The sequence below is a fragment of the Rhinatrema bivittatum genome, chromosome 2, assembly GCF_901001135.1.
Source record: "Rhinatrema bivittatum chromosome 2, aRhiBiv1.1, whole genome shotgun sequence".
Classification (NCBI taxonomy): domain Eukaryota; kingdom Metazoa; phylum Chordata; class Amphibia; order Gymnophiona; family Rhinatrematidae; genus Rhinatrema; species Rhinatrema bivittatum.
The window spans coordinates 801318125-801894840 of record NC_042616.1 but is presented as its reverse complement, the minus strand read 5'-3'; the positions used below and the strand labels follow the sequence as shown (position 1 = coordinate 801894840).

Below are 576716 nucleotides of genomic sequence, written 5' to 3'. Positions count from 1 at the left end.
GCCCATTAAGGAGCCAGAAAGGACATGGGTCCAATGTGCAAAAGGATATACTGAATTTAGCAAATACTGACTCAATCTCAGTTTTAGTCATGTACTCAAAATTAGCCCAGTTTATCTCACACCCCTGTCTAAGGCAACTCTGGTACCAGGATCAGTTAATTCTGTAAGTTTAATCATTGTGGCTGAATCGCGTGTGATTTTTTTTTTTTTTTTTATCAGCCATTGATAGCAAATTCTTGTGTGCCCTGAATTTGAGGAGGAGTGAGATTGTCCATGAAGTTAGCAAGTAGCACATTTAAGACTAATCGGAGAAAATTCTTTTTCACTCAACGCACAATAAAGCTCTGGAATTTGTTGCCAGAGGATGTGGTTAGCGCAGTTAGTGTAGCTGGGTTCAAAAAAAGGTTTGGATAAGTTCTTGGAGAAGTCCATTAATGGCTATTAATCAATTTTACTTAGGGAACAGCCACTGCTATTAATTGCATCAGTAGCATGGGATCTTCTTAGTGCTTGGGTAATTGCCAGGTTCTTGTGGCCTGGTTTGGCCTCTGTTGGAAACAGGATGCTGGGCTTGATGGACCCTTGGTCTGACCCAGCATGGCAATTTCTTATGTTCTTATGTACAGGAAATTCACGCACACATCCCTAATTATATAACTGAATTATATATATATATATATATATATATATTCTCTTGAAGACTCAGTTATCCTTTGGCCAGTCTGGCACAAATACTTCAGGCTATTCGTAAGGCAAGGGTAGAGATTTCAATTCCCTGCATGTCCATACAATTCCCTCGTTACATCCGTTAGCTGGGATTAAAGTCCTCTGTGAGGGGGACAGGTATCCGGCTTCAAGGATACGGCATAAGGAGTGCCTGATGCGCTGGTATTCGATCCAACAACCAATTGGCCGAAAAGCTTTGTCTATTTATATGGTAAACCTGAAAACAGTGTCTCGTTCAGGGTGAGGCTACCACCCTATTCATAGGGAAATAAAATAACGGGACTAGTACACAGGGCTCTGCCCCCTTGGGACAGCGTGGGTACAGAGAGGCGCCAGGTCCAGTTCTGCTAGTGAGTTATCACCCCCGGTACTTTGTTGCCACATCTGTACTTCAGCTAAACCTATATCTTCACTCTCGGGCAGGACCTCATATTTCTAAGAGCTGACTTGGCCTTATGTTACTTAAGTATCTGGCCTGGGGAATAGTGAGCAGGAGTCAGCGCGTGTGTCGAGTACAAAGAGAGATTGAGAGTGTGTGATTCATGCGGAACACACCGAAGAAACCAGTGAAGCAACTCCTCCGTGCAAGGATAAAAGAGAGGGAAACTCAATTTTTATTTTTTTTTATGTAACTCACTAACAGGGTCATTCATCAAAATGCATTAGAGCCCTAATGCCCGCGATAACGCCGGAGTTATTTATCACATTGTGCTCTGACCATGCAAATTTACGAAATGTATTCAAGTGGGTGGATTTTGGGAGGAGTAAATGAAAATGAGAAGGGCTGACACTGTGTGCAAAGGCACAGTACATGTGTTATACATGCTACTGTGGGATATAACTACACCTTTCTTCCTAGCATTTTGGGAAGGGGGGAGGGGAGAGGGAGAGAGAGCCTCGAGGGTGGCACACACATTAAACTGCTGTCATGTTCATCCATGGACAAAACTGCCCAATGCTGGGCTTGTTTAAATGTGCCTTTACAATTCCTGAAAAGGAGCAAGGATCAGCCCCTCCCTGTCTGGCTGGGTTGACTCCAGAGTTGTTGTTGTTTGAGATTTTTTTTTTTTTTACTGAGTTTTGGAGTTTTCGTCAGGCCTCTCTCTGGTTCTTGGCCTGGGAAGGGATTGTGAGGGAAGTCTCTTTCTAGGGTGACCAGGATAGGAAAGACGTTACTCTCTTCATCCCGAATCCGAAGGTGTTGGCCCGGTGGTGACCCGCTGCGAGAAACTTCCGGAGCTTTGTAATTTTCAATCCCGAATTTGTTTTTTGAAGGGAGGCCTAGGAGGAAGGTTTTTATTTGCTGCCACCTTTCCTGCCCTTGCCAGAAGAGCAATTTGGCCCTTTCCTCTGAAAGATCCCGAATGACGTCTGAAGCGAGATGGGGAACTGTGAATAAGAAATATGCTAAAGTCGGAGACCCCCCCCCCCATCTGGAGTCTTCATGCTGGGGAAGAGAGTTATAAGTGGGAGATTGTGTTTCTCTGTCAGTATTTTTGGAAGGGGATTTTTCTACCTAACTAGGATGCTCCTCTCCACCTGGAAAACCTCGCTTTTCCAAGCCCTGGAGGGTGAGATATTTCCCTGGCCAATTACTGAGCAATACTTGCACATTTAAGAAAAATTGGAGAACTGTGATGACAAGTTGTTTGGGCCAAAAGCTGGTGTGTAAAGGACCACAATTTAGTTTCGAGCAATTGCTTCAGTAAAGTTTGTGTTTGGCACCCAACTCGAGAGTTCAAAGTGTTTTGTTGGCACTCACATCCCTCCTATTTAAAGTGAAGGGAAACCTCACCAATCACCTCCGACACCGTGGGCCCTGAAGGAGAAATTCCTCCTTTGTTCCCCCCGTTGGTGAGAACCCGACACTCCAGAGCCAAGGGCATTGTCAACCCCTATCATAAAGCACCGGAACAGGGGCAACATTTGGGCTGGAGCAGGTCCTTGAGCAGTAATAAAACGAGGCCCCTCACTCCTTGACAACTTGCAAACCATTGTGATACCCTAGCAGCTGGGCCCACAGACAGCTCCCCCACTTTGGGAGAGAACTGTGGTAGGGAAGAGGTGGAGACCATGGGCCCGACCTACAGTAACTCTCTCCTTCTGCCGCAGACCCAGTCATAGAGGTTTGATGTGATCGTACCATTCACACCTACCTGTAGGCAGTTCAGGTAGATCCCCCTCAGGTAGATCATGCCTGGTCACATCCTTACTCTTCTGAAATGCTAGCAGAATATGTCTGTAGACCTTATACCTGCATGGAGGACAAAGAAAGAAAATGAGTGAACGCTGTTTTGTGAAGGGTTCCTTGAATGTAATTGCGAAACAAATTCCTGCTCGGTCAGAACCGGCCTATTCTGGGCTACAACATTGTGAGACATCATTCACAGCTACCCGGTGCTCCTCCTCCATTTTATAACCAACCCTTTCCCTCCCCCTCCCTCTTCACATTTGGCCCAGACATCATAGCAACAGTCGCTGGCCAGAGGCCACGGGCTGTGGCTCCTTGTGGAACCTAGAATGCGTGCACCCTGAGTCAGGCCATTAGGTGCCGCTGCCGCTCAACGGCTGAGAAGCCCAGCATTGTCGGACCAGGGAGCAGAAGCTGAGCTCAGGCAGCGAAGCCAGGGCTCTCACTTGGCACTGGAAGGCACCCCCTTCGACCGCTGGGCCAATCCCAACCCAAAGCATTCTTTCATTCGATCCCTTTCAAAAGCCCAGTATTTAGGGACCATGAAAGGAAGAGCGAGATAGCATCTCTGCATCCACGTGAAGGTACAGCAATACACAGAATGAGCGTGCTCTAATAACGTAGGGTTCACCATACAAGACACAAAAAGGTGGCCTAATACACTTTATAGCTAGTTTATGAAACTAGGCCTGCTTTCAGGGATAGGTGTAATCTTCTACTGTGCAATGCTTTGTTACTGATAATTTTTCATTTTCATTTATTAAAATGTATTAATCGCTTAACACAACAAAACTGTGGCCTAGGCGACTTACAATAGAACATACATAAAATAGTATCAAAAAACAAACACCAAAAATATCGCATACAAATCCTCCGAGAATACAGCATTGTTACTAAAAACTGCTATTCTCTCCCTGAGTTGTGTCTCTGCTATCTACTGAACTATGTAAGAACCGTTTTCCTGTATTTTTGAGCTTCTGGTTTTTGTAATATTGCACTGTCTATTTTTGATCAGTAAAATGTATTTTTGTTTTGGAACAACATTCATTGCATGGGATTTTATTTATTTTTTTTTTTTGGAAGAGAGAGCCTGTGGTAGAATTGATCCCCTTAGGCCTTGCAGCTGTGCTCCTCCCCCACCCCCAGCCCCCAGCCATGGAAGCCTGCACATTCTGGGACTGCGGCCAGTTGGTTAACGCTCTGCAGTACTGAGTGGTGCCTGTTTGAGGGAGGGCCCCGTGCACCCCTGTTGGTCCTGAGGCGTCGCTGCCGGTTATTGCTTCTCCCTTGAGGACGTTTGGAATGGCTGCTGCGGCTGGAGTGGGTTTGCCCGGTGCTGCCATCGCTTCCCTTGTGGTCCCGGCTGCCGTGATCGGGAGTGGAGGAGTTGCTTCCCAAGTGGCCCCTGTGCAGGAAGCTGCAGCCGGAGCAGTTTTGGAGAAGTCTTACTAAAGTTAGAAAAGGCTGTTCCAGCGAAAGTTGATAAAACGCATGTGGTTCTCAAGCCCTCACTCTAACAGTGCAGGAAACGACTGATGCGGAAAATAAGACAAAAATTGTTGAACTGGAGCCTCAGGGGACTTCCTTACAGCCTCTGAGTAATACTCTAATTACAGATAATGTGTTAGCAAGAAAATGGGAAATCTTGAAAATACTATTAAGAGATGGAATTCACGGATTATTAACTTTCCCCAAAATCACTGTGTGTCAGAAGATATGTTTAGAAGGTACTCGATGGAAGTTGTGTTGACACCAACATGTCACTCCTTCCTATTTGAAGTGTGTATTGTTTACCTGACATAATGCAGAAAGGTGGCATTCAAGAACGGGTGCAATTAATTGCACAATTATTAGACAAGCTGAGTGACATGTCTATTGAGAGAGCTACTACACTTCTAGGTATTTTTGTTATGGGACCTTATAGACATATAATCTTTCTTTTATATTTTCAGAAGAGGGATTTTATGTTTTCTAGTAAAAAAAAAAAAATTAGAATTCATTGCGAGGTAAGATGAGCTGAGCAAGCTAAAAGAAAAGAAGGCTTTTAAATCTGTAGCTATGAAGCTGATTTTTATATTTCCTTTGATGAGGACCAACTGGTTACTTTTCTAGGCAATAGAGCAAGCACAGTGGAGATTCTTTCTAATACTCTGAATACGTCCAGTGCATTGTTGTGATGGAGCGTGCCGCACTTGCCCCCAAGACCAGCAGGGAGAGAACGAGACGGGGATGGACACGGGCAGGCCCTGGCTTAGGGTCAGAAGAGGGCTGCCAATAAAACGCAGCAAAACGACAACCCAGAAGGAAGGAGTCCAGGGGGAGAGCTCCACTCCCAAGGAACATTGCCCAGATTGGAGGGACTGATAGGGCAGAGAAGACTGGGAAGGCCAAAGGAGAACAGGAGATGAGAAGCACTAGGAGAGAGGAAGCAGGAGAGCCACACTGAGGAAAGGGCTACCAGCCAAAAGGATAAGCCGCAGCGGGGGACATCAGTCGAAGGAGGCGAAGCTGGACCTGCTGGCATTTATTTAATTTTTAAAAATCTTATATTCCATACTTTCTGAATGAGTTGTTCAATGCGGATTACGGTTGAGCATACATAGTCAGGTTACAAACATTTACAAAACTTAATGCACTAAATGAAATCAGAAGATAGCCCAGATTAGGACCCCCTCTCCCCTCCCCTAGAAAGCCATCACTGCTGAGTCTGAGAGGGCTGTAGAGGCCACCGGAAAGCTTCTGCACATGAGGCAGGGAGGGAGCCAGGACGACAGAGATCACAGAGCAGGAGGGGACCCGCTGGCTCGGAGAAGAGCACGGCACTGTGCAACCTTACACCGCTGGAGAGAAATCTGCAAGCAGGGAATAAAATGCTTCGAGCGTTGAGCGTAACGTTTTTTTTAAATTTTTGGTAGCTTGAGGACCTTGCATCTTTATTTACTTCTTACTGTTTTATGCTTTTTTTTTTTTTTTTAATTACTTTTTTTCTTATTCAAAACTATACCAAAACAGTTAGCATTATTTAATACAACTAAGAATCAATGTTCATGAGTGTAGTTCCTCAGTGCTGCTGCCAGTAAGAATTCAGATTTGATGTTGGTATTATATTGATTACAGTGTATAAGTAAAAAGAGAAACTACAACAGCAGTCTGGCCAGCAAGGTGCTCAGGGTTATCTGCTGCTCTGTGCAGGTTATCCCCATAAGGACAAGTTGCCACATGTCACCCCATGTTCATCTATTTATTTATTTAACATTGATATTCCACAGCTTTCCAACATATGTTCAATGTGGATTACAAAGAAACATACATATAATGTATATAAAATTATAACAGACTAAAACAAGACAGATATAGGACTATAGAAATGATGGAAGAAAAGGACCAAATGATCCACCCATTCAGCCCAGCAATCTTATGCCACTATCTGCTGCACTGTGCAGGTTACCCCCATGCTTATCAGTTTACCAGACTGTAAAATTCAGGGCCCTCAGATGCTGTTTGAATCCAATTTCCCTTAACCCTTGCCATGAAAGCAGAGAGCAATGATGGAGATTCATTAAGCCTTGATACTGTTATTTGTTAAGGGTAGCAAACAACTGCCACACCAGCAAGTTACCCCCAGTTACCCCCATGGACTCTTTTCTTTAATTCTAACCTCTAGCCCTTAGGGATCCACAGTGTTTATCCCATGCCCCTTTCAATTACTTCACTGCTTTCATCTTCACCACCTCTTCCGGAAGGGTATTCCAGGCATTCACCACTCTCCGTGAAGAAATATTTTCTGACATTGGTTCTGAGTTGTCCTCCCTGGAGTTTCATTTCATGACCCCTAGCTCTATTGATTTCTTTCCAAAGGAAAAGGTTTGATGATGGTGCATCATTAAAACTTTTCAGGTATCTGAAGGTCTGTATCATATCTCCCCTGCACCTTCTTTCTTCCAGAATATACATAGTCAGATCCTTCAGCCTCTCTTCAGAAGTCTTCCAACACTGACTCCTCACCATTTTGGTTGCTCTTCTTTGGACTGCCTCTATCCTGACTTTATCCCTTTTGAAATACAGGCACCAGTAATTGAATGCAGTACTCCAGGTGCGACCTCACCAAGGCCCTGTACAAGGGCATTATCACCTCCTTTTTCTTACTGGTATTCCTCTCTCTATGCATCCCAGCATTCTTCTGGCTTTAAAAGCCTTGTCACATTGCTTCGCCATCTTCAGATCATCAGACGCTATCACACTAAGGGCCCTCTCCCAGTCCGTGCGCATTAGTCTTTCACCACCCATCACATAAAGCTCTTTTGGATTGCCACACCCCAGATGCTTGACTCTACACTTCTTGGCACTGAATGAAAGCTTCCAAATCTTTGACCACTCTAAGTTTTCTTAAATCACTTTTAATTCTCTCTACTCCTTCAGACATGTCCACTCTGTTACAGATCTTATTATCATCCGTAAATAGACAAAATTTACCTTCTATCCCTTCCACCAGGTCGTTCACAAAGATATTGAATAGAACCAGTCCCAAAACCGATCCCTGTGGCACTCCACTTACACCTTTCTTCAGAATAGGTTCCATTTATCACTATATGCTGTCTCCTGTCAGTCAACAAGTTTTCAATCCACGCTACTATCTTGGCTCCCACTGCCAAGCTTCTCATTTTGTTCACGAGTCTTCTATGTGGGACCGTTTCAAAAGCATTATTAAAATTCAAGTAAATCACATTGAGCACTCTTCCCTGATCCAATTCTCTAGTCACCCAATCAAAAACATCCTCCTGCCTCAGATGGAGCAACCCACTGGATTGTAGATAGTTTGGTATCTTTTCCTTCAGCAGAGTCTCCATTAATTTTCTCACCACCAAGGTGAGGCTAACCTGCCAGTAGTTTCCAGCCTTCTCACTGCACCCAATTTTGTGAAGCAGGATCACCACCGCTCTTCTCCAATCTTGTGGTACCACTCCCCTTTCCAGAGATCTATTGAACAGGTCCTTCAGTGAATCTGCCAGCACATCTCTGAGCTCCCGTAGTATCCTGGGTTGAACCTCATCCAGCCCCATGGCCTTGTCCACTTTCAGTTTTCCTAGCTCTTCCCATACATTCTCTTCTGTAAACGGAGATTCATCTACTCCACCCCCATCCACAGTCTTGTTAACTAGCCATGGTCTTCCTTTAATGAACACCGAACTGAAGTATTTGTTTAATATTTCGGCCATTTCTTTGTCTCTCTCCATACATTGATCTTTGTTACCATTCAATTTCACTACACCACTTTGGACCTTTCTCCTTTCTCTGATATATCTGAAAAATGTTTTGTTACCTTTCTTCACCTCTTTGGCAATCCTTTCTTCTGCCTGACATAGCTTTTCTTGATTTGTTTCGTCGTCTCCCTCAGTTTCACCAGATATTCTTCCCTGTGGTCCTCATTTTGGGATCCTTTATATTTCTTGAATATTGTTTTTTTTTTGCTTTTATTTTATAAGCCACCTCTTTGAGAACCAGATCAGTTTCTTATTCCTCTTACTTTAGTTTACTTTTCTAATATATAGATTTGTTGCCTTTGTAATTGCGCCTTTTAGTTTGGCCCACTATTGTTCCACTTCACCCATTTTCTCCCAGACTTCTAGTTCTACCTCCAGGTACGTCCCCATTTCAACAAAGTCCATATTTTTTAAATTCAAAACCCGGGTCTTCGTGTGACTTCTCTGTATCCTATTTGCGATATCAAACCATACTGTTTGATGATCACTGGTGCTCAGGTAGGAACCCACCAGAACATTAGAGATATTTTCCCCATTAGTGAGCACTAAGTTTAACATCACATCCTCCCTTGTGGGTTCCACTACCATTTGTTTAAACACAGCCCTGTGCAGAGCATTCACTTTCTCTCTACTTCTAGTAGATTGTGCAGGAGGGATTCTCCAGACTACGTCCGGCAGACTAAAATATCCAACAATCAACACTTTTCTCTTCTTTCCCACATTTTTTATATCTTCGACCAGATCTCTGTCTTGTTCTTCCATTTGAGTCAGAGGCCTGTAAACCACTCCAGTAAAAATGGATGAACCATCATCTTTTTTTACAATTGCAAAGAGTTTTAATGGTTGATTTTAGAGATGTGCATCAATTTTTATAATTGTTTCGGGCTTTGTTTTTGGGGCCCCCGTGTGAAATTTTGTTTTTCCCGTGGGTTGGGAGTTTTTTGTGGGGGCCCCAATTTTCGGGTTAGTGTGCATTAACGAATTAACCTGAAAAAGAAATGTTTCCGAAATTTTGGAAAAATTCCATTCATTTTTCGATTTCCGCGAACCATGCCAAATTAGACAATTTCGTTGAAATTTCCTAATTTGGGGAAAACGAATGCACATCTCTAGTTGATTTAACAAATTCTCAGTTTCAACAAGCATTAGGGCCTTTCTTCACAGCTGTACAATGCTTCTTGTAGTTATGCAGACATAACGCATAATGTTCCTTAGCAGAATCAGTACCATCATCTTATCACATGGGAACTTTTGGGTTTATCCCATGCCCTTTTGAATTCCATTACCTTTCCTAAATGTCTATACCACCTCCTCTAGGAGGGCATTCCAGGCATTCTCCAGTCTTTCCATGAATTAAGTGTTCCTAATTCTATCCCACTGGAGTTTGAGGATATCATGACCCTAATTCTATAGCTTCCCTTCCATCAGAAAATTTCTTCATAGGCCTCGTATTTGTTTCCATCCCTGGCTTCAGCTCTTTTGGAAGGATCATGGTGACTCAGACCTGGTCTTCCTCGGCTATCCACCCATGGTAAGGCATCAACTCTCTCCATGGGCATTCTTCAAGGGGCATGCCTAAGAGGAGATCCCCTTAGACTTAACCTTTTGGCCTGATCTACCCAATGTCTCTCCACCTTTGGCATTCAGCCAGCTCTTCATTCTCCTGCTGGCTGATGTCACCAGATGAACGGGTCCTTGCTAGTAACAAGATGGCAAGTATCTGGGAAGTGATCCAGGGCTGAAGACAAAACTTCCAAAGACCTTGGCTAGTTCCTCTAACCGGTGCAGCTGGCAAGTGTGAAGGTGAAAGCTGCTGGCTGCCTCTGTAATTCAATCAACTTTTTACCCTGCCAATGGCTGATGTCACTAAATAGACAGGATCATTACAAATTCACAGCTGATTTTTCAAATATATAAGGAGACCATCTCATACGAGATCATTGTGAACATTGCATCAATGTTAACTAAATAGTTTATTTTTATTCTTCCTCTTCCTTATACTCTTAGAAATTGTAATCATTGGGCTTACTGAGCTAAGGTGCATTCACTCATTTGCACTGGATCTGTTAAAAATTCACACTCTATAACATTCAATCTCTAGCTATTTAACTTTCTTTCCCCAACTCTCCAGTCACATCTGAAAAAGAAGCTTGTTAGATTCCAAAAACTCATGAAGAACATCTTTCTTTTTTTGCTCTCTAAAATGTATCGCAAACCAGGCAGGGTAAATTTTAAAGCCATTTTACCTACACAAGTAAAATGGGTCATTGCCCTCATCAAATGTGACTTCAAGTGTGGCAGCTCCCCAGCATGCGTCCTTTTACCTACATTAAAAGGGAGCTAAGGAGGACTGTACATTAGATACCTACAGGAACCCACGAACCCAACCCCCCAACTCCAACGCATCATATTCTCCCTGCTGTTCTATTGGGGGCCTGGGAGTGACATCTCTGCTCCTAGACCTGGCAGCCGCCATTTTGAAAAATGGCACCAGCCACGCTTTGCTCTATCATATGAAAGGTAATGCCCAATAGCATCGTTAGCCCCTGTCACATGATAAGGATTGCCCAATGGCACTGATAACCCTTGTCACATGACAGAAGCAAAGGGCAGCTAGAACCATTTTGAAAAATGGTGGCCACCGGGACCAGGAGTACAGGGATCACTTTCAGACATACACTAGACAAATAAGGTGAATTTGGTGAGTGTGAAGAGGGTGGGCTACAGGGGCCCGGATCCTAGGGGAGGTATTTTTTAACAAAGGGAACAGGCTATGGGTGAGGGTAGGACCAGTGACTGGGGGTTTATTGTACAAACTATAACTTGTTTTGGTAGATGGCTTCGTCTAGGGAACAGTGGGAGGCTGGGTCAAGGGATGTCCAGAGACTCCCGGATTGCTCTGTTTGATAATAGTGCGCACACAAAACAACAGGAAAAAAAAATCACAAAATTTCCAGGGTTTTTTTCCATCCTTTTGCTTTAAGAACGAAATGAAATGACATAGAAAATTTTGTTGACATTGTCAATGTCACTTCAGTATCTGCGCATCCCTGCTGCTCAGTGCTCCTCTTCTACCATCACTGCCGTTCCTCTCTTCAGCCGTGCAGGCCTGGCTGACACCGTTCCGCATTCAGAGTCCTTTCTCCCTGCCTATGGGGCCAATGCCCCTCCTGCTCCTTAGTGCCACTGCGGTTGTACATCCTTTTTCCCACCCCCGCGGCCCATGCGGCACAACTTTATCTTCCAGCCACGGAGGGGCAGGAAGAAGAGGGCCAATCACCACAGGCTTGCCACCAGCCAAGAGGTGGCTCTGCTGCCTAAAGGTGACATTTTGTGCAGGGCCAGTAGACATATTAGGCTGTCGTCCCCAAACCTGTGGCACTCTAGGTGGCCACTTAATCCGCCTAGGGCTTCCACCGGCTCTGTTTATGGTAACAGTCCTTTTGCCAAAAGGCAAATGAGGTGAAAGAAGAATCATAGATTACATTCAAAATAAAACCTACGAGAGGAGTATTTTATGTGTGATATTGAAGTCTCCGAAAGGATTTGCTTATTATGTTATCAGAACAGTCTGTTCTGGCACAGAAAATAAATAAAGGGCATAATTTGAGCACCTGCTATCTCTTGTTCAGTATCATTCAGTTTGGGGAAAAATAATGCACTTCAAATGTCCTCCTTACTCTGCTTTGCAATGCAGCCTGGCAGTTTGCGTGGTTTCACAAACATCAGAGCAGACCGCATTTTAACCTCTGGTTAGAAGCTTTACTTGTTGAGTGTGCAAGTATGAATGCAAGTGCCATACTGCCTTCCAAAAACACCATTACAGAGCAGTGACAGGCAATACCCGCACTACTGGATGTGACATTTCCACTTAATTATGCTGTTTGCTGTAATATGCTTGTGCTGTTTTCTGGAGGCTCTTACCATCTCCAACGTCCGTGGCAAAATGATCCAGTATGGATAGTGTAACAAAGGAATATAGAAACGTAGCAGCATGTTAGAAGATAGCAGAAAAAAAGATGAATTTGCCCGCTTGCTTTGACCAGTTGTTCCTGTTAACACTGCTGAAGATATATCCCAGCTGCCGGTTGCGGATGCGTTATTGCTGTGTAGGATATCAGTCTTGATCCAAGTCAATTATGTTGGCTTACTCACTGCCACTCTCTTTCTTTCAATTTCTTAGATGCTCAATTTTAAATGAAACTCTGAGCGCCTTACATGATGCATTGCTTTGTACCTATGGTTTGGGGATTTTATGCCACTGTTTCTCCTGCTCTGAGCCTCTCCAGTTGCTCTTGGGTGTTTTTGAGTCTGATACTGCTGTCTTCAAAGTTCTTTTCAAATTTTCATAGAAACATAGAAATGACGGAAGAAGACCAGATGGCCCATCCAGTCTGCCCAGCAAGCTTTGCACTTTTGGTTTTTTTTTTCTCATACTTATCTGTTTCTCTTGGCTCTTAGTAACCTTTTGGTTCTATTTCCCTTCCACCCCCACCATTAATGTAGAGAGCAGTGTTAGAACTGCATCTAAGTGAAATATCTAGCTTACAGGCCGATACAGTAAGGAGCGGTAGGAAGAGGTGCGTTAGTGCTGGGCGCACCTGCTTTTGCCGCATGCACAGTCCGGCTCACCTACCGCTCGATTCTGTATTAAAATGGCATGCAAATGCAAGCCGCGTCCAAGAAGCGTCCGTGAAGCGTTAGGCCCGCGCAATCCATTTTACTGTACAGAGCGCTATACAGCGCCTATACAGTAACCTGGGTGCGCTGGTACCTGTCATTTCAAATGTCATTTCAAATGACATTTGAAATGACAGGTACCAGGAAGTGGATGGTTCTCCTACGCTCGGGTCCTCTCTTACCCCCCTCCCGAAGCAAGGCGCAGAGCGAAAATTAAAACAAAAGTGAATAAAGTGTAATAAAAATAAACTTACTGCATGTGAATTTTCTTTGAACAGTCCTCTCTCTCCTCCTCCCGAGGCACACACTACGGCTCCCGGGGGCAGCCGGCGGGTGTGCGTTCATCCGGGCGGGAGCCGGTGGGCGTGTGTTCATCCGGGCGGGAGCCGGCGGCGAAAGCGGCTTCCAGCAGCCCCCGCCGGCGAAGGTGAATGAATGTGCGCCTGTGCATGCAATTTGGACGCTCAAGGTGTGATGTCACGACGTTTGGCGTCACGGCGTGAGACGTCGGCGTTCGCTAATGCACTGCCTTGAGCGCCCAAATTGCATTCATTCACCTTCGCCGGTAGGGGCTGCTGGAAGCCGCTTTGGCTCCCCTGCCCCCGCCGGCGAAGGTGAATGAATGCACGCCTGTGTACGCCTGTGCCTGCAATTTGGGCACAATATACAAAATCATAACATCAAAGAGCAGAACCCCCTTCACATAAAATCTGATATAACCAACATCATCACACTCATACCTCTTAATATAGTATCCAAATTCACTTATCGAAGCTGGATGGCAAGCAACAATTAAATGATTGATCAAATAGTCATGACTTGGGATCAACTTCCTAAACTTCAGATGGTTAAGTTCTGCATGAATGTCTGAAGGCAACACATTCCATAGAGTGGGTGCTTGATAACTGAAGGTAGACAATCATGTTCCCTAAAGTCTTATAACAGATGGTGGGGGTATACACAACAGTTCTTACTAGGAGGAGCATAAAACCTATCAGGGATACATGGAATATAAAGATCAGTAAGATAGATTGGATAACCTGGCCTAAATATAAAGATCAGTAAAATAGGATGGGTAACCTGGCCCAAAAAGCCAGAGACGGTATTTTGAATTTGAACCTGGACCAAATAGGCAACCAATCCTTCCTGGAAGGAACCAAGGTGAGAAACATGATGGCAGAAAAAGATGATAAGGCCCATCTAGTCTGCTCAGCCATCCAATTTATCTAACCCTTACAATTCCTATTACTTCTCTAAAGAGAGAACAGTAGAGTGCCTCAGGGATTGGTATTGGAACTGGTTCTGTTCAATATCAATATTGAGGAAGGGATAAAAGGTAAAGTTTGTCTGTTTGCAGAAGATGCTAAGATCTGCAACAGAGTGGGCATGCCTGAAGGAGTAGAAAGAATGAAAAGTGATTTAAGAAAGCTTGAAGAGTGGTTGAAGATTTGGCAGCTGGGATTCAATGCCAAGAAGTGCAAAGTTATCCATCTGGTGTGTTGTAATCCAAAAGAGCTGTACCTGATGGGAGGTGAAAGACTAATGTGCATGGACTGGTTCAAGAACCTTGAAATAATAGTGTCTGGCGATCTGAAGGTGGCGAAGCAATGTGACAAGGTAATAGCTAAAGCCAGAAGAATGCTGGGCTGCATTGAGAGAGGAATAACCAGTAAGAAAAAGGAGTTGATGATGCTCTTGTAGAGATCCTTGGTGAGGCCTCACCTGGAGTAGTACAGTGTTCAGTTCTGGAGCCCGAATCTCACAAAGGATAGAGACAGAATAGAGGCTGTCCAGAGAAGGGTGGCAAAAATTGTGTGGGGTCTGTATTGGAAGACTTATGAGGAAAGGCTGAAGAATCTGAATATGTATATCCTGGAAAAGAGGAAGTGCAGGGGATGACTCAGAACCAACATGAGGAAATATTTCTTCACAGGGAGGGTGGTATGTGCCCTTTTGGAAGAGGTGGTGAGGACGAAAACAGAAAACAAATTCAAAAGGGCATGGGATAAACACTGTGGATCCCTAAAGGTTAGATGATGGAAATCAAGAAAAGTATGCATGGAGAGGTAACCTGCACAGAGTGGCAGTTACTGCTTTTAACAGAAGTCATGGGGATTGATACCCTTCACCAATTAGCCTTGATACTTTTGATGCAACTGTAACATTGCTCTCCACTTCAATGGCAGGAGGGAAAAGGGGACTTGGATTCAGATGACAGCCAACGCTGGGCCCTAACTTTTACGGTCCAGGGTACTGATACTCAGACATTAGGGAAAAAGTGCAGGACTGCTTCTATGGCCAAGTCCTAAAACAAAGCACGTTCAAGCAGCATAGTATGAATTATCGAGAAGGCTGCTCACCCTATGAAAATGTTGCTAGCATTAGTTTTGTTACGGGATTGATAGTTGCTTGGTTTTGTTGTAAATATTATTATCCTTAACATAGGACTCGGGGGTAACCATAAGAAACTTGCTGGGCAGACTGGATAGACCATTTGGCCTTTTTCTGCCATCATTAGTATATTTATCCCATGCTTTCTTGAATTAGATGATTGAACCAGAAATTAAATCTGATGGGACATCTCCAGTTTAGAATTCAACTTGAAACTCAAGTAACCTACTACCCCCTCAACTGTAATAGATTAACCTAACTTAGTAGGGGCAAGAGTTGGCATTGGATTCTTCCTGACAACTCATAAGGCGTCTGATTTAGCAGGATTAACCTTCAGCTTGTGAACTTGAAGCCATTCAGCTGTATGATCCAGGCATCTATTAAATATATTTAATTCATCAGGGCAGGCTGAGTTCAGATAAGCAATGACCTGTATATCGTCTGCATAAATAAAATTGTGATAATCAATGTCATGAATCAGCGTGGCCAATGAAGGAAGAAATAGATTGAATAACAGGGGAGCAAGCACTGAGCCCTACAAAATGCCACATAACAATGACTTGGATTCTGAAGACATTGAATTCCAGACTACTGTAAGAGCTCAATTTTTTAAATATGAGATAAACTGGCTCAGTATAGTGTCCCCTAATCCAAACTCTGACAATCAGTTGATGAATAGTTTATGATCGATGGTTTCAAAGGCTGCTCTCAAGCCATTAAAGAGAATGAGTGTGTCCTTGGCACCAGCTAATCTAATCCATAAATGCACAAAGCAACAAGAAACAATTTCTCATTCCCTTTTGAATTCTTGCATTGGTATCATACAATGTGCTCATATGCCACACTGCTGGCTAGGTAGCAATGAAGTATAATCGTGCCGGTATGCAATCATGAACGTAGAGCAAGTCCAAGTCCATCTCCAAAACCATAAATCGCTGGCAATAGTTTTTTCAAGAAAATGTATTTGCAAATAAAAGCACTTATTTTTTAAAATGTATTATTAAGCAAAAGCCAGAGAAAGCATGGCATGCATTCTCTCCTCTTCACAAAAAAAAAAACGGTAATGTAAATTAATAATCCTAAACTGCCTGGTAAATCCAAAGACAGGAGAAAGCAGAGAGCGCTCCCCACAGAAGAACACCGGACATAGTGGGGTAGATTATCAAAAAGCCCGCCTTCGCGTACTTTTGTTGGCGCATCAGGCGCCAACAAAAGTACGCTGGATTTTAGTAGATACGCGCGTAGCCGCGCGTATCCGCTAAAATCCTGGATCGGCGCGCGCAAGATGAAATCGGAGCAGCCTCGGAGGGAACTCGCTTTCGCCCTCCCCTCACCTTCCCCTCCCTTCCTCTATCTAACCCACCCCCCCCCCCGGCCCTATCTAGACCCCCCCTACCTTTGTCGGGGGATTTACGCCTCCCGGAGGGAGAAGTAAATCCCCGCGCGCCAGCGGGCCGCTAGCGCGCCGAGACGCGACCTGGGGGCAGTTCCGGAGGGCGCGGCCACGCCCCCGGACCGCCCCGGGCCGAAACCACGCCCCCGGGCCCGCCCCCGAAACGCCACGTCCCGCCCCCAAAACGCCGCGCTGATCCGACACGCCCCCCTCGAAAAACCCCGGGACTTACGGGAGTCCCGGGGCTCTGCGCGCGCCGGTGCGCCTATGGAACATAGGCGCACCGGCGAGCAGGGCTCTTAAAATCCGCCCCATAGAGTGTTTCAGCAGGGATGCCTGCTTCAGGGGTCAACAGGGTACTAACGCCGTACAGAAAAAAGAACTTTAGCCCAACATGCAATGCATAACGCAAATATGGAAACTATGAAACAAATCCTGCAAACATGCAGCCGTGCTTTAAACTATAGTCAAACCTCTAATCAATTTAGCAAAATGGCGGGCACCATTGGCCTTCAAAGCTACTCCGAACGCCAAGAAACATATGCGGAACAAATCAAAAAAACAGTTTAAAACATAAATCAATTTTTTTAAAAAGCACTACAGAAATGGACAAATCAAAGCCCGTTTGCGGAAACTCTTTCCTTCTTACTATTTTCTGGAAACATTGGACATTTGGGATTCTGTCAGACATTGCAGTTCCCGCTTGCTTTTTTACATGTGGGCTTTTCAGATATTTTTTTGAGAAGATCTGTGTGTTTAGATAAGTGCATTTTTGTTTTAACTTGCACAAAACTAAACAATTCTTGTGTGTAATGAAAGCTGTTACAGCAGGGGTATATGATTGTAATGGGGCACTCTGGTAACATGTGAGCTAAGTCAAATGCTCCTTTAAGCACTGTACATGACACCAACGTTTTTCGACATGCAACCGTTTGTGTTCCTCATCCTGCTGGTTATTTTTCATACTTTATGGATGAGGAACGTTTGTGCTCTTTTGTGGACTGTAGTGCACAAAAAATATTTCTCTTCCTAAGCTCAGATGCCTAAGCACTTTTTCTTCCGCTGCCTAAGCTATTTAATATATGTATATTAGTTTCATTAAATCTATGGTAACCCTCCGCTACCCTCCCCCCCCCCCCCCCACCTTCCAACCCCCCTTCCAACCCCCTTACAATCCCTCATTCCTACCCCCTCCCTCGGAATACCTTGTTACCCCAGAAAGCCAACTCTTATCAGTTCTTACCAGTTTTGACACGTTACTCTCCATGCTTAAGCTGTATCCAAGTTTTTCTCTCCCCCTGTTCTATGTAAGACAACTTTGTCACTGTTTTTATGGTTGCAATGTAAACCGGAGTGATAATTAACTCTGTTATTTGAACTTCGGTATAGAAAAGTTACAAATAAATAAATAAATAGTGCCTTGATTGTTCCATATTGTATGGCGGGTGTCCAGTGTCAGTTATTAAGGGGGCCACAAACTGGTCTGGTGGTCAGGAAACCCCCTAAACAGTATGGGGCGGATTTTAAAACCCCTGCGCGCCAGCGCGCCTATTTTGCATAGGCCGCCGGCGCGCATAAAGCCCCGGGACACGCGTAAGTCCCGGGGCTTTCGAAACGGGGAGGGAGGGGGTGTGTCCGGGGGCGTTCCCGAAACGACGCAGCGTTTTGGGGGCGGGCCCGGGGGACTGGCGCCGGCCCGGGGGCGTGGTCGAGGCCTCCGACCACGCCCCCGGGACCGGAGGACGGAGCGGGGCTGCCGGCGACGCGCGCAAAGTTACGCCTGCTTTCAGCTTTCAGCAGGCGTAACTTTGCCGACAAAGGTAAGGGGGGGGTTTAGATAGGGCCGGGGGAGTGGGTTAGGTAGGGGAAGGGAGGGGAAGGTGGGGGAAGGACGAAGAAAAGTTCCCTCCAAGGCCGCTCCGAAATCGGAGCGGCCTCGGAGGGAACAGGCAGGCCGCGCTGGGCTCGGCGCGCGCAGGTTGCACAAATGTGCACCCCCTTGCGCGTGCCGACCCTGGATTTTATAAGATACGCGCGGCTACGCGCGTATCTTGTAAAATCTGGTGTACTTTTGTTCGCGCCGGTGGCGCAAACAAAAGTACCAGCACGCGTATTGTTTTAAAATCCGCCCCTATGTGTGGAGTGGAATTGCAAGCAGCCGAGGCAGTGAACACAAACGTATGCCATGCATATGCACCTGGGGGGGGAGGGGTCCATCCCGAAAACCAGACTGGCCTGCGGCCCCCCAGGACTGGGTTCAACGCCTGCGTACGACGCATTTCACAGAACTGTTCATGTAGCAAACTTGCTGAGGATCAGCTTATGTTAGAAATTCAATCATCTGATCTACATTTCCTGGGGCAGTTTCATAAAAGAGCCGTGCAAGTCATAATATATTCTAAAGGAGATAATAAATATCTCATTCCTCATCTGCATCAGTCACCAAAAACCCTCATCTGCATCTTGAGTGGAGCTAATTTTATGCACCTAAACATGGTCGCTAATTGAAAGAAAGTCCAACAGTAGCTTTTGACACCTTGGCTTATACCTTTCCAGCGCTAGCAAAGACGATTTCCGCTCAGTGCGCAGAAGTAATTAACATGCCAGTTAAACACCTGGGCCCTGACACTTATAACAGGCAGAGGATGCAGGAATTAAAGAGCTAAAATTAATTATGTTTGTCTCTCCGAGCTGAGCAGCAGTGCCCTGGGACTGCGTTACTGTTGCTCTTCCTTTGTTCGGAGCTTTCCCTGGTAATAATACTACACTTGTAAAATTAATTATATGGAAATTGATTAAAGCCATACACTGTTTGCCTTGCTGCAGATACAGGAATTCTTCTAGGTACCATGGCCCAGCAAACAAACCATTAATTCTTTTTAATTATTTTTTTTTCTGTTGTTCTTCTCACAAATTTTACACAAATGCTGCAGATTGAAAACTGTGGGATAAATCTTCAGAGTTACGTGCATAAAAAGTAGCACATATACACGAACGTAGCTAGTGCTCGTGTACCACTATTCTATGAATATCAAACATGCGCATATTTTCGCTTTCATGTGCATAAAAGAGAGGGAGTCAGGGGCATTCCGAGGCGGGGCTAAGAGTTATGTGCATAAGTTCCTATTTTATAAGAGACTTTACACGAGTGCACGTGGTAAGCTATTGGAGCGGTTTTGCAGCTGCTAATTATCTCGGGCAGTTGATATCAGACAGGTCTGTTGTCAATTACTGGTTAGGTGGGAGGTCTGAGGGAACTGGGGGGAGCTAAAGCTGAGGAACCAGGAGGGTCTCGATGGTCTGGAGAAAAACCAGGTAAAGAGGTGGAGCAAGTGGAGCACTGGTCATTTCAAAACCTGGTACTAGTTTTAAAATATGAAAATCCACGCGCCTAAATCGGGGTTTAACGCGAGCAAGTCGAATTTTTTTTCCACATGAAATTTGCTCATAAATAACTAGGAAAGGTATGCACATTCATTACATTGAAATATGCTGTTTCAATACATAGCAGGTATTTATTTGCACGTAGACATACAGTATATACACGTGTATGTTAGGAGTTGGACGTATGCATATTGTATAGTGTCCCCTATGAGGAAAGGCTGAAGAGGTTGGGGCTGTTTAGCTTGGAGAAGAGACGGCTGAGGGGGGATATGATAGAGGTCTGTAAGATCATGAGAGGTCTAGAACGGGTAGATGTGAATCGGTTATTTACACTTTCCAATAATAGAAGGACTAGGGGGCATTCCATGAAGTTAGCAAGTAGCACATTTAAGACTAATCAGAGAAAATTATTTTTCACTCAACGCACAATTAAACTCTGGAATTTGTCGCCAGAGGATGTAGTTAGAGCAATTAGTGTAGCTGGGTTCAAAAAAAGGTTTGGATAAGTTCTTGGAGAAGAAGTCCATTAACGGCTATTAATCAAGTTGTCTTAGAGAATAGCCACTGCTATTAATTGCATCAGTAGCATGGGATCTTCTTAGTGTTTGGGTAATTGCCAGGTTCTTGTGGCCTGGTTTGGCCTCTGTTGGAAACAGGATGCTGGGCTTGATGGACCCTTGGTCTGACCCAACATGGCAATTTCTTATGTTCTTATGATACCCGCAGGTTGTAAAATAATGTAGTAGTTCTCAGCACAGCCACATACATGTATATAAGAAGAACATAAGAACATAAGAACATAAGAAAATGCCATACTGGGTCAGACCAAGGGTCCATCAAGCCCAGCATCCTGTTTCCAACAGTGGCCAATCCAGGCCATAAGAACCTGGCAAGTACCCAAAAACTAAGTCTATTCCATGTAACCATTGCTAATGGCAGTGGCTATTCTCTAAGTGAACCTAATAGCAGGTAATGGACTTCTCCTCCAAGAACTTATCCAATCCTTTTTTAAACACAGCTATACTACCTGCACGAACCACATTCTCTGGCAACAAATTCCAGAGTTTAATTGTGCGTTGAGTAAAAAAGAACTTTCTCCGATTAGTTTTAAATGTGCCCCATGCTAACTTCATGGAGTGTCCCCTAGTCCTTCTACTATCTGAAAGAGTAAATAACCGATTCACATCTACCCGTTCTAGACCTCTCATGATTTTAAAACACCTCTATCATATCCCCCCTCAGTCGTCTCTTCTCCAAGCTGAAAAGTCCTAATCTCTTTAGTCTTTCCTCATAGGGGAGTTGTTCCATTCCCCTTATCATTTTGGTAGCCCTTCTCTGTACCTTCTCCATCGCAATTATATCTTTTTTGAGATGCGGCGACCAGAATTGTACACAGTATTCAAGGTGCGGTCTCACCATGGAGCGATACAGAGGCATTATGACATTTTCCGTTTTATTCATCATTCCTTTTCTAATAATTCCCAACATTCTGTTTGCTTTTTTGACTGCCGCAGCACACTGAACCGACGATTTCAATGTGTTATCCACTATGACACCTAGATCTCTTTCTTGGGTTGTAGCACCTAATATGGAACCCAACATCGTGTAATTATAGCATGGGTTATTTTTCCCTATATGCATCACCTTGCACTTTTCCACATTAAATTTCATCTGCCATTTGGATGCCCAATTTTCCAGTCTCACAAGGTCTTCCTGCAATTTATCACAATCTGCTTGTGATTTAACTACTCTGCACAATTTTGTGTCATCTGCAAATTTGATTATCTCACTCGTCGTATTTCTTTCCAGATCATTTATAAATATATTGAACAGTAAGGGTCCCAATACAGATCCCTGAGGCACTCCACTGTCCACTCCCTTCCACTGAGAAAATTGCCCATTTAATCCTACTCTCTGTTTCCTGTCTTTTAGCCAGTTTGCAATCCACGAAAGGACATCGCCACCTATCCCATGACTTTTTACTTTTCCTAGAAGCCTCTCATGAGGAACTTTGTCAAACGCCTTCTGAAAATCCAAGTATACTATATCTACCGGTTCACCTTTATCCACATGTTTATTAACTCCTTCAAAAAAGTGAAGCAGATTTGTGAGGCAAGACTTGCCCTGGGTAAAGCCATGCTGACTTTGTTCCATTAAACCATGTCTTTCTATATGTTCTGTGATTTTGATGTTTAGAACACTTTCCACTATTTTTCCTGGCACTGAAGTCAGGCTAACCGGTCTGTAGTTTCCCGGATCGCCCCTGGAGCCCTTTTTAAATATTGGGGTTACATTTGCTATCCTCCAGTCTTCAGGTACAATGGATGATTTTAATGATAAGTTACAAATTTTTACTAATAGGTCTGAAATTTCATTTTTTAGTTCCTTCAGAACTCTGGGGTGTATACCATCCGGTCCAGGTGATTTACTACTCTTCAGTTTGTCAATCAGGCCTACCACATCTTCTAGGTTCACCGTGATTTGATTCAGTCCATCTGAATCATTACCCATGAAAACCTTCTCCATTACGGGTACCTCCCCAACATCCTCTTCAGTAAACACCGAAGCAAAGAAATCATTTAATCTTTCCGCGATGGCCTTATCTTCTCTAAGTGCCCCTTTAACCCCTCGATCATCTAAAGGTCCAACTGACTCCCTCACAGGCTTTCTGCTTCGGATATATTTAAAAAAGTTTTTACTGTGAGTTTTTGCCTCTACAGCCAACTTTTTTTCAAATTCTCTCTTAGCCTGTCTTATCAATGTCTTACATTTAACTTGCCAATGTTTATGCTTTATCCTATTTTCTTCTGTTGGATCCTTCTTCCAATTTTTGAATGAAGATCTTTTGGCTAAAATAGCTTCTTTCACCTCCCCTTTTAACCATGCCGGTAATCGTTTTGCCTTCTTTCCACCTTTCTTAATGTGTGGACTGTGCACATTTCCTCATAGCATAAGAGGAAAAAAAAGAGTGATTTTTTTCAGGGGCATAGTTAAGCATGAAATAAGAGAAGCAGCGTTTCATAAGGCATTGTAAAGATCACAAGTACATCCAGGCAATGAAATTGCATGGTTGGTTACCCAGTTTTATAATTAGTTTAGCTGAAAGTAGACATGAGCTGAGCTCATTGAATTCAAAACTCTACAGAAGATCAACAGCTAGGTAACCTGTTTACAGTGATCCAGAAGAACTGACCCTCACCACCAACGCTACCTACAAAAACCAGCCAAACCTCAGCCTACTGAATCCAACTGAAAAAAAAATTAAAGCAAATATTTCATTTGCAAAACAAGAGTTTACACGAATTATCTTCAATAGGATAGCCATGGCCTTGTTCACACTTAGGCAAAACAGATCCTTATTTTGTAAGCACCTCTTTTGAATCCTCAATAGGCTCACACTAACATTTGAAAACAAAAGAAATATCTGCAGGCCAATAAAATAGTTAACAGTATGAAAATAAAGAAATAAACTATGCTCTGCATTCTCTCTCTCTCTCTCTCTCTCTCTCTCTCTCTCTATATATATATATATATAAAAGGCTTGTGTCATATCAGTCAGAAAGTCTGTTTGATCACCAAGTAGTTTCTGGAATTTGCCATAGTTAGTCACTCTGAGGGTCCATTGAGCCCAGTATCCAGTTTCAGGTACCTGGCAAGATCCCAAACAGTGATATATCGTGCAGTGATAAGTAATGGCCATTCCAGGTGCACTGTGCAAAGACAATCTGCTCCATCTGCAAAGCCCTGTCTTTCAAGCTCTCACACAACACACACACACACACACACAGGCACATATATACACACACACGTGCACACATACAGATTCTAGCAGATTCAGGCATACACCCACACATACTCAAACACAAATGCACACCCACACACATGGGCACACCCAGGCATACACACAGGCAAGGCACACAGACACACACAGACACAAAGGCAGGTATGCACACACACACACATATACTTACACAAAACATGCAATACACAGAGGCACACACATAGGCTTCCACACAGGCTCACACACACACATGCACAAAGCACACAGATAGGCTCACAATCACACAGTACACACACACACAAGCTCCCACACACATATACACATAGGCAGGCCCAGACACATATACAGGCAGCCATTAACACACAAGCACAGGCACCCACACACACACACACAGAGATGCACACACAGGCAGGCAAAGGCACACACACATACAGGAACAGGTGCATATCCACACAAGATGTTATAGACCAGACTACCTGATCAACTCCAGGCACTTTTCGCTTGCAGATATCTATAGTATAGACACACACACACACACAGGGATTGATATTCAAAAACCTGCTCAGAAAGTAAAATCATTTTAGTCTAGTTTAGATTGTTCTATAATCTACCTTATCCTAAGATGCTTAGAGTGGTTGATACAGTTTACCTGATTATCTTCACACAGATATTCAGCTGCCGTTATCTGACTGCTTGCGTGCTCAGGGTGAGGCAGCTAAATTTGTTGTTCTTCTCACAAATTTTACACAAATGCTGCAGATTGAAAACTGTGGGATAAATTTTCAGAGTTACGTGCATTAAAAAGTAGCATATATATACAAAAGTAGCTAACTCTGTACTTCTGATTCCTGGTTCCTGACTTTGTGTTCCTGATTCATGGCTCCTGTTTTCATTAAACCCAGATGATTTTAAGACAGTATTGCAATCCCTGATATTTACTGGTATGGATTATAGCAATTCATTACTTCTCGGCCTACCGCAGTGCACTATTCGTTCTCTTCAGATTTTACAGAACGCAGCTGCAAGGGTACTTACGGGTAGTAGGAAAAAAGCTCATATCACCCCTATTCTGAAATCATTGCATTGGTTACCCATTGAAAATAGGATTCAATATAAAGCACTTTGTATTTTACACAAAGAAAATCTATGGCGAGCAAGTAGACTGGATGAACTCAGTCATTCAATTGCACAGTCCGCAGTGAAACTTACGTTCTGCAAATAAAGGTATGCTTTCAAACCCCTCAGTGACCTCTGCTCGACTCATCCTGGTTAGAGAAAGAGCTATTTCTCTTGCTGGACCAAAACTATGGAATGCTCTACCAGTAGATTTAAGATGACAAGCAGAACTCAAAATGTTCAAAAAGGCACTTAAAACCTGGCTATTTGAGAAGGCTTATATGATAGATAATGGATAATTTTTAACTACCACAGTTTTACATCTTAATTTTATGAGTCTATACTTTTACTTTTCTTTTTATTTTATTGGCTATTAACTGTTTTTGTATGATGAAGAAGCTTTGTATCATTTTTATTTCTATTTTTATTTTTAGGTCCTTTATTACAGCTGTTTTATGATTAATATTTCATTTTATGCTTATTTATATTTTTATTGGATGTTTTTTGTATGAAATGTTTGTAAACCGTTGTGACGGCTAGTCTAAATGACGGTATATAAAAACCTAATAAATAAATAAATGTAGTTGCAAAAAAAAATGCCTCTTTGTTAAATATTTTCAGCCCTGCAGAAGGTACATTACAGTCAGGACTGGAAAGAGGTATGAAATGTCCAGATAAATCCAGCCCTTTACATTTTGTGCTTTTTAATGAAGGTAAAGAGCTCATTCAAACTATTTTGGAATGTGAGTATTGATGAAATATACTGCAAAATGAAAATAGAAACTCTAGGCACATACAATTTCTGGAAGTATGAGGGTTACAACTAGAAATGCAGATTAGTCCAGGGACGCACTCCTTCTCTTCCTCTCCTGCCTCTCTTTCTCTCCCCTCCTCCCTCTTCCACTACGCTCATTCCTCCTCTCTGTCGCTCTCTCCAGTCCTCTCATAAATGCTTGTATGGTTGCAGCAGCCAAAATACCTCCATTTTCTCACACAAACTACCAGTGACCAAAAGGTGGCTTTTATAGTGTGAGTGCCATTACCGTCTTAATCACCGCACCTGGGTGGGTGATAACATTATGGCGTTAGAGTTTGATCGCTAAACAGTGCGTGGTTTATTAACTAGGGCGATAATTAAATTGGACCGCATCCTCCTCCTCCTTATGCAGCTTGAAGTGCGCCCGCTGCTGAATAACACGCGTGCTTTCAGTCAGATTCAGGGAGGAGAAGTTTCAGTCCATTTATGGGGGCAGGGGATCACTATTTATTTACCTGAAATGTGCCCTTCAGAACGTCAGTAAGGGAAGAGATTCGAGGCTGTCAGAGCCTGAAACCTGACTCCCAGTTCCATTCCTTGCATAGGAAGCCACTCCATATCATCTTCTAAATAGAATTAGGAACCGTCCCTGGCTACACATTTATTTTGTTTCTTTCAAACTTGCATCAGCTTTGCGGAGACTGGAGAAAGTAGATTTTCTGTTCTTTAAATAAGGAAAAAAAATCTGGAAGATTATTGTCACTATTACCTCCTGAGTCTCTGTGGGTTTTACCAAATTAGAGTAATAGAATTCCATCATAGCCTAAAAATTACAAGGAGCACAAGGGACATCAAGAAAGAAAACCCTACTAGTGCCATGAGCCATGAATTTCCACAAGGCATGCAACATTATGCAGTTTTCTGCTCCCTCTGGCGTAAAGCTTGGTGATTTTAGCTCTCTCCCTCTCTTTGTCTAATTTTAGTATCCTCTGCCTAAACAAATGTTGCATTTTGCCATCATTTCTACTGTTAATAGAGATTTGCTTCGGGTTTCAATGTCGCGTTGGGCTTCGTTTCGGGGGGCCCCCCACGGGAATTTCATTTTTCCCGCGGTTCGGGGTATTTTTTTCGGGGTCCCCGATTTTTGGGTTAGTGCGCACTAACCTGAAAATTAATTTTTTTACAAAATTTCGGAAAAAATTCAATCGTTTTTCGGTTCTCCCGAACCATTCTGAATTAAATGATTGCACGTCCCTAATTGTTATTATGATCATTGGCCCTCACTGTGGCTCGAAACTGCAAACGCAAGTGATGGATCCCTTCCTCACAGCACAGTAATTCATTAGGATAAAATATAATTAAATATATTCAAAGTCACAGCAAGCGTTTTGTCATTTGTGCAATTATTATTTTATTGGGAGAATGCCCTTTAAAATGAGAGGATTTGAGAGTTCGAAAATATCCTGGTGCAGCAAACATGCAGTCCATTCTCTCTCATAAATGGAAAAGTATATTCTATGGAGCACAAAACATTTCCTGATCTAAGATCATTTTGATTTGCACAAGAGAAAATTATGCCTATGTATTAATTTGTGTTTTATTTCATTTGTGCTGTCTGATATCACATTGCTATGGGCTTCCTTTTTTTTCTTTTTCAGGACAACTTGATCCTTCCTGGTTTTACCCCGTTGCATGCAGGGACTGGTAGTTCTGAGTTGCTTGTTGATGCATACAATATCGGAAATCAGGACTGGATCAGCCTGTGCTGAAAAAAATGCAACCAATTGGTAATCTGAGTTGTATTTAAGACTACAGAGAGCAGGATTAAATGGACAATTTTCTCAGTGGAAGGGAATGGGCAGTGGAGTGCCTCAGGGATCTGCATTGGGATCTGTGCTTTTCAATATATTTATAAATGATCTGGAAAGGAATACGATGAGTAAGGTAATCAAATTTGCAGTTGATTCAAAATTATTCAGAGTAGTTAAATCACAAGCAGATTGTGATAAATTGCAGGAAGACCTTGTGAGACTGGAAAATTGGGCATCCAAATGGCAGATGAAATTTAATGTGGACAAGTGCAAGGTGTTGCATATAGGGAAAAATAACCCTTGCTTTAGTTACACAATGTTAGGTTCCATATTTGGAGCTACCACTCAAGAAAGAGATCTAGGCGTCATAGTGGATAACACATTAAAATCGTCGGTTCAGTGTGCTGCGACAGTCAAAAAAACAAACAGAATATTGGGAAATATTAGGGAATGATGAATAAAACGGAAAATGTCATAATGCCTCTGTATCGCTCCATGGTGAGACCGCACCTTGAATACTGTGTACAATTCTGGTCGCCGCATATCAAAAAAGATATAGTTGCGATGGAGAAGGTACAGAGAAGGGCGACCAAAATGATAAAGGGGATGGAACAGCTCCCCTATGATGAAAGGCTGAAGAGGTTAGGACTTTTCAGCTTGGAGAAGAGACGGCTGAGGGGGGATATGATAGAGGTGTTTAAAATCATGAGAGGTCGAAAACGGGTTAATGTGAATCAGTTATTTACTCTTTCAGATAATAGAAGGTGTTGTAAGTTTGACTTGTTTGTGGAACCCTGGTTGCTGTGTTGATGACTCCTCCCATGGGGAGGGGCCCCGTGGGGAAAACACAGCAATAGGCTGACTCTCAGTAAAGACCACGGAGAGAATAGAAGCTTTATTATACAGCAGTTGGCAAGACCCGAGAAGCGGGCTGCGTTGCTTAGCCAATAAAGTAGGTCTCTGATGGTAGTCCAGTCCAGGCACTGAGTTGTATCAACTGCAGAGAAGGTCTCACCAGATGCTGGAAGTGAAGGGTTCGGTAGTGGTCCGCGGAGTGGGGTAGGCCGAGAACCCAGTCACTGATGATGTAGTCAGCGATAGTAGATTCGGTATGCCGAGAATCTATTCTGTGGTGAGACAAGGCAGAGAGACTGAGAGAGAAGGTGCTCATGAAGACTGGTAGCTGTTGAAGAGATGGACTCCATAGAACAGAGGTAGAGATGATGCAAGGCCCGGGGCCCCAGAGCCAGGATGTCATTTGTAGATGCAGGTTAGCCCAGGAGGAAGGCAGGCGAGTGCTAGGCCCTGGGGAGTGGGTACCTAGGATCGTGATAAGCTGGGAAACCTGGAAAGTAGATAGGAGCGAAGCAAGACCCCCGAGGAGCGGGTGCCTTGAGCGTCCTTACTGGTGCAGTGAAACCCCAGAGGGTAGAGAATAAGGCCCCCGAGGAGCGGGTACCTAGAACGCCCTAGTGTAGCCAGCATAACCCCGGAGGGTTTGTAGGAGCGAGTATTCAGAGTGGAGTCTCTGAAAGAGTCGAAATTAGCTGGAGCACAATCCTTGCTAACCCGTAGCTGGATTGGAGATTGGAGGCTAAGTATCCAGAAGTAGTGACGTCATGCGGTGGGGACGCCCCCGAGGTTCCCGCCATGATGTATTCAAAAGAGAGGGCAGCGCGCACACGCGTGCCCTAAGTGACTTCAGTGTAAGAATAGCGAACGCAATCGCCCATGCTGGTCCTGAGACACCAGAGAGGTCGGTGAGGAGAGGCGGAGGCAGCCATCTTGTCCAGAGGAGAGGAAAGAGAAATAAAAGAGGTGAGACAGAGAGGGCGCAGCTGTCTGCGACTGATGGGTGCAACATAAGGATTAGGGGGCACTCCATGAAGTTAGCACGTGGCACATTTAAAACTAATCGGAGAAAGTTCTTTTTCACTCAACGCACAATTAAGCTCTGGAATTTGTTGCCAGAGGATGTGGTTAGTGCAGTTAGTGTTGTTGGGTTTAAAAAAGGTTTGGATAAGTTCTTGGAGGAGAAGTCCATTACCCTGCTATTAATTAAGTTGACTTAGAAAATAGCCACTGCTATTAATTGCATCAGTAGCATGGGATAGACTTAGTTTTTGGGTACTTGCCAGGTTCTTATGGCCTGGATTGGCCACTGTTGGAGACAGGATGCTGGGCTTGATGGACCCAGTATGGCATGTACTTATGTTCACAGCTAGCATACATGTGTCTTCCATAGGACTTGTCGTCTTTTACGTGCATATGTCAGTGAATTTTAAAATATGCTCACGAGAGGCACATTCCCAGTTTTCCAATTAGTCCTCCAGTTTATCTAGTTAATAGTGAAGTCTTTCAGACCCCTCTGATTCTTTATCCTACATGCTGCCCCATTGACCTGGACCCCTCACCCTATCCTATTCCTATAAGCCCTAAAACCTGAGATCTACAGATGTGCTCCTCCTCTGGAACAGCAGTAAAGTTGCGCGGTTATCTAGCACACAAGCCCTACGGGTTCTGGTTTTTAAATTCAGAGTAAGTTTTGTCTCCACCCCAGAATGCCCATACCCTGTCCCTTTTCTGCCTCCTTATTCCTCAAGCATGGATGGGTAAATAAGCAGGCATTTTATGGCTTTTTAAAATCTGAGTTGCTTGCGCACAGCCCACATACATGAGTATGTGAGCACTTTTGCGCGAGCAACACTTTTAAAATTGACCTATAAGTCGGTACCTGAGACAATAGAATGTAAAGTGACTTCTCCAAAGTTACAAGAAGCAGCAGTGAGATCTCAACCCTGATTTCCCTGGTTTCTAGTCCACTGCTCTACCCGCTAGGCTACTCCTCCACTCTATTGTAGCTTACAATTCAGTAGTCTTTTCTTTCTCCAGGCTTCCTTCTCTCCTCTGGGCCTCCTGTTCCCTCCTGGGCCTGGCTAGTTATAAACCTTATGGGGCCTCTGTCTATACCAGGATTCCCTGTCTTAGGCTTAAGGTGGACTGGGCCTCTCTGGATCCAGTCCTTTAAGATGTTTTGGGAGTTTCACCTCTATAATCCTTCACAGCATTGAAACCATGTATTTCAATGCATTGAAAGCACATACTTTTCCTATCTATTTTAAAACATTTGCATATATTTTATGCATTAAAAAAATGATGACTTGTTCGCATAAAACCCTATTTACGTGCAGAAGTCAGTATATTTTAAAACATGCATGCGTAATTGAAATATCCAGTTTGCTGAAATCACCAGTTCACCCAGTCCTTCAGGTCATCGAGATCCTCCTAGTTCACCCAGACCTCTCTCCCAACCAACGGTGAACAATAGACAAGACTGATATCAATTGAACAAGATAATTAGCAGGTGTAAAGTTGTGCAATCAAGTTGGACGTGTGCATGTTTTATGTCTATTATAGAAATTTGCACATGTAGTTCTTGACCCAACCCCAGATCGCCCCTTTTTTCACACATAGGGGTAGATTTTCAGAGCCCTGCTCGCCTAAATCCGCCCAAAACCGGGCGGATTTAGGCGAGCAGGGCCCTGCGCGCCGGGAAGCCTATTTTACATAGGCCTCCCGGCGCGCGCAGAGCCCCGGGACTCGCGTAAGTCCCGGGGTTCTCGGAGGGGGGTGTGTCGGGGGCGTGTCGGGGGGCGGGCCCGGTCGTCGCGGCGTTCCGGGGGCGTGTCGGCAGCGTTTTGGGGGCGGGTACGGGGCGTGGCTACGGCCCGGGGGCGTGGCCGCGCCCTCCGTACCCGCCCCCAGGACGCGGCCCGGCGCGCAGCAGGCCCGCTGGCGCGCGGGGATTTACGTCTCCCTCCGGGAGGCGTAAATCCCCCGACAAAGGTAAGGGGGGGGTGTAGACAGGGCCGGGCGGGTGGGTTAGGTAGGGGAAGGGAGGGGAAAGTGAGGGGAGGGCAAAGGAAAGTTCCCTCCAAGGCCGCTCCGATTTCGGAGCGGCCTTGGAGGGAACGGGGGGAGGCAGCGCGGCTCGGCGCGCGCAGGCTATACAAAATCGATAGCCTTGCGCGCGCCGATCCAGGATTTTAGGGGCGGATTTTCAGAGCCCTGCTCGCGTAAATCCGCCCAAAACCGGGCGGATTTACGCGAGCAGGGCCCTGCGCGCCGGGAAGCCTATTTTACATAGGCCTCCCGGCGCGCGCAGAGCCCCGGGACTCGCGTAAGTCCCGGGGTTCTCGGAGGGGGGCGTGTCGGGGGGCGGGCCCGGTCATCGCGGCGTTCCGGGGGCGTGTCGGCAGCGTTTTGGGGGCGGGTACGGGGGCGTGGCTACGGCCCGGGGGCGTGGCCGCGCCCTCCGTACCCGCCCCCAGGTCGCGGCCCGGCGCGCAGCAGGCCCGCTGGCGCGCGGGGATTTACGTCTCCCTCCGGGAGGCGTAAATCCCCCGACAAAGGTAAGGGGGGGGTGTAGACAGGGCCGGGTGGGTGGGTTAGGTAGGGGAAGGGAGGGTAAGGTGAGGGGAGGGCAAAGGAAAGTTCCCTCCGAGGCCGCTCCGATTTCGGAGCGGCCTTGGAGGGAACGGGGGGAGGCAGCGCGGCTCGGCGCGCGCAGGCTATACAAAATCGATAGCCTTGCGCGCGCCGATCCAGGATTTTAGTGGATACGCGCGGCTCCGCGCGTATCTACTAAAATCCAGCGTACTTTTGTTTGCGCCTGGAGCGCAAACAAAAGTAGGCTGTTCGCGCTCGTCTGAAAATCTACCCCTTAGTGGATACGCGCGGCTCCGCGCGTATCTACTAAAATCCAGCGTACTTTTGCTTGAGTCTGATGCGCAAGCAAAAGTAGGCTGTTCGCGCGCCTCTTAAAATCTACCCCATAATTTTGATCTTTTTAAAATAGCATGTACGTGAGTACAAGCTACTTATATGCATATATGTTAAATTTTGATGGGTAAATGTTTTGCAAATTCAACCCTAAGTTTTTCAGTGCATTCTAAGTTATTTAGTGCACACTAAAAAATGACTGCACACTAATCTGAAATGAAATGAAGGAAAACCAACGCATCCATACTTTGCACATGTTGCAAGATACAATCAATATCTGAATCTGTTTCTTTCCTGCAGACACTGACAGATGCTGTCTATTTTAGTGTAGTCTTAACATGACGATATACATTGTAACCCTCTGGGTGAAATTACAATTTCTCCTGCTACTACCATTCCAAACCACAGCTAGGACATGGTGACAGTGACTGAAGTAGCATACCTTGCTGTCTCCTCTATATCATTTTTATTATCTGTGAAGCAAGGATTTTTAGAGTTTCTGTCTTCTCTCTCTGAGATCCAAGAGAGAAATGATTGGAAAAAAAAAGTGATTTTATTTATTTATTTATTTACTTTAAATGTATTGTATTCTGTTTATATAAAACTTCTCTTTTAAGTGGATTCCATATTAAACATACATAAGCATGTTACATAAAACAAAAACATTCCTATGAATTTTAGACATGATTGCTCATAGTTTCACTTTCACCCAAAACAATGACGAAGTCATAATGAAGTAGTGACATGCAGTTGGGATAAACTGGTTAAAAAAGTGCATTAATATGATTGCTCCTGCTCTTTCCTTATTCCATCTCAACTAGCGCTGCTCTTTCTGGCTTGAAGTTTAAAATTGTATTGCTTTGCTTCCCCCATAGACTTTAATGGCATTGAACCAAATGAAAAGGTGTGTTGCTGTTTTGGGGGTTTTTTTTCAGGTTCCTGGTTATTTTAGTTTGGTTGCAATAAACCAAACTGAAAATCAATTCATTTGTTCTGTTTTCTCATTCGTATTCAAATGAATGCACATTCTTAAAATGGGCTTATTCTGTGCATGAGAGATGGAAAAGTGCCTTGAGTTCAGTGCATCCTTGATTTGTCTGAAAGCAGAACACATTTTAAAATCCCCCTAGTATTGGCTGAAGTGCAGACAAATATGTTTTACTTCAGCTTCTCACATCTTTCTGTAGCTGCTTTTCCATATGTGCTATGCAAGTATGTGGTAATGCAGGGTAAGAGGTATTCAGTGAGGGAAATAACGTAGTCCATGGCCCTGAAATGGAGGCAAGGTTTGTGTGCCAATTAAACCCAGTGGCCCTGGTTCTGAACTTAATTGTTTAATTTTATTTGACTCCCCAAATGTCTAGGTAAATATAATTACTGACTCAAGGTGAATTATGCAAATTCAAGACCCATATGAACAGATTCATGAATATAACTTTAATTCAATCCATGGTCCATATATTACTGTATTCAATAACTTCTCTGCCTTCATCTTTTCTCTCTCTTTCTCTTCCCAAAATGCTCTCATGTCTTCAAAACTCACAGTAGAAACTTCCCTTTTGTTTCCCCAACATACTTTAACAACACTTTTTAAATGCATGCATAATGATTTCTTGATTTGAGTTTTAATTGATTTGGGAGATCAATTATGAGCCTAAAATCCTGTCTGAATTATTAACATTCATATTTGTGTTTGAAAACTAAGGGGCCTATTTACTAAGTAGGGTTCTTTGTTTTTTTTTCCTGACATGCATAAGGTAGCACCTTTATTGGGGAAAATCTATTTATTTATTTATTTATTTTAAAACTTTTCTATACCATCATTCAGTCAATTAACCATCACAACAGTTTACATAAAGGCACATATAGTAAAAGAAATGAATTATGATAGCTAAAACATTATAAACGTGCCAAAAAATGCGGTAACAAGATTCTTTCAATATAAACTGTTAAGTTTTGATTTTGTTAGGTTGAGATTACTATTGCAGTTGATATATAAAGAAACTAATCTTAAGTGTATTTTAAAGGTGGGAAAGAAAATGATTACTTATTGCTAATATACCTGTTTAATGTGGATATTAATTTTGGATTACAACAAAAATTTCTTTAAAAATATTTGATAATGGCACCCTTTAGTGGTCACAGGGGTGGATGTTTGAGTAGACCAGGCAGCCTCTTCTTTTAAAGAGGTCTAGCATGTACCACCAGCTTGTCGAACCCAATAGGAACCTCTAAACATTTCTTGTCTGTGTCTACACTTTGCCTGTTTACACACCTTTTTGATGTTCCTCCTTCAACTGATGCTGCTATTTTCCTGCACATCTTTATCATGTTCTCACTGGACCCTGAACACCCCCATCGTCTATTGCCTTTACCATACTTGTACCACAGTCTGTCACAAAGGAATCTGCCTGAAGACTCTGCCATGCCCATCTTGCTGCCAACACTCTAGAATCTTTAGTATGGTGATAGAATATTGCACGAGATATGGGGACTATGCATCAACTCCGTGTGCAGCAAAGCCTACCTGCACCCTAATGCTCCACCCCCTACTAGAGCTGCTGCCACCCCCGAGTCAGACCAGTCCCACCAGTGTGCCATCAGGGAGAGAGAAGAATGCATAGCGATCATGTTAGTCCATATATTGCTGGTGAAAGGCATGCTACTCCCCTTTGTCTTAGCCAGCTGCATTTGCATGTGACTTCAGCACTGGTTGTACAGGGTAGGGATGACCTTCCTATTAAATGTAGTCTTGAGGGGGTTTTGTAAGTGGGGGCTAACACATGTAGTAAATGCTTAAAGAGCATGTTCTGCATTACCTGCAGGGGTTGATCATCAAGGGCAATCATTTCCCCAATGCTACCTGCCTTCTCCTGGGACAGTGCTATGGAATACCACTCCATTCCCTCTATGGTGGATTGCCGCTTTAGACGCATCTCTGGAGACAGCTAGACTGCCACCTGACTGGTGGAAGGGGATATGGGATCAGTTTAGGGAAAGGACTTCCCTTTTCAACCCCTTTCCTCTGGCTTTTACTTGGAGTGGCAGAGGGGGTCCCCAGATCTAGTACTATTACCCTCCCCTGATGCAAATGCTAGCAGATGCTGCTTTTGCAGCGGATGCTGCATACCAGTGTTTGTGAGATGTCCCACTTTCTTCCCTTGATTGATATTCTTCCTGCAGTGAATACACTGAAAAAACAAGGTCCTCCCTCATTTTAAAGTGCATCCAGATCAGGGATTTCTTCCACAATCCCTTCTTTACATCTGGGGTAGGGGGAACTGATGCTAGCAATGGAGTTGAGGTAGAGGTGCACCTTGAGGAAAAATATCAGTGGCATAGCTCATCCTCTCTACATGTGCTGCCTGCTCTTCCTGAGGGTTGATCTCAACATTGTCAGCATCATCTCTCTCTCCCATTACCTCACTGGAAGCAAAGATGCTACTGACTAAACTTCTTTTTGGCTACTGTCTCTTCAATTTCATCTGATTCAAGAATCCCAGACAAGATTCTTTCTTTGAATCGGTTAGTGCAAATACTGCTCTTTCTGCCTCAGAAGCAGAAACCAAAGAAGAGTGCACTGCTGTTTTTAGCTATTGCAATTTTCCTACCCCTGCCCTGCTAATGCCAGTCTTGGATGGCTATCCCACCTCTCCCCTATTCTCTAAAACAAGAGGGAGAGGAGCAGGTGGCAATGGCACATGCTCTCTAAATTTTAAAATCTTCAGCATTGAACTGCCTTCCTCTTCTGCCATTCTGGACTTTAAAAATGTCCCCTCTCCATTTTAGATGCATGACTGCCTTTTTTATTACTGCACTTATTTATTTATTTATTTATTTATTTAATATCTTTTAATATACCAATGCTCAAGACCAAGTCTTATCGTACCGGTTTACAGGGAACTAGGGTAAAAAGAACAGCAAAAAACAACTGTAAGGAAGATAAAGTTACATTAAACAGGGAGAAAAAACATGGGCTTAGGAAGACAGGAAAGAATATAAACTAAAACAACTGGAGTGTACTAAAGTCGTCCTCAAACATAAATTAAGTAACGGGACATATAAATCTTGCTGAATTTCGCTGGAGATTTATCATAGGCAATTAATAGGAGTGGCGTTTCCTTTGGAAAGAGGATCAGGGGAGGTAAACTAGGGGGAGGTAGCAAGGCGGGGCAAGAGGCAAGGGGGAAGGAGGAGAAGGGAGAGGGATTGGAAGGTAAGAGGGTCAATAATTGGTTGATGGAGTCTCCATCAACCGTAGGCTTGTCAAAGCTGCCAACCCTGCTAACATCCCCTCCTCTCCCTTTTCCTGACATTATGGGATTTGTTGGTACACTGCCTACTGGGGGGATTTGGATATTACAAATGAATTTATTGGTACTGTAACTGTATTCCCACTCACAGTACCACTCAATATATGGAGAACCCATCTGTTTAACACGTGCATATATGCAGTGTATGTGTGCCGTGCTGTGTATTCTAGTGCTAAATTAATACACACACAAAAAAAATGTTAAGCACTAACAGACAACAAATATTGACAGCCTGGTAAGACTCTTCTCTTCAGTCTCTGAGTCCAGACAGACAGAGATAAAAAACAAATTACTAGCACTACTGCAGCTGGAATCTCCACACTGCCTCCCACCATGATTCTCCCCCCAGTGAAGAGAGAAAATCAAAATGAGTAACAGTGCATTGCCTCTTTTTCTAGCACAGTAAGTGAAATCACTATAGCACAGATAAGATTAGAAGTATCCCTTTATCAGTTCCAAATGCAAAATTTAAACTTTTTTTTTAAACTCTATGTGAGCTTCTATTAGCATATCCTTTTCTGTGAAGAGCCAGAGAGGAAATAAAGACTGCTTCTGGCACATGCTCAGACTTTACAGTGGGAAAACATCAGTGTCACTTGAACCAGATAGCAGCTTTAGGCTATTTAGAAATATGCTGAACCATGATTTGTCCTCTGGATAGTATCTTTGCCAACTTGTCCTGCCTTGACTATGACAAAGTTCTGACAAGGCAATGGGGTCACACAGGCAAGTTCCGGTTGCTATAGTTACCAGTTGCTTTTTTTGTTCTCAGCAGTACACAGCCATATACTTCAATGGGCCATAGAAATGAAAGAGAACCATAAATGAATGAGATGAAGATTATTTGTTTCATTCATGGAACCACATCACTCAATTTAGGGGTCCTCAAATGAAACTAATATGGGCTTATTTGTTATTTTTTGCCCATTCATTTCAAAGAAATGCACATCCTTAGTGAACTTATATGTTCCATTGGTACCATGCTGAAGGATGAAAAGATGATGCTGGTCTTCTTTTACAGACTTCCTTGTAACTCTAATTATCCAATGTCAACTCAGCCCCATGCTGCAGGATCTTTGTAGCTCCCTTGGTACTGAGGAAGAGGAGATGAAGAAGGGGAAACTATTGTATCTCAGAATTGGGTTGCATGATGTATTTTATAGTTATTCTCACCACAATGACTTTTATGCCTATAATTTGAAATAGATTTGGATTTAGGATTCGAATTACTCATTTTTCCACTTCCAATCTCAAAGTGAGTTTTGTTACAAGTATAGTAGATATTAAGATACCATCTCAATAATGTATCTGAGAAGTCTCCATCGAATGACATGAGGAGAGGCTGAAGAACCTGAATATGTATACCCTGGAGAAGAGGAAGAGCAGGGGTGATATGATACAGACCTTCAGATACTTGAAAGGTTTTAATAATCCATGGTTGTCAACAAACCTTTTCCATTGGAAACAATTTAGTAGAACTAGGGGTTATGATTTGAAACTCCAGGGAGGAAGACTTAGAATCAATGTCAGGAAATATTTATTCATGGAGAGGATGGTGGATGCCTGGAATGCCCTTCCGGAGGAAGTGGTGAAGACTAAAACTATGAAGGATTTCAAAGGGGCATGGTATAAACACTGTGGATCCCTAAAAGGCTAGAGGATGGGAATAAATAAAAAAGCTAAATCTAAGAGAATCATAGGGGTAACCTGCACGGAGCAGCTGTTACTACCCTTAAGAGAAACATGGGGGTAACCTGCACGGAGTGGCAGTTACTACCCTTAAAAGAAACATGGGGGTAACCTGCACGGAGTGGCAGTTACTACCTTGGGAAGCTTGCTGGGCAGACTAGATGGACCACTTTGGTCTTTTTCTGCCGTCATTACTATGTTACTATGTATGTAAGTATGGACATATCTCTGTGATATTCTCCAGTATTCATAGATTAGTCATGTGTTCTGTCTACATACATTCCGTTTGTTCTGTTATGTATTCCACAGTTCTTCAACAAACCCTCAGAGTTGATTTATCTATTCACTTCTAAATAATTTGGTTACAGTAAAAGTTGATGCAGCAATGACATTTACTGTGATTTCTCTAATGTGTTAAATGTCTTGTACATAAGGTAGCAAACAGAAGCAAGACAGACCAGTCGCCGTAGCTTGAAGATATTTATTGGCACATATATTTAAACAGAGCCCAACTCTGGCCGAGTTTCGCACAGCGGCTGCGTCAGGGGCTTGTTTTTTTTAGAAAATGTTGTACTTTTATTTAAAAAATTGGTATGAATCAATTTTGCTAGATGCAATTTCTGATCTTTTTTATCACTAGTTAGGTTTCCGGAAAGATTCAACTCCAAATATTTGCTTTTTTCAACTCTGCCGTTCAAAAGCTGTTAGATTTTGCATTTCATTGTTTTTTGTTTTGGAGATACTTTCTGTTGTGCAAAATGCAGCCATAAAACAATGAAATGATAAAATAAGTTATTTTTCATCTAACAGCTTTTGAACGGCAGAGTTGAATAAAGCACAGCTTGGCCAGAGTTGGGCTCTGTTTAAATATATGTGTCAATAAATATCTTCAAGCTAAGGCGACTGGTCTGTCTTGCTTCTGTTTTCCTTCTGGCTTCGACAGACCATCTTCCGGTCTGCTTTGTTGTACTTAAGGTGGACATTACCATACTTTAGTAAATTTTCCCCATGGTGTCAGTTTCAAATTCTTACACTTTTTTTGTCCTGTTCTAATTAATAGTCTTTAAAATCAATATTGTTTCCATAAATGTATCCTTTATGGCCACAGACTTTTAAGTGGAGTCTTTCCTGAACAGGATTCTGTATTTCTCCACCATGCTCTGCAAAAGGTCAGCAGAGCATGGTGGAGAAATACAGCAGAGCACAAAACCCTCGGCTTCTGGAACAACTGCCTTCAATCTATCAACAACCCTCTCACAAGCCTCAACTTAATCCTTAATACCAACAAGATGGAACTCCTCCTCATCTCACAGGATGGCAATTATGCAGTGTCCAACAATCACCCTACAAGTCAACCATCCTTCTCCTCCCAAGTAAGAAACCTCGGAGTCATCATGGACAATCAACTTAACCTAAAAAGATTTATCAATAATACCACAAAGGATGGCTTTTTTAAATTACAAGTTCTAAAACGGCTGAGACCTCTCCTCCACTTCCAAGACTTCTGTACAGTTCTCCAATCAATCATTTTTTCAAAAATTGACTATTGCAATTCGCTTTTGCTCGGCCTCCCAGCTAATATCATCAAACCCTTACAGATGTTGCAAAACGCCTCAGCCAGGATTTTAACTAAGACTAACAAAAGAGAACATATTACACCCATCCTGCGGAACCTGCACTGGCTCCCAATTAAGTTTAGAATCATGTACAAAGTACTAACGATCTTACACAAAGCCATTCACAATCTCATTCCACTGGAGCTCAATATCCCGCTTCATCCACACATACCCTCCAGACCAGTGAGATCTGCTTATAGAGACACTCTCTATGCCCCCCCCCCCCTAATCAAACCACATTAAGGAAACGAGCTCTGTCCACATCTGGCCCTTCGCAATGGAACTTTCTCCCACCACAGCTCCAGCTAAAACGATGCCCGATTACCTTTAAAAAAAGACTCAAAACTTGGCTGTTCGATCAAGCTTTCCCTTAATTCAGATGATCCTTCTAGTATATAACCTTGTACTCTAATAGACTAGCTCTCAGGTTAGCCTTCCTATTTTCAGATGATCATTCTAAGTTATGCACACTGTACCCTGGCCCTGTGTTAATTTCTTAGTTACTTGGCTCTATATCCATTTTAATTTCTGGCTCTCTGGAAGAGCCTATTATTTATTCGTTCTGTTAATCCCAGTTCTGTTGATCCAAGTTCTTTTAACTTTGTTTAATGTAACGCATTTTTACTTGCTTGTTATCGTTCTGCTGTAAAGCGAAGTGATATGTAATTTTCTACATGAATATCGGTATATAAAAGTGCTAAATAAATAAATTGTCTTCTGAGAATCTTTGCTTTCAGATTGGGGGGGTGGAACTTCCTGTAGTCTTTTGTGTTGTGGCTATCTGTTTTGGTGTGGCAGCTGTCAGGGGACCATCCTAGAGTATTTTCCTCCCACTCTCTTCTACCATCCTTTCCTCTCCCGGTTCTCTGCTCTCTCCTGTCCTCTCCCATTCTGCTCCTCCAGCTCCAACCACCACCTCCACACATCCTGCTACCCCACTGCTCTCTCTCATTCTGATCCTCCCCCACCCTCTTCCCGACCAATCCTTCTGAGGATCATTCCCTCTACCCCTTCTGGCTCTTGCAGTCACCTGCCCTCCATTCTCCCCTTCAGTCATGCACACATTTTATACTTGTCAGACTCTAGATCCACAGTAGACAAGACAGAGACAGACACCTGAGAAACCGCTAAGCACATTCATCCAGGTATCCACTCACAAAAAGGCACAAAGGGCAATAGGATGGGACAAATAAATGAAGACCAATTAGGCAAAATACAAAACACTCAGAACGTGTGCCAAAAAAGACCCTCCTAGCCTCTGCCTAGCCAAACTAAAGTGCCCTACCTCCATACCTGTGACTGCTCCTTACCTCCACACAGCACTACTAAGAATGGCATGTACAACAGGAAGTTTTATAGGCTTTGTGGCAGGGTGTGGCCAAAAACATTCAAATCAATGCTGTGCACCTACACAGTCACATAACACATGCACATATGATGCCAGCAGTGCACTGACGATGCTCCTGATTTATATCCGATGGAAATGTTTTTAAGCTGCGCATTATCTGCCCCGCTTTTTTTGTAACAATATGATTTTGGGGTTAACATTATTCACTGCATGGATTTAGCTCCCTTTGATGAATTGACCCTTTGGTCTATAACTCCAAGCTGTATTTATTTATTTATAACCTTTATATTCAAAACTATTGCCCAAGATTTATCATGCACGGAGCAGGACAGGGGCCTTGGGGTGATTGTGTCTGGTGATCCAAAGGTGGCAAAGCAATGTGACAAGGCAGTAACTAAAGCTAGAAAGATGCTGGGCTGAATAGAGAGAGGAATAGCCAGCAGGAAAGAGGAGGTGATGATGCCCTTGTATAGATCCTTGGTGAGGCCTTACCTAGAGTACTATTTTCTAGAGATGTGATTCAGCCGAACCTTTCGGTTCGGGCTTCATTATCGGCCCACCGCAGGAAATTTCGTTTTCCCATTGTTTGGGCCGATTTTATTTAGGCTGCCCCTGAAACGAAGCCTGAAACCCGCCCCAACCCTTCAAATTCAATTAATCGCAACCCTCCACCCTCCCGACCCCCCACCCCAAAAAAAACTTGCTGAAGTCCCTGGTAGTCCAGCGGGGGTCCCGGGAGTGATCTCCCGCTCTCGGGCCGGCAGCTGACAGTAATCAAAATGGCACCGATGGCCCTTTGCCCTTACCGTGTGGCAGGGGCTATCGGTGCCATTGGCCGGCCTCTGTCACATGGTAGGAGCAATGGACGGCTGGAGCCACCTTAAAAAATGGCGCGGGCCATCCATTGCTCCTACCATGTGACAGGGGCCGACCAATGGCACCGATAGCCCCTGTCACATGGTAAGGGCAAAGGGTTTGGGTTTGTTTGTTTTCTTAATGTGCCCTTTCTCCCCCCACCCCCCCGAAATATGATAAGAAAACCACACTAAATTTTGTGGGTTTTCTTATCGTTTCATCCCCCCCCCCCCCGAAATGCGACGAAATAGGAAATATCGTCTCTATTTCCTATTTCATTGCAAATGAATGCACATCCCTACTATTTTCGGTTCTGAACACTGTATCTCAAAAAGGATAGAGACAGGATGGAAACAGTCCAAAGGAAGGCAACCAAAATGGTGGTGGTGGGTCTGTTTCAGAAGACCTAAGAGGAGAGGCTGAAGGATCTGAATTTGTATACCCTGGAGGAGAGGAGGTGCAGGGGAGATATGATACAGACCTTCGGATACCTGATAGGTATTAACAATGCACAAACTTCACACCTTTTCTGCTGGAAACAGTAGAACTAGAGAAACTCCAGGGGAGAAGACTCAATCTGAGGAAATATTTCTTCACTGAGAAGCTGGTGGATGCCTGGAATGCTCTCCCAGAAGAGGTGGTGAAGATGAGAACAGATAATGAATTCAAAAGGGCATGGGACAAACACTGCAGATCCCTAAAGGCATAAAGAAAGGGGATGGTGTAACATTTCTGTATGGGTGTAACCTGCACAGAACCTCAGTTACTACCCTTAACAGAAGTCTTGGGGATAGCCTGCATGGAGTTGCAGTTACTACCATAAGTAAATTGCGGGGCAGACTGGATGGACCATCTGGTCTTTATCTGCCGTCATTCCTATGTTACTATGGCCTGGATTATCTAAGGTCGCAGACCTTAGAGAATCTGGCAGTAACAGGGGTGGGGGGGGGCGATCGCTGCCGGCTTTCACACCAATAGCGCTACCGTGAAAGGTGGTGCTATTGGGCACGATACTGGCGGCGATAAGGAGTCTTACCTTTCGCAGTCATCGAAGTTTCTGCGGTGTCCGCCCCAACGCTGCCCCGACTCCTCCCCTTCAGGTATGGACTCCACCCCGATTTAGGTATCGTGTGCGATACCGTTGGAAAATGACCCCCTATATTAGGTGAATTACATCATATAAAAAAAAAACATTAAGCTAAATCGAATATAAAATAAGACAATAAAATCAATAAAAACAAGGAAGAAACCTTTATTTATTTATTTATTTGTCAACTTTAATATATCATCATTCGGTATCGCCATCATAACGGTTTATAAGGTTCGATCGGTATGGGTGAGTTACATACGAGAAACATGGTATAATGGTTTACAAGATTCAATCGATATAGTATGGGTTACATAGGAATGGTATAGGGCGAAAATACATACGAGAGACATGGATCAGAAAGGTTTACAGGATTCGAACAGTAAAGGACGGGTTACATGAGCGGAGTTAGTATCGTAACAGAGTCAAGGTTGTTCTGTTTCTTATATGTCATTGTAGGCTTTATAGAACAGCCATGTTTTAGATCCTTCTTGAATGTTTTAAGGTTGGTTGCATTCTTAATTCCATCGGAAGGGTGTTCCAGATTTTGGGGCTGGCGATGGAGAATGCCCTTTCTCTGATTGTGCTTAGTTGAGCAGTTCGGATGGGGGGGGGGGGGGACTGTCAGAAAGCCTTTGTTGTTTGATCGTAGGTTTTGTTGTGTGTTTTGGGGGGTGAGGTTTAAACCTGCCTGGTCTGTTTGTTCATTGTGTAATAGTTTGTGTACAATGGTCAGTGTTTTATGTTCTATTCGGAATGTTATTGTTAGCCAGTGTAGTGAGATGAGTATAGGAGTTATGTGATCATTCTTTTTAGTGCCTGTGAGGATTCTGGCCGCTGAGTTTTGTAGGATTTGGAGTGGTTTGATGTTGGAAGATGGTAGTCCGAGAAGTAGCGAGTTGCAGTAGTCGATGTTTGGGAATGTGAGTAGTTGTAGTACTGTTCTGAAGTCGTAGGTGGTTAGGAAAGATTTTAGGCGTCTTAGAGTTAATAGTTTGTGATACCTCTCTTTGATTTTGGTTGTTATGTGGTTCCTGTAGGATAGTTCGTTGTCTATTATGACTCCTAGGTTTTTGGTGTAAGTAACTGGGGATATTAGGTTCATCTGATTTCCAAGTATGAGTGGGGGTGGTGGTGAGGGATTGGGTTTTCGATCCATGAGAATTAATTCAGTTTTGTCGATGTTGATTATGGGCCAGATTTTAAAAGGGTTATGCGCATAAGGTATGCACATAACCCATTTAAAACCTCCCTGCATGCGCCGAGCCTATTTTGCATAGGCTCAGCGGCGCGCGCAAGCCCCGGGACGCGCGTAAGTCCCGGGGCTTGCCTGGGGGGGGGGTGTCAGGGGGGAAGTGTCGGGAGTGGCGCGGCATTTTCGGGGCGTGTCCAGGGGCGTGTTTCCAGCTCGGGGGTGTTTTGGGGGCGTGGCCGAGTGCCCCGACACAGCAGCCTGTGTCGGTGCCTGCCGCACCGGCGTGCGTAAGTTGCTACTGCGCGGAGGCAGTAGTAACTTTTAAGATAAAGGTAGGGAGGGGGTTTAGATAGGGCCGGGGGGGTGGGTTAGGTAGGGGAAGGGAGGGGAAGGTGCGGGGGGTGAATGGAACAGGCAGCGCGCGCCGACCCCGGATTTTATAATTTACGCGCAGCTATGCGTGTAACTTATAAAATCCCAAGTACTTTTGTTCGCGCGCGCGTAGATTTGTAAAATCTACCCCTATGAGTTTTAGGCGTGTTAGTAGTTGTTTGATTGAATCCAGTAGATAACATAAATAATAAAACCATAGACAGTGATTAAATAATAAAGCCGTTGACCTGTTAAAAACTGGTGGAGTTTGCCTTTAAAGACTGTTTGCAAATTTATGGTGTATTGGCCTTTTACATGTTTTGGTTCCCAGATATGGCCAATTCCACTTTTTTTTTTTTTTTTTTAACCACAGCTTCTTCTCACCGCCCCCACGTTTTAATTGAGGGTGGTTTTGTATTCCAGTAATGCCTCGCCTGTAATCCAACACAAAGTGTTACATACTAAGAACTGAGAAATCAAGCTAACGAGCCCTCAGTGACATTCTGATCAATCACTTGGTAATTCTGCTAAGGTTTCACTTTCTTTCATTCCTGCAATTATGGAAATCAGGACGCATCTGTCTGGATCACTTGTTGTGGAATTATTTTTATTTTTCTTTGCCTTTGGTTAATTTCTGCTTCATGCTTAAATGACAGGCTCTACAACCATGTAAGAAGAATGTATCCTGCAGTCAAAAGTGATGTATAAATTCCGAAGTTTGACTTGCCATATCTTAAATACTTTTATAAATCAATCAAGAGTAGACTTTTTTAATAAGCGCTATTCATTTTGCACCACAAGCTCCTGCTCCACATTCTTGCAGGTTAGAAACCGATTCCGTACAGGGAAGAGATTTAGGAATTGCTTCCAATGTGGCAACATGTCAACTGGAAGCATCCAGAGTGCACAGAGTACACGTTATTTGAAATAATGTGGTTCATCATAACATATCACTACAGTAACGCCACTAAAAGAAAAATGGAATTAGTGCACGGAAGGTTTAAGGTACATTGCACTCGATACTGTAGTAATTCAGAGTTGCAGGTTAGAACCCAATTTCTGTAGGGAGATATTCAGAATTTTTATTTTTTACATTTATATGCACTGTGGTATTTTTTTTGCCCTGCTTCGTTTAGAAATTAGAACTGCATGTACTAAAATGCATCAAGGCGAGCGTGAACAGACCATGCAGCTCTGACAACTTGTCTCTTGGCTCACTTGCATTCAGGTCCCCTGCAACAAAGTGCCAGCCTACGATTCCTCTGCCGCAGTGACTTTGGTCAATTCCAGCTTCATTATCACCCCTGTAATAAATGTGTAGCTAATAATTCAGTCTCTGGTAAACACTTATTTTGTTCCTATAATGGGTCTCTGAGAATTACTAAGGCACTTAAGAAAGTAACATAGTAATATAGTTACTTGTTGGATGACATCAGAAAAAAGAAGACTAATCAACCCATCTATGCTGCCCAGTCATTTCTAATCTCCACGCTACATATCCCAGGTGCTTTCCATGGGGTGTGACCGCTTGTAGGGTACGTCTCTTTATCCAGGACAGTTTTTTCAGCTTTCTCATTCATATTCTACCATCTTGGGCAGATGAACATACAAATTTCTCCACTAGGATCACATCCAGCAGCTCTCCCTTGCTATATCTAAGCAAGGAGCCCTGTACCACCTCCAATACTAGCATGGCTGTTGCTTCAACATTCGGCCTCCTCCATCCAGCTTGAGCACCTAGATTTCAGATACACTTCCTGGTGTTCTCTGTTTGGCAGGGGACCCACCCACCCACGCACCTCGCCCTATATATCAGCCAGGAACAGAGGTGGCTGTGGTTGATAGATCGGGTTATGCAGATAAACTCCCAGTTCGGCTCCATGGACAGCAGCTGCTAACATAAGGAGTAATATTTGATTCCTCAGCCCCTCTGGGTTGTGAGAGCTACTTTCACAGCGCACCCACTCCAGGCCAGTTCAAGCAGCTGGAGTGGGTGGAATAAAATCCGTGTTTCTTGCCCAGTAATACAAATCACTCAATTACTGAACCAAAAACAATCAAGTTGGTCAAACCCATTCTGCAAACTGGAAGCAGTAGCAAAGCGTCCTCTGTTAAGGGGAATGGAATGTGGAGTACAATGTGTGTCACTCAATCTTATTTTGATATATTTTCCATACAACTTTGTGCCACACTAAAATGCAAGCTTTTGAACTCATTGCGTTTGTTTGCATTTTGACTACCACTGGAAAGCTATTTCAATTTATTGTTTTCCTTTGGGTTTATTTATGCTCTGAAGAGGCTCTGCCGTGCTGAAAGTTTCAGACAATAAATACTTGACTGTCTGGGTGTTGGAGTCACTAGGGTTAGTTCTCAACTACCAAAGTCCCATCACAGCCTGTCACTTCAATTGAATTTCATATTAGCCCTGCTAGACATGGCTCAGGCCAAGGCCTTCCTGCCTCACCAGTCATCTTGATGACCATCACAGCAGCGATGCAACAGAGCTAGCAGGTGTCAGCCTGGCACAGGTTGAGGCTGTTTGGGCCATATGTCCACAACTGTCCATATCACTCCTTTGGCATGTTGCATGTGGTCAGAGCCCAGTAGACCCTGAGGTTGCAGTGGCACCAGCCCACTCAGAGCCTCCAGGATTGCATTTGAGTCCCCCTGGCTCGCCGGGACTCAGTGTCCTGGTGGTGGGTACTTTCAAATCGGGAATGGGGGATTTTTTTCATTTTATTTTAAGTTTTTATATACAGCGAAATGGTCAGGGTCTGGCTGTCTAGGCAGTTTACAATAAAACATACATAATTTAAAACAAACAGTATACATTCATTCATATATAAAGCGATAAAAATTAATAATTGGTGCCCTAGCAGAATAAAATTCTAACAATATAGGTTCTTCATAACTTGAGAAACTTTAACATTTAAGACGGATTATTGTAGTGAGGTATATTTCAACGAAGTCTCCCTACCCAAATTGTCCTAACCATGGTTGTATCCACCCTGGGGGAGGGGGGATACAACCATGGTTGAGGAGGGGGGAGCTCAAGAGACATCCCTGCAAATTTTCAAGAAAGGAGTCAAAACATGGCTATTTCGACAGGCCTATCCTGACACAAACCAAATTTAATCTCTCCCAGCCCCCCCTGCTCGAACTTTCTCCACCCCTCCCTATGTTTTCCCCGCTTCCCCTCACACCACCCATGGATACCCTAGAAGAAACAACATCCCCCTCTACTGCTTAATTTATCCTTTTTGATCACGATCGGTTAATGTGTCCTTTTCGTAAGAAATAGTATTTTGTTCTAAGGTTATATTGTTATGTTTTTGTTACTTTATTTTATTCTTTGTACATTGTTTTATTGTATCGCCCACCTGAGTTCTTTGTAAACCGGCATGATGTGCTGCACGAATGTCGGTAAATAAAAGTTAATAAATAAAATAAATAAATAAATAAAATAAAGATGGCATCACTGCAGAGTCTCTGAGCTGCTGGCCACATGATGGCCTCTGTCAGTTTTGAGAAAGTTTTACAAACTGTTTGAAGAGTGGCTTAAACAGTGACCGTCCACGTCACTGGTTACTTTGAAAGTGGGTTTTGATATTGAGCAGCCCTTAGCTTACAGAGAGGGTCCCCTGCTGTGTACATTGACTTCTGTTGAGGAGGACATGTAAGAAGTAAAATAAAAACATTTAGGCCGGGCAGCTGGGTATTAAGGGTTGGGGCTAATAGATTAGGGCCGTTTGTAAGTCCTATCCCTAAATTGGACGAACTGGGAAAACTTGTTAAGGTGTCGGCATGCGTCCCTTGTAAAATGTCCCCAACTTTCGCAGTAGACGCGGCATTTGCGCGCATCCATTTAAAATTGTGCGCAGATGTATCCCTGTCCAGGCTATTTTATAAAATGCGCCCAAACACGTGTGTTTGTCATAAAATGGACGCCTCTCTGGATGCAAGGCTGTTTCACAGTTACCATCCCCGATTTCTACGGTTGAAGGCTGGGGATGGGCCAGTGGAAAGGGCGCCTCCCTTCCCTCTTTGAAAAATGCCATTTTTGCCTTTTTGAGTTTGGGTGAAGGAAGGTTTTCCACCTTTCCTTCCTCCCTTTTGGATTTTCCAAGACTTTTTTTTAATTTGTGCAACCTGCCTGAGTGCCCTAGGATCCAGGGACTCAGGGTGGTAACATCCTAAGTAGCTGGGAGTCTCTCACTGAGAGAGATCCAGTGGGCCTGTTGGAAGTCCTGCAGGGGCAACGGATTTCCATTCATTCCTGGGGAGAAGGAGAAATAAGGAGCACAGAGAGGAGACATCCGGTGTTAACCATGGCCTTATCATCAGGATATTGAAGAAATGAGTGTGGAGCTCCTCTCCAGGAACCAACAGGGAAGCAAGGATAAAGCTGAAGTACTGAGGTATGACAAATGGCACTTACAATTAGGTTAGTATCGTCCTACCCACCATATTTTGTTTAAATGTAAACCGATGTGATATGTAAAATCGAACACCGGTATATAAAAGTAAATAAATAAATAAATATCCTAGAAAGAAGCTCCAAGGATCAGGAATAAGAAAATCAATCACCAAATAAATTAACTGGAAGCTTAAAGTCACAGATTTATTAAACGAACTGAAGCTGTAAATGGATTGCAGAGACTGAAGGGAGGCACGTTAGCTAGGGGGTTTAGGAAGTCCTCTCCTTTACTGGGGAACACTGGGAGCGAACTGGGAAAAAGCGTAATGTGTCACCGCTCATACCTACTAAAATTCCCCCCCGTCACGCGCTCGAGACGGCATGCATGTCTGCGCAGATAGCCAATTTCATAACGCACACAAATACAGACGTGTGTTATAAAATCGGCGTGTCCATGTGCGCGCAACAGCAAATGCGCGCACATGTGCGCACACACGCGGCTCTTACATTTTACTTCTCTGTTAGAAACCATCAATTGCTTTCAGGGTGATTATTATTGCTGTTTACCGGAGACTGAAATGATGAATTAACTATTGAACAAAGCTCAGGGCCTAGGAAGTATTCTCCCCCGTCACCCCCCAACAAGGAATCTTGAAAATTAAGAGAGGCTTAGCATCAGGAGAGGAAAGTTAGGTAGGTAAGTTTCTAATTGAGGTGTGGTCTTTGGGGGGGGTCCTGTGATAGGACACTCGCCCAGGCTTTATGTTATATATTTAAAAAATCAAACCTAAGGGTATTTCAGGGGCTAATGCACGTTTCAAGTTCACGTAATCAGCGCAGTTCCATCTTATATGGAGTAGGAAGTTCCAGGTAAGAGCTAATGGAGCTTACATTCCAGGACATGAGCATGCGTACGTTTATGTAGATTAAAAAGAGAAGGGCTGTCAGGATCTCCTTGGGCCGCACTGAAAATCTGGTGCGGAAAGGGAATTGGGAAAGACACATGAGCATAAACTCACAAAAACGGCGATTTCATAGACCCTTCTTCCCTTCTGAAAGGAAGTTAAAATAAGATAAGCCAACAACAAGCCAATTCATTGAACAGGTAGAGAAATCAATTAAAGCCTCCTAAGACAATGCCAACCTTTCAATGAACGCTAACCTGGAATCATACGTCCATGTGTGTCAGGGGAGAAAACCCAGGCCTGGCACAGCCTGCCCCTGTTGGCATGGAGGTTATAGCGTCATCCTACCCCCTCTCCCCCTCTTTACAGCCATGTCCTTTTTAAAAATCAGGAACCTGTTTGCGGTCATGGTTGACGCTTCTTTTCAGATTTGTTCGGTGACATGCCGCTGTACTCCAAGGCTCTATAATTCCACCGATATTTCACTTAGGAAAAATTATACAGAAACATAAGATTGCGTATATTTGCTGTATGCAGATGATATACAACTTTATGTACTATTGGGCTCAGGGCGTTCAGCTGCTTTACAGACTTTGACTGCAATAATTCACTGGACGGGCCTGAAGATGTTGAAACTCACTGCAGTCAAGACAGACAGTTTAAGGGTTGGAAAACTGGTAATGCAAGAGTTGGAACATGTTTGTGCATGCAATGAGATAACAGTCCCAGGGTGCACTCGGGTTAGGAATTTAGGTGCAATCATGGACGAGGGACTAACCGCGGGGTCCCAAATCCAATCCATCTGTAAGATGTGCTTTGCACAACTGAGATTAATTTAACAGTTACGCCCTTTCCCAGAGAAAGATAACTTAATTAAAGTAAGGAACACACTTATTGCTCCAAGATTAGATTAATCTAATGTTCCATTAGGAAGCTTCCCTAAAGGATAAGGAAGCAGTCTATTTGAAAAATCATTTAATGCCATAGTGCCCTAGCCATCCTTTTAGATGTTCTTAAGGTGCATTACTGTCAAGTCTATCTCTGAAAGAGGCACACCTAATCAATACATGTAATCGGGCCTTAAGGTATTCAAGCCTGTATCTGTGGAATCAGTTACCACTGGAAATTCAGGTTTACTGAAGGATGGTAAAAACATGGTTGTTTAGGCTCACTTTCAGTTGACCTTGTTCTTAATTTTAATTTTTCGTTTCTAGATCTTTTGTTATTTGGTATTGTATCGCTGGTGCTTATTAACTTTTTAGTTTGCTACCTTTTATTCTGTTTTCGTTTTAAATTTTATTTTTAACTTTTTGATGCTATTTGATTAGGTTTTATACATATATTTCTATTGACATTCAGGATTTTGTTCCTTATCAATTCATTAATGCTGTTTGCAATTTCTATTGTATATTATTTTATATGATAACTGAATTTATTGATCATTGTCAGATCCCCCACCTATGGCGATTTTAGGACCTGCTATTTTAAATCCCAAACCACAAATTTACCAAGCCCAGCCACTGCAGCAATAATTCTCAGCTGGGAATCACACCAGGGTTCCCGCCAGAACCTTCAGACCATTTTCTCTTAGTCTGACAACTAGGTGGCACCATTGAGTGATGGCTGGGCCTTCCGCCCCAGCCACTACCAAAGCAGGGATCAGAATCTTGGCTCAGAAATGAAATCCAGGTCTTCCACGTGGCAGCACACTTCATGAGCCATTGACTTAGCCCTGGAGTTATACATTTTAACTTTTGTCAAAGACATTTCTTTGGTTACAAGGTAGATTGAGGAGATGTATATTGCCTTCTTTCAAATGATATTTTTGTAGCATTTATTCTTAAAGTGTGTTTGATAAGTCAAGAATCCTTGTCTTCCATTGATTCCTCTAAAACTATGCAATAGAAATTGCTGTTTTAAATGCTCCCTTTTCCACATGCAGATCCCCAGAGGCAGGCAGAGCTCCAGAGTCTCGAAGTGTGGATGAGACGATGGTGCAAGGAAGAGGGATTCAGTTTTGTGAGGAACTGGGCAACCTTTTGTGGAATGGGAAGTCTTTTCTGAAAGGATGGGCTCCACCTTAACCAGGGTGGAACCAGGCTGCTGGCACTAACCTTTAAAAAGAGATAGAGCAGCTTTTAAACTGATAGTCGCTCAGTAGTAGATGGTTCAGAAGAAGGTCCTTCGAAGGATACTAATAAAAAAGGAGAGTTAGGGCATCCCAATAAAAGCAAAAATAGTCCATGTGCCTATAACTAAGAATCACCTGAGCTGAAGGATTCCAAATTATCCCTGTCAACTGAAATGTAGGTTGTTAAGACAAACAAAAAACATTTTGAAATGTCTGTATGCCAATGCCAAAGGTCTAAGAAATAAGATGGGAGAGTTAGAGTGTATAGCAGTGAATGATGAGATAGACATAATTAAGAGAGATGTGATTCGGCCGAACCTTTTGGTTCTTAAAAAATGGTGCAGGCCATCCATTGCTCCTACCATGAGACAGGGGCCGACCAATGGCACCGATAGCATCTGTCACAAGGTAAGGGCAAAGGGCCATCGGTGCCATTTTGATTAGTGGCAGCCGAGGGCCCAAGAGGGGGAGATCACTCCCGGGACCCCGCTGGCCCAACAGAGACGTTCGGTAAGTCTTGGGGGGGGGGGGGGGGGTCGGGGGGTTGGGAGGGAGGGTTGCATTTAATTAAATTTGAAGGGTTGGGGTGAGTTTGGGGTTTGGTTTTTTTTAATGTGCCCTTTCTCCCCCCCCCCAAAAAAAATATGATAAGAAAACCATAATAAATTTGTGGGTTTTCTTTTCATTTCGTCGCCTCCCGAAACGCAATGAAATAAAAAATATTTTCTTTATTTCCTTGCGAACAATGCACATCCCTAATAATTAGCATCTCAGAGATCTGGTGGAAGGAGGATAATCAACGGGACAGTGCTATATCAGGATACAAATTATATCGCAATGATAGGGAGGATCAACTTGGTGCGGGGGGGTAGCACTCTATCTCCAGGATGGCATAGAGTTCATCAGGATAAAGATCCTGCAAGAGACTAAATACACAGTAAAATCCCATGTGTGTTGAGGAAGAGTTTAGCAACAGGAGTATACTACCATACACCTGGCCAAAATGATAAAAAGGATGATGAAATGCAGAAATCAGGGAAGCTAACCAATTTGGCAGTACAGTAATAATTGGAGATTTCAATTACACCAAAATTGACTGGGTAAATGTAATATCTGGACATGCTAGAGAGATAAAGTTCTTGGATGGAAAAAATGACTGCTTCATGGAGCAGTGGGTTCAGGTACCAACAAGAGAGGGAGCTATTTTAGATCTAATTCTTAAAGGGGCATTTAGGGAAGATAAGGCAATTACGGAAAGAATAAATTAATTCTTTGCTTCAATGAATTCTTTAGTAATGAGGATGTTGGGGAGACCCACATCCAGAGATGATTTTCAAGGGTGATGATTCAGATGAACTTTGCCAAATCATGGTGAACCTAGAAGATGTAGTGGATAATACTTTAAAATCGTTGGCTCAATGTGCTGCAGCAGTCAAAAAATCAAACAGAATGTTAGGAATTATTAGAAAGGGAATGGTGAATAAAATGGAAAATGTCATAATGCCTCTGTATCGCTCCATGGTGAGACCGCACCTTGAATATTGTGTACAATTCTGGTCACCGCATCTCAAAAAAGATATAGTTGCGATGGAGAAGGTACAGAGAAGGGCAACCAAAATGATAAAGGGGATGGAACAGCTCCCTTATGAGGAAAGGCTGAAGAGGTTAGGGCTGTTCAGCTTGGAGAAGAGACAGCTGAGGGGGGATATGATAGAGGTCTTTAAGATCATGAGAGGTCTTGAATGAGTAGATGTGAATCGGTTATTTACATTTTTGGATAATAGAAGGACTAGGGGGTATTCCATGAAGTTAGCAAGTAGTACATTTAAGACTAATCAGAGAAAATTCTTTTTCACTCAAAGCAAAATTAAGCTCTGGAATTTGTGGCCAGAGGATGTGAATCGTGTGGTTAGTGCAGTTAGTGTAGCTGGGTTCAAAAAAGATTTGGATAAGTTCTTGGAGGAGAAGTCCATTAACTGCTATTAATCAAGTTTACTTAGGGAATAGCCACTGCTATTAATTGCATCAGTAGCATGGGATCTTCTTGGTGTTTGGGAATTGCCAGGTTCTTGTAGCCTGGTTTGGCCTCTGTTGGAAACAGGATGCTGGGCTTGATGGGCCCTTGGTCTGACCCAGCATGGCAATTTCTTATATTCTTATGTAGTAGGCCAGATTGACAAACTGAAGAGAAGCAAATCACCTGCACCAGATGGTATATACCCCAGGGTTCTGAAAGAAATAAAAAATGAAATTTCAGACCCATTACTAGTAATTTGTAACTTATCATTAAAATTATCCACTGAACCTAAAAAATGGAAGGTGCCCAATGTAACCCTAGTATTTATGAAGGCCTCCAGAGGTGATTTGGGAAACTATAGTCCGGTGAGCCTGAATTCAGTGGCGGGAAAAATCATAGAAACTGTTATAAAGAGTAAAATCGCAGAATATTTAGATAGACAAGATTTAATGGGACACAGCCTGCATGGATTTACCCAAGGGAAGTCTTTCCTCACAAATCTACATTTTTTTTTGAAGGGGTGAATAAACATGTGGACAAAGGTGAACTGTTAATGTAGTATATTTGGATTTTCAGAAGACGTTTGCAAAGTCCTCATGAGAGGCTTCTAAGAAAACTAAAAAGTCATGGGAATAGGAGGTGATGTCCTTTTGTAGACTGCAAACTGGTTAAAAGACAAGAAACAGAGAGTAGAAAATGATAGAGGTCTACAAAATCATGAAAGGACTTGAATTGATAAATGCGAATTGGTTATTTACTCTTTCAGATAATACAAGGGCTAGGAGGCACTTCATGAATTAGCAAGTAGCTCATTTAAAACAAATCAGAGAACATTCTTTCACTCAGTGCACAATTAAGCTCTGGAATTCATTGCCAGAGGATGTAGTTAAGGCAGTTAGTGTAGCTGGGTTTAAAAAAGGTTTGGATAAGTTCCTGGCAAAGTCCATAAACAGCTATTAATCAATAAGGAATAGCCACTGCATGTTACCAGCATTAGTAGTTTGGGATCTGTTTAATGTTTGGGTACTAGCCTGGATTGTGACCTGGATTGGCCACTGTTGGAAACAGGATACTGGGCTTGATGAACCCTTGGTCTGACCTAGTATGGTATATCTTATGTTCTTATGTAAATTTATAGATGACACAAAATTATTCAAAGTAGTTAAATCACAGGGAGATTGTGATAAATTGCAGGAGGACTTTGTGAGACTGGTAGATAATGCATTTAAATAGCAGATTAAATTCAATGTGGACAAGTGCAAGGTAATACATATAGGGAAAAATAACTCATGCTGTAGTTACACAATGTTAGATTCCATATTAGTGGTTAACACCCAGGAAAAAGATCTAGGTGTCATACTGGATAATATATTGAAATCATTGGCTCGGTATGTTGCGGCAGTCAAAAAAGCAAACAGAATGTTGGGAATTATTAGAAAGGGAAGGTGAATTAAACGGAAAATGTCATAATGCCTCTGTATCGCTCCATGGTGAGACCGCACCCTGAATACTGTGTGCAATTTTGGTTGCAGCACCTCAAAAAAGATATAATTGCGATGGAGAAGGTACAGAGAAGGGCAACCAAAATGATAAAGGGGATGGAACGGCTCCCCTATGAGGAAAGACTAAATAAGTTAAGACTGTTCAGCTTGGAGAAGAGACGGCTGAGGGGGGATATGTTTGAAGTCTACAAAATCATGAAAGAACTCGAACTGGTTATTTACTCTTTCAGATAATACAAGGACTAGGGGGCACTCCATTAAGTTAGCAAGTAGCACATATAAATAAATAGGAGAAAATTATTTTTCACTGAACGCACAATTAAGCTCTGGAATTCATTGCCAGAGGATGTGGTTAAGGCACTTAAGGCCTGATTTTAAAAGGGCCGCGTGTGTAAATTTCAGGGATTACGTGTGTGGTCAGGCCTTGTGCGCACTGCATGCATTTTACAAAGGACGTGGCCACGCGCATAATCACCGTTACACGTCGAACTGCTGGGCCTGCTGAAAGGTGTGATGACCCCGGGGGGGGGGGGGGGGGGGGGGGGGCTGGGATGGCGTCATTAGCCGCTGTCCCGGGGAACTGTATGCCGACAGCCGGCTGGCACGGGGAAGATACTTCTGCTCCGGAGGATCAGTAAGTATTAAAATAAAAAATTAGGGGCTAGGTAGGGTTAGGTTAGGGGTTGGGGAGGGGGGGATGCGAAAAGGTAGGATGGGTAGGGTTAAGGTTATTTATTTATTTATTTATTTATTTAAAGTTTTTCTATACTGGCATTCGTGATACAATCACATCATGCCGGTTTACAGATAACAGGGGGTGTACAAAGAACATGAACATGTGCATAGAAACCGTAAAGTTACATTAAAACAGGGTTTATCTAACTGGGGGAAGAAAAAGAGTTAGATGAACTGAGCGATTATAGGATTAATTAGGGAACTGGGGAAGGCCTATTCGTGTCGCTGCGCGTACTTTATAAAATTTCCCCCCCCCCCCCCCGCGAGTCACAGTCTGCCCACACATGCGCGCGGATGTTAAAATCCAGTTGTTGGGTTTTTTTTTAGCTCCATGAAATGAAACGAAATAGGAAATATCGTTGGGATTTCCTATTTCATTTCTAACGATTGCACACCCCTGGTCTCTTCCTCTACCTCAGCAATCCTCCATGCTTGTCTCATGCTCCCATGCATTCACCACTCTTTCTGCAAAGAAATATTTCCTTAGATTACTCCAAGTCCCGTCCCCCCCTATCACCCTCGTGTCAGAGCCTTCTTTCCATTGAACGAGGACTTCCTCCCGTGAAATTATTTCTTGGACGTATTTAAATGTTTCGATCCCCTTTCCTCTAGGGCAGTGGTATTCACGCCTGGCCCTCAAGGGCTGCCAAAGGGTCAGGTTTCCAGGATGCCCCTAATGAATTTGCATACATAGATTGGCTTACGATAAAAGCAGCATGCTTTCAAACCCATCTCATGCAAAAATATTTGTTAGGGTTATCCTGAAAAACAGAACTGCTGGCGGCCCTCGATGAATACCACTGGTCTGTCCCTGTATGCTTTATGATGACGGCTGTTGGCCATTTCAGTAGCTGCCCACTGGCCCAGTAGGAGGTGTGTTGGTGTTCTAGGACCTGTAGTAATATTTGCAGTGCTGCCTTTTCATAGGCAAGATTGCTGGCTGTTTGAGTCCTGGAAACGAGTGCTGTTGTGGTTATAACAGGTTTGGCTGTGTAGGTTCTGAGTATTTGGTTTTCCCAGGGTTTTGTGTTTTACAAATCATCTGACAGTGCGGGGGAGTTTGTGGTGGAGTTTTATAATCTCCCGCCTCAACCTGGGCCACCATTGGTCACCATAATGGAAGAACAGAGCAATCTCCCTCCTCCCCTTCTCTGGCTCAGGCTGACAATGCTGCTGCCCCACCTCCTACTACTGATTGGTTCTTGTGAGCAGAATGAACCAATCAGCTGAGGGGGTCGGGAGCAGGAGCCATGCGCTTGGCGGGATTCCTTCGGGCAGGGAGGGAGGGGAAAGGAGGCTAGAGGACTGGATGAAGGAGAGGGGGTGTGGAGAGAGAGGTGAGCGTGTGCGTAAAGTGTGCACGCATGTGCTTGTGCTGAGGTTCCCAAAACGAAAACTTGCACCAAAGCCCCTTGTGTTCATTCACCCTCCACTGAACACCGCACTTCCAAGATGCACTTTCCAAATCTTATTAGTTCTTTCTTAAATATAAGATCAACTCTTTTTTTTTTTTATTTTGCCAAAAATAGGGATTATATTTCAGCCATAAATGTTATCCAAGTCATGAATCAGGTCCCAGGTGAATTTTCTGATGCAGAATCTATCCTACCGGCGCTATACAAACAGCTGTGGAAAAGTTTGACCAAGGGGAATAGATTTATTTATTTTTATTTTTTTTTGCTATTTTGTCCTTCACGAAGTGAAACACAGCAGTTCATTTTCCTCTGGCCCATTCCCTCTTCGGTGTCAGGTTTCACCCCTATGCACATGCAAGCCTGGTCGTTTTCGTATACATTCGTCACGTCAAGAAGCACAGACGGGGAGGCTTTATTTTATGAAAGTGGATGTTCAAAATAATAAGAAAAAGAAAATCAATGAGAGGCAGAAGTTTGGCCTTCGAAGAATAAAAGGATGAACTCTAGAGGGGGAAAATGAATCAATTCTGTGCAATTCAATATGAATTTATCAGCTCCTGTCCAACTAATGGATCTCTGCTCATAACTCAGCTCAGTGACGCCAGAGCCAAATATTTCCTCTCACTCTTAAAAGTGATCTATCTGATGTCCCTAGGCTTGATCATTAATATCTTATGGTGTCCTTCCTGGTCAGCTTAAATGGTGACAGATTATTAGGGCCTGTCAAAGGAAGACAGTAAATTCGTAAAAGGCGCCCCATTGAACCCTGGCAGAAATATCAACAATGTTTTTTTTACACTGCTAATTTCTGGAGAGCTGTATTCAATATTCAGGGTAGGAATATTCGACTGAAATAGCTGGAGGTTCTTGGCAGGCCCACCAGTAGATACTGCACGACTGCACGCAGCCAGCGCCAGCTGAAAGACCTAAGTTACAAGGCTATTAACTGGAAAAGGAGGAGGAGCCGGCGCAGGAATAGGGAGTGTGGGACAGCGAGGAGAAGTTAGTAAGAGAACGAGAGGCGGACAGGTGGAACGAGCGTAAGGGAAGGAATATGGGGGTAAGTGAGGGGAGGAGAGGAAATGGAGAGGATAGGGAAGGGGGAAAAGGCAGAACAGAACGGGGGAAGCACGCGTGGCATTCTTTCTATCCAGCTGTGGCCCATCTGCACCCGGTGGGTGTGTGGGGAGCAGCGGGTCCTAAACAAGCAGAGGGGCAGAGAAGAAAGCGGCGAATGAGAGGATGAAGAGGGAGACCCAGACCGGGGGGGGAGAAAGAAGCAAAAAAAAAATGCGGAGGAAGTGTTACACAGTTGGCTGCCTTTCTCCTTCCTGTCCCTAAGGCCATGGGGTTTGGTGGTGGTGTTGGTGGGTAACAAAGAGGGGGGTCCTGGGCAGGAAGGGTCCAATTTCAGCTTTTTAAACAGCAGGAATGCAGCAGGCAATGTCTGGTTTCAGGTCTCAGCATTCTCCAGCACAAGGGATGCTTCACTCCTCCTCAGCAGCTCTCCCGCAGCCTTGGGGAGAACGGCTGTCCAGGCGGCAGCAGGGCTTGATTTGTTGGCTTAATGGCCTGGAACACAATTCAGCCGTTTCTTTTCAGACTTAAGATGCAGAGGTCTCTGTTCCAGCCCCACCCCCACATTTCAGCAGCCTACATGGAAGAGGAGGAGGAGAGGATAAGCCTGGAGCAGTAAACAGTGACTCTTCTTCCTAATCCTGCCCCTCCCCTCCTACAAGGAACAGGAGGAGAAGGAGTGATCCTGAAGCGGCTTTTAAAAAGCACACAACAGACAGAAAAATAAAAAGGGTTTGAATTAACCCGCGTTTGAAACGTATGAGCAAGAATGTTTCAACCCCGGCTATGATAAGCACTAATGCTCACAAGTTCCAGACCTGCGCTAATTCAGCCCCTTTCCAGTCTCTGTCACCCAGGGCTTCATTTCTTGCAGAACAACCCAGAATGTCCTTCCTTTTTTTTCCAGGACCCAAGGGGACAGAGTAGAGCCAGTGGTAAATCATATCTGGCTCCCCCCCCCCCCCCAGAAACTGGTGGTGTAACTCGCTTTCAGTCGCCTAGAAAGTGAGCAGAGCTGGGGGGTGGCAGGATCACTTCTGGCCCTCCTAGCCCCAGAGAGAGCACAAACGGAGAATGCTGGAGCTGCTGCTTACCATGAGATGGGAGCAGCCACTTGCCTTTGCTTTTTATACAATTTCCTGGCACAACCGCAGGCCATGAGAGAAGATGGGAAAAGGTGAAGAGACTGGAGGTGAATGCCTGTCAGCCCCACTGCTTCTGCTGGGCTTGTTCACATGTTTATATGTGTGTGTGTGTGTGTGTGTGTGAGAGAGAGAGAGAGTGTGTGTGTGTGTGTGTGTGTGAGAGAGAGAGAGAGTGTGTGAATGTGTGTGTGTGTGTGTGAGAGAGAGGGAGAGAGTGTGTGTGTGTGTGAGAGAGAGAGAAAGAGTGAATGTGTGTGAGAGAGAGAGAAAGAGAGTGTGAATGTGTGTGTGAGAGAGAGTGTGTGAATGTGTATGTGTGTGAGTGAGAGAGAGAGAGTGTGTGAATGTGTGTGAGTGAGAGTGTGTAAATGTGTGTGTGTGTGTGTGTGTGAGAGAGAGAGAGAAAGTGTGCGAATGTGGGTGTATGTGTGTGAGAGTGTGTGAGTGAGAGAGAGAGAGAGAGAGTTCAGGAGAGAGCTCACGCCAAGTCCTGGTCTCACTTCCTTCCACAGTTCTACTTCCTTTTTCTCCAAAAATTAAGGTCTGCCGGACGTAATGGCTGCACCACAGCACATGGTTTCACATGTAGCGTCGGCAGGGGTCGAGCACCAGCAAGTAAAGGTGGATTCTACCAAATAACTGCAGGCTCTTTGGCTGACCCACGCAGTCACTTTACCACCCCCTCCCAGGATAGGTTTCCCTACTTGGGGCAGAGATCTCTGTTCTAGAGCAGGGTCCCCAGACTATGGCCCATTGGCTGGATCTGGCCCTCAGAACTCATTTTTGGAGGGTTTGCAATCTGGTTTCATGGGGGGGGGGGGGGGGGGGGGTTCCATTTGTTAAAAAAATAAAAGCACCACATAGGCAAATCCTTCCTGCCCCCTCTGACACTTGCATGAGGGAGGGCAGTGCTGGACAAGGAGTAATGGACTGGACCACAAAAAGAGAAAAAAAAAAAATCTGTAGCCCCGTTGTCATCTTCCCTGCGTCACTCAGACCACCACACCAGTGCCACTACTGGGCCAAGGAGAAGCAGCTGCAAAAGGGACTGAGCCACAGAAAAAAAATATCTCCGAGGAATCAGATATGTTGATGGGGACAGGGTGGAGGAGGGGAAGGGGGACGGCAGAGGGAAAGTACTGACGGGGCCAAGTGTGCTAGTGGGGGAAGGCAGAGTGAAACACGGGAGGGAAAGAGGCAGGCTGGTGTGTGAATAATCCCGTAGGTCCTATGCAAGTATGGCTGTCAAGTTTCATGCTTCCATGAGATGCAAAAAAGGCTCACCACAGGCAGAAAGTACTGTTAATTGGAGAGTGTGAAAAACATAGCTTCAAGCTCCGGTGGAAGGTAGACATTAATGCAATTTATTCTGCCTGCTTACATAATACTTTAGTCGCAGACAGATATCTCCCTCAGAGCTAGTATCTCTTATCCAGCAGTAGCGATGATGTGCGCACACACGGGCCGATTTTAAAAGGGTTACGCGCGTCGCCGGGCCTATTTTGCATAGGCCCGGCGACGCGCAAAAGCCCCGGGACACGCGTATGTCCCGGGGCTTTGTGAAAAGGGGCGCGGGCGGGACCGAGGCCTCCGGCACAGCGGCCGTGGCAGGGGATCGCGCGCCGGCAGCTGGCCGGCAGGCGTAAATAACAAAATAAAGGTGGGGGGGGGATTTAGGTAGGGCTGGGGGGGGCAGAAGGAACGGGGAAAGCCATCGGGGCTCCCCTAGGGCTCAGTGCGCGCAAGGTGCACAAGTGTGCACCCCCTTGTGCACGCCGACCCCAGATTTTATAACATGCATGCGGCTGCGCGCAAGTTATTTATTTATTTATTTATTTTTTATATACCAAGGTTCCTGTATGAAATACAAATCACTCCGGTTTACTTAAAACTGTAAATTAGCCAATGTCTGTACATAAAACAGTTGAATACGTTACATATAACAAGTGAATGAATACGGAACATATAACAAGTGAATGAATACGGAACATATAGCCGTGTAATGGATACGGAACATATAACCGATGAGTAAAAGAACTTATAAAATGAACTCAATCTGAATATAGTATACTACCATAAGAGTTGGTCCTGGAGTCTGCCTAAATGAAATTAAAAAGGGGGGAGAGAACCTCTCCTAATGTGGGAACGGGAATAGTATATGCGATAAGTGATGTAACCTTTACTGGCATGAGTGAGTGATGTCACCTTGTCTTCTGGCATGAGAGAGTACATTGAGTGAGATTGAGTGAAAGTCGGCCCGGGGGCAGCAAAGCTGATCAAGTGAAGCAACGTTATCAATCCGACGAGATAGAAAATTGATTAAGTCTGTCATAGCATCAAGGCAGCTTTAAGTGTCAGGGTAAGCTTGGATGAAGAGCCAGGTTTTTAGCTTTTTTTTTAACTCCCGATGGCATGGTTCTAGTCGTAGATCTGGGGGGAGCGCATTCCATTGATGGGGGCCTGCTGTAGATAGTGCGCGCTTCCTTAGTGATGTTTTAGCTGGTGGGGCATACAGTGTGCCTTTGTATGCACTTCTGATGGGTCTGGATGAAGTGTGCGGTCAGAGTTGTGTGCTTAACATTATGGGAGAGAGGTTGTGTGTTGCTTTGTGAGTAATTGTTAGAACTTTAAAGAGAATCCTGTATTTGATAGGCAGCCAGTGTAGGTTACGGAGGATGGGAGTGATGTGTTGTCTTTTGTTGGAGTTTGTGAGGATTCTAGCGGCGGCATTCTGAACTATCTGTAAAGGTTTGATGGTGCTAGTAGGGAGTCCGAGTAGAAGGGAGTTGCAATAGTCGATCTTAGCTAGGATGATGGATTGTAGCACCAGGCGGAAGTCATTGAAGTGAAGTAGTGGTTTTAGCTTTTTAAGGACTTGCAGTTTGTAAAAGCAATCCTTTGTAGTGTTGTTTATGAATTTTTTTAGGTTTAGATGGTTGTTGAGCCAGGCTCCTAGATCTCTGACGTCAGGTGAGAGATTAATGTTTAAGCTTGTAGGTTGAGAAGAGCTTGCTGGGGTGTTAAGGGCGAAATTGTCGTCATGGGAGATAAAGAGCATCTCCGTTTTGTTGGCATTAAGAACTAGGTTGAGGCTGGAGAGTAGATCCTTAATTGGCTGAAGGCAATCATTCCAGTGGGAAATAGTTTTTTGAAGGGACTCTGTGATCGGAATCAGAATTTGTATATCGTCCGCGTAGAGGTAATGAATAAGCTTAAGGTTTGAGAGTAAGTGGCAGAGCGGGAGAAGGTAAATATTGAAGAGAGTGGGTGAGAGTGAGGATCCTTAAGGGACTCCCTGGTCTGAGAGGACTGGATGAGATTCTTTATTGTTTATCCTGACTTTATAGAACCTGTTGCATAGGAAGGACTTAAACCAACTGAGCGCTGAACCTTTGATGCCTATGTTTGCTAGTTGATCTATGAGTATTGTGTGTTTTACTGTGTCAAATGCTGCAGACAAAGCTAAAAGAACCAGGAGGTAAGATTGTTTTTTCTCCAGGTTTAAGAGGATCCTGTCCGTGAGTGATAGAAGTAGGGACTCGGTGTTTAGAGATTTGCGAAAGCCGTATTGAGCCGGGGCGAGTATGTTGTTATCTTCGAGGTATTCTGAAAGTTGCTTGTTTACGATTTTCTCCTTCAGTTTGGCAATCAGTGGTAAGTTTGCTATGGGGCAGAAGTTAGAGGGATCCGTTGGAGAAGCGTTTGGTTTTTTTAGTAGCGGTTTAAGAATTGCTAATTTTAACTGGTTTGGTACCATGCCTTGAGATAAAGAGGTATTTATAATTTCCGCTATTGGTTTTGCGATGGTATTCGGGATGGCGATGAGCAAGTTTGTCGGTAAAGGATCCGATGGGTGGGAGGATGGTTTGAGTTTCTTGAGGGTATTTTCTATCTCAAGAGAAGAAGTGGGCTCAAAGGACTCCAGACTAATGTTTTGCTGAGGCAGGATAATGAAAGGGTGAGTTGGAGGGAGGCTGGGAGTTTTGAGAGTATGGGTTAGGTTGGAGATTTTATTCTTGAAGTAATTGGCAAGTTCATTGGCTTTATTGAGTGCTTGGTAGTCTGGAATGGTGGGAGGTGATGGTTTGGTAAGTGATGAGACATAGGAGAAGAGTGCCTTTGAATCAAAGATGAAGTTGTGGATTTTTTTGCGTAAAAATCTTTCTTTGTTCTAAGGATAGCGTTCCTGTAGGTTATAAAATCAGGTGTACATTTGTGTGCGCTGGGTAGCACACACAAATGTAGGCCGCGCACGCAGGTTTTAAAATCTGCCCCACAATTTTTTCATTTCTGTTTCGTGTATTTGATTTTCATGATTTTTTTTTCATGTTTCGTTTTCGGTGCTTTTAATTTTTGGGGTTTTTTTATGTTTTTGTTTTCTGCAACTAGTGCACGCTATTTGCCAAAAACAAAATAAAAACCCACAATTTTTTAATTTTTAAAGTTATCTTTGGTTCATTTGAAATGAACCAAAAACAAGCTTATTCATCCCATTTTCATCATTTGTTTCAAAGTCATACACATCCCTATCCAGCAGAAAGACTGTGCTTATTATCCAAAGAATACAGCTGGCAAAGGAAGATGGCCAGAGCAGGCTAGAAACACCAGGACAGAAGAAAAACACTGATTTTATTTAATTCTTGTGTTATGCATTACCCTTTAACACTAAATTGAGTGAAACCATTATAAGTAAACTAATTTTAAAAAATTACATGCACTATGAAAATACATATTGGGTGTAAAATAGCTTCCATATGCCATAAGCAATAATATTTTTATTATATAACTGTTACACACAACAGAACGTTTTGAAATGCTAATCCTGAGCATATCTACCAACATGTCATTAAAAAAAAGGAAAGTAGATCATGAATGTTGGGTGTTTGACAATCAATTATTTCTGAGCAGTTGAAGGACAAAGCAATGTGCATGATATGTAAAAAACCGGTAGCCTTGCTAACAGAGTACAATATGAAGAAGCAATGGTAACAAAATGTGGGAAAACAGGAGGAATTTGTTGGAAAACTATAAGCTGCAAAGGCATTAAGAAGAAGCTTGGAGGGCCAACAAAACATTTGCAAAATGTACGCCCATAATAATGTGGCAGCTGCTAGAGCCAGTTACCATAAGGCAACAGTCCTGGTTGGTGAAGGAAGTCCATTAACCATCGGTGAATTTGTAAAGAATGGTAGAGGAATAGTGTTCGGATGAATGAGGTACATATGCAATTGTAAGTTTAGCTACGAGCACAGTTACTCGAAGAGTAAAAGATACAGGAGGAAACGTTTTCCCAATCTGAAGAAAACGTGCACCATTTTATTACTTTTTCAGTGGCACTGGATGAAAGCAAGGAAGTCGCTGATATGGCATGGTTGCATATTTTCTTCACAATGTGCATGAACGGTTTGAGATAACTGAAGAATTAGCAGCGTTTAAGAGCTTAAAAGAAACAATGACCAGGGAAGACGTTTTTCTGAAGGGGCCCAAAACGATTCATAGCTAGGCCTAAGTTAGAAACAGCGGAGAAGCATGACTACAAATGGCACAAAGAATATGACTGGCATGAAGACGGGGCTTATTGGGCATATTAGCTGAGTTTACTAAATTTGATTAGATCGCCTTTCATGCAATATGCCAAGGCAATTTACAGACCCCGCCATCTTGAGCTATGTTAGAGGCTCCCATACCTTTACCTTAGCAGCATTCGTAGATGACATTCTAATCTTTCTCACCAACCCCACATGATCGTTGGGCCCTTTACTTGCACTTCAGAGTGCATATGGCTCCTTTGCAGGCCTCAAAATCAATCAAGAAAAGTCGGAAGCCTTGGACATTACAGGGAACCTACAGGGCACCTGGCCAGGCCCTTTTCCCTTAAAATGGGCTACCCAAGAGATGAAATATTTGGGGGTAAAGATCCCCTACAATTTACAGTTCTTATACATGGTAAATATACGCCCCCTTCTTAATTCTACTGCTAAACTTTTGTCCCGTTGGCAAGCATTGCCGCTTTCTCTGTTGGGGAAAATTCAAGTTAGTAAAGATGATGGTCCTGCTTTACTGGCTTTATATGCTTCAGATGCTCCTTCTGTGGATCAAAACTAAGGATCATAAGGAATATGAGAAGTCCCTTCGACTTTTCTTGTGGAATGGGAAAAAGGCCCGCCTATCACTTCAAACACTTTACATATCGGCCATACGGTGGGGATTTGGCTGCCCCAGCTTAAAGCATTATAATATTGCCTGTCTGTCAAGATTGATTAGCGATTGGATTCTAGATACATCTTATTACACTCCCCAACAACTACTACTCAGCTGGTACGGACTTCCTACTCTTAGCTACCTTTTCCATAGGATAGACTCCCTAATTTCTCATCAGATGATGGTGGCCGTGTGTGGCAAGGCCTGGACAGCCCTCTGTTCCATATGTAACCTCACTACCTCTAGAACTCCTATGCTGCCTACTGCTGATAATCCATTGTTTCTTCCCGGATTGCAACGAAGTACATTCCACAGATGGAAAGTCCAAGGTCTCATTTATATATTTCAATTACTTTCTCTCAAGTCTGGTGCAATATTATCATATCAGGAAGTTCAAGGTCACTTAGCTCTCCCAACGAGTGATTTTTACGCTTATCTTCAAGTCAGATACTTTGTTAACAACTTGGATTTCGGCCCCCATAATGTCAGCATTTTTCAACTTTTACACACTATGTTCTTTCCCAAACAACATACACGCCCCTCTATAGAGACATTTATGAAATATATCAATGACTCAGATACAAAGATTGTCTGAGATCTCTCTACGATAAGTGGGATCCTAGGCTACTTTCAGGGGCATATTTCGCCCCTTTCTCAAACTTCTTAGTTACTATGCCTAAGGTTACTAGTAATATCGTATTTCGGGAGATGCAGCTTAAATATTTCTAGCTGTTCTACCGCACACCATCCAAAGCTTTTGTTGCTCGACTGACCCCCCTCTCCTATTTGTCCTAAATGTCAGGCACAGCCAGGGGATTACTATCACTCTTTTTGGTCCTGCAACTCTATTGGACACAGGTCAGACATACATGCAATATGGCTCTTCACACAACACTTCCCATGGACCCTTCTCTTTGGCTGTTAGGTATTATCCCAACTCAGGATCCCCCCCATATCATCTGCGCATGGTCTCTTCATTAGGAAAGCAGGGCTCCTGGGGAAGAAGATCATACTCTTACATTGGGTAGGCTCCAATGCTCCGCAACATGTACAGTGGCTAAGACAGATGATTAAACTTCTAACATTTGAATATCTTGTGGCCAAAGAAAAGTCCACTAATAGCTATGGGAAATGGCAAAGGATATGGGGTAACTTTATGGACCATATCTCTCCATCCACAGGTATACAACACACAAACTAACACTCCTGCTGATCATGCAGTCCCGGTCTCAAGACATCTTCTTTGTATGAACGGTACCATGTCCCGCCAGAATTGAGGAACCCCTTCTTTCTCTCATACGATGTCGGGCACGGAGGGTTTAGACTTTCAACCCCAGGCTAATCAAAAGGGGGGGGGAAGGAATGACAGGGGGGAGAAAACTGGTTGGGGAGAAAACGAAAAATTTAAGGGTTTCCCTGTTTTTGTCTTTGACATTGTAGGTTTTAGGCTACATATGTTCTGAATACAGACGCCGCTGTCTAAGAAGGAGGGGTCATAGGCCTCCAGATTCATTACACTCATTATATTTGTGACCACTTTCTATGAAGATAATACTTCTTTTGAAATTATGTACTAATGATAGCTGCGCGATCCTGTACCTTTAACAGACCAATTAGAGTTAAGTTTGTAAAGTTGTAGCTTTGTACTGTTGGAAAACATTAATAAAAATTATTATTTAAAAAAAAGATGCTTTTATTCATAGCTGGATACATTCGTAATAACATGCGATATATCACTTGATCAGGTTTAATCACTGATTGCACGGGACAACACGATCTACAAAATTCAAGAATTATCATCAGGAGCAATGCTGTTGGACTTTTCAAGGTCTGGCACTGGATAAGAAGCATTACCTACATGTCACCATGACCACGATGGGCTTTTAATAGTCTAGATAATAGCAAAGCAAATGCCAGTGATCATTGCCATTTGCCAATGTCAAGCAACTTGTAAGAATATTTTAAGTAAGCATGTGGTCAGGAGGAATGTCCCGAATGTCCTTAGTGATCGAATGGCCCAATGGGCCGCAAGTGAAAGGAACTTGAAGGTAAGGGCAGACAAGTCCTCTCTGTGTCAGCTCTTGTTTGCGTTAAATCAGAGCCTGAAATGACTTCAGACAGCTCCAATAGCTGTGGTTCTAATTGGTCCCACTTGTTTTTATAGGCAAAGTGCCTACAAGATTCTCCATGGGCATGATTTGAGCGCACAGTGCATGTCAAGGCATAATGGGTTCCACTTCAACACTCCTTTTCGTGATTCAGAGAGTTCACAAACCCCCTCATTCTGGAAACCTTTATCCTAGCATGGGAGACCAATCAGGTCAATCAGAACCAGGGCTGGGGGGGGTCTGGTGAATTTTCTGCAGTTTGACATTCCTCTCCCCCCTCATCCACACCCTCCAGCATGCCTAGTCCAGGCCAGGGACCATGCACCAGGGCTCCTTCTGGGGATCCTGCAGTCCTGCACCCTGGATCTAGTTAGTAGGTGTGAGGTCTCGCTCTTATGCAATGATCATACTTCCCTCTATCTCCCTCTCTGTCTCCCGAGGTGAGGGGGTGCGGGGAGACGAATACCATTTCTACAGCATTCCTAGCCCTCTTCACCCCAGGAATCAGAAGGCCTGACTCGCCAATTTTTGTCTTTGTCACTTAAGAGCTCCCAGACAACACAAGGATACAGTTTGTTAACTTTTTTTTTTTTTTTTAGTTTGGAGTTTAAGCAGCAGGAATTCTCTGTCCCCTGCCCTTTATTTTTCATATTTATGAGAAGAGCAAAGTCTATTTTTGCCCTTTGAGCATCTGCCTGCCAGCCCGACCCATTTTGCTCCTGTAATCCTATTTTTAGAGACTTTTCCCTGTGGGAGCCTTGGTACCCCCCCTCACCGAGGATTGGGGGTGCCCCTGTGTAAAGTTAGATCAAGTGTTAGGGAAGATTCCAGCAGACTTCTGTCATCCTCCAGGGGATGGATCTGTCTGGTAACCCGATGCAGAGGACTTTCTACTTTAAGTATCCTGCTTACTACGTATCCATAGAAGACCTTCTCCTCAGTTTGAGGCAAGGAAGTTTTTCCACTCTTCCTGTCTCTATTTTGTTTTTTCCCTTTGAGTAACAAAGTCTATTCCTTCCCACCCCCAAGAGCTGTGTACCCTTGGTACCTGGGATTCAGTATCCAATTTACTGGCAAAGAAGGAACCTGAAGACTGGAGCAGTGATCTAAGAGGACTGCGTCTTTAGCTTTCACCGAGGAAGGAAATGTAATAGAGCTGTCTATTTGCCAAAGTTTGTGCCTTGTTCTGTTTGTAAAGGGCAGATTTGTATTGAAACCTGAAAGTGAGCTATTTTGTCCCAGGGTCAGTCTGATACTTTGGGCTGCGATTAGCCAGGTGACAGGAAGCACTAAAGCTTCTTGTGTCCAGAAAAGCAAAGTTTTAACTTAGCCAAACAGGGGGAGGGTCTTATCCAACTCAATTGCAGACACAGACTCCTGAGAACAACCTTTACCAAGGGTTAACTGTTTAACTCCCTCCCACCCTACCCCTCTGCCCACCCTCCCCTAGGTTTGGTTTTCTGATATAGTCTGCCTAAATATATAATTGGCAACAAGATGAATTTGTAAATTGATATTTCCTTAGGTGTTATCCATCAAATAGGTTTACCAAAATGAGGACTATCCGATGTAACTATTGTGGAGCCTTTATTCTGAGGGAAATCATCTGGAAAGTTAGGGCTTGCCCCATTTGCTCAGAACTCTCTTCCCTGAAAAAGGAGCTGGCTGAAGTTAAAGCTGAGTTAGCTTCAATAAAGAAAGCCTCTCCCACTTTACATTATTCAGGAATTAATTCCGCATTACCACATAATGACCAAAAGTCAAAGAAAATGAGATTTACAGTGGGCTTAAGTAGGATAAGACCTGTAACCCACAGACACCCGTTCTTGACAGCTGTGCAGCCCACAAGTCTACCCCCCCCCCCCCCCCACTCACACAGGGCATTAAGGAACTCAAAAAACAACAGGATTACAGTGGGCTCTGGTAGAATTAGACCTGTGATGTGGAGACACACACTGTATCAAGTGCAAGAAGTACAAAACGCCTTCTCTGTATTAAATACTGGAAAAAGTTCTTGAAAAAAAGATTGAAGTGTTATCTGAAAAGAGAGAAGAAACCCAATGCATACAGAAATTCAAGATCAGTAACCAAAGGAAAAAGCTCATTGCGACGGGTGAAGTGGATAATAAAACTCAACTAAATTCACAAAAGGAGTCCAGGAAAAGCAGTAACCTGAACGAGAAAAGCTGGAAAGCTATGAGCACAAATGCTTGTAGTTTGTGCAATAAAATCCCAGATCTGCAAGTCCTAATGGTGGAGGCAGACTTAGACGTTGTTGCTGTCACGGAGACGTGGTTCACGGAATCACATGATTGGGATATGGCAATACTGGGCTATAACTTGTTAAGGAAGGACAGAGAGGATAGGAAAGGGGGAGGAGTGGCTCTTTATGTCAGAAACAATATCCAAGCATCTGAGCTGCAAGGAAGATGGGGCAATGAAGAAGCACTATGGGCCGACCTAAAAAAAGATGATGGGGCATCCATTTATACTGGAGTGGTTTACAGGCCTCCAAATCAAAAGGAAGAGCATGGCAGAGATCTGCTTGAAGACATCCAAAAGATGGGAAAGAAGGGAGAAGTGGTGATCATTGGAGACTTTAATATGCCGGATGTAGCCTGGAGTATCCCTTCTGCAGAATCTAACAATAGTAGAGAAATAGTGGATGCCCTGCAAGGGGCTTTGTTCAAACAAATGATAATGGAACCCACAAGAGAGGACGCTATACTTGATTTAGTACTCACTAATGGAGATAATGTCTCTGATGCCCAGGTGGGAGCCCATCCCAGAACCAGTGATCATCAAACGGTATGGTTTCATATCACACAAAGGATACGGAGAAGAAGCACGAAGACCCGAGTTTTGCAGTTCAAAAACACGGACTTTGATGAAATGGGGAAGTACCTGGAGAAAGAACTAGAAGGCTGGGAGAATGAGAGAGATGTGGAAAACAGCAACTAATCTATATGTTAGAAAAGTAAAGAAAAGCAAAAGAAAAATGAAACCTATCTGGTTCCCAAAGGAGGTGGCTGACAAAATAAAGGCTAAAAGAACAGCATTCAAGAAATATAAAGGATCCCAAAGGGAGGAGCACAAAGAAGAATATCTGGTAGAACTGAGGGAGATGAAGAAAGTAATCAAGAAGGCAAAAAGTCAAGCGGAAGAAAGGATTGCCAAAGAGGTAAAGCGTGGTGACAAAACATTTTTCAGATACATCAGAGAAAGGAGAAAAGTCCAAAGTGGTATAGTGAAATTGAAAGGTGGAAAAGATCAATGTGTGGAGAGAGACGAAGAAATGGCAGAAATATTAAACGAATACTTCAGTTCGGTGTTCACTAAAGAGGACCCTGGAGAAGGACCGTCGCTAGTTAACAAGAAACAGAGGGGAGTGGAGTAGATGTAACTCCATTTATAGTAGAGAATGTATGGGAAGAGCTGGGGAAACTGAAAGTGGAAAAAGCCATGGAGCCTGATGAGGTTCATCCCAGGATATTGAAAGAGCTCAGAGATGTGTTGGTGGCTCCGCTGAGAGATCCTGTTCAATAGATCCCTGGAAACGGGAGTGGTGCCAAGAGATTGGAGAAGAGCGGTGGTGGTCCCGCTTCACAAGAGTGGAAGCAGAGAGGAGGCTGGTAACTACAGACCGGTTAGCCTCACCTCAGTGGTGAGAAAAGTAATGGAGTTGCTGCTGAAAGAAAGAATAGTGAACTATCTACAGCCGGGAGAATTGCTGGACCAGAGGCAGCATGGATTCACCAGGGGAAGATCCTGTCAGACAAATCTGATTGACTTTTTTGGCTGGGTGACTAGGGAACTGGATAGAGGAAGAGCGCTCGATGTCATCTACTTGGATTTCAGGAAAGCTTTTGATACGGTCCCGCACAGGAGGCTGGTGAGTAAAATGAGAAGCTTAGGAGTGAGTGACGAGGTGGTGACCTGGATTGCAAACTGGTTGACAGACGGAAGACAATGTGTGATGATAAATGGAACTTACTCTGAAGAGAGAGCGGTGTTAAGCGGAGTGCCGCAAGGATCAGTATTGGGACCGATCCTGTTCAATATCTATGTGAGCGACATAGCGGACGAGATAGAAGGTAAGATTTGTCTTTTTGCGGATGACACTAAGATCTGCAACAGAGTGGACACGCCGAAAGGAGTGGAGAGAATGAGACGGGATTTAAGGAAGCTGGAAGAGTGGTCGAAGATATGGCAGCTGAGATTCAATGCCAAGAAGTGCAGAGTCATGCATATTAGGGGTCACGATTTGAAGCTCCAAGGAGGAAGACTCAGAACCAATGTCAGGAAGTATTTCTTCATGGAGAGAGTGGTAGATGCCTGGAACGCCCTTCCGGAAGAAGTGGTGAAGACCAAAACTGTGAAGGATTTCAAAGGGGCGTGGGATAAACACTGTGGATCCATAAAGTCTAGAGGATGTGAATGAAGAGAGGGTGGCTTGCGGGAAAGACAGCTAATACCTGGAGATAGTACCCTTATTCAATAGACATATACATGGTTAATGCGACTACGACAGTGCTCTATGCTTCAACGGCAAGAGGAAATGTGGATAAAAGGATTTGCATTCACAAAAAAAGCAGGGAATAGCTTGCTTGTTACAGCGGTTACTACCCCAAACCAAACAAGCCTGATACTTCACTTTCAATGCATATCCAGTGTAGCTCTCTGCTTCAACGGCAGGGATGAATGAAGAAAAGATGATTTTATATTCAGACAACAACCAACAAGGACTGAATTACACAGTCTGGGTAAACAAATAAGCATGGGTGTAGCTTGCTTGTTACGGTGGTTACTACCCTGAATCAATTAAGCCTGATATTTCACTTTCAATACATATCCAGAGTACCTCTCTGCTTCAACGGCAGGGGGGAATGAAGAAAGGTGGATTTATATTCAGATAATAACCAACAAGGACTAAATTGCACAGGCTGGGTAAACAAATAAGTGTGGGAGTAGCTTGCTTATTGCAGCAGTTACTACCCCTAACCAATTAAGCTAGATACTTCACATAGAAGCAGTTCCTGCACTGCTCTCTACATTAATGGTGGGGGTGGAAGGGAAATAGAACCAAAAGGTTACATTAATGGCGGGGGTAGATGGGAAATAGAATCAAAAGGTTAAATGCCAAGAGTAACAGATAAGTATGAGAGAGGAGAAAAAAAAATGTGTAAGTTTGCTAGGGCAGACTGGATGGGCCATTTGATTTTCTTCTGCCCTCATTTCTATGTTTCTATGATCTGAAGGCATTTTTTTTTAAACATTATTGCAGTGGACTCAAGCAGGGTTTCTGCTTGAGAGGAAAGAAAGGGAGCTAAAGTGAATAAGAAGATTTCAGGAAAGGTAGGAGAATTGTAACTCAAGTTCTGATACATAATTGGGACGAAATTCTAACCACTCCACAGTGGGGAGAGGCTTGTAATTAACAGTGGATTGTACATAGAGTGGCTTCACAGAGAGGGAGGTGCGCTAAAGGCAATCTGAGTACTGTAAAAGGGAAAGGCGTCCAAATCTTAAGAGATTGGCTTCTAAAAGGAATCCAAAAGACTTTTCAAAAGAAGTGAAGTCACAAATTACAACATAAGAAGTTGCCATATGGGGTCAGACCGAGGGCCCATCAAGCCCATCATCCAGTTTCCAACAGCGGTCAATCCAGGCTACAAGTACCTGGCAAGTACCCAAACATTAAATAGATCCCATGCTACTGATGCTGGCAATAAGCAGTGGCCATTCCCTACTGATTAATAGCAGTTTATGGACTTCTCCTCCAGGAACTTATCCAAACCTTTTTTTTAAACCCAGCTACACTAACTTCCTTAACCACATCCTCTGGCAATGAATTCCAGAGCTTACTTGTGCACTGAGTGAAAAAGAATGAGTTTTTTTGTGCTACTTGCTAACTTTACTTAAAATTTTTTTTAATCTTTTTCTCCATTATTGTTCTTCAATCTTATTTCAATTCTAATTGCCATAAAAAATAAAAAATCTTCATTCAGTTAATCAACTCTCAGTAAAGGAGCTGGAGAAACCACCTTGCTGCCAGTGGGAATTTTAGCTGCTGAAGACTTTGTAGCTGTGGATGCCGTTTACCCGGACTGAGAACGGGGCTGGTATTGAAGTAACAGCAAAAAAAAAAAAAGGCCTCCAGGCTTTAAGCCTCCCCCTCAGGGAATTCTGGAACTCGGATTTAATGCCAACCATCGAGAGGCTGGGAAAACTGGGTGCAGAAAGGGTCCGTCTCTCTTCTTATGGGCCCCCGGGTGCATGTAAAAGGATCCGTCCCGTCCAGGGGCTACAGAAGATATTTTGAAACCAATAGAAAAAGAAATATAAAGAAAAAGGAGGGAGGATTATTCGGATAACCGGAACTAAACGATTCTGTCAACTAACAACCCAATCTACAGGTCATTCTGGGGTGCCGGCTTAGAACCGTCGGCATATCAGTGTCGGCCCCCCCCAGATCCAACACGCACAGTGCTCCCAAAGCAGAGCACTCGATGGGGGGGCCGCGGGAGGTGCCCCCCCCATCGAATTCTTAAAACCCCCGCACCTTTCCAGCTGGAAGATAAAAGAGAGGCAGGCTCCTTATTTTTTAATGAGATCTGCTGGGAAAGAAGCAGCATGGAGGTTACCCATTTGCCGCCAGTCATTAAATGAAGCAACGCCTGCCACTGAATCAGTGAGGGGGAGGGGAGGCGCATGGTCTCTCCCCCCCCCCTGTACGGAGAGACTTCAGAAATCCCCAGGTCGGTGGGGGCATGGATCTGAACAGTCCCTCCGGATGGGAAGCTTCAAGCTAGGGGCAGATAGGGGAAGGCTGAGCATTCATTAAAGCCACTGGTAAGCAAAGTACCGAGGACCGGATCACCTTGGCAATCTGAAAGGAAACAGCATTTCTTTGATAAGCCAGCTTGCAAGTTGCTTCCCATAACTTGGCGTCTTTTTTTTTTTTTTTTTTTTGTTCCCTTCCATCTCTAACACAGCTTTTATTAATGTGTAGCAATAAAAATAATGACTCCCCAGTTTTGTGTTATTCTTCTATCTTACTGTTTATAGATTTCCCCCGGAGCCATTACCAGCCATCTGCATAGCTTGTCAGTGGATAAAGCAAATCCCACACAGATTGGAAAGTATAATAAGTTGTTCCCATGCAAATTGTACAACCAAATGTTCAGTAATTGACCAAAAATGGGTCTTTTATGATATAGATTCTAAAGTGTCATTTAAGACAAACAAATGTATTTGTTAAAACAAAGCCTTCTATTTTGTAGCTGAACAACCCTAATTAAGCAACTTACTGTACAGTGATGAATATGAGATTCAGAAATGCACATCTGTGGAACGGGTACAGCGGCATAGTGGTGGTGCTGCTGCTGCTACTGCTTTGCTTTGCATTGCATTGCATCTCAGGGTTAAAAGACCTTTTCTCCTTAGGAAAGTGTATAGTTCAAGCCTGTCCTAAAAGTAATGTATTCAGGGCCTGGAGGAAGTGAGACTAATCTACAAGGTACTACTGTTACATTAAAGAACACAGCCTTGGAGTGTCAATTCAACTTATAACGAATCCAAAGCATCGATATTTATAATGCACTTAGGAAGAAGTGGTGTCTGTCTGTTTGCAGCCTACTCATTTGCATGCTGCTCCCAAAAACAGCACTAGGAGAGGACTCCAGAGGACACTGTGAGCTAACTAGGTTCAGCTTTCACAGCCCGTGCACTCTAACAGACGACCTGAAGGCTCATTTGTATATTTTCCCCAGCAGACCCAGCTGGGATTCCTCAGATCACCGTGAGCTGTCTAGATTTTGGCTTTCACTGGCCCCACGCTATTCTAGGGGCAGAAGACCTAAAGGCTCATTTGCATATTTTTCCCAGCAGAGGATTCTATGAGCTGTCTAGGCTTCAGCTCCCACACTGTTTCTAGCAGCAGAGAAGTGAAAGGCTCAAACTGCATGCTTTTCCCACCAGAGGGTACTAGAAGACGTTGTGAACTATCTAGTTTTCAGTGTTTACAGACACCCCCCCCCCCCCCACACACACACACACACACACACACACATTGTTTCTAGTAGCAGAGATCTAAACAGCTTATTTGCATACTTTTCCAAGCAGCCCCAGTAGAGGACACTGAGAGCTCTCTAGGATTCAGCTTTCACAGCCCCTGCACTCTTTCTAACAGGAAAGACTCTACGGGTTCATTTCCATATTTCTCCCAGCAGCCCCAGCAGAGGACTCCAGAGGACACTGTGATCTGTCCAGGTTTCTACTTCCACATCCCACTTCTTTCAGACAGCATGTGCCAAAAGACTACTTATAAATTTTCAACAACAGGTTTATTTATTTGATAGAATAACAGGGAATTAATTAAAAACAAGGGTCAATAAGGTGTATTACCAGGTGGTTAGAGGCAGATTAGTTGTAGACTCTGGAGTATCACTAACAGACAAATATAAAATAAATCAATAGATTAAAAGTACTTTGGATTCCTTTTAACATCCCTACTCTCTTAGAAATTTTAAATCACTAACAACTGAATAAAATTAAGATGCAGACAATAGTGCAGCAGTGAGGGGAGCTATTCAGGCTATTGCATTGAATGTCACATGTATGATTACCTATCACTTGGTGAGATGCTGCATATGTGCACTCAGTGCAAAGAGCTCCGAGCCCTCAGAGAACGAGTCTGTTATTTGCAGGCTAGAGTGACTGGGGCTTGGGCTGGTGGGGTGGCAGCCTACGCTGTGGCTGGGGATAGGGGCTCAGCCTGGGGTGGCAAACTGTGCTAGGGCTAGAGGGAGGGGCTTGGCCTGGGGGGGGGCTGGAGAGGTGCAGGCAGTGCTGATGCTACTGGAGGGTGAGGGTAGGCTATGCCGGGACTAGGCTGCAGGGGCAGGCTGTGCCGGGGCTGGATGGGGAGGGGGAGGGGAAAGACAATAAATAGGAGCCTCTGGGGAATTTCCACAGGCAGCTGTGCTGCAGCTGTTGCTGAGAAGGGCAACCTGGGCTGGAGATGGGGGCTGGGGAGGCAGGCAGCCTATGATGGGGCTGAATAGGCTATATTGAGGCTCAGAGCAGGGGGGAAGGCAATTCAAAGGGTCCTCTGAGGGAATTTCCAGGGGTGTCAGTTAGTATTATTTATTATTCTGTTTTTATACACTACTCAAACAATAAGCTCTCTTTGGTACATCTATATAGGACAATGCTGGAATACAGTAATGTAGCCTTGTTGTTCCCCTGCTGTTGGGAATGTGGACCCTTGAACCAAGACGAGGTTGTTGCTACCACCAGGGGAGGGCCCCTGCTGGTCCCCGTCATCGGGAGGCAGCTTCGGAGAAGAAGACCCCACAGGACCTTCACCTATACCAGTCCTCGTTCCCCGCAGGACTTAGGCACGGGCCTTCCTCCCTGTCAAGGCGTTGGACCATGAGTCAAGAGGCAGAGGCAGTGTCGGACGGGCCGGAGATCAGGGCAGGCAGCATACAAGCAGAAACGAGGTACCAGGCTGGAGTCCGCACAGGCAGAGGTCAAGAGTCAATCCGAGGGGATGAGGAGTGAGGCAGGAACTGGAGGCAAGGGACAGGAATGCAAGAACCAGGAATCAGGAGCGAGGACCAAGGCAGGAACGCAGGAACCTAGGCAGGAATCAGGAACGCAGACAACTCGTACTCCAGATGAGCAGGACCATTTGCTGAGGCGAAGTGGAGGTGGCAGGGCCGGATATAATACCCAGGGCATCTGACGTCATCTCCTCGGGACGAGGAGAGTTTTCCCACCGCTGGCCCTTTAAATTTCCTGCTCCTAGCGGCTGGGCAAGGAGGCAGAGCGTCGGCGGCGTGTGGGGATGCCGCAGGAGCAGGCCACGGCTGCGGCGTCCAGCAGGAGGAGACGGCGATGGGGGAGGCCGGCACGGGTTTCCTGCCCGTCCAGGTGAGGGGGCCCGGTCACGGTCACATACGGCCGGGAACCCTAACACCTGCTTTCCATTACCACGCTCCTCACCAGATAACCAAGCAGTGTCGTCACTCCTGCATTCTGTTCCATAGTTGTTGATTATGTCTGCCCTCTTAGCTATTCTTCACAATTAGCTTCCACCTCTCTCACTACTTCCCAGCAAAAGTACCAGGGGTACTGCTAGAGGAAAATGTCATAAAAGACTAGAGATGTGAATCATGTGATCGATCGTCTTAACGATCGATTTCGGCTGGGAGGGGGAGGGAATCGGATCGTCGCCGTTTGGGTTTTTTAAATATCGTGAAAATCGTGTAAATCGAAAACTGGCACACTAAAACATCCCTAAAACCCACCCCGACCCTTTAAAAAAAATCCCCCACCCTCCCGAACCCCCCCAAAATGCCTTAAATTACCTGGGGTCCAGTGGGGGGGAGGGCGGGAAAACCGGCACACTAAAACAACCCTAAAACCCACCCCGACCCTTTAAAATAAATCCCCCACCCTCCCGAACCCCCCCAAAATGCCTTAAATTACCTGGGGTCCAGAGGAAGTGTCCCGGTGTGATCTTTTACTCTCGGACCTCCGGTGCTTGTAGAAATGGCGCCGGCGCTACCTTTGCCTTGTCATATGACAGGTCAAAGGTGGCGCCGGCGCCATTTTGTTTTTGTCCCCCGAGGTCAGGAGCGTAGGAGATCACTCCCGGACCCCCGCTGGACTCCCAGGGACTTTTGGCCAGCTTGGGGGGGCCTCCTGACCCCCACAAGACTTGCCAAAAGTCCAGCGGGGGTCCGGAACGACCTCCTGCAGTCGAATAGTGTTGTCTATGGCCGGCGCCATTTTGCGCAAAATAGCGGCGCAAAATGGCGCCGGCCATAGACAACACGATTCGACTGCAGGAGGTCGTTCCGGACCCCCGCTGGACTTTTGGCAAGTCTTGTGGGGGTCAGGAGGCCCCCCCAAGCTGGCCAAAAGTCTCTGGGGGTCCAGCGGGGGTCCGGGAGCAATCTCCTGCCGCGAATCGTTTTTCCATACGGAAAAACCAAAGGTAGCGCCGGCGCCATTTCTACAAGCACCGGAGGTCCGAGAGTAAAAGATCACACCGGGACCCTTCCTCTGGACCCCAGGTAATTTAAGGCATTTTGGGGGGGTTCGGGAAGGTGGGGGATTTATTTTAAAGGGTCGGGGTGGGTTTTAGGGTTGTTTTAGTGTGCCGGTTTTCCCGCCCTCCCCCTTCCCCTCCCCCTTCCCCCGATTTACGATTTTTTGACGATAAATGGGGGGAATTGTTATTGTATCGCGGCTCTAACGATTTTTGACGATTTAAAATATATCGGACGATATTTTAAATCGTCAAAAAACGATTCACATCCCTATAAAAGACACAACACCCTGTTCAAGGTTAGACAGATTTGACATCTGGAGACGAACAAAATGCATAAAATATATTATGTAATGTAAAACTAAACTAGAATATGTAGCTACAGAATATAAATCAGGCATGAAGAAACACTACTCAGTAAATCAGTTTTACTTTCACTGAATTACTGCAAACGTTGGCCAGCCGCACTTACTTCAGGACACTGCCCAGCCCCGACGCCAGGGCCTCCTCTTCGGGGCTCGGACACTGCCGCTCCCGCGCATGCCCATAGAAGATGCGAGATACATGTGTAATCCTCTCTCTCCTTGGCCCCGCAGCAGGAACAGAGCCACGGCGCTGTTTGATGATGTCATTGGTGCTCTACTACAAACTGGCCCAAACGTCCACTCTGCCAATGCCTTGTCTTGCAGTGTGTGTTGCTACTTTTCTGTGCCTTGTTGTCTTGCCTTGCCTCATTGGCCTGTCTAGACTTGTTGTCCTGCTGTCTTACCTTGCTTTTGTTGCCTTGCCCTGCCTCTCTGTTGCCTTGCCCTGTCTTGTGTTGGCTTGTTTCCTGGTTCTGACTTCTGCTGTGGATACTGGTTACTCTTTGGATTGCTGCCTGCCCCGGCCTTGGCCTGGACCTGGATACTGTCTACCCGCTGCCTGCCCCAAGCCTGGCCCGGACCCGTATAATGTCTGCTTGCTGCCAGCCCTGACCGCTACCCAAAGCTTGACTTTAGCCAACTGCTCGTTACGGAACTTTTGCTTAACCTGGAATCCAAGGGCTCAACCTGTGGGGAATTGGGGCTGGTATAGGTGAAGCTTCAGTTCCAGACCCAGTAAGAGTGACTCTACCAGCTGACAGCATGGGCCTAGCAGGTTCACCTACTATGCTGTGTCAACCAAGCCACAGCCCAAGGGCTCACATTCATGACAATTACAACAAAAGTAAGAAGCAATATTCGATTTGACCACTAGAGGTCTCAGCAATAAGTTAAAAGAACAATCTACCATTGACCACTAGGGGTCACAGAAAGATTGAGAGTAAAAGTAAGGTGCTTTTCACCTGTTGGCTGCTAAAGATCATAGTAAAGCAAAGACAAAGTTGTTAGAGCTCACATGTGCTTGCTACCTTCAGGCCTGAGTGAAATAAAGGAACAGTCCATGAGATGAAGAACAAATAGGTCAGTGCAACATGATAGCTACTACAGGCTTCCTTTGTAGTATCTTTTTTACCAAAACATCATTACTCTTGGTGATTGTGTGGTGGATTATTGCAAAACTTGATAAAAAGAAGGGGCCTAGATATTAGCTTGGGTGTTTGTTTTGTGAGAAGCAAAGTTGATAACAGCAGACCCTGAAATGGCCTACTATTAAAAAAAAGATGGAGACTGTTACTTTCAAATATTTGAGGCATGCTCAGGACAGATATGGAGGACAGTTAAATGACTGATGGAGGAGGGGTGGTTAGCACTGGTTTGCAAAAGGATTTTGTGTGTGCATCTATCTAATATGAATGAATCCCTGGGCAGACTGGTTGGACCATTTCCTGCCATTATTTACTATGTTATTCAATTAAACCAAATAATTTTCCCTGTTATTAGAAATCAAAGGCTGATTGCTGTAGTTCAAGAACTTTCTTTGAACCCCTAATACAGATATCAGGAGACCATGAATCCCCTAAATATTTAAGAGACGGAGGTCAATATTCAAAGCTGGCTGTTTAAGTAACTTGGCCAGAAATAACTTATCCGGCTAAGTTCAGTGGCACAGCTATGTCGCTGAATACACATGTATATATTCGAACTTAGCTGCATAAGCTATAATCAGCAAAGTTAGATCTGCTCTATGATAAGTCTAACTTATCTGGTTAATTTATGTGGCTAAGACCAAATATCACTACTTAGCCACAAAAGTGACCCTACCCTGATCTGCCCACATCTTATGCAGCTAAAATGATAGCTGCATGAGTATTTTATGTGGCTAACTGGCACTGTTGAACATAGGCACATATTCAGCAGCCCATCACTTAGCCACGCACTTTGAATATTGACCTTAGTTTGCAAGTATTCAAATTTTACTTTGGCAGAAATGGCAGATATTTCAACTCAAACACTGCATGTCCTCATGGGTCGGTCCCTGATCTTCTGCTCTGGGCCCTAGTTGTTACTGGATCCTACTAGCCTGACAAATCCCCTCGATGCACTGAGGAACTTCAGCAGTGTAAGATTATAGTAAATGGAGACTGTACACCTGTCACTGACTGAGAGAGGATCACCAAGAGCTCCACCTTAAAAATAATTTAACTACAGTCACGTGGATCTGACTTCGGTAATTTCAGACAGGATTCCAGTTACATAGGGGCCCGACCAGTACAAAGCTGATCCACAGTCTTAAGTGTTACACTAGAGAGGTCAGAAAAAATCCCGAAGCATTATTCTTTTTATGATTGGTCGGTTCACTGTTCACCAGATCAAAACCTGAAACAAAGCTCTTCCTTCTTTCTCTTTCCATGCCCCTTTGGCTTGGTCAACAAGACAGAGAAGCTATTTTAGTGGCTGGCCTGTCTCCGTAAATCACAGTCCTCTCTCTGTTAGTCACTGAATAACTCTTTTCTGCTTAAGTCTTTCAGTACGGGGCAGTTACCAGGTTTTGCAGGGAGATATGCATAGTTAACCTACTCTCACAATGAACAAGTTAATTTTCTAGCGTTTCCTTGGACTATGCTCATCCCACCTAGAGCTCCTACACTGCAGCCACTTCCTTCCTCGTCTTGCAAGTGCAGGAATGACATACGCAGCAGTAAGAATCTCACAATCTAGGCAGCCCTTCAGGGAGATTGCATTCTTCTTGGGCAAAATCTCTTGATGTCTTTGTCAAGACTTTACGTATTGTGATACAAATTCTTCACGCCTTTTAACATGAGGCCAACTACAGTATTTTCAACAATCACATCAAGTTTTAGCATTGTTGTTATTCCCGCTGTTCCAGCAGTTACCATATTAGCACATGTGGGGTTTCCATGCATAAATATGGGCTTAGGTAACATATCACTTATCACTTTCACCCATCAGGGGAACAGAGATTGGGGTTCCAATATGAACAGCTGAGAACAGAGGTTTCTGCATCTTCAGGGACAGCGGCTGAATTGGAAGGTAAATCAAGGGGTTTCTTCACTTACTGTTGGTGTTCTGTCCCCAGCAGTGGGTACATGTTTGTATCTGTATATACATTGAAGTTTAACTGTGTCTAGTGCAGTTCTTACTTTTTGTAACCCATGATAAAAGTCTGTGAGCCTTGCCTTTAAGGGAGCTTTGCCCTTAAGAGAAGTTCTCTCCCCCCCCCCCCTTGCTTTCTCTCACTATCGGAAGAGCTCGAATGCCCCTCAATCTAACTTGAGTCTTCCTAAGTGCCCTATTGGCTCAAGGGACTGCCCTTCATGCTCCCCCTGTGATACATGGGTCCTAGGCTCGCTGCCATTGGACCTTGCCCCCTGTCCCCAACTTGTGGAGGCATTTTCTGTAACAGCTCTCTGGGAAAGTTTCAGTCTTGCACATGTGAGCTTCAAAGCCAGCAGCACTGTGCAAAGCTCTGTGCAAAGCTCTGTGAAATGATTGGCTTTTTTTACATTTCTTCTTATCGCTTTGTTCTAAAAAGATTAAATCAGCCTCAGAACCCTCTTGTCTTCTCACCCTGCAACCCAAGAAACTCCGTTCTCCCCTCTCCTATCTATCTCCAGCTACAAAGATCTTTGCCTGGGGCTACACATTTGGAATGCAACAATTGTAAGTAATGAAAAAGTGCTTGTACAATAAATAATTTCAAACTTAAGAACATAAGAAATTGCCATGATGGGTCAGACCAATGTCTTGAGCTCTGATTGTGAAGAAAGGTTAGCTGTCTGGATGAGAAAACACGTATGTTTTTATTGAGCCAGCACAGTTGGTAACCTCTGTATCAGCTGTTACTGCGCATCTTTCACACTTGGGGCTTTCTGCTACGGCTGCAGGTTGAGCATTACAGTGTTCACTTTCCTGGAGCTCAGGCACAGGAGCATTGTCAATTTCAGGTTTGTCAGAACAAAGTTCAAAGAGTTTATCTTCAGGATTCAAGGCTGAAGATCATTGAAGACTTGCTTGTTGGTCTGTTCACTTCTCCCATTTATTTATTTATTTAAAATCTCTTTTAGTCCCCTACTTCCAAATATCTGTCCCATGCAGATTATGAAGCCATGATCAAAAAATCACATCAACATAACATAAAATACAGCAATACGATACAACAATAAAAACAACTCAATAAAGCTTACAACTGAGCCAATGAATATACAACCTTATCCATACATACGCTTCTTTAAAAAGCAAAGCTTTGATATCTTTTCTAAAAAAACTTCAATTCCTGCTGCTCCCATGAGGGCAATTTTCAAAACTGTGCAGGGAGGTGCAATGTGCAAGGTACTTTTATTCATGGGTTTTGCAAACATTCTCAAAGGGAAAATATGCATATGCTTTCCCTTTGGAAATTGCCTAAGGGAAAAGAGCTTGCACAGATTTGCACTGCATTTTCTGTAGGGCAGGTGGGGGTCCAACCAAAATGATGTGAGTTGTTACCTCCCCCAGACTCCACAAAAATATAGGTATAAATATAGGTATATAAAGTGGGCAATTTTCAAAACTACTTTTTACCCTGGTAAGAAGCTATCTATACAGGTAAATGACTTTTGAAAATTGTCCTTTATGGGCTAGAAAATAAAACTGCCCACATTTTGCTAAACCCCACAGGGGTTTTTTTCCTTAAATAATCAAAGAAAAACTATGTGGGTAGTCTTGCTTTGATTAATACCCTGAGAAAAGTGCAGGATCACAAGGGCCGCTGTTCTACCTTGCAGAGAGAAGGAGTCAGGAGACTCTTTCAGCATCATGAGGCCTACAGCTGCCAATCCCTGGACTTTAGGGTGAGAGCAAAGTTCTTTTGAATTGTGCCAGAGCTAGCCTACATAATCCTGAAGTTGAGAAACAAATATGTATGCTACCGCACATCTAGATGCTACCGCATCTAGCATCAGGATTATTTTTACTAGATAATAACTAAATTGTATCCTTTCAATCTGGTTAATCTAACACAAACCCATCTAAAATACAAATAAACATTCTTTAAAGGGTAAGTGTATAACGTAAATACAAAAATCTACTGTAATTTAAAAAAAAAACTTTTTAAAAATTAAAGTATCAAATGATCTTAGAATACAAATGTCAAATTATTCTCAACAATATACATAACAAATATTGTATATAAAATTGTAAAATAGAGAAATTAAATCACAAAAAAATATAAAATAAACCAATTATAATTAAATGCCCAAAACATCCCACCCATAATATAACAAACCTAAAGAAAACCAAATACATATATGAAATTTCCATAGATATGCTGACCCTCCCATAGAATTACACTTTCCCCACCCATGTTTACCTAGTCAATCAGTAGTCAACAAAAAACCCACTTCTTTTAAAAATCTACAACAAAAATTCCACATCATGAATAATATACTAATACTGCAACAACTGTACTATCACAATATAGTCACTTAGGCCTAGATTTTTTAAGCTACTGCAGCTTCCTGAATCGTGCGGTAACGGGGGGCAGGGAGCGAAGTGAGGGGCGGGCCTGAAAAAGCCGGCAGCAATCACACCTCCGCAGTGCTATCGCTGCCGGCTTTCGCACCCAATAGCGCCATCATAAAAGGTGGTGCTATTGAGCGAGCTAGTGACAGCAAAAAGGACCCTTACTTTTTCGCCATCAGCGAAGTCATCGCGGAGTCCGCCCTGATTTAGTGATCGCACGCGAAAAGGAACTTTTCACGTGCAAAAAGTCCCTTTTTGCGTGCGATCACTTTGGAAAATGACCCCCTTAGGCAGACAACAAAATAGCTCAACTATATAAAACACAACATGGCCATATTTCTGCAGAATTGCCAGCATCAAGGTTTAAATATCACAAAAAAATGTGTATATAATATGCATTCATATAGGTGACGGTTTAGCATTGGTATAACCGTCAACTAAAAATGCAAAAAAACAGCCAAGTCTAAAAATTACATCAAACCAGCAGAAAATATAGAAGAAAGCAGACAACCAGGCTTACTTCCACTGACACTCCAACATCTAAGGTTTGGTTGAGGTCAGCAGAAAATCTGTCACATCTCTTGTATGGATAATAATGGACCTTCCAGAACAGACCAGCAGCCCCCTATAATTGTGAATTACAGGGACTAGGAAATTAGATTAACCCTGTTTTAATGTTGTCACTTCATTCCTACTAACGGTATGGTTTATATCAAGTTGAACCTGTTTACAGAGAGTCTGTGGCAATGACCCATAGATAAAACAAATGTAGCACATGATAATTAGGTACAGTTGCAGAGCAGATTACTCTCAAGCAGTTACAGAAACACAAACCTTTGAAATCTTGCCTGTGGAAGAACCTTGCTACTAATTTGATTCCATAGAGAAGTAAGTGGAGAATGCAAATCTTGTGTCCCTTGTTTTAATAGGTCTGATTGAGAAGGTTCGCTGCAATAACCAATTCCTGTCTAAAAAGATGTTGCATTGTTCTGCCAGGATCCGATTGCTATGCCACTTTTTCATGGGACATGCAGTCATCCTAGCTGGGTAGCGTAAAGTGGGCAGAGCATAGAGGTGGAGAACCAGCCTGCCATGTAGCAGCCCCAGGAACTCTCTCCAAGGTTATAGTAATATCGATGTATGGGAGAAGGACTTGACCGATAGCTTTGGCATCAGTGAAGTAAAGTAGCAGAATCACCTGGGCTATAGCTTGTGAACTCCTTGTGATGCCTTCAAAGTCAATTGGAATCTGAGAGAAATCACAAGCTGTGGCGCCTATGATTATAGGGGAGGAGACTATGCGGCGAAATTAAACTAACAGGAACAGAGATGGATTTTCAGATTGAACTCAGTAATTCCTTATGGACTTAATGAAGAGCCCGTTTGGTTATCGTTGTGCAGTGGTTGAATAGGAAAGCCTGATTGGTTGTTTCTGGAGTAGTAGGAGGAGTATAAAAGAGGTAGGAATAGGAAAGCCTGATTGGTTGTTTCTGGAGTAGTAGGAGGAGTATAAAAGAGGTAGGAAGAGGAACAAGAGCAAACACCGTCGCAGTGCAAAAGAACGTTTGAAGGAACAAGGTCGTATCATTATTTCCCCTGAAGAAGAAATTTGGACATTTCGAAACACGGCCTTGTTGGGAGGACGTTTAACGGAGAAACATGATACAGCACTAAGGTAAGTAAATGACGGGAAAATATATTTTAAAACTCAAGGAAGCATTTTGCCAGATTGAAATAAAATTAAAAGAAAATATAGGTGAGGTAAACCGAAAATATATAATAAAATAAAAAGAAAAAAATCGGGACCCCATAGAAATATTTTTGTGGATAAGTTGGGATAAAGGGGGTTGAATGGGTATATTGTAGTACAAAGTGGGATAAAGGGGGTTGAATAGGTATATTGTAGTGCAAAGTGGGTCAACCTGTTTGACTGGAGATTTAAACCTAAGCCTATGATGATAAGCCATCTTTAATTGGCCGGTGCATTGGTTTTATCTCTGCACTTGATCAACTCTGAGACTCCTTCTCCTTCCTCCCCCTCCAAAATAAACAGCACGTTTTTGGCCAAATTAGTGGGCGAGACCTGTGGCCCACCAGCGACTCCATTGCTTTCCAAAGATGAACACAGTGTGTTCAGATATCGCCCCTGGATTTCCACTGGAACGTGCCAGATTTTGTCCTTCAACGCCGCATGCATATGCTGATGTTATGTGCAGTTCTTTTCGGAGGCCATTGCGCTGGAGAGAGCCTGGAGGAACACGAAAGCCAGACCGCAACCGAGGGAAGAGCGTGACTGGAATCTGGAGATGAACTGCATCTCATCCAGCTCTCCTTGCAGCTAAACACTGAAGGTTAATTTCTAAGCCATGGAAAATTAAATTGAGATTACAGATAGAAGCCTTAACTGTGCCAGCTGAGGCTCCTTTCCAGAACAACTGAAATTCATTTTCATTTTATTCAATTTAATTTTGGAATAAAAATGGCAGTTTGAAATCCATGAGTTGAGGCAGGAGATTTGAAAAAGCCTTGACTGTCATTCCTTTTCCTTTCTTAAATATTTTGGCAGGGATGATCAAAAGATTAATTTAAGTACAGTTTTCATCAGGACTGATTGCCAGTGCTGCCATGTCCCAAGGAAATAACAGGCTGTTTTATATTCATGAGTCTGCTTAAACCAAGACATGCCAAAAAGAAACTCAATCGAATTACGCATTCAAATATTTTCATTTCTCTGATTAAAGAGGAGAGTTAAACAGAGGAAGACATATTTGCTCTTAAAAGTTACCTGTTTTATTTCCAAATCACGTTATCCAGTAATTTGTTTTCTCTTCTCTCAGTGGCACCACAAGCTGCTTTGAAAGTAAAGAATATTTGTAACTAGCACACACGCGTTCTTTCAGATGTAGACACATAGTCAACATTTCAACAGCCCTTTTTTCTGCCTCTCCATGCAAGACTTTCTCATAGAAGATGCAGCCGAATCTTTCATTGTGAGGGACCATCCACAACCTTTTGCTTCCAAACACTGACACTTTTCTCCTGTGTCCTGGAAACCATTAAAATTAGTCTTTTTTTTTTTTTTTTACATTTCTTCCAACAGCTCTGCGCTCTTCTGGGAACTCTCCCCTTCTTCTTCTTCTCCAGCTCACCAAGGAAAGGAGAATTCTGAGATGATGGCAGCGATAATGGAACTTCACTGAACTATGACAGTGGGGTGCTCGAGGATTACGTCACGTTTATGAAAGACCAGGCAGCTCGGCCTTGACCATTGGAGAACTCCTTGTCTTGATGACAATGGCTATTAGAAGAATCTTTCAAAATCTATCTGGGTGGCCTGCCTATGAGAAGGGCAATTTTAAGAAGCCATTTACCTGTCTGAAAATTAACCAGCCCTTAAGCACCTAAAAGTAGGTGCAGGGATCAACACCACATGTATTTTTTGGTCATACAAAAATAGATGGGCCTGGGGTGTCGTTAGGTCAAGGGAGGGGAGAACACATGTAGATTACATTTTCTAATCTACATACATTATTTTGCATGGATAAAGTGTCCACAGAAAAGGCAGATACTTTTCCCCAGGGCAATTTTGGAAGGGAAGGTATACTCCTACTTTTCCTTTGAATATTGATGGGTAAAATTACCCCCAGAGTTTGTGTCTATGCAGGCAGATTTGAAAATTGCCTGTAGTATGAAAGCAGAAGAAAATCTGAAAAAGATAAAAGACAATCTTACTCTCTCAGTGAAATGTGCTTTAAGAAAGGTAATTTGGAGTGTTAAAGAATGATACAATTTTGTCAGCTAAAGGAGTTTTTTTGCAAAGAAGAAAAGAAAAAATGAAGAGAAAGGGTCCAAATTAATCATTTGTGATACATAATTTTATTGTTCTATGTGCTGCATTAGTACACTACTGGAAGGATTTTAAGAATTGTTCTATCATACAGTTGAGGTCCATACCAAGTATGTTTGTCTGGCTAAGTTTGGCGCATAGCAAGACAAATGCCAAGATTTAAAAATCCTGCTAGTCTTACCACCCCTTGTTATCTAGCTAAAAACGTATCCAGCTATGGCAGAGGCAGGCTGGGGGCATTCTGGGGCAGAATGCCATTATCGAGAGAGAGACTATCTGTAATACCCTTCTAGTAGTTAACTATTTATATCTCTATAGAAGGCCAACCTAGTAACTCGAGGTGAGGTGTAGGGGTTAGGGGTCACTTTGACATGCAGCGTGAGATGTACAAACAGAACAGTGCTCTCTTGTGAAGATTTGATGTCCTTCGAAGTGAGGAAACTCACACAGTGATGAGATTTCTCTCAACCTAGCTTGATGTTACCCAGGTAGAGACTCCATCAAGCTAGGTTGAGCGAACATTGTAATATCTCATCTTTGTGTGAGTTTTCTCACCCCGAAGGGCATCAAAACTTCACAAGAGTGTATTGTTCTGTTCGTACATCTCACTCTGCATGTCAAAGTGGCCCTTAACCCCTACACCTCACCTCGAGTTACTAGGTTGGCCTTCTATAGAGATATAAATAGCTAACTACTAGCAGGGTATTACAGATAGTCTCTCTCTCACAGGAAATGCAATAATTGTGGTATTAGTGTGAAAAAGTTAATGCAATTTGTAGTAATACCTGTGCTAAGATAGTGTACATTGTGATAAATAGGCTATTACCATAAAACATGCCCCTCTTCCTATTGCATGCAATACTTTGATGAATCTAGCCCAGTTATAGTCCATACCCTCCAAAGTTTGGGGTAGGGTACAACAAAACATACACAAAGGGGTAGATTTTTTAAAAAGCGCGTTCGCGTACTTTTGTTGGCTTAACAGGCGCAAACAAAAGTACACTGGATTTTATAAGATACGCGCGTAGCCGGGCGTATCTTATAAAATCCTGGATCGGCACGCGCAAGGCTGCCAATTTTGGGCAGCCGGTGCGTGCCGAGCCGCGCAGCCTGCCTCCGTTCCCTCCGAGGCCGCTCCGAAATCGGAGCGGCCTCAGAGGGAACTCTCTTTCGCCCTCCCCTCACTTTCCCCTCCCTTCCTCTACCTAACCCACCCCCCCGGCCCTATCTAAACCCCCCCTTACCTTTGTCCGTAGATTTACGCCTGCGAGAAGCAGACGTAAATCTAGGCGCGCCAGCGGACTGCTGGCGCGCCGTCCTCCGACCCGGGGGCTGGTCCAAAGGCCTGGACCACGCCCCTGTGCTGGCACCACGCCCCCGGTCCCGCCCCCGAAACGCCACGCCCCACCCCCGAAACGCCCCTGACACGCCCACTTCCAAAAACCCCGGGACCTACGTGCATCCCGGGGCTCTGCGCTCGCCAGCGGCCTATGAAAAATAGGTGCGCCGGCACGCAAGGCCCTGCTCGCGTAAATCCGGGCGGATTTACGCGAGCAGTGCTTTTAAAATCCGCCCGAAAAATTAAAACATACTAGTACATAAAACAGACTAATGAATGGCTAGACTTAAGTTGACATTTGGTTCTAGTCCATCTGGAGAGGACCAAGCAAGAAACAGATTGTCTGTTCAGGGAGAAGATCTTTGAAGGTGGCTGAAAAAAGAACATTTTTAGGTCCTTCCTGAATTCCTTTGGGGCTTCAATGTTGCGCAAGTATAAAGGTAGGGAATTTCACAAAGTGGGACCTATGATGGAAAAGGCCCCTTCCCTGGTAAAGTTGGGTCTAGCATGTTGTATTACTGTGTAATTTTGTATGTAATTTTGTCCTTTATGAGAGAAAAATACTGTCATATAGTTATTTGTTTATAATGATTGCATGCACTTTTGTGTTACTGAGAAACAATTATTGCTTCATGCTGCGCAGTCACCCTCCCTTCTTCCCCTTCGCTAGAAGCAGCCTGGAATACCTTACACACAGTTCCCTCAGTAGCCCTCCCTTTCTCTAACTTGAAGTCTGCAAGCTTCAAGGTCACAAAGCAGATAGATACTGTGCACAAAATGGAAACATGATTTAATTAAAAGTATAAGACCACTACTTGCTTAAAGCCAGCTATCATATTAAGAGTTAAATCAGATCATTTCTTGGCCTTTTGGATAAGATCAAGAGTTAAATCTTAACTGGCTTTATCAGTCAAAGTATAACACAAGTTGTTTCGGCAAAATCTGAGTGCTGAAACATCTGGCAATTACCCAAGACTTCATGGATACACTTTAGTTCTCAGGACACACACATTTTTTTTAACAATAGTGATACTTCTTACCTTAAACATAACATTAGTGTTTATATATATGCTGATTTACAAAATGTGTTAGGTTTAGGGAAAGTACAAAGCTAGTGGTCATAATATGGTGAAGCAGTGAACAACGACCAAAAGTCCACCATCTTAGAGAACACATGCAGTAAGTTTTTCTTATCAGTAGCTTGGCAATATTTCAGGAAAATGAGACAAAGAGGTCCCTTCTGAGCATATGTAGTCCAAAAGATATATAATTCCAGAACTCAGAAGAACTTACAAATTCCTCCTATACAGAATAGCATGACATGAACCCACATTCCAGTGGGAGCACTGAGAGGAGAGGATCACCCTCCTGGTGGCTGAAAGCAATCAGTAAGTTTTTGCTTGTGACATTGTCTTTTTTAAAAGTATTGGGGCAAAGTTAACTATTTGGGAATATTATTTAGTGTGTTTGTGTGTTTGTGCTTTTAATAGTCAGTAAGGCAGTGAATAAACAAGTTAGACTGTCTGTATTTTAAATAGTCAGTCAATAAGGCAGCTAGTAAGCAGTAGGTAGTGTTGCGGTTCTGGCCGTGAGCGCCGCAACCAGACCCTTACCTCCGTGTTCCTGGACCTGTTCCCGCTTTCGTTGGCCTAGTTCCTGGCCTGTTCGGTAGCGTCCCTGCGAGGGCCGCGCTGCCAGGAAGCCTTCCATGGACGCCCTGTCTCTAGGTGCACGCACGCCACTTGGGCGCTTTTCTAGGCCATTTCCCACCAGTGGTGACTCCGCCCAATTCCTGACATCAGACACCGCGGCCTTGATAAGCCAGCCACAGCCACCCAGTCTTTGCCTTGCAACAGGCTTACCTACCAGATCCCTGTTGCGCTGTGCCCCTACGGACGCCTCCCGGGGGGGCTTTGGCTTCCAAGGGTGAAGCCACCTAAGTCCCAGCGGTTGGGCTCCTACGGGCTCCTCCCAGGGGAGTACCAGCTTCCAGGGTGAAGAGCACCTCTACGTCCAGCCTGAACATCTGCCTCCCGGCCTGCCATATACTAGAGACAGTGACCATCTTTTCCCAGTCTCCTGCAGGTCGGCCCAAGGGTCCACTAAACTGAGACTCCCATAACAGGTAGTGTGTTTATTTTTAAAAGTCTGTAAGGCAGCTAGTAAGCAGAACTGAGTGTTTATATTTAAAAAAAAAACAAAAACAAAAACACAAAAAAAAAAATCCCAAAAAGTAGCCAGAAGCTAGAAATAAGCTAGGAGCAGTGTATACCTAAGTAAAAAGGTTAAAAAGTTCAGTTCAGTTACTCACCTTGCAAAAGTGTTGAGGTAGTGTGATTTGGTTTGAATAGGTACCAACATTTGTTAATCAAAAGAGCAGTGAGTCACTCTGGCTGACTAACTGAAGTTAGACTGTTTGTATTTCCCAACCCTCCCACCCCTAGCTCACCCACCCCTAGCTCATCCTTTAATTTATAGGCAGGTGCCATTTTCACAAAAAAAAAAAACCAACAACAACAAGAAAAATGTTATTGAGAGTTTGATCAGACCCCTGTAGGCCACTACCAGACATATAGTGAATTCACTAATACATTTAAAGGACGTTAATTAGACACATTCCTACTACCATAGCAACCTAAAACTTAACTAGGAACTGATCAAAATTGATATGAAGGCAGCAGTCCAGCAGCAAGAGGGGGGCTTCCCAGTCTTTTGCATCGAGTGTCACATGTATGATTTTTTACTCACCGGTGAAAAGTTGTACATGTGCATGCGATGCAAAGAGGAACAAAAATAAAAATAAAATAATATCAATAACAAAATAATAAGTGGCACAAATATAAAGTGTGAATGTATCTACATATACACTCCATTGTTAAGGAGATAATGTCGTACTGGCGAGGAGGATTTTGTGTGAGGAGGTGTCACAAAATCCTCCTCGCCAGTACGACATTATCTCCATAACAATGGAGTGTATATGTAGATACATTCACACTTTATATTTGTTCCACTTATTATTTTGTTATTGATATTATTTTATTTTTGTTCCTCTGTCCAGATTCTATGTGTACACCATTATTCTGTCGATCATATATGCATGTATTATTTTGAGTTTTTATTAATTGATTTTTTGTATTTGTACATTTATATATGTTATTTATTCATTTTAAATGTTTGTATATGTATCTTTTCTAGTTGCCCCTGAGGCAGCTCTATATGAAAGAGCGAAACTCGGCCAGAGTCGGGCACTATTTAATAAAGGGCTTCTTGTCAACATCCGATCCTCATTTCTTTATTGCAAGTGCAAGGTGATGCGTACAGGGAAAAATAACCCATGCTATATTTACACAATGTTGGGTTCCATATTGGGTGCTACTACTCAAGAAAGAGATCTAGGTGTCATAGTGGATAACACATTGAAATCGTCGGTGCAGTGTGCTGCGGCAGTCAAAAAAGCAAACAGAATGTTGGGAATTATTAGAAAGGGAATGGTGAATAAAACGGAAAATGTCATAATGCCTCTGTATCGCTCCATGGTGAGACCGCACCTTGAATACTGTGTACAATTCTGGTCACCCCATCTCAAAAAAGATATAATTGCGATGGAGAAGGTACAGAGAAGGGCTACCAAAATGATAAAGGGGTTGGAACAGCTCCCCTATGAAGAAAGACTAAAGAGGTTAGGACTTTTCAGCTTGAAGAAGAGACGGCTGAGGGGGGATATGATAGAGATGTTTAAAATCATGAGAGGTCTAGAACGGGTAGATGTGAATCGGTTATTTACTCTCTCAGATAATAGAAAGACTAGGGGGCACTCCATGAAGTTAGCATGGGGCACATTTAAAACTAATCGGAGAAAGTTCTTTTTCACTCAACGCACAATTAAACTCTGGAATTTGTTGCCAGAAGATGTGGTTAGTGCAGTTAGTATAGCTGTGTTTAAAAAAGGACTGGATAAGTTCTTGGAGGAGAAGTCCATTACCTGCTATTAATTAAGTTGACTTAGGGAATAGCCACTGCTATTAATTGCATCAGTAGCATGGGATCTTCTTAGTGTTTGGGTAATTGCCAGGTTCTTGTGGCCTGGTTTGGCCTCTGTTGGAAACAGGATGCTGGGCTTGATGGACCCTTGGTCTGACCCAGCATGGCATGTTCTTATGTTCTTATTTTCCCCTCTTTCGCCAGCTTCAGCCAGAGCCTCTTCCCCTGCCAGCTTTAGCCAGTCCCCTGATGGCAGAGGGCTGGGGATGAGGCAGGCACCTCTTTTGCTGGTGCCTTTTTCTTTGTGTAGCTTCTGCCTGAGCCTGAAAATTCCCCCAATCTTTGATTCGGCACCAAGGCAGAAGCTACACAAAGCAGTTGTCTCTTACTGCTGCTCAAAATCCTGCCTGCTGTGACCACTGACCACCACTGCTGCCACCACTAATCAAGCTTCAGCCTGCAGCGGGGACCACCACTGCTGCCACCACTAATCAAGCTTCAGCCTGCGGGGACCACCATCGCTGCAGCCACTAATGAAGCCTCAGCCTGTGGGAACCACCATCGCTGCCACCACTAATCAAGCCTCAGCCTGCAGGGACCACCATCGCTGCCACCACTAATCAAGCCTCAGCCTGCGGGGACCACCATCGCTGCCGCCACTAATCAATCCTCAGCCTGTGGGGACCACCATTACTGCTGCCACTAATCAAGCCTCAGCCTGCAGCGGGGACCACCCTCACTGCCGCCACTAATCAATCCTCAGCCTGCAGCGGGGACCACCCTCGCTGCTGCCACTAATCAAGCCTCAGCCTGCGGGAACCATCATCGCTGCCGCCACTAATCAAGCCTCAGCCTGCGGGGACCACCATCGCTGCTGCCACTAATCAAGCCTCAGCCTGCGGGGACCACCCTCGCTGCTGCCACTAATCAAGTCTCAGCCTGCGGGAACCACCATCGCTGCCGCCACTAATCAAGCCTCAGCCTGCGGGGACCACCCTCGCTGCCGTCACTAATCAAGCCTCAGCCTGCGGGGACCACCCTCGCTGCTGTCGCTAATCAAGCCTCAGCCTGCAGCGGGGACCACCATTGCTGCCGCCGCTAATCAAGCCTCAGCCTGCGGGGACCACCATCGCTGCCGCCACTAATCAAGCCTCAGCCTGCGGAGACCACCATCGCTGCCGCCACTAATCAAGCCTCAGCCTGCGGGGACCACCATCGCTGCGATCACGCCACACTGCAGAGCCTCTACCTTGCACTGCTGAAAGTGAAGTTCAGTAGGAGGTGGCGGTGATTGTGCCTCCAAGCAGGAATCTGGGCACAGTGCACCCGCGTTCCCATTCAGGACGTGCCCCAGGCACGAGCTCAAGGAATGCTTCCGCCCGCCGTGTGGGCCGTACATATTAGCATTTGCAGGGCTGTAGTTTGGACGCCTCTGCTCTACGAGACTGGTATTTTCGTATTCCTAACCTCTCGTTTGTTTATGGGTGCTTTTACTAAATTCCCAATCCCTCGGCATCTCCCCCAGGTTCCTCTGGAGTCAGCCTCCATGCAGAGCTGGTCTGCGGTCTCCCAATATCGAGTGCCTTGCTCATGGCTTCCTGATGATGAGGGCGAGCTCTGCGCTGTGCAGTTCCAGCACCACCTGTACAGGTGGCTTGGGCTAGTAACCGCCCTCGCTGCCACGTTTCCAGTCCTGCAGTGCTGCAGAGACCCCTCTCTCTCTCGCTCGCTCTTCCCTGTCCCCACTGAGCCCATAGCTTCTTCCTGCCTCTGCGTCCCCTTCACGCCTTAGGTAGTTAAGAGCAAAGTCGCTCTCCCTGCCTCCTCCTACCCCCCCCCCCCCCCCCTGCAACTCATGACCTTGCGAAACGGGGAGGCTCGGTTGCTGCTTCATCTTGCCCCCATACCTCCTTCCACAAGAGAGGGACTATGCCTGACCCCCCCACCCCCCTCCTCCCGACACGTCAGCTCCTTCCCTAGCGTCCTACCTGACACCTCTTATAAAAGCACTAATGGCACTGCTCGCACTGCGCTGAAAGAACACTGCACTTTAACGAGCAAAAGAACACGGATTTCTTAAAATTAAAAAAAAATAATGAAAAGGCATTGGGCCCATGAAAATTCAGCTTCCCTAATGCACTTAACAGATTCTCCCTGGCGCTGAGCGGAGACCAGAGTGCCTCATAACGAGACATCATAAACCGAGAACATGAGATTGTCAAAAACTGCAGGAAAAGGATACATTTACCTGCGGATACATCTGAAGCTGGAAATGTTTTTCTCTAAAAAGTGACAAAAAGCCCTTAAAAAATTTGTCTCCACTTAAAAGATTCACCTCCCCACTTAACTGTACCGGGTCAAATTAAAAAAAAAAACCAAAAACTGCAGTATTGGAAGCCCCAAGGGCGCACGTCCCCCGTCCCGCAGAGCTAACGTTACCCTTCTGTTGTTTCATAAGGAATTACCCCAGCCCCATCCCTCTAAAACTCTCAAAGTTCGTCCAGCAGGCGGGTTTTAAAGCTTAAAACGGCGCCAAAATCAATCGGTGGAAGAGTTAAGCCTAGCCTAATGTTTAGAGAGCAGCGGGATCTGCACGAAGGTGGTTCCGATCCCACCGCTGCCCCTGTGCGATCCTGGGCGAGTGTCTTCACCCTCCACCCCGAGGAGGCCTGCGGGTGCATCCGTAAGACAGGCCCTGTTTTTCCTCGCTGAAAGTGAGGGCCTCCTTTCATTAGCTTTCTCCCGGCCGGCGCAACCCATCTGCTGGTTAGAAACCAATTGCACGGGAGTCGACTATTATCTTGGGTAATATTGCTTGATTGATAGGTGTGGAAATCGTAAACAATTGTAGTATTGCCATAAGCGGGAGCCCTGCTTTCCCGCGGCAGCTTTCTCAAAATTCTGTGGCAAAAGTTATCAAATTCTGTGGCAAAATTCTGCAGCAATTCTGTAGCATATTTGCATATTTTTGCATATATTTGCATATTGAAAATGTGGTGGTTGCCCCCTCCCTTTCTTTCTAAAAATACATTTATTTTCTGGCATTTCTGTGTTTATTTGGTGCTTTATTAGAGGGAAAGGGATCTTAGTGATTTATTTATTTATTTATTTGCAATTTTTGTATACCGACATTCATTAGGATAACATCACATCAGTTTCCATGTAACATAAAGTAGCCAATTGGGCTTTACAAAGAACTGATAGGCGAACTGGGTAGCAGGGAAGGGGGGGGGGAGAATACAGGGTACAACTGTACAAATTAACAAGCGATATAAAATGGATAGATATATGCAATGAAAACATAGTGATTGGTGCTAGGGAGGAAGAAGGGGAAGGGATCTAGAGATGGGGAGAGAGGGGATCTCAGGGAAGGATGTGAAGAAGGGTTCTCAGGCAGGAGGAATACAAGGAGAAAGGATGGAGACACAGAGGGGATAAGAGGAGGAAGAGAAAGGAAGTGGGTAAGAGGAGGAAGAGAAGGGAAGAGGTAACAGAGATGGGGAAGACAAAGTGGGGATCTGGAATCAGGAGAGGAAGGGATGATCTATTCACACCACTCCTTCCGACATCAGTCATCCCTCTCACTCACTCTCCACCCTCTCTTCAGACCCTTCACTCGTACCCCACATCCCCTCTGATCCTCTCACTCACTCTATCCCTCTGATCTCCTCATTCACACTGCTTAACCCTCCCATCACCTCACTCACACCCCACAGCTCCTTGATCCTCTCACTCTCTCACCCCTCCCAATTCTCTCACTTACACTCCACAGTACCTCTGACCTTCTCATTCACTCTCATCCCTTCATTCACTCTCTCGCACTCTGTCTTACACTCCCTGCACCTCTCACTCACTCTAAGGGAGTGGCTCTTAGAGGGTGGTGGAGAAGAGATCTCAGAAGGAGGAGCAGAGGGGAGGGTGAATGAAAAGCAGGGGGCATTCTGGATTAGAAGAGGCAGGGAGAGCAGAAGTAGTATTTCCTAAGGAGGTCGAGGCTGGATGAAGGGTTTTCTTACCTAGCCCAGTCGGGGCCTCCGTTAACGAGTTGGGATGCTGACGTCATTGGGGCGAGAAGGGCCTGGGAGATATAAGGCCGTCTCCCCGTTTAAGACCTCGAGGTGGAGGTGAGAGCGGAAGCAGTATTTCCTAAGGAGGTCGAGGCTGGATGAAGTGTTTTCTTACCTAGCCCAGTCAGGGCCTCCGTTAACGAGTTGGGACGCTGACGATTAAATACGCTGGTGGGTTGGCGTCATTGGGTGGGGACGCCCCCGAGGTTCCCGCCATGACGTATTCAAATAAGGGGCGCCTAAGGGGCGCGCGGCTTTGCATGAATCAGCACTAAACTACATTTATTAACCAAATGCTCCTCCACCTTTAAAAGTGATAATTTTTCTACACCCAGACTCCCATTCTCACACAGCATACACACACACACCCCCAGGCTCCTATTCTCACACAGCACACATACACACAATCACAGGCTCCTATTCTCAAGCAATACATGCACAAACATTCACACACACAGGCTCTCATTCTCACACACACACACAGGGCATCTTCTTCAGCCACCATCATACTCCTTCTTCTGCTGCCATGGGGATGGGATCCGCTGCACCATTGCTTCAATAGGCCCTCTTCTTTATCGCCATAGGGATGGGATCACACAGCAGCCCTCTACGTCTTTGGCTACTATGAAGATAGGATCCTCAGCGGCCATTCTTCCGGCATCTTCCAATGTCAGGCAGCTCTAATTGGGTGGGCCTGAACCCAAAGTGGGTGGGCCATGGCCTATCTGTGGCTATGCTACTGCATTGGATCTCCAGTGTAAACAGACTTTCAGTAGTCAAGGGACGAAAAAATCAATGTTTGAAGTACCACGTGAAAATCGGAGACAGCAAAGGCGAGAGATGACATGGAATGAATAATTTAAAAAATGCACCCCTTGTGACTGCCTTAACCAGTGCCTGGAAAGGGAGGTCTGACTTCAGCCAGACACCTAGATTTTTTTACCCATTAGATAACTGGTATAGTGCAACCATTGACCTGAACGTCTGAAACAGCTTTAGTCAGTGCTGAATGGCTCATCAGTATGATCTCAGCTTTATCTAAGTTTAATGCTAGCTTATTGTGAAATAGCTCATAATTAATGGTTATTGAGACAACAGCAATAGTCTCCAACCAGGAGGTGAATTTTGGCACAAAGAACTGAATATCATCAGCGTAGCTACGACACCCAACCCCCAAGCCTGGCGAGAAGTTTGCAGATAGGTGTCATACAGATGTTAAACATCAGCACCGATAAAGCGGATCCCTGGGGCACCCCTGGTCTTATTACATGGCAAGAGGAGGTGCTAGAACTAATCCTCACTTTCTGAATCTGATCGGACGCCTAAGACGTAAACCATGATAAACTAGCCGGCAGCAGCAATTTGCTTTGATCACCCAGAACTTTAACCAGTTCACCTAGGCCCTCCAACTCCCACCCAAAAAGTGCAGACGAAAGACAAGCCCGATTTCAATAAGCAGGTATGAAATTGTATGAACTAGGTTGGAAATGTATGTGCCTATACCGTTGAGGCTTATAGTATAGCGTGTATGCACATGATGTATGTGCTAATTTTATGCACACAGTCTCTGAGTAACTCTTTCAAAATTACCTCCATAAACAACAAAGGAAGGTTACACATTACAGTTGAGACGGACAATAAAAAGACTGAAGCAGCTTTCCTGACAGTGAGATCATGTCCATATGTTACATTCAATGCAATACGGTGACAGAATTCAAAATGGTTTGTGAAATTTTCACTCTCACTTTGCAGGGCAAAAGGAAATCACATGCAAGCAGAAGAGGCTGCCAAATAGACAGTGATGCAAAGATTTTCTCAGCATTATGCAAGCTGGAACAGCAAAATTACAAGTTATTCAATCCAGACTTAAACTATACAGTGGTACAATAATATCACACCACTAGGCCAAGCAGAACATCAAGGGAGAGTATATTAGCTGGAATTCCAAGCTGCGCACTCTGTACAGAAACCACCTCTCTCTGCACATGAATCCTGCAAAATGCAACCTTCTGCCCGAAATTCCTACAATAAACTTGCAACTTTGGTGCAATCAGGGCACCAGAGCAAACGCAGCAAGGGCGAGTGTCCATGACACAAAGTCTAGCTGATGGTATTGAAGGGATGGGAAGTCTCCCAGCACTTTGCACCCCCCCCCCCCTAGATCTATTCAGCCTGTGCAACATCTGCCATGCCAAGTCCCATTACGACCGACAGAGAAAATGCCGAATCCTATAAAACACATGAAAAAGAATGGCATCCATACCAAAGTGACAGAGCTCGCAGAATGGCTAAGCAGCATGGGAGCCCTAGAGAAACCAAAAGGAAAGCGCCGCACCTGCCTACATCCAAGCTATTTAAATAAAGCACAAAAGAGACACTGAAAGCATCAATCAAGTCGATTTTTTTCCCCCCGTCTCACAGCAGGGCTACGGCGAGTCCAAGAACACATGCCATTGGATAAAGAGCTACAAAACCTTGACATCTGTTGTTATACAAGGATAGCCAGACTTACATGAAAAGATCCCTAAGGTCGCACAAGAATACCAGAACTGCCGTGATGAGCTTAGTGTGCGGGATGACATTACATTCAAAGACAGCTGCATCATCGTATCGGAAGTCATGAGAAAGGAGACCTTCCTACGAATGCATCACAGTCACTCAGGGATCAAAGTTTGCCTATGAAAAGCAAGGGGATGTAGTACGAAGGCCAAATATTAACAATTTTCTAGCGCTATACTATTAATATATGGCATTTTACCAGTGGGTATAACGCTCTTCCCCTCCACTACATTTTTTTGCAAAATATTAACAATAACATGAACTCTCGTCAGGAATTGTGAGGCTACTGCAGAGGCTCAACCAAAGGAGAAGGCAACTTTGAAGACACAGAATAAGAACAATAAATAAAATCAAACAAATATCATCAACAGACCTTGGAGCAAGGTAGGAATTGATCTTCTTGTCATATCTAATACCGACTACCTTCCCGCAGTAGATCATCACTCAGACTTGTGAGAGATAGACGAGCTGTCAGGCACCTAAGCGGTCACATTAATTGAGCAAACAATGCATCACTTTAGCAGACTTGACACAGCAGACTGCGGAGGCTTAAAATAATGGACCACAAGTCACAAGCCAGGAGTCCGTGCAGTTTGCTAAAGAATGACAGTTTTGCCATAGCCCAGCGTCTCCATATAACAGTCAATGCAATGTCGATGCCAAATCAGCTGTCAAAATTGTGAAAACTCTCTTAAAGAAAAACCCCAAAGAAAACATGTGGGCAAGCCATCCTGGAATGGTGAAATGTTCCTCGTGAGGGCAGGCCGTGCAGTGCAGCCCAGCACCCGATGTCCAGGTACACGTGTCCCTTAGCTCCAATAGTCACTTAGCTAGTCAAACCAGAAGTGCCGGAAAGAGCCAACGACCAGCAAAACCAGAAGCTTAAGAAACGTAAAAAGTACTACAACAGGCCAACCCAGGGGCCTTCCAGAGTTACAATCTGGGGATCCTGTGGGAGTGCAACTGTTTTCCTCCAAACAGATCCAGCCCCTGGAATGGGCCACATGTGTACAGCAGATTGATCCTCAGTCACACACCATCACAGACGATGGGCAAACATTGATTCATCTGCCCAAGACCATCCTCTAGAAAGAGAGGGAGCATGCAACTCTCTCAGGAGAAGAAGAAAGGCGCAAAAAGGAATATCCAGAATGCAACAAGCTCCCCCATCTGCCAGTCCAGCAACATTAAACCACCTGTGAGATTCAAAGGCTATGTACTGAACTAATGATAAAGTGGTCATTCATCTCTACCTCGACAGGTTTTCCCAATGTTACAGTTCTTGTTCAAAAGTGGGGTTTGGGGGGGGGGGGTTAACTTTTTCTTGTAACATGTAGATTATATATATTGTTAAAAACTGTTCTAATAAATCTAAGCATCTCTATCGCACTTATCACCCTATAGTTATTATGAAACTCTGTACCATAACTTACAGGCACCTGTCTAGTTGGTATAATAAACGCATTTCGCAACATTAATTTATGTGCCTTGTTGTTAACCGCTGTGACAACTCCTAGCTTAACGACGGTATATAAAAGAATTTAAATAAATTGTGATGTGGGTTTTCCCGCACAAATAGGCGGGCATGCAGAGTTGAACTGTACAGAACTGAGCAATGTAACATCTTCCATGGCCGCCCTCCAGCAGATGAGCATTCGATCAGAGAGAGCCAGCAGCAGGAAGCGGTCAGCGGACCTGTAAGTACTCACTGTCTGTCTTTCTAAATAAAATCTTATAACTCCCACCTGGACAGGGCACATAAAATGTGAGAGGTTCTGGCACCCGAGTGGGTCAAACAGATGGTGCAGTGGAACCAGGGCCGGAGGTTAGCAGCAGGGTGTGATGTTGTCCTTAGCTGGACATTTTATTCATTTAATGAGAATACCCTGTACGACCCCCTTCTGACTGCTAAATCCTCCTTTGTTTCAGCATTCCCGATTACCAGGGGAAAGAAAATGGGACTCACTCTGAGAATCTATTCCAAAGCAACCAAACTTATATTTTCTGTTATTACCAGCAGTCGGAACATGCATCAGCTTAGGAAAAATCTCTGATTAAATCGGCTGAGCTGAGATAGCTGCAAAAGATACAAAAGAAAAAAATGGATTAGTGCTTCATGAAGTATTGTACATGTCCTCCCCTTAGCTAGGAGAACAATTCGCAAAGATTTTTCCCACACTTCATTTGAAAAGCTTAACATATTATCAGTAAATAGCACGATCACTCCTCATTCTCCACCATTCTGCTTTCTCTCTGCAAGACCAGGGATATCACCATCCCCCTGCCAAATATACATCAGAAATTGTTTCCAGCACTCACAACCTTTTACACAATCTCTCTTCTCCAGGATCAGGAACCTCTGTTCCCTCCAGAATCTCTCTTCCCCAGCTCCCATCCAAGCAATATTCGGGAACTTCCCTAGCGTCCTAGCTCTCTCTCCCATCTGAGGCTTCTCTACTCCAAAACACTTCTCCATTACCTGCTATTAATTAAGTTGACTTAGAAAATAGCCACTGCTATTACTAGCAATGGTAACATGGGATAGACTTAGTTTTTGGGTACTTGCCAGGTTCTTATGGCCTGGATTGGCCACTGTTGGAAACAGGATGCTGGGCTTGATGCACCCTTGGTCTGACCCAGTATGGACTCAGGTCTTTGGCTGCTTCTCCCGGAGGAGAGCAACAGTACACAATAAGCAACCAAATGTCCGATCTTGTAAAGACCCCTGATGCAGCCCTACTGAAAGAGGGCGAAACTCGGCTGGAGTCGGGCTCTATTGCATATATTTGCACACAATAAACCTTTACAAGATCGGACATTTGGTTGCTTATTGTGTACTGTTGCTCTCACGGCTTTATTAAGCAACCTTCCTTGCTGTTTTTTTAGTCTCCCGGAGGAGAAACACCTCACACCATCAGCCATTTTTCCTTGGGTGGGGGAGGGGGGGGGAGACAGACCCTGCAGGGCCCTCTTAATTTAAGAGGCCACCCTGGGTCGAACTTAATGCCCGGCTGGGTTCTTCCCCCTTCTGCTTCCTCTGAACTCCCCCGGCAAAATATCAACCACCCCTTTTATAATGGGGGGTGACCCACTCCCTCTACTGTACCCCGTTCCCCAGCCCTCTCACAGAGAACCCTGCCATACGGGACAGCAATCATTTCATCATTTACACAGTTCATTTGGAGTATAAATGTACCAGAGTGAGTGCCATCTAGTGGTCATGCATTGTACTACATTCTTCAATTTCAAGCAGCGGGAAGAGGCAGTGTTTGCTTTTCCGCGGCACTGTCACGCATTCCCGGGGCGGAAAATCTACTTTATAGATCTCTGTGGTTCATTTTCTACTCCTGTCGTTTTTGAGTTTTGGGTTTTTTTTTTCTTTAGTCTAATGCAGGAGTAAAGACAAGCCGCAGAGATCTACAGAATAGATTTCCCACAATTATGCTGCTCGAAACCCTGGCTGGAGGAGAAGTGTTTCCATTGTGCTGCCATTTTCATCCTCCTCCTACCTTCCTTACACCTTTTACTCCTCTGTAATTACTCCTCTTTCTCCCGTGGATCCTGGTTCGTTTGGTTTCTGGTGCTCATAATTACTTCCTTTTGTCCTGTGACTGGTCCTGTTCTCTTGGGCGGTGGTGCTGACTCTGGTTAGCTACCTGGCTTCTCGCCTCGAGTTTCTGGGCTTTCTTCTCTTCTCTTGTGGCCCCGGCTTGGGGCTTCTGCCCTGCATTATGGCCAAAGGGAGGGTTTCTTGGCTGCGTTTAGTTTTGGGGTGGGAGGCCCTTCTGGTTTAGGCTTGGTGCACCCATTATTTGTACCTTGGAGGAGAAGTCCATTAACGGCTATTAATCAATTATACTTAGGGAATAGCCACTGCTATTAATTGCATCAGTAGCATGGGATCTTCTTGGTTTTTGGGTACTTGCCAGGTTCTTGTGGCCTGGTTTGGCCTCTGTTGGAAACAAGATGCTGGGCTTGATGGACCCTTGGTCTGACCCAGCATGGCAAGTTCTTATGTTCTTACCTCTCTCCTACCATTACAAGGTGGCTCGAGTCAGCCCTAGCAGGGGAAGAAGGGTTTGATGCTTACAGTCCCCCAAGCTTGGAGTCTCTTGGTATTTTAGACCCTGGGCACAGTGTCCTTGGTTCTGCTTTTTGTGGTCTTATTTATTTGGCAAAGAAAAGGGAGAGAGGTTCCAGAGCCAGAGGGGAGGTCCGCTTACCTGTATCTATTTCGACTTTAGTGGCATTGCCGTGTGCCTGCTTTTCATTGAATGATGATGCGCTGAAAGGCACAAGTGTTGTGGCGGATTTCTTTCATGGGGATTGGCTCTTCTATCCCTCAGCCTCCGCTGAACAGCTCACCCCATTTTGGGACAAATGCACTTATTCTAACATGAAATATCTTAAGAGATGAAATGTTTAAGCAAGGCACTTTTACCAAGCTTGTTTCATGTGCCGGCCGCCGCAGGCCCGCGGCCGGGCCCACTTACACTCCCCCACCCTCCACCCCACCCCCGTCTGCCTGCTCCAGCTCCCGGTTCCTCCTCTCTTGGGGCCGTAAGCAGCAGCCTGCGCTCCTGGCTCTTCCGCGGACCTCCCAGCTCCGCGGTGGGCATCCCCGCGTGGCCCGCGGGGAGACGCCGCCATCTCGTGCCACACCGCCTCCTAGGCGCGCACGCATCTGTTCTGCTTTTAAAGGGGTCGCGGCGGGAAACCACCCCGCGGACCCAGATGACGACATCACTGTGTCCCGGTACTTAAGGCCGGGCCCAGCAGTGCTTCCTTGCCTTGGCAACAGGATTCCACACTAGTCGTGTGCTTAGATGCTCGTTCCTGTGCTTCGTCTGTGTTCCTGGTTCCCAGTTTGTTCCTACTTCATCTGTGTTCCTGGTTCCTGATCCTGCCTTGCTCCTGGTATCCATTCCTGCCCCTGTTCCTGTGTTCTGAGTCTGCCCTGCTTTGTCTACGCTACTGACTGATACCTGGCTTGACCTCTGCTTCATCTAACCACGCTACTGATTGATACCTTGCTTGACCTCTGCTTCAACTGACCATGCTACTAATTTATACCTGGCTTGACCTCTGCTTCGTCTGACCATGCTACTGACTGATACCTGGCTCAACCCCTGCTACCTCTGACCTCTCCTCTGATTGATTCCTGGCTTGACCTCTGCTATGTCAGACTACGCTCCTGTTTGATTCCTGGTTTGACCTGTGCCCGTGTCACCACTTCTCCTTGCTTGCCGCCTGTCCCGGACCACAGCCTGATCTTCTACGTCTCTGCTGAATCTACTCTGGACTTGGCCTCTCAGGCTTCGGCCTTCTCTTGCTCAGGCACCACCTGTCTTGCTACTTGTTCTCCATTGGCGCCCGGGTCTCCAGGACTCTGCCTCGTCTGGACTTGTCCTCCTACCCAAGCTACCGCTGTTGGCCACTGGCTGATTCCTTCACCACGTCTAGGAAGACCTAGGACGGAGGCCCACCTAAGACCAGCCAACCCCGGTACCCAAGGGCTCAACCTGCGAGGAACAAGGACTGGTATTGGCGAAGAACCAGCCGGCCTCTGTCAATCAGCCAGCTCCGCCTACCGACGGTGGGGACCCGTAGGGCTTGCCCTGCGGGTAGCGTCAACCACACCTCGGGACAAGGGTCCACCTCCGGCGCAACAAAGCTAAAAGAAAGCAGCCCAGGAAAAGGGGAAACCTCCTGGCTCACTCATCTACAGCCCTCCCCCAGTTGATTCATACCAGACATTGGGGAGCCTGAGACTTGCAGCAGTTTGAGCCATATGAATCCAAGTGACCATATTTGAGATGACAGATAATTTCAAGCAAGCATACTAGAGCTCTCAGTAATTGAATAGCTAAGGACATTTTCCTAACAGATTCCTAGTGTTGGGCCTTACTAGGACCCTGCAAAGTTCTAGTCATTTAAAAGATCAGATAGGCAGTGAAAGATTAAGAGGAGCAGACCCTACCTATCCTTCAGCTCCGTCATGTGATCTGCTATAGTGGTTGCTGCCAGCCTCTATAAAAGGCAGAGACCCCCAGTGAGAGGGTGGATTCTTAGTTTGGTTTTGGAGGAAGCAGGAGTGTTTACTTAAGCTTCCTGTTTCTTTTCCAATGGCTTTTGTGTTGAGGAAAGAAGAACTCCTAGACCCTACACATTGGGGTCTAGGTCATGGAGAAGGATAAAGAAACTGTGTGTTTTTATTCTTCTTGAGGAAGGGGATATTGCTCTGTTTTTGGATTTGATTTAAGAAAGGAAGTCTTCATCCCACATTTCCTTCTCTTTGGATGACTGGTCTGAACCTCTCCTTCTGAGAGATTCAGTCAAGACTGGACTTCTGTCCAATTTCCTGAACGAGAAAAGAAACAGTAAAGGGGAAGAGTGGCGCCCCACCGGTGTAGATCCGCTACAGGTATAAAATGGTTATTATTATTTTTTAAATTTATATTCTGCTGATTTCACAGTTCAAGGCACATTACAAGACAGCATGCACAATCAAAGCATAACAAAACAATGATCAAAACCAAATAAAATCAAACAAACTGAGTCCAGCATGATTATTACTGTTTGCAGTAAAGACTGTGAAAAATCAATGTCCAAGGCCTAGGAGAGTATTTTCCCCCCTCCCCTCTCATGGAGAGTCATAGAGAACTTGAGGCTATTGGGCTATGGAAGTGAGAATGATGTAAGCCTCGTAACCTACTCCATGCCCCTAGCCTCCTAAGGTTACATTAGTATGCTTGGAATAGACTTCCTGAGTTGGTGAATCATGCTTCCTCTATGGCTATATTTAAGTCTAAAAACATATCTTTGTGAGGCTGCATTTACACCTTAACCACTGCTCTACAATAAATACATTTCCTGTAGACTCTTGTTTGTTGGGTATGTGACAAGGCGATAGCTAAAGCCAAAAGAATGCTGGGCTGCATAGAGAGAGGAATAACCAGTAAGAAAATGGAGGTGGTGATGCCCTTGTACAGGTCCTTGGTGAGGCCTCACTGTGTTCAGTACTGGAGCCCGTATCTCAAGAAGGATAGAGACAGGATGGAAGCCGTCTAGAGAAGGGCGACCAAATTGGTATGGGATCGGTATCAGAAGACTTATGAGGAGCATCCCCTGGAGGAGAGGAGGAGCAGGGGGAGATATGATACAGACCTTCAGATACCTGAAAGGTTTAAATGATGCAGGTACTTTGAACTCTTTTCCGTTGGAAAGGAAACAGTAGAGGAGGGACGACTCAGAACCAATGTTAGGAAATATTTCTTCACATAAAGGGTGGTGGAAGAGGTGGGGAACACAAAAACAGTCAAAGAATTGAAAGGGGCATGGGATGAACAACACTGTGGAGCCCTAAAGTCTGAAGGAAGAAAATGAAAAAAAGGGGTGCACCGGGGTAACTTGCTTGATGGTGGTTACCACCTTAACAATATGCATGGGCATTACTACCCTTAACCAGTAAGCCTTGATGCTCTCTGCTTTGACATTGCTCTTCGCTTTGATGGCGAGGGGGGGCAAAAGGGGAATTGGATTCAGATGACAACCAAAATGGGCCCTGACTTTTACAGTCTGGGGCACTGATTTGCAGACATAAGGGAAAAAGCACAGGACTGCTTCTAGAGCCAAGTTCAAAAGCAGAGCACATCAACAGCACTGTCTGAATTTTTCAAGAAGGCTCCTTTCCCACTAAAAATGGTTTGGGGGTAAACTGCACAGAGCGGCATTGACTAACCTTAACAGAAATATGGGGGTAACCAGTTGAAACCATAGGAAATTTGTTGGGCAGACTAGATAGACCATTTGGTTTTTTTTTCTGCCATTACTACTATGTTACAGTGAGCATTAACCTCCTAGGGCTCGATTCACAGCTCAACCTTTTGCACAACAGAGGATTTGCACATAGGAAAAAAATTCAAATCAGACAATTGGATTGACTGATTGCTTAAATCTTTTGCAGTTTGTCAGTAGTCTGAAGGAGGTAGGAGATAATCTTTGTCTTTAAAAGCCTGCATAAAGCCCTAAGGATCTTATTCTCTAAAGTTTTTACTGTGCCTATGGTAAAGCGACTTTGAAAGCAGAGCTCTAATAAAACATGTCTCACAGCTTGTTTTTTTTTTTTTTATTTTATCACCATCTCTGTTTTTAAATCTGTGTCAGAATTTATTGTCTGTCCTACTGCATCATCTGTGGGCAACCTTTTTATGAAGCTGCTGTGGAGCAGCTGTCAAAATAATCTCCCTCCCCGGTGTAACTCTGCAATAAAATGCAAGAAATTGAGACTGTAAACTTTAAACAGATTCAGAAATCTGGTTGAAGACTTTTGCAGACAAATATTTTTATGTTCTTCTTCTTAATAAAAACATTTTTTTTTTCTAAAGAATTTAGCGCTTGTAAAAAAAAAAAAAAAAAAAGCCTCAAATTGACAAGCCTGTCCTGCCCAATCCTCCATTTATCCAAAGATCAAGGTGTAGATTGGGCAGTGCCAGTTTCCCTTACACTGCTTTGCCAATGTGCCTCAACCCTGGCCATGGAGGGACAATGTCTAAGGGTCAGAGGGTGATCCTGCCTGTTTGATCTTTGGCCTTTCTGTTGACATTGCTAATGGTGATGCCAAGCTAGTGCCAAGTTGCCAAGGCATTGTAAATGATAGGCACACCAATCAACTGAGAACTGGTCTGGGACCACCAACTCATTTGACCTAGACCACCAAATGGCTTTCAGATTATAATAATTTCCAATTTCTTTCTACTGACCTGGGCCAGATCAGAAGCATTGGCCCATAACTGAAAGGCTCCATAACCCTGACAAACTGTACAAAGCTAAGATCCAGTCTGCAGGTATCTTAAAAGCAGACTTTATTTTTTGAAAGTTTTGTCTCAACTTGATTTCTGAACACATGAAAGATAACCAGGTTTTGTTTTGCAGTCTTTCACCCAATAAAATCATAACATGTTTTACTGGTTTGATGCTGACGTTGCTCATTGAATTTTGGTGCATTGTAAGACTTACTATAAAAAGGATAAACAAAATGTAAAATGTGTTAAGGTGCCTGTGATCCTTTCACTAGTCTATGCTCCTCACAGCAGAGGACATATTGAGATTGGGAGAGTACTCAGTGGACTAAATCAGTGGTCCCCAACCCTGTCCTGGGGGCCCACCAGCCAGTTGGGTTTTCAGGATATCCACAATGAATATGCATGAGAGAAAATTTGCGTGCACTGCCTCTATAACATGCAAATTTTCTCATGCATATTCATTGTGGATATCTTGAAAACCCAACTGGCTGGTGGGCCCCCAGGACAGGGTTGGGGACCACTTGACTAAATCATCGCTATGGCACTCCCCTCTGGGAGTGACCACAATGGAACAGTCTAGGCTTGGCGAGAGAAGCCCAAGAACATTCTAGTTAGAAGGTTAGGAGTAAAGAGCTGAAGAAAAGCAAGCCTTTTGTCTCTGAAAAATGTCAGAGCTAAGAGTGAGATAAGTCTAATTTTGCTTTTTCCTGCACACGTTTGGAGTTTGGGGAAGGGAAGCTAGCCTGCCTTCTGTCCCCAGCATCATCAGAGCAATATAGTGAGTATAGAGGGCCACACATACAATTCCATGTGGTGATGCTTCTGATACTTTACTTCTGTTCCTGAGGGACTGAGCAGTGAGTTGGAAAGTATCCTCACTCTGAGCGAGTAAACCTCGCACCCTGGGTATTTTTTTTTTTTTTTGCTATGGGTGAAAGAAGATCCCTAATCTGAGTTCTGCATTTGAATAAAGATTTTCACAGGAGAAGCAAGAAGTGAATGTAAGGGGCCCATCCAGAGGTAACCAGCAGTACAGAAAGAAGAAAGGAAAAAAGAACAGAGCTGCTCATCTGGTGCTCTGATCCAGGACGCCAACGGAGTCCAGAGGAAAGCAGGAAAGAAGCGTGCAGGAAAAAGATTCAAGATCAGGTTTCAACAAAGATCCTAGGGAGGCAGGGAGCCTTAACCTCCCCACCCACACATACACACACACAAAAAAACCAAAAAAAACACTAAGAGTTACCCCCTTGATACATCGCAGTATCTACTTGTTAATTCTAAGAGGTCAAAATTCAAAGTCATTTCGCCAGATAACTCTCAAGTTATACATCTAAATCTCAAGTTTTGAATAGCCCCCTTTGTTTATTTGGTTAAAACTTAGCCAGATAAAGTCATTATCCAGCTAAAAATTAGCTGAATAAGAAAGGGGCATTTTGGTGGAGTTCTGGGATGGGATTGAGGTAGCTGAATAACTTGTTGAGCTAAACTCTGACATTAGGGTTATCAGAGTACGTTATTTGGCTAACTTAATATAAGATTCTGAGGAACAAAAAAAACCTCCCACATGGTGACAGAGGGAAATTGTTGTGGTTATTAATCTGCGAGGTCTTTCTGAGATTTATTTTCTTGGTGGCTGCCACAAAAAAAGAGCTCCTTTTCCTTATCAGGTTCTGTATTTATTTATTTAGTGATTTATTTTTTTTTATATATACCGCGGCATGTTAAAAACATCACCTCGGTTTACAATAAACAATAATTCAGCAACAGGCTTTACAGAGAAATTGAAATAACATAGACATGATATATATCAAAAAAATTAAAGTAGATTAAAGGGGCCCAAAAACCTACCTGGTCTAGTCTCCCAACAGGAGGGGAAACAAAAGCCAAGTAAATTTTGTTGGAAGAATAGCAGTTATTATAACACTTTGAATATATTTTTATTTTATTTTAAGATACAGTAATTTTAATAAAACAAACTCTAGCAGTTAGCAGAACATACTTCATAACATTTGATAACACACATAGTACAATGAATATCAGAGAACAAACAATGCAAGACTTATTGGTTATTTTCCATTTTCCTCTGCTAAATATTAAGTAATAAATATGATATACAAAATTTTCCTTTGTTGCTTTCTGTTTTAGTTCAAAGCTTTCAATGAGCAATTCAATTTAGGGTCCTTCACATAAAACAGATAACTATCTTGTTTCCTGAATTATCTTGTTTGAAGACTTTACATCCTCAGTGATACTTTGGTGGGATAATATGAATCTTTCCTGTAGTCTGTATCATTAGTCTGGTATGCACACACATGTCTTTCCTGTTTCTCTCTGCAGCTCCTTTGCCTTCCCTGGATACAGCGTCCTCTGCAATGTAGACTGCTGTCACAGTTGAAACTTAGGTCCTCTCCTCTTTCATACCTACTCCCTACCTTCAAAGAAATAAAAAAGGCAGAACCCTGCTACATTATCACACAGTTCTTTTGCGAGAAAGATTATAAGAATGTTTCTACCATACATCTGGAACCTTTTTAAATTGCGAGTTCAACTAGCTAGGTGTGAAATAAACAAATAAAGCAATGAAATCCCTCTTTTTTTTTTCTCTCTGGTATTTATTCGAACAGCACTGGTAAAGAATTTCTCCAAAATGCATATTGGTAAAACGTATTCAGGCATTCTCTCACTTTACATCCCTCAGTGTCCTGTTTATAGCAATCTGCCATACAGCCACTCCAAACCCCAGTGGGTAAGGATACCTGCCAATTACTACAAACTGAGACTGTAGCCTGAAATGCTACAAGGGACTGCGGCCTATATAGTCTGTATATAGGAAAAAAAAATTTGTATCATGGCAGCAGGCAGTACAAAAACCTCCAGAATTCTCTCTCCTAAAAGGAACAAATATTACAGTGTTGAAGCTGTCTCCATACTGGAACACTCCTTTTAGTAAATAAATGATTTCCTGCTGTGGCAGACAATAGATCCCAGAGCAATGAAAACTATATCATTCTGGATTTCTTATCTTAATGTGGATTAGCAGAATTTCTCTGGTGGGCTTTCCACTTTGAATTTTCTTTGCAGTCACACTTTTTAGCAGACTCTAAAATGGTGCCATGATTAATTAATGTGTGCTGCTCCGGTTTTACTTTATTTCCTCTAACCTCAAACTTAATAGAGGCCAACCTTGATATGCAGTCATCCACACATTCAACCCAGGCTTTGAATTTTTAAACAAAATTATCTTTGTCAAGAAAGCCCAAATAGTACCTTTTACACTAAATACGTCTTAAGAGACAATTCAGGAAAATTCCTTTTCAAACCTGAAGGATTTATTAGGTTCTGTGCAGCATGAACTGGACAGTGGACACAGGTGCTCTCTCTCTCTCATTTCTTCCAGCAGACTCCCACAGCATGCACTTACAAAACCCTTTTTTTCTCTGTTTTTCCTGTCTGTCATGAGGATTTTCTAAAAAAAACAAGCACAGTTGATTTGACAAACTTGGATTTACAGGCCTATCCTGTAAAGTGCAGCCGCGTTTACCCTGCTCCTAAGCCGCTTTTTACTCACGTTCCGGCCGTGTTAGCCCTTCCTGCGATCCCGAATCCCCTTTAACCTACTCCTACCGCGTCCTAAATTCCCCGGGCAACCCCTTCCGCCCGCGGCATGTATATTGCATGCAAACGAGCGAATTAGCTCGATATTGCATGCAAACGAGCGAATTAGCTATTCCCTAGCATCCCATAACCTGCGCCCCGACTATCGCTAGTTTTCCCTGCCGTTTTGTCGCACGTTTAACCTGCAAACTTACCACCTACCCTGACCCCTGCGGTAGAGGCAGGGGTAAGGGTAGATGGCAAGCTTTCCCCCAGCCCCCGCTCACCTGCCCCGGCCGCGATCATGGGTGCCGGTCTCCGTGGCAGCCCCAGTCCTCTCCCCTGCTCCCGAAGCCAAAAAAAAAAAGCGAAAAAAACGTTGCAGCCCCCCTCCGATGTCCAGACTGGGGCTGCCACGGAGACTGCAACGGCAAAGCGACTTTTCGTTTTTTTTTTTTTGCTTCACCGCTGTCAGTGTGCCCCCTCCTCTCGGAGCAGGGCGCGAAAAGCAGCCTTGCTCCGGGAGGAGGGGGCACACTGACAGCGGCGAAGCAATGGCGAAGACAGCGGCGAAGCAAAAAAAAACCAAAAGCAATTTTGTTTTTTCTTTTTCAAAAGCGACAATTTTTTTTTTTTTTTCCAAAAGCGACTTACTTTTGTGATCTGTCAAGATCCCAAAAGTAAGTCGCTTTTGGACGCCTGCCAACTTACTTTTCTGAAGCCATCATCAGGAACACATGCGATCGTAGCTCCTCCCGACGAAGATGGCCGCCTGCACGGGGAAAGCGTGCAATTGGCCGCTGAAGACGTGACTTACTTTTGGGATCTGTCAAGATCCCAAAAGTAAGTCGCTTTTGGAAAAAAAAAAAAATTGTCGCTTTTGAAAAAAAAACCAAAATTGCTTTTGGTGTTTTTTTGCTTCGCCGCTGTCTTCGCCGTTGCTTCGCCGCTGTCAGTGTCTCCCCCTCCTCCCGGAGCAAGGCTGCTTTTCGCGCCCTGCTCCGAGAGGAGGGGGGACACTGACAGCGGCGAAGCAAAAAAACCAAAAGCAAGAAGTAAGTCGCTTCGCCGCTTCACTCTTCCCTCCTCCCGGAGCAGGGCGCGAAAAGCAGCCTTGCTCCGGGAGGAGGGAAGAGTGAAGCGGCGAAGCGACTTACTTTTTGCTTTTGGTTTTTTCGCTTCCTGGTATCTGTCATTTCAAATGACATTTGAAATGACAGATACCAGCGTGGCGTGAAGCCTTAGGCCCGCGCACCCAGGATACTGTATAGGCGCTCTATCCAGTAAAATGGGTTGCGCGGGACTAAGGCATTACGGACGCGGTTTACATTTACATATAATTAGTGTTCAGGATCGAGCGGTAGGTGAGCTGCACTGTGCGGGCGGTAACCGCGGGTGCCGTAGGCACTAACGCAGCTCTTCCTACCGCTCGGTACTGGATAGGCCTGTTTATTAGCTGCTAAAGAAAAACTGTGTGCTGGACTCCTGGTTTGTTTCTTGTACTCATGTGGAGGACACCACCCCGAAATAGTGCCCAAACTCTGCATAGTCTTAATTGCCCAAAAATGTCTCTACTCTTTAGAGGATAATTAAAAAAAAACAAAACTATTCAAAGCATCCAACTTTCACTTGGCTAACTCTAGCCAGATAAGTTAGTCATTTTATTCTTTTTTGAATATTTGTCTCTTTTAATTATGTATAACCCCTTCTTTGGATGACTCCCAGCATACAGGGGCACCCACAGTCCTCAGGGTCACTGTCTCCCCTGGATCCCTCCTCCCCCCCCCCCTCTCTCTCTCTGACACAGTCAAAATCCTTGCAGTAGGCCACTGGGGTGCTGAGGTTCTTCCATCAGGGATGACAAACCACCAGGGCCCTGGGCTCACGGGGATGGTAACTCGAGAACAGTGTCTCTCACACTCACACACACTCTCACACACTCACTCTCACACACAGCAACTCAGATGTACTCACTCCTTGTTGTCTCAGCTGGCATGTCCTTGAACTTGAAAGCAGTAGGCTGGATACTTGGAGTGGTGTTCAAATAAAATTCACTGTAACTTATGAAAACTTGATCAGATTTCACAATCATAAAACAATATTCAAAAACCTCTTGGAACAGTTCAAAAGAAAACTCCAAGTTCCTTGGTCCTCCCTCTCCAACCTCTGAGTCAATGCTCCTTCCTGGTGACAGGAGACATAGGAAAAACAATCCTTTGGGATGGGAGGAAATCAATTCTCGCTTCAGGCAACTGTAATCCCCATTTAATTTAGTTGCAGGGCAAAACAGCCCCCTATCCTATTGCCCTCAGGCAGGGGTGACTTTCCTCCTGAGCTGGGAGCAAGTCAAGGAAAAAACAATTCCCTCAAAAAGTCAAAATCTCTCTCGCCTCTTATCATCTCTCAAGGAAACAGTCCCTCTAGGTCCACGAGGGCGCCAGCAAGAACACAGTCCTTATCACAATGCTGCAGGCTGTAGAGCCTTCAAGAGTCCACAAAAAAAAAAAATCACCGCTCCTTTCATTCCAAAAAACAACCATCTGCCCTCTGCACATGCTCAGCTCAACTGACCAATCCCAGCCAGGAGAAAACCTTAGGGCTGGTCTGAAAAGTGCCAAAGCTCTCCCTAGAATTGAACAAGGTAAAAATACGTTGTATGGAAATGAAATGCCCCAAATATATGTAACATCATACTTTATGTCACGCATCTCATTGGTGCTATAGCATTAAAACACCTTGGGGCCTGACGATAATCCTTCTCTCTGTAGGAGGATCCATGCCTGGGATTTTCTGGACAAAGTTGGGACACTACCCTGTTACTGAATGTGCATCCTAGCTAAACATTGCACACAGAGGGGGGGACTACAATTTTTAATCCAGAATTAATGCTAAAGGATGCTAACACAACTGTAGGGAGTCTGGGTGCCTGGCTTCTGACAGAGTGATATTTCCAGACTGAAAATAAATGTATGTTCAACCCCCTTCTGAGGTATCTTATTCCACCTTCTGCCAAGGGAGGGGAAGTTGCCTTAGAAGAAAAGAGACAGTTTAAATATACATGTGGGTTTGCAACATGAGGGGTAAAGACAGTATCACAAACCCCAATACCATATCCTGTGTCCTTCCTCGAGAGGCCCCTGATCCTGTCCTGCCAAAGACCCAAAATGCAATAATCCCACCAAGTAACAGTTTAAGGGTTTGCTGAGGGTTTAGTGAGAAACTGAGAGTAACCAATAGGAAAAAAAAAAACATGAAAAAAGGAACAACAATATGTTCCCTGGTATAGATTAGAGAAACAACGAGTCACCACACTAATGCAGTTTCACTGTTCATTAAACTCAGCATCGTGTAACAGTTCCCTGGAAAATTATTCTTTCCAACAATAACAGCCAGGCTGTAAAATTGAAACCTAGAGTATCCCAATTTCTGGCAGCAGTCCCAGTGTGCACACAAACGGGAAAAAAAAAGAAAACAGAAACTCTGGTGGGACCCTTGTAGGAGTGGATTAACGGCAAGTTGGAGTTTTAATTTCTCGTCATTGCTACACATTCCTCACTCAGCTCACTAATTGCAACCTTAGAATCCCTTTGTGCATTAGTCCCAACTTGCTCACAGCTCCTTGGTGCTCTTCCTGAGACAAAACACAGACCTGCCTCTGACATACAGGATCTGCAGCAGTGCTTACACAGCTTCTATGCCGGGAGGTTACCTTTTTCATAATCTGTAGCCCCAACTCAAACAGGACAAGTGGAGGGGACAGAGAGACTCCCCTTTCCAACATACCCCTCCAATCCATCAGTTCACTTAGCTTTGTTTCCTACAGTGGGAAATTCCAGTTCTCAGGTACTGGTCAGGGGTAGGGTGGCTTCCAGTCTCTTTGACTCAGGTATTTGGATTCTGGAAACAGCTTCAGCACTGGCTCCTCCATAGTAGAAGCTGCTCTCTCCCGTCTCTCACAGTATAAGCCTGACCTCTCTTTCTCTTCCTCACAGCCCAGGAGATTTAAAAGCAAAAGCCTGCACTGCTTTTTCCTTGTTATCATTTATTTATTTATTTAAAAACTTTTATATACCGGTATTAGAATGCATACATCATACCGGTTTACAATGTAACTTAAAAGGCAGAAATTACAATGAACAGGGAGGGCGAACAAGGAGGAGTATACATAGAGCAGGAGGAGGAGGAATTAGAGCAATAAATAAAACTGCAACGGACTATTTACAGGAATATACAAGGAGTAGGCAAGATACTTTGTTTCAGGAGTTCTGCAGCTCTCATTGGCTCCTGGGGTCAGCTGACTCCAGATGTAGTAAGCCAGATTGACAAACTAAAGAGTAACAAATCACCTGGACCGGGTGGTATGCATCCCAGGGTAAAAAATGAAATTTCAGATCTATTACTTAAAATTTGTAACCTTTCATTAAAATCGTCCATTGTACCTGAAGACTTGAGGGTGGCCAATGTGATGCCAATATTTTAAAAGGGCTCCAGGGGTGATCAAGGAAACTACAGACCTGACTTAAGCGCCAGGAAAAATAGTGGAAGCTATTCTAAAGATCAAAATCACAGAGAAAATAGAAAGACATGGTTTAAAGGAACACAATCAATATGGATTTACCCAAGGGGAGTTTTGCCTAACAAATCTGCTTCATGTTTAAGAGGGGGTTAATAAACATGTGGATAAAGGTAAACCAGTAGATGCAGTATATTTGGATTTTCAGAAGGTGTTTGACAAAGTCCCTTATGAGAGGCGTCTAAGAAAACTAAAAAGTCATGGGATAGGAGGCAATGTCCCTTCAAGGATACAAACTTGTTAAGACAGGAAGCAGAGAGTAGGATTAAATGGACAATTTTCTCAGTGGAAAAGGGTAAACAGTGGACTGACTCAGGGATCTATACTTGGACCAGTTCTTTTCAATATATTTACAATTGATCTGGAAAGGAATACAATGAGTGAGATAATCAATTTTGAAGATGATACAAAATTATACAGATTATTTAAATCACAAGCGGATTGTGATAAATTGCAGGAGGACCTTGCAAGACTGGAAGACTGGGCATCCATATGGCAGATGAAATTTAATGTGGACAAGTGCAAGGAGATGCCTATAGGGAAAAATAACCCATGCTGTAGTTAAACAATGTTAAAGAGGCAACTATATTCACCTTTGCAGTAAGCAAATTATGAAAGGAATTTGCCATAATCAAAGCGAAGATATCCAGGAGCTGCTCCTTTAACCCCTCCATTCTTTTTTTTTTTTTTTTTTTTTTATTTATGCATTTTCATTTAGTACATAGTCACTGTTAGAATACAGATTATAAATTATACATAAATGTAAGGAATAACATTAATGATCTAGTATTCACAGTACATATTCATATAACTTTGAGGAAAAAAGTAACTCATGAAGTTATGTAAAGGAGCCATATACAAGGAAAACATGGGAAGTTCCCAACATCCAATGAACAATTGAAATTCTGAGAATGCTACCAGGTTTATCTCCTAAATTACACTCAAGCTTCTACCACTGCAGTTCCCTGGGGGTTGGAATCCAAAAATAATCGCAATTGGGATACCTCGAAGAATACCGTTTTTTGTTGCTGGATCTCTACCTCACATTTACATGGAAATTTAACCAGCATCTTCCCCCCTCTCTGTTCATCCTCCGATCTCAAACCTAGAAACTTTTTTCTTCTATCCTGAGTTTGTCTAGAGAGATCTGGATATATCCAGACTCTGCTACCATGAAAACATTTTTCTCTATTTCGCATATATAGCCTGAAGACATTATCTCTATCTATTGCAAAGGAAAAAGATATATGCATCACTGCTCTAGAGGATATCACTAAGTCAACATTAGACTCAATAATGTCAGTTAAATTCAATGATGTTTCTAGGTTAGGGTTAGGGTTCTGTTGTACCTCTGATTTAGTTTCTACATAATATAGCTTTGAAAGAGCTGGAATAGATTGTTGAGGAATTTTTAGTATCTCAACAAAATATTCTTTAACCATATCATATGGGGAAATTAAGTTATGTTTTGGAAAATTTATTATTCTTAAATTAAGATATTTAAATGAGTTTTCTATAGACCCATTTCACTTTTAAATGTGGATTACAAAATTTTCACTAAACTACTAGCTACCCGTCTTTCTAAGGTTCTTGGTTCCCTTATCCATGTGGACCAATCAGGTTTTCTTAAAGGTCGGCTCATTGCTAATAACACCCGGATGCTGCTTCACATCCAAGAATCCCTATACGACACGCATGACCCGGCCATTGCGGTCTCACTAGACGCTGAAAAGGCATTCGATCGTATTGAATGGCCTTTTCTCTTTGAAACTATGTCTAGATTTGGCTTTGGTACTGTTTTCACTAAGTGGATTCGCTCAATTTATCATTCCCCTCTCGCTTCCCTCTTTGTTAATAGTCAAATTTCTCCATCGTTCTTATTACATAGAGGAACTCGCCAGGGATGCCCTATTTCTCCCCTTTTATTTGACCTGGCTTTGGAACCATTACTTATCGCTATTCGTCAGTCTTCTCTTATTTCTGGTGTTATTATTGGAGATGGGGAATACAAGCTTTCTGCGTATGCAGATGATGTGTTACTTTTTTTGACTCATCCGGAGACTTCCTTGCCTCAACTCTTTTCGCTTATTGATTCTTACTCTGCCTTATCTGGCTACAAAGTGAACTGGAGCAAAACGGAATTTCTGCCTTTGAACAATCTTTCCCGCACGCTGGACTTCTCCTCTTTTCCCATACAACAGGCGAAGTCAGGCTTGAAATATCTGGGCGTCCGGTTTTTTCCTGATCCTCAAGAAACCCTCCGTACCTGTGAGCAATCCACCCTGCAACATCTTAAAGATGTAACTCTCCGTTGGTCCCCCCTTCATCTATCCTGGTGGGGTCGCCTAGACACTATCAAAATGACCTTGGCCCCGCAAATTACCTTTCAATTGGCCATGCTCCCTATTTTTTTTTCCACGGATTTTTATAGGCAGATTGACCGTATTTTGCTCCAGTTCCTTTGGCAGAACAAAGTTCCTAGGATTGCGCTTAGAAAATTAAAAGCTCCCAAAGATAGAGGAGGGGTTAATTTTCCAGACTTCCGCAAATACCACTTGGCTTTCATTTTGCAGCAAAGCTCCCACTTCTTCAACTCAGAGGATCCTCCATTTGACACGCCCCGCTGGTTAGCTATTGAGCGCTCACTTATTTGTCCAACTCCGACTCTTGCCTTCCCTGGTGTGCATTTTTCTTCCCACAGTATCCACAACAGGATATTGCTTTCTCTACATCAAGCCCTAAAGGAATTTGATCAGTTATGCCCTAAAGATAAACCCACTTGGTTGAATTCTACCTTTCTTCCTATTTGGAACACACATAGAATTCGTGTTGCTGGCCGGCCAGTAAATTGGCCTGTTTGGTATGATAAAGGAATCTGGTACCTCTCCTCTATCGTTTCCCATGGTAGAGTGCTTTCTTTTTCTTCCTTGCAAACGCTATTTCACCTTCCTTCTAGTCAATATTATGCTTGGTTACAACTTAGGGATGCCCTAAAAGAGCTTGACTTATCCATCATGTATCTGGACCAACTACCTTATTTGCTTTCTTTCTTTGCTCAAGTAGGTACTCATCGACATCTGGCTTCTAAACTGTATAAACTGCTCTGTACTCTCTCACTCCCCAATCCTGCCTTAGCTCTTCAGCGCACATGGTCCGATGAGTTAGCTGTCCAACCCTCCGTTACAGGATGGAAACATGTTTGGACCACATCCATACGCATCTTCTTATCCACCAGTTTATCCCAGTCAGCCTTTTTTATTATACATAGAGCCCTCTGGACTCCTTGGAAACTCCATAGGGCATCACTCCTACCCTCCCACAAATGTTGGTCATGCACCACTGTGAAGGCCTCTTTAAAACATATGCTTTTTACTTGCCCGTTTGTCTACACCTTTTGGGTACAAGTTTGGACTAGAATAACGTCCATACTTCCAATATCTTGTGTGATCACTTATGATTTCGTAATCCTAAGGGGGGCTCATCCAGACATTGACCTTCCACTTCCGCATCGGAAGCTCCTTGATTTCCTCCTTCTTGTAGGATTACACACCATTACCTCTAACTGGAAACGCAGTGACTTCCTATCGGAAGCTTTGTGGTGGAACACCGTTTGTATATACAGCAAATATGAGAGGGCTATGGCTCTAAAATATAATCGCTTGGCTGCCTGGGATCGAATGTGGAAACCCCTTGACAATTACACCTCCTAATCTTTTCATGCTTCTTTCATATGCTTATCTGGTTCACACACTGTCAATGTTGGAATTCAGGATGGTCGAAACTCTCTCTTTTCTTTTCTTTTCTATTTTTTTTTCCCTACCCTCTTCTATTTTCCTCCTCTTTCTATCGCTCTCCCTGTTACTTATAAGTCCTAGTGTCCTGCATTACTTCTTGATTTTTTCGCTCAGCGATTCATTATGTTGTAATTTTGTTCCTATGTTCTTCTTTGTTGCTGTTCTTAATTGACGTGCTGTATATGTTAACATCTGATGTCATGGGACTGTATATTTGTACGCACTGTCTATAATTCTTTAATAAAAATATTTCAACTTAAATGAGTTTTCTAACATTTCCAATTTCTTGTCATACAATATTTCGGCTCTAGTGAACCTCTGGTGGCTCAGTTCTAATTTATCAAATCTTTTTTCCATGTTCTCTAATTGAATTTTCATATTTGAGTCAGAAGTTTCAACTACTTGAAAACGCTGATTAAAGTCCAAAGTAACCTTTGTAAGGTTCAAAACAGCACTTTCCAATGCTTTAATTGCGTCCCATAATTTATCCAAGGTAATTGTAGCCGGTTTTTCTGGAAGCAGACAAGATAACTCCACATTTTTAAATTCCATTTCCCCTTTTGCAGTGGACGCTCCCTCTCCAGCTTCTATTGTATTAACTTGCAATTTTAAAAAATCTGCTGAAATCTGTAAAGGTGGAGGGGGAGTGCTTGGAGCTCCAGTGCTCAAAGATATTTCAGCCAAGGAGGGAGGTGTTTGCTCTATACCAAACCCTCCAGCGGCCCGTTCCACTGGTTGTGAGCCTGTTGCCTGGGGGAAAAAGGCTGGTATCCGAGGTTGCAAAGCATCTGGTACAGGGGATGACGTCGACATCTCCCTGACCTTGGCTTTACGTTTAGTATGAGGCATTGGTTTAAACACAATTGTTCCTCAGATACACCAATTTCAACCCTTTCTCAGTTTTTGTTTTTTTTTACTTCATGAGTGGAGGCGGAGTGGAAAAAGTTAATCAATTACTCACTATTTCAGCTTTCCTTCTTTTCTTTTTCGGAGTTTGCAGGGCAAAGCCGCGCGCGCCAAAGGGGCACGCGCGGCTTCGGCGACGCGCCGGCGACGTCGACGCGCCACAGGGCGTCTGATTTTATGCGCCTCACTGGTCCCGCCTCCTAGCGTCAGACCCGGAAGTCCCACTGGCTCTCTCCGCAACCGGCAAGTAATTGAAGGAAAAGTCCCGATGGGGAAAGAAAGCAGGTAATGCCCTCGCAGCGACTCGTCCCACTCCACCTACTTGAGTCTCTGCAGGGCGTCTGATTTTATGCGCCTCACTGGTCCCGCCTCCTAGCGTCAGACCCGGAAGTCCCACTGGCTCTCTCCGCAACCGGCAAGTAATTGAAGGAAAAGTCCCGATGGGGAAAGAAAGCAGGTAATGCCCTCGCAGCGACTCGTCCCACTCCACCTCAACCCCTCCATTCTAAACGTAGTTTATTAAGATCAATCTCTCCTCAAGAATATCGCTCAAAACCAGATATAACCTGCAGTTGTGGGTCTAACAATGATCTAAAGCAAAATGACATTAAAAAATTATTGGACCATAATAGCTCAGTCGACCGTAACACTGAAATAGCATCATTGGCTAAAAGGGCAATCAGTAACACATTTAAAATATGCCCAGCCTGATGTGTGGGCATTCAGCAAACTGAGGCAAACCCAAGGCAGTGGTAGTGGCTGAAAACTCACATGGAAAAGCAGCCTGAATATTAAAATCACCTATTAGCATTAACAGACAGTAGCATAGACATAAAGAAGAACAAAAATCTAGTAGATTAACGACAATCTGCTCTCCCTAGTGAACGATGAATCAGAACAATAGCCCATGCTCACTAAACTTTCACCACCAACACTCAGTTTATAGGGGGGTAAATTTAATGGCCAAGGTTGAATGACAAATAATTACTTGCCCACTTCCCCTCCGTCCCTGTCTAGCATGTGGAAAAAGCTCTGGAGGGCATAAGCTGATTCAAGAGAAGACTCGGGTATCAAAAATAAGTCTGCGATAAACACTTAAAACCAAAAATAACCCCACCATAATCAGCTGAGAGAGAGTCAAAAGTCCAGCAAAGGGGCCCTTTTCTGGGATTGACACAGTTGCACGTCACTGACGTCCTCTTTGTGGGGGCGGGGCTGGAAGGACCCGGAAATACTTGGAAGTCCCACCAATGACGCAGTGCCAGCGGCAGGTAAAGTGCGCTGTGCAGTATCTCCTTCTATGGTTCTCAGACCTTTTTCTTCATTACCTTCTCCTTTATAAGACAGGTAAGTATGATTAGTGTTGTGATCTATTCAATGCTGCTAGCTCAGTAACATGCTAAGTCCCAGGCTTAGCTCATAAACCAACAGCCATGATAAATGATATGAAGGATTAGCTCTTTTTTCCTCTTCAGTGTTATGAACCCTCCTGTAGCGGTGCTACGGGAGGCTCTTTACCTCTTCCTGGAGGCCGTTCCAAGCCAGGGTCTCGCCTGCAAACTGTCCAGGATTTGCTCCAGGGCCTGGGAGGCCTCGATGTCCATGGAGCCTGCCTGAGGCTGCTTGTGCTTGCATGGACTTCCTGATTTGAGCCACACCCTTCCCTAGGGGCCAGCCCGCAGCACTTCTCCTTAGTTATAGGGCCAGCTAGGCGTGGGCCTGCCTAACTCCTCCCAGGGAGTCACCGGTCTGCAGCCCTATAAAAGGACTTCAACTTCAGTCTGTCTTTGCCTTGCATCAGTGTGACTTCCCTCTGGAGGCTCCCGCCTGCCAGAGCCTTGTATGGTCTTCTGTTCTTCGTGGAGCTCCTCGTCTCATCTGCCTTTGTACCATGTCTTCGTGTCTTGATGTTTTGCCTGAGGTCCCTGACCAAGTCCTGATGTTCCGCCATGATCTTCCTCATCCTATTGTGTCTGCCTGCCAGGATGTTCTTCCCTGCGTCTTTGTCATGAGCTTCGGGCCTTCTGACCTGTTGGGCCTAGGAGTGGCCAACAGGTGGAATCCGTCCCTGCACCCTGGAGCGTCTGTTCCCGCCAGCCTTGGGGGAAGCTTCGGATGACACCGGCTTCGTCATTGGAGTTCCTCCTGCCCTGCGCTCGTCCCGTTCTCAGTAGTGGGACAGGGTGGTCCGTGACCAGCCCATTGGGTCCGCCCGTGAAGGTGGGCTGTGTAGGGCGCCCTGAGAGACAGTGCCAATGTCCTCCTGCCTTATGTCTTGTCCTGTTTGTATCAGTTCCTCGTCATGCTTATGATGCCGTTGCATCAGCCCAGTCTTGTCCGAGATGCCGTCACATCAGTCATAGTCCTGTCTACGTGTCAAGGCCTCCGTCTGCCCTCAACCTCAGGCCAGGCCTGCTGCTCCAATGCCGATCAAGCAGCAGGTCCGAAAGGGCTCGGAACAGTCGGAGGACCGTTCCCCTACCAACATCACTTGTGTTGGCTCTGGGAGCTTGCAGGCCTGGCAGAGGGTAAGACCGTGTTCAGCCATGCTGGAGCATGCCGTCAACCCTTGGCTCGGCCCTGGATTCGTCTGGGGTCGGGCTGAGGCCCAAGGGCACACTAACACCCCCTTCTCAACATTCACTCTTAATTCTCAGACTCCTTGCACAGAGAGATGTTAAAGAAATCATGAGGGCATTATGAAAGCATTTATGTAGGTAACTTTTCGAACTCTGTGCACAGAACCTGAGCTTTCAATGTCTCCCCCGGCCCCATCAACTGCATAAATTTTATGCGCACAAAATTTATCCAGACAAAAAAAAAAGGAGCATCAGTAGAAGTGCATCAGGGGTGTGGATAAACTTTAGCCGGTGAGAGCACATACTGATCACACTCTGGCTAAAACATCACACGCAGATCTGGCCGGAAAATCACAGAATTAATTTTACCCAGATAATCTTTAATATGTATTAAAACGTGTGAATCGCTTAATGTAAATCTAAGCGATGTACAAAAGAACAAGCATAAAAGTGGAGTCACAAAACAAAGACGCATAAAACATAAATCTCTGCGTCACATCTTACGTGTTACTCTGCTACTAAACGCGGAATTGACAGGCAAGATTAATAATAGGGCTGCTGAAACAAAAGTGTCTTTTAACAAAAGCCTTAAATGTTTTTAAACTGTCTGACAGGCAGAGTTCCAGAAAATAGGGGCTGCAGCTGAAAAGGAAGAGTCCCTTGTGGTGTTGAGCTGAGCACGTTGCAGGGATGGAATATCCAAGAGACCTCTCTGGGAAGACCTCAGCTGTCGAGAGGGGCAATACACACGTGTCAGTGCATTGCACCAAGGGAAGGCTAAGTGAGAAATCAATCGGAAAACTGTAGTGGATAACTGGTGACCAGTGAAGGTCAATTAAAACCGGTGTAATAAGGTTCTTGCACTTGATACAGATATCACTCGAGCCGCTGAATTCAAGAGTAACTCCAATGGTTTATTTTAGCGTCTTCGCAGGGAGACCTAAGGAGATGGAACTGCAGTAATCAACAAGGGGCAGAATGCAAGCCTGCACAATTGTCTGGAAGTCAGACTTGTCCAGCAGACGTTTTAGGCCACATAGTACTCGTAGCTTGTACTAAGCTTGATTTAGTAACTGCTTTGGCTTGCAGGTGAAATGTTAAAGAGGAGTCAAGAAGTGATCCTAGATTTTTTATCTTGGGGCTCAAAGGAAAGCTCATATTCTCTAATGTAATGGCTGTATGTTAAACTTTAGGATGAGGTCCTGAATGAGTAAAAATTGAGCTTTGGAAATATTTAGTGCTCGTTTATTATAAAAGAGCCATTTCTGGATGGTTGACAAACAAATGTGTACAAGCTCAACTCTTTCTGACCAAAATAGACAGACACGAATAAAGAACTGGATATTGTCAGTGCAGAGTTTATATCCATTGCAAAGTCTGGCAAGAATTTTATATAGTGGAGCTAGGTAAAGGTTGAAAGCATTGCTGATAAAGCCGAGCCTTGCGGAACCCCTGTAATGAAATCAGACCAGTTTGAACAATGATTGTTGAACTCGACGAGCTGAGTACGTTGACAATGAAAAAGCTGAACTAGTGCAAAACAGAACCAGCTATATCTCATTCTCTCAAACGGTACAGTAAGACGGAATGATCAACTGTGTCAAAAGCTGCAAAGATGTCTAGGGAAACTAAAAGATAGCTGATAATTTCATTTTCCTTAGTGTAGACAGATGGACTCAGGACCAGTGGGTTATGCTTCCCTGCCAGCAGATGGAGATGGTGCAAGCTGACGTCACAGTATACAGAGTCCCGCAGTGACCTCAGCCTGCCAGTATTCTCTTCAAAAGCAACCGTGGACAGGCTAGCAAAAAAAGTATTAAGAACATGATCAAAAACAGATAAGCATAACTGCACTCAACCAACCAGAAACACTGAACTCACCTAAGATTCTAGGTACCCCAAGCCAGGGACTGGATGAACACTTACCAGTAATCCCTTGGGACCCAGAGCCCCACAGGAGGGCTATTGACACACTCATGAGGTTCTTATGGAATGACGCGCTCAAAAATTAAATGCACCCAAAAATAAGAGCCTAGAAGAAAGCGAGGCAAGGCCATGCACAACCTGTGTACCAAGTTAAGCACGTGGAAATGTTTAGGCGCATAAAAAGCGGGCCCAAAACTGAGTGCACGACATGTGCACAGAGCCAACACACCGCACACACCGACAGCCTATAGAGGACAGCAGAACATGTACAAGAGCGCACAAAAACAGCCACCCTGGCCTACCACGCGGCATGCAAGAAACCAGCCTAATTGCGGGGCTAAGCCCAGCAGGGGCTGCTCAACTCGCCAGGCTGCCCATTTTCCCAGCTCCAATGGGAACGAATGTCGGCATGGCAAGCTGAGAACGGAGACCAGAGGAAGGCCTGAAACCCTCCTGTTTCTGATTCAGGTAAAACTTTCTCGTTTTTGCTTTTTTTTTTTCTTAAACCTTACCTGAGCTCAGCGCTTACTAGCTGAGTACAGAGACAGTCTCCGGTTGTGGGGGGAGAGGACATTTGCTGTCACCACCACACTCAGCCTCCTGCACCCGCTGCCTTTCAGCTGAACTATCAGCTAACTCCACACCAGGAAACCCAGCTATAGGACCAAGGCACACCTCTGAGGGACCACGGAAGTCACCTCAGAAATTCTCAAGTGGGAGAAAGACCTTTAGTCTTCACCGCAGGAGAGCAGGGCTCAAAAAAGATATAGTTGTGATGGAGAAGGTACAGAGAAGGGCAACCAAAATGATAAAAGGGATGGAACAGATCCCCTATGATGAAAGGCTGAAGAGGTTAGGGCTGTCCAGCTTAGAGAAGAGATGGCTGAGGGGGGATATGATAGAGATCTTTAAGATCATAAGAGGTCTTGAAAGAGTAGATGTGAATCGGTTATTTACACTTTCGGATAATAGAAGGATTAGGGGGTATTCCATGAAGTTAGCAAGTAGCACATTTAAGACTAATCGGAGAAAATTCTTTTTCACTCAACGCACAATTAAGCTTTGAAATTTGTTGCCAGAGGATGTGTTTAGTGCAGTTAGTGTAGATGGGTTCAAAAAATGTTTAGATAAGTTCTTGGAGGATGAGTCCATTAACTGCTATTAATCAAGTTGACTTAGGGAATAGCCACTGCTTTTAATCGCATCAGTAGCATGGGATATACTTAGTGTTTGGGGACTTGCCAGGTTCTTGTGGCCTGGTTTGTTGGAAACAGGATGTTGGGCTTGAAGGACCCTTGGTCTGACCCAGCATGGAAATTTCTTATGTTCTTATGTAGAATTTCAGATTTTGCCTTTCAAAAAGCTCAAAGTAATCCCCATAGGGAGATGCATGTCCACCATCTGCTGGAGACGGAGAATACTGGCAGGCTGGGGTCACTGCAGGGTTATATATGCTGTGATGTCAACTTACTCCGTCTCCATCTGCTGGCAGGGTAGCATAAAACCATTGATCCTGAGTCCATCTGCTACACACTAGGAAATATTAACAATTCAGTACTGTGAGATTTTCTAAACCATGCTGGTGGGGGTCAAGAACCTGTTTATCTTCTATGAAATCAGTAAGTTGTGTAAAGACCATGGTTTAAATCAGTTTTGCCAAAAATGGCAGTGAGAAAATTAGTCAGTAATTGTTAGGATTGGACGGATCACTGCAACACTTTTTTAAAAGAGGTCTTACAGCGGCTCTCTTCAATATAGCTGGAAGTTTACCTTACGATAAAGATAGATTGACCCAGTCACGCAGAACTGGTACAAGGATGTCCTTAGCTGTTTTAAGAATTGGTATACTACAAGGGTTCAATGAGCAGTATGAAGAATTTAATTTTGAATTATTTTGAGAAATCTCAGTAATGGAGGTATTGTCAAACTCGTTCCAAGTGGAAGTTTGATTGATGTTCTCATTTAAATAGCAGGCAGGAACTGATGCAAAATTGGCAGTGATCTTTGAAACCTTAGATTTAAAATGATTCATGAAGGCCTCGCAATCAATATTGATTGCTGCAGTAGTTGAGCTGTTCGAATCGATTGTCAATGTCTTCACAATTCTAAACAGTTCTTTGGGGTTGTAGCCAATTTCTCTAATGTGATTAGAAAAATATTCTCATTTGGTCTCATTTATCAGGGAATGATAAGATTTCAATAATAACTTGTAGTGAGCTAATGAATTGTCATGTTACACCACTTATGCTCACTTCTATGAAGTAATTGTCTGTGTGTCTTAAATGCAGGAGTCAACCATGGAAGAAATTTTGACTGAGACATTTCATCCAAAGATGAGCACTTTTACCAATTGTGTTAGATAATATAATTTCTCAACTGGAAACTCCAGAATCAATATCATCTGGATGAAAAGAGTTGACTTCTGCACCTATCAGATCTGAAAATTCCTGGCTACCAACATGGCCCCTGCAAAGAAAAGGGTCACATGAAGAACTATTGAATGTATGAGCTGCTTTTGAAAGTGGGCCATGAATACTAATAAGGGAATGGTCGAACCATGGGACTGACTGAATTGTGACAGAGCTCCCACATCTGTTGATATAGGCCTGATTAAAAAAATACAAGGTCCAGGATATGACCACACTTATGAGTCAGTTCTTGGATAAGTTGTTCCCATCCTAGAGAAGATAGGATATCAAGAAACAGAGAACAGTGTGCTGGAATAGGATTAAGGTCAATAGGTAAGTTGAAATCTCCAAGGAAAATCATATTATTCAGGTTAGCCTTGGAGGAAATCAACTGTTCTTAAAAGGGGGAGAGATCTTGTTGCAACAGGGATGGAGGACAATACTGCAGGCATAAACTAAATTCATTCGAATGAAGAGCTAGCATTTCATAAGGTGAATTGCCACTCAGGTCCTCAATGGCCATCTTCCAATGCTTTCTATAAAAGATCAACTGACTGTTGTGTTGGAGGTGGACCCTTAGCCCGAGGTGGGGTTGACGCTACCCGTAGGGCAAGCCCTACAGGTCCCCACTGTTGGGAGGCGGAGCCGACTGGGAGACTGGAGCTTCGCCAATACCAGCCCATGTTTCCCGCAAGTTGAGCCCTTGGGTACCAGGGCCGGCTGGTCTTAGGCCTCCGTCAGATGACTCCCAGTTGAAGGAGTGGTAGGTATCTAGGGACCAGCAGAGGTATCAGGAGACTGAAGCAGGTCCGGATGAGGCAGGGATCCAGAGAGCCGAGCACTAAGAAGGGCCAGAAGCAAGAACGGGTGACGCCCAGGTAATGGTAGGCTGGAGCCTGAGAGGGCCAAGTCCAGGGAGATACCAATGGCGTGGTGAAGAACCTCAACTAATATTCTTGGCATCAGGGCAGGCAGCTGAGCTATGCAGGATACGGAGTTCAACAGAGCGAGGGTCAAAGCCGGGGGTCAGTCCAAAGCGTAGTCCAAAACGTAGCAAAGGTCAAAGCCAGAGGTCAGTCCTGAGCATGGTCCAAAATGTAGCAAGGGTCAAAGCCAGATGTCAGTCCTAAGCATGGTCCAGACATAGCAAGGGTCAAAGCCAGAGGTCAGTCCTGAGCGTGGTCCAGACATAGCAAGGGTCAAAGCCAGAGATCAGTCCAAGCAAAGCTAGGAAGGGACCAGGAACAAAATCAGGAACAGGAACCAGGAACGAAGTCAGGAACAGGAACCAGGAACAAAGTCAGGAACAAGCAATGAGCACACAACAAGCGTGGAGACCTATTGCCAAGGCAAGGAACTAGTGGCAGGCCCTGCTTTAAGTAGCAGCGACCAGAGACGTCATTATCCGAGGCCACAGGTTAGTTTCCCGCCGCAGCCCCTTTAAAAGATGGCAAGGCGCGTGCGCCTAGGGGGCAGCAGGACGCTGGATGGCAGCATCTCCCCGCAGCACACTTGGGGAGATCCCCCGGGAGCTGGGGAGGTCTGCCATGGAGCCCGGAACAACCGAGGAGGCAACGGAGGCTCTGGAGTGTAGGCGGCTGCCCACAGCCGCAAGGGAGGACAGGCCAGGACCGGGAGCTGGGTGCCAGAGGTGAGCGGGCCTGCCGCAGATGGGACATGCAACACTGACTATGGCCTTGCCCTCTCTTCCTTTGTTGGGAAGCAATTAGATATCCAGGGGGACTAATTTGATTAAGAAAAACAAATCGGAATTTAAACACCAGGATTCTGTAATGCAAAAGAAATCAAGTTTGCTTTCACTAATTAAATCATGATAATATGTAATTTTTTTTTTCTAACAGCCTGAGCACGTATCATCATTACTAAAGATCCACCGGACAGGAGAGGGAGACCAGACATAACTTTTTCCAAGAATATTAGTTGAGGTACTTGTGCATGTAAGTCCCACCAACTATCCAGGAAAAGTTATCTGCATCCCCAGATATTTTTACCACTCGCTGGCTCTCTGAATATTGACCTCCATGCGTCCAGATCCCAGAATGCAGTAGTACAGAAGCTAAAGTGCAAGCATGAATCATCTTATTGCCTGGGACGTGGCAGATCTGATAACTATATAGAGGAAAGAGAAGGATATTTTGCTGCAAACTCTGATGTCTTAACAGATTAAGAATCGACAAGTCTAGCTGAATTGGACAATGAGTTCTTGTCCATATCTAAGTCAAACCACACAGCTTCATATGTGCAGAATCTCTCACAAACGGAGGTTTCTCTGATGAAAGGAAAAGCTGTAACCTTCTCCCCAGTAAACATCCATGCTGGCTGAGTAAGGCTAAACAGGATTCCTTACAATCTTTTTCACTCAGGGCCTTGTGTTGCCACTTGATTCAACTTTATCCTGACAATCAGATCCAACTCTGGTTTGACTGATTGTTTTCTGGGGGGTCGGGGGGGAGGGAGGAAGACATTGTTATAGTACTTGACCTAGATAAAAACATATCCCAGAATACAATGGAAGAAGAGTTTAAGAAAAGAGAGAACTGGATCAGTTTGTTCACATTGACCTGGGTCAGATGGCAAGGCCATCAGAGGGATTTCTAGCCCAGTTCACTCATTCTTTGCACAATATTCAACAGCTAATGGGTAGACCGTACCCTAAAACCCATCAGAAATCTGTAATAGTGCCAAGGGCTCTAGAGAGCCAAATTTAAAATTCTGACTCTGGTCTTCAAGGCCCTTAGGGGAAATGGTCCAAGTTACCTAAGGGACAGGCTGCCCCCTGGAGGCCGGAGGTCCTCCCAAGAAGCATCCTTAATCATGCCATCTCTGAAAGACATCAAGCAGTCCAATTCCCCCCAGCAAACCTTCACGGGAGCAGCTCCCATCCTTTGGAACTCTCTCCCAGCAGAGTTATGCCATCGCCTACCTAAGGACTACCCCCAGTTGAAAAAGCAAGAGAGAGGCTGGATTTTCTGGCAAGCTTTAACAGAGGCAGCTAATGTCTGACTTGCCCTAAACATCCTACAGTACCTGAATGTAAACCGATGTGATATCTCAGATCGAATGTCGGTATATAAAATAATAAATACATTTTACTCTGCTTCTCTATTTCTTTACCTCTAAGAAATGTGAATTTAAGGTTTAAGTAGCTTTATCACTGTCTGTGTATCTGTACTGATAACATTGTATTATTGCTGTTATCATATACACTGCTTATGTATGTGCATTATTAACCTTGTGTTATTGTTATTATTATTCCTCTTATATCAGTTTAATTTTGCTGTGCACTGTCTTAGGTGAAGCTCCTTCAAAAAGATGGTTATCAAGTCTTAAATAAAAAATGAAAAATTCAGCTCAGGTTAGTTTGGAGATCAAACTTTTTCTTAATCCAGTGGGGTGAACCCCATCAGAGATTCACTTATTTAGAAGTTTTGATGCCTTTTGTAGCATGGCTTTCAGTTCTCCTACCCCTCTGCTCTCAGGTGAGTTGCATTTTGCAAGTAGTAAATTTCGGAGGCATCAGCAGAGCTGCCATTGATTTACAAACGAAGCTCATTAGCATATAAATTGATATAGCGCTATAGGTCAGTGAGCCAGGTAGTTATGAAGGGATGAAGGAATCAAGAGAGGTTATTTCATAAAAGGAGCCCAAATGAAGGCATTTTCTCTTGTGGTTTAGCTCAGAATATTGTTTGGGAGTGAATGTATTCCTTCTGCATTTTATTATTATTATTATTAGCACAGGTGCTTCTGGTTCTCTCTCTTCCTGTCTCACTGGTTTTTTTTTTTCTCTCTGTTTTATCTTTAATTGTTCTTGCCGCTCATCCTTTGTTCCTAAGTTTTTATCCGCTTGCTTTTGTGTTGCTTGCCCTACATATCTTTACTTCCTGTTCCCTCATTGTTTTGCTTGCTTCTCTTTCATTGTCTTTTTTATCTCCTTCCTTGCTCCTTCTCTCTCTCTCTCTCTTTTCTCTTTCTACAAGTCTTTTCTACCTGCCTGTCTCCTCCTTGGGAGTACAAATACCTTTCCTTTGCAGTCAAAACTAATCACAGAAACACGCACAGGGAAGAAAGACATTATTCCCATCTACAGTTTATTCAGCAGAAGGCAAAAGAAAGAAATACACTGGTTCCTTCCTGGGAAATACTCTGTGAAGAAAAAAGACGAGAAAATGTTCTTCCGCGATCCGTGAAAGCCTAGCAGTTTTGAAGGAGATTTGCAGTTTTTTTATGTTGTTACTGACTGAACAGACTACATAGAAACATAGAAACAGAGAAATGACGGCAGAAGAAGATCAAACGGCCCACCCAGTCTGCCCAACAAGCTTTCGCACTTTTCTTTTTTCTCATACTTATCTGTTACTCTTGGCCCTTAGTAAACTTTTGATTCTATTTCCCTTCCACCCCCACCATTAATGTAGAGAGCAGTGTTGGAGCTGCATCTAAGTGAAATAGCCTAATTAGTTAGGGATAGTAACCGCCGCAATAAGCAAGCTACACCCATGCTTATTTGTTTACCCCGACTATCAGGCCGATACAGTACAGTGCGCTCCGACGGAGCGCACTGTTAACCTGTCCTTGGACGCGCATTTTCCCTTACCCCGTATTCAGTAAGGGGCGGAAAACGCGCGTCCAACCCGCCGAACCTAATAGCGCCCTCAACATGCAAATGCATGTTGACGGCCCTATTAGGTATTCCCGAAATTTGTGCCTACCCAAAGGTAGGCGCTAATTTCTTCCAGCTCTTTTCTGTGCTCCCTCCGACTTAATATCATGGCGATATTAAGTCGGAGGTCCTGAAGGGTAAAAAAAGTTAGAAAAAAAAATTTAAAAAAAATTGGAAGTCGGCCGGTGGCTGTTGGTTTGAAAACCAGACGCTCAATTTTTCCGGCGTCCGGTTTCTGAGCCCGTGGCTGTCAGTGGGCTCGAGAACCGACACCGGCAAAATTGAGCGTCGGCTGTCAAACCCGCTGACAGCCGCCGCTCCTGTCAAAAAGGAGGCGCTGGGGACGCGCTAGTGTTCCTAGCACCTCCTTTTGCCGTTTTTACCGCCGGGCCTAATTTAAATACTGAATCGCGTGCACCGGCGAGTGGCCAGTGTGCGCGCCGGGAGAGCAGGCGAACGCCTGCTCTCCCGCGGACTTTACTGAATCGGCCTGTATGTAATTCAGTCCTTGTTGGTTGTTGTCTGTATATAGATCCACTTTTCTTCATTCCATAGTGCTGTCAAGTATTTCCACAGATACAATACTTATGCTATAATCATAGTAACTTATGTCGTGCAGCACAGAACACTAATGCAGACTGAAGGGAGAACCGAAGGCCCACCATGGCCCACTTCTGCAGCAGGCCATCCTGGAAGCCTCCAAGTGGAAATCCAGGAGAAGACTAATTGAAATCAAAATAACCAGTTTTGTTTCCCTGTGGAAGGGATGATTTTGTGGCCTCCCAAGTGGAATCTATGCGGGTTGGCACCACCCAGATTCTTAAGACTGCCATCATATGGAATAAGGAGAGCAATTTTTCAAAGCCGTTTGGCAATTCACCCAAGCCTGTCTGACATTTCCCTACTCTGTCCAGCTAAAAGGCCACACAGCCTTCATTTGCATGCATATTTGTAATCAGATTGAGGGCGGGCATTCCCCTGGGCAGGGAGAAGGCATGGGCATGGGAACAATAGGTGTAGATTGGATTTTCAAAATCCACACCTGTGGCGGAGGAGTTTGGCTTTCCAGGCAGCTGGAAAACCACGTCATGGGAAGAACAACTCCATTGCCACATCTGACTGTTTTCTCCTTAGGCCTACGCTTAGTGTAAAGAAAATGTCATACTCTGACCGCAGCATATGAACAGCCTCCAGCTAACAGGAAGTCAGCAGGAAACATATTTAGTGCAAAGCTCTTGCAGCAGCTCATGACCTACTTGCATTTATGTGCCTTTCACACCTAGATAGTTTAGTACAAATGACCAGCTAATGACCTCCCCCCTCCCTGCCTGAAGACTGACCACTTGCACCTACTGCCCACTTGCACCCACGTAGTAAAAGGTCAGCATAAACACTTGTGGTGGAAAACATTGTAGCAGGAAAATATGTGACGTATGTATCATATCAAATACTATGAGATCATTTACAATAAAAGAGCAGCCTTCCCAAAAGCCTGGGAGAGCACGCTTCACCCTGAAGACCGTCTGAGGTGTTTTCATTGCGACACACACCCACTGTTCTTCTGGCAAATGTTCGCCCGTAGAAAAAGCAGGTGAAAAGTACATGGGTATTTTGCACCCATGGGAAAATTTTCAATGGGAAACCTATCCAGTTAGATACTGGTGGACTTTGCAGCTACCCTTTGCCAGCTTCTACAGCGATACACTGTGGTTGGGTGTCCTGTTTTTCAATCTTCTCTACTGAATGCTGGCTTGGCTTATGATTCCTCTTGGCCTTCAGTCATGTTGCTTAAGAATTTCTTACTCTTTGGTGGGACACTCATGAATTCTGGCCTTTCATCTTCTCCATGGACTTTTTCCCTGCACTTGCACACCAGATCCATTTTCTGTTGATCCATTGCAAGCTCTTCTGTTAACTCTTCCTTACATTGTACTTGCAGAAATGGATCATGTGGCTTTCATGGGATTCATGTGGGGGTGTTTTTCTTTTGCTAGCCAGGCCAGGTGCTGCAAATCGATGAGCTTTAGCATAGCAAATAAAGTGCCTCAGAGGGGCAGGTAGCATAAAGATAATGGCCTTGTGACAAACCGAAAACAATTCTCATCTTTTCTAAAAATGAGTTTGAAATGAATTCCATTTAGTGAATGCCTTCTTGAAGCACAAATAGAATGCATTACCAGTACATTTGAGGAAAAGTTAAATGAGGATTGTATGGCACATGCAATTTCGTGGTAGCCATTATTAGGTTAATGTCCTTGGTATTGCGTCTTATTACATACTGTAGAGGCAGCAACTCACTATTTTTGTTTTTCTATTTTATATATTAACCGAGGTCTCTAAAATGATCACAGAACTTTTAGCTGGCATTTCCTGCATTTTTCAGTTCTATTTTGATCATATCCTAAATCATGCTTGACCCAAATTTCAGGTTTAACTGCTGCTATGTGTTATAGGAAGCATGGACCCTTGGACCTAAGTGGAGTTGGCACAACCTGCAGGAAGGAGCTCTGAAGATCGCCATTGTTGGCAGGCAGAGTCAGACGAGGAAGAGGCCCTGTTATGCCCGTCGGTCACAGACGGCTGCGACCTCTCATCCTCACCTCCTTTTTTCCTGCACCGTCAATCCTAGGAAAGATGGCGGCCTCTGCCAAACCACGCCGACCTCCCCGGTGTCCCCGGGATGCCATGGGCGCTGCCGATCACCATCTTGTCTCCGTAATCATCTAAGGCGCGCGCGCAAGGGCCTCCTTTGTACACATCATGGCGGGAACCTCGGGGGCGTCCCCTCCGGATAATGTCAACTCACTGCTGTATTTAACCTGCTGCTGCTATGAGTTAGCAAGGAGTTCCCTCATTGCTGAATCCGCTCCATTCTTGGACTTCCAGTTCCTAATTTTGCTCTTGGCGTGTGGATGCTTTGGATACCCGCTCCTTGGGGGCTCTTCCACGTTCCTGGCTATCCGCTCCCCAGAGGGCCTTCCTGCCTTGGATATATACCTGTCTCATTTCTTGGGACATTCTCCTGGAACTACCATTTGTGAGTACTTGACTACAGACTTCAGCGATAGCAGCCTTACTGAAGCTTCTCTGCTGTGTACCCCGTGCCTCGGGCCACTACCGTTTGCTTTTCAGTAGAAGTTGTTCCAGTATACCTGAGCTGCAGGGTATTGCTGCACCAGCTGCAAGATCCACTTTCGGGTTCCTGCACCTCAGTCTTCTCATCATCATCATCTACAATACAGACATCCTCGGCGTACCCCGCTCTGCGGGCCACTACTGGATCTACACTTCTGAGGTAATCTCTACTCATCTGAAGGGACTTCCTGGCGTACCCCACTCTGCAGGCCACTACCGGATCTTCACATCAGTGATATCACCCTGGGTATACCCCACTGCTCAGAACTGTACTTATTTGCATCTCCCGCTCTGCGGGCTCTGCCTTTTCTTCCTTCATAATAAAGTCTCTAATTTACAGCTGTGTCCTATGCCGCTGAGACTGGGCCTACCAACGGTGAGGCTCACAGGGCTCCTTCCTGTGGGCGGAGACACCTTTCATCTCGGCCCAGAGTTCACATCCTTACAAAAACATAACAGGCCCAACTGGAGCTTCACCTATACCAGCCCATATTCTTCTTGGGTTGAGCCTTTGGGTGCCGGGGCCAGTAGATCTTAGGTGGGGACCTCTGCTGATGATCAGAAGGTCTGTAGAGTTTGCTAGGTAGAAGGCAAATCCGGAATCAGGCTGGAGTCAGTGGCAGGAAGCATTCAAGAATGTCCAGGGGTCAGGCAGTGGTCAGTGGCAGATAATGTTTGAGAAGTCCATGAGTCAGGCCAAAGTCATTACTGGGTATCTGTCCATAGGGAAGGCAGGATGGAGAGACAGGACAGGAAAGCAAGGAGCAGGACATGAGGCAAGGTACACTGAAGAACTGAAGACTGACGGACTGAGACTGACGGACAAACAAGGACACAGGACATGGAGAATGAGGATGCTGGGTTGAAGAACAAGACACTGAGACTGAAGAATGAGACACTGGAATGCCGGAACCGAAGACATGGACCGCTGACAACATGCACTTCTCACAAGTAGGAAGACCTGTTGCTGAGGCAGTGGAGGATAGAGGTGTGCATTTATGTTTAACGAAATGGAATTTGACAACGAAATGGTCTATTTTTCTTTTTTTTTTATGGGAATCCCGAAAAATGAAATAAAAACCCCTGAAATTTTGTGGAAATTGGTATTTTATTTTACTACGCACTAATGGGACTTACTGTGCAATAATTCTGGAAGCTCGTGCACACAGAAAGGTGCCTAACTAATCACAAAACAATCTTTGCTGCTCAGGGCGCCAATATAGGTGCTCTGCTGCCCAACTATTTTTTGGACTGCGCAGTAATTCTCATTAGTGCACAATAACTCTGTATTACGGCGCACTGACAACTGTTATTGTGCATTAATAAAAAATGTTACTAAAGTGACACTTTTAGTCATTCAAGGGAACAGTTCGTTGGCAACAGGTATGAATCTGTATTTCCACTGGCTGTCTTCTTGTTAGTTATTTCTGTTGCCAAGGTTCCCACTGAGGTGGTGTTTATTGGAGGATGGGGTGGCATGAGGGTCCAAATGGGCGATTACCCAGGTGCCTTTATGGGCACCCGATCATCCACATTTGTGCCCGACTGAGTGCCTATTTCTGGCTGCACCCGAGCGGCCAAATAGGTGGCCAGCAGAGTGCCTATATCGGCGCCCCAAGCGGCAAAGATCTGTGATTAGTTAGGTGCCTTTATGGGTGCATAAGCATCCAGATTCATGCCCAGTTGAACTCTTATCTAGGCGCAAATCACTTCCATAATTTATTTATTTTTTGCATCCCGCGAAAGCGCCAACGCCTGTTTTGCCTCGGGTCTTAATTGGCCCCTAAATTCATTAGTGTGCACTAATTCCTAGTTGGCGCACACTACCGGGAGTTAGTACGCACTAAGGAACATTAATGAGCATGCTCAATGTAGTGCGCACTACAATACAAGTCCTAGTTAGCGCACATTGACTGGATGTTAGAGCACACTAACTCCAAAATTGAAATACAATGAAATAAGAGCCGTGCTGACCCATTTTACCCATGAAATGGCCCTAAAAATGAAATGACCGAAAACAAAACAAAATAAACAAAACGCTGCACATCCCTACTGGAGGAGCATCTACAAGGGCCTTTTATAGGCTAGAAGAATGATGTCATCAAAGGGCGCCCTCTGGTGTCTCTCACTGCTGGCCCTTTAAATTAGAGGATGTCAGGCGCGAGTGCACCCTAGGGGAAGCATGGCCACAGGGATCATCAGCGTTCCTCTGCGCTGAGGCACAGCACCCCACCATGCTGGAGAAAGAGGCAGTCGGGCAGCACGGGGGAGCACTGCAGCAGGTCCGGCTCGAGAGGAAAGTCCGGTGGTCTGTGGGAGGAGCCCACGGACCCCAAACACAACACCATGCCCCAGCAGAGCAATGGATCCCTCTGATGATGTACAACAAGAGAGACAGGGACATTGGTTCATGTCATGCAGAAGCTTTTGTTCTCATCACTGCAATTCTTTTTCATTTGCCTAAGAAATTGATTGCAGGTGCACAATATTTCATCTTCCTCTGAATTGCCAGGTACAGATAGCTATAAGCAATTAGAAGAGGTTTGAACCTAAAGTACTCTCATCTCCTTTCAGCCCAACCAACTCTGCAACAATGTGTGAAGCTCAATCACCTGAAATAGTAGAAGGTTAAAAAGGGCAGAAAATAAAATGGACTTGCAGTGGTGGTGGTGGTGAGACTGCCTCAAGTTCCCGTGAAGAGGAGACCAAGTCATCAAAAAAGGATTAGAGGTAAAGCTTTGGTATAGTAAGAGGGGCCTATGCAATAAACTTTAACCCATGCAAATGGCTTAGAAATTTGCCCTTGAGCAGAGAAATTTCAAAACACCACAGACATTTTACAAGCACATTTTGAAAGGGAAACACTGCAACATTTTCCTTTGAAAATTCAGACAGTGCACAAATTATGGGCACGTTAGTGCCCACATGCTATGCACCCAGAGGGGAACGGGCATAAAGAAAGAATGCATGATAATTTGAAAATGCAATCATCCTGCATACTTTCCCTCCACAGACCTAGCTCTGCCCAATTTTTTATGCAGGAATTGCATATATGTGGGGGGGGGGGGGGGAAGGCTGCAGTTAATTTTCAAACCATATTTTTACGTGGGTGAACAGTGTGTTGACGGCTTGGTGGTGACAAAGTACCATCCAGCAGAACTATAGGGACCTAGATAGCTGGTTAGATTATTACAAAATTTGGTGGGACAACATTGCAGGGGGGGGATGTTGGAGTGTTGGGTTAGTGTGGGAACTTGTATGCTCATTTACCCCCAATAGATAACCCATCAGGAAGATAACTAAAACTGATATGGAAAAGGAATGAAATGCAGTCAAACTTCTGCAAGAGGCAGCTGGTCTATATCCTCAGCGGTGTGCTCTGGAATGGGCTTATATTTGTAAAGGCATTGAGAGGGTGGAAGCAGTTCAGAGATATAGGGCCCTGCAACACAAACCCTACAAGGAGAGGTTTAAGATACTCAAAAGGTATCCACTACTGGAGGAAGGAAGGGAAAGGGAGGATATGTTGGAAACTTTCAAATAGTTGCCAGGCTTCATTAAAGTACAGATATGTGACATTTTCCATAGAAAATAAAATTCAAGGACAAAGGGGGCATGATATGAAGTTGCAGGGAGCAAAGATAAAAGAAAGCATTAAAAAATAATAAGTGACTGGTAGACACCTAAAATAGTCTACCAGCAGAGGTAACAGCAACTAAAACCATGGCAGGATTTAACCGTGCATGGGACAAACACAAAGTACACTGGATGGTGGGGGGAAGGGGAGAGAAGGAGAAAAAATACGAGAGGAGACTTTAATGTTTGCTCAGTCATATGAAACTTCAGAGGAAAATAAAAAGCAATGGGCAGAGCATGGCAGTACAGCATTGTTCCAAGCAGGACAAGGCATCCTGTATAGGGTGGCCATGGTTACATCCCTCCTAACAACTGAAGAAGTCTTTCAAAAGGGCCGGGATTAACCTGAACAGAGTTTTCATGACTACAACACTAAAATCAATAAGGATGGGGCTGCTGGATGTTCGTTCAGCATCCTCACTAGTTTTGGTACACACATAAATGATTTTCCTCCCCCAGCCCCATCCCCCAGAATGCCTCTTTCCTGTGCATTCAAAAATACACGCATGAATTACGCGAATACTATTGCGCACAAACACCCCCCACACACACACACACACACACACACATACACACACACACACACAGGCATTTTTCAGAAGCCCGTTTATGCACAGAAACCTGGGTTTTATGCATGTGAATGGGCTTTCGGAAATTGCCCGGAGGGTTGGGCACGTAAAAGTACGCACAGAAAGGACTTGGCATGTATATTACACACGCTAGAAAAAAAAAGCATTCTGGGGGGAGGCGCAGAGTTGGGGGTAGGGAAAGTAATAACATACGTACTTTCCATTTTCAACAGTATGAGCGTAAATATGCCCGTGCACATTTACACTTGCGCCCCAGCAGGAGTAAATGTGTGTGCGTATGGCACACGGAGTTCTGTTCCCACAGGAGGGGAGGGGTGAGACTGGAGCAGAGCAATTGTTTTCTGTTCTGCTGTGTCCACGCTAGTCTCAGAGCCCCTCCCATCCTGTCCTCTTGTTTTGACGCTGGGGGAGGAGCTGGACCATACACAGCAACAGCCTGTGGTCCCAGAGCGCCAGACTCGGCTGAGTGAAGGTGGACGGAGGCATTAATCTAGAGCAGTGGTTCTCAACCTTTTTCCCATCCTGACACACCTGATGGACAATGCTCACCCGTGTGACCTGCTGCTCATTTACAATACATGGCTGAAATAACAAAGTCATTAAATACATAGATCACAAATCCAGAAATGCTATTATGTTTTCAAAATGCACATAATCTGTAAGCTATTCACATTATTAAAATGTTTATAACCATGCGTACATCCATACAATACCATGTATATCACATTCACACCACATATATATTTTTTAAAAACTGCTAATTTTTACCACTTTATAGCAAACTTTTCAATGACTTCCCAAAAAAAAAAACACCCCACAATAAGTCCCATATGTTTCACCAAAATATGGCTTCCTCAGGGGGAAATGTTCCATTATTAAATAAATGCTGCTGAACATGTTCTTCTCTTAATATTCTAATAACGATTTGATGAATTCAACTCAAATTTTAATGGTTCCTCTTCATAAACTGCACAGCATCCATCATGAGGCTGTAAAATGTCAATCTTTCAGGCTTAAGTTTATAACCGGAGTTTGCTGTAACAAAACCACAACATATATATTTTTTAAAACTTATCTTCTACCAATAACCATTATCTAACACCACCAATGTTATATCCCCGTTAACTACCAAATAATCACAATCACTCTATCACCATGCACGCAAAAACTGAACTGGAAACCGCAACAAGCCAGACTCTTTATGCAATGCAACAATGAAAAAATAGAAACTTCACCATTTCTCATATAAAAATATCAAGAAATATAAAAATAATAATGGTAAAACCATACTAATAAAAAGAACAAATATTTCAAAACAGCTAATGAATAGAACATCAAAGAATTAAAAACTCATATAAAACATTTCCAGACACTGATAAAATATTTCAAAACAGCAGACATAAAGACCCAAAAATTAAAACTGAGAAGGATTTTAAAAATCATCTGCTTTCCATACCTTGGAACTTTTGATTTCCTTGCACCCTGAGTTTGTCATGAATTAGCAGGAGAAGAAGAGGGGGTTTTTTTTGCTCACAAACTTTCTCCTGTCGCTTACACATATTCTCAATAACATACCACACACACATTCACACACACACACACACACACACACACGCTCTCTCACTTACACACAAGCTTTCAATAACAAGACACACACACACACGCTCTCTCACTTACACACAAGCTTTCAATAACACAGACACAAACACAAACGCTCTCTCACTTACAGACACACTGGGGTAGATTTTAAAAATTTGTGCGATCGCGTACTTTTGTTCGCGCACCAGGCGCGAACAAAAGTACGCTGGATTTTATAAGATACGCGCGTAGCCGTGCGTATCTTATAAAATCCGGGGTCGGCGCGTGCAAGGGGGTGCACATTTGTGCAACCTGCGCGTGCCGAGCCCAGCGTGTGCTGCCTGTTCCCTCCGAGGCCGCTCCGATTTCGGAACGGCCTCGGAGGGAACTTTCCTTCGCCCTCCCCCCACCTTCCCCTCCCTTCCCCTACCTAACCCACCCCCCCGGCCCTATCTAAATCCCCCCTTACCTTTGTTGGCAGATTTACGCCTGCTAAAAGCAGGCGTAAATCTGCGCGCGCCAGCGGGCTGCTGGCGCGCCATCACCCGACCCGGGGGTGTGGTTGAGGCCTCCGGACCAGCCCCCGAAACGCCACGTCATTTTGGGAACGCCCCGACACGCCCCCTCCCACCCCTTTTACGAAGCCCCGGAACTTACGCGCGTCCCGGGGCTCTGCCCGCGCCGGTGGCCTATGCAAAATAGGCGCGCTGGCGTGCGAGGGCCCTGCGCGCGTAAATCCGGCCGGATTTACGCGTGCAGAGCATTTAAAATCCGCCCCACTTGTTTGTGGATGATGCCAAAATCTGCAATAAGCTAGACACTCTGGAAGGATGGAAAACACCAGACAGGAGCTAATGAAGCTTGAGGAATAGGGTAGCTGGGAGCTAAGATTTAATGCTAAAAATTGCAAGGACATGCATTTGGATTGTAAAATCTCAAGGGAGTTGTATAGTATTGGGGATGAAGTTGTGTGCACAAGAGTGGGATCTGGGGGTGATCATATCTAATGTTCTTAAGATAGCCATACAGACAGATAAGGGAAAGGCAAACATCAGAAGGACGCTTGAATGCATAGGGAGGTGATAATGCCCATGCATAAGTCTCCGGTGAAATCTTATTTGGGTAATGTGTACAATTCTGGAGACTGCACCATCAGAAGGATACAAACTGAGAATGGAGCCAGTCCAAAGAGCAACTGCTGAAATTGTCAATGGTCTTCCTTTTAAAGCATATGGGGAGAAATTTAAACATCAGACTATGTTCACTTTGGAGGGAAGGAGGGGAAAGGGAGATATGACAGAGATATTTAAATACCGCCAAGGTATCAATGCACAGGGGGCGGGGCTCCTTCAAAGGAAAGGAGGTTTTAGAGTGAGGGATCATGGGATGGGGGTGAAAGGGGGTAACTGAAGAGTAATGTAAGAAAATAGTTCTTTACGGAGAGGGTGGTGGGCCTCCCAGTGGAGGCGACAGAGACAGGGACAATGTTGGAATTTTAAAAAAAAGTATGGGACGATCACGTGGGGGGAGGGGAGGGAAAGGGATTGTAAAGCTAAGCAGGAGCTGTGGACGGGCAGACTAGTTGGGGGCCGTATGATCTTTATCGGCCTTCGTGCCCTGTGTTTCTCTGCTTAGTACCGCTGAGCATTTGCTGTGCACCGGGCACTTGCTCTCCAAACAGAGCGGATGCGGCGTGCTCTCCCGCCCGGTCATGCCGCTGTGACGGGTTTCTAACGCCGCGCGCCGGACGGTCACTCTGCGTTGCGCGGAACAGGCAGGGAACCACGTTTTGCGGCGACATTCCAAAAAAAACCCCAAAACCCACAAAAAATCCTGACTTCACTTTGCTCTTGGATGTGACAGTTTGATGAAGGAGGTGCCTCCGGTGCTCCTTCCCTACACAGATGTTTAATCCTCCGCATCTACCAGGCAGATATATCCTTTAACTTACCGAGTCAGTTTATCTCCCACAGCACTGTTTGCAAAAAAGCAAACACCTCATTAGGCATTAGTGGCAGGGAGACGACTTGTTGATTAAAAACTAAGGCTCCACAACGGTTTTCCTTGAAGCCATGGGTGTTCTTCACTGCTGAATTTCTTCTGCTATGCCAGTAGAAAATAGAAATAAAAGTCTTTCTAGAAAGGCCCCTCACCCACCCCATGGACTGCTTCTTCACTTAGCTATAGCTACAACTATATAAATATGTTGGGATTTTCCTCATATCCTGCTCTCTCCCATCTCATTGTTACTGATCTCTGTTGCTTGGGCCTGCTGCGGTCTGCAAATGCTCTTCATTAAAAACGTACACGTCGAATTAGATAAAATTTCACAACTCAAGAGAGTCAAATTACAAAAATAAAGTAAAATGCATTGTTAATCACAGGCCTAGCCACCGGCACCAAAGGGTTAAGCTGAACAATAGCATCGTGTGCCGCTGGGTTTTGCCATCAGGCATCATTAGGTCATAAGAACATAAGAAGTGCCAGGCTGGGTCACACCAAGGTCCATCGAGCCCAGCATTCCGCCTCTGACAGGGGCCAGCCTGGGTCACCAGTACCCGGCAGATCCCCAATAGTTGATCTGTTTCTTGTATCTTCCTCTCAGGGATAAGCGCTGGCTTTCCCAAGTCTACCTGGTGCAAATAACGGAAAAAATAAATAATATTCATTATAATTACCTGTCCTGGGGCGGGGAAGGGAGCTGGGGCTCTGCTGGAACAGCTGCTGGGAAGTCACCAATGACTGGCTGGAGCTTGGGAGCCCGTGAAAGAGCGCCCCAATTTTTTTTTTTCCAGAGCTGTGGATGGACCCGGGAAAGAAAGCAGCATGACTTTTGCTGCTAGCAGCAGTGAGACGTGAGAAGCTCCCTGGGGGAGGTTTCTGTGGGGCCCAGAGGAAGACGCAGACTCCTGCTGTAAGCGGCGCTGAGCTGCGATTAAAGTGAAAACGGCGGCCAACCGCAAAGGAGGTAGGAAGCGCCACGTGGGATCCTGGGGAGCTCCCGGCAGCTGTAAATAAAGGTGGACGTGCGGCAGGAGCCAGAGCAAGCAGCAAGACACATACCACTGCCACTCCAACACCCAATGCAGCTGGGGCTGCATTTTTGTTAATAAATTTGACTCAGCTGCACCCAGCAACACTAAAGTCAGCAGCAGCAGCAGCAGCAGCGCTGGGGATGCTGCTGCTGTGAATTTAAAAGGAGATACAGTGTCAAGTGCTTAAGCAAAGCCCTGCACACTATGGGGTAGATTTTAAGAAAGTGCGCCTTCACGTACTTTTGTTGGCGCACCAGGCGCCAACAAAAGTACGCTTGATTTTAGTAGATACGCGCGTAGCCGCGCATATCTACTAAAATCCAGGAACGGCGCGCACAAGGCTGCCGATGTCGTGTAGCCGGCGCGCGCCAAGCCGCGCAGCCTGCCGCCGTTCCCTCCAAGGCCGCTCTGAAATCGGATCGGCCTCGGAGGGAACTCGCTTTCGCCCTCCCCTCACCTTCCCCTCCCTTCCTCTATCTAACCCACCCCCATGGCCCAATCTAGACCCCCCCCTACCTTTGTCGGGGGATTTACGCCTCCCAGAGGGAGAAGTAAATCCCCACGCGCCAGCGGGCTGCTAGCGCGCCGAGACGCAACCTGGGGGCGGTTCCAGAGGGCGCAGCCACGCCCCCGGACCGCCCCGGGCCGAAACCACGCCCCCGGACCTGCCCCCAAAACGCCGCGTCCTGTCCCCAAAACGCCGCGCCGATCCGACATGCCCCCGACATGCCCCCCTCGAAAAACCCCGGGACTTACGCGAGTCCCGGGGCTCTGTGCGCGCCGGTAGGCCTATGGAACGTAGGCGCACCGGCGCGCAAGGCCCTGCTCGCGTAAATCCGGGCGGATTTACGCGAGCAGGGCTTTTAAAATCCACCCCTATGAGTGCAGGCCCAGGGGTCCTCGCTGACGTCAGCGACAACATCAGTGGGAGGCTGCCCCAGAAGTGGAAAGGGGTACGACAAGTGAAGTGATCAAATTTGCAGATGACATAAAATTATGCAGAGAAGTTAAACCTCGAGTGGATTGTGATGAATTGCAAGAGGACCTTGCGAGACTGGAAGATTGGGCTTCCAAATGGCAGATGAAATTTAACGTGGATAAGTGCAAGGTGTTGCATATAGGGAAAAATATCCCTTGCTGTAGTTACATGATGTTAGGTTCTATCATAGGAGTTACCACCCAGGAAAGAGATCTAGGCATCATAGTGGATAACACATTGAAATTGTCGGTTCAGTGTGCTGTGGTGATCAAAAAAGCAAACAGAATGTTAGGAATTATTAAAAAGGGAATGGTGAATAAAACAGAAAATGTCATAATGCTTCTGTATTGTTCCATGGTGAGATTGCACCTTGAATACTGTGCACAATTCTGGTCACCTCTTCTCAAGAAGGATATAGCTGCACTGGAGAAAGTGCAGAGAAGAGTGATCAAAATGATAAGGGGCATGGAACGGCTCCCCTATGAGGAAAGGCTAAAGAAGTTAGGGTTGTTCAGCTTGGAGAAGAGACGACTGAGGGGGGATATGACAGAGGTCTACAAAATCATGAAAGAACTTGAACAGATTAATATAAATCAGTTATTTACTCTCTCAGATAATAGAAGAACCGGGGGCACTCCATGAAGTTAGCAAGTAGCTCATTTAAAACAAATCAAAGAAAATTCTTTTTCACTCAGTATGGGGTGGATTTTAAAGGGGTTACACGTGTATATTATGTGCATAACTGCGAAAACCTGCTCCTACGCTCGCCGAGCCTATTTTGTAAAAACCCGGTGACGCGCGCAAGCCCCGGGAATCGAGTATGTCCTGGGGCTTGAAAAAAGGGGCAGAGGCGGGGCTGGGGCCGGAGCCTCCAGGCACAGCGACCATTTGCCGCTGTGCCCAGGATCGCGGGCCGGCCATTGGCCGGTGCGCGCAACCTACGCCTGCCCAGAGGCAGGCGCAACTTATAAGATAAAGGTAAGTGGGGTTTTAGGTAGGGCAAGGGAGGGGAAGGTGGGGGGTGGAAGGAAAGTTCCCTCCGAGGCCGCTCCGATTTCGGAGCGGCCTCGGAGGGAATGGAGGAAGGCTGCGCAGCCCGGCGCGCACAAGTTGCACAATTGTGCACCCCCTTGGGCGCGCCGACCCTGGATTTTATAACATGTGTGCGGCTGCGTGCGCATGTTATAAAATCGGGCGTACATTTGTATGCGCCGGGTTGCGCGCACAAATGTTCGCCCGCGCATACCTCTTAAAATCCGGCCCTATATATTTAAGCTCTGGAATTCATTGCCAGAGGATGTGGTTACAGCAGTTAGTGTAACTGGATTTAAAAAAGGTTTGTATAAGTTTGTATGGAGTTAAAATCCATAAACTGCTGTTATGGTAATTAATTAGCAATAGTAGCTTGTGATTTTTTAATGTTTGGTTACTTGCCAGGTTCTTATGGCCTGGTTTGGCCACTGTTGGAAACAGGATGCTGGGCTTGATGGACCCTTGGTCTGACCCAGTATGGCATTTCTTGTGTTCTTATATTCTCATGTTCGAAGTTCCCGAAGTCACATTGTAAGTTTTAAAAGTTTAATAAAAACTAAATAAATGATTTAAAAAATGTTTAAATGGTGAAGTTTTTGTTGGGGAGCACGGGAAGCGACTCCCATTTTAAGTACAGCACCCAGGAAGCACCCTGGTGCCAATACATTTCTTAAACTTTTGAAATGTAATACATTTAATTTATTTGCCAGTGGTGGTCTGGTTTAGGGGTTCTAGTGACCTGACCACATTAGAAATTAGTGGTCAAAAGTGGATTTTAAGGGAGTTATTCCACCTGTTTTCCCAGGGGGTCTCTGAAATTAAAAAGTGATTAAAAAAACCACTTCAGAAAGTGGACTTTGGCGGTGTTGGTCACCAGATGAGATTATAAAAACGCTGTATTCACCCTTGATTTGGGGGGAAATGTTTAATTTGCAGAATATAAATATATTTAGCTCCAAGACTGCTTAAAATAGCTAATATGGTCATGAAAAGACATAGGACACCGGCAAAGATTATTTGAAAGCTTAACTGAGAATTTGATGTGGTTTGAAACTGTGTAAATGGAGGGTTTTTTTTGTTTTATTTGACTAATTTTTCTCATTCACTTTAATGGACAAGGTTAAGGGTGGTTAAAAACAAGATCCGTTCAGATCTCAGAGAAGAAAAAAAAACCCTCTTCAAGCCATCCTCTAGGAAATGCCATAGCAACACTAGAACACCTCAGTGTTTATGCAAAGCAGTTAAGTGACTAGGTCTATGTAATAAATCTAAGTTAAGCCAAAGTACAGGAAGATTTAAGAAATACATTAGCTAAAGAGAATATTTAGAACTTACTAAAAATTCTTTTGAGGATGTTTTCCTTAGTGAAGGGGTTTTAACTGGTTCCTTGGAGAATAAGTAAGTTTCCCGAAGTCGATGAGAGCTATTTCCTAAAATGACATCAGAGGAGTAGGGATCTCTGCTGAGGATTTTCACTGAGCAAAGCTGAGCAGGAAACTGATGGAGTGAGACCAGGTCGTAGGTTTCTGTCACAGAGGAATACTTTTATGTGGAAGAGCACCCAGAAACACTTCGTTAATGTGTGAAAGTGTAAGTGGTGGTGTTTGTAAATTTATTGCTGACAGAGGTAAGAATTTAGTTAAAGTAAAAGCTGATTCACAGTGTTTATCAGCTTTGTTGGATAAATGACTGTGATAAAAAGTGGATGACTGGTGATCTGATTCTGAATTTATTTAACTGAAGTACATACTGTCTCAGAAACACTATTTCATAGAATCCCATACAATTCAAATTGTAGGCCCTTTACCTGTTCATAAAGGTACTGCAGTGTTGGATACACAATACCTGTAGATAAAGGTACTTCTGTATTTCCTTAAAGGAAAATATTTGGAATAATTTGGAATGTAGAAATCCCATAATTTGTTCCTGTCTTTACTGGCAAATTTATAAGTGTGGAATGTGAGAGAGTAATCATCATTAATTATCTTGCACTATAAGTTCTCACAAAGAAATTGCCTGTAACATAATATCTAAGTTGAGCCTCTAAGTATAATTAGACAGAGTTGATACAATTATCTTTTGATTTCTGTTAGTAAGAACTCCAGTCTTAATTAGACATCAAAACACACATTGTAGGTTGTGGAAGATTGACGGTATGAGGAAGTCAATTTGATTTGATTGGAGTTAGCGTCGTAAGTAAAACATTGAATCCTGAGGCTTCGTGATCAAGAGTGGCAGACCGGGTCCAGTCGGCACTATCAAGCAGCGCAGTCTATTCCTTGATAACAAGCCACCAAAGCTTCAATTCATTCCTGGATCGGCATTCTCTATCCAGCATTCACAAACTGCGCTCTCAAAATTTATTACCCAGAAGTAAAATTAAGATAAGTGCGCGCCAACCAACTGTGAAAAATGTGTTTAATTACATTAGTAAGCTAGTATAACATATATACAGACAAGAGCTCATAGTTAGTTAGTCATTGAGGAGTTAAACAAAAAGAAAAAAAAACTGTTCATGCTTGCCTGAAGGAGAATCCTGGAGAATTCTAGAATATCCTGAAGAGCCTGTAATGACAAAAATTTAACATAAAGAATCAGATTTTCTTGGATTAAAGCTGAAATTACAACATTTGTTCTCCTTAAGAAAAACTAAATAAGGAAAATACTTATTTGATGGTGAGAAGTAATCCTTGTAAAGGAACCGGTTTCTATTCAAATTACTGTGTTAAAAAAAAAACAGAGTGAGAGTATAATATAAAAAATGGTTTTGTACATCAGAAGTAAAATATTTCTCATTGAAAATATTGGAACCGTTGAAATATTTATTCTAGTCAATAATTAAACTTTCCAGAAGTGAAGAATCTGGAAAGTTATCCATTTGCCAGCAAAATAAAACTATTAATGTTATAGAAGTGCCTTTGAGTTCATTTTTCAATTTTAATTTTTTTTTAACGGTGAAAATACTCAGGGTGTTCAAACTATTTCTGTATCATCTTTTAAAAGCGGAAACCTCCAAGAGCCTAACCATCTGGCTACTAGCGTGACAGTGGTTGAAGTAGTTTTGTGCCCAGGGGTGTTTACACTGGCTAATAATTGTTTATGGCAGGGGTGGCCAATGCCGGTCCTCAAGCGCCACGATCAGGCCAGGTTTTCAGAATATCCACAGTGAACATGCATGAGATCGATCTGCATGCACTGCCGCCACTGTATGCAAATCTATCTCAGGCCTGTTTGCGGTGCTCGAGGAACAGAGTTGGCCATCCCTGGTTTATGGACTTTTCCTTCCTCCTTCCAGCCCTCTTTTGAATACTTCCCACGATTTTTTTTTTTTTTTTTTTTTTATATTTATATCTTTTATTGGCTAAGAACAGAACAGAAATGCATCAAGTGCATAAGAAAATGCAACCATAATAAAACAAAGAATGTAAATACACTTTGTAACAAACAGCCATTTCAGTCATATATCCCCCTGCTAATACCCCGTCCCTCCCCCCTCCCTGTTGAGGTAGCTAATGCAAGACATTGAGACACTTGGTAAGCAATTAACATGCCAATGAACAGCAAGACAGAAAGAGACATGGGTAATACGGAATTCCATGGTAGAACAGCAGCCACAAACTGATAAGAAGACCCATTCAAGTCAGTGAACCCAAGACAGAGACGGAGGTAGCCCCGCACCCGAGCCCGAGGATCAACAAGCACCCACCCTTAAGGAACGACAGAGTTCCCAACCCAGCGTTCATAAGGGCCCCAAACCCTAGAAAAGTTATAGATGGTCTTATGGCGATACGCTGTGATCTTTCCCAAGGTATGTGTGTGTAATACCAAGGTCTGTACCGTTGATAATGTGGGCACACTAGGATCCTTCCAATTACGAGCTATAGCCCACGATTTGTTTTAAACCTGCCGGTTGCTAAGTTTCACGGCGGGTCCCAATGGTCTTTTTCTCGCTGCGGCCTTTTGCCACTGGTGGCAGCATATTTGTGAGGAGAATGCAGAACATGTTAACATTTTTTAGAGACCAAAGTGAGAATCAATAAAACTGAGGCTGGTTCACGTCTTTCTTTAAAAAGAAACTACGGTACCTGAGAATTTGAGGGTGGCCAATGTAACACCCATTTTTAAAAAGGATTCCGAATAAGATCAACGTCCATCTGAATCGACATAGACTAATGGGGCAGAGCTAACGTTTATTTAGTAATGGGAAGTCTTGTCTTACAAACGTGTGGACAAGAATGAGTCAGTTGGCACAATGTATCTGAATTTTCAAAAAGTGATAAAGTCTCTGATGAGAAGTTCATCAGGAAATTAAAAAATCGTGGGACAGGAGGCAATGGGCAATCGTGAATTGGTAACTGGCTAAAAGATAGGAAACAGAGTAGAACCACATGATCATTGCTGTCAATGGAGAAAGGTGGAATCTGTACTGGGACCAGGGCTTTTTAATATATTCATAAATGAGCTGAAAGAGGCCGTGATGAATGAGGTTATTAAAGTTGCAGATGTCACAAAATTGCTCAAAGTAATTAAATCACAAGCTGGCTGTGAGGCATTGCACGAGGACCATGCAAGACTTGGGGATTGGGCATCTGAAAGGCAGCTGAAATATAATGTGGACAAAGTGATGCAAATACGGAAGAATAATCAAAATTATAGTTACACAATGCTGGCTTCTGCATTAGGCATCCCCACCCAGGAAAAGGATCTTGGAGTCAAGATGAATAAGGTTTTGAAATCCTTGGCTCAGAGTGCAGTGGTGGTCAAAAAAGCATATGGAATATTAGGCATGTGATGACCCACTGATTGGCTACTAGATGACCCTAGATCCGTGCCCTAGATGTTTCAGCTTAGCGGGAGGGACCATTTCTATGCAGCACCTCCCCTTGAAGCTAGCTGTAAATAGTATTTCTTTAGTCCACATGAGGGGTGGGCTAGGAGTAGAACTAGTGTGGTCATTTTGGTTAAGCTTCCAAAGAGTGAAGATTATTTTTCATTTTCCCTGGTGTTGAATGAGGCCTACTCACCCCACCTAATATTTTTGTCACTGAGGAGATTCCAAGTTGGGCACTCTTTGCTTGTGAGGATCTGCCTCCTTTTTATAAAGACTATTAAGATTTTGGTCATTTTTGTGAGATTTTATTGGTGTGATCCCTACACCCTCTTGGCGATGGTTATTCCCCAGATCAGGAGGCCGGGGGCTGAAGACCTGTGAGCCACCCCTCTAGTCCAGAGAAGGAGCTGCAGTGCCAGCATCGCCCCAGAAAAGAATTGTGGATTTAAGTGTTTCCTCCATTTTGGTTGTGAGGAGGGTTTTTTGATCCACCCCCTCCTCGCAGGGAAGCTGGGCTGTATAGCTGGTTTCCTACTCTCATCAGACTTTTTTCTTCAGAGACGTCACCTCCATCCAGGAAGAGTTTGGGAAGAAGGACAAAAGACCTGGGGACCCTCCACAGGATTCTCCACCCTAAGGGCCCAGGACATAGACTGGGATCAAGAAACTGAACATTTGGACTCAGGTAGGATCTTTCCATGATTTAGGGGATTCCCCATCAGGAGAATTTCCCTGGCCCACTGGGACAACTTGTGCACTCAGTAAAGGAGTGATAAGCCACAGGTCACATACACAGAGTAAGGGAGAGCAGTGTAAGCAAAGATAGCTGTAATCTCACACATTTCGATTGATTTTGGACATTGATTTAACTTTGAAGAACTAGTAATTTTAATTTGAATACCCAATCTGCATCCAGCCTGTTTATCCATGCAGCACAACATCACAGAGATAGAAGAGCCAGAGAGATAACACCCACACACTATGGAGACGTCACACCACCACCTGAGTCAAGCAGGACTTCCTTCACCCCCCAAAGAAAAAAACCCACACCTTGGGGACAAGCAGAAGAAGGAAGAGAGAGTGTGGAGACAGTTCTGGAAACACATGTTTTTGTGCACCCTCGGAAACCATGTAAATTCCAGAAAAAAAGGTTTAGGGGTGGAATAAGTAAAGGAATAGAAAAGAAAACAGAAGTTATCATAATTCCTCTGCATCAAAACATGGTGCAACTGTACTTTGAGTGTTATGAGCAGTTCTGGTCTCTGCATCTCAGAAAAGATATAGCAGAACCTGAAAAGGGTGCAGAGAAGGGCGAGCAAAATGATAAGGGGTATAGAACTGGTCCCGTATGAGGAAAGACTAAATGGATTCTGCCTGGAAGGCTGAAAGCTGAGAGGAGATATGCTAGAGGTCTATAAAATTATGAGTGATGCAGAGCGGGTCTACAGGGAATGGTTGTTTCTCACAGGACAAGCAGGATGGTAGTCCTCACAAATGGGTGACATCGAGGATGGAGCCCTGTACGGAAAACTTTTCTGTCAAAGTTTCAACAAGCTTTGACTGACACTGGCACACTGAGCATGCCCAGCCTGCAATTATCCCTGTGAGCCACAGGTGTCTCCCTCAGTCTTCTTTTTTCCGCTCTGCAGTCAGCATAGCGGTTGGAGCTCTGTGAGGATTTTTTTAACTAATTACCTCATGGAAACACTTAACTTTTCACTTCAAAAAACACTTTTCCCTGCACAGGTCTCCCTCCGCGTACGTTTTTACGACGCTCGGTGAGTACTAATTCTTATTTTTTCGGTCGGTTCCTGTCACTATCTTAAGGCTGTTAACTGACTGAAGCCTTCCCTTCCCCCATTTTTCAGTTAACTTTAAACAGCTTGCGAGTGTCTCTGTGACACTCTGCTTGCTTATGCTAGTGGGGTAGGGATTTTTTCCTTAACTTTAGGACCTCTGTAGCTTCAAGTCCTTCGTTCCCTGGTACCCTCACGCAGTCGATACCTATCACTACACCGGTACCCTCCTAAACCGCCCTGGGCTTTTATATGTCATCAGCGCCCCTCCCCCCACGGTGCCCTGATGCCTTTATCCATGTTTTTTGCTTTTCAGTGCTACCAGGCTTTTTTCCTCCTACGCACTGTTTTTTTCCCTTGGGCTTCCTCGGTGCCGTCCCTACCCGGATGCATGCCATTGATGCACACGCTGTTAGTCACTGCCATGCATACTCGGGTCGCCGCCACCGTTGCCCGAGACACTTTTTAACGATCCCAGGGTCACTTCATCGATGCCACCCCCTTTTTGGGGATGCCATCGATGCCCCATCCTCCCCACCGATGTCCGGCCCTTTTCCGTCGGTGGGCATCGGTGCCACATCGATTTCGTCGGTGGGCATCGATGCCGGATGGTCCCCATCAGTGGACATCAGTGCCGGATGGTCCCCATCGATGGACATCGGTGCCGGATGGCTTGTCCATCGATGGACATCGGTGCCGGATGATTTGTCCGTCGATGGCATCGGTGCCGGATGGCTTGTCTGTCGGTGGCATCGGTGCCAGGTCCTTTTGCATCGATGGACACCGATGCCCAGGTGTTTCATCCATGGGCATCTATGTTAGAATGCATCCATCGAGGGCAGTCGATGCCAGGCTGCTCCCATCGGTGAAATTCGATGCCCAGGTGGGTCCCATCGGTGGGTATCCATGCCGGCTCGATTCCGTGGATGGGCGTTGATGCCAATGCCAGCCTTATGGCTGGCATCGATGCCCATGCCGATTCCAGGACTGGCGTTGATGCCGGGATGGAATTCATCGACTGGGAGATCCATGCCATCGATTCCATACGTGTCCATATCGATGCCACCGACACACGTGTCTGGGGCACCGATGCCATGTACACTTGGAAATCTGAGTCTGTCCAAATCGATACCGTCAACGTCTGTGGCCCTATAGTTGATGCCCGTGGCCATGCCACAAACGGCATAAATGCCCGCCTCCATGCATCGATGCCCTCGACACCTCTGTTTTCCTTCGGTGTCCTTGACGCCCTATTGATTCGACTTCGACTCAGTCGATGCCGGTATCTTTTTCAATAACGGCAATGTTTTTCGATTATTCGATTCCACATCGTTTCAAAGATACCTATGCCAGTGCTGTCAGTGCCCGTCACTGTCATCATTCTCCTGGCCAGTCATCGACGATTTTTCATACCCATTTTGATGATATCCTCGAAGCCCCTTAGGTTGCCTTCAATATCGTCAATACCGACATAGCACCGCCACATAATACCCTCGCCTCCTCACATTGCTCCACGCTTTGGGTTCTTTTTTAAGCCCCGTATTAGCTTAAGACACTCCATTGTGTCAGGAGCAGAGCAGGCGTGCTGACAGTTCGTCATCGATCGCCTTCCAGGACGACGAGGGCTTCCATCTCGGCGCTGGGGAAAGACCGGGCCGAGCACCGTGGCACCCATCATCGCCGACATCGTGATCGTCCGCCGCTGACGCCATCCAGCACATCGGTGCCATCCTTCTCCAGGCTGGACAACGCTCGGGCAGAGCGACATCACCACTGCCATCAGCACTGTTCCTACAGTTTTGGCAGTCCTTGGTGATCCAGAACTTCCGGATCCAGGTCCGACGGCTTCTGCATTGGCGTCACGACACATCGAGCCGCTGTGACGAGGGAAGGGAACATGAGTTCCGTTAGGGCTCCTCTGTTCCTGGCGTGCCCCACCGTCAAGTGGTGTGGGACTATGGCCATCTGTTACACTTAGCAGTCTAAACGCCACTCACGCCTGGCCTGTCTCCTCTGTACCTGTGCCACCATACCGGGTTTCAGAGCGAGATGGACGTTTACGTCCCCGGCCTTACCCTCGAGGACTCCGGAGACCGTCGGAGTCAACAATCTTCACCGGCTCGTCTTGCGGCGATCCACGTCGGATGGTAAGTACCCGCTTCGGCGGCATTCCCATAGAGTTGTGTTCTCCCATTCGGACCGTGGTTCAAAAAGTTCTGGGTCATGTGCCTTTTAGAACTGTATTAGTGTCACATATCGCTATGTTAGCTATGTTAGCCACAATATCAGGAGAACCCCTCTATCTTCTTGGGATTGCAGCAGGGCTTCTTCTCTTGTCAGTAACAAGTCCCTGTGCCGACCAATGCTCTGACTCTTGGTTCCCTCCCAACCAAGGTCCAGCTGCATTGGCTGATCTGCTAAACATGAGATTCAGCAACCATTGCCCCATGTACAAGTCCACCTTGAGGCCTGGCCACAGGTCTCAGTGTCTCCTTGTACAGCATACAGAAATGCGGGTACCACTTACCGCTCACACACCTGCAGGAGCCTACATGATATCCTCCATTGGGACACCTCCTGGTCTCCCATCTGGTCAGATATCAGAGCGGCCACCCCACCTTGTACCAAAGTCCCGGTACACTCCCCCAGGCGCTACGAAGTGCAGAGGGGAGAAGGGAGGGGGGTTGGGGAGTTTTAATTGCACTATTCTTTCTTTTAACAGAAAATAGTTACTCTCCGCACATCCTGGACCTAAGAAAATCCAACTTTCTTTAGACGTCACAGGTACAATGGTATCTTTGGTTACCATCACTCCATACTGCAGTAAGTACATTATTTTAATGTTTCTATGTGCTTTATGGTGAGTCAACATTACAACCCCAAGCTCTGCCGCTGGCACCAGCTTCGGTAAGTGAACTGTCTCTTGCATCACTGTTGGTGAATGCTGTTTTCTCTGCGGAGTGTAACATCATTCACATTCCTTGCATAGACTACTGCTAACCACTTTCAGTACATGCAAGGAGCTCTCACTTTTTTCAGGACTCACTATACATTTACTAACTGGGATTACTGTCACTGCCATAAATCCCTTCTGTAACACTTCTGGACACCACAGTCTTAAGACCCTCTTGTCCAGCATGCGCACAGACATTCTGATACATTGTTATATGTCCCTGCGCATATTTTCCATAACCTCAGCCTTTCAACTTTTCATGGTTGGGCTATGGGGTTTCTTCCCACTATGCTTTTTTCTCATAATTCAAAACTGCTATGGGTTATATTCAGTGACATTCTATACTCAATGGACCTAAGTGGTTTCATTGCTTTCGTCCCTGATTCTTATCCCAGTTCGAACTAGGACCTAGTCTCCTTCGACTCATGCTCGCAATTCCTTAGGGTTATAAAGTTTCTCCTGAAAGCTTTCAACCCATTATGCATCTATTGCACTCCAGCATAGTTTCTCATAAACTTCCTGGACGTTGCACCCATGAGTTATGCCCTTATGCCTTCCAATACTGCTTTTGCAACAATTCTTTGTGCATACAGACAGACAGCATAGGGACAATGTGCTTTCCAACTCATAAGCACGCATTACCTCTTAGCTGCTCTGCTAGACAGCTGCGCAGCTCTACCCTTGGCCCTTGTTCACTTCATGCGACCTTGGGCCACATATCTAAGAGATTTAATGAACGCTCTATCAGACCTTCTCCACGTAGGTTCTATCCTCTCGAATGGTCTCAATTACATGTGTACAGGGCAAATCTTTTAACGCTGAGTTTAACTAAACTTTCCTCGGCGTCTGCATCATTCCATACGATGCACAGGTTCTGCTCCCTGCACATGTTTCCTATGCGTTCCCTTAGATGCCTTTTCTTCCATCAAAGGCCTCTTCAATATATCTCTTCTGCTGCCTCTCGTAGCCAGCATTCTTCTAATGTTGAACTGGGATGGGGTTCAGTATTCTTTTCCCCACTCCCTGACTGAGATCAGTATGCTTCCCATACTTCTCAATCCATCATATCAGTAACCTTTTATTCCCTCACCAGTCAGTCCCAAATCATAGACTTACTGATGTTCTTAGGTTCTGGTAGCGTCACATAACCTTCTAAACATAAATCTTGCCGTTTAATATGGCAGGCTTTACCTCCTGACGCTAAAAAAAAAAAGAAAAAAAAAGAGGTATTACCCCTTTTACTTTTCCACCATTTTTTCTTACTCCCTCGGATTCTGTTCTCCAGACATCCTCCACATAGATACACCTTTCTCTTAGGAGGTGTATCGTTTTGGGAGTTGGGTTCCCGTTTTCGGTAATCCTCTCTGAGTCGGCTTACCATGGATTATCCACTGATCAAGCCGCCTCTATTTCTCTAATCACAGAATGAACATATATATTCTCCTTATAAGTCTCATACATTCTACGTTTGAGCCTTTCCATTCCTCTCTTCCACAGTTTGGCAAGGGAACTTCTTTCCCTCTTAATGTCATTCCTGCCAGCAGGGTCCGTGAGTTATGCACTCTTTCCATACTCACCTGACTCCGTTCCTCTGCCACTGAGTAGTTCTACGCATTCAACTTTCTATCCTTTTCAGGTAGATGTTGTATCTCCTTTCCTCAGGAAATACTCTATTAATTTTTCCTAACCTCTCTCTCTCGCCCTAGGGAGAGAGTGGGTTTTCCACATTCCTGGACAGTAATGCTGCGCTTACATTCTATCTACATTGCACTGCATTCCATGTGAATTCCACTTGACTCTTTCCTTCATGCAAGGGTCAAGCTGCTACTTCCAGTGGCCACACAGACCTAATCCTTCTGATTAAGTGGTCTATATTTCCTTTCCTACCAACAAGCAGACATTTCACTACAACACTGTGGGTATCCACATACTGTTGTGTCCGTCTTAGCCTTAACAGCTTCCCTTTGGTTACTGCTGCTTGTACTTTTTTATCAGGTTGCAGCCTGGAGTCCTCTCCATACCTTCGCAGCCTATTATTGCTTACATTTGACTAGCCGGCATGCTCCATGTTTGGCCAGTCCGCCTACTCTTACTTTTTTCAATTCACTACCCAACATCCTTCCACGAACCCATTATGGTGTTGCGGATGCCCTCCGTTCCCATTTCCACCTCAGTCGTTACGCCTTTGCGCATCTGCGGTGTATCTGGTGCATTCCCGGGCATCCTCAGCTCGGTACTCACCCATTTGTGAGGACTACCATCCTGCTTGTCCTGTGAGAAAGCAAATGTTGCTTACCTGATGTAACAGGTGTTCTCACAGGACAGCAGGATGTTAGTCCTCACGAAACCCGCCCGCCACCCCGCGGAGTTGGGTCTGTATACTTTTATTTTAGTTTCGCTTGCGCTTTTTAGCTATAAGACGAGACTGAGGGAGACACCTGTGGCTCACAGGGATAATTGCAGGCTGGGCATGCTCAGTGCACCCAGTGTGCCAGTGTCAGTCAAAGCTTGTTGAAACTTTGACAGAAAAGTTTTCCGTACAGTGCTCCATCCTCGATGTCACCCATTTGTGAGGACTAACATCCTGCTGTCCTGTGAGAACACCTGTTACATCAGGTAAGCAACATTTGCTTTATCCTTTCCGATAGTATTAGAACTAGGCAACTCTCCATGAAGCTAATGGGTATCACTTTTAAAACAAATCAAAGAACATATTTTTCACTCGGCATACAATTAAACTATGGACTTTGTTGCCAGAGGATATGATGCGTTTCTGGGTTTAAAAAGGGCTTGGCAAGTTCCTGCAGGAGAAGTCCATAAACCACTATCAGCCATGTAGACTTGGGGAAGCAACTGCTTATCCTGGTTGTGAGCAGAAGAATTTGTCCTATTTTTTGGGATCTACTTGGGCACTTGTGACCTGGATTGGCCACAGTGTTATGCTTGATGGACCTTTAGTCTGACCCAGTTTGGCAAATTCTTAAGTTCTTATGTTCTTAGATATTCAAAGATAAACCTAAAATCAAAGGAAATTTGCATCTGGGACAATGACAGATGATCTAATAATTGGTCAAACTGTCCATTTATCTAAGTTATTGGCCCACTCAGGTATGCAGTTGGATTAGTGCTTGGACCTGTTTAAATTTAGAAATTCTGAAGAAAAGATTCAAAGGGGTTTTGCAAATAAAAATCACATATATTATTTTCTCTCCAATTAGAACCCTCTTACCTCTCTTCTTGTCAACTTTTACACTATTTTATTTATTGTAATCCCTTTCCCCTTCCCTGTTCTATGTATTTTCTACCTTAGTTTGATGTAAACTGATATGATGTAACCACTAATATCAGTATATAAAAGCCTTCAAATAATAATAATAATAATGAGTGGCATGTGCTCATGGATATGCTATTTTTAAGGTCTTTCATTTTCAATTTTTATTTTAATTTGCCTGGGAATTTCAATGTTATAACAGAAAAAGTCAGCAGAAAAATGACTTTGATATATCACATAGGAGTAAAATCAGTGGAAAGGTTATTTCTTTTTTGTTCAAATACTGACATTCCCAGGCAAAATAAAATAAAAACTCGAAAGGAAGGTCCATAGCTTTTTTATGAAAGTCGAGAGTATGCGCTATTTTGTAATAAATATATGCATATAGACTGCCAAACTTATTTGCATAATTTTACACGGACTTGGCTGCAGTTTTTGGATGGGAGGTCTGGGTGAACTGCTGGAAGCTCAGGGTGATGTGCTAGAGAGTCTAGGTGAACTGGAGCCAAACTGGGTGAACTGGTGATTTCAAGTTCCCATGCAAGTATTTTCAAAACGGTATGCATGCATACTTTAGAAAATACCTGCCTTCACATTTGTATAAGAGTTATTACATGTACATGTTATATTGGTTTTAGGAATCTAGAATATGCATGCATATGTTCATAGACTAAAGAGAGTATGTGTTTTCTTGCGTTGGAACTTACGCATTATTTTATAAACTGTGCAGCTCCCAACATAAATCTTTACAAGTTACTTTCAAAGGAGTCATGCGTGTAAATTTTCATAAGCCCATTTGCACACTGCACTGAAAGGTGAATTTTCAAAATGTCACGGGCATAAAATATAACAAATGCGTGCATAAGTAGCTTCTATTTGTGCATTCCATATTTTACAAAAGTAAAAAATAAGATGTGTATGTTCACCTTAAGTATTTAAAGTAAGAAAAATAAGTATTAATAGTCCTTATCTACTGACGACTACATAGTGGCACCCCAATTCTGCCCAGTTGACCCTGCCTACTTTGTCATCACAGATCTTGGTTGATCCCTGGTCATCTTTTTGACCTTACTGATGTCCTTAGTGTCTGTCCCCCCCCCCCCTCCCCCCAAGAATATTCAAATTCTGTTGTGATTTTGGTTATCACCATCCCTGCTGGTAGGCATCCACTACACTCAGAGTAGACTAAATGCTTCTTCACAGGTCCTCAGAGCCTCCCTTCCCCCTCCATGCAGACCATTTCATAAGCATTTGTTTTGTTAACATGAATAGAGCCCCATGATCTCAAAATAGAACATAAGAAACATACCACCATAAGAAATTGCCATACTGGGTCAGTCCAAGGGTCCATCAAGCCCAGTATCCTGTCTCCAACAGTGGCCAATCCAAGTCACAAGTTCCTAGCAAGTACCCATACATTAAATAGATCTCATGCTATTAATGCCAGTAATAAGCAGTGGCCATTCCCTAAGTCAGCTTGAGTAATAGCAGTCTATGGACTATTCCTCCGGGAACTTATCCAGATATTTTTTTTAAACCAGGCTACACTAATTTCCCTAACCACATCCTCTGGCAACAAATTCCAGAGCTTAATTGTGCATTGAGTGAAAAAGAATTTTCTCCGATTTGTTTAAAATGTGCAACTTGTTAACTTCATGGAGTGCCCCCTAGTCCTTCTATTATCTGAAAGAGTAAATAATGAATTCACATTTACCCATTCTTGTCCTCTCATGATTTTATAGACCTCTATCATATCCCCGCTCAGCCGTCTCTTCTCCAAGCTGAACAGCCCTAACATCTTTAGCCTTTCCTCATACGGGAGCCATTCCATCCTCTGTATTATTTTGGTCGCCCTTCTCTGTATCTTCTCCAGTGCAACTATATCTTTTTTTAGATGCAGCAACTAGAATTGCACACAGTACTCAAGGTGCAATATATTAGAAAGCTCATAGTGTCCTCTGCTGCGAAAAGTGTGCAGATGAGCCTCCTATTCCTCTGCTGCCGGAAAAAAGTGTGGGGGCTGTGAAATCTGAAACCTAGATGGATGGCAGTATTCCCTAGAGTCCTCTGCTGGGAGAAGCATTCAGACGAGCTTTCCAGCTCTCTACTGCTGGAAAGAGCACAGGGGTGGTGGCAGCTAATCCTAGATAGCTCAGAGTATCTTCTAATGGAGCTGCTAGGAGGCATATACAGATGAGCCTTCAGGTAGAAAGAGCACTGGGGCTGTGAAAGCTGAAATGTAGAGGCTCATAGTGTCTGCTGGGATTGCTAGCAGAACTATGTAAATGAGACTTCCAGTTCTCTGCTGCTGGAAAGAGTGTAGGGGCTGTGGAAGCTGAAGGATAGTTAGCTCATAGTGTCCTCTGCAATTCTCTGCTGGGGCTACTGGGAAAAGTATACAGATGAGCTTTCTGCTGTAGACAGATAGTCCACTTCCTCCTAAGTGGTCTATCTGTATGCATCAGATGATATTCAGAATGTACTTCAGGACTTGTGTCAACTCCCTTTTTTTAAATTCCCTTTTAAGGGTAATTGTATAACAGACTTTAGCCTGAATTTTCAAAGCGGACCTATATGTAAAAATCAGCTTTGAAAATTAGCAGGAGTGTGCAAAACCCCAGCACAGCACTCATGTGCATATTTGCACCTGCTAAAAAGCTAGCAAAAAAATGTGTGCAGATACATTTATGTGCTCACTTTAGAAAATCAAAAGTATAAATGTAAATGGTTTCCCTGCTCCAACACTCCCTCCCAGAATGAGACTTTCTCTACTGTGCTTAAACATTCACCTGGGCACCATCCCCGAGTGGCAGAGAAAAACTGAATCTTCGTAGTTAGTGACAGCTTTTATTGCATCATAGAAACAAAGCAAAGATGCTATTATCCATGAACTTTGAAGATCAATCTGGATCCAATCCCTCTATTGAACATTATAATAACAAAGATGCACAAAGAAGATGATATGCAAAGGAATTACCAGGACACCAAAAACACATTTAGCCAGGTCAGAGATGTGCTGTGAGTGGATTTCAGAATTGAGATGATCAGCACGATATTCAGCGCCAGCTGGCCAAATTTGGTTGGATACATTTAGGTGTTGCAATAGCAGACGTAAATGTGAATAACTTTTTTTGTTACCTGTTGTTGGGGGTGATGTCCCTTGCTGGGACCGTTAGGTGGTGTGTGGTGACCCTGAGGTAGAGGGATGATCTGCCCTAGATTGGTCTTTCTTTTCCTCCCTTTTGATCAGTTGCAGCCTGATCAGCTGTGGGGGGGGGGGGGGAGGGGTTCACCAGGGTTGAAGAGCTGTCTGACCGCTAGGAGAGCAGCAGGAGCACTGCCAGTCAGCACATACTGCTGCAGGGGCAGGAAGGCCCTGGGTGTGCAAGCTGCGACTCTGGCACGCCTGCAAACCGGAAGTAAGATCTGAGTCCCAGTGCCAGTCAAGTCAGCCGCCACGGGAGAGCTCCAGGAGGTGGCGAAAGGCACAGGGAAGTGGCGAGGGGGCATCACAGTCAGCTCCCACCGCTGTTGCAGAAGTCCAGGGTGGGTTGCTGTGATTTGGAGTGGTCCTGTGCACCTCAAACTGCTGTACTGCGGACTGCTGCATCAAAGTGGCCGGAGGTTGAAACCGAGCCCAGGACTGGGCGTTACCAGGCTTAAGAGGAAGAATTTTTGCAGAGCATTAATCTTTCAGCCTGAGAAGCACGACAGGGAGCTTGAGCCGGCTGGCCCAAGCCAGGAGAAGGAAACTGGGGTTTTAGTCATTGGGGAAGCCGAGAAGACGGGCAGTACAGTCTAACAGATGCTCTCGCTGATAAAATCTGCACTTTTCTTTTTCAGAAACTGATTTAAATGTGTGCAATAGTTTGCAAAAAAAAACAACAGGAAAGGCACAGAAAAGGGGAGCTGTCCATGGTCCTGAATTACAATTTTTTTGTGAAGGAATGAATGTGCAAATGAGTTGCCTATTATCTTTTTAAAATAAGTTATAGGACATAAATTAAATGGAAACTGCTATTAAAAACAATCTCTTCAGGGAAAGGTACCAGTATTTGGAAACTGAGTTAATTTTAGGGATTTCTATTTGTCTGAAACAGTGACATTTCCAATTGTGTTTCATTTCATTTTCAAATTGGAATGAAAGAGAAATGAACAAAATTGCATTCATTTTCCTTCACATCTCATTTGTAATATTCATTGCTAAAATAAAATAAAAATATATATATACCTCTGACTCTGGTCCGGGTCTGGGCTCCTTCTCCCCATCCATCACAACCAATTAACTAAAGGCCCCCTTGGCACCCAGGACCAGCCTTAACCTCCACCCCAGCCCTTACCGCATCACAGGTCTGAGGTTACCTGGGGCAGGAACAATCTCTGGCTGCTCCACTGCTCCAGTTTTCCCAACATGGTCACCAGTCAACCTGAAGCTAGTGCCATTATGTTGAATGGCAGATGCCTTATTTATGCAAATCATCAAATTCCTTCACGTGAAAAGTTTTAATCATCTGTTGTGGCCATCATAATAATGACTCACAGTTTTGAATCACCTTCATTGCCTTACATTTAATCACAGCCCATTTTTATAAATGTTTTTTCTTTTGTAATTTAAATTACACTTTTCTTAGCTGTGTGGCCAGCTCATTCCCCCAACACGTGACCATGTTTTGAATGTCTGCATCATCTTGTTACAGCTATCTCTTCTATTGTAAATTATCTTAGATGCTGACATTTTGTTACTGCTATGCGGCTGCTGGGAAATACCCCCTCCCCTGCCCACCAAAACCACTTGATCAAAGCCTTCCCTAGCCTCCAGGATCACCCCTGACCTTCCCCATCCCAGCCCTGCCCCATCGTAGGTCTACAGTTCTTTTGGGGCATGAGAAATCCCAAGTAACTCCTGCCCTGCTGCTCTGGCTTTCCAAAATGGCTTCCAGTCAACCCAAGGCTGTCACTATTGTGTTGTACAGCACTGGCCTTGGTTGACTGGCAAGAGGGAGCATTTGATCAGAAACCTTCAAATAAGTTGCATCCTAATAGTCCATCTAGGGAGCCAATAGTAACTCTATAAGACTATAGCCAAAAGAAAAGAAATGAATGGACCTTTATGTCAGTCATACGATGACATATAAATTCATCATATTTCCTGGGATTCCATCCTCCCCAGGAAAGGCCCTGGACTGCCACCCCATAAATCAAACATATGGAACAGATAGCAAATCATAAAGGTCTTTATTGCTACCTCTTCCAATCTTCTAACTCCACTTTCTCTTCTATCATATCTCTCTCTCTCTCTCTCTCTCCTCTCCTCTATCTGATGCTCTTGAGTCCCCTCAGAACATCTACATTTCTTTCTCACTTTTAAAGTTTGACCTTTTGTCTCATCCTCTTCTTGCTACCTCAGAGGCAGCCTCCAGAGGAATTTCCTTGTTTCCTAGGAAACAGATCTCAGCCAAAAATGGAGTCTCACTAGCCTAAATAAATAGGGCAATTTATTTTTTATTTTTTTTACTTTTTTTGATTGGGTGACAAGGGAATTAGATCAAGGAAGAACACTTGATGTGATATATCTGCATTTCAGCAAAGCTTTTGCAACTGTCCCACCTAGAAGGCTCATGAACAAATGTAAAAGCTTGAGAATGGGTCCCAAAGTGGTAGAAATTGGAGTGCCTCAGGGATTAATTCCAGAACAGGTTCTGTTTAATATCTTTGTGAGTGATATTGTGGAAGTGAAAGAAGGAAGAGTTTGTCTTTTTGTAGATGACACTAAGATCTGCAAAAGAATGGACATACCTGAAGGACTAGAGAGAATGAAAAGCAATCTAAGAAAACATGAAGAGTGGTTGAAGGTTTGGCAAATAGGATTCAATGCCAAGATGTGCAGTCATGCATTTGGGATCAGTAATCCAAAGGAGATGTATGCAATTTGGGGCAAAGGTCTGTTGGCATGGCCTGGGCGAGAGACCTTGAAGTGAAAGTATCTGATAAATTGAAGGTGGTGAAGCAATGTGACAAGGTGGATGCTTAGCCAGAAGATTAATGAGATGTATATAGAGAGACATAACCAATAGTAAACTAAATAGGATGTGATAATCCCTATATTCAAGTTGTTGATGAGGCCTCATCCGGAGTACTGTGTTCAGTTCTGAACATAAGAACATAACATAAGAACTGGGTCAGACCAAGGGTCCATCAAGACCAGTATCCTGTCTCCAAAAGTGACCAAGCCAGGTCACAAGCACAGGATCCCATGGGGTAGATTGATTCCAATCTGCTTATCCCAAGAATAAGCAGTGGATTTCTGTAACTCTCTCATAATAATTATTAATGGATTTTTTCCTTCAGGAATTTATTCAAACCTTTTTTAAATGCAGCTATACTAATAGGGGCAGATTTTCAAAGGGGTATTCGCATAAGATACGTGCATAAGATACATAAGCTCCCCCTGCGCGCGCCGAGCCTATGTTGAATAGGCTCTGCGGTGCGCGCAAGCCCCGGGATGCGCGTAAGTCCCGGGGTTTCCCTGGGGGGCATGTCGGCGGCCTTGTCATGGCGGCATGTTATCCAGGGGCGGGGCCATGGGCGTGGTTCCTGCACGGGGGCATTTCAGGGGCATGGCTGAGGCCTCCGAAACCACTCTCGGGCCGGGAAATCACGTGCTGGTCGGCCGGTGCGCGCGAGTTACGTCTGCCTCAGGCAGGCGTAACTTTTCTAACAAAGGTAGGGGGGATTAGATAGGGCTGGGGGGGGGGGAAGTTAGGTAGGGGAAGGGAGGGGAAGGTGCAGGGGGAGGGAACGGAGGCAGGCTGCGCGGCTCGGCGCACTCAGGCTGCCAATTTTGGGCAGCCTTGCGCGTGCCGACCCCGGATTTTAGCGGCTACGCACGTATCTATTAAAATCCGGCGTACTTTTGTTTGCACCTGGTGCGCGAACAAAAGTATGCTTGGGCGTACTTTTATAAAATCTACCCAATAGCTTTCACCACATCTTCTGGCAACAAATTCCAGAGCTTAATTATACATTGAATAAAAAAAATATTTTCTTTTATTAGTTTTAAATGTATTACCCAGTAACTTCATTCTATGTCTCCTGGTCTTTGTACTTTTCAAAAGAGTAAACAACTGATTAACGTTTACTCATTCCATTCCACTCATTATTTTATAGACCTCTATCATATCTCCTCTCAGCCATCTCTTATCCAAGCTGAAGAGTCACAACCTCTTCATAGGGGAATTGTTCCATCCCATTTATCATCTTGGTTGCCCTTCTCTGCACCTTTTCTAATTCTGCTATATCTTTCTTGAGATGCGGTGACCAGAACTGAACATAATACTCAAGATGAGGTCGCACCATGGAGCGATACAAAGGCATTATAATATTCTTTGTTTTATTCTCTATTCCTTTCCTAATAATCCCTAACATTCTATTACTTTCTTGGCTGCTGCTGCTTGGCACTGAGCAGAAGTATTCAAAGTATTTTCAATGATGACACCTAGCTCCTTCTCCTGAGTGGTGACTCCTAATGTAGAACCTTGCATTTTGTAGCTATAATTTGAGTTACTCTTCCCTAAGTGCATCAATTTGCACTTGTCTACATTAAATTTAATTTGCCATTTGCATGCACAGTCTCCTAGGTTTGAAATGTCCTCTTACAATTGCTCACAATCATCTTGTGATTTGTCAACTTCAAATAAATTTGAGTTGTTGGAAAATTTGATCACCTCACTTGTTCTCATTTCCAGGTCATTTATAAATATATTAAAAGCATTGGTCCCAGAACAGATCCCTGGGGCACTCCACTATTCACCTTTTCCATTGGAAAAATTTACCATTTAGCTCTACTCTCTGTTTTCTATCTTTTAACCAGTTGGCAGTCCTCAATAGGACACTGCCATCTATCCCATGACTTTCTAATTTCCTAAGAAGTGTCTCATGGGGGACTTTGTCAAATGCTTTCTGGAAATCCAGATACATTATATCAACTTGCTCACCTTTATCCACATGTTTATTTATGCCTTCAAAAAAATGTAGCAAATTTGTGAGGCAAGACTTCCTTTTGCTAAACCCATATTGGCTTTGTCCCATTGAACTATGCTTATCTATATGTTCAGTAATTTTATTCTTTATGATAGTTTCTACCATTTTGCCTGGCAAAGATATCAGACTCACTGATCTGTAATTTCCTGGATCACACCTTGATCCTTTTTTAAAAATTGGTGTTACATTGGCAACCTTTCACTTTTCAGGTACCATAGATGATGTTATTGATACTTTACACATTTTTAATAGCAGGTCTGGAATTTCATTTCTTACTTCTTTCAACATTCTGGGATGTATGCCATCTGGTCCAGGTGATTTGCTACTCTTTAGTCTGCCAATTTGCCCTAGTACATCTTCCAGGCTCACTGAGATTTGTTTCTGTTCCTCTGAAACATCACCTTTGAATATCATTTTTGGCATGTGTCTATCCCTTACATCTTTCTCAGTGAATACTGAAGCAAAGAATTCATTTAGTCTCTCTGCTATGGCTTTGTCATCTCTAAGTGTTCCTTTTACTCCTTGATCATCTAATGGTCCAATTGACTCCCTCGAATGTACCTGAACAGTTTTTATTATGAGGTTTTGCTTTCATGGCAAGTATCTTTTCAAATTCTCTCTTTGCCTTCCTTATCAATGATTTGCATCTGACTTGCCAGTGCTTATGCTGTTTCTTGTTTTTTTTCATTCGGATCCCTTTTCCATTTCTTAAATAATGTTCTTTTAGATATTATAGCCTCTCTCACCTCACCTTTCAACCATGCTGGTAGTCATTTATTCTTTTTTCCACCGTTTCTAATGCATGGAATACAACTGTTCTGGGCTCCCAAGATGGTATTTTTAAACAACATCCATGCCTGAGCTAAACTCTTAACCTTTGCAGTTGCTCCTTTCAGCATTTTCCTAACCATTTTCCTCATTTTATTATATTCACCTTTTTGAAAGTTTATTTATTTATTTATTTAATGTCTCTTCTATACCGATAGCCGTTCACACATCGCATCGGTTTACATCAAAACAAATAACTTTTGGGCGGGGCCCTTACAGGTAACAGTCGAGGGCAAAATAAACTAATTACAATATAAATAAATAAGGAGTCAAAAAAGTTAAATGTTGTCATAGTAGATTTCTTTTTTGCACTCCCTCCAGTTATTAAGTCTAATTTTATATTGCCAAGTGGCTCCAACACAATTACTTCTTGCACTACATCTTGTGTTCCACTAAGGACTAGGTCTAAAATAGTTTCCCCTCTTGTTGGTTCTTGTACCAGCTGCTCCATGAAGCAGTCATTTATTTCTTCTAGGAACTTTACCTCTCTAGAATGTCCTGATGTAACATCCACCCAGACAATACTGGAGTAATTGAAATCACCCATTACTGTGCTGCTGGTTTTGTTAGCTCCTCTAATTTCTTTTAGCTTTTCATTGTCTGTAAGTTCATTCTGGCCAGGTGGATGGTAAAACACCCCCCATTACTATTTTATTCCCATTTCACCTGGAATTTCTATCCATAAAGATTCAACATTGCATTTTGTTTCCTTCAGAACTTTTATCCTGTTTGACTCAATGCTCTCTTTAACATGTAGTGCCACCCCTCCACCAATTTGATCCATCCTATCATTTTGATATAATTTGCAGCGATGTGAATCGTTTTAGGACGATTAAAATTATCGTCCGATAATTTTAATATCGTCTTAAACTGTTATGGAACACAATACAATATAGATTCTAACGATTTATCGTTATAAATCGTTAGAATCGTGAGCCGGCACATTAAAACCCCCTAAAACCCACCCCCGACCCTTTAAATTAAATCCCCCCCTCCCGAACCCCCCCCCAAATGACTTAAATAACCTTCGGGTCCAGTGGTGGTCCGGAACGGCAGCGGTCCAGAACGGGCTCCTGCTACTGAATCTTGTTGTCTTCAGCCGGCGCCATTTTCCAAAATGGCGCCGAAAAATGGCGGCGGCCATAGACGAACACGATTGGACGGCAGGAGGTCCTTCCGGACCCCCGCTGGACTTTTGGCAAGTCTTGTTCCGGCGCCTCGCTGAACGACCTCCTGCAGTCGATCTCCTGCCGGCGCCATTTTCCGTACGAAAACGATTCGTGGCGGGAAATCGCTCCCTGACCCCCGCTGGACCTCCAGGAACTTTTGGCCAGCTTGGGGGGGGCCTCCTGACCCCCACAAGACTTGCCAAAAGTCCAGCGGGGGTCCGGAAGGACCTCCTGCCGTCCAATCGTGTTCGTCTATGGCCGCCGCCATTTTTCGGCGCCATTTTGGAAAATGGCGCCGGCTGAAGACAACAAGATTCAGTAGCAGGAGCCCATTCCGGACCGCTGCCGTTCCGGACCGCCGCTGGACCCGCAGGTTATTTAAGTCATTTGGGGGGGGGGTTCGGGAGGGTGGGGGATTTAATTTAAAGGGTCGGGGGTGGGTTTTAGGGGGTTTTAGTGTGCCGGTTTTGCGATTTTACGTTTTTTCGATTTTTCACGATTTTTCACGATATTTTACCCCCCCAAACGGCAACAATACGATTCCCTCCCCCTCCCAGCCGAAATCGATCGTTAAGACGATCGAGGACACGATTCACATCTCTAATAATTTGTACCCTGATAATTACAGTGTCCTATTGGTTATCCACCTTCCACCAGGTCTGTGAGATGCCAATTATATCTACCTCTTCATCCAGTGGTCTACACTCTAAATCTCCTGGCATTCGTATGCAGACATTTCAAAGTATGCTTCTTGTTTCTATTAACAACTTGCTTGTTAATTGACAAGGGTAATTTGAAATCGTTATGCACTTTATTTAAAGGCAGCTGATCCCCTTTGACATTTATTGCAACCTCTCTATTGGGATACCCTCTTTTTCCTGTTCTCTTAGTATCCTTCAAAGACACATCATTCCGAACCATGCACTTCTGAGTGACTATCGGCTTTCCCCATCATCTAGTTTAAACGCTATCTTCTTTTTAAAGATTAGTGCCAGCAGCATGGTTCCACTCTGGTTAAGGTGGAGCCCATCCTTTCAGAAAAGGCCTCCTCTTCCCCAAAATGAAGCCCAGTTGCTAACAAATCTAAAATCCTCTTCCTTGCACCTTCGTCTCATCCACGCATTGAGACTTTGGAGCTCTGCCTGCCTCTGGGGTCTTTCATGTGGAATGGGAGTAGATCTAAGAATGAAACCATGGAGGTTCTGGATTTCAGCTTTCTACCTAAAACCCTAAATTTGGCTTCCGGAAGCTCCCTCCTGCACTTTCCTATGTCATTGGTACCCACATGCACCAAGACAGCTGGCTCCTCCTAATAATTGAATCACCAACTATAACAACCATACTAACCCTTCCCTCATGGACATGTGCCCCTGGAGACTTATCCTGGGTGCAAGAGGATATTACATCATCTTGAGGGCAGGTCCTAACTACAGGATTGCTTCCTGCCTCATCAAGCTGATACTCTTCTTCCAAATGACCTTTCTCCTCCAAAGCAGCACAGGGGCTACCAGATTGGAAGTGGGACATCTCTACTATGTCCCTGAAGGTCTCCTCTATATACCATGCTGTCTCCCTTAGCTCCTCCAGGTTTGTCACTCTAATCTCCAGGGATCAGACTCATTCTGTAGGGGCTTGGAGCTCTTTGCACTTAGCGCACACATATGACCTCTCGCCAGCTGGGAGATAATCATACATGTGGCACTCGGTGCAAAAGACTGGAAAGCCTCCATATCACTGCTGGACTACTTCCTGCATCATAATTTTTGTTGATTTGTTATTAATTTAAAATTTTTAAGGAAGCAGGAATGTAAAGCTAACCTAAAGTACTTTTAGTCTATGGATTTATTTTATATGTCTGGCAATGAGCCTCAAAACACAACAATTAATCTACCTATATCTTCCTAGCTACCCACCATATTAACTCTTGATTTGAATTAGATTCCTTATGTATAAAAATCTGCAACAAATTACTCCTACCAAACACAATTACCATGTAAAATCAAAACACATAAAACCAAATAAAAACAGATAAGGTCTAGTAAAAAGTTAAGGTATAGCAAGGTAAATGAATAGAGTATACTAAGTCTCCGGAGACCATATCTCAAAAAAGATAGAGACAGAATGGAAGCAGTCCAGAGAAAAGCCACCAAAATGGTGTGGGCTTGCACAATAAGAGTTACGAGATGAGATTGAAAGACCTAAATATTCCTACACTGGAGGAGAGATGAGGCAGGGGTAATATGATACAGACTTTTATTTATTTACAGTTTTTATCTACCGACATTCGTAGGTACATCATACCAGTTTACATAGAACAGTGTTAACAGGAAAAAGGAGTTACATAAAACTGGAGCAATGGTAACAACAGAGTTAAGGAAATTAAGTATTTCAAAAGATAGGGTAAACGCAATAAAATAACAAGAGAACATGGCGGTATGATAACAAAGAGAAAGAAGGAACCAGTTGTGGAGATACAAAACAATGGAACAGGCAAGAACGATGGGAAGGGCATAAACAATGGAATGGGCATATACAAAGGATTGGGCTAAAACAATAGAAAGGGCATCAAAATATGTATTGAGAAAGAGGTGAGAAGGTTAAGGGTAGGCTTGCTTGAAGAGCCAGGTTTTGAGTTTTTTCTTAAATTTCTGTGTGCATTGTTCTTGTCTGAGATCGGGAGGCATGGAATTCCAGGTGGATGGACCTGCAATGGATAGAGCACATTCTTTTGTGGTGTTAAGGTGGGAAAGCTTAGGTGAAGGAGTACATAGAGAGCCTTTATAGGAGGATCTGGTTGGTCTGTTGGCGGTGTGAAATTGTATAGAGTCATTTAACCAGTGCATGTTCTGGTTGTGGAGGGTTTTTTATGTAAAATGGTGAGTGTTTTGTAGATGATACGGGAGGAGATGGGGAGCCAGTGAAGATCTCTGAGAATGTGTGTGATATGGTCTTTTTTGCAGGTATTTGTGAGTATTCTGGCAGCAAAGTTTTGAAGCATTTGTAGGGGTTTAATAGAGGCTTTGGGGAGACCGAGGAGTAAGGAATTACAATAATCTATTTTTGAGAGTATGGTGGCTTACAGTACAGTGCGGAAGTCATTATGGTGGAGGAGTGGTCTGAGTTTCTTAAGTGTGTTAAGTTTAAAATAGCATTCTTTCATTGTCGAACCAATAAATCTTTTTAGCTTGATGACCTGAAAGGTATTAATAATATAAATAAATCCATACACTAACTCATTATACAAAAATATCAAAAAATTCTTTATTGAAATGTCAAAATATAATAAAAATGAATAATAAAGATAACTAAATACAAAAAATTCTAACTCAATCATATGTACTAAACCACAAAAACTCATCTAAAGTTTCACAAAGCAAGCACATCTAAACTAACTGAATGAGGATCCCAAAAAAGATAACTATTCATAAACAAAAAAAACCCCCAAAAAATCCCAAAATTATTATGTATATATACACAGGATAATGATAAACACTACCAACAAAAAAAATCTACAAATATATCAAAAATTCAAGAAAGATAAAGGAAAAAGCAGAACGTGGAAGAAAAATGCTTTCTTCAAAAGAAGATTTAAAAAGGACAATTCACACTGAATAATAAAATCTTCATGATACTATTTCAGAAATCCTCCAGATGGCCTATGGATATCATCAAGACACAACATTGGTAGAAATGAAGGGGCGGATTTTAAGAGCCCTGCGCGCCGGTAGGCCTATTTTACATAGGCCTACCGGCGCGCGCAGAGCCCCGGGACTCGCGTAAGTCCCGGGGTTTTCGGAGGGGGGCGTGTCGGGGGCGGGACCGAGCGCCGCGCCGTTTTCGGGGCGTGTCGGCAGCATTTTGGGGGCGTGGCCGTGCCCTCCGTACCCGCCCCCAGGTCGCGTCCTGGCGCGCTAGGGGCCCGCTGGCACGCGGGGATTTACGTCTCCCTCCGGGAGGCGTAAATCCCCCAACAAAGGTAAGGGGGGTTTAGACAGGGCCGGGGGGGTGGGTTAGGTAGAGGAAGGGAGGGGAAAGTGAGGGGAGGGCGTTAGAGGATTCCCTCCAAGGCCACTCCGATTTCGGAGCGGCCTTGGAGGGAACGGGGGTAGGCTGCGCGGCTCGGCGCGCACCGGCTATACGTAATCGATAGCCTTGCGCGCGCCGATCCAGGATTTTAGCGGATACGCGCGACTACGCGCGTATCTACTAAAATCCCGCGTACTTTTGCTTGCGCCTGATGCGCCAGCAAAAGTACACGAACGCGCCGTGTTTGAAAATCTACCCCTTAGGCTTTACACTTCAAGATAACCCAACTTGTTTCACCCTAAGGCAGGGGTGGGCAATTCCAGTCCTCGAGGGCCACAAACCTGTCGAGGTTTTAGGATATCCTAATGAATATGCATGACATAGATTTGCATACAACTGAGGCAGAGTGCATGCAAATCTCTCTCATGCATATTCATTAGGGATATCCTGAAAACCAGACTGGTTTGTGGCCCTCGAGGACCGGAACTGCCCACCCCTGCCCTAAGGGCTTTATCAGGTATGTCAATCAAGTTGTCCAGGGATAAGTCAGCATTCAAATGGGATATTTATCAATATCCCCCACCAGCATCTTCACAACCAGTGAAAATCTAAAGCCCACTACATTGAGACAGACACTGCAACACCAAATAGCTCACTGGCATGAGACAAACAAAACAGCCATCATCAGCTTGCAGACATCTAATGGGTATGAAATGAGTAAATAATTATGGAATCAAGCAAGGTGTATTATAAAGCATATCTAGTGGGGGGGGGGGGGTGTTTCTAGGAAAATAATGCCAGTACTCACATGCAAGGCCCACCTTGAGGGTGGGATGGAAAGGAGCAACCATTAGAGCTCTTCCCCCTGCAACTAGCTGCAGGCCTATGTAATGGCAGCATTACAAATATTATACCCAACCCTAGAACACCAATACAACTCTTACTGATATTGGTTACTACAGAATACCTTACCTTGATCACACAGACAAAACATGGACAGACTCTCATCAAATACTGAGTAAGTGAACACATATTAGATGTAGAAATGTGTGACAAAAACTGAACTGGAAACCCTAAGAAGCCAGACTTTGTATGCAGTGCCACACTGGAGAGATAGAAACAGAAATGCATTTTCTTCTGTGCAGTACAAAATACAAAGATTTCAGAGATATTTCCCATTCACATTCCCAAAGCTGATATATTTGAATCACTAAACCAAAAAGAAAAGATTTTTTTTCCCTACTTTGTTGTTTGGGCATTTTGATTTCTAAAATAGCATCCCTTCCCCCTTCACAACAATGATGGTGGTTCATCAGCTCAAACACAAGATCTTCCACACACACAATTTTATGATAATGAAGGTTCAGTAGCCCCAACAAAAGATCTCCCTTTCTTATACATATGCCGAAAAGAATAATGATGGCGATTGGTAGCCCTAACATAAGACTTCCCATCCATCTCACATTATTGCACTCTTCCTCTTACCCTAGGTCCTCTCTATATCACACCTCCCCTCCTACCAGCAGGCAGGCTGAATCCCTCTCATTCTCCAGAGGCCCATCAGTCTTTTCTCTCCCACTTCCTTGCCCAGGCAGCAGTCTGTTTTCCCCTTCTCAATGCAGAAGAGAGGACACAGGAAAGGGTAGAAGAGGCAATACCAGATGGATATTTTGAGGGGGAGACCACAGGGCAATTAAAGTATGTAGAGGAAAAGGTGCCAGTATTCAATACTAGAACATACCCTATGAAAAAAGTCCTGAGCTTACCACATTCATTACTTGCCCTGTATAGCTGGTCAGATAACTCTAAACCGAACTATAAACCCCCATCTAGTATCTACCTGGAATTCAGCTGCTTCAATTGTCATGAACAATTTAGTTCTTAGCAGGGTGAGTCTTGGAACTGCCAGGATCCTCTTATTTATTTATTTAATTTAAAGCTTTCTTCTAATCCACAACTTCCTAACATGTATCCAGTGTGGATTACAAAGTTACATCCTTAATATACCATATTAAACATACAAGATTGTTTTTTAAAAGCAAAGTAATACTAACAAAATACAGAAATATCAAAATAGAAACTAATTAAAAGCTTCTTTTTCTTGTACATCTGCTTTCAGCACTTCCTGTTGTGATTATTTTACCAGCTGGCTTCAGATTTTCAGGACAAGTTAATCCAGTCCGGGATTTACTCCCATTGAATGCAAGAACTTGTAGTTTTTCTATTCTTAAGGAATGCATGGTTAAAATAGAACTACAAGTCCCTGCATGCAATGGGGTAAAACCAGGAATGGATAAACTTGTCCTGAAAATCTGGAGTCAGTTGGCAATCCTAGTTGCAATCTTCCTGATTTGAGCTCTTGTCGTAGTTTTGTATGTGATCATCATGGGGAGAGCTTAGCCTGTCATCGTGGGTCTCTAGTTCATGAGTGTCTGGTGCTGTATATCTTTCATTGGTTAGCAAGTTCATAGACCCACGGTTCATTGGCATCTTATGGCCAGGCCTTTCAGATACCTGATTTTAATTTGTAGCCATATTGGACAGCATTCTGATCTATTTAGAAAAAAGCAACACTACTGTCCATAGTTCTGCGTCTCTGATTAGCTGTCCAGATACCTTCCTGTAATGTGCAGGATCAACTTGCAATCACTTGCAAGTGATTGCAAGACTAAAGAGGTTAGGACTTTTCAGCTTGGAGAAGAGACGACTGAGGGGGGATATGATAGAGGTGTTTAAAATCATGAGAGGTCTAGAATGGGTAGATGTGAATCGGTTATTTACTCTTTCGGATAGTAGAAAGACTAGGGGGCACTCCATGAAGTTAGCATGGGGCACATTTAAAACTAATCGGAGAAAGTTCTTTTTTACTCAACGCACAATTAAACTCTGGAATTTGTTGCCAGAGGATGTGGTTAGTGCAGTTAGTATAGCTGTGTTTAAAAAAGGTTTGGATAAGTTCTTGGAGGAGAAGTCCATTACCTGCTATTAAGTTCACTTAGAGAATAGCCACTGCCATTAGCAATGGTAACATGGAATAGACTTAGTTTTTGGGTACTTGCAGGTTCTTTTGGACTGGATTGGCCACTGTTGGAAACAGGATGCTGGGCTTGATGGACCCTTGGTCTGACCCAGTATGGCATTTTCTTATTTCTTCATGATGGTGAGTCTCATCTCTTGTGACAGCCTGCTCTGAAATGTTAGCATAAACATTCTCAAGCAGCCGAACATGGACCTATCCCCCATCAGATATTTTTGCTCTAACTGTGGTTTTCTAGCTGCTAAGCTTATACGTATGTCTGTGTGTATAACCTAAACTTCTTAACTGCAAGATGTGAACAAAAGGCAAAAGTAGCTAGCTGTCTATTATGTAAGAAGATTTCTAACTTTTAAGCTTCCATATAGTAAGAAAAACTATGTAATATGTAATACAAATTAAAGAAAAATGTATATTGAGATCCTGATGGACTCCTATCAGGAACAAAACAGAGTAGTCCATTTATGTGGGAAGGAAACAGAGAAATAGTGTAGGTGCATAGGTTCCCCATGTGGAAGAGTATTTGATAGATTCCTCTGGTATATAAAGCCAGATCACCATCTTAGGTTGTGGATTTTGTTTCTTTTTTTCAGGAGCAGCATGCCTTAGCTGTCCTCTGATTTTTCTGTTTGCTTAAGTTTTAATGCTTGCATGGAGCTTATTGTTTTTGAATGGGAGTTTCTGTCCATCCTTTCTATCCCTTTTATATTTTTATGATGATTTTACTCATTTACTTTCTGTTTTTCCTGTGCTAACAACAAAAGGGAGAGGTCTCTTCATTGAGAAGGCACTTGCGGATCTTCAGCATCTGAAGGAAGGATGACTTACAGCCCATCCAGAGGAGAAGAAGGAAAGAGAGGAGAAAGGATTTAGAATTAATCCCCCACCCCCCATATGGCCTGGGATCTATCTGTTGTGTTCCGTGGTCGTGGCGCCCCACGACCGCGGCCCCCTACCTTATCCGCGGCGTTCCTGTGCCGTGGGAGCCCCGGGGGAGGGCTCCGATTCAGGCCGTCGCTCCCGCACGGCCTCCCGAGCTGCTCGCTGCAGGGGGAGCCGTCCTGCTCCCCCCTCGCGGCGTCCAGCGGCGTCTCTCCTCCGCGGGGCAAAATCAAAGATGGCCACCGCCATCTTTAGGTGCGAGGCCGCGCCTCCTCATTAGCTTTAAAGGGACATGATCCCTTTAACCAGGCTCAGCTGTTCCCTTTGAGCTGGAGCAGAGGAAGTATAAAGGGAGACTTCTTCTGCTCATTCCTCGACTTGGCAACGTCTTCGATTGCTGTCTAGTCCACTTGCTTCGGTGAGTTCCTTGAACTTGGCTTCTGGTTCCTGCTTCGTCTTGGTGTTCCTGGTTCCTGACTTTGGATTGGCTTACGGTGATTCTCTGGTTCCTGACTTCGGCTTGGCAAGCGGTGATTCTCTGGTACACGACTTCGGACTGGTGAGCGACGACCCTCTGGCACCCGACCTAAGACTCCTTCACGACTACCGTCTCCAAGAACCCACCTAAGTCCCAGCGGCCCGGGTTCCTAAGGGCTCCTCCCGGGGGGACCACAGACTTCCAGGGGTGACGACTCAGCTCCCCTTCTCGTCTCTTCATCCGCTTTCGCAGTCGCCTCCGTCTCCAGTGCCAGGGGTCAGCTGGTCCGGTCTTCTGCTCTGCCTCGCCATCCGACGAGAGAACTTACGGAACCTCCGAAAGGTATACCATCCTCTCGTCGGCCAAAGGTTCACAACCTGAGCATAACACTATCTATTAATTATTATCTATTTTTGTTCTTTGTAAAGGCCATGCCTAATTGATATTCATTGTTCTAAGTTATCTGTAAACCGATACGATGTGCAAACAGTTGTCGGTATATAAAATCTTTAAAATAAATAAATAAAAATAAATATTAAAGATTTGCGAGAGGAGTTACTGCAGTATTGCTCTGATACTAAAATGGGAGAAGAGGTGGAGACCAAGGAATGTAAGAAAACTACACGGAGAGGTAGGAGACAAATGACTGTGGAAAATGGATTTCACCTTTAACACTTCACTAACTTGCCCTATTGCCAATTGGAATGGGAGAAACATCAGACAAAAGACTGAAGTAATTGGCTTTAACATGTAAACCTTAAATCGGGCTATTAGAAGTCACAAATGTATTAAAAGCGCTTGCATCATTGAATTGTGAACTAAACAGCTGTGAAGAATAATTTCATCATTTCCCAACATCTCAGTAAAAGTAATGTTGGAAACCAAGTCGGCTTTCCGTGTGCTTTTTTTTTTTTACTGCATAGTGACTTTAATGCTTATCCATTCTGTGATTATCACTGCCGTATCCAAGCCGTTAAACTGCGACTTTAGTGCTACAATGTGAAGGGCCTTGAAAGTTATTTTTTTACCCCCTGCTCAGGGGGACCCTGCAGTTTGAGATATTTTGACATTATGAGAAGTTTACCACCTGAAACTGTATTTGAGATATGGCCTCTGGTACCACTAAAAGGCAGGGATGTGTGATACTAAATTGAAACTGCTCAGCCTTAGATGAATCACTTCTACAACACGGTAAAAAGTTCAGTGCTGGCTGAGCTAATTTATTGATGAATATTTTACAGCAATACAGGCTGTAAAAAATATTCATCAATAAATTAACTCAGCCAGCACTTTGAACTTTTACCGTGTTGTAGAAGTGATTCTTCTAAGACTGAACAGCTTTTAGTTTAGTATCACACATCCCTGCCTTTATTTGCTACCTTGATGTGTGATCCCTCTACTCCACCTGTAGTATTTGCTCTGGTACCACTATCCAGGCACAACCAGCCTCGGGGTTACATGTACCTTCCGGGGGTACCTAGACCACCAGGTGTCCTTTACATGTTCGGTAGCAGGTGTATGAACATCTACCCAAAGTTAATTAAATTCCCACATGAAACCCAACACCCATTCCCGATATATGTCTTTAAGGTTTTATTTGTCATTCCGTGCAGGTTCCCCCTGCTGTTACAGGCCATGCTCCTTATTTGGGATGTGATGCAAATGCTACCTCTTGGGCCCACGCCCTGCCCTCGGACATACTTCCCAAGTCAGCTCACTTGACCTTTGGCCAGAATCTCCTTTCACTCCCTTCATGGGGGACCTGCTAGCAAACACTGCACACACCTCAGACTTCTGTTCCTGCTTCTTTCAGCTTTACCGGATATTCTTTCCTGTAACTTTTTTTTGTTTTTTTTGTGATCCTTCGTACATTTGAAATGCAAATTTTTTTTTGGCCCTTACTTTTTCAGCCACCTTGTTGGAAAACCATAGGGTTAGATTTTAAAAGGCGCGCGCGCGCCTTGGACGGTGTGGATTTTATAACATGCGTGCGCCGGCATGCGCGTGTCATAAAATCCGTGGGCCGCTCACGCGTGGGCGGCAAGCGCATGGGGGAAATTTAGTAAATTATGCGCGGCTACGCAATCGGGCCTTACCCAGTTCCCTCCCAGTCCGCTCCAATTAAGGAGCGGACTGGGAGGGAACTTTCTACCCCCCTACTTAAATTCCTTCCCTCTTCCTCTCTCTTCTCCTCCCCACCCCCTAAACCCATCCCAGCAACTTGTTTTTTTTGTTTTACTACTTACTGCTCCCCTGCCGGCACGCACTTCCCCGAGACAGTGCTAATGGAGGGCCTCCATCCCATCCCGCCCATGCCCCACCCCTTTTTCAGGGCCCAGCCCTTGTGCGCTTATCAGCACTTATGCGCGTGGCCGGTCCCTTTTGAAAATGCGTGCGGCGTGCACAGTGCCCGGCCGCGCGCACAAGTGCCTATTTTTACGTGCGCGGCCGTTAAAAAAAATTTGGCCGATGCCATTTTTCTTTTCCACTCACTTTTGTTAACTTTCCACATCTCAAGATCTGTCACTTTTGCCAGAGCTCCTTTTTAGTTTAGGCCAATGTTTTTCCACTCCGCCCTCCTTCTGCCAACCCTGCCAGTGCCTCAATATGGTAAACTCCCTCTTACACCAAAGTCAGCATTATTTTTTTTCAACATTGACCACCCACCTCTTGCCATGTTAGCTCTGCATGGCTCCTCTTTGCCTTTTGTCATTATACCAGACCATGCTGCCTGATGATCTCTGGTGCGAAGGCACGCACCTACCCGAGCGTCAGAGATACGGGCTCCATTTGTAAGCACAAGGTCCAGATTCGCTCCTTCCTTCGTGGGTCGAAGGTTCTGTCTCCATTTCTTTGATGATAGCTCCTTAAAGGGAGTGGTGGCAGCAGTAGGATCTCCCTTTTTAGCTTCTCCTTCCATTTGTGCCTTTTCCCCCTCTGACTGCTCGCCCCAGCTCTTTCAGCTGACTTTATGTACTTTCCTGTCCCGCAGGCAGCCTCACTCATTTCTAACCATTCTTAATAAATGAAGTCCCTAAAGGTCACTCTTGGCTTGAATGTTTGTCTTGATTGCACTGTGAGCTCTATAGAGAGGGGGCTGCCTTTTGTGTGTGTTGGCACAGCCCCGTGGTTGACGAGTAGCACTAGAGAAGGGTTAAGCAGTGGGACCGGTAGCACTTAAGCCTTTGCTTTCCCAGCCACTGCTTATGGAAACAAATGAGTCTCTTCTTTTCCCTTCCCTCTTATCCTTCTTCACTTTCTTAACATAAAGATTTGATGCCTTTTCTATAGGTCCTTTTAGTTTAGCCCACTCTCTCTCTGCCTCACCTATAAACCTCCCCCGAATCAGCTTCCCATTTTACTAATGTAAGAATTTTTTTAATTCAGTACTTTGACTTTTTTTTGGCAAATCCTCCTCACCAGAACATGAGAAATAATTCCTCCATGTGCAAGGACCATTAACATTTCCATTACTGTCCCACACAACGTACACACACACAGACCCTCACAAGACACATAATCCCTCCCCCCCCCACACACACACATATCCACCAAACCCAGCACTCCACCCCTTAGGCCCCCATCTACACCACACAAACATAAGCATCCACACCCTCGGGCATTTACGCTCAAACACACACACATAGACATCTGAGATTTATCAACATTTCTCTGTGTGTTGCCCACTCTTCCTGTCCTTCTTTTCCAAAGTTTGAATTTGCACCAGAATGCTTTATGGTAACTGAGCAGATTATGGTTTTTCTGTGGGCCAAGCTGCCGGTAGGGGGAGGAGGGAGGTACATTTGGAAAAGAGAGTTTGCCAAACTCCCACTGCACCACAAGCCTACCTATGGCCGCACACACACACACGTGCCTTCTGAGCTGCTCAGTCAACCCTGCTCCTTACCCCATGGTCGCAACAAGCAGAAAATAAACCATACCGAAGCATAGCATGCCGGCGATACGCTCCATAAGAATCCCCTCGCTCCTTTTGCAAATCTACATAGGGAAGCATTCCCGAAAGCAGGCCTCTGCCTACTTTTCCTGCTTGCCTTTATTAGGTATTCCATAAGGTAGCATTGACAAAATAGCTAAAAGTAACCGGCTTTCCCCCCTCCCGGCACTGGATCGGAGTTTCGTGACGTGAAAATCCTGCCTAAGAGTGCCCGGCTGACCTCTGGGTGCCCGCGAAACCCAAGCGCACAATCAATCAGGACGTTTGGATGTCCCGGGGTGGAGGACCTAACAAGAGCATTCTTTCCCAGCCAATAACTTTCCCTTGGGCACAGCTGAAGAGCAGAGAGTCTCACCAGCCGTCCCATTCATTCGGTTCCCAGAAGTTGCACTGGACGCTACCCTTAATTGGAGCCCCACTGCATTTTCTTTATGTATCGGGTCGTGGCTGAAAACTAATTGAACCTAAAGCAGCCAGGACCAGGGAGCGCAGGACACAAATGAACTCATTATGCGGCTGCCAGCAGGTTACATCAGGGAAGAGGAATTTTTTTTTTTTTAACAAATATCTTTTTTTTTTTTTTTTTCAGTGGTTGAGGGCATTTTTTTTCCGTCTTATAAAGATCTCTATTTGTTAAGCAAGGGCAGCCCAATGCTCCAAGATTAGCATCTGCTATCGGTTCCTGTCCTCAGAAATAAAACGTCTCTTTCATGGGAATTAGTGAACGCTGCAGCTGAATGCCAAGGACTGAGCAAAATGGTGACCTGGTCGGGCAGCTGAACGAGGCAGTACAGCTGCCGGTTCAAGGAGTCTCTGCTAAATATCAGCCATGCTAGAAAGGAGGCTGCAGATCGGCAAACTGAGCAAGTCCCGGATCATTTATTGCCCCAGAGGGCAGGGGCTGGGGATGCGAGAGAGAGAGAGAACCATTCTTCATACAACAGCAACATCTAGGGCCCTATGGATTAAGCAGTTTTCTCAGATACAAAATGGAAGATAATCTTTAGCATCTGGTCCCCTAATGATTTAGGAGCCAATATTTCAGAGTTCCAGAAAGAGTCCTGGCTCCCGGTCGAGGACCATTGCTGCAATGACTGAGCTAGGTGAGTTTGGAAGGGGGATATAAGCTAGGCAGGGCTGGTGCAACCCCACTATGCAATCTGTGCATTTGCAAGGGATGGCAGCTCCTGGGGGGGAGGGGTGCACAGCTGAGCCGGCCCGTGAAGTCAGAGCAGCCCGGAGCCTGTCTTTTCTTCTCTCCCATCCAGCGGAAGCAGCACCATAAACTTAGCCTATCTTCGGATAATAGAAAGACTAGGGGGCACTCCATGAAGTTAGCATGTGGCACATTTAAAACTAATCGGAGAAAGTTCTTTTTCACTCAATGCACAATTAAGTTCTGGAATTTGTTGCCAGAGGATGTGGTTAGTGCAGTTAGTATAGCTGGGTTTAAAAAGGATTGGATAAGTTCTTGGAGGAGAAGTCCATTACCTGCTATTAATTAAGTTGACTTAGATAATAACCACTGCTATTACTAGCTACATTAACATGGGATAGACTTAGTTTTTGGGTAATTGCCAGGTTCTTGTGGCCTGGTTTGGCTTCTGTTGGAAACAGGATGATGGGCTTGATGGACCCTTGGTCTGACCCAGTATGGCATGTTCTTATGTTCTCTCGGTCCTGCCCTGTGCCCCCATTTCTGTGCAGGCGGCAAAAGAAACAATATTTGTCCCAGCCAAGCCTTATCTTCTCCCTTCCCCCCTCCCCTTGCATCATCAACTTCCTATGCCATGTGGGGCCAATCTTACAGCACGCGTTGAAAGATTTCCAGAGATTCACACAGTTCATGCCATGAAGCCGGTCCTGCGGGGCACAGGAAACTTACACTGCGTTAAGCACCACTTCTAATGCCAACAGGGGAAGAGGAGTGAGAGAAGGGCAGGTCAGGCAGGAGCAGGGAGGGGAACGTTTTTTTTAGGGGGGGTAGGGAGTGGACCCATGATGTAGAGGGAGGGGGAGGAGAGGACCAGAGATGGCGGGAGAGGGAAAGGACTGGGAACGGGGCTGAAAGATTGAAGACCTACTTAAAATGTACATGTTGGACATAGGAAGGAGAGAGAAAGGGGACCATGGACTGAGGGGAAAGGGCAGGGACTGGGAACACAGGAGAGAGAGAGAGAGAACTGAGAACAAGAGTGCGCTGGATAGAGGAAGAGCGAAAGCAAAATGACTGAGGATGGTAGGAGAGGGAAAGAGGACTGTTTACTGGGTGAAGGGAGAAGGAGAAAGAACCAGGAATGGTGGATGAGGATTGGGGACAGGTGTGAAAGAGAGATGACCCTGAGAAATGGTGGAGGAGGGGGGGGGGGAGGAAGGAGGAGGAATCCAGGAAGATAATCCAGGAGGAAGAGGGTAAGGAATGGAGGATAAAGGGTAGGAGAGAAAGGAGGAGGAATAAGGGAAGAAGAACAGGCAGGAAAATGAAGGAGAAGAGAAGAAAGGGAAAGTTTTGAGAATATGAAAAGAAGAGAAAGAGAAAAATGAAAGAAAGAGAGAGAGAAACAAAATGAAACAAGGAACAGAGAGAAGACCAGAGAATGAGAAAAAAAAAAGAGATGCTGAGCCAGAGCCAGCAGTAGAGTCCTGACACCAAAGGAGGGAGACGTATTCTCTGGCTGAGAATATTAATAACTGCTCCCGGGAGCCAGCTCAAAGTCCCTGGCCTGTAGGAGTCTCCCACACAGAACTGACACGGAGCGGGGGGACTTTTTCTGCTGCATCACTAAGTCTCTCCTAGGCAGGACGCACCAGCCAGTCCTGAGGCTTTTTGCTAAACTGCAGCCATCCGTAGCTCATTTTTGGGAAAGATCTAATGAAGGGAATTGAATGCTCCAAGACCGCGTGCACTAAAAATTAAACCAGAAAAAAAAAAAAGAAATGAAAAATAGTTGGCTGCACCCCCCCTATGGAATAGTAACTCCAGCTTATTTTATTTCTAATTTATTTTGTTTCTTAAACCCGCAGCATCATACAATTATGCCGGATGCTGAGCTGGATTTCTGCAGCAACCACAGCATTTTGTTCTAAACTCGCAGGAGCCGGTTCCCAAAGGGGCTCTGTAATTGCAGCATAACTTTCAGTAAGTGTTGATTTAAGGCCTCAAAACACGCCAGTGCTGTTTTTCTGGAATGCAGCCCTGATTTGGGGATTGAATCTATTTATTAACAAGAAAATGGAGTACCTGGCTTTATAACTGCCCCACTACCTAAAGAACTATGATCCTTTGTACCAGTGTGCGCCGTGTGGGAAGAAGAGATGGGCTTGTTATGCGCTGGCTGTCTGTCCAGTGCCGATCTCATTCTATGCGGGAGAGGAAAATGCCTTGAAAGGAAGCGAGAATTCAGAAAACATTCACACCACTCAGGAAATGTTCCAAGCCATTCCCAGGGTAAGAAGGATTTTGCCCCCATTAATTAGCGATCTGGAAATTGCCCAGCCACAAGGGGGGCACACTTTTAGCCATCTTCAAGTGGAGGAGCCCGTGAGGCCACGTTTAGGTCTAGGGAGGCATCTTCCAATCTCCGAATGTAGTCACCAAGCCAAATTCTCCCAGCAGGTGACTGCATGCTTTGCAGCAGTGCGGGCAGTGGCAAAATCGCTCCCTCTCTCTCTCCCCTCTGTGACGGGGATGGATGCAACTCCTCCCCTTCATCCTTGCTGGCCCAGTATTGGAAGGGCTGGAGGAGCCCAGTCTCGGAAGCCCAAGATAATATGGGCAGCAGGCTGGGTGGGGGGAGGGGAGGGCCGGGGTGGTTAGGGCCCTTAGGAGGTGGAGAGAGCCCCGTGTTCTATTTTAAATTGCTGCTTTGGGGTCAACCCTCCTGACCCAGTAGGATGCCGGTTGGTTGGCCCCAGAGCATCAGGGGATGAATTAAAAAGCGGCGTGGGGGGTTTTAAAAGGGGGCGGTACCTGGTCGTGACGCCCCCCTTTGTGCTCTGCGTGGCCGTCTTGCTCGTCCTGCTCGCTTCCTCCGTCTGGCTCGTCTCCACTGGAGCCTTCTGCTCCTCTGGGGCTGGGCCTAATATGCCTGCCCGCGGGAGGGCTCGGCCAGGAGCTGCTGCACTGGCTCCTGTGGCTGCGCCCGCTTCCTTTTCCACTGCTCGTGCTATTTCGGGGAGGTCGGGCGGTGAGCCTTTAAATCCAGAGGTGAGGGTTTCTGTGTCTGCGGTAGGGGGGGGTGAGGCAGCTTCTGTTGTGCAGGTGTTTTCCGACTCCTTCCACAGTTCCCCGAGCTCCTGGGTCTCTCTTGCCTGTCGACGAGTTGTTTGACAGGCACATGCAAACTGGGCCGCACAATTCTTCTGTCTCTCAGGCTAATTTTAGTGCCTGTGCAGGGCTGGGGGTTCCTCCTCCTTTCCCTCCAAGTGTGAGTTTGCAGGCTCCTGTGGTGGTCGGAAGATTTCTTTCCTCCGCCCTCCGCCTCTAATTTTGGCCGTGATATTTCTCTTGTTAGTGGGGCTGGGGGCCTTCCTGGGTGGTCCCAAGCTCAGCCCCTCCCCTGTGCACTGGTTTCTCTGTTTTTTCCCAAGTGATTGTTCCTTGGCAGTGCCTCATTCCTTTGCTACCCTAGAATCGTGTTTACTTGTTGCCAGGGGTTCTGGAGCTCCGGCTGTCCCATCTGCTCCTGTTTTAAACTTCAGCAATGAGTGCTGTGCCCATGCTTTTTTCCTCTGGTTTTGCTTCTGGGGTACTCTGATTTTGTTTTTCATCCTGGTGTGCAGAGAGCATCCGACATCCGATCGTCCCGGTCCTTCAAGCCTTGAGAGTTGGCGAAACCAGCATGCCTCGGCGCTCATCCGAACTGGTGTTTCAGCTGATGACCAAGGACTGAGGTCTTCAGTTGCTGGTCCTTCTGTTTCAGGCCCTGCTGTTACTGCATATTCTGCTGAGCCTTAGTCTCGCATGCCACTGATGCCCCTGGTGAGTTATTGGTAGCGCGTCACCCTATGTCTTTGACAGCTGCTACTATTGGATTGCTTCCCAACACCCTCCCTGTTAATAACTGGTCTTTGCCCTCTAAATGTGCCTTTGTTTTCTGGGTTGGCAGTTGGTACTTTTGGTCAGGGTGTTGTTTCTGGGGGACCTTGTGGCCTGGCTCTTTCTGCGTCGGGTGTGTCGGATTGCGCAGACGCTGTGGCTCCTAGCATGTCTAGTGCGGTTGAAGGCGGAGGTACTTGAGTCCATTGCGGTTGGTAACAAGGTCGAGAGTAAGTGGCAGGAATAAACGTAAATGGCATGGTAGCAGAAGGAGGTCTAGTTCCTCTGACTCCAGTTCTTCTTCTAGTTCGTCTTCATCCTCCTCGTCTGATTATCAAATGGGTTCTGTAAGTCAGTCTACTCATGTGGGAGACAAGGGTGCTCCAGCGCTTGTGGATCTTACCGAATTATGGGAGGAAGTTTCACACGTTTATAAGAAGCAATTTAAGAAATGTAAATACATTGACATTTTCTGTTTGTTAGAGGGTAGACATGGTAGGCGCTCAGGAAAAAAAGAGGACCAAATTGGATTGTCCCCCTGGGAGTTGAGGTTAAGATCCCTAGGACCATACTTAATTGGGTTCGGTCTTTCCTCAGACTGGCTAGTGTGGTAGGTCATTATGACCCGTCACAATATGGTGCTTTGTTAACTTACGACATCATCATGGAGTGCACAGGGATTATGAAGTTTGGGCTTGGCTCAACTACGATGATAGGATGGCCGGTAAATCTATTTGCTGAGGTTCTCAGGACATTAGTCTCTGGCTAAAGCAAATGACTAACAAGGCTCACCCCTCTGGCCCTTCTGCTTTGCCTCAACCTGGGTGTGCTGTGTCTGGGGCCACTTTGCAACAGAGTCGGCCCTTTCATGGACTGGGTGCTGGACAATGGAAGTCGGCTATCGGGTCTTCCAACATCGGTTGGCGTTTTGACCAATCGGGATTTTTTTTCCCCGATTGTAAATTTAAACACCTCTGTTTCATTTGTGCTTCCAGTCACCCCGCCACTAAATGTCCCCATAAAGCAGGTTTGGGTCCTTCCGCTGCTGCCAAGTAATTTTGTTTTGAATAGGGCTCCTACCCCTATTTCAGTTGCAGGAATGGCTCCCTGGCTAGACGTTTATCCTAAGCATCAGGCATAGGTGACTCTACGTGATGGCTTTGCTTTTGGTTTTTGTATCCCTTATGTTGGTGCAATTGAAGGTATGAGTTCTAATTCAGTTTCGATCAGTAGGCTAGAGGCAGTAGTATGTCAGAAGCTTTTGGAAGAGATTTACTTAGGCAGGATTGCTGGACCTTTTATGGAACCTCCTTTTCCAAGAATGATTATTTCTCCTTTGGCAGTGGTTCCAAAAAAGGAGCATGGAAAGTATCGATTGATTCATAATTTGTCCTTTCCTGAGGGGTCATCCGTAAATGATTTCATCCCACGTGAATTTTGCTCAGTTATTTATTTATTTATTTAACATTTCTTATATACCGATGTCCGTTCGCACATCGCATCGGTTTACAGTGAACAAAAAACCATTGGGCGGAGCCCTTACAAATAACAGATAATATAGTAGCTAGGTAACATATATAAAAGAAAAAAAATTTTTTTTTTGGAAGGAGCTCTTACATTAAATACAAACATCAAAGAGGAAATGCTAAGGGTATATGCTAAGGGATTGAGCTCTAACAGAACCTATATACAGATTATTGCACAGTACAAAATCATCAGGCAAAAAGGCGTTCATACCAGGATATCAGATAAACAATTAGTAAGGGGCAGTTAAGTAATGGGGGGTGAGATGGAGTAAGCTTGCTGGAAGAGCCATGTTTTAAGTTTCATTTTGAAGGCTGGGGTATAGGTCTCAATGCGAATATCATGTGGCAGTGAGTTCCATATGGTTGGGCCGGCAAGGGAAAAAGCTCTGTTCATGGTGGAGGAGAGTTTAAAAGGTTTGATAGATTGGGCATGGAGTGTTCCTTGGAGTGCAAGACGGGTGGGTCTCTTGGAGGTACGGGGTAAGAAGGGGGGGTTAATCCAGTTGAGGTTGGAGTTAATTAGACTCTTGTGTATGATCGAGAGAGTTTTATAAAGAATTCGTGACTGAATAGGGAGCCAGTGTAATTGAATAAGTGTGGGGGTGATGTGATCTCTTTTCTTTGTGTTTGTCAATATCCGAGCGGCGGCATTCTGTAAGAGTTGGAGGGGTCTAGTGTGTAATGCAGGAATGCCAAGTAAGAGCGCATTACAATAGTCAATCTTAGATAAAATAATAGCTTGGAGGACAGTGCGGAAATCATTGAAATGAAGTAAGGGTCTGAGTTTCTTTATTGTTTGCAGTTTAAAGTAGCAATCCTTTAAGATGGATTTGATGAATGGTTTGAATGAGAGGTGATTATCAATAATGACTCCTAGGTTGCGAGTGTGTGATGGGAAGTTGGTGGCAGAGTAGGCAGGAGGGATGTCTGGGAGCGGTTGCTTATTGGATATGATTAAAAGCTCAGTTTTGTTTGAATTAAGAGCTAGATGCATGTCCTTTAGGAGTTGGTTGATAGAGGAAAGACAGGATTCCCAGCTGTGTAGAGCGGTTTGGATGGTGTCTGAGAAAGGGAAGATGATTTGTACATCATCAGCATAAATAAAATGTTTGATGTGTAGATTAGTAAGAAGCGTAGTGAGGGGAAGCATGTATATATTGAAAAGAGTAGCAGAGAGAGAGGACCCCTGGGGAACACCTTGGGGGAGACTGATGGGATCAGATTGGTTATTGTCCATAGTGACAGTGTAAGTACGATTTTGAAGATATGATTGAATCCAATCAATGGCTTTGCCAGTAATCCCAATATTTCTAAGTATGTTGAGTAGGACATCATGATTAACAGTGTCAAACGCAGCTGATATGTCAAGTAACGCAATAAGGTAGGATGACCCTGAGTCGGTTCCTTTGATAAGGGTATCGTGTAGGGAGAGGAGAAGTGTTTCAGTACTTAAGTGCTTCCTGAAACCATATTGGGTAGGAGGGAGGATGTTATTCTGCTCAAGATGATCGGAAAGGCGTGAGTTCACTAGCTTTTCAATAACTTTAGCTAGGAGGGGTAGGTTGGACACTGGTCTGTAATTAGAGAGGATGGTGGGGTCAAGGTTGGCTTTTTTGAGTAGGGGTTTTACTATGGCTTGTTTCAGAAAGTCCGGGACAATGCCATGTTCTAGGGAGCAGTTAAGGATATTCGAGAGGGGTTTGGCGATCACATTGTGAATAGAAAGTAGGAGTTTAGAGGGGATCGTTTCGGAGGGATGTGTGGAGGGTTTCATTTTCTTAAGTATGTTCTCTACTTCCAGGGAGGATGAGGACTCAAATGAAGAGAGGGAGCTAGGGGAGTTGATAATGGGAAGAAAGATATTGAGGTTGTTGTGTGAGAACTGTGCTGTGATGGAAGATACTTTGTTTTTAAAAAATTGCGCTAATTCATTGCAACGATTTGTGGAGGATATAGTCGATTGTTGTGTGTGTATGGGAGAAGTAAGGTTAGCAACCATGGTGAACAAAGCCTTGGGGTTGTATTGCAGACCATTTATTTTATTGGCGTAGTATTCACGTTTGGAAAGTTGGATAGAATTTCTGTAATCATGCATGCGTTGGTAGTAGAGGGTTTTGGTTGCGGGGGATTGGTGTTTACGCCACGATCTTTCCGTGGCTCTGAGTTGGATTTTGAGATTTCTGAGGAAAGGAGTGTACCAGGGTTTCTTATTTTTTCTGTATGGGTTGATGGATTTTGTTATCAGGGGGCAGTGTTCGTTGGCAATGCTGCGTGTGCGATCACGAGCTCAGTGCGTTATTCCTCCTTTGATTCGGCTGTACAGTTATAGTGCGTCGCTGTGGTGTGGAAGCTTTGATGGCCAAAGTGGACATTGAGTCGGCTTTTCGCCTTCTCCCGGTCCACCCCGACAATTTTCCTCTGCTAGGCTTTCAGTTCAGGAATCAATTTTTTTGACAAATGCATGCCCATGGGTTGCTCTGTTTCCTGTGCCTACTTTGAGCTGTTTAGTTCTTTCGTGCACTGGGTTACTGAGCAGTCAGCCGGCGTGCATGGGGTGGTACATTATTTGGACAATTTTCTTTTTGTAGGTCCGGCTGCCTCCAATGTCTGCGCTCATCTTATGGATACCTTTTTTGCAATTGGCAGTTGTTTCGGAATTCCGATTGTTGCGAATAAGACCGAGGTACCTACCACTTGTTTGGTGTTCTTAGGCATCGAATTAGATTCGGTGGATATGGTATCTCGCTTACCTACCGCAAAAGTGCAGCAGTTGAGATCTTTTGTGTCCGATGCGCTTTGGGCTAAAAAAATCAAGCTTCGTCAGATGCAGTCCCTAGTAGGCAGTTTAAATTTTGCTTGTCATGTTATTCCTACGGCGTCTGTCTTCGGCGATGACTAGTGTTTAGAAGTGTCATCACCACATGCGGATTATTCGATGGATCCGTGAGGATCTTAAGGTGTGGGATGCTTTTTTGGATGGCTTTAATGGAATTTCTGTTTAGCAGTCTGATTCACTCTCAAATCGTGATCTGGAATTATTTTTGGATGCTGCAGAAGGGATCGGTTTTGGTATCTACTGTCAGGGAGCTTGGTGTGCCGCTGCATGGCCTAGATAACTGGGTTTTAGCGGGTTCAACAAGGAACATCACTTTTTTGGAGCTCTTCCCCATCGTGATCGCTCTAGTCATTTGAGGGGATTGGTTATGAAATAAGAGGGTGGAATTCTGGTGTGATAACTTGGGAGTTGTCCAGGTTATCAATAATTTGTCAGCCAAATGTGTTCTGATGGCTGATTTGCTGCACAAATTTGTTTTATGCTGTTTACAGTTGAATGCAATGGTTTCTGCACAGCATGTTCCTGAGGTGGATAACAAATTAGCGGAATCTCTCTCTCGTATTAAGTGGGAGCAGTTTCGGAAGCGGGTGCTGGACGTGGACTTGGAAGATGCTGTAGTCCCAGATTTCTTTTGGAACTACGGAGTCCCGAAGCTTGGAATTTGTTCAGGTCATCAGTGGCGGCGTAAACGCGGACTTCTTATCTGTGTGGGTGTTGTTATGGGAATCTCTGTTTAGTGGACCCTTGGGCCGACCTGCTGGAGACTGGGAAAGGTGATCAATGTCTCTAATGAATAGCAGGCCGGGACGCAGATGTTCAGGCAGGATGTAGATGCTCTTCACCCTGGAAGCTGGTACTCCCAAAAGGAGGAGCCCGTAGGAGCCCAACCGCTGGGACCTAGGTGGCTTCACCCTTGGAAGCCGAAGCGCCCCCCCCAGGAGGAGCCCGTAGGGGCCCGGCCGCTGGGACTTAGGCGAGTTGTGGATCAGGACAGGTAACTGGAACCAGACTAGGACAGTAGCAATACTGTAACTGGGCTTGGGTTCTGGAACCAGGCAAGAACTGTAGCAAGACTCGGGTACTGGAACCAGGCAGGAACTGTAGCAGCATACGGGTACTGGAACCAAGCAGGTACTGTAGCAGGCAGGCAGGAACCAGGCAGGTACTGTAGCAGGAACGGAGCAACGAAGCAAAGCGAGTCACTCCGGGGCACAGCGCAACAGGAAACCAGGAGGCTAACCCGTTGCAAGGCAAAGACTGGATGACCGCGGCCGTCTTATCAAGACCGCGGCATCTGACATCAGAAGTTGGGCGGAGTCACCACTGGCAGGAAACGGCCTAGAAAAGCGCCCAAGTGGCGCGCGCATGCGCGCGCCTAGGAGCCAGGCATCCATGGGAGACATCACAGAGGCGCAGCCCAGCGGGGACGCCACCAAACAGGCCGCAAACCAGGTCTCTGGAAGCGGGAGCAGGGCCGGGAGCCCGGAGATAAGGGCCTGGCCGCGGTGCTCGCGGCCAGAACCGCAACAGGTATTCCAAGGTTTTGCAATTCCTAACTGTTTATGGTTTGTCTTGGGAACCGGTTTCTGACGAACTGCTCTCTGATTATATCACATCCTCCAAGGAGGCAGGCTTGTCAAAATTGTCTGTTGCCACACACATTACAGAAATGTCCTTTAAGGCACATGGCTGGGGTAATCCTTCCGATAGTTTTTTGGTCAGACGTTTATTGACGGAGTGGTCGCATTGCTTGCCCCAGTCTATTGATGGTAGGCTTCCCATTACCCATGTCTTGTTATTGCAAATGTGGGAGTGCCTGCCAGATATTTGTTTTTCCCCATTCGAGTTTTGCCTATTCCGGACTGCCTTTGTGTTAGTTTTTTTGGGGGGCATTTAGGGTGGGTGAACTGGTTGATCGTTCTGGATCTTGTTGTGATTATAATGGTTTGAGGGCAGCAAATGTTTTCTTGGAGGGTGATAGGCTGCTCTAAGACAGTTCAGTCTGGGAGTGATGCCTGGTTGGTCCTGTCTAGATTTCCTGAACTTGCGACCTGTCCAGTTGCCAATGTGCGTGCACACTTATTTATGCAACCTCCTGGCGGTATCCCTTTTTGTTCATGCCGATTGCTCCCCCCTCACTAGATACCAGTTCGGCATGGTTTTGCGGAAAGTTTTGCTGCTCTCAGTTTGGGAGGTGGCTGTTATGGTATTCACTCTTTCGGCATTGGCGCGGCTACTTCAGCGGCCAATTCCGGCTTGTCCAGTGGCGTTATTCGCCATATCAGCCATTGGAAGTCTGGAGCATTTGCCACTTATGTGAGATTGGGAAAACGGTAGGTTGTCTACTGTTATGTGGTCTGCTTGCTGTATTAAGTTTTTGTCTTTCAGATTTGCAAATGCCCGAGTGAGGAGTGTGGTTGATCCGCCATTCTTATATTGGTTGGGGGCATCGTTGGGCAGAGAAGCGACCTTATGGCCCTCACCTTGGTCTGGCTCGGCATGGAGTGCGAGTGAAGTGGATAGAGATTCGTGGGATGCGATGGAACCAGTTACTCCCTCTTGTACAGTCCTTGTGTACATAGGCCTTAAGCCTGAATGTGTATTTCCTGATTCTGCTGGCAACATATTTCACCACCATGTGCTTTGGCAAAGCTCATTGCCGGAAGAAGGCAACACCCCAGAGACGGTGCCTGATTGGACAATAAAGCTACGTTCATAATTGGATATTAGAAGAAATTAATACACCCAGGATGTGCATCAATGTATTTCTATTGGACAATGAAAAAAGTTTAAAAGTCTCAACCCGAGCAGTCCAGAGCTGAGAAGCAAGCCTGATGCCCAGTTGCCACTGACCTGCGTCTCCAGAGAAACAACGACTTCCTCTTTCCTTGTTCCTCTTTTTTATATTGCATTTATACTGCATCTGTCTTTTATCAATAAATTTGCCTTTTAGATCATAAAGCTGTCTGAAGGTGCTTCCTGAATACCAGCAGAAAACACTTGTTATCCAAGTGGACACCTCCAGAGGTTCTACTGGTTCACCTTGGCGGCAACAACTTGGGAAACTGGTCCTGTCTTCAACTACTGGATGCAGTCCGGTAGGATTTGGCTGATTTATCGTCATGGCTGCCCGACACAACTTTTATTTGGTCGGACATTATTTCCAAGGCCTGTCTGCATAGATTTGAGGATTTGGAGTTGTAGCAGAGTCAAATTGAATAGACAGATAGGTACCTGGCTATTTGCGCACGGTGGGGTTCACAGTACACATTTGGTCATTGGACGTCTATCCTGGTCTTTATGGCAGGGACGGGGTTCTCCTTTCAGGTATAGGTAATGATTTATTCCTTAATACTATTCAGGAGGCCTTGGAATATGTTTTTCAGCTTGATTAAGCCGCTTCTTTATTGTGGGGGGGGGGGGGGGTGAGAGGGTTGCGTGGATTTGATGACCCAGCCCCCTCCCTTTGGCGGAGTTACCAGAGCCATGATTCTTTTGGGGCGGGGTTTAGAGTAAGGAATCCGCTAGGTAGTGGGCTTTCTGGACTCTGGTAGTTTTAGTTGCATGTGACTGGGTCAGCCACATGGTTGGGACCCCTTGCTGGGCTGTGGTGGTGGTCCCAGTTAGTAGCAGGATGCTGCTGGTTATTACAGGTTTGGTGGCCTGTGAAGGGATCATCTTGCTGGGGCGAGGCAGATGATTCCTTGGGGTGGGTATTTGTATTGACTGGTTGGCTCTGGTGATTGAATAACTAATAAAGCTGTGGCCTTATTTTGACTTCCAATTGCTTTGTCAGAGTATTATTTTGGTGACTGTGTTATTGTAAGGAGCCGAGGAAGAGGGGTCATTAGTCCTGGACCGGTTGGTATGCATCCTAGGGTACTGAAGGAACTCAAAAATGAAATTTCTGATATTTAAAAAAGGCTCCAGGGGCGATCCAGGTAACTATAGACCAGTGAGCCTGACTTCAATGCCGGGAAAAATAGTGGAAACTATTCTCAAGATCAAAATCGTAGAGCATATAGAAAGACATGGTTTAATGGGACACAGTCAACATGGATTTACCCAAGGGAAGTCTTGCCTAACAAATCTGCTTCATTTTTTTGAAGGGGTTAATAAACATGTGGATAAAGGTGAACCGGTAGATGTAGAATTTTTATTTCTTTCATTTAATTTATTTATTATGTATGTTTTGTTGTAAACCGTTTTGATTAATTCTTTTGAATTGTAAAGGCGGTATATAAACATTTTTAAATAAATAAAAATAAATAAATAGTGTATTTGGATTTTCAGAAGGCATTTGACAAAGTTCCTCATGAGAGGCTTCTAAGAAAACTAAAAAGTCATGGGAAATGAAGGCGATGTCCTTTCATGGATTACAAACTGGTTTAAAAGACAGGAAACAGAGAACAGGATTAAATGGTCAATTTTCTCAGTGGAAAAGGGTAAAGAGTGGAGTGCCTCAGAGATTTGTACTTGGACTGGTGCTTTTCAATATATATATATAAATGATCTGGAAAGGAATACGAGTGAGGTTATCAAATTTGCAGATGATACAAAATTATTCAGAGTAGTTAAATCACAAGCAGATTGTGATACATTACAGGAGGACCTTGCAAGACTGGAAGATTGGGCATCCAAATGGCAGATGAAATTTAATGCGGACAAGTGCAAGGTATTGCATATAGGGAAAAATAACCCTTGCTGTAGTTATACGATGTTAGGCTCCATATTAGGAGCTACCACCCAGGAAAATGATCTAGACATCATAGTGGATAATATTTTAAAATCATCGGCTCAGTGTACTGCAACAGTCAAAAAAGCAAACAGAATGTTAGGAATTATTAGGAAGGGAATGGTTAATAAAACGGAAAATGTCATAATGCCTCTATATCGCTCCATGGTGAGACCGCACCTTGAATACTGTGCACAATTCTGGTCACCGCATCTCAAAAAAAAGACATAGTTGTGATGGAGAAGGTACAGAGAAGGGCAACCAAAATGATAAAAGGAATGGAACAGCTCCCTTATGAGGCAAGGCTGAAGAGGTTAGGGCTGTTCAGCTTGCAGAAGAGACTGCTGAGGGGGGATATGATAGAGGTCTTTAAGATCATGAGAGGTCTTGAACAAGAAGATGTGAATCAGTTATTTACACTTTCGAATAATAGAAGGACTAGGGGGCATTCCATGAAGTTAGCAAGTAGCACATTTAAGACTAATCGGAGAAAATTCTTTTTCACTCAACGCACAATAAAGCTCTGGAATTTGTTGCCAGAGGATGTGGTTAGTGCAGTTAGTGTAGCTGGGTTCAAAAAAGGATTGGATAAGTTCTTGGAGGAGAAGCCCATTAACAGCTACTAATCAAGTTTACTTAGGGAATAGCCACTACTATTAATTGCATCCGTAGCAAGGGATCTTCTTGGTGTTTGGGTAATTGCCAGGTTCTTGTGGTCTGGTTTGGCCTCTGTTGGAAACAGGATGCTGGGCTTGAAAGACCCTTGGTCTGACCCAGCATGGCAATTTCTTATGTTCATATTATTGCAAGACAGTCCAATAACCGGTACTGGAAGCTGTGCACGGGCCGCTGAAATCCCAGAAGTCTTTTCTTCAGATGTGCAGCCAAAGATGGGAGCTATGGGATCTTAAAAGCCAATTTCCATACCAACCTGATTAAAGATTTCACTGCCTACAATGACAAAATGGGGTGCATTTTTGTTTCATTTTCTAATAGTTTGTTTCATCTTGGGAGATTTTTTAAAATTTACTTCTGTCATTTTAGCACACACAAACTAGTTTTTGCATGAGCTAAAAAACAAAATGAAACTTTTGGGAATCGATTGTGTCATTTTGGATTGAAAATATTGGGGTGGGGGTGGCGCAAGGTTTCTGTTATTTTGGACTGGAAATAACAAAATGTTTTTGCGTTTGTCATGTCATTTAAAAACGCCAGCACATCCCTGGCAAATCCTTCCGTTTTCTCCAGGACCTAGACAGCTGCTCGAACTCTGCACCACTGGATTGAGAAAGCTAATGTTAAACAGAGCTACTGAAATGGGAAATTCGCTCAACGGCACAAAGCTGCAGCTACCCCTCTTTAAGAAAAACCAGACAGACACCTCTCTTGTTCACAATTTTTTTTTTTTTATTAGAAATAAGACACATTCATTTGTGCTCTGAAAACTGTACAGAGGAAACGGATGAACACAGAGCTAAAAATAAGAGTCAGAATTAACCAGAGGGAAACTTGAGTGAGAAATAAAAAATAGAAAAAAAAGAAAAGAAAAGAAAAAAAAAAGAAGGAAGAAATATCAATGCTTATTAAACACTTATTTCAGTAATTACGTAATACTGTTAATGGTCTGAAGCTCGATGGACATGGGGGCTTGTGGAGTGGGCGAGATGAGAAACAAAACCGAAAAGAATTAAATCATAGTAGAAAGATAAGTCTGCTAAAATCCCTTATGTGTAATTATAATAATTACATTATTATACAACATGGCAGCTGAGGCCTTGTGCTTTCTCTTCATATATAATCTAGAATCTGACAGTTACATCACAGTTTTAAGTATTCTTTTATCTTCTTATTTACTATTTGGATTTAATTATTTTTAAATTTTTTATAATTTTCTTTTATATTATACAACTAATGACAAGAGAAATGTCATTTTTAAAAATGGCGCAAAATGCTTGCATATCAAGCAACTTCCATCAAAAGGTAAAACATCTGCACCTTTTCCGCTCGGACATGTTCAACGTTAATGTTTACTTCAGCTCTCAAGAGCTCCCCTCTGTTCTTGGGGCTAACATGATGCTTCTCAACGGGATAGAGAATTCCGACCCCATTCGTTTGGGGTCCCCAGGCAAATACTGGGAAAGGGGTAGAGGCGCCTGACACTGTTCTAAGTGAAAAAACAACCAGCCAGAATGATGCCATCTCTCATCCAAGGTAGCCTTTTGCGCACCAGACTGCTAAGTTTTAGAGATCAAATGGAAAAAAAACAAACAAACAATGTGCAGCATGGCAATGACAGAAACGAAGAGAGGACAGTTGGGTGTTCTGAGAAGGCATTTCCCTCTCAAAAGATGTTCCTGAATGGCAAGATCATTTCTACATGCCTCAAGCTCCGTATTCGGTGTCTACAGCTGACTTCTTCATGCATTCATCTGGGACCTGGGCGAGTCTAGACTTAAGTCACAGAAACCTCAGCAGAAGGAAAGCTTTGTTTGTAACAGTCGGAAGAAAAGACCTGCATTCTGTTGTTTTTTTTTTTTGATTGGCCATCTTCTTTTATGCTTCTCCTCCCTGGACGTATATAACTGGTGCTTCTGATGGACTTGAGAGGTTTTGCCCCACTCTACGCATTAACTCTGAAGGGAATTGAGGGGGGTTGGACAGCATGCGGCTCGGCACAGCAGAAGCTCTGCTGGCCACCTTCCCCATTCGCACCCTGGGCCTGCACGAGTGCTATCACCCTACTCCACAAATCTCCCTCCACCATCGGATGCCAGCGATGGAATCAACGGCAACTTATCTCCCTTCCTTTCTAGAATATCAGGGGACTCCAAAGGATACGAAGCTAGTGTCTTTCTACCTTAAACCGTCGGCCGTTCCACTAGACTAATCTTAAATTCTATCAACAAGAGCCTCTCCTTATCACGTCTACCTCACCATCCTTTCGTATTCCTTGCTGGGACTCCCAGCTTCAGAGCGCGAAGCCCTCAGTATCTTTGGAGGTCGCTCCTTTCCGTTCTTCTTTCCCACCCACTAGCTTTCTCACTTTGTCCAGCCTCCCTCTTCAGCGTGACCTGGGAAAAAAATCATGTTGCTCCGAACCTACAGCTACAGTATTTTCTATGAAGTAATATCCCTTTTCCAAGAACAATGCAAAAGTACTTTAACCAGGTTTCAAAAGAAACCAAACATTTTCCTTCCTGTTATAGTTTAAGGTAATCATTTTCTTTTGGAAAAAACAAATAAGCTCTGTCCCTCTTTTCAGACTTCGGTCTGAAGGTCGATAATGTCTTGTCCCACCAGAGGTATCGTTGCTCCCACTTTCTCCCACTCTACAGTCTTTAGTTCGAAGGGAGCTGGTGACAGAGTCTCCGTGTCCTTTTTAACCCACGATGGCGGGGAGTGTATCTTCCTGATTCCTTCCCAGGGTCTCTTGTTTGGTGTCTGCTGCTTTTCTTGCTGTGGAAGAAATAAAATAAGTAAAAGTCGTTTTAGTGCTGGCATGAGAGAGAGGACGACAACATACTGTAGGGTAGCTGCTGGCTTTATCACTGCCGTCTAAAGTCAAAGGGTCTGAATTTAAAAAGCATTTACAAGAGTAAAACTGGGTTTTACTCCAGTAAGCGGGCTTTTGAAAATTGCTACAATGTTTGCCATTGAATTGTCCATAGGATTCACTCACGTTAAGTGCACTTTATTCGAGTAAACGGCTTTTGAAAATTGCTACGATAGTGTGTCACATTTACACGTGTAGCTCTTTTGAAAATTACCCCGCAAAGAACCTAACAAGAAGTCTGTATATTTGCATTGCACAATATTTAAAAAAAAATAAAATAATAATACTGCTGATTCATTTTCACCGTCATCAATTTTGAAATTTTTAAGCAGTTTTTACCTCCACTACCAAAAGATCTCTCTGTTTTCTGACCGCTGCTGCACACTGAGCAGAGGATTTCAAATATTGTCCATCGGGACTCCAAGATCCTTTTCCAGGATGGCGACGCCCAAGACTGAACCCAGCATCATGTAACTATAGTTCGGATTTGTTACACATTGTTAGGTTGCTTATTAGGTGTCAGTGGGTCAGCCAATTTTGGATTTGCTTATGAAATCTTGGGGAATCATTTTTTGTACATATATTTCAAAAAAATAAGGTCTCAGCAGTAACATTTTTAATAGGCAGCAAGCTCCAGCTACATGTTGTGGTGAATTTGCACAGCACTGGGCAGGTACAAAATTTTTTAAAAAAACAAAAACAAAAATTATGTACAGTGAGGGCTGATCCAATGGCTTTTGTGCACGAGACCTGGCCCTTGCTCCTCAGACTGTTAAGGGGGGGGGGGGGGGGGGATGGAGACTACAAGTCTCACCCTGTTAATCAATAGTGACATCAAATGCAGATTTAAGGGCACATTTGTAGTGGGTTCTGAAAAGAACTGCAGCACATGCTCCTCAGGCACACGACTGCTGTCGCAGTGGCTAGGCTAAGGGAGAGGGATGAAAAATGGGGAAAAACCTCAGGTAGTTATGCGGGTAGGCCCGTAGGACTAGAAGCCCAGAGGAGTAGTAAGCATGAAGCTCGGGCCCCATGACTAGGCCCAGGCCGAAGCCACGATCTCAGCCTAGGCTCTATGCAAGGCTCAGGCTTCGGCCTGGACCTCAGCATCGGATTCCCCCCCGGACCTGGAAGGATCCTGGCCCAAGCATTTTTTCGGGGGGAGAGATGTTGAGGGAGCACAGGAGGCCTCAGAAGCCCCAGTTTCGTTTCTTTTTTTCATTTTGGTTTTTTTGATGTTTATTTTGCCATTTTTTTAAAACAAAATAAGCATTAGACAAAATGAGATTCATGGAACCCCCCCCCCCCCCTCAAAAAGGAAACAAAACATTTTCTTCTTCCCACCCCTAATATGTACTTACATGTACACACACACACCCCCATATATACCCCCCCCCCCCCCACACACACACACACACACAATGGACATTTTAACCAACTGAATTCAGAATTTTAAGGCCATGAAAATACCATGGGACTGGCTGGATGCCAACACATGGATTATGTGCACGCTGACATCTAAAAACAAGAAAGAGATGTGAAGGGCAAGGAGGCTGGCAACTTCCCGCTGAGATGCCTTGAAGAGAGGGCAGGTTTAGGAGGAAGACAAGGAAAGGTTGCTATTCTAGAACAGTTTGCGATATATCCCGAGGAATTCCCACTCGCAGCACTGTTGGCAGGCGGTATAGTATAACAGTGAGAGCTGGGGACCCTATGGAGCCAGGGTAAGGAAGTGTTTCAGGGAGTATTGCTAAAGAAGCGGAGTGGGGGGCAGAAGTGTGGGCATGCATTTTTGGCTTCTTGCTGATTTCACAGTCCAAGTATGCTCCGTGCCTGGGGAACTGAGGAAGCTAATCAGATTCCACGGCTTGGAGTAGGGCAAGCCATATATACTTCATCAGATGTCTTTTTTTTTTTTAACCAAATCACTCTATTCAGCCTTCCATGCAACTTCTTTTCCACCTTTTGAACAGCAATTAGGAGGTCAATATTCAAATATAGCTGGCTAAGTTAGCCGGATAAGACTTATCTGGCTAACTTAACACAGGATATTCAGCTGAACTGGCCAATCTGATTATACCCCCGAGCAGGAGTCAGCAGCAGGCAGGTAGGTTATGCAGTCTTCTGCAGGGGGTCAGGAGAAGGCAAGACCAGTTTAGATCTTCTGCCTGACCTTCCCACCTTTCTTTTGGGTTGGGACCTCTGCTGCTGGTGGCTGGCAGGTCTTCTGAAGGGCGGTGCACTTGTCAGGAACAGGTTACTCACAGGTATAAGGAGTGCACCAGCAAGCCAGGGAGGACAAGGAATGAACAAAGACAGGGCAAGACCAAACAGAGAGCAAGGCAAGAAATACAAGTGAGCTAAGCCACCGGGGGACCTTGACTGGACTCGGGAAGGCCACAGGGACAAGAGGGCCATTGAGACCCACAGGTAACAGGAGAGCCACTGGCAGACCCATAGGGAACATGAGGGCTACTGGGAGGCCCAGACAGGACAGGAACTCAGCTAGGAAGCATACAGACAACTGAGGCCATGGGAAGGCCTAGACAGGACAAGATAAAACATGGAAAACTCACAGACAAGTAAGGCCCAAAACAAGGGAAGGACAAGACAAGGAGCACAAAGGCTGGGCTAGAAAGGTCAGAGTAGGACCTAAGCACAGAACAAGCGCAAGGATATACAGGCAAGATACAAGAACAAAGAACAATGGCAAGTTAATACAAGCAAAGGTACAAAAGACAAGAGGACAATGGCAGAAGAGAGACTCCATGCTGAGGAGGGCAGAATCCTGTGAGAGAGGCTCATATAGGACTGGCCTTGCTGCGTCATGTGGCCTTCAAGCTGACAGCTATAGCAGGATTGAGTGTGGGCCACTGAGGGCCCCTGCTGGTGGGGGTGGGGGACTGTCTAGCAGTCAGATTCATTACAATGGCTATGCTGTTGAATACTTATCTGGCTAAGTAGCGGCAGATACGGGGAGATAGTGTCACCCACTTATGCCCATTCTCCATCCACTGAATATCTGGCTAACTACTTGTCCGGCTAAGTGGCAACCGCTGAATGTAGCTGGCTATTCAGCGGCCACTTAGCCAGATAAGGCCTTCTTATCTGGCTTAAGCAGCATTTGAATAACGACCTCACGTTTTTAATTGCCAGCCTGCTCAAATAGCTATTTGCCTCAGATTGGGTGAACTGGCCCCAGTATATCCAGAGGAAGGTGTACAGGGGCTGTGCACACTCATGGCATACAAACTAAAGTTATGACTCCCAAAGGTCACCTGACTTTATTATATTATAGATACCCAATTCCATCATAGATTTCTCTCTGGAACAAATGCCTAGCTTCCAGATCAATTGATACACATACAGCACGGACAGCCGAAACGTTGCTGACATCTCTAGAAATCTGTGGGTGAGTGCCCTATGAACCGCTCCCCCACAGCAACCACAGAAATACACAACTTTCTGCGGCCTGCAGAATCCAGACGGCGGAAAATATCACCGCGTTAAGACAAGAGAGGTTGTTTTGCCAGTTCAAAAACGCCATCCACTCACGCATACGCTCACAGTTTGGAAGGGATCAGGGAAACTGAAAATACAGGCTGCTGTGAACGTACAACGTTCAGGGGGCTCAGAGCACACGCAACTCCACATGGCTAACAGCAACCTCCGCCATGGTAAAAGCACCCAGAATGTGGTCATCCAAGCTCGGAGACTGTTGGGAGGTTGTTCCCTTTTATAAAATAAATCACAAGGGCTCAGCCTCAGCTCTCCTGCAGGCAGCGAATTGCCTTTTTTTTGTCAAGCTCCTGAGTACAGACAATTAACGGCAAATCATGAACAGAGCATGGGATAACACTGACAGCTAGCTCCCAGCCTGCCTCCTGCCAGAGAACCAGGAACAAAGGCTGATTCATGTCTAGATTGCCAGAAATTCAAAACGGGACATCATTATTGTCTAATAGCACATTCCATGCACTACCTGTTCTGGCAAAAGATGCTCGGCTTTACTTCTTTTGCAGCACTACTTCCCTGAATTTGGTGATCGTTACCAATCAAATTCCTTTTGCCTTCTGAAATATGCCTGCAAAATTAAAAGCAAAAAAAAACAAAACAAAAAACCACACACACACACATAGGGCCGCATCAGAGTTGTTCCAAGCACGAAGCCAAGACCTACAAAGCAATCTCTTCCTTACATAAGCAGCCAGCGAAAGCAATGCTACATATACCAGCAAAATGGGGGTGGCACGGTTTCCCCAACGACAAATGATGCACACTGACACACGAACGACCTGAGTGCAAGATAAAGTTGCACACTTTGGAGGTCCAGAATATACAAAATGTATCTCGTTCATGGTCGTAACCTGGGAATTCTCCGGTTCTGACCCAGAGGCTCCGGAATTCTAATGGAATTGCTGGGTTTCTAGGCCAACAACTAAAAGCTCTGGGTGTCATGCTGCTGCTGCTGCCATACAGTCAAGATGGCATCCGACTGGCCTGCAATGGCCAATTGGATGCCTCCTCCCTTTCTCCTGCCCCCCCCCCATGCCAATCGGATGCCTCCTCCCTTCTTTCTGCCCTTCTTATTGGCTGGCTGGCAGGAAGAAGGAGGGAGGCCTCTCTTTGACTCAGGGGGAGAGTCCCATTGGCCCATAGCAGGATTAAGAGATGACCTGGCATGTCGGGAAGAAGAAGGAGTGCCATCGGCCACAGGACCCCCAAAGATTAGGTTGCTGCTGCTGGTGGGTTTCGGGATGGGGAGAGATAGTGAATGAGGGTGGGGAGAGGGAGTGTATGTGTGGAAGAATGAGAGGAATGTGAAAGAGCATGTGTGTGAGAGAAAGCTTGAGAGTGTGTGTATATATATATATGAAAGAGGAGAAAGACTGCGCATATAGCACCCGAACCTCCCCTCCATGCCCTGCCTACTCCCCTCAGACTACTAATTGATAAAAAAATCTCATGGTGACTGTAAATCAAACGTTCCCAGGTAAGTTCATTGTGAATATCCTGAAAACCTCTGACTGTGTGGTCACCAGTAGGGGTTTGGAAAGCCGTATTAAATAGCTTTTAGGGCAGAGCCTGCACCATTTTGGTAGCTTTCTCCAGACCACCCTCACTCTGCCTATAGCATATCCTTTTGGAGGTAATGACCTGTGCATGATCACTTTTGTTCTGCTGGTTATGTCTAATCCTATGCACCACAGTGTCTTCTTGTCCTGTTTTCCTGAGATCATCACAAAGGTCGTCTCTTGACTTGGTGCACATCAATATCTCACCCCTCCTTTTCTCAGACACTGCTCCTCAGATACAGCGTTCCACAATTTTTGGAACCAAAACTAACCTGTCAAGTGCCATACCTGCCCACTCCTCATGCTTTCTTAGCTCGCTTCGCATTCTGTCTACTCCCCTAGGGGTGTTCATTCTGTGGCAGAACTTAGTATCATCTGCAACAAAGACAATCTTTTCCAACCAGCCCCTCTGCGATATTGCTCACAAAAGTACCGAACCAGACCCTGGACCAGTCCCTTCAGACACTCCACACTAATCATCAGTGCAGGGCCGGCTCTAAGCTAACTGGTACCCTCTACGAAAAACGTAACTGATGTTATCTCCCTTCCCCAATGTGGCTTAGGGATAACTCCATGGCACCACAGCTTATGGAAGGGTACGGGCGGGGAAGCCCATTGTGCAGGTCCCTGGACGTAGCTTGCACACCGCAGAAGCCAAGCACTCTGACCTCTCTGTGCGCCCTTAATATCCTAGGATGCATCTCTCATCCGGCCGCACAGTTTTACCCGCTTTTAGTTGAGCTAAGTTCCAAACAAGTCCTGTGAATGATGGGCTAGCATAGGACCCCTTGTGACTTCCGAAGGCCCTTCTTCCATCAACACCGACCAGAAGCATTTCTTTAGCATTCCTGCTTTTTCTTGTCACTTGGCCACTCCTTCTTCCTCTTCGCCCCCCCCCCCCCCCCCGTGTTACAGGAGGAAATGCAGAGGTGGGATTGAAGTCTTCTCCCTTTACTGCCTTAGCTGTCTTTTCCTCCGTGTGCCTGACCTTCTTCTCTGTTTGCCCCAGCCTTACTAAATATTCCCCTTTCTGAGATCCCTTTAGCACACGGGGCTATGCCTCCCTACTTTTTTGAGCAGGCGACACTGCTCCTTCCTTTCCAGGCCCCCATCCCCACCAGTTTACAAAATATTCTATTCTTTCTCTGCTGCAGAACCTCCATTAATGCTGCATTTTTTCCTGGCCGCTAAGTCTCCATAGCAATGGCCTCCTCCACTATGAAAAGCCTAAATGCTGAAGTCAAGGACAACATGCCGAGGTGAAGAGAGGTTACAGAGCGTTCACTTAGGAACTATTCTGCTTGCAGTTTGAGTACCACCATCTCAACTCTCAACAGGGAGCAGCTTGCATCTTCTTTGCTTCCACAGCTCTGAGCATGGTCACAAGGCAGAATTCAGGATGGGGTGTCCAGTTCTGCTCCTTACTAGAAGCGGTTGCCCTTCGTTGGTGGCCTCAACCGCTCAGCTTGCCAGTAATGGAAGACAAAGGTCTCCATCCAGACGCTGCCCCTATATGTGAGGTCCTATGTACTTGTAGGTGTGCTAGTGCAGTGTCCCGCTCCCCGCTGGGAGTGTTAACAAAACTCCTGTGCCCGTTTCACACAGGAGGAGTTCAACACCAGTCGTAGTACAGAGCTAAGGGAGCGGGTCTTCCTTTGCAGAGGACACTTGCTCTGTTCCTTCACAGGGACAGGGCCTGAAGAAGTGATATCCTTTTGGGCAAGGAGTGCCTGATAAGGGAAAGACGTTTCAGAGCCCAGGAGAGGTGAAGTTCGGGGTTTCCAGAGCGCTCAAAAAAGAAGTGTGCTAAAAATCACAAGAAAGAATTGCATCTCAGGAGCCGCAGGGAAAGAGTGCAGCAGAGAGGATCCAGAGAGAATTAGCCTATCGCGGGAAAATCTCCAGGGTGCTGAGTGACTAAATCCTGCAGCCAGAGAGAAGAGGATCGGCATTGCCCAGAATGTACTGCGAGGTTCCCAGGGTGGAAGGGTGCCCCTTCCTTTAAGGGCTTACCGTTGCTGGAAGGTGCGTGTGAAAGAGACCGAGATCTGGTTTTTGTATTTTTGGACTTTGAGTCCAGTGAGGTACACTATGAACTGGTGTACTGTATTCTGGATTTTGTTTTTTCCTGCCACCAGTTTGCAGAAAAGACTTTTTTTTTTGGTGGAGAGTGTGTGAGTGTGTGTGAGTCTGTGTGTGTTACTGGACTGGTGTGCAGAAGAGCCCCAGAGAGAGAAAACCCTAACAACCTTGAAAACACTTTCTTTTTACCTCCTTTATGGGAACCCCAGGTGGTTCTGGGGCCTTGCCTGGTCCACGGCTCTTACCGTGTGCCCCTGTACCCAAAAGCAGACGTATTCCTAGTCCGCTCTTTTTTCTCCCCTGTGTAAGGAATTTGGCTTCAGTTGTAGTTGCACGAGGATGGGACCTCTGTTCTCCTGGAAGCTTGCATCGTTAGGCATATCTTAGCTTTACAGAGGGACCAGCTCAACTGACTACTTCGTTGATTTTCTTTTAACCCACTACAGAAGAAACTCGGCAGTCTTTTTTGGTTTTTTTTTTTTGAAAACTAAAATATTTTGACGCTTCCCTTGGTTGCAGACTTTTGATCTGCTGCTTCCTACTCGAGACAGCCCTCTGGAGCTTGCCGCTAGCTCATGGACCTCTGTCAAGGTTTCATTAGCTAAAACAAGCATGCCATGATTTTCCAAATTCTCCGTGCAAATTCACCTAGCCATTACACGGACTTTCCATAGAGGAGACCTGCGTCTTCCACGCCCCAGTAGACTCCTTTCCCAGAAACGGTGCGCAACAATAGAACCTGCCACTTACAGGGGAGGGACCATTTGCAGTGGGCTGGTAAAGTCCTTGCACACTTTTAACGTGCGCATGTTGTAGCTAACTTCCAAACAGGAGTTACAGAGGCAGTTTCTCCTTCACAATGAGCTAAAGTAAAGTGCATGCAGAATTGCACACATACATCTGAAGACCAAATATGCCGCATATGCACACCTAAGCCCACCAGCAGGGACACCTCTTCAATTTCATGCGTAATTGTAGCCAGGCAAGATGACTGCAGCGTTCAGACAGGCCTGTTTACCTAGATAAACTGCCTGCACAAGACCAGGCTGTTCCTGAAGGAGTCAGTAGCACTTCCTAATAGTACTCTGAACCTCTTGCTCTACCGATAGAAGGACCATGGTCAGGCGGTAAGTCTTTAAGAAAGGCTTCATTTTGCCCAGGCTACGTCTGACGGGGTCTTGTAGACTCTACATTGACACCACGGATGCAGTTCTGGGAAGCAGAGGAATCCTGAGCCATTACTGCTGGACATAACACCATCAAGTGGACATTCTGTGTTCTCTTTGTGGTAAGGCATGAGCTCTTCCACTAATGTACAGAAAAACAGATAAGACACAGAAAATGGCGGCAGACAAGAACCACAATACCGCAGAGAGCACACCCAATCTCAGGCTTTGTCATCCCATCCTCGTCTCTAAGCATCCTCTTGGCTTATCCAGTGCTTCTTGAATTCTGTTCGTTTCAGCCTCCACTGGGAAGCTATTCCATGTACCCTGCATCCTCTCCTTTTAGCTTTCAGAAGTCAAGCCTGCACCAGCTAATGGAATAATAACGTTTTCATTTGTGCACCTGTTAGGACCTTGTAGAGAACTCAGGTGGGCACTGAAGAGGGACCCATGAAGCCTCTTTAGGTCCTCAAGCCCAACAGGATTCTGTGGAGTCCTTAGTACTTCACCTTACAAAGAGCTCTTGAGTAATCAGGGCTCTGTCGCAAACCCAGCATCCTGTTTCTGACACTGGACGATGCAGGCCATCTGAGAATCCTCAGACTTACATTTGATAGGGAGCTACAGAATTCCCAGGCCTGCCCCACACGGAGAATGCCAGAGTCCTCAGGCCTGCTCAGAGCGCTCAAATCCTCAGGCTTGCCAGCTGTGGAAGTCTCGTCAAAATGATCACCAAACTTGCATTTTAAAGGACATACCCTTATCCATCAAACAATTATTTTAAAGTATAGCTGCCCAAACGTTCAATCAAGAAGACATGTGACTGGAAGCAAATTAGTATCTCATTTAGAATATCAAGGGGGCCTTCTGAACAATTTTCCACTTATCATTCCCACAGACAGCAAAAGATGCATTACCTCAATAGCAGCATCAGGCTTTCTGACCTGATTTGTTGATATACACTGCTGCACTGTGTGGCTCCTCTCATAACCTATTACCCCAGTCTGAGAAGACACAATGTCATAGTAATGACACGAGGTAGCTCCCTAAGCGCCGTCTCCTTTCAGATGGCTGTCGTGAATCATCCAACTTACATAATTACAGCTGCTTTAGTTGGGAGATTTTCATTAAATAAAATGTCAATATGTGGAGGCCATTGTAAATAAAGATGCTCACGGATTTCCAAATAACCCCTTTAACCAGCCATTCCTAGGGAAAGGTTGCTTCCGCCTGGAGCATGTGAGGTGGAAGGGACTAGCAGTGGCTTGGTGCTCGCCTGTACTGAGGGGAGAGAAGAAACGGCCAGGCCTCGATCCACTTATTCAGTGGTGCCCGCAGCTGCTCCCCTCAAGGCTTCTAGACAGGATTGGTTTTCAGGCTCCCCCGTGATAAATGTCCATGGGAGGTGCTTGCCCAGGAGTTTAATGTAATTCAAAACTTCATGGGTCAGCCCCGAAAACCCGGCCATCTTCCTGGGCATGGAGGACCGGATCTGAGAACCGCTTTCCTGGCTGATTTCCTAAGCTTTCAGTTCGGTTCCCACACCCTCAGGTTGACGACTGGTTTTCTTAAAGAGGGGGGGAATCCATGTTTCTTTTTAGGTGACACATATTACCGTAAATAAGCCCTGTAATCACAATACAGGGGGATGTGGTTTTGCAAGCAGCGACTCCTTTTAAATATAGATTGACAGATGTGTCTTTTATTTTTGTCTTTCTTCTAATGTGATGCTTGTACACGATGAACTGGATATTGCTGCTTCTGATATTGCAGGAATCCTTTGCCTTCAGGGACACAAGAAGCCAAATAGCTGGGAGAAGAAATGATGTCATCAGGATGAACGGTTGCATGGATTATAGCTCCCTCGCCAGATTGCCCGATCCAAGCTAAAACTAAAGCAACCATACCTGCAAATCAATTAAATTACCTCTCAACATACATATATATGTACCTTAGAGATGTCGGCAAGGAAGAAATTAATAGATATCTGCAAATATTCCTACTCTAAAAACGCCGAGGAACAGGAGGCCGTTGAAGGGAATATGGCGTCCGGGGAGGGCCCTGAAGTAGAGCTAGGCCGCGAACCCGTTCAAAGACAGAACAACTCTGATGTACCCAGCCGAGATGAATTTTGTGGCTGGTTTAGAGGCCTGAGAGAGGACATTAAAAATTATAAAACAATGAGCTAATCCAACGACTTGCGTGAAGAAAATCTCAGACCTGGGCCGGAGAATCGACGAAACAGAAGTCCACACGGACGTCCACACAGAAGACATACGGCGGATTAGGGAGGAATAATGGCCGCAACGATAGAAGCTGAGCATCTCGCTGAAAAATTAGAGGACATTGAGAATCGCACCCGCAGATGTAACTTAAGGTTTCGCGGCATACCAGAATCAGCAGAAAATGCTGTTTGCGCAGCTGTGATCACTAAGATAAGCTTTGAACTATTTCTGGCAACAGACAGCCCCGATGACAATGCCTCCCCCACATTACAAATCGAGAGAGCACACCGCTCATTGGGGCCCAGAGCCCAAAACCGACCCCGCGATATTATAGTGTGCTTTCTTTCATTTGTTACCAAGGAGATCTTAGTGAATGCCCGCAAAAAAAAAAATACTTGGCACTGGGAAGGCAACAAAATCGCAGTATTCGCAGATATCTCCCCTACAACACTAAAAAAGAGACAAGACCTGAGAGAGATCACCAGCTACCTCCGGAAAGAAAACATTTGCTACAGATGGCTCTTCCCATTTGGATTGGGATTTATGGTTCAAGGAAACTCATACAGGATAAAAACTGTCACGGAAGCGGCTACCATCTTAAAAGACCAGGGTTTCGCGATCACTGTCCCACCTACGATCAAGCACACCACAAAACATACCATGGAAGAACAACCCCGCTGGCAGCAGATGACAAAAGGGGGTAAGAGGCTCAAGACACAACTCAGCAGGCTCGACTTCCCCTGCTAAAGACATCACATGCCCGAGAGTAGCTAGGAGGGTTTTATACTTACACAGATCCAGAGGAGGTCTGGGAGTACCGAACTTACCATGGTACCAGGCAGCTGCACATCTGAGAGCTATCATAGACCAGCACAGCAAGGATAGGATTAAATCTGGGGTAGCATTCCTGCAATCCTTAGTAGGGTCACAACCATTATCCTCATTTACATGGCAACCTAAGGGGTCAAGACGGCTATTGACCCAGATACCACCATCACTGGTGGCTGTTTTTGAGGAATGTGAGACGTGGAAACCCTCCTTGGTGGGGATGAGGGAATACCACTACAGCACTTCCCTCTTTTATGATCTGCAATTCACCCCAGGGCATACAAACAAACCCTACTTTCAAGCAATGGCAAGCCCTAGGAATCACATGTTGGGAACATGTTTGGAACCATGAGGGGTTGTTAAGCTTTCCAGAATTACAGGTAAATACAGCTTACCGGACCAGGCATTATTTTCCTACCTCCAACTACACCACTTTGCAATGCAAACAAAGATCCGGGAGCACCTTGGGCAAGGAATCTTTATGCAGACATACCGGCCCCGTAAAGGGAATAATTTCCAAAATTTACAGTTTCCTGAACAAGGATCTATCAATCAAGCCAGCTTAAATAAAAAGCTGGGAACAGGAATTACAAAAAGAGTTGACTACACAACAATGGCTGGCCATATACACTAATATTGCTAAGGGACTAATCTCCTCCCAATTAACAGAAAACAGCTACAAAGTCTTATAGAGATGGTATTTAACACCAGAACGCTTGCATAAATTTAACTCTAACTATCCCCAAACATGCAGGCTCCTACATACATCTCTGGAGGGAGCGCCCTATTATACAAAACTACTGGAGAGCGATCCAGGACTGGATAGGACAGATGATTCAAAATAAAATAGTATTGTGCCCTGATGGACCGTATCGGGAAATATGAACAATTGCTGGTGAGAGCTATGTGTGTAGTGGCCAAGCGAGATATTGCATTTCATTGGAAAACGCCAATGACTCCCGTTTTCTCCAATACTCAAGACAGAGTTGAGCAAATATATGTCTTATATAAGATCTCCGCTATTCTACATAAATGCCTACCAAAATGTAACCGCATTTGGTCCCCATATATGACATGGAAACAATTTGTAAGTGAGAAAGTGTAATGGATACAGGTAACATATTAGGGAAAAGAAGTCCTTGAACAACTTAGTAGAAGCTTGTTCAGAGACTTACGGCCCTCATATCATGTTATGTAGTATTTTGTTAATCCCATGTTATATCTGCAAATGGGTGGTGGGGCGGGGGGTGGAACTGGGGACAATGGGGAAGATCCTAAAGCGTGGGATACTAACGTTCACAATGTACAATGCTGTTCAGGAGAAATGTTGGAACCGATATATTGGTATTCGGTTTTTGCTCTGTTGGAAAACTAAAACTCTGAATTATAAAATAAAAAAAAAAGAAGCCAAGTAGCCACTACCACAATAAAAAACCCAGATATAGATCTGTGTAAATACACAATACATATAAGACACTCATTTTTAAACACAGATGCTGTTTCCAAAATTCCAGTCTTCCACTGAAAGCAAATTAGGAGGTTCACTTTTAGTAACATTCTTTAAAAGCCTCTTAAAGTCCATTCAATGTACACTGGGCCTCATAACCTCTGTGCATTCATTTAAACAGGATTACGTATTCCAGAAAACAGTGCCACAGAGTTTGACATAATCCGGGACTAGACTAACTGCCCAAGGTTGAAATGAGGCAGCAACACTAGGGCTCCTACATAAGAAATGCCATGCTGGGTCAGACCAAGGTCCATCATGTGCCCATTGCTTCCAAATGCTAAGAATTTAATATAGTTTATTAAAAAGTAGTACACCGCATACATCATAAATGTTTCAGAGCAGTTCACAACAGGAACAAACAAAAATAATCCTAATTAGTAACAACACATAAATTGCAGCAAATAAACATAATACAGTCTCAACTGAAGAAAGGCTAAAGAGGTTAGGCCTCTGCAGCTTGGAGAAGAGAGGGCTGAGGGGAGATACGATAAAGGTCTATAAAATCATGGGTGGAATGGAACGAGTAAACGTTCTTTGTACTTTTCTAAAGAGTAAACAGGGGAACACAATGAAGTTACTGGGTAACACACTTAAAAATAGTAAGAGAATATATTTTTTTACTCAATGCATAATTAAGCTCTGGAATTCGTTGCCAGAGGTTGGGGTGAAAGCTTTTAGTATAGCTGCATTTAAAGAGAGTTTGGACAAGTTTCTGGAGAAAATATGTGGTTCAAAGGAGAGCTTATGATCAAGGCTCACCCCCAAGGTTCCTTACAGGGATATTGTGATTATTGAACTGGAAATGAGAAGATAAATCAGTATTTCAGTTTTGTCTACATTCAAAAGAGGTTTGTGATGAAAAAGCCATTTCCTTATGTAATGCAAATAGAAGGAAGCAGGATTGAATGTTTCAGACCATGATTGAAGGTTAGGGATGAAAAATTGGGCGCCATCTGCACAGATTGTGCAGTTAACGTTGAGTACTGAGAATATTGCAAATGGCAATGTAGATACTAAAAGGTGTAGCGGACAGAGCAGAATCTTGAAGGACTAGATTGGTATCATATTTCCAGTTTGACTGTGCATTTCCTAAACGGATCTGTTCAGAGCGATTATGGAGAAAAGATCTAAACCAGCTGAGAACGGTACCCCTAATCTCTAAGGTTTCCAGTCTTGCACGAATACCATGAATAAGAGTATCAAACGCTGCACAGATGCCAAAACCTCCGATTATTGTATCTGTGCTAGATAGCTACCTGGGAAGGATGAAGTGAGTCCGCATAGTCACGTAACAGTTACCTGAGGGAAACACCGTCTACACTCACCCTTCTCTTGAACAGAGGGGTCATGAGCCTAGAAGCATGCTTCTTCTACAACACAGTTTGCAAATTTGGATGTTGACTGCTTATCATGCACAATTTAGCAGGGGAGTCCAAAAAAAAAAAAACCAACAAACAACTTGAGGTTTTAACAACAAAACTTTGTTCTGACCAGGGCTGTCTCAGAATGGGAATTTCCATCTTAGAGAGGCTGACTCCACAGCTTTGGCTATAGCAGAGGACAGAGCAGTGCTTCTGATGCTATGGAATGAGAAATCCTTCAGATGTGTTCAATCAAACTGGAGATCTAATAAAAGAATTCCCATTTCTAATGGGCCACCCACCCTGTCCTATCTGCTTTTAAACCAGACAATCCCTGCTTCTTGAATTTGTTTACTGCTGCAGATCTTAATATCGCCTGCAAATAGACAAATTTTACCTGCTAGGCCTTCCACAATGTTGCTCACTAAGATAATGCACAGAACTGAACCCAAAACCGATCCCTGCAGAACAGTGTTAAATGGCGTGTCCCAGGGATCGGTTTTGGGTCCGGTTCTGTGCATTATCTTAGTCAGCAACATTGCAGAAAGGACAGAAGGTAAAGTTTGCTTTTTTTGCAGACAATCTAAGATTTGCCCCAGAATAGACACACCTGAAGGAGCAGAGAGAAAGATTTAAGAAAGCTTGAAGAGTGGTCGAAGATTTGGCAGCTGGGATTCAATGTCAAGAAGTGCAGAGTCCTGCGTCTGGGGTGCGGTAATCCAAAAGAGCTGTAAGCGATGGGGGTGAAAGACAGATGTGCAGGCACGGACTGGGAGAGGGACCTTGGGGTGATAGTGTCTGGTGATGTGAAGGCAGTGAGGCAATGTGACCAGGTGATAGCTAAATTCAGAAGAATGCTGGGCTACATTGAGAGAGGAATAACCAGTAAGAAAAAGGAGGTGGTGATGCCCTTGTATTGTCCTTGGTGAGACCTCATCTAAAGTACTGTGTTCAGTTCTAGAGATCGTATCTCAAAAAGGACAGAGACAGGATGACATGATGGAGGTGGTCCAGAGAAGGGCAACCAAAATGGTGTAGGGAAGACGTATGTATCGGAAGACCTTTGAGGAGAGGCTGAAGGATCTGAATATGTACACCCTGGAGGAGAGGAGGTGCAGGGGAGATATGGTACAGACCTTCAGATACCTGAAAAGTGTTCATGATGCACGGACTTCAAACGTTTTCCACTGGAAGGGAAACAGTAGAACTAGGGGTCATAAAAGGAAACTCCGGGGGGTAGGGGGGAAATATTTCTTCACGGAGAGGGTGGTGGATGCCTGGAATTCCTTTCTGGAGAAGATGGAGAGGATGAAAACAGTAAACGAAATCAAGAAGGCATGGGATAAGCACTGTGGATCCCTAAAGATCAGAGGTAGGAAATGAAGAAGAGCATGCATGGGGGTAACCTTAATCAGAAGGCATGGGGATCACTACCACTAACTGATTAACCTTGATGCTTTTGGTGCAACTGCAACACTGCTCTCTGATTCAGTGGTACTGGGGGGGGTGGGGGAATTGGAGTCAGACAGCAGCTAACGGCTAGGCTCCGACTTTTACGGTCTGGGGTATTGATACGCAGACATCAAGGAAAAAGCATGGAACTGCTTCTATGGCCAACGCCAAAAGCAAAGCATGTTCAAGCAGCATTACCCGATTGCAAATATTACTACCCTTAACATAAGGCTTGGGGGTAACCAGCACGGAGCGGCGGTTCCCACCTTATGAAACATATATATATATATATATATATGAAATATATAGACAAGGTTAGCCAGATAAACAGATATATTCAGCAACGTGGCTGTGCCACCAAATATATAGGCAAAGTTAGCCAGATAAACAGATGTATTCAGCAACGTGGCTGTGCCACCGAATATATAGGCAAAGTTAGCCAGATAAACAGATATATTCAGCAACGTGGCTGTGCCACCGAATATATAGGCAAAGTTAGCCAGATAAATTTATCCGACTAACTTGCCAAATTGCACAGCGGCTGGACTCTAAGATTATACCTGCAGTGATGAGAGGCTGACGTGACTTTCCCAAGGTCACATGAAGCAACGCTATAAAATGTTAAGTAGTAGTAGTAGTAGTGGGATTTGAACCCTGGCTTCCCTGGTTCTCAGCCTCCAGCCCTAAGCACTAGGCCATTCCTCTGCTCTGTTTATTACAGGTCTCATTATTTGCTAAGGAGCTTTTTCACGAACAACATGTATTTTGGTACATTAACACACCTTTGTGAACAGGGACTAAGAAGGGCTTCACAGGAACATGGGCTGCCTCCTTTATTACCAGAGACAGACCTCCCGTAGCTGTAAATTCTGCTGTGTCTCTCCTCTCAGTCTTCCCACCCCCGTATTTTAACATTACAATCTTTACAGCTTTGAAACCAAAGACCGCCACGCCACTATTGTAACACGACCTGAAGACTGCTTGGACGTTCCTGCGCCATCATCCTCTGCACTGCGCTTCTCGTTCTCTTCTGGCTCTTGAAAGCATTAAGCTAGTCAAGTAAAAAGTGCTGCCTTGCGTACGACGTGCCCGTCACGCTGCACGTCTAGGCTGCAGGTGGCAGGCGGAGGGTGGAAGCAGCCTACCTTGCTCTCCGAGGGAAACGGCTCCTTATCTTTCTCCGCATGTTGCAGTTTCCGGTTCAGGTCCTGAAACATGTCTTGATGGCGTTTCCTCGTGTGCATGATTTTCTGAAAACACAGGACAGGAAAGCAGCCAGTCAGCGAGGGTGCACGCACGACGAAAGGAATGAGACAAAAAAACACCTCCCCCTTCCATAACCAGGGCTTCACTGCTCATCGATGGATGCACCAAGTATTCAGTTCATTTTCTCAGGTTATCTGAAATGCGAGCTGAAATGAGTCAGCTCTCTTCAGAAACGTATATGCCCTGTGTGCATAGTGCAAACGCTAAATGCACATTCATGTTATAGTTTAAACCTGGGGCAGGCAACTCTGGTCCTTCAAAGCCACAAGCCAGTCGTGTTTTCAAGATAGCCACACCAAACATTTCCGAGATGCATTTGCATGCCCTGACTCTAACTGCATCTCATGCATATTTGTTCCTGATCAGCATGTGGCACTCCTAAACACTCTGCTATGCCTGCAGGACACATGTGTGTGCGCTTGCTGGCGTTGCATGCATCATGCATTAGAGAAAAAGCACAGGACTGCTTCTACTGCCAAGTCCTAAAGCAAAGCACATTCAAGCAGCACTGTCTGAATTATCAAGAAGGCTGCTTACCCTGTAAAAAGGCTGCCGGCAGTAATTTTGTTATGGGTTTGACAGTTGCTTGGTTTTGATTGTAAATATTACTACCCTTAACATAAGGCTTGGAAGTAACCTGCACGGAGCAGCAGATACTACCATAAGAAGCTCGCTGGGCAGACTGAGTAAGAACATAAGAACATGCCATACTGGGTCAGACCAAGGGTCCATGAAGCCTAGCATCCTGTTTCCAACAGTGGCCAATCCAGGCCACAAGAACCTGGCAAGTACCCAAAAACTAAGTCTATTCCATGTTACTGTTGCTAGTAATAGCAGTGGCTATTTTCTAAGTCAACTTAATTAATAGCAGGTAATGGACTTCTCCTCCAAGAACTTATCCAATCCTTTTGGATAAGTTCTTTTGGATAATCCACATCCTCTGGCAACAAATTCCAGAGTTTAATTGTGCATTGAGTGAAAAAGAACTTTCTCTGATTAGTTTTAAATGTGCCACATGCTAACTTCATGGAGTGTCCCCTAGTCTTTCTATTATCCGAAAGAGTAAATAACTGATTCACATTAACCCGTTCTGGACCTCTCATGATTTTAAACACCTCTATCATATCCCCCCTCAGTCGTCTCTTCTCCAAGCTGAAAAGTCCTAACCTCTTTAGTCTTTCCTCATAGGGGAGCTGTTCCATTCCCCTTATCATTTTGGTCGCCCTTCTCTGTACCTTCTCCATCGCAATTATATCTTTTTTGAGATGCGGCGACCAGAATTGTACACAGTATTGTACACAGTATTCATGGAGCGATACAGAGGCATTATGACATTTTCCGTTTTATTCACCATTCCCTTTCTAATAATTCCCAACATTCTGTTTGCTTTTTTGACTGCTGCAGCACACTGAACCGACGATTTCAATGTGTTATCCACTATGACACCCAGATCTCTTTCTTGGGTGGTAGCTCCTAATATGGAACCTAACATTGTGTAACTATAGCATGGGTTATTTTTCCCTATATGCATCACATTGCATATAGGGAATTCCACTGCCATTTCGATGCCCAATTTTCCAGTCTCACAAGGTCTTCCTGCAATTTATCACAATCTGCTTGTGCTTTAACTACTCTGAACAATTTTGTATCATCTGCAAATTTGATTATCTCACTCATCGTATTTCTTTCCAGATCATTTATAAATATATTGAAAAGCATGGGTCCCAATACAGATCCCTGAGGCACTCCACTGTCCACTCCCTTCCACTGAGAAAATTGTCCATTTAATCCTACTCTGTTTCCTATCTTTTAGCCAGTTTGTAATCTACGAAAGGACATCGCCACCTATCCCATGAATTTTTACTTTTCTTAGAAGCCTCTCATGAGGAACTTAGTCAAATGCCTTCTGAAAATCCAAATATACTACATCTACTGGTTCACCTTTATCTACATGTTTATTAATTCCTTCAAAAAAGTGAAGCAGATTTGTGAGGCAAGACTTGCCTTGGGTAAAGCCATGCTGTCTTTTTTTCCATTAAACCATGTCTTTCTATATGTTCTGTGATTCTGATATTTAGAACACTTTCTGCTATTTTTCCTGGCACTGAAGTCAGGCTAACTGGTCTGTAGTTTCCTGGATCGCTCCTGGAGCCCTTTTTAAATAATGAGTTTACATTAGCTATCCTCCAGTCTTCAGGTACAATGGATGATTTTAATGTTAGGTTATAAATTTTTAATAATAGGTCTGAAATTTCATTTTTGAATTCCTTAAGAACCCTGGGGTGTATACCATCCGGTCCAGGTGATTTACTACTCTTCAGTTTGTCAATCAGGCCTATCACATCTTCCAGGTTCACCGTGATTTGATTCAGTCCATCTGAATCATTACTCATGAAAACCTTCTCTGATATGGGATGCCCATCATCCTCTTCAGTAAACATTGAAGCAAAGAAATCATTTAATCTTTCCGCGATGGCCTTATCTTCTCTAATTGCCCCTTTAACCCCTCGATCATCTAACGGTCCAACTGACTCCCTCTCAGGCTTTCTGCTTCGGATATATTTTTAAAGGTTTTTACTGTGAGTTTTTGCCTCTACGGCCAACTTCTTTTCAAATTCTCTCTTAGCCTGTCTTATCAATGTCTTACATTTAACTTGCCAACTTTTATGCATTATTCTATTTTCTTCTGTTGGATCCTTCTTCCAATTTTTGAATGAAGATCTTTTGCCTAAAATAGCTTCTTTCACCTCCCCTTTTAACCATGCCGGTGATCGTTTTGCCTTCTTTCCACCTTCCTTAATGTGTGGAATACACACTTGGTCTTTTTCTGCTGTCACTACTACGTATTCCTCGGGGGGGGGGGGGGGGGGTTAGATTCTCCTATAACACGTTTGTGGGAAGAATCTTTACCCGTCTGATCCAAACTGTATGTGGTTATTTCTTTGGGGTGGGGAGCAAGGTTGAAGGAGGGTGAGGTAAGGGAGCGCTAAATCAAAATAAAATAATTATTTAGCCAAATGGACCATCAAACACTGCAGGCAGTATAAGCCTGAATGGTAGGGGGTGGATAAACTAAAACTATTCTAAATCCATCACCATGCTCTGAAGGCAGTGTCATGCGCTCCCACCCTCTGAGTCGCAAAGCAGGAGGCAGCAGCCAGACATCATCCTGACGGCAGGCAGAGCCAGTTACGGATTTACCCCCAGCACAGGCAACGGGACGGCCAGAACATAAAGTCCAGGGACTACATTAGCCGCTTCCTTATAAGCCAGGTGGTAACTCGCTCCATTTCTTTGCGGACGGGCTGATCCAGGTCTGGGTTCACCCCATTGCGTGCACAGACACGCCCCACACCACTGCTGTGGGGTAAAAACCAAACGCCACTGCTGTGGATTAAAAACCAAACATGGCGTCAACCCATCCAAAAGAAAAAAAAAAAAAAAAACCACACCCATGGAGCCACTTGGTGACCCTATGCGATTCAGGATTCATGAAGGCTTCAGGGAGATTTTGTGACTATACTGAAGTGAGTTGCTATTAAAGAGTGATGTGTGAGGCTAGATCCATGGCTTGGGCAGCAGTGATCCCCTGGTACAAGGAGGCCGGAAGGAGCACGGACTCATCTCGGATGGGAGGTGCTCGAGCCTTGGGGCGAGCGGGAAGAGAGCTGCCAACCCCTGCCAACACAGGCACACCGCCAAAGAGGTGGCTTCCCAAAGCCAAAACTGTCCCAAGGGCGGAGGTACAAATCAAGGAAAACATGAAAAGCACAGGGCAGAGGCCCTACCCAATTCCACTCATGCTGGCCGCCGGAGTGATCTGCCAGGCACTGGGGAAACGCTAACTGAATGACGTGATCCTCGCGCTTTATGGTCGGAAGAGCGGGGGAAATGAGCGACCATGACTTGGTATGGTTTGTGTTAGTTATGTAGCAGATGACAGCAGAAAAAGGCCAGCGATCCGTCCAGTCTGCACGGTTATGGCCGTCCGCACTGCCAAGAATACATCCCAGCTGCCAGCTACGACTCAGTTTGTGTCATTCTATTGCCCAGAAACTCACAAATCATGTTCTGAAAGGGAGGGAGGGCTCTTACTAATAGAACGATCCGGGCCCATTCTCAGAGAACGCGAATAGAACAAGAAGGGAAACAGGTGATCAAGAAACAGACAGAAAAACCTGCGGCAACTCCATTAACATGCTCTCACGCCAGAGGAAATCGCAATAAAACTCTCAGGTAATTATTGAAGTATTTATTTCCTGACATGGTGCTGTGATCATTTTGACAATCTTTTCTGGTTCATGGGCGACCGAGCACCACGAGTTGTTGTTTTTTTTTGTAGGTGATTTCAAACCACACAAAAACATCGTTAATGTAAAAGTAACATCTTACCTCAAAATCTAGTTCAGCATACCGAGATTTTCTTCTCTGGAATTGAAAAGAAAATATTGCAGTTGGCAATAAAACAGAAGGATTTTAGCACGTTTCTTTTTAATCTAGGAGTTTTCCCCCCTATCTGCAGTGCAGATCGGCCATTCCAGTGACAGCATGTGGTGATGGGAGGGGGGGGGGGGGCACAGAACACGGTTCCGTTTGGACCCTGGAAGAGCGAGCCTCGCCAGTACGGGATCACGGTTCTGGCTGAGACGTCCTCCTCCCAGGCGGTTGCTGCCTCCTTTCTACTCCCAGCCCCTGTCAAGCCCAAAATCTGAACCCAAGTTTCTTGCACGACTGCACTGCCGCTGTGCTAGCTTTGTGATGGTTATTCTGCCGCTGAGTAGATGCCAGGGGCAGTTTGCAAATATTAATGATCATCTCTCTAGTAGGTTGGTCGCACGGCTTGGCGGAGTTGCTCGGCACTGCAGTAGCAAGGATCCAATATAGGGTCTCCGCTTCAAAAGAGCAGCGAGTTCAGGAGTAATGGTGTGTGTGAGAGAGAGTGTGTGATCACACAGGTTGTGATAAAAGCACACACAGAAAAACAGCAAGCACATGAAAAGGAAAACAGAATGGCGTGTCAAAGAAGGCTACGCTTCTAAACTATGTTGCACAGGAAAACCTTTATGCGCATACAACCCACAAAAATGAATGAGATCATTGGTCAGGAATATCATAGAAATGACCCTGCTTTCCCCACTCCCCCTCCAGGGTGCTATTAACCAATATCAAGGCTGCCTGATGATTCAGGACCCCCTCGTGTTACGTTTGCAGTAAGCTGGAGTGACGGGTGGTCCTGCGGTATTTGATCTGTGACATGCGTGATTGTCTTTAACTTTGCTTTGTAATCTCACTTGGATGATATTTTTTCCCCTAAGGCGAGCCATGAAGTTTATAAAATAGAAACAGACAATAGAAACATTCATGTTATCTTGTTCGTTTCCATTGAAGAAAACGACCGTATCGGATGCGTCCCTGAGAAATAAGACATTCTGAGATATGAAGACGAGTTCACCTCCTAATCAGTGATCCTCCAGTCCTCTCTATGGGACCGACGAGATCGATTCTGCTGCTTAGTGACGCAGCTGCCAGGAACATATGGCTCTTAAGACCTCTTTAGAAGAAGTCAACGTGTTTTGAAAGTTACAGAATTACAGCTTTCGTAGAAAGGAACGCAAGGGGGGACGAAAGCACCATTCTTAGAGCTAGAAGTGGAACAGAAGTTTTTAAATTGCAGGTTGGTCGGCTGCTTACCTCCAAGGAGCTCATGGAAAGAGTAGAGATGGTTTCACCCTTGGAGACCAGTCCAGAATTCCCTGAATCCCCCAGGTCACTCGGGCTGAGGGGGATCTGTGACTCACTGGGAAGGGTATGTGGCTGCTGGCGGGGGGAGCTCTGCTCCTTGCACAACATCCCCAGGGGTTCCCTTGGAGGGCTTTTCATAATGTAGCCTGGCTCAGTCATGCTGAGGTGTATAAGCCTGGTCTGAGGCATCTGGTCAATGTTTATACTGTATTTGCCCTCGTCCTTAGGCTTGGCCCGCAGGCTAGATGTGTTAGCAGGTAGAACAACATAGCTGCTATCTAGTGATTGCTCCTGGGCTCTAGTGAGCTCAGAGTCCAGTTTTTTGAAAATGTCCCCGTCACAGATGTAGACCGACTTGGGTGGTTGGTTTTTGTCCTTTTTCAGGGTGAGCGTGTGGTTGCTGTACTCATTGAGATTGATGCCCCCAAGGTAGTGGGAGATCCTTGAAGGTGCATCTTGGACACATTGGATGGAAGACTGTTGAAGTTGGATGCTTTCTGATGGTTGAGCTTCAGTTTCTCCTCATCTGGCAGAGAAGGGCGTTTGAAAGTCCCGGTGAGGGTTGAGGTCCTTAAGCCAGTGATGTCTTTGTTCAACACTAGAAAACACACACGGGGATTAGCATATGGAGGAAACAGGGGCTTCTACAGAACATTTCAAGCGTAACATGAATCAATGTCGTGCTGCTCTCACATTATGCAAAACAAACTTAACTTGCAGGACCCTTATTCTGGACTTACAGGTTCTCACTATCATTCAGGAATCAGACTTTTAAACTAATAACCGGGGAAGGAGCAATCATTTTCATGGGGGCTGGGTTGGGTTTTTTTTTGCCAACAGTAAACACACTTCACTTTGGGGTGAGCTAGCAAAGGTGACACACAGTATCGTGGAGTAACATTTAAAGGAGTCTGTTACAGCTGAAATGGCAGGGGCACGGGGAGAGAAGAAGGGTGTATAGTGTTTCTTGGAAATCGGGGATGGCACTTTTCTCTACATCGGCGAGGTCCGCAGTCCTCCAACTCAGGAAGACAATCTGGGCAAAGGTCTGGCTGGAGACGCCCGAAAGGTAGGAATGAAGGGGGGAGGTGGTGTTGGTGGCAGATTTTAACCTGCTGGATTGTTTATCCTCTCTATGGAATCGGCTGGAAGTAGAGAGAGAGAGAGAGAGAGGGATTCTGGACGTCCTTCAAAGGGCTCCCCCTCAGCCAAATGTAATTTATTCGTCAACATTTTTTTCCCTGCCACCTTTTGGGCTGGAAGAACCATCCAAAGCAGCACCCAACATGATTACATAATTCTTACAAAAGAGCAATAAAAATGGCATCTCATTACAGCAGCCTCCCCCCCCCGAACGGAGCCCATGCACGAGGGCCTAGCACCCTCGATCAGAAAGAGCCTGCCTAACGTGACCGGCAGAGGGTGCGGCCCAAGGCAGAGAGGAGTCAGACAAAAGCTCCAAGTTCTGGGTTTCCAAAAGAGCAATTAACGGGGAAGGCACCTAAAGGGGGCGCTGGCAGGGCGGGGGAAGGGAGGGGAAGCGGTCCAGAACTAGAGAGAGAGCGGCGCCAAGGACAGCCCCTTTCCATCCAATAAAAGTAGGAGGGAAAAAGAAAGTGGCAGAGCTGTTCAGGTTTCGTTTCATTTACTCCGCAGTGTCACTAAAGAAACCCACCCAGAGAGGCGGCAGGAAATGTAAGGGAAAAAAGGATGAGCGCTCAGAAGGAATGCCTGGCAAAGCCGAAAGAGGTCAAGGACCTAAATACGTCCACCCTGCTGGAGAGGAGAGGCCAAGGGGGGAGAGGGGACATTATAATTTATGGAGATCTAGGCGCCTAACTCCTTTAATCAGGCACTTAGATCTTTTAAATATCGAACCCATCCCCCCAACCAAAAAAAAAAAAAAAAGTTTTTAGATGGGGACACACACACAACCTTTGAAAAGTAGAATAAAAATGGAATGGGTAATGCAAACGGAAGAATAGCAGGTGGACGTAACACCCAGGGTCGATATGAGTCTTAAGAACTGCTGCGAATGCAACCAAACATTACCATCATTAGCAGAAATCCGGCCTGCCCGTGCTGCCCGTCTTGTCTCTCCTTTCTGCCTTCCCACAGCAATGCTGCAGACCCCCCCCCCCCACCTGACTTCCCATCCAGCCCCCTCGCGGCTGCACTCGTTGCTGCAGGCCGCGCGCGAGCCCAGAGGCCTGCGTTATTTCCTAGGCCAGGGGGGTGCACGGCTTTTGGTCCTCAAGGGATGGAAAGGGAGAGAGATGAGAGCCGAGCTAGAGATCAGGCAGGGAATGCGCTTCAGCAGCAGTAAGGGAAAACGGGTAGACTGGATGCAGCCCCAGCTCGCTGCCTGCCCGTCGCACATTCTGCGTTTCCAGTGCTGCCTGGCTTTTAACTGTACCACGATCCTGGTAGCAGTAACACAGAAGAAGTCTGACTTTAGACCCACCTGCATGTCCGAGAGTGGGTTTGAACCTGCAGTCTGGAAATCTGCATTACCTCCAATCTCTCACACTGCTCAGGAGAAAAATGATGTGTGTGTGTGCTGGTGTGTGTGTGTTGGGGGTGTGTGTGTGTGTTGGGTGTGTGTGTGTGTGTGTGTGCTGGGGTGTGTGTGTTGGGGTGTGTGTGTGTGTGCGTGTGTGCTGGGGTATGTGCGTGTTGGGGTGTGCGTGTGGGGGTGTGTGCGTGTGGGGGTGTGTGCGTGTGTGGTGGGTGGGGGCTGGTCTAGATGAGGACCACTAGCAGAGCTATGCCAGAGAAATGCGCAGAATTTCTATCAGCTCAGTGCCAAACAAGAGAGTGTGATGTTCATTTGCAACATTTTCAATATTTCAATGGAATAATTGTGATATATGCAAAATTTGGGGGGTGATGAGGCAAACAGTGCAGGCAAAAAGGAAAACCTGCTGACTTAAGGCAACCCTGCCAGGCTGATCCACTTCTGCTTTTCCATCCATGGCCTGGTAGTGCTGCCTTTCCTAGAGGCACGCATTTATTCATTCAAATTTGATTTTCACTCAATTTTTTAATCGAACCTCAAGGCGAATCACAAAAAAAAAACACAACACACAGCAGCAATACCAGACATCATACAACAGTAATAAAAAACTTCCCTCTACAACAAGATACTCCTCAGATGTTTAATAAAAACCTAACCCGCCCGTTTCAAAAATCAATCTGCATTACCCTTTCATCCCAATGCCCAAAAGCTTAGCTCAAGAAATTTACTTTCAGTGGATCGCAGCAACGCAGCTGCTCTGCCGCACAGGAAACCTAACGCAGACTCAGTTCGCCTACAAATAATTTCCCACCCTAATAAATTATCTGGCTATTTAGGCAACATTTAATCAATGTAATATCCAGTGGTGACTCATTCCACAACAGTCTGCCCATTACCCTAAAGTTTATCGCTGCCTTTTGGGCTGGTCTACATTTTAACTTCGCCAGGGGACGGGAACTTCATTAAAGGTGTTTGAGCTGAACGTAAACTTTGTGCCGGCCCATAAGGAATCAGAAAGATTTGTCAAGTAAACTGGACCCTCACCATTTGTGACTAGACAGTACTGGTCAGAACCAGAACTGGGTCAGGCAGCATCCCTAACATCCTCCCCCAGGTTGAGGGACTCTGGCTTCGCTATTAACCCCATCGGTTTCATGGTGGCTGAAAACATAATTACCGATTACCACAGAAAACATACTGCGCATTCAATTTATAGATACAACACAGAAGAAGTAATAGGAGAAAAGAAAATAAATAAAGCAAGGGCACAGTTCAAACCAGCAAACTGGGCCTCCTGCCGTTTTCCTCACCTGTGAAGTGCTCACCTGATCTACACGCCATGTCCACGTCCTTCTCAAAATCGGTCTAGGACGAGAGAAAAAGAGAGAAAGAAGCCTATCAGTGAGGGGGTGGCCAGGGACGGCCACGGAAGCCGCCCAACAATGCGCTTTGTCGTCAGCGGTTCCGGAAGGCGCTAGAATAATTCCTTCAGCAGATTTATTTTATTTATTTGTTTTTTAATATACCGATGTTCGATTTTACATATCACAACGGTTTACAAACAATTGGATGGTGCAGGAAACCAGGTGTTTCCTTTTGCCTGACACAGGGAACGTTTGTAACAGCAGAAAAGATAAATAGATAAAACGTTAAACAAATAGTCAAGGTGTAGTTATTATACAGTACAAGATAACATCTATAATCGACTGATGGTTAAGTTAATTAACAAAGGTGTGATGCCATGGTATGAACACCGCAAGCTCTTTTTCATAGGGGAAACTATTGGCAGAGTTTTCCCTTTGAAAACGCCTAAACGAGGGTACGCTGGTACCGGCCTACTCTGTACCCACATGGATGAGGGCGCAGCAATTTGAAACTGAAATATACAAAGTGCAGTACAAGGCCCTAGCTGAAACACGGGTGCTGGCGTAGCTCAGTCTGTCTAGCTGGCTACACGTCCCTTGTATGGAGCAGGTGGGTGCAGCAGGTAGGCAGGGCGCTCTGTGGACAGGCCACAGGACCCCGGGAGGCCTGGATTGCAGCCCTGCCGGTATCGGTGGCTGCTTGGATTATTTTGGGACCTTGTGGCTTGTGCGTGGGAGGCGAGAGGTGCTGGGAGAATCGTGTACATTCAGCTGCCCAGGAGGGTGCAGTGCAATGCAAGAAGATGACAACAAAAACAGAAAATGGCTTGGATTCAGAAGTGATCTATGGCTGGCAGCTGGGATATATCCTTGGCAGTGCGAATGGGATTAACTGACCAGAATGGATGGGCCACTGCATCTTCTTCTGCCATCATCTACCATTATTATCACCATCATCAAGAGATGGATGGCTGGGTACCACTGCCTAAATGGACTTAAAGCAGCTGCCCTAACAAAGCCAAGTCTACTATCAGGTTAAAAAAAATCATTAAGATTTCCCTTCTTCTGAATAATAGAAAGGACTGAAAAGGGTATTCCAGCTGTTACTTGTGCACACAATGATGATTATAACCCTTGATTAATGGAGTGATGGACAGATGTTGATGACACATTAAATGTACCATTAACTGAGCGTGGCCATTCTGAAAGGAGCCGCCGGAGTCCCCGTTGCCTTCCTCCTGACGATCCACAACCCGGCACTTTACAGCATCCTGGACCTGCAGAATGGATCATGGGGCACAAGTCAAATTTATTATTTTGTCCGGCTACCCTCCACCTCAAGACATAAGGACATAAGAAATTGCCTTGCTGGGTCAGACCAAGGGTCCCATCAAGCCCAGCATCCTGTTTCCAACGGGGCACCAATATGGACAGGCTTCAGCACTTTTGTGACTTGGCCCTGGGGAAAAATGAAGGAAGCAGCATGTTGCTAGGAGGATGTTGTCAAAGCCAACAGTAAAGCCGAGTTTTAAAACCAGCTTGGACGAGTTTCTGGAGAACAGGTCCATTAACAATTTCTAGCTAGGTTGGCTTGAGAAAGGCCCCTCCCTCTCCCTACCGGAAGCTGGGAGTCAACAGGGAATGGAGCTCCCGATTACGATCTCCTGGGTACAGATTGGCCATTGTCAGACTCATGAACCATAAAGTCTGACCCAGTACAGCATTTCTTATTTTCTTAACTTCCAAAAATGTCCCTTAGCTGATACCACTCAAAGGGAAGCAACTGGCTCCTGTCTTCACATAGGAGCAATGAGTTAGTACTCAACAGTGGCTGCCGGCTTTGGCCAACCTTGAGGAAGACGACCCTGAGACAGGGACTGCCCTAAGAGCTCCTGTGAGGCAGCACAGAGGAGTCCTCCCTGGGTCATCAACTCATCTAAAGCCTTGGGTCTTTGAATGAAATGCACAGATAATGCAGACCAGAGCGCTAGGTAGCCAAGCAGAGAAAACCCAATTTTTAAGGACGCCATTTTTTTTTCCTTCATGCATAATTCTTTGATTTAAATTGCTGGTCCCTCATAACAATGCACTAAATTGTGCTAATGCTATCGCAAGCATTATCCCATGCTACAAGCATTGTTGGCGCACACGAGCTAGGTTTAGGGATAACAGCGCTCAACACATGAAAATCAGCTTGCAATAGATTTAACATGAAGTCTATGCTGACAGGCAAAACTATGCAAAACAGCTCCTTAACTATTAGCACAGCGAAAAAGTATGTAAGCCAAGTTTTACATTAATGCAAAAACTTAACTACACCTCAGAGGGGTATAGCTAAGTTTTTGTTAATACTTTTGGTATTTAATGTTTGCATGTCATTAACAGTGACAATTAGTATGCGCAATGAACACCATTTTCACATGTGTTAAGGGCCCATGTTAGTGTGCCTTAGTGATTGCCCTGACAGGTAGCATCTCGACTGCCATTAGCCCCAACTTCAGCTCTTTCCCTCAGGCTTTCATGGGAGAGAAAGCTATGCCATGACCGAGATACCTAATCTCCAGAAAGCCAGAAAAAACTTCTTACTAGACTGCAAGTTATTAACTGCTTTGGAGGCTGCTGCAGAGGCAGCGAGCAGGGCTCGAGTGCAGCTGAAAATAAAATCATCTCAATCAATGGTTCCGCATAACAGAGGGCGCTGGAAGCCGATCTTTCTAAGAACTGATGGATGGATACTACCCGTTTGCCTAGAGTTTCTCTTGGATACAACGGTATGTTTCAGAAATGCACACATACACACATTGGGGCGGATTTTAAAAGGGTTACGCACGTAACCCTTTTAAAAGCCTCCTGCGCACGCCGAGCCTATTTTGCATAGGCTCGGCAACGCGCCTATGACCCGGGGCTTGAAAAAATTGGCGAGGAGTGGGTGGGCCGGGGGCAGAGCGGGAGCCTCCAGACACAGCGGCCATTTGCCACTGTGCCCGGGATCGCGGGCCGTCGCCGGCGCGCGCAACCTACGCCTGGCGCAACTTAAAAATTAAAGGTAAGGGGGGGGGTTTAGGTAGAGCTGGGGGGTGGGTTAGGGAGGGGAAGCAGAAGGAAGGTTCCCTCCAAGGCCACTCCGCTTCCCAAATCTGCCATGAGTTTAGGGCTGAAATTTTATATATAAAAACATTTCATAAAAATAATTTTGGATTTTGATTAAAAGGAAGGTTGGAGGTTTTTATGACCGATGACTGGAACGTGTGACGCAAGTTCTTAAGTTTTATGGCCTAGACTTGCCACTGTTCCAAGGCCTTTTCCTCTCTATATATTTTTTTTTTTAAACGTCATAAGATCCAACATAGCTAATTGTGGTGATTGAAATTATCAATATTAGAGTGGAAGTACCGTTTTTGTGGTTTTCAGGGTATACACAATGAAAATGCATGAGAAAAACCTGCATCTACTGGAGATTCAGTATAAGCTACTATATATATCTCACACATATTCAGTGTGGGTTGCAAGCTCCCTTTGGACAGGTTTGAAAAGCCCTGCTTTACAGATCTAAGGTTTCCTTGAAATAAATATCTGTACAATGCATGAACCAGAGAGATTCCCACCTCTCGTCGTAGGATGCAGTGCACCATAACGATGACGAAACCTTCCAGGGAGTCGAAGACAGCGAAGAGAATTTGGAAGAGGGCTGAGCGGTGGTCTGTGATGGCCAAGACTGCCGACATCCATGTTAGCGCCAGGAGGGGCAAAACCACACAGGAACTCCAGAGAGATGCCCTGTCAAGACACAAAAGGACATCCAGGCTAAGCCCACTCTCCGAATCCCCCAGCGGCGGAGTCATTTTGATTCTACAAATCAGACAACACTGCACATTCTCAACAGCCCACAGCAGAAGCAGTAAAGTCAATGCAAGTTCCCCCAACTTACAAAAGGGAAAGGAGTCGGAGGGGTAATTTGGCTGGAAAGACCTTGGCTCCTTGCAACCGTGTCTCACCATCAATTTAAGGCAAGACTCAACGAAAGCGCTTAGGAGGATTCTGGGTCATGTGTGAGGCTACTCCTGCGTGGGCAAGAGCCGTCTCATTGCTTTCTGGTGCGGGCAACCATGGCTTTCTGTTGCAAACCAGGACTCTTGAGCACTGGCGCGATGCCCTTACAAGCACATATCATCCCCACATCCCACACGGCAGCAGCTCAAAGTCCAGAGAGACAGCAAAAACAATACTGAAAACAATAATATTTCAGAACTCACAATTCTAGATAAAGCCCACTTACACCCCCAGATATCTGGGGACAGCAACAGGTTTTGGTTTTGGGTTTTTTTTGGACTCAGCAGTTTCCTCCAGTCCCTGTTCCTTTGGGTTTTGGGCTCAGATGGGAACCAAGAACTGTGATCAGACAGATAAGTTCAGACTTATCCAGCTAAGTGGTGCCGATTCCGTAATCGGCTGTGTTCAGCGGCTCCCACTTATAGCCAGGTAACTATTTATCCAGCTGAATGAGGGGCAGGATGGGGGCGCATTCCAGGGCAGAGCTATTTATCTGGATAAGTACTGAAATTCAGCCTTATCCGGTTAAATCAGCCGCATAAGTTAGACCTGTTGTTGAGCAGGTCTGAAGTTAGTTGGATAAACGTATCCAGTTAACTCATAGATAGTTGTGTATATTCAGCAGCATGGCGGCACCGCTGAAAATCCCAGCCAACAGGCCGATGCAATATGGTGCGCTCGGCCGAGTGCACAGGTAGCCCCCACGTTTTGCACGCGCTATTTTTACCCCTTATACAGTAAGGGGTAATAGCGCGTGGAAAACACGCTGCCAACCCCCCCCCCCCCCCCCGAAACTAATAGCGCCCGCAACATGCAAATGCATATTGAGGAGCCTATTAGGTTAGTCCCGCGCAATACAGAAAGTAAAATGTGCAGCCAAGCCGCACATTTTACTTTCAGAAATACCCAAAGGCAGGAGTTCATTTCGGCTGGCACAGGGAAAGTGTACAGAAAAGCAGAAAAAACTGCTTTCTGTGCACCCTCCGACTTAATATCATAGCGATATTAAGTCAGAGGCCCCAAAAATAAAAAATCTGCCTGCGGCCCGGAAAACAGACGCTCAATTTTGCCGGCGTCCATTTTCCGAACCAGTGGCTGTCAGAGGGTTTGACAACCAATGCTGGTAAAATTAAGCACCGATTGTCAAACCCACTGACAGCCGCCGCTTCTGCCAATAAGGAGGCGCTAGGGACGCGCTAGTGTCCCTAGCGCCTCCTTATTAGCGCGAGCCCTCATTTGCATAGTGAATCGCGCGCCCAGGAGAGTGGCCTGGGCGCGCCTCGGGAGAGCCGGCTCTCCCTCGCACTTTACTGCATCGGCCCGTAAGTTAGCTGTGTATGTTTATCCCGCTAACTTGCTCAACCAGTTAACGGCTAAATACAGATCTCTAAATGTTGCTGTTACAACCCTAGGGACTGTGGTGATCACTGCCTCTAACCCATCCCATCTAGGGAACGGACGACCTGAGCCACGAATCAAACACAGGACGCAGGAATGCCACTGAGCCAGGCGGCTGGATTTTTTTTTTTTTTTTTTGATAACGTCACTTAATAAAAATGGTTTGGCATGACTCCTCTGACCTCAAGGCTGCGTTAGGATAACTAACAAAGCGACTTGACATCGCACTTGTGTTTGGGAGTCAGCCTCCTCTCGACTAATATTCCAGGACCCAAGCTCCACGTCAGGAAATAAAAACCAGGGGTAGGCAACTCCGGTCCTGGAGGGCCGCAGATAGGTTTGGTTTTCAGGACATCCACAATGAATATGCATGAGATATATTTGCAACCAAGAGGCAGCGAATACAGATACCCCTCATGGATATTTCACTGCGGATGACCTGAAAACCAGACCTATCTGCGGCACTCCAGGACCGGAGTTCCCTACTCCTGAATAAAAAAAAAAAAAAAAAAAAAAAAAAAGAGTATCTTCTTGCTTTTTGCATTGCTTTCTTTCGTGCAATCTCGAACACAGATGAGACCCTCAAGCCGGGCCTGGAGTCCGTCTCTCCCCCCCCCCCCCCCCAGCCAGTTGAGTTTTCAGAACATCCACAATGAATGTTCAATGAGACAGATTTGAATATAATTGAGGCAGCATGCTCACAGATATTCATTACACAAACTAAGCCTATCCTGAAAACCCAAGTGGATTGGTGTCCACAAGAACTGGTGATGGCCGCCTCCTGGCTAGAAACCACTGGCTCCATCGATGAAGTTTTTCAAGGCAGAGCAAAGGAAATACTGTAGATATGGAATGAATGCATCCAGCTGAAACATGGGCCTTCTGAGAGGACCACCAAGACCGGCAAGTCAGTTCTGCAATGCAGCCGGAATCCGTTCTGGGTAGTCCACAAACTTGCTACAAAGGGAGACGTGTCAGATGCGCTTGTCAGGTAGCATCGTCCCAGGCAAACTCCCCGCGTGTGGAGCAAGATGCCAATAGGATCTGCATGCCCACCCACAACAGATTTTTCAAGGTTCATAATCCAAACCAGGCTGATGCACCTGTGCGGATGGCAATGTCAGTACGTCCGTCACGGATGTCTCTCATGTCATATTTTAATTGTAAGATGATATTCCCGGAGCAGCCAACTAGTTCTAAGTTCTCTGGGACACTTTGAGGTGGCTGTTTGCTTTTTTTTTTTTTAATTTGCATCTCAAAGCATTCTGGGACTGTTGTTTTGTTTCATTCTTTATGCTGTTAACACCACCAGCTCTGGTTCAAAGGGCAGCTCCACCTTCTGAGGTGTCCTCCCACTGAGCCCTTTCATCTGGTCTCACAACACAAACAAAGCCTAATTAAAGGGCTCCATAAATAAGGCTCCATGTCCAAAGGAAGAGGTTAATCCAGTCCTGGTTTTATACTATGGCATGCTGGGACTTGTAGTTCTGATCGTCCCATTGATGTCCCTAAAAAAAAAAGTACAAGTTCCTCTTTCTACTGGAGTAAAAGCAGGACTGAAATGGCCCATTTCTTATGACATGGAGCCAGTTGTCACAGCCTGTCCTATTTTTGTCTTTATTTAAGTGTTTTTATTTTGCATGTAGCAATAAATCGTGTGAAGGTATTACAATAAAAGTAAAACTCAATCTTAAAAACAAAATATAAACAAATAAAACATAAAAATATACAATCAAATCAGTTTAATAAAGAGAAAAATACCACTTACTACTAATAGCACTATTACTTGAAAGCTTGCAAAAACAAATGTGCTTTTAATTGTTTCCTAAAAAAAACTCTTATTAATTGCCCAGAGGGTTACAGGCAAAAAGTTCCATAATTTTGGCCCTGTCACAAAAAAATATCTTGCTTGCATTACCCTGCAATTGTGCTGCCTTTACTGAAGGGATTACTAATAGATATTTATCAGCCGATTGCAGCATACGAGTAGGCATATGATATGTCAGAAGATCGGCTAGATGGGAAGGGCCTTCCAATTTCAAAACCTTAAATACCGAAAGCAAATCCTCAATCCTATGTGCAAGTGCGTTCTTGACCCTTTCGTGCTGCAACTCCCCCCACAGCCTTGGCTCCCTCAGGGAAACGTTGCTAATGAAAAGGAATTATCCATTCTGTGAATGGAAGATCTCTGCGAGGAGTCTTATCCCCTCAGGCCTCCTGAAAACCCCATCAATCACACCGTAAATTCAACAGCCTGTTTTTCACCAAGTGAAGACTCTGGTGCCAGAGACCAGTAGTACTTTTTTTTCTTTTTTTAAATAATGCTGCTATGCTTGGGAAACAAAGAATGAAGAAATTATTCAGAAAAAGCTCACTTGTTATTCCCTTCCCTGTTCCTGGCTATTCAGCACTTTAAAAAAAAAAAATGCTGGCCAAACAGGGAAGAGCTGCTAAGCGGCGTGCTTTGGGATTGGCCATTCCAGGCTGCACTTGCCTCCTGATTGGCTGCTCTTTAATTCTAGTGGTTAGAGTAGTGGGCTGAGAACTATGGAAGCCATGATGGTTCAAATCCAGTTTCTTCCTCTGATGTTCCTTGTGGCCTTAGGCAAGTCAATTCACCTTCCATTGCTACAGGTACAAACTTAGGGGGGGGGGGGGGGGGGGGGGGGTCATTTACTAAACCGCGCTAGGGCTTTACCACACACAAAATGCCTTAAAGCACAGATATCATGCGGCATTTCAAATAGCACGTGCTATCTCCCCCCTGAAACACTCACTCAGAGCAATGCATGGAAATCAGCTCGTTACTAGCAGATCTCATACAAATAATGCAGCTTGCCTCATAATTTGCAAGCCACGTTATTTGATCGAAAGTTAGTTAACGCCTCAAGAGGTGTAGTTAACACACGTCCCGATGCTCTAGGGCTCTGGTCCAGACCTCCCCTTCCCCTCCGGGCGAACTGTCAAAATCAGTAGGGGGGGGGGTGCTAATAAGACACCCTGTCCCTCCCCCCCCACCATAGGATTAATGCAGCAAAAGCGCTGAGAAAAGATTAAAGCACTTGGCCTGTCGCTCCCCCCACTCCCCCATCTTTGTTCTTAAAAAAAAAAAAGATCTGCTCTCTCTCTCCCCCCCCCCCCCCCCCCGCGGTACCCTGATCCACTTACAATCTTGCCTGGTGGTCAAGTGGTGGTGGCCGCAGTGCCCCTTATGAAGGGGTTCAATTTCATGACCCCTGAAGAATGAAACAACTGAAAGTCTTCCGACTAATCATGCCAGCAGTGGAACGCACAGCCATTTTGAATGTACTAATGTTTGCAACGCAAATGACACGTAATGCGTAGTGACGCAGTTGCGCACTAACACGAAACGTAACGTAACTCCATTTTGGAATAATAATTTGTATTGTATTAATACGAATGCCGCTGTAAAATGTCTAACACGTCAATTAAATGACGAAACGATAATTAGTAGGAGTTGTATAAGCTACACCTCCTAGAGACCACGCTAGCAAATGCTTATTCAGCAGTTTGTGAATTGTTTGTTCAGCAAAACTCAGAACGCATGTGTGAAAGATAAGAGTTGTAAAGTGCATAAAAGTTTGCTCCTAAGGGGGCGTGGCATGCAGTTGTACTAAGCCTTTGTCTTAGCTGCATCTTGCTGGCAATAAAAGTCTATCTTTACGGATCAGTTGTCTGGACCTCCTTACTGACTAAAAAGAGACGGTTACATTTGGCGAGCCAGCCAGGAGGTACCGGGGACGCTATTTTAGCCCCCCAGTAAGTCCGGTGGGTTGGTGGCGGAGCGATCCCCCAGACGCACCTGGTGAGTGGCCACCGCTGAGTTCAGCGATCAGGTTTCTGAGGGGACCGTTCCACAGAGTCTTCTGAGACCTCTGGGCTGGTGATCTGGGAAGAAGGCTTTCGTGACGATCGGAAGAACCCTGCAGGCGAGTATTATGGGAATGGTGGGAAAAGTAAAGAATAGCTAAAAGAGTAGCAAATAACCGGTCCATCCCCAAGCGGACCGAGGGGGCTTTGATCACACCCCACGCCGTGGGTTAGTAGGAGTTGTATTCCGAAAGCCACGTGCAAAAGAAGAGAATTATAAGTAACGAGTAAAGTATAAAGTAGCGGGAATAGGTTTCTTGTTGTGTGAAAGAGAGTGAATGGCCTCGCAGTTCTAGACCGGGCGACCGCGTTCTAGTCGGGGCAATTGTGACCCTTTTGTGTCTGGCGGATACAGACCCCTTACCTATCCGTCTTCCCTTCCCTCCTCTGTCTGTAATTCTATCCTAATGGGAGGGGGCTATTCAACTCCGCTAAAAGCCATGACGGAGCACTATAGTGAAGTGTTCGATAAACGTAAATGTACGAAACCCGGAATGATTCAGCGATGCACCCATAGGTGGCCCAGTTTGTGTGTAAATTGGCCTCCGGCAGGAACTTTCAATTTCCAAACGGCCACAAGGGTCCTGAATATAGCCCTGAAACCGGGAGAAACGGGTTGCCCTGAGGATTTACCGTACATAACTGCTTGGCTTGCAGTCATTGAGAATCCTCCGTCATGGGCAAAGAAGTTAGTGGAGGGAGCCGCCCTCGTAATGGTGGCGCAAGTGAACAAAATGGGAGACCGGAAATCCCCAAACCGGAAGAGAAAGGGAAGGGCAGCCATCTTGGGAATACAAGACCATGCGTCATCTGCGGCGGCCATGTTTGTAGTGCAAAGGAATGCACGGACTCAAGAAAAAAAAGTTAAACCCCTGCCGCCCGCAGTACCGACTGACGCAGAATATCTTCTGCCGCCTCCGTATGTCCCTAGCTGCCCTCCAGCATATAATGCGCCACCAAGTCCCTCAGCCCCCGCCACCGCCCAAGCTGATTCTGAACTAGTGCCGATTCCCGAAGCACAGGTTGAAGTGGCAGCGGCAAAAGTTGAAGACGGCGGCGAGTCGTCCGTAGCCGGTGGCACTCGCAGTAAAACCCAAGCCGCAAGTTTGCAGCTACCAATTAGAGAAACGACCACTGTAGTTCCCGTGGTCCCGACTGAAGAAAACGAATATCATACTACGCAAACAATAAAGTTATTTACCTACATACCTTTTACTTCCAGTGATCTTTTTAACTGGAAACAGCTTGGTCCCTCTTACGCTGATAAACCAGATCAGATGATAGATTTTTTAAGGGGAATTTTTGCAGCCCATAACCCCAACTGGGCTGACATTCGGCATCTAGCCTCCATCCTTTTTACCACTGAAGAGCGCCGACAAATACAATTAAATCTGGAAGAGGCAGCCCGATTAAGAGCTGGGGCAGACGGTAATCCGGATGAAGCAGTGAGAGCACAAGCCCCAGTTGCCGATCCCAACTGGGATTTCCAGACCGCAGCAGGGCGCGAGCGCATTGCTGCATACCAAATCGCCTTTCTTGAAGCTTTAAAGAAAGGGAAGAGGAGAGTTGTAAATATGGGAAAGATTCAAGACGTGGTGCAAAAGAGAGACGAGTCCCCCGGAATCTTTTTGGAGCGATTGATGGACGCATATCGGCAATACAGTCCATTTGATCCAGAGGATCCCAAAAGTCAGTCCGTTATAGTGATGAGTTTTGTCGGACAATCCTATCCCGATATCCGCCGGAAGTTACAAAAGTCGGAAGGGTTTGAGGGAATGACTATTAGCCAACTAAAAGCCATGGCTGACAAAGTTTATGTAAACCGAGAGCCGGACGGAGAAAAGAAGGAAAAGAAAGAAAGTAGAAAGTTAAGAGAAAGTGTTAGTCTGTTAGCTGCAGCGTTGGAAGAAACTAATTTTGGAAACTCGTCCAGGCACTCCCAAGGATATCCTGGACTAAGAGGAAGGAGCAGGTCGCCCATGAGGGGGCCGGCCAGAGGACGAGCGAGTAGAGGAGGAGGATCGTTCCGAGGTGGAAGGATGCCGTTGGGAGCCAATCAATGTGCATTCTGCAGACAAGAAGGACACTGGAAGTCTGAATGCCCTGAGTCCCTGCAAATGAAGCAGGAAGGATACACTCCGTCCAAACCAAAAGGAGCTGAATGGCAGATGGCCGTAGGAGAAACTTCCGGCGAAGACAGTGAAACATGACTAGACAAGGGAAATCTTCCCCTGGATCCCTTAGTAGAAATCAAAGTAGGGACTGAGACGTTTAAAGGATTGTTAGACACCGGGGCACAAAGATCAGTCATGACTACCGCTATCACCACGCCCACTTCCAAAATTATTTCCATCGTAGGAGCCTCCGGAAAGCCACTTATCGCTCCTTTACTCCAGAAACGACAGGTTCGAGTAGGGGGGACAATTAGTATCCCATCAGTTCCTCTATGTCCCCGGATGCCCAGTCCCACTCATAGGGAGAGACCTTCTTTGCAAATTAAGAGCCAATTTACAGTTCGAATCCACTGGAGAAATCAAAGCATCCTTCGCAGATAACCCAGTCTCTCTCATTTGTCCACTCCAAGAAGAATGGAGATTACACCTTCCTGTAGTTGAGCACATTACGCACCGCTATGGAGAGAACACCGTCCTCAACGAAAAGCGCAGACAGCTAATGGATAGTGTACCTAAAGTGTGGGCCGAACAAAACCCAGGAGGAATAGCCATCAATGCTACCCCTATTTGGATTGAGATGAAACAGAATGCACAGGTGATTAATCAACCTCAATACCCCATTCCATATATGGCCAGGCAAGGAATCCAGATACATCTGCAGAGACTGTACGATTTGGGCATTCTCCGACGAATCCGATCTGCTTGGAACACCCCTTTATTGCCCGTAAAGAAACCTGGATCTGATGATTATCGACCAGTACAGGACCTAAGGAAAGTGAATAGCCAAGTAGAAGATCTAGTAGCCCTCGTGCCAAATCCATATTCCATCCTAGCCCAAGTCTCCCCTGCCTCAAAGTGGTACAGTGTCATTGATCTCAAAGATGCCTTCTTCTCCGTCCCGGTGGCGGAGGAATGTCAGAAGATTTTTGCTTTCACATGGGAAAATGCACCTACTGGAATAAAGCAGCAGTACACATGGACTCGTTTGCCTCAAGGGTTTAGGCACTCACCTACGCTGTTCGGTGAGCAACTGGCAAAAGACTTGAAGATGTACCAAGTCATGTATGGGCCAGTAATACAATACGTGGATGATCTTCTGTTGTTTCGAGAGACGTACCTCGAATGTGAAGTATCCACTCTTCAGCTGCTAAAGACGTTGTACTCAAAAGGATATCGTGCAAGTAAAAAGAAAGCGCAAATCTGTGAGTTGGAAGTGGAATATTTAGGCTTCCAAATACGTGGAGGAACCCGTTGCCTGGGAATTTCTCGCACCAGTTCAATAAGAGGTCAACCTGTACCCACTTGTAAGAAGGAACTTCGAGCGTTCCTTGGAGCTGCAGGATACTGTAGACTGTGGATTGCTAACTATGCAGTTATTGCCCAACCTCTGTACGACAAGTTGCGGGGCAAAGAATCAGAATCTCAAACTTTTCAATGGGAAGGGCACGAGCTAGCAAGCTTACGGCAACTGAAAGACGCCTTGATTGAACCCCCTGCTCTAGGGTTGCCAGATGTACTGAAACCATTCCATCTATACGTTGATGAGAAGAAAGGAATGGCCATTGGGGTATTGACTCAAACTCTAGGCTCGTGGGAACGACCTGTTGCATATCTCTCAAAAGGAATGGACAATGTAGCAAAAGGATGGCCTGGGTGTCTTCGAAGCATCGCGGCTGCATGCTTACTCATTCCAGAAGCAGTCAAATTAACCTTTGGTCAAACTCTGAACGTAACAACTCCCCATACTATTCAAGGACTACTAGAGACTCATGGGCCAAAATGGATGACTAATTCACGTCTCATAAAGTATCAAGCTCTGTTATGTGAAACTCCAGAGATCCAAATACAGGACAGTAAAAATCTGAACCCTGCAACCTTACTCCCAACTCCCACTTCAGTCACTCATAAGTGTGAGGAAATCATGGCTACAGTACATTCCAGCCGACCCGATCTACGTGATCAACCCTGGCAGGGAGCCTGGACTTTGTTCACCGATGGAAGCAGCCAGGTTCTAAATGGTGTCCGGGTCGCTGGATACGCTGTGGTCTCCGAGGACGACATTATTGAAGCCAAGCCCTTACCCCAGGGGACATCAGCGCAAAAAGCAGAGCTAATTGCGCTCACCAGGGCTCTACAGTTGTCGGAAGGACAAACTGTTAACATCTATACTGACTCCAAGTACGCTTTCCTTACTATCCAAGTACATGGAGCTTTATACAAGGAACGAGGATTCCTAACTGCTGAAGGGAAACAACTAGCTAATGCATCTGAAATACATCAATTGCTAGATGCCGTGTGGGCACCAAAGAAAGTAGCTGTCATGCATTGTAAAGCCCACACCGGGAAATCAGATCCCATCGCCAAGGGAAACCAATGGGCAGACAAGACAGCAAAAGAAGTAGCACGTGAGCGCCAATTACACACCTCAACTAAAGCCTGCCCACTACTGCAATTTCCGGTTGAAATCCCTGTCTACTCGGCAGAAGAAAATGATTGGGCGCAAACTGAACAATTCCACCAGAAGGATGGTTGGTGGATTGTACAAGGAGACCGGGTGTGGATACCCGACGCACTGGCTTGGACCATTGTAAAAGAAGCCCATAATAAAACTCATCTTGGTCGCGATGCATTAGCAACTCTATTGGCAAAAACTTACTACATTAACAGACTCATACAGCTAACTAAATATGCTGTCAATCAATGTGTCACCTGTGCAAGAAACAATCCAAGAAATGGGCCTGGTCCAGCCCCTGGACATATACTACGAGGGACTACTCCGTTCCAAGTTTGCCAAGTCGACTTCACCCACATGACTCCTTCAAAAGGATACAGAGCAATGCTGGTAGCTGTCTGTACTTATACCGGATGGATCGAAGCCATACCTACACGAACTGAGACTGCCAAGGAGGTAGTGTCTTTGCTTCTCCATAAAATCTTACCGCGATACGGATTACCACGACAAATAAATTCAGATAATGGGCCAGCTTTCACCAGTGAAGTCACACAACGACTGAGTCAAATTTTGGGTGTCCGATGGCACCTGCACTGCACTTGGAGACCTCAGAGCAGCGGAGCAGTTGAACGAGCTAACAGGACTTTAAAGAATCAGTTAGCTAAATTGTGTCAAGAAACAAAAACTAAATGGCCAGACATCCTGCCATTAGCTTTACTACATGTCCGATGCACTCCAAGAAAGTCTGGTCTAACACCTTATGAAATGATGTATGCAAGACCACCACCCCTTCCATCTTTTCCTGAATCATTGCAGATACAAGGGGAAATGTCCCTCAGTAACCAACTCAAAGGACTATATAACACAGTCATTGCAATTCAAAATTACACCTGTGACACTGAGCCATTAGTCCTGCTAACCCCGATCCACCCATTCCAGATCGGGAATTCTGTGTGGATAAAAGATTGGGATGAGTCTGATTTCCTCCAACCCCGATGGAAAGGACCGTATACTGTGTTACTGACCACTCCAACAGCAGTTAAAGTCTTTGGATGCCCTTCATGGATTCATTGGTCACGAATTAAACCAGCTGCATCCAATTGACTCCATAACTCATGACTGCAACTATCTACGTCATAAAGCAATGTCACAGATACTGACTTCAAAGATCTACGCAGCAACTACCTTTTACTGGAATTTGTCAATCAGCCTACAGATCCTTTTACTACTCTTCTGCAAGTCTATTACCTCTCTTTCCCTGCCACTGAGCAAGAATTGTACAGAATGTATCAAGCTAATCCGCACTACAACTCAAGATGGATTCCAAGTTGTATCAACAATCATCCACCAATCTCAGCCTCCTGCGTCCTGTACCACACTACCTGTTTGTGCCTTGAATACTACCCAAGGCTATCAATCTTTTCATCGATGTCTAGAGGGTAGCAAAATCATTTGTCATACTCCAACTACTCCTAAGTACTACAATGTTACCCTCACTGCAGGACTACCAAAAAGCTACACATCAAGCATTATACCAGAAGGAAAAGGTATCTTGTACTACATCAACTCGACCAAAGTCCTCATGGGAGGAGAGTCTACTGTGACAATAACCTTTGATGCTTGTGAAGCCATTGATAAACACCCAAATGCACTCCATTGTGGGTCTCAAGCCTGGAAAAATTCCTATAAGTCCAAGCATAAATACCTCTGTCCATACAACCGAGTCGCCAATCCATCCAGTTGGACACCATGTGTAGGGGACCTTACACTGTCAGGATGGGCTCTAGTCTGCGACTACACTGGAGGAGGTTACCATGGTTGCCATGGAATAGGGCAGCTAACTGAAGTAGCTGGTAACATTGTGTCTATACAATGGCCTATACGAAGTGAAGGAGTCCCCTGGCAAGATACTTGGGGATTTGGTATCGATGGAACTGGGAAAGACCCCATGACATACATTACTATCACACAGCGGAGAGACAAACCTCGTCCAATTATTCACCAGACCACCGTAGTGGGCTACCAGTCTTTCTTCGATGAAATATCTCATGCAACGGAGGAATTAAAGAAACATACAACTTCCCAGCAAGCAAAGAACATGTTCGTTAATTTGGCTGAGAATATTGCTCTCTCTCTCAAAGTCAAGAACTGTTTTGTATGTGGAGGAACTAATACAGGAGAGCAATGGCCTTGGGAAGCCAAAGAAGCATTCCAATCTGACCTTAATTCATTGAACACAACTGTTACCTACAACCGTAAAACTCATCCATATGAGTGGGCCCTCCAGACTGATGTGATTGGCAGACAATGTATATCCCGACAACGTTCACGTATCTATACCATACCTGTTGGAAACTCTCCATGTACTGGGGTTCTCACAGCCAATCTAACCAACCATACATGGTGGCAGACGGAAAATTCTACCATGCCTACTCCCATCTGGACTGAATCAACCTTGAACAAGACAAGGACTGCTGCAGGCGTGCCCACTACCATATTTACTGCCCCGGATGGCTACTATTTCGTATGTGGGCGAAGAGCATATGAACAATTGCCAACACACTGGTACGGAACCTGCTTCTTAGCTACAATTCGACCCAGTTTCTTCTTACTTCCTATCTCTGCTGGAGAAACCCTAGGGGTACCAGTATACAGTCCCATGCGACCAAACAAACGTCGTAGAAATTCTAAAGTATCCATTGGAGACTGGAAAGATCAGGAGTGGCCTCCTGAAAGAATTGTACAATATTACGGTCCGGCTACGAGGGCTGAGGATGGTTCTTATGGATATAGAACCCCTATTTATATGCTCAACCGTATTATCTGACTACAAGCAGTACTAGAATTACTCACAAATGACTCTGCCTTGGCCCTCAACATCCTCGCCAAGCAGAACACCAAAATTATCACCGCTGTTTACCAAAATCGATTGGCATTGGATTACCTCCTAGCCCAGGAAGGAGGTGTATGTGGAAAATTTAATCTTTCTAATTGCTGTTTACAGGTCGATGACAAGAGTAAGGTCATTGAAGAGATTACTGATCGAATGATCTGATTGGCACATGTTCCTGTGCAGACGTGGACTGGAATTCTTGATTGGACAGCATCCTTACCCACTTGGCTTACCTCTATCCCAGGACTTAAAGAACTCTTCCTTCCTGTCCTATTTCTTATTTTAACCTGTATTCTATTCCCTTTATGTCTCCCTCTTATTTTCAGGAATCTCCGATCCATGATTGAAAATATTGCTGATCGACGAGCGGCTGCTCATGTCATGATGATCAATAAGTATGTGTCTGTCTCCACCTTCCCCTCCCATGATTCATCTATGACACTACCGAGGATTCTGATATTTCTGATGTTGATTCTGATAATGAATACCTAACCACTAACCTATAAAATTGCACTCATTAAAATTAACTAACCTCATTGAGCCACTTTGTTTGCTAGGGTAAGTCGGGCTACAAAGGGGGGTGACACCAATAGGGTCCACCCGTCTCAAACCCGTGAAGCAACCAGCGACCTAGCAACACTTAGGGCTCAATTCAAAATACACTGGTATTAATTCCTTTTTTGTCATTTCAGTTACTACCCAGATCATGAAGGGTGATACTTCTGCCTTCTACCCGAAGTTGAAGTATCAAAGGGGGGAATGAAGGGGTTCAATTTCATGACCCCTGAAGAATGAAACAACTGAAAATCTTCCGACTAATCATGCCAGCAGTGGAACGCACAGCCATTTTGAATGTACTAATGTTTGCAACGCAAATGACACGTAATGCGTAGTGACGCAGTTGCGCACTAACACGTAACGTAACGTAACTCCATTTTGGAATAATAATTTGTATTGTATTAATACGAATGCCGCTGTAAAATGTCTAACACGTCAATTAAATGACGAAATGATAATATGATCATAAGCTACACCTCCTAGAGACCACGCTAGCAAATGCTTATTCAGCAGTTTGTGAATTGTTTGTTCAGCAAAACTCAGAACGCATGTGTGAAAGATAAGAGTTGTAAAGTGCATAAAAGTTTGCTCCTAAGGGGGCGTGGCATGCAGTTGTACTAAGCCTTTGTCTTAGCTGCATCTTGCTGGCAATAAAAGTCTATCTTTAGGGATCAGTTGTCTGGACCTCCTTACTGACTAAAAAGAGACGGTTACACTTAGGCATGTGGGGCCAGCGACTCCGTTTTCAAATTGGCACTGGCCGGGCTTGGGCACCATTTTGAAAATGGACTCGCTGGGCCCCCCCCCCTGCCTAGGGGATGCTGGAGAACACCACCACCAGACCCCCCCCCCCCCCAGCCTTACCTGGGTCAGGCTAACGGTGGGTGGGAAGGGGCTACCATCCAAGCATTTTACTTCTTATTTAAACACTTTCACCACATAATCCTGTGGGCAGGGTAAGAGCACTGGGTGGCCCCAGGATGTGCATGGTTTCTGGGCGTCAGCTCAAGTACTTTTCCCGAGAAAACGCCAGGAGATTCACAAAAACCTGCGGTACACAGTATTGGGGTTAGCGGAGCTCCTGGGGAAAACACCGCATGTTAGCAAACAGACTCCTTGGATTATAAACCCTCTGGGGAAGGGACCTATAAGCTGTATCTGAATGTAGCTCGCCTTGAGCTCGGAATTGCAAAGGGGAAGAATCATAAAATCCACATCCGGGACTCGAGCTGGCTGAGAAACCTTGAAGCCTTGAGCCTGCACACGCGTTATCTTTTTTCAAGTCCCTCTTGGCTGGCAGCCTTTGATTAATTTTCAGAGGGCTTGCGCTGGCTTTCTGTAAAATTTGCCTGGGGCAGATCCACGCGTTCATTCTCCACTTGCTAAACCCTTACAAAAACTGTCCTCGTAGCAAAGGCTTTCATCCCTCACCCTGGCAGGTGTTTAACAGCAGACATCTTCCCCCCAAGTCACCACCGAGAACAAAGCATGACGTTAATGAAATAAAAATGGCAGACAAAAACTAACCGAAGTGGGGGCGGGGAATGCAAACTGGCCTCTGGAACAGAAAGGAATTGTAAAAGCCGTTTCAGTCGGGTAAAACGGCGCTGAACCCACGGAAATGGGATTTCACAAGGTCTGCCGGCCCCGAGTAGCTGCCTTCGGAAGAGGTGTCCCCCCAGGGGGGGGGGGGGGGCGAGGCTGGCGAGAGGTTCGCACTTAGGCGCGCAGTTTTGAATTGTCGGACGCGTGCCCAGTATTTTGCCTCGGCAAATCTAGGCGTGAAAAAAATTCAGCAGGGATACCGGAAACTTCTGGGCATTAAAGACAGCAGTCCTATACCCAGAGGGGGGGAAGAAAGGAAAAGCAAGATAAGACTTCAGACAGAAACCCACTTGATTCAGCTTTGTTTCTTTAGCCATTTAAAAGAAAGCATAATGTAGGCAGCTAGGGACGAACTAAAACTATGAGATACAAGGTAAGAATAAAACGTGGCTAGTCTTACGTACTTATACCGTTTGTCTTATTAGCTAAAAAAAAAAAAAAAAGGGTTTAAATTAATTACCATTTCCCAAAAAGCCTTCAGCAACATAGCATCTCTGGAATAACCTGCATGCATGCAGAGAAATATGCGCTGCTCGAGAATGTTTTAGGGTAACGAACAGAGGTTCTCAGCTCATACTGCATGACCTGTACGTCCGTTATGGGCGCTTCTCCCTCCCCCACACCTTATCATTTGGAAATGGCTAGAGGTTTCTGTGCTGGCGGACATCAGACCTTTTTTTTTTTTTTTTACACGTTTCAAAGTTGGCGAGTGGGGAAGGGGGGGGGTGGGGCAAAGTTGGCAATTTTCCCGTAAGAAATGCATGGGTGGGTGGTTGGGGGGGCCCTTGAACTGAGGGGAATACCGCGGCTTTCTACTCGACGGTGGACAGTATTGTTTCCTCAGCTTTGTACAGGCGCGCAACCCTGCCCCCGTTTGCGTTAAAGGCCATCATCATCGCTGCAACGTGTCACGAGCCCTCGGACGGGCAGGCTTTCGGCGGCTCTTTGCGGAAGGTGGGGCCTTGGTGCCCGGGGCGCGCTCCGAGTGCTGTGCGGATGGAGCGGCTTAGGCGCGCGTTAAGCGGGAATTAACCGCTCACGCGTCAGTACTGTTGTTAAACCGATTGTGCGTTTCTGCAAGCGGCTCGTGCAGACGTTGGTGGCTGTTCTTCTGGACTACGGCATGTGCATTTTTGAGATACAATGCTTGTTAAAGGATGAATTCTTCATCTGGTATTCAATTAAAGAAAACCAAAGCTTTAAAAGGGGTTTTTTTTTTCTTTTTTTAAAAGTCTTTTATTAATATTTGTTGTTCAGCAGTTTCCCCTCGCACCCTCTTGGGCTACCATTTCAAACTGAACTAGGCTATGGCATGAGGCTTCATTCATAACTACCCTGGATATCCCTCCCTCCCCCCCCCCCCCCCCCCAAATAGGTGAATCCCCTCCCCTCCCCCATCTAGCCTAGCTACTGTAGTGACAATCTTTTGCCAGAAGCCCCAGATCACATAAGAAGTGCCAGGCTGGGTCACACCAAGGTCCATCGAGCCCGGCATTCCGTCTCGGACAGTAGCCAGTCTGGGTCACAAGTACCCGGCCGATCCCCAATAGCTGATCTATTTCTTGTAACTCCCTCCCAGGGGATAAGCGCTGGCTTTCCCAAGTCTACCTGGCTGATTTTATGAATGTTTTACTTATCTGCCTTGAACAACTGGAAATGGGTGGTATATAAGATTTTAAAATAAATAATTAACCTTCTATGGACATTTCCTTCAGGAACTAGCCTAGTTGTCTCGATCACATCTTCCGGCAACAGACTCCACAGTTTGATTGTGCGCCAAGTGAAAAAAAAAGACTTCCAGTTTGTTTTAAATCTGCTGGTTGCTAGTTTCAAGGAGTGCCATCCTAGAGCTAGTGTTGAGTGAAAGGGTAAAATAACCATTCCCTATTTACCTGTTCCACCCCAAACATGATTTTGTGAATTGCACTCATATCCCCCTCTCAGAACTGGCACGTCCACTAGGCGAACTGGACGGTCGCCTACAGTGCTAACCAGTAGGAGGTGGCAAAGAGCAGCCATGTGGAGTCATAAGCAGAGTCCATCCTGCTCGCGGCTGAGAGAAGCAGATTTGGCAGGCCACGAGCGGCTCCTTTGTGTGTGTGTGTGTGAGATAGAGAGAGGGAGCCTGTGGGAAGGAGCAAGTGTGTGTGGGTGTGTGAGAAAGGGAGCCTTGTAAGGGTGTGCATGCCAGAGAGAGAGGGAACCTGTGAAAGGTGAAAAAAATGACTGGGATAAGGGTCTGGGTGAAATGGGTGAACTTCAGGCCGAAGAGCCAGGAGGGTCTTCATGAGCTGCAGATGGACTGGGTGAACTGGGAGACTAGTTGGTAAAACTGGAAAGTTCATTGCTGTGCACGTTATAAAATGCCGTCTTGTGTGTGTGTAAAAGCTGACTTACAGGGGGCAAATAACGTGGATAAAATCTAATCGCATATCCCTTTAAAATTTGAAGTAAAAATACAAGTATATCAATTGCGCACTCTTATCTAGCTAAATTCCCACATATCCAGCTAAGTAGTACCTTTCCCGCTACTTAGACGGCCAACTTCAAACTTATCCGGATAAGTAGCGCTTTTCAGACTTAACATTGTAAATCAGAACTTAACCACCTAAATGGATAAGTCCGAACTTGTGCAGGTTGCGTTTTTGCCCATGGAAGCATTTGTACGCACAAATGTAGTGCATTTTACGACCTGCATATTTCGTTTCCGCACAGGTTATAAGATACAGCAGCAGCTTTGTGTGCACCCATAGCCACGCGTAAATGGGAGCATGGGAGCAGTTTGGAAAGTTATCCTCTAAATGAATTCAAAAAGTAAATTGGACAAATTATTAGAAGGGGGAAAAAAAAAAAGATGCGGTTAGGTATGATGATGTAGAAACTAAGTAGCGAGAATTGTTAAAATATCTGGTACTTCTGAACGAATTGACTTCTTTGGGGAAGGGTTTTTATTTCCATTGCTTGTAGAACTAGTTATATGTGCACAGTGGAGGCAGGAACGAAGCTGCTGCCTTCCCCAAGATCCCCACATAGAGAGAGAGAACTGGGAAGCAACTGGAAAAAGGCTGGGGTCGATGGGCCTCGCTCTCATCTTCTGTCAATTTAACTACACAAAACAGAAGGAGAAAAGCTGGCCCTAAGTTGCCAGGCCTCAGTCGTTCTTGGGACGTCCTGCACAACCAAAGAATGACTCTGGAAACAAAAATGTGCAACGGGCATGCCAAAACACGTGACAATAATACGCACATTCATCTTATTTACATTTGACATGCATAGCAAACGCCGTGTAAACGTGTACCAGCTACGTGAGCAAAAAAAAAAAAAAGCCCAATGTCCCATTAGCCAAGTGCGGGTGGAATACATCAAATGCATAAGTGCATCAAACAACGTGGCAATTTTAGAGCAGATTTTGTGTAGCAATTAAAGATGACAAACTGGAAATATCCTACAGGCACATAGCAATTACACCCGAGTTATACTGTCAGTGCTTAAAATCTGCTATTAAAGCAAAATGCAAAACAGTCATAATATGTAAATACATAGCAGGTGATGGGAAGAAATGGTATTTTCCATATCAAATACAGAGTAAATACTGTGGAGACGCAAAGGGATTGCATGAAAACAAAAAAAAAAAACACACGGTAGCAACTTCTATATCAGTGTACAACCAACACATTAGAATGCCTGTGCATGCATGCATATGGAATAAATAGCGGCGACCACAATATTAATGCAGTGCCCTTCAGGGACCGCCAACAAGTTTGGTTATCAGGGCATGCCAAAGGTATTGACCAGTGTGGGTTTTTCACTCAAAAGATATGCAGTTATCCCTGGGGGGATGCTCATTTGCAGATATACTGAAAACCAGATCTGTCCGCAGCCTTTAAGTAATTTGATCGTTTGCCACTGGGCTATGGCTCCCAGCAAGCTCCAGGTCACAAGGGGGGTGAGGTACCAACCAGCCCTGCTCTACATCCTGATCGTATCTGTGAACTCCGATTTCTCTGGGAAGCACAGGGGAGCCACAAGCCCGCAGATGGCATGGGGTAAAAATCAGACCGGTCCAACTTGTCCGTCCTCCCCCTTAAGACCTGGAGCCATTTGGGGACCCTGGTGAAGCACGAGACCTTTCAGCTGGCTTGGAAAGTGCAGCCTGCACTGTGCTTTCAGAAAGGCATGTTTCAGTACAAAAAATCAAAAAGCAACAAAACAATAGAAATAGCCATTTTACAAGAATAGCAGCTGCTAGACAGATTGATCTAAGGATCAACAAGACTCAACACCTGTGCAAGGAGGCAAACGTTACTAGAGAGCCACGTGATCTGATTCACAGCACGCAACTTCCAAATGGCGTTGGGTAACAAAAGTCCTGTAAACAGAAAGCAGCACCGCCGACTATTTTGCCATTACACTGATAACAGAGAGCAATGTGCTTTAATTTTCACTGGGACCCTCTGACCTCATCCAACCAAGCAAGTTAAAAGAACAGTTCCTTGCAATCAGCCAAGCAGAGGCTCTGACCCTTTCACCAAGGATTAAGGTTTGAATTGCGAAGAGATTATTTCCCCACCCCCCCTTTTTTTTTTTTTGTCGTTAGTATTTGCTGAAAGTCAATGAATGAATCAGCACTCCACTGAAGGGTTATGGAGCAGACCCATCCCCCCACCCATCCTGTTTCCTGCCCAGGTCCTAGCAGGCGTTAGGAAATTATACTTCTAACTTGGCATGGCTGTGGTTAAAGGGGAAGAAATCACAAGAAAAGAAAAAAAAAAAGAAAGAATGAGCCTGATTCAAACTTTAGGTCGTAGTACGCATCTTCCGTCCAGAGGGAGAGCAGGCGCCAGAAAACACCAAGTCGGCCAATCGCACCAGCCACTTTGGCCTGTCCCATTGTCCAACTTTCCTTCAAGTGGAAGACATACACGCCCCTCCGTAAAGATCTGAATCAAACCCATAAGTTGCCGACCTAACTCCATGCCAACGTGAGGTCCTGGTCCAATCTTGGGGGGGGGGGGGGGGGGGCCAGGGTCCCATTCCCAACCCAATGACATCATCGGAAGAGCTACGGACCGAAGCAGCCCTGGGGATGGAAGTCAGAAATCCAGCAGAACGTCTCTCTCTCTCTCTCCCCACGATGACGTGGAACTACCTCGGCAACACCACAATAAAGCAAACTAAAAAAAAAATCAATTCATTAATAACCCTAAAAAAAAACAAAACAAAAACAAAAAGGAGGCAAGCAAAAAAAATAATCAAAAAAAACCACAAAACAAAATCAAGGAAGGAAGGAAATCAAGTGAAAATCCAAAGATAAGAAAGAAAAGAAGTTTGAAATTGGAAAAACTAACATGGCGTTACTGGTGGCTGTGGCCGACACTTCTGCTGAAGAAACTACTCCACACTTGGAACATTTGAGCGTCATGCCGTATAGGGGCACTGTCATCTGACTGCAATTAAATTTAAATATACTGAAACAAAAAAACAAAAAAAAAACAAAACACAAAAAAAAAAGACACGGCTTCGTGAAACAGAAAAAAGAAAGACAGTGCAGCACCAACAATATCAACCATAGCAAGAACAAACCAAAAGTCAATTTTATTTGAATAGATAGAAATGTAACTCGGCACACTGTCGGGGAGAGCAAGTTATTTTCCCTCAGTGCACTGCTTATGCAGTGGTGTACAGCCTGGAAATATAGCACAGGAACCTCTCTCATGTTACTCAGATCTGGTTCCTGACCTCCTGAGGCGGGATATCCCACAAGCACAGAACAAGGTCTTATTTTGAGAACAGCAGCAGCCATATCTTGCCTGGGGGTGGATGATTTCAAAGCAACAAGTTTAAAAACGTCAAGCGACATGTTGTTGACATTCACTTTATCATCCATTGATCTGCCCTGCTATCAGTTTCTCTGATGAGCGCCTCCTCCGTTCACACTGGAGGTGACATTTTTAACTCCCAAAAACGAGAAACCGACTGCTGCTGCTAACCCTACAACCCTCCCCCCCGGCAATTTCTGTTTGTTTTATTATAACTTTGGCATTTCTCCCAAATGGATATGGACCTGACGCAACTCCTGTCATTCCACTTGCCTTCAATTTCACAGTTGCCTAATGAGAAGAGTACGGCCATCTTGTAAAAATCCGTACGTGGCCAGTGAGTAGCGGTGGCCACTTGCCAGAGGAATATTCCCAGAAGGTCACATGACAATTTCTACCAATAAAGCCAGAGGAAGAAACGCCAAGGTACAATAAGTTGCTCTCTCCTGATAAATTTAAAACTAAACTCGGGCCCTGTGATGACCAGCAGCTGCAGAGCGCAACCTCAGTGGCAGTTAACGCCGCTCTACGATGGTCTCACGGTTCCTACAGCCCTGGTGGTCTGGCACAACGTTCACATGGATACTGGTTCACTTTAGCTCAGTAATGCATACAGGAAAATATCGAGCAGGGTCAGTGCTTTTCTATCGTGCCACCAGATGCAAAAGGAAGAGAGGCCCTTGTCGTCTGTGCAGATAACTCGAGACCCAATGTGCCACGTGCTGCTGGGCACTGCTCCCCCGCAAAGGTAGGCGGCACTGTGTTGGAAGGACAGCTCGTCTCTCCGGTCAGGAGGTTGGCTGAATGCTATTTCTGCTTTGCAAGGAAAACTATTTGTTGGTTTGTTTTTCCCCCAAGCACCACATAGTGATTTGTTTTCTGAACAGTAGAATACTTGAGATGAGTGTTTATTGCAGGATTAAATAAATATACAGGGGCCACCAGGATAAGTGATTCTGGGATCTAGCGATGTGCTTTTGTCTGCAGATAGTGTGAAAGCTTCCCGTAAAATAAGCTGTTTCGTTTTGTGTTGTTTGAAAGTGAAACAAGAAGTACTAATGAAATTGTTATATAATTTCATTTCATTTCATGGAGCTTTCATTGTTGGTTCCCGCTGTTGGCAAACAGCACGTACTAAATGGGAAATGAAATGAAATAACCGACACCAAAAAAAAAGATCTACCTTCTCCCTCACCCCCGAAACATGAAACAATTTCTGGGGCTGCAAATGCCAGCTGGGAATATGGCTGAGAGACTGGGTAAAGAGCTTGGGAAGGGAGCTGGTGTAAGTCTGTATATGGGAATTTATAGCTCATCTAGTCAAAATGGTAGAGAACCAGACACGAGAACAACTGGCTGTACGGACTGGCTCAACTGACTCTTATCTGTCATCGTCTGCTATGTTACTAAGCGTGGCTACCTTTCCTAAGACACAAGGATGAGTGCCGAGCTGTGACATTCAACCATTAGCGCTACGTGAGTCACACTGGCAGCAGGTCAAGCATTAGTTACGTGCCAGCTTCATTTTAATCTCCCTAGATCTTCAGTTCGTTCTGTTAAAGAGTTGGTGTGTCACAAACGTACCACACTGAAGGTCCCAAAGAGCCTCATGCAGCTCCTGAGCTAGCACCCCTGGCCTAGGCCACGCGCGGAGGCTGCGCTGTTGTGGAACTGAGATATCTGACATTCAAGTGGATTCCCAACTCAGCATTGGTAAGAAAGAAGCTATGTTTATGAAAAATCTTCAAAGAGTTAATCAGTGGGGGCGCACTGGGACAAAGCCCAAGGCGGGTAATTTTTACCCATAACAACATGCCATACTGGGTCAGACCAAGGGTCCATCAAGCCCAATATCCTGTTTCCAACAGTGGCCAATCCAGGCCACAAGAACCTGGCAAGTACCCGAACACTAAGAAGATCCCATGCCACTGATGCAATTAATAGCAGTGGCTATTCCCTGAGTCAACTTAATTAATAGCAAGTAATGGACTTCTCCTCCAAGAACTTACCCAATCCTTTTTTAAACACAGCTATACTAACTGCACTAACCACATCCTCTGGCAACAAATTCCAAAGTTTAATTGCGCATTGAGTGAAAAAGAACTTTCTCCGATTAAATGTGCCACATGCTAACTTCATGGAGTGCCCCCTAGTCCTTCTATTATTCGAAAGTGTAACTAACCGAGTCACATCTACCTGTTCTAGACCTCTCATGGTCTTAAAGACCTCTATCACATCCCCCCTCAGCCGTCTCTTCTCCGAGCTGAACAACCCTAACCTCTTCAGCCTTTCCTCATAGGGGAGCCTTGCACCAATATTCAAAGGAAAAAGTCCGCTTATACCTTTGCTCTAAAACTTGTCGTGGGTACAGAGCGCACACATGGCCGCCTATACCTGCTTTTTCCTGGAAAAGACCACGTGAGGATCTGAAAATGTCATCCTCCCACCCCCAACCTAATCATGTTCCCCCCCTCCCCCTACCCATGAACGCCTCTTCTCAATGCGGCTCATGGCGCAACGAGCAGGCTTAGCAGTCGCACTGAAGGAAGGCAATTAATTTCCCCACCGCTGATTAGCATGGGAAGATGCCCGCTCCTGAGGGTAGCGGAGCCCGCATGACCATGCATGTGGATCTGGAGGACGCCGCTAGGTTGGACTCCTCTCCTGCGCGCACTCGATACTGTGCTAACTCTCTTGTCCACTTACATGAGCTGGGAACTGCATGGAAAATCTGAATGGTTATGCTGTGATAAAAGGTAAGAGAGGGTCAAGCTCTCCCCACTCCCTCTTACCTGGTTAATGTGTTAGAGGTCATGCTGGAGTCATCCTAAATGGTTGAATCCACCTAAACTCCAGCCTACCAAGGTTAACTGGCTTTCCCATTAAAACATCTTACAGTAACGTGAGTAATACTCCATGCCTGGCAACCGCCTTTACCTCTGTGACTTAATTTTTTTTTTATTTCTTCCCTAGTACCCTCCCGCATCATGGAAAAAAAAACACGGAATGAGCTCGCGACAGACTCCAACCGGTTTCTTACACAATGGCCCTCAAATCCTGCAAGTCCCACAAGCTGCCTTCCAACACAGTGGGCCAGAGCCAGACCAAAGGATGCTCTGAAAAGTGGAGAGGCAGCCACGGCCAACGCGTGTCCTGTACCTGTGCACATCCACAGCAGCTATTTGCTGATGGCCACTGAGCCCTAACACTAAAGCAAACACAGCAGTAGTGCATATGCACGCAAATACATTTGTTTAAAAAAAAAAAAAAAAAGCATTTTTCAAGAGGACAGCCAAAGACGATCAATAACCAGACGGCTTCTTTTTAAGAAACAGAACTTTCCCTGTGGTTTTTAATTTTTTAATATTGCAAACAGAGCCAGCACCATAGTACATTACAGTGTAGCAAAGGGCTATTTCAATTTTGATATTCAATTATAATTGTAATGCTACAAATGCCAGGCTTCCTATCTGGTTCTTGAATTTGGTGTTAATGCCTGCCAGTCAGTTTCATACTCCAGCATGAAGATGAGGGCCATGTACTTAACAAGCAGGGTTTATAGCTGTCAGAGGGGATCTCAGCACCTCCCTGTGATGGGACTCCTGGGATCTGAGCTAGCAAAGCTTTTTTTCCATATGCACTGAATGAAAGAAAGCCTGTGAAAACAGCAGGCTAGGGTTGGGCTTTTGTGCTTGTTTTGTTTAGTGCACTAAAACCATTTAGCATGCATTTAACAAACAAAACAAAAAAACCGAAAAGACTCTCAAAACGAAAATGTGAAACATTTTTTTCCCTTGCACACCCTTAAAGCAGGTATATGACGCCTATTCCACTCATTTGCTCAATTTTATGTCACTCTTCTGATCTCTCTGTTTTTCTGCGTGATAGTCCCCACTGAGGATAGTTCCATGGAATCACAGATAACCTCAGAAAGCTGCACTACCAAGAGCTCTTCAGGCTGTGTGGATAATATTGCTGTTTATATCTCTCTGATATGGTATATGCCACTTGGCAGTTTCTGAAAGATATACGGTACCGAGAACAGCGAGAGAGTAAATACCTCCCATTCCTCATAACCCTGCCATGCTGTAATGCTGAGTTATGAGATATAGATCATAATAGTCGGACAGATAGGACTGGGCATCACATCAAGAAGCTAGAGGGGAGGGTGGCTTACAGGTAATATGAGGAAATATTTCTTTACTGAGGGAGGTAAGTGTATGCCTTGAACATCCTCCTAAGAGGAACACGAGATGTGGACATTGTTTATTCTGTCCTTTGATGTTACAAACTTCAGTATTCCAACATTCAACCCAGAGACGGGATTATCGTTTAACGCATATGACCAATTGCAATACGTCTTTTGTAGTGTATACTTTGATCTACCCATGTAAATTATTATATTTTAGGAAAACGTCTCATAAGTTGAAGACATGTCTTGCAGAACATCAAGTTGATTGATACATCAGTGCTGTCTACATCATTATTCATTTTATGAGTTGAAAGGTTACATAATGTACTGGCAGCACACCTTCGGGATGGTGATTGTGACGGTCAACTTGTATGTCACGAACAGCCAATGTATCGTCTTCAATCAGTCCATCCACAGGGCTTTAGTTTGGCAACTGAACGGAATCACTTTCTGTGATTTTCTGAACGAATGTAGCTACGTATTATGACCGTTGATTGGATCCACTGATACATCGAGGAGCTGATGCTAACTTAAGCCATGCCTTTTTTAGAGAACATGGGAGCTGTAGTAATGCCAACAGGAAGACACAAAGTTGGAAGTCTGTACACTAGCTGCATCAGGATGCAGCTAGTGTCAAGTAAAACATGATTTCATGGGCATTTTTAAGATGAGTACTGCACTTGGTTGTTTGGGATTCATATAAGTTCACTTGAACATTTGAGGATTTATAGATCTGAATGTGTTTCAATGGAAACGAATAAATGAAGATTCTTAATATAAATAAAATTTAATTCAAAAAAGGGTTGGGTTTTTTTCCCCAATGATGGCAGACAAAGCTGAATCCTGCGTTTGAAACACAGAATGAAGACTGAAGATTTTCTGTGTGGGCTGTCTGAGGTTTTTCCCTTTTATATTTATTTTTATTTGGATTTTTCATTAATAATTTGTATGCAGTATGTAGAGACACAGGGCTTTGTGTTATGAGAAATTAAAAAATAAATATCGCTACCAGTGTGTGGTGTTTACATGTGAATCTGTTTCACACTGGGAAATTAGATTTTTGGTGGCGAATAACCAGAACAACGACAGAATTTAAACATGCTTGGGACAGATGCAGAGGCAAGTGGTAAGGGAAGGAGACAATGGAAGTTTGAGTAGAGTCTGTAGTGACCCGGCAGGTAGGGACAACTGGGAAGGCCATGAGACCCTTAACTGCTGATGACGTCTATGGTACTGTAGTGGAAAGATGACCTATATTTTATTTTATATTTTGCTTCTCTCTCTCAATAGATTTCTAAATGTATTTATATATTACTTTTCATGTCCCATCCATCAGTAGACATCCAGGATGGTTTACAAATGCCTACCTCTGACTACTTAACCACAATATGCCTGGAAGATCACATTCTAATGTTGAAAAGCAACTCATGATGTCACTGGGGTTTTGAATGCATGAAAGACCATGCAGAAGAACAAATCTCTGATGTCACTGATCTTACAACCGTTTATCCCCTTATGAGCAGCAAGTGCGGCCTCGGCTCGTTCCTATTGCCACAGAACTGGAAGGAAGGCGGTGGCTCAGGGAGCATAAAACATCTTTTCTTACCACCACACAGGTGCTCTCTTATCTCAGTGGAAAATGATGCATGGAGCAGATGGCCCTTTTCTAAGGATGGACAAAATAAAGGACATTTCTCCTTTAGGGGAATTATTTGGTGAAGATTTGCCATAGGAATAAATGAAAAAAAAAAAACAAAAAAACGTGAACAAGGTTTGTAAGGCACAGTCCTGCAAATGCAAGGTAAAAATCAATGGGTCATTAAAAAATAAGAGCTCTACGGAGATTCAGAACACGGGCATCTTCACGGCGCAAATAATCCACAAAGGCCAAAATGTCGCCTTTTTTGGTGCAAAACGTTTTCTGTCTCTCTAAGCAGGTAGGAGGCAATGGGGGGAGTGGAGAAAATCACTCACGCGCTGCTTAGGGTCAGCTTTTGCTTATATTTTTTTCCATTGCGTCAATGGTTTTAGATTATGTTATCTTTAACTGGTTTTTCCTCTTTGGGGTATATAATCTACATTTATACATGTACACATTTAGCCTGCATTTTGTTTTCTATATATTATTATATATATAAATAAAACTAAAGGGAGCACTGTTTCTAGCCTAACACACCCGAGTTACTCTTCGTACAGCAACTTTCTATCTCTTGTTATTCACTTGAGTTTATTGTACTTGCCAATAAGTTGTATCTGTTGTACTGAGCCAGGACCATTAACGACGTAACTGCTAAGTGTATTTCAGTGAGAAGGGATTTTCCTTTGTGTTTAGCTATAGATTGCTCTTGATTTTCGGTTCTACTGACGCAAACATTTTCCATATTAGATGTATGTACATTAAATTATTACACTTTGCATTACCTTATGTATATGTATTCTGTCTCTCTCTGTTTAAAAGTACGTTATCTTTTAACCGATTCATTACTGTCTTAGTATATTGCTTTGCAGTTTATGTTCTATATTGTAATTTGACTTGTTTTACTGTAGTTTTCTATGTTTGAGCTTTTGGAAAAGCAGACTTCAAATGAAATCAATTAACATCGTTGCAGAAGCCACCCTTCATCTAGCTATGGTATGCAAAAAGCTCTGTTGGTCTCTAGCCAGATCCTTCCATGAATTGCACCGTCTTTAATCGTTATTGCCGTTTGCCAGCACTCCTGGCCTGGTTATTGACCTTGGCGTGCCCTCTACACTTGTTGGCGATACATACCCTGCCCGTTCCTTCAGTTTCTTATCCGTTATGCCATCTTTGGACACCAGTTTGTTAAAAACCAGAATGCCAATAACCATGTTCACCTGCGAAGACAAAGAAAGAAGTGGCAAAAGAGACCGGCATTACAGCAGACTAGGCCGGCTACCTAGGTGGCCATAACACAGTCCATTTCACTTTCTTACCCTGTGAGTTTGGAAGCCGGTTTAGAACTGGCTCTGCACTGCAAACTAAAGCAGCGTGGTGGCCCTGCTGGCCCACTTACATACGAGGAAATAAAGATCAGCAAAGAAGTAGGCAAAACCTCTCTCTTGGACTAATTTAACCCACTTGTGATGAGCTTGCGAGAGTTTTGCATTCAACTGATGTAGGCTCATACTGCACAAACGCTAGCCACAAATGTACTGTTAGTTCTCACTTGCAACTTGTCTGCTGACCTTTATGTCACGGTAAAGCTGCCAAGAAAAAAAGTCTGGCTTCAGCTCTTCCCTGAATGCACTTAAAACTGGTTTCGGTAAACACTGCACCAGGATGGCTGCGCTGCAGAGACCATGCAGGACAGAAATCCAGCCTAGGATACCGTCATCAGTCAGGACTGAAAGTCACGGGACAGAAGAGGCATCAACCATGGTGCAGTCTACAGCGTTGGTTGTCAACCCAGTCCTAGGAGGAACGCCCTGCCAGTCTGGCTTTCAGGATATCCAGAAGGAACAGGCATGAGATATACCGGTAGTTACACATTCATTCTAGAAATCCTGTAAACCAGCCTGGCCGGAAGGTCCCCAAGTACCAGATGGAGAAATGCTGGCCAATATTAATCAACATATGGGCCTATACATCTACCGTAAGTGCCACGATGAAGCCGCAATCAACAGACATCACCACTACAGAACCCGAGAAAGCTCCGAGTGCTCCCCCCCACCACCCCCCAAGACAGCTGGAGATGACAGGTCCTAAAACCTCCAGGCTCATCTGTGTCATTATCACCACCAGGCGATGGGAAGCCGACGTTCACGCCAGGCTCATCACCCTCCCGTCAAAAGAACGAAAGCGCATCCAGCTGGGCTACAGATCAACAGGGGCTAAGCAATTACGCCCGTTATTTTTTTTTTTGGTTTGCAAAAGCGAAGGCTTCAACCAAAGCTTAGCTAGGAGATGTTTGCCATTCCCCCTTTTCATACCGCCAGGGTTCAGAGGGTGTCAGTTTATATATCTCTTATTTTTTAAACTAAAAAAGGACAGCCATTTAACAGCGGCCAGGTTTCGAGGGAACATTCTTCTAGGGGTGACTGCGCAAACGGGACAGCAGGAAGCTATGCCACGCTGCCACTATTTTAGCGTAGCCTCAGGCGTTCAGTGGCCTCTGCTGGGTACACGGCCTGCGAGACCCTTAAAACGCACATTTTTCACAGCCCCACCCCCTGCTAGTGATCCAAAATACCGGCGTGAAATTCTTTCCCTGCTTGCTATGGGTAAAGTGTTGCTGTTCTATTCACTGTAACCATCTATGTTCCTTTGTTACGAAGGACCCTCCCTCCGAAAGAGAGCTGTAAGCACTCTCCCCGCCTCCCCCTGGTCGCATCATTATGTGCAAGACATGCGGCCCCATGGTCCAGCTTCAGGGTCTGTTTAGTCGCAAAATGGAGGCAAGCAGTGAAAAGAAAAGAAAAAACAGGTGGAGCGAGAAACAAAAAAAAAAAGTGGAGGAATACCAGAACGACCGCGGCAGCCGGTCCGACGAAAGCGTAGAGGAGTCCTCCTTCCAGCGAGAGCCAGCAGCTGAAAGAGAAGGAGGAGAGCCCAAGGTTAACAAGAGGGGAAACAAGAGCGTCCTACGCGCTGCTTCGGCCCGCTGAATCCCAGGAACAGAACAAAAGGAAAGGATCTCGACCACCACTCAGAAGCCAAACAAGGTAGGGACGGACATTGCCGGGCACAGTGAGGCACGGAACGACATGCTCGGGTTACCTAATCAATCAGCAATACAGATCTTGGTAGATCAGGTGGCCGCCATGTAACTTTGTTCTCATTCAGGTATAGACCAGGACCAATTGCCGTTGAGTCACAATGAATAAAAGGCCTGGACAAAAAGAGGCATTTGGCCTACCACCTAAAGTCCGCAATTCATCAGGGTTGTGCATCCTCAAGAGACATCGGACCGAGATCAAAAATACTGCTGTTTCTCCATTTAATCACAAGCATCTAGGGTTTTGCCCCTCTGTTCAAGCGTTAGCTAGAATCACCGAGCACCTTTCCTGAACAGCGACTTTTCAGATTTGCTAATCAAAATTTTTAAAACAAACCCTCATCACTACCAGGCTCTGGGAGGGGGGATTTTTTTCCCTATAGCAATAAGGTTCCAGACGTCACCTTTTAGTTACCATGACACAATATTTTCTCATACGCGCGTATATGGGCATTTTTGCGTATGCGGCGCTTTTAAAAATCGACTTCAACGTGTGTCATTAGCCATGCGCATGCACGGGAATCGGCGCGCGAACGGAGAGACGCTGCAATTTTAAATCGGGCGCCCAAGTACGCGTGCATCATTTAAAGCGCCCGTTCCGCGCGTGTTTCAGAGAGGACTTTAGCGGCTTTCATGCGTGTGAGCGGGCGGATTTTAAAAAACATGCTCAGGCGGGGGGAGAAACCGGTTCTCCCAAGACGTCTGCCAGTTTGCCCAGTTCATATTGAGTCTTCAAGACCCCTGTGGGTCTTCATTCTGCAAGCCCCTCACGCTGTGCTAAATGCTCTAAAACCCGAGACCTCCAGACGTGCACCTCATCGGGACCAGTAGCAAAACTCGCGTGGATAACAAGCAGACATGCGCCATGGCCGACATTTTTAAATGGCGGACTTGTGCGCGTGCGCAAGGCTTTGCCCCGCCCAGGAACACCCAGGCCCCGCCCATTTTCCGCCCTCTCCTTCTTGACGCGCACACGGGTTTGTACACGCGCACTTCGCAGCTTCTTAAAAACCGCGAGGCCTGCACATGCAACGCTTTTAAAATCTACCTGTAAATTAGGTGCCTACCGCCCAAAACCAGTGCTAAGTGACTCATCTTTTTCCCCTCCTTACCCTCTACCCCTGTCGCTTTTTAGCGACCTAAATTTACGGTCAGTGTTCAGCCTTAATCAATTTTCCACGGGGCTGACTTAGGGACCCTAACTCCCAAAGTTACTTCAGTGGTTAGTTGAGAACCATTTAGTATAAAGCTTCCTCTCTTCCGATGGCTCGGTGCATCACCTTGGACAAGTTACCTTTCACCGCCTTTAGTTTTAATCCTGGATTCCCCACCGACTCCGTATGCCCTGAGGTGATTACTTTACCGCCCAACACCTCATGTCTAATCCCAGATATCCCAGTGACCCCCCCCACAAGGAAATGTTCAGAAGACTGTGGAGAATAAAAAAAGGAGATCGGCAGGCACGACGGTGCCGTTAGAGGGAAGAAGGAAAATGCTCGTGCTCCGACAAGCTGAGGTTTCAAGTTTTCACTGTGCCAGAGTGGATGAGAGAGGAACAGGAACGGAGCGGGGAGCGGGCGGTATGGAGGGGGAGGTGGTGTTCCGCCTTCCTCCGGACGATTACGTACGCCAAGGCGATGACAAACTTCGGGCCTCAGAGCCCGCGAGCAGGGCTAGGTTTCAGGATATCCACGATATCTGCACGTGCTTGGCCTGCCCATCATATTCATTTTTTTGTCAATTTTGGGGAGGGTGTTTACCCCCCCCCCCCCCCCCCCGAAAACCAGACCTATCTTTGGCCTTCAAGGACCAGAGTTCGAGGCCACGGACTCTTGAAACAGCCGGACAGCATTGGGAGAAAGCCCGAACCTCCAAGGACCCTTTCATCTTCTGTCTGCCTAACCCCCATGAAAGAAAAAGGACGCCGGCCTAACCCACATGAAGGCATCCGCCACGGAGATTCAGCGGCGCCATTCAACGTGTCCCCCCTGACCATCCCAGGGCAGTGCATACTCCAGCAATGCTTCTGGGGGGAAAGCAATAATTACTCAGCCGTGTTCCCAGTCACAGGCCCGCTAACAGGAACACGCCTGGCCTTATCCAGCGCTCAGCAAAACCCAAGTTCCCCTCCTCCCCTGACAGCAGACATATTTATTGAGGAACCCGTGCTGTTCTGAAGTTTCGTTATCAAGATTAATGGAGAAAGTCCTCTCCCACCTAAGTAATGTCTGCTGAGTAATTTGTGAACCGCGCAAGCAGAAAGGCTCGACGCCGTGGCACTGCACGGCACGGACAGAGTCATTACTCAGCGTCAGGTGCCCCGGAGCTCCTGGCGGAGAGCAGGTGACAAATATTAGCCCTTGACTTCTCCTGGTGGCTCTCAGGAACTTTGAAAAAAATGCCCTTCAGCTAGAAAATTCTTCACTTTAAACACAGCCTGCACGCGTTATTAAAACAAGCAGCGGACGTCAGACTGGCAGTCACTGGCCCACGGCGGGGTGCTAGCCTCCAGACAAAGGGGCAGGCTGCTCGCGTCCCCAGGGCACGTAAGAGGAGAAGGGCCTGTCCACAAGGCACTTTCCCCAATTCATTTAATGGCAGGAGCACAGCTCCACCGCAGGGCTTCGCAGCGGGGCGCGTGGATCTTTGCAGTGGAGTTATCTGTAATCCCTCGGTGAAACTTTAAAACAGCAGTGCGAGTGTCACAGGGTACCATGCAAAGCGGATGCTCCTTTTCGTCCCAAATTTTAAAATAAATAAGCTTGTGGGTAACAAGAGCACCAAGTCAGATGACTGAGCTACACAGACTTTTTCTCCAGAGGTTGCATGGGGTGTGAAGGCGATGGATTGTTTTGTACAGAAAGTTCCACTGCATCACGGATGAATTTTTATTTTTTTTTTAATGGAGTTCCAGCCTTTTAAAATTCCATAAAGGGGGGGCTGGGCCCGGTGACTCGGTGGCCGGGCTGTGCGCTGGTGCACTGCCGTGTGGAGGTTCCCCGGTCTGACCCCAGAGATGGGTCTTCCGCTCCCCAAATCTCCTGCAGGGATCCTGCAGGAGCAGCTCTGACAGCCCCCCTCCCACCCCCGCCCTGTGGGATAGGGAGTCGGAATCATGATCGATCGCCATGCCAGGGTGATACCGAGTGACCTGACTTAAAGGTCCACAATCGGGAGGGGGTCCAGAAGGAGCCTGGGCACATGGGCCTCTCACAGCAATGACCAGACTCGGTATATGAGGGGAAGGGGGGGGGGGGGGTAAGAAAAAAGAAATCCACCCCAGGCAGCTGCAAACGAAGGCTCCCAGCGCCAGGAGGAGCCCAGTCCTGGATCCAATTGGGCTGGAGCCCATAAAGAGGAAAGAGTAATACAAACAAAATCCAATAGCACATTCCCTGTCTGGCTGGGGGGGGGGAGGAGTGCTCTGCGAGATGGGGCCGGATTCCCATCCTAGCTCTGCCGCCGCGCCCTCAAAAGGGGAATTTTTCAGAAGCCCGCGGAAGGCTAACGCGTGCAAACCACACGCGGACGTGCGCCCGAATTTCCAGAGCAGGCTTCTGCGCATAAATGCGCTCCGAACATGGGCGGGCCTGCCCGCCATGCAGCATACAAGCACGCAACGACGCCCCTGTTTGCAGGTACCAGCGTGTAGCCTCTGGATTTTACGAGCGTAACATTCAAAAATAGAAAAATATGCGCAGTTTCCTTCCCCAATTTTGTCCTCCTCTCTCTCTCCCCCCCAAATGCTTCTTTCCAGGGCACGGAAAAGTACACGTGGCAATCACTTCCGCATGTACTATCATGAGCTCAAGCCCCCTCCCCGGGCAATTTTCAAAGTCCACTGACGCGCATCAAACCACGCTTCATGCAGCTAAATCCCTTTGAAATATCAGGCCCTATGCTGCACGTGCAATGTCCCATAACAAGTGCAACCTGCTGCTGCCAGAGCAGGGGAGACGAGGAGCAATGCTGAAACCCAAGGGCCGCAGGCAAATACGCGGAAAGGGTGCTCCAACCCAGCCTTCCTTCCTAACGGCCTCCTCCCCCTATATTCCAGCCACTTTTTCCCCCTCCAGTCCTCTTGACCCTTACACAGGAGCTTTCCACAGACAGCAAACTACTTTCCCCCTCCTCAAAGGCTCAGCGCTGCCAAATGAATCACAATGCATTCTGGACAAATGTAATAAAACCCATTGGCGTTAGATTTCGGCACGGCTTTTACTGAACTTGCGCGTTAAAATAAGCGGTCCCCGGGGGATGCAAGAAGCTAACGGCATGCAAATCGACCGGGATTTTAAAAAAATGAAAAAAAAAAGTGCTTTTAACTCAACAGCCATTCTGCCTGTCGTTACTTCAAAACCCACTCACAAAAAAAAAAAAAAAAAAGTCACCTGATTTCTACTTGGCATCTCCTTCCCTCCTACTTTGGCTCGATGTGGTCAGACTGGGCTGGGCGAGCCCTCCCTCCCCCCCCCCCCTCCAAAGCAGGCCACACCCCTTCCCTCCCATCTTAAAAAGAAAAATTAGTTGGGCCAAAGCAGTACTCCCCTCCCTCAGGACCCCCCCCCCCCTCCATCTGAGCTGCCCGTCCCCCGGGCAACCGAAGCGGAGGAAAGACCTTAGCTCCCCCTCTGGCAGCCGATTGGTTCCTCCAGTGCTGGGGAAAGGACCAATCCCCTTTCAGAATTCTAAAAGGACAGCTTTCTGAAAGGGGACTGGTCCTCTCACCCAGTGGAGAACCAATCGGAGATCAGTGAAGGAGTGAATAAATTAATATTAAGTGTCCAACCCTTGGCTACTGACATCAATTGGATCTTCACACTGATTGGATTAACGACTCGCTTAATGTATGGTCATTGAGATCATGGGCCTTTTTTTATATTTATTTACTGGTTGTTTTTATACTGTGATTAATGTTTTTGTATATAAAAATCTTTAAGGTAGGGCAAGCAGAGATTTGTGTTGTGATGCAAGGGGCATTACTGCTGGTTTGGTTTCAGTTTAGGGGGTTGGGGTTTTTAATTGTTGTATACTGTGTGCATTAAAGTGGTTACTATATAGGTATGAGGTTTGGGACCTCACCAGTGGCTTTTGTGGCTACAATGTTTTGATATGATGTATAATATATTGTTTTTGCTTTTAAGGATTTAGTAACATTGTTGTGTGAAAGGTGATAAAATAAAATTTAATTTAAATAATACTTAGGTACACCTTTATTTGATTGTGTATGTAGATCCCATAAACAAAAAAAAAATTACATATATATGTGTGTATGTGTTTTCAGGCAACTGTAGATCAAGGGAGAAAGAAAAGAACTTAATAGATCATTGTTAACATTGGCATGAATCTGGATCACAGTGCTGCAAGATAAGGGTGCTTTTTTCATCTGGTTCGACATTCTCCTCTCCAAAAATGATTTAGAATCATTGCAGTTGGTGAGAGCATAGTTAGTGTCATCAATCATCGTGGGCAGCCCTCGCAGGAACGGCATCTCGGAACACAGAGAAAGATATTCTTGACAAGAAGGAAATAAAAATCTTTTTTTTACGATGTGTTTGGGTTAATCTGGAAAAACGTGAACTCTATTTTCTCGCTATTTAAGGATCTCTTTCTTTTTCCCACTTCCTGCTGACATGACCAGACCCTTATAGAATTCAGTGCACAGAAACCATCATTTGAGTAGAGGCCCCCCGAAAGGAAATATTTTATTTCCGCTTTCAATTATTCACCAGCCACGGACTGCTAAAGAATTAATCTCGGGTACCCGTTACGGCTTTCTTTCTGTGCAACCTAGGATCAATCTAAAATTTTTATCCAGTAAAGAACCGGAAGAATACCCACAAAACATTTTTAGCCTGCTCTGGAAGGCCGATATTTTTGGAACCAATCCTGTTCAGCAACTTTTCGTTCTTGCGCTCTGGGGGGGGGGGGGGTGTTATTCGTCAAACTGTGATGGGCCGCTATCGCGTGCAATAATGCCCTAACGCATGCGATAACTACTGCATTGCAATTTGAAAACGTAAATTAGGGAAAGGGAAAGAGTTTGGGCGGGTTTTAGGTAAATTAGGGCCTGCAGCACTGTGGACGATAATATAAACGCACATTATCGCCTTTAGTAGCACCGGAAATAGCTACACTACGGGGGGCGTATAATGTGCAACACCACCGCAATATGGCCGCTTGCTCACTATCGCCCTCGCCGCCCCTTCTTTTTTTCACTATAATTATAGCAGAATGATGAATCTAGGGGTTAATTTGCATTTTTCCTTAATTAATGCTTTGTGGGATTCCAAGGGAGTATTCCTTTTAGCTATATCCTCTTGCAGAAGCTTCAATAATGTCTTGGAAAGGCTGCCTTGGAGCAGACAATGCTGGAAATTTACAGCCAATTAGATCTAATCTCTTATTTATGCTTTGCTCTTGAACATGCATTTGAAGGAGAATGGAGTGAATAGCTACTTCTACAGATAAGCTACTCCCATAGATAGATAGATATTTATATAGATATATACATAGAGGTAAAAGAACCTCTCTTAGAAGCCAGAGCCTCGGAAATAGGAGAAAACCTAGCGGCTCTCTCTCAAGTGTCTGATTCTCAGGTACTGCCATTAGGCTGGAGCTTTAGGGCACTTCAATCAGTCTATTAGTCACCCAGAGCTCAGCCCATCATCCATGGAATCGGAGAGGGCCCACAGCCACTCCTGGCTGAAGCGAATCCACAAAACGGGAAGCTATCCTCGCCATCTAGGGTGAGGCTGTAACACTTTGTGAAGACAGGAGAGTGCTCCTAAACCGCCTTGTGCCACCATGCAGCATCTCGGCGGGGGTCACAGGGACTCCAGCAATAATAAAATCAGTCCTCTAAGAAACCCAAAAAATTAAAATTAAGAATTCTTGGACACGTCCACCAACTCCGAGCCTGGGCGCCCTTTCTAGTGTTCAGGCAAGAACAAAACTCCCCTTCCTCAGAGGCAGCGTTTTTTTTGCCCGATTGCTCTGACTCGGATGGGAGCTTCACCGAAATCGGCAGCAGCCACCTCAACCTGAAATGCCCAGCGCCAAAGCCAAAAACGGATGCCAATTCCCAGCTTCTGCCCACAAAGTTAAACAGAAACACCACTACCTCCCCACCCTGCCGGCCCATTAAAAACTCCTGCGAGATGTAAAAAAAAAACAAAAACCCCACCGAAACTAATAGCGCTCATCACATGCAATTTCATGTTGATGAGGCTATTAGTCATTCGCCCGTTATACCGAGAAAAAAATGTGTGGCAGATCCACACATTTTATGCTCCTGCCCAAGGACAGGTATTAATTTCTGAGCAGCCGGAAAAATGTGTACAGAAAAGCAGAAAATACTGCTTTTCTGTACACCCTCCGACTTAATATCGTAGCGATATTAAGTCGGAGGAACCAAAAGGTAAAAACAAAAAAAAAAGAAGATGAAAAAAAAATGTTTTAAAGCTCCAGCGGGTCAGATTAGGAAAACAGATGCTCAATTTTACACGCGTCCATTTTCCAAACCCGTGGATGTCAGCGGGTTCGAAAAACGGACGCTCATAAAATCGAGCATCTGTTTTCTGAACCCGCTGACAGCCACCTCTCCTGGGTTTCCGCTGCTAGGGAGGCGCTAGAGACGCACTGTTGGCCCTAGCGCCTCCTTTATAGCGCGACCCCTCATTTAAATACAGGATCACGTGCCCAGGGGAGGTGGCTGGGCGTGCATTGGGAGAGCGGGCGCTGAACACTGAGCGCCTGTTTTCCCGCGCACTTTACAAAACCGGCCCGATAGGTAGCTGTGTTCTCCGTTGTGGCTACTCCGAGACGTGGGCCCCTGACTTCAGGAGTTTGGGCTTTAAGGATGAGTGGAGGGCAGCATCATTCAGTAGGAGGATGCTCATGGGCGTGAAGTGGAACTGTCCCTCTGCTAACGAGTATGCACAATCCTGAGCAGATCACATTATCTCCTTGCGCTTCCCTTTACGCAGTTCTAACTGGACAATAACAACAACCACCACCTCTTCAATTCTGGATGCTGCCACGCGGCCTGGGTGCCAGGAAGGTGCTGCCAAACTCCCTACGCGCGTGTAGTTTCTGAAATGCCGCACCCGTTTCCGTCCTGCACGGAGAGACGCTCACCTCCCTTTGTCTTCATGCCGCTAACGCATTCTTTTATTTAGTGCAATGCAGCACCGAGCATCGCCAGGTACCGACAGGGAATGGGGAAACCTGACACAAAAATTACCCTAGGCGCAAGGTTTACCCGAGCCCAGCTCGTGGCACGGCACCATTATGGCACTTCTTTGGGAAATCCTGAAGCTCGAGGCTGCCAACGCCACCGAGGATGACGGATGCCCCCCCCCCCCTCACCTTCCCCCAAGCCCCCTAAAGTAAGTTACCGACAGCTTGCTGGAACAACGGCAGCCAGCCAGCGATCCAGAAACCCTGCTGGGCCCGGGGAGCATCCCACAGCCTAAGCGCCAACCCCGAACTGGCACTGAGCGACAAGAACCAGCAAAGAGGCGAAAGGAGCGGGCGATTAGGTACAGGGAGCAGTTGCATTCGCTTGGCTGGAGGCGTTCTGGTCCAATCAGTGCCGGCAATTTACTGGAGCGCTGGTCTCCTTGGCAACACACAAACCGCGGGGCCCATCTCCACTGCCTCATCTCCCGGGCGGCCCCTAGCAGAGGGCAAGACACCGGCTTTACTGCTCGTTCCCTCTCTCGCTCAGCGGAAGGGAATCTACCTGGGTTACGTCGGTAGTCACGGTGGGAGAGGTTGTAGGGCTGCAGGAGAGTGCCCCCTTCCTGCAAAGCTTCCCTTCTCATCAGGGAGCCCTCGCTCAGTGGGTTCCTGTAATTTCCACCCCGGAGTCACCGCAGATTGCAAATTTGGATACTAATTTTTTTTTTTTTTTTAAATTTATAACTTTTTATTGGCCACGTATCCACAGCCTATACAAGATTCCACTAGCATGAGTAAACAGAACATGTACAAAAACAATTATGAAAAGTGAAAGGCAATAACATCATCAAGAACACGTCGCCATGATAGGTTTTTAACCCTAAGTTCCCCCCCCCCCCCCCTCCCCCCACTGAGGTGTACCACTGTTGTCCTACAAGCAGTATTTAGGTATATCGATGCACAATTACAGTTACAGCCATGAACAAGACAAGTAAAGGGTAGCTGAGTATCACCGCCCAAAATAAGGCATCATAGCTCAGGGCAAAACTCAGGCATGCTAGAGTGTCACATGCTACCAGCCTCCCGTATTATTTTGCATCCATCTATCATAAAATCCCCATATCCTGGAAAAAATATGTACAGACTTATTTTTATAGGCAGTAATCCGCCCAAGGTTATGCATATTTCGGACCTCTGCCTGTACCATCAATAGGGTAGGTACCTTTGTGTCTTTCCAATATTGTGCAATGAGGCATCTGGTCGCTGTAAACACATACTTAATAAAGTAATTATGAAACTTATAAATGTCTTTAAGGTCGTCATTCAACAATGCCTGAGACGGCGTCAAATTTGGATACTAATTTTAAATTTTGGTTGTAATCCACCTTGGGACTAATTTAGGAAAAGGAGGGATACTGAATGTTTATAAAGAATAAATAAAGAGCAGGCCGCGGCCCTCTCTAGTGCAGCCTCGGCTGACGCTTCCTAACCCAGCCACTAGGGAACGGCACTTGCTCCCTCTGGTACTGCTGGGGGTGCAGTCCGGAAGATGTGCCCTCAGCACTCCCAACCTCATTTAGAAGAGCCAGGGGAGAAGAAAAATCCAAGGGAGGAATCCGCACGTTACTCACTAGTTGGAGGTGCTGTAACCCCTCGCTTTCGTGAATCCCACCGAAATGGCCACCACCAAGGCAGGCAGTCCTGGAAGAAGAAGACAAGAGATGGTCAATTTCGTTTTGCACAAATCCACTCGCCACCGCTCGGGTGAATCGCTTGTCTTTCGGGCCCTGTCCCTGGCTTCAGGCCAGCTGACACGCTGCCATTTATTTTATTTTTTTTAAATATTTATCTCTCGCTCGCTCCAAGGTTTGCGACGGGTTACAAATTGACATATATAATCATCATAACACACATATATATAAAATCCAATAAAAGGAAATACAATGAAAATATAAAAATGCAAGTAAAATAAACAAACAAAGGTTGAAATAATTTAATTAACAAAAACATTAATACCATTAACCAATATAGGTCATAATATCATTCAGCAACATCAATTATTTAAAGCAAAGGCAGATCTAAACAACTAGGTCTTGACAGCTTTTCTAAATTCCTTCACATCACTCATCAAACGCACATGCTCGGGTAACATATTCCATGTTATCGGCCCCACTACTCACAATGCTCTGTCTCTTGTTTCTGGTAATCATGCCATTTTGGGCAAAGGAACATACAATACTATTCATAGATCTCAATAATCAAGGAGGCTGATGAGATGCAGAATAAAGAAATACTGCTCGTTAGTTTATGGATCAACATCAAAATCTTATATTGGATCCCAAACTGAATAGGTAACCAGTCCAATGAAGTGGAGGTGTACTGCGGTGCCAGTCCAGTGGGCCAAAAGTAATATCCAAGCAACTGAAGTGCATGGCACATGGGGAAAGGAGGCAGCACTGTGGACCATCTTAGAAAGAGGTGACTCAGATGGTGGAACTGGACAGAGATCTGTCCGAAGACATCCAAAAGCTGGGAATGAAGGAGGACATGGTGCTAGTTGTTGACTTTAACCTAGGGTATCCTTTCTGGGGAATCTGAAAGAAGTAGAGAAACTGCAGATGACGTTCAAGGGACTCCGCTCAAATGGTGATGGAACCTACAAGTGGAGGAGTGATACTGGACCTGGAACTCACAAACGGAGACAGTATCTAATGCCCAGAAAGGTGCCCACTTGAGCCCCACTGATCATCAGATGGCAGACAGAAGTCACATGAAGCTCAGTCGGATTTCAAAACTATTGACTGTGGTAAAGCAGAATAGCTTAGCTGTAACAGGTGTTCTCCTAGGACAGAAGGATGTTAGTCCTCACATGTGGGTGACATCAGCAGACGGAGCCCAGCACAGAAAATTTTGACTGGCACATTGAGCATGCCCAGCATGCCACTATCTGCATGTCCACGCAGGGTCCCCTCTTCAAATCTCATAACATAGAATTCACGGGCGAAAAAATAAAAAACAACAAAACGCAGGAGAACCCAACTCGGCAGGGCGGGCTTCCTGAGGACTAACATCCTGCTGACCTAGGAGAACATCTGTTACAGGTGAGAAACTCTGCTTTCTCCTAGGACAAGCAAGATGGTAGTCCTCACAAGTGGGTGAATACCAAGTTACCGGCTGCCCCCAGACACAGCAATGAAAAACAGCCCCTGACTGGGTGCCAGCCTGAACCCTATGAGTGGGCCATAGGCAGGGAGAGTTGGGTTTAAAGCTGGAAGAAATTGCGAAGGACAGATTGGCCGAAGGTACTGTCGTCCGACCGTCCTTGTCATAGCAGTAACGTGCAGCGAATGTGTGTAGGGAACGCCATGTCGCAGCATTGAAGATTTCAGCAATGGGAACCACCCACAAGTGGGCTACCGACACGCCATAGCTCTCACAGAGTGAGCCTTAACTCGGCCTCCAAGTTAAAGGCCCACCTATGCATAGCAGAAGGAGATTCAATCCACAAGCCAGTTAGAGTTTGCCTGCCCACCGCAACTCCCCATCTATTCTTGTCGAAAGATATGAAGAGTTGTGTGAACTGCCTGTGGCCTGCTGTGCATTCTAGACAGAAAGCTAAGGCCCTTTCGCAATCCAAACTGTGCAGACCCCGTTCGCCCTTGTGTGAATGAGGCCTCGGAAAAAAGGTGGGCAGAATGATCGACTGACTGAGATGAAAATCAGTCCCCATCTTAGGCAGGAATTTAGGATGCATATGCAGAACCACCCTATCATGAAAGAACCTCATGTAGGGCAAACGTGTGAAAAAAGCCTGAAGCTCACTAACCCTGCGCACCGAAGTGACCGCCACCAGGAAGAGAACCTTCCAGGTCAGGGACTTCAGATCGCAGGAGAGCAAAGGCTCGAAAGGATCACACATGAGCCGTGTCAATATCACGTTGAGGTCCCAGGACACAATGGGAAGCGGGAGGGGAGGCTTCAACTGAAGCAAACCCCGGATAAACTGCCCTACTATGGGCAATGCCCTGATGGTAAGCATTGATGGCACACAGGTGTACCCTGACTGAATTGGTTTTTAACCCAGCCTCAGAGAGGTGCCATAGATAGTCCAGCAACTTTGGAGTGGGGCAGACGAATGGATCCAAGCCATGACCCTCGCACCAGACACATAACCTCTTCCATGTCAGTCTGTAAGACTTCCTGGTGGAAGGCATCCTGGAAGCTACCAGTACCTGAGATGTGTCATCAGAGAGGTCAAGGGACCACAGAAATAGCCTCTCAACATCCAGGCAGTCAAAGCTAATGACCCGAGGTTCGGATGGCGCAGCCTGCCCCAATCCTGTGTAATCAAGATCAGGGGAGGTCCCTAGACTGATCAGCTTTCTGATCAACAGGTCCCACAGGAGCGGGAACCAGACCTGTCTTGGCCAATACGAAGCTAGCAGGATCGTGGGCCTCTTGTCCTGCTGGAGCTTCAAGAGAGTCTTCATCACCAGGGGAAGTGGAGAATACTCCTACAGAAGACCCTTGCCCCAATGGAGGGCAAAGGAGTCAGAGGTTTGTAGTCAGTCTGCCCTGAACAGGGAGCAGAAGTGGCTCACTTTGCTGTTGCAAGGGAAGGCAAAGAGGTCCACATCTGGGATTCCCCACAGGCGGAAGATCTGGTCCTCTACTCCTGGATCCAACGCCCACTCATGCGGTCGGAACGCCTGACTCAGGCGGTCCGCAACCACATTTCTCTGTCCCTGCTAGGTACACTGCTCAAAGGAGCATGCCTTGGGACAGAGGCCAGGCCCATATCTGCACCGTCTCTTGATAGAGGAGGAACAAATCAGTGCCCTCGGTTTTTTATGTACCACATCACCACCTGACTGTCCGTCTGGACCAGGATCGCTTTGTGGGACAAGCGATCCCAAAACACCCAAAGAGCGTAGCAGATCGCCCAAAGCTCTAGGAAGTTGATCTGGCATTGAGATTCTTGAGCTGACCAACGACCTTGCGAACAGAGGCTGTCCAAAGGTGCCCCCTAATCCAGGGAGGATGCATCGATGGTCAATACGACCTGGGGTAGGGGAATTTGAAACAGGACCCCTTGCTCCAGATTGGACAGATCCTCCCACCAGGACAGGGAGACCTGGAGAGTCTGCATAATGCAGACACACTCATTGAGGTCCTGGGTCGCCTGTGTCCATTGAGACCACAGTGTCCACTACGCTCTGCGCATGCACAGACGGACCAAGGGAGTAACATGGACAGATGCTGCCATGTGACTTAGAAGACAAAGCAAAAGGCGAGCCGAAACCTGCCGGCGTCGGTGGATGAAACTTGCAAGGGACGATAGGGCAAGCACTCAAATGTGGGGCAGAAATGCCCTGGCTTGAACTGTGTCTAGTCTAGCTCCGATTAATCCCAGGCATGGTGTTGGGATAACAAAGGACTTGGGGTAATTGATGACAAACCCCCCAGACTGTAGCACTCCAGTGGTCATCTGATCACAGCGAGCGCTCCCCCCCGGACATCGTGCAACGCCCCCAGACAGAGGAAACAAACCTCATGTGGGTCAGTGATAGACCCTGTGGGCACTGGGGGCATCGTCAAAAACCGGACAACGCCATAAAAAATAGCCGGTGAGCAGTCAATGGCTGGTGGCCACCGAGAAATGACACACCGGGAATTGACCGCAACAAGGGGGGGGGGGAAAAAATCAATCTACCATGCCGTAGGAAGGGCACAGACCGGTAGAAGAGGGACCCGGTGCAGTAACTGCTGAAAAACGTTGAAAAACGAACGGAAGGACAGACCTCCACTACCAGGAGGGAAACACTTCGCGGAAAAAAAAAAAAAAAGACTGAAGAGGGACCCTGCGTGGATGTGCGGACAGTGGCATGCTGGCCTCCATCAGATGATGTCACCCACATGTGAGGGCTACCATCCTGCTTGTCCTAGGAGAAAATCAGGATACACCTTGACCAAGAGCTGGCAGGAGACAGGTGATGTGGAAGAACAGTGAGCTAAACTACAAGGAGCTAGAGTGATGGCAACAAATCTTTTTGTAAGACAAAAGCAAGCAGGAAAGGAAACCAATCTGGTTCTCCAAAGAGGGGGCTGAAGAAATAAAGGCAATAAGGTCAATGTTCAAAAAGTTCGAAGGATCTCAAAAAAGAAGAGCGCAGGGAAGAATACTGGGTAAAGCTGAAAGACATCAGGACGGCAAGAGCAGGTGCAGTAGAAAAAAGAGGTAAAGGGAGATGCTAAAACATTTTCCAGGTATGTCCGAGGAAGGAGGAAGGCCAGAGAAGGAACTGAAAGATGACAAGGAGAAATGTGTGGAGAGAGGTGAGGTAACAGCAGAAGTGCTGAACTAATGCTTCTGCTCGGTATTCACTGAAGATGACCCTGAAGGAGAGCTGCTGCGGGCTGGCAAGGGTATTCATGGGCGGGAGGGTAGATATCGCACCGTTTGCAGAAAAGTGGGGCATCATGAGGTACATCCTAGGGGCCCAGAGAGGTTCTGATGGTGCCACAAGACTGGAGAAGGGGCGGCTGTGGTAACAGGATGGAGGTTGCAAACAACAGGCCGGTTAGCCTTACCTCGGGAAAATTAATGGAGACCCTGCTGATGGAACGGATCGTGAGCTACCTACAATCCAGGGGGTCGCAGGATCCAAGGCAGCATGGTTTTCCCAGAGGAAGATCACGTCAAATGAATCCAATTGATTCGGGGCGGCAGGGCTCCACAGTAAATCATGATCTCCGCACTACACATTACTTACGTTTTACGTCTGCTCCCTGGAAGGCAGACAGTAGCTGGGCGTTACAGAACAAACTGAAAGTGAACGGGAGCGAACACTAAAGCAGGCATGTTTCGGTGTCAATTCAGGGTGTGCACTTATTTGCAACTATTGACGTCAACACACAGTTCACAGTGAAACACCACTGTATTAGCAATGCAGTGGCACAGCAGACAAGCAGAAAGCTACAGCAGTGTCCAATACACTGCACTGGCACCGAAGGGGCAAGCTAAGATAACACTGAAAAGCTGCCAGTATACTAAAGAAGCATACATTGCACCAATATCACTGACAAGGGGCTGATTTACCAAAGGAGCAAACACTGCACCGATAATACTGACAAGTGGCAGATTTACCACAGGAGCAAGCACTGCACCGAAAATGACGACAAGGGGCTTATTTACCACAGGAGCAAACACTGCACCGATAACAAATGACAAGGAGCTGATTTATCACAGAAATGCACACTGCACCAATAACACTGTCAAGGGGCTGATTTCCCAAAGGAGCACACACTGCACTGATAACACTTACAAGGGGCTGATTTACCACAGGAGCACACACTGCGGTGTTGATTTATCTTAGGTGCACACACTGCACTGATAACTTTGACAGGTGCCGATTTTACCACTGTTTTCAGATTTGAATTTGACCTCGATTTTGTCCTGGTCAGCTTAGGCCTCTCGGGGCTCAGTGCCCACCCGCATGGCCTCTCCCCTAAATTCCTGCCTCCTACATAAAAGGCATCACTCTGAGAAGTGACCGGCAGGAGGGCCACAAGTCCCAAAGGTTTCTGTTTTCCCAGGAAGGGGGGGCGCGGCACCTGGTGGGTGAAGAATTCCTCCCACTTCCCTTTTAAGATGGGATTCATGTGCATGGCTGAGAGACGACTGCCAGCTAGGGCAGAAGAAATTCTGTTTGGAAAAGACGTTCACAAGCCATGGAGCGCCTCAGGCACCGGGCAAGCAACACTGAAATCTCTCTCCAGCCCCTGCTAGCTGAAGCACTGCAATACCAGTGCATAACCGGGCAGCTTAGTTTCTGATTTCATAAAAGACGGGCCCCCCCCACCCCCACACATATTTGGGCAAAACGACCAGGAAGCGAAGCTCACGGTGTAACACAGGCAAGCGAGCGCCCTCCCACCCCAAGTATAACAAACAGGCCGATTCAGTAAAGTCCGCGGGAGAGCTCCCGGCACACGCACAGGCCACTCGCCTGTGCGCGTGATACAGTATTCAAATGAGGCCCGGCGGTAGAAACGGGCAAAAGGAGCGGCGGCTGTCAGCGGGTTTGACAGCAGACGCTCAATTTTGCCAGCGTCGGTTTTCGAGCCCACTGACAGCCACGAGCTCGGAAACCGGACGCCAGCAAAACTGAGCGTCCGGTTTTCGACCCGACAGCCGCCGGCCTACTTCAAAATTTTTTTTTTTATTTTTTTTTTTACTCTTCGGGACCTCCGACTTAATATCGCCATGAATTTAAGTCGGAAGGTGCACAGAAAAGCAGTTTTTACTGCTTTTCTGTGCACTTTCCCGGTGCTGGAAGAAATTAGCGCCTACCTTTGGGTAGGCGCTAATTTCTGAAAGTAAAGTGTGCGGCTTGGCTGCACATTTTACTTTCTGAGTCGCACGCGAATACCTAATAGGGCCATCAATATGCATTTGCATGTTGCGGGCGCTATTAGGTTCGGCAGGTTGGACACGCGTTTTCCGCCCCTTACTGAATAAGGGGTAAGGGAAAACGCGCATCCAATGGCGGGTTAACAGTGCGCTCCAATGGAGCGCACTGTACTGTATCGGCCTGCCAGTTAGCACGCTAAAGACAGGCCACAGGCCGTACCTGCCAGCTCTGACAAAGCGAGTACAGGGGGGATTTCCCGGCAGGCTCAGATGAAACCACCGCCTTTGAGGCAGCGCGTGTTTTCCCTGTACAAGCTGTGAGCAGTTAAAACCTCCGTCGAGCAGGACACGTTCCCTCCCTGCAGAAGGACGAGCTGTTGCCGTTTCCCTGGCCAGAGGCACAGTCTGCACACGGCAAGGACAGGGGAGTCACAGAATGTTCAGTCTCCTGGCACATCCCAGCATTTCAGTCTTTTTAACTCCCCTTGCTTCTTGTTTTCTATTTTCTTTTTTTGCAGAGACACCAACGTTGATAGGGGTTGAGGTAGGGACGGTTTGCGCTGGGGCCCTATCTCTCGCCTCCCTGCCTGCCTGGGGGGAGGGAAACGAGAGAAAGGAGATGCATGCAGCCGAGCTGGTGCTCTTTGCCTTAGAAATAGATGATCGAGAGCCTTTTATTGTTTCTAAGAAGTCCCCGGTAAGATAATGCAGGCTGCTCGATGACGTGACAGCCCCGCTAGCGCACCTCACCACCAGTTCCCCAGGGTGCACCTCTCCTGCCCTAGGGGTTTTGCTTGCTGGGGTCCACAGCCGGTCCCTCCCAGCATATTTAGAGACCTTCCTTTTCAGTTTTCATTTTACTTTTCCCAGGATGACTTCTCAAATGTTTTATTACAACAAGAACAAAAAAAAAAAAGATAGTTCCCTGGAAAAACAATTGCTCCCGTTTCTGTTCTTGTTGTAATAGACACTGAAAAATAAAAAAAATTTAATCCCACCGCGAAGATCCCTACCCATATTCTGGCAGGACAGGGGAGAGGACGCCTAGGCCCTATGGAGGGATGCAGAGGTGGAAGGCAGGAAAGAAGGCCGGCACCAGCCCAGAAACAGGCCGCCTTCCCGCGAGGCGGGACAAGAGAGAGAGGCCGGCCGTCACAGCGCCGTACTCACGGCCTGGCCCGTCACATTTATACGAGGCGCGCCGGGGGAGGGCGGGGAGAAGCTGCAAACCACACCTTCATTTTACTGACAGAAATCCACGTTGCTATGGAAACAGTTTCAATCTTGTTTATTTACTCTGGGCCCTTTGCTAAGAAGATGAGAGGAAAAAAAGAGAGGCAAATCCGGAAATAAGGGGAGAGAGAGAAAAGATGAAACGGAGAAGTGGAAAGAAAGCAGAAAGGAAGATTAAGCAGGTAAAGAGGGTCGAAAGAAAGAGGGGGGTAGTGAGAGAGAGAGAGAGAGAGAGAGAGAGAGAGAGAGAGAGAGAAACAGTACGACTCTATTCCAAGATGGGGGAGAAAGAAGCAAGCCAGAGATGGGCAGCACAGAAAAGAAAGCCCCAAAGGAGAAAGAAAAGAAGAGAGGAAAAAAAAAGGTAAATGCTACTTTTAGAAAGATGGGCAGAGAACAGGAGACTGCTGGGAACTGTAGTCCCATGGAGACTTAACCAAAAGCCAGTCAGGAGTGAGGAACTGACAGCAGAGGATATTACTCGGGGAATCCAGGTGAGAATAAGTATTTAGTTAGAAAGAAATGCCTCTCTCCAAGAAAAGAGACTGCCAGGAAGGCAGAGGGCAGCCTGAGAAGCAAGGGTTGGTCAGAGCAGGCCCAGATGGGGATATTCCTTTAAGAGGGCTGGAGAGGCCTGGGGCTAGCAGTGCGTTTGGAGGGAGCAGAGAAGGGGGTTTTGGCTGCTGCATAGCCTTTAGGCCAGCCTGTGTTTAAATGCCTGTTCTACGTGTGTGGAGTAACTTTGATGCCTCGGGTGTATAACCCTGCTGAAATGCTAGGCCAGACTGTTTTCGGTGATCCAGTAGGTGCTTAGAGGTACACTCAGAAAGCTGCAGCTGAATTAGAGGTTATTTAATTTTTGGAGGCCCCTCTGCAGAGAACTCAAATCCTGAAGTGACCTGGGGAGACCAGATGCAAGCAACCACAACGAAACCACAATATCCTTAACCTCTGTCCATTCTTCCATTTGGAACAGCTATGAGCTCCTTCTCTTGACCTGCTTCTGAAATCTTAAGGCCATACATCCTGTACTTGACAGGTAGTCAAAGGCACTCATAACCTTGTTGGTGACACTAACTCAAAGTGCACCCTAAAATATGACTGTCCACACTACCCCCCCCCTTCCTCCCCAGTTACATCTCTTTCCCACTACAAAGCCTGAGGTCCAGGGTTGGGGGGAGCGAGGTGGTCACCTTTGCTTCCATTACAATGCCTAACCGCCCAAATCACCAAAGCAACACCTTCTCATTTCTCACTGGCTGTTAACAAAATGGCAGGCTCACCCCATCCAAGACACAGGAAACGCTTGCGGATGATCCGATTCCGCAGCCTCCCCGTCACGGCCATGTAAGATTGCCAGGCCTCCGTCAGCACCCAACAGAAAGAGGAAAGGAAGAAGAAATGCAGGAAAGCGGCTACCAGTGTGCATATCACCTGGGAAAGCAAGAGGTGAGAGACAAGTGAAAACGGCATTCGACTAGCAGCAAGGAGAGACAAAAATCCCCTCCCGCCCAATCTTAAACACTGTCTAAGGTTTTGGTTTATCTTCTCTAGCAAATGCGGTTATACTTGACTAGTGAGATATTAACAAGGTTTAAAGTAGGTTTCCCCACTCATCCGGTGGAGATCATACTTCTCAAGAAACACGTACTCATAGGCAATCGCCCTTTTAACCAAAATTTCACCTCCATAGAGACTTTGATGGCGTCACCATTTACTATACTGGAGTCACAAACACCGTGCTCTTTAGTGACCTAGTAGGTTAAGAGGTCTGACGAGCACTGTCTAATTTAATGCAATTGCACCAATTACGCCTATGTATTGTTTGGAAGAACTCTGGGACACAGCGATCAGGGCACAGAGCTTTGAAAACAGACAACCCTCAGGACATGACCTCCAGATACAAATCTCATCTGAACAACTTGCGTGTGTGACCTGGAAAAAAAAAAGTCACTTAGCCATTACGTGTTCAGCTTGTTTTTCGCCTTCTCCCTTTCCTTGTTTATCAGGATATGGTGAGAAAGAGAAGGATAAGTTCGGAAAGGCAATGGTAGAAAATACAAACTCAGGTCTCTTCAGGAGGCCTCTTGGCTTGTTGTTCATTGATGTAACCCATAGACCAGCCGTTCCCAACTCAGTCCTGGACCCTGATCTAACAAATTTGGTTCTCAGGTGCTGAAGATATATTTGCCCACACTGTAGTCCCCAAAACCAGGTTTGTTAGGTAATGACCTAGGATCAGGTTGGGAAGCCCTGTCCCAGGTTGGGAGATGGACATTATGGGGGCATCCTGAAAGAATAGTTCTTTAGTTTTGAGGAGAACTTCCCAAACCAGGCCTCTGCCTCCTCTTTGATGCTGCAATGAAGTAATGTAGTAACGACGCCCAACGTGGGGGGATGACTCGGCAGTCACATCTAAGAGAGAAGCCTTATAAAACAGACTGGCACGGGCGCGTGAACATTGGGGGTTATGAGTGAGAAAGGACAAGTCGGGGAGCTGGACAGGCAAGAGGCAAGGACCCCGTACTGGACCAGGACTCCGAACGTAGCTGGACTTTAATGCTCATTGCTTCATGTGTCACCTCCTACTGACCAAATCCACTGGCAAACTGTTGGTCGTAATTTAAAAAATAAATAAATAAATATCGTATTTACTTTCATTCAAAAATCACAAGGTTGTGCCCAGAGTATCAAATAGAGAAAACTGAAATCTGCTACTTAATTACATCATTTGATATTCAGCAAATCAATCGAGAAAAGGGAATACAGGGGGAAGAGAAGGAAGGAATGGAGAGAGAGGAGCGTGAAATTCGAAAAATGGGAGGAGAGAAGAGGAAGAGCAGAGAGAGGTATAAAAGGAAAGAAGAGTACACAGAGATCAAGCACAGCCCAGTTGGTTAAGCTTTACAGTCTCTTACCCTGTTCCTGGTCTGGGTTTGGCCGATCAGAATTAAAGCATTGGAGCAGATGATAGAGAGGCAGAAATTGATTAAAATGACCGAGCGTTCTGAACGGATGTACCTGGAGGAGAAGAAAGGAATACAAAAAAGTACAGGCATAAAGTGAATTCCATCTAAACAACCGGAAACAAATCTTTTTTTTTTTTTTTTTTAACAGAGCCTTTATCCTCTGCGGAATGGCCTCTTGCTCCTCCCCAACGTTCCATCCACTTTATGAGCGAATCACTCTCCCCTTCTTCCTGCCATCCCCGACTCTTCCTGCTCATCTCTCGCTGGCTCGGACCAAGTCCTGCCACAATCACCGGAGTCACCAAGAGTCAAAGATGCAGCCCCCCCCCCCTCTCTGGGAGTGCTAATCCCAACGCCGTTCTTGTCTGCTAATTAAATGCGGCTGAGAAAGCAATACCCATCTCAGCCCTCCTAGTAGAGCCTAGAAGTGTTAACTGACTGGCGTGCCCAGGCATCGCTAATCCGGGAAACAAAAAGACGTCCCCAGGTTTCCTACTAGGCAGTGCCAAATATTACTCAAAAATACAATTTTGGAGTCCAAAACTGGCAAATCACTGCAACCAGCAGCGAGGCCCAGACTGGAATGCTCCTCCGCTCGCCACAAGAGTCCGCAACGTCAGGCCAGCCAGAATCCAGCAGAGGCCACCATTTCTTTTTCCCATATCACAAAATCTATTCCATAGCAACCCTCACAGTAACCAGCGCCGGACAAAATTACAACGCAACTACGGCCAACAGGCATTTGCTTTTGCCAAGAATTTTGAATTCTGATGTATTGTTAATTTATTAAATCCTGAAAAAAAACAAAAGAAGCTTCACCACTGCCACGAGCACTGAATAGGCTGCCTTGTTGGAGGGGCTTTTGGAAGTGCAGATAATTAGCCACTGGCCATCAAACTGCATCTTCCGCTCCTAGTGTTCGACACCAATCGGTCTACAGCAGGGCAAGAGTGGAAATTCTTATTTGGGGAATTCTTTTAAGCAGCTCCCGTGATCTTGTGGGAGCAGCCATGTTGGAGGAAATGTCGTGCGGGGCAAAAAACACATGCTGGGAGGAACCGGTTTGGGGATTTTTGAGGAAAGGAACCCTAAATGGTGTCATACACACCCAAAGACATTTCATGGCTATCACTCCTGATACCCTTGGCAACGTGACACCATCAAATATTGAAAATAATTTAATCACTGAAAATAGTTTTTCAAAATAATTTAATGGATGCTTTACTCTAGCCAGATTTCTCCTTTCCTGAGGATTCTATGGTTGTACTTTATCTCCTTAACAAGGGAAACAGGACTACCAATCTCCAGACTTTCAAGTCAGAATTTAAAATAGAATGTGATCGCTGTGTGGAATATTTACCTACGGCACTGAAAAGAAAAAGGCAAACATTGCTGCCCAGTTACAACTGCTCTCAATTGTTTCTTCCTCATAGAAATGAAAGCAAAAGAACATAAAAAATTGCCATACTGGGTCAGACTAAGAGTCCATCAAGCCCAGCATCCTGTTTCCAACAGTGGCCAATCCAGGGTACAAGTACAAGGCAAGTACTCAAACACTAAGTATATCCCATGCTACTGATGCAATTAATAGCAGTGGCTATTCCCTAAGTCCGCTTGATTAATAGCAGTTAATGGACTTCTCCTCCAAGAACTTATCCAAAACTTTTTTGAACCCAGCTACACTAACTGCACTAACCACATACTCTGGCAACAAATTCCAGAGCTTAATTGTGTGTTGAGTAAAAAAGAATTTGCTCCAGTTTGTTTTAAATGTGCTACATGATAACTTCATGGAGTGCCCCCTAGTCCTTTAATTATCCAAAAGAGTAAATAATTAATTCACATTTACCCATTCTAGACCTCTCATGATCTTAAAGACTTTTATCATATCCCCCCTCAGCCGTCTCTTCTCCAAGCTGAACAGCCCTAACCTCTTCAGCCTTTCCTCATAGAGGAGCTGTTCCATCCCCTTTATCATTTTGGTCACTCTTCTCTGTACCTTTTCTAATCGCAACTATATCTATTTTGAGATGTGGCAACCAGAATTGAACACAGTATTCAAGGTGCGGTCTCACCATGGAGGGATATAGAGGCATTATGACATTTTCCCGTTTTATTCACCATTCTCTTCCGAATAATTCCTAACATTGTTTCCTTTTTTGACGGTTGCAGCACGCTGAGCCAACAATTCCAATGTATTACAATGTATAACAGCTGGAACTTTTTCCTGGATGGTAGCTTCTAATATGGAACCTAACATTGCGTAACTACAGCATGGATTATTTTTCTCTATATTCATCACCTTGCACTTGTCCACATTAAATTTCATCTGCCATTTGGATGCCCAATCTTCCAGTCTCACAAGGTCCTCCTGCAATTTATTACAGTCTGCTTGTGATTTAACTACTCTGAATAATTTTGAATCATCTGCAAATTTGAATACCTCACTCGTCGTATTCCTTTCTAGATCATTTATAAATATATTAAAAAGCATGGTCAAAGTACAGATCCCTGAGGCACTCCACTGCCCAACCCCCTCCACTGAGAAAATTGACCATTTAAGCCTACTCTCTGTTTCCTGTCTTTTAAGCAGTCTGCAGTCCAAAAAAGGACACCATCTCTTATCCCATGACTTTTTAGTTTCCTTAGAAGCCTCTCATGAGGGACTTTGTCAAATGCCTTCTCAAAATCCAAATACACTACATCTACTGGTTCACCTTTATCCACGATTATTAACCCCTTCAAAAAAATGAAGCAGATTTGTTAGGCAGGACTTCCCTTGGGTAAATCCATACTGGCTGTGTTCCATTAAACCATGTCTTTCTATATGCTCTGTGATTTTCATCTTTAGAATAGTTTCCACTATTTTCCCAGCACTGAAGTCAGGCTCACTAATCTATAGCTTCCTGGATCGCCCCTGGAGCCCTTTTTAAATATTGAGGTTACACTGACTACCCTCCAGGCTTCAGGTACAATGGATGATTTAAATGATAGATCTGAAATTTCATTTTTTAGTTCTTTCAGAACCCTGGGGTGCATACCATCTGGTCCAGGTGATTTGCTACTCTTTAATTTGTCAACCTGGCCTACTACATCTTCCAGGTTCACAGTGATTTGGTTCAGTTTATCTGAATCATTACCCTTGAAAACCTTCTCCGGAACCAGAATCTCTCCAACATCCTCATTAGTAAACACAGAAGCAAAGAATTAATTTAGTTTTTCTGCAATAGCCTCATCTTCCCTAAGAGTCCCTTTAACCCCTCAGTCATCTAACGGTCCAACTGACTCCCTCACAGGTTTCTTGCTTCTGATATATTTGTAAAAGTTTTTATGAATTTTTGCTCTACAGCCAACTTCATTTCAAATTCTCTCTTCGCCTGTCTTATCACTACACTTACACTTAAGCTTTAGTGGGTCATATAGGGATTGAAACCCGAGAACCCCATCCGGCACCAACGCTGGTGGCCTAATTTGGAGCTGTTCAACCAGCTTGAAAATTAAGGACTGAGGAAGACTGGGGGTCGCCACTTCATCCTGAGGGGAGCCCATGGCAGGTATAGGTTTGTAGTGTTGGCTTTCTTAGCAGCTATACATGCCAAGGGCAAAAACCCAGGAGTGCATCAGCCTGTTTGGATGATCTGGCATGAGTTGATAACCCCTTAGTGAAGCCACATGGCCACTGAGCCTACTGTCATTTGGCAATCTGACAGTAGGTTCCAGACCCCTTGACAAAGTCTGGCCTTCCCCAACATCCCCACCCCTCCCAGAACATACGAGCAGCTCACAATTCAAATGTCACAGTAAATGCCAGGAGCTGATCACAGATGCATCTTACACTACAGCAAAAAAAAAACCATTAAAAAATACCAGGGGAAAAGAAGAGAAGTGCAAGTTTCCCTGTAAACGGCTAAATCATTCCAACTGGCCAAAGAAAAAGCAGTCGTTTTGGTGCCGCTTGAATGGCACATGGTGGCCGCTCCGGTTACCTGCATTACTCAGGCTGCACAGTCATCCTGTACAGTTTTAAAGGCTCCAGCTTCAAAATACTGAGTGTGTGTGTGTTTGTGGGGGGGGGGGGGGGGTGATCAGTCTTTACTATAAACCCCAAATTAACCCCAATGTTATCTTTGAGATGTGTAAAAAAAACAAAAAAACCTCTCAAACCAAAGACGTATTCACAAATTCAGATGCACTCAATCCCAGCTTTTGAATATCAAAATCAAAATTCTAACAAACCAGAGTATTTTTTTTTTTAGGGAGCAAGTTACTGCCTTTCTATTAGTTCTGGAGCCTTCGACGTGTAATTGAACCTCAAACAATGTAGTTAAACGGAGCAATTCCACCACTTCTCCCCCAACCCCACTGCACACAGGCGGCAGGAATGAGTTACCTGCACAGCCAAGTTTATGGAGAGTGACAGGAGAGTGACAGGATGGGGACTGCCCAACCTTGCATATAAAAAAAAACAAAAAAAAACAGTAGGACCTGAGCTGATGCAATGTTATCACACCTCCTGCCTCCAAGTGACAATTCCCCAGGATGAGTGTTATCTCACTTTAATAACCCCCTCTTCTCCTTGTGGTGCACAACAGACCCCCTGTCACAAAAGAGATCCCACGCTCTCAGGAACACAGATTCTTTCCCTGTACAAACCTGCTGCTGCTTCGGAGGGAAAACCCGACATGTTTAACTGCTGACTAATGACACCAGAAATGACTGGTAATATTTTCTAATTCAAATAATATGAAATGTGGTATCTGTTAGCTCTTTAATCACAGCTCGAACGGCTTCCCTCTGAGCTTTTATTTAATGCCACCATGCATTGTTAAAAAGGACTTTCCTACTGCTGTCGGTAGTAAACTATCCTTCTGAGAAAATTGTACCAAGACGTAGGGCGACATAAACACCGTCAATCTACTTCTTAACCGGCCGGCTGGGATGTTGCCTTCTCTGAGCCCATCAGGGTTGGCTTGAGCGGAGTAGGGCACTGGGGGTGGGATGGACAAGGAGGATAACTGCCCAGGACCCCAGCACAACTGAATCCTTCAGTGAAACTGAGCAACAGAACTGAGGCAGGGTACTTTGTGCAGGACGGGTTTCCGTTCTTGGTTTCTGCCCTGCAGCCTATCATGATACTGAGTCTTCTGCACTGAACCCATAGAGGGGTCAATATTCAGCGCCGGCCATTTAAGTAACTTAGCCGGATATGATTTATCCGGCTAAGTTACAAGGCATATTCGGCTATCTGCAGTCAAGGAACTACTTAGCCAGCTAAGTTAAATACAACTAAGTTAGATCAGCTCTATGGCTGATCTAACTTAGCCGATTAACTTAACCAGATTAAGAACGAATATCGCTACTTAAAGCAGAGCCGCCCAGATCTGTCCACTGCCCACCCACAAAATCGGCCAGCTAAAAGTTAGCCAGATAAGTCCGGCTATCCAGCGCTAAGCTCGCTTTCAATATTGGGCCCATAATTCATTCTTGGTCACTGCCAACACCATCTTGATCAGGGGCTTCCAAAACCTGTCCTGGGCACCCCATAGCTGCTCTGGCTTTCCAGATATCCGCAATAAATATGCACGAGGCTGTCTGCACACTCTTTTGAGTTAGCAGTGTGTGCAAACATTTCTCAGGCACATTCATCATGGGTAGCCTGAAAACCCAACCAGCTATGGGATTACCCCCCCCCCCCCCCCCCCAGGACAGGTTCGACCTTGACGCACTGACGCCATATGAATGGTAGGCGGTGCCCCGTTAACTCTCCCGAAATACGAATTCCATTTACAAAGAAAGCAGAGGTACTGTGCTTCAGAGTGCGTAAAAGTAGCATTCCCTACCTCCAGACAGAGGCGTAAATGATTATCAAAAGCAAAAGCGTGAGAGAGGAGACGCCACAGCCAACGATCAGAGTGACAGAGGGAACCAGCCCCTTTTCCATATTCTGCAGGAAAGAGAAAAGAAAGAATTGGAATGAGAATATATATAAAACATAAAAACAGGAAGACGGAGTAATGCCAGACACTTCTGCTGTACTCTGCTAATTCCGGTCAGAGATGTCAGCGCAGTGACTCCACAGACAGGTTCTTCTGATCCACCTATAGCCCCCGCCGACTTCCTGTAGCCTTTTGGTGACAGAGAGGGAGAAGTAGCAGGGGCTTTGAGCAAGGGCATTTCCCTACCAGCACGGAGTCAACAGCTTGGTTTCTTGCACTCGAAACCACAGCACAGCACCCCCCTCTGACTGTACCTCGTCGTGCCATTCCACACCATCCACCCATTTATTTTAAGCGGCACCTTTCTCATCATCTTAGGATTCTTAATATTATTTATGGACACATGGTCACCAGCGAATAAAGCAACAACAAAATCACGGTTCAGAAAGTACTTTTTCCAGTACTATTTCCCCAATGGCCATCGAAGCCATACAAGGTCAAAAAGTGTCAAGGGCAGTGACGGGAGTAGAACCCCCCTGCAGTGCTGAGTCCCCGGACTTTGTGCTGTAATCACCATAGCAGGGCTTCCCAAACCTGCCCTGAGCCAGCCGGGTATTTCAGGAGATCCACAGTGAACATGCACGAGTACGAACATGCGCTCTATGCTGCTGGCCAGTTTTTGTTCGTTTTGTACACTGCGTTGGGTGACTACGTTGGGGGAAGCAGTACAGAAATTAATAGGTTCACATTCAAAAGCCATTTAGACGGATAACTCAAAAATTATCCGTCTAAATGACAAAATAGGAATATTCAGCCACTTATCTGGCTAAATTATAGCTAGACGGGTAGTTATCCGGCTATAATTTGGCTGGATAAAAAAAGGGGCATTCCAGGAGTGCCCCGGGAGGGGTCGAGTCATCCGGCTAACTTAAGCCAAATATCGCATAGATCTGGCTTTGTTTGGCCACAAAACTTGCTACTTAACCGGATCTCTTGAAAAGATTTAAAAAAAAAAAAGAGAGAACTAAAGGGGCCTATGCACCGATTTCCTCTGCCCCCTCCCCCAATCAAATAGTAAAGATGCCCTAATGGGCCTTGCATCCCCCACATCTCATGTCAACAAAGATTTTCCAGGATCGCTGCAAGCCATCCCTCCCCACCCCAACAAACCCCTTTCCTCAGACTGAAATCTATAACAGAGGCCCCCAACCCCCCAGACCCTCCCCCCCCCCCGACTTCCTGAGCCCTAATAATCCCTGCGCTGGGCCTTGGTTGGGAATAGGTAAATACAGGCCCCGCTCCCAGCAGGGATTTTTAGGCCTCGGGAAGTCGGGGGGAGGGTCTGGGGGCTTAGGGACATGGTGGGGTCATAGTCCGCATTGCGGAGGTAGAGGATGGGATGGCCTGGCCTCTGTTGTAGGTTTTTAATTTGAGGAAAGGGTTTGTCAGGATGGGGGGTGGGGTGGAGGGACGGCTCACAATGAACCTGAGACATTTTTGCTTTTATGAGATGTGGGGTGGGGGCTGCAAGGCCCAACAGGGCATCTTTACTATTTGATTGGGGGAGAGGAAATTGGGCCATGGATCCCCTTCTGTTTTTCCTTTTGAAGATATCCAGGTAAGTCGCAAGTCATCTGGCCACACAGGGTTGGGATAACTTAAAAACCTAAACGGCTACATTCAAACATAACCGGATAACTCTGAGCAAACACCTTCAGCGGGACATTTCTCCTGCCGAATCTGCAGGCCAGGTTATCCGTCTAACTTTAGCCGGATAAAACTTGTCCACTACCCAGCCCTACTGAACAGGGACCTCTAAATAAATAAAGCGAATACATAACTGGGTTCCAATGTGTGCGCCTTTATCGCACGCCCATTCATTCCTTCATATCCTGAAAACCCAACCGGCTGAGGGAACGCCAGGACAGGTTTGGGTAGGACGCGCATCCCCTTGCCGCAAAATGTTCACAGCCGACAGAGGCAACACAAGAAACTAGGACAGGCTTGCCGCTTCGCCCAGATCAGCTCGAAGAGGCTGAGCCAGTCCTGGTTTTTCTCCCCGCTGCACGCACGGGGGGACGTAGTTTCTATTGGTTTCGGGGAAATCGAGACTTCCGTGGGTGGGGGACCACATTTAGATCATCCTCTGTGTGTTGACCCAGGGGAGGTGGCTACCCTGCTCCTGGGTTCCTTCTTCAGAATACGGTCCTGAAAGTGCCTATATACATCAGATCTCTGATCATTCTTAAGCTGGTCCAAGGACAGATATCCCAAGACAAATGCTTCAAGTCCATGCTAACATCTCTGCTGCGAGGCAGTAATGCACATGAGCATGCAGAGAAACAACGTGCTTTGTTTCCGTTTTGACACGCGCTCAAATAATTTAGCACAAGCTAAAATGACAAAAAAAAAATGAAAATGTTGTTGTTTTATTGAATTATTTGAATGGGCAATTATACAAAAATAAAAGAAATGTCATTTGTTCCCCGTTTTAAAACGAGAGCCTATTCCTAGAATTCCCTGACGCCCAGGTCTGCGCTACTGAACCTACTTAGGGGGCTAACGTAAGGGACCACCTTGAGTTGCTTTTCTGCACATTCCTAGCAGCTTTTGGACTGGAACGCTGGTGTCTGCCCCCTTCCCACCCCGAACACACAAGCACTCTCCCACAGACCGAGGTAATGCCTTAGGCCAGATTCTCCACGTTTCACAGCCAAAATCGTGTGAGAACAGGGTCCCGCGTGACGCTGCGATTTCCAGAAGCCGGTACTCTTCCCTTGAAAGCACAAGCAGATTTAACCCTCTCTGGCATTAATCTACTCTAAAACTAACCAGAGTCTGTACATAACTTCCTTGAAAGCCTCTCGCACACAAAGGAGTGTGCAAAATGTTGGTAACTCGGTCTGCCTGCTCGAATTTGCAACAGCCTCATTCTTAATGTGTTTGCAGCCAACGTGGCCATGTTAGATCGGCAGCATTTCTCCTTTCGTTTCCCAGAGTTTCTGGCAGCAGACAGCCTGGCAGCAAAGGTGGTCAATAAAAACATAAGAACATGCCATACTGGGTCAGACCAAGGGTCCATCAAGCCCAGCATCCTGTTTCCAACAGTGGCCAATCCAGGCCATAAGAACCTGGCAAGTACCCAAAAACTAAGTCTATTCCATGTTACCATTGCTAGTAATAGCAGTGGTTATTATCTAAGTCAACTTAATTAATAGCAGGTAATGGACTTCTCCTCCAAGAACTTATCCAATCCTTTTTTAAACACAGCTACACTAACTGCACTAACCACATCCTCTGGCAACAAATTCCAGAGTTTAATTGTGCGTTGAGTGAAAAAGAACTTTCTCCGATTAGTTTTAAATGTGCCCCGTGCTAACTTCATGGAGTGCCCCCTAGTCTTTCTATTATCCATAAGAACATAAGAAAATGCCATACTGGGAAAGACCAAGGGTCCATCGAGCGTGAATTTGCTGCCATGCCGCTCCCGTGCAGTCGTGGCCAGAGCAGATCAGCCTCCCTGCTCCTCGCCTGTACCCAGCCTTTCTGGCAGAAGAGCAGCCAACTTACCCCTTAAGCTCAAGAGTCTGGAAAATCAGACCTCAAAGTCCAGGAGTGAAAAGGAAGCGGTGAGCAGAAAGAGGAGCGGCTTAAAAAATCCTGATCATGGGGCAAGCATTGCTAAACTCCAAACAAGAACATCGCGTTGGGCAAACGAGACAGTTCTCTAGTAAATGACGGCAGATGAAGACCAAAAACGCTCCATCCAGTCTGCCCAGCAAGGTTTTTTTTTATGGGCAGTAACTGCCGCTCCGTGCAGGTTACCCCACCACCATCACCACTACCACCAAGCCATCCGTTAAAAGGAAGGCCAATGTACGATTTAAGGGCACAAGCTTCAGAGGTTTTATGCTGAGAGTGACTCTGTAGTGGTAATGGCTCAACATGACCAGAGCCTGAGAGTTTGCATTCGGACAGTGCCGCAGGAGCAGTTCCGCCAGCATCGCGGAGAAAGCGGGCCCGCACCGGGTCCTACGCTAATGGAAAAGGCCAAGTTCCCCCACAGAGTCAATGCGACCTTTAGTTAGGCTTCCTAGGCCTATGAATTGCTATGGCTTGGTCCAGTCGGACACTCCTTCTGTTGTTGGTATTACATGGACGCTTGACCCCCCCCGCCTTTGCTTATTCCGTGATGTTCAATAAACAGGCGTACTTTGTACGGTCATCATGTTACGGTTTCTGTTTTCAAATAACCTAGCAACATAGTAAGTGATGGCAGAGAAACACTCAAGCGGTTCGTCCAGTCTGCCCAGGAAGTTTTTTCTTAAATTTTTATTTTTAGGGCGGTAAGCAACTGCCGCTCTTTGCAGGTTAGCCCAGTTAACACAGGTTGCCCCTTTTAGTCACTAGGGGTCCCACGCCCTTTTCAGTAACACGACTGTTCTCGTCTTCACCACCTCTTCCGAGAGGGCTTTCCATGCATCCGCCATCCTTTCTGTGAAGAAATAATTCCTGACGTTGTTCCCAAGTTTTCCCCCTTGGAGCTTGATAGTGTCCTTTGAGTCCTCGCTGGTGTGTATTTAAGTTACTGTGTTCGTTAATTTAAAAAAAGGGGCTGGAATCTACAAATGTTATTGGTTAAAGGTAGTAATCCCCGTGCCTTCTGTTAGGGGGTAGCAGCTGCCGCTCCGTGCAGGTTACCCCCATGCCCTCGTTTCTTCATTCCACCTCCAGCCTTTAGGGATCCACGGGGTTTATCCCAAGCCTTTTTAAATTCGTTTACTACTTTTGTCTTCACCACCTCCTCCGGAAGGGCATTCTGTGAAGAAAATATTTCCTGACGTTGGGTCTGGGTTGTCGCCCCTGAAGTTTCATATCGTGACCCCTAGTCCTACTGTTTAGTTTCCAGTGGAAAAGTTTTGAAGTTCCTGCATCATTAACACCTTTCAGGTATCTGGAGGTCTGAATTGCATCTCCCCTGCACCTCCTCTCTTTCAGGGTGTACATATCCAGAGCCTTCAGCCTCTCCATATGAATACCTCACCATTTTGGTCGCCCTTCTCTGGTCTGCCTCCTTTTTAAGATAACTTTCATCATCAAATTTCCTGCCAGCGATAAACGTTCTCTCCCCCTTCACCATTGCCCACCCTCCCTGCCTCCCCAATCCTCAGCCATTCTTCCGAGGTCTCCTTTCGGAATCACATGGTATCTACACGATTATCCATGGGTAATGACTTATTTTTTTCTTTATTACATTTCCTGATTAATGTTGGAAAGGAAATGTTTTCACGGAGGTCTGGAAAACATTCAGTTTAATTCCATCCATTTTCTCACCTTACCACATTTAAAGCACGAGATACAAATCATCATTTCCCTTTTGATAATGGCCATTTACATCAGTTTCATTTGGGTTTCTGATATATGTTTTCCACAGGGGTTAGCAGGGAAAATAAGTGATCTTATTTGGATTTATCCCTTGGGTCACAGCAGCTGTTGGCTACAGTCAATCAGCACCTTCAGCTCCTGGAGAGTTCTCTTTCAGGTCCAGTAAGCATGTCCTCCCCAGACCATCTGAAGCCTGCATGCAACGGCCCCATGTCATATACCAGCAATACAGAAGAACCGCATCCTGGGAACTAGGTTCAGCCTATTCTGTTTTTATGCCCATTCTTAGGAAAAAAAAACAGCTAGGAGTCCAGCAGGCAATGGATAAACCCAGGATTAAATCAGCCCAGCCAACAGAACAGGAGCCAGCTGACCACCCTTTTTTCCCCTAGATTCCTGGTTTAGGGATGCACTGACTCCCAGGGTGACCTCCTTCAGTGTAACGTTTTATAACCTGTGTCTTATCTATCTTACATAAAATCACCTCCATGACTTTGGGCTTGGTGGACACCCAGAAAATGCATTCCCCCACCCCTGAGACACTGCAAGCCCACACGCAGCCTTGTTGCCCACATTCTCCCTCCGAGCGCGAGGTTGGCGTGGAACGCCCTTGGGCAGCACTTCCACCTGGCCGATTCCCACGGCTTGAGTGTGAGAGAGCCAGCTTCCCTCCCGGAAGAGCCGCCACGCCACACCAGAGGTTTTTTCCTCTCTTTGCCTCGAGAGAAAAATCAACATTTAGCAGTCGGCAAAACATCTGACAGCGCATTAGCAGGAGGCAGTCAGGTCTTGCAGTACCGGCACCCGAATGCTGTCACAGTGCGTTAGCCTTTCCGCCACGCACCTTTCACAAGGCATTACCTCCCGGCCCTTCATCTGCTGCTCAGACACTATTAAAGCCAGGCAGCGCCGCATCGATGCTGCTCCTGGTCACTTAGGCTACCCTCCCCTCGATCTGGCTCGAAGCCCAAAGCCTGAGGTTCCTCGACTTGAGCCGGATTTAGGAGAAGCATTCGGACGGGGAACGCTGCTTTGGGCAGGAGCGAAAAATAAACATACGTAGGTCGTGCTTTCAAATCTACGAGGCAAATATTCGGCTGCTATCCAGCTGAACAAGTTAAGCCAGATAAACTTATCCGGCTATCTTGGTGGAGATATTCAGCGGCATTGCCACGCCATTTTCTGTAGTCGGCTATCCTATAGTTAGCCAGGTAAGCTGCTCCGTCCCCACCCCTAGCTTATCGCTAAGTGGCCGTGCCCAGCAAGGCTGAATATTCATTGTGTGCCACTTATCCGGCCACGTCAGAGCTTAACTGGCTAAGAGGTGCTGAATATCCAACTCCATATTTAGGGTTTTCTGATTTCAGGGTCTTTATTTTCCAGCTAGTCAGAAGTTCTTTGGGGGTACCAGAAATCAGTGTTTCCAGGGCACAGGTACTATTGTTGGATCGCTTTTCCAGTTGAAACAAACACATCCACTTGTGCATCAGAGGAGTCGTTAGCATGGGAAACAACTTTTTTTTTTTTTGGTGCATCGGAGGTGTTCCATCAGGATTTAATCTGTTAAAACCTAAAATCAAAAGACCTAATTATATTCCGCAGAAATTTGTATCTGTGCAACAGAAAACAGGTACAAACGTCTATAGGTACTTTGTTCCTGTGGTGGATGGTTTGAAAGCTGTTGTAGATGATGCCAGAAAAAGGCCAAGCGGTCCACCTATCTGCCCAGACTGCTAGGTCATGAGCACCTGTAAGATATCGCTCCTTATCAGGGATGGTTTCTGAGTAGGTGCGACACCTGATTGCCGGATTCTGCGCCCGTGACTGCAGGGCCCCCAGCATGTCGCTGCAATGGTCAGACTAGGAAGCTGAGTGGAGGGGAGCGGGGGGACAGACGGGGCAAAGGATTCCATCCCTGCTTCCGAACTGAGCCAGAGACCCAAAACAACAGGAGGAAGACGCCAAGTCAGAGAACGGAACAAGGCTCTAATATAACATGGCCGCCTTTCACTTCCATAAGTAACCCAACCCAAAGAGAAACCAAGAGACTCCGCCAACAGGCAAGTTCATCATTTGAGGATTTTAGCTTAACAATATTGCTTAACATTTCTCTTTTCAGTTTACTTTCAGGCACAGAAAGCCTAGTCCGGAGCTTTCCCAAACATGTCCCGGTGACTTCACAAGCCAGTCAGGTTTTCAGAATAAATAAAATTTGATGTAAGAATCTCTCTCATTGTCAGGGCTGGATTTGTCAATATCAGCAGAAACCTGGGGGCGGGGGGAGCAGACTAGCTGAAGATTTGTTGCCTTCCAATAAAAAGAATATAAATGATACTAATAAATATAGTGTAAAACTACTTTAGTTTCATAATGTAATATAAAAGATGGAAATGTTTACCAATTTGCTTCTGAATTTTTAAATTGTTGCCACAGGATCTACCCCTGAGCTGCCACAGGAAACTGGGGTGGGGGGAAACGGACTGTGCCTTAGCCCTTCTGCCCCCTGGTGTCCAACCTTAATGAGAGGGGGGGGGGGGGGGGAGAGGGGGATGACGGGGGAGACCACACCAACAGTGCCTAGGGGCACCAAAATCCTGCTCATTGTGGATATCCTGAAACAAAGCCAGCTGTGGTGTCACAGGGCAGGTTTAGGAAGCCTTGTTCTGGTCACAAACTATTTTTTAAACTCTCCGTACTCCTTGTGACCTTGGGTAGGTCTCTTCACCCTCCACTGCTTCAGAGACAAAAATCTTTGACTGTGAGCCCTCTGAAGATAGGGAAATACCTACAGTACCTGAATGTCATTCACTTTGAAGGGTCACAAAAAGCAAAATCTATTAAAAAATAATTAAAAAAAAAAAAAAGACGCCAGAACGAGCAGGATCTTAACCGAATGAGGAAGAAAACCACACTCCTCGCACCAGGCCTCAAAAGCTCTCCAAACTGCACATAGGTAAGGAAGTGGAGAACTTTCGAATGCGGAGCAAGGTGGCAATCACCGCAGAAGAATATCCATGCTTCAACAGGCAAGCCCTCTCAAGGTCCAAACCGTAAGACAGAATCGAGTCGGATCCTTGTAAAGAACTGGTCCCTGCTGCAACAGATCCATGAGCAACAGAAGACAAAGGGGGGTCTCCACCAGGAATCTTCGCAGATCCGCATACCACAGATGCCTGGGCCAGTCTGATGACACCAGGAGTACTAGCCTCCTGAGGCCCTCGATTTTGTGAGTTATCCTGCCCAACAAGGGCCAAGGAGGAAAGGCATAAAGCAACCTGTCTTCCAGACAGACCTGTACGAAAGCATCTACACCCAGGGACCACGGATCTCTCCAGTGACTGAAGAATCGAGGAACCTTCGCATTGCGAGAAGTCGCCAGCAAGTCTAGGAATGGAAGGCCCCAGTGATCCACTATCAGATGAAACGCCTCTTCCAACAACACCCATTCTCCTGGGTCCAGACTTTCCCTGCTGAGAAAGTCTGCCCGCATGTTGCTTTTTCCTGCAATGTGAGAGGCCAAGATCATCTGTAGATGTCCTTCCACCCATTCCATAAGTTGGTCTATTTCCTGCGACACTTGCTGGCTCTTGGTTCCTCCCTGGCGATTGACATAGGCCACTGTTGTCACATTGTCCAACATCACTCGAACCGCTTGACCCTGCAACCTGTGGCTGAACTGCGAGACGCCAACCGGACCACCCAGGCTTCCAGGCAATTGATGTTCCAGAGGGACTCTTTGGCACTCCAATGTCCTTGAGCCGACAGCTCCTGACAGTGAGCTCCCTAACCCTGGAGACTTGCATCTGTCGTGAGTGCCAACCAGGTTGGGGAGTACACAGAAACTCCCTCTCTCAGATGAGCCTCCTGCAGCCACTATCGGAGGCAAGAGCAGACTTCCATCGGCAAGTGGAGCCGAACCGAATAGTGCTGAGACAGCAGGAGCACTGAAGCGGAAGCATATGCATCCTCGCTCACAGCAAAACTTCCATGGTTGTTGCCATCAAACCGAGCACCTGTAGATAGGACTACACTGTCAGGCGTATAGCGTTCACCAACTGACGCACCTGTGTCATCAATTTCTGAATCCGAACTTCCAGCAGGAAAACTTTGTCCTGCCTTGTGTCGAACTGAACACCCAGATACTCCAACAATTGAGATGGCTGAAGACTGCTCTTGGCCAGGTTCACCACTTAATTGAGTTCCTGCAACAAGGAGATCACCTTGTGGGTCACCAGGCAGCTCTCTTCCTGAGACTTGACTCGCATCAACCAGTCGTCCAAGTATGGGTGCACCAGAATCCCTTCTCTTTTCAACGCTGCCGCTACCACTACCATAACCTTGGAAAACATTCTGGGGCGGTGGCTAGACCAAAAGGCAGCGCCCAAACTGATAATGGCACCCCCATCATCGCAAAATGCAGAAAATGGTGTTCCAAATGGATGGAAATATGAAGGTAGGCCTCGGACAGATCCAGGGAGGTCAGAAATTCCCCCAACTGCACGGCCATTATCACAGAGAATAAGGTTTCCATGTGAAAATGAGTCACCCTCAAATGACGGTTGACACTTTTGAGATCCAGGATGGGACAAAAGGAGCCCTCCTTCTTACGAACAACAAAATTAATAGAATATCGCCCCGTACTTTAAGACGGAGGCACTGGACCCACAGCCCTCAGTTTGAGGAGCCTTAGAATCATAGACTCCACTGCCTGCTTTTTCTGTGGGGAGTGGCAAGGAGACACCTGAACACATCCAGAGGAATACTGCGAAATTCCAGCACATATCCTTCTCGAATCACCTCCAGGACCCACTGATTCGATATGATCGCGACCCACCTCTGAAAAAAAGAGAGAGAATCATCCTCCTATCTTTTGTTCCTGAAGGTGGGTCAGCAAACCTTCATTGGGAAGCTCAGGAAGATCCACCACCTGAGCCTGCTCCTCTCTTGGGCTGTCTGGGATGAAAGGAATGAGACCTACCAAAAGGCCAAGTCCTCTGAAAGTCAACCCTCTGTAGGGCAAAACCACTTAGAACCCCAGAGACGACCCCTCATACCAAAGGGGTGTTGCAATTGCTCCTTATTCTTCCACAACTGAGGAACTGGGGATTCGCCCAGCTTACTGGCCAGTTTCTTCAATGCTTACCATATATACCTGATCTTTATGTTTTTTCTCTCAACTCGCTTCAAAACAAGAGCGAGCCTTTAAAAGGCATTTTCGTAAGATTAGCTTTGGAGGCTGCATCAGCTGATCAATTTCTCAACCATAGGTGACACCTGGCCGCTACCACCGAAGCCACTCCTCTGACCGAGGTAGGGATCAAATTGCAGCCCACATCGGCCAGAAAGGCGGCAGTGGGTTCCATAAGCGCTCTGGAATTCACTCCAGAAGCATCAACTTCCTGACAGAGAAGAAGACAAGATCGTGCCACAAGGGTGCAACAGGAAGCTATCTACAAAGTCATCACCACTGCCTCAAAGGCTTGCTTAAGGATAACCTCAATTCTCCTATTATGCACATCCTTCAAGGCCGCTCCTCCCTCTACGGGGATAGTTGTCCGCTTCGAGACGGCACAGACCAGCACATCTACTTTGGGAAAACACAAATGCTCTCTCACAATTGGATCCAGGGGGTACAGGCCTTCCAGTTTCTGACCCCCTTGAAATTTGCCTTTGGGGCAGCCCATTCAAGATCAATCAATTCCTGAATGGCGTCCAAAACAGGAAAAAACAAGAGGCTTTATGCAAGGAAACCAAAATGGGATTCTTCTTTGGCTCAGACATGGAATCCATACCAGGAACACCCACAGCATCTTCAAGGTCTGGGATATCAGGGCCAGCATTTATCTCTATGAAAGAACTGTAACTGCCTCATCATCGGTGCCATCTGGGTTCCTGTCGGGAATACCTGCAGCGAACTGAAGCGTGCCCCAGTGCTTAACCATAAGACTGGAAGAGAGAGGGCCCACCGGCTGAGCGTCCAACCTGACAGGATTGGGTGAAAACGGAGGACAGAGCCTAAAGAGAAGTTTGTAAGCCTTGAAAAAATTCCACCCAAGAAAAAGCAGCTGGGTCCAAATCAAGCCTAGAAGGAACATGAGGGGGACCTACAGAACTGCCCTCTCCTGCGGAGGAGCCAGTCAAGGGAGAACCAAAGTCTTGCGTCCTTCCAACCAAGGCTGTAGCCAACCCATCTTTAGAATGGGAAGAACAGGGTTTAGCAAATTCCGATGAAGACAACTCTCCCTGAGCGTCCGAACAGTGCTGACGCAGGATAGAAGACAGGTAAGGCAACACACAGAGAAAGGCACTTAGGCTTCGTGTTTACCAGAGCCACTGCGGCGGTAAGCATGAGTCTAAACAGCTCGCACTCAAAAAATGTATGCGCACAAAATTTAAGCACTGGAGAAGTGAGCGTGGCAAGGCACACGCACCTGTGCATCAAGCAAAAGTATTGAAACCGTTCAAAATTTGTGCGCGCCCAAAACTGAATGCACAATGCATGTGCAGAGCCGATGCACTGCACACACCAATGGCCTGTAGAGGACAGCAAAAAACGCACGGGAGCATGAAAACATCGCTGCGTCCTACCTCACAACGTGCAAGCAAAAGTCTAACTGCAGGGCCTAGCCCACCGGGGCTGCTCAACCCGCCAGGCTTCCCAGTCCCCCAACCCCGAGAGTGGGAACGAAAGTCGGGATGGCGCGCCGAGCAATGAGACCGGAGGAAGTCCTAAAACTCCCTTTAACTGTCTCGGAAGGTACAACTTTTGTTTGTTTTTTTTAAACCTTATCTAGGCTCAGCGCTTACCGGCTGAGTTCAGAGACAGTCTCTGGCTGCGGGGGGGGGGAAGAGGGCTTCTGCCGTCACTGCCACGCTCGGCCTCCTGCAGCCACTGCCTTTCAGCTGAACAAGCAGCTAAGTCCATGCTGGGAAAACCAGTTACTGGTCCAAGGCACAACTCTGAGGGACCACGGAAATCACCTCAGGAATTCTCAACTGGGGGAGGGACCTTTTGGTATCACCGCAGGAGAGCGGTGCTTTCTTTTCCTTAATTCAGATTTCTCCTTCCAAAAAACCCAAAGCAATCGCCATAGGGAGAAGCGCGTCCACCATCCGCTGGAGACGGAGAATACTGGCAGGCTGGGGTCACTGCGGGAGTATATATACTGTGACGTCAGCTTGCTCCGTCTCCATCTGCTGGCAGGGGAGCATAATCCACTGGTCCTGTCTACACACTAGGAAATCATAGTGGATATCCCGACTGGATGAGTGTGTTCCGACTCCAGGACTGGGATGTGAACCATTTGTCTAAAGGATTTATCTAAGAATTGTCATTAAGCAAGGAGGCTCAGAGCCACAGTCCAATGGCCGTTATCCCACCCCATTCTTTGCTCACTTGGCAGCACTCTCAACAATGAAATCACCACAGCAAAGACACTTTTCATTCACAACCTGCATAGCCTTGCACACACACACACACACTTATCTATGGCAGGTGTGGCCAACTCCAGTCCTCAAGACCACAGACAGGCCTAGTTTCAAGATATCCACAGTGAACGTGCATGAGATAGATTTGCATACAATGTAATCAGCGCAGCAAATCTTATCTTATGCACATTGATTATGTATATTCTGAAAATCAGTCCTGTTTGTGGCTCTTGAGGATTGCAGTTTGCCACTCCTGCTCTACCAAGAGCAAATGCAACTCTTGAGTTTCTAATAACTGCAAAATAAAAAAAAAACCCACAACCCTCAAGACTTGGAAAAGACAAACAATAATGAAAGGCCCGATTCCTTGAACATAAGAATAGGAGAAAGGTGATGACTGATGAAATCCAATGAATCTTCCTATCAGAAGGATATAGCTGTAATGGATTATCTTATAACTGTATGAAACTATATACATCCAATGCAATGAGGCCTTACAGTAACTTTAAACAAGACCACGTAGTGAGGTACAAACAGCGGCAAAATATCTAGCTTTACAAAATGAGGCAATCTGCGACTAGTTTGGCAAAAACACTTTTATAACAAAGTATATTAATCACAATTAAACTTTAGGCAGCAACATATGAACCAATGGAAACAGCCAACCATAACAGCTGGGGAAATGGAAAAGAAACATCATGGCTCCCAAGGAGAGAAAGCAAGAAGACACAGGAGCAGGATGTCAGCAGCCAGGTGTCAGGAACGGGATCAGAACACTGCTGGGCCGGCTCTCTCTCGCCACATGAGAAAAGGACAATTTACCCCTGTTTGATCTTAATGTTTGACGGGTAGATAGTTACACACACTCGTTATGGAACCTGTCGGTTTATTGATATTGTTGTCCGCTCACTGCTGGGTGTTGGGACACGTTCCCAGGGACCAAGATCCCTAAGCTGTACCGGTAATTGGCTAATACCAGAAAGACTTGAGCTACACTTAATATGCAGATGCAGCAAACGATGCCAGTGAGAAGGTACGACAACATTTGCAGAACTCAGAACCAGAGGTGAAGAATACACGATTAAGTGTTGGAGGGGAGGGGATACTGCAATAATATTGTCATATTACGACTCTTCTGGTTCATCCCCTCCTCATTGTTGGACATGGCACTAGGTTGGTTCAATTCAAGCCCCCTTCCTCTTGTCCACCAAGTCTACAGCCTGAACAGAAAAGGACAGGAAGAATTCACCCTGCAGAATCTAATCTTTCAAACACTGGACTGCAGATATTCTGTGGAGCCGTGCATTGTGCTGGGTTTCACCTTCAGAACTCCACGCCATGCTTTAGATGCGTAGCAGGAAGAGCGGGATCGGAGATGGCACGTGAGCATTTACCATTGTTCACTTACTTTCATTGTTGCTTCAGATAAAGTTGGAACTTGGATCCTTCCGAATCGCATCTTCCACCCCTACCACAATTCCCCACCCCCACACTCAAGAACGACTACAGAAATTCCCCCATTACCCTTCTTCATGCGAGCAACTCATTGCCTCCACCGCACTACGAAGCAACCAGACTCTTTGGCCAGTGTTTTGAGCGTGTCGTCTACTGATTGGAGCATTGAGCCCCTCTTCAGGAGAAGTCCTGGAAAATTGGGTTCATGACGCCTGCCTACCACTGATGCTGAGCGAGAGTGGTTTATCTCCTGGTGCCTCCGGGACCCAGCTGAAAACAAACAGCTTCCAACATATTTTAAAAACCCACAATGTAATATTCAGAACTTTGCATCAGAAGAGCCCTTAGGAAGGTTACACACAATTGTGCCCAAGCTCCTAGGACGGAGAGCAGGAAGGTTATTAAGGGAAAGAGCACTGACCAGAACAAAAATAATTTCACACATTCTCTCTCGCTTGATTGCAGTACTTGAACTATTTGTTGTAAAAGAAAGGAATCAACTAAGTAGCTGATTCGGCCTTTTCCAGCAAATCCAGTACGCCCATGCTGAATGTTTTGAGTTTGAGCCATAGACTCAGTGTAGCAATGTTTCCTGAATTCCTACTACAATTATAACAATGCATCATTCTTCTACAGCTCTTCCAAGACTTCCAGTAAGACCCTCAACGGGTTACTTCTACATAAGAAATTGCATACTGGGTCAGACCAAGGGTCCATCAAGCCCAGCATCCTGTGTCCAACAGAGGCCAGACCAGGCCACAAGAACCTGGCAATTACCCAAACACTAAGAAGATCCCATGCTACTGATGCAATTAATAGCAGTGGCTATTTCCTAAGTAAACTTGATTAATAGCCGTTAATGGACTTCTCCTCCAAGAACTTATCCAAACCTTTTTTGAACCCAGCTACATTAACTGCACTAACCACATCCTCTGGCAACAAATTCCAGAGCTTTATTGTGCACTGAGTGAAAAACAATTTTCTCTGATTATGCTTTAATGTGCTACTTGCTAACTTCATGGAATGCCTCCTAGTCCTTCTATTATCCGAAAGTGTAAATAACCAATTCACATCTACTTGTTCACGACCTCTCATGATCTTAAAGACCTCTATCATATCCCCCTTCAGCCGTCTCTTCTCCAAGCTGAACAGCCCTAACCTCTTCAGCCTTTCCTCACAGGGGAACTGTTCCATTCCCTTTATCATTTTGGTTGCCCTTCTCTGTACCTTCTCCATTGCAACTATATGTTTTTGAGATGCGGCGACCAGAATTGTACACAGTATTCAAGGTGCAGTCTCACCATGGAGCAATAGAGGCATTATGACATTTTCCGTTCTATTAACCATTCCCTTCCTATTATTATCCACTAAGATGCCTAGATCTTTTTCCTGGGTAGTAGCCCCTAATATGGAACCTAACATTGTGTAACTACAGCATGAGTTATTTTTCCCTATATGCAATACCTTGCACTTGTGAGCAGTAAATTTCATCTGCCATTTGGATGCCCAATCTTCCAGTCTTGCAAGGTCCTCCTGTAATGTATCACAATCCGCTTGTGATTTAACTACTCTGAATTATTTTGTATTGTCAGCAAATTTGATAACCTCACTCATCGTATTCCTTTCCAGATCATTTATAAATATATTGAAAAGCACTGGTCTAACAGATCCCTGAGGCACTCCACTGTTTACCCTTTTCCATTGAGAAAATTGACCATTTAATCCTACTCTGTTTCCTGTCTTTTAACCAGTTTATAATCCACGAAAAGGACATCGCATTCTATCCCATGACTTTTTAGTTTTCTTAGAAGCCTCTCATAAGGGACTTTGTCAAACACCTTCTGAAAATCCAAATACACTACATCTACCGGTTCACCTTTATCCACTTGTTTATTAACCCCTTCAAAAGAATGAAGCAGATTTGTTAGGCAAGACTTCCCTTGGGTAAATCCATGATGACTGTGTTCCATTAAACCATGTCTTTCTATATGCTCTACGATTTTGATCTTGAGAATAGTTTCCACTATTTTTCCTGGCATTGAAGTCAGGCTCACTGGTCTATAGTTACCCGGATTGCCCCTGGATCCCTTTTTAAATATTGGGGTTACATTGGCCCAAAGGATAAGGTTATCTTAACCAAAGTACTGCCCCTATTTCCTTTTCATTTGCAAAGAAACATTTCAAATAGAAAAGCAGTCATCGTGGAATGCATTATTAAAATATCAAGAGACTGGCTTCAAAGTACATTGCCAGCAAGTTAAAAGAAGGACCGTGCTGCACATAAACTTTCAGAGAGGTAGCCGTGTAAATCCAGAATAACCATTTCGTGATTAAAACCCAGGAAGGCAGGGTTCAAATCCTGCTGATGCTCCCTGTAACCTTGGGTAAGTCTCTTCACCCTCCACTGCCTTAGGTATGAACTTAGGGACCTATTTAGTAAAGATTTTCTTCCATTTTGTGTAGTGGGAAAACTAAATAGGGCCCTTAAATTATAAGCTCTCCAAGGACTGCGAATTACCTCCTCTACCTGAATGCAACTCGCCTTGCGCTAAGGTTTGGAAAGGCATCCAAAATCCAAATCCGCACTGAAGGGCCTTCCTTCCATCTGCGCACGAACAAATTGCAAAATGCACGGTCCCATTACTTTCACCTTTCCTTTTCCAAGCAATATAGCGGGGAGCCCCTTCTAGAGGCGAGGCACCTTGACAAACCAGGGCGGCAAAACCAATGCGAGGGATTAGCTCGGGCCTGCAGAAGGCCTAGGGCCTAGGCAGAGCAGCCCTGCCATGTCTGGAAGCAACTTGGGTACAGATGCTGTTTCCATGGTAACCAGCAGGACCAAAATCCATTCATGTTTCTAATAATAACCAACCTTCATCACTAAAAATGCTCGCTCTCTTTCCATATTTTATTTTTAAGGGGTGTTTTACCGCGGAATACATAATTAGCAAATAATAGCAGAGGCCAAGTCCTCCAAACACCCTAGCAGATGTCTGCAAATCACAGGCAGCACAAATTCCAAAATCTCTTAATTTTACAATTCACATGGCAGACGCAGAGAGCTGAAAAAACTGGGAAACGAAGTGCAATTAGCAGAATAACGCTCCGTTTCTAGGCCCAGACACAGCAGAAATGGCAGTCCCCATACAATAAAAGCCAGCAAGCTGAGCTATTTACTAGTCGGAAATGCTTTAAACATTCTTGAGGCAAAAAAAAAATGTTTTAATAATTTAAAAATATCCACCCACGTATTTTAGCTAAAAATATAAGCTTATACATGTTTCCTTGTTTAAAAAAAAAATGCATTGCATCCAATCAGCAGAAATGAAAACCTACTTTTTTTGTTTGGATTTTTTTGCAGCTCTGCTGAAAGCACATTAACTTTGATTGTAACGAAAAATACTGCTTATTTGCCAGACAGATTCAGCCATTAACAAAACAAAACAAAAAAGAAATCCTTCCAGCTTCTAAAAATACTTCAAAACCTTTAAAAAAAAAAAACACATCTTTCTAAATAATCCAAAATAGGGGAAAAAAATAAAAATTAAAGAAAAACCCGACAGCAGGTAAAATAAGGCAAAGTAGAGTAGCGAACGCCTCTCTGCCCCCACCGTGGCCGCCTGTCACAGCCACTTGGGAAATGGGAGGGAGGGGGGGGGTGGGTGCCTGCAGCCATCCCTCCTTCCCAATTACCATGTTTTGGGGCGGGGGGGGGAGGCTTGTTGCACTTTAACACAATGCAAACATTTTTTCAAAATCCGGCGGCTTTATTGCAGAGGTAACAAAGCAACACTTGTCAGAGGCTTTGCAGGGAGCCGTCCCCCGTTTCCTCCCCCGGGACCTCTGCCTATTTTATCCTTCCGGTTGGGTTTTTTTTTTCCTTGTTTTCTTAAAAAGCTTGGACTTACCATGTCTGAACTCAGCTGGGCTAAAATGGCGAAGGTGGAGAGCCGATCACAGAAGCATTTGGTTCGGAAGGAATCGACCGGGACTGTACGGCAGCCTCGGAAGGACCAAGCACCGAGCTGAGAAGATCTAAGAAAGGGGTGGGGGAGGAGAGGAGGTGGTGGTGGTAGTGGGGGGGAAAGATAAAAACCGCAGAGAGGGTGGGGAGAGGGAAGGAGGGGGGGGGGGAACAACAAAAAAAATAAAAAAAAGGTCAGCGCCCACCGTGAGAATGAAAGCAATCGACACCCATTACAACAAAATCAGAAAAAAATCTCTAAACATCAGAGGAGGAGATGGATGGATGGGGCTGAAATGCAGAAGAAGATTTTTTTTTTTTTTTTTTGCCAGGCTGGGGAAAAAAAAAAAAAAAGAGTTGCTGGCTGGTGGTGGGGGGAGGGGAACGCGTCATAGTGAAACGGACAAAAACACATTGAGACACAAGCACACGTCCGTACAGGCGAGGAACACACACGCGCACTCTTCTGGGGATTGGGTTGGAGGGAAAAGACAGCAATAAGCAGAGGCGTAGGTTTAAAAATAGATCGGATTTAGACATTAAATATGGGAGTGGGGGGGGGGAAAGCATTCAATGCATGCAAACGACCAACACTTTGAAGGGGAGGGGGGTACCCCCGCCGCCCATCTAGGGCGATCGCCGGAGCACGCGGTCCGGGGAGACGATCCCCCCCCCTCCCCCCAGCTGGGGGGGGGGGGGGGAGCCGACAGCTCCTGGACCACAAGAAGATTGGAGAAGCAAAAAACCAATAAATCATAATTTCTCTCACACTCCTCTGTTCGAGGCACCTAGCAAAAAAAAAAAAAAAAATAATAATAATAATAAAAGGCAAACCCCCAAGCACTAGGAGTTTGATGGAAGGATGAGGGCAGAATGCACTGGGGGAGGGGAAAGGGGTCAGTAGGTAATAAACACAGCGCTTATGCCATCAACCATCAAAAGCTGCCTGTGCACAACAGCGGAAAGTGATGAGAAAACACACGTGCCCGCCTAGACTATGGCAAGTGAAGCCCCCCCCCCCCCCCCCAATCCATTAATTGTCAAACAGGAGCCGAGACTAAAGAGTCAATGAACAGCAAAATGCACGGAGGAACTCACGTTTCTATCAAGAGGAGCTGGAGGACGCCAGGGGTGGGGGGGAGGACTCCCGCTACTCCCCCTCCCTCCCTCCTTTTATTTATTTGTTAACTATTGGTGAACCAGGCCGTGCAAGTACACAAGTTCAGGCATTCATTAGTCCGGGGTTACAGAAAAGATCAGAGCAAACTGCCATAGCAACCCGAGCCCGGGCTGAAAACCAACGGCAGAGCAACTCCAAACTAGAAATGCAATCAGAAATAGTCAGACCAGGAGCAGTCAAACCGGAGGGCAACAGATCCCGATCTAGAGAAAAGTTACACGAGGGCGGACGTAGCAGGGGCACTAACAAAATCCAGTTGCTGCCTCTCGCACCAGGACGGTAAAATTGGCACGAGATGGTAAAAGATGACATAGGCGAGGTTCAAACAAGTAGACCCGAATACTCCCTATTCCAGCAGGGATTGGTGAGCAACCCACCACAACCAGATAAGGCTCCCTCCCCCACCTCCCATGCCACCCTGCGTTCAGCACAGGAACCCTCGACCCTGCTCTGACCATGGCGCGCCAAGCATCAGCACCAACCAAGAAAGCAGCGTTCCGGTGCCTTCCGAACGGTGAAAGCCATTACAACTCCTTTCTGCCACCAATCGACCTCGAAACAGCCACACACAATCAGTAGTGACTTGTGCCCTTGGACTGTTGCAATGGCATCGATAATGGGCCTGCCGGAAAGGGCAATGGGCAAACGAGGACTCCAAAATGCTGCCGCTCTGCCACCGAAGATCCGACAGAAGATGAGATGCCATGCCATAAAATGTTTAAAGTATGTCTACGATCAAGCCAAAAACAACGGCTATGCCGCTCCATCCCTCAGAGGCGTGGCACCAGATCTGTGGCACTCACTTCGTCTCCCCTATCTGCAAGATGTTAAGAACTGCATGGGACTTTTGGCACCAACACAAAACACAGCTCTTCGTCCAGCAGATCTGCGCCAGCTGAAAACATTCAGGTGAATTTTCAAAAGGATTCGCTCACACAAATTTAACATACTATCGTAGCAATTTTCAAAAGCCATTTACGCGTGTGAAGTGGACTTAGATGAGCAAATCCTATGGAAAATTCAATGGCACATATTGTAGCAATTTTCAAAAGCCCAGTTTTACACATTTAAATGCTTTTTAAAATGAGGCCCATAGTGTAGTATATGACCCTGTTCTTAGAGGGTGAGAGAACTGAGGCATTTGTTTTCCCCTAAGGAGTTAGGCAGTTGAGAGGTAGAATTTATTTATATATTTTTTTTTAATTTAAAAGTATTTCTTTTCTGCCCATCTACAATTCTGGGCACGCTAGAAACAACATACATAAGATTTAATGTAAAAAAACCAAATAAAAGAGGCAAACTAAATTATAAATACATATAAAACCAACAATTCAGTTCTAACCCATCAGTGAATAGCATCTACATCACCAAACTTACGGGCCGATACAGTTGAGTGCGCTCCGACGGAGTGCACTGTTAACCCTCTATTGGACGCGTGCTTTTGACGTGCTAGCGTTACCCCTTATTCAGTAAGGGGCCTAAAACGCACGTCCAACCCCCCCGAACCTAATAGCGCCCGCAACATGCAAATGCATATTGATGGCCCTATTAGTTATTCCTGCGCGATTCAGAAAGGAAAATGTGCAGCCAAGCCGCACATTTTACTTTCAGAAATTAGCGCCTACCCAAAGGTAGGCGCTAATTTCTTCGGGCACCGGGAAAGTGCACAGAAAAGCAGTAAAAACTGCTTTTCTGTGCACCCTCCGACTTAATATCATGGCGATATTAAGTCGGAGATCCCGAAAGTTACCAAAAGTAAAAAAAAAAAAAAATTTGAAGTCGGCCCGTGGCTCGCGGGTCGAAAACCGGACACTCAATTTTGCCGGCATCCGGTTTCCGAACCCGTGGTTGTCAGCGGGCTCGAGAACCGACACGGGCAAAATTGAGCGGCGGCTGTCAAACCCGCTGACAGCCGCCGCTCTGGTCCAAAAGGAGGCGCTAGGGACGCGCTAGTGTCCCTAGCGCCTCCTTTTACCTGTTTTTACCGCCGGGCCTAATTTGCATACTGAATCGCGCGCACAGGAGAGAGAGTGGCCTGTGTGCGCGCCGGGAGAGCGGGCGGACTTTACTATAATCGGCCTGTTAAAACCCAGCATAAAAACATTACAACAAAATCTGACCAAAAGAAACTTAACTAACAATCGGACCCGAGTAGGTTTTAGGTTTAAAGGTAAAGTGACCATGCTTTGCTCCCTAAAGTGCAAATTTGCATGCAAGGTTCTTTAACTACACTGTGGTCCGCTCTTACCAACCCCGAAAGCTGAGGCAGAAACCTCCAATTAAATTATAATGACATTTATACCACCAGCCAAAGGGCAGCCGGGGATGTCAGCCTGGCACTCTTCGATCATATCGTGCCCGGGTGAGGCGGCTGGCTAGTTCCTGTGTCACAGGAGCATCATCATCTCTGCCTGCTGAGGTGACTGGAAAGAAGTCAGGGGGAGGACAGAGGATGCATCTCTTTTCGATTCCAAAAGGATCATGGGAAAAAAAAATCTCCTGAAAGATGACCCCGGGGAGCAGGAGCCTTAGCAGTGATTACAGATGAACTGCCCCCGTGGCTGTGGTGGTAGAGACCCGCAAAGCAGAACATTTATTTCCTGAAGGTTAGCCCGTCAGTCAGGGGTAAAGGATGACTTCTCTCTAGCTGTGCATCTTCATTTTTTAACTTCTCCTGCCTGCGCCGCCTTCTTAAACCACGCTAGGAGTACTTTTCTGCCTGCGAAGGTCAGGTTCTTACTGCAGAAGCTGGCAGAGCCAGTGTGTGTGCCTGTGTGTGGGTGCGTATATATAAATATTAGGAGACAACGCCTCCAGCCCCCCTCAAGAACCTCATTTTATAACATCTGTTCAAACGCTTCGCCCTCTCTCACTGCGTCCACGTCACAAGTCAGCGGGATGAGGTGCGCAGCAGAGCTGGGTCACGCAGATCTGCCGGCAGCTGCCACGCGAGCTGGGCAGAGAGCACCATCTTATTTCGCATGGGATTTGAAGCGGTGGTCTAGAGGGGGGGAAAGGACCTGTAGCCTCGAGTCCATTCTGGGCGGGGTAGTGGTTGGAGCAGTGGGTCCGAGACCCGGGAAAGCCAGAGGGTCAAGTCCCACATCTCTCACTAACTCGCCTTGTGATCTTGGGCAGGTCCCGTCATCCTCCACTATCTCCGGTGCAACCTTAAGAGGTAATTTTCAAAAAGCTTTACGTGCGGAAACAGGCTTTTGAAAATTGCAAAGATATGTATACTACCTAGACACGCATTAACTCCTTTGAAAATTCACTTCTTAATGTAACTTGCCTTGAGCTTGGGTTTGAAAAAACCAAGTAGTTAAATCTAAAATCCATTAGAAAATGATCTACAACCATCCGAGGCAATAATTAGTCTGTTGGTAAGTATTCTAGACTCTAACTTTCGGGACACTTTCTGGTTGGCTTTCACACTCCAATGAACTTTTATCATGGAGAAACCTGCAGCGCTCAAGCTCCTGGTAAGGGGGTGAGGTTAACTACCCATAAAATAAATCGCTATATTAAAATTCTGGTTTATTAAGATGTGACCCTTATGCTGTTTGATTTCAATTCAGATTACATGCTCTGTAACCTGCTGAAATCCCCCTGCAGAAAATATTGAATTATGCTCTGCCCTCACATCACGTGCAGGCGTAAAGTTACCAACTGGCTCCCTTCTTTTTCAGGATAGGCTGATCCAATCCTGGCTTTACCCATTTGCATTCATGGACTGCTGGATCCGGTTGCCTCCAATTCCCCTACAACAGGAGTTTCCCCAAACGCTTGTCCTGGTGATCCCGCAACCAGTTGGCTTCTCAGGATATCCGCCACCAAGACAGTAACATAGTGATGACAGCAGATAAAGACAAAATGGTCCATTCAGTCTGCCCAGATATTTGTGTATGGTAGTTACCGCCACTCCGTGCAGGTTACCCATATGTGTTCTGTTAAGGGCAGTAACTGCTGCTCCGTGCAGGTTACCCCCATGCCTTCTGTTAAGGATAGTAACTGCCACTCCATGCAGGTTACCCCCATGCATTCTGTTAAGGGTAATAACTGCCGCTCCGTGCAGGTTACCCCCATACATTCTGTTAAGGGTAATAACTGCCGCTCCATGCAGGTTACCCCCATGCATTCTGTTAAGGATAGTAACTACCACTCCATGCAGGTTACCCCCATGCATTCTGTTAAGGGTAATAACTGCCGCTTCATGCAGGTTACCCCCAAGCCTTCTGTTAAGGGTAGTAACTGCCGCTCCATGCAGGTTACCCCCATGCCTTCTGTTAAGGGTAGTAACTGCCGCTCCATGCAGGTTACCCCCATGCATTCTGTTAAGGATAGTAACTGCCGCTCCATGCAGGTTACCCCCATGCATTCTGTTAAGGATAGTAACTGCCGCTCCATGCAGGTTACCCCCAAGCCTTCTGTTAAGGGTAGTAACTGCCACTCCATGCAGGTTACCCCCATGCCTTCTGTTAAGGGTAGTAACTGCCGCTCCATGCAGGTTACCCTCCTGCCTTCTGTTAAGGGTAGTAACTGCCGCTCCGTGCAGGTTACCCCTCTGCCTTCTGTTAAGGGTAGTAACTGCCGCTCCGTGCAGGTTACCCCCGTGCCTTCTGTTAAGGGTAGTAACTGCCGCTCCATGCAGGTTACCCCATGCAGAAATGTTACATCATCCCCTTTTCTTTATGCCTTTAGGGATCCGCAGTGTTTGTCCCATGCCCCTTTGAATTCATTAACTGTTCTCGTCGTCACCACCTCTTCTGGGAGGGCATTCCAGGCATCCACCACCTTCTCCGTGAAGAAATATTTCCTGAAATTGAGTCTTTGCCCCTGGAGTTTCATATCGTGATCTCTAGTTCTACTGTTTCCAGCAGAAAAGGTTTGAAGTTTGTGCATCGTCAATATCTATCAGGTATCTGAAGGTCTGTATCATATCTCCCCTGAACCTCCTCCTCCAGGGAATCCATATTCAGATCCTTCAGCCTCTCTTCGTAGGTCTTCTGAAACAGACCCACCACCATTTTGGTCACCTTCCTCTGGACTGTTTCCATCTTGTCTCTATCTTTTTTGGGATACGGTCTCCAGAACTGAACACAGTACTCCAGGTGAGGCCTCACCAAGGACCTGTACAAGGGCATCACCACCTCCTTTTTCCTGCTGGTTATACCTCTCTGTATGCAGCCCAGCATCTTGTATGGCTTTAGCTGCTGCCCTGTCACATTGCTTCATTGCCTTCAGATCGCCAGACACAATCATCCTGCTCCGTGCACGATAGTCTTTTGCCCCCACCATCACATACAGGTCTTTTGGATTTCCACATCCCGGGTGCATGACTCTGCATTTTTTGGCATTGAATTGTATGAGGGACTTTGTGAAATGCTTTCTGGAAATCCAGATACACTATATCAGCTGGCTCACCTTTATCCATGTTTATTTACACCCTCAAAAAATGTAGCAAATTTGTGAGGCAAGACTTCCCTTGGCTAAATCCATGTTGGCTTTGTCCCATCAAACTATGCCTATCTATATTTTCAGCAATGTTGTTCTTTATGATAGTTTCTACCATTTTGCCTGGCACAGACATCAGACTCACTGGTCCGTAGTTTCCTGGATCACCCCTTGATCCCTTTTTAAAAATTGGCATTAGATTGGCAACCCTCCAGTCTTCAGGTATCATAGACAATGTTACTGATAGTTTACAAATTTCCAATAGCAGGTCCACAATTTCATTTCTCAATTTTTTCAGCATTCTGGGATGTATACCATCTGGTCCAGGTGATTTGTTACTCTTTCGTCTGTCAATTTGCCCTAGTACATCCAGGGTCACTGAGATTTGTTTCAGTTCCTCTGAATCATCACCTTTGAATATCATTTCTGGCATGGGTATCTCTCTTACATCTTCCTCAGTGATGTTAAGCGCATACCAGAGCTTTGTCATTCCTAAGTGCCCCTTTTACCCCTTGATCATCTAATGGTTCAACTGACTCCCTCACAGGCTTTTTACCTTGAATGTATCCGAAAAGGTTTTTATTATGAGTTTTTGCTCCCATGGCAAGCTTCTTTACAAATTCTTTCTTTGCCTTCCTTATCAATGCTTTGCATCGGACTTGCCAGTGCTTATGCTGTTTCCTGTTTTCTTCATTTGGATACCTTCTCCATTTCTTAAAAGATGTTCTTTTAGATACTAAGAACATAAGAACATAAGAAAATGCCATACTGGGTCAGACCAAGGGTCCATCAAGCCCAGCATCCTGTTTCCAACAGTGGCCAATCCAGGCCATAAGAACCTGGCAATTACCCAAAAACTAAGTCTATTCCATGTAACCATTGCTAATGGCAGTGGCTATTCTCTAAGTGAACTTAATAGCAGGTAATGGACTTCTCCTCCAAGAACTTATCCAATCCTTTTTTAAACCCAGCTACACTAACTGCACTAACCACATCCTCTGGCAACAAATTCCAGAGTTTAATTGTGCGTTGAGTAAAAAAGAACTTTCTCCGATTAGTTTTAAATGTGCCCCATGCTAACTTCATGGAGAGCCCCCTAGTCTTTCTACTATCTGAAAGAGTAAATAACCGATTCACATCTACCAGTTCTAGACCTCTCATGATTTTAAACACCTCTATCATATCCCCCCTCAGCCGTCTCTTCTCCAAGCTGAAAAGTCCTAACCTCTTTAGTCTTTCCTCATAGGGGAGTTGTTCCATTCCCCTTATCATTTTGGTAGCCCTTCTCTGTACCTTCTCCATCGCAATTATATCTTTTTTGAGATGCGGCGACCAGAATTGTACACAGTATTCAAGGTGCGGTCTCACCATGGAGCGATACAGAGGCATTATGACATTTTCCGTTTTATTCACCATTCCTTTTCTAATAATTTCCAACATTCTGTTTGCTTTTTGGACTGCCGCAGCACACTGAACCGACGATTTCAATGTGTTATCCACTATGACACCTAGATCTCTTTCTTGGGTTGTAGCACCTAATATGGAACCCAACATTGTGTAATTATAGCATGGGTTATTTTTCCCTATATGCATCACCTTGCACTTATCCACATTAAATTTCATCTGCCATTTGGATGCCCAATTTTCCAGTCTCACTCATCTTTTAACCATGCTGGTAGTAGTTTAGCCTTCTTTCCACCTTTTTTAAAGCATGGAATACATCTGGTCTGGGCTTCCAAGATGGTATTTTTAAACAACATCCATGCCTGAGCTAAACTCTTGACCTTTGCAGTTGCTCCTTTCAGTATTTTCCTAACCATTTTCATCATAGTCACCTTTTTGAAAGTTAAATGCTGTCGTGGGACCATATCAAAAGCTTTGCTGAAATCCAAATAAATCACATTGAGCGCTCTTCCTTGATCCAGTTTTCCAGATTGTAGATAGTTCACTGTCCTTTCTTTCAGCAGAGTCTCCATTAATTTTCCCACTACAGAAGTGAAGCTAATTGACCTGTAATTTCTATCCACCCTGCTCCCAACTCTTGTAAAGCCCGGACCACCCCTGCTCTTCTCCAATTCTGTGGCACCACTCCCGTTTCCAGGGATCTATTGAATAGCTCTTTCAGCAGACCCACCAGCACATCTCTGAGCTCCCTCAGTATCCAGGGGTGTATCTCATCCAGCCCAATGTCCTTGTCCACTTTCAGGTATCCTTGCTCTTCCCATACATTGTACAAGATGCATAGCTCACAATCTACATCCATCGTATGCCAAGTGTTCTCATGCCTGCTGTAGATATCCTGAAAACCCTGCTGACCATGAGGTCACCAGGTCAAGTTTGGGGAAAACCGTATTTTAGAGGGGGCCTCGTGACACCCAGAATTACAATTGCCCACCTGCAGCGGGGTATAACCAGGACCAAATCAACTACATACTTCCATGCAAGGAGCACAGTGGTGAGGTCTGATTTAGGTCTCTTATGAATTACTAATTATTCTGGGGCTAATTTGTGAGACAGGATGCTAGGGGTAGATGGACCACTGGTGCGACCCAGCCTGGCCATTCTTATAGTCTTACAATTTGCTCTAAAAAAAAAAAAAAAAAAGAAAAATGGAGCCAGCTGGCAACTCTATGTAATTATCCTGTATTTAAAAAATGAATAAAATATGACAGCTTTTTGGATAAGTGCTACAAAAAATGACCCAGAAAGGTATGTTTTTCCTACCGCCTCCTGAATCCTAACCCAGAGCTCTATCCTGGAGACCACCCCTACTACTACTACTTAGCATTTCTATAGCGCGCTATGTATCACGGGTGCACCTCCCTGAAGTCCAGGGTCTACTCTGCCAGGGAGTCTCAGCAAATTACCTTCTCTTGCTTTACCTTTGCGCCTTGCCCCTTTTGGAAGCTGACATGCTGTCCCGGCGTCAGAAAAGATTTACCACGCCATTCACCCCGCCATGGCTGCCATGTATGTTTTACAAGAGCTACGATTCTAAAGGGCAAGTGAGAAATCCCGTGTAAACTGCCAATTAGTATATTTGCTATTGTTTATGACTGAAGCAGAACGGTCTGCCACTTTTACCTCACCTCCTTCTCGGCTCTGCAATTCTGATCAACGATGAGTCAAAAGCACCAGAATTTAGGCCCAGGAGCCTGCACCCCCTACCCGTCGCCCTGATGTTTCTTGTTGGCTATCCAGAGGTCAGCTTAGGGCCCTTTTTTTTCTTTATTTTTGGTTGGTAATTACTTCTTTCTCCTCCTTTCAGCCCCTTCAAAGTTCAGGAATGCCCGGGCTGGGTAGAAACCTAATTGCTCTTCATGGGCCTGAGAGATCAGCAGAGGCAGTGAAGAGACAGGAGTGTTGTCAGAAATTAAAAAAGGTTTTGGAGTGACTGCCAGAAAGACCTACATAGGATGGGGTAAGAGATGCCCCTGTATCAAAGGGTTTTGTGGTGACTGCTTGAAGATCCACATAGGATGGGGTGGAGGGTGGGGCAGGGGCTTACCACTGTGCCCACCCATGTTAATCTTTGCCCCTGTATCAAAAACCTAAGGTGCCAGATGATAAGAATTTGCATGGATCAGAATTACTATTATTCTTTCTTATTTCTATGGCACTACTAGAAGTACACACAGTGCTGTAAAAATGCACAGACACTTCCTTCTCTGTGGGGCTTATTCAAGGCAGGACAAATAAGAGAATTAGGGAGAGTCATTTATAAATTATAATGAATTGATCCACAACCTTCCAACAACTGCTATGAAAAAAGAAAACCAGCCACTCCCTACGCATCTTCCCACTGGAATTCCTTAATGAACCCCAAACCCCGTTAAACACACGCAAAGGAAATGCACACCACCCGCAACTCAGGGCGTTCAGCAAATTAAACACCCAGGGGGTTTACATGCAGATAAAAGTGTTGGAAATGCAAGGGGCACAGCTTTCAGCAGGGCAGGGACAGCGGTCGAAATTCGGGAGGGGTTCAGCGTCCAAGTTCACGCATGCACCTGGTGGATTGAGGACCTGATTGAGAACCAGCGGACTAGGCTGGAAGTCTCGGCTGACTAAAGGTAATCCTTAGCACCGTTCCATGTCTTGCCTCCTTCCCTAGGCTCAGCTGCGTCAGCTCCCCAGTACATCTAATTCCTGCCGGTCCCATCGGACCTCAGGCCGAGTCTGCCACTCCACATCAGAGATCGCCCTGTTTGCATGGAAGCTCGGTTAGATCACTCCCTGTTCCTCTATGCAAACAGTTGATGCATCTCGGGAAAGTGTTTTCAAGAATAAAAACCGTAACCATCCTAAAAATAACCCCCCCCCACCCCAAAAAAAAAATGGCTTCTGTCATAATTTCGGTTCTGGTTCCCAGGTCTGATGGGGAAAGAGAGCGCGAGAGCTGACCCAGGGATGCCCTCCCTGGACTGCAGAAGGGCCGAAGAGATCCCTGCCCCGGATCCAGAAACTGAACATGCTTGACATTTCTTCCACTCCCCCCCCCCTTTCCAAAAAAAATCACTTTATGATTTTTCGTGGGTTTCCATTTGCCCATTCGTATAAAGTTCAGGAATTTCATGGCATGATTTTCCCCTCGCAATGAGTTCTGATCTCCATGCACACTCCAGTTTATACTCGCCTCAGACTCCCGCCGATCGCGCTGAGAAACTGAAAATCCCCCTTTTCATCCACACAAAAGCTTCAGCTCCCCCCCACCCCGTTTATGTATCCCACACCTATCCGATTCAGTCTCCGGCTCCTTTCCGGGAAGCACCGAACGGGAGAGGAGGCAGGCTCCCTTGCTGCCTTTTCTGACAACTGATAACTGTGGCCTGGAGGACTTAAAACTGAGGGCAGAGCTGCTCACCCTGCACAGCCACGGGAGGGTATAATGGCTCTCGACCTTACCGCCGCTACTGATCAGTGATCCGGAACCAAAACGTTTTGTTTTCCCTGCATCTGTTCACCCAGCCCCCTCAGTACTCGAAAGAATGAGAGAGCAAGCAGGGTCTGGAGGGATCGGCAAGCAGAAGGCCGGCTCGCGGGAAGGTTCGGCGAAATGAATGTGCCTCCTCCCTCTGCATCAGCAGGAGCCATTTTCAAGAGGAGATCCGGCACTGATTTTCAGGTCTGGGTGAGGCGATGGCACTTTTGCACGCTCTGGCAGTGCGCCAGCCCTGGTTCTGAAATCCTTCCTGGCAGCCTGCGCTGGGCATCCACGCTTGGGGCTTGGTCAGGCTGTATTATCCTGCAACGGAGGCTATGCTACCAAATATATCATGTAAAGCGATGGGTGACACAGGGGGGTCACCAATCATCATCATTAGCGGTGGGTGGCACAATGGATTTGTAAACCTAAGCTAGCTTATGGCATAAGAAGCCAGGGGTGGCCGGCTTAGGGGGGTCTGGAGGCTCAGCTCTGCTGCCCATGCACATTCGGGCCGATGCAATAGAGTGCGCGCAAAAAACGTGCGTCCAAATGTGCACATTCTTTTTTTTTTTTTTTTACGCACACACACATCCACCTCTCCTTGGCGCCCGCTACAATAGATAAATGAGCTGCCGCGTGACGGCGGACACGCTAGGGATAAATTGTGCGTCCCTAGCGCATCCTTGACGTCGGGCACCCAGGAGACATGGCTGTATGCGGGTTAACGAAACGGATGCTCAATTTACGAGCGTTCGTTTTATCTCGCGGCAGCGAATTTACCTGCACAATATGCTCGCACGATATACATGGCCTGGAGCGTGTATATTGTGCGTTTGTATTGTGCTCCCAGAAATTTCTTTTACTCTCAAGCCTTTTTTTTTTTTAAGGATGCTGCTATCTGCAGTTCCTTCTACTTGTATCGTGACAATACGGAAAAGCAGCATTTATTGTTTTTAAGTAGCTCCCTTGATGTGCGAAAGACTTTACGCCTGCTCCGGAGCAGGCATAAAGTTTCATGGGTTAAGAATTGCGCCTTGGGAACACGGCCATTTTTTGCATCGCGGGGTAAATAGCCTCATCTAAGTGGCATTTACATGTGATGAGCGCTATTGGCTACGCCTTTTGTTTGGATGTGCGTTTTTGGAGGCGCTGATCCCCTTACTGCATCGGGGGGGTTATGGACACGTGGCCGACCGCTGGTTAACCTGTGCGCAGAGGCTGGGCACGCTTTATTGCGTCGGCCTCTTAGACTGAATCAGAGAAAGCAAGGTTTGCAGCAACTATCAGTTCAGCCGGTTCCTTTTAAAGGCAAAACCCTGGAGACTCAAAATCCATGCAGCCCATGCGGGCACCCAGGCTGCTTTTAACTATGACTTGTTCTGCGCCGGAGTTCAGTGTAGCCAGCCTGCGAGGCTTTTGTTTCATTTTCCCTCCCATTTATCCGTTTCGAGCAGACTACACCTGGAGGTGAGTTTTGGCTTCCCACTGTGCTGCTCAGGCAGCAAATTAAGGAGGCAATTTTCAAAAGGAGTGATGTGCATAAAAGTAGCCTACGTCCTAGCAATGTTCAAAAGCCCACGTGGGCGCTTTAAGTCTAATTAGGCACGGAAAACCTTTTTAAAATTCTGTGAAATTTCACAGGCGTTACATTTGTTAAAAATAGCAATTTTCCAAAGCCCATTTCCGTAGCTAAGTCTCTTTGAAAGTTACCTCCTTGGTCTTTCTGCCAGGGCATGGGTTTTCGGAAAGCTCTCAGTGCAGCAACTGAAAAGTCTGGTGCATGAAAAAGTCACTAAACTGGGGGGGGGGGGGGGGGGGGGGGAATCGCTGATGGCTCTCAACACCTCGAGCAGCCAGAGGCTGGTTTTAATGTAAAAATTAGGCGGCCACGACAAAGTTTGATGTGCTGGTCCAATACAAGGTACCACAGCTTGCCACAAGAAAAGTAACCAAGGAAAGGAAGTTTCCAAAGTCCCAGGCAATTGCTTTTCCTCTGGAATAAGATAAAAATCGGCAAGAAACTGCAAGCGTCTTAATAATTGTATTTGCTCTGCTGAGTAAATTATTAACATTATTTGATAACGCTCTGCTGTTGAGTTATGCATCTGACCACGAACACGATACAAACGCAATTAGGGGAAAACAATTACAGAGTAATAGGAATCTAATTCCCGTGTTAGTGGGATTTTTTTTTTTTTTTTTAATACCGAGATTGATGGGCTACGATGGCAGCAAAATCTGATTTCTCTTGTTCTCCCCTCTCACCGTGCCCAATCCTGCCCCAACGCAGTCACAGCAGAAGGGCGACTCGAGAATGGGATAGGGGGAGGCCTAGCTAATTCACTTCTCTGCCAATCTAACGAGCTGGGAATGCAGGAGGACGTCAAGTCTCTGTGAAATTCCCAGCCATGGTTCTTGGAAGACCTCTTCTCTTTACAATCCGGCTGCTCTTTGGGCCTTTCAGCTCGATTGGAACCGGTCTCCACTGGGCTAACGGTACTCTGAGCACTTCATTCCTAACGAGCCAGGGTTCCTCCATCTTATATCCCATTTAGCGCAATGGTGGCAGTGCCAGTCCTCAAAAAAAAAAAAAAACCAAGGGTCGAAAAATGAGGCATGCGCAACTCTATACAAGCGACTCACAAGAGCATTCACACCTTGCTTCAAACAATCAAACAAGGCGACAGCGCCAAAGAACACCTAAAAGGACTGTCATAATTACCCACTCGTGCTATTTCCTCGCGTCTATATTGGGTCATTATGTAATCATCGGGCCTGTTTACAGACTTTTTATAGAGTTATTTTTGCAAAATCTCCCCCGTGGATAACATGGCGCGCTACCTTAGAAAGACTGGCACCGGTGATGCCTTTACCCTGAAACATAACCTTGGGTCGGGTGACCTCATTACTGCTGCCACTGGCCGAAGAGCTCTTTGCCCGAAAAAAAAAAAAGGAAAGTAATCATTTTTATTTGCAAAAAAAATAAACTGCATAAAAAGACTGTAAACAGGACCGATGATTATGTATGACCCAATATAGTCACGCAAAAATAGCATGAGTGGGTGTTAGGATGGCCCTTTCAGGCTCTCTTTAGCGTCGTCGCCTCGTTTAATTGTTTGAAACACAGCGTGAATGCTCTTGTGAGTCGCAGTGACGGAAGCCACAAAACCGGGGCTCGTTCCACGGCCTTAAAATTGTCAGAACTGTTGCACAGTGACTGGGAACGCCCTCTTTTGCCCCCCTCCCCACCTCGAAGGCCCTGAGCACTGCTTCACCAGCATCTCCAGGCCGGGCGGAAAGCCGGACCCCCAATGCACAGCATTGCCACTTGAACTTAGCTGGCCAGCCTGTCTGCCCCTTCAAACCTCCCCCGGGGGCGCGAGATTTTGCTGCAACTGGTTTAGGATTGCCGGTGCTTTTCCCACCCCCTTCAAGGCTTGCATCCAGGGAGTAAACCCTGCACAGCGCCAGCCACAGGGCTCGGCATCCTTATCCCCTCCCCCCTCGTTGCCTTGCAGTACGGTGTGCAAGCAACAACACACACAAAAAAAAAAAGTAACTTTTTTTGTATTAGGTCATGCACACCAGCTCCGGTGGAAACACAGGTTCAGACCAACAACATACAGCATCCTGCGTCCACTCCCCCAGCCCACACCACCACCACCACCACTGTTTCTTCCAGGGACCACAAAAGCGTGTGAAAAATGATTAATATAAATCACCTTGTCTCTATGGATACCCCCTTCCAGTGACGTCTCTGGGTCATTTTTTCTTTTCCCTTCAATGACTTTCTAAAGGAAGTATCAGACCGCGCGCGGAGAGCAGAGTCGGGCTCATTAAGGCAGGAACGGTGCCCGTCACCCCGGTCCCAACAGACGTTACTGCGATTTGTTATTCAAGGAAGGGAGTCCGGGTCAGGGAGTTACCACAGCGGCACGAGATGAGACCGGAATTGTTATTCTCTCTCTCTCTCTCTTACGTCGCCATCGGGCAGGGCACCTGGCCGACGGCGCTGGGGACCTCGAGCCTCCCGTTTATTCACGGGAAGGGGGTAAAGCACGCGACCTGGCACGGCTCAACCTCCGGGCTCTGGGTCTTGGGTGGCTGTACAATATGGGGGGCAGGGGAGAAGGGGGGGGGGTTAGTGACTGCACCTCACACAGTTATCCCTCCCCCCCACCCTCCAAAAGGAATGTTGCCCTGGAAGTGGGAGAACCGCACAAACTGGGCCCTTGGCCTCTCTGAGGGGCCTGCCAGTTGCAGTGGCCTCTTATCCTGTCTTGGGACCCTGGGCCTCCCTCCAGCACCAACAAGATGAAGGAGCAGGGGGGGAGGAGTAATGTGGGGGCACCCTACAAATGGCCGCGCCTTAAAAAACAGCCCTACCAGGTGACAAAATGGTAGCAACAGCCGCTGAGGCATTCTGAGACGTGAACGCCTAACTCGGTGGGCATTAAGGAGACGCTCCCGCTCGAAAGTGGTACAGAAACAAGAGGAATGTTTGTCGTTTTCAAAATGAAACAAAAAACAGAAAAAACCCAATGAGATTGTTCGGTTTAAGTTGTTTTTAACATGCACTAAGATGGAAGCACACCTGATAAGGAAGCACGACAATAAAACTCCCTGCGCACCCTTGGTAGGCGTGGGACCGAGGCCACCAACTCCAATTCAAGGTTGGAGGACAGTACGGATATCTATCTGGTTGCCATCAGCCTCTGATCTGGCTTGGACTGGGAAGCCATCCCATCCCATTTCCTCGTCCACTGCCCAGTAACGCACTTTAGGCCGCGGGCAGACCGTCCTCGCTGGACAGCCCCATGAGTCATAACCCAATCCGTAAGACCCACCGCAAAAAACTAAAAACGGTTTTAAAATCCAATCCACCCTCCGAACCCCTAGGAAGCAGCGCCGCACTGCCCTGGCCAATGAGCTCGGCTAGCTCGCAGGGCAGCCGTAATGAGTGTTGATCAGGCAGATTTACTTTCAAAGCCCTCCCCCTAGCCCCAAATAGCAGAAAATAATATAGAAATATAGAAATGACGGCAGAAGAAGACCAAACGGCCCATCAAGTCTGCCCAGCAAGCTACGCACTTTATCCATTTTTTTTCCATTTTTCTCTCTCCCACCTGTTACTATTGGCTTCCAATAGTATTGGCTTCCAAAATATGTTGCTATTTTTTTATGCTGTAACTTTTATTCTAATTTAGGAATTTTACTTGAGAAAATTTGAATTTTGCTTCACAGTCCTTTTTTTATTTGATAGTTTTGTTATTGCTTGGTGTTTTACTGTTTCATAGGGGAATACTGTTTTTCATTTATTGATTGGTTGATGTCACTGATTTGTGTGTGATGTGCTGTGTTTTCTGATGTCTGTTGTGCCCCATTTTAAGCTACTTGGAAAAGGGGGGAGGCGAGGCAGAAGGCAGAACCACGCGAGGTGTCCGAGGGAAGGAGAAACGCACGGAGTTCAAGTAGCTACTTCCCACAGGGTCACAGGAAGGACGGTAAATGGGCCCGGCCCAATGGTTTAAACCTGATAAAAAGCCTCCAAAGGGAGGGATGGTGTGGGGAAGGGAATGGCCAGGCTCAGGAGTTGTACCGGGTTGTTAGTCTGTCTGAAGCGGCTGCCATTGCTGACTTGGAGCCTTCCGTGACCGAGATGGAGCAGGGGAAGGAGCCCGAGACCATAAGAGGGGAAGCAATCCAGTTAGGTACGGCCTTATTGGCTCCGGTTCTTCTGCTGTCTGCCTTCAGTTTCAGAGCCTTAAACGGCGGCCTACGGAAAGAGCGTTTGTCGTTTCTGTTACTTCTTTGGTTCTTTGCATTTCCTTGCACCCAGGCGTTACGTGCCCGGGTAATAAAGTCAATGACGGGTAATGAATTTACTGAGCCCCGCTGCCTCATCGCGCCCCCCCTCAGCTCCCCCTCGACCCCGGCCTCCTCAGGCAGGGGGCAGAGCGCAGTAGCCCGCGGCAGTAACAGACAACTCCTTTTCCTGGTCTCTTGCACGTACGTGGTATTCTCTGGCACTACCAGAAAGCATAGAAAGTGACCACTGCTCCCCCCACCACCACCCCCGAACCCCCTGCTCAAGCCCAAGCCCCCCCCCCCTCCCCCGCCAATGACTGGATGCAACAGGCACGCAGATATCTGGGGAACACAGTCCACCCAGGAGAAAAGCCAGCATGAGCTCTCTGACTGGATTTACTGTGTTGCTAACATGATGTCAGCACGTCTGAATTATCCGGAGCGGGCTTTGGCCTAAAGCATGGATCAGCACAGTAAGATTAATACGCACCTTATAGAGGTCATTATTGTAATTGGATCACAGGGTTTGTAAAGCATCAAAAGTGCCTTGAGAAGTTTGAGAAAAAAAAAAAATCATTACATGCAGCGCTACTTCCCTCTGTTCTGATAGGGCCCTCTGGTCTTTCCCTTCAGCGTGTTACGTGCATGTGTGACATTAGGGATGTGCATTTGTTTTAAACGAATTTGTAAAACACAACCAGTAAGGGGTAATTTGTTTCATTCTGGGAGCCCTGACACAAATTGAGAGGCAGCCCCGAATTAAAACAAATCTTATTCATTTAAAAATTCCGGTCAGGCCTAGGCCCAAGACAGGGGCTTTGCCCAGGACATAAGCCGAGGGCCAAAGAAGGGGGCCGAGGCCTATGCCCGAGCGCGATGCCAGCACCTCCACCTAGGCCAAAAGCTGGGGCCTTGCCTAGGGCGCAGCCTGAGGCCCAGAGCGTGACACCGGAGTCTTGACCTAGGCCCAGGCCAACACCAAGACCTTGGCGGAAAACCGAGTAAAAGCCCAGAATTGCCCCCCCATAAAATTATTTACCCAATTTGTCGGGTATCCGAGGTGTGGCCCAGCTGGGCCCTGACGCCAGGGCCTCGACCTAGGATGGAGCCCGGGCCCAGGCCAGATGCTGGGGGACCAATCTAGAGACTGGGTCCTGATGCCTAGACCTCAGCCTAGGCTGGAGTCCGGACCCAGGCCTGGTACCGAGGATCAGTTCGGAGGTTGGATCCCAATACCCGAGCCTAGGCCCAGGCCCAGCTGCTGGATCCTGATACCTGGTCCTCAGCCTAGGCTGGAGCCCAGACCCAGGCCCAATGCCGGAGCCCAGCCCAGAGGCTGGGTCCTGAAATCTCAGCCTACGCCAATGCCCGGGCCCAAGCCCGATGCTGGGGGCCTGGCGTGGAGACCGGGTCCCAATGCCTGAGCCTTGACCTAGGCTCAGAGCTCAGACCTTGGAGGTCATCTTCTTTCTTCTGCCATCTGCTGGGGTTGCGCCGAAGTAAATCAACTCCGGGGCATCCTCCTCAACTGAGGGCGCCATTTTGGTATACGGCACTGCCTCACATACCTTCCCCCCTCAGTGCTGATCCCTCTCTCAGCTACTCCAGTCCATTACCTCCTCTCATCTCATCAGTGCTGATCCCTCTCTCAGCTACTCCAGTCCATTACTTCCAGCACCCTCAGACTACCTCCATCCTCTTCTCAAGCCCCTCTCAGCCCCACCAAGCTTCTCTCACACCACTGATCTGGCCAACGATAAGGAAAGGAGAGAGAAAGGGGGGGGCGGGCCTCAGGTCACATTCTGCTCTATCATGAGCCGCTGCAGTATCTCCCCTGAACCCTAGACTCCAGGACATAGGCAGGAGGACACGGTCTCGGGCTCTACCACTCTCACCCTCCTATCATTAGCTGGATTGGCAGTGAAAGCATCAGTGGAGGGAGGGAGGGAGGGGAAGGGATCAGCGCAGGTTTAGCCGAGGGGGGGGGGGAAGAAGGGTGAGGAAGACCGGGCGGAAAGGGGAGCAAAGTGCGCACTCGCCCAAGCCTGCCTCCGCCCCATTCGGCTTCACCACCAGGGTCACATTTTGGGAAAATCCGGGGGGGTCCCTGGTTAGGGCGAGCGGTGGTAAAGCACCAAGCTGTCCCTTCAGCACCAGCTTCTCGCCTAAAAGGTGGTCACGCTGCCCCGGCTGGGGGTTTCTCCGCAGCGTAGCTCGGGTTCCAGCGTTTCCTTCCCAGTCAGGATTCTGAATCCTCGCTCACTTCCTCCCAGTACCAGGCAGCTTCTCCCCCCCCCCCCCCTCCTTCTGCCGGCAGGGGCTATTGAGCCTGCAGTCACTAACAGTTCAGTGGTGCATGGATTTACTAATCTCTGGCTGAGATGCTGTCAAAGCCCTGGAAGGCAGCCCGAGGCTGAACCCCCCCTACACACTAACACACTGTCTGCCGCCTCGGCTGATCGGCCGCCTGCTGAAACGCTAAAGCGAGCAGGATGCCTTTAAGCTTCACTTTGATAACGTTTTAAGCGCTTTCATTCATTTTCCTGTTAAGTACAAAGGCTCTCTGGTTTTACCTCGGCGGTTTGGTGAACACCCTGTATCTTTATGAAACCCATGCCAGATTTCAAGCAAGCGGAGAATCTTTGAAAAGCCTCGAGGGATCTTGTCTTGCGAGCGTCTAAGGTGATTTTTTTTTTTTTGAAATTTTCGGTGGCGTGGAAGAGGAGCAGAGGGTTAAGAAGAACCAGGGGAGCCAGAGTTCAAATCTCACCGCCGCTCTCTGTGACCTTTGGCCAGGCTTTCTCACTCTCCATTGCCGGAGAGGAAAATATTTTGTTTGGATTCTAGCTCTCTGCTCCGCTCGCTTATCAACCCCTGGGGCAGTTTAGAAGCTGTTAGATCACACGTCTCGTGCGTTTTTACCTTTCGGTTCTAACTGGGGTTCGAAACGCAAAAAAAAAAAAGTCTTTTAATGATGCATTTACAGGTAGATTTTAAAAGCGCTGCTCGCGCAGAAACGGCCCCATACACACAGATGTGGCCCGTGCGCGACCAACGCAAAGCTTAAGAAGCCGGTAAGTCCGCGCGTACGTACCTCTGCGCGCGCCAAGAATAAGGAGGCAGAAAAGGGACGTGGCACGGGCCTTCCGGGGGCAGGGGGGCGAGACTTGCACACGTAACCCCCAAATTTTCCAAAGGCTGAACATGGAGCACGTTGGCACGCTACCTGCGTAACTTCACTGCTGGTCCTGAGGAGGAGCAAGGTTCACGCTCAAGTGCATGGGGGGAGGCGAGGGAGAGAGAGAGGGAGAGAGAGACAGACAGACAGACAGACAGACAATCTGACACTTTATATATCTCCCACTGTAAGGGGCCCGATGCAATACGGTGTGCTGGGCCGAGCGCACTGTATAACCCGCAGTCGGACACGGGTTGAACAGGCGCTAATAAGTCCCCTAATGCAATGTTGAGGCTATCAGCATTCACTCCAGACGCACATCTAGCGCTCAGTAATTTATGCAAATTTATTGCATCGGCCCCTAAGAGAGGCACTTTCAACTCAGAAGTGGTTTTGGGGAGGGTGCGTTGTTACATTGGTCTGCCTAGGGCGCAAGGGTCTGTAGACCCTTGTAACACTGTCCCCCCAAAAAAACCCCACCCTGTATTGAAAGTACCCCTCTTACAGTGGGAGATATATAGAGTGTCAGATTGTCTGTCTGTCTCTCTCTGTCTCATGATCACTTATGCGAGCACGTTATTAAAATGTGCACCTAAAGGCTGCACACATACACACGGCAGGGATATTTTAAGTGATACCCCTGTACTTGCATGCACGATATAAAATTAAACGTATCTCTGCTTCTGTGACAATATGCGCGTTTACGGGTGCATAGGCTCTCTTTTTAAAATGTACTTGTTATAGCGCATTTCGTTATGTGAAAAAGTTCCAGAAAGGCAACTAAAAAAAAACCACCCACAGTCTCCAGGGCTATCCTTGTAGAAGGATAATTTGAATCTTAAAAAAAAAAAAAAAAAAAAAGTTTTCCACCTATTCATTTTATCTTTTTCCAATAACCAGCAGCAATCTATCTTGTAAGCAGGAATAGTGGCAGCCATGGAAAAAGCAGAGATCCCTGCACGTCCTGGCTGCCACGAGGCACACACACAGCCCCAGACATCTCAGCAGAAGAATCATTTCTGCCCAGAAAGGAAGGCAAGAACTAAAAACGAACCGCCTACGAACAACAGGCGCCCTTCCCAGACGGAAGGACCATTCTGCCGACGCAGACAATCCTGGCCACTTAAGCAAACGTTTTTTGGAGACCTGGGCCTTGTTCGGAAAGGATTATTTTCAATTTTGTGCCTATGGGGTAAAAAAAAAACAAAGGCTTTATGAAATAAAGCCCTATGTGGATGAAAACCCAGAAATTCATACTATTCTGGGTTATTCAGCGCCTACGGAAATTTACGATACGGTTGGGGATCCAGGGCTTTGCTTGGATAGCCTTCCTGGGGGTTAAGACAGGATATGGTTCCCTGGCAAATATAAGGGGTTATTTTTAAATTGCCCAAACAGGGGTAGCTCGTTGGCGGTCAACATAGGGGGGGGGGGGGGGCTAGGTTGCGATGTAGAGAAATCCGAGATGCTTAAATAAATGCAAAATTCCCCCGGTTTGCATTAAGGTCAATGGACGCTATTCCGACAACTTTCAGGTACAAAGAGGGACCAGGCAGGGATGTCCTCTGTCTCCGTTGCTTTTTGCCTTATATTTAGAACCTTTGGCGGAGACGATAAGGGCAAGGGACAGTATAGCGGGAGTACGAACTCGGGCGGCTGAGTATAAGCTTGCCTTATACGCAGATGATGTGCTATTTATATTGACAGACCATGAACATTCTCTGCAGGGATTAATACCGGTTCTGGAGGATTTTGGCAAGGTATCGGGCTTTAAGGTTAACAAGGATAAGTCCGAGATATTGCCTGTTTTTCTGCCATCTCAGATCCTTTCACCTGGGCGAAAGGATCAGTAAAGTACTTGGGAGTACAGCTTAGCTCCACCTGTACCGATTTATTTGAATTAAACTATAAGCCTCAGTCACAGAAAGTGCTTCAAGACTTGCGATCTTGGGAAAGGCTAAATCTTACTTGGTTGGGACGTATAGCAGCCATTAAAATGACTTTTCTTCCTAAGTTAGCCTACCTTTTTCAAACCTTGCCATGCCTGGTCCCCCCACAATATATTCGTGACCTGCAAGCCAAGGTCTTCTCTTTTATTTGGAGGAGAAGGCCACCCAGGATAGCCCGTGGGGTGCTTTATCAGTTTAAAATAGATGGGGGACTGGGAGTGCCGAATCTGTTAAAATATTATGTGGCCTCCCAACTTAAAGCCATAGTGGACCTTTATATAATGTACGTTGGCCTAAACAATGGGTCTGCCTTGAACGGGAGTGGGCAGCCCCGGTGGTGATCGACGATGTGTTTTGGGGACCGAGGGCTAGTGCTCTCGGACTCTCCGCCCTTCCCTCCTGTTTAGTCACCACGGTGGTTTTATGGCGGAGATGGAGAAAACAGCTGGTGGGCGATAGACTATATTTCTACTCCACTAGGATTAGGGGGTGTGAGGAGTTCCCAGCTGGTAAAGACCAGAGAATATTTTCCGAATGGGCGAGTCGAGGACTGAACACACTAGGACAATGGTGGTATGATCAAGGGATGAAGTCTTTTGAGGAAGTTGGGCAGGCTTTCCATTTACCTACATCAGACCAGTTTGCTTATTTGCAATTAAGACACTTCTTGCACTCTAAGTTAGTAAGGGCAGATATGCTCAAAGGGAAAACGTTACTGGAAGTTTATTGTGAGAAGGCTCATGTACTGAAAGGGGTTATCTCTAAACTTTATCTCCTCCTTAATGGAGCCCTGACGCTTCAGCCGAAGCACATCAAAGCATGGGACGCGGACTTTGGTGTCCCGCTTACTGATCGGGAGTGGGATGAATGTTATATTGCTAGTAGCCGCAGCTCTATAGCGGCTCATTTAGTGGAAAATAGTTACAAAATGTTATTTAGGTGGTATATTACTCCGAGTAAACTGCACAGTATGGGATTGTGGAACGATGCATTATGCTGGAGGGCATGTGGACAGGAAGGGACATTTTATCATATGTGGTGGACATGTCCTAAGGTGCAATCTCTGTGGACACAAACAGAGAACTGGTTGAACATTTTATTTCAGACAGATATTCAACTTCATCCTAAGGAAATGCTGTTGAGTTTTTTGAATCCACAAGTAAACTTATCACGGGGTTATTTTGTCAGAGCGGTAGCCCTAGCAGTGAGGGGGGAAATAGCCCGCCACTGGAAGGATCCTTGTGCACCCGCTTTTTCTCAGGTCATATGTAGACTGAAGGGGATTTCCCATATGGAGTATTTAACGGCCTTGTGAAGAGATAAGGTAGATAATTACCATAAAACCTGGCAAATCTTTCAACAATGGGCTAAATCTCACAATGCTTGAATATTGAGCGGGGGGGGGGGGGGGGGGGGGAAGAAAAGGGAGAATATGTATGCTTGTTTTCTAGGTTCGAGATTGTTTAGCATTCTGTTGTAGCTGATCATTTGATTGTACCTGATCAGTAATGGTGTTCGATGTTAGATATATGATGTTTGGTATATTCTGATCTATGCATTTGCTAATAAACAGAAAATTATAAAAAAAAAATTTCCCCGGTTTGGAATCACGAGGCTAATAAAGCTTTAGCTTTGGATGAAGCCTCTCCTGCCCACAGGATCTCAACGAGCTCTCGACTGACATTGGGAATAGGCCTGCGGCCAGCTCTGGGCTGGCCAAGCTGGCAATGGGTTTTGGTACTGGAGCTCATTTTAAGCTACGTTGATTGTTTATTTTGCCCTATTTACCAGTGAGTCGACCGTACACAGAGAAGAGAATTTTCAAAAAAGCCATCTACCCGGGTGTTTCCTGAACTTACCAGGGCAAAAGGGGCCACCAATGCCCTCCCTTAACCCAGCTAAACGCAACCAAGGAGCTCCACAGTGCGCCTAACTTTAGCTGGGTTAAGGGGGGGGGGGGAAGGGTGTTTTAGGCAGGATTCGGAAACTGTACTGTAACATTGCATTTTCACATGTACCCTGGGTGGGCCTTTTCCCACCTAGATTTAGCTTGCAGAATAACGCAGGCATGAAATCCACGGGCAGTAATCATGCGGACACCCCCTTTGGGAATGCATTCAAAGTCCTCCAATGCACCAGGCTGGGTTGTTTTTATCTAAGACTGTTTATTGCAAAAGTAAAACAAATGTTTAACGCACATGACACTGAAGCATCAGAAGAAAATGCAGCCATGCTAGCAGTTTGCATTTTATATTTTGTTCCACCCAACCCCCCCCCCCCGAAGCAGAGATATAAACAGAGAACAGCAGTGACCACGACGGGACTCTGATTTATCCGAGGGGCGTACACCCTGCACGGACCCTGATTGCACGGCCTCAGCCGGGCCTAGTCGGAAGGACCTTGCACCCGTTATACTCCTCCTGCGCAGAGAAAAGGCAGCAAGGAGCCACGGTCAGGAAAGCCTAACCCCCCCCCCCGAAAACCTCTGCCAACCCCACACCCTGAGCGCAACCCATGAGAGCCAGCAACAAGCGTTTGCTTTCCAGTCAAGCTCGGCCCCCGCTTCCCACCCAACCTGCTCCAGAGTAGTCGTCTTTCTAAGAGAAAGAATCATTGCACCAGGAGGCCCGGTCACGGCGCTTCATCCTCCTGCCTAACGTGTGCCACACACGAGTGTCACATCCCCGATTCTGCCCCAGGGCAGGTGAAGTGCTCCATCCGACACTCGGGGGAGGGGGGATCTATGCGGCAAACAAAGTCACGTGATCCACAGGCATGGCAAGCGTAAGGAGTCTTATTTAACTCCTTCATGGAGCTGAGCTATCAAACCCTGAATCTAAACAGCCACCCCCTTTAAGCTGGGAGAGAGAGAGAGAGAGAGTCAGCATTTTTGTAGAGAGGAAAGTCAAACTCAAGTGGGCCATTTCCCCAATTACCATAATAATGCGAGCGGAAAGTCCACTCCTTCTGGGTCCCACCTGATCAAAATGTAGGGCATGTCCCTAGCCTGCTGAGCCTGCTGAATAGAACGAGCCAGCTGGCTCGCTTGTTCATTGTTAGAGAGCCAAAACCTGGCAAGCTTGACCTGACACACTGGATGAGACTCTGCCGCCCGGGGGGAGGGGGAGGGAAGAGGAGATGGGGAAGAGGCAGCAAGGAGCACAGGACAGCTCCAGCAGTCACAGAGAAACCAGAACAAGCCAAAGAAGAAAGTTCCACCGAACGTCGGTCTTTTGTCCACGCCAGTGGCTTCCTTTCCCTGTTTCCGCCCTCCCTCTGGAAGCAGTAAACCAGTGATTCCCAAGCTTTTCAAGCCCAAGGCACCCACTAGATTAACTAAAATGATGCGTGGCAGCCCAGCCTGCCATTGGCAGTCAAGAGCGGACACGGAGAGGACTTGTATGGTCAAAAGAAAACTAAGAGCGCCACTGAAAGCGCCACCAGTGCCTTCCAAATTTTAAAACATAGGGAGAGGTGGCTGAGGCACACAGGAACCCATCACAAGGGACCGGTTCCCTCTCTCTATATATATAGTACAAGTGCAGGAGAAGATAGACGTCGGTGTGGTGTGGGCAGCCAGCTTGGATAGTGACCCTGGCCGCCGCAGGTGACCGCCAGAGCTCCTCCAGCGCTACTGCTCCCAGCACCAGGAGAGAGAGACACGTCCTGGGCTCCAGGCACGCTCTCGCCATCTCACTCAGCCTGGGGATAAGACGGAGGTGAGAAGGACTCAAAAGGAGGAAGCTCAGCAGGGGGGGGGTGAGGAGGTGGTCCTGAGGCCCTGCTAGCCAAGTCTTGCATGCTGCCCATCAGTTATCACACTTGGGGGAGCTCCTGCCGTGGCTAGGAAGGCGAGGCGAGCACGATGACCCGTGTGTCCTCAGAAAGAAGCTCCTCCATGGTTAAGAGCCACGGCTGGCGTCCCTTGCTGCTGCGAGGTGCGGAGAGCAGAGGCCCCGGCGCTGGCCTGGATCCGAGTATCAGGCGGCGGTGACTTTTCCATGGCACAGCCGCTCAGGCCTGAAGGCCCAGCAGGGAGCCGTGGCTCCCCGGTCGGGGAAAGACTGCGTTAAACCAGACTACGTGTGGCAATTTGTGAACCTGGCACCTCCAGTGCTAGTTACAAATCCTGTAAGCCCAAAAACATGGAGGACGGAAATGGATCTTCTTGTTATGCTCCCAGTAATGGAAATGCTAGGGCAGCTACCGTGAGATTAGCCCAGATGTCTCTTCCAGGAGAAGGAGAGGGTGAGGGGGCAAGGGTCGGGGGGGGGGGGGGGGGGGGGGAGTATGGAGGTCAGCAGACACATCACGTCTCTGTCCGAAGATCTAAATTTCCAAAACCTTGCAGCTACTAGTACAATAAGAGCAAACTAGACACAAAGAAAAGTCTTACTAATGCCGAAGGTGGCTAATTGGGCCAGACAGATTTACAGACTGTTTTACAGTGTATTTGCAGTGCTGGGTAGAGTTGATGCTGTTTGAGTCCTGGGAGTTAGTGTTGTTTTGATATGACAGATTTCTCTCTTAGGGTGTGGGAGGGTAGGCCAGGAGTCCTGCTTGCTTGGCTGCAAAGGCCAAGGGGTTTCCCTCACATCTGCAAGATGAATCAGGTGGTGCAGTTCCCAGCAGGATTATCCTAGTATACTGTGCTCCATCTTGGTCAGATAAAGCTCTACTAGCTAATTTGTTAGATCCTTCAAACCAAATATATTAACTGCAAATTATTTCTTCTCTTCTTATAACGAGCAGAAACCTTGGCTATAACCGGGGCCCGGAGGAGATCTTCCAGTGTGGTTTGCCCGGCGTTGGGGATGAGTTCAAGGAGAGGACATAGAAGTGGCGTGTGGTCAGGACCTTCACCCACAGGCGTCGCTACAGGGTGGCAAGTGCCACCCCCAATTTTATACATCGAATTGGGCAGGGGATAAGCCAAACCCCTGCTTGATCCGATCAGTGGCATCACACCCCCCCCCCCCCCCCGCACCACCACCCCATCTCCATCCTGACAGGCGGCAGAAGTTGGGTTTATCCAAACGCCATCTCCTGCTGTCGTGGGGGCCAGTCTCGCAGCTCTTACCGCCAGACCGGTCCCGTGGCAGCAGGAGGTGATGTCTGGATAAACGCGACTCCTGCTACCGCCCACTCCACAACTTGACAGACCACCGCGGAGCCTGTCTCACAGTGGCTGAAGAGAGAGAGGATGTGGTGGCTGCCAACAGACCCCATTGTGTGTGTGTGTGTGTGTGTGTGTGTCTACCTGGATGGGTAAAAGCCTGGCTGTGTGTTTTGTGGGTGAGTGAGATCCTGTGTATATGTGGGTGAGAGGCTGGGTATATGAGTGGGTGGGTGAAAGCCTGAGTATGTGTGTGGCTGAGTGAGAGCCTGATTGTGTATGTGTGACTGGGTGAGAGCCTATGTGCAGGGGTGCAGGAATGTGTGGGTGGGTGACTGCCTGTGTATGTGTGTGGGGGAGTGAGAGCCTCTATGTGTGTGGGTGACTACCGGAATGGGTGAGTGAGAGCCTGGGTGCCTATTTGTAGGTGAGATCCAAGGTATGTGTGGGTGAAAGACTGTGTGGGGGTGTGTGTTAGAAAGAGGCTGTGTAGAGGGGGGTTTGAGAGGGTAGATGGCAGCCTGTGTGTGTGGGGGGGGGGGGGGGGGGGGGGGGGGGGAGATGAGAGAGCAACAGTGTGAGTATGTGTGAGTGAATGACCAATGTGTGTTTGGGTGGGTGGGTGGATGGAAATCGAAACATCCCAGGTATGGAGAGTGGGAGATTTGTTTCATTATTGCATGTTATTTGATCTGTCTGCTGTTTTGAAATATTATATTGGTATTTTGGGAAATGTTATAAACATGAGGTTTTAATCATTGGTAATTCTCTTCATCAGTTGTTTTTAAATATTTATTCTTTTTAAATGATGCAAATGGATAATAGAGCATCTGTGGTGACTTTTAAAGGCCGGTGACTATTTCTTGTGATTTGGAAGAAATACCTTCAAACTCTATCTCCTAACGTGCAAAGTTTAATTTTGAATATTAGAACTTGAGTTTACTTTCTTTAGAGAGTCATTTGTCATCTGTGAAGTCTTCAATAAGGTGCAGGTGGGAGAGATGGGTGAGATATGAGTTCATTTGGTTGATTTGGGTTGTCGGGGGAGGTTATGAGGGGATAAGAAGGTAAATGATAATGTTAGATAGCTTTTCTGAATTGCTTTTGGAGTGCATAAGGAAAAAAATGCACTTTGAAAATATGTGTAATTGTTTTCTAATAAAAACAGATTAAAAATATGTATTCTTTTTATTAGTATGGTTTAACTTTTATGATTGATGTTTTATATTTCCTTATTTGTTTGTTGGTTTCTTATTTTGCCTTTGATAAGTGTCTGCCTGTATTCTGTGACTGAGGTGAGGGATTCTGCTAGTAAACAGTTTCTGTATAGGGGTCTATAGCAATCCGTGTTGTTCTGTTTCCAATAGGAGGTGTATTGGTCTTCTAGGGCCTGATGCAATATTTGCCGTGCTGGGTAGAGTTGATGCTGTTTGAGTCCTGGGAGTTAGTGTTGTTTTGATATGACAGATTTCTCTCTTAGGGTAAATTTTATTCTTGGCAGGCTGTGATAGCTTTTACTGGAGATATATAAGTATTATCTAAAAATACTATACGTAAAGCAGCTGCGGTGGGGAAGAAAGTTATATTGCTTAATTGGCGGGAAGTGGAGGTCCCATCTATTTGGACTTGGAGGATACATCTTCATCGCATGATGCAAATGGACAACTTGGATTCGAAGGTGTGCCCGAATCGGCGGCGTCGGTTCCTGCAGATTTGGGATGCATACCTTCAAGCTTTACCACATCGTTCCCGAAGTTTGATACTTAACGACTGACCATAGTGTGTACTCATGACTCCGACTGTACGTGTATGTTTGGTGAGAGGGACTGGAAGAATATATGGAAGTGGCCTTGGGGTAAGGGCTGGGGGGAGGGGGGGTGAATATTATGGAGGGGGGGGGGGAAGGGGAGGGGAGGGAGGGACGGGTGGTTAGGAACAGGAAGTTTGGCGAGAGGAGGTGGGATTCACCTGGACTTCCAACATGGTTAAGGCGGTACAAGGACAATAGCGTTCCTGGTTCAGTTTGGTGTTCACCCGTTGGTTTGTTTGTCTATATACCTTTAGGGGGAATTACGGACAATGTTTAGGTTTGTGGGAGGGGGGGGAGATGTATATCTATAAATGAGCAGTATCTTGGCTGTTTACTGTACTTTGGTCTGCGGCTGTGGAAGTGTCAACACAGCGGGGACCTTGTGTATTTCATTTTGCTCAATAAAATTATTTGAACATAAAAATACTATACGTGAGTTATTGTGACAATATAGGGTCCATCTTTAGATGTGAATGTCTCTGATTTGACATCTGAAGAAGGGACTTGCATAGTTCTAAAAGCTTTGGAACGATATTGTTGGGTACATGTATTTTTTTTTTTTTACAGGTATGTTAGACTTGTATATTGGTATTTTAGGGCCTGATATAATATTTACAGTGTTGCCTTTTCATAGGTAGGGTCGTTACTGTTTGAGTGCTGGCAGATAGTGCTGTTTTTGGAATGGGAGGTTTACTATATTGTAATTGTTTATTCATTGCTTTCTGAGAGCCAAGCTCACATCCATTACAGGCCTAATGTCCTATGGGTTCCATGTGTCTTTTGAATCTAGGGGAGAGGGGGGGGCAAGACTACTATAGACTAAGGGGAGGAAGGGTGGATGGCATGTGTGGGAGGGGAGAGGGGACTGAGGGAGCGAGACTGCTATAAATGTCACCGCACGCCTCTGGGATATAGAGAAGGTGTGATACACACCGACTCAAAATCTCATATTCCTAAAAATGTCCCAAAAAAAAAAATAGACTAAACAGACAGAAGACAAACAGGAACTTGCAGGGATTTAGAAACAATCTCTGTATTTTCCGAAAGATTTTCATTTGCTCACAACTTAAACTGATGCTCAGATTACTAGACTAAGCACCTCATGACAGACTCCTCCTTAAAGACTACATGATATGCCCATGGTTTTCTTACCTGGAGAGCCTGATATCAAAATAATTGCCCCCTTTTTCTTTCTTACATAAACTCAGCCACAGAAAGACTATATGTGCAGGGCTGACCGCTATAGAAATCTGTGGACAAACGAATGAGTGGCTGTGAGTAATCCACAGGCCGCTGTGAAGAACAGCTGGGCTTCTTCCAGACAAACTAATAAAGCTGTCCGTAGGAATTTGCTGATGTGCACTATTTAGTACGTAGTCCACCAGAGGAACACAGAGCTGGTCCCAAAAATACGTCTATGCTACAAACCACCCCCCCCCCCAAAAAAAAATCAGGATGTACTTCCACCGGCTTTCTCTTGCTACCTTACACACAGTAGGCTGCCATCGTCAAAAGAAAAATAGCGACATGCCGAGATGGATCCCCACTTCCTCTACACCCAGTCAAGAGGACAGCCTCTGCAATTCCACTACTTCCATGAGAAGTGCCAGAGGGTCCCCAGCAATATCAGTGGCCTGCTACAAAAAAAGAAAAGATACACCATACGATGCAGTTAGCCCCATGTATCACCAGATATCAGCTCGGCTTTGCCATGACTGTCAATGCGAGCCTCTGCTAGCCTAACCCCTGCATCATGGAAAGCACTAACTCCCAGGACACAGAGTGCTGCACCCATTCACGCCGCTCGCAAGCACATCAAAAAATATCACGGGCTTGCCGAGCACAGTCAGCGTCTTTCTGGTAGGCAGGAACTATTCGACACTGTGAATGTCTGTAGCAATTCTTCCACCTACTGTCCCTCCATTACTCAAGGAACCGGCAATCATAAATATTTAACTTTCCATAAAAAAGAAAAAAAATTGACAGGGTTTGCTTACAAGGGAACCATTCTGCTTTTTCCCTCCAATATCTGTCTGTTAAATCTTCAACTGTTCACATGACTGTGGGATTCCCAGTTACATCTGAATATCGCGGCAAAAGAAAGGGATGACTTCATGGTCTGCTTAAGTGTTTTAAGCCCATATACGGATCGGCATGGTGTGGATGTTAGCACAACACTGGCCAGCAGGTGGCGCACTAAAACTCCATTGCATTTATGGTGCCCCACCCAGATCATGAGTCTTGGATCCCCAGTGGCCAGATTGGCCTCCACGCCACCTGTTGCCAACCTTCTGGACGGTGCCTTCACATTCCCCTTTACTGAACCTGCAGTGTCTCTCGATGCAAACAAGGGAAGGGAAAAGGCAGAGATCAACCTGGCATTACCCAAGGAAACTAATGGGGCAGATTAGAAGGGCCAGAGGGTCCTTATCTGCCATCACGTTCTCTATTTCTATGTAAATTGTAATAGCCCTAAGGCACCGGGGAGGAAGGGAGCTGCTTTATCAGACCCTCACATAGAAGATTATTCAACTCTTCCATTCCAATGTTGATTACATTTTCATTTTTCTTGATATTTCCACAGCATTTGATACTCTAAATCAAGGGTGGGCAGTTCCGGTCCTCGAAGGCCACAAACCAGTCTGGTTTTCAGGATATCCCTAATGAATATGCATGAGAGAGATTTGCATGCACTCTGCCTCACTTGTATGCAAATCTATGTCATGCATATTCATTAGGATATCCTAAAACCTCGACAGGTTTGTGGCCCTCGAGGACTGGAATTGCCCACCCCTGCTCTAAAACATGGCATTCTCTACGCCAACCTTCAACACGTGGTCCTTCAATGGTTTAAATCATTCCTTCTAACCCATCACCCTCAGCAGGGTAACCTCGGACACTATCATTCCAACTGGTACTACTCCAGCTCAGGTGTCCCTCAGGGGTCAGCCCCGTCTGCTATTTTGTTTAACATGTATTTGTTACCTCTCTGCCACCTGCTTTCTGGTCTTGATATCAAATTCAAAAATATATGCTGACTATATTCAATTTACTTTACCCTACATTACCTCCTAGAGTAATATGCTATCATTAATGAATGTATACCTTAAAACAATAAATACATGGTTATCCCATAATTGCTCAAATTTAACACTGCAAAAACTAAAATAAAATGTTTATCTACTATTCCCAATTCAACATGTGCCCCCCCCCCCCCCCCGCCTCAGAATTTATACTTAAAAATATTACTATCTCCATTTCAAGATAGGCACATAATCTAGGGATCATTTTAGACTCCAACTTGTCAATGTCTGCCAATATCTCATCAAAGAGCTCTTTTTACAAAATACACTTGTAAAAAGACTAAAATCCCTCTTATATCCCAAAGACTTCTGCTCTGTACTACAAGCCTTAATTCTGACTTGCTTAGACTATTGCAGTTCACACTATCTAGGTCTCCCTGACTATACTCTACGCCCCTTTCAATTAGTTCAGAACACTGCTGCCCGCCTCCTCACCAATACAAGTCATAGAGAGCACAGTACTCCTGTTTTACAACAACTCCAATGGCTACCAATACGTCAACGTATTCAGTACGAGTACGATCTGTTATTCATAATCTAATACACAACACATTGACAGTTTGGTTATGTTCCTCTTTACTTTTATACCAACTTCCTCGCCATCTAAAAATAATTGTAAATAAATAAATAAATTATATAAATAAATAATCTACGAGCAATCGAGAAACACTATCTGCAGATTCCAAACATTGGGACAGCTAGGCTAGACTTAACCCGAAAACGCGCCTTCTCCGTAGCAGGCCCTATATTATGGAATTCTATACCAAACTCGATCCGGCTCTTAATGAATACAAGAGAATTTTAAAAGGCTGTCAAAACATATTTATGACACAAACAGAAGCCAACACCTCTCAGATCAATCACTCAACAAGCACAGAAAAGAGAGGGAAAAAGGATCCAATCCAAATGTTAACATTAAAGTTTAACAAGCAAGTGATAATATTCAAAACTCTCTATTTTATTAACGCATCTTTTGCTGCAAAATATCCAAACAAATACTAGCAATTAAAATAGGAATACTTAGCCAGACAGTAGATCACTTAGAAAGCCAAACTGGAGTCTTCAAAATTACTCCCAACATGATTCATGTTTCAACTGTAAAACAGTCTTCTTCAGGGGAATTTTTTAATTGAATGTAGGCAAAATATTCTCAAATCCCGGACGACAGTGACCGTCTCTTAAATGTTCAACATGGCGCCTCGGCGTCTCAGTGTTCATCAGTGTTTACCAATCATCAGGCATGAAGGCATATACTCTACTTCCACTTGTTTGTCATTTTAAAGATTTTATTTGTTTCTACATTTAATTTTAAATTATCTTTTATTTCTCAATTTGATTATGTACATTATATTTGTAAATCTACTAAAATTGTATTGGCAGTACAGAAAAGTTTTTAAATAAATAATAAATAAATAAGTCTACAAAATCATGAAAGGACTTGAACAAGTTAATGTAAATCGGTTATTTACTCTCTCAGATAATAGAAGGACCAGGGGGCACTCCATGAAGTTAGCAAGTAGCCCATTTAAAACAAATCGAAGACAATTCTTTTTCACTCAGCGCATAGTTAAGCTCTGGAATTCATTGCCAGAGGATGTGGTTACAGCAGTTAGTGTAACTGGGTTTAAAAAAGGTTTGGATAAGTTCCTAGAGAAAAAATCCATAAACTGCTATTATGATAATTAACAAGCTTGTGATCTATCTAATGTTTGGGTACTTGCCAGGTACTTATGACTTGGATTGGCCTCTGGTGGAAACAGGATACTGGGCTTGATTGACCCTTGGTATGACCCCGTATGGCAGCTTCTTATGTTCTTATGCCCCCTCCCAGCAGGAAGAGGACGCTGTGCGAAGTGAGGAATGGAGAAGGGATTAGCGCACAGCCAGTGACCTTGACCTCCCCCAGTACAGGAGGAGGAGGTCGATTTTAAATTAATGGGAAAACAAGATGGCTTCCCTGACTTGCTTCGGTCCTGTCACCGTCCACCATCTGGACTGCATCCTCAACAACCTCCACCCAAAACAAACAAAAACAATCAAAAACTACTGCAGATGAACATAAAGAATAGCCGCTAAGCAGCAAACAATTACTTCAAATGACTGCCCTGAAACAGTGGTAGCGAACGTAAACCACTCCAGATCCTCAGCTGTCAACGTATCCAGGCACTGGCAGCTCATTAATCAGGCCACGCGACACTAAACTTAGGTAAAATCCCTCTTGCCGTTTGGCCCTCTTCTTTGAAATAATGGGAAAAGGAGGAGAGAGAGAGAGAGAGAGGCAGGAAGTGTAGCAAAAAATCTGTGCATGCTTATTCATCAGAAGGGGGGGAAAATGAATAAATCAGAGCTCCGTTATTAACAATACGAGCCTGAAGATCTATCTAAATGCAAATGAACAAATAGTTTAAAAAGAGAGAGGGGGGAGGACAGGGCTGGAGGTTCTTGCTTAACAACTGCATCTTCTTTAGCGGATGTCTGGTTAGTAATAGTCTCTCCTCTCGTCGCTACAGGACGGGTCACCCCTTTGTGACCTGTGTACTGTAGCTTAACGCAGCCGTTCCGTCTCCCCTACCACCAACCCTTTTTTTTTTTTTTTGTAGTATTATTCCTTCCTTGCTTTAGGAGATGACACGGAATCACACGAAGTGGTGCAAAAAAAATCGTATCACCACGATATTACACTCAGCCACCACCAGCACTCCCCAGGGCTTTGCACCGTGCATACCGTTAAGCTCCTCGCGGGGGCGGGCGGCCGCACGCTCCCCCTTCGGAGGTCAAGCGCGAAGATCCGCAGCCGGCCCCCGGGTTCTGCAGGGAGACCCGAGGCCGGCCCTGGCGTGTTTAACAGCCCCCTTCCAAATCCGCTTTTAGCGCCCGCGGCGCCGATCCCACACGAAGGAGATGCGACAACTCCATGCGAGTTCGGAACCAGAACCTGCCGGAAAGCTTCGCCTCCGGCGACTGGGCCTCCCCTTGCCAGCTCAGCGCCTTGAACTCTTGCTTTAAGGGCTTCATCTGGGGATCCACGAGTTCTCCCGTGATCCACAGGTGGCTGCAAAACTTCCTGGAAGCTCTTTTGTCCGAGCAAAGTTACCGTATGACTTCAGGATGACTGGGACAGTCTGCACCAAGGTCACCCGAAACATTCAAGTTTCTGACAAACCGATAACGCGCAATGTGGGAGCATGTGGCACAGAGAACAAGATGAGGGAATACTTTAGGGAGAGGGTGGTAGGTATCTGGGATAACCCACCCCGCCGGCGGCAAGGGCAAAGGGAGGAGATGAGTCGGTGCCGAGCTGAGTCTGCAGTGACTCGGTACGGCAGAGACAACTGGGGTGGGGGGAGGGAGCAAGAGGTGCACATCTGCCAACAATTGCTAGATTACTGGGCGTGGCGTATTTACATATGTGTTTTGCAATTCTCTAAATGAACTGGGGAGTTTGTAGTTCTTTACAATTTGGATCGCGAGATCCTGAATGCAGAGGAGCAGAGTTCCCAATGGGTTTTATTTTATTTCGGGCAGACTGGCCCGGTCCTGGTTTTTCCCCTGGCGAAGGGACGGAATGTTTTTCTAGAGAAGCAGGCAGCCCATGCACTGGAATCCCCGCCTGTCCTTAAAACATGCCACAAACGGGTAAATCTACGGAAGAACACAAGGCAATGCCCTAACCGGGCCTGCTTCCCGAATGCTCTCTTTTCCACCCGATGTCTGGCAGGCAGGATGGAGGAGTCCGTGCTGAGAGAATGTAGTGGCTTTGCACCAGCCTATCTGTCGGGCTCCGCTTGCTTTTCTGCAGCGTCACCATACAATCCTCGGTGCTGAATCAGCATGGATGAAGTACTACAGTAGATAAGTGCATCCTGGTCACAGAGGTAAGAGTCACCTAACGGAAAGTAGGCGATTGTATAGTTCTACCTCGAGTGGTTCATTTAATACCCAATCATAAGTGTCCCTTACTAGATGCATCAGAGTCTTCCCAAACACTGAATGCACGAAGTCACAGAGTGCAGAAACAGAGAAACGCGATGGCAGGAAAAAAAACAACATTGCGGCCTTTGTAGTCTGCCCATCCAAAGCAACCATTCAAGAGATTCTCTGCGTTTATCCTATGCCTCCCTAAATTCACCACCCCCACCTCCACACGGAGGCTCTTCCGTGCATCCACTACCCTCTCTGTAAAGAAACATTTCCTAGGAAGATTTCTGAGTCTACCCACTTTCCACCTTGTTCTAGAGCCTTCTTTCCGTTGAAAAAGGCTCGCCTCCTGTGCACGGAAACTTTTGAGATATCTGAATGTCTCCCCTATCTCGCCTTTTCCTTTAAGTCTATCCTTCTAAGCTTCAGATCGAAGACCACTGCCCATTTCAGCAGCCTCCCTCTGGCCCGACTCCATCCTGCTTATATCCTTTTGAAGGTGCGGTCTCCAGAGCTGGACACAGTATTCCAAAGTTATTGATTGATATGAAAGAATTTGTAACCCATGCCGCCCAGTGGTTCGAGGCAGCGAACAATAACACAGACACAATAAAATCAGAAAGCTCAATCCAAAACAAAAGCTCAAATCTGACGACCGAACATATATATATATATATATATCTCTACGGCTTTCGGCCTGCAGAGGCGGGAATCATGCTTGCGCCATTAGCTGTTGCAAGGAGGAACATTAACATTCAAATGCTTTCTTAAAAAGAAATGTTTTGAGAGCTTTCTTAAATAACACTGAATCTGCTGGGGTTACATTAACTCATGTGGCAGTGGTTTCCAGACAGAGCCGTAGTGTGACTATGACCAATATGAACATGGCCATAGGCGCCACTACCGAAAGGTGCCATAGATGTTCAACATGGCAGGTGGGACCTCAGTAAAGAAAAAAAACCACCGCAGCCCTGCTGGAAATAGACAACGTGGTCGGCAGGGCCTTAGTGAGTGGAAAAGCAGCGCAGCCACGCTGCTGATTTTGGTGGGACTGTGCTGCTTTTCCACTTACTAAGGCCCGCCGACCATGCTGTCATTTTTGGCGGAGGAATGCGCTCTGCCATGCCTTGCCGGAGGGAGTCCAAGGCCAGCTATGGGTCAGCGCCCATGGCCAGAAGTTGTTCCCATGACTGCGGGGGCTGAAGAAGGAGACTGCTGCTGCCTACTGCTTCAAAGGGGAAGTGGGATAGAAAGAGCATGTGTGTGGGAGAGTGAAATGGAAAACATGTGTGTATGTGTGTGAGCATGTGGGGAAAGAGAGAGCATGTGTATGTGTGTGTGAGAGAGAGCGAGCATGTGTGTATGTGTGTGTGAGAGAGTGAGAAAGAGGAATGTATATATGTGTATGGGAGAGTGAGATCAAGAGCATGTGTGTATGTGAGAGTGAGAGAGCATGTGTGTATGTGTGTGGGAGAAAGTGAGAAAGAGGAATGTATGTATGTGTGTGGGAGAGTGAAATGGAGAACATGTGTGTGTGTATGTGTGTGGGGAGAGAGACAGCGCGTGTATGTTTGTGTGAGAGAGAGAGCTCATGTGTGTGGGAGAGTGCCAGGTTCTTGTGGCCTGGTTTGGCCTCTGTTGGAAACAGGATGCTGGGCTTGATGGACCCTTGGTCTGACCCAGCATGGCAATTTCTTATGTTCTTATGTGAGAGTGAGAAAGAGGAATGTATGTATGTATGTGTGTGGGAGAGTGAGATGTGTGTATGTGTATGTGAGAGTGAGAGAGAGCATCTGTGTATGTGAGAGTGAAAGCATGTATGTATGTGTGTGGGAGAGTGAGATCAAGAGCATGTGTGTATGTGAGAGTGAGAGAGAGCATCTGTGTATGTGCGAGTGAGAGAGAGCATCTGTGTATGTGCGTTCGTGAGAGTGAAAGCATGTGTGTATATGTGTGTGGGAGAGAGAGAGAGAGAGCATGTGTATATGTGTGTGGGAGAGAGGGAGAGCGAGCGAGCATGTGTGTGCACAATTCCCCTTCCTCTCTGCCTGCTAATCCATGAGAATGTCAGGGCATCTGGAAATCAAAAGATCCCAGGTATGGATAATGGGGGATTTTTTTAAAAATCCTTATTAGTTTTAATTGTTGGGTGTTATTTGATATGTCTGTTTTGAACTATTTGATTGGTATTTGGGAAATTTGTATGTAAGTTTTTAATTATTGAATGTTATTCTATTAATTAGTTCTGAATTATTCTTTTTATTGGTATGGTTATACTAAATTTATTGTTTTATGAGGAATGGTAATGCTTCTGTTTTTCCATGATTTCAGTGCATACAGAATTTGGCTTGTTGTGATTTCCAGTTCGGTTTTTATCTGTATATTTCTGTTTATACTTTATAGTCTCTTTATTCTGTATTTGAGGGTCTATCTGTGTATTTCATGTGTAGGGATCTATAGCAGCTTGGCTTGTTCTGTTTCCCTAATAGGGCGTGTATTGGTGTTTTAGGCCTGGTATATTTGCAGTGTTAGCGTTCATAAGTAGAGTTGTTGCTGTTTAGGTGCTGGTTGTTAGTGCTGTTTTAATGTAGAAAGTTTATTGCATTGTAATTCTGTTTTCTCGTGGTTCTCTGAGGGTCATGCCCATGCCCAAGATGCATTATATTAGGCCTAATACCATATAGATTCCAAGCGTCTCTTGCTTTTTTCGCAGGGTTTTCTGGTTGGCACCTCAGCAGTGCATGTAAATATAATAATCATATTGTAAGTGATATTTTTACCTCAGAAGTCTGTGCTTTGAAAGTCCTTTCCCATTAAAGTCTGTTATTATAAATGCATAATTTTTAATTATGTGTGAGGAGGGTGTGATGGGGTGGGGAGTGCAGGGCTGTAAGGTCTTCCTAGGGCGCCTAATACCCTTGCACTGCCATGGACGTTGCTGTACAAAAATCTGAGTCTCCCAACTCGTGGTGTCATTTATTTATTTATTTGTTTTTATATACCGACATTCGATCGAAATATCACATCGATTTACATATAACTGAACAAATAAGGCAAGGGCTGCTTATTTTACATTGTAACATGGTAACTTAAGAAGATAAATTATAGATAACGATTTACATAGAGTTTTAGAATGGTTAACTGGAGATAGTAACTGATAAATAGCATTTAACATGCGGCTAGGATGAGATAGAGGGGGGAATAGGGGGTAGGGGGAGGATAGAGGATAGGATATGTACAATTCTTTTACGGAGGGAGCTACATGGTAGGTGACAGCGGACATGTGTTGTGTAATGAGTGAGGGCACAGTGTTTCACTTGGCCATAGGTGCCACACTGCCTGGCTATGGCTCTGATTCCAGAAAGTGCCCTATTGTCACGTTTCAAATGAGGGGCAATATCGCCTCCCTTTCTCTGCTGACCATTCCTCTCCCAAAGCACCCAAGCTTCTTTCTGGCTTTTGCCCTCGCATCATCCACCTGTTTGGCCACCTTGAGATCATCAGATACGATCACCCCCAGATCCCGCTCTTCTTTCGTGCTCAGAAAACTTTCATTCCGAATGCCGAATCTCTCCTGTGGGACTTTGCACCCCAAATGCATAACTTTGCCTTTTTTTTTTTTTTTTAGCATTAAATCTTTTGCGGCCAGGTCCTGGACCTTTCCTCGAGCTTCGCTAGATCCCTCCTAATGTTTTCCACTCCCTGCTGGCTGTCCACCCTGTTGCAGGTTTTGGTATCAGCAAAAAGGACAAACCTTTCCCGACAATCCTTCTGGAATGTTGTTCGTGAAAATGTTGAAATGAACCAGATCAAGGGACCATCCCTGCAGTGCATCGCTAGTAAGGCCCCTCTCCTAGGAATGAACTCCATTTACCACTGCCCTTTCACTCACCGCCTCCCACTCACAGCCAGGTTCTAACCCAGTCAGTCACTTTAAGGCTCAGTTTATTTGTATTTCCTGTGCAGAAGCGTGTCAAAGGCCTTACTGAGATCCAGGTACCCTACCTCTAGTGCTCTCCCTTGATCCAACTCTCTGGACACCCAATCAAGGAAATTGATCAGATCTGTCCGACAAGATTTCCCTCTGGTAAAAGCCACGCTGCCTCGGATCTTGCAGTCCACTGGATCCCAGAAACCGCACTCTCCTCTGTTTTAGCAGCAATTCCATTAATTTGCTCATAACAGAGGTCAGACTAACCGACCTGTAAATCCCTTGCCTCCACTTCCTGTAGGAGAGTACAGGGGTCTCCGACGCTCCCCAGTGGGAGGTGTCTTGCCAAGGAGAATGTTTAACAAATCCCAGGAGTCCGTTGGAAAAAAGTGGCTGGGAACCGAGGGTGGGATGCCCGGGCCCTAGGATGTGGGAGATTTTCTTAGGATCCAGAAGTGAGCCAGAGGAGGAAACGCATTGGTTCCATAATCCTCATCCTCTGTGAGAAATTACCCAAGAGTTCTGAAGAATGGACTTAGGGTTGGCATCATCTTGAGGGTGCTAGGACTGGGAAATCTTCTAGCTGTTGGAAGAATCTCTCAGCAGAGACTTCAGAAGAGTTTACGGTTTCCTACTGGGAAGGAGCCTGCTAGAGATGTGCTTCGGGTAAAAATTTCGTATCGAGCTTCATTTCGGGGCCGGAAAAACTAATTTCCCCCGAACCGGGGGAAATTAGTTTTTCCCCCGGTTCGGGGTAATTTTTTTCAGGGGCCCCAATTTTCGGGTTATTGCACACTAACAGGAGCGCGCTAACTCTCGTTACTGCGCGCTAACTTTCATTAGTGCACACTAACCTGGCAGAGTTAGCACGCGCTAACTCGAAAATGATTTTTTTCCGAAATTTCAGAAAAAAATTAAATTGTTTTTTGGTTCTCCCGAACCATTCCGAATTAGGCAATTTCATTGAAATTGCCTAATTCGGGAAAAACGATAGCACATCCCTAGAGCCTGCATCCCGTTGGCAGGTAGGTACTGCTCAGGACAGTGCCCAGAGAGGGTTCCTTTTGGAAGCACCCCTGGCCAGGGAGTGTAGATTTACCAGCGACTGTATCTGTCGCTTTTTGGGGATTTCCCTTTCTGTACCAAAGTGCTTTGTTCCAGTGTCCCCACTAGGAATTTTCTTTTTATCTGCAATCAAGTGAGCAGTAAAAAGATTTGCTTTTCTAACAACCCCAGCTTGGAGTGTTCTGTCTTTATTTTTTTTTTTTTTACTGAGGCTTGGCAAACGACCTCCAGACGGCCTAAAGGCCTCGAAAGACTTTACCTTTTCCCCTGCCAGACAAAGAACATGGCCCCAGCACTCCCAAATGTACCCCTGATCCCTACCAGCTGGTGGAATAGGGACTATATGTACATACCAGGATTCCCAATCTGAGCCATCATCATGAGATGGTATCACAGTCCTGGTTCTTGTCTCACAGCAGGTCGGCGCATGTTTTGCAGAAGACGTTAGAAGATGGAGGTCGGATCAAAATCTCACAAAGATACAGAATGAAGTTTGCAACACTTAGTACTGCAGAAGAAGCATTCAGAGGAAGTCCCAGCCATCACTCTACTGTGGCACCTAATGGCCTCATGCAGGGTGCACGCCTATGGCGCTCTGGAGGGAACCGCAAACTGTGGCTACTGATAGACGACAGTCACTACAATGGTGGGACTCGGGAGGAGGAAAACGAAGGCTCAGGAAAGAACAGTTCCGGTAAGAGCCACTGAGATGGAAGCCCAGTGGCACAGGAAGAAGCCGCAGGGGCAAAAAAAAAAAGACAAAGATCTGCAACACTTCGGCTGAACACCTGGTCCAAAGGAACAAGCGAGCAGATCCTAGCTTTACAATTTTAGTTTCAAAACATGACTTTCTCCATAGGAAAAGCCTGAAAAAAAAAGAGGGAAGATGCCAGGACTGATTCACATGTTCTTTACAAGATGGATTCAGGTCATAAGCTTAACAACAATGTAAGTTAGAATGGAAAACAAGATGTCGCCTTCCACTGTAGGGTTCCCAAAAACTCCATGTCCTAAAAGGCAGACTGTGCCAATCTTGGCTTGGTCCCATGGCATGCGTGTAGATGAAGAGCTGCAAGAACTACAAGACTGTGCTTGCCATAGGGTGAAACCTGGGCTGGATCTGCCTGTCCCTTAGGCAGGGGGTTGTTGGCCGAGCCTGCCTTGCACTAAGGAACCCACTGTACATGGGTCTGGCATTCTATAGTGAGTGAGCACAGGGCACTCTATTGCAACTTTCTAACCTTCAAAGGCGGGCCCAGAGGAGAACAGCTGCACCCCTTAAAAGGTTTTTTCTACTTTCTACTACTCCCACCAAAAATAAAACCTTTTCGCCCTAAGTTCCCTCTTAAGTAACCTCAGCTAACCTGCCTCTCTGGGTCATGCCTTCTTCCTCCTCTCCATGATAAAATGTGCGTGTGGTGCGTCCCTTTCCACATGGTATCTGGTGCAAGTATTTGCAGGTGTAGACACTGTTACTACAGCCCGCGCTTCTCCAATGGCACATGTGGGATTTGAGAACACAGGATTGACAGCATGAGCATTTGAGTGTTCAGTTTTGCTGCTTGTATACATTTTTTTTTATCACTGAGTGAGAGAGTCTGTGATCAAATTCTGCACACATTCTGCTCTCCCTCCTTGATACTGGCACTAAGATACCAAAACATGGCTTTCTTTTGCTTTGTTTTGCTTTTACATTATTCTACTCTGTCGCTTTTCTACACTTTTATTAAGGGTGGATTGATGTTTACTTTTGGCCATCTTGCCGGTTGATTTTCAGCAGGATTGTGCTAGATCTGTCCATGCTCTGTGCACCATTGTGAAAGAGCTGGCTTTTCAGACTACCACTGAAGTCCCCCATCTTATCTTCATATAGAATAACTGTCGAGTCAGGAAGAGTCTAATCATTCATATTATCCCCCTGGTTTGCCAGTGACTTTATTTAAATGTGAAGAGTAGAAAACAGAAATAATAGGAACTGGAGTGACCAAAGAGTCCTATAAAAAAAAACAAAACCATTCACCATTCTGGTCCAGAATCTTATAATCCAATCTCCCCAAAGCTCCCCCCTTGACTTCTGGTGACAGAGACCCCTGGAAGGCCAGAGGCAGAAGATTTCCTCCCACAGACTAGGACCATTCAGGGACTGGTCAAAAACTCCACAGTGCCTTCCTGTACAACTTAAGCTTCATCTGCGGATCTCGCCCCATCCCCATGCTACACAAAATGAATACTTTCCGGGTTAAAGATGCAGCAGATCATAACTGGGCACGCAAACCGGTTTACTGGCTTTCTACTGGCATTTCTCTTCTGCCTGAAATTTTAAATCTTGCTTGCTGAATGCTAATTGTGATATGATCTTTGCCTTCAGCAATAGGTGTTACTCAGTAGAAAAAGGATTGTCCCACTTGCCCTGCATTGTAACTTATGACTGGATGAACAAAAGCAGGCCTAAAAAATATATATGCATAATGCTACTAATGAAACACGCCCATGCACAGCCATTTGGATTTAATGCTCTTTTCAGTTGTGTTATGGCATGAAAGATCAAAGACAAATGGGACAGGATAATGAGAGCCCACTTGGAAGGGGTTTATAAAAGTTGATCCTACAATGTCGGACAACAGAAGAAAAAAAGACGCATATTTGTGCAATGAAGATAGAAAAATCCACTCCCCATTCTGCCTGGTCCTCCCTGTAATATCATGAATGTCTTAGTCCCCTCATGGGTTGCTGGGGTAAGGCAGAAAGGGAAATCAGGTAACATTCCTAACAGCAAACTTTGTTAAACAGACTCCCTCAGGCCACAGACATTACACACAATCACATATGATGTTACGCGAGGACATGCCAAGACCTTCTGACCAACCAAGCATTTCCTGGGGATTTCCAAGGAAGCCATGATATCACCATGGGAACCAGGCAGCCACTACAGAAGCCCATGTGATCAGCAGAGAAGTCATGTGACTGCACGCAGGGGAAAAAAAACCAACAAGCTGGCAGCCAGAGGAAATTTCAGGCTTCCAGAGGGAAATGTTTTGTTTTGACTTTTTTTTCAAGAGTTTTCCCTGACTTCCTCTTCCGTGCCAATCTCGTCTCTTACATCTGTCATTCTCCACAGCCAAAAAACTGCTCCTCTGCACCTGTGAAATCGCTTTTCTTGGCAACACTTAGAAAATAGCAACAATGAACGAACAATTGTAACTACCAGTATTCATTAACTGCCTTCACTGTAGAGCCTACCACGAGAAAACACCCTGTAATGACAGCCACGTACTGTAACAGTAATATAACTGCATGAATTTAGCACAATAAGTTGCATATACTGTAATCTGCTTTATTCTATCCTCTGTATCTTCTTTTAGCGGCTCAGTACTAATAATGCAGGAAAGACATTCATCTCAACGCATCACTAAAAAGATGAAAGACGAACGAATGGCCTGGAATGAGAAGACCCAGGTTTTGCATTCGCCTCCCGCATTTAAAACAGAGATAAGCGCAACTTACATGTCGGCCTCATCCCACAGGATGCACGTCTGGTTTGTGGTTCCCTGGAAGGAAGTTGAGAGGGAGGAGAAGAAAAGAGAAGAAATTAGTGCTCTGCCGGCATCGCCTCATTAAGGAATTAGCGCACGGCGACAAAAAAAAAAAAAAAAAATCACACCCTGCATCGCCTGGGAAGTGTAATTACAGACCCATTGGGGAAATGACTGTCTTCGAGTAATAAGGTGCACGAGAAGTGGGAAGGGAGGTCCCGCGGCTGATCAGCGCTGATCAGCGATGGCAGCAGAATCAGAAGGCTGTAATTACATATTATGTGTTCCAGTGAAACGAGGATTCGAGCCCGTTTCAGAGAAAGATAGTGGAGTGTAAAGGACTGGGAGCTGTTATCCATCCCTTTCATTACCCACTGACCCAGTACAAAGAGCAAATCTCTCATGGCTGGGGGGGCGGGGACACAAGGAAGTATTCCCGGTGTGGCAGTCATCAATGACAGGTCTATACGGTATATAGAAAGGAGCCTCTCTCATATTCTCCTTGTCCATACTGAGTGTCCTTTCTTTTTAAACTCGGAATCTGCTGAAGGCCGCCTCGTGCCCTCTCTGCATGCATGTCCGAGGCTCCGTGCACTGGGACTCCATGCCGAGGGCTGTCTCGTGGCCCCATAGCCTGGGGCTCCGGGTAAAGGGCAGTCTCATGGTGGATCCATGACTACCTCCCATCTCATGCTCCCGCGCAGTCTCGTCTCTGCCGCTGTTTCACTTACGTTGTACATGTGGGAAAACTCGATTTCCAAGGGGACGAGGATGGATCTGGGAGAGGGTTTCACGGTGACGGAGATGACTTTGGAGTTGAGCACTGTGGCGTTCCTGAGGAGAGTCAAGGAAGGAAAAAAAAAATGCATGTGATGAAACGTTCTCCAGAGTACAGGCAACCGATGGGCTCAGGGTGGTGGAGATGCAACATTCATGACTTGGCCCTATTCATCCTTGAGATTATAATGTCATCTGCTAGAAACAAAACATAAGCTAGAATGACAGATTCCCCCCCCCCGTATCAACATACAGACCAATGTTTAAAGGACACCTAGGCGTCTCCATTTCAGTAAAATTTCAGTCAATCTGTGGAACACAAGTTTTAAACTGCAAATGAGTGTAACTTAGGGACCTAAAACACAGAGGCACCTAATTTTAGGCCTGCTATTTGCTTGAATGTACGCGATGGCTCCACTTCCTGGGGTCAGTACTGGCTTATCCATTCCGGTTTCCTGTCATAGGGGATGGCGAAACATCCGACACCTCAGTGCAATAGCATTTGTGCATCTTACCCTGCACCAAGTGTCACAAGGGGAGACGTTTTTCAATATAGGCAATGCCTGCAGGCCCACAAGTACTTTCTTCTGTTTTTTTAAATATCAGATGCCGGGAGGAAGGGATGGCGGGGGAAACCTGAATTTTTTTTGTTTTTAATATTGAGTACTGTGAGGGAGGGAGAGGAATTACAACTAGATGGGGAGGGGCACTTTGGGGGGTTTTTTTTGACTCTGGGGAGCTGGGAGGTGAGAGAAGTGGGAGCATCCAGGCAAATTTAAGACTGCTATAGCGGCGCCTAGATTTGTGTGGTCAATTGTAGCCGGTTAACTCGGAATATATCAGATAAAATTTACAAAGCCCACCCTGGGAACTACCGCCACCCGGCCCCTTTCGTACCCGCCTAAATTTGTACATAGGGGCCGTGAAGCTACCATACTGCACGGATGCAGCCAGGTAAAGGGGGAGTATTTTGAACAGGTTAAGATTTAACCAGCTAAAAAAACCCTATGCTTCCAAATGAATCAGTCAGTACCAAGGTAGATCAAGGGCTCTTTGCAAATTCACTCCCATTCGTCTATCCTTGAATGTAACTTCGCTGCATGACACCTACCTTCGGAGCTGGAGCCCATCACGTGGAGTGACAGGAATACAACTACCACCACCACCCCCCAGCAGGAGCCTTCCCGTCTTACCTCTGAAGCGAGAGGATGCTCCCCAGGTTCCTGTACAGCACTGTCCCGATCACAAACACGGAGGAATCGTCTGTCTCTGATGAAGAAAATAAGCAAAAAAAAAAAAAACAACATTTGCAGTTACAAAACAAAATTCAAATCTTGGTACAGGTTGCAGATACTTTGATACAGGCCCTTTGATACTTCAGCACTTTGTGCTCTCCCCCCTTGCCAGAAAACCAGGGGGGGGGGGAGGGGGTTTGCACAGGAACACAGAGACGGATGGCGCCAGCAGCGTGAGTTAGGAATGTAGAAACAAAACGCAGGCCATGACGACGGCGGAGAACGAGTGCAAGGCCCGATCCTTTACCCATCGCGATACCGTGAGCCCTGTTCCATCTCCCCTGGCTTCCTCGCTGCTCAGAATCCTCCGCTCCCAGCCCATTCCTCCTCAGAAGGCCGTTTCTATGACACCTGCGGTGCTTGCAGGCCCGCAGACCCTTCCATCCTCTGTACCCGGGAGCTCGCAAGCAGATTTTAAAGAGGAAGAACTCCCCAAGGAATTCCGCCCCCCCCCCCCCCCCGAAACTCCATGGTGGGCCAGTGACAGCAGGGGAGAGGGTCTCCTCCCTGCATATTTTTGCAGGATTACAGAGGTGGAAATCCCCCACACATACTTTTTCCTGCCTCATCTCTTTTACCCACAGAGAGCTGGGGCGATTCTCAGAGGAGGCCATCGCTGTGGGAAAAAACGCTCGTTTAGTCATGGAGAAAACCTTTAGTAATTGCACCTCCACCCCAATACCTCAAGGACTTTAGAGAAGGAACTTAGTTATGCTAGGATAACGTTATAAATAATGTTACAAAAAACAGTGCTGACCAAAAACAATAACCCCCTCTCAAAAAAAAAAAAAGAGTGAGGAACTTTGGTCTAGTTAGAACATAAGAGATGCCATACTGGGTCAGACCAAGGGTCCATCAAGCCCAGCGTCCTGTTTCCAACAGTGGCCAATCCAAGTCATAAGAACCTGGCAAGTACTCAAACATTAAATAGATCCCAAGCTACTAATGCTGGCAACAAGCAGTGGTTATTCCTTATTGATTAACAGCAGTTTATGGATTTCTCCTCCAGGAACTCATCCAAACTTTTTAAACCCAGCTACACTAACTGCCATAACCACATCCTCTGCCAATGAGTTCCAGAGCCTAACTGTGAGTTCAGTGAAAAAGAATTGTCTCCAATTTGTTTTAAATGTGCTACTTACTAACTTCGTGGAGTGCCCCCTAGTCCTTCTATTTTCTGAAAGAGTAAATAACCAATTCACATTTACCCATTCAAGTCCTCTCAAGATTTTGTAGACCTCTATCATATCCCCCCTCAGTTGTCTCTTTTCCAAGCTGAACTGCCCTAACCTCTTCAGCCTTTCCTCATAGGGGAGTTGTTCCATCCCCTTTATCATTTTGGTCACCCTTCCTTGTACTTTCTCCAGTGCAACTATATCATTCTTGAGATGTAGTGACCAGAATTGTACACAGTATTCAAGGTGCGGTCTCACCATGGAGCAATATAGAGGCATTATAACATTTTCCGTTTTATTCAACGTTCCCTTCCTAATAATTTCCAACATTCTGTTTGCTTTTTTGATTCTCACAGCACACTGAGCTCATGATGTCCATGTATTGCCCACTATGATGCCGAGATCTCTTTCCTGGGTGGTAGCTCCTAATATGGAACCTAACATCGTGTAACTACAGCAAGGGTTACTGTTCCCTATGTGCATCACCTTGCACTGGAAGAAAAAGGGGAAAAGAGAAAGCACCCGGTCAAAAGTCCCCCCTATCCCCACCTCAAGAAAAAATGAACTCCAGGACCTTGTGAAGTGAAAATCCCGGGGCAGGTCACTGTAGCTCTGGACTGTTGACTTTCTATCCCGGCTTTCCCACTAACATTCTGCATGACCTTGGACAAGCTGCTGCTCCAGCTCCCGTCTGCCCTAGGCTCGCTGCAGTACCTTGGACAGGTCACTTTATCTCCGTGGGGCTCTGGTTTATCCATCTGTAATTTGGTAATTATTTGATTTATTTTTTTAACTTATGGCCACCGCCTAAAGCAAATGCATTGTCCTAGGTGGTTTTGTTACCTCACTCCCAGTTCTCTCTCTAGCTTGCAAGCTGTCACCCGACTCGGCAGCCAGACTTTCGGCACTAGCGGTGGCTGCGTTAAACCGTAAAGTGCTTTGGGGACCTAATCCAATGCAACTTTACAAGCAAAGAATCCTGTAACTTGTCACTGCTTTTCTTTTAAGCAGCGCGTCAAGACGAAAGTTTAATGGCACTGGGAACCTGTCACCAACGCACTCCTGCTTATTTATCGTGCTGTAATTTTTCGCCTCCTGACGCCGCTGCCTGCACTCTGGGCAGTGCTAGGTTTGACAGGAACCTCACTGCTCAGGGCCAGGCAACGGCAAGGAATGGGATAACACCTCGGCGGGAGGCAAACAATGAATTCCCCTTCTCCCCACCAGCTCCTGGATTAGTGCAGTTCACACTCGTCCTGCGTTTGCACAGCTTGGCACATTGTATAGGCTTCTTGCACATCCTACCATGCACCTGCGTGTGCTGGGGAAAGAAAAGTGACGATAGGTCTTTCAAAACGGATTGCGTCTGTGGTTCTGGCTCTGTAGCCATAGCAGATATGGGCCGGCAAAATATTTTCACTTCAGTTTGGTTTCTTTCATTTCTGGCCTTTTTTTTTTTTTGCCAAATTTCATTTGGCAGGGGGCATCTTTTAGTCATTATTTTCAGAATTTTTTTTATTTCGGCAAACAGCTTGCACTATTTGCAAAAAAAAAAAATCCAAAAATGTTTGGGTTTTTCAGAGGCACTGTTGATTCATTTGGGATTACTGAAACACAATAAAAAAAATGGCCTCATTCGGTTCAGATTGCACATTTGTTTAAAATAAGTGCAGCTCCCAAATCCATAGGGACCTTGGTATTCAGTTTGCATTTTATTTTTCCCAGGAATTATTCCGTATTTCTTACATCTAGATCAAAAAGGGGAGAAATCAGTGGGAAAAAAATGACTCATCCTGTTTTCAGGTAGATATCCTTTTCGTTCTTGTAATAAATGCTGATAAATTCCTGGGAAAATAAAATACAAGTAGAAATGGCCTTTATTTCTCCTTAATCAAAAACTATTTTGAATTATTTTTTTTTAGACCTTTAAATTTCATGGACTAGACCCCTAGCTAGGGTATGGCGGGGGGGAATCATATTAATCAGTTGATCCTTCACGGTCGTAACACGTCTTGGGCATAACAGTGCCCATTTCAATCCCAACTCTTCTCATTCTGCTACCCCGCGGACTCGGTTGAGCATATTATACTATTTACTTTCGTATTTATCACATCCGATAAATACAGAGCACCGCAAGGCAGATTGGGGAAAAGGGAGAGTGCCACATTATTGCTCTTGGACAGAGATGTTGTTGGGTTGGGTTGGGTTCATGGAGATATAGTAACTTGGCACAAGGTGGCAGCGATTTGGCTGGGATTCAGTTGCAGCAGTTTATGGTTTCTAGACTTTAGTTTTAACCCCTAGTCCTCTCCCTCCTCTGTATTCGCCTTCTACTGCATCTGTTAACTTGGTTTTGCTGTTGGCAATCCTTCAGTTGCTAATATTCAGAATATCAAAATGGTGGAACGCATGATCAGGATGAGAAGCATGAAAACTAGAGACGTCAACTCTACACCCTTTAAAGAGAGAGAGAAGTCCCCCTCCCCTTATTATTTGGGCTAAAGACTCAGCGGTCAATATGCAAAAAGCTTTGCCCAACTAACGTTTAAAGTTAGCTGGACAAACCCTGAGATCTGAATTTCCCACCCCTTTCACCAGAGAAATTTCACCTACTTAAGTCATTACCTGGCCAAAATTTAGCAGGATGGGATGTGTTCTGGGGGCACAGCTAAAATGAATATTGCTGCTGTCCCTGGTAGCTGTAGCTGGGTTCGTTCAGTGCAATACTTACCCAGGTGAGTTCTGCTGAATATCTAGGTAAAGTTACCTGGGGAGCTTTCCCACTCGAGCCCTGCTGAATATCTACTAGGGATGTGCATTTTTTCAAAAAGAAATGAAAAATGCAACAAAAAACATCCTTGTTTTGCTTTATTTCATTTTCAAATAAAATCTGAAAAAAATTCCTACTGAAATTCAGATTGGTTTCATTTTATTCGTTTCAGAAAATAGTGCGTACTCTTTCCGAATGGCGCATGCTATTTGCAAACAGTGTGCACTATTTGCTGAATTGAATACAAATGAAACCCTCCCTAACAAAATGAAATCTCCCCCTCAATGAAACAAAAATGAAAGTTTTCGGTCTGCACCCCCTTAACACCTACATCTCACTAGCTTTCTTTCCTAACAGTTCACTTGCAAAAGATTTGAAAGGAAGATTACGATATCATCCCTATTTTGGTCCCAAATCTACTTCCAGACATCGCTGGGCACGCTCAGGGACGGATTTAGGATTTTGCTGCCCCTAGCCGCTTTCGGTGATTTCAGCCCCTGCCACCACTTTCTATAAGGGGCTGCAACAGGGCAGCAGAGGGCTGTTGTCGGCCGAATGAGATTCGGCAGAGCTGGAAGGCAATAAATCTTAGCCGGCATGCCGCCCCTAAATGTTTGCCGCCCTAGGTATTGACAAATCCAGGGCTGGGCGTGCCCCCACAGAACAAGGGGACTGCTCGTACAATGGAAAACAGAAGGCATGGCATGGAGATGATGGAAGAGAAGAAATGAATCACAGCATGAAGACTGTTAATGGAACCAGACACATCAGCAGAAGAACAAAGAAGAAGCAGAAATCCATCTATGTCAACCAAAACTCTGTCAGGGTTACACGAACGCTGAGGCGCTGAAGCTGAGCCACGCAAAGCAGCCGGGGGAACTGACTACAGTCTGATTCGTGCAATGCCAACCTTCCCTGGCTGGCCGGCCTCCGATCCCCCGTGACTTACCTGACAGTCCACTTGAGAGGATGCTTTTAGAAATGGTGACTTTATCCTCCGAGTTCCTGGCCCAGTCCACCATGCCCCTCCAGCCCTTCATAGGGAAGCTGATGTCGGTTGCGCCACTGGCAGGACGTTTGTGGATGCTAAGAACTTCAAACAGAAAAGCCCAGAGCTCGGTTATTCTGCTGCAGGCAAAAGCTGAAACGGTCATCAGGACAACAAATAAAACCCCCGCCGCGCTATCAGGGTATCTTGCCAGCGGAAGCAGTTAAGGCTACTCCACAAAATAAATTCAAAGGCAAAGTGGACAAGATTTTGGCAGCAAACATTTTCTGTGAGGTGTATGATGACGATTCAGATACATGCGAGAATAAAGCGCCAATCAAGCCATTTTTAGCCAAGCGTCATATTCCACCGTTAAAATGTGTTCTGCGTGGTAATAAAAAAGTGTTATTAGAAGAAGCTGGACTGGTGTGAGGTTGAAGTGGTGTGACCGGCCTGAATAATTAAGTCCTCAGGGCCAGGCACAGGTAGCCAGGGGTGAATAGCCCGGCTGCCACCTTCTGCTCCCGCCCTGTTTTCTAGGTGGTCCCAATGCGGCCACGCAGCCGTTGGGACTCTTGAGATCAAGGACACTGCAGAGTGGGACGAGGGGCTGAAGAGTTAGGCGCACAGGAGCTGACCAAATTTTGAACACCAGGGGCTGGTTGCATGCAGCAGATAAGGGCCAGAAGGGGGGAATAAAGGGCTAGGCTGGTGGGGGGGAGTAGCCTAGTGGTTAGAGTAAGCAGCTAAGAACTAGCAAAGCCAGGGTTCAAATCCAACTTCCCCCTCTGAAGCTGCTGCACCCTCCGGTACCACCTTAAGAGTATAAGCCCTCTGGGGACAGAGAACGCCTAGTTCACCTGCATGGAGCTCACTTGAAGGAATCCCTGCAAAGGCATGCACTAACTCTAAATAATTAGTCATATCTGAAGTCAGGAAGGAAATCTTTTAATTGCTACGGATGAGGGCTGGGAGGGGGGGGGAAGGTAAACTGAGAAAGAGTATGAGGGGGGCATCGTGTTGATAAATTCATGCAGGTTTTTGTTCATAAAGGGGTAGATTTTCAAAGGGATACGCGCGTAACCCCCGAAAACCTACCCCCTGCGCGCGCCGAGCCTATTTTGCATAGGCTCGGCGGTGCGCGCAAGCCCCGGGACGCGCGTATGTCCCGGGGCTTTAAGAAATGGGCGTGGCCAGAATCCTCCTGCACAGCGGCCTGTGCCGGGGGATGGCGAGCCGGCGCGTGTAAGTTACGCCAGAGGCAGGCGTAACTCAATGAAATAAGGTAGGGGATGGGATTTAGGTAGGGCTGGGGGTGGGTTAGATAGGGGAAGGGAGGGAAAGGTGGGGAGGATCCAAAAAAAAAAAAAAAAGTTCCCGCCAAGGCCGCTCCGATTTCGGAGCGGCCTTGGAGGGGACGGGGAAAGCCATCGGGCCTCCCCTAGGGCTCGGCGCGCGCAAGGTGCACAAGTGTGCACCCCCTTGCGCGCGGCAAGTGCACGCATGTTATAAAATCGGGTGTACATTTGCGTGCACCGGGTATCTGCCCATCTCCTCCAGCCCTTCGGTCACTGGGATAAATAAGAGGACTATGGCGGTGTGCAGTGCTGTATAACTTCCCTCTTCAAAATGGCTTCCCCCCTTGGCCGGCTCTCATAGCAGAGCTTGAAGGTCGCTTAGAATTTCAAGTCAAGTAGAAAAATAAATGGCCACGATGCATTACACCTCGATTCTTACAGGCAAGCTTTTGCCTTCTGCCTTCCTGCCCTGCAACGACCTTCTAAAGTTCTCCTTTATCCTGGAGCAGGAGCTGCAAAAAAAAGAGCCCACCAGACGTCCCTGCGCGGAGGACTGCCACCTCAACCCGCACTTAGGGGAGGGGAGCTGGCGCGGTGACGGCGTGCACCTCGCCACCAGCCCACGCCTCCACAAGCACCCTCACCACACCGCGAGCTTAACTCGCAGTCCCCCAACTGGCAACTCACCCACGTTGTCTGTCACTTGGTAGGAGTCCCGGAAATCTTTCATCCGAAAGCCAATGACATCGATGAAATCCTCCACTAATCTGAACAGCTCCTTCGCGTTTGGCCCCATCTGTGAACCAAAAAAAAAAAAAAATGCAGTTCAAGTATACGCCTGGGTTGTTTAAATATGCAATTATCTCTTTTCCCCTCACTGTGCATACAGGCATGCAACAAACCTATCACAGAGAGGACTTTAACCTTTCAGTCCCGCGCTGCTTATCGAACCGACTGCTCTGCGGAGTCATCTCCGCCTCCAGCGGATGAAAGGGAAAGACAGCGTGCGCATAAATATTCATGGAATCAGGAAGGAAGACTAGTGGAGGCCTGCGTGGAGCTGAACGTCGACAGAGCACGCCCGAAAGGAAGTGACCCGGAGAGGGCCTTCTAGGGGAAAACACACTGCGCACGAGCAAAGAGAGGGCTCGCCCGTAAGCTGCTATTCAAGGTGAGTGCGGCGAGCTCACGACTCGGGCCAGGAAGAACCGGGATAAGGTTCAGACCAGAAAAAAAAACAAACCCACATTGCACTCGTGGCCTGCAACACGTTATGAATCCGGCCTGAAAAGTTAAAACAAAGGGATCAAAACAGAAGCCACACTACAACCTAACGTCAGTAAAAAGAAAATGTCGCAAACATAGATAGAGAAAGGAAAAGATCAAAGTGTCCGTCCATATGTGTTGGCCATAATCCTCCTCCTCCAGTAAAAACCGCTGCAGCCTCGGATCCTGCAACCCCCTGCATCCTAAATACGTCACTGTCCTTTCCTTCACACCAGAGTCTCCATTAATCTCTCCAGCATCTGGGTAAGACTGACCAGCCTGTAGCTTCCAACCCGTCCTCTGTTACGACTTTTGTAAAAAGGGGCTACAGTGCCCAGGTCCCCCCCCAGGACCCCCTTCATCTCAAAAGCCTATTGAACCGATCCCTGCAGCGGACCTGCCAGAAGCTCTTTAAAACCCTAGGACGCATCCCGTCTGGCCTCATATCTTTGCCCACTCACAGTTTTGCTAGTTCCACAAACCCCTTATTCTGTAAAATAATGTGGCATCTTCCCCACTGTCAAGCAGCAGTCCTTCTCCAATTCCTTCTTCATCAAAAACCAAATCCATTATTTCTTTCAGTATTTCTGCTTCGTCCTTGTCACCTTCCACACGGTCCTTCTTTTCCTCTCAGTCTTACAATCCCACCTTCCTTTCCCCCCCTGACATACCTGGGGGGAAAAAAAAAAGTCTCGCTTTTCCGTCTTGGCTGACTCGTCTTCTGCTCTCCCCTTGGCCATCCTGCCTCTTTCCGGTTTCTCAGGAATTCTTCCCTGTGCTCCTCTTGTCTGAGAGCTTTTGTCCTTTTTCTAATGCTAATCCTGTTGCCCTTACCTTTTCCGCCAGATGTTTTGAAAATCCACATGGGCCCTCGTGTTTTATCAACGCTCCCAACATGACGATTGACTGGCTTTACTATTATCTCCAGTTTGCACCATTGTTGTTCTAACAAAGAGCGTCCTGCCAGCCCCCTCCTTAAATTTAACACAGTTATTACTCCTGATGTCTGGGACTTTGATTTTTCCCTAGGACCCCTCTCCGCTTTGGTTCTTAATGCCAAACCGTACCAGCGGATGCTCGCCGGAGTGCCGTGCCACCCCTTGCGTGGTTCAAGAAGTCGCCATGCAATGCTAGCTCTTTAACTGAGCCTTTCGAAGAAGGGTTGTTTATCCCCGGAGGCTTCAGAATAATGTGAGTGAAAAAGGTAGGGATTGATGTTTGCCGTTTGCAAAAGATTCTAGTACGGGGTCTGACAAACCTTTAAACCATCCGGTGACATGAGGGCGCAACCGAAGCAACGGCAGGTTACGGCTTTACTGATGTTCAAAAAAAAAAATAAATCAATGCAGACTTAGCATGACAACGTTTCCCTTTCTCGCTGCACCATCCTCCAACAAAAATAAGCCCTCAGTTGTATGCTGAGAACATATTGCTAATGCTCGCCAGCACTCTCAGTCCAGTCGTTGCTTTGCAGCACACAACAGTCACATGATGCTGCTTATAATGGAGTTGTGCGGCATATGGCATGAGGGTGCAATTGCTTTCTTTCAAGCAGAGCCCAGGCCTTGAGATTCATAGCGACAGCTGACTGCACGCCGTCGGAGGAAAACCAGAACATGAAGGCTGCCCGCTAGTACAGCAGAGCAGGGGAAAAAGCAGTAGATTATGCCTCATCATGATGAAAAGGATTTCCTGTCGTCTTGACAACTCAGCGGAGACTCCTCGCAGCGGCAAAGGCTCTTTCTTAAAGAGGGGGAAAAAATATCACTGTAAAATTGCAAAATGAGCTGCTGGAGGAGGCTCGAGTCTCTCAGAGATGACCCACACTAGCAGCAAGTGGCCTAACCGCCGAAGAAACGGGGGCTCTCGGCACATGCTTGGTCCAATTCCGCTGCTTCCAGAGGAGGGACACGTGGGGTAAACGTGGGGCGGCACTTCCGATTCCACTTTCCTTTCTTGAGCATCTTTATCCGTTTCTCGGGCGAGCCCAACGCATTCCACTAGGAAGCAGCCCGCTCACACCCCAACTGCATTCTTTGTAGAGAGATTCGTTGGTGATGCCTTCTGGTCCAGTGATGGAAGACCACTGGGCCCATCCAGTCTGGCCAGTTGTCTTCCCCCTCTGGTCCTCTCTAACAGCTTAGCGAGAGAAGAACAAAATTTTTTTATACTTAAAGAGCACCAGTTCCACTCTCTACCCTCCTCCACCACCCGGCCATGACTTTTACCCAACCTCTCATCACTGCTCCAAAGATGGTACAATGGAGCAAAGAAGAGTTTACAGCAGATTTGGGAAGTCATTTTAGTGCTGCCTTTCCATGTTTTATTCTCTGTGATATAACTGTTGCTATTTACCCTTCCTTCACTTCAGTAAAAGATTACAAAACACGAAGCAGAGCCCAACGGCTCCCTTCTCAGCAGAAGCGGGATTTTCTGTCGAAGAAAGCCACGCGCACGCGAGGAAGGATAATCGAGAACGTCTATGGCACAGGGTCATCGCTTCGACTGTCAGCTACCAACATTCTCAGACACGTGCACCACTGATTCCTTCTCCGTGCCGGAGGTTTCGGCCTTGGCTTTCTCGGGAATGTGCTCTAATGTATGTCTTTATGAATAAAGGGTTATAAAAAAAAAACCAAAAAAAACCCCAAACAAACCGAATGTGCCAGACGGCTTTGAGCAGGTAATAAAGGCAATGGACCTACAATAAATCCAATTCAATTTAGATAAGAGGATGGTGTGATGCATTAGTGAAGCTGCAGAATTATGACAAACAATTGATATCTATATACTGTATATATATATATATATATATAGTGTAAAATAGATTCTGACAGATAAAGACCAGATATTCCAGCCAGAGCTGTCTGACTGCCTGTAGGATATCACTTTTTTATCGCAAACATCACTGCAGTGCTGCTCCATGATCTATGACAAGACGTCCTCACTAACATCACTGTGTATCATGGAGGGTCGGCAGCTGACACAATTGTGATAAACTGCAATACCGCACATCACTGTGTTTTCCACTGGATCCTTTCAGTCCACTCGTGCTGCAATTGAATAGATGCAGATGGGGGGGGTCATTGCTTGCTTTAATTTTTTTACTTCGTTACGGTCAATGGATGTTTTATAAGGGTTTACTATTCTTTTAAGATTTGAATTTTCTTCTGCACATCTGTTCAAATTTCTGGGGTTTTTTTTTTCCTTTTTAATGCTCTTAGTCTTTTACTGGATTTGAGCATTTTTGAATTTTCCTGTAATTACAGGGCGGGAAAGGGCTGCTCCGTATACAACAGACTGGATATATAAACAAACAGGTATATATAAATCAAGAAAAAGGCTGGTCAGCAGAGCTCGGGTCCTACGCCTGCCCGGCACGCTGCTTCCTGGGTTTCAGCCAGCCATGAGAAGCCATGGGCCCCGCTTGCAGTCTCCCCAGGAGATCGTGTCACGCGCCCTGCACCGCAAGCACTAAATGTTCCGGGTTACTCTCATGCCAGAGGTTAGAGGTCAGACCAGAATGACTCGTAAGGCCACACCTTTAGCCAATGTGAACCCGTTTTAGCACTTGGAAATTCACACGACCCCACAGAGGACAATGTGGAGTCATGTGACCTTCCCTCTCAACCTCTTACATCCCCCCAGCTCCTCCCCTCTCTCTCACCCCATCCAACACTTTTTCTATTGTCACAGCTGATCCTCTCTCACCTTCCAGCCATTTTATAACCCCTATTGATTCTCAGTCATCCCTTCCCTCTCACCTCGATAGCCCCTAATAGATCCTCTGTCATCCCCTCCCTCTCACTCCATCACCCATCCCTTCTCTCTCACCTTCCAACCTCACCTCCTCTCCTCCAACCCTTCTCTCACATCTCTCCCAACTGATTCTCTCTCTCCCCCCCGGATCATCTCCTACATACCGCAGTTCATCTTCCGTCATTCCCCCCCACTCACATACACACACAAACAGACATCTTCCACAGTGAATGCCTCTCCAGCTGATCCAACTCTCAAACCCCTCCTGCATCTGATCCCTCCCTTCCAAACACCCTCCTTTTATCAGGGTCAGCAGCAACATTTCCCCTTGTGACCCTGGGCCAAAGTGGATGTGAGAGTCTGCTGCCCAGGCAAATTTTTTCTCCCTTAGGCAGGTTCAGTGGAGGGTGAGGCCGAGAGGAGCAGTGGCAGTCTCCCTGTGCACATTCAGTCCGCTCTTCCCCCTCACGGCTGCTCCCAAACCTGACAGCGATCTGCAAGTGGCAGTAGCACTGGCAATGACAAGTCAGTATCAGGCCTGCGAGCCAATGTAAGCTCACAGACCCAAGGACAGGGCCTGTGAGGGTGGTGCTGGCTCCAAGGCCCCAGGCTGACTTCTACTACTGACGCTGCTGCTGCTGCCGGCGCCTGTTCTGCCCCTTCAGGCACCTTGTGACCCCCAGTTTGAGACGGCCTGAGAGGAGCCCCGGCCACAGACCCACAGGGTCGCTAATCTACGAACACCCCCACCCCCTATGTTCCCCGTAACCTCGCTTCTGAGTTTCTAGGCGTTTCCAGTTCCTACCATTTGAGCTTCTTCCCATTTGTCTCGGTTTTCTTCTGACAGCAGGTTGCTGAGGATCTGAACAAAATTCTGGCAGAGAGGAAAAAGAAAAAGCAAAACAGCACCCGATTACAAAAAGGAGCAGCCGCCACAGAGCCACGTCCCTGCAAGCAGGGCGTGCGATGGAGAAAGAGCGTGCCAGGGTGAGCAGCAGCGGCGGGGAAGGCTGCCCCTCGCCGTCAGGACGAGGTGGTAACACGGCTTTCCCCAGACAGCCATGTGCACAGATTATAAATACGCCGACTGTGCACCCCCACGCCACTGTGCACCCCACACTCCCACGCCACTGTGCACCCCCACACCACTGTGCACCCCACACTCCCACGCCACTGTGCACCCCACACTCCCACGCCACTGTGCACCCCCACGCCACTGTGCACCCCACACTCCCACGCCACTGTGCACCCCCACACCACTGTGCACCCCCACACTCCCACGCCACTGTGCACCCCACACTCCCACGCCACTGTGCACCCCCCCGCCACTGTGCACCCCACACTCCCACGCCACTGTGCACCCCCACGCCACTGTGCACCCCACACTCCCACGCCACTGTGCACCCCCACACCACTGTGCACCCCACACCACTGTGCACCCCACACCCCCACGCCACTGTGCACCCCCACACTCCCACGCCACTGTGCACCCCAACACCACTGTGCACCCCACACTCCCACGCCACTGTGCACCCCACACTCCCACGCCACTGTGCACCCCACACTCCCACAAATGCTAAATACGGTGGCTGTGCACTCTCTTCCTCGCACTTCTTCTGTCCATCTCCCTCTCTCTCTTTACCCCTCCTTACCCTCCCTCTGAGCGTCCGTCGGTCTCTCTGTGCTGTCACAGACACAGATGTTTAGACACAGGAGTATGCAAACGCACTCATCTGCTCAAGTGCATTCTCTCGCCTGGAGGAGCCGGGAGCAAGAGGACAGGGCTGAAGCGTCTTTGGCTCTGACTGGGGCCCTAGTGCAGGAGCTGGGAGCGAGAGGAGGCAGCTGAAGTGTCCCTCAGCCCCCAGTCTGAGCCTGGAAATTAGGATGGAGGAGGAGGCAGCTTTGGTTATGGGGATGGGAGGGACCACGGCCTGATGGAGGCAGAAGGGGCTGGGAGGAAAAGAGGAGGAGAAAGAGTGAGAGCAGGGGAAAGAAGAGAGGAGACAAGGGGAGGGAGGGAAAAAAAAGAGTGAAGGTTGGGGGGAGGAGAAGGGAGGATGAGAGGCTGGGGAAGGAGTGAGGGCTGCAGGGGAGTATTGAAGGGAGAGAGAGAGAGAGGAGGAGTGTGAGAGGGCTGCGCCAGAGTGGGACGGAGGAGTGAGCACTCGCCAGGGGGGAGAAATGGACTCGCCATGACCTCCCCCCCTGAGGATGGGGGTGGGTGGGGAGGTGGAAGGCAGTGCGTTTCATCCCTGGCGAGCAGGTCCTAGAGGACTTCCTGTCCGGATACAGGGGCTTGTGAGAAGCGATACCGATAAGATGGAGAGTGAGGCTGCAGATAGGACCAATCACCGTATAATCCACAATAAGGAATCAGCCTTGGTAAACAAGCTTTGTATAGGCAGGGACTTCTGGCAAACACACGTTAGGCTGATTTATGTGCTGTATTTAACAGTACTAAGGTGTTCATTTATTTTAATTGTTTCAAATAATAATTGATAAAGATTTATTTTTTTAATTGATTTGTTACTATATCATTTACATTAGGGCTCTTTTTTCATTCCTTTCGGAGTGTTTTTTCTCTCTCTCTAGATATATATTATATAAAATTATATATCTAGAGAGAGAGAGAGAGACAGAGGGGATATTCATAAAGGGTAGTTAGACACAGACAGATTAATATAGATATCGACCTGTCCCCCTCCCTGTCCTTCTAACTAGGCCAGAGATGCCTTGAGAAACGCTCTGTCAGTGCCGCTGCACCATCCACATCGCCCAGCTCTCTGGAACGGCTCTCTCTCTCTCTGCTAGGCAGTCACTTCAGCGACCGGTAGCAGAATGCGGAGAATTAACATCCCTGCTGTACTACGGCAGGGGCTGGCAGGGACGGAGCTTTGCGGCCCATCGATCTCTCTCCGTCTCATCTTTCAGCAGGGATGCACAGCCCTGCAAGGAGACGAGAAGGCAAGCGCAGGGCCTCCCGTCATCAGAGGTCACCCCTGCCGCAATTCAAGGAGGACCGGGAGGGAGGCAGAGAGACAGGGAGCACAGCGCAGCGCCGCGGCAGGGCTTCCGGGCAGGGGAGGAAGGGGGGGGGGGTCGGGCGTTTACGCACAACTGGTCAACGGGGGGCACGGCCCTCGATCAGCTGCCCGCTCATCCTTGGTTGTGGGATCCCTTTATAAAGTCCGCTAGGTGCACGCGCTAGCAAAACTGTGCACACGAAAAAAAAAACCCATATATATATATCAGGTGTGCAACTCAGCCGATGACTTGAGCCTTTGCTAAGCTCAGCTTCAAGAGCTGGAATCCAGGGTGTCCAACAGATAAAGGAAAAACTAACACAGTGAGCGGGAGGAAAAAAAAAACTGCAGGAAATCCCCAGGAACCCGCACAACGTTCCGAAGACAACTTGTCGTCTAGTCCCTAGTCTCTTGGTAGGCTACGAAGTCCTTGTAATTAATGTAACCAGCTAAGAAAAAAAAACAACTCCCCATCTTTAGCCAATTCTTTTGTTATTTTAACTTCCTAACAGTAACGTAGTAATGACGGCAGAAAAGGAACAAATGGCCCATCCCGCAAGCTTCTTATGGCAGTATCTCTCGCGCTGCGCAGGTCGCCGCCACCTTTCTCTTTTACCGGGTGAGGAGCCTTCTTGAAAATTCGGACAGTGCTGCTTGAGGTGCTTTGCTTATGGACTTGGCCTTAGAAGCAGTCCTGTGCTTTTTCCCCTTATGTCTGCGTATCAGTACCCTGGACTGTAAAAGTCAAGGCCCTCTCCATCGTATCCCTTCTCTTTAGCCTGTGGGGGGTCTCTCCTCTCTAGCTTCTAGGGGATACATATTTAGCTTGTTAAATTTCATCTCATGGGGCTTTTGGTGCAGAATCTGCCTCACTTTGTTAGCTCTTCTGTGAGCTGCCAATAAGGCTTCACTAATGACCTACGCAGAGGTCTCTCGCCTCCGTTGTCCTACAGGCTGTCCCTCTCCCTAGGCACCTTAGCATTCCTCCGGCTCTGGCCACCGCCTTGTCACACTGCTTGGCAATATTGCGGTCCTTGGATAATGATCACCCTGAGATCTCTTCCTGGTTTGGTGCACATCAGCATCTCGCCCCTCATCGTGTACTACTCCCATGAATTTCTGCACACACACCCCCCCCCTCCCCCAAAAAAAGGAAACAAAAAAGCATCTTAGATGCCAAGCACTCGACCACTTCTCAAGCGGATGCTCCTTATTTTACGTAGGCCACGTAGAACGCTCACATTTTGGTATCATCTGCCAAAAGATTAGCCCTATCTAGTAACTAACCCCTAAATACTAAAAAGAGTAAGGGGGGCAGGATGGATTCCTTTCTTTTCTTGGGGGCAGCTCCATTAGCTACTCTCCTCTGTCGCCTCTCTCCTCAACCAGTTTCTATCTTGAGGGGCCACCCATTCGCTGCTTTGTTTACGTACGATCTTCATATGTAAGAGACCCTGATCTTCCGACGTCGTGTCAGGGCCCTTGAACTTCTTCAGAAGGTGCTACCTTTCTTGCGCTCTCTTGAAGCCTGCTAGATATCGGAACGTTTTCATCGTATCCCCAACTCCTCTTCTTTCTTGTAGAGAGTACACGCTTTGGTTCTTGCAACTCACATTTACAAGTTCCATGAAAGGAGCCCTGGTCGTAGCCCGGAGCTGTGAAAAACGGGGCCAGAAAATCTAGGCAGAGGGGGAACAGAGCAGGCGATCCTTGCTGTGATTTGCACAGACGCCGCAAAGGGCGGCCAGGACATCTGCTCAGCTCCCTGCGGCCTGCCCACTGTCAGGCCAGGGACAAGGAATCCCGAGATCCCGTGCCAAAGCGGCAGACGCTCTTCAGCCTAACGGCTTGCCTGCTCCCGGGCTCTGCTGGGGTGGCTCAGGAATCTCCTTTCTTTTTGTCTTTGGCAAATTATTTCCTTGCCTTTTGGGCTCTGCTCTTGCTTTCAGTCTCCTGGAAATCAATAGACTCCTATGTATGTCGAGCACATGCATAGGAGTCTATGTATGTGCACATTGGCTAACGGCTCTCAGTCACAAATAGGTGACTCAAGTTAAACTGTTGATCTTTTCCTCTAAAGTCCATTTCCTGACCACCGCTCTCCCCTCCACCGCCACCACTTCTGCTTGCTGTGCTGTTCGTTTCCCAGTCCTGAGCCTATCACTGTCCGTCATGCCATCTGAATCTAATTACTTCCCGGGCTCATTCCATAACCCAAGGGAGGGCTGTAAGGACCGCTGCTTTCAAATCGAAGGGCTCTCCCCTCATTGCCCTGCTCGCCCCCACAGTTGGGCCACGTGACCCGGGTGGATTCCACAAAAGAAACCCAACTTTGGAAACCTCTCCTTCTTAAAAAATCAGAACGAGCAGGACGGGTCATGCCCAAAAGTTACTTTTATTTCATAGGTTTAGGAATTCCTGTTGGGCTCACTCCGTTTTCTTTCCGTCCCCATCTTCCCACCCACGGAGGTAGCTCTCAGTTGTGGCTGAAGATAGTGCTCTCGGGGCACTAAGCATACCTTATCTTAGCAGGCAGGGAAGAAGGGATATGGCTCCCAAACCTTGACCTCCTGTTTGGCAGAGGTCCCATTACGGACTTTCAAATGACTAAGGATCACGAGGCCTCTGAGGCACTGCTCTAGCCCCATCAGCGCCGCTGCCCGACCACATCCCCCTGCTTGTGCACCCATCAGCTGACCTGCACGTCGCCTGTGGTGGGGCTGTAGTAGGCCCTGCGGAAGATCTCCGTGATGTTCCTGAGGGCATCCATGGAGGACAGCAGGTCCCCGCTGTAGCTGGTCCCGTCCTGCGAGATGTCCACCAGTGTCTGGATCACTTCCGACATCCCCTCCCCCTGCAGCCCACGCTGAGCTTTGCCAAGGTGCTCCTTTATCTGCAAGAAGAAAAGGACAAGGCATTCACAGAAGGCCTGGGCAAAGTGTTCACGGACACTGGGGAAAGAGTTATCAGGAAAGACTTTTGTTGCAGTGTAAAATGGCCGTGATCTGTGAGTCAGTGGGACAAACTCTCAGCAGAAAAAGCTGGGTACCATGGGGATCGTTAGTAGAAATATAAGACAAGATGGGATGAAGGTTAAGAATGCAGACGGTGAATTAAGGAGAGAAGAGAAATGCAGGCTGCACTGATTTATTTATAAGCAGGAACTCAAGTGGTAGGGAAAGCACAGAGGAATAATTCAGTAGTGGTGTGGTAGCACGGCTCAAGAAACAACTGCCGCAATAACTCACAAGGAAAGTAGTCTGACGACATCAGAAATGCTCCCTCACACCCCTCTCTCTTTATTCTTTACACTGGAAAACGCAGGCCACCAGCCGACTGCACCGTAGAAATCAGAATCAGAGAGAATGAAGAACCTGTGGTTGCATGAGACATCCCCATACCAACCGATGAAACGTTCAAAGCCAGGCAGCGCCCACAGAAGGGTCAGTCCCGAGTGACCAGAATGGAATTCAAGAGAGCCTCGGATGAACCCAGAGGATCCCTCCCTGCAGAGAGGAGTCTATGGCACTGCACCAGGACTAGATAAGACCTACAGTCCATATCTGCCATCATAGTCGATGTTTCTACGTGGAGAAACAGGAGACCTTCCCTTCACATACTAAAAGATGCAATTGGAGACCAGGAGATGTGGCAGAACAATATAGACATAGTACCAATTGTCTAGGATGCTAGCAGACTGATTAAAAGAACACCCAAGCCTACTTTGACATGGCGCCCTCATAATCAGTAATACACCACATGGGCTCCAGGAGAAAGCTCTCTTTGGCAAGTCCCTATCCAATATACCGTACCGTGGCTTAAGCACAAGCTTCATTCTTGTCATGGTTCGCACAAGACAAGCCTGGGTAGGCCCATTCGTCCACGAATCCCAACAGAAGTGTAAAAAATACAATTGGGCTGGGTACCCAGGTTCACCCCAGGAAGGCTGCATTGGGGTCAACCTAGATATCTCGCAGAATTATCGAAACTCGGTTTTCTACTGCCCCTCTCTAGTCTTCCCGAGGTGAAGCTTACCCACGCTAGGCAATTCTGGTAGCTATTTCACGTCCTTTTCTGTGGAATTCCATGCAGGTGGAACCGAGTTATGTGGCTTTTCTCTAGAGGGCTTTCTCCGCTTTGCTGGATCCAATGAGAATTTAAGGCTTGGTTAGGCTGATCAGCGCGAAGGATTATCCTTCTCTAGGCGGGGGTGGATTTGACGGAGGGTTTTGTGTTATCAGGGGTTGCTGAGTGGGCAGGGATGGGTTTGGGATTGTTTATAAATGAATTATTTGATGATGTTTCTCTTAATTTCTAACTCACTCTGGGCTTTGTCGGTGGAGTGTGCTGTCAAATGGAATCAAATAAACAAACAAGTGCAAAGAGGCGGCATCCTCAGCAGGTGGGTTTCTGCTCAGCTTACTGCTGAGGCTGGTGATTCCCCATTGCTCACATCAAGGAGTTGTCCTGGCTTTCCTTAAGCAAAAAAAAAATGGATCCAGCAGACTATGCAGAAAATGGAGTGAACGCCAGAATTAGATCAACTTGCTCTGAAACCTGGACTGGATCGACCTGCTCTTAAAAAAAACAAAAAAAAAACGGATTTGCCCAACTACCCTACCTTTCTGCTCACCAGGCAGCCCTGCGGAAAGCCTTAACCTCTCAGTCCGCATAGGAAGGGGAAAATAAAACCGTAGCGCAGGACCCAGGCAACGCCATGCTGGAATAAAACCTTCAGAACTGACAAACATTTTACAGATTTTTTTTTTCTTCTACCATTCTGCAGAGCTACAAATTCAAGAGGATCTGACTGCGAGGCTCTCGTGACTCCACGTTCCCCAACGGGCTTTGCGACCACAGAACTGAGCACAAGGGGGACACTGTGTGGGGAACTGATGCATGCTGGGATTTCACGGCACGCCTGCCGACCAGGAAGACGTCAGCCAGGCTTCACGGTGAAAGCACTGGCAAATGCTCTGCTAGGTGCAGAAGGCGGGCAAAGTTATCACAGCTTAAAATGCCCCGACATAAATTGGTAATGTGGTGCATTGGGTGTGACATTTTTAGACAAAAAATTTTGTAGAGGATGCGATGTCTTTTCATGGATGATTAACATTTTTAAAAAAAGATGTTCTCGTGCCGTCAGTCTCCCCTTCCTTCTGTGCAGCTACAAGGCTGAAAGAAGGAAGTCTTTCCACCTCTGCACTGGGTTTATAAAAGACTCCGACAGTGCTGCCTTTTCAAAGGGTCACTTAGAGGCACGAAGCAGTGTGAAGCCATGCGGTCCCCTTCCACAGACAGAAATAAAGGTCAGCTTGCAAACCGTGCTTGTGGACTGCCTCACAAGAGTTCAACGCCCTTCGGGACGGGACAAAAACGAGCTTAACTTCAAAAAGATGAAGCTTGCATCAGACGTTTCAAGGACATAACCTACAGAAAATATTACATCCCTGAAAGTACACGGGGGTCTGACACCAGGACCCCTCACCCAATGCACAACTCACTGCCAACCAAACTAGAGTTCGGCTCATTTGCCAATGAACTGACCGTCAATTTCACAGACATCCAAACCGTGTTAACATGACTTTATGAAAAGACAGACAGGATAGTCACAGGAAAAGTTAGACTTGAAATGCTAAAAGGTTTCCTCACCGTCATCTGGACGTTTTTATAGTCAATGGAAATGCATTTGATGTACGTGGGAAGCTCCCAGAAGGCATTCCCGTCTTCATCCAGATTGCATCTTCTGAGAATCAGCCCTAAGAGAGGAACAAGGAAGAAAGCGCTGAGGACGTGCACTCGATAACCCACTCTGCTTTGGATCATCAGTGTTGCAAATGAATTCAGATGCATCATAAACGTGAATACTGATTGCGCAATCTGAGGCAACTCCCATTGGGAGGAGGCAGATTCGGTAAGGGGAGCACACTTTCACCTCAGGTGGCCGCCAATGGTCCTGGCAGGGGGGAAGGGTCAATCTTTCCGGTTAACGCAAATGTAACTTTACATGACCTGCCCTCGCATTTCAACAAGGCTCATAAGATGTTTCCAGATGAAACTGGCCCCCAGATGCGCAGCTTCTTCCATTTTTCCCCAAAAGGGGTTAAGCCCCAACGAAACAGGCTTCTGTTGGCCATCGCTCCATAACGGCACAGCACCATACGACGCTTACCGCAACGGCGTCTCCTTACCGGTGGCGTTGCGTGGGCACCGCATGACCGCAGCCTCGCCAGCAGGAGTCTCCTTCCAGACCACTGAGGCGAAATTCTCCTCATCGCAGATTTCATGAGGCTCTGCAAAAGAAGACGCAGTCATGAAACATAGCCCGCTCTTTTCCTTAAGTATTAAAAGAGATATAAACAACTCTCCGGCCTGCCAGAGTGGGCCTGAGGGACATCCGTCACATTAATGCCTGAGCAGATCTGTTCCTGCTCCTAGAACATCTTCATTTGTAGGATGTAGATCCAGGGCACTGTCAGCATGTCTGAAGCATTATGAAGTATAGAGGTAATGGATAATTCAGCATTGTGACAAAGTTATGCTATGCACTGTACATTAAACAGTGGGGGGGTCGTGACTGACTTATTAAAGCTATAGATCACAGGCTTGGAAAAAAAGAGAGAGAGATAATGGTTTTCAATTGCAATAAGTCTATTTATTGTGCACATAAAATTGCTAATAAACTAGAAGGCTGTTCACACACTGCAGAGCTGTTATAGCTGCTGGATTTGCCTTTCCGCATTGTTAAGACTCAGCAAGCGAGGAAGCACGGTGCCATCTTTTCACAGAGGGGGGGGGGCACCGCCAGTGCCTGCTAGCGTCAAAATCCCTTGGCCAGTCCTACTCGGTGAGGCACCAAGCAACGTCTGCTCCGACTTTACTCAGTTCCTGGGAGCACGGTTGCTCAAGCCAGTCCGGGAGTACTCCCTAGCCAGTCTGGATTTCAGGATGTCCACCGTGGCCTATGCATGAGATAGGTCGGCACGCCATGGAGGCGGTGCACGCAAATCTAGCCTAATGCATTCTCATGGTGGGTATCCTCAGGTCCAGGCTGGGAGCGGAGACACGCCAGGACCGGCTTGAGAAACACTGCCCTGGCACACCAGATGCCCTGGGTCACTGAGCCCGGAGTGGCGGAACGAGCAAACTCTCCGGGAACTTGGGCCACGACTGACCGAGTTCTGATGCTTGGTAAAGGCAAAAATGTCTGATCTTCTCCTCCTTTCCTTCAGAAACATCAATCAACTCTGCAAGATCATTCGGTAACTTGAAAGAAGGTGGCGGGGGCGGGGGAATGCTGGCTGGGTCCGGAGGCTCTGGACTACAGAAAGAGGTTGGCTGTGCCAGATCGGGCTCGGAGAAGGCTCTCGTTTGCCTACGGGGATTAACAGCGTGCCAGTGAGCCAAATGCAGCTCTTTGATTTCGTCTACTAATTGAGCTGCGACTCGGACTATGTCACGAGGGCTCATGCGACCCTTCAGCACAAGGCAGCTTGTGATCTTCATTCTCTAGCCTTAACTAGCCCCCTTTTGAGGGGAGGGGGCATAATGCACCTTCAGTCTCTTTTCTGTTCAGCCGTTCTTCCGCGTCGCTGTGATACGGGACAAACAGGACTCAAATGTAGGGCCCACCACACTGGTGACGGTGGGCACTGGCACCAGCAGATGCCTCCGAGCTGCCATGCTCGAATGCCTTCGCAATGAACACCGGACACACAATACGCTGCACTCTGGGAATATTTTGGGCAAAAGCTTGCAATTTACAGGCCTTAAGAAGTAATGAACTAAAAGCTGCTGCAATAATAATGAACATTTTTCTGAGTAGAAACATGAAATTTCCCAGTTAGGCTGGTTAACACTTAATCTAAACCTGCTGGTAAGGCACGCAAACACTGTAAAGTTCATTGCCAACCAGCTGGTGACCAATTATCCCTTCTCTGCATCCTGCCAATGCCAATGCATTCAGGCTGGCACACGTCCTGACTGCATGGGAGAGTTTCTAAACCTGTTTTTACATGAGACCTTCAGATTTTCTGTTTTGTCTCTTTTTCTGCACTTTTACTGTCGTGTGATTTTTGTATTGGGGGCTGCGTCTTCCTTGATATTTGCCTATTGATTTTATTTGTTGTATGCTTGGTTTTATTTTATTATATGTAGCCGTACCCCGCTTTTAACAATGTTATTGGGAATTATAAATGGTTTAGATAAACAAACACGGAATCCAGCTTCAGTGTATGCTTACTGGTAGCAAACTTTGCAAGTTTCAACAACAAGTAGGCTATATAGAAACATACAAACTCAGAAGCCCATTTTTCACAAATCTTTGTGTGGCCGTCTTTGGCGTCTTTTGCACACAAAAGCTGGAGTTCTGAATACTTCCTCCTGCCGACCGCGTACGGTTTTTTTTTTTTTGTGTGTGTGTGCGCGCCTTTCCGTGTGCACAAAACGTATATCCAGACCGATAAGGGGGGGGCGGCGACGGAGGCATTCCAGACGCAGGGCTAAAACGTCAGCCGGCGAGTGCACGTAGCGAGCTGTGCGCACAAGTCTGGTGAGAAATGCTGTGGCCGAGTGGGAAACCTGTGCGCCCAAGTTCCGCTTCCCCTGGGTAAGTCCCTCCCTCGCCAGCTTTACTGAATGTTGGCCTCTGAGACTTTCAGTGAACAAAGAGAAAAGAATAGACTTAGTTTTTGGGTACTTGCCAGGTTCTTATGGCCTGGTTTTGGCCTCTGTTGGAAACAGGATGCTGGGCTTGATGGACCCTTGGTCTGACCCAGTATGGCATTTCCTTATGTTCTTATGTTAATATAGAGACCCAAATAATGTGGGGAACGAGCCCTGAAATGAAAGGCACCACACCCTGGAGAGGGACTGTAAAGCGGAAAAGCTCGCGCTCGGTACAGCAAAGCCGCTCTCGTCATCCCCCCGTACGCAGAGCCGGATTGCTGCGCACCGCAGGGTGCGAGGAGAAGTTTTTTTTACCTGGACATTTTTTATCGTTGCACTGCTTGTGGTCCTCCTTCGGTCCCTGGCACAGTTCCCCTCCGAAAAAGGGGCCATAGCAGATCCGGTCTCGCTTCTGCGTGCCCCCGCCGCACGTGCTGTTGCAGCCGCCCCAGGAGCTCCAGATCTGCCACTTCCCATCCACTGCAGGAGAGAGAGAAAAGGAAGAAAAAAAAAAAAACAGCGTTTTCCAAGGCAAGGGGACTCTGTGCGGTACAATGCAAGGGCAGCTGCAGTCTTCCGTGTCGCAGTGAGAAAACAAATGTATACCGTGTCGGGTAACGCTGATAAGCTATCCCTCATATTTTATATTGACAAACTACAGAGAAGGGAATACAGGGATATGAAACACAGTAAATTATAAAAACGGGCTCTAGGCCAGCGATGTTGGCCAGTCAGAACTACCAACTTAAAAACGAACGAAGGCCGAGTTAGAATCCTAACTCTAAATCATTCGTTTCTAAAGTTTGCTGCACATTACCCATGAGCACCTCCATTTCACTGCGCAGTTAGGGCCTTCGTCAGGGACACAGCTGTAGGTGGCAAAGCCAATATCTGTACAAACCTAAGTGAGCCAAGACCTACCAAAAAAAACGGCCAGCATGATAAAGTCATAACGGGATGGCATCCAGAGCACTGGGCCTCAGTAACCTAAAGCGCACCAAATTTGCTGTGAAAATTACAAAAAAAAAAAAAAAAAGATGCACCGCAACTACTGCGCGGTTTCCACTATTATTAAAATGTGATAAGAATAATGATCTGGAGAAAAGCATCTTAACAAGCACACATTTCATTTATCAAGCCGTTTTCAAGCCAGCTAGGATTTTACAGCCTCCGATTAACGTGACCGTTGCTAGTACTCCGGGTGCCAGACAGGCCGGCCTGTCCCGAGAGCGAAGGCTTGTCAGCACATCCGACACCTGGTCGGCAGGAAAGTTTGCAAACAGCCCGCGCCGCCACGCACGCCTCTCCTCCGTCCCATGCTCTGCAAGCGGGATGGGAGGAACGGTGTTTGCTTCTGCGCCGTCACAGCGACTTGTCCGGGGCCACACACAGAGAGCGTCGGCGACAGAGGAAGTGGGACGGCTGGAGATAGTGGCAAGGTTCGAATTCAGGCGTGGATTAATTTTCGAAAGATTTAAGCGGTTATCTCAGGTGGTTAAGCTGGTTTAAGTCTGACTGGCCACAAATTCCATCCCCATTTCACACCCTCCTCCCCCGCCCGACTGACTAAATTTGTGTAACTAAATGTACAAGGTGTGCAAGTTTAACCAGACCAAAATCCGGGGCAGGGCCAGAGGCATTCCCGGTTCAGGTTTTGGATTTAGCTGGTTAGTGCTTACCGGCGCTAAACCAGTTCCGCTCACACAAAGCTCGGGCTGAAATCTAGCCAGACAAATTTAGAAATTTCAGCTGCAAACTCAGCCAGTTGGGGTTTGGCTGAAAATTCAGCTGAAGATGAACCGGGCAAGATCCATACGCCCATTAAAATCAGCGTCCACCCAGTGGGGGTTCTGAAAACGAACCTGTTATTTACACCAGTTGTCCAATGAAGCCACGCCTCCTCCCACAGGCCACACCTCCGCTCACTGCCTATTTTACTATAGCCCTGGGTCTCAAACATTTCCAGTACTCCCATGTGCTCACTGCCACGCTGCAGCAGACGAGGGGCTAATAAGATTAACCATTCTCGTCCTCGCAGTATAAACAGAGGGGCAGCTGGTGCAATGCCTCAGCCGTGGAGTGCTATTAGATGCACGTCCTCCACCGTGCCTGGCAACAGAGAGTATTGCTGGGGAAACCGTGCAGCAGCTGAGTCAGAAAACCCCATTTCTTGCAAAGAACTCTTCTCGAATGCGCCCCAGTACCTGTGGACTGTGCATGTGAAGCCTGGCTATTGAGGAGCACCGGGTGATGGCGTCTTCTGACTAGGGATGTGAATCGTTTTTTGACGATTTAAAATATCGTCCAATATATTTTAAATCGTCAAAAATAGTTAGAGCCACGATACAATAACAATTCCCCCGATTTATCGTCAAAAAATCGTAAATCGGGGGAAGGGGGAGGGGAAGGGGGAGGGCGGGAAAACCGGCACACTAAAACAACCCTAAAACCCACCCCGACCCTTTAAAATAAATCCCCCACCCTCCTGAACCCCCCCAAAATGCCTTAAATTACCTGGGGTCCAGAGGAAGGGTCCCGGTGTGATCTTTTACTCTCGGACCTCCGGTGCTTGTAGAAATGGCGCCGGCGCTACCTTTGGTTTTTCCGTATGGAAAAACGATTCGCGGCAGGAGATCGCTCCCGGACCCCCGCTGGACCCCCAGGGACTTTTGGCCAGCTTGGGGGGGCCTCCTGACCCCCACAAGACTTGCCAAAAGTCCAGCAGGGGTCCGGAACGACCTCCTGCAGTCGAATCGTGTTGTCTAAGGCCGGCGCCATTTTGCGCAAAAGGGCGGCGCAAAATGGCGCCGGCCGTAGACAACACGATTCGACTGCAGGAGGTCGTTCCGGACCCCCGCTGGACTTTTGGCAAGTCTTGTGGGGGTCAGGAGGCCCCCCCAAGCTGGCCAAAAGTCCCTGGGGGTCCAGCGGGGGTCCGGGAGCGATCTCCTACGCTCCTGACCTCGGGGGACAAAAAACAAAATGGCGCCGGCGCTACCTTTGACCTGTCATATGACAAGGCAAAGGTAGCGCCGGCGCCATTTCTACAAGCACCGGAGGTCCGAGAGTAAAAGATCACACAGGGACCCTTCCTCTGGACCTCAGGTAATTTAAGGCATTTTAGGGGGGTTCGGGAGAGTGGGGGATTTATTTTAAAGGGTCGGGGTGGGTTTTAGGGATGTTTTAGTGTGCCGGTTTTCGATTTTCACGATATTTAAAAAACCCAAACGGCGACGATCCGATTCTCTCCCCCTCCCAGCCGAAATCGATCGTTAAGACGATCGATCACACGATTCACATCTCTACTTCTGACAGCTTTCACCGTGCACTATGCTAAGCAACAGCCACAGGGACTGCCCACACGTGCGACGGTACATTGAACAAATCCACCAGTCCAGGCTGTGCCAACAGCCAACGAATCCTGACCCCCGAAGGAAGCAGAGGAGTGGGTCTAAATGAGCACTGACCGGGGCACTGCCTGAGAAAGCAGTCTCGACTTTCCGCCCACTGTCCCTGGCACTCCGAGCCCCCATAGGAGGGGCCGTTGCACTCCCGGATGCGCTGCTGGGTGCCGTTGGAGCAGGTGTTGGAGCAGGAACTCCAGCTGGACCACTCGTTCCAGTTCCCATCCACTGCAAGACAGAAAACACAGAACATGATAGCCGTCAAGGACCGGGGGGGCGCATCCAGTCGGGCTCCGTTTCCTTCCCGACCCAGGGGGATCTCTGACTTTTCCCCTTCACTTCTTAACTAGGGATCCTCTGTGCTTATCCCACGCCTCCCTGAATTCTGTTATGGGGTTTTTCCCCCTCCCCAGTATCTCCTCCCAAAGGCTGTTCCATGCATCCACCATCCTTTCTGTAAAGGAATACATTTTTCAGAGTTACTCAGCTTTCAGCTTCCTATCGTCACCTCTTCTTCTAGATTGTGCAACGCTCGCTTCCTGTAGATTGTTTATGTCCTCTCCTCCCTCTCCCTCCACCCCCACGCCCTTCACTACACCAGCTGTGGAAATCTTCCTTCTACCCCACCTCTGTGCTGTCCTTCTCTTTTTAAAGATGCAGCCTCAAGGACTGGAGCTTATCTCAAGCGAGGTCTCACCCATCACCAAGACAGCAAGGGAGACACTGATGTTGAGGGAAGTGATGAGAGGGCTCTCTCTCCACTCCCTGCACTTCTCAGGAAATGGATTCCATCTACTTCTCCACCCGTCCTCATCCACATCTCATTGTGCTGGAGAGGGAGGGGGATGGGGGTGGGAATGCATGGGCATCTACCGTGTCGACAGTCAATTAAACCAACCACACGGTAACGGTCCTCCTGCACCCTTGATCCGGAGGCCGTTTTGTTCAACGCCACAGATTTTGTTAAGGAAAGAATTACAGCTCAGTTAACCAGTCGGAGGCTTCTCACACTCCCACCCCAGGGCGGCCCTATACACTGAAAGATGGTGCCAGGCCTCAGGAGAGCACAGACCAAATGTGTCAAGTCGGCAGGAGCACAAAAAATGTATATTGCTGCTGGTCCAGAGAAGCTGGAAGTCCCAGAGCAAGACCAAGGGAAACCCAAAAGGGCTCATTTTAGCAAACTGGCTTGACAGTCACAGCCAGGTTTCTGCAAGCTCGCTCTCTTTTCACCAGCTGCCTCCTTTCTAGGGGCATCATTCCCCACAGCAGCCTCTAGTGGTAAGAAATGGGAAGCACACTTTAAACGGTGAAATAACACTGCGTCCAATTGATCTGACCCCAGTCCTCGAGATCAGATCCACAGTAAGTCTCCAACACTTATACCTGCATGAAGGTGTTTTGTATACGATTGACCTAAGAACCAAGTCATTTAAAAAGATGTGCATTATCACCACTTGCAGCACTCCACTCCCCAGCCTGGCGGGTACCACCAGCCACGGCTGCGAGTCTCGAGCAATACTGTCAGAGGTGGGGGGGGGTTTCTGCTCACAGATACCTGGACAGAGCGCGATGTTGCAGAACTTGGTCTGTTTCTCGGGGCCATCGCAGGCATTTCCGCCGTACTGGGGTGGTTTGCAAATGCGGGTTCTGTCCCTGAACCCTCTGCCGCACGTCGAGGAGCACAGACTCCACGGAGACCACTCGTCCCACGTCCCATGCACTGAAACCATAAAACAGCAGGCAAGATTGAGTGTATTCATTCTTTGCACCAGGACGCCTCCGGGACAGGACGCGCCAACAGAAAAAAAAAAACGATTTTGGCCTTTGCTAGCCGAACCCCCCCATGACCTCAGCCTGCAGGAGGACGGAGGGCCCAAGGGGACAGGGCCAGACAACTGAGAGATCCTCCTTTCTCAACTTACTCAGGGACGCCTGGAGTTCCCATGACTTTAAAAGGCCTTAAGCTATACCTCTCTTACTATCTAACATCTATGGACACTCGCTCAGTAATTGTTTCCATTTGCACGGGCAAGCGGAGAGGAACGGGTCAGAAGGAGATTTACACAAAGACACCAGAAATGCAGAGGAGCAGACAACACTAACACCGCCGGGGCAGGGATAATCTCTCTTGCATCCTACGGTAGGTGCAGGAGTCCTGTTCTCTGAAAAGTGGTAGTGAGGGGTGCAGGGTGGCAGGGGAGGGGAGGGGGACCCAGTGCGGAACAGTAAAATCCATGGTCCACCACTCGCTGCTCAGCTTGAAGTCAGACACGTAACTGCGATGTGCCCTGTGAAGTGTGTTACTGGTTGTTTGTCGATTCATGATTATAACTGTAATCCACCATGATTTGTGGATTGGTGGAATATAAATTGTTTAAATAGGCTTTGAAACCTTAAAAAATATACGTCATAAAGGGAAAGAACGTGCTGACTGTGAGATCTGTAACTAAAGAAATACTGATCAGCTGTACCGCTGCTTTCTCTCTCTACAGAGTCATTGGAAGGTGGTTGCCAGCAGCATTTTAAATCTCCCAAGCTGAGCAGTGCACTCCGGCGAGTCTGTGTGTATGGGGCGGTGGGGACAGAGGGGGAGGTCTTGATGCGCTGCGTGAGTGCGTGTGCGGCAGACGTTTCTTACGCTAACGTGCCATCCCCTACGGTTTCTTGTACAGCGCTGTTTGCGCTGCGAGCGCTCTGTTATTTGCTGTAAAGAAATCGGTTTTTTTTACCGTCGCCGATAACCCTGGCCCTACGGCAGAGTGGTTGAGGGGCATCCGGCAGTGACCCCGGGGACCCCGCTCGGGTCGTGTCCCCCCCCCGCAGATCATGGCTCCCAGAATGACCCTGAGCAGCTCGGCTTCGCTACTATTGCCACTACTGATCGTTTTGAAAGCACTACTAGACATACACAGCGCTGTACAAGCACAGTCCCTGCTCCGCGAAGCTTACCATCTGATCCAGACAAAGAAACATGACAAATAAGAGTACTTACGATTTCAAAGCGGCTTCAAAAAACAAGGCGCATTTTTCAGGAAATGGTTAATAACCTGGTGGTGTTCCTTGGCTGCAGCCTTTGGCCTCAGATTGACCCCCCCCCCCGGGACTGGGGAGGAGGGGCGCTTGCTCGCAGCCCATCAGCAGGGCTGATCCCTAACCCCAGCAAACACAAGCACATTCAGCTATTTGCAGGTTTCCCCAGAAACCCCCTTTCTATTTTCAAGGTGGGGGGGAAAAATACCTCCGGGGTTTGTTTGTTTTTTTTCCTTTCAATATTTAACTTGTCTCTTTTTAATTTAAATAAATATATGAAAAAGGGAGGGGAAAAAGGTGCCACAGGCCACAGACCCTCTAAGTAAATGATTCTCAGAAGTAATCTGGCCCCTGTCTAAACTGCTTGATCTGAATAAATTATGAACAGGATTTGGAAAAGGGAGGCGGGGGAGGGGGAAAATGTCTGTCTGCTTCCAGAGCACCGCGCGGGGCAGGCCGCTGGCCCCCACTGCTCCTGCAACCCCTGAATAACCAACGGGGCCGACGGCTGGCATCGAGCCTCATCCCCCGGGCACCTGACGCGGTATTTAAACGAGGGGGGGGGCTGCGTAAAAAAAAAATAAGAATTGTGTACCCCCCGGCCCTCAAACAACGCAACGGGTGCTCAACGTGAGCGTCTGCTTCTATCCCGCTTCTTCTGAGGTTGCCGGACGCCCGCAGCTAAGCGCCCCCTTGCTACCGTGCAGGTGAATTGCGCGTGCACACTGCGTGCCCAGAATTTTTAATCACGCCCATATACCTTTATTTTTAAACAACGTAAGCAGCAAATTTAAGCGTCCCAACGATACTACGGTACCATATATTTTTTTATTTCTCATGAGCCTTTGAATCGCGGATTGACTTAACGCCACCTCTGGGGCTGGAGGTAGATTTGCCACGTTGAAAAGTGTGCATTGGGCATTTTTTTTTTTTTTGCATCGGGGGAGGGGGGTAATAGATAATAGTCTCACCTACAGGGAATTTACATGTGATGGGGGCACTACCGGCTATGTATCTGTGCGCTCGCTTTGGACGCACTAATCTCCTTATTGCATTGGGTACTAGTCTGGCTACCGTCCCAGGCCGCGTTAAGCCAATGGCGACAGAAATTGCCCATCGGTTTACAATAAAATATCCCAAGATTGTGCAGCGGGCTTCATAGCCCAACTTAACCGGCACAAAGAGAGCCATCAAGTTCGAGAGCGATGCTGACAGCGAGCCTGCTCTACGCTGCCTCACGTTTGCATCTTCTTAAAATAAAAAAAGCAGAGTAGCGTAAAAGATGAAAACCCCCCACAGATTGTTAATCCAAGTCCTATTCTCTCATGCTGCAGAAAAAAAACAAAACCCAACGATACCGAGGTTGGCTCGGGGGACATTTGCTTCTCAGTCCTGCGGAGGTTTTCTCCCGTGAGCGTTTTGTTTTTTTTCCCCTCCACGCCTCTGAATTTTGTAGCGAGGAGACTCTAAGTCTATAGCGACTTTTCGCGCTTCGTTAAATTGCATCCTACACGGTGAGCGACCTGCTCTGGCTTCCATGGGCTCAGACTGGGAAGAGCCAGGGCGCAGGCCGGTTCTCATTAACAGAACAGCCATCGCCCTGATCTCTTTACAGAGGCATCTATTGCCCTCCCATCGTGGCCGGGTGCTATCTTTTTTCTTGTCTCCTCCCTCCAGCCCTACTTCCTCCTTCCTATCTTTTCTAGTTCCTCTTCTTTCTTCCACTGGAAGGGCCCACACGTTCCCCCCCCCCCCCCCCCCCGAAGCACACAAGAGGGACCCTGCCTCCAGGCTGCCAGGTGCTCCATGGCAGCTGCCAGCTAAGGGGAGCCCCCGTGAGCAGGTGGAGTTCGGATGGCAAAACCGAGCGTCTCGGCAGCACAGCAAGCGTCTCGCCTACCTGGGCAGATGGCAGAGTTGTTGCACTGGCGCTGTTCCCTGAGCGGGCCGCTGCACTGAGTGCTGTACGACGACGACACACAAAAGCGGGTCCTTGTTTGCCAGCCTTCCCCGCAGGTGGTGGAGCAGACGCTCCACGGGGACCACTCCTCCGCCGCCGGGTCACCTGTCGGACGCAGAGCATACACGCTGAAAGCACCCTGCCGCCACAATTCGGCCATCCCAGCTCCTCGGCGGGAGAACTCTTCAGAAAAGGAACTGTGCCGCCCTCCGCTATGTACATTTCCACTTCAATTTGATTTCTCACCTCTCAGCCATTCTTTTTTTTTTATTGTAACCCTCCTTGACGAATGCACTCCGTACATCAAGGGGGGGGGGTGTTACAATAAAAGGATAAAAATCACGACTGTACACGGGTCTGACAAACTTCACTCACAACAGAAAACGGATAGGATTTTTTCCAACCACACGTTGGCAAGAGCAGCCGTCTGGGGAAATCAGCAAACATGACTTCCGCTCCCGATGAGACATCTCGGACCTCTTCCAGAATGGGGGGGGGGGGGGAATCCTTTTCAGCAAGGGTCCAAGGGATCCAAGGCCCTTTCATCCCTAAATCGGAGGACACCTTTCCAATTCCTGTGCGCTGCCGCGTCATGGACTGTCTCTCCGGGCAGCCACTGCACCACCCCACCCGGATTGTTCAGGTCCAGGGCAGGCAGGCCCAGTGCTTCAGCCAAGGAGCCCTAACGGGGAATTGTAAGCTTGAAGATCGCAGGAGAGGGGAAAATGTCATTTTGTACAGAAAGCGAGAGGGAAGGGAAGCCCGGGGTGAAAGAGAAAGAAGCAGGGTCAGGGCTTTCCCATACCCTGCAAGCCTCCAGCATTTCTGGCCTTGTCTTCTGCGGTGTGATGAATTTATGTGCCCTTGGGGTCTTCTGTGCATACTGTGTGGCTGATTCAATGTCTCTTGTATTTAATCTATATACTAAGTGCTTAGTTCATTTGTTATTTTAGAGTGAGGTTTGATTTATTTATTGTGCATTATGATTTTATAGGATTATTTTATTGCGTTTTCTGCTTGTTGCTTAACTATGTGTATTATACTTATGTTTTAATCTTGTAAATCCCTTCGGGCCCCTCATGGGGACAGGCAGTTAACAATGTGCAAAATAAATAAATAGATAAATAAGATCTAACCAAAATCAGTCTGTCTGCAGCATGGCGCAGGCCCGCGCTGTCCTGCCTTCCTGATTTTGCCTTATCTTTTGAGGACCTGGCAGCCTAATGCACTCCCCTCCCTGGATGAGTGTATCAGCTGCATCTGGTAAGCGAGCTGAAACCAATTACAGGTTTTTCCATTTCAGATCTGTACCAGGTTTGGAAGGATCGCCCATTTCGTTTGTTTAAACAAGCTAAGGGGGGGGGGGGGGTTAGGCATACATCTAGGTGATACTCTCTGTGAAACCCCCACCTCCTATTTCTGCTGCGTCTGTCCCCTCCGTACCCGCAGGACGAGCACGGAGGTGGTTGCATAGGCAGTGAATGGATCTGCAGAATGAGAGCTCGAGGTGGGGTGACGGTAGCCTGAGGTAGTGCTCGCAAGGTGTTCACTTTTAAGATTCTGCTAACTGTGAATGGCCCTTGCAAGATTCTGCCAACAGTCCTTGCGCTGAAAAAGTTAAGCAATAGAAGTAACTGGCCACGGTCTGTGAAAGACTGGGAACAAGCTCTTCTGACTGAAGAAACCACTGCGATTGACAGAGACAGAGCAGCCCTTAGGGTCATTTCCATGTCTCGTCAGCTCAGCCAAAGGGCAGAGATTTTTTGTGAGCTTTCATCAGAGGGCAAAGAGGAGACTCGAAACCAAATGCAAGCTCCCAACAAACACTTCTAACCCCTATGCAGTTTTGAGACTTGTGGGTATCTTGGTGAATCAATAATTAACTTTCTGAATTTTCCAGGGCACTGATATTTGGCCATTGGAGGTTAAATTATTGCTTTTCGCGTGCATGTTTTAGGTTGGAACTCTTTGCAACCCCCTCGATCAGTGAGAGCCGTACAGACAACCTCCATTTACCATATATTGTGCTGCCAAATTTCACCACCACAGCAAAATCCAGTAGGAGCCAGGACCCAGACTGGGTCATGTGATCCTGCAGCCTGCCACCTCAGTCAGGCACGGTACAGTCTGAATCCATGTAGACTGCCTTGAACACTCAGGAGATTCACCACCCTCTGAGGTTTGTGCTTAGAGTTCAAAAGAAGTCTTTGAACTTTAGTAATCAGCCTTTGATCTCTAATACCAGGGAATCTTTTTTTGTGTTTAACTGACAACTTCCACAAAGACTGGAAATGTTGCACAGCAGGGGCCAAGAGGTCTTTGCTCTTCACCAGGTGGACTGTTCCTTTGTCTCATTCAGAATAGCAGGCACCAATGACTTTTAGTCATGTTACTTTCATTTTCACTATGGCCTCTAGTGGCTAATAAATGGATCGCATATGCTTTTTTTCTTTGTCTTCCTATGACCTCTAGTGGTCAGATGGTATATTGTTTCTTACTTATTGCTGTGACCTCTAGTGGTCAGATGGTATATTGTTTCTCACTTATTGCTGTGACCTCTAGTGGTCAGATGGTATATTGTTTCTCACTTATTGCTGTGACCTCTAGTGGTCAGATGGTATATTGTTTCTCACTTATTGCTGTGACCTCTAGTGGTCAGATGGTATATTGTTTCTCACTTATTGCTGTGACCTCTAGTGGTCAGATGGTATATTGTTTCTTACTTTCACTTATTACTGTGACCTCAAGTGGCCAAACAGAAAATTACACCTTACTTTTGTTGTAATATAGTGCAAGTGAAAGTGATTTACCTCACTGTGCTTCTTCCTGCCTGCTTTGCATTCGGTAATTACACATTCCAGTTTATTTTCACATTGTATGATGTATCTTATGTAATTTGGTGGTCTAACTTTGTAGAGTGTTCAGGATGTAGTGTAATTTTTTTTTTATCCTTGACCAGCACCCCCCAGTACGCCTTGCTGGAAAAAAGCAAGAGGGGGGTGCAGGTATCATGGGCACCGACTGTGAAGAACAGCCAAGGGGACCAGATATCATCGTCAGCTGTGGACGAGAACCCAAGGAGTGCGGCACTGCTGACAGAACCAACGAGGAGTGTGGTGGCAGGAGTGCAACGGGGCTGGCAAATGACAAATGCTCTGATACGATTTGGCAAATATTGCAAAGTATGTAGCCAGCAGCCACCTGCAAAAAGAATTTGAACGAGTAGCAATGAAGATTCATTATTCTGAAATGGTAGAGAAACTTCCCATGTATTCAGTCTGCCGTCTAGCGAGCTTATGTGTGGACTAGCACCAAAATATGTAAGGGAATTTTAGACCATTTCAAAAGCATAAGGGGGCATTGTTAGATACGACAACAGATTGCATCACTTTCAGGATCAGTTGCATTCAAAAGCCTGATGGACAGAGATCTCAGTGCGGTGTAAAAAATGATGTGCTTACAACTTAGTGACACCTGGCAGGCTAATTGAGATCTTGGGACTCCATAAACACAGCGAGTACTACCACGTATCACTTTCACAGTGCTGCTAGACGTACACAGAGCAGCAAATGCCTTTGGGAATACCTTTAGAAATATCCAGGCAACTGCTCGCGGCTTCCTCTCTAGTACTGTCTCATCTCTCCTCTCCCCCTTTGTCGGATTCTGTTGAAGAGGCAGTTTCTTCCTCTAGCACTATCCCATCCTCCATCCCCTGGCTCGTCTTTAGAATTTGCTTCCTACGTTCCTGTGCCTGCTCTGCAGAATTGTCTCTGGCTGCAGTCCCGCTCCCATGCTGGCTTCGTTCATTTCACATTCACGCTGCTCACCTCCTTCCGGCCTGCTAGTACACTTGCCAAGCAAAGATTATTTTGTGCATCTCGCAAAACACCCTTCCCTCCAACCCGCTCACCATCTCTTTGCCACGCTCACCCCCTTCTTCAAACTGCCTCTGCCTCCACCACACTCTCTCCTCAGACTATGTGTGACTTCTTCCATGAAAAACTTGAGGATACAAGTTAAAGTACTATAGGAGATGTACGAAGAAAGCCAAGATAGCGCAGAGCCCCCAAAATCCAATTAGGAATAGTGTGGCAAGGAGGAGACGGTGATCGGCGGGGCTAAAAGTAGCAGACAGGTCAAGGAGAATGTGGATCGAGTGAAGGCCCCTGGCTTTGGCCATGAAGGGGTCACTGGAGGCTTTCGTGAGAGCAGATTCTGTGGCAGGTAGAAGGCAAAAGCCAGAGAAGTGGATCCAGAATATTGAAGGATGAGAGAAATTCAAGATCGTGGAGATGAATGTGAAAGGGAGGAGGAAGAGAGGGCAGGTAGGGTCCAGTGAAGGAATTTTGAGGAGCGGTGCAATTGCAGCCATGATGGAAATGAAGAGGGGACAGTTGCAGTGGCAAGTGATCAACTGAGGATGTGACTGATGGAGGGGGCAATCATTCAGGGTAGTAACTGCCGCTCCATGCAGGTTACCACCATGCCTTCTGTTAAGGATGGCGATTGCCGTTCTGTGCAGGTTACCCCGTGCTTTCTGTTAAGAGGATTTGACTGCCAATCCATGCAGGTTACTCCCATGTCTTCTATTAACTGTAACGCATGCCATTCTGTACCGTTTACCCCATGCAAAAAAAAATGTTACACCTGCAGTTAACAGAGGTTACCTCATCTCTTCATTTTCATTCTGTAGCCACCGTGTAACAAAGGAAAATCACATTGAAAGCTGGAATTGCTAAAACTGCTATGCAACAGAGTTTTATTTCAGTCCCAGCTTGAAGACCTCACCCCTTGCTTGCTAGTTTGCTGCCCCATCTTTTCACTACGCGAGTTCCATGCCTGTGACCACAGTCGAGCAGCTGGCACCGGCCCCGGAAGATTGCAATAAATAGCCCAAATTATAAGGTGTTAAACACAGGAAAGAAAAATGCGCTGCACCTTTAGCCAAAAGAAAGGGGGGACGTGTCTTTTTATTATCTTACTGCTGTGTTTAGTCTGGGCTGCCAAGGGGCTGCTGGGCACATCTGGTTACTGAAAGAATAATGTTTGCCTTCAGGGACGGGCAACGATGGAATTCTACTGCCCCTGTGGGTGTCTGCGTTATCACGAGCCAGCTTCATTTCCTTAGCAGCCTCCTTAAATGCTACCAATCTGTGTTGGGAGGGGGAGAAAAAAAAGCTAACTTTTTATTTAGGTAATGAATGTAAAACGGGCAAGGTATGTCCATTGTAATAATATCGGAGGTGAGCGAGCGAGCGGCCTGCAGTTCTCGTACTCGGCACAGCCGATAGGGAAGCTGGCGTCCTTCATGGCCCACCGGTCGTCCCACCTTTCCATCGCCGGCGTCTCTTTATCGAGCCCCCCCCCCCCCCCCCCCGTCCCTTTTCACGACGACCGCGATTTCTGCAATGCCGAGAGGCCTACGGAAAAGCAGGCAGGGGAGAGCAGGGTGAGAAGAGGGGTGCCCCCTCCTCCCCGTTTCTTCCTCCTGCTTCCCTGCTCACGCTCCTTCCGCCACCTCGACCCCCCCCCCCCCCCCAGTCAGAACATCCTCTTTACGATCTGAGAAAGCACAGTGTGGGTCACCCAATCTCCGCACCAGGTGGCTATTCTGCAGGGCTGAAGCTTGGCTTCCCCTGCGCACGGTGAAAAGTCCGGGAGAGCCTTTGCGTGGAGGAGAAAGTTAGGCCAAGTCTAAGTTCTGTTAGGGGCATGCGAGGGAAACAGGCGGCCTGCCATGCGATTGTCAGATTCTGGTTTAGGGAACTTCGCTGGCAATGGCTGTTTGCATCCATACTGCCGCAGCAATACAGGAAGTGGGGACTATTCGCAAACAGATTTCGGTGGGCGTCCCCACTCTTTCTAGTCCGGCATTACACTTGTCCGCAATCCCACTTCTAGTATCTTCAGGGTTTTCCAGCCTCCTTTTTTTTGTTTGATCCCAGGTAACCCGGGAAGCATTTCTTGAAACGCTTCACGTCGGAAAGCCAGGGCTTGCAGCGCCGACGTGAGAAAATATCAGATAAGAACCCTAAGGCCCTCACCTCATTCCTGGTGAATACTTAATAAAACAAAAAAAAAGAAAAGAAAATGACTCATAAGTTTATTCATATCTGAGGAGGTGCCGACGCAGTCATTCATCAGAGCCAAACGAGAAGAGAAAAAAAAAAAAAAACCAGCAATGCACTCTGGGATAGGATTCTGAAAGCTATGGAGGGAACGGACATTGGACTATCAGAATGAAAGAGATCCAGGGCAAGCCGAAACTGTTCTCACATCCATAGAAATGGGCAAGTGTTAAGAGCCTAAAACATTCCTCTCTGGGCATCCACATTCTAGTTAGGGAAGCTGGCGTGGATAAAATACCGTGGTGATCTCTGACCTACTTAATTGCGAAACAAGGTCCTTGTCGGGGATTGTAACTGCAATAGCCATTGAACACAGCGGGATTTTTTAACACTCAATGTGTTATAAAAAGATAATAATATTGAAAATGTATGAAATTGATGTCTGAAGTTGTATTTTTGTAATACTCGTGTACTGTATTTTCTCATTATAAATGTTTATGGGAAATGTGCAATATGATGGGTGGGTATTTTAAGTGAGTGTGTATGGTATGAATGAATGGGTATATGTATTTTATGGGTATATGTTATGTATATTTATGAATATTTTGGGGATGTTTAGGGTATCCACATGTTAAGATAGTTGCTTGCAAATGAAGATAAATAAATTTGAAATTATTTAATTCAAATGGTTAATATATCATTTTTTAGCAAACATTATTTTTGGAATATTGTTTAAATTAATTTATGCTATTTTGAGAATTGATTATGATGTATTAAGAAATAGGATTAAGTAATTCCATAAATATAACTAATTATATAAAAAATGAAAAAATAATTAGTACAAGAGGATATGAGATACTTGTGAGAATAAACATATGTATGTCCTTATGTGTTGATAGATAGTTTTGGGTTAAGGACAGGTAGAGTACCCCTGTTGTAGTTACCTTTTTTTTTTTGAGTCATACCTTCGATCATGCAGCTCTATTAAATCGACAACCCATTTGCTTTGCGGCATCCGAAGTCTTTCTGCTTCAATTCCAAATCACACTGGCATCAAAATAACAAAACTAACCCTCAAAACTGGGTTCACTGGAGCTCGCCGTGCCATCGGAGGGGGTGGGTGGGAGGGGCTGTATCGTCTGATTGACGATGTTTGAAGAGATCGGTGTGAGCTCAGCCTTTAATCAGACTGCCAAGGTAAGAGAAATCAGTGGTGCGGGATCCGTGGGAAGGTAAAGAAACAACTAAGCGGGACTTTCACAAATTCAAAACAAAAAAATAAAAACAGTCCTACCAAAACAAGAAATCAGAATGCATCCATTACATTTCAGAATGTCGCCAGGTTGTAAGAGCAGTGTTGTGCGTGGTCACCCAAAGTGAGTGAGGAGAGAGAGAAAGCATGGAAACAATGTTATTCCGTATCTCAAGGCCTACAAACGCAACTTATATCGCCTCAGGATGGCAGCTCCCCCTGCAGCATTCAGGTACCCAGCTAAAATACACTTTGCTGCCACCTTGTGGCTAGAGCTTATGCTTGCACACTAGACAGAATACCCGATGTCCCATTAATGCCATTAAACTGGTTTTAAACAGGTTTAAGGACTTCTCTCCATTGGCTGCCTTGATACAAAACTATGAATTTACCTAGGGAGCAGAGCCACTGGTACCAAGCTTTAATGGAACACAGTCAATATGGATTTACTCAAGGGAAGTCTTGCCTAACAAATCTGCATCATTTTTTGAAGGGGTTAATAAACATGTGGATAAAGGTGAACCAGTAGATGTTATGTATTTGGATTTTCAGAAGGCGTTTGACAAATTCCCTCATGAGAGGCTTCTAAGAAAACTAAAAAGTCATGGGATAGGAGGCGATGTCCTTTCGTGGATTACAAACTGGTTAAAAGACTGGAAACAGAGAGTAGAATTAATTGGTCAATGTTCTCAGTGGAAAAGGGTAAACAGTGGAGTGCCTCAGGGATCTGTACTTGGACCGGTGCTTTTCAATATATATATAAATGATCTGGAAAGGAATAAAGCAAGTGAGGTTATCAAATTTGTGGACGATACAAAATTATTCAGAGTAGTTAAATCACAAGCGGATTGTGGTACATTTCAGGAGGACCTTGCGAGACTGGAAGATTGGGCATCCAAATGGCAGATGAAATTTAATGTGGACAAGTACAAGATGTTGCATATAGGGAAAAATAACCCTTGCTGTAATTACATGATGTTAGGTTCTATATTAGGAGCTACCACCCAGGAAAAAAGATCTAGGCATCATAGTGGATAATACTTTAAAATCGTCAGCTCAGTGTACTGCAGCAGTCAAAAAAGCAAACAGAATGTTAGGAATTATTACAAAGGGAATGGTTAATAAAATGGAAAATGTCATAATACCTCTGTATCGCTCCATGGTGAGACCACACCTTGAATACTGTGTACAATTCTGGTCACCGCATCTCAAAAAAGATATAGTTGCGATGGAGAAGGTACAGAGAAGGGCAATCAAAATGATAAAGGGGATGGAACATCTCCACTATGAGGAAAGGCTGAAGAGGTTAGGGCTGTTCAGCATGGAGAAGAGACAGCTGAGGGGGGATATGATAGAGGTCTTTAAGATCATGAGAGGTCTTGAACGAGTAGATGTGAATCGGTTATTTACACTTTCAGATAAAAGAAGGACTAGGAGGCATTCCATGAAGTTAGCAAGTAGCACATTTAAGACTAATCTGAGAAAATTCTTTTTCACTCAACGCACAATTAAGCTCTGGAATTTGTTGCCAGAGGATGTGGTTAGTGCAGTTTGTGTAGCTGGGTTTAAAAAAGGTTTGGATAAGTTCTTGGAGGAGACGTCCATTAACTGCTATTAATCAAGTTTACTTAGGGAATAGCACTGCTATTAATTGTATCAGTAGCATGGGATCTTCTTGGTGTTTGGGTAATTGCCAGGTTCTTGTGGCCTGGTTTGGCCTCTGTTGGAAACAGGATGCTGGGCTTGATGGACCCTTGATCTGACCCAGCATGGCAATTTCTTATGTTCTTATATTCTTAAGCTATCATTGATCACACTTTAGGACAGTAGACCTTCCACCATCTCTACCAATTCCAAAAATCCACTTTCTTCATCGAGGCTTTTTAAGTAAAACCAGTCCATGATAAAGTTCCCATCTGTTGTTTAGTGACCAGAGCTTACCCAGCTCCAGAGGGCCACATGGTCCTGTCCTGGCATGATAATGCACCAGGCATCTACATTTGTCTTGGTTGTTTGCATGTTTGTTTATGAGGATCTGTTGGTCCAGTTGGATCTCTATGTTTCAGGAACAGGCTGATCCAGTCCTGGTTTCACCCTGTCCCACACATGGACTTGCTATTCAGATTTGCAAAACAAAAGCCGGACTGGATCTGCCTGTCCTGTTAAAACGGAGCCAGCTGGCCACCTGCAAGCTTCCATACTGAAGGGATGATGCACAAAACTCCGATGTACTGGGATAGGAAATCATGAGTTGCCACCTTGGGCTTAGCCCACTGCGTTCCCTCTCCCTCTGTCCAGCTCAGATGTCGTCAAGACCTTCATCCTTCCGGTGAGATGGATCACAAGTGTCTTCTTAACGTGACGCAAATTCACCATCAACCAGCCAACAAGAGGCACAAAGCAAGACGCGCCTCTAACCACTGATCAGGGACACCAATTTCAGCCTCTTCTCTGAGGCAGGACACTGAGCCCAGATTTGGGTCACCTGCCGGTAGCACGCAGCCAGACAACTGCCATCCAAGCAGTGCCAGGATTTGCTTCAAAGGACATGCCCCCTAAAATGCAGACCTTAGCTGCTACGGGCCCTATTGCCAGATTGAAAATGTGTTTGATTAAAGGCAAATGATCTGATATGGGGCAAGCTGTTGACAAGGCCAGGGGGGGGCAGAGGGGCAGGAGGGAAAGAGGCTCTACGACATGGTTCCCCAAAGCTATCCCACAGCCACTTGGCTTTTCAAGCTATCCACAGTGAAGATGCAAGAGATAAATTACCACGTACTGGGTCACCTATGCATGCAAATTGATCTCCTGCTCCTTCATTGTGGATAGGACCTGAAAACCTCAATAGTCTGGGTAGCCCTGCTCTAGGATTCACAGCTCCTAGCCCTGGCTAGAAGTCTTGGAACGCAGGGTGGCAAGAGTTAAAGCAAAACAAGCCTGGCCTGCCCGCCTCCCGAGAGCCCCCACTGCCATCTGCCAATGCTGGTTCATCTCTGCCCGTGGAGCTCTCGGCAATCAGCTGTGTGTTGCTGTTAGAGAGCGTTAATTAATTTCCCAGGCCTCCTGCGAGGGAGCAGAATCTCCTGGCACCGCAGAGTCAGGCAGAGTGCAAATCGCTCCACGCTCCCGCTGCACAGCCATCAGGCCTCTCTGTCTAGGAACGACCTGCCAATCAGCCCGCTGATAAAAAAAAAAAAAAAAAAAAAAGGGAGCCGTTTACAAGACGTCCGGGAGCGTCATTTTCTCTTATTTTCAGCCAGCAGCTGTGTACACTTCAGTGTAACGGAGGAGGCAGTTAGGTGCCCTGCGAGAGTACAGATGTGATTCTTCCTTTCCTGCCTGCAGAAAGTCCAACAGCTGGAGATAAGTTCTCCACGCACAAAAAAAGAAAAGAAACAGCTTCAGTATGGGCCCATGAAAGCATCTTGTTAAAATAAATCACCACAATAGCGCTGGCTCCGCCTCCCCTGAAGCGGGAGACCATCCCTTTCGCGTGCTCCGCAGTGTTTCCGAAGCACGTGCCGCCCACGGTGACCCGTGGAACGACTCTGCTGCCCGCTTGCTGGCCCTTAAATAGTTTCAGCTCTCCCCCCCCCCCCCCCCCCCCCCCCCACTGTGTTTCCCCACCGAACCTCTGAATCGCCTCGCGGTCGGTCTGATGTCCTTTGTGAAAGCCTAGGCCGTGCTTGTAAGGGATACTGCAGAGCAGTTTCTTACAGAATAACGATGGCTCTGCAGCAGTCTATCGCCATCAGGTGACTATTACCCCTCGTTGCGTACACATTTGACTTTAATGCACATATGGTTGAGTGGTAGATGACAGAGGATGGTGGTAAATGGAATTCATTCTGAGGAGAGAAAGGTGCTTAGTTGAGTGCCTCAGGGATTGGTCCTGACTTTAGGATTGCGCCAGCTGCTAAGGACGGCCAATGCTGCTTCAGGGGGCACCTCCATGATGCTCTGGGAGCACGTCCTCTCCTGCTCTCTGGCAGGAACGCTCTCCCACCCACAACACCACACAGGGCACCATTCTACCTGCCCACTGGATCCCGGGGCCGGTTATGTTCAGTATTGTTTTGGAACACAGAAACACGACAGCAGAAAAAGGCCACCTGGCCTATCTAGTCCGTCCACTGAGGGAACTGCTCAGCGCTGCAGTCCCTACCACTCCCTCAGAGATCCCCTGCGCTTGCCCCGTGCTTTCTCGAATTCAGATTCTGACCTTGTCTCCACCGGGAGGCTGTCCCACGCATCCATCACTCTTTCTGTAAACCATGCTGCAAAGGGCTGAGAAGGAAGTTTACCTTTTTGCAGGTGACACTCAGATCTGCAACAGTGTGAATGCCCCGGAGGGAGCTGACCGAAGGAAAGGTGGAAGGAAAAAAGCCTAAGGAATGGTCAAACGCTTGGCCATTAAGATTCAGTGCAAAATAAAAAGCAGAATCATGAATCTGGAGTACAGAAATTCAAGGCACTGGTACATGATTTTGGATGGGGGGGGGGGGGATGGGGTAGAAAATGATGTACATCAACCACTTCAGGGTGATCATGCATGATGATCGCGAGGTAGCGAAACCGAGTGACAAGTTGGTAGCCTGAGCATGAAGGATGCTAGTTTGCATAAGGACAGGCAGAATTACCAGGCCAAAGAATGTGTTAATATCTCTGTGCAGGTCACTGGTGACAACTCAACTAGAATATTGGGAGCAGTTCTGAAAGCAGTACCTGTGAAACGATGCAGACAGGTGATCCAGAGAGGCTATCAAAATGGCTTGGGGTCTACCCCAAAGCCACAGGAGATGAGATTGGAGAATCTAAATATGCGCATCCCAGAAGGCAGGAGAGGCGAGGGGGCGTGAGGTAGGGATATTCAAAGTATGGGGCTCCGGCGGTGATAGACTCAGGAATAACATAAGAAACTATTTCTTCACGCGAAGGGTGCTGGACGCACGGGACAGCTTCCCAGTGAAGGTGGTGCGGTGAAAAACAGCAACAGAATACAAAAAAAAAAGCCCGGGACGAGCACAGAGGATCCCAGTTGCAAAGAACTGAGGAGAGTGCCGAAGATTAGCTGGAGTCTGGCGTTTCACCAGGAACGAGACTGGAAAAACTAAAACGGGCCTAATGAACCTTATCTAAGGTAGTATTCGATAATGCCGATTCACTGAAGCACACTGACCTTTGCTAACATTAACAAGGAAGATGATCTATCAAAGCCGTGAGGTAAACAAAGTAAACAAACTTGCTTTTAGAATAATAAAGATTTTTAAGGACTTGAGATCTCTATTTGTTTACCTTTCCTAACATTAATATAGGTTAATGATTCACTGAAACAAGGTAACTGCGCTAAAATTAACACGGGTTAATGATTTACCGAAGCACAGTAACCTGCGCTAAGTTAATACAAATTATTGATTCACTAAGGCACGGTAACTGCTCTAACATTAATGCAAGTTAATTATTCACTGAAGCACAGTAACGTGCGCTAACACTAGCACAAGTTAGTGAATTACTGAAGCTTGGTAACTTGCACTATTAACACGGGATAATGATTCTCTGAAGCACGTAACCTGCGCTAGCATTAACACGAGCTAATGATTCACTGAAGCACTGTAACCTGCACTAACATTAACATGGGCTAATGATTCACTGAAGCACATAACCTGCACTAACATTAACATGGGCTAATGATTCACTGAAGCACATAACCTGCACTAACATTAACACGGGCTAATGATTCACTGAAGCACATAACCTGCGCTAACATTAACACGGGCTAATGATTCACTGACGTACGTAACCTGCACTAACATTAACACGGGCTAATGATTCTCTGAAGCACTGTAACCTGCGCTAGCATTAACACGAGCTAATGATTCACTGAAGCACGTAACCTGCGCTAACATTAACACGGGCTAATGATTCACTGAAGCACGTAACCTGCACTATTAACACGGGCTAATGATTCACTGAAGCATGGTAACCTGCGCTAGCATTAACACGAGCTAATGATTCACTGAAGCACGTAAACTGCACTAACATTAACATGAGCTAATGATTCACTGAAGCACGGTAACCTGCGCTAATATTAACACGGGCTAATGATTCACTGAAGCACGTAACCTGCGCTAGCATTAACATGAGCTAATGATTCACTGAAGCATGGTAACCTGCGCTAGCATTAACACGGGCTAATGATTCTCTGAAGCACGTAACCTGCGCTAGCATTAACACGGGCTAATGATTCTCTGAAGCACGTAACCTGCGCTAGCATTAATACGGGCTAATGATTCACTGAAGCATGGTAACCTGCGCTAGCATTAACACGGGCTAATGATTCTCTGAAGCACTGTAACCTGCGCTAGCATTAACACGGGCTAATGATTCACTGAAGCACGTAACCTGCGCTAGCATTAACACGAGCTAATGATTCTCTGAAGCAAGTAACCTGCGCTAATATTAACACGGGCTAATGATTCACTGAAGCACGTAACCTGCGCTAACATTAACACGGGCTAATGATTCACTGAAGCACGTAACCTGCGCTAACATTAACACGGGCTAATGATTCACTGAAGCAAGTAACCTGCGCTAACATTAACACGGGCTAATGATTCACTGAAGCACGTAACCTGCGCTAACATTAACACGGGCTAATGATTCACTGAAGCACGTAACCTGCGCTAGCATTAACACGGGCTAATGATTCACTGAAGCACGTAACCTGCGCTAGCATTAACACGGGCTAATGATTCACTGAAGCACGTAACCTGCGCTAGCATTAACACGAGCTAATGATTCTCTGAAGCACGGTAACCTGCGCTAACATTAACACAGGCTAATGATTCACTGAAGCAAGGTAACCTGCGCTAGCATTAACACGGGCTAATGATTCACTGAAGCAAGGTAACCTGCGCTAGCATTAACACGAGCTAATGATTCTCTGAAGCACGTAACCTGCGCTAGCATTAACACGGGCTAATGATTCACTGAAGCACGTAACCTGCGCTAGCATTAACACGGGCTAATGATTCACTGAAGCACGTAACCTGCGCTAGCATTAACACGGGCTAATGATTCACTGAAGCACGTAACCTGCGCTAACATTAACACGGGCTAATGATTCACTGAAGCACGTAACCTGCGCTAACATTAACACGGGCTAATGATTCACTGAAGCACGTAACCTGCGCTAGCATTAACACGAGCTAATGATTCTCTGAAGCACGTAACCTGCGCTAGCATTAACACGGGATAATGATTCTCTGAAATTTGATAACCTGCGCCTAGCATTAACACGGGTTAATGATTCATTGAAGCACTGTAACCTGCGCTAGCATTAACACGAGCTAATGATTCTCTGAAGCACGTAACCTGCACTAACATTAACACGGGATAATGATTCTCTGAAATTTGATAACCTGCGCTAGCATTAACACGGGTTAATGATTCATTGAAGCACGTAACCTGCGCTAGCATTAACACGGGCTAATGATTCACTGAAGCACGTAACCTGCGCTAGCATTAACACGGGATAATGATTCTCTGAAGCACGTAACCTGCGCTAGCATTAACACGGGATAATGATTCTCTGAAGCACGTAACCTGCGCTAGCATTAACATGAGCTAATGATTCACTGAAGCGCAATAATCTGCACTAATATTAACACAAGCTAATGATTCACTGAAGCACTGTAACCTGCCCTAACATTAACCCAAGCTAATGGTTCACTGAAGCACGGAAACCTGTGCTAACATTAACACAGGCTAATGATTCACTGAAGCGCAGTAACTTGTACTATTAACACAGGCTAATGATTCACTGAAGCACGGAAACCTGTGCTAACATTAACACAGGCTAATGATTCACTGAAGCGCAGTAACTTGTACTATTAACACAGGTTAATGATTCACTGAAGCATGGTAACTTGTACTAATAACACAGGCTAATGATTCACTGAAGCATGGTAACTTGTACTAATAACACAGGCTAATGATTCACTGAAGCACGGTAATCTGCACTATTAACACGGGCTAATGATTCACTGTAGCATGGTAATCCATCACTGGTAATCCATCACTGGTAATCCATTCACTGTAGCATGGTAATCCATGGTAATCCATGGTAATCTATGGCAGTCGAAGACATAACCTAGTCTTATAATTAGCAACTGTTTATTTAACCTACATTAGGCACTGTATCTTTTACTTATACCTATATTAGGCAATGTATCTTTACTGGTTAACCCCATATTTACTTATCCAAGTTATATCGACCTGTTCTTTGTAAGACATTTACTTGTCAATGTTATTGTTCTGTTAAAATGTAAACCGAATTGATCAGTAATTCTGTTATTGGAAAGTCGGTATATAAAAATGCTAAATAAATAAATAAATAATCCACGCTAACATTAACATGGGCTACTGATTCACTGAAATACGGTAACCCATGCTAACATTAGCACGGGTTAATAATTCACTGATGTACGGGGAACCTGCACTAACATTACTATGGGTTGAAGCACACATTAATTGTCACCGGTCCCATTATTTCCAGTGGACTGATTCACTAAATAACATGTGAGTTACCCACATTAGTGTTAGCACGAGTTACCATGCTTCAGTGAACTGGCTTCCTGGTTAATATGCAATGGGTAAAATTGCCAATTAACTCCATGAAATATGGAAGAGACTAATCCAGTGCTGGCTTCAACCTTCCTTGCTGTAGCCAATCAGCACTTTATTGCCTCTAATCAGTTTAAGGCACCCTCCTCCCTTTAACTTTCTCCAAAGATGAGTTTGCAGCCCCATCTTGCTGCAGTTTCCAACATATGAGCTGAGAGAATATCAGAAGCTCAGAGGAAATGCATTTCAAACTCATTGCTGGGGACAGATAAGTGAGAATTTTACTACACTGTCGGCCTTGTCTACATTCTAATCTTGTCTGGAATTGTACAGAATAAAGGCACATGAAATATTGCTTCCACTACTTAAACTGCCTGGTATTTTCCAATTTCACTCATCTCTGTTTCATCATGACCTGGATATGATTCCCAATTCAGGTTCACCCATGAACTTTCATGTCACCTGGGTAGGCTGAACCAATCCTGGTTCTACTCCCCGTGCATCGACGAGCACCCTTGGGAAAAGTCAGAACTGGGAAGGTCCGATGGCTCAGCGTCTGTGCGCTGCCATGAAAAATGTCTGCTTTCGATTCCTGGGCTCATCTGCTCCCTGGGCTGGCTGGAGATGGGAATGCTGTGAGGGGACGTGTTCACAGACCTTGAGGAAGGGGAAGGAGAGGAGGCAATAGGGTCCTAGCCATTATACAATGGCACCTCCTATTAGGCAGACTCAGGGTGCAGGTATACCAGGTTTAGAAGGAGCTACCATCCATGGTCCCTGGCCAAAGACCATCCTTAGAATGGCTGGGCTAGGTAGGACCCTCCAGTAGAGGTCAGAGCTGGGTAACCAATGGGGCAGGAGGAAACTGCTGGGCAAGAACAATTAGCAGTACAAGTTCATAGATGAGAGGAATAAAACCAGGATCTGCTCCACCCATCCAGGTGACATATGGAGCCATCCTACTACTTGGAAAATCTGAAATTGGCAGCAGAGCTGAAGGATGGACAGTGGTGACCCCCTAGTGGTTGATCAAGGAGAGCTCCGTCACGAACGTCTGGAAAGGGCCTACCTTCTGTTGCTCTTGGCCTGTGTGTGGCAGGAAGGAAGAGAGGCTGAAAAATGGACAGAATGGCTCCCTGATGAGAGCTGGTGGCCAAGAAGCAAAGGGGAAAAGCCTCGCAAGTGATACAAAACAGAAAAGCTGAGATATTATTTCGAACAATTTTTGCACATTCCAGATTTAATGCCAAGTACAGACACTGCTGCTGCTATCACCCTCAATAGCTAAACATTTAATTATTGCCTTTGAAAGACCATATGAGATAAAACACTGTCTGCCAAATAGATTCTGTTCAGAACCTACTCAAAATCTGTAACATGATCAGAGGGCCCAGTGCAAAATTAGAACATTAAGCAGGACCCAAATACAGACATGGAATTTTTCAGATTCCACACTAGGAAAACGTTGCAATGGGAACTGGGACAAAGAGAAATCCACTGTATTTATTCTGGCAAGCCTCAGCCTGTCAGCTTGCCACCTCCTGCAGATCAGCACAAGCCCCAGAACTTGCCATGAGGATTACAGGAGTGACCAAGTGACCCGATTTCTGGAGGGAGGCCTTCAGGTCAGTTCTGGCTTTTTGGTTCCCCTCCCACACACGCCCTCTCCAGTTGCAGTTTGGTGCCTGGAGTGCTGATGTCATAGGAACATAAGAAAATGCCATACTGGGTCAGACCAAGGGTCCATCAAGCCCAGCATCCTGTTTCCAACAGTGGCCAATCCAAGTCATAAGAACCTGGCAAGTACCCAAAAACTAAGTCTATCCCATGTTACCGTTGCTAGTAATAGCAGTGGCTATTTTCATGGTCAACTTAATTAATAGCAGGTAATGGACTTCTCCTCCAAGAACTTAACCAAACCTTTTTTAAACCCAGCTACACTAACTGCACTAACCACATCCTCTGGCAATGAATTCCAGAGTTTAATTGTGCGTTGAGTGAAAAAGAACTTTCTCCGATTAGTCTTAAATGTGCCACAGGAAGACCCAGGACTACAGAGACCAGCGGGCACTGTGTCGAAAAGTTCAGAGGACACGAATGGCCCAAAGCAGCTTCCCCGTAACACTCAGCAACCTGACGACGGGTAATCCGGGCTCCTGTAGAACGGAAAAACCGATGAGCCAGAATGGAGACCTGGAGGTGCTCAGTAGTGCTAGGCGTGCGGGGACAAAGCTCATAATCTTAGATTAAAGCATCGGCTTTATTTATTTTACACTCTTCTTATTTTGCCAAAAATATCAAATTATCCGATTCGATGCCCATGGGTGGGGAAGGACAGACCGATGCGTCTATCTTTCTCACCTCCCCCGCCCCAGTCCAAAATGTTTGCTAAAAAGCCCATGAAAGTCGGAGCCATCCCTGGTTTGCCCGTGCCCTCCGTGCCCGCAGAGACAGGAGCAGGCAGGGCCCCCTTCCCTTCCCGTAATTCTACAGACCTGGGATCCGGGGAGAGGGAGGAGACGGCAGGGGTTAGGCCAAAGCCTCCCCGGGCCTGGATTTAGAAGAGGTGGGAGGGAGCAGGGACATGAGCTGGGAATCAGTGCGAAAAATAAATCACTGCCGGGTTGGCCACTGTGCCGAAATCTCTCTCTTTCGGTGGCTAAAACACAAGGCTCCTCTTTATCCCTGCAGAAGAGGATGCCGGGAGCGTCGACTGCCGAGGCAGAGGGACGTGCTCCAGGGTAAGGAGGCATTTTTACCAAGTTATTTCTGGAGCTCTTACAAGATCCCAAACCGTGCCGGGTGACAAAGACGTGAGTTTCTGATTTCAGGAGAAGTGTTCTCACTCGGCATTAAAGGGCACTTCGCGCCTCCTGTTACAGCAGAAGACCGAAAGGCTTTTTTTTTTTTGTTTTTATGGGACTGGTGGGGAAGGGGAAGAATGCAGGGCTCTCAGTTTACGAGGGGGGGGGGGGGGGGCAGAAAACGACGACATTTTATGGGGGAACCACGGGCGGCACGGCTGCGCACCAAGTCAAGAGTGGCGGCAGTGCGGTGTCCTGCCAAAGCTGCCGGCGCCGTGACTTAAATGCCGGGGTCCGCGGCTGGCTCCGTTCCCTCCACCCGCTGAGCGGCTCATCCAGTCCCGGCTTTCCTCCACCACTGCCTGCAGAAATCAGAGCTGCGCATCCGCTCTGTGCGAACTGGGGGGGGCCAGAGCGATTTCTGTCAGCTCACCGGCCGGGAACCTTCCTCAGCCCCCCGCGGGGAAAAAGTGGAAGGAGGAGGCCGGCGCCGGACCCTGGCCTCCCCCACGCCCTTTTTCAGCAATTTAGGAAAGTGCCACTGTGCAAACTGGTCTCGTCGTATTTCTGCTTTAAAATCCAGTCCACTCCGTCTCGAAAGCTCAGGCAAGAATAATTCAATAACATAAAATACAATACAAGCCTGTAGCAAACGATCACGAGGACAGGAACAGAGAAATACGGATTCTGTCTAGTAACAGAGATTAAATGAAACAAACAGAACCAGGAAGATAAAAAAAATGAAAATTGAATAAAACCATAAGAGAGTGAAACGAATAAAAGCAAACGTCCCCGAAGTTATATTGGGAGCCGGCTGCAGGTTACATGATGTGAATCGGTTATTTACTCTTTCGGATAGTAGAAGGACTAGGGGGCACTCCATGAAGTTAGCATGGGGCACATTTAAAACTAATCAGAGAAAGTTCTTTTTTACTCAACACACAATTGAACTCTGGAATTTGTTACCAGAGGATGTGGTTAGTGCAGTTAGTATAGCTGTGTTTAAAAAAGGATTGGATAAGTTCTTGGAGGAGAAGTCCATTACCTGCTATTAAGTTCACTTAGAGAACAGCCACTGCCATTAGCAACGGTAACATGGAATAGACTTAGTTTTTGGGTACTTGCCAGGTTCTTATGGCCTGGATTGGCCACTGTTGGATACAGGATGCTGGGCTTGATGGACCCTTGGTCTGACCCAGTATGGCATGTTCTTATGTTCTTACAAAGCAGACTAAACTCTACTGAAGATTAACTCCGGTTAACCAGAGATCAAATTGTACAGCCGATAGATATCCAATAATCTACGGAAGAAGGGACTCAGGAACCAAGCCTCAGAGGGTTGTTGATTTGGGTTTTTTTTTTTAATGAAAGTTAGGTACTCTGTGATTCATTTAATCTCATTAGGACCTGCCCCAGAAAAGGTCGTTTTTTGGTATCTTGGCTTCTGACAGTGAAGGGAATCTGCAGAAGGGAATCCCGGCGAGAGCAAAGATTTCTTCTCGGGATGCACGCAGACGGTCACCAAAATGCCTGGAGGGCTTTACGAACCAAAGCAAGACTTTTACACTGGAAGCCAATGGGGACTTACTTTATTTATTTATTTGTTTTTCACTGTGGGGAAGACTGTGTCTCCGTTTAAACTAATGCGCGTTCACGGCGGATATCCTGGAAGTCCCACTCTCTGTGCAGCACCCAGGGCAGATTTGGGAAGCCCGCAAACTAGGGGGGGGGGGAAACAAGGCCAGATGGAAAAAGGAGTAAAAGCAAGACTAAATCAGCCTGTAGGGAAAACAAGGAGATTTGTGAACAATTCATGATGCCCTAATTTCCCTCTTTAGAAATCCTCACATGGATTTGCCAACTTACTTTTTTTCATGTAAATTAGGTGTAATAAGTGCATTATTAAACAGTACCGACGGATTTTTCTTAAAGGAAATAGGCAAGAAATGGAGTCAGCTGGTGACCACAGGCGCTAACCAATGGCAGGACAGCTTTACAAAAGCCCGATGCCAGCCAATGGCAGGGCAGCTTTAAAGATGCCCGATGATATCACAGTGGGGGCCGATGTAATAAGACCGGCGGTAAAATCGTCGCTATCTTTCAGAGCATATATATATTTTTTTTTTTAGCATGTGTGGCAAAAGCCGGCGCCTCCGCGGGATGTAATAAAGGGACGGCCTGCAAACGAGATACGCACAGAAAATCCGCGCAAAAAAAGAAATATCCGCGCAGATATGCAATAAACTGTGCAAAACCCGCATTAATGTGGTGACTTGTGATCGATTTTCGGTTGAAAGTCTTTGAGACGGTAGTGAGTTAGTGGTCGGGGAGTGGAGCTGAAGGTGGGTGGAGCAATGTCGAATCCTTTCATGATCCGTCATCAACAAGTGGGAGCTATAATGGCGCATGCCAGTGAGCAGGGGAAAAGCAGTAGAGATTTGGAAAGTGTTACAAAAGCATTCAGCATTTCTGACATGTGTCTGTTTCCCTCTCTGACCAGGCTTCTACCGCTTAATTTTTCAACCTCTAGACAGGCGCTTACCCTTAATTCATGCTCTGACCCAGATGCTAAAAAACCCACTTAACAAAACCCCACCACTAACACTCGGGCGTTTTCGACGCGCTAGCTCTACCCCTTATTCAGTAAGGGGTAATAGCGTGTCGAAAACGCGCTTCCCACCCCCCCGAAACTAATAGCGCCCGCAACATGCAAATGCATGTTGATGGCCCTATTAGTTATTCCCACGCAATACAGAAAGTAAAACGTGCAGTTTTTACTTTCAAAAATTAGCGCCTACCCAAAGATAGGCGTTAATTTCTGCCGGCGCCAGGGAAGTGTACAGAAAAGCAGTAAAAACTGCTTTTCTGTGCACCCTCCAACTTAATATCATGGCGATATTAAGTCGGAGGTCCTAAAAGTTTAAAATAATTAAAAAAAAAAATTTTTAATCGGCTCGCGGGTTGAAAACCGGACGCTTAATTTTGCCAGCGTCCGGTTTCCGAACCCGTGGCTGTCAGCGGGTTTGAGAACCGACGCCGGCAAAATTGAGCGTTGGCTGTCAAACTCACTGACAGCCGCCACTTCCGTCAAAAAAGAGGCGCTAGGGACGCGCTAGTGTCCCTAGCGCCTCTTTTTACCGCGGGCCCTTATTTGCATAGGCAACCCTCCTGAATCGTGTGCCCAAGAGAGTGGCCTGTGCGCACACCGGGATAGCAGGTGTTCGCCAGCTCTCCCTCGCGTTTTTCTGAAACGGCCTGACTGTGCAGCTCTCAAACCAGTCGCGTATTTTTTGAGCGGGTTTGTGCGGGCATTTTTTTTCCATGCTAGCCACGTTATTACGTACACGCATAGGGTTGACACGGGATAACGCACGTAATACCGCACACGCAAACCCGCGGAAGGTCTGCCGCAGCTTATTACGTCAGTCCGAACGTGCGCAGGCCTTCCTGGGATTGCCTCTGATTACTGAATCGCCAACCTGTTTCCCCTGTCAGGAGCTAAAGGGAAGTGTTTTGAAGTGTGGAGATGGGGCAAAGGGGGGGGGGGGGGGATCACGAAGTGCTCTGCTGCTGTCTGAATGGAACTGGGCGAATGGTTGAAAAGTTATTAGGGAGGGATGGGCAAATGCCGTGATCTTATCAAACCGGCTTCCAGGGTCAGCTGGCAACACTGGCGCAACCAGCACTGGCAGCTTTAATGACCTGAAGTCTTTTTTTCCCTGTCAGGTTTTATGCATAAAAAAACAGCGAGCACGGGACCCTAGCACCACAAACTCCAGGTTCAGCCCCACAGGCTTACACCGGCCCCAGAAACTGTACCCCACCTCTGACCAGGAGTTAAGAAAGCGGGAGGTAAGCATACGCACCTCTCTGCACCGGGCAGGAACAGCTACTGCTCTGCCCGAAAGGGATATCAAGGTTTTCGGGAAGCGGGCAGAATGTAGGCACTGCCAAATTTCATTTTATTTTGTTTTAAATTGTTGCAGGTTGGTCTATTGTATTGAATTCTGAATGTTAACGCTGTATACATACAGCGCTGAACGTATTTTGGAAAGTTGTGGAATATATGAAATGCTAAAACGACGAATTAACGTGGGATTTGCAAGGAGCGGTGCTAATCTGTGCACGCTTTTTTTTTTTTTTTTTTTTTGCATAAAATGCCTGGATATCTTGGGGGTGCAGCTCCAGGTGCAAAGACGTGTGCAGATCCGCGCGCCGCCATGGGCGTGGTGCAGCTTATTACACCAGGGCCTCAGCAAGCTTCAGGAGATTACAGTAAGTGCAGAACGAGACTTTCTTTCGGGGGAGGGGGGAGAGTGTGTGGATGGGGAATGCTTTCTTCAAATTCAAACTAAACCAGGTTGTACTGGGGGGGAAGGTTCCAAGCCTCTCTTTACAGCTACCCCTCTGCAGGGCTGGTCTAAAGGCCAAGGGGCACAGAACCCGGCACCTTCTGGAACCAACTCTGCGCACACCTTGGGCCTGACCAGCAGGTGCCACTGGTGCAAGGGGATTCCATCCCCTCAGGCAGGGGGAGGCCAACTCCGGTCCCCCAAAGAGCCACGAAGAGGCCGGGTTTTCAGGATACTGCCCACCACGAACGCGCACGAGACCCGCTTCTATACAATGGAGGCAACGCACGCAAATCTTAATCTCGCGCGTATTCGACGGAGCATATCCTGAAAACCCAGCCTCCTCGTGGCTCTTGGGGGGTCCAGAGTTGGCCACCACCGCCTTCCCGGCACCCTCGTCCTGAATGGGCCTGCGAAACAGGAGGCAGGCTCAGAAAATCGCACCTTTGGCTTCTGCACGGCAGGGCTGGCATTTTGCATTTGAAGGCAAAATATAAACAGAGCCTTTGCCCCTCCCCCCCATTTATAATTTTTCCAAGGGGTTTGGGGGGGGGGGGGGAAGGGGGGAAGAGACACGCCAAATCTCTGCAAATAATAATTCTATCAGCTACTGGCAATCAAGCACTGATAAAATACATTGTACTTATTCTGTTATTTCTCTGCCAAAACTGAACTGACAGCACACCATTAAATTGTGAGCCCAGAAATTAAAAGACAGAATATTTTATCCTCCTGCGCATTTGACTGTTTACGTTGTTTCTGAAGCATCGATTTGTTTTTTTTTTTATTTTTACTTGCAGGATAGAAAAGGGTGATGGAGAAGGGAGGAGTGGCCCGTCGATTGCACAATGGAAGCCTTTTTACGTTGAGATTTAAATTCCATGCACATCCCAGCCCCGCACCGGCCTCGGCGTTTGCTAACCTCTCCTGCAATTGCTGGCCACTGCATCCTGAAATCTTCTCAGACCTTTTTCCAGCGTCCCTCTGGGTGGGTGTTTGTTTGGTTTTTTTCCTTACGCTTCTGCCCGACGCATAAAATTCTGCCCGCTTCTCATTCTCTGACAGCAAAGGTGAGGGCACGGCAACACTTCCTACCAGAGTCAGGGGCATACAAGAGAGACCCATGACCGGCACCCCGGGTAGTGTTCTGTGAGCGGATGAGTGCTGAGGTGAATGCAAGGATGGAAGGATCCTCTCTTGCAGCCAAAGCACCTCCAGCAAAAAACAAAAAAACAACAATGCAAAACAAAACTTGGAAGCCTGATTTAATCTCCAAGGAGTTATAAGTATTGTAAACTGGACAGTTCTTACAGCCAAACTTCAGGACATCTGGCACTTAGCCCTAGATTCATCAAGATGCTATACCATACAGCAGAAATAGCACCTGCAGTTTTCACATCATGCCTCTAGGGGGACCCCTGTGGCACTCTACTTTTTATACCACTGTAAGAAGGGGGCACTATTAACTCAGGGTGAGGTAGGTTTTAGGAGGTAGTTTTACAATCACAGTCAGAGGTAAGAACAGCCAAGTTGACATCACTGAAGATTTTCTGTCATTTGGAGCAATGAAAGGTACAAGAGGAGTTGAAATGTACAGTGTACTCTCTACCTAGCATGACTGAAGCTAGGTAGAGAGTGCATCATGCTAGGTAGAGAGTACACTGTACAAATCACCTCCTCTTGTACCTTTCATTGCTCCAAATGACAGAAAATCTTCACTGATGTCAACTTGGCTGTTCGTACCTCTGTGTATGTAAAACTACCCCCAAAACCTACCCCACTGCCCAAACCTCACCCCGAGTTATAGTGCCTCCTCTTACAGGGTTATAAATAGTAGAGAGACATTTTTTTTTGTACTAAACAGATATTAAGTTCATTTTCTTTTTTTCACTCAGCAATTTCTTCCTGTTTCTTTCAGCTTTCAGCTCAGCTGCAGCCAGGGCCGGGGCTGTCATGAGCCTCCATTAGTAACTACACTAGCATGCTTTCCCTTATTTTCTATGCCCTCCTAGCTTACTTTCAGGCCGATGCAATATTGGTGCGCGTTAAAACAGGCGCACACGATTGAGCGCCCGCTCCCTTAACGCGCGCCGATCCACCTCTGCGGGGCACCCAATGCAAAATGCAAATGGGCTGCCATAGTAAAAAGGAGGTGCTGGAAGAAACTGCGCACCCCTAGTGCCTCCTCAGCAGCGGGCGCCCGGGAGAGGTGGCTGTTAGCCGGTTAGGAAAACGGACAATCAATTTTAGAGCTTTCCTTTTTCCTAACCTGACCGCCGGCACTTTTATTTTTTTAATTTTTTTTTTCGGGACATTCTAATTTTTTTGTTCCTCCAGTTGGAGGAAGTAAAGAAAAGCAGTATTTTCTGCTTTTCCGTACACTTTTTGGGCTCCTCCAAAATTAACACCCGCTCTGGGCAGGTATTAATTTTGGCGAGTAAAAATGTGCGCGGGGATAATAGATAGTAGCCTCATCCACATGCATTTGCCTGTGATGAGCGCTATTAGCTATGCGTACAATTGGATGCGCGTTTGGAAGCGCTAACCCCCGTTTTGTGTGGGGGTTATGGATGCGCGTCCAATCACGGGCTGAGCCATGCACTGCAGTGACCACCCTCGTTTGCGGGTTCCTTTTGGGGTCCTGAATCCAGTCACTAGGGGTCGCCATTGCGCATCGACTGGCAACGCCACAGCATCCCCAGCTGAGCTGGGAAGCGGGAAGACGTAATCTAGGGGCACTGCCCCTAGATTACCTCCGCCCAACCGTGCATAGCGACTGCCCAGTGAACCTCCTGACCAGCCCAGACGTCCGGTCCTAGCAGCAATAGCCCTCTCCGTGCGGAGCAATCGGGTGCATTTCCTGCCCTCAGCCCCTCCACACAGGACATGTCCTGTTGGGAGGGGATCAATGCATAATCGGTTCCTACAGATGGTAGGTTATCCCCATCTCCTCGCCTCTCTGAATGCACTCATGAACTGCTTCCCAAGGTGTGCTCTTTTGTATTTCTCCGCCCTTCCCTCCCCCGATCCACAGCCCCCCACCCCACCCTAGCCCCCATGAAGCTGTAAAGGTCTCGTCCCAAAAAGGAAGGAAGGAAGGAAGCACAGTGACGGCAATGTGTCCATGACACCGCTGGACACTCTGTACTCCTCCAGTGTCCGTCCAAGCAGCCTCTCTTCCGGCCCCTCCCCCCCAGTTTTTTTGCAAAGGGACTGAAAAGTGTTAAAACATAACAGGTTTCCCCCCCCCCCCCTTAGATTCACTGAATTGGGTCATTGGAGGGGGAAGCAGGAACAAGGAAAACAGCGAGCATTGCCCTACTCTTCCCTGCTCCAGTCTAAGGAGCTACTGAAGCAAAGACAAGAGGCTTTTTGTCCAGCGCCTCCGAACTTTTTCTTGCCCAGCTCCGAATCAAAACAAGATGTAATGCGAGCGGCTTTCAAACCCGCCACCCGCCCACTTCCCTTTTCGTGCCCAAATACCGAACCCCCTTCTGCGATCTCTTTGACATCCAACGCAACGTCCGGCCTCCCCTAATGAGAGGAAGAAAAAAAAACACCTCGGCTGAAAGTCTCACTCTGCTGTTCATTCAAGTAAAGCCATCCTGGATCCAACCATCTCGCTCCCATCTACTTTCAGCACAGGGCTGCAGTACAGTTTGCATTTTCCTGAGGCTGCTGTTGCTTTTGAAGCACCGCTCGGCGGGCCACACAAAACAACCACGACAATATCCGCGTAACAGACAAGAGTTCTCCTGCCCTTATTCCCGGAATACGGCACTGAACGTGGGATCTTTCCCAGCTCCGTCGGAAGTCGCTGCTTCCTCTCTGTGACATCACAGTCACCCCTAGAACAGTGGATTACGTCACCATCAGGCCGCACGGGGGGGGGGGGGGCGACCTCGGGGGTGCAGAAATAAACGGCGACGTGAGCGAGCTCACGGTCAAACCCAGAAATCTAAAATATCTGAAACAAGCCAGGGAAGCATCTGTGCAGCATTGATCAGAGGGGTCAGGGGCCCTAGAAGGTCACAGCCAATTTTTAGGAGTTGCAGCAGGAAAGCAGGCCATAAAATGAAAGGATTCTCTGCGATTCGCAGAGATGCCACATTCCGGTATGAAATATCTGCAAATACCACAGTTACATGTTAGAAGAAGAAATGCGGAATAAGGAGCAAAACAGCTAACAATTAAGAAGGAAGTGATGAACTGATGAGTGGTTTAGTTTTTAGTTTCAATCATGGCTTCTATTCTAGGAATTTTTTTTTTTTTAATCGATCACACGCTCAGAGAAGGCAAAGATCAATATTTGGATGATATCCTAACTGCCATGGTTTTAAAACATTGGTGACAAGGCGAACAGTGGGAGCTGGACACAGTGGTGCATACAGATACACAAACTGTACCCATCTGTACAAGGTGCATCTCTACTAGAGAGATAGCAAACCGCTTCACTATAGAGGTTCGGAGCTACGATAAATAACTGATTTGAATTTACTCTTGGTAAGGAGCCTCAGCTTTGACCCGGTTGGTTTAAAGCTCACTCTGTTTGTTTTGCTTCTTTTTTTTCCCATATTTAGTCAGATTTGTTCAGATTTCCATGACTATTTGCAGGTTCAGAATATCCAGAAATATAAACTTCTGAATACTTTGGTGAAATCATTGAGAATCCTTGAATATCCATCCTTGAACAGAATCACAGCCAGGCAAATTCAGAGAATCGAGATGAGCTGAGCTGAGCTGAGCATGGCTTGAATTTAGCAGAGGGGAGGGGGTGGGATGGGGCGGGACGGAGGCCGGCCAGGATAGCGGCCATTAGCCACTGTCCTGGGGAAGCGCATGCCGGCAGCCGGCTGGCGCATGCAAACTATTTCTGCTCCAGGGGAGCAGTAAGTAGTAAAACAAAAATCCTGTAAGTTGCTGGGATGGGTTTAGGAAGTGGGGAGGAGAGGAGAAGAGGGAGGGAGTTTAGGTAGAGGGGGAAGGGAAGGCCCGATTGCGTCGCCGTGCGTAATTTAGTAAAATTCCCTCCTGCGCGTGCTGCCTGCACATGCGCACGCATGTTATAAAATCTACCTGTGCCTGTTATCCTATTCCATGTTTCTTTCTTCAAAACGTTGGAAGTAGAAGGACTGCTTATACTTATTAGGGATGTGCATGGCCAAAACTTTTGAGTTTGGTTTGTTATATTTGTTTTCAGTCTGTCTTTTTTTTTTTGGCTGAATTGCGTGTGTTAAGGGTTTTGTTTTTTAATTTGTATTCGTTTCAGAAAATAGGATATTCTGTTTGTAGATAGTGTGTTATTTTCTGAAACAAATACAAACGAAAATCTTCAGGTTTTTCGTTGCCATTATCAATTCATTTTGGACTTACTGAAACAAACAAAAATGGCCATTTGTGGTTCAGATTCCTGATTTGTTTTAAATGAATGCGCATCCTTCATACTTAAAGTCTGGAGAAATTACAAGGAGTTTACGTGCATTATTATTTTCTCAGTGGCCTGTTCATTTATAATGGTTTGTCCTTCCTAAAGAGAAGTTAATGTCCCTATTCAAATAGCGCTACTGCCTGCCCTCCTGAAATCAACTGTTTCTTCTCTCAGATACCCACCCACTGATTTCCAAGCATGCAGATTGGGCTAAAGGCTAGATTCCTGATATAAATAATGCACTGACTGATTTATTACTCAATATCAGAATAGTAATAATAACAATATGATGATAATTCTTCTATACCAGTTCTGTTCAATGCACTGACATGATGACAATTGGTAGAGCTGTAATTAGCAATTTGTCATTAGCAAAAATGGCATTACAGTAATAATACAGCTGTTAGAGAAAACACACAAAAGTCAGGAAATTCAGAATTATGGCCACCAAGCACCCATAACTCAGCACCCTTTTGCGCTGTCATTACATCAGAAACAGATTATCTAAGACATACTTCCAAATAATGTGAAACAAAGATAGATAAACACTGGGGGGAAAAAACACTGGGTAGGAGAATTCTAATAAGATGAGCAAATCTGAACCAGCTGATGTTAAAAATCTAGAGTCAGCTCGCTTGAATCACCAAGATTTCAAGGATAAGTATCTTGGTTTTACCCCCACTGCATGCATCACCTTGTAGTTTTGATTTCTCAATTTATTTCCCCCCAAAAAAGCAGAACTAGAAGTCCATGCATTCAGTGACATAAAAACACTGGGATTTGCAGCCCCTCCGGAAAACAAAATGGCAACAGTGCTAGGGTTTATTCTGTTCAATATGATCTCGTGGGCATTAAACAGTGTGTGAATGCAGCAAGGAGAGTCTATGGAATTCCTGAGGGTACAGAGAAATCTATAACCAGCGGGGAAAAAATCAGAGATGGCAATACCTCTCAACAAGCACTGCTGGAGCATTTTATCCAGTTCCAGAGGGGCACATCTCCCAAGGGATTTCGGCAAAGAAGAATAATGCCAGCGGACAGCACTCAGACTGGTTTCAAGTCTGCATAAAAAGCCCTATCGGTTGAGAATTAATGACCTAAGCATGAACATCTTAAAAGAGAGGAGGAAAAGGGGGGAGACAGCAAAATATATTGAAATAACTCAAATGGGAAGCCAGCATTTTTGTCAGTACAAAAGAAATCCAAGAACCAGGGATTAGGTTATAATGGAAGGGGAGATTCGGAAATAGCATGAGAAAAGTATTCATTACAGAAAGGGATTAGAGTCCTGTAACAGCCAGCCAATAAAGGAGGAGAAGCCGAGACGCTGGCAGAATATTCCAGAACTGGAAAGTCTGGGACCAACCTCGAGAAATTAGTTTTGGCAAAGCTGGAGATCATTGGGATCTGTGCTACAATAAGGAAAACCGGGCAGACTGAGCGGGCCTGGAGATCTGTATTCACCATGAATTTATCTGTTTTTAGGTAAAGCAACTTGCGCCAATCTTAATTGACTCAGGACATTCCGATTCTGATGGAGGAGAGAAAACTGGAGAAACCTAAACATGACCAACGTGACCATCCTTTGAATAATTTTTTTTTTTACTTACTGCATATTTAGCATTACCCTTGATCCTTCAACTAAAAAAAAAAAAGTACTTAAACAGAAAATATTGCACAACAAAGTCCACAGTCACCATGAATCCTGTCCCTACAGCAGAGCCACCTCAGTGAGGTGGTTCGGTCCTGAAACTGAGTTTAGACAACGCTGCATGGAAGGGCGGCACTGCTGGTTTAAGACTAAAGCATTCCTTATGTGCGGAAGAACTGAGAGAGATGCAGGGTCAACAACTGTCAATGTGGAGATTTCCATGGGTGATCCATAGGTCAACACTGACAACCTGTGGCACTGCTTTAAGCGATGTCGCCACTGGATTTCCAATGGCGGACCTTTAGATTCCCACATCTGGTTATTAATAATGCAAAAGTGGTGCGACTACTAATTCCCTATCGTGTTATGGCCAATCTAGGCACTGGGCTACCCCAGGTTCTGGGGAAGAAGGATGATGCTGCTCAATTCATACCGAGGCAAATTCATTTCTTTGGGCTCTGCACAGGAGGCCTTTGGGGACCCTGGAGCTTACCTATTTGAGGTGCAGGATATCCAAATTGCTGGGGCTCGTCAAGGTCTTCTCGCTTTCTGTTATCTATGGATCTCAGCGACTGGCTTCTGGAATTATAGCGTCCATTGTCTACAGCAAGACAGTTGATCACATAAGACTCGTTTTGTGTGGTCAGAACAACGCTCTTCACAAACTTACACGATAACATTGACTCATAAGTTGTCATTTGCATCTGTTCTGCAACATCTTTCCCTTGCCCAAAATCAAAATCGGCCCTGCGACAGGGAAAGGGGGTTATTGGCCATGATAACACTTGTAGGTGGAGGATATCTCATCTTAAATTGCAACAGGTAATATCAGAAAACATAGCCACGCAATGTGGAAAATAGACAACGGAACCATAATGTTTCATTCAGGCTTCTGTCTACAAGGCAACGCTCTGCATTGATAAATAACCACAGCAGCCATGGGGGCTCCTGCAGGATTCAAACAGGTCCCCGTCCTAACCTGGGGAACTATTCAAGAGTGAAGCAGCAGAGCAGAGCATCAGCTCCGGCAGCCATGGCTCAGGGCTACAATCACACGACAGCACCTTACAGCAGAAACACAGGATATTCCATACACACAGACCAACTGCAATCATTATTCTCCTCCAGGAAATCATGTGATGATGGCTTTGTAATTCATATGTGCTCTGTCCTTCCAGTTAGAACTGGAAGGAGAGAAATGCAAGCACAATGTTAGGGGTGAGGGTTGGATTGCCTTCTGTTCACTGGGCTTGCAGGAGCTGAAGGCGGTGCCTAGGAAATATTCACAGCTCCCGGGTAGTGGTGGTGGTGGTGCTGATGGGGGGAGGAGGGGTTGGAGGGAACTGAACTTCAGCCATCACAGCGACCTCTTCGGGGGAAAGGATGGAGGATGCAGGTGTTCAGAGACACTCCGCGGCCCCCAGCTGAAGACCGTCGCTGCAGTGTGACTGGCTTCCAGCAAGAGGAGGGCGGGGCCTTATAAGCAGGGTTCTGGGCTTCACCCTCCCCACTCCGCCTCGCGCTCCTCTCCTCCCCCGTAAACAGCACTGAAAGGGGTAGGGATTGTCAGCTCAAGAGTGGAGTAAAGTGAACCATGACCCCTCTCCCACCCCCAAAAAAAAAAAAGCACCAGGTAATAACTTTTTATTGGGCTAGCCTAAAATATTTGTGTCTGGCTTTCAAGAGCAATGCCATACGAGCGAAGGAGACTGCCGGAAATACACAAGTGAAAGTGTTTGCTGCATTAAATAATAGTATTTGCTGTAAAACTATGATAGGATCTGGGGCGAGGGTGGGGAGGTGGGCAGGAGCTAGAGTATCCTCTTAGTACTATGAGCCCAATACGCAGAAAAAAAACTGATAAGGACTTCTCCAGCTCAGCCAGATAACCCAGAGGCAGGGAATGGGAGGATCGGGGGAGGAATCGAGATAGCCAGATAAATTATCCGGCTGACTCTGGTCGGCCACAGGGCTGTCCTAAAGTTAGTCGGATACACTTAGCTGGCTAATTTTAAGATAGCCAGGATATTCAGCGGCGCTGCCATATCGCTGAATATCCTGGCTAAGTTAACCAGATAAACAGATCCAGCTAACTTGCCGAGTCCCACCGCGGTTAAATGTGGACCCTCCCTGCCCATCTTCATCTGAGGAACTGTACGAGAGGTAAGAGATCTCTCTGGTGGGAAACGAGTTGCCGAGAAATCTGCATCTGGTAGTGTTTTTTGAGGAAAGCCTTGCCTTTCACATTGGCTTCAGAGTATCTGACTATTCTGGACTCAGATGTCTGAGGTTTTTTGAGTAGCTTTGATGTTTCCTTCTGGTATCCTGATGATAAGGTCACAAGAGATCAAGACCTGGCCTAAAAAAAAAAACGGTTTCTAAAATAACGGGAAAGAAAATGTGTCCTCCGCTGCTGCATTTGCCCTTTGAAGCAGTTGTGTGATTTTGTACGGTTAGGTAAGAGACGCACGTGTCTAGAGATATATCTAGTGCGTTGTGCGGTGTGTTCTCACGAGCGTTGCCTCAGTGAATCAGGAATTAGGCCTCTGGCTCTGGGTATTGTACGTCTTTGTAGTACACTGTTTGGCCAGTAGCAGAGATTGCCAGAGCTCTTTCTTTTGACCATCTGGGAGTCCTTCTGTCTCCGTTGCAGTCCCCGACATAAAGCTGTGCTTAATTGCCTAGAGATGTAAAAGGGGAAATCATATCTTGTTTGGTTTATCGGATTTACTGTACTCCTCGGCGTCAAGCTGTACGTGTTTACCGAGGTCTCTGCCAGAACAGATCAGACCTGCTGACGGCAATTCTGTTGGCCTGCCCAATGTTTCTTGCAAAATGTTGAGAAATACCATTGGCGCGAATCAACGGCAAGGGAGATCTGTTACGTTTGATGACATCACAAGGTGCGGTAGTCGAAGCCTGGCAGAAATATTAGCTGGAAGGACTGAATATAGAGCAAAATTCAGGATTAAAAGTTGGCACTGTATGCTTTTCAAAAGTAAAACCTTCTTTTTGTTGGTTTGGGGGTTGTGTTTTTTTAGCTCCAAGACACATCAAGGTTATTTTTGAAAGGCATTTCTGCAAGGTAAAACGGTGCTTTATCCACAGAAATTACCTTTTTTAATGTCAACCCTCTAGGCGTAAAGGTAGGTGCATAGGGCACTGGGGGCATATTTCTTTCCACATTTCTAGGAATGGGAGCTGGGGAGGGCTTTGAACGTACAGGCCGTGCTCGCAGCACACGTTCACTGGCGTAAACGTACGAGGGTCGTTTTGGTGGGAATCATTTTCAGAGGGAAGGTCCGCAACATGCACCTTCCCCCTGAAACTGCAACGCTTTTTACATTTGATTTATCCTCCTCCCTTCAGGCACATGAAAGCGGATTACATTCAGGGTACTGTGGGCATAAATCAATATAAACGGGAGCTTCAAGCAGTGCTCAGTGACATCACAAGGTGTGGTAACCTTTGCCGAAACTACAATCACTGTAAGACAGTCGACGCTCCCCTTTACGTCACGCAGCACCTCAGGACGTCCTGACTCCAGCGGATTAGGACATCGTCACCTGCTGATATCTGACAAATCAGAATGCTGGATTTTTATTTCAACCATTTTATCGTCATCGTCTATTTATTTCATACTTTAAAGGATCCCAAGCGTGTTACAGCAGGTTGAAGACTAAAATCCGCAGCGTTTAAGAACACAACAGCGTGTAGGGGAGTGACTGGTCTGGTCTGAGTGACACTGGCGTTATGTAGCCATGAGGAGTAGTGTTACACGCACATGATCCTCGGAAACAGGGAGTTAAGAACATCTGGATACAAGATTTTTTTTTTTTTTGGGAGGGGGGGGGGAGGCTGGCCACAAATTTAGGCTGGAGTCTCCGAAGGATAGGAACATAAAATCCAAACAGGCGCAGTAGTCATTGGCAGGGTGTTGGGTTTCCCTCATGGTTGTGACTGCGGGCCGAATGCTGTTCGGAAGAGCCACTTTTTAGCAGCTTTCTGAAAGTTAGTAGGTCTGGGGCTGGTCTGCTAGTTGGTAGTAGAGGGACTGCTTTAGGTGTAATTCTCTGAGAGGGGGGGGGAGGCTAGGCTGGTAATGTAATCCGGTTTGTGAGAGTGGCAGAAGGCTGTATATGGGATGAGATGGCAGCTGAAATAGAGGGATGTGTTGCCTTGCAAGGCCTTGTGGGCAAGAGTCAGGATTTTAAAATTGGCACAGAGGACTGCTGGGAGCCAGTGGAGGGCCTTCGAGGGGATAATTTGGTCAGATTTATTTGTGTTCGATATTTGAGCTGCAGCATTTTGGAAGAGCTGCAATTGTCAATTTAGTTTTGAAGGTGTACTAATGTAGAGTGAGTTGCAATATTCCCAGCGGAAAATCACGCAAAAAGCATTTTGATGCTGTGGTAGTGGAGGGGAAGAGAGAGAGAGAGAGGAGAAGGGAGTCCTGCTCATTGCTTAAGGATGACACCTACATGGACCCAGGATTAAACAGCTCCAGAAGACGCCCTGGTACTTGGCCCTTGGTCCAGAACTGTCGCTGCAATGACTAGACCAGGTATGATTGGGGCAAGGGGACGGGGGGTTGATGTAAAATATGGGAAAAATTCCAAGGGTCATTGCGTGCAAAGGCTCACGGCACCAGATCCCAGCCCTGGGAACAGGAGGAAACCCTTGAGTCCAAAAAAAAAAAAAGGAAAAAGGAAATGTTATGTTTTCATTTCATAAACAAAATCTCTAGGGAGATTTTCAGCCTTAAATCGGTCATTCACAACGCCAACTCACCGAAGGCTGTGTTAAAAGTATTTCTATGAACTTTCCGCATACCGAAGGCACTTTCCTGATGACTTGTAGCCTCTTGCCTCATGACTTATGCGTGTAGATCCTTTATTTACTCATTAAACCTCTCTTATTGAAATGAGCCCCTTGCATGTAGTATTACTGAGGCTAACTTAATCCATGGCTTCATTTAAACAACGTTATTAAAGGCTCCACGCTCTCTTCCAGAGTTCTGGAATTCCAGCAGACTCGCCCGTTTTACTCTTAAGGGCTTGAATTAACCTAAAAGGTCTAGAAATATTAGACGTTATGGGGTGCATAAATGACAGTGCTCAGCTAAAACAAAACCATATACTTTGGTCTGTACCAGGCCCTCTTCCCCCCAGCCCCCAATTTTTGAGTGCAGTGTCACCATGGCAAGAAACCGTCGAGGCATCAGAGAATCATCCTGATGCGAGAGTCGGAGCGCTGACTGGAGAGGAATGCTGAGAATTTTCCTTTGCCCAGACCGCACGGGCCCACATTCCCAGACAATAAAGAGATTGACTCTTGCTCCGCACATCAGGCATAGCCGAGACGCAGACAAACCTGAGCTCCATTTTGCAAATATTTTTCCGTTTATAAATTTAACAAGGCAGCCGGGCGCACGCTGAAAATCTCGGGAGCGTGAAGAGAACATTCAGTGCTTGACGTGACACTGCTAAGCAAAAGATAAGAGGCGGCAGAATGTGGTGAAATAGTGGCCGCAATTGGCGGGGTTTCTTGAAAGCGATATCCGTTATCAGTAAGTCACTCAAGGGTTGAGCCTTGTTCCGTTTCCCTGGCACCTGTCAGTGCCCAGCCGGTTCCTCTGCTCCCAGAACACACACTGGCTGCATTGGATAGGACAACTGATTGACAATATCTGCTTCCCCAGCGCCACAGGGGGAAGCAGGATATTAACAGAGAAGGCCAGCCGGTTGAGCAGGTGAATTTTCAGTGGAGTTACACAAGTAAATGTAACACACTAGCATAGCAATTTTCAAAAGCCTTTCCCTGTGTAAAGTGAACACAATGTGGGCAAAGCCAATTGACAATTCAATGGCCTATATTGTAGCAATTTTCAAAAGCCCACTTACACGGGTAAAGTGCATTTACACATATAAAAATCCAAGTTTAAGTGTGTTAAATGCTTTAGATAATCGGGCCCTCGGCTTTATTAGTCTTGCTCCAGCTCTGAGCTGGTCCAACAGATGGCGGAAAACTTCTTGCCTCAGTAGAAAAATCTCATTAGGTTTCACGCCTCCGGCACGAGATAAATAAAAGCCACCGACAGCAGAGAAAGTCCCTTTTGATCCTGCGTAGTGCCCAAAGCCTGTTCATTAAAAAAAAAAAAACCCCAAAAGGCTGTGTAGAAATTAGGCAGCGGTTACCACAAACACTTTAGCTTCAAGGCAGCTTCTAGTATTACTTTTCAGTTCCTCCGCTTACCAGGGCCGGCAGGTAGAGGCGCGCCGGGGCCCAGGGAAGAAACGATGGAGAGGGCACAGACACAGGCAATGCTGAGCCCCCCCGGCTATTGCCCTGTATCCCCCCAGCCCCTCAGGCCTATTAATAATTTAAGTCTGGAAAACAGAGGGGTTTGGGGGGGTTTTTTCTCCCCTGCGGCCTCCTCTTACTCCTCTGGCCTTCCAGCTCAACTGGAACCGGCTCATCTTGGGGCCGCAGCTCGCCGAGCCTTCATTCGCAGCCCCCACCCCGGGGGTTTGAAACTTATTTCAGATTCCCTCAGCAGGCAGCCCCGGCCATCGCCTCCACGGCCAGGGTTCCCAGACCGCGCGGCCCCCCCACCGCGCAGCAGCCAGGGCTCCCTCCTACCCCCCTGGCGAGTGCTGCCTCCTCGGCCTGCCCGGCCCGGGGAGCCGAAGGACCAGGGCCAGGAATTGGACCCGGCCGGCACCATCCCCAGGAAAACGGGGCTAGAGAAAACCAGGGACCCAGACGGAAGGGGAAGAGGACACTGGGACACCGCAAGGGAAACGAGAAAGCGCCCGAGGTGCAGATGAAAGGCCTGCGGGGGAAACTAAAATCTTTATTTACCACAGAGAGAGGGGGAGGGGAGAAAAAGGTAGCAAGAATTCTTTTGGGCCTGCGCCTCGGGCTGGAATATGGCACCGTGAGCCTTCCTCCATTCACAATCACCTGGGAGATTTTACCCCATTTCACGCCTCTCCCCCGACTTAGTGCAGCCACTGCAGCGACGGCCCCTTCCGCCATCGGGGGCCCTAAACCCATCCCACTTGGCGCCGTCATCGCGCGATGACCGCAAGTCCCGTCTTCGCCTTGGGTTTTTAATGCCTCTCTGGCATCCCCGGCCCTGGCCGGCCCCGTGGCACCTCCGCAGGGAAGGGCGCGGCCTTGCGACAGAAGCACCGGACAAGCCTGCTCATTTAGTAAAGGTTTCGGGTCGGCTGTGCAAGGCTAAGGAGAGGCCGATCTCAAAGGATGACTCGTGCATGGACGCGCCAAGGGCAATGGGGCAGAGAACGGGAGGAAACTGGGGTCGAGATCCTGCTTCTTCTTGTCACCTTCCTTACGACCTTGGGCGATGCACTTTATCTCCTGTTGCTTCAGGGCCTCTTGTGCTAAGCATTTTTCCCCACAGACACAGAACGGGAGAAAAGCCTTAGACTGTAAGCTCTTCTGGGACATGGCTGACTTAACGTACCTGAACTCTAGCAATGCTATCAGTCACCTTGAGCGTTATTTGGAAAGGCAGGCAGAAGATCAGAAGTGTTTAGGTTACGTGCTGGCGCTGGCAATCAAGCCTTTTTATTCTATACATGCCGGACAGGGATGATATTCTTTTCTGACCTATGTGTTTCGTTAACGCCTTAGTGCTGCTCTTTCGGGCTGTTCGATTGGGCACGTTGACATCCCTGACTGCGCTGCAGCTGCTGGGGCAAGGTGGGGACGCTCCTGACAGCGGTAAAAATCTCATATTCAAGATAAGATTGCTGGAGATTTCCTCACGTGTAACCCGGTAGGTGCTTTCAGCCAACTGTAAAAAAAAAAAAACCAAAAAACCTTTCCTCTGCGTTTCAGAGAGGTATTGTTTAGGTGGAAAGAAAGTTCTAGAAGAAAAAAAAAACATGCTACGGGGCTGAAAGGAAAGCATTTCCACGAGAAACTTAAGGAAGCACAGTATTTCTTTCTTAGAAGCTTGGTGGATGCAAGGAACAGTTTTTTCAGTGCAGGTGGAAAGAATATGAATGGTAACAGAGTTTAAAAAAAAAGCAAAAAAAAAGCATGGAATATGCACAGAGGACAGTGATAGAAAGGGAAGGGAAAAGCTGAAGATCAGATTAGAGTATGCAGCAGGGCCAGTGTGAAGTCCTGCCAGGTAGGAAACCAGAGCTCCTGGGTCCAACCAAGGGAGACAACTGGGTCATTGCAAAACAGGGACCCCCCCCCTAGTGGCCAAACTTGAGCATGTACTGGATTCGGAGCAGCGTCGCGGGCGTAGAGGAAGGCTGCGCTTGCCAGGGCTGGGCTACGGGAGGAGGTGAAATCAATGCGAGGGAACCCGGGAAGAACACCACCGCAAAGAAACAAAAATGTAATGGGCAGACTAGATGGCCCTGGAAGTCTTTATAAACTGTCATGATCCTGTACCATGAAAATTGTCTTTTCAATTGAAGAAAGGAACAACAACAAAAAACAATTTTTTTTTAAAAAACCCATAAAATCAAGTTATTCAGTATTAATGAAATTCATTTTCGCCCAGGTTCCTTGCCTTAAGGTTTGGCCCCCTCCATTAATTCTTTATCGGATAATTTCAAAAATTGGTAGAATTATGCTTAAATCTCTGCCAGCCCAATCAGAAATATATCCGTGGCGGAGGAGCAAACAGGCATAATTATAATCAGAGCCAAGCTTGTGCTAACCAGACTGCTTTTGCTTCCCAGAGATGAAAAAATAAATTCCAAATTAACAGAATTAGCCTCCCAACTGCCTGAAGAAATTGGGCTTAATTATCAATATCCTAGAGCTCGTTGGTATTCTGCAGGCAGAGGCAGGCTCCACGGGAGAGAAAAACAAGAAGTCGATTGATGGAGGAGGCCCTGTCGGCTTTCCCGCCCTCCCCGGCCGACGACGTCTGTCTTTCCGTTTCCAAGGCTCGCTCCAGGGCCTGGACAGGAAACCGAAAGGTGAAGAGCCGCATCGGGGAAGTCCCTAAGGTGCCGAACAGCTTACCTATTCTTGATGTTCATTAGAGGGTTTAGATGGGCACAATTTTGTTTTGGTTTTTTTTTTAATCTTACAGAAGATTTTCTGCAGCCATGTGAGCGGGGGGGGGGGGGGGGGGGGGGGGTCATAGACGAGGTCACTCAGTCTGGAGCTCCGCCCATGCGGTGCCACTGAATGCATGAGAGGAAAGGGATTGGCCGTGCACTCTGGCACAGCCGATGGCTATTTTTAGTCAAGTGAGCATCATTCAAGCCATCGCGGGCGCTGTTCTCCAGGGCTCATCCGCGACGGATGAGGTCGTGCCTCACTAGCCAATGGCTCGGTAGGCATGGCAATAGACTAAATATGGTGGGTGCCCATTACATTCCCCTTCTGATGCCAAACCAGGAAACTCGCCTGTGACGTCACCAAGTGATGTCAAGAATCACATGACTGAGAACATGGCTGAGCCTAGGAGCAGCTCCAAGAATTTAAAATTAAGAGCCTGAAAAAAATATTGCATTCAGTTTACGCAGAACCAGTTCACTTATTCGCCATGGTGCTCTTTTCATTAGAGTTTACTTCATACCTGTTCATTAACAATGTGTTGTCCTTTATTTAATTCCTTTCGATTAGAGGATAAAATTCAGATGTATTTCATTGGGTTGGTTTTTTTTTAACCGAACTATCCCTTCCCTGATTTTACCACTTAAATGCTCTTTGCTTACTGTCGTCAAGTAATGGAGCCCAGGACCCTCACGTACGTCTTTCCAGAGACCCAACTTACTAGTGCATGCTTTTCTATTGCAGTGCCTCCCCTCTTCTAAGACTCCTTCACAGTTAAGGCCTTCATCGGACAGGGACTGGCAGGTTCGGGACCGTGTCTGCAGTCCTCCTCCGCAATCCCTGGTGCAGTTTCCCCAAGAGGACCATGCGTTCCAGCCACCTGTTAAAAAACAAAACAAAACAGCAGGACTTCATCAGCCTCGGCATCCCGGAAGATGAACAAGACAAGCGGCAACTGCACGTGTGTGCGCAGGCTTCGGAAACAGAACATAAGAACCTTTTACAATGCCGTTCTCACAAAAAAAAAAAATCAAAAACAGAATTGGTTATAAGGCAGATGTCCTGGGAGCAGCAGAGTTTCAAAACTGGAACGGAACTTAAAAATGAATGATATTCTTTACACAGCTGTGGTTGGGCAACCGTGATATGCAACCTGAAGCCAGAGGATCGGCCTGCCCGGCCGGGCCAGCTCCTGTTCAGCTGCTGCTCTGGTTTGGAACCTTCATGGACCTTGATGGCTTTTATTGGACCGGGATAAGAATCATCCAAAGATATGAACATAAGAAGTTGCCTTACTGAGTCAGATCGAGGGTCCATTAAGCCCAGTATCCTGTTTCCAACAGTGGCCAATCCAGGTTACAAGTACCTGGCAAGTACCCAAACATTAAATAGATCCCATGCTACTAAAGGCAGAAATAAGCAGTGGCTATTCCCTATGGGCTGGATTTTAAAACAAACGCGCGCGCGGCCTACATGTGCACGCGCTACCTGGCGCACGCACATGTTATAAAATCCGGGGTCGGCACGTGCAAGGGGGTGCACAATTGTGCACCTTGCACACGGCGAGCCGCGCTGGCTTCCTCCGTTCTCTTCCCCTAGCCTGACCTTCCCACCCCTTCCCCTAAACTCCCCCCCACAGCCCTACTCTAACCCCCCCGATCTTTATTTTACCTTTTGCGCCTGCCGGCCGATTGCCAACACACAATCTCGGACACAGCGGCAAATGGACACTGTGCCAAGAGCAGCTGACCCCGCCCTGCCCCAGACCGCCCACACCCCACTCCTTTTTTCAAGCCCGGGGACTTACATGTGTCCCGGGGCTTTAAGCGCGCTGCTGGGCCTTTTGAAAATAGGCCCGGCACGCATAACCCCCCTACGCACGTAGGTCTTTGAAAATCTGCCCCTGAGACTACTTATTATAGCAATTTATGGATTTTTCCTCTAGAAACTTATCCAAACCTTTTTCAAACCCAGCTATACTAACTGCCTCAATCACATCCTCTGGCAATGAATTCCAGAGCTTAATTGTGCATTGGGTGAAAAATAATTTTCTCCATTTTGTTTTAAATGTGCTACTTGCTAACTTCATGGAGTGCCCTATAGTCCTTGTATTATCTGAGAGAGTAGATAACCGATTCACATTTACCTGTTCAAGTCATTTCATGATTTTATAGATCGTATCCCACCTCAGCTGTCTTTTCTCCAAGCTGAACAGCCCTAACCTCTTTAGTCTTTCCTCAAAGGGCAGCCATGCCATCTGCTTTATCATTTTGGTAGCCCTTCTCTGTACCTTCTCCAGTGCAACTATATCTTTTTTGAGATGCGGCGACCAGAATTGCACACAGAATTCAAAGTGCGGTCTCACCATGGAGCAATATAGAGGCATTATGACATTCTCTGTTTTATTCACCCTTCCCTTCCTAATAATTCCTAACATTCTGTTTGCTTTTATGACAGCTGCAGTACCCTGAGCTGACAATTTCAATGTAATATCAACTATGGCACCTGGATCTTTTTCCTGGGTGGTAATTGATAAATGGAACCTAGCAAGGTGTGTGAGTTTTCAAGACTGCATTGATCCATCCTCAGATACACAAAAAAAAATTTGTCATATTACAAATAATCTAGATTCCTCCAAGAACCAATGAACATCCTTGAATTCAGGTGCAAACAAACAATACCCACTGCAGGGTGGCACATCGTAGCCCTGAAAACGTTCATATTTTTGTGTAAAAAAAAAAAAGAAGAAATAAAAGAAAAGCATCCCGAAGCCAGACAGAAATCCAAGGCTTGGCTCAAAAGCACCATTGTAACAGAGTGGATGCTACGCAATAAGAGCTATTTGATCCTCTAAATAAACACCAGGCTAACATGTTTCATCTTTGAGAGCAATTTACAAATTCCCATTTTACCAACTTTCACTGGGTCCTTTCAAAGGACTTTAAAAAAAAAATGACTGGAAAATAACGTCATTCACTTATGCAGACAAAGAATTACCATATGCTGGCTGAAGGATTGAATCTTTGCCCATTTCATCAGGCGTCCAAGCCCTCTCCCTTTACAAAATTCCTCCAAGAGTATCACAGTGATAATGAGCAATGACACGGAAAGGGATACTGAAAATATATGACAACTAAGTGTAATGGTGTAATGCTGGAGCAGGTCGGAGAAGGTAGCTTGCTTTAAAGATGGTGGCATTTAGGTTAGCTTAGGCCTGATATGGAGACCATTGACGTGAACCATGTACAATTCTCGTACACCGCAGGTGGTTTCACGCACTACGTCCCTGGATGTGAGTTCACCACTTGGCTCGATCACTGAGTGTGTCTGTGTCAGGCATTCGGGCTTCAGAAACGCAAGTGAGTGATACCATACAGGGGGTGAAATTCATTTATGCATGAAACAAGAGCGGTATCGGTGGGTGATCATATATGATGATCGCAAGGCGACCAAACAGCTAGATAAGAACATAAGATTTGCCATACTGGGTCCACCAAGCCCAGTATCCTGTTTCCCACAGTAGCCAATCCAGGTCATAAGTACCTGGCAGGATCCCAAAAAGTAGATAGATTCCAAGCTGCTTATCCCAAGGATTTCCCAAAGTCCACCTTAATAATGGTTTATGGGCTTTTCCTCCAGGAACTTGCCCAACCCTTTTTTTAAATGCAGCTACACTAACAGCTTTTACCACATCCTCTGTCAATGAGTTCCAGAGCTTAATTATGCGTTAAGTAAAAAAATATTTCCTCCTCTTTGCTTTAAATGTTTCACCTAGTAACTTCATTGCGTGTCCCCTGGGTCTTTGTATTTTCCAAAGAGTAAACAACCAATTCACATTTACCCATTCCATTCCACTCATTATTTTATAGACCTCTGTCATATCCCCCCTCAGTCGTCTCTTCTCCAAGCTGAAGAGCCCTAACCTCTTTAGCCTTTCCTCATAGGGGAATCATTTAGTCCTCTATCATCTGGTTGCCCTTCTCGCTACCTTTTCTAATTCTATATCTTTTCTGCAGTGCGGTGACCAGAATTGCACACAGTGCTGAAAGTGAGATCACACACCATGGAGTGATACAGAGATGACATGATATTCTCTGTTTTACTCTCCGCCATTCCTTTCCTTATAACTTCTAGAATTCTATTTGCTGTATTGGCCACCACTGCACACTGAGCAAAGGATTTCAACACATTATCTATGACGATGCCTAGATCCCTTTCCTGGATGACGGCTCCTAATGTGGAGCTTTGCACGGTGTAGCTATAATTTGGGTTGCTCTTCCCTACTAAAAGCCCTTTGCACTTGTACGTATTACATTTAATTTTCCATTTGCATGCCCAGGCTCCCAGCCTCGCCAGATCTTCTTGTGATCTAACAACTTTTAATCATTTTCTGTCACCTACAAATCTGATCACCTCACTCAATCCTCCCATTTCCAGGTCATTTATAAATGTGTTAAAAAGCAGTGGTCCCAGTACAGATCCCCGAGGCGCTCCACTATTCACCTTTCTCCATTCAGAAAATTGACCATTTAGCCCTAGTCTTATTTTTAATTTTTTACCTTTAACCAGTTCCCAATCCACAATAGGACATTGCCACCCCATGGCTTTTTAATTTCCTAAGAAGGCTCTCATGAGGGACTCTGTCAAATGTTTTCTGGAAATCCAGACCCGCTATATCAGCTGGCTCACCTTTATCCGCATGTTTATTCACGCCTTCAGAAAACTGTTGCAGATTGGTGAGGTAAGACTTCCCTTGGCTAAACCCATGTTGGCTCTTTCCCATTAAACTATGATCATACACAGAGGACGTTCAGTAATTGTGTTCTTAGTAATACTTCCTGCCAGTTTGCCTGGCAATAGCGTCAGGCTCACCGATCTCTACTTTCCTGGATTACCCAGGAATCCTTTCTACAAACTGGAGCTACTTCGGCCACCCTCCAATCTTCAGGTACTGTAGATAATTTCAGTGACAGTTTGTTAATTACTAATAGTAAGTTTGCAATTTCAGTTCTGGGCAGGGCAACTTTGCTAATCTTTAGTTTGTCAGTTTCCCCTTTTGCATCTTCCAAGTTCTCTGAGATTTGCTTCAGTTCCTCTAAATCATCACCTTTAAATATCATTTCTGACATGGGAATCTCCTTAGAGAAAAAAAAACCACACCAATGGTAACAAAAAAAAACTGCATTAACTAAACAATCTCTAACCAAAGGAAAATGCAATCATTTGGCTTTCCTTCACCCTTTTTTTAATGCCTGGATTACATCTGATCTGGGCGTCCAAGATGATATTTTTTAAACTATGTCCATGCCTGATATAAACTTTTAACCTATATAGCTGATCCTTTCAGTTTTTTTCCTGTTTTCCTCATTTTATCATAGTCTCCCTTTTCAAATGTTAAATGCTATTGAGTAGATCTCCTTAGTGTCCTCCCTCCAGTTATGGAATCAAATTTAATACTGTTATGATCACTATTTCCAAGTGGCCCCAACACCATCATCATTTCTCGCACCATATCCTGTGCTCTGATAAGAACTAGGTCTAAAATAGCTCACCCTCTTGTCAGTTACTGTACCGGCTGCTCCAAGAAGTCATTTATTTCATCTAGAAATTTTATCTCCTTACCATGTCTTGATATGATATTTCCCCAATCAATATTGGGGTAACTGAAATCACCCATTATTACTGTGTTGCTAATTTTGTTATCTTCCCTACTTTCTATTAACATTTGATCATCTGTCTGTTCATTCTGGCCAGGTGGACGGTAGTACACCCCCACTGTTATTCTATTTCCCTTCTCACATGGAATTTCTATCCATAAAGATTCAACAGTGAAATGTGTTTCTTGCAGAACTTTTATCCTGTTTGAATCGACACCCTCTAACATATAGTTGCCACCCCTCCACCAATTTGATCCTTCCTATCATTGCAAAATAATTTGTCCCTGTTAGTGTTCGTGGATCTTTGGGTAGGTGGCAGATGACCGTGCCCCTGGGGGAAGATCCCGAGAGGGACGACCGGTCAGGCTCAGAGTTTGGAGACAGACACACACTAGTTCTTTTATTAAACAGTATACTGAGCCACCAGAGGTGGCAGTAGTGAGCTGGAAGCGCCCGGCTGGGCTGTAGACCCTCAGATACTGGAACAGCGATCCTGGATAACTGAGCTGTAGAGAAACTGAATATAGTGAGTAGGCAGGGTATGCGGAGTTCAGGAACAGAACCTTGATGGTAACACTCACACAATAGTTCTTGGAAGTAGCCCAGGAGTTGGAATGAAGTAGGCCCTCAAGGAGTGAGTACCTGGTTCCAGGGAACGCTCTGAGAGAGAGATGGTAACTCACTGATGTTGTAGGCAGCAATGACTTCCTGGCAGAAGTTATATTCAGTAGCAGGTCCAGGTACGTGGGCCCTCGAGGAGCGAGTACCGGTTCCAGACTACGATCTGAAAAGCAAAAGAGAAGGCGAGGCCCCCGAGGAGCAGGTATCCCTGGTAAGTCCGAGGAGGCAGAGTAGCTAGGAGAGTAACCTTGTCCATGCTAACTCGATTCGTTAGCGTTTTCAGAGACCTTAAGTATCCGGTGAAGATGACGTCACCTCAGGGGGACACCCCTGAGGTTCGCGCCATTGCTGGTTCTTGAGTCGGGGCCGCGCCGCGCGCGCGCCCTTAGGCTTCTGGGAAACGTGGCAGAGTGCAGCGTCTAGCCGGTCCGGGGACGCCGGAGGGGAACAGCACGATGACGCCGCGGCAGCCAAACTTCCAACAGGCAAAGAGGGAGTCGCCAAAGAGGTAAGGTGGGCGTAGTGGAGACGTCGGGCAGCGACGGTCGCAACAGTCCCATTGGTTATTCTCCTTCTAGCAGGTCTCTGCGATGCCAATTATATCTCCCCACTGCCAGAGAGGATCTCAGGGATAAGGAGCAAATAGAATATAGTGGGCTCAGGTTCGCTAAGCGTGAAGAGTCAGAGAGACATCCTCAACGGCATTGGCAATATGAGGATATCCCACTGCTGCCCCAGCCATCCCAACACAGCGGCGTTATGCTTCAAGCAAAATCTTCTTCTTTCAAGGGTTCACTCAAGTGCACCACGACCATTCTTATCTCAGAACCATTGCAAGCTGAAAGGTGTCTCAGGATTTTTTTACAACTACTTATGTGTTCCAGAGATTTTGTGGCTGTAAACGTTCTTTTGTATCCCAGTAATACTTTGGTTAAGTACTGGGTAAAATTGGTCTCTGCTAAGAGGTTTGTCCCATGTTAATAAGGGGAAGAGAAGTACATGTTTATTGGGTTTTAGCTCCCCCATGTGAGAGACTGCAATGGTGGAGTCCCCAGAGTATAAGACTCCGCGCCACCATTTTGCAGTGTGGAGTTTTAGTTACCCTTATAAGGGGCAGGATGTTGCTGATTCTGCTCCCTTTTTCTGATTTGGTTTGTGGGAAAGAGCCCTTGCGTCTGCAGGTAGGAGGCCTTTTACCCCCTTTAAACATGCCCAGTTTTATTCCTGTTTATTTGGGATGAAGGAAGTTTTATTCACCTTTCCTTCCTCACACTTTTGGTCCTATTTTCAAGTTAACTTCATTACTATCTGTCTGAGTGCACCAGCATCCAGGGACTCAGAATCACCATCATGAAGGCGTTTGGAGAGATCTCGTGGATTGTATGGAAGTCCTGCAAGGGGATGAACCTCCATTCATTCCTGAAGAGGAGGAGAGGGATCTGGAACGCAGATCACCACAGAGGAACCCATTCAGTGTTAACCACTATAATATCATCTCGACATGGAGGTGAGGCATGAATTGAAGCCTCAGATAAACACAGACCGTATCTCAGCTCTTATAAGACTCCATGCATACATGGATGCCAGCGGTGAAGGTTACACAGCTTTCAGATTCTGAGGATTTTTTTTTTTTTTTTTACTTACAAAGTCACCAGGTCTTAATGGCATCCAGTAAGCGGTAACGGCGAGGAGCGTCTCTACTAATTCCTGGTACAAAATGTATTGCATTACAAAATGGAGTGGATCTAAGACCATTGACATTATGGTTGGTACCCTGTCGTCTACTCAATGCGATCAATAAGACGTTTGTAACCAGAGAAGGGCTCAGGAACTCTCCATGTACTTTTAAAATGATTATTCCTCCTCCCTGCCCCCCCAACCAACTGAGCTGTGCAGAATTCCCTGTCCGTTATTGTGTCCAATCAATGACATACGCCCCCAAAGCACTTTCTAGTTCACCGGGAAGCCATGTGCAGAATTATTCCAATGTGTTAAAAGGTAATTTTATAGCACAGTACGGAGCCGCATGTGTGCCTGGCATCTAGATGTCAAGCAGAGGAGGTGAAGCCAAAGGTAGGGTATTTAAACTGCCCTGATGTCACCCATTAGCATACCATTAAAACCCAGAAAGCAATACCTTGAAGCTGCCTGGCTTATTCCAGCTTGCTCCTGTAAATTAGACGTAGATTCCCCAAACTTCAAAGGGATATAGATTGTTTTAAACAGTTCTGGTTTCTCTTGATGATTTAAATGCATTGAAAGGACTTGGACAGTTTAGTTCATCTCCGTCTTCATGAGGGGAAATGTGACTGATTTTTTTATTTTTTGGCTAAGATATTCACTTTCATTTTGCTAAAAAAAAAACCAAAACCACTCCACAGGGCCCCTGTTTTTGTATTCTGCTTATGCAAGTTGTCTTGCATTTTGGAGGACCTAACTCTTAACTGGGTGAACTGGTGGACGAACTGGTGAAACTGGCAATGGTTCGGACGCACGCCAGTTATAAAATACGCCGACTTAGGCAGTAGAATTTGGATTTGCGCACCTAGGCGCACACCCACTTAAAATTAGGCACACACGTGTGTGCGCTCAGGCTATTCTGTAACATGTGCGCGATCCTGGGCACGTGCCAATATGCGCCCACATGCCGCTTTCAAAGTTATTGTCTAAATCAATCAATCAATAAATCACTTGAAATGCTCAAACACCCATTCCAGTTTCTTCATGCCCCCTCTTTCACAGAAGCTGTGCATTCGTAGGAAGGATGAAGGAAGCATTACACAGCCTCCCAGGGTAGGTAATGGGAGGGTAAACACCATATCGAGAATTCAAGAAGGCATGGGGCATGGAAAGTGTTTCCCTAGGGCCGGGGAAGATGAAACCAGGAGCTCAAGCACGGTCTGCAGTCCTGCATTATGAAGGGGCAGACTGGATGGCTCTTGAGGCTTTTTATATGCCAAAACATTCTCTGTTTATAAAGGGCTAAAAACAAAAAAGTCTGGCAAATTACAGAGGTCCTCGCTTTCATAGAGAGCTTTATTTCTCCTTCCAGGGCACTTTAATAGCCCACAAACTGCACTGCAACAGGAATGCAGGTGTTCTGTCACCTTAGGAGTTTACGCTCCTTAGAACACCTGCATTCCTGTTGCAGTGCAGTTTGTGGGCTATTAAAGTGCCCTGGTACTTTGCCAGACTTTTTTGTTTTTGGCCATTTATAAACAGATAATGTTTTGGCATATAAAAAGCCTCAAGAGCCATCCAGTCTGCCCCTTCATTCTCCCCTTCAAAATGCAGGATTGCAGACCATGCTTGACCTCCTGGTCTAAGAAGTGGCGTGGTTATTTGAGGCTATGGGAAAGTCACGCTTCTCCCCCTTGTTATATCAAACCCGAGGACCTGCACTGAGGTGCAATGGGTTCCAGCAGCTCTGCAGCGAGCCCCTTTCTATACTGGAGACACAGGAGTAGGAGAAAGGAGGCCTCACAACAGAAAATAAATAATTAAAACTAAAACAGAAAAAATATAAATTTGCAGCATAAAAACAGATGCCATCAACAGAAAGCTGCTGACCACTGCAAACAGATCTTGGGTAATCCCAGGAACAGGTATATACAGTTTGCCTGGGTACTTGTGGAAGTTTGGAGCAGCTTTGCTCTGCTCCCTTTTGAAAGACGTCAATCTTTCTGGTTCCCCAAAACTATGCAGTGTGCACCCCATAGAGAGAAAGCACAGGGAGAGAAGATCTTAATGGAAGATGCCGGGGTCCATAAAGCCAAAGTCACTTTTTTTTTACTATTATTATTGTCCCTTTCTTCTTCAGAGCTGAGGGCCACAGGCCCCCCAAAATAAATAATCCTCAGCCTCAGCCAGGTATCTGCCCGGGGCCCAGGGCTTGTGGCGCAGCCTCTGGTCAGGAGCTGGTGGACCTTGCCGCAGGTCGGATCCCAAGGACTGGATGGAAGTTGTGGTCGCAGCTTGTGATTCTCTGGCCTTTTCCCAGTCGCAAACTGTTCTGCGCGGTGTATCCCCCTCGCTACCTCTTTCCAAAAAACCACACTGTGATGCCTTAAGCATCGAGATGGACTGATGGGGGGGGGGGGGGAGGGGGAGGCAAAGGGCCTGCATAAACACAAAATCGCGCCCGTTGGACTCGCTATTGGGAAGACGCTTTCTGCGCTATCTTCCTAGCTCAAAGTCGCCAGCTCCAGTCCTTGCGAGCCACAGATAGGTCAAGTCAGGATATCCACAGTGAATATGCATGAGAAAGAACGGCATGCACTGCCTCCATTGTATGCAGATCTATCTCATGCGTATTCAGTGTGGCTATCCTGAAAACCAGGCCTGTGTGTGGCTCTCGAGGACCGGAGTTGGCCATCCCTGTCCTAGCTGTGTTGTGGCTATTTTCGGCTGCACGAGCATCTTCTCTCGAACATGCGCTTACAGCCTGAAGCAATGAATTTATTCAATAAGAGCAGGAAAGCAATGACTTTTCAAAAAAAATGATCTTTATATTGGTGACCTTTGCTTCTAATGCCCTTAAACCTAAGCTACTGAGGGAAGAGCTCGGGGGGAATGATAAAAATACTAACCACGTTTAAATGCTTTGCATTCTGATGAGGCTTTATTAGATCCAGGCTTCAAGGGCACGGTAATGAAGAGCGATCACAGCTTATGGTGGTCCCGGCAGCATTCCCTGCCGCCAGTTTGCTTACTTAAATTGCTCGTATTTCTAAGAATACATGTGGAAGGAAAGAGTGTGACTGCGAAAATGGAGGGGCTCTTGGTGCCATGGCATACAACGTAAATGTGGCAGCGATCAAGAGGAAAAAAAAATCTACCTCTTACTCAAGCTGCAATCACGCACCTTGCGGGAAAACAACAACGACCGATGAAGGCAATCAACGTGTTTTCTAGGGATGTGCAGCAGGGACGGATTCGTCCCATTTGGTATTCGTAGGGACCCAAATCCATTACATTTGTTCTCGGGGGACCACGATCCGTTCATTAGTTACATATGTATTCGTTTCCCAAAAAAAACCCCCATCCCAACCCTTTAAATGTAATTAACTACAACTCCCCACCAAGACCTGCCAAAAGTCCCTGGTGGTCCAGCGGGGGTCCTGGAGCGATCTCCTGCACTCGGGCTGTCGGCTGCCGGTATTCAAAATGACGCCGATAGCCTTTGCCCTTACTATGTCACAGGGGCTACCGGTGCCATTGGTCAGCCCCTGTCACATGGTAGGAGCAATGGACGGCCGGTGCCATCTTGTGCTCCTACCATGTGACAGGTGCCGACCAATGGCACCGGTAGCTCCTGTGACATAGTAAGGGCAAAGGCTATCGGCGTCATTTTGAATACTGGCAGCTGACAGCCCGAGTGCAAGAGATCGCTCCAGGACCCCCGCTGGACCACCAGGGACTTTTGGCAAGTCTTGGGGGGGTTAGGAGGGTGGGGGTTTATTCGTTAGTGATACGTTATATTCGAGGGGGTTCGCCATACGTTTCGTGACCCCCATGAATACAACGAATATGGCATATACGTTACGGATTGTTAATACGTTGCAAACAAATGCACACCCCTAGTGTTTTCTGTCTTTCAGTCCATTTCAGATACCAAGATTTTATCTTGCAGGCTCTGCGGCTCCAAACCGAGGGCTTTTGACGCTGAACTAAAGAAGCAGCTGTCCTAGCTGACGGAAAGGATGGGCAGATGATGGAGCCAGGAGATGGGACAGGCCAGTGGAAAAGAAACCTCTAGAACAGAGGCCTTCTGGTCCTCACAAGTGTCTGGTTGGGTTTTTAGGATATCTACAATAACTATTCAGGAGATGCCCTGGTTCAAGAACCAAGTTATTTTGCATCTTTTTGGTGCTCCGAAAACCAGGTATTTGCAGCCCCTAAGAACTGGATTTGAAAATCCCTAAAGCAGCCAAAAAGGTAGTGATAGAAGGCTGTCAGGCGACAGACTGAGGAGTCTTCCTAGAAAGGGTAATGGATGCACGGCTCAGTCTCCCAGAGGGTGATGAGGCAGAAACAGTATCTGAATTCAGGAAGACAAGGGCAAGCAGAGGGGGCGGGAGAGCAACAGGCATGGTAATTTTCTGCGGAGGAAAATGCTAAAACTTAAAAAAAAAATCTTGTTTATCTGTCAATCAAATTGGGAACACAGAACCTGGGTTTTTTTCCCCATGATAGAAAAGAGTCACTCATTCATTGAGATGCCGCAAGAGTGCACCCATGACGCGGTATTACAGCGACTAATTACGGAGAAAACGATCCCCCGGCAGGCATCATGACAATTAGCATAATGCAGGAGGAATGACTGGGCCACTGCACTCAATGCTTTTGTTTTCTCCTTAATTAATGCCCATCTCCTCACCGACGTCCCCTCTCCCCCATCTCGCTTCGCTTCAGTTAATGCACAACCCTAGGGTTGGAAACAACCTTCCCCACTTCCAATTCCCTGACCTTGGTGTCTTCTCCGTTCCACATTCCATTCGCCATTTCTTCTGTGCTCTTTCCAAGCCTTGCACTAGCAAGGTTGTCCTGCATTTCTATCTTAAGTCTACCCCCATCCCCGCGGTGGTGCATAAATCACAGTCTTTTCTCCTTTGGCTTCCTCAGCCTTCTTCTCCTACTAAAATCCTAATGCAAGGCTTCCTCACTGCTCCATCACAACCATTGCCCTCATCACATCACCACCACTGGGAATCTTTCTCATCACCATCTTAGACGGTGCTCCTTCCGGAAAACAGAACTATCCACGGTGTTTTCCTCATCTAAGTTGCGCTTGGTATTCCATCTGTGGCCTTGGATAGCTCAGACTGTGCTCTCCTACTTCTCTTCTCGTGTGCAGCACTTATGTGCTTTGCAGTAAATAAGAAGCAACTATTAGCCATTAAGTCGAAGTTTATGAGCTCAATTAAGTGCAAGCTTTTGGAAGCTGAAAACTTCGTACACCCGGATCTGGAAGCGTTCTCATATTTTTGGTAGTTATAATAAGAAGATCTGAATCTTTAACAAGCCGCTTACAAAGGGGTAACGCAACACAGCTAAATTCTCTGCAGTTCCAATGGCCGTTTGCCATGGCAGGCCTCAGGAACCTCCCAGGTGGCAGGAGTTAAATAAACAAGAAAAGCGCCTCCCGGGGGCTCAGCCATGCTCCACCCAGGGATCTGCCAAAGCAAACGTTGCCATGTTATCGCATGCCCCTGCGGCGCCCAACCGTTGCACTGCAAAATGCATTTCCCCACTTTGCTATCAGGCCTCTGATTAAGGCAAATGCATGCCATAGTCTTATTGACAAAACAGAACCCAACGTCTTGCAAAAAGCAGCCGAGCTCAATTGTATTTTTTTTTTAACTTTCATTTATTTTCCAAAACCGTAAACCAAAAGCTAATCTCAGAAGGCACACTGCTGTTTCCTAGCCAGCCACTCTGCTTCACTAACAGGAAGAAAAACAACCTAGAGTGGAAGAACGGTAACCAAAACTCGGGGTGCCCCAGCTCCCCAAGATCCTTATTTGCTCCTGCATGGCAACTCTCCCACAGGGACTTACTTCTTATCCCGTCTGCCCTTCCGTCCTTCTGCCCTTCCGTCCTTCTCCAAAACGTCACCTGCAAACCTTTCAGAGTTCTGTCTCGTACCTCAGCAGTCAGTTTCTCCATCCAATGAGTCTCCTGTAGAAATCTGAGTGGGAAAGAGGCCCCAGCACCTCCTTGCCACTAGCAAATGTGAGAAACGTTTTCTCTCTTTAGTCTCTGAACTAGACAGACCCAACCCGGAATCCCAATTTGAAATACATTTTTTGATTGGTTGGTTGTTTGGTTTTTTTTACCACCCTCCTGTATCTTTTTCCAGAAGGGAATCCGTTTCGCACATCCCCACCAATACACAGCGGAAGCCTCAGCGCATACTGTATCTTACATAGCCTCTGTTTTTGTTAGATACCAGCTCCCCACAAACTTTGAGTGGTTTTCGGATAATCTTCTGAATATTGATGTTTTACCCAAGTTGGTCTGTGTCTCCTCCCACGGCTCTGCCTCTGTGCTAAGGCTTTCTCCAGGGGTCCAATGAATTGGTGTCTTTTGCAAACTCAATAATTCTGCAAGATGAATCCTTTATCCTTGGTCCTCGAGGCATAGTTTCTCCACTGGACTCACGGGAATTAGGAAGTCTTTTCCGATCTTACCACTGCTTAAAAAAAAAGACCTCATCCCTGATCATGTGCAGAGACAGCTCATGGCTACAGATCATTTGTAGTCTGAGGTGCGCCAAAGTCTGCTGATCCCTCGTTTATTTTTTTCAATTGTCCCCACCGTTCCAACCCATTCTTTTCAAAACTTATGTACCTGATTCACTGAGGGTTTTAATGGGAGAAAAAGCCTTAATGAATCTGGCGCCGTCTTTGGACATTCCTGGGATGAATGGAGGGGGAAAAACCTTATTGGAGAGAGCTCAGACAGCTCTCTTCTGCCTCTTAATGCCCTATTTATCCAATCCTCAAATATGCTACACTTTGTGGGAATACAGGGGAGAAACTGTGGAAAAGAATGGGATTTTGCCCCTCCCTTTCGGAGGGCTGGTTTATGCACTGTAACTGTTGAAGGGGCTACACAGGTATCCACAGGTATTCAGGGCTTCCAGCCTGAGCAGTTACTGCAATAAGCCATGAACCAAAGTCTGAATAAAGTTGTGTTAAACCATGTTTTGCCCTGACCTTCAAGAGTTAGGTTTTAGCTGACATTTATATTTTAATACAGCTACTGCTTCTAGCCATCCATCTAAAGGGTGGATGGAAAATGTTAATCTTGCAACTGACCTGCAGTGGACATTCGAGGTGTGAAAAGTCCCATTATGAGGAGACCTCATGTGGGTCTTCTTTTCTCAGTAAGTAGAGCAAACAGCAAACCCTGTGGTAAGCAACCTTTTCACACCTCTGGTCCAGTCTGGGCTAGTGCTTTAGTGACCGTTTTACACATGAAAGCTGCCTGGCATTTATGCTTGGCAAACTGCCACTACTGTTTGGAAGCTTTATAAAGAGTCTGGCACGTGGCACTAGGACCACGTTTGCTTCTGCTCATCTCCTTGGGTATACAAGTAATTCCCCGGTCAATAAAGGAAGCCTTACCATAACTTCTGGGTGTGGTCCTTAGGCCTGCATTTGGGTAAGGGGAACGACCTAGGGACTCCAAATCCTCTTTTATTGGGTTGGTCCAGTTCAAGAAAACTTTATAGGAAACTTGCTGTGATTTTACTATTTCTTTATTCCAATCGGCTATGCTTCCGGCTTGGCTTATGCTATAATATATGTGGAACCCAAGGACTCCGTCTGCCTCAGCACTAAAACGTGTGCTTTTTGAAACCCTCGGTGGTCATCTCTTCCAAATGAAACTCAATATTTTTCATTGTATTTTATTGAGGACCTTCCTTTGCACGATCACTGGCAAGGTTCAGAAGAGGTAACTCAATTGAGTAAGATGCTGCATGTATGCGCTTTGTAAAGGCAAGTAATTAAATCCAAAATCCAAATGCAGGTCCTTCCTATCCAGGAAATATTGGGTCTGTCCCAAACCTCAAGGACCCTAGTTATATCGTTGATTATATGGGAGTAATTTGTTTCAGATAGCTATTTGTCCTCTGGTGATATTAACTCCTAAAACGCTTGATGCTCTTCTTGGCCCAAGTGAATAGAAAGCTGACTGCTAGCAGTTCCTACGTCCTCATCTATAGTTTCACATTGCATTCTTCCATATTTTAATAATTCACTTTGAAACCTGAGCCCAAACTGTAACCATAAGATTCAGCAACGAGATGTTTGGCCTCGTTAGGATCAGCATTAACATTGCCTGCAAAGAGGCTGATCCTATCTCCCACATCCTTCTCACAAACCAGGTAGGCTAAAAAATAATAATAATAATAAATGACATCAAAGAATACATATATTTATAAATTAAATGAAATCCAAACTACATTGACGGAAGATAATCTCTGAAATGGCTGGCTGGACATTTCCCTTACTACTCACCATACAAAAAAATGCAAATTTGTCTGTCTGACTGTCTTGAATAAATGATAAGCTCTTTGGAGCAGGGACGGTCTCCAGTAGTGTTGTTTTGGTAAGACAGGCTTGCTATACAGCAAGGGGGTTTTTTTGTTTTTGCAGGGTTTTGTGTTACTTCACGAAGTGCCTGGTAATGGAAGGAGTGTGGGTCACGGTTACCGAGGTGACAACCGAATAAGCATTTGGAGAAAGTGAGGGAAAAGATTTAAAGCCTTAAAGGTGGGTTAATAAGGCAAGTTTAATTGAAGACAAAGGCCATTTAACCCATTACCAGGCATTCTGTGCGATAACACACAACCCTGCAAAAAAAAAAAACCATGCTCATCACATATGTAGCGTACCTCGTACTGGGGAAACAGAACAAACCAGACTGCTACAGATTCACCGATGAATTTAAAAGATTCAAAGCCGCCTCCATACAATCCCAATCACGCGTAATAAAAGTAGTACACATTAGCAGAATACTCAGTCCCACCTGCAGAGCACGGACCGACACTCACCACATGCAGGCTAAAGGGACCACAGATTGCTCCATTTCACCAAACTCTCCTGCTCAGGCCTGGGAAGGGAGGGGCCTGGCCCAGGGGCCACAGGAGCTCTTTTCTACTCTGTCTGCTCCAGCCTCACCCCCTCCCTTTCCTGCACCACAGGGCTAAATACTGAGAACAAAGCCAAAAGCTCAGGTCCTGTCAGAGGCAGACCACTTGATAACACAATCATAAACAAAGCCCTGGTGAAATGCGGTACCTGCAGTGACTATTTCTGCACACCAAAGATGCGAGGTAAAACTGATGAAAAGCACTTGACGCCTCAGCGAATTTGTGTACGATTGCTTTTGTTCTTTGCCAACCTCCAGAAGCCGGTGTTCTAGATCAGGGGTGGGCAATTCCGGTCCCCGAGGGCCGCAAGCCAGTCGAGTTTTCTGGACATCCCTACTGAATATGCATGAAACAGATCTGCAAGCAACCGAGGCAGAGTGAGTGCTTTACCGCCCTCGAGGGCCGGGATTGCCCACCCCTCTTCTAGATCACCTAGCTGTCCTCTGAGTGACTGGGTAAAAAAAAAGAAAATGCAGTAGAAAGTGGAGTGAGAGATGACATTTTCCCTTTAAGGTCCACACTAATGAAAATTGTGATGAAAAGAGAGAAAAGGTTTCATAAGCCCACCCGCCTTGCAACGTTAGTAGCACCACACACGTTTGCCTCATGGCATAAGGCTGTGGAGAATTTACCGGAAAGAACGGATTGCTCAGCTCAAGGTTTGTTTCTCGCTGCTCGCGCCAACACAGAGTCGCCTGAAGACATCATGAGCCCAGAGACGACTTTTGTGACCCCGCTGCAAGAAATGAAGCCAACCATGCAGGGACGGAGCCTTCGGCACACTGCCAAACCTTTTAGTAGGAGTCCACTGGGGCCGGTGGCACGCTGTTCCCCAGACGATGACCAAGTGTCCGCAAGGCACCACTTCCCCCACTCCTCAATCGTCAGACCCAGAGGCCACTCCTGCCCCTGAAATTTTGATTAGTTAAGCATTCTTTGCTTCCAACGTGGACTGGCTGAGGAAAATTTAGAGCAGATTAGAGGGTGCTAGCCGTGTTTTCAGCTGGCGTCAGAAATCTGGGGAGTCTTCGATTCTGTGCAGGGAGGGAGGGAGCATGTTCCATAGGTTTGGCGCTGCTCCTTTCTGAGGAGAGTTTTGAGGCGAGCAGAGGCTAATTTACCGACTGACTCTTCTTGGAAAGTTGTTTGGTTCTTAGAATTTCATTAAATATTGCCTGTATCGATTTTCCGCCTGGTCTTCTGAGTTTGAGGTGTTATGCCTTTATCGGCTGACTGTACGTTAAGTTCGGATCTGATCATGGAGTGGTCAGACCCAGATCGCTGGGCTGCTTTTGGGTTTGTGGACGGGTCCTCTCGCTTCCCTCGTGTTAGAGGGGAGTAGCAAATCAATAAGCTGCCCGGCATAGTGGGCAGGTTCAAAGTTCATTTTGTGCAGCTCTAGTACATGTGTTGAGGATAGGAAGATAGCGGCTGCACTGGATTTGGGGTTCTCAAAGTGCCAGTTTAAAATCTCATAGCATCAGGAGGTGGGAGGGGTGCAATCACTGTTAATTTGGTCAGTAAATCAGTCATTTCTCAATACGTGTTAAACTTGACATTCATGATAACTCCCAACATCAGCCCTCTCAAAACTATCCTGCAAAAATCACAGAATTGGACATAGGGGGGGGACAATTTCCAAAAGCCATTTACATGGGTAAATATCGATCCACCCAGGGAATGAGAGTGCTTTGAAAACTGCAGACCCTACAAAAGTCTTAAAGTATTTTGCGTGAAAACATACAGTTTTGAAAATTGCTCCCCTACATTTAAATAGAAAACTTGCATATCAAGCACAGTTAGGCTCTGGAATTTGCTGCCAGAGGATGTGGTTAGTGCAGTTAGTGTAGCTGGGTTCAAAAAAGGTTTGGATAAGTTCTTGGAGGAGAAGTCCATTAATGGCTATTAATCAAGTTTACTTAGGGAATAGCCACTGCTATTAATTGCATCAATAGCAAGGTATCTTCTTAGTGTTTGGGTAATTGCCATGTTCTTGTGGCCTGGTTTTGGCTTCTGTTGGAAACAGGACGCTGGGCTTGATGGACCCTTGGTCTGACCCAGCATGGCAATTTCTTATGTTCTTAGAAATCACGTCACAGTGTATGATTACTACGTCAACGGGGATTTTGGGGTCTAGGCTGCAAAAAAAAAAAAAAAAAAAAAAAATCAAGAAACAGCTAAAATGTTTCAATGATTATAGAAGGCTAGTGTCCTGCGTGCCCCGAGAGCATGCAACTTTCAGGTCTCTACGCTTTGAACGTCGAAAAATGTTTTCATCTGCTTCCACCCTCGGACTCTGGGACCTCAGAGCCGGCTAATCCAAGCCACGGAGGGAGGAGGGCTTCACCCCACAGCAGCAAAGGAAAACGGAGATTTTTCCAACTGTATTACAAGTTTGAAGCTGTGGCAAAAAAAAAAAAAAAAATCGATAATGTGCCTTTGTGTCTAAAATTGTATTTCTTCAAGGAAGAAGCGCGAGCTTGTGGATGGAAGGCCGAGCTGAAAAGCCCCCGAGGCTCAATGTCTTACTTTCTCTTTTTGTCATGTGATCTGGAGCACTTAACCTTCCCTGCTCAAATCCAGAAAAAACTTCAGAGAATCAAAGATAAGGACAGATGGGAGCAGGAGGGCCTCATCCACAGGAACAGGTTTAGGTCTTTAATGCCCCTGGCTACAGTTCGAATCCTGAAATCTCCTCCCCACTCCCTGGCTAGAAAGGTTCGATATGGCTCAGGATGCTTGTGTTGCAACCTCTACCATGCAGTGCAGGCTGGGAAATTCTGTCCTAGGGGGCAGCTGCCACAATACTCGGTGACCCTCAGGATTTTACCTCTCTTAAGTACTAGCCTAGGAAGCCTGGATAGCAGTCTCCAGGCCTGCCCATTCATCTGCCTTCACGCAGGATCCACTCTGCCTAACTCGTCCCAGGCAGATGTTAAAAAGCCCATCGCCCTTTCTCCCTACCCCAGGTAACTTGTTCTAGTGCTTAACCTCCCTTACAGTTAGGAGGGGAGAAGAAAAAACAACCAACAAGGGCTGTACAACATAGTCTAGGTAAAACAAATAAGCATGGGTGTAGCTTGCTTATTGCGGCGGCTACTACCCCTAACTAATCAAGCTAGATATTTCACTTGGATGCAGCTCCATCACTGCTCTCTACATTAATGGTGGGGGTGGAAGGGGAATAGAACAAACAGCTAAGAGAAACAGATAAGTATGAGAGAAAATATGTGTGAAGCTTGCTGGGCAGACTGGATGGGCCATTCAGTCTTCTTCTGCCGTCATTTCTATGTTTCTATGTTTCTATGAATGTCTTCCCGACTTCTAAACTTTATCCGCCTCCGCTGTACGTAAAAGCAGCTTCGTGCACCAAAAAAGTCAATGGTGCGCACTATTCCCCCTATTAGTGTGTAAAATGTTAACTATTTGCTTTGCAAAGAGCTATTTTTCACGTGCAGTTTTACACTTGTAAAACTGTATTTAGATTCATAGTTGTTGAAATGCAAAATTACATAAAACAGCTCATTAACAATGGATGCATATTTATTTAAAGACGGCTCTGCAAAGTTGCTTTCACCAAAAAAAAAAAAATGAACTGCGCCTCATTGAGAGGCCCTTAAGGTTTTTATGAAACGTTCCACAGCACGACTCTGCACGCTGCTTTTCTACTGCCCTTATACTCAGGAAGTCCTGGAAGAAAAGCTGCATTAAATTGGGCCTGTAAGTCTGTTACTTCCTGCCCTGTCCTCTAATGAAGGTGGAGCTAACTGCCTGGAAGCTCATGTAAATTTTTCTATAGCGTGCCATAAGCACAAATAATCCCACTGAAACTGTGCTATGAGTCCCAGGAATGCGGTCCTGGGTCCTGGATCCCTATTCGGCCATGGCTTGAGGGCTCATGATAGGCATAATTGCTTTAAAATCCCAGAAACATCAGGCCACAGGGAGAGAAAGGCAACCTATGGAGGTAGAGTCAGTACAATGGATGTCATATTCAGCCAGAGCTCTTTGATATTTAAATGTAGAATTTCCTCCAGAAAGGCAAGTAATTGATTGCGTTGGTCTGAAGGCTTCTCCTGCTGGCATGAAAAATGGCAAAAGCACATATGAGTCATCGGAAAACTATACGTTACATCTTGAAACAAGTAGCAGCTTGCTCCACTAATCAAGGAGCAGTTATTATGAACTCTGTGTCCTGCTAAATATAACCTGGGACAGTGTTTCTGTCTGACTTTGCTTCGGCTTTTCCCCCCCGTTTCAACATGTGATGCGCAGAATCCATCTCTAGGAAGCCTGCGAGGTTCTCTCGCTTAGGACAGCGGCGGCTGGCCTGCTCCGGTTTGCATGGTTATCCCTCATGAATATCCCTGAAATATATTTGCATTCCTTGGGTTTAAGAACCAGACATAACTCCCATGAGTTTCCTTAGAGCAGGGGCGTCCCAATCTTATCCCAGGGACTTCACAATCTGTTGATTTGCTCTACATTAGGGATATCCTGAAAACCAGACTAATGTGAGGTTGGAGGGGTGGGAGAGAGAGTAGGGGGGGAGGGCTGATGATCAGGATGAACTGCACCGGACGAGGTGACCGTATGACTCCATGTTAAAAGAGCCAGGCTCAGCCAGGCCTGGTCTTACTCCATTGTACGCGTGGTGATGCAGTCCTGCTTTTCCCTAAGAAAATCAGAGCTGAATCAGTCTGAGGGCAAAACCAGGACTAAATCTGTCCTTCTTTACTGGCATGGCCTACAAAACACGCACAACACAGCACGTCACCACTGTCATTTCATTTGCTGATCCCAAGGCCTGGCTTGGTTTTACCAGGCTCCAGACGCCATCTCCACCACCGCTTCCTGTCTTTGGACCGTCCTTCTCGCTCCAGAAACCCCAGTGCTGTCCCCATTGCTGCACATGTCACGCAGGGCTAAGAATAAAGAATCAAACCAGCACCAACGAAAGCACTTTCATTAGATCAGATCCAGCAGGACCAACCGCACGCCCGGTGTAGTTCATCGTACCTTGTTCAGGAGACACTGCTTTATTGGAGCAAAGAAATATGAAATAAGTTTTCCCTGCTCCCTTCCTAGAGCTCCCTCTCTGCAGAAGATGGGGGATGTGCATTCAGGTGAACCGAATGTGCAAAATGTGTCGCATGGGTAGATTTTAGGTTCAGTTTCATTGCAACCAAACCAAAGCATCTACTCATCTGAAAAAGGTCCGTAAATGTTTTGTATTATTGTTTCAGCGAATACTGCATGTTATGTGCTGAATCAAATTATCTGATAAATCCAAAAAAAAAACACTCCCTCCAAATGCCGCAAAATGAAATTCGACCAGAAACAGCAAAAACAAAACAGTCTAAATCAAACCAACATTTTTTTCCCCACACCCTCCCTAACAGAAGATTCCTCATCTCCCTTTGGTCACCCCCAAATTTTCATTTTGGTCCGTTTCAAACATGGGGAGAGGGAGGGGTTAACAATGAGAAGAGTTAGCCGTACTTGTGCCTGATGTCCAGTTCTGAAAGAACTTAAACCTAGTGATAATGGCAAAGCCTGCCTTGGGTGTTTCTGGCTGAGTCTGTGTTGTTCAGGGCATGGAATATGACGTTCTTCATTCCCTGTAGCCCGCCTGCTCCCCACTGCAATGTCTCCACCCTGTGGCCGGAGGATGTACGCATCCTTTTACACGTACCGCAGAGAGGCGGTCCCCGGGGGCTGAAGTGGGGAAACCATTTACGCTTGCACTTTTAATTTCTGGAAAATGCATGTGTAGATGCACAGGTGGACACTTGCATCGGCTCTCCAGCAGGTATAAACGTGCGTGCCAGTGCCACACTAAAGTATACACGCCTACCTGCTCGTTCTCACGGTGGACCTGCACGCCTAATTCCAATTTGAAAATTAAGGCCGAAGTCCGCGTCTCCACAGTACACCGGTAGTTATAAAATTTGGGCACAAATGTTTTTCTATTAGTCTAATTAACGGAATTAATTCCCATCTAACTGTGATCCATGGTGTTGCAAAAACATTATCATTATTACTTACTGCCTCTGCTCTAGCTCTTAAGATTTTAGTAGCTCACTCCTTTTCAGAAAGCAGAACATGATTAGCCTTGCTGTGTGTGGGGGGAGGCGGGTGGGAGAAGATTAGGAACTGGGAGGATGCAAATTCAAATCCATCTCAACCGCTGAGCCCAGGTGACCTTAAGCAGATCAGGCTCAACTTTCTCTGCCCCAGCCGGAGCACACTGTCAGTCCAACCACCCACCCATCTCACCTGAATCACATCTGCACCCCTTCCTACCCTGATTTTACATTATTTGGCCTCTTTTCCCAATCAGGATGGGAAGGCAGAGCTTACTGGTTCATTTGCAGCATGTGTCTTAGGGTCAAGGAAAGCTTCGCCAGCACAGGATTCGGCATTGACTACCTGGCGGCATTCTAAGCCATCTCTGTTCTTTCCGAGATATAATGATGCACGACAGCAATATTAGCCTCAGTAGTGGGACTGTGACGTTGGTTTAATGGTGGGACAAAGACAGACTGGTATCATCCAACCCATCTTCCAGTCGTTAACTCTGCACAAAACTGGCTCTCCAACTGCATTGCTTAATTGTAACCTTAAACAAAATTGTATTTTCTAGCAATTATATGACAATTATTAATCTAAGATGCACCCCTAAAGTACCAAAGTCACATTGTGCAATTGATGCCCTTGACTTGTGCGCATGAATGTGAGCAAGTGTGTGTGTGTGTGTGTGTGTGTGTGTGTGCGATGCATCTGATCTAGTGCATCAAGGTTATTCAATCTGTGTCCCAATAAAAAAAAAACAATGGCGTGAATTTTAAAAGGAGTTACTCATATAAAATTATTATATTTCATAGCAATTTTCAAAAGCCCATTTAAGACTGTAAAACCTTTTGAAAATTCAGCCCTATGGCGTGTGTAAAAGTAGCAATTTTCAAAAGCCATCTTATGTGCATAAATCCTTTTGATAATTTACCTCCAATGCTTTTCTACAGCCAAGAAGTGCACTGAGGGAGAGGGGATGGGAAAGTCACGCTATGATCTCTCTGCTCTAGACATCATTAGACAATTAATTAGTCATGCTTTAATGATGTCATCAACAGGAAGAATTCAACTTCAGCACAAGGCGCATCGCCAGAGTTTGAATGTAAATACAGAGGATATTAAGTAGTAGGTAAGGCAATTATGTCTCAAGCTCTGTGGATCACAAAGTGACTTTTACTACTTGAAAAGCCTGACAAAGGTCAGTGTAACATTTCTTGGAATCTGCAGACGCCAAGCTCCCGACACTCGTTCTAAGCATTTTGATGGATTGAACATCTAGGTACCATGATCAAGGCACCAAGTCAAGTTAGAGAGAGAGGTGCACTTAATCTTCTGCATCAAAAGTCTCCAATTTCCCTTTTGGGTGCAGCACTCTGTGAAAAGAAAAAGCAGCTCCAATCTGAGAGCCAAGGACCGGGGAAGCAAAGGATCAGCTATCACAATCCCAGATGCTTTGTAAACTACTCCATTAAAGCGAAACAGAAGCAAAAAATATGGTACCTCGGAACTCTGCAAGCATTAGTCAACAAATTCTAAACCCCTTGCAGGATAGAAGGCCAGTTTTGGCCATTTCCCCAAAATGGAGCTGTGCCCTAGGTTGATTTCTGCCCTCATTTGCATCTTTATTCAGGTCTCCTATTGGGCTTTAGGAGCAGGCTGCAGGCTCTAGCTGGTAGTTTTGGACTGGTCCAGGTTTTGGATGCATATTTAATAGGTGGGTGGATGGGGGATTTGGTTTTATTGAGGAAGGGAATAGGGGATAGGAGGGAGCAGTGGTTTTTACTGAGGGTTGAGTGTGGATGGTTTTGGGTTGATGTGTAGGGGTTGGTGGGTATAGGGGTTCTGTTTTTTTTGGGGGGGGAGAGGTTGGAGGTGTGTGGTGTCTTTATTGAGGGCAGATTATGGGTGGTTATTGAAGGTTTTCTTGTTGCTGTAGAATGGATATTTTGTTTATATTGTATTGTCCTTCACCTTGGGCAGTTCACGATAGTGGGGAGACAGTATATAAACCAATAAATGACATTAAAATTAAATGTTTGTTGTTATCAACTACTGGAAGACGGTGGTTTCCAGGCACAGGCTGATTCCCCGCGACATATGCATAGTTCTGTCTTCCCGAAGAACAGGGGAACCACAGGACCATGCATACAACAGGGCAAGCCCCACCTGTCCCTGGTGCCTCAGAGACAGGGAAGAGCTGCGTTTCAGTGCTTGGGACCCCACTCAAAGGATGCAGCAGAATCACAGGGCCAACATGAGCTGAAGCTGCTCCAAGCCTAAATCTGCTAACGGTATTTCTCAAGGTACTTATACTGCAAATGTGCAATACTAGAAATAAACAGATGATTCATGTTTATGAAAAGTCACCTCCAGGCTGGTGGCCTGGGTAAGGGGGGAGGAAGGGAATAAGAAACAGAGGTGGTCTGCCCCATTAACAGGCGGGAGCTCTGGTCTTACCTACAGCCAGGTGAGCCCAGCCCTGCAACCCTGCCCCCGAGGGCTTGGCTTGGTCCGCAGGCATTCATAAGGGATCGCTGGGCTTATCCCAGCGACTTCAGTGCTGTCAGCCATGTTGGATGATCAGACATCTTGCTTTTCAATTTTTATTTTTATTTTTCCTGGAACTTTATCAGTGCTTATGGCAGCAAACAAAACCGTAAGCTAAAAAGTGAAAAAAACAAACAAACAACCTAACATTTGTTTTGTTCAAGACTTTCTCCCAATTTTGTTTTTATTAAAAAAAAAAAAAAACCCCACTGATAAATTCCTGAGAAAAATAAAGTAAGAACTGGACACAAAGATCCCCCTGAATGAGGAACCCTGCCTGAACCGGAGAATCTGTTAACTCGTTAGTAGTATTCCTAGAATAGGTGGAAGCTGATTGGAACAGCCTGACTGGGAGTACTTTGATCCAGTTTAGATTAATGAGGGCAACGAGAACCCGTTACCCGTTACGGTTTGTTTTTTTTTGTATACTTTCTTTATTAACTTTTCAAAACATTTCAACAACCAAGGTGAACGTACAAACTTCCACCACCCCGTTACGGTTTTAAATAAATCCTGCACTGAATGTGGCTTGCAACCTGATGGCCCAGCTGCTCGATATCTTTAAAGCGAGGGCCCACCCTTTGGATGAAAACTCCCACGAGACACGGCAGGATCCTGCCGCGCATCACCAAAGAGGTACCCGATCGGCTCTGGAGCAAGGCAGCTCGCACGGCTCTGGGAGAGGACCTGCAGGGTGGCGCATGCGCCTGTCCACTCTGCAGGCAAGAAGAGGATCCGAATGAATATATAGGGAAGAGGGTTCTCCCTTCCCCAAAGGGGGAAAAAAATATCGCATGCAAATATATCCACCGGGGTAATGGAGGTACTGCATCACCACCCCCCCGAGGGTACAGGCTTCCATTTACTTTTCCACCCATTCCCCGCACTAGAAAACGTGCTCCAGCTACCCTCATGCATATTCATTAGGGCATGGGGTTTGCAATCCAGTCCCTGAGAACCCCCCAGCATCTGTCTAACCAATACACATGAGTTAAATTTGCATACAATGGGGGCAGTGCATGCAGGGATATCCTGGAAATCCAACTGGCACGGGGGGGGGGGGGGGGGCAGGCACTAACATTAGGGGCCATTCTGCATCCGGCAGAGCTGCACACTGCTCGCTCACTCGCACACTGCTCGCTCACTTTTGATGAGTGAGCGATTTTATTCCTTCATTCAGTTGGGCACCTCAGTCGAGTACCTCTTGGATATCCACCTTTATCCTTGTCTTTGTCCTCTGGATACAGACCATTAGCAGACAGGGTGGAAGTCCCTGTCGACCTGTTTGCCCTGATTTTTTTTATCACCTGAAGGGAGACTGCCAATTCATCCTCAACCTCGGCCTACGGGAGCAGAATTTTAGTAAAGATTCTGTCTGGCCTATTGAACGCTCTCTCTAACCAATGCTAAGGTTATTTACAGTCTCCTAGAGACCTGAGTGACTAGGAAATTGCAGATGATTGATGGTAAAAAAAAAAAAAAAAAAAAAACTCTAAAAGTAGAAGGAAAGATGTTGCTACAGTCTAGTCCACTGAGGCCCAAGGAAAGTCGCCCACCCCAGGGACACACACAGAGTTATTGCAAGAAGAGAGTCTCCTGAGTCACCGCTTACCAGCTCTTGCCACTAACCTACACCTTGGGCTAATAACCACAGCGGGCAGAGCGCCAGCATTGCACTTTTGGCTGCAGGAATACCGTAACCTGCAGGACATGGCGGTGGTTTATCATTTCTAAGCTTCCCAGAGCATCTACAGCCACCCACCCTTCCCTGAGAGTTCGGAAAAGTTACATGCATCCCAGGTTCCTCTGTCCGCCTATCTCACGTCCCCGTCCCCCCCCACACACTTCCTCATCTTCCAGACTTCCAGAGATGGCTACGTGCACCTGCCGAAGGCCACTAAAAGACCCATTTGAAAATGTCTCGGTCTGCAACATTTTTAGTGCTTTTCAGCTAGGGCTTGGAGCACTATATAGCGGTGATTCGATCCCTCCATCTGTCTGCCTTGGGGGCTATGATAACTCCCCTGCCCGTGAACAAACTGGTAAAAATAAAGTTTTATGGGGGGTTGGGGGAAAAGAGGAGCATGGCCCCGGCACCTACAAATAAAGCCCTGTACAACAGGTTCTGTCCTCACTCTTATTTCCTGTAATTCATCAAGGGAAGACGTCATGGGACGCCACTAAAATAGGTTTATGTTCATCAAGGCCGATGCAATACCGTGCGCTCAGGCTAGCGCACAGGTTAATCCGCGTCTGGACGCGCGCGTCCATAACCCCTGACCAGCGTGTAGCCAATAGCGCTCATCACGTTGATCAGGCTATTAGCTAGTACCCCCTTAAGCAAAAAATACCCGTGCACCTGACGTGCACGCATTTTAACCCTCAAAACTTGACGCCAGCCCCGGAGCTGGCATTAAGTCTTGAGGAGTCCCAAAAGCTTAACAGAAAAGCAGGTCGACTTAATATCGTGGTGATATTCACTAGAAAACCTGTTCCGGTTACCCTCATGCATATTCATTAGGGCATGGGGTTTTCAATGCAGTCCTTGAGTATCCCCCAGCCAACTGGATATTAAGTCAGAGGAAGAACCACAGAAAGCAGCAACGTGAATTAAAAACAAAAGTCTTGACGGCAGTCAGGTTAGGAAAACGGACATTCAATTTACGAGCGTCCATTCTCCTAACCCGCGCACGGCCACTCCTCCTGGGCACCCAATGCTGAGGAGGCGCCAGGGATGCACAATTTCCCCTAGCGCCTCCTTTTTAATACAGCAGCTCATCAGCCTACTGCCTGGCGTGCCCGGGAGAGGTGGATTGGCGCACATTAGGAAAAGCCAGCGAGCGAGCAATCATGAGCACCCATTTTCCCCCTGCAGATATACTGCATCGGCCTGCTTGTTATTCACTGACACATGCCAGGAGGGGCACTCAATGGTCCTCAGCCCTTAGGTGATTAAGGCTCGCACCAAATCCTCTTCACTCTCCAGTCTCCCAACATCCTCCTGAATCACCTGCACAAGGGAGATTCGTTGAATCCATGACACCTTCCTCTAGGGAACATCACATCTCAACCATTCCTACCTATGCAGTCCTCACATCACAGGGGCAGGGTCTGTTGAGAGCACTAGGGGTAATTTGCTGTTGCGGTGGTTACTACCCTTAACCAATAAGCCTTCATACTGTTAATGCAACTCCATCAGTGCTCTCTGCTTCAACGCCAGTGGAAAAGGGGAATGGGATTCAGACAGCAACCAACCAGGACCCCCGACTTTTACAGTCTGGGGAAACAAATAAGCATGGGGGTAACTTGCTGGTGCGGTGGTTACTACCCTTAACCAATAAGCCGTCATACTCTTGATGCAACTCCATCATTGCTCTCTTCTTCAAGGACAAGGGGTAACAGGGAATTGGATTCAGATAGAAGCCAACGAGGGCCCTGAATTTTACGGTTTGGGAAACTGAGAAGCATGGAGGTAACCTGCACGATGTGGAAGATACTGGCATAAGCATAAGCTTACTGGACAGACTGGATGGACCATTTGGTTCTTATCTGACTTCATTTCTATGTTTCTACCACCAGTAGGGGGTAGATTTGGGGTCCCCTTTACATATTTTAACAAACTTCTCACATCTCTTGGGGTCCCGTTATCACTTGATTGTCCGACAGAACTTCTGATCTTTTCTCTGCTTCTCACTCCCCTTTGTTCAATTTCTGTAGATAACCTTGGGCACATCTTCAACTTCTCTTTCCTTCCCTACACAGACCCAAATCACTGCTAAAGTGTTTCTTTCTCTATAACACCCACAAAATGCGGCTCTTCCTTTCTGAACCCACTACCAGGACCCAAACCCACTCTCTCATCACCTCCTGCTCCTCACAGGTCTCCATCCGTCTCCCCTACAGTCTGTTAAAAAAAATTCACCTGGCACAATTTAGCTTCCTCCATTGTCGTTTTGACCCTGTGATCTCCTCTTCTCATCGGCTCCGCATCTGCTTCCAAATGCAGCTCAGGCTGGATCCTATTCACTGGCAAGGGCCCTCACTGCCTCTTCCCACTCGCCTCCCCTTACACTCCTCTTCCCAACCTCCATTCCGGAGGTTGCTTTTATCTGTGCCCTCCTCCTCCAGTATCAGCTCCCGACTTATTGCTTTCCACCTTGCTGTTGCGTACGCCTGGAGCAATCTTCCTGGGGTGGCGAGGCCATGCCTCCCTCTCTGGCCGTATGCAGGGCCCAGCCAAGAACCCACCTTTCCGAGGCTCTTTCTAAACCTTAAAACCCTGTTGATTTTAAGCCTATTTACTATAATAAATACAATTACAGCCGTCTCTTATTTTCCTTGTCCCTGTGTCTTGAGTACATGGCAATCTCCATCGAGAAGAAACTGTCTCTTCTGTGCATCTGTACAGCGCTAATAAGGAAGGTGGCCGCATTACCACTGCCATCAGAGGAATAAAATCAAACCCCAATATACCATGGGGCTGTTTCCAATTGCAGCCTTTTAACATCACGGTTTCAAAAGCAATTCCTGCTGAGGAGTGTCCCGTCTTGGTGGAGATGTGATGAGGCATGAGAAATCTGGATGAAGCCCTCGCTCACGACAGTAGAGCGTGTTGAGTGCGTCCTGTTTTGAGTGCGAGGAGCTGCAGAAGGGGGTAAATCCGTTCCTTGGTGCTGTCTGACTACATGATTGGGAAATCAACCTTCGGAAAGGAATTTATAAAGCCTGTTGTTAGGTAGGGATGGTATGGAAATGCAGTGCTGATGTCCGAGGGCCTCCAGATGATATCCATGCACTAGGCTGGGCACTGTTTCAACAGGCACCAGACAGATTTTCAAGCCATTGGCCAATCTGTCTCTGCCCTCTTCACGCTTATTTAGGGGGGTTTTTTGTTGGTTTTTTGCCCTGCATAATTTCACTGGGGCATGTGCCTGTCTGGATTTAGAAACCGTGTGCTCAACAACCGCTGAGGCTTGCATGGCTGAGATAAGAGTGCAACTGAGCGGCTGCTCCACTATTTCTTTTGCATTCTTGGGAAAGAAGGGCCCTTAAAATCTGTGGTGTTTGGCCGGCTGGATGCACTTCTCTCGGTTACCGAGGTCTCAGAGAAAGCTGAAATCCTGCTCTCCCACCCACTCCGTGTGATCAGAGGGAGTTTTTTTTTTCTTTTTTCACCTCTCTGTGCCCTTAACTTGCCCACAACCCTAACTGGATGATAAGAATTGTGCGCTCTCCCCTCCCTTCTGAAGGCTGCTATATGGGTGAGGAGTCAAAGCTTCGGTCCCAGAGGTGGCTGCATGCAAGTTTCTGAAGTTCTGCAAACATCAGTTTGCACGAGCACCGCTGGAAATGTAAATGTTATTATGGTAGAAGTAGCAGCAGTATGAACAAGAAGTTATTGGACAGACTCAATTGTTGTAGGCAATCTGTAAAGCAATATTACCCCCCCTCCCCCCCCCCCCCGAACCTCAGTAATGATGGATTAAGATTCTGCCTAGGGGTGCAAAGGACAGAGGAATTTAAGTTGCACCAAGAGTGATCACGGATGGCTGCCCGATTGTTATGTTTGGCTATGAAATATATCTCATTAGAATAAACGTCAGCATTTGGGTGTATGAAGCTAAGGCGAAAATTTTTTTTTTTTTTTTTTACTGCATACTTCCAGGGCTTCTGAAACATTCCTTTGGTCAAACCACAAGGAAAAGCTAGAACAGCCCTTATTGCAATTCACCAGGGTACAGCTTGTTTAGTACGTAGTGCTTTACGTACTGGCTTACCGCAGGATACACAGACACCGGACGACCGGAGATGCAGCTCCCCTTCATTCTCCTCTTGCCTAACAGCTTGGGTGCACGTCTGTTTCCCTCATCTGCCTTCTCTCTGAGCCTCTGACAAAATGCCATGTGAGCAAGAGCGTCCGAAAGGGATTTCCCCCTCACCTGGGATCTGGCAGGTCTATACTGGATACGATGTCATAAGTGGCCCTACACACACACACACCCCTCAGTAATATCCCCACGCCTGTTTGTGACGCAGATCCAAGCAGCTCTTCCCAGAAACTCAAAGGAATTGCAAGGGACCGTCTTAAGGACTTGGGAAGATGATGGGTTTAGCAGTAATATATTCAATTGGAAAAGGGTGCGTGTTACTTCCTGCTATGTGCAATTTTGAAATAATGTGCATTACACAGTCACTGCTTTTCTTCTAGGCTTGACATTCCCTCTTTTTCCTTCTCATTTCTGAAATGGCTACTACACAAGCCAGCCCCAGCCGAGTTAGAGATACAACAGGAGAGGAATCTCACAGAGGCCTTTCACGCCCCAGAGATACCATTATCCCGGCAGGCAATGCCTCAGAAGCCCATGCTTTACCGCTCTGCTAGTGCAAATAAGCCCAGATGCAAACCTCTTGAAAAACCTGAGCTTAAGGGCCCTTTTCATTGTTCTAGTGGATGCATCGCCGTTTCTTGCAAACAATTACGATTTGCAAGGCCACTGCACAAGTCCTGCAGCCTCACGTGCAAGGAGCCAACAGCAACAAAAAGTGGCCAATCAGATTCATGCTTCTGAGGGCAACGAAGTGAAAGGTCTTATGGCCTGATTTATCTTTCCAAATGCAGATGCAGGCCTGAAGACCTTCAACTGAGTACAGTTGACCTGAAGACCTTCAACTGAGTACAGTTTAGGAAAAAAATTAAAATTAAAAAATTAAAAAAAAAAAATATATATATACACACACACACACATATATTCACTGATAAACAGGAAGGCAGAATAATAACAGATTCATATTTATTCCCTCAAGGGAGAATTTAAAGAACATTTAAATGTTATTTTTTTGCCAGAATTCTGCAGCCTCCCAGCAGATTCTGCTCCCTGAGTGCTCTCCAAGGCTCCTCTCCATAGTCTGCATCCCAAACTCAGCTCACAAGAGCAAAAAAGCAGAGAGAAGGTAGGCAGAGAAGGAGGGGCACAGGCCGGGTCCTGGAAACGCTAACATGTCAAATCAAGTGAGCAGCAGGATCCCCTCCACATCAAGGCAATGATTTTGTCACCCGTACAGGGCAAAGAAGAGCGAGGCTCTGTACAACTGTGATGCAGGGACTACAGGGGGTCCTGGGCGAGAGCCTTCCGTCAGGCGGGGCTGAGCCCTTCCGGGCACCATGAGAACAGGAAGGGGCACAGGGGTCAGGGGGGCACGGCTCTATTCCATGACCTTCCGTTGGACCATGTCATCTACAGTCTAAGGTCTTCAAGATCATCTCCATTTAGTTTAATTGCTGGCGTTGCTCTAACAAAGACCAAAATATTAACAAAAACAAACAGATAGTGCCCAGGATTGTGAAATGACAGGAGCTCTTTCTATTGAAATCAGAGAGAAACTATGGGGGGGGGGGAGGGGGAGAGAGTCTATGGACTTTGAATTTTTCCTCACAGACACAAAATGGAAGAAAACCTTTAGTATATCAGGCTCCTTGTAAACAGGAGCAGGAATGGGAACTGCTCAGCTTTCAAACTGGATTCCTCGCAAACCGCCATACCTTTTCCAGGGACAGTATGAAGGAAAGGCAAAAGAGCCTGTGGCACTTGAGATTTTGAAGGCGGCAGAGCTGTCTTCTTCATACGACATGTGCCGTGGTGGATGTATAGCCCCCTGGCCGCCCTTGAACACAGCTGGATCCCAACGTTCACACGTGATGTGACTGCCGCAGCGGCCCCCCTGGCCACTCGTCCAGACAAGACGGCACCGCAGCTCATGATGTAAAACAAGTGGCTTGCACGGACAGGGAGGCTACCCCATCGGTAAATCCACACCCCCCCCCCCCCCGGACATCTAATATCCCATGACAAGACACCGTACCATGAAATCTCTCTGCCCTTTCCATGTCGCCCTAATAAATGGTTTGTAAGATGCAAAGAATGATTATTTCTTCACAGCCAAAAACGGCTACCAGAAACTCTGCTTAACTTCTAAACTTACAAGTCAGGGCTGAAAATGAACTCGCATCTCTTCAGGGAGACAGAAAAGCCAATGCAATTCTAAATGTAAGCAGGTCAATTTTCAAAGCAGCCTGGCTGCGTTACGACGGACTAATGCGAGCAGATTGCCCCCCGTCTGAAATTCACCCTCCTCAGCCCGGCTGAAAGTGCTCGCGCCCTCCCACTGCACGAGTAATACTTTTAGCAGGACTGTGAGGAAGCGTTCTCGTGGGGGGGGCGTTTATGTTCAAGGGGAGAAAAATAGCGCACGCACAAGACATTTCCAAAAGTACGCCTGCTGTTTTCACCCCCCTTGGCTGCCAGCGCAGAACAGCAGGTGCACGGTAGGCAGGTACCCTCAGTACATAACACTTTATGCTAAAGAGACTTAATGTTGATTTATTTACTCCTTCACTCTCTGCTGATTGGCTCCCCCACTGTCAGTGAAAGGACCAATCCCCTTTCAGGAGGCTTTCCTGTCAGAATTCTAAAAGGGATTTGCTTCCTTTCGCTGACAGTGGAGAGCGCAGCCCTGCCGGAGGAGGTAAAAAGTGTTCTCCAGCTGGTGTTGCCTGAGAGGAGGTGGGAATTTGGAGGGCTCGGGATTGTTTAGATGGGTAGGGGGGGGGTTCAGGAAGGTGGGGGAGTTCTGCTCTGGCCCGGCTAATTTTTATTTATTTATTTTTTTTAAAGGCGAGAGGGAGTGGGTTCAGCCTGCTTGGGACGGGGGTGAGGATCCACCCGGCCAGCCGACCCAACCCAACCCAGCCTGGCCCATCTATGTAGGGGTTTGGGGGTCCTCCATTCTACCATGGGAAGAACGGAGGCACACTAGACAGCCTCCTCCTTAGCGCACCTCCTTGCACTGCAGGGCAATACCTAATAAGCTTATCACCTTGCAATCAGCACGAGACATTCGAATAGTGCTACAAGTTTTTGCAGCACTAGAACCCCTATTACATACTGCAGTTAGGTTAGCATTGAAAAAACCCCACACTAAAACGGGAGTTAAAGCTCGCCTTAGGGTCAGTGCAGCATTGGCCCCTTTGTCAGCAAAAGTTATTTTGATCTAGCCGATCAACGGGACAGGGTGGGAGGCGGATCTAAATTTCAGAATAACCAAGACGTTTCAGCAGAGGGGAGCCCTGAAGCACAGTTCATACCTTGAAAATTTCTGATTAACTGAAAGCAGGTTCAGGACCATGGACAGCCCAGAAGGCGTCCAATCAAGACCCTGGTAAGAATGTACACTTAATCCTACAGAGTAAGTGTACAGGATGCTTTCAGTTGCAGAAAAAAATGTTCCCCAGGCCTTCATTCCAGCCAGCAGTGATAATTACTACTGAGCAGATCCATATTCACCAGTGAGAGTTGTACATGCAGTTCAGGCTTCTGCTAATGTCTTGCGACCAAGTAATCTAGCAGTTATCTAACATTCTTGCTCAAGCCAAGGGGTGAAATGCATTGAGTAAATACCACTTGTTACTGGTGAACGTTAAGTGGGTAATTTATTCAGGCTGCCATAAACTCATTCAGTATTCAGCCTGTGGAAATCAGAGTGAATTACTCAGTTTAGTCTCCAGCAACGTGTGGCATTTTCTCGTTTATATAGTATTTCAGTCACTTGATTGAGTAGGAATGCTACAGTCAATGGGAATATGATGTGTATAAATCATACTTCATGGCAAGTCTTTAAAACTGAGAAATGGGCACATACACATTTAGAAATTCACATGAATCTCTAAAGTAGGCAAGATGGCAGATGCAGCTCTTTATTGTTTTCTACTTATCTCCTCCAGCAAGACCTCTCACGTTAATGCTCCTCAGCTAACTCTCTGTGAGGAGCCATCAAGTATTGTATGCATTCTCTCACATCTCCCCTCCACGTGGACCCATGTGCTCATATAACCTGGGAGAGTACCTTCTAGCATTGCTTGCTACTACAATAGCGCTACTGGGTATGTAAGCAGCACACCCAGGCCCACAACAGCCCAAGGACAAGGAATTGTGTTCCCTTCTCTCCCGAAACAGATCTTCCACCCTACTTGTCTCCAGATACAGATAGTCCAGTGATCAGAAAAGGAGGTAAAATCTCACGGCTTCCTTGAGGGGTGACACCTTTGAAGGCCTATTTAGGCAAGCATGACTGCCTTGAAATAATGCTACCCTTTATGTCAGGCTGATTTGGAAGATCTGCCCAGGGTGATGCAGAGCTGTAGCCACGAAACCACTGGACTAGTCCACAGACAGCACACAGTAATATAAAGGTTTTAACAGGCTTTCAGGCTTACATAAGAATAAGGCCAATGCCGGATGCTTACAAAAAAGTTAACGTTATTCTATGGCACTTTGCGTTCACTCACGCATGGTTTAAAGAATTAGAAAAGAAAAAAAAATATGCTCCATTTAATCAAATTAAACATCAAGCACTGTGCACAGTTGAAACACTGAGAATTTCATGTGCTCTTAAGAAGAGAGGTTACTGCACTCCCACTCATCTCTATTTTTAACTTACTATTAGGACTCAGAAGATAAATGTACTTAACAGAACCACATTAGGCCAAGATCTGTATTATGCCACATTTTCCAATAGGACCTCGCTGCGCTTCTGCCGGGGCTGGCCAGTGCTTTGGAGGACACTGAGGAAAGGAAGCTCTTCTATATGTGGAGACCTTGTACTGACTCTGCTGGGAGAAGCAGCCATCCCACCCTCCTCTGGGAGTTGATGGCAACAGAAAACATACTCCTAGCAACTCAATGGCTACTTAGCTGTGCGGATGGACCCGGTGAGCGCCATATTGCTTGATGCAAAGAGAAATACTGGATACTTGGAATTATATGTAAGTACTGAGTTCTCTGGAGCTAAACCTCTCTGAGACTACCTGGATTGGATGGTCTTGCAATGGGACCAAGTTCTGAGTATCTGTCTGTTGACTAAACGGAAGATACCTGGAACTTGTTTGTTATAATGCATGCTCAAGGAGAGCTGGTATTTGAGTGACTGAAACCCTGACATGAAGAGACCCTGCACATGTGTGCTTAAATAAAGTTAAGTTTAGATCCTGGAAGACGGGGATTCTAGTGTATTCGGGCTAAGAACCTGACAAATTCCCAGTTACAGAATGAAGGCAGCCACATCTGGAATGGAAGACCTGAGGCTTCCATCTGGTGCCCAGACTGCATGAAAGCTTCCATAGAGGAGAGGGCAAATGATATCAAGTTGTTTCTCTCACAACTGTTTGTAGTAAACAAGCACAGAAAGTGAGACTTAAACTTGACTTGCCCAAAGTGGCAGTTTCTATACGAGTTTTAGCCTGTTTATGCAGTACTGTAAATTAATTACATGCATTCATTTTGCAAATGCTACTGCAAATTACCTTGGTTTGCAGATTTAAAAATCCACACACACTACTTCCTGAAAGCAAGGTTGCCCATACTCAAAAGTCGGCAGCCTTCAGCCTCCTGCAATGTTGACAAAAGTCATGGCTTGCCCCAAGATCCTGGTGAAATCTTTTACATTTTTTTCCCTCCAGATCTCAGAGAGATCCATGTTGGATGTGCAGAAATATGCACCAGGTTTGCTTGAATGCATTCTGGGTTTGCACAGATTCAAGCAAAAAGGCTCATGCGTCCCTGTACAAGAGCTCAAACTCCTTTTGCAAGGGAACATGTTCCCAGCCATGATGTCGTCACCTAAAACTCGGGCTGAACACTAGGGAGGCACCACGGCTAATCCTATAGCCCAGGGCCCTCTCTTCAGAAGGACCTTTCCAATTTGCTACCTTTGCCTATTAGAAATTTAAACTTCAGCACAAGAAAACAAGATTTTATATTCTCTAAATGAATGAACAGAGAACAGTGCTAGGTATGAACTAAGGGGAGCGGGGGTTGTAAAGTAGAGTACAAAACAGGAAGATAACACAAACTGGATGCAGGATAAAAATCTTACAAGCCATCATGGCAACTGAGATATATCCTCGCTTCGTGGACAGGAATAACTGAGCCGAATGGAGGGGCCGCTTGGCGCTTTTCTGCAGCCATCTCTTATGTTCCCATGGTTAATAATTTTTAGGGTCCCCCCCGTGGTTGCCTCTGCTGATGGGCCACGAACGTTCAGTAGACCAATAAATGCATGGCCGCAGGAAAAATCCTTCTCAGCAGCACTGCCGGGCGAATCCAATCAGCACAACCATCTTTAAGTGGCGCAGGCTTGCTCCCGCACGAAGGGCTGGGCCAGAAAGGGCAAATGTGCAACAGGCTTGCTTTTGTTCTTCCTTCCTTAGGCCCTGCGAATCTATAACTGCAGGTCTCTGATAGAGAGAGCATTTATCCCCCCCCCCGTTTAATCTCATCCTTTACATGAAAGGAAACACATACTTGAAAGCATGACACCTCTGGGTTTAAAAGGAAGCTCAGAAAAAGAGCTTCAATAGGTCATCACCTTGATGAATAAAACATGTGCACTGCAGGCCTTATTTAAAAACTCGAGAGACCATTTAGTAAACCCAGCCCGGCTCCTTCCAATTACAGTTTGTCCTCACAAACTAGCTAATCCTCAAAATTATTTACCTTGGTACCGTAACTTCTTAGATCTACTGGAGCCGTCCCCTTGCATCGCAATTTTCAGCAGCTTACAGCTATCTTACTGCGGGGAACACGTTATCCCGCTCAATAACCAAGAAAGCACAGAGCAAAGGCAAAAAGGTATAGCCTCTAGAAGTGCAATCTGCTTTCTACTGGCTCCAACCTGAAAAGATGGACTATAAATTTGAACTCTTATGGTGAACAGTTCCTGCTGCATCGGTTTTGGTGTAGGGCTCATGCTGCCTAAGATATGGTGTAGGGTGGATGCTCCATGGATTATGGTATAGGGCACAAATGCTGTAGGTCATGGTGTAGGATGTATGCGCCATAGATTGCATACGCTGTCTACGTTACGGTGCAGTACATGCGCTGTGCAGGTTAAAGTCTAGGTCATGTGTTGAGTGGGTTATGGGATAAAAGGTGCAGGCTGTGCAGCTTACGTTGTAGGGTAGAGGCTGCACGGATTATGGCGTAGGACACCGCTTCCCATTCACTGGCAGCTCTGTGCGCAGGATGCCGTGACCAGCAATCACCTTGCAGGGAGCCTCGCACTCTGATGTACCGCACGGGCCATGTAGCAGGCCATTGAGAAGATAACATGAAGGGAATGTGCCATGAAGGTGAATGCCAAGTTGTTTTCACAGAATCTCATTGTCATCTCAGCCTTCCAAGAGAAGAGTTGCTAATCTTGAAAGCTTTCCAGCTCTCCCCTCTTACGATTGCTCTTCAGTTGGTTTATATTGAAATGATTGGTTACAGTGCACCTTTTACGATGAAAACAAGACACACACAAACTCTGTAACTTACATACTTGAAACACACACACACAGAGTCCACCTTTGGGTGGAAGACCCTATGGTCCATTTCTGTCACACAGACTCTACAAAAGCTTCCACAGTGATGAGAGTCTTGAACCCTGTCACAAAACTTTCAAACAAAATCTCAAAACATGGTTGTTTGAACAAGCCTTCACTCCATGATTCATATCTAAACTAAAATTCGACCATCACTCATTCGGATTTACATTCTCCAGGCTCTACGTCTCTACTTTTATTTCTACTAATCCTTACCCCCCATTTTCATTTCATTTCTGTTTATTGAATTTAATGTGACTTTGTATTTCGCCGTTGACAGTTAATTTACTCCTGCATAATTCTTGAATTTGATTATATTATGGTTAATATTTTTAATGAAGTTAGCATATTACATTGAAACCCGTTATAATTGTAAAGCCTGTCGCTGTTTAATGTTCTAATGTTTAATACTGTTATATGTAAAGCCTGTTGCTAATTTATTGTTTCACTGTAAACCGAGGTGATGTATTACTATACGTACCACGGTATAAAAGAATCTATAAATAAATAATGAGAGTAAAAAGAGAAAATTTACTATTATTATCATCTTCCATCTACAGCTAGACAAACCGAAGCTCAGAGACAGAGTGACTGCCAGGTGGAGAGTCGGTGAGCAGACACATCAGGTGCTCTCCTGAATGGTAGCTCCCAGGTTGAATTCATAAGTCCCTGCAGAGCAGTAATGACCGCCCATACACTGTACACATTTACTGAGGATTTTCTGAAGCAAACAGATGGGCGTAAGTTTGCTTTGATCATTCTCAGGTACGTGGCCAGGGCCGTGCAGAGATTCATGTGCATCAAGTTATACCTCCTCTTCATAGGGCGGAACGTATATGCACACACTTATGCGAGTACCCTAAAAGGTATGTGTGTAAGTGCTGACTCCGTCCCATCTCGGCCCCCCCTCCCCCTCCAGGTCGCGTAAAAGTACAGACAAAACCAGGTTACGTTACCTACGTTTACAGAAACCCCTCCAATTTTTTCAACAGCCTTTTATGTGCATAAAATCAAGATTTTGTGTGTCCGAATGGCTCGGTGCACAGCAGATCCCGGCCTCGCAGCTCATTCTCGCTCATTGCAGAACGCCTTCTGCTGCTTGGCACTGCCTGGACTAGTACAAAGTTTGTAACCCGAGACAGAGCTTCACAAACCCAGCATACGGGCCTCGAGTTTAGCGAGCCTAAGACATCTGCTTGCAGAAGGAGAAATCACCCTCCACTGCGCTTGCGAGCAGGGAAAATGGGATGGATTACTTGAGCCCAATGTTCCTATGGGAACCAGAACGCAAGCGACAAGCGTCTGGAGAATCTACATTCCACCGGGTCCTGAGAAAGTGAGCGAGCAGCAGGAACGGTCAGGGCACCTTGCCATGTGCTCCTCTGGAAATGTCTCACTTGGGCAAATGGATTGTGAATTAAAAGGATTTCAAATCGGGCCCTCCACTTCAGCCCAGTCCAGAGCTCCCACTGCCATTCAGGCTGAGCCCTTTCACTGTTTTCTCTCAGTTATTGACACCGGGATTGCTTCTCCGCAGATGTACAGCTAACGATGACAGATATGTTCTGAGTACGGTTAAAACTGTGAGCCCTTCGAGATTAGCCGCGCTCTTCCCAAACAAGAAACTGTTAAGTCTGGTCTACCAGGAGCATCAGATAGGCTTGACCCCTCTAATGCTTTTACAAACTAAAGTCCAGGAGCTAAAAATGTATCTAAATTCGGTTCTCAGGTGGCCCAGATTTTAAGTGTTTTGATACCGTGAGCTTTAAAGCGTCATGCACAGTGTTGCATGGTGATGCCTTTCTTGATGCAACATCACAAATCAACAACCATGAAGACATCATTGTGGCAGATCAACAGAGTAGAGCAGTGGTTCTCAACAAGTGAGTCGGGACACACTAATGTGTCACGAGGTCATGGAAGGTGCGTGGCAGAGCCAGCAGAAGGCTGCTGTTTCCTTATCAGTCTGGGTGGGAGTTGGCTGATTTCTCCTTTATTGGGTATGACAGGAAGCTGCTCTTGCTTCCTTCTCCTCTTCCTGGCCCAGTGGGAGGTTGTTCCTTCCTCCTTCATCCAGATCAGAGCGAGATATCACCAACTCCTGTTCATATGGGCCCGGCAGGACACCAACTTTATCTTCCTCTGCCTGGCAGTGAGGCTGCTGATGCTCTCTTCAGCCCATGGGGCCTGGATGTGAAAGCAGGAGCGTGAGGGAGAAAAGTGCCTGCTCTGTAGATCATTTTCTTCCTCTCCTCGATGCTTCTTGCCCTCATCTGCTGCTGATAAAGAAGGAGGGAGACTCTGGACTGGACAAATCTGTTCTGCTGGTAGGGAGCCAAGAGGAGGGGGGCAGGAAAGCGTAGGAAGGTAGGAGTCAGGATGGGGGAAAGGTTAGGGTTGCTGGGTAGGGAGAGGTGGAGGAGGGAGGGGTTGGGGGCTGCTGGGCAGGGAAAAGAGATGTGGGGTGGCTGAGCAGGAAGGGGTAGGAAACAGATGGTCAGAGGTATTCTGGGTAGGGAAGGGCAAAAAGAGTTGAGCAGGGGAGAGGGAGCCCGGGGAAGAGCATGGGGGGTGTTGGGAATGTTGGACAGGGATATGAGCAGTATGTGAAGGGATGATTGAGTAGTTGGGAGAAGTGATGGGGGCATGGAGGGGAGTGACTGGGTACAAGGGCCATACTGTGTCAGATTTGAGAATATGCATTTCTTCTCTTTGAACTTTGCTTAGGAGGAAATAGATTTTTGTTTCTAGTCTCCAGTTTTGCACTGCATGCAGAAGGTGGTCTTGGGGTTTCCATTCCAGGTTTTGTTTCCATATTTGTAATTTGTGCTCTTTTATTCTATATTTGTTTGTGTTCTGTATGTGAGTGACTGAGATGAGTTTCTTTACTAGCATTAAGGCTTTGTATCAGCCTTGTTTGTTGTATTTTCTCAATATGATATTGCACCGCTGCCTTTTCATGGGCAGGGCTATTGCTGTTTCATTTCTTGGAGTTGGTGCTGCTGAGGTATGGGCAGGACTGATCGACAGGTACAGAGTGGGGCTTGTTTGTATTATTTCACAATGCACCTGGTAGTAGAGGGAGTTTGTGGTGCTGCTATTGAGATGACACCAGAATCAGAAAATCTTTTCTGTATGGTGAGTTGTACAGGGAAATGTCTTAGTTCTGCTCTGCACCCATTGTTAGGAAGCGGGAGATTCCTGTGCATACAGAGTATATGTTTATATTTAGTCCCATGATGGCCATGTGTTCAATGTGTCACACCTGAGTGTCATCTCTCAGGTGTGTCCTGACAGAACAAAGGTTGAGAACCACTGGAGTAGATGATGCCGGATAAGTCATTCTGGTCTGCACCACTCAGGATATATCCCAGCTGCCAGTTGTAGAAGCTTTATGTTTATACGGCAATGCTTTTCATCAAAGTCAGCATTGCCATCTTCCCCATGAGCTCTCTACCACCAGCTTGCATAATGAATGCAACACCCAGCTCCACTCCCCCCTCCCGCCATGTCTTACCAGAAAGCTTTGTAAATAATCTAAACGGCTCCCAAAACTAGCGAGGGCTGGTGCTCAAACATCCAGCTGCCTAGGTCCTGTGGTCTTGTTGAACGGTGCCCGACTGTGAACAGCTTGCTGGCGTTGGTTCGGTTGGTTTCTAGCAAGTTGTAGCCCATTGGCTTCAACCTGGCCACCATGCGGCCTGCGGTATCGCTAGGTTGTGCTGCTAGTCACACAAGACACCTGCGGTATCGCTAGGTTGTGCTGCTAGTCACACAAGACACCTGCGGTATCGCTAGGTTGTGCTGCTATTCACACAAGACACCTGCGGTATCGCTAGGTTGTGCTGCTATTCACACAAGACAGCCACTGCAGAGATAGACAGATGGGAGATGTGATTTTAGGTTCCCGTTTATGGGGTTTGGTCATATCGGGAACAAATTTTTCCATCTGTCCACAGAGTTGCAAAGTCCTCGGTACCTGATTTTGAAAGGGAGCTTGCATGTGCACGTTCCCTTTGAAAAAATGTACACAGGTGCAAATAACCCAGGGACTCTGCAACTATTTTTCCCAGTTTTGCTGTAAAACAGCAAGTGTACCTCTGAAGATGCAAGATAACGCGCGCTGGTGGTTTTCCAACCCCATCCTAATCACGACACTCTCCTCCTCAACACCCCCTCCCCCCCCCCCCAGGCCACCTCCTCTCAATCCAGCTTAAAAGCGTGCGCGCTGTGGGACCCCAACACGTAGGTTTAACCACGCCCAGTGATGACAATCTTCAGACCCCTGGTCAAATCCACTTTCAAAATGCTCCTTATTATTAGCGCTAATGTGATTTAGCACCAAAAGGATCATTAGTTTCAGGGTCCTTTGCTGGTGGTCCCAAGCAGGTTGTGCCCTAACTGTGTGTGTGTGTGGTAATTGTTGTCCCAGGCAGGACTGCAATGAAATAGCTCAGGTTCACCTGGCCGGATCATCTCGAGGCTGTTCCCCTGTGGCTCACCCCTCCCCCTCCTGTCACCAGGGCCCCTCACAAGCAAGACGCAGACCGTCCTGCATTTACAGTCCCCCCACCCATCCGAAAGGCTCCTCTCAAGCCAGGCTACAGCAAACAACTGGTGTCGCACCAGAGGCAATCCTCTGTTATCTTCCATAAAGTTCATGCAATAAAATATGTTAATTAAAACATGAATATTTAAAATGGCTTCCACGAGCAGCAGCAGCAGCAGCAATATTTCACCACCAGAGGCACAGAGAGGGAGAAAAACCTAAGAACGAACCAAAAAAAGGGAAAAAAAAAAAAAAGTCGTAGCATGTGAAAAAAACTCGACTAGGGCCTTCTGACAGAGGCTCCAATTATTTAATTGCTGAACGAGTGCGTTTCTCCCAGCTGACGTTAGATGTTCGGTTGTGGCCTGCAAAATAAAAAAAATTATGTCGAGCCATGTAAAGGGAGACCTGGGATTTTAATTAAGCTGTTAAAACGACTCAGTGATTGCTTCCAGCAGGGAGGAAGAGGTGCGCGCGGCCTGATGAATACAAGTAATATCGTGGATTTAGGGGACTCTTTCTTAGGGGGGGAGGGACTAGCGGCGTAGGCCTTCCACGGAAGGAAGGAAGAAAGAAGGGGGGGAGGGGGTCATCGTGCATGAGACAGGGCCTCCCCCTCCCCCCTTTCCCAATTATTTGGCCGGAATGTCTACCATGGGGGTGCGGCACGTGACTGGAGCGCCGGCCTCTAGGCCGCCAGATTCAGGAGCGAAGCTCAGCGCAAGGCAAAGGGAAGGCTCCCGAAACGCTCTGGGCCCCTCTCTCTCTCTCTCTGCAACAGGAGAAGGAGCCAGCGGGCCTAGCATTGGGCGACGCGTCCGCCCTGACGCAGGAAACGCTCTGGGCCCCTCTCTCTCTCTGCAACACGAGAAGGAGCCAGCGGGCCTAGCATTGGGCGACGCGTCCGCCCTGACGCAGGAAACGCTCTGGGCCCCTCTCTCTCTCTCTCTCTCTCTCTGCAACACGAGAAGGAGCCAGCGGGCCTAGCATTGGGCGACGCGTCCGCCCTGACGCAGGAAACGCTCTGGGCCCCTCTCTCTCTCTCTCTCTCTCTCTCTCTGCAACACGAGAAGGAGCCAGCGGGCCTAGCATTGGGCGACGCGTCCGCCCTGACGCAGGAAACGCTCTGGGCCCCTCTCTCTCTCTCTCTCTCTCTCTCTCTGCAACACGAGAAGGAGCCAGCGGGCCTAGCATTGGGTGACGCGTCCGCCCTGATGCAGGAAACGCTCTGGGCCCCTCTCTCTCTCTGCAACACGAGAAGGAGCCAGCGGGCCTAGCATTGGGCGACGCGTCCACCCTGACGCAGGAAACGCTCTGGGCCCCTCTCTCTCTCTCTCTCTCTCTCTCTGCAACACGAGAAGGAGCGAGCGGGCCTAGCATTGGGTGACGCGTCCGCCCTGACGCAGGAAACGCTCTGGGCCCCTCTCTCTCTCTCTCTCTCTCTCTGCAACACGAGAAGGAGCCAGCGGGCCTAGCATTGGGCGACGCGTCCACCCTGACGCAGGAAGCGCTCTGGGCCCCTCTCTCTCTCTCTCTCTCTCTCTCTCTCTGCAACACGAGAAGGAGCCAGCGGGCCTAGCATTGGGCGACGCGTCCGCCCTGACGCAGGAAACGCTCTGGGCCCCTCTCTCTCTCTCTCTCTCTCTCTCTGCAACACGAGACGGAGCCAGCGGGCCTAGCATTGGGCGACGCGTCCGCCCTGACGCAGGAAACGCTCTGGGCCCCTCTCTCTCTCTCTCTCTCTGCAACACGAGAAGGAGCCAGCGGGCCTAGCATTGGGTGACGCGTCCGCCCTGACGCAGGAAACGCTCTGGGCCCCTCTCTCTCTCTCTCTGCAACACGAGAAGGAGCCAGCGGGCCTAGCATTGGGCGACGCGTCCACCCTGACGCAGGAAACGCTCTGGGCCCCTCTCTCTCTCTCTCTCTCTCTGCAACACGAGAAGGAGCCAGCGGGCCTAGCATTGGGCGACGCGTCCGCCCTGACGCAGGAAACGCTCTGGGCCCCTCTCTCTCTCTCTCTCTCTGCAACACGAGAAGGAGCCAGCGGGCCTAGCATTGGGCGACGCGTCCGCCCTGACGCAGGAAACGCTCTGGGCCCCTCTCTCTCTGCAACACGAGAAGGAGCCAGCGGGCCTAGCATTGGGTGACGCGTCCGCCCTGACGCAGGAAACGCTCTGGGCCCCTCTCTCTCTGCAACACGAGAAGGAGCCAGCGGGCCTAGCATTGGGTGACGCGTCCGCCCTGACGCAGGAAACGCTCTGGGCCCCTCTCTCTCTGCAACACGAGAAGGAGCCAGCGGGCCTAGCATTGGGTGACGCGTCCGCCCTGACGCAGGAAACGCTCTGGGCCCCTCTCTCTCTCTCTCTCTGCAACACGAGAAGGAGCCAGCGGGCCTAGCATTGGGTGACGCGTCCGCCCTGACGCAGGAAACGCTCTGGGCCCCTCTCTCTCTCTCTCTCTCTGCAACACGAGAAGGAGCCAGCGGGCCTAGCATTGGGCGACGCGTCCGCCCTGACGCAGGAAATGCTCTGGGCCCCTCTCTCTCTCTCTCTCTGCAACACGAGAAGGAGCCAGCGGGCCTAGCATTGGGCGACGCGTCCGCCCTGACGCAGGAAACGCTCTGGGCCCCTCTCTCTCTCTCTCTCTGCAACACGAGAAGGAGCCAGCGGGCCTAGCATTGGGCGACGCGTCCGCCCTGACGCAGGAAACGCTCTGGGCCCCTCTCTCTCTCTCTCTCTGCAACACGAGAAGGAGCCAGCGGGCCTAGCATTGGGCGACGCGTCCACCCTGACGCAGGAAACGCTCTGGGCCCCTCTCTCTCTCTGCAACACGAGAAGGAGCCAGCGGGCCTAGCATTGGGCGACGCGTCCGCCCTGACGCAGGAAACGCTCTGGGCCCCTCTCTCTCTCTCTCTGCAACACGAGAAGGAGCCAGCGGGCCTAGCATTGGGCGACGCGTCCGCCCTGACGCAGGAAACGCTCTGGGCCCCTCTCTCTCTCTCTCTCTCTCTCTGCAACACGAGAAGGAGCGAGCGGGCCTAGCATTGGGCGACGCGTCCGCCCTGACGCAGGAAACGCTCTGGGCCCCTCTCTCTCTCTCTCTCTCTGCAACACGAGAAGGAGCCAGCGGGCCTAGCATTGGGCGACGCGTCCGCCCTGACGCAGGAAACGCTCTGGGCCCCTCTCTCTCTCTCTCTCTCTGCAACACGAGAAGGAGCCAGCGGCCTAGCATTGGGCGACGCGTCCGCCCTGACGCAGGAAACGCTCTGGGCCCCTCTCTCTCTCTCTCTCTCTCTCTCTGCAACACGAGAAGGAGCCAGCGGGCCTAGCATTGGGCGACGCGTCCGCCCTGACGCAGGAAACGCTCTGGGCCCCTCTCTCTCTCTCTCTGCAACACGAGAAGGAGCCAGCGGGCCTAGCATTGGGCGACGCGTCCACCCTGACGCAGGAAACGCTCTGGGCCCCTCTCTCCTCTCTCTCTCTCTCTCTGCAACACGAGAAGGAGCCAGCGGGCCTAGCATTGGGCGACGCGTCCGCCCTGACGCAGGAAACGCTCTGGGCCCCTCTCTCTCTCTCTCTCTCTGCAACACGAGAAGGAGCCAGCGGGCCTAGCATTGGGTGACGCGTCCACCCTGACGCAGGAAACGCTCTGGGCCCCCTCTCTCTCTCTCTCTCTGCAACACGAGAAGGAGCCAGCGGGCCTAGCATTGGGCGACGCGTCCGCCCTGACGCAGGAAACGCTCTGGGCCCCTCTCTCTCTCTGCGACACGAGAAGGAGCCAGCGGGCCAAGCATTGGGCGACGCGTCCGCCCTGACGCAGGAAACGCTCTGGGCCCCTCTCTCTCTCTCTGCAACACGAGAAGGAGCCAGCGGGCCTAGCATTGGGCGACGCGTCCGCCCTGACGCAGGAAACGCTCTGGGCCCCTCTCTCTCTGCAACACGAGAAGGAGCCAGCGGGCCTAGCATTGGGCGACGCGTCCGCCCTGACGCAGGAAACGCTCTGGGCCCCTCTCTCTCTGCCACACGAGAAGGAGCCAGCGGGCCTAGCATTGGGTGACGCGTCCGCCCTGACGCAGGAAACGCTCTGGGCCCCTCTCTCTCTGCAACACGAGAAGGAGCCAGCGGGCCTAGCATTGGGTGACGCGTCCGCCCTGACGCAGGAAACGCTCTGGGCCCCTCTCTCTCTGCAACACGAGAAGGAGCCAGCGGGCCTAGCATTGGGTGACGCGTCCGCCCTGACGCAGGAAACGCTCTGGGCCCCTCTCTCTCTCTCTCTCTGCAACACGAGAAGGAGCCAGCGGGCCTAGCATTGGGTGACGCGTCCGCCCTGACGCAGGAAACGCTCTGGGCCCCTCTCTCTCTCTCTCTCTCTGCAACACGAGAAGGAGCCAGCGGGCCTAGCATTGGGCGACGCGTCCGCCCTGACGCAGGAAACGCTCTGGGCCCCTCTCTCTCTCTCTCTCTGCAACACGAGAAGGAGCCAGCGGGCCTAGCATTGGGCGACGCGTCCGCCCTGACGCAGGAAACGCTCTGGGCCCCTCTCTCTCTCTCTCTCTGCAACACGAGAAGGAGCCAGCGGGCCTAGCATTGGGCGACGCGTCCGCCCTGACGCAGGAAACGCTCTGGGCCCCTCTCTCTCTCTCTCTCTGCAACACGAGAAGGAGCCAGCGGGCCTAGCATTGGGCGACGCGTCCACCCTGACGCAGGAAACGCTCTGGGCCCCTCTCTCTCTCTGCAACACGCGCAGGAGCCAGCGGGCCTAGCATTGGGCGACGCGTCCGCCCTGACGCAGGAAACGCTCTGGGCCCCTCTCTCTCTCTCTCTGCAACACGAGAAGGAGCCAGCGGGCCTAGCATTGGGCGACGCGTCCGCCCTGATGCAGGAAACGCTCTGGGCCCCTCTCTCTCTCTCTCTCTCTCTCTGCAACACGAGAAGGAGCCAGCGGGCCTAGCATTGGGTGACGCGTCCGCCCTGACGCAGGAAACGCTCTGGGCCCCTCTCTCTCTCTCTCTCTCTCTCTGCAACACGAGAAGGAGCCAGCGGGCCTAGCATTGGGCGACGCGTCCACCCTGACGCAGGAAGCGCTCTGGGCCCCTCTCTCTCTCTCTCTCTCTCTCTCTCTGCAACACGAGAAGGAGCCAGCGGGCCTAGCATTGGGCGACGCGTCCGCCCTGACGCAGGAAACGCTCTGGGCCCCTCTCTCTCTCTCTCTCTCTCTCTGCAACACGAGAAGGAGCCAGCGGGCCTAGCATTGGGCGACGCGTCCGCCCTGACGCAGGAAACGCTCTGGGCCCCTCTCTCTCTCTCTCTCTCTCTGCAACACGAGAAGGAGCCAGCGGGCCTAGCATTGGGTGACGCGTCCGCCCTGACGCAGGAAACGCTCTGGGCCCCTCTCTCTCTCTCTCTCTCTGCAACACGAGAAGGAGCCAGCGGGCCTAGCATTGGGCGACGCGTCCGCCCTGACGCAGGAAGCGCTCTGGGCCCCTCTCTCTCTCTCTCTGCAACACGAGAAGGAGCCAGCGGGCCTAGCATTGGGCGACGCGTCCACCCTGACGCAGGAAACGCTCTGGGCCCCTCTCTCTCTCTCTCTCTCTCTCTCTCTGCAACACGAGAAGGAGCCAGCGGGCCTAGCATTGGGCGACGCGTCCGCCCTGACGCAGGAAACGCTCTGGGCCCCTCTCTCTCTCTCTCTCTCTCTGCAACACGAGAAGGAGCCAGCGGGCCTAGCATTGGGTGACGCGTCCACCCTGACGCAGGAAACGCTCTGGGCCCCTCTCTCTCTCTCTCTCTGCAACACGAGAAGGAGCCAGCGGGCCTAGCATTGGGCGACGCGTCCGCCCTGACGCAGGAAACGCTCTGGGCCCCTCTCTCTCTCTGCGACACGAGAAGGAGCCAGCGGGCCAAGCATTGGGCGACGCGTCCGCCCTGACGCAGGAAACGCTCTGGGCCCCTCTCTCTCTCTGCAACACGAGAAGGAGCCAGCGGGCCTAGCATTGGGCGACGCGTCCGCCCTGACGCAGGAAACGCTCTGGGCCCCTCTCTCTCTGCAACACGAGAAGGAGCCAGCGGGCCTAGCATTGGGTGACGCGTCCGCCCTGACGCAGGAAACGCTCTGGGCCCCTCTCTCTCTGCAACACGAGAAGGAGCCAGCGGGCCTAGCATTGGGTGACGCGTCCGCCCTGACGCAGGAAACGCTCTGGGCCCCTCTCTCTCTGCAACACGAGAAGGAGCCAGCGGGCCTAGCATTGGGTGACGCGTCCGCCCTGACGCAGGAAACGCTCTGGGCCCCTCTCTCTCTCTCTCTCTGCAACACGAGAAGGAGCCAGCGGGCCTAGCATTGGGTGACGCGTCCGCCCTGACGCAGGAAACGCTCTGGGCCCCTCTCTCTCTCTCTCTCTCTGCCACACGAGAAGGAGCCAGCGGGCCTAGCATTGGGCGACGCGTCCGCCCTGACGCAGGAAACGCTCTGGGCCCCTCTCTCTCTCTCTCTCTGCAACACGAGAAGGAGCCAGCGGGCCTAGCATTGGGCGACGCGTCCGCCCTGACGCAGGAAACGCTCTGGGCCCCTCTCTCTCTCTCTCTCTGCAACACGAGAAGGAGCCAGCGGGCCTAGCATTGGGCGACGCGTCCGCCCTGACGCAGGAAACGCTCTGGGCCCCTCTCTCTCTCTCTCTCTGCAACACGAGAAGGAGCCAGCGGGCCTAGCATTGGGCGACGCGTCCACCCTGACGCAGGAAACGCTCTGGGCCCCTCTCTCTCTCTGCAACACGAGAAGGAGCCAGCGGGCCTAGCATTGGGCGACGCGTCCGCCCTGACGCAGGAAACGCTCTGGGCCCCTCTCTCTCTCTCTCTGCAACACGAGAAGGAGCCAGCGGGCCTAGCATTGGGCGACGCGTCCGCCCTGACGCAGGAAACGCTCTGGGCCCCTCTCTCTCTCTCTCTCTCTCTGCAACACGAGAGGGAGCCAGCGGGCCTAGCATTGGGCGACGCGTCCGCCCTGACGCAGGAAACGCTCTGGGCCCCTCTCTCTCTCTCTCTCTCTGCAACACGAGAAGGAGCCAGCGGGCCTAGCATTGGGCGACGCGTCCGCCCTGACGCAGGAAACGCTCTGGGCCCCTCTCTCTCTCTCTCTCTCTGCAACACGAGAAGGAGCGAGCGGGCCTAGCATTGGGCGACGCGTCCGCCCTGACGCAGGAAACGCTCTGGGCCCCTCTCTCTCTCTCTCTCTCTCTCTCTGCAACACGAGAAGGAGCCAGCGGGCCTAGCATTGGGCGACGCGTCCGCCCTGACGCAGGAAACGCTCTGGGCCCCTCTCTCTCTCTCTCTGCAACACGAGAAGGAGCCAGCGGGCCTAGCATTGGGCGACGCGTCCACCCTGACGCAGGAAACGCTCTGGGCCCCTCTCTCTCTCTCTCTCTCTCTCTCTGCAACACGAGAAGGAGCCAGCGGGCCTAGCATTGGGCGACGCGTCCGCCCTGACGCAGGAAACGCTCTGGGCCCCTCTCTCTCTCTCTCTCTCTGCAACACGAGAAGGAGCCAGCGGGCCTAGCATTGGGTGACGCGTCCACCCTGACGCAGGAAACGCTCTGGGCCCCTCTCTCTCTCTCTCTCTGCAACACGAGAAGGAGCCAGCGGGCCTAGCATTGGGCGACGCGTCCGCCCTGACGCAGGAAACGCTCTGGGCCCCTCTCTCTCTCTGCGACACGAGAAGGAGCCAGCGGGCCAAGCATTGGGCGACGCGTCCGCCCTGACGCAGGAAACGCTCTGGGCCCCTCTCTCTCTCTGCAACACGAGAAGGAGCCAGCGGGCCTAGCATTGGGTGACGCGTCCGCCCTGACGCAGGAAACGCTCTGGGCCCCTCTCTCTCTGCAACACGAGAAGGAGCCAGCGGGCCTAGCATTGGGTGACGCGTCCGCCCTGACGCAGGAAACGCTCTGGGCCCCTCTCTCTCTGCAACACGAGAAGGAGCCAGCGGGCCTAGCATTGGGTGACGCGTCCGCCCTGACGCAGGAAACGCTCTGGGCCCCTCTCTCTCTGCAACACGAGAAGGAGCCAGCGGGCCTAGCATTGGGTGACGCGTCCGCCCTGACGCAGGAAACGCTCTGGGCCCCTCTCTCTCTCTCTCTCTGCAACACGAGAAGGAGCCAGCGGGCCTAGCATTGGGTGACGCGTCCGCCCGGACGCAGGAAACGCTCTGGGCCCCTCTCTCTCTCTCTCTCTCTGCAACACGAGAAGGAGCCAGCGGGCCTAGCATTGGGCGACGCGTCCGCCCTGACGCAGGAAACGCTCTGGGCCCCTCTCTCTCTCTCTCTCTGCAACACGAGAAGGAGCCAGCGGGCCTAGCATTGGGCGACGCGTCCGCCCTGACGCAGGAAACGCTCTGGGCCCCTCTCTCTCTCTCTCTCTGCAACACGAGAAGGAGCCAGCGGGCCTAGCATTGGGCGACGCGTCCGCCCTGACGCAGGAAACGCTCTGGGCCCCTCTCTCTCTCTCTCTCTGCAACACGAGAAGGAGCCAGCGGGCCTAGCATTGGGCGACGCGTCCACCCTGACGCAGGAAACGCTCTGGGCCCCTCTCTCTCTCTGCAACACGAGAAGGAGCCAGCGGGCCTAGCATTGGGCGACGCGTCCGCCCTGACGCAGGAAACGCTCTGGGCCCCTCTCTCTCTCTCTCTGCAACACGAGAAGGAGCCAGCGGGCCTAGCATTGGGTGACGCGTCCGCCCTGACGCAGGAAACGCTCTGGGCCCCTCTCTCTCTCTCTCTCTCTCTCTGCAACACGAGAAGGAGCCAGCGGGCCTAGCATTGGGCGACGCGTCCGCCCTGACGCAGGAAACGCTCTGGGCCCCTCTCTCTCTCTCTCTCTCTGCAACACGAGAAGGAGCCAGCGGGCCTAGCATTGGGCGACGCGTCCGCCCTGACGCAGGAAACGCTCTGGGCCCCTCTCTCTCTCTCTCTCTCTCTGCAACACGAGAAGGAGCCAGCGGGCCTAGCATTGGGCGACGCGTCCGCCCTGACGCAGGAAACGCTCTGGGCCCCTCTCTCTCTCTCTCTCTCTCTCTGCAACACGAGAAGGAGCCAGCGGGCCTAGCATTGGGCGACGCGTCCGCCCTGACGCAGGAAACGCTCTGGGCCCCTCTCTCTCTCTCTCTCTGCAACACGAGAAGGAGCCAGCGGGCCTAGCATTGGGCGACGCGTCCGCCCTGACGCAGGAAACGCTCGCAGGCAGCGCTGGCCTGGCAGGCGCCGAGCACAGCTGCCTCGGAGGACTGAAGCCCTTTGTCCGAGTGGCGTTCTGGCCGAAGGATAGTTGATTCCCAGTACTCAGGCCTCTGTTTCAAATGAAAATAAAAGAAAACAAACTCTGCCCCCCCCCCCCCCCCCCACCGCTATTATAAGCCGAAAGGGGACGGACACTGTTCAGCAGTTGCAAAGGAGGCTCCTGGCCGTCTGGGGGTGAAAAAGGATACAAAGAGAGGGGGTGGAAAAACCGTGCCTGAATCCTTTTGTGAGCCAGCTGAGGACTGGGTGCTGCAAATCATCTCTGGTGCTGCAGAGGTTTCCTTGCACAGCAAGAAACCCAGCCCGGGGGGTTGTATAAAAGGCAGGGTTTCCAGGAGTGGTGAGGGGGCTCGCGAGACCAGACCCTTCCTTTCCCGAGCTGTCCCCCTTGCCCTGTGAATTTCGTCTCTCGTCACCTAAGGCCTTGTATTCCTGCAAGCGAGCGGCACCGCACGGGCACTCGTTGGCTGCAGGGACTTCCCCCGTTCTGCCCCCCCCCCCCCCCCCCCGGGAGCAGAAGGCGGGTGGCGGAAATGAACTCCCAGCCACTTGCACGGCGGCGCACGCATGCAAGCTGCTGCTACCGGGCCATCGGGCCAGGCCAGCTCCTCTCATGGCGTTCATGGGCCTCAGCGTGCGCACGCGCGCTGATATCTAAAGGGCTGCAAATACTAAGGGTGAGAAATGGCAAGACAGGCAACCTCCAAAACGAGAACTGGGAGGGGGGAGGAAACAATCTCCCTCCACAAACTGGTCCCGTTGAATAATCCTCAGTAGCTTCGGGTGACCCCGGGGCCAATCAGAGCGGGAGGGAGGGAGAGGGCCATATGGCCTGTGCCTCAGACTCAAAGGGGGGAGGGCCTCAAATTCAGACCCTTGCTCGAGCTTGGGTGCCTTACTTTCCTTACATTTGCCATCAGTGTTTGTTGTTATTATGGCCAGGGGAAGTTGGAAGTGGCCCAGCTGCTCCCTGCATCTCTGAAAGGGCCTTCCTCCTTTAAAAAAATAAATACATTTAGAAGGATCTCCGGCACTTATGGGAACCTATTGCTGGCCAGGGGTCTCTATACGCCTCCCCCTGCACCAGAGTGAATTGAGGGGGGGGGGGGGGGTACTTGTACCACAGGCCACCGAAATTACGCAGCCAATCCGCACCCAGGTCGCACCGATTTTCAGGTTGGACTTCCACGCACCAAATGTTCCCGCACACGCTTACACCTGCAATTAAGTGCGTGGAAACTCGGGGGGGGGGGGGGGGGGGAGGGGATTTGCACGTTTAGTTTTGAAATTCCAAAATCATGTGTTCAAATCCAAACCCCTTCCCCAACCCCGCCCTGGATGTGCCAATAGGCACCCATTCGACCTGTGCAGAGGGCGGCAAACATTTAGGGGCGGCAGGGCCGGCCAAGCTCTGCTTCCTCCCCAGCTCTGCTGCATCTCATTCAGCAGCGAACAGACCCTCCGCTACCCTGGAACAGCCCCGTACAGGAGGTCAGAGGATAAAAATACCAGAAATGCCTACAAGTGGCAAAATCCTAAATCCCACCCTGCCCCCACCCACCGGAAACATCTCCACTCAGTCCGGGCGAGCTTATGCACGTGCAGGACATAGGCACGTGAGTTTATCTGCGTCTCGGGCTGGCAATTTTATAACATGAACGAGATGCCTTTGAATATTACCCTCCCTATGTATACTGAGTATTACTGAGCAATGTTTCTAATGTGTGTTTGTGTGTGTGTTTGTGTGTGTGTGTTTGTGTGTGTGTGTTTATGTAGATATCTGACCGACGGCCCGCAAATGCGCAGTAGAGAGCAGCTCTACCGCGCAGGCGATCACGTCGGTCAGAGCCGAGCGTGCCCGAAAAAAAAAAATGGCGCTGGGGCCGCAGGAGCGGCGGCGGTGAGAAGCAGGAGTGGGAGGAGCAGTAGCGGCGGCAGCGACGATGAGCAGGAGCGGGAGGAGCAGTAGCGGCGCCGTGCGCGGGAGGGACACCCCCCCCCCCCGGAGATCTTCCGTCTGCCGGTTGTGGATGATCTTAAAGGGGAGGGGATTGAGAGAGGGGGAGTGACTGAGGAGGGAGGAGAGAGGGAGGGAGGAGAGAGTGAGGGGAGGGGGGAGTGAGAAGGAGTGAGAGGGGAGGGGAAGGTGAGAGAGAGGGAGGGAGGGAGGGGAGAGGGGAAGGTGAGAGGGAGGGAGGTGGGGAGAGGGAAGGTGAGAGACAGGGAGGGGAGGGGGAAGGGGAGAGGGAGGTGAGAGGGGGGAAGTGAGAGGGAGGGGGGAGGGAGAATGAGGGGGAGGGAGTGGAAGGAAATGGACCGAGCCCGTTGTTACGGGCTTAACGGCTAGTATATATATATATATATATATATATATATATATATATATATATACAGTATATTGGATCTAGGCTTTAAATAAAAATGATATGTGGGCACCTAACATCACAGCGTCTGTACTGCAAAGAGGCACTGAAGTCTGCTCCAGATACAGTTCCAGCAAAGAGACTTGAAAAGGCTTCCAACACGCTAAGAAGACATTGGAAAGTCATGGATGATTATGCTGCATTTAGCAAGCTGTTAATTAACAGCAGTTGAAGGCTTAAGAGACTGAACTGGCAAATCGACATATAAAAGATCAACGATAAGAGAGAGAGTCCACTTCACTCAATACAGTCCAGGGTGCCAGTGCAAGAACAGTTACGAACAATATTTCCCCCGAGGAAGCCCGGACGGCGAAACAGAGGCCTTTGTAGGGACAGAGAGAATACAGGTAGGGCCGGTGCAAGGGGATTAGGCGCCCTAGGCACCTTCTCCCTTGCTTAATTAAATAACCCCTCCTGGACCCCCCGCCAAGACTCACGAAAACGCCTGGTGGTCCAGCGGAGGGCCCAGAAGTGATCTGCCACTCATGGGCTGTCGGCTGCCACTAACCAAAATGGCACTGGTGGCCTCAGGCCCCTACCATGTGACAGGGGCTACCGGTGTCATGGGCCAAGCTCGCCCAGTGCATCCACAGGCCCTGAATACAGGATATAGCAGAAGTCAAACACAGTCTACAGAAACATCATTGGAACAACAGTCCTGTGAAAACAATTACAAAGACTGTGATCGAACTGTATCCCCCTTTTTAATGAAGGTATCTTCCACGTGGCTCATTTGCAATTCACAAAGTATCTTTCTTGGAGTCCAGCTCTACTGCAAGCGTGTCATTGTTTCATTTCAAGCACTTTGAATATATTTTGACAATGTTTTATGTCTATATCTCTACATGTTATAAATGCATAACACTACAGAGGAATGATTGACTAGGGCAATTGATAAATATACATGTGTGTGTTATTGTGCCAGTTTTATTTTTTGAATGTTTTGATATTTTTTGCCATTGTGTAATAAAGCTTGCAACATTAAGCATCTTTCGAATCATTTAAAACATGAGTGGTGTTACATTCCCTGTTTTAGGGATCTCTGACAGATATGGAGATATATATATATATATATACACATACACTCACCATGTTTGCTGGAAGCTGCTCTGTCCAAGACGTCTTGTAAAAGCAGGTGTAAGTATTAAATCAAACCAAGTAATATTAGGGAGAGTGGCAGGCACACAGGAGAAGTCCAGACGCAGAACACAAGACCCCCAGCTGCCTGGCCAGGAGCAATTCCCTTGTTCCCCGTGACCCCTTTTCACCGCTCCTCCCACTAACCTGGCTCCTTGCGGGATGGGTGGAGGTTGGAGGGGAGCAGGGGGGGGTGAGGCTGCGGAGGCTCCCGTTGAGGCCGGTCCCCCCTGGGATTTTTGGTCTTTTCCTGTGATTCCAGGTGAGTCCATCGGTCGGGGCCATCCCACCCGGAACCCGGACCGTTCCTGGTTCAAATCCCGTGGCCTGACTGAGCCCCCAGGGGGAACAAGTGCGGATGTGCGGACCGCGGACCGTCCGAAAACATTGCCGCGAATGCCCTGACGCAGCAATTCCCGCGAGACGGACACGTCGGCGTCTTTCAGACACATCTTAGCGTTGCACGGAGCCTGTACAATCAAAGGCCATTGGGGGGGCCTACAAGACAAGTGAGTATTGAGAGAAAACAAATATGTTCCTGCATAATTCTGCTATATGAAAATTATTGATAGTTTGGAAAAGAATCAAAAGAAAAAAGTTAAGAAAAAGAAAAAAAAGATTTTATTATAAAAAAATGTAAAAAAAAAGAGAGGTTTTTCTAGACCAGTGATTGCACCAACCGGTTTCGGATTCATGTTTGTATGTCTCCAACCAGTACTGAGGTCTTCTCCTCGTATAAAAAATAGAGTTTGGGGATCATTAAAGTTTCTTTTTCTACAGCAGAACTTCCAAACTATATTCCACCGGCGAGGTTGGATTCATCTTCAAATCCTGTGGCCACCAGATCTCCTGCGAATACATTTAACTCCAGCCCAACACGCAGGCAGACCCTGCTTTCTCCCTTCGCCGTCCTCTCTTTAAAAGAAAGTGCGCTAGACCCTGCTGGTATTCTCGCTCTCCTTCTCCCTCCCTCCCTTTCTCACAACTGTATCTTCCCTAAATAGCTTGAAATGAAATGAGAATTGCAGGTTAGCACCCAGAGATTGCTTCTGGGTTTTTACTCCTCAACCCATCCTAACCAAAGAAATGTTCAGAACGAGCCTGGCAGGCATCGTGGGTATAATGGCGCCACACATGCACACGCTCACACAGCCCGGATGTACAGAGATGTGGTTTCTAGCAGTAACGGCACCAGGGGTTCTAATCCCCTCTCTGGCACAGACCTTCCTACAGAGATAAGAGCCCCCCCTCCCCGGTCCGTCCGTCCGTCAAAGAAGGCCGCTCTCCGTGCCCATCGTGTTTCGCTGGCCTGTGTCCAGGGCCTTCCTTCACTTCGCTTTAAAATCGTCTCAGCTTTAGGGCTTCCCAGTCTGCCAAAGTGCGTGGGGCATAAGAGCTGGAAGGGCCCCTCGCAGCTTCGGAGGTAAGGAATAGAGACTATGGGGCCGATGCAATAAATATGCGCAGAAAGTCAGCGTCCGCTTTCTTAACGTGCACCCCCAAGGGGGGGCACCATGTAATATTTAAATTAAGGGGGCGTCACGTTAGCTTGCGCAGCCCCTAAGCGCCTCCTTGCTAAGGAGAACCCGATCAGCGTCGGAGGGTTTCCTGCACCTGACTTCCGGCGTTTTTTTTTTTTTTACTTTTCTTTTTACCTTTATTTAGTTTTGTATTTCCTCCTATTTAATATCGCAACGATATTAAGCAGGAGGCAGAACAGAAAAGCAGGTTTTTTTTCTGCTTTTCTGCACTGGTTTAAGGAGCGCTCAGCTATTAACGCCTGCGTGCAATGAGCGCTATTAGATTCACTCCGCGTTGGACCTGCTGTTACGTGAGGGCGGTTTTAGTGTGCCCATGGATGTTGGAAGTTGAATGGTCCTCCAACCATTCCGAGCCCTTTTGGACCTGCTGCAAACAGCAAGGAGCAGCAGGCCTGGCCTGAGGTTGAGGGCAGACGGCCTTGACACGAAGACATGACAATGATTGATGCGACGGCATCTAGACTAAGACACGGGGTTGATGCATCCTTGGACGAAGACATGGGGTTGATGCAACGGCATCCTTCGACGAAGACACATGGCTGATGTAACGGCATCCTTGGACGAAGACAGAGGGTTGATGCAACGGCATCCATGACGAAGACACATGGCTGATGCAACGGCATCCTTGGACGGACAGATGGTTGATGCAACGGCATCCATGATGAAGACACATGGCTGATGCAACGGCATCCATGACGAAGACTCTTGACATCCAAATAGGCAAAACACAAGGCATGAACATTGGCACTGTCTCTCAGGGCGTCCTACTCAGGCCACCCGCGGGACTGAGTCGCGGACCATCCTGTCCCACTGCGCGCCCTACACAGCCTCCAGAGGGAAGTCACCCCAATGCAAGGCGAAGAACAGACTGACGAAGCAGCCCTTTAAAGGGCTGAAGCAGGAAGTCCCATCAAAGGTGGGGCCAGCACACTTCCTGTTCCTGGCCCTTTAAATCTTGCAGAAGGGCGCGCAACGGCGCCTAAGGGAAGCAAGCATGAAGCTGTGCAGGACCACGGACAGCAGCCTGCGCCAACGCGCAAGACAGAGAGAGGCAGGACCGAGCCTGGACGCAGGCTCAGACGTCGGCAGCGGCTCAAGCCGCTACTCCAGCCCGGGGCTGCGGCCTTAGCACCGCGAAGATGAAGGGCAATGTCGGGGGCGGTCCCGGGCCTCGAAGAAGGCAGAAAGGTCCGTGGCTCCGGCCACGGAGCAGAAGAACAAGCAGTGCGGCCTCCGGGCTGCGGGAGAGACAAGCAGAGCGCGGCTCCAGCCGCGTGGGAGGCCCGATGGCGGCGTCCTGCCGCATCGGGTGAAGATACAGCATACGTAAGTGAGCCTGCTCGCGGGGGAACCCGCGGGCAGTGTTCATAACACCTGCGTTGTAGAGGCGCTGATTCCCTTATTGCACAAGGGGATTAAGTAGCGCCTACACAACCCGCGTCCAACTGCGGGTTAAACAGTGCGCTCGGCTGAGCGCACTGTATTGCATAAGCCCCTACGTTAGCTAGAGATCGCACGCATAGATGGGGGTGCAGCCATCTTGTGCCGGTGAGCTCAGAGCAGGGTAATACCCACCAGCCTGGACTAACACTTCAACGGCAGGATCTGCCCAGCTGGAGAAGGGGCTCCAGGGCAAAGGCCGGACAGGCGGATTCTGCTGCTTTCCTCACCCTTGCCTGAAAGCTGCCAGTCGACTGCATTTTATGCAGACCGCTGCAAAGGGGCCACCGTACACGGCTCACTTTGTCCCCCTGTTGATTCTCCTGCACGCATTGTCTTTTTTTTTTGCAAAACTTCAGCGGTTCGCTCATGTCTTTGTTCTGTTGGGCTCTTTCTACAGCAAAGACTGGGCACCGTTTGGCAGCCCTGAGAAGCAGCAGCTAAGCCTGGTCCGGCTCGCCCATCGCTGCACCCCTGGGCAGATCCCCCACCCCCTCCCCGAGTCCAGGCACTGCAGATCTCACCAGGAAGGCTCCCGCATCACAGACATCCCCAGTGTTTGCTGTCGGGGGGGGCCCTACTGGTGATAGCAGGCGTCCTCTTTCCCCTGGTCAGCGTCACCACCTTGATTTTGGCCTCATCTTTGCTATTGCCCCACCCCTTCTTACCCTCTTCCTTCCTCATTTTATTCTCAGGCAGCAGTTGAGCCACGGAAGGGAGAAGGGACTGACGGCCTGTTGCGCTTCGGGAGCGCTCAGGCAAAGCCAACTTTGGCTGCAAACTTGCGACCCTCAACCGAATGTCTCCCGAAGGCCGAGCGGAGACTGCTGGAAGCAGAGGGAAGGTCGAAGCAGCCTGATCCTCCCTCCCCCCACCCTAATCTCCCCCGCTCATGGTTCTGTCCCCTTCTTCAGCCCCTCTCCTCCCCCAGGTCCATGCACAGTGCACTGGATGAGACTATTGCTTCAAATGAAAAATAATGAATGCCCATTGAGCTACATCTCTGCCACGCTGGGGCTTGACACCCAGTTTGCCTTGATGCCCAAGTTCAGACTGAAGACAAGGAACTGCTCCAGGCTTCTGTTGCTTGATAGCAGCACTGTACATCGAACCATACCAAGTCTCCGATCCAACAAGGCCATCAGCGTATAAGTCATGGGGAGGGGGAGGGGTGGCAATGATGCACACGCCCTGTGGGAGTAGCACTGCCACCTCCCCCCCCCCCCCCCCCCCCGGTGAACTGACCCGGTCCTGCTGGAAACGCATAACCCTGGGCCCCCAAAGGGGTGCGGCTGTGAGGCTGACCTGGCGATGAGAGGGCAACGCTTGATATCGGGAAGATAACGCAGGAGGGGACCTCAGCGGGGAGAAAAGGGGAGACGGTGAGAGACAGAGCTCCAGCGGCACCACAGGACAAGTGACCAAAGGTCGAAAGGTGACCCGAGAATCCCAGGGCAATTAGTTCCCCAGAACCATGGCCTGGTTGAAGGCGGCGACTGCTCCAGACTGGGGGGTGGCATGGATCAACAGGACAGTTCTTTAGGCAGGGCTTGGTATGTGGGGAGTTTAATAGGTATTTTTGTTTTAATTTGAGGTTTTGCCGTTGGACTATGTAATTTTTAAATTCGTGTGCTGTTCATCACACCTTGGGCAGGAAGATTAAAAATCTTGTAACAAATAAATAAAGGAACGAAACGTGACACTGGAAGACTGCGCTTACTTTTCACTTTGTGCATTACCTAACACTTCAGCTTTCCCACGCTGCACTAGTAACGTCTCAGTAGCTGGTACGTATGGGCAAGCAGCTACGTTTCCTCCAAAAAAAAAAACAAAAAAGATGTGCTATTAATTCTTAGGGAGTCAATACTTGTCAACTCACCACGGGCCTCCTGGGCTGTTTCGAGTAAGCCCAGTCGGGTTAGACCCCCCCCCCCGTCTCAGAACTCTCTTTGGCTCGTGGGCCCCCTGCTTTCAGGGTTGCAATGGCAGCTGGGTTGGGTTCAGTGTTACACAATGGGGTGGCCACGGAGCGGACGGGCACCCGTTCGGCTTGCCGCCAGTGAGCACTTGGCATATCACACACACACAACACTGCACCCACCTCCGTCTGTTCAGTTCTGGCTCTGGAGATGCACGAAAAGCAGAAGGAACACCGCCTAAACTATCAGGGTCTGCTCATAGCAGCACCTCGGTAGCAGAACTCCCAGAGGGGACCGCAGCCTGTGCTCTCAGCCAAAGCCACACCGACGTTATGAGCTCATGAAGTCACCTTTTCGCGGGAATCTTGTGGCATGTGAACTGCAGCTGTGGCACAGACGCTGATTTCCATCTGCACACTATCAGTCGCTTCCTCGGCTACCGGTTGAATACCTAGCGCAGCTAATCGGGGGGGAACTGCTGCCCCTGCTTCCACCCAGGCGCCGGGCTCCCGGCGTCGCGGGGACCCGGCTCCACCGCGGCCAGTCACCGGAGCGCTGCGACACCCAGGGATCCCTTTCCCCCTCATGCCGGACGGCTAGCGCTTTTATCTCGGCGAGGAGAGCAGGCCTGCCAAGACGGGAGACGGTCTCCCCCCCCCCCCATACCGAGGCTGTGCTTGGAGCCGAGCAGAATACGGAATAAATCCTCTTTCTGAAGCAGAAGTTTGGCGTATGAAGGCTTTTTTTTTTTTTCTTTTCAAAGCGCGACCCTCACATAACAAGACAGTAGAGGTCAGCAGACGAAAAAGCATTTGGGCCCACCCCAGCCTGCCCCGTCTCCCCCCTGCCCGATTTGCTCTGGCCACGTCCTTCCCTTGCCCTTCCCTCTGCGCTAAAAGAGATTTCCAAGTCATCAAGAATAGAAACCTGACAGCCCTGCTGCAGGAAGTCCCTCATCTGTTTTGTTTTGTTTTTTTGCTGTTATCAGAGAAAGGTAGTGAAGCTGCCCTGCTGACCACACTAGACCTACCACCAGCTACATCTGAGAACATACATTGCTGTCACTACTGTATAACTCGCCGCAGCTTATTAACCCATGGGAGACACTCCCTGGAACATTTAAAGCTAAGATTAGGGTAATGGGGGTTTTTTTTATTATTATTTTGCAGCTCTTGGCTATGCTCCAGTGCCCTGTGAGGCTAATCTGAAAGCAGCTCACCTAACATGGCCATGGAGGGTTCGGGAGGAGGGTGGGACAGTCAGATGACAGCTGGTGAAGGAGAGGAATACACATCAGATGCACACCCCAGGCTCAAATTGTAATTATTATGGAAAACGGGTTCCCTGTTAGGGATATGTAGCATTATTCACGGCCTCGGTTAATCTCGACATGGAAGGTTTTCATGTTCAAAAAATCTCCCAGCATGCGAGGAGCGGGGGGTGAACACCGACTCTCAAACATGTTTTTATTGAGAAAAAATGTATATTATTGTTATGTTACTGCTATTATTATGGCTTCCTTCGCTTCCAGAAACTAGAGCTACAGGTCCAGGCATGAAATGGGTATAAAACCAGGACCGGCTCAACCTGTTCCTTTGGAAATGGAGCTAAATGGTGACCCCCCCTAACTAAACAAACGGTTTCATGGGAAACCAGGACAATGCAGAATGACAGCAACTCTGTGTAACAGCAGAGCACAGTCCAAGATATAAGGCCTTCCACTTCTCAGTCTCTCCATCTCGGTCAGCTCCCAGTTCCCTGGCTATCCTGATCCCAAAGAGCAGAGCGGACACGTTGCTTGATGGTGTTTACTATCAGAGCTGTGCAAAAGCCAAGATGCTGCATGGCATACGTTAGTATCATAATTGCACTAAAGAAAGTTTCATCGCCTTTGACTTCAGAGCTGCAGCATCATAATCTCAGTAAGAATCAGGGCGCAGAGGCTGAAAAGGAGGCGGGGGTTACATAGATGTTAACAGCTGACTTAGCAAAGTTGGATCATCTCAAACCCAACAGTCGCAAGGTCATAGTTGACCCACCAGAGAGCAGGTTCACTCATCTGCCCAGCTATTGCATTGTGTCACTGCGGACTCTACTCCGCCTCCAGTCATCTCCCCCACCCCCTGCATTCAGGGCAAGCTAGAGAGGATAATGGCAAGGGCAAAGGGAAGGGTCAGAAGGGAACAGAACTGAATGCCCCAGGACACTCTGCTGTAATTCGGAACCACTGGAAGGAACAGCTCCAAAGGTTTCCATTCATTCCTTGCATCAACTTGGTGATATTATCTGGCAGGGGGGCCATGTCTATCTGTTCTGTTCTGTTCTAATTTCCTTCAAGTTATCTACAATCGAAATTTTCAAGAGCCAAACTTTTCAGCCTGCACTGATATCCCAGGAGTCAGATGCAGACCCTGTATAAACCATTTCATAACGGCGCTCCAGAACGTAAGCTCGAGTGATATGTCAGCACTTCTGGGGCAGCTGCATCGGCCTTTGGCCTTGCCCCGCATGACACGCCTAAAACGCCAGGACGGCAGGGTCCAGGCAGCCAATGGCGGTCATAACAAATGATCTGGCCACTAATCATCATCAGTAGGTAGCCAAATGAAAACCCAGCTCCAGAGAAACCTCTGCCGCTCGGAAAGCTTTTGAAGGGCCACCAGCTCACAGCCCACATTCTGCAACTGGGAGGGGCCTGGAATGATTTTATTTATTGTGTTTTTTTCTATACCGGCATTCACAGTTGGTCGTATCATGTCGGTTTACATATAACAAGGGGTGAGCAATACATTATAACGTAACGTACAGAACTAAATTTCAAATGCTGTGCTCTGATTGGATAATGTCCGATGTACTGTTTCCCTCAGCAGCCCATTATTTCAGGAGAGGTTAATACACTACTGATGATCACCAGGTAGGGCACTTCCTGCGTCCTACTGTAGAAGTACACACAGTGCATGCTTGTTTTAGTCAGCAAGAATCTCAAAAACGTTATTAAAATAACATGTACAGATATCAAAGCACTGTTTGTTATAGGAGAGAAAGGGACATTAGAGATTAAGAAATACAAAATGTATAAAAGTGTATAGGACCACAGAAATTCATGGCTTCCTCGGTGTCCCAGAAGAGAGGGTTGTTTTTTTTTTTTGCCTCTTCCTAACATGTAGCACTCCACTGAGCTCGGTATACTGCACACTGCATACTTCCAGTGCCAAGATGGCATCCTGCAAGGGCTCCTTCAATACTGAAAGATACTTCTAATTCAGAGGACACACCTACCAATTATTAGAGATGTGCATTCATTCGTGTTTTTGGATGTCTATTCGTTTCATTCATTTCACGCATAAGCTTGTATATAATGAGAGGAATGTAGGCACAAAACAAATGGTATGCGCATCCATCTAAGATGCATCTAATAGGCACACACCATTTGTTGTGTGTACAATCGTTCATTCGTGAGATACACGATAGGTATCCAAAAAAAATGAAACGAATGGACTCAGAAATGCACATCCCTATCAATTATTCCCACTTTACCAATGGCACATCAGGCCTTCCTCTGTTCTTCCCACCCATTTAAGCTGGATCACTCCATCTCAGTTCCACTATTTATTACAAAAATAAAATAATCAAGAATAGCCCTGGCCATCTTATCTTTGATCAACCTCCACACTGTTCCTGCAGATGCCCCCTTCCTTGTATATTGTGCATATGTCTGTTTCCTTCTTAGGTAAAGAATGCCAGTGCCCAAAGTCTACCTCTGTAATTTGTATTAGTCCTTCAGGGAGAGAGAAAAGCCAAGAGAAGAAAGCTGATAAGGATTGTGTGTGTCAGATACTCAGGGCTGGTAATGTTCTAGTTGAAGCCATCTGTAATGACTTCAGGAACAACATGGCAGCAGGGCCAGTTTTCAGATTTTGGCGCCCTAAGACATGACTGTAGGGTGAAGGCACAAGGCAGGGTTCCCTCCTAGGAGCACAGGCAGTGGGAGGTTTCGCCATCAGTGATTTCAAAGTGAGGCGGGGGTTGTTGGGCCAGACTGCCACAGTGGTGCCTTATGGAAGTGGCAGTGGCTTAGGGCCCTACAGTAAATGGGAGAAGGCTTCTCTTATGTCTGGGCATTCGGTGCCTTCAAAATGTGGAGCCCTAGGCAGTCATCTCTGTTACCTGTACCTAAATTCAGGCCCGCATGGCTTGGCAACACAAGTGTTTTATGTTTCACGGTAGGCACTGTGGTTGCAGCACATGCCCTGTTGGTACATTATGTGCCACTGTTATCCTTGCCGGGTGAGCAGACTGATCCTAACACATCAACTGTTTCATTTCAGTCCACTTCCCTTAGCGTGCATAAAACCCTGAGAAAAGCTTGAAGAAACCTAAAAGCAACAGGCTGAGCCTGGGAAACTGTAAACATCTGAGCATTTGTTACCTATAAATTAATTAAAAGCCACTGGACTGCACATCTTTGCAGTAACGTAACCAGCAAAGCGAAAGGATTTGGATGGGATTAAAACAGTAGCAGGCAAGCCCCGAATGGAGCTGCTGATTTGACCGACTGCACTTCAGTGTCGTTTTCTGCCATAAAAGCCAGCATTAGCAGGAATCGGCACTTACCCTGAAACTCGGCCACACTGCTATCCCTCGAGCTGCCCATACAGTTCTCCAGGTATATTCCATCTTTGAAGCATTCGTCCTTTCCCCTGGCCGAGACGCCGATCTCGCCGGGCTGATCCAGTGCCTCCGCTCCGCTGCAGGAGCAGGGGGTCTGCATGATGCCGCAGGGGTGGAAGCTGCTGCTGCCCCCCAGGCAGGAGTCCAGCCACTTGCACAACATCTGGCAGGCGGCCTTGCTGGGGTTTCTGTTGCCCACCACCAGGTATTCGACAGAGAAATCCCTCTCCTGAGGTCTGGGTGGCTTCCACTGCCCGTCCCCCCTTTCCGCCCGGGGCAGGGTCTGCCTCATCTGCAGGAACTGCTTGTTGGACTGGAGGAAGGCGTACCTGACGGAGCCGTCGCACAGCTTCAGCACGTCGTCGAAGCTCTCCATGCCCAAGTACGTGCGGGTGGACTCCAGGAAAGAGTCGAACTGGGAGGTGCGAATCTGCTGCTGGTGCTCACAGGCGCCGCTGGGCTTCAGGACCTTCATGTACAGGGTGTACCGCCTGGGGTCGGGGTTCTGGATGACCCAGGAGCAGCGGGAAGAGTTGGACGGGAAGACGGCGGAGGAGGAGAAGTACCCGAAAAATTTTCCCTGGACCAGGGTGGTGCAGGGGACTTGTCCCAGGTCGAGGGCGCCCACCATCCACGCAAAGAAAAGTGGCAACAACAAAAGCCGGTTCAGGGAAGATCCAGTGCTCCTCATCCTAGGTCTCTGGTCCTTTGGAATTCAAAGTAATTGTCAGGCAGGGGCCAGATCTTGGACATAACAGGTGCAGCGGGATGAAAAGAGGCAGTTTTGTGAGTCGTATTGCAAGATCAGTCCACGCTTCCTATGTTTGCGTTTGGGGTCCCCCTTGTGGCCATAAGCAGTAGCTGGAAAAGAAAAAAAAAAAAGAGGAGAATTTAACCCTTGGAAAAGTACTAAAGCAAACCTAGCAAGCACCAGTTCTCAGCTTACTCTCTATTTGTACACTTGTAGGGGGGTGGGGGGGGGGGGGAGAATATGTTTTTGAAGAAAGGCGGGTCATTTCAGGAATAGCTGATCCCAATCCCCGGTAGCAGTAAACGATCAACTTGCTGCACGGCATCTAACAGGAGGACTGGCTAAGAAGCCCCAGTGGACCAACCATATTCCCCCCCCCAGCAGTGACCCGGAGAGCACTGCAGGAACGCAACCCACCTCGACATGCCCAGGGGAAGCGAGACCTCTGCAGGACGGTGCAGCATGGGAAAAGGTGAAACCCCTGCAATGTTTCTAGATCTGGCTTTCTATCGACGTTAATTGCGCGCACACACATGATTGTAACCACAGCAACTCCAGATCGGAAAGGGAAAAAAAAAAGCTCCCCAGAACTGGACCACGTGCACCTCTGCAACTACCGAGCCTCTTTTCTGATTCAGCAAACAGGGTCTTTTCTGGATCCCCGCCACCAGCACCACCCACACGGCTTCCTCCCATCCCTCCTGACTTCCTCCTTTATAAAAGGGCAGGCTGACAGGCAGAGTTACCACGGAGCATTTTTTGGCCAAGGATACCCAGATTTAGAGTGGTGCCCTCCTCACTCCTCCACCCTTCCCCTCGGGCACGTCACTGCTAATTACCTTTTTGGGGAAGGTTATGGTAAAATAGCCTGGAGCATTAGGTGAGCTATGCTCTGGTAACCACTAAAATTGCTGTAGCTTACCAAGCTCCCCTGGCCAAAAAATCAGCAAGACTTTGGATTCATATGGATTAAAAATGGACATTTGAAAGTTTCCAGGAGGGGAGAATGGATGGAGCACAAAGCCATTCATGCGGGTCAGAGTTCAGGGATAGGGGAGTCCCAGTCATTGTATAACGGTGCCACCTAGTGGCCAGACTGATCAGGGGCAGCTTTCAGTACCCCGAGCAGGTGGAAGGCCACGTGGGGACTTTTCTGCCCACGTGGCTGCTTTCCCTTCCATGCACTCTGCCCCTTCTTTTGCGCGCTGGCGGAACAGGGATCCAAGTGCATGCGCGCGATGTGCCTCCTCCCCCCCCCGATCTAGAACCGCACCCCCTACCCCACCCCGGAATGCTGCCTTGTGAAGGCCTGCTTGTAATTTTGGCAGTATGGGAGGGGGCGAGTTACAAGCAGGGCAATTGATGGGCAACTGCTACTGAGGGATCAGTTCTCAAAAGATTAATGCAGTGATTGGCTTTTAACTGCATACATCTATCCTGTTCAAAAAAAAAAATAGCCCCCACCAACCGGACAAATCTGTTTGCACAAAATCCCTGGGTGCACACATTTAGTCAGTTAAGAGAGGGAGGCCTAATCGAGAATGTCAATTATCATTAGCTAAAGTTGTTACCGTAAGAATGACTGCAGGAAAGTGAACCCTTTCACTTTGTTCGCTCTGTTGCCCCCTTAGCTGCCTGGCTAAATCCCTTTAAAAGGCAGTCAAGGATTATTTCTGCTACGGTTGGACTGGAGGGGGAGGGGTGTAGCAATGTGAGGGAGAGACACCCCCCCCCCCCCCCGGTTGTCACCAATGAAGGCTCATGGCGTCCTAGGGACAGGATCTTTTATTGAGCCAAAAGCCCATGGGAGCAGGAGGCAACCGATAGGCCTACAAATAAAACAAAGCCAATCAAAAAGACGTTGAGGTTCTTGAGTTTTCAAGATCGCATAGGGTTCTTCATCTGTAAGTACGGAGGAAGAACTGGGAAATCAGTCTTAAAAGAGGGAATGTGTGACTTGAAATGAGTGAGAAGAAGGGTTAATACCCTGCAACCGCACTTCAAATAAACTAGACGTTCTTCTCTTGGAGAACGTAGGGCAGTTTTTTCCCACTGTGTTTTTAATTTTGTGTTGAATATATCTAGATATATAGATAGAGACGTATTCGATACAATAAGAATAACTGAACGCAAAGAAGCTAGATGGTGCTTTTACAGAGCTGCCACCAGGTGGCGCTCCCTCTGTCGTTCAGAATGAGATTTAGTCGAACCTTTTCGTTAGCACTGAAAAGTCTGCAGCATTTGCGCCGTCAAAAGTAAATCTCCTCCAAATGCAGAGTGAATGAAATGCTGTGCCCTCCCATAATCTGAGACACGCGTTTAATCCCGCCAGAAATTTATGAAAAGGGAGTTTATGTAGTACAGGTGCAGTGAGGATAGGGTGACCACGATCTGCCTTTGTTTTCCCAGGAGAGGCAGATCCAGTCCTGGTTTTTAACCTATGGCACACGTGGGCTTGATGTTCTGATTTCCCGAAGAAAAAGCAGGAGTACAAGATCATGCGGGCAGTGGTGTTTAAAAAAAAACAAAAAAAAAAACAGGACTGGATCTGCCTGTCCTGACAAAATGAAGCCAGCTGATAGCTGGAACAGTTTAGGAAGGGATTTGAAAGGGATTAACGAGGCAGCCGCGAAGGAACGGATGGCGGCTCCCTCCACCGATCGCCTCCTTCCCGTTTGGTTGCAGGGTCATTTGCTGCCAAACGAGCCACGGGAGATCTAAAAGCTGCTCGTGGGATATGGATCGGGTGTGTGGGACTGTCAGACTGCATAGTGCAGGCAGGTGCAGCTGGGGGTGCACGCTCCAGTGGGTATGAAGTGGAGAGGATGCAAGCTACCTCCTCGCCAAAATGTCCCTGGAGGGTGCCTGCAATCACCGGCACACCCGGTAGAGTGGGAAGCTTCCTGAATATCATTACACCACAGTGCTATAATTAATCGGGAAGTCTTCTACGGCAAATGTTACTAATTGCATGGAGCGCACAGCCATTTAGATTATTATAAATAGCAGTATGAAGGCTGTCTGAGATTTCTTTTTATTCTGCTGATGTTAGCGAGCATCTCGTAAACCGCAGTTTACTCTTAGCAATGAGCTGACAGGGGGGACTGACTGCTTGGGGAAAAAAAAGAAAGACTTCTTCCATACGGTAAATAACATTTTCATCAGGGCATAACAAGGAAGGTTCTTCTTCATCTGGTTTTTCTACTGGTTCCTTTTTTTGTTTCTTTAACAAATTGATGCTAATGTCCCCCCCAAGGCTCTCTATGTTCCTTAATTTCTCTCTGCATTACCGCCTGTAATGATACCCAGAGAGACACAGCTGCTCTTGGTCTAGGTTTCCTCACGGCAAAGCCCTGCCCAGGCAGGAAAGCTGCCCAGCCTGATGGAAAGAGATGGATCGGGGCGGGAGGGTCACCGCCATCCTCCTGGGTCTGTCTCCTCATCCCGCCCCCATGACCGCAGCACTGCTATAGTCCAGTTTATTGTTAAATCACTATGGGTGGGATAATCAGAGCCTCCGGACCCTGCCGCACCGTCAGGTCGATGCAATCCCGTGTGCTGTGCGGCCAGTGCATAGCTCGACACGCAACCGGACGCTCGATTCGCACGCGCGTCCGTAACCCCTGACGCAAAACGGGGGGGTTAGCGCGTCCGAAACGCGTGCCTAAGCGAGCGCGCAGCTAATGGCGCTCATCGCATGTAAATTCACGTTGACGAGGCTATTAGCTATTACCCCCCTGATGCAAAAAAAAAAAAAAAAAATTGCACAGCACTTTTCCCACAAATTTTTACTCCCAAAAACTAACGCCTGCCCCGGATCAGGCGTTAATTCTTGAGGAGCCCCAAAATTTTAAAGAAAAGCAGTAGTTAAGTCTTCCGACTTAATATCCTGGCGATATTAGGTCAGATGAGCCAAAAAAAAAGGAGAACCCTAAAAAAAAAAGAAATGAATAAATTTGAAAAAAAGTGTGCCAGCGGTCAGGTCAGGAAGAGGGATGCCCAATTAACCAGCGTCCGTTTTCCTAATCCGTGGCTGTGTACAGATTAGTATAAACAGATGTTCGTAAAACTGAGCGTCCGTTTTCCGAACCCTCTGACAGCCGACCTCCTGGGCCCCCACTGCCGAGGAGGTGCTAAGGGCGCAAAACTTTCCCTAGCGCCTCATTTTTACCGAGGCAGCCCATTTAAATATTAAATTGGGCGCCCGGGAGAGGAGGATCGGTGCGCATTAAGAATGCGGACGCTCAGTCATGAGCGTCCATTTAACCTAACACATGCCAATACTGCATTGGCCTATCTGTGTGTGCAACAGATAGGCACCAGCTTTTGCAAGCCCAGGAGGAGAGATGATTGCTGTCATTATAACTTGCATTAGTCATAGTAGGGACATGCAGGGACATTTTTTTTCATTTTGGTTCGGTTTTGGGTCATTTTTTTATTCATTTTTTTCATTTCATGGGTTTTTTGGGGTTTTTTTAATTGTTATTTCAGAAAATAGAGTGCACTATTTGCAAACACTGCAAGCTGTCTTTCGCAATGAATGAGCCTAAACATTTTTGTGATTTTCAGGAGGGATCATGCAATCGTTTTAAGGTAAAACGAACTGAACCGAAAATGCTTGATTCAGTTCAGATTGCCATTCGTTTTAAAATGAATGCACATCCCCAGTTCACAGCCCTTTTCTTCCACACTGGAACGCAAACTTACTTTCCTGTTACAACAGAGTAACATGCAATGGCAGATAAAGATCTTTTGGCCCGTCCATTCTTCCACCTCAGGAACACGCACACAGCCATGTTCGCATTGCCTGATTTGAATTAGAGCTACCAAAAGGAAGAATGGTTAGTTTCAATCCTAACCACTATTATTGATCAAGGCACTCTACATGATAAAAGGACTTGTCCAAGGTCAGAGACTAGAGAAAAAGTAGAATTTAAACGTATGACTCTCAACAGTGTTAGTGGCTCACAGTTCATTGTTTCCACACACACCCCCCCTCAGACCACCTCTTCTCCCATCCAGGTATTCAGTGTTGATGGGGAACACTGACCACCCTCGGTCATCTCTACTAACAGCAGAGGAAAGGAACAAATGTAAAAGGGGACTTTGTAAGGTCCTGGAAATCCCCTCCTCAGCAGGGCCAGATTTCTCATTAGGCAGGGCACCATGGGTTGAATCTGTGGTAAGTTTGGGGTGGGAAGGGCTCATACTTCAGCAATGACATTGCAAAATCTCCTCCCTCCCACTGGCAGGGTGACAGTCACAGCACTGGATGCCTGCATTTAGGGCCAAGTGAGATTTAAATTCTGCCCTGACGACAGGTTCTCCATTATTTGCGTTCCAGCGCAAGCACCGATTCTGTGAACAGGCTGATCTGGAGCACTGCTGCAGCGAATGTAATGAAGGGCTGGGTGTGCTCCAATAGGCCCGGGGCCTGTAATATTCCCAGCTGTTTAGCATCCACAGGGCTACATCGCCCTTAGATCTGTCTTACTCCTCGCCATCCCGGCTTCTCTGGTTATTCTAGGTCTGCAGCACGCATAGGCCTCTGGTATTCTTGTGTATCCAAGATTATTGGAGATAGCTACTACTGAGAGACCCCCAGGATAGTACTAAGTAGATACCAAGGGTCCAACTAATGCATGAAAACTTGTTTTCTGCAGTAGTCATGTTTCTAATGCAAGAGAACTTTATGACAGAATAAATAGACTTCTGCAATACAGGTCCAATTCCCCCAGGGGGGTCAAATAGACTTTGGGGCAGGAAGCTTGTAAAGCAATTCTGTTCAGCCTTGTACAATACTGCACAGGCTACGAGTAACACAATACTTTTATTTATTTATTTATTTATATTCCGCCATTCAGGTGCCGTAGGTATTTCTTTATCCCCAGAGGATAAGTAAAAAGTGCAGTAGCACTGCAGATGGATTATTTCCCTTTCTAGATCAGGAATGGCCAGCTCCGCTCCTCGAAAGCCACATGCGGGCCAGGTTTTTCAAAATGAACATGCACGGGATAAATGTGCGTGCCCTCCGTCGTATGCTAATCTCTCTCATGCGTATTCACTGTGGATGTCCTGAAAACCCGGCCCGTTTGTGGCTCTCGGGGACCACAGCTGGCCACCCCTGTTCTAGATGACAATAAAAGCCGATGAGCCCTGCTTTCTCTGCAACGAAATGCTTCTGGGGAGCTTGAACAGCCCATGGAGTGGAACCAGTGCTTGGGCCATTTTCCCCCACTGTGGTTACCCGGTCTGTGTTTACCCCAGACGGCAGACATGGGCTAAGTGGGTCAATGGGAGCAAGCTGTCAGCAGCTGAGACACCAACTTATCACATGGGGCCAGAATGCCTGGGGAACATCCCTCCTGTAAAACGCAAGCGTGAAGGCCAGATGGCCTCAGAAGTCGCCGTCTCCACACCCTCCTGTAAACCATTTTTTCTTTAGGCAGTAATGCAAATTTATCCACGGCGATCGGGACGTTTCCATAGTGGCCTTTTATCCCCCTACCAAAGGGTAGGACTGAAGGTGGCCGGGCTTAGCGGCAGCTGCGTTTTGGACCAGGCCTGACCCCTAGGTGGCACAGCTCGTCGGTTCATAAGACAGCGCAGGCGCCGTGCCTACGCGGAAGAGAGATGGCTCGGCAACCATGGCAATGTTTGAGAAGGAACCGGCAGGGCTGTGCTTTTTAGACCTTAAAAGCTTTTCTGCAATTTTCGGTTGCTCTTTTTTTTTTTTTCTTTTTTCCCTCTCCCCTAATAAACTTTAAGTGCTCGTTTTGACACATGTCTGAAAGAAGCAAGGCAGCCTCTAAAACCACAGTGAGGAGTGCGTGGCAGAGGGGAAAATGCTGGCTCTGAATACTCCTTCCGGCGGCCCCCTCTGCCTGTCAGCTGCCCCCCACCCCGCCACCCCCGCAGAGCAAGCGACAGACTGGACGCTCCGGCCGGGCCTCTGCTTGCAATGCGCTGGGGACGAGAGAGAGGGTGCTCTCCCGGGGGGGGGGGGGGGGGGGTGTCAAAAACTCTCACCCTCTTTCCCTGCACTTGTCCTCCTGTAATCCCCTTATCCTCTCCTCGCCCGCCGGCACACACGCCCCCATTTCATTTCAAGCAAAGTAACTCCCCCCCCCCCCCCCCCCCAAATCCCGGGTAACAAAGTACATTATTCCCCTTGCACCATCAGGCACCATCTTCCTCTCCTCCCTCACCCTGGCACACCCCCCCCCCCCTATGATCAGTAACCCCTTCCCCCATGAGAAGCATCAGTTCCCGAAATATGCCTTAGTGTTCCTCACAGGCAGGGGGCGCCCCAGAGCTCGGAAAGGCACTTAAGGCGGACATTAAACCTTTGTGTGCTCATGGCCACCTTAGGCAGGGCATAGCACCGAGCCCTCACTACAAACATTTCCATAGCCCATTAAATCCCCTTGTAACCAGCCGGGTAAAACTGTACTGGCATGCATAGTAAAACTTTATTTTATTTTATTTTTTTTACCACAATTTTCATTGCATAGGCCGCACAATAATCGAAAACTGGAAGGGTTTTTTTTTCCCCCCTTTTACTTAGTGCCCAGTCATGTTCTGTAGGGATTTTAGCTCTGGCAAGGATGTCACCAGCTAACCAGGGGATCGTATGCTGCAAAAGTCGCTTTTATAAAAACGAAAAACATGGGGGACCTCCTAATTTGCCTGGGTGGCTGGTAATTACATCCCGCTGGTCTGCTTTAGTAAAGGATGCTTCTGGGAAATGATTCGGGCGTGATGACTCCACGTTTATAAGCTGAGCTCTGCCATTCTGGGGTTTGCCCAATAGAAGGGCGGATGGCAAGAGGGGGGGGGGCAGGGCAGTCTCGTTATCGAGTACCGAAACAGCTCGTTTCACGTTATCCAAACCGAAAGACAGAACCCAGAGGAGAAAGCATGCAAAGTATTGCGGAGGAGCCGGCGAGGGTTCCCTTTCAGTCTGGATGTTATCTGAGCCCACATCTGTGCCATGACTCCAGGGGGACAGGGCAGTCTCGTTATCGAGTACCGAAACAGCTCGCTTCACGTTATCCGAACCGAAAGACCGAACCCAGAGGAGAAAGCATGCAAACTATTGCGGAGGAGCCGGCGAGGGTTCCCTTTCAGTCTGGAGGTTATCGGAGCCCACGACTCTGCCACAACTCCAGGGGGGACAGGGCAGTCTCGTTATCGAGTACCGAAACAGCTCGTTTCACGTTATCCGAACCGAAAGACCGAACCCAGAGGAGAAAGCATGCAAACTATTGCGGAGGAGCCGGTGAGGGTTCCCTTTCAGTCTGGAGGTTATCGGAGCCCACGACTGTGCCACGACTCCAGGGGGGACAGGGCAGTCTCGTTATCGAGTACCGAAACAGCTCGTTTCACGTTATCCGAACCGAAAGACCGAACCCAGAGGAGAAAGCATGCAAACTATTGCGGAGGAGCCGGTGAGGGTTCCCTTTCAGTCTGGAGGTTATCGGAGCCCACGACTGTGCCACGACTCCAGGGGGACAGGGCAGTCTCGTTATCGAGTACCGAAACAGCTCGTTTCACGTTATCCGAACCGAAAGACCGAACCCAGAGGAGAAAGCATGCAAACTATTGCGGAGGAGCCGGCGAGGGTTCCCTTTCAGTCTGGAGGTTATCGAAGCCCACGACTCCTGGGCGCTTCACACGCAGAGAGTAATCAGCTACTTTTGCACGCCAGGATACAGCTAGGCTGGGCATGGGGGTGGGGGGGAACTGGGGTACGTTTTCAAAATCTTAGTCGTGTTAAATAAGGAGTTACGCGTGGAAGTCGGCGTAGGCACTCAGCCGGCAAACCCTGCGCTTATGGCTTGTTGGTTTATTTATTTATTTACAATTTCTTATATTCTGCATCTTCCTAAAACAAGTTGCCCAGAGCATACATAAAAATAAACTTGAAATACATCGTAGAAAGCACACATGGAACCGCATTAAAAAAAAAAGGCGTTTCAGGAACACGTTGGATATTCCTGCAGCGTACCGTGAATTTTCATTTACGCGCCTAACCATACACCCCAGGGTGCAATAGGCAAAGTTCCGCGTGCACTCGGAGGAACCCGATAGTCAAAGGCAAATGCAGCTTTGTATTTCGTGTCTGAACGTCAGGTTGCTTGGTGCATGTTGGAAACGCTAGGGTGCAAGCGTGTCCTCTAATGTGAGCTAAGTGACTCCTTCAGCGCTCTTCCCCTCCCCCACCTCGCTTTTAAGGTTTCCCCCTCCCCCTACGGTTCCCAAATTTTCAGGTTCATATCCGCCACCCCCGGGCCACAAAGAGTCTGACGTGACAGGGACGCTCAGCGAGAGCGCGCGCTCCCTCTCCCCCCCCCCCCCCGGGAGCGCGCTTCCGTTCCATGCTGGGGAGAGGGGAACAAGGCAGCCTCAGGGACCGGGAGCGCGCACTCTCACTGCGCCACCTCCGCCACTGCCCTGGCTTCCGTGGGCAGGGGGGGAGAAGTGAAAACAGACTTTCTGCACTTGGGGGGCAGAGTGAGAAGAGTGCCATGTCATGCAGCTCGGAGCTCTGGGTTCAAGTCAAGCCCCTGCGCCCGTGAAGGAGAAAACTGCAGCTGTTCCTCCGCTAAACCGAGCGAAAGGGCCCAAGAACGAGCAGGCCCCGAGGTCCTTGCTAAGGCTCTGTATGTACCTAGCAGCGCTCTACATGTGATAAGCGCTAATAGAGATATTAATCGCAAGGGTAAAAATCCTTATTGCATTAAGAAATTAACATGGGACTAGCGAGTACTGGAAATAAAGATAAAAAGGCAAAAAAACCAACAACCCCCCCCCCCCCCACACACACACACACACACACTTTAACAAGTCGGCCTCAGATCTCAAAGAAGAAAAATTGCTCTGCTGGGAATCAATCAACTGATCTTTAGCCTTTTCAGGGAGGAATTAAAGCAGAAAATGTCAGCTGTATTCCGAGTCTTTATGTGCACGGCAGGGATCAAAAGCCCGGGAGATGAAAGCCCAGCCCTGAGAGGCTCGGGTCGGACGGGAAGGAGGAGTCCATCGGGCCAGCAGGTGGGGGCATCCTCCGGAGGCGGTTTTCTGCGCAGCCGCGCTCGAGTCCCCGTGGCAGCAGTGAGGGCGAGGTGCTGAGCTCCCGGCCAGCTGCTTTCCTCGGGAAGGCAGGGTTTCAGCTGCACGGCCAGGTGAGGACATCCCAAGTTATTACTTTGTCCCATGGCCTCTCGGTGATGGCGGCTGATAAAAATGCCTGCATGCACGCAGCGGGAGCTCTGTAACCCTTCCATGCCCCGTTATCAGCAACCTGGAGTTCTGTTATTTTAGGAAGAAGAATGAAGTTAATGAGGTGAGCTGTTTTATTTAGGGTGCAGTCATCCCCGTAGCTGTATTGGTCCCGAGCACTACTGAGCTCTGCTGGACTGAGATACGGTTTTAGTGCATATTCGTGCACAGATATTACTGTGTGTAGATCTTCCTCGGACGTGACCTCCAGAGCAGGTGGCTCTCAAGAGCTAATGGAGCGCATAAGAACATGCCATACTGGGTCAAACCAAGGGTCCATCAAGCCCAGCATCCTGTTTCCAACAGAGGCCAAACCAGGCCACAAGTACCTGGCAAGTACCCAAACACTAAGTCTATCCCATGTTACTGTTGCTAGTAATAGCAGTGGCTATTTTCTAAGTTAACTCAATTAATAGCAGGTAATGGACTTCTCCTCCAAGAACTTATCCAATCCTTTTTTAAACACAGCTATACTAACTGCACTAACCACATCCTCTGGCAACAAATTCCAGGGTTTAATTGTGCGTTGAGTAAAAAAGAACTTTCTCCGATTAGTTTTAAATGTGCCCCATGCTAACTTCATGGAGTGTCCCCTAGTCTTTCTACTATCCGAAAGAGTAAATAACCGATTCACATCTACCCGTTCTAGACCTCTCATGATTTTAAACACCTCTATCATATCCCCCCTCAGCCGTCTCTTCTCCAAGCTGAAAAGTCCTAACCTCTTTAGTCTTTCCTCATAGGGGAGCTGTTCCATTTTCATTTTCAGCTTAGCCTAGGAAAGGGTAGCACAGCGTCCCCGTTGCTTTTAGAAGGGACTGGACGTTTAAGGGTAGAGTTAAAAGGTGAGGGGAATGAGATGGAGGGCACAAGGTGGTTCACTTGGATTTCAGCAAAGGTTTTGGGACTCTGTCCAGCGCAGGAGGCTCATGAATAAATAGAGCAGCCCAGGGTGGCTCTCAAGGTGATGGATTAAATTAGAAACTGACGGGGCGACAGGTAACACAGGGTGGTGGTAACTGGAGTTTACGCTGAGAAAAAAAATGACAGACAATTGGAGAAAAAAGTTTGCCTTCCTGCAGATGACACCAAGATGTGCAACAGAGTAAAAACCATTCAAGGAGGAGTCAAGTGGTTGGAAGTTAAAATTCAATTAAAAAAAAAAAATCAGTCATGCAATTTGGAGTGCGAAAATCCGAGGGAGCAGTATAGGATGGAGGTAAAATACTGATACGCACCACCTAAGACCGAGACCTTGGAGTGATGAAGTTAGTCAAACAGTTTGATAAGGAGGTGTTAGAGCCAGAGGGATGCTAGGCTTCACAAGAAGACGTATGACCAGTATAAAAAAAAAATGGAGTGATAATGCTTCTGTACACGATATCAGTGACACCTCACCTAGAATACTGTGTCCATTTCTGGAGGCATTACTTCCAAAAGGATATAGAGAGACCAGGGGCAGTCCAGAGAGAGGCTATCATAATGGTGAAGGATCTACATGAAACTTAAAGACCAAAATATGTGTACCTTACACGAGAGAAGCAAGGCAGGGGGAATATATGAGAGACATTTTTTGTATGGAAAGGGAGAAGGATGCATGGAAAGCCCTCACAAAAGAGGTGAGGGAGACGAGAGGGGTAATGGAATTCAAAAGGGAGTGGACAAACACGGAAGATCCTTAGCAGCTAAAGAATGAAAAAGAAGAAATGGGGTAATCTCTGTTACACGTAAAGTTAACATTTCTGCATGGGCTAACCTGCATAGAGCAGCAATCAGTACCCTTAACAGAAAACATGGGGGTAACCTGCATGGAGCGGCAGTTACTACCCTTAACAGAAGGCAGGGGGGTAACCTGCACAGAGCAGCAGTTACTACCCTTAACAGAAGGCATGGGGTAACCTGCATGGAGCGGCAGTTACTACCCTTAACAGAAGGCATGGGGGTAACCTGCACGGAGCGGCAGTTACTACCCTTAACAGAAGGCAGGGGGTAACCTGCATGGAGCGGCAGTTACTACCCTTAACAGAAGGCATGGGGGTAACCTGCACGGAGCGGCAGTTACTACCCTTAACAGAAGGCAGGGGGTAACCTGCATGGAGCAGCAGTTACTACCCTTAACAGAAGGCATGGTGGTAACCTGCATGGAGCGGCAGTTACTACCCTTACCAGAAGGCATGGAGGTAACCTGCATGGAATGGCAGTTACTACCCTTAACAGAAGGCATGGGGGTAACCTGCATGGAGAGGCAGTTACTACCCTTAACAGAAGGCATGGGGGTAACCTGCATGGAGAGGCAGTTACTACCCTTAACAGAAGGCATGGGGGTAACCTGCATGGAGAGGCAGTTACTACCCTTAACAGAAGGCATGGGGTAACCTGCATGGAGAGGCAGTTACTACCCTTAACAGAAGGCATGGGGGTAACCTGCATGGAGAGGCAGTTACTACCCTTACCAGAAGGCATGGGGGTAACCTGCATGGAGCGGCAGTTACTACCCTTAACAGAAGGCATGGGGGTAACCTGCATGGAGAGGCAGTTACTACCCTTAACAGAAGGCATGGGGGTAACCTGCATGGAGAGGCAGTTACTACCCTTAACAGAAGGCATGGGGGTAACCTGCATGGAATGGCAGTTATTACCCTTAAGAGAAGGCATGGGGGTAACCTGCACGGAGCGGCAGTTACTACCCTAAGCCATTTGCTGGGTCAGCTGGATGGACCATTTTGGTCTTTATCTGCCACCATTAATAACCGTATTACTGTGTTTGGGTTGTTTCTTGTTCAGAAAATATTTCATTCTAGAAAGGGTGGTGGGTGGAGGAGGGAATGTCTTGCCAGTGGAGCCAGGATAAGCACAGATGAACCTCAGTTGCAGAGACGTGAGAGGAAAGCCAAAGATCAGCTGGAGTCTATGGCCCGCAACCAGGAATGATATTAGGCATATTAGGTGGCCTTCTCATGTGCCATCGGTCGGTGTTTTATTTTTTGTTTTCTATCACAGAGTCAGGGGCTGCAAAATGTGAGTCACAGGTGTTTGGGGCAGGAAGCGTGTCTGGTGGCTGCGATAAAAGCTGCCATGCTCTTGAGTGCTCACCCCCCTCTGTTTTTAATTCTGCCAGATTTATTTTTATCCTTAATGGAATGTGATTGAAAAGATACCGTCCCTCGCTCCCCCTCCCTTCCCCCACCCCCATTTGCCCGCCACAGGACTGTTCTGAGCCAAAAACAGAGGGGCAAGGAGCTTTCTTCAGCAATTCAGACCACATTGAATCTTTTTTTTCCTCTTTCCATTTTGTGCAGGAGGAGGAGGAGGAGGTGGTGGGTGATAGAGAGGCTGACATTTTGGAAAAAAAATGCTGAACCCGGATGAGTTCCTGGTGTGAAAGTTAATCTCAGTCTCCTGGTTGTCCTGGCGCTTTAGGGGTGATTCCCCCCCCCCCCCACACACACACACCCACACTTCCCTGGCACCCCCGAGTATCTGCAGAATGTTAAATGCAATTCTGATCCTCCTCATCATCAAACTCTTACTACAATTCCCAAAATGCCTTGAGAAAGGAAGTTTAAAAAAAAAAAAAATCAAAGACTGTTGGGAAACGCCACCGGTGACTTGGGTTCTTGTGGGCAGGTGGCATAAGTCCCCAGAGCAGCAGGGACTGGACAGGCTCAGAGAAGGGCTCGGGGGTGTGAGGAGAGCATCTTTACATTTTATTTTAGTCACTTCACCTGCTAGAAAGTGAGGAGCAGGCAGGATTCCCAGGAGGGTAGGTGGCTGGGGACCAGCGTGAACGCGTCTTCAGCTTTCCTTTGTCTCAGGAGAGGCAGTAAAACTGGTCAAAAGCAGGCACAGGTCAGCAGAGTGAACCTGAAGGTGGTGGAAGGACTGAAACCAGCAGGAGACTCTGGAGACAGCAGAACATTTCTATTATTAGTAAAAGTAACCTTTAGGTTGAGGTCTACCAGTTGATTTTAGAGACGGGTGCCTTTTGGGACTTTCACATCACTTTTGCAAAGCGTGGCCGGCTTTCGGGGTGTGCGACTTGTGCAGCTGCATAGGGCGCCGTTTATGAGGGGCTGCCACTATGCTGGCACCACAAACACACACATATTCTTCCATATTCTGTAGGAAGAGGGAAAAAGAGAAGGGTGCTGGGTAAAGGGTTGGGAGGGAGAGGGAGAAAAGGGGATTCTGGGTAGGAGAGAGAGGAAAGGGTGATCACTCTGCTGGAGCCACGGCTACAACTGAAAAGGGAAGCACTGTGTCAGAGCTGCCACCCCCGAAGGGTGGAGGAGAAGGGTGCCTATATCGGGTTTCGCACAGGGCACTAGTTAGACTACAGACAGCCCTGTTGCAAAGCACTCTTTTTCTTCAACATAAGAACATGAGAAATTGCCATGCTGGGTCAGACCAAGGGTCCATCAAGCCCAGCATCCTGTTTCCAACAGAGGCCAAAACCAGGCCACAAGAACCTGGCAATTACCCAAACACTAAGAAGTTCCCTTGCTACTGATGCAATTAATAGCAGTGGCTATTCCTTAAGTAAACTTGATTAATAGCCGTTAATGGACTTCTCCAAGAACTTATCCAAACCTTTTTTGAACCCAGCTACACTAACTGCACTAACCACATCCTCTGGCAACAAATTCCAGAGCTTTATTGTGCGTTGAGTGAAAAAGAATTTTCTCCGATTAGTCTTAAATGTGCCACTTGCTATCTTCATGGAATGCCCCCTGGTCCTTCTATTATCCGAAACCTCCTTCTAGCAATCACTAATACAATTCACATAGGCTTGGACCAAGGAAACTCATATTTACTCGCCATCCTAGATATCTCTGCTGCCTTCAACACAGTCAACCACCAAATCCTTCTATCCCAGCTGTCAGAGATTGGCACCTCCGGCACAGTGCTCTCTTGGTTCACCTCCTTCCTCACCCACAGAGAATACCTAGTTAAAATTGACCATTCTGAATCCCCACGCATCCCCCTCATGCAAGGTGTTCCCCAAGGATCTCCCCTATCCTCCACCCTTTTTAATAGCTATCTCCTCCCTCTCTGCCACCTACTTTCTGACCTAGGGCTCAACTTCTTCCCGTATGCGGATGATGTGCAGATCCTCATCCCCATTCAAAAAACCCTCAAAGACACTCTGCAATTCTGGGACTCCTGCCTAGCCTCCATCAACGCTCTCCTAACCAACCTCCAGCTTGCACTTAATGCAACAAAAACAGAGATCCTCCTCATATCTAACAATCCTGAACTCACATCTCAAGCCTCATCCAACGTCCCCACCTCTACCCACCCCCTCTTGCCATCTGTAAGAGACCTAGACCAACACCTTAATTTTAAACCCCATATCAAATCACTACTAAAAGGGGGTTTCTATAAACTACACATTCTCAAAAAACTGAAACCCCTCCTCCACGCTCAGGACTTCCGTCTAGTTTTGCAGTCTACCATTCTATCTAAATTGGATTACTGCAACTCCCTCCTTCTAGGCCTCCCTTACTCTACTATCAAACCCTTACAAATCCTGCAAAACTCCGTGGCAAGAATCATCACTGACACCCGCAAAAGAGAACACATCACCCCAGTTTTAAAAGATCTGCACTGGCTTCCCATCTCTTCCCGTATAAAATACAAAACCCTCACCGTTCTTCATAATGCGCTCTACAAAAAAACAACTCTGCATGGCTCAAGGAAATGCCACGATTCCGCACATCCAATCGTCCTTCTAGAGCCACCTTTGCTGGCACCCTCCACACCCCACCCCTCAAAACTGCACATCTCTCCCTCACCAGAGAAAGAGCTTTTACCATCGCTGGCCCCACCCTATGGAACTCACTCCCCACCTCTCTCCGCCTTGAACCCTCTTTACTCAACTTCAAAAAAGGCATCAAAACATGGCTCTTCCTGCAGGCCTGCCCTGATGCCAATCAAACCTAAACTCTCTTGCTCCCTTCCTACTGCATCTTGCTATATCACCCGCCAACAATGATGTATCCTAAGCAAATGTTGATTATGTAACCTATTGAAATGTTATGATTATGTTAATACTGTTATTACAGTTCCTATTTCTTTTTTCTCACTCTCTCCTACTTCTGTTATTCACGCTCCCTATGCGCTTGCTTTCACCCGGCCCCCCTCTCTCCCTTTTCCTTCTCTGCTCCCCTTCCCCCCCCCCCCCCCCCCCCCCCCGTTATATGTAATTCTTTTTCTTTTCTCCATGAGTTGATTGTAAACCGGTATGATGTGACCTACGAATATTGGTATATTAAAAGTTCATAAATAAAATAAATAAGTGTAAATAACCGATTCACATCTACCCGTTCTAGACCTCTCATGATCTTAAAGACCTCTATCATATCCCCCCTCAGCCGTCTCTTCTCCAAGCTGAAAAGTCCTAACCTCTTCAGCCTTTCATCATAGGGGAGCTGTTCCATCCCCTTTATCATTTTGGTTGCCCTTCTCTGTACCTTCTCCATCGCAACTATATCTTTTTTGAGATGCGGCGACCAGAATTGTACACAGTATTCAAGGTGCGGTCTCACCATGGAGCGATACAGAGGCATTATGACATTTTCCATTTTATTAACCATTCCCTTCCTAATAATTCCTAACATTCTATTTGCTTTTTTGACTGCTGCAGCACACTGAACCGATGATTTTAAAGTATTATCCACTATGATGCCTAGAACTTTTTCCTGGATAGTAGCTCCCAATATGGAACCTAACATCGTGTAACTACAGCAAGGGTTATTTTTTCCCTATATGCAACACCTTGCACTTGTCCACATTAAATTTCATCTGCCATTTGGATGCCCAATCTTCCAGTCTTGCAAGGTCTTCCTGTAATGTACCACAATCTGCTTGTGATTTAACGACTGAATAATTTTGTAATGTCTGCAAATGTGATAACCTTTCCAGATCATTTATATATATATATTGAAAAGCACAGGTCCAAGTACAGATCCCTGAGGCACTCCACTGTTTATCCTTTTCCACTGAGAAAATTGACCATTTAATCCTACTCTCTTTCTTGTCTTTTAACCAGTTTGTAATCCAGAAAAGGACATTGCATCCTTTCCCATGACTTTTTAGTTTTCTTAGAAGCCTCTCATGAGGGACTTTGTCAAATGCCTTCTGAAAATCCAAATACACTACATCTACCGGTTCACCTTTATCCACATGTTTATTAACCCCTTCAAAAAAGTGAAGCAGATTTGTTAGGGAAGATGTCCCTTGGGTAAATCCATGTTGACTGTGTTCCATTAAACCATGTCTTTCTATATGCTCTATGATTTTGATCTTTAGAATAGTTTCCACTACGTTTCCCGGCACTGAAGTCAGGCTCACTGGTCTGTAGTTACCCAGATTGCCCCTGGAGCCCTTTTTAAATATTGGGGTTACATTGGCCACCCTCCAGTCTTCAGGTACAATGGATGATTTTAATGATAAGTTACAAATTTTAACTAAGAGATCAGAAATTTCATTTTTTTAGTTCCTTCAGTACCCTAGGATGCATACCATTTGGTCCAGGTGATTTGCTACTCTTTAGTTTGTCAATCTGGCCTACTACATCTTCCAGGTTCACAGTGATTTGGTTCAGTTCGTCTGACATCACCCTTGTAAACCATCTCCGGAAGTGATCTCTTCCCAACATCCTCATTAGTAAACACGGAAGCAAAGACTTCATTTAGTCTTTCTGCAATGGCCTTATCTTTCCTAAGAGCCCTTTTAAACCCTCAGTCATCTAATGGTCCAACCGACTCCCTCACAGGTTTCTTGCTTCAGATATATTTTTAAAAGTTTTTATTATGAGTTTTTGCCTCTATGGCCAACTTCATTTCAAATTCTCTCTTCGCCTGTCTTATTAATGTTTTACACTTAACTTGACAATGCTTATGCTTTTTCCTATTTTCTTCAGATGGATCCTTCTTCCAATTTTTGAAGGATGTTTTTTTTGGCTAAAATAGCCTCTTTCACCTCACCTTTTAACCGTGACGGTAATAGTTTTGCCTTCCTTCCACCTTTCTTAATGTGTGGAATACATATGGACTGCGCCTCTAGGATTGTATTTTTAAACAATGTCCATGCTTGTTGAACACTTTGCAGCTGCACCTTTCAGTTTTTTTCTAACTATTTTCTTCATTTTATCAAAGTTTCCCTTTTGAAAGTTTAGTGTTAGAGCTGTAGATTTACTTACTGTCCCCCTTCCAGTTATTAGTTTAAATTTGATCATGTTATGATCACTTTTGCCAAGTGGCCCCACCACTGTTACCTCTCTCACCAAATCCTGCATTCCACTAAGAATTAAATCTAAAATTGCTCCCTCTCTTGTTGGTTCCTGAACCAATTGCTCCATGAAGCAGTCATTTATTACATCCAGGAACGTTATGTCTCTAGCAAGTCCTGATGTTATATTTACCCAGTCAATATTGGGGTAATTGAAATCTCCCATTATTATTGCACTGCCAAATTGTTTAGCTTCCCTGATTTCTCTTAGCATTTCATCATCTGTCTGACCATTTTGTCCAGGTGGACGGTAGTATACTCCTATGACTATACTCTTACCCAACACACATGGGATTTCTACCCATATAGATTCTACTGAGCATTTAGTCTCTTGTATGATCTTTATCCTGTTGGACTCTATACCCTCCTGGACATAAAGTGCCACACCCCCACCAAGTTGATCCTCCCTATCATTGCGATATAATTTGTACCCTGATATAGCACTGTCCCATTGGTTATCCTCCTTCCACCAGGTCTCTGTGATGCCAATTATGTCAATCTCATCATTTGCTGCTATACACTCTAACTCTCCCATCTTATTTCTTAGACTTTTGGTATTGGCTTACAGATATTTCAAAGTGTGTTTTTTGTTTGTATTAACAACCTGCTTTTCAGTTGTTAGGGATAATTTGGAAATCATTAGCTTTGGTGATTTTTTACAGATAGGCACATGGACTACGTTTGCTTTTATTGGAACCTCTCTGTTGGGATACCCTAAGTCTCCTGTTTCATTAGTATCCTTCAAGGATACCTTTCTCCGAACCATGCACTGCTGAGTGACTGTCGGCTTTCCCCTTTGTTCTAGTTTAAAAGCTGCTCTATCTCCTTTTTAAAAGTTAGTGCCAGCAGCTTGGTTACACTCTGGTTAAGGTGGAGCCCATCCTTTCAGAAAAGTCTCCCCCTTCCCCAAAGGTTTCCCCAGTTCCTAACAAAACTGAATCCCTCTTCCTTGCACCATCGTCTCATCCACGCATTGAAACTCTGGAGCTCTGCCTGCCTCTGGTGACCTGCGCGTGGAACAGGGAGCATTTCAGAGAATGCCACCCTGGAGGATCTGGATTTCAGCTTCCTACCTAAAACCCTAAATTTGGCTTCCAGAACCTCTCTCCCACATTTTCCTATGTCGTTGGTGCCCACATGTACCACGACAGTCGGCTCCTCCCCAGCACTGTCTATAATCCTATCTAGGTGACGCGTGAGGTGCGCCACCTTCTCACCAGTCAGGCAAGTTACCAGGCAGTCCTCACACCCACCAGCCAAGTAATCAATTATTATGATGTCTTAAATCAACTTCTAATTGCACTGTTATCTGGTTTTATTTAGCTTATGGCTAACTTTACTGACCAAATAAGTGTCATCTTGGGCCAGAAAGACATCTACGCTGCTGCTACACTATTTTTACAGACGAGAAAGTTGTGGCCCTCTTTAAGAGCTGTATTACAACCTGAGAATATTCTTATTATGGATGATAGAGCACAGTCACTGTGACACTGTCTCAGCAACATGTCTGGTGTTTGTCCACATTCAAAGAGTCAGGGGATCACATGGCACTTTCAAGGCAAGCGTGCGCAAAGTGGAGGGACTGCCATATTTGTCCACTGAGATATGCAGAAGTAAAGGTCCCCTGTGGTCTGACTCAGAAGTGGTATGGCCTTGGTTCCACTCACCTCTGCCTACGTGTGGAATTTTGATTTGCGCCACCTCTGCAGGGAGTCCCCACCATCGCACAACAATGCCACCCAGTGGCCTGACTTGGGGCCCACGGTTGCAGGGTTCCTGAAGGAGGCCTGCTCTGTGGCTGCCTTTTGTAGTGTCTGGGCTACTCCGGGTTGCTAGGGGACAAACGATAGTGGGGAGGAATCCCCAGAGAGCTGACAACGAAGGCTCACGAGGCCCGATCCCTGTCCCCGTTTCAATAGAGCTGGCAGCAGGAGGTAACCGAGTTGATGGCGTGGTACTGAATCGTTCAGTGCAGTCTAAGGCAACTCCTGTCATCATCCCTCAACACTCGCTGCATCACATTGGGCAGGTGACGTCATCTGCTGTTCAGAAATAAACTCTAGACCAGGGATTTCCAAGTCAGTCTTGGACTACCCCCCCAGCCAGGCTGGTTTGCAGAATTCCCCAATGAATGTGCACGAGATGGAGGCAGTGCACATAAATTTATCTCAAGCACATTCATTGCAGATGTCCTGAAAACCAGACTGGCTATGGGGTACTCCAGAACCAGCTTAGCTTGAGAAACCCTTATCTGGACTGTGCAAGGTCAGTAACAGTGCTGTTTACTCCTACGAGAAGCAGGAGCCCCCGATGCCTTGGAAATCAGAGAAGATTCATGGAGTCGTCGGCTTCTCCAGTTTTGAATCACAAACTCAGACACTACTTTATCATCTCAGATTCACCTGTCTGCAGGAGGATGAGTTGTGATACTGGGGCTGCTTTCGTTCGACTTCCTGTTCTCTTGATCCATCACTTCCTTTCTCCTTAGGTCAACCCTGCCTGGGAACAGAGAGACAGGGGCCGAATACACAGGAAACCTAAAGCATCCCTGGGAGAGGATCCTGGAAACAGTCTAGAAAGAATGGAAAACAGAATCCCGAACAGAAAATGGATCTTTGATAACTTCTTCGTCTCTACTCGAGGACTTGAGGGAATGACATTTCTTATTAACCCAAGCAAAAAAAAAATTTGCCATTTACTAATAACCATCAGCTAGCTTGCTAGTTAATGACCGATGGAAAAGCAGAAGGCAATTAATGCTCTAATAAACCGATCAATAAACTGTGAGAGTGACCAATTATAGCCTACAATCACCAGTTAATATGATCAGCAATCGGGATTTTTTATTTTGGGGGGAGCTTGGAAGAAGCTGGACGCCTGAACTAGAAAAATCATTTACTCTCTGGCAGTCAATAACCAGTCAGAATCACACTGATGAATTTCCAAAGGGCACAGAAAGATCTAAATAGCATTTACCATAGAAACCAATGAGCAAGAGATAGCAGTAACTTCTTTGGCTCAAACGTTTACACTTGCTCTAAAATGCGAATTAAAAACATGTTGGAAAGAATTGTGCATACAGTGTATATATATTTTTGTTGTGTTGACCTAAATTGTGAATGTTGCATGTGCTGATGTTGTGTTGACCTATATTGTGAATGCTGTTTTTGTAAACCGTTGTGACCTTCTTTTGGAACGACGGTATATAAAATGTCTAAATAAATAAATAAAAATAAATTTTTATAGAGAGAGCTATATGCGTAGATAGTTCGAGATATATATTCAGAGTCTGCAGCCAAAATATTTTTGTTTTGTGCTTTGTTTTGTTTTAGCGTACACTACATTTTTTAGCACACTTCAAAACCCAATTAGTGTGAACTAACTTAATATAGTGCCCGCGCCTTCTTTTACAAAGCTCATATTCCATCGCGTATGCCCACAGGTGATTTAGCACACACTAAAATGATTTGTGTGCATGAAACACAATTAAACAAATGACAGCGTGTCCCTAATGCATACATTTTGCCAGTGGGCAACTTACAGGCGTAGTCAAGGAATCGAGAAGCAAGTGCTAAAGAGACAGATGGAGTGTGCACTCACGAGAGAAGGGAAAATATATTCAGTCATGCGAATGTACTTGCGCTGCTGTAAAGTGCACCAGGCAATGAATGCACGATGAATCCAAGATCATTGTGTAAGGCCGTATACATTTACTATGCACCTTTTTCATGATGAAACTGCATGCTGCCCATGTCTGCAAGCAGATTTACAAAAAAAACCCACACCTAACCAACAATTCAGGAATGAGAAAGGCAAAGATGTGAAGACAGCATTATAAACTTCACCAAAGGGAACCCCTACATTCCCAGTGAAAGAGCAGCTTTGTTTCCTCTACAAATCGGAGGCTCCTCGCACTCTCTGATGCTTCCTTTCTCCTTGCAGAAAGCAGCTTGGCATGGAATCCCTTCTCATTGTCCTTCCCAAGGAAAGAGATGGGCAATGTTCAGCCTCAGATTGGCTCCAGGTGAAGGAGCATTGCTTGCGAGTTTGGATGAAAAGGTGCTTTTTTGGTTTTTTTGTCGTTGTTGTTGTTACCAAGATTCTTTTTCTCGGCACATTTAGCTAGGTCAGGAGTTTGAATGCCATTGGCCTGACTTCACTTTTGCATTTCAGTTTCAGTTTAGATTTGGGTGTATAATTCACGGTTTAGTTTAGATTTGGGTGTATAATTCAAGGTTTAATGCTAGTTTAACAGCAGTTCCATCTGCGTTGAACATTAGTACTGTCGCTGTACTTTTTCATCTTGCTAACAAGACGCCCGTTGGACGAACAGGATGGCTGAGGCTCTTCCAGTAGCTTGCTGACCTTCTGAGGCTATTTTCAGACTATGCCCAGCTCGTATACCAAATTACAAAGTGAAGGCATGTGCGTGCTTTGCCTCTGAAACTTGCTGCAGGTACAAAACAACTGAGGACTTGGGTTTTCGATGGAATCTGTGTGCATTATTATTTACCGATCCTGCCTAAAGCATGACCCCCCCCCCTGGGAGCATCACCCCCTTCCACACCTTCAGTAACATCGAGGGAAGGCGATTCATGCCTGCAAATCACTTCATCTACCCGCCATGGATGGCTTCGAAAAACATCCTCCTTCTGATAGGGACCCGAGCCTGATAACGCTGCCAGCTGTGTCCTTACTCTTGTTTCTACAAACGAACCCTTTGGAGCCTAAGTCCTTTGGAAAAGCCCACAAGCCACTGCAAATTTAGGACGGTTCTTCCATCACTGGCCATGTGACAAATGGCTTATCCAAAAGAGAATGCTCTTCCTGTTACCTTTCAGGAAATTTATTTTTGGCTTCTTTTAGTTTACGCTTTCTTTTTAAAACTTATTTGCTTTATCGTGTTGTGTTCTAAACTAGAAGCGACATCAAATAAATAACATTAATATATACTGCACCTCCTCATCCCATTTAACAATGACATCACCATAACCAAAATACCATACAGTCAAGTACATAAAGCCAAACTAGAACATTGTCCAAATGAACAATCCCAAAACTAATCCCAGTTCTCAGCTGGGATTGACCCATCACATTAATTAAACCTCCCCGTCTTAGCACACTCAGCATTCACAAAATGAAAAATGATCTCCATAGATTATACAACGGAGTAACAGGTCTGAATCCTGGCCCCTACACTTGACCAAAGAGCCAAGCTTTCAGGGAACAACAAAATGCGTAATCAATGAACAAATTTCCACAGGCATACTACTCCATAATCGTGGAACCGAACAAGCAAAGGTTTGGCTTTCTGTTCCAACTAACTCTACAGACCTGGAGTAGAGGAGTAGCCTCGTTTTTAGAGCAACAGACTGCACACCAGGATAGCCAGGGTTCGAATCTCACTGCCCATGGGCAAGTCGCTAGGAAGCAATCTGGGAACAGGGAAATAGCTGAATTAATACACTTTGATGTGGCTGACCAGTCAGGAAAGGCAGAATAAAAACCAAATTAAATTAAAAATCAAGACCTCAGGAGACAATTAGGTAGGTAAAGAAATAGCTGCTTCTGGAAACATACAGGGGCTAGCCCGTGCAAGGTTTTAAAATCAAGACATGAGGCCTTGAACTGTATTCTAAAGCACAATAGGGATCCAGTGCAAGGACGTCATCATAATTGGCTCAATATGAGCCCCATAGAAAATGGGCAGTTAGTGCGCGTGCTGCCACTCTCTGAAGATGCTGGAGCACCCTGGCTGGAAGAGCAAGGTCCAATACACTGCAGCAGCCTAAGCAAGCCATTACTGTAGCAAAGATAACAACTGTTATATGTTCCTAACTAAAAGAAGGTCTTGATTTTGCATATAGTTGTACACATACTACAAAGAGGCAATTCCTGGATGGGTGGGGGTCATGATTTACACACAAAGTTACACTTTCTCCTGTTTGAAAATGATCCTCTAGTCTAAAGTCCAAACTACGATCTAAACAAATTCCCAGATTACGGACCTCTTCTTTATCTGAGAGTGCCACTCCATTCAAAGATATTGAGAGATTAGAGAGGAAGGGGATCCACCCACAAATAAAACCTCTGTTTTATCCAGGTATAAACATAACTTGCTCAGAACTTGTTATGCTCAGAAATTGATGTTATGCATAGATTCTAGGGAAGACATCTCTTACGAGACAAACATCTGGAGATCATTGGTGAAAAGATGGGAGGGCGTCTAACAAACTTCAGCCATCTACTAGAAGAAGCCTTGTACATCCTGCTCACTACCCTCAAGCCAACCACTGGCCATGAAGACCTCTGCCCATCCTGGTTAATCAAATAAGCCAAATCCAGACTACTCCATGGTATCCAGACCCTCACCAACACATCACTAGCAGAGACCCATCTCCCAAACTTCCTAAAAAGAACAATAATAAGAGCCATACTGAAGAAAAAACTACAAGAACTCCACACTAAAATCAAAAAGGGATTACTATGCGAGCAAAATACATGACCTTGTATTTGATGCAAAAGCTCTTTTCGCTTACGTATCCAACCTGACTCACATCAACACTCCAGATATACCCATAGACCTAGCTCAATCCAAAGCCGAGGAATTAGCTACTTTCTTCCAAGATAAAATATCTAACCTACTAAAGCGATTGATCCCTAGTAACAATCATATCACCGCTGACCTACAGATACTAAACAAAGGAACCTCCTTGGAATCTTTTGAACCCATCACAGCCTCTGACATCCTTCTGTTACTTAAGAAAATGAAACCCTCCTCCCACCCCTTCGATCACTTACCTACAAAGCTCCTCCTTCTTATACCGGAAACAATCTCCAAAACCCTGGCAGATATCATAAACTGCTCATTATCCCAGGGAATTTTCCCAGAAGAACTTAAACTAGCTTCTCTAAAACCACTCTTAAAGAAACCCAATCTTGACCATAAAGACCCCAACAACTTTCGCCCGATTTCAAACCTTCCTTTTATTGCCAAGATAATGGAAAAGCTGGTCAATACTCAACTCTCCAACTACATTGAAGACCACAAAATACTTTACCCCTCTCAATATGGATTCCGTAAAGCATCAAGCACGGAAACTCTACTCATATCCCTGACTGACAACATCATCATGGGACTAGACAAAGGCCAATCCTTCTTACTCATCCTTCTAGACCTTTCGGCTGCGTTTGATACTGTCAACCATTCGACCCTCCTCAACCAACTGTCGAACATAGGAATATCAGGAACTGCCCTATCATGGTTCAACTCATTCCTCAGCAACAGAGGATATAAGGTAAAGATCCACAACAAGGAATCTTCCCGACATTCCTCATCTTTAGGAGTTCCTCAGGGTTCCTCCCTCTCACCTACTGTTACGACTGGGCTCCGGTCAGTAGTCGTGAACACCACCCTGAAGGGTGGCTCCAGATTGAGAGAGACAAGAATGGCTGATACAGGGTCTGGGTCCAGGCTGGGTCAGGGCAGGCGGCAGATAGCAGTGTCTGGGTCCAGGCTGGGTCAGGGCAGGCGGCAGAAAGCAGTGTCTAGGTTCAGGCTGGGTCAGGGCAGGCGGCAGATAGCAGTGTCTAGGTTCAGGCTGGGTCAGGGCAGGCGGCAGAAAGCAGTGTCTAGGTTTAGGCTGGGTCAGGGCAGGCGGCAGAAAGCAGTGTCTAGGTTCAGGCTGGGTCAGGGCAGGCGGCAGAAAGCAGTGTCTAGGTTCAGGCTGGGTCAGGGCACAGTAAGCAGGGCAAGGCAGGTCAGAAGGCCCGTAGGCCACACGCACACACAGAAGGCCCGTAGGTCACACACACACACAGAAGGCCCGTAGGCCACACACACACCGTAAGCAGAGCAAGGCAGGTCAGAAGGCCCGTAGGCCACACATACACAGAAGGCCCGTAGGCCACACACCGTAAGCAGAGCAAGGCAGGTCAGAAGGCCCGTAGGCCACACCTACACAGAAGGCCCATAGGCCACACACCGTAAGCAGAGCAAGTCAGGTCAGAAGGCCCGTAGGCCACACAAGGCAAGGCAAGGAAAAGGCCCGAAGGCCGCGCAGGGCAAGGCAAGGAAAGGCCCGAAGGCCGCGCAGGCCAAGGCAAGGAAAGGCCCGAAGGCCGCGCAGGCCAAGGCAAGGAAAGGCCCGAAGGCCGCGCAGGGCTAGGCAAGGAAAGGCCCGAAAGCCGCGCAGGGCTAGAGCAGGGAGCCCAGGTGAGCTCGCTGCCGAAGCACCGAGGCAACTGTCAGGCAGGGTTATAAGGACACACCCAGAGCATAGAGTGGACAGAGGAGATGGACGGGGCCTGTCCGGAAAGCCAGCACTAGAGGGACCCCTTGTGGTGAGGTGGTTGCACTGCAGCCAAAACTGTAACAGTACCCCCTCCTCAAGGCCTCCCCCTCCTCCTGGGTCCCATCTTAGCAGGGGGTACTCAAAGATGAAATCTGGCCCCTCCGAGGGCAACATCAGCTGGAGCAATTCAACAGGCTCAGATGGCTGAGTCAGAAAGTCTGTAAGTGGTACCGGTTTGAGCCCCTCCGGGGGTGGCAGCAGGACCAGTTGAGCAGGCTCTTCTCGGGGCGATGAAGCAGGTTCGGACCCCTCTCGGGGCGATGAGGCAGGCTCGGACCCCTCTCGGGGCGATGAGGCAGGCTCGGACCCCTCTCGGGGCGATGAGGCAGGCTCGGACCCCTCTCGGGGCGATGAGGCAGGTTCGGACCCCTCTCGGGGCGATGAGGCAGGCTCGGACCCCTCTCGGGGTGATGAGGCAGGCTCGGACCCCTCTCGGGGCATTGTAGCAGGTTCGGACCCCTCTCGGGGTGATGAGGCAGGCTCGGACCCCTCTCGGGGCGATGAGGCAGGCTCGAACACCTCTCCGGGCGTTGTAGCAGGCTCGGACCCCTCTCGGGGCGATGAAGCAGGCTCGGACCCCTCTCGGGGCGATGAAGCAGGCTCGGACCCCTCTCGGGGTGATGAGGCAGGCTCGGACCCCTCTCGGGGCGATGAAACAGGCTCGGACACCTCTCCGGGCGTTGTAGCAGGTTCGGACCCCTCTCGGGGCGTTGTAGCAGGCTCGGACCCCTCTCGGGGCGATGAGGCAGGCTCGGACCCCTCTCGGGGTGATGAGGCAGGCTCGGACCCCTCTCGGGGCGATGAAGCAGGCTCGGACACCTCTCCGGGCGTTGTAGCAGACTCGGACCCCTCTCGGGGCGATGAGGCAGGCTCGGACCCCTCTCGGGGTGATGAGGCAGGCTCGGACCCCTCTCGGGGCGATGAAACAGGCTCGAACACCTCTCCGGGCGTTGTAGCAGGTTCGGACCCCTCTCGGGGCGATGAAGCAGGCTCGGACCCCTCTCGGGGCGATGTAGCATGTTCGGACCCCTCTCGGGGCGATGAAGCAGGCTCGGACCCCTCTCGGGGCGATGAAACAGGCTCGGACCCCTCTCCGAGCGTTGTAGCAGGTTCGGACCCCTCTTGGGGCATGGTAGCAGGTGCGGACCCCTCTCGGGGCGATGAAGCAGGCTCGAACACCTCTCCGGGCGTTGTAGCAGGTTCGGACCCCTCTCGGGGCGATGAAGCAGGCTCGGACCCCTCTCGGGGCGATGTAGCAGGTTCGGACCCCTCTCGGGGCGATGTAGCAGGTTCGGACCCCTCTCGGGGCGATGAAACAGGCTCGGACCCCTCTCGGGGCGATGAAACAGGCTCGGACCCCTCTCCGAGCGTTGTAGCAGGTTCGGACCCCTCTTGGGGCATGGTAGCAGGTTCGGACCCCTCTCGGGGCGATGAAGCAGACTCGGACCTTTCTCCGAGCGTTGTAGCAGGTTCGGACCCCTCTCGGGGCGATGAAGCAGGCTCGGCCCCCTCTCGGGGCGATGAAGCAGGCTCGGCCCCCTCTTGGGGCGATGAAGCAGGCTCGGCCCCCTCTTGGGGCGATGCAGCAGGCGTGGCCCCCTCTTGGGGTGATGAAGCAGGCTCAGATGGCAGAGCAGCAAGGTTAGAAGTAGTGTACATGGAAGACACAGATTGTACTGCCAAGGGCTTGATACCTCGAGCCAAAGTCTGAAGCTCCTGATTTTGTTTCTGGGGGAGCATTTTAGAGAAGGCACAGGCAGTTCTAGGACGTCTAGGGAAGGTGCTCGTTACAGGCTGTTCAGCAGCTGTGGGAAGCAGAGCCCTGCTCGGGTTAATGAGTTCCATCTGTTTTTGTGCTTGCTCTCCTAGAACGGAAGTCCTAGAAGTTCTCTTGGCCAGGTAAGTTTTTGGTTTTCTTGGAGTATAAGCTGCTTTTTGGTAAAAAGTTTTGTGACAAGTTATGCTACAATCTTCTGTTAGCAAACTGTCCAGGGTGAAAACATTCCTAGCTGAGCCAGAAGCAGGGCAGAGTGTGATAGCTCTGGCTGAATCTTTCGGAGGAGAAGGTGGCCCGTTAGCTGTGCAGCGGGGGCAGGGTTTGCCTGGAGGCAAAAGACAAGGAAGACAGAGACACTTCCACCAGCCTGGTTTGGGAGAATTGCAATTAAGGCATTCTTGGTATACAGACACATTCCTTTTGTGACAGTTGCTGCAAATCCAGTGCTCCTGGTCCGAGAGCTGACAAGCTAAACAGTTCAGGTACGTAGGATAATTCAGAGTTTGACAAATGGTACAGATAATAAAGCGTGGAGACTCACCGTCTGAATACTGAGTCCTTACTGTCTCTCCCAATGTAAATGGCTTCGGCATACTGTTACGACTGGGCTCCGGTCAGGAGTCGTGAACACCACCCTGAAGGGTGGCTCCAGATTGAGAGAGACAAGAATGGCTGATACAGGGTCTGGGTCCAGGCTGGGTCAGGGCAGGCGGCAGATAGCAGTGTCTGGGTCCAGGCTGGGTCAGGGCAGGCGGCAGAAAGCAGTGTCTAGGTTCAGGCTGGGTCAGGGCAGGCGGCAGATAGCAGTGTCTAGGTTCAGGCTGGGTCAGGGCAGGCGGCAGAAAGCAGTGTCTAGGTTTAGGCTGGGTCAGGGCAGGCGGCAGAAAGCAGTGTCTAGGTTCAGGCTGGGTCAGGGCAGGCGGCAGAAAGCAGTGTCTAGGTTCAGGCTGGGTCAGGGCACAGTAAGCAGGGCAAGGCAGGTCAGAAGGCCCGTAGGCCACACGCACACACAGAAGGCCCGTAGGTCACACACACACACAGAAGGCCCGTAGGCCACACACACACCGTAAGCAGAGCAAGGCAGGTCAGAAGGCCCATAGGCCACACATACACAGAAGGCCCGTAGGCCACACACCGTAAGCAGAGCAAGGCAGGTCAGAAGGCCCGTAGGCCACACATACACAGAAGGCCCATAGGCCACACACCGTAAGCAGAGCAAGTCAGGTCAGAAGGCCCGTAGGCCACACAAGGCAAGGCAAGGAAAAGGCCCGAAGGCCGCGCAGGGCAAGGCAAGGAAAGGCCCGAAGGCCGCGCAGGGCAAGGCAAGGAAAGGCCCGAAGGCCGCGCAGGGCAAGGCAAGGAAAGGCCCGAAGGCCGCGCAGGGCTAGGCAAGGAAAGGCCCGAAAGCCGCGCAGGGCTAGAGCAGGGAGCCCAGGTGAGCTCGCTGCCGAAGCACCGAGGCAACTGTCAGGCAGGGTTATAAGGACACACCCAGAGCATAGAGTGGACAGAGGAGATGGACGGGGCCTGTCCGGAAAGCCAGCACTAGAGGGACCCCTTGTGGTGAGGTGGTTGCACTGCAGCCAAAACTGTAACACCTACACTCTTTAATATTTACCTCCTTCCGCTCTGTCAACTACTAACCCGCCTGAAACTAATCCACTTCCTATACGCGGACGACGTGCAGATCCTGATCCCTATCAATGAAACCATCGCCAAAACTCTTGAATTCTGGGAACTCTGTCTTAAAGAAATCAATCTCCTCTTATCGAATTTAAACTTGATATTAAATTCGGCTAAGACGGAACTTCTGATCATCTCACCTGACAATAGTAACCCACTTCTGAGTCTTCCAACCAACCCACCTACCGCCCAAACAAGGGACTTAGGAATAATTATCGACAACCATCTCAACTTAAAATCGTTCATCAAACAAACTACTAAAGATGGATTCTACAAACTCCAAGTACTTAAAAGAATCAAACCGCTCCTGCACGTTCGAGACTTCAGAACGGTACTTCAAGCAGTTATCCTTTCTAAGATAGACTACTGCAACTCTATCTTACTAGGTCTTCCTTCCGCTTCCATCAAACCCCTTCAGATGCTCCAGAACACAGCTGCGAGAATTCTGACCAACACCAGGAGAAGAGATCACATCTCCCCCATTCTCAAGAACCTGCACTGGTTGCCTATACACTTCAGAATCATCCACAAATCCATCACTATTATCCACAAGGCCATACATCACCAAACAACGCTCGATTTACAAATTCCTCTCAGACAACACACTTCTACCAGGCCCATCAGAGAAGCCTACAAAGGATCACTCCATGTCCCCCAAACCAAAACCACTCACTACCTAACTTTCAGAGACCGAGCCTTTTCCACAGCCGGCCCTTCATTATGGAACTCTATCCCTCCGGAACTGAGACAAGAACCATGCCTACCGACTTTTAGAAAAAGGCTTAAGACTTGGCTATTTAAACAAGCCTTCCCAGACCCGATCTAAATGATAGTAATTTTACAAGAGACAGCAAACTATACAATAGATTTCATATCATAATGTAAATAATGTAAATATTTTAATCCCTACCGTTCGGCTCTCTTATTCTAATTTCTCTTCCCAGTTTTAAGACCCTGTTGTAATGTAACTTTTGTTCTCCTTGCACTTGTTTTTCGTTTCTTGTTCTCACCCCTTGTTTTATGTAAACCGGCATGATGTGGTTTCTAATCATGAATGCCGGTATAGAAAAACGCTAAATAAATAAATAAATAAATAAGATGAAATTTCAGGCCAAGCTTTCTCAAAACATCCCCTAAAGGTTTCAGGTATAAGTTAAACAACAATAGGCACAAAATTGGCCCTTGTGGGACACCATACAGGTTGTTCTTCTCTATACATGGGAGGGCGTCTAACAAACTTCAGCCATCTACTAGAAGAAGCCTTGTACATCCTGCTCACTACCCTCAAGCCAACCACTGGCCATGAAGACCTCTGCCCATCCTGGTTAATCAAATAAGCCAAATCCAGACTACTCCATGGTATCCAGACCCTCACCAACACATCACTAGCAGAGACCCATCTCCCAAACTTCCTAAAAAGAACAATAATAAGAGCCATACTGAAGAAAAAAAAACCTGGATCCTAATGATCAAAATAACTACCACCAGATCTCAACCTCCCCTTCTTAAGCAAGACCATAGAGAAAAGAAGGCAATATTATTGCAACTCCCTGATTATCTCCCGGGCATCAGTGTCCTGGACTGCTACTGTTGCACCGGAAGTGGACCCCTGGCCCGAGGTGGAGTTGACGCTTCCCAATACCAGCCCACGTTCCCTGCAGGTTGAGCCCTTGGATGCAGGGGCCAACTGGTCTTAAGTGGGCCTCCGTCCGAGGACTCCCAGAAGATGATGTAGTATTCAGCCAGGGACCAGCAGTGGTAACAGGAAGATGAAGGCGAATCCAGACGGGACGAGGATCCAGAGACACAGGTGCCAATGGAGAACTAGAGGCAAGGACAGGTGGCGCCCGAGTAATAGAAGACCGAAGCTTGAAAGGTTAAGTCCAGGGTAATACCAGAGGAAGAGATGGAGAACAGGTTGTAGTCGGGAAAGGTGGCAGACAAGGAAAGGCGGTCAAACGAGGAAGGGTCAAAACCAGAAGTCAATCCAAACATGGTCAAGAGTAGTAGGGGTCAAAGCCAGAAGTCAATCCAAATGTGGTCAAGCATATCAGGGGTCAAAGCCAAAAGTCAATCCAAAAAGGAGAGGCTAGGACCGGGTACGGGTCAGGAGCAGAACCAGGAACTTGGACAGGATCAGGAACCAGAAACGTAGACAGGATCAAGAACAAGCAACTAGCACTTGACAAGCATAGAGACCTGTTGCCAAGGCAAGGAACTAATGGCTGGGCCCTGCCTTATATACCAGTGCCCAGTGATGTCATCATCCGTGGCCGCAGGATGGATTCCCGCCGATGCCCCTTTACAATCCGGCACGCACGCTCGCCCGTACATGCCTAGTGGGTGGCATGGCGCTGGACAGCGGCGTCTCCCCATGGCACACGCCGGGAGACCCGCCGAGGAACCAGGGAGTCCGCGGAGGAGCTGGGGACAGCAGAGGAAGCTCAGGTGTGCAGGCGGCTGCCTACTGCCGCGAGGGAGGTCGAGCCGGGAGCAGAAGCTGGAAGCAGAGGGTAAGTGGGCCTAGACGCGTGCCTGCCACGGACAGCACACGCAACAGTTACCAATCCGGATGCTAATCAGCCAGGTGGACAAACTCCAACTGTGCCTGGATCATGGACAGATACTTCAATATTAATACTCCAGGATCTCTCAAACACATTCGATATAATATATCATAACCTCCTTGTCTCCAGACTGCTTAACCTAGGTATGGCAGGCCCAGCCCTAGCCTGGTTCATATCTTTTTTATCTGACCACACTAGGATCAGCTCTCTGAAAACCTCACATTCTGACTTGCAGTGTACTACAAGGCTCCATCCTGTTGTGTCACCTACTTTATTCAACATTTTCATGGCTCCCTTTGGAAAATTCCTCAGACAGTCAAATTACATACTTTTCTTATGCCGACAATATGCAACTCCTGATCCAACTCAGTAAAAACCATGGCTCAGCCACTGACAATCTCAACAACCACCTAAGAAAAATTACATACTATGCTTATGCAGATAATATGCAACTACTAATCCAACTCGGTAAACACTAAGGCTCAGCCATTGACAATCTCAACAACCACCTAAGAAAAATTACATACTATTGCTATGCCGACAATATGCAACTACTGATCGAACTCAGAAAAAATCAAGGCTCAATCACTGACAATCTCAACAACTGCCTAAGAAAAACTGGCTATTAGCTACAGCAAAACAAAAATCAAAAGAGACAGAGATGCTATGGATTGGGAAAAAAGAAGCTAGCAAACTGCCCTCACCAAAAGTGACCTTATATGGAACAACCCTAACCTTCAGCTTCTAAGTATGGAGTCTAGGCTTTCTACTAGACCCTCAACTTACAACTAAAGCCCTTAAAAGCAAGCAGTGTCCAAACTGCTTTTTTTCACCTTCCCAGCTCCATCACCTCTGACCCCTCCTAGATAATAGTATCTTCATTGTAACTATTGTAACTCCTTCTATGCTAGAATCCTAAACACCCTAAACCATTGCCTGCAGCTAATACAAACACTGCAACCCACATGTTAATGAAGGAAAACAAATTTGATCACATAGCCCCTGTTCTAAAATCTCTATATTGGCTCCTGACACACTACTATACTAAATTCAAACTCTTAGTCTTTGCTTAAAAAACACTCAAAGACCTAGTCCCAACCTATCTCAGGGACTAGGGAGATCTCTGATTCCCTATATATTTACTCGGCCTCTGCTCTTGCAAACTAAGGCACTTCTGTAGGTGCCAGCTCCAAAAATAATGAGCCTCTGGAATTTGTTGCCAGAGGATGTGGTTAGTGCAGTTAGTATAGCTGTGTTCAAAAAAGGTTTGGATAAGTTCTTGGAGGAGAAGTCCATTACCTGCTATTAATTAAGTTGACTTAGAAAATAGCCACTGCTATTACTAGCAACAGTAACATGGAATAGACTTAGTTTTTGGGTATTTGCCAGGTTCTTATAGCCTGGATTGGCCACTGTTGGAAACAGGATGCTGGGCTTGATGGACCCTTGGTCTGACCCAGTATGGCACGTTCTTATGTCCCTACCACTTCACATCAGACTCAAGCAAGATCTATCTTTCAGGAAACTGATAAAAACCGGGCCCTTTGAAGCAGCATTTTGTGTCAACCAATGACACAAACCCTACTAAAGACTCTGTATATGGCCTCATTAAACTGTATTGCACTATTTATACTTAGACTGTATTGAATTATTTGTACAATGCACTTTACTTGGGAAATGTCTTTTAACTACCAATATGCATTGCAATAAATGTTTATATATTTAACATGTATGTCACACTACAATTATTCTATTGCACTATATGAATAGTTCTATCTGTAACATGCTTTGAACTTCCTGGCTGGAAAGGCACATCATCTAGCTATAATAAAGAGGAAAGTTGCCCCACACCTCCATTGCCAATATGCAAATTGAGCTTCACCCCTCTCCTTCCCTGCACTCTCCAGCTCTGCTCCATTCTCGAGCTTGGGCCCCCCTCTCTCTGTATGTAAATTGAGCTCCACTCCTTGTACTCTCCAGCTTCACCCCATCCTCCAGCTCCGCCCCCCTCTGTATTGACCAATCTACTCTCTACTGCCACATATAGACATTGAGATGTGCCCCTCTCTCTCACTGTACTCTCCAGCTCCGTCCCATTCTCTCTGTCTCTTAATTGTTGCATCCACTCTACTACCACACATCTCAATTATGCACTTCCTTCATATCACAGTTATTTTCCTGTCCTTGGACAGACTTTTACTACTAATAAAATATATAGTGATCATAATGATGATGATGATGATAGTAAGTATCATCCAGGAAATTCTGTGCATGAACCATTGGTGCGCTATATCATTCTGGCCAAAACAGTGTATTTGAGACTGGTCTAAAGTTTTCAGGGCACAAAGGATCAAGGGAAGATATTTTTTTTAACAAAGGCTTAACTGCTGGTTGCTTCAACGATAGTAGCATTACTCTTTTTGTAAGGGATCAATCATTAATGTAAGATGGAGAATCTATCAAACCAAAACAAGTTGTCACTAACAAAGCTAGAACAGGATCAAACATACTGGAGGAGGACTAGAACGGGTAAATGTGAATCGGTTATTTACTCTTTCGGATAATAGAAAGACTAGGGGGCACTCCATGAAGTTAGCACGTGGCACATTTAAAACTAATCGGAGAAAGTTCTTTTTCACTCAACGCACAATTAAACTCTGGAATTTGTTGCCAGAGGATGTGGTTAGTGCAGTTAGTGTAGCTGGGTTTAAAAAAGGATTGGATAAGTTCTTGGAGGAGAAGTCCATTGCCTGCTATTAATTAAGTTGACTTAGAAAATAGCCACTGCTATTACTAGCAACAGTAACATGGAATAGACTTAGTTTTTGGGTACTTGCCAGGTTCTTATGGCCTGGATTGGCCACTGTTGGAAACAGGATGCTGGGCTTGATGGACCCTTGGTCTGACCCAGTCTGGCATGTTCTTATGTAATTATATTCACCACCTCCTTCTGGGACACAGATGAACACTCCAATAAAAAAGGGGCCTCAGATGTAGGGGCATAAGAGTCAGTCTTGGAGATTTGCTGAATATAGATCCCTCCAAATTGTCATGTCTTAACCAGTTGAAGGTGTGACCCCAAAACCATGAGCAGGTGGTGCACAGGCAGGGCAATTCTGGTGGCTTCCAGCAGTGGAAGAGATAAGCATCTTCTGCCTGCATCATTCACCTTCCCCTTAAGTTGAGCCCTCGGGTGCTGGTAGCTGGCAAGACTTGAACAAGAAACACAGAAAACACTGTAGAAGGACTGGAAGCTCAAAACACATGCTGGAATAGGAAGATTACACAGGAGAATCAGCAAAACAAAGGCATAGATTAGGGCAGTGAAGGACCAAGAAAGAAGGCTGGAATCAAGTATAGAAAGCTGAATGCTGAAAGCAACACTCCAACAAAAAGCTGAAGGATGAAATTCAAGCTCTAGCAAACTGAAGACTGGAAGTCTGGAATCTATATCTCCAGAAAGGAACAAGATGGCCGCCAAGAGGAAGTGTGGGCCATAAAGCTGGAAGAACTAATCAAATAGTCCTGGGGCTCACCAAAGCCCAACTGGGGCTTCACACAAATTCAGATAATTTAAGGAAACTAAGTGCATTTGAAATCATTTTAATTTCTCTTTTATTCAACAGTAGCCACACTACACAGCAGAAAAGCAGGATGGAAGAGTTGACCATGTTCCCATTTGTATTCTAGTTTGGATGCCCTGAGTCGTAACCTGTCAGAGCTGAGTGAAAATGTGGTTTAAAACCAAATTGATCCAACTCTGACCTTTAACAAGGGCCATGAGATCTCTGTGTAGGTTGACGTTTTTTGGAACAAATATCAAGGCTTTCAAAAATTGCCAGTCCTTGCAAATCTCAAAAGTTCTTCTGTGTATGAGGGCAAAGTTCCAGCTATTAAACAAGAGGACTGCTCTTGCCCCGCAAATAGCTGTTCTGGAGGAGCTGCATTATTGAATGGAGTTGTGAAATTCCTTCAAGTTTTCAGATCTAAGTAGGCTGTAATACCATGTACTAGACCATCAAAAGAATAACCTAAAGATGTCATGGTGCATGAGCCTTTGACAACAAATTGGTCCCATCTTGCATATTTCGATCATTTTTAAGCTGATCTAATAGAAGATATTATTCACAGCCTGCTAAGATTTCAGTTTTCTCTAGGACTGATATGGCTACTAGACCTTTACATTCCTTGTTCTACTAATCATCATAGCACAAAAGTGGAAAACAGAGAAAAATTCTAACACAACTGGAAAAAGAAGCTTATGATAAAGGTTATTTTTGCCTATTAAAGGATGCAGCTGTCTGCTAACATATTCCCCGTTGTTGTCGTCATTGTTCGGCGCTAATCCATCGCACTTCATTTTTTGCTCTACTTCCATTGATGTGCAAATCATTTATAATTCTGAAGCCCGCTGACAGGAATGTCAGTCCTCCTTTCAGTCTTTAGTAATTAAGCAGTTAATAACCACCAATTACAGTGTAAATAAACTGAATGGTCCCCCAATTACATGCTTTCCTCTATTGTTCCTAAACTTTCTGCCTGCCAATTATGTGTCTGTCCCACCAGAAACAAATTTCATGATCCAGCATTCCTGCTTGACTATGAATACAAAATGGAACCTGCCACATAAGACCGTCCATTTTCTATTTCTCCTTGGGAGGAGAACAGTAGGTTAGTACAATCAAGAGTGGCCCGCTGTCTATTATAACAACCCGTTGTAGTCCTCTTGAGAAGAAATTTTAAAAAACAGACCCTCTTCTGTGGTGGGTACCATTTGGACGATGGGGTTCCTGAGTGATTTCAAGGCAGTTTAGTATGAGCAGATGTCATTATCCTCAATCACAAGAGTGACTTCCATTTAACCTAGCTTAACACGCTAGGCCCTAAAAGCCATGCAGCATGCTATATTCCGTTGCCAGTCCATATTGCTACTTGATACATCATCACTGGAATAAAATGGACATCCTTTTTTCACCTCAATGGCAACCTAAAAAAAAACCCCAAACATTCGTTGACTGAGCTGCTATGATGGCTTTCTAAATAAATCAAAAGCTCTGTTATGAGCTCATGGAAAGATTCTGGAGGAATTGTCTAGCACGGGTGAAAGGGTGCTGGACTCAGCAGTGTGTGAAACAAACGCCCAGCGGTCAAGCTGTGTGCATTTACTCTCGCACAGCTAGCAAAATAATCAGTGCGCTGATGGATCTTTCACCAGCTTGTGCTAGAAATAGCGAAGTGCACCAAACGCTGAGGTTATTTAGCAAAGCAGCCACGTGTTTGAGTATTTTATCTAATTCGGAGACCCCTCCAGAGTAGTTCCATGAAGTGATGTAGCCCCCCTATATTTTGGATCTGGATGAGTGTACATGTGCTGCATGATAGAATTTCACGTATTTTATAAAACGTGCACGCATAATATGCGTGTATTACCAAAACACTATAGCAAATATATGCGCAGTCACGTACAGTTTTTTGAAAGTTATCCTCCCTGGGAATAGCCACCACTTATCCCGGCGCGATAGCAGCATGGGATCTATTTACTGTTCGGTGCCCTGCCAGGTACCCGTGACCTGGATCGGCCAGGCCACTGCTGGATACAGGATACTGGAATTGACAGTCCCAGTATGGCAATTCTTACGTTATGTTCTTATCTTCTTCCTCCTTTGAGGATGAAGCAAAGCTACGGTAATTAGGAATGCATAACTGGTTTAGAGGCAGGATAGGTGGGGAATTCTAGTATAAGCCCCCCGTCCCCAGGTGCCGACCGCACGCTGACGGGGCCAGAGAAGTCTCTGAGGCTGGTTGGCTGGTTCACTCATGCCAGCTCTTTTACAGCCTCTTTCCTTCCCAGGGCCTGAGTCCTTTGCTGGTGGGGGGGTGGGGAGAAAGAGTCTCTTTCATGGCCCGAAGCTGCCTACATGGTGCCAAATCTCCACCATCAGCCCTAAGAAATGAGACTGGAAGGGGACAGGCTAGACACAGTCAAATACCTCAAAGATGTAAATAATGTACTAGAAGGGAAATTCTCGAAAGGGCAATGGTACGAAGCTAGAAGGGGGTAGGATTCAGGAGTAACCCAGAAAAGGATGGCGGACACGTGCAGAGGGGTTGGAAGTCAAAACAGCCAGGGAAGCCAAGAAGGGCCAGGGTAAAGCACAGAGGACACTTTGAGGCGAAGGTAAAGCCCGCGATCGGTCAGAGCTGCCGAACTGCACCGGCAGGAGCCTTGCCTGCCGTCATCTCCTCTGTGAGTATGTGGCCAGCCTGCGACGCAGCCCCGTTGCTAACACAACACAAGCGCGGCAGCTGCCGAGCAACCTGCAGAAAAGGCTTCCCTGGCCTTAACTTAATTAAGTCTATTTCCCCAGCTCGGGGAGATGGCGTGACCCTGTCACCCCCCTTCTGATGGGATGGGAAGTGTCGTCCAGTGGGGGGCGCACTAATATTCCAGAAAGATTTTCGAGGCTTCCCCTGGAAGGCAGACAGAAGCAACCAGGAGTAGAGCTGCCTGAGGAATCGGGAGGGCGTTCAGAGGGCCTGAAATCCCCCACCACCCGCCACCACCCCAGCAGAGACCCCGTGTAAACAGTTCATGTGTGCAGTTTCATTTGCTAAATGTTTGTGATTGACCTTTTGGAAATGATCAGTGAATGTGATTTGAACACCCAGTCTGGGTCCAGCCTGCCTGTCCTGGAGGAGAACACCACACCGGATAGATACACACAGCATAGAAGTCTTTTTACATAAATAAATATCAGCTGGGTGCATCTACGGCACACGTGACTTCAATTCTCAAAACAAGACCATAACTGAAGATTAGAGGTTAAGGACCTCATAATACTAACTGGAAGCAAATGACTTTTCATGAAATGCTAGGCAAGCTCCTATAATCAGAGGTCCCAAAAACACTCTATTTTTTTCAAATTGGATATACAATTCATTTGTTTTAAAACAAGGAACACTTTCTTTTTCAACCTGCATTCCAATCGGGAATTCCAATCATTGTGTTGTGATTTACAATCGCTGATTGTAAAATTTTGATTAAGGCATTTTAACCCTTCGACGTGTCTTTCCGCTTGTGTTGCGTGGCTCTCACCCCCCTTCTGCTTCCCAAAGCACAAAAGGCACAGGATTAGTGGTGACGCGGCACGTGGCATCATCGCAGTGCGAATGCTGCGTCTCAAAGAAGCAGAACGCAAGGCAAAGCAGCCCCTGAGCCCGGCCGGCACCGGACTGCGAGCTTTGCAGGCGCAGACCTTCAGCTGCAGTCGGAGGAAGTGGCTTAGCCTTAGCTTACCAACTCTTTCTATTCTGCTTTTTTCGGCCGACTCGAGCTGCAGCAAAACAATTGTTGAGCCTTCCTCAATTCGTTTCCCGGGGGGGGGGGGGGGGAAAGAGATCCTTAAGGGGGAAATGGTTTTTACCATCTCCGAGCCCATCTCCAAAGATAAGACGCCTTCTGAGTTTCCAGACGTGGCGACATAAAACAAAATGCATTCATTAATTTACGACGCAAGACGTCTAATGTGCCGTCTTAGTGGATGAATGCCCCCGAGCCAGTCTCTTAACCGGCCTGTGCTCGGAGCCCAAGCCCTGTGGCCAGGGCCATTGCAGCCGTGAGAATGCTCCTGTACAGTGCCATGTACACCGATGGCACTGTGTCAGTGATAAATGACATTATTTTGGAAGAATGACCTGTTTTTAAGAGTTTGCAGTGTTTTGTGTTCAGAAGTAGCTGAAGCTAACGAAAGGAGGAGCTCGGAGGGTAGCGGGCATGTTGTTCGGTTCTTATCTCCCATCAGTTTCTGTGTTTCTATGTGTGGACCTGCTGTATCCTCATAGCAAATGTCCTAAGAACGGGAATCCCAGCTTTTGAACTTATGCGATGAGGTCATGGTTGTGCTTTTCCAGCATGATGCACTGTTCCTCTCAGGATTCAAAGACTGCAGCTCCCTTCCTGTCTCTGACACGCTTGCCTTGCCAATCAATTACCTTTAGTACTTACATATCAGCTCAATTACTCTTTCTATTAACTGATTAGTACCGTGGACAGATTTAACCAATGACTCCATTAGCAAGGTCAAGGACTGTAAGTTACCAAACAGACAGCGTGAACTGTGCGGGGCCAGTGTAACCGGGTGGAAAAAAAGAATCCTTTAACCATGTGTTTCCAGGCTAAGACCGCTCATCAACCTGGAAATGTCTCAGTCTCTGCTTTTCTTCCCGGACTGAAAATCAATTATGGAAAATGAAAATGTTAGCTTAAAAAAAAAAAGAGAGAGAGAAGTGAGACCGAATGGAGCTTTATGAAGTACAGGCTTGGGCAAGGTCTCATCTCAGGCGATGAAAGATTAATTCCCTCAGTTAAACCAAGGCTTGCAGAACATAATAGTCACCGATTTGCAATTACAAGACAATCCAAACAGGATCTACACTACTGCAAAAAAAAATAAAAAATGAATAAATAAGCAAAGAAAAGGATTAAATTCAAGACAAAAAAAAAATGCCACTTGGCTCCCCCGTGTAACCTGACGGTGACTATAACCGCTGAGTCCGTGCCCAGCACACCAAAGTCCTTTATTTATTTATTTAAGAGCTCTTCTATACCGTCGTTGTTAGATATCCGTCACAATGGTTTACAGCAAGGCACGATAATGAAAAAAGTAAGTGGTATAGATTACAATTAATCATGTGCCATCATAGTGTGGTAACAATTCACTTCAATAAACTATGTGTGACATTAAGCTTGTCTGTAGGGAGCATATTAGGCGGAATGAATTTAACCTTAATGTGCATTTGTAGGTTACAATTAACAATTTCGAGTTTGGTGCGTCCTAATCAATCAACTGTTTTTTTTCCTTCTCTTTATCTTTATAAAAAGCTTGTTTAAATAGCCAGGTTTTCAGATTGGATTTGAATATTTTGAAGTTTCTCTGCAGCCTTAGTTCGAGTGGCATGGTGTTCCATAGCATGGGGCCAGCCAGTGACGGTCCTCTCTCCCTAACTTGCGTGAGGCGTGCTGTTTTGACAGAGGGGACAGTTAGTAGAGCCTTATTAGCAGATCTTAGGTTTCTTCGTGGGACATGTACATGCAGAGCAGTGTTAAGCCAGTCAGCTTTTTCATCGTGGACTAGTTTATGTATTATGCATAAAGCCTTATATTGAATTCTTTGTTCAATTGGGAGCCAGTGTAAATCGGCGAGCGTTCCTGTAATGTGATCGTTCTTTTTTTTGCCAGTCAAAATTCTAGCAGCTGAATTTTATAATATTTGTAGTGGCCGAATTGTGGATTGTGGTAGTCCTAAAAGTAGGTTACACCAATCTTTTCTGAGCCAGAATGAGAATTATCCAAAGATGTGACTGTAGGAGAACCTTTCCGACAATAGAGAACCCTTCCTTCGGCTGGTGTCTTTGGATTATAACAATCGTTGCCTGCACTGAATCCAGTTGCCCCCAGATATACCAAAGGCAAGAAGGTCCACCCATGCCGAGGCTTGCACAGCCCGCGTTTTGGCTGCATAATGCGGCGCGAGCAGGGGATCCGATAGCAGGTCAAATGCCAATCCAGGACTTACAACAGCGAGGTAAAATGTCAAGCCTGTCCTGCTTTCAAACCTGTGGAAAAGAAAGGTGAAGGGCTATCAGTCCACTGCTGCCTCTTGACCCAGGTTCTGTTGCACACAGCTCCCAACAGTTTGTGCTTGCAAAAGGAAGCAGGCTAACTAGTTTTATTTTCCAGAAATATGCATAGCAGCTCTAGCACAGAAGGCAAACGTGCAGCCCCTGTCCCGTCGGCTAGTCTGACGCAGGGGCTCGCATGGGAGTGCTGGGGGCCGAGTTGTGATCCATGCTCCCGGATTCTCTCCTGATTGGAGTGGGGGAGGGAGATAAAAGTCTTTTAAGGCCCTTATGCTTTGGGGAGGTCTTCAGACATCTTCCAGTCAACCGAACACCCTGCTATACAGTCTGGTTTTGTTCAAAATAAATCCTTTACTGGCCTTACCGATGCAGATGACTGCAATCCATGGAGTGCACACTGGAGAATAGTCCAATCCATACAGCAAATAAAACAAAAGACAACGCACAGTCCAAAAACAGAATAGTTCAGAAATCACAACTGCTGGACATCCAAAACGCACTACCCGGTAGCTCTGAGGCACTCTTTGGAGAGGGATCATCCCTGGACTGTCCCCTTTCTGGTACCTGCATTCTCTGTAGTGCACGAGCTGAGCTGGATACTCTCTTGGATAGATAACAGTTGTACCCCTGCCGATATGCTATTGAGCAGCAACTCAGAAGCAGCTACTCCCAATCTGATGCCAACCAGAAATCCACTTTCAAACCCTCAAGGCCAGTCTTCAGCGAAACGTAAGGAGTATGAGACTGATTCCCCTTTCACTAATTTTCACCTCTGTTGGTTCACTCAATGTCGGAAGCTCCCTTGGACCCCCAAAATATCTCCCTCCTCCTGGAAGGCCTGAGGGCTCTGACCTTAGACCTCAGCCATCTTCCCAGGAAGATGATCCGTGAACCCTGCAGGACACCTCCCTCTGCGGAGTGAGGTTCCTACGCCCTCTGACCTCATACATCCAGCATCTGTGAAGACTCTGTAATATGGCACACTTCGGTGTCATGCTTATATATTTAATCATTGTTTTTTTCTCCGATTTATCTTCTGTGTCAGGTAATTAGAGTCTAAAAGCACTAGGGCTTTGCTAGAAAGTATTTGGGTGTACAGGGCATGGTATTCCTCTAGCTGCCTCCTTTGGCTGGCTAGTTTCAACTACCGGTAGTTTATTTTATTTTATTATTTATTTATTTTTATTTAAAATGCTTGTATTCCGCATCTTCCAAATTAAATAGGTGTACAGGGTGGATTACAAAAAACACTCATAATAAACATTTAGATTACAAAATAACAAAATTACAACAAATCATATGCACATATTAAAATAACAGATCCCAACTCCCGTCTGAACTTCTTTAGATCAAGTGCTTCTCTAATCTGAACTGATCGGCTGTTCCAAGTTACAAGTGCCACAAAAAAAAAACCCAACCCTCTAGCACGTGTTTGGGAGAGCCTGCCCTTACGTAATGGGGATTCACTTAAACTAGCACCTTGAGATCGCAATGATCTACTTGGTACGTACAAGAATAATGTATTTTTTTACAGCGCAGCTATCTCAGAATGTAGCAACTCGTGTATGAGAACCAAAAGATGAAACTGCACTAGCTGCAAAACTTTTATCAAGTTATCTGACAGACCCACCAATAGTGTGGCACAATAGTCAATATGCCCCAGTACCAAAGATTGTAGGAATATACGATATAAGCCTCTCATGAGAATTCGTTTTAAAGGTCTTAATATCTTCAGCTTATTAAAAGCAATAGGTGACAACAGACTTACATGAGGTTTCATTGAAAGAGTCAGACTGATACTCTCTATATAGGTACCACTCTAGAGGGGCACTTGGAATCAGGGTGAGCTTTTGGGAGGTAGGTTGGGGTTGGGGGATGTTGTTACAGACACATTCAGAGGTATTCCTTGCAAAACTGACATCATTAAAGAATTTTAGACCTTATAAGTGATGAAGAGTCTAACAAGAGGAGTTGATTTGTACCCTGCAGTCTCTCCTAGCTGCATTATCCCAATATTATTCCAAGGCTACGTACCTCTATAAGAATTTGCAGATGTGTGCCCATCAAACTAGCTTCCATCGGATGCTTCTTTCCTATCCATAAACCTTCGTCTTCTCAACATGCAGTGACAGACACATTTGTTAAATAACCTAATTGGTAGCTCTCCAGGTTTCTCTCTTGAAAGATACACCTGCACATCATCTGCATATATAAAAAAGCACACACCAAGTTCTTGTAGAGCAAAACCCAAAGGTGCCAAATATATATTAAATAACACAAACGATAATGAGGAACTGGCCGCCAAGCTCAGTAAGTGGATCCCATCTGCACCCCTATACTCTCTTTTGGAACCAACATAGGACCAACTTGGGACCTTTTCCTTAAATTCCAGTATTTTCCAGGCGAGCAAGAAGAACGCTGTGTCATCAAATGCTGCAGGTATATACAGTATCAAATGATAATCAAAATGCCCGTCTTTTCTCTCTCCAAACCACCAAAGAAAGTAACTGTATTGTGCCATTTATGAAAGCCAAACTGGTTATCATCCAAACGTTTGGTAGTATTTAAATATACCTCAAGCTGATCAAGCACACACCTTTCCAAAATCTTGGAAAGCGTAGGCAGATTAGACACTGGACGATAACTTGAAATATCTGCTCCCATTGTACTGCTGTCCTTTATTATGGGCCGGAGCGTTGCTTTAATTGTGTTGGAACATGGGCTTTCTTCCAGAGATTTCTTCACCATTCAATGAATTTTTTCAAATGAGAAATCCTTTGTTGCCTTAATAAATGCAAATGGGCATGGTTCTAATGGAACCGATGTTGCCTTCGAACCTAAGATCACCTTGCTAATTTCCATTCGAATAACCATTGAATTCTGTCCACTCATTTTGGACTGGAACCATGCTGAACTCAAAGCAGTGGTCTGGAATCTTTCCTAGAACGCCTTGCACTTTGCTATTTTATTCTCAAAGCCATTGGCAAAGGTATCACAATCCGATATATTCTCTGTAGATAACACTGGCTCTTTGGTCAGATATTTCACCATGGAAAAAAGTTGATATGGTTTATTTTAATTTTTCTTTCTATAAAATGCCTTCTTAGCTTTACGACAGTGACCTATATTTATGTAAAAGATTCTTATAATTGGATCTGTTTCTGACAGTGCTCAGTAATCTGTAAATCAAACCAATCGGCATATATATTTTTGTCTCGTAACTAAACTTCCTTCATCAGGACTAAGTTATTATAAGCATTGGTTAGCGTAGAGGCCCATTTACCAACAATTTGCTCATTTGTCATCTCCTCCCAAGAACATTCACCTACTGCCGTTGCTATTTAGTCTTGAATTGGTCAACGGTTATGAACGGGTGCTTTAAAGTCCTAATCCTGTTGGAGGTACAACGTTCTAAACTAGGACAACACACATTGAAACACTAAAAGATGGTCGGACCAGATAACTTCCTCAACATGTATCCCCGAGACCCAACTAGCGCTGCTAATTATTGTATCCCAGCTTTATTGGGTTGTTTAATTAACTGCACCAGTTGGGCACTAGATGAAGTAGTGAACATTTGCTGTGTACTCAAAGCAGAAGGATTATCAAAATGAATAATTAGGTCCCCTATAGCTAACTGATAAAGAATATATAAATTCATGCAAGACAGCCACTTCTGAAGCTGTGTAGCCCAGTGGAAAATTCAACACACATATTGTGCAATGACAAACCTTAACAAATAGGGATTCAAGAGGGTAAGGCCTATCCTACTTCAGTTGCGTTAACTGAAGGCATTGCTTAAAAATAATGGACGCGCCGCTTATTTCGATGGGCCCAATGTTTAAACGTATAACCCCCTGGACCTGCAGCATTTAATAACAAAGAATCATGTGAAAAATGCCAAGTCTGGACTACACACAATAGATCTAAAGTACGTTGTTGAATAACATTAACCCGAACATCTTCCTTTCCTCGAATTGACCGCGCTTTAGTGTATGCTAGGCGCAATACATCATTTTTGATCGCATCAGATTGCAGCAAACTGTCTCCCAGTCGTTTCGGTACTATTATAGTTTTAAATGATTGATGCAACTCTCTCTGCGATGAGCAATTCTGGTATACTTCCCTCTACCACGCATGACTGAAGTAGTCCCCATCACTCAAAATACTGCTGTACTAGCCCACATGTCTTAACCTATTTTGTGTATTCTTATAGTAATCACAGCTCCAGTTAACCTTCCACCTACCCATTCTTCAGGCCCCATGCAAAATCCCACAAAAGTGCCACAAAAGGGCAGGCCCTTAGGCGGGAGCTCGCCTAACGGCTCACTTTTTAAGTAGGCCCCATCTTAGGGAGTGTGACGTCACTCAGGCATGACAAGAGTTCTTGTGACTCCAGCGGCAATTCAGCAACAGCTGTAGATTCGGAAAAGATAAAGTGCTGACGTGCTAAAGTGCGTCGTGCGGAGTCGTAGGAGGCAATAGGAAAGGCACAATCCACAATGGCCTCCCGGTTCACCACACTCAAATACAAAACACTGAGACAGTTATTACCGATGCAGTATTATCAGTGTACACTGCACCTTACTGCATGTTTGCAATGGCCCTGTCCATAGGGCTTGGGCTCTGAGCACAGGCAGGTCAAGTGACTGGCTCAGGGGCATTGATCCTCTGAGATGGCATATTAAGCTTCTGGCATCATCAATGAATTGATGCATTTTGTAGCATGTCATCACATCTGGAAATTCAGAAGGCGTCTTATCTTTTGATCTGGACTCGGAAAGGATGCTCCCTTAAGGATTTTTCTCTCTCCGTGAAGCAAATCTGGGAAGGATCACAAAATGTGGAGGTGGCCAAGATCCCATTTTGATCAAGGTCTTCGGTCCCCGAGAGGTTTGTGATCTTGGCTGGTTTCTGAGGGCCATGGCGCGGTTTCCTACAAACCTTCGCAGTTTGGGGGCGAGCACTTCAGTTGGAGCCATGCTTTCAGGTGGGCTCCATGTGCAGCCTGCCAGCCTAAGAACAAGCAGCAGGGCTGCAAGTGCAGTCATAGTTAGGGATGCACTTTTGTTTGAAACAAGACGGGAAATCGTTACAGGTTTTCACAAAATTTCCTGTTTCATTTCATTATTAAAACGAAACCGAAGAAACGCAAACAAATTTCGTTTTCTTTTGTTTCGTTATCAAATGCCACCATGACAAAAAAAATTTACCTAAAAACACTCCTGGGCCTTCCCTCTGACGCCCCCCCCCCCCCCCCCCCCCCGAACCTTCTTACCATCTTTTGATTTTTCTTCACTCGAAACCAGGTCTCTCCTGCCCCTCTGGAGCTACGTTTAGACAGGGCTCCGGCAGAACGAGGCCTGCACCATTTGTTACTTTCCGCCACACGAAGCGGCCCTGGCCAGGCCGGACCCAGGCCGGTGCCGTATTGCATGACAGAAATTAACAAAGGCGCCGTCCTCGTTCTGCCGGCGCCATTTCTATGCGCATGTCCGGCAGGGCCTCCTGCCCCAAGAAGACAAAGAAAACGCAGGGTAAGAGGATGTGCAGTGGGGCGGATCGGGGAGGGAACTCCTTGTGGAAACATGGGCTCGATCTGACTGGCCACCTACGCAGGGGAGCCACACTACTGTCGGTGGCTATTGAGATTATTACAAAGTCTTGGGGGTTGGACGTGAGAAGGGAAGGGAGCTGGGTGCGAACTAAGCGGAAGATCTTATGCGCTTGTCTGCCCAAGATGGTGGATACAAATGAGGGAGCTGAACAACTAAAAACTGTTTTCTGCATAAGGAGAAGTAACTCACACACAGTTGGAGCCTCTGTATCACTCCATGGTGAGACCCCACCTTGAGTACTGTGTACAATTCTGGTCGCCGAATCTCAAAAAAGATATAATTGCGATGGAGAAGGTACAGAGAAGGGCAACCAAAATGAAAGGGGAATGGAACAGCTCCCCTATGAGGAAAGACTAAAGAGGTTAGGGCTGTTCAGTTTGGAGCAGAGACGGCTGAGGGGGGATATGATAGAGGTGTTTAAAATCATGAGAGGTCTAGAACGGGTAGATGTGAATCGGTTATTTACTCTTTCGGATAATAGAAAGACTAGGGGGCACTCCATGAAGTTAGCACGTGGCACATTTAAAACTAATCGGAGAAAGTTCTTTTTTACTGAACGCACAATTAAACTCTGGAATTTGTTGCCAGAGGATGTGGTTAGTGCAGTTAGTATAGCTGTGTTTAAAAAAGGATTGGATAAGTTCTTGGAGAAGTTCATTACCTGCTATTAATTAAGTTGACTTAGAAAATAGCCACTGCTATTACTAGCAACGGTAACATGGAATAGACTTAGTTTTTGGGTACTTGCCAGGTTCTTATGGTCTGGATTGGCCACTGTTGGAAACAGGATGCTGGGCTTGATGGACCCTTGGTATGACCCAGTATGGCATGTTCTTATGTTCTTATGTTCTTAGCTATCAATTGGGATACGTCCTTGGCAGTGCGGGCAGGAATAACCAAGCAGACCCGGTGGGCCAGTTGGAGGGGGGGGGGGGGGGGGAGAGGGTTGTCGTTACCTGCTGGGTATGTGGATGTACTGGGATGGTGTTTTGCAAAGCTTTTGAACGTTGTAAGGAATATTCTGCTACCAAAGAGGTTACTGTGAGAGAGAACGGTTTGGCAAGCCGTTTGCCTTTGAGACCAGCGAGTGCTGTGTTTGCAATGATCAAAATTGTATATTATCTGCCAGCTAAGGATATCTTGGCAGTGAGAGTGCACATGTTAAACAGGATAATATTTGTACGGTGTTCACGTTAAATACATCCGTACAAGGGGGTTAAATATTAGAGACTGTTTCCTCCCTCCTTTTGATTTTCACTTAGTCGAACGATGAGTGGGGTTTCCTGGACTTACTCAGTGATAGATTTAGCCTGGAGCCACCCCAGGCAATGTCACTTTCCCCTCAGATCTCCAACATCCCCTCCAGAAAGGATGGGAGAACTGGATTCCATGGCTCCCAGCAGCAACTTGTAGCAGTGACTCCAGGTGGTGGTAGTGACGGGTTTTTGCTCCCCCACCCCTGGAATTTAGCAATTCTAAGGCACAGAGCAGTAGGCCCGTGCAGAAAGCCGGGCTTAGATTTAATATTCTCCCATCTTCTTTGAAGTCCAGGTGAAAGGCATGCTAGCGAGATTTTTTTTTCAGATGTGGCGCATATATATATTTAGAACGAAAGAGGACATTTGACCTGGCTTTTTAAGTTAACCAACTTAGAGCCAGGTGTACTAAGCATTTTTACCATGGATGTACAATGGAAAAACCCTTCGGTACATCTGGCCATTAATAACGGCCGTTTTTCACTGAGCACCCCTGAATGAGTTATGTTTCTCAATCCCCCATTCTTTTTCTCTCGTTCCCCCTCTCTGTCTTGCCTTCTCTCTCACACTTTATCTGCCTCTCTCTAGGTACGCTCATGTTTTCACTTTTTAGCTCCTTTTACTCGGAGTAAGGCTAATGTTTGCTGAAGAATACAGTTCGAGGAGTGAGGCCTCGTGTTCACTGAGCTGTGAGGATCACCGCCGCAGCCAAGTTCTGGGAGCAGGGATAGGCAGCACCGCATAAAGCTCAGAGGTTTTTCCGGCGGGGGAGGCGGCATGGAACCGACACTGAATCAATGCTGAGGGGCGGCAGCGGTGGACCAAATCCGTCCCCGTGTGGTCCATTTACCAGGGTTTCTTTCCAGGACCATGGGGAAAAAATAGGCCTTATATTCAGCCACAAGATGTGGCCATTGCTTAATGACAGACTCCCTGCTCCCCAGGGTCAGTGGGGAGCAGGGAGTCAGCATCTCCAGCCCTGGCCATTCCAGGGAGAGGAAGAGCTGAGCCAGGAACCGCAGCCAGGCCCCTTTGCATGGCCGTACACAGCACTGGCACGGAGCCAGCAGGCTGGCCTTGGTTTTCCCGGTTTGCAACCCAGCCACCATCGCGACAACCCTCTGGTAGGGGCAACCACAGCAGAAACTAACTTGGCACATCAAACCCAGACTCCCTGCATGTCACCAAGTCCTCACGGCAGCCCCAAGATACACCTTTCAGGGGGACACTGTTAGAAGCCACGTTCCTTATCATTTATTTATCACTGGCGTTTGAATACAGGAGCCTTCCTTCATAAGAACATAAGAAATTGGCATGCTGGGTCAGACCAAGGGTCCATCAAGCCCAGCATCCTGTTTCCAACAGAGGCCAAAACCAGGCCACAAGAACCTGGCAATTACCCAAACACTAAGAAGAACCCATGCTACTGATGCAATTAATAGCAGTGGCTATTCCCTAAGTATAATTGATTAATAGCCATTAATAGACTTCTCCTTCAAGAACTTATCCAAACCTTTTTTGAACCCAGCTACACTAACTGCACCAACCACATCCTCTGGCAACAAATTCCAGAGCTTAATTGTGCATTGAGTGAAAAAGAACTTTCTCCGATTAGTCTTAAATGTGCTACTTGCTAACTTCATGGAATGCCCCCTAGTCCTTCTATTATTCGAAAGTGTAAATAACCGTTATACTTGCTTCTAGGTGTAAATAAGCATTATAACTTGCTTCTAAACCTGCGTTTTCTTTGGTCTTCCTCTAAGGCATCTTAATAATGTACTTCACATCTGGCTAATAATTTAATTTTTAATTAGTTTGCTTTTTTTTTTTTTTTTTTATTTAGCTCATGCCTCACCATTGGTAGCTCAAGGCAAGCTACACTCAGATACTGTAGGTAAGAACCCCCCCGTGGACACCTCTGCCTAGCAGCGCATTTTCCCGGCACACACACACACACACAAGCCTCATATCTGACATCTGTGCAATACGGCTAATAGCCTGGAAACAGCAGACATAGATGGCCCAGTGATGATCTCAATTGACAGGATTGCTTGTTTTACAATGCACCTTGCAAGCAACCCTCTGCGCTAGGAGCAGACCCTGCACAGCTGTCGCCTTCGCCACTGAAAAGGACTCCGGAGTCTTATGGCAATGAATGTAAGATGAGATAGCTCATGACCGAGGGAGAAAACGAGAACCCCCATCTGACAAGGAAAGAAAAATACATGGTTTTATTTTTCATTTTCAGGGCGGATTAGCCACCGAGGGTGACGTAAATTCAGTCGCTGCTGAACCTTCGGAGAAAAAAAAAAAAAAAATCAAGCCCTCGCTCGGCACTCCTCGAATCGTCTTCTGATCCCAGCAGATAGGCCCTGCCACTTGAGAATTACAAATTCAGCGCCAGCGGCTATTAAGCAGCCGAGCTGGCCGTTTGGCTCGCAGACTCTGCAATGCCAGCTGCTCGCTGCGATAAGTTCCCAAATCATTTTCTTTTTAATGTTTCCTTATTAACTGGTCTTTTCCTGAAGTGCAGAAACAGACCCCACACACACACACACACATACTAGGGTGACTAACGGTCCGGTTTTCGACCTGACAGGCCGGTTTTGCAGCCTGTTGTACACAGTGTCCGGCTACAAGGGTAACCGGACACTTGTAAAACCCGGTCAGGCAAGGCCAGCGGTGGCAGCCTGGCAGCCGCTCCAATCACCCGCCTGTTTTCGGGGCTCGGTTTGACTCTCCTCCTCCTCTGCCTCTCCCACAGCTGTGCGGCACTTTGTCGCTACTTCACGCTGTCGTCCCGGGAGTCGCAAAGGAAGAAGAGAGTCAAAGAGAGACCCAAAGACAGGCAGGAAGAATCTGCCTAGGAAAAAAAATCTATGCTTGATTTAAATAGGAAAAAAAGGGGGGGGGACATTGCGGCCAGCCCCTCGCGTCCCCCCCAGTGTCCAGTCCTGCTCCATAGAAATGTTGGCAACCTAACACCCTCATCCCTCACACACACTCAAGAACACTACAGACTCGATAAATAAGGCTATGATTTCTTAATTGTCTTTCTCCTTGCCTTGGAAAACTCATTCCTCTATTTCGAAATCCCTGAGACAGCAGCATGGTGGTTTTTACCCTCAGGGATGAACCCTTACATTATAGGACTTCGATACCACAGTAAGGCCATCTGGTTCTCTTCCCTGAGAACCGCAGACACGGGTCAGACACATAAAGAACGAGAGTCTGGGCTCCTGGGTTAAACTTCATTCAGAATGAGGCAGGGGAAGTATGGATTACGCTGACAGAGAGACAAGCGACTTTGTCATGCAATCCCTGTTCCACCAGCTTGTTGGGCTTATGGGCTCACTTGGAAGTAGGGATGTGCATTTGTTTGAAATTAAAATGGAAAATGAGACGAATGAGCCTGCTTTCTTTTCATATCAAATGAAACGAATTTTGCCCCAGAAAAATAAACATTTTAGAGGTCCATACTCAGATACAGTCCAGATAGTAAAGTTCCCTGGTTAAACTTACCTGGCTAATTTTGGAGATTAATTCAATAGTGGAGCCGCATTATTAATATAGCCGGCTATCTTAGTTAACCAGCTAACTATATCCAACTAACTTTAGGAAAGCTCATTGGCCCGACTAGATTTGGCCGGCTAAGTGATCCGGCTGACTCTTATATTTAGAGTTAGCCAGTTAACTAACCCCTAGAAAAAAAGGGGGCAGGGGGCGATAGTGGGCAGCTGGCTGCATCGCAGCGGTGTGGCCATGCTGCACACTATCGCCCCCATAGCATCATGGGAAAAAGATGTAGTTATTTCCTGCGGTGCTGCTGGCGATAACGTGAAAAACATTATCACCTGCAGCACTGTCGGGAGAAAACGCCGCCAAAACCCTGCCCACATTCCTCCCCTTCCCCTAATTAGAATAATACTGCTGCTATGTGGCCGATAGCCGCACATGATACCAGCACATTGCAGAATAAAGAATGACCCCGTTAGTCGGCTAACTCAATTCCTCCCAGTTATGTCCCTGGAAAGCCCCTAACTTATCCAGCTAAATTCTATTCAGCTAACATTTAGGAAGATATGTGCCCAAATATTCATTTAACTGGCTAACTTCTGAGTTTGCTGGCTAAATGCTTTTGAATATGGACCTCTTAGTTTTTATTAACTTTTGCCAAAGAATTACAAATAATGCACACTATTTGCAATACTTTGCCAAAAAAAAAAGAATAAAAACAAATATACAAAAAACAAAAGTCCTGAAAATGAAAAACAAAAAAAACCCCAAAAGGATAAACTAAAAACAAAATTTTTGGCTGTGCACATCCCTACTTAGGAGTGTTGGGAACAAGGTGTGACCTATGTTAATGGGCTCTTTCCAGTTAAAGCCTTTCAAGGTCCTTAGTCAGTTAAAAGCACACTGTCACACAGTGGAGGTGTTCAAAATACATCCTTTACTGGAATAACTGAGGCAGATTAATAACTGCAATCCATACAGAAAATACCCCAAAAGATTGTAACTTTTTGGATTGTATACTATCACTGCAAATCTTCACACATTAAGGTCTTCCTTAGCTAGTAGGACCCTCCCCTTATTGGCACCTGCTCCCCAGTGTGCAGATTTCTGTAGTCCAGCAATATGAACTGGAGCACTCTCCTGAACCCGATGAGCATCCAACTGGCTCCTCCGAAGCAGCGACTCTGAAAGCAGATCTCCCTGTCTGGCAGGCCTTGCTCTGACTCCAACCAGAAATCCACTCTGCAAACCTTAAGGCAAATCTTCAGTGAAACAAAAGGAGTCCGGGGATAACTCCCCTTTCACTGTTCTTCGCCTCTCTCGGTGCTCTCAGTCTTGGCGCCCTCCTGCCATGAAGATCTCTTTACCTCCTGAAAGGTCCGCACGCCCAAACCTTGAGCCCCCAACTTTTTCCAAGGATGGAAGACCGGGCGAAAGAGCAGGAACTGAAAGGCGCCCGTGAGATTTCTTAGATCCACTCCAAGGCAAGAACACCTCCCACTGGGGAGTGCCTGGGAACACACTCCTACACCCTCTGACCTCATACAGACGTCGATGCATAAAAAGGAACGCTTTTAGGCCACCCCCTGCAATCATGAACGGGGAAAGTCCACTGATGAATCCCAAGCTGATTGCAGTAGCAAAGAAAGACATCTCATGATGAACCAAAGAAGCTGTGCCAACTGGATAGGAGGTCAGAAGGGCTCACAGCTAGGAGAAACGCTCATGCTTATCAATTCCGCTCACTGCAGTTTCAGATCTTCTTTTGTTAGATCAGAAGAAAAAAATAGAACCCCCCCCCAAAAACACTGCATGCGAGACCAGAAAGGTCCCTTAGCTGAGCAGATGGGGATGTGGCAGTAAGAATCAGAAAATTCCCAGAGATGTGTGGGAAAGGAAATTAGCACTTCAGAGGTCTCCAGGAGATACTGCATGCTAAGTAAGTACATGCCAGTTGTCGTCACTTCACTCCTAATTAACAGGGCAATGAATTAGGAGAAGCCAACTGCAATAACCATGTGTTTCTAATGAAATGTTTTAATAAGCTGCTTGTAAATTGAATTCTTAGCTTTTTCCTAGAATAGGAAAAAAAAAAAACAATTAAGTGAGGAGGAGGGAAGCATTATGGGAGGAGACCCCCACTGTGCGGCCAGCTCCCTTGGGCTGATCTTCCGGGTCCTGTGTAGCCACCGAGGAACATGTCCCAAGCCTCATTCAAGAAACCTGGCCAAGGCACTGAGAACGAGCCGCAGGTCACAGTATTATTCACGGTGACTGGCCGTGGTGAAAAAGGATCCCCATGAATCGGCCTCGTCATGACCGGTCGTGCGGAGAATGATCCCCGCATTACATCCCGATCGTCAACTTATCGACTGCTTCCGTCCATGTCAAGTCAATATCCAGCTGGTAGTAGGCAGGGTCAATGACAAAAAGCAAGAAAGGTAATTTTGTGCTTGGGCAACCTAAATATAAGTGGTGTCTGGTACACACCAAAGTGAAAGGAGTTACTTGAATATCTGGCTGCCAACTGGCTCCAATTTTCCCCAAGAAAGCTAGAACTGAGTCCAGGCAGGCAAGAGGGTAAAACCAGGACTGGTTCAGCTTGGTCTGGAAAACAAATTTGAGTCTGTTGACAACCCTAACTGTCTCTCTCTTGTCTTCCTAGCAATGCCTATGCCTGTGCCATAACGAAATCTTCCCCTACCCTCTCCTATTCAACTGGTGCAGAGGCCACCCAGTCGTCTTCTTACCCACCGCATACAGCTTATTTCTCCTCTTGACATTCACTTCTTTTTGTACTGTGTGTTGTTGTTATTATTCACTGATAATTCACATATTAGATACAGGGCATAAGAAGGCATTGTCAACTTGACCAAAGTGAATGACCTCTAGCACAAAACCATGGTATAATCACTATCAGTTATTTTCAGTCCATTGTCTCAGCCTTTGGGAATCGAATCGCTAACATTGCACCAAGCAAGAATCCTGCTCTTCCTCTTTCGATATGTTTTCTCATTCTTTCAGGCTGTGAGCCAGGGCTGGCCTCGGCACTGGTAGTGTCCTCTGTGAATGCTGCCCTCCATGTTTGGTGGGGGTTGGGGTGTGGGTTCGGGGTAAGGCGCGCCCCCGGAGAGCTGCAGGTGATGGTGCGTCTTCAAAGCTATGTCAGAGGCATAGCGTCGGCAGCTTCGAAAGGCCATGCGGCCATTCTTGATAAACTGGACTTCAATGTCATTTTCTTTAGGGTGAGAAGGTGAGACGGTTTACAAAAAAAGAAAAGTATGACCAAATTTTGAAGCGATTTCATTTTTTTTTTTTTTTAGGAAGTACAAATGTGAAGTTCCCCAGTTAATGGTGGCGAGGTCAGCCAGCGCTATAAAGCCCCAGACGTTGGATGGAAGCGCAGCTGGCTCTCTCCTGTCCTGGTAAGAGTTGAGTGGAAGGAAGGGTGCACAGGGGGCAACGTCAAGCCATGGAAACCCCTTGATCTCGGTTCCAGGGAGGTGCAGGTGAGAGATGAGATCAGGGCACACAGTCCCAAGGAAGTGAGGGGAGGAAAAGGTTCAATTGGGCACCATGTACCCCCCCCCCCCCTCCCTTCTAACCAGCTCTTTCATTTCAGCTGCTTTGCAAGGGGAATATTTTGCCATGGCTAATACGGGCATTAAAATTTGTTTGTGTTAGACCCCTGGCCCAGCTATTATGAAGGGCAAGTTTTACTGTGCCCTTTTCATCGCGTGTTAAGTCCTGTTTTGTTGTGCATGTAAACATTTAAGCCAGTTGCATGGTAAAATGTTGCTAGTGTAAGTTTTATTGCACAGGGCTCTATGTTGGTGGAGGTCTTGAAAAAGTCAGCAAAGAGGAAAGCAAGTTTCTCCCCGGGGCTGATCGCCCATAAAAAAAAGCAGAAAATCAGATAAAATGCAACCATGCATTGCTGGCCTGGCCATGCTACTACAACAGAGAAATGTGGCTGCAGCCTATAGGAAAGAATTAACATAAGTACGCTCATAAATAATTAGAAAGACACATGCTTAATTATTAGGAAGAGAAGAGAAGAGGAAGAGTAGAGACTGAAATTGATTTCCCAAGGGTTACTTCTAGCTTAGCGCCTGACTGACAGATGTTCATCCTGCACGTTTGGAGTTTTCTGGGAAACGCGCATAGGCCTGATGCATACAAAACAGTTCAGTTTTCTCCCAGGGCTTATGCTTTAGCATGACAATAGTACAGAATGCCTGCAACACATTCACTTTGCAGGTGTTTACATATAAGACTGTAGTTACAAAGCTCTTAAGTCCGCTGGCTCCTTTTTGTCATCTTCCGTACTGTTACAAAATAGCTCGCTGTAAAAGTTAGACTGTCGGACGTCTAGGGATGGCACTGCACGCTGCCATGAGAGAGAGAGAGCTGGATTTGGTCCCCGCACTTGGTTTCTGCCCGTTAGACTGGCAGAGGATGGGGGAAGCTGTGGAGGTCACAGATCACAGGGTGAGGGAATCCCAAGTATTGTGCAACCGTGGCCATCGCTGGGTGAGATTCTGGGTGCACATTTATTGGGTTAGGATCAGTACCTCCCTGCTCCCCCCCCCCCCCCTCCCGGTTAAAGACTATCATTGCTATGATGAGGTTTTAAAAGAAAAGAGAATAAAAATGTGGGGATGGAGGCAGGAACCTGTAAACTCACGGATGAAGGCCCAGAGTGCCAGAGCCTTATGGTTCTGACTGAACTGGAAACCCGGCAGAGAAGGATGAAGCTGCTGGGCCAAACAGTACGTCAATACATTGCAAAGCTGTCCTGGAGACCCCACAGCCAGTTGTGTTTTCAGGATATCCACCGTGAATATGCATGAGATAAATTTGTATGCAATGGAGCCTGCGTGTATGTAAACTCATCTCATGCATATTCACGGTGGATATCCTGAAACCACAACTGGCTGTGGGGTCACCAGGACAGGGTTGGGAAGCCTTGTTCGAAGAGCTACCTTGAAAGCTCAGGAGCTTGCCTTTCTTGCAAACAACAGAGGGCCTAAGGAACCATCACGGATTCCTCCGTGGATTCATTTCAGACTTTGGATCTAGCCCGCTTTATTTTGGACGATCGGTGGCAACGTCTGCACATTGGCATGACTGCATCTCCGGCTCAAAAGAGAGCTATCAACATTTTCTCATTAAGAGGAAGACTCTTGTTAGGTTGGATGTTGATCGTTATAGTCTACTTTTCCCCGCCCGATAGCTCTCTTCCATCAGGAGATTAATCATATCCTGCTTTTCTTCCTGAAACTCCCCCTTTTAGGAGCTTTCAGAAAGTCAAAGTGTAGGCTGAAGTGAGGATCCAGGAGTAAACACTCAGCTGCCACCTAAAGAAACTAGGACTGGGGCCTCTCAAAACTCAGAAAGTGTGAATCAAAGATGTACTGAAACATACTTTAACTGTCCGGGAGTCATAAACACTGTACACATAGCAACAGGAAATCAGGAATTGGTGTAGGCGGTCATACCTCTCATTGGACCAACAATCGTGCCACCATCAGTGCCTGCCCCCAAGCCACGGCCCTGTTGAGCGGCAGGAACTCGGACGCCTGGAAGAAAATCCAGCGCCGGGCTTGCGCGCCCTTGCGCATTCACAGGCCCTGCAGCCACCCCTCCCGTGTGTTCCTATGGTAAGAAGAAGGCCCATGCAAGAGGAAGGGGCAGGGCTCACAGCTCCTGGGCTGAACTTCCTTCCAGGAGCTGCTACTGCTCAGCCACACAGTAGGACAGCGACTCTCAGGTGAAGGAAAGAGGGGGGTATCTGGGCAGGGGCAATCCAGGTTCGGGAGGGAGGCACCTGTTCTTCCTCGCCTTCTCCCCTGCATCCTATGATGATTTATATGCTGGGAACCCTCACATTGCCTTTGGGTGCCTACATTTTACATTCTCTCCTGTTAATTACACAACATGGTTGCCAGCTACGCATTAAAGCAGCCTTCTCCGAAACTAGTTCGCTCAGTTTTCTAACAGGCTGCATCGCGCACACCTTGTTCCCCACTCAAACAGCATTTCCTCCTCTCTGGAATATGAAATCATATCTACTTACCGCTATGGAAGTGAACTGCACAGCCTAATCGAACGGCTGTAACACTGCACCCCACTGCTGTTTATCTACAAAATGAGCAATCAGGGGAAGGGACACATTCATTTGCTATTGACTATAATTAAGTCTAATTGCAAAGTTAATTGTTTAGGAGAATGGAGACAAAAAAAACAAACAAAAAAAACAAACAGCTGGAGATGAACAGAGGCTACTGAAGTCAACCGCATTCCAGGATACTAAGGCATAATCAGAAGCATGTACCTTTTGCTTTATATTACCATTCTTCGTGCGCGTGTACATAAATCCGGGGACATATCGCTTCGGTGCGGAAACCACTGATCCGTACCAACTGCTCAGCGAAGCACTTTAAAAAGTTTGTACTGTTCTTGCCGCCAGCTCCTGTCTAGCGCTGTCAGATCTATCTGAACATTTAGGCCATTTGGAGAAGGCAGAGAGAAGCATCTTGCCCTATTCCTAGTTGTATTTATTAGTTTGACCTATATGCCAGCATTTCCAAAAGGCTCGTGACAAAAATACACAGCAAAAGAATTCAAAATAAGAAACATAGAAATGTATCCCTCCCGTGTAGCACACTAAAACTAGCAGCCATAGAATAAAATCAAACTATATTAATCACATTAAGCTTACCAGAAATTACCCAATACTTCAGGGATAAACAACCCCTATGCCATGGGTCTTGGAATACTACAACAAGAAATAGGATTAGTATAAAAAAACACAATCATATAAATACTTCTTATTTTCTTTAACTCACTAGGGGAACGCTTACTTAAATAACCAGCTCTTTACTACGTAAGAACATGATTAAGATGACTGTACTATTCCAATAAAGAGATTTTGAAAAAAAACCAAAACAAAACATGATTAAGATGTGCCATATTGAGTCAGATCAAAAGTCCATCAAACCCAGTGTCCTGTCTCCAACAGCGGCCAATCCGGGCCACAAGTACCCAGCAGATCCCAAAGAGTAGATCCAATCCTTGCTGTTCAATTCCCAGGGATATTGGTTGCTTTCTCAAGTCGGCCTCGCTACCAATGCTTATGGACTTTTCCTGCAGGACCTTGTCCAAACTCCTTTTAAACTCGGCTAGCCTCGATGCCTTCACCACATCCTTCAGCAACAAATTCCACAGCTTGATTGTGCGTCGAATGAAAAAAAGACTTTTTCCAATTTGTTTGAAATCTGCTGTTATTTTCATGGAGTGTCCCCTAGTCTTAACTACTATTTGAAAGAATAAATTACCATTCCCTATTGATCTGTTCTAAAGCTCTGTCTCTTCCTGCAGTTGTCTCTACGCCAAGCTGAAGAACCCTATTCTGTTTAACTTTTCTTCATAAAGGAGTTGTTCCATCCCCTTTTATCATTTCTGGTTCTCTTCTCTGTACCTTTCCTAGTTTCACTATAGCTTTCCTAAGACGGGGCTGACCAGCGCTGCAATACTCTTTGGTCATACGTATTTCCTTCGTGAATGAGTTCCAAAGAGTTGGTGCTACTCCACAGAAGCTCTGCGAGTCACACTGCAGACAGCAGAGGCGCGCCCAACAGAAATCCCGGTGGAACACTTAAGTGTCCATGAAGGAATATAAAACGACGTCTCTCTCAAGTAAGAACATAAGAAATTGCCACATGCTGGGTCAGACTGAGGTCCTTCGAGCCCAGCATCCTGTCTCCAACAGTGACCAATCTGGGTCACAAGTACCTGGCAGATCCCTAATTGTATCTCGCTCCCAGGGATAAGCGCTAGCTTCCCAAGTCTATGTGGCTAATAACTGTTTATGGGCTTTCTCTTGAGGGACTTCTCCAACTTTCTTTTCAACCCCATTATCTTAGTTGCCTTGACCACATTCTCTGGCAATGGATTCCATAGTTTGATTCTGCGCTGAGTGAAAAAATACTTCCTATGATTTGTTTGAAATCTGCCGGTTGCCAGCTGCATGGAGTGTCCCCAAGCCCTAGGGTTGTTTGAAAGGTTAAATAACAGTTCCCTATTTACCCATTCCACCTCACTTATGATTTTATAAATCTCAATCATATCCCCTTCTCAGTCGTCTCTTTTCCACGCTAATCTGTTTAGCCTTTCTCCATAAAGGAGCTTTTCCATCCCCTTTATCATATTTCTCACTCTTGTCCAGTTTTGCCAAGTCTTGATTACAACGCTGTGTATGTCGTATAGCGCTATAGAAATTTGAAGTAGTAGATGGAGCAATCAGAACTGCACACAGTACTCAAGGTGTGGTCGCTCTATGGATCTATACAAATTTGTATATTCACAGTTTTGTTCTCTATTTCTATTTCCTAACATTCTATTTGCCTTTTTTTGTAACTTTTTATTTATAACATCAGCCGCAGCTGATGTGGCCCCCAGCCCTGTGGCTGGGGGGGCCACAGGGCTCCTCCTGGAATCCCGAAGGCTAGCCACCAGATATCACCCTTGTGCAATGACTGACTCCCTCCCCTCCAGAGCCTGGGTGATGTTTCCACAGTATTTCCAGCACCAGCCAGCCTAGGGAGCGGAAAGACCTGAGGCAGGAACCAAATCCAGGTCCCAGTGGGCTGGCGCTATTCAGGATTTCTTAAAAGATGCAAACCCCACCCTCTCGGGGGATCACTTTCAAGTACTGCAGGGGGTGGGAAAACCTGGCTGCAGCTCCAGAACAGGGTTTAATGCAAGGCCCAAAAAAAAACAAACTTCAATCTGCACCTCCAGTTGGGTTCCAAACAGCAGAAAGAAATCTTTTGAAAACTTTCAAATAGCCCAAAAGACAAAGGTTCGGAGAAAAGAGCAGAAATTCAGCAAATGCACTCTACAGTTCTCAGCCCCTTCCCAAAATTCCCACAACTGGTATTCACAAGTCTCTCCAATCCAAACTCCTTCCTCCCTTACAGTCTCCCACCGAGGCTCCTGACATCCTTCAGGTCCCCAAAGAAGAAAGTTGTAAGCGAAAACACAGCTTTCCCTCCTCGGTGCCTCTCAAACTGGGGCTTCCCCAGGCAGAACAGGAGTCCCCATAGACTGGGGGATCCTTATCCTCCCAGTTGATTCCAGAGTAGACTCCCTTCGCACACCCCAGCAGAACTCCTCAGACTCTCTCTAGACCATCTCCCTAAATCTCTTTCCGCTCTCTCCAACTTCTTTCAGGCTCTTGCTTGTGCCTTGTGGGAAGCACCTTTTTAAGATCTTTTATAATCCAGTCCCAACCCATCCCCTTTTGGGGAAGGGTCCTCCTATCAATCACTATCTCCTACATACACCTTCCTGAACGTCCCGCTATTGGAAAGTTCCACATTTTATTGAATAGCTCCTTTCTAGTGAACCCAGGAGGGATTACACAGGTAAGGAGGTCAACACTATAGCTGCCAATCTAGATGGTATGTATGTATGTATTTATTTATTTATTTAGGGGTTTTTATATACCGACTTTCTTGATACAGATCAAATCAACTCGGTTTACATAGAACAATAGCTCATTAACAATAACAAGTCAAAACCTCAAATAGAGGAAACAGAGTGGGAGAAGAAAGTAAAAGTTACATTATAACAAGGGCGAGCAACTGGGAATAGGAAACGAAAAGTGGGAGAAACCAAGGTAGAGAGGTATAAACAGAGAGTAGGGGCTTGAAGCCAACCTCTAGAGATTAACTCTAGCATTATAACATGATTATCTGACACCCTGCTAGTTTATGTATTAATATGAATTTAAGAACAGCTGATTGGTATGGTATATATGTCTGGTGTAAGTAGCAATTGTACGTCAAGCCGTGAGTGAGAAGCACCTCATCCATCCCTGTCTTGACTGCCAGAGTCTACCATTTATTTTACTTTACAGTTGCTCAAACTGTACACTGAGGTACACCTAGAAAAGTGTCATGACAACTAGGGGTGGGATAGCAGAGACCCAATTATCTCTAAAATAACTGCATCAGCGACCTGCTCACACTTTTTCTAAATTAAAAATAAATACAATTATAAAACTTTATATTCAGCTGACCCGGTCCCTGGGGCTCGTACTGCAGAATATTTGCAGTCTTCTGACCTTCCCCAGTTGACGGATTCTCAGTTGGCGTTACTTAATATGTCTTTTCAGGCACAAGAAATACTAATGGGTATAAAGCAGGTGAAATTACCCAAACTCCTGGTCCTGATGGATATTCAGCAGAATGCTTTAAAATATTAGCCATGCAATTAGAGTTGCCTTGGAGTACAGTGTTTATAGATCTTATTGACCGTGGGCATTCACCTTATTCCTATAATTTGGCTAATAAAGACTCTACTTCCCCCAATGTCATATCGACCAATTTCTCTGTTAAATTTGATGATAAACTCTTAGCTAAAATCATGGTCGATAGACTGGCTAGAGTGCTGCCGCATCTAATAGGCAATGATCAGGTGGGATTTGTTAAAGGAAGAATCTCATCTCTAAATGTACGTAAGATCCTGGCCTTATTTGAGGCTTGCAGGTGGCAGGGAATTCCCTCGATGCTGATCAGTTTTGATGCTAAGGCATTCGATCGCGTAAGCTGGGCCTTTACGTTTGTGGCGTTGGACAAGATGGGTATTGTAGGGTATTTTCATAAGGTGGTGGAAGTTCTTTATCATCAGCCCTTGGCGTCAGTGCTAGTCAATGGAATTCCCTCTGTTCCCATTGAACTCCAGAGAGGTACATTTTCACTCCATATCTCCCTGTAAGATCTGAGTGGTCGGGATTTCCTGAGCAGGAGGAAAGATAACCTTTAAGGCTCTTAGAATTGCAAATGCTTAAGTCCTAGTTCAAAGTCATGGTACACAGCATTGATGATAACAGCACTAATGAGTGTAAAAGTCTCTGTGAAGTTCTGGAAGTTGACTTGGTTTCCAACATTACTTTTACTGATCTGTTTTGAAATGATGAAAGTATTCTTTACAGCGATTTGGTTCACTTATTGATGTTACGAGTGCTTCTAAATAAATGTGTGACTGTTCAAAGTCTTGTATAAAGTTTAAGATAGTAAAGCCAATTTTCTCCTCTTTCCTCTCCCATGGTTTAGAGCAAGTTCTAAAGCTTCCCTCCCACGCAGCTGGCAAAGAAAATGTTTGATCCAGCTTAGATTGGTCTCCAAATACAAGTCTCGTATTTCCCCCCCTCTCCATGGTGTCTCCTCCTCTGAACTCACCTTCTCCTCAAAGTACCTGAAAGGCACCAGTTCCTCCCTTTTAGTGTCATAGCGATACTGCGGTTACACCTCTTCTCCCAGCATCTCCAACAGACACAAAGGGACCTGAATGGGGTTCATGACAACTCCTTGCTCCTCTCCTCTAGAGAATTGTACGTTTTCCTTCCTCGGGATGCAGATGATCCTCAGGCTCCTTCTCAATGAAGGAAACCTCTCCCACTGATGCAGAACAGCAAAGAAAACAGCTTAAGGGAGTCCCTAATGAATGGGAACTCGGAACTCAAATAAATCAACCCAAAAATAAAAATATGGGAGATGGAGGGTGAAAAGAAACTCCCATATCCAAAATAAGAGGCAGCATGGTGGCATTAAAACTTAAACAACAGAAAAATCAGGGGACAGCAATGGCATGCTGCTCCTGGGAAGGAAACAGAAAATCCCAACACAGGATGGCGGCCAGAGTATTTTTATCAGAGGAGCTCACCACGTGCACTGTCCTTCCCCCATGGTTGCTATGTTTCCTCCCCACACAAATGGTATATACTGTATAATTCCTGGTAGGGATCCAATAGGATCCCTACATATGTAAACATTTCTCATGCATATTCACAAGGGATATCCTGAAAATCCAACTGGCTGAGGGGAGTCTGAGGACTGGTACAGCCATGGCATTCTTAAAAGCGTGTTTACATCATGAGAGTGCAATAGCGGTGTGCATGACATTTCTGCCCCCTCGGCTGCCCACCTTGTTCCTCTTTGAAAATTAACATAAAGTACATGCCCTAACAGCGCCCGTGTAATTTATGGCGAAGTGGGCTGTATTGAAATTGACTCCCAAATGCTGTTTACAAGGGGGAATCTAAGGGCAGGAAGTCACGCAGGACAATTATTCAACCAGTTGTACCGCCCTCACCATCTCTCCAGCAGTGACTTGGACTTCAGAGCCACCATCTGCGCGAGGAGGGCAACCCAGCGATGGGTGGCGAGTGAAACCAGCTCAGAACTGTCGCCTAAATAAATTTGGGATCAGGAGAGCACCTGACATGGGTTTACCGACGTCCTGAAGAGAGCCCGGTGCCTCAGCCTGCACACGCGCATCCCTTCCAGGAGGAAGGTGCCCACGGGGAGGCCATCGTTTGCTCTGTGGGTGGGTGGGGGCGTAGTCACAGGGCATTCTGGGTAAGGGCGTATGACGTAGCTCCCGCCTCGCTTGCTGAATTCCCACACGCAGGCTGCTTCTCCTTAAAGCTGAAACTGGAGCAGCAGCAGCAGCACGAAGGAGAACTCAACAGATGGACTGATTTGTCACTGCCTTACAGGCCCCCCCTGTGCGGAAACATTAGTCTGAGAAAAACGTTTGTGCTCCTCTGCTGTCGCAGCCTCCCAGAAAAGCAGAGCACACGCTCCCCCCACGTCTTCATCCCTTTTTTTTTTTTTTTTTTATGGCTTCCGCTTTACACACCCCCATCCCTAAAAATAAGTGGTACAGCCAAGCACGGGTCCCTTTGCTTTCAAGGGCTGGAAAGCGAGGGGGTCACTCTGGCAGCACTGTCACCTTCCCTTTCCACCGGAACCCCCCCCAGGAAATGAACTGCAGGAGACTCGCGGAAGCGTGGGAATGTGTCAGCGGGGATCCGGGCCGTGAGGCCCATCAGGTCTGCCCATTTGAATCCTTGGCACAATGCGATAGACACCCCCCCCCCCCCCCCCCGTCGATTGCTTTGGCTTCTCCTTCACGTCAACAGGCAGCAACAGGAAAGTAAAACTTGCAAAACCATCTCGAGAAGAAACCTCAAGACGATCCATGGCTGCTGCTGTGGCTTAGCCTCGGCGCAAAGCCTCCTCCTCCTGCATTATAAAAAAACGACTTTCTGCGTACGCCGTGAACTTTCACGGGGATCCATTCGCGCCACAGCAGAAAGTTGCAGGCAGGCCCTTCCCCGCCCCTTGAGTTTTCAGCAGCGCTTCCACGGCTTCTGGCGTTTGCATTTTCACAATCTGCCCTGCATTGAAAAACCAGTCTCTGTGCAGCTATCATACAGAGACGCAGTGTGGAGCCTGGCATTTAAGAAGGTCAATAACGAAATAAAATAAACACTTTCCATCCTCTCGAGGAGCTCAGGGGAGGAAAAAGCACTGCAGAAAGCGAGGAGGGTTCTCTGAGGTATAACACCAGTCTTTCGTGCTGCAGTGCATCTGCACAACAGGAACTCCAGGGCGCCAGAAGCAAGGGTGCTGGGACTTGTATAGACGTGAAGGGAGTTTGGGGGGTCAAGGCTGGAAAGTGCAGGAAGGACCTAGCATCACGACCTAGGTATCGTTGTATCACCTCCTGCACCACCTGAAGCCGGACCTCATACCAAAACACCCCGATACACCCTGCTTCCCTTCCTCTTCCCCCTACCCAGACTTCATGGCTCCTGAAGACCAGGGAAGCTGCTGGCAGGGCCGGATTAAGACACACCAAGGGCCTAAGCTACATCAAGTTTAAGAGGACACCCCCCCCCCCCCCCCCCCACAGCATTACCGAAAAATTGTAAAACTTTACGTTTAGTCATTTACCTTTGTACTTAGAGATCCCTCACAATCTGAGGCCCTAAACTGTAGCTTAGCCAGCTTGTGCCTATATCCAGCACCAGCCGCTGGGCCTGGCAAATGGCATCAAGAGCAATAGGCAGCAGTTACGGGAACTGAGCTGGTGCACAGCCACAGATCCCACCTCTCACACAGAAGCCCGGGAGGGGAAGGGCCTGTGAGGATGATCGATCAGACCCCGCACTAATTGCCTGCTGCCATTTGCAACCCTCTTTGGACTCTGTGGCTTCCCGATGCTTTGGGAGCCATGAGGTCCTGTGGGGCAGATCAGGGATAAGGGGGGGGGGGGGTGGAGGAGGAGGTCCGTGGTTCCCCTCCCCACCAGTTCCGGTGCCACCGTGCAGGCGCATGAAGCACAGAAGAGGCCACCCATTCGATTTCCAAATTGTGGTAGCAATACGGTGGATCCAGCTCGGAACGGACCGCATCCATCCCTTCATATTAAATGGCGATGAAGAAATCAGCAGATTAGGGGTCTTGATTAGCAAAACGCTGGACCTTCTTATTTCTGTAAGACATGCTTTTCAGACAAGTTGCTGCCATCACATCTGGTACCGAGGCAGGTTAAACAGGAATAAAAGCCACGTTTTTCCAACAAAATGTACTGATGTTAGAATTTACTTTTAGTAATTTAGTGGCATTTTTATAAAACCTTCTTATCCTGATAAAACTGGCATCCCTTTCCCCCTTTTGATGCCAGTAGGGCTAGTATTTCCTTTGAGGTTCTTATAAAGGAAGGCGGCATTGTACTGCAGTCAGAAGAATATGCGGGGCCTCCCAGAATTTCATTGCCAAATATCAGAATTAACTACTGCAGCAACAGCTCTGATTAACCTAGAACCCCCCCCCCCCCTTCCATTTCTAAATAAGCAAGCCAGGAAGGCCCCATTCCCACTCATCCCCAGCGCGTCATTTGCAGGAAAGCCCTCATTTCATGCTCCCAAAATGAGTCTGAAACGCTCTGCTTTGAATCTTTACCTGCACTCGAGTCAAGTGCTGGAAAACCAACTGGAGAAAGAAACACGAAGATGAGAGCGTAGCAGAGACATTCGTGAAAAAATGAACACATTCTGGCTTCTGCCATTAACGCTTCCCTGTCAAACCTTCCGAACCACTGGCTTCACTCATAAGGAGAATTTTGTAATTCTCCAACAAAAATATATCTATATATACACACACAATTATACTGTACTTACACAGACGAAGATCAGGACGTGCCGTCTGTGAGGCAGGGAAGAGCATGACTGTCTGAAAGTGTCAGCAATGGATGAGCCTACATTAGGTGTTTTTGAAGGACCAGGGGGAGAGGAACGTTAAGTCAAAGTCTTCCTTTATTTCCCTTGCCATGGCAATTTGTTGGCATGATTTGAAACCAGTTCTCCCCTTGGCCCTTCGCTGCCTCCGCCCCCTCCCCCACAGTCCATTTATTTCAAAGTTGGTATGACAGACTAAGGGGAGTCTATGTTCTAAAGCGTGTTGAAAGCAGGTGTAAGGTCTTCAGGGAATACTGTGTAAAAAGCGGTTTTACTGCAGTCGGTAATGCATGCCTGTTTCTCAGCAGCGAGGACGCATCTGCATTGTCGGCCACGGCAGTATCGGCACCAGCCCAAGCCCCCTTACCTTCCCCCAGTGAATAAAAGGGCTACTGCGGCATTATGGGAAGGAGGGAGGGGGGGAGGTTGTTTTAAGGGTAATGCTAATTCAATGTGGGGGTCATTTTCAAAGGAGTTACGCGCATAAATGTAACTACTATTGTAGCAATTTTCAAAAGCCATTTACTCACGTAAAGTGCACTTATGCGAATAAATCCTATGGACGATTCAATGGCATATATTGTAGCAATTTTCAAAAGCCCACTTACTCGAGTAAAGTGCATTTACGTGCGTAAAACCCAGATTTACGCATGTAAATGCTTTTTAAAATCAGACCCTGTATGTTAGGTGTCACAACAGGCATTTAACACAAGTTCATGCACTTTGGTAAATTCACTCTTCCATGGCAGGAAACAGACGTATAAGGAACTCTTATACATCTCAATCTGAAAAACCTTAGTTTTTGAAGTCTTCACTCCTATAGAAATAACCGCCAGTTCTTATTTACTTAACCCTATTCTGTAGACGTAAACTTTTCATGAAGACTGTAATCTGTAAACACCTGTATTTATTATAAGAACTTGTATTTACTATTTATATTTATTATTTAGCTATTAACATTGTTCTATTACCACTTGGTACTATTTCTCTCCTTCACCTCTAACTCTAAGTTCCTACTAACAGCTCGATCCAGTATCGTCCGCTCGAGGATTGCCCGTCTGTAACGTGCTCGTAGCGCACAATTCGGGCGCGCAAGGCAGTTCGGCGATACAGTGTCCAGTTTCACGCGTCCGTATCGCTTCTGAAAACAGACGCATAATCCTTTCCGCACCCGGCATGTAAATGAATGAAAAAGCTGTATAATGAAGGAATTAGCTATTCCCCTGCGATACTGTAACGGGCGCTGATATTATCTCCTCCGTAACCCGCTGTTCTGCCGCGGCCTTAACCTGCTACTTTACCGCCTCCCCCTAGTAGGAGTTAGTGTAGGGTAAAAACATTGCTTACCCCGCCCTGGTCCCGTCCGGTCTCCTGCAGCCCCGTCCGGACCGGACGGGGCTGCAGGAGACCGGACGGGACCAGGGCAAAAAAAAAACAAACGAAAAAGTAGCAAGGCTCGGGCCTGCTATGGTAAGTGTAAAAAGTGTAAAAAACAAAAAACCTGTGTGTTATATAAAAAAATAAAACAATTTTAAATACCTGTCGGAGGGCCGTGGGTCCAGGCGGCCGGTGGGCGGCGGGCAGCCATCAGCGGCATCCGGTAGTCCCTTCTCCCTGCCAAAATCGCCAAAAAATCGCACGGGCGGGTCGGCAGCGGGGGGGGGGGGGGGGCGGCAGCATGATCCGGGAGCGGCGGGTAGGCAGCAGCGGGGGTCCGGGGGTGGCAGCGAGATCCGGGAGCCAGCAGCGGCAGCATGTTCGATCGCGCAGGCAGGTAGGTGGCAAAGTAAAGATGGCCGCCTGCTCGGGAAAATCGTGCAATTGGCCGCTGAAGACGTGACGTCACGACGTTTGGCGTCACGGGGTGTGACGTCACGTCTTCAGCGGCCAATTGCACGATTTTCCCGTGCAGGCGGCCATCTTTACTTTGCCACCTACCTGCCTGCGCGATCGAACATGCTGCCGCTGCTGGCTCCCCGGATCTCGCTGCCACCCCCGGACCCCGCCGCTCCCGGCTCCTGCTGCCCCCCCCCCCCCGCCCCCCCCCCCCCCCCCCCCCGCTGCCGCTGCCCCGGACCCCGCTGCTGCCTACCCGCCGCTCCCGGATCCTGCTTGCCGCCCCCCCCCCCCCCCCCGCTGCCGACCCGCCCGTGCGATTTTGGCGATTTTGGAAGGGAGAAGGGACTACCGGATGCCGCTGATGGCTGCCCGCCGCCCACCGGCCGCCTGGACCCACGGCCCTCCGACAGGTATTTAAAATTGTTTTATTTTTTTATATAACACACAGGTTTTTTGTTTTTTACACTTTTTAAACTTTTTTACACTTCCTGGTACCTGTCATTTCAAATGTCATTTGAAATGACAGGTACCAGCGCACCCAGGTTACTGTATAGGCGCTGTTACAGCGCCTATACAGTAAAATGGGTTGCGCGGGCATAACCCTTCCCTAACGCTTCACAGCCGCGGCATGCATTTGCATGCGATTAGAGGAGAGTATCGGGGAGTTAGTGAAGAGAACTGTGCGTGCGGGGAGGAAGGGTGCGCCTGACACTACCTCACTGTTTTTACCGCGGCCTTACTGGATCGAGCCGTAAGTTAGCCATGTTATTTATACCCAATTGTTGGATGTAATTGTATATTTGTTTAATTGTTCAATCTGTTTGATGTAATTTTCTGTTCCTTGTTCCGTGTAAACCGAAGTGGTATGCACAAGTGCATGAACTCCGGTATATAAAAGCCTTTAAATAAATAAATAAATAAATCTGCACATTTAGAAGTCGATTTTAAAAGCATTGCTCACTCAAATACGCCCACATACGTGCGTATGTGGGACACGCATTAGCAACGAGGATTTTAAAAATCCGTAAATTATGCGCAGATGCACCTGGACACGCGTGAAAAATAAGGGGTGAGGCACGGGCGTTCCAGGGCAGGGCCAACTCCACTTCTGAAAACCAAAAACCGCAGGGGCGGATTTTAAAAAGCATTTACATGCGTAAATCTGGGTTTTACGCATGTAAATGCACTTTACTCGAGAAAGTGGGCTTTTGAAAATTGCTACAATATAAGCCATTGAATCGTCCATAGGATTTATTCGCATAAGTGCACTTTACGTGAGTAAATGGCTTTTGAAAATTGCTACAATAGTAGTTACATTTATGCGCATAACTCCTTTGAAAATTACCCCCGCAGTGCACGTAGGCTACGTATCCGCGTAACCGTACTGCTGCTCCTGATGAGGAGCGAGCCTGCAGATCTCGAGCTTTAGGACGTATAGGACAGGGCGAGGGGGTCCAGGTCAGCTGGGCAGGGTGCGGGATGAAGAACCAGAGGGGACTAATGGGAAAACTGGGGATGTGCCTCCCGTGAGCAGCTTTTGAAACCCACTAACATAACGCGCGTAAAAGCCGACAAAGTCCTATGGAAGACGCACGTGCGCAAGCTGTGCTCGAGTGACCTCTCAAAATTAGGTGCAGGCGGTTGTTGTGTTTTAAACGTGCAAGTGCGCACACGATTTAAAATCCCAGCGTATCCTTGCTCACGCGCCGATAACGCACATGCTATGGGCGTATGCACGCTCATTTTCAAAATTACCGTCTTACTGCACCGACCTCTAAGATTAGCCTCTTTTTTTTATATCTTAACGATTTTAGGATGTGTGGAACAGTGATCACAGTTGGTCTTCATTAAGCATGGCCTCTGCATCGAGACTTTTGTCATTCCTTCTGCGTAGGCCCAAAACGCCACATCGCTTATAAACGCGGAGTTCCCCTGGCCAGGACGAAATCCTGGCGCGCGTCCAGACATTCCCCGAACTTCGAACGTCCTGGGCCAGAGCTTTTTTTTTTTTTTTTCCCCTCAACAGTTAATCCATCTTTTCAGAAGCGTTTCTCCTAATGCCCGTGCTTTTCTTTTGCTGTAGGCTCGTGTGTGCTCGAAGGGCATTCAACGTCACAACTTGGAAATGGGCGCCCAGGCCCTGCTTAGGCAGGCCCCTCCCTGGGCACCCCGGTTTCCTTTCAGCAAGATGCGGGGCAGGGCCGGGGATGGAGGGGGGGAGCAGAGTTTGGGAAGCAACTAGAATCCCTTTTCCTTTAAAGCTCAGGTATAATATCGGCTGGGAATGCCTTCTAGAGCGGTTGTTCTCTGCAGTTGTTCAGCAAGCCGTCTCTTTGATATGACAAAAACTGTTTTGTGTTTTTTTAAAAGGTTGATTGCCATGTAAATAGGAGACACCAAACAGATACAAGTATCTAGTGATCTCTTTGTCTTGTTAGTTTCGGTCTCCATGGGGGTAATCCAGCAGTTGCCATGGTGATCTATTCACACTCTGTCTTCCTATCCTAGTACTTAGTGTTTTTCTTCTAAATGCAATTGCAGTTTATTTCATTAAGTTCAGTACAAGGGGGAGGGCATGTAAAAATGCTCCAAAACCCAATAAATGCTATTTTTAACAGCCACCCTCCCCCCCCCAATCAACAATGTAAAATGTAATTGAAAACCTCTCTTGGAGAAGTACTTGCTGGGTTTAGTTTAGAGATGCCCGTGTTTTCAGTTGGTTCTGGATAAGGGGCATTTTAAAATATTCAAGAGCTCTCACAGACCCTGATGAAGTGCCTACAAAAACACAGCAGATACAGCACGGTAGCTATTCACGTTTTCATTTGACTCTGTGCTGTGGCTGCCAAATTTCAAATGTTATTTTGAGGGAAATGTTTGGGCACCTGTGGTAACAACGCATGAAACTTAAAGGAGGGACCACTCAACAGGTGCATGTGCGTGTGTGAGTGTGAGCGTGTGTGTGAGTGTGTGAACGTGTGTGTGAGTGTGTGAACGTGTGTGTGTGTGTGCGCGTGTGTGTGAGTGTGTATGTGTGTGTGTGTGAGTGTGTGTGCGCATGTGTGTGAGTGTGCGTGTGTGTGTGCGTGTGTCATGCCCACAGAATGCTTGTACCATGGTTTAACGGCATGCAGTATGCATGGGACACAGGTGGATCGCGTGCATTCCTGGAGGAGCTGTCCCTCAAAATGCAGACCAGCTGAACCACTCGGCTACAGTACAGTTAGTATGGCTCTTTTCAATTATTAACTCTTCTGGGTGTCATATGTGGTATCGAGTTCAGAGTATGGGTGTTTGGCTCTGCCTATGAGTGCCTAATGGGATATTTTGTACCCCCATGTAAGGAAGGAGAGAGAGAGGAGCACGGTGTCCGCCCTGGAAGTACAATGTCAGCCTAACCTTCGTGTTGGGTGATTTCAATGTTCATATTGATTCTATTCCCCTCTCTAACACTGCTGAACTGTTATTGGACAGTGTGGCGGCCCGTGGGTGGGAACAGATTCTTGCGGGATCCGATATTCATTAACCTTTTTCTTATTTTTCATTTCAGCCGCAAAACATTTACAATCAACCAGTTCCCTGGTCTGATCACTATTTAGTAAAAACAACTCTCTCTTTTCGCACCTCTCAACATTCAGATGCTCCTAGCCAACCACTGGTTTCCAACCATGGCCGTATTGATTCCACTTCAGTTAGAGAACAACTAACCTCAAGGCTGAATAACTCTTCCGATAACCTTGCTCCTTTAGTAAATGAATGGCATGATTACAGTCTCGAGATATCTGAAGCACTTGCTCCACTGAAATCATGGCATCCAAAAAAATAACCTAAATTGTCCCTCTACAATTGAAAAAAAAAAGAAGAAGCATCTGCTTCATCAATCAGAAACCTGCTGGCGGAAAGTTAAGTCTCAAGATAGCCACATCGCTTATAAACAACTTCTCTCGTACTGAAGTAAAAACACGAGAATCATGGCCTCTTTAAACAATTCTCGTGAATTGTTCTATACTATTAGATCACTGACTACATCTTCTTCCACTACACATATATTTACCAAAACTTTACCAGGCCAATCTCTAGCTGAATCTTTTGCCTTGTATTTCCAATCTAAAATTCAAGGTCTAAGCTCCTCTTTTCCTGGTACTGATTTGGTCCTTCTTTCCCCCTCCTGCTTCTCCAGATCCTTTGAGGACTCGCTTTTCCACTATCTCCCAGTCAGAAATGTTTCAATCTATTAGCTCTCTCAATTGTACCACTTGCCCACTAGACCCCTGTGCCATGGCCCTTCTCAAATGCTGTTGTGACGACCTAGTACCATATCATTGTGATTTATCTAATGTTTTGGTACTTGCCAGGTACCTGTGACCTGGATTGGCCACTGTTGGAGACAGGGTACTGGGCCTGATGGACCCTTGGTCTGACCCAGTGTGGCATATCTGATGTTCCTATGTTAAGTTCTTATCTGACAAACATCACTAATCTGTCGCTATCTTCTGGTCATTTTCCGGCTTCACTTTAAAAAGCAAACACCATCCTTAGATTCCTCTTCTTTTTTCAAACCATCATCCTATATCTTTGCTGCCTTTTCTTTCAGAAATCATTGAAGCCTATGTGCTGAAACATCTTTCCAAACTTTTTCGAGGCACATTCTATTTTAGATCAGCTTCAGTTTGGTTTCTGACCCTTCCACAGTACAGAGACTTTATTCATTTCAAGTCTTGATACCATTCATCATGAATTCGACTCTGGCTCTCGCTATCTCTTACTTCCTCTCAACATTTCATCAGCCTTTGATACTCTTGACCATTCTAGTCTCCTTTCCCGTCTCTCAGAAATCGGCATAGATGGCTCAGTACATACCTGGTTTTCTAACTGCTTTCAACAGATTTATTTCAATAATGATTTTTCATCTTGGTGTCCAATCATTTCAGGTGTTCCTCAAGGTTCTGCACTCTCCGCTGCACTTTTCAATATCTATCTAACATCTCTTTGTCGTTTACTTTCCCAGTTGGGTATCTATGCTGACAATATCCAGCTCTTCTTTCCACTACAGTCTACTTGGTCCTCTGCCCTTCATTTTGCATCCTTGTGTCTTCTTGCTATTAATTCCTGGCTTTCTCTCTAAATCTCAGTAAGACAGAAGCAATTGTCCTTGGCAGCAACTGCATATATATATATATACTATTCCAGATTCCTTCCAATTTGCAGGTGTTACTATACCAGTTTCACTAACTCTTTGTAATCTTGGCATCATACCACATCCAAAGCACACCATGACCCCTCAAATCAAATCTGTGGTAAAGAGTTCTTTTTCAGATGGAAAATGCTTCGCCATCTAAAACCCTCTAAAACCTATCCTCAAACCTACAAGCTTTCGTTCTGTTCTTCAAGCCCTAATTTTCCCGCAATAGATTATTGTAATTTTATTTTGGTCTACCTCAATGTTCCCTGAGAGCCTTACAAATCATTCAAAATGTCACTGCCCATCCATTTACTGGTATTCCCGTCAGAAATCACTTTATCCCTATGCTGAAAGATCTGCATTGGCTACCAAGTTCCACCAGTATCAAATAAGGTCACAGACATAATAAATAATTTATTACATAATGTTAGGTCCCTTGGCTCACTTCCACGCTAAGTATTCATACTCCTGCTTGCATTCTTCAGACTTCTTCTCAATTTCTTCTAGCTGTCCCCTTTCTAAAAGCAGCTCTGTTTTTCTGTTTTCGGTTCCACTCTCTGGAACACCCTGCCGTTTTCATTACAACTCACGCAGGACACTAAGCTATTCAGGAAACACTTGAAAACCTTTTTTCTTACAGAGGCATTCCAGTAACTTGTTCCAGCATAGAAGAATTGGTTTTGTTCTTGACACGTACTAAATGTAATTTCATTTGTTGCTTAATGTTTTTAATTTTATGAATGTTTTTATGTACCCTGCCCTGGACTTTTCTAGAGGGGTGGATAATAAATGCTATCAAAGAAAGAGAAAGAAAGAAGCAGCAATAAAAGTTTGGCCTGTTAAGAAAAGCAGGGACAGAACACCAACAGGTAAAGTAAGGGAATTCCTGGGAGAAGCTTGGCAAGAGACAGGGTTTGACCTCTAGCCCTATACCTGGAGGACCCTAGAAAGCCTAGGAAGACAACCAGGATGCCCCAGTTGGCAGCAACATGGCTTCTTAGGGAGAAGAGATGCAGAGAGCAGGCCAACAGCTCTAGAAGCGGCAAGACGTTCGTCAAACCCAGACGCAGCTGGAGGAAGAGACCGAGAGCATGGGGAGGAGGCAGAGCCCTGATAACTGAGAAGACAGCTTGGTGTGAGAGTGGTCCTTCAGCAGAACCGGCTGAAGCCTGCAAATATTAACCACACTACATTGCCTCATGTGGAGAATGTGGTAACCCCAGAGAGCAGAGAAAGCCACTCTGACCCCTGGAGCTGGTTTGATTACCTTTGCAGAAAAAAAAAAGTGGCAAAACACTCTTTTTCCCCCTAGCCCTATGGAGAAAAGAAAAGGAGAAGGTTTTTACTGTTAGTTGTTTTCTGTTGCTATGCAGGGTCATAATAGATGCTTACAAGGTCCTTATGTGGAAGACGGAGCAGCTGCATTGTCATCAGGGTATCAGAAACACAAGAATGTCCTAGTTACTAGGGAAAAGTTCAATATCAAGACTAATTATTTATATTTACTGAATATCCAGCCTTCCCAGGCTACAATATCATAATTTAATCATTGGGGATTAGCCACCAGTTGACGAATTCATAAAGTTTGAAGAGTGATTCATTTGCTGCATCTCATCTGCATGGCAAATGTTTCCAATGAAGCAGGAATAGACTCCATCTTAGTGGTGAAATCTGCGTGCTCTCATATTCAGTTCCTTTAAAATGTTTGTAATTCATGGTGTTTTGGGAAGGAGCCATAATCTCCCATAGGGAGAATATGAAGATTAAATAAAGGGGCAGAAACACATTGCAGAGAGGCCATTGCAAAAAATGCATGTTTTTCTAATGAGCAACACTTGATTAATAGTCATGGGGGGGGGGGGGGAGGGGGGGGGGACCACGTGGGTGTGGGTAATAATAATAATAATAATAATAATAAAAGGGGGAGGAGGCTAGGCTCCAGACTACTTACACTCCTCTAGCTAAGCTGGGAGAGGCAACCATTACAAACTAAGGGGGTCATTTATTAAACCATGATATTTTACCGCAGTAGGGGCAAAATATTGCAGTGGGGTTCCTGACATATTTGACACCTCCCCAGGAAAATATCATGGTGGTTCCCCCCCACCTCAATATTTTTTTCTCACACAAAAAACCCATAAGAAAAAAAAATCGCAGGGAAACGGGCTTCAGTGCATGATAGCAGCTGCCTTTGCACAGGTCCACCATTGCCTTAAAGGGCCATGCGGCCTGGAAACCCCATCCACCACCCACCTTGTAATGTGCCAGACCCCCGCTACCTCTGTAGGTGGCTGAAAAGTAAATATATATATATATATAAAAAATAAAGTTATGTGCCTTGTGGTGACACCCCACCCCCTCCTCTTTTCATTATAGTTTACCCTCTTCAAGGAACCCCCACACTGCTAACACCCCCATCCCTGGACCTTCCCTCTTACATAAAATAGACTCACTGTCAGTCTAGTAGATCCCCCAACCTCATAACAAACTCCCTGGAATCTAATGGAAGCCTCCTGGCCCTCCCTTACCTATAAAACCCCCCCTAAGTCTCCAGGCATAGGCAGCAGTCATTTTTCATCGCATGATAGGGACAAAGTCCAGTTGATACCATTACGCAAAATGGCGTCAACCGACCTGGAGCCTAGGAGCTGCTCTGGGCCCTTCTAAACACCAGGGATGGCCACTAGACTACCCGGGCTAGGAGGAGGAATTGGAACCAGGGAAGATTGATCTTGGGGCGGGGAGATTTGGATTGAGGAGGGGGTGAGTGAAATTTTTCTAAAAGGGGAGGAGTTTGTAAAGGATGTGGACCATTGCTGCATGACTTTTGAATTATATTTAATTTCAACATGCTTGGCTACCTTGACAGTCAAGGGGGGGGGGGGGATAAATGGGAGTTTATCCAGATCCCGGGGGGGGGGGGGGGGATTTTAGACCTTAGGAGGGGAGGGTTTCCGGGTCGCATGGCCCTTCAAATAGCAGCCCTGGAGCACTGAGACGCACATTAACATTCCAGTGCTCCAGGGAAAAGTTAGCTCCAACTCCTGAGTTGAATATTTGCATAAGATTACCTATGCATTTGCTGCTTTGCATGCATTTGTAAAATGTATGCATGCAAAGCAGCTAATTTCAATAGGGGTGGGTTTTTGTTCAGAATATCACCCGATACTGCTGCAGTATGCGATTATCGTGCGACAAACGCTGTTTTTCGCATGTCAATCGCTTACTGCGGGCTTAGTGAATGAGGCCCCAAGTCTTTGAAAGATAGCCTGTCCATCCTTCTACATCTTGTCTACAGAAAATGTCCTTGTAATAAAATTAGGGATGGATTCCAAAGAGGAAGACGGCAGCTATTACGCTCTGCTGTGTAACCTTTCCCCTTCCAACAATATCACGGGTGTCTCTCTCTTCTGCTCGGTGACGTCAACACTTGTTATAGGGACTGGGGGATGATACAGGCCAAAAGCAATCTTGTTCTCTCTGTCCACTCATTGTGAGTCCTATCATATTTTTACCTCTATGCCATTCAAATTCCTTCAGCAAAATGTGTTGCATAATGGCATGTAATGCGGAGCTACACTTAGGGTTAAACACATACAGAACTTAAACGTGAAGTAACTTGCGGATGTTCTAATCACTAGCTGCGATGTGGGAAAATTAGGATTTGAAAAGCATTTTCTTTGTAAGCTTAAGTACTGTCAGTCTTTCCAAGTCTATAGACTCGCGCACATCTGCAGACATCTTCCTGGTAATTCATCCATCCGCCTGCATGCACGTAATTGCTACAGAAACGCACAAGCAAGTACGTTGCAGCTGATGACAGGGGGAAGAGACGAAGTGCTTTATGGAAAGAATTAGGAGCCCTTTTCCAAAGGGACTTTCCCCAGCAGGCATCTGCAAAGTTAGCTGCAGAAATCCATGCACACTGCATGTGTTTTACACGTGGGCGATTAGCGTGTCGTAAGCATGGGTTTCTGAAGCAGTAGTGAGGTTGCAATGTTAGTCCATCCAGCAAAGGTTAACAAACAAAAAGAAAATAGGACTATAAGGCAATATCTTTTTATTGGACTATTTAATACAATTTGTGACTAGCTTTCCATAGTTAACACTCCCCTTCTTCATGTCGGAGCAGAATGAGCAGGGGATGGCATAGGCATTGGAAATGGGAGGCCACACCCCTCCCCCAAAATTGGATAACCACCTGCAATTACTGCTGTCTTCTCTTAAATTTCCATTGGGCTCCCTACCTATATCTGGAAACTGAAAAGTGCAAGAGAGTGAGGCCTCCTCTGGCTAGAGTGCTGCAGGAGAGTACAAGAGAGTGAGACCTCCTCTGTCTAGAGTGCTGCAGGAGAGTACAAGAGAGTGAGACCTCCTCTGGCAAGAGTGCTGCAGGAGTGTACAAGAGTGAGACCTCCTCTGGCAAGAGTGCTGCAGGAGAGTACAAGACAGTGAGACCTCCTCTGGCTAGAGGGCTGCAGGAGAATACAAGACAGTGAGACCTCCTCTAGCTAGAGTGCTGCAGGAGAGTACAAGAGAGTGAGACTTCCTCTGGCTAGAGTGCTGCAGGAGTGTACAAGAGAGTGAGACCTCCTCTGGCAAGAGTGCTGCAGGAGAGTACAAGAGAGTGAGACCTCCTCTAGCTAGAGTGCTGCAGGAGAGTACAAGAGAGTGAGACCTCCTCTAGCTAGAGTGCTTGCAGGAGAGTACAAGAGAGTGAGGCCTCCTCTGGCTAGAGGGCTGCAGGAGAGTACAAGAGAGTGAGACCTCCTCTGGCAAGAGTGCTGCAGGAGAGTACAAGAGAGTGAGACCTCCTCTAGCTAGAGTGCTGCAGGAGAGTACAAGAGAGTGAGACCTCCTCTAGCTAGAGTGCTTGCAGGAGAGTACAAGAGAGTGAGACCTCCTCTAGCTAGAGTGCTTGCAGGAGAGTACAAGAGAGTGAGGCCTCCTCTGGCTAGAGGGCTGCAGGAGAGTACAAGAGAGTGAGACCTCCTCTAGCTAGAGTGCTTGCAGGAGAGTACAAGAGAGTGAGGCCTCCTCTGGCTAGAGTGCTGCAGGAGTGTACAAGAGAGTGAGACCTCCTCTGGCTAAAGTGCTGCAGGAGAGTACAAGAGAGTGAGACCTCCTCTGGCTAGAGTGCTGCAGGAGAGTACAAGAGAGTGAGACCTCCTCTGGCTAGAGTGCTGCAGGAGAGTACAAGAGAGTGAGACCTCCTCTGGCTAGAGTGCTGCAGGAGAGTACAAGAGAGTGAGACCTCCTTTGGCAAGAGTGCCATGCTTACTGGTCCTGCCCCCTCCCTCCTGAGAATCTTATTTTTTGCTGCCGTGTAGGTGGGAATCGCTCTCTGTGAGAGTGGCTGGGCTGATCTCAGAGAAGGGCAATGGCTGACCGACTGACCATGGACAGAGTGAATGGAGACAGTGAGTGCCTGAGGAGGGAGGAGAAAGTGTAAAGGCGGCCGCTGCAGGCTGGGTAAAGGATGGCAACGAAGGCAGGAATGATGCTGTCATATCCTTAGCCTGTCCAGAGGGGAAGTGAGCATAGGTGCAGCAATAGACGCATGTGTTTGTGGGTATAGGTCAGAGTGTTTGAGAAAGTGTGTATGGCTGTGTCCGAGGGAGCACGAGAGTCTGCGTCAGTATCTTAGCGAGTCTCAGAAAGTGTGCGTGACTGAGAGAATGCAAGGTTGTGTGTGTTAGTTTCTGAGACAGAGAGAGAGTGTGTGTGTGTGTGTGAGAGAGCCACTCCTCTGTCCCCTGTGTGTGTGAGAGAGAGAGAGAGAGAGCGAGCCACTTCTCTGTCCCCACCAATCTCAGGCTCACCAGCCACTGCACAACAACATGGTTTCAGCTACTTTTTACCCAATCCAATCACAGTGGATCCAATGACTTCCTTCAAGTAGGACTTGGCAAGACTGCACAGGTCTCTGAGCAGGATGGGACAGCCAGGCCTTATTCCGTCCAGCTTTATCTCAGGGGCAGGCCCATCCCTGCCCGCAGGCAGAAAGAAAACCCTAGCAGTTTTGTAGCATCAGGTATTTTATTGGTAGGTCTGGGAATGAATAGTTCTGATCTGTGAATTTATGCCAAGAATGTACTTAAGAAGGAATGACATTAACCGTAAACAAGGTAGAAAACTGGCAGGTGGGGGTGGAGCCAGAGGCGGAGCTTGGTTGCTCCCCACCCACAGCCAACCAAAAAGGCATTCTGCTGCCCCTGGAGGATGACATTTGATGGAAAATACAAGCAAATCACAAAATAGCAGTGAGAAGGTAATTTGATGCCTTAAGAGTGTTACGAAGGTGACAAAGAGGCAGTAAAGTTACTTCTGGGAGTCAGTTAAAAAAGCCCCAATTATCTCTCTCATACGTCCTTGTATACAGATTCACAGGATTTGATCATTGTAAACATCACGAGGGTTACGTTGCCCAAATAAAATTTGCTACTCGCTGCGTCACTGAACGTTGACCTTATAGTAAATGACAGCAGGTGATGACCCGAAACGGCCCATTTGGGCTGCCCAGTGCATGCTCATGGGTTCCAGCTGCACAGACAGTAGTGGGGGAGGTGGGGAGGGCGGAAGATGGGAACAGAATCAATAATTAGTGCCAGAAGCTCAGAGGTCAGATCCTTGTAACAAATATCTCCTGTGAGAACCGGTTTCCGGTAATACCTTCCTCATCTTTCAGCAGCTCCCACTTTAAGCAAAATCCAACACCAGTCGATCAATACCCTTCCAGCGTTAAGGGCTCCTCCGTGTGAAATTATCTTCCAAGCAGCGTATAAATTATTCCTGCTCATAGATCCTCTTAAGTTATCCTTGGAAAATTGTTTCTACTCTGGGGAATAAGTGATTTAGACCTGGTTCGAAGACCATCTGGAGTGTGCAACCCCTGTAACAAAAAAGAGGATCAAATCCCAGCAGCTTAGCAGGTCTGGCGGTTTTTTTGGGTTTTTTTTTTTAATTTATTCGTACAACTTTTCTGTTCTGTCGTTTTAAGCAGATTCTTCCTTCTCGTTCCTGCTGCAGGCGTTTGTTTGCTGACCAGAAATTTATCAAAATGGGCAAACAGTCTTCCTGAACGTGCAACGGCCTGCCATCCAATCCCCGCCGTCTCCTCCCTGCCTGGCCAGAACAGGTCCCTAAGCACAGGACCGAAAAGCCAGGGGACACGCTCAGTATCTTGAGTACGGGCCTCAAAGCCGCCAGGTCGGTCGCCAGGAACCAAGGCTAGCTATCCAGCGACCCCCCCCCCCCCCTTCGCGAGCCTTAACTGGTTCTAGCCCGGGCTCGCCGGGACAAGAGAAAACGCAGCGGTTCTCCCGTCCGTGCAGCTTGCTGGCCCGCGGGCCGCAGCCGTGGGGGGGTCATCGCCAGGACGGGCCCGGAGAGCCCAGAGCTAGGCGCCCACCTCAGACGGTGGGACGGAAGGATGAATAGATGTGTTCGGCTGCATCGGGATTTTCTGTCCTATTTTAAGAACCTTATTGAAATTCTAATGGATTTTGGCTTCTTTCTTCTGGTTGCCTTGACATATAATCACCTGTTGTCTATCACATGTATATTATTTACCATAGCAACGACTGCCGGCAAAGGGAGTTAAATCTGATGCAGGGCACAGAAATGCAGTTTTCAAACCTCTGCAGTCAGATAAAATGTTAGTACCTATGTGCAAAGCTGAGAACAAAGGACATAATCTGCTCTTTACGGAGGAGGTCAGCGCAGGACATTAGGAAGAGCTGCGGGGGGGAGGGGCAGGGATGGCTCCATCTTTTGCTACGCCCTTAGTTTTGTATATTAAGAGTATTATTAGAATACATAAGGAAGGGTTTGTTTCCATGCTGGGGACCTCCTTCCCCCACTCCATCAGTTGACCCTCACCAATACAATTCGGATTGCTTGCCTTCCCGTTTAGTTCCACGTGGTCCCACCCGGGAAAGCATTAATTACGCGTCGGAAAAATTCACAGGGCAAAACGGTTCCCGAAGCCATTCGTGGGCACGAAACCCAGATTTCCGGGCGGTAACGGTTGCACTAAAACAGCCCAGGGCGCAGTTGGCATCAAAGTATGGGTTTCCTTAAAGCAGAGTGGGATATTAACAACTTTGCACAGGGCGCTTCAGGAATTTGACACTTCCTGTCCCCCAGGCCAACCTACTTGGTCCAATTCTTGTTTCTCCCCCATTTGGGGAAACCCTAAGATCAAAATAGATGGCCATCCTCCTCAATGGTCTATATGGCAATCCCGAGGGCTTTGGTTTCTCTCCTCCATTGTCTCGGAAACATAGAAACATAGAAACATAGAAATGACGGCAGAAGAAGACCGAATGGCCCATCCAGTCTGCCCAGCGTGTTGTTCCATTCTCCTCGCTCCAACTGTCGCATCACCTCCCTTCTACTCAATTCTATGCTTGGCTCCAACTTCGGGAGGCGCTTAAAGCTTTTAACCTCTCGCATTTGCTCCTGGGACAGGTACCCAGTTTAGTCTCTCTTATTGATGAACAGGGATCTAAGGGTCATCTTGCCTCAAAAATTTATAAAGTGCTTAGAAGCTCTGTGAAGCCCTCTCACACCTCAGCCTTAACAGCTGTATGGTCCATGGACCTTCAATTTGAACCTTCTGTGGAGGCATGGAAATACCTTTGGTCCTCCTCGATCTGTGTTTCTCTATCTACCAGCCTCTCTCAAACTTCCTTTTTCATAATGCACAGAGCCCTCTGGACCCCGTGGAAGTTGCATAGAGCCAAACTTCTCCCGTCCCATCAATGCTGGTCCTGTACTAATGACAAGGCCAATCTGGAACACATGCTTTTTTCTTGCCCGATACTAGCCACTTTTTGGAAGCATGTTTGGGAAAAAATTTCATCCCTTCTTCTCCTTTCGATACCAATTTCCTACGCCATGGTCATTTTAAAGAGTGCCCATCCTGATTTAGACCTTCCCACACCCCATAGGAGATTGTTGGACTTTCTACTTCTTGTTGCATTGCATAACGTTACCTCTAATTGGAAAAGGAGTGACTTACTCTCTGAATCCCTATGGTGGAACATGGTATGCCTGTTTAGTAAGTACGAACGGGCAATGGCTATTAAACATAATCGATTAGCCAAGTGGGATTTAATGTGGAAGCCCCTTGACAATCATGTTAGCTAAATCTGTATTGCTCTGTCAGTTTGCTTTGTCCCTAGGCGGCAGCAGCCTTGGATGATGTACTCTTTCCTTTTTTCTGTACTATTTGGCTTCTATGTCTCTCCCTCTTTACCTTTCCTCCCTTTCCCCTTTCCTTTTCTCTCTCTTCCCTGGTTTCTTCTTCCTCCTCTTTAGTCCTCCTTCCTTCTCTATATTTTTTCCCTTCCTTTGCAATATTAGTTGTGTTCTTATCATATTGGTGAATACTTTCAGCTGCAATTCATATTACTGTTATAATTGCCTTAATCATGTCTATGATGTTTGATGTTTCTCAGACTTGTTAACCTTGTACTTACCTGTTTACGGTTGTACCATTATTTTTTCTTTTGTCAATAAAAAGATTACAACTAAAAAAAAAAAAAAAAAGTATGGGTTTCCTGAGTACTTTTATTCTTCTTGGCATGAGGCATTCGGAGGGGGGGGGGGGGGAGAAGTCGGGATTAACATGCGTAGCTTTTGATTTTAAAAAGTGTGCATGTTGGATCACTCACACAAGTTACGTCCTCCATAAAAGCAGGTGCGATTTTGCGAGGGAGGGTGGGAGGAGGTTGTGCACTACTGGGGAATCCTACAAAATTCAGAGTAAAGTCTACGTTAAAACAGGTGTGTGTGGACTTTACCTGTGGATAGGATTCAGGCCGACCGCACCTGCTGTGATTACGCATGCATGCTGTTTGGAGCACAGACCATTCTGTCTGCCCAGTTTTTCCCTGTCTACACTGCCAAGGATACATCCCCACCGCCTGCCGTAGAGTGTGACCCCCCTGTAGGATAACGCTCCTTATTCAGGACAGATTTTATCGTCTTCCTCAACTGTACCCTCCTGGATAGCCAAGGCCGCAATGTCTGAGATGGGGTGAGGGAAATCACTCAAATCTAGCACCAGTCAAACCACTACAGGGATTAATCAGTTCATTGTTATAGAGGCATTAAAGAAGGCCACGCTTGTGAATGAGTGCTCGTGATCACAGTAGGGTGTGCATGGAGGGGTATGCATGTGTGTCTGTGGGTTTACATGTCTGCTACCTCTAATTAAACGTGTGTATGTATATATATATATATATATATATATGAGTCTGAAGTACAGGAAGGTATTGTGATGGGGGTACACTGACAGCAGCAATTCACTTAAACCGCTGGATATAGAGACAGAGGGCCTCAGTTCCTCCAAAATAACTTACAAATAGCTGGATTTTTTTAAAATCAATTTTTCCTTTTTGCTTTCAAATGTACCAGAAACGTCACACTCAGATCAAAGGGCAGACACAAAGCTAATGTAACGCTCCCACCCCCCTCACAGGGCAGATAAAATGTGAGAGGAGTCTGGTGTCTCTAGGCAGGGTCCAAGCAGATGGTGTAGTGGGCAGGGATCTTGTTTGGGCAAGCTGGAAAAGCAGAGCACACTAATTTCCCCCTCTGCGACCCTCTTCTGACTGCTCCCCGCCCCCCTCCAG

General features: G+C 46.5%; 1 protein-coding gene across 1 annotated transcript; it reads right to left on the bottom strand.

The window, feature by feature from the left end:
• Nucleotides 1-199186: 199186 nt before the first annotated feature.
• On the bottom strand, nucleotides 199187-491519 carry ADGRB1 (adhesion G protein-coupled receptor B1). The gene is given in 33 exon segments (XM_029592133.1): nucleotides 199187-201248; nucleotides 218190-218294; nucleotides 222703-222738; nucleotides 224002-224477; nucleotides 224480-224650; nucleotides 227896-227935; nucleotides 229116-229211; nucleotides 231540-231711; nucleotides 252304-252402; nucleotides 259737-259822; nucleotides 261449-261515; nucleotides 271518-271587; nucleotides 280816-280966; nucleotides 282451-282553; nucleotides 288342-288445; nucleotides 306614-306740; nucleotides 351593-351636; nucleotides 352353-352455; nucleotides 353592-353667; nucleotides 358588-358731; nucleotides 360612-360720; nucleotides 365755-365823; nucleotides 370674-370868; nucleotides 373628-373734; nucleotides 374167-374268; nucleotides 376958-377122; nucleotides 380110-380274; nucleotides 381605-381769; nucleotides 384980-385144; nucleotides 415713-415820; nucleotides 425001-425159; nucleotides 490162-491079; nucleotides 491387-491519. Coding segments are annotated over 32 exon segments (4725 nt in total). The 5' UTR covers nucleotides 490910-491079; nucleotides 491387-491519; the 3' UTR covers nucleotides 199187-201050.
• Nucleotides 491520-576716: the final 85197 nt, after the last annotated feature.